Source organism: Ips typographus, linkage group LG9, assembly GCF_016097725.1.
Source record: "Ips typographus isolate SLU linkage group LG9, UJ_Ityp_2.0, whole genome shotgun sequence".
Classification (NCBI taxonomy): Eukaryota; Metazoa; Arthropoda; class Insecta; order Coleoptera; family Curculionidae; genus Ips; species Ips typographus.
The window spans coordinates 1,725,851-2,302,566 of NC_138430.1; the positions used below are offsets into that span (position 1 = coordinate 1,725,851).

Below are 576,716 nucleotides of genomic sequence, written 5' to 3' on the forward strand. Positions count from 1 at the left end.
CTGGTTAGGCAATTTTTGATACAACTCACCGTTTTTGAGATATCGAAGGGAATGTTACATGATGACCTTCATGTCAGTTAGTGGAGCTACAGTCACAATTTTAATCATAACTCTTAAAAAACGAATGAAAATGAAATTCTAAAATTTGGTCACGTGACTCCTCAACCCAATAGGCAACTTTTATCAAGTTAGGCTAGGTTAGGTTAGGTTAGGTTACAAAGCACCGTTTTTGAGATATTAAAGTGAATGTTACATGATGACGTTCAATGTTCATTTTGACAGCAGAATCATGTTCCCAACGTCAAAATTTACCGTACTTTTAGTAGAATAGTAATATAGTACCAAAATGGCGGCGATTATCCAGTAATCCACGCAGACATCTAAGAAAAACTAATTATCAGGGAAAGTTTTGTGTAATTATCCAAAAAATTCTCCATAACTTAGTTATTTGAACTATTTCGTATAGACACTCTATATAACAAAAGACAGCTAATGAATGAGGCTATCACGTGACGTTGACCGTGATAGGCTAAGTTGTACCGTTTGCCTGCTAGAGGGCGTCAAAGTTGATTATTTTTTTTCAGAGATTTTCGTGAATATCTCGAAAACGAGGTACGGGGGGTAACAACATTTTTACCACAAATTCAGTAATTACTGAATACAATTATTATTAAATATTAATTAATATTACTAATAAACCGTGAAAATTCGTAGTTTATTTGCAATAAGTAAGTAACTGATGTGGTTATTAAAAACAAAGCGAGAACAGAAACCAGAAGCTCATAAACATTTCTGGAAGGGTGTGTATGTTTAGTCGTTACTAATGATTTTTATGAACTGTTTTGTCTTAATAACAGTCATTATGGTTTAATAATTCTTGTAAAGTATGTTATTATAAATATCGTGAAGACTATTAACACTAAATAATCCATAAACTGTGTGCTTCTGAAACAAATTATCAATAAGAAATGTGTTAGTTAATTAAAATTTGTTTGTTACTATAATATATGCTACATTCAGATCAAACAAAAAAATGTCATATTTTGTAAATGTTGGGTGTACACCCCTCACATCGGGGTGTATTTGTGGTACAAATTTTACCCCCCCGTACCTCGATTTCGAGATATTCACGAAAATCTCTGAAAAAAAATAATCAACTTTGACGCCCTCTAGCAGGCAAACGGTACAACTTAGCCTATCACGGTCAACGTCACGTGATAGCCTCATTCATTAGCTGTCTTTTGTTATATAGAGTGTCTGTACGGAATAGTTCAAATAAACAAGTTATGGAGAATTTTTTGGATAATTACACAAAACTTTACTTGATAATTAGTTTTTCTGAGATTGTCTGCCTGGATTACTGGATAATCGCCGCCATTTTGGTACCATTACTATTCAATTAAAAGTACGGTAAATTTTGACGTTGGGAACATGATTCTGCTGTCAAAATGAACATTGAACGTCATCATGTAACATTCACTTTAATATCTCAAAAACGGTGCTTTGTAACCTAACCTAACCTAACCTAACCTAACCTAACCTAGCCTGACTTGATAAAAGTTGCCTATCGGGTTGAGTAGTCACGTGACCAAATTTTAAAATTTCAGTTGTTTTTTAAGCGTTATGGGTAAAATTGTGACTGTAGCTCGACTAACTGACATGAAGGTCAACATGTAACATTCCTTTCGATATCTCAAAAACGGTGAGTTGTATCGAAAATTGCCTAACCAGTCAGAAGTTGCCTTAAAGTCAACACAGTCACGTGACCAAATTTCAAAATTCTCTCTTTCCTCTTTTAGGAGTTATCGGTGAAAATGAGAGTAAAGCGCCACCAAGACTGGCATGAAGGTCAACATGTAACATTCCCTTCGATATCTCAAAAACGGTGAGTTGTATCAAAAATTGCCTAACCAGTTAGAAGTTGCCTAAAAGTCAACACAGTCACGTGACCAAATTTCAAAATTCTCTCTTTCCTCTTTTAGGAGTTATGGTCGAAAATGTGACTTTTCTCGTTTTGGAGTTACCAATCGTTCTTTGCTGACGAACAGTTTGAACGGTTTCCATACCAAATCCGTCAGTTTAAGCTGTCAAAACAGTAAATCTCAATCTCTCTCCCTTTCAATTTTGACAGCTGTCACTTGTCAAAAGTTGCAATTGCCCATTTTGTCTGTCAAACTGGAAGAACGTAGCAGCAAAGTATTGAATCAATTGAATGATTAGTGTAACTGCTTAACGCGACTGTTTTGATTTTTGACAGTTTGAAATTGTTAACTGTCCGATCAAAACTGTCACTGTCAAAGCTGTCAAACAAAAAAAAACGTCAAAATCTAACAAAAACAGGGAATTTTAACCCTAAAATGTTCCGTGCGACTGATTAGTTAGTTTGGGCAGTCAAAACTGTCATTTTTAATGTCAAACTGTCAAAATTTTACTTTTTTTGACCACTGTCAACGTCAACTGCCAAAAGACAAAACCACTTTGTGTGTCAAACTAGAAGAATGTTTGCACCAATTGGACGATTAGCGTAGACTCATTAAAGCGGCCATTTTGATTTTTGACAGTTTGGCAATGTCATATTTCTGGTGACTTGTCACTGTCAAAGTTGTCAAGCGTCAAAATTTAACAAAACAGGGGTTTTCAACCCAAAATGCGCCTGTGCGACTGCTTAAAATACCGTGAAGAGGTTAATTCCGTTGTGGTCTAAATATCTCAGAAACGATGCGTTGTATCAAAAATTGCATAACACATTAAAAGTGGTCTTGTAAGCTAAGCAGTCACGTGACCAAATTTCAGAATTCTACCTTTCTTTTTCAATGAGTTATCGGTGTAAATGAGACTAAAGCGTCGCCAAGACTGGCATGAAGGTCATCATGTAACATTCCCTTCGATATCTCAAAAACGGTGAGTTGTATCAAAAATTGCCTAACCAGTTAGAAGTTGCCTAAAAGTCAACACAGTCACGTGACCAAATTTCAAAATTCTCTCTTTCCTCTTTTAGGAGTTATGGTCGAAAATGTGAGTTTTCTCGTTTTGGAGTTACCAATCGTTCTTTGCTGACGAACAGTTTGAACGGTTTCCATACCAAATCCGTCAGTTTAAGCTGTCAAAACAGTAAATCTCAATCTCTCTCCCTTTCAATTTTGACAGCTGTCACCTGTCAAAAGTCGCAATTGCCCATTTTGTCTGTCAAACTGGAAGAACGTAGCAGCAAAGTATTGAATCAATTGAATGATTAGTGTAACTGCTTAATGCGACTGTTTTGATTTTCGACAGTTTGAAATTGTTAACTGTCCGATCAAAACTGTCACTGTCAAAGCTGTCAAACAAAAAAAAACGTCAAAATCTAACAAAATCAGGGAATTTTAACCCCATTTTTTTTTCTCTTAATGAGGATTTCAAAAATGTGCTTAACACAGTCATTTTCTTACTCCAACTGGGTTTTACAAGGTATTATGTTCCTGACTGTTCTTTCAAACTGTGTTTCTGGTAGTTCAAACTTTGACACCGCTTTTCTCCCTGACTGTACCAAATTTTGTTGTATTTTTTTTGGGTTATTGAATAGGAGATTTAATGAGGATTCCAAAAATGTGCTTAAAACACTCATTTTCTTACTCCAACTGTGTTTTACAAGGTATTATGTTCCTGACTGTTCTTTCAAACTGTGTTTCTGGTAGTTCAAACTTTGACACCGCTTTTCTCCCTGACTGTACCAAATTTTGTTGTGTTTTTTTTGGGTTATTGAATAGGAAATTTAATGAGGATTCCAAAAATGTGCTTAAATCACTCATTTTCTTACTCCAACTGTGTTTTACAAGGTATTATGTTCCTGACTGTTCTTTCAAACTGTGTTTCTGATAGTTCAAACTTTGACACCGCTTTTCTCCCTGACTGTACCAAATTTTGTTGTATTTTTTTTGGGTTATTGAATAGGAAATTTAATGAGGATTCCAAAAATGTGCTTAAATCAGTCATTTTCTTACTCCAACTGGGTTTTACAAGCTATTATGTTCCTGACTGTTCTTTCAAACTGTGTTTCTGGTAGTTCAAACTTTGACACCGCTTTTCTCCCTGACTGTACCAAATTTTGTTGTATTTTTTTTGGGTTATTGAATAGGAGATTTAATGAGGATTCCAAAAATGTGCTTAAAACCGTCATTTTCTTACTCCAACTGGGTTTTACAAGGTATTATGTTCCTGACTGTTTTTTCAAACTGTGTTTCTGATAGTTCAAATTTTGACACCGCTTTTCTCCCTGACTGTACAAAATTTTGTTGTGTTTTTGAGTTGTGTTTTACTATTTACATACTCCTACGTCTTAAAGTCATGATCCTGTCCAGGCAATCACTACAGCGATCTAGAACATGCCCTGCTGCTTCCTCTATTGGCATTCAAATTACCTACTTTAATACAAATTTCCGTCTGGAATAATCATATTATAAACGGCACTTTTAATAGGTAATTTTATTGTTTAGAAGGTAGGGTGTAGGTTGGCGTCAAAAACGCAATTCGCAACCGAATTAGTCTCTTGGTTCGTTGTCGGCAGAAGTATAATGGTTATTAGCGCGAGTGCTTGGACTGGTGATTGCCATAATTTAGTTTGAATATGGAACCACCGCCGAATATTACTGTTACACCAGCATTAAGCGAACCTTCGAAAGGTAATCAATGTGATTATATTTTTTTATTACTCTATTTTCGTTTAAACTTCAATTAGATGTGCTTTTTAGTTACAAATCATGGATTAAGTCTGTTTTACCACATTTTTTAATCCAAGTGAATAATTATTTTCAAAATCACATGGATACGAGTCAAAGCACATTTTTGGAATCCTCATTAAATTTCCTATTCACTAACCCAAAAAAAACACAACAAAATTTGGTACAGTCAGGGAGAAAAGCGGTGTCAAAGTTTGAACTGCCAGAAACACAGTTTCAAAGGGGAGTCAGGGACAAAATGGCCTGTAAAACCCACTTGGAGTAAGAAAATGACTGATTTAAGCACATTTTTGAAATCCTCATTAAATTTCCTATCCAATAACCTAAAAAAACACTAAAAAATTTTGTACAGTCAGGGAGAAAAGTGGTGTCAAAGTTTGAACTGTCTGAAACACAGTTTGAAATGACAGTCAGGGACAAAATGGCCTGTAAAACCCATTTAGACTAAGAAAATGACTGATTTAAGCACATTTTTGATATCCTCATTAAATTTCCTATTCAATAATCCAACATATTTTTTAATCCAAGTGAATAATTATTTTCAAAATCACATGGGTACGAGTCAAATCACTCTCCGATTTTTGTTTTTAGTTTTTTTTTTTGAAAAACAATTTTTATTTATACAGGGTGACACAAAAAAAAACACTTAATTAACATTCCTCCATATTCCTCTTTTATGTATTGCACAGCTTGATTCATCATGATTTAAATGGTTTTGTCATATAAAAGGAAGTAAGGAATTTTCGGTGTTTTTTGAGACACCCTGTGGATTGAACAACACTTTATAACATCAAATGACAGTCAGGGGCAAAATCGCCTGTAAAACCCACTTGGACTAACCCAATGACTGTTTTAAGCACATTTTTGAAATCCTCATTAAATTTCCCATCTAATAACCTAAAAAAACACTACAAAATTTGGTACAGTCAGGGAGAAAAGCGGTGTCAAAGTTTGAACTGCCAAAAACACGATTTGAAAGAACAGTCAGGGACAAAATCGCCTGTAAAACCCACTTGGACTAAGAAAATGACTGATTTAAGCAAATTTTTGAAATCCTCATTAAATTTCCTATTTATTTACCTAAAAAAAACACAACAAAATTTGGTACAGTCAGGGAGAAAAGCGGTGTCAAAATTTGAAGTGACAGAAACACAGTTTGAAAGGACAGTCAGGGGCAAAATGGCCTGTAAAACCCACTTGGAGTAAGAAAATGACTGATTTAAGCAAATTTTTGAAATCCTCATTAAATTTCCTATTTATTTACCTAAAAAAAACACAACAAAATTTGGTACAGTTAGGGAGAAAAGCTGTGTCAAAATTTGAAGTGACAGAAACACAGTTTGAAAGGACAGTCAGGGACAAAATGGCCTGTAAAACCCACTTGGAGTAAGAAAATGACTGTTTTAAGCACATTTTTGGAATCCTCATGAAATTTCCAATCCAATAACCTAAAAAAAACACAACAAAATTTGGTACAGTCAGGGAGAAAAGCGGTGTCAAAATTTGAACTGCCAGAAACACCGTTTGAAAGGGCAGTCAGGGACAAAATGGCCTGTAAAACCCACTTGGAGTAAGAAAATGACTGTTTTAAGCACATTTTTGGAATCCTCATTAAATTTCCTATTCAACAACACAAAAAAAACACTAAAAAATTTGGTACAGTCAGGGAGAAAAGCGGTGTCAAAAATTGAACTGGCAGAAACACAGTTTGAAAGGGCAGTCAGGGACAAAATGGCCTGTAAAACCCACTTATAGTAAGAAAATGACTGCTTTAAGCACATTTTTGGAATCCTCATTAAATTTCCTATCCAATAACCTAAAAAAAACACAACAAAACTTGGTACAGTCAGGGAGAAAAGCGGTGTCAAAATTTGAACTGCCAGAAACACCGTTTGAAATGACAGTCAGGGACAAAATGGCCTGTAAAACCCACTTGGACTAAGAAAATGACTGTTTTAAGCACATTTTTGAAATCCCCATTAAATTTCCTATCCAACAACCTAAAAAGACACTAAAAAATTTGGTACAGTCAGGGAGAAAAGTGTCAAAATTTGAGCTGCCAGAAACACACAGTGTGTGTAATTTACCGGTCAAATTTTCCTGGTAAAGTAAAATATTTACTAGTGATATGCGTGCAGTAATAACCCACTTAGCACACTTATACAATATTGTACAATTACAGCTTAAGTTTAAAAGATTTTAAGTTTACTCGGTACATCAATACTCTATGAACGTTCAATAATTTGACCTTCCATAGTAGAGTGTAATCCATCAGATTGCTCACTACAATACCATAGTTTGCTGACTGCATTAAACAAAATTTTGACTAGGTACCTTCAATATTGGCAGTGTAATGATCATTAGGCAACGCGATAATGAAACTAAACGACTTCCTGCGATGTGTCAAGAGCAATAATGAAATTCATCAAGCTTCTTGTTATTCCAATCAGTGGACTGCACTTATTTTGCAATTTTCTGTTTTTGACTGTTGTATAATTTTGCAATCAACTCTCGCCTATGTGATTTGAATTCTAACAAAGTAGGAATCCAATTGTCCTACTAAACAAAAATAATTGCGGTAAACTAGTGAAGACCATTAGTGTTAAACGATTCGAGCAAACAGAACCAGTATCCGAAGATAGCAAATCCCCCATTTGCGCATTAAGAGACCCGGGACGGAAGTCGCCATCTTTGTCGACGTAATTGACAGTTTACGGCGCCATACTGTCCCCCATTTTTGTTTCCCTCTTTGATTGTATTGCTCCTTCCTGCTATATTGTCTTATTCATTGGTTAAGGTGTAGTGTTCATTTGGTGAGGAAATTTCGTATTTCTTCCGAAACTTTCCCAGAAGATTAGCCAGAGCAATTTTTGTTTGTTGGTTACATGACGCATTTAACACACTTGACATTTGGTGTCATGTCAAACTGTCAATGTTGTCATTCAGTTCAATAATGTTGTCACATCGCAGACACAATGTTGCCTTCCCATCACCGTAAGATATTGCAAGACAAAAGTGTATGGAATGATTGTTTCAATGACATTTGATAGAATTGTTCCGCTCTAAATTGTCAGTGTTGACTGAACTGACAGATAAAAATGACAATTGACACTTGACAAACGACGGTGAATTTCCTTCTTGGAAGGTTTCCTATTATAATACATTTTATAGTTTTATGAGTTTTTTGACAGTTGCGACTTCTAACTGGCTATTGTGGATATATTTCCGTCACATCTCTCAAATAAAACTCCATAAACCTATAAAACTAGAAAACCCGCTTAAAAGCACTGATATACTTAATACAGTTGTCAATCATATTAAATGCGTGTTTATATGTCTATGAGTGAAAACTGAACAGTCGTGACGTATATCTGTTTGATTTGAGTATATTTCAATCTGTCATAAACTTGAAACTGTCAAATTCCGCTCCATGAAGCTATAAAGGACCAAAACTTGTCAAAAAGCTATACAAATCAGTGTAAATCATATTATAATGCATTTTATAGTTTTATGAGTTGATTTTTGATAAGTTGTGACGTGTAACTGTCTATTGTTGACTTATTACAATCTGTCATAAACTTGAATCCCGTCAAATTCCGCTCCATCAAGCTATTAAGATCCAAAATTTGTCTAAAAGCTATACAAATCAGTGTAAATCATATTATAATGCATTTTATAGTTTCATGAGTTGTTTTTTGGTAGTTGTGACGTGTAACTATCTATTTTGGATATGTTTCCATCTGTCACAATGGTGGTAACTGTCAAATACAGGTCCATAAAGCTATAAAACTACAAAACCTGCTTGAAAGCACTGTTATAGTTAATACAGTCGTAAATTATACATTAAATGCTTGTTGATAGGTCCATGAGTAGAAATTGGACATTCATGACGTGTATCTGTCTATTTGAGTCATATTTCAATCTGTCATAAACTTAAAAACTGTCAAATACCACTCCATGAAGCTATAAAACTGCAAAACTCCTTGAAAAGCAATACAATCAGTGCAAATCATATTATAATGTATTCTATAGTTTCATGGGTTGTTTTTGGGTAGTTGTGACGTGTAACTGTCTATTTTGGATATATTTCCATCTGTCACAATGGGGGTAACTGTCAAATACAAGTCCATAAAGCTATAAAACTACAAAACCTGCTTGAAAGCACTATTATAGTTAATACAGTCGTAAATCATACATTAAATGCTTGTTGATAGGTCCATGAGTAGAAATTAGACATTCATGTCGTGTATCTGGTTATTTGAGTCATATTTCAATCTGTCATAAACTTAAAAACTGTCAAATACCACTCCATGAAGCTATAAAACTGCAAAACTCCTTTAAAAGCAATACAATCAGTGTGAATCATAGTATTATGGAATTTATAGTTTTATAAGTTGTTTTTTGGCACTTGTGACGTGTAACTGTCTATTTTGGATATATTTCCATCTGTCACAATGGTGATAACTGTCAAATACAAGTCCATAAAGCTATAAAACTACAAAACCTGCTTGAAAGCACTGTTATAGTTGATACAGTCGTAAATTATACATTAAATGCTTGTTGATAGGTCCATGAGTAGAAATTAGACATTCATGACGTGTATCTGTCTATTTGAGTCATATTTCAATATGTCATAAACTTAAAAACTGTCAAATACCACTCCATGAAGCTATAAAACTGCAAAACCTGCTTGAAAGCACTGTTATAGTTGATACAGTCGTAAATCATACATTAAATGCTTGTTGATAGGTCCACGAGTAGAAATTGGACATTCATGACGTGTATCTGTCTATTTGAGTCATATTTCAATATGTCATAAACTTAAAAACTGTCAAATACCACTCCATGAAGCTATAAAACTGCAAAGCTTCTTTAAAAGCTACACAACCAGTGCAAATCATATTATTATGTATTCCATAGTTTCATGAGTTGTTTTTTGGTAGTTGTGACGTGTAACTGTCAATTTTGGATATATTTCCATCTGTCACAATGGTGGTAACTGTCAAATACAAGTCCATAAAGCTATAAAACTACAAAACCTGCTTGAAAGCACTGTTATAGTTAATACAGTCGTAAATCATACACTAAATGCTTGTTGATAGGTCCACGAGTAGAAATTGGACATTCATGACGTGTATCTGGTTATTTGAGTCATATTTCAATCTGTCATAAACTTAAAAACTGTCAAATACTACTCCATGAAGCTATAAAACTGCAAAACTTCTTTAAAAGCTACACAACCAGTGCAAATCATATTATTATGTATTTTATAGTTTCATGAGTTGTTTTTTAATAGTTGTGACTGTCTATTTTGGATATGTTTCCATGTTTCAAAAATGATGGTAGAGCTGTCAAATACAAGTCCATACGTCACTCCATTTTACATTGATTTTCGCTGTGTATCGGTGGTGGAGTAATGGCTCATTACTCCCCGGGTAGGTAATGCTGGGTGTCATTATCCATTCAAAACTAGTGAGTAATATTAAAACGGTTAAAAACACTGATCGAGTTTTATTGTTTTAGAAATTCCTAAACGGCGAGTAAGCATTATTGAGGGAAATGAGATCTTTAGACCAGACTCACCTAAGGAAAAGGGCATTTTGCACTCGCATAGTCCACTAGTAGAATCAGCTTCTTATGGACACCAAGCCGGTAAATTTAGTGGTGACGGGCTTTTTATTATGCTTTTGGAATGGATTATTCAATTTTACCAATTTTAACCAAAAAATTTGATGGAAAAGTGAAATGGAAACATTTTTTTTGTGGTGATGGGTATTATAAAGCATTTTTTATAAGTAGGACTGGTTGCCTGAGCTGTCAGTTGCTTGTTTTGACAGCTGTCACATTTGGTACAATCGTAGGATGTACTGTCATTTTTCCTGGAAAAAATACGTCAATCAAACCAAAGGTTTCTGAGTTAGTGTGGTTGCGAAATGGTCAACTTACTAAAAAACTGTCGTTTGAAATATAGATTGTTTTTCCCTGATTTTCATGACTTTTGAGTATTTGACAGCTGTCAAATTTGACAGAGTACATTTTTACAGCTTTGTTACTGTTAATTTGACACTAGTCACGTGACAACTGTCGAATAGGTCGCAAGTGTCAAAGCTTGCCCGAAAAAGCTCAAAGGGGCAAACTATAGTCACTTTAAATGCAGTGCAGCTGACAAAAATGTGTTTTCCAGTCCTGTTATGATTATTTTGACAGTTGTCACGTGACACCCTAGTAAATGGCGTGTTATTATTTAGTGAAATCTGTCAAATACGTCAAAATAGTCAAAAAATGCTTTGGCAGACTCATAGAGACCAATTATGGGCGAGTTCATGCTGTTTTACACCCAAAATACCAGTTTTGCAGCTTTGTTACTGTTATTTTGACACTAGTCGCGTGACGATCTGCTTAAATGATGTTCTAGGGTCACGTGACAACTGTCGAATAGGTCGCAAGTGTCAAAGTTTGTCCGAAGAAGCTCAAAGGGGCAAACTATAGTCACTTTCAATGCAGTGCAGCTGACAAAAATGTGTTTTCCAGTCCTGTTATGATTATTTTGACAGTTGTCACGTGACACCCTAGTAAATGGCGTCCTATTATTTAGTGAAATCTGTCACATACGTCACAATAGTCAAAAAATGCTTTGGCACACTCATAGAGACAAATTATAGGCGAGTTCATGGTGTTTTACACCCAAAATACCAGTTTTACAGCTTTGTTACTGTTATTTTGACACTAGTCGCGTGACGATGTGCTTAAATGATGTCCTAGGGTCACGTGACAACTGTCAAATAGGTCGCAAGTGTCAAAGCTTGCACGCAAAAGCTCCAAGGGCAAACTATAGTCACTTTCAATGCAGTGCAGCTGACAAAAATGTGTTTTCCAGTCCTGTTATGATTACTGTGACAGTTGTCACGTGACACCCTAATAAATTTTCAATGTCATACAACTACTCTGTCAAATCTGTCAAATTTGACACAGTAGTTGTATGACTAAACTTTCGAGCGATTGGGTAGCTTTCCACAAAGAGATAGCTGGAAGAACTTCCTGCAGCAACGCGCCTCTGCAAACTCTCGACCAAGGACCCCAAAGCTGGAATCGGAGCACTTGCTCCTCCTGGAGGAGGTTTTACAACTACTTGCGTTGGAGCTCCTGCTTCAAACACATCTTCCCGACTCTGATCTGGTCTATCAAGACCCCCTTTCAAGTCACCTGGGAGAGATGGCATCTACGCGGCCCTGCTACAACATGGTCTTAACACCTTGGCTCCGTTTATTGTCAGGACGTGCCTGGCGACCAGCTACGTTCCTTCATTGTGGAGGAAAGTTAAGGTGGTTTTCATTCCAAAGACCAGTCGAACTACACAGATCCAAAATCGATCAGTCTCACGAGTTTCTCTCTAAAGGCTCTAGAACGGCTGATCGATCGTTACCAGGGAGCATTTGACAACACCTCCTTTAACATCATCTGCGGAGCCTTGGCAGGACGAGGCGTAAGGCCTGCTGGGGTGGATTCAATGTATGCTGACACAAAGAAGCATCCAAGCTGAAATGCACGGTGACTGTCCACAAGGGGGAGTTCTCTCACCTCTGCTATGGAGCCTTGTGGTGGACAGGCCTACGCGGATGATTTAGTCATCCTCTGCTGTGGTACGAGGGCCGGTCTGCGTGGTCCTATGACTAGGGATTTATGCGTGACGGTCATAAGCGAAAGCAAGAAACACGACCGGAGATTAAACTCTCTGATAACTACTTCCAGAGAGTACCTAGATACGAAGCTGTCATGGAGAGAAGACATACTCTGCAGAGCCAGAAAAGCAGGGTGTGCACTGTGGAGGTGCAGGAGGGCCGTCGTTAGTACCTGGGGTCTAAACCCGAAGGTCCTCAAGTAGCTCTACTGTGCTGTAGTTAGATTTGACATATGGAGCCATTGTTTGGTGGCCCAGTGACAGAAACAGCTGTCAAATTTGACATAGTAACGACCGTCATTTTCAACACCTGAACAAATCAAACTAAGGGTTTCGGAGTAATGTGGTATCAAAACGGTCAGCTTACTAAACGACACTTGTTTGACAGTTGTCACGTGACCCAAGAACATCATTTAAACAGATCGTCACGTGACTAGTGTCAAATTAACAGTAACAAAGCTGTCAAACTGGAATTTTGGGTGTAAAACAGCATGCATTCGCCTATAATTTGTCTCTATGAGTCTGCCAAGGCATTTTTTGACTATTCTGACGTATTTGACAGATATCATAAAATAAACGCCATTTTCTAGGGTGTCACGTGACAACTGTCACAATAATCATTACAGGACTGGAAAACACATTTTTGTCAGCTCCACTGCATTTAAAGTGACTATAGTTTGCCCTTGGAACTTTTTCGGACAAGCTTTGACACTTGCGACCTATTTGACAGTTGTCACGTGACCCTAGAACATCATTTAACCAGATTGTCACATGACTAGTGTCAAATTAAGAGTAACAAAGCTGTAAAACTGGTATTTTGGGTGTAGAACAGCATGAACTCGCCTCTAATTTGTCTCTATGAGTCTGCCAAGGCATTTTTTGACTATTTTGACGTATTTGACAGATGTCATAAAATAATAGGACGCCATTTATTAGGGTGTCATGTGACAACTGTCACAATAATCATTACAGGACTGGAAAACACATTTTGTCAGCTGCACTGCATTTAAAGTGACTATAGTTTGCCCTTGGAGCTTTTTCGGACAAGCTTTGACACTTGCGACCTATTTGACAGTTGTCATGTGACCCTAGAACATCATTTAACCAGATTGTCACGTGACTAGTGTCAAATTAACAGTAACAAAGCTGTAAAACTGGTATTTTGGGTGTAAAACAGCATGAACTCGCCTATAATTTGGCTCTATGAGTCTGCCAAAGCATTTTTTAACTATTTTGACGTATTTGACAGATGTCATAAAATAATAGGACGCCATTTATTAAGGTGACACGTGACAACTGTCAAAATAATCATTACAGGACTGGAAAACACATTTTGTCAGCTGCACTGCATTTAAAGTGACTATAGTTTGCCCCTTTGAGCTTTTGCGTGCAAGCTTTGACACTTGCGACCTATTTGACAGTTGTCACGTGACCTTAAAACATCATTTAACCAGATTGTTACGTGACTAGTGTCAAATTAACAGTAACAATCTGTAAAACTGCTATTTTGGGTGTAAAACAGCATGAACTCGCCCATAATTTGTCTCTGTGAGTCTGCCAAAGGATTTCTTGACTATTTTGGCGTATTTGACAGATGTCATAAAATAATAGAACGCCATTTATTGGGGTGACACGTGACAACTGTCAAAATAATCATTACAGGACTGGAAAACACATTTTGTCAGCTGCACTGCATTTAAATTGACTATAGTTTGCCCTTGGAGCTTTTTCGGACAAGCTTTGTCACGTGACCCTAGAATATCATTTAACCAGATCGTCACGTGACTAGTGTAAAATTAACATTTTTTGACGGTTTTGACATATTTGATAACAGATGTCATAAAATAATAGGACGATATTTACTAGGGTGTCACGTGGCAACTGTCACATTGATTATTACAGAACTGGAAAGTAAATTTTTAGCCTTGGCACTGTATTATAAAGAGACTTATTTGAGCTTATCCAGACAAATTTTGACAGTTGTGACGTGTTTGACATCATTTAAGCAGATTGTTACGTGACTAGCATCCATTTAACAGTTTTTTAATTTTCTCTTTTATGAAATTCTGAAAGCTGTCAAATTTGGCATATTTGTAGTATATACTGTCATTTTTGACATCTGAAACTATCTCTGGGATAAGACAACAACCATAAATTACAGTAGGTACTACCTGTACATGTCATTTTTGACAGATAATATGTCTAACAAAGGTTTCTAACACTACTACAATAACAATCCGTCTCTGTAGCAATATTGAAAATTAGACAATTCTATTTTTGACAGTACTTCTAATAATGTCTAACTGATCTGGAATGTCAATTAAATGGCAATTGCACGGGTGGGACAAAGACAGAAAACAACAAGTTAAATTTTTGAGGTTACGTTTATGTTGGATTTGACAGATTCCCAGACCAAAATTACTATTTTTACTCAAGTAAACAGATGTAATGTGTTCCAATCACAAAATTAATAAGTAATCTAGTCGACGAATTTAAAAAGGCGTTTGGCAACGTCGCTGTCACATTTTCGCCCACTTTGACTTTCTTTAGGTTTTCTGTCCTTGTCTCGCGCATGTAATTATATTACATTTACAGTGTATTTGTTACAGGAAAGAAAGAAAATGGAGATATTTTGTCTGGATTATACAGAACTTGCAGCTACTCCAGCAGTGAAAATCCATGCCCACCATATGGCAACAGTGCTAATCGGTATGATTATGAACATTTTGGGAATTTTTTTGTTTTTTTCGGAAATTATTGGTTAAATGAATACAAAATAAGGTCTGTAATTTGGTCAAAACTGGAACCCTGTAACTGTCAAAATAACGAAATTATTAGCTGTCAAAGTGGACTAGTCCAAATTGACTATTTTTAGTGCAGTGTTGTTTTTAGCGTCAAATTGTGACGTTTCAAGTGACAGTTTGACATGAGTGATACAAGGTAGTCAAAAGAGGATTAATCAGGCTGTAATTTGGTCAAAACTGGAACATTGTAACTGTCAAAATAACGAAGTTATCAGCTGTCAAAGTGTACTAGTCCAAATTACATGTTTTCTGTGCAATGTTGGTTTTACTGTCAAATTGAGACGTTTCAAGTGACAATTTGAGTTGAGTGATACAGGGTGGTCAAAAGAGGATTAACCAGGCTGTAATTTGGTCAAAACTCAAACCCTCTGGCTGTCAAAATAACGAAATCATCAGCTGTCAAAGTGGACTAGTTGAAATTACATGTTTTCTGTGCAATGTTGGTTTTACTGTCAAAGTGTGACGTTTCAGGTGACAGTTTGACTAAATAATACAGGGTTGTCAAAAGAGGATTTACCAGGCTGTAATTTGGTCAAAACTGGAACCCTGTAACTGTCAAAATTGCGAAATCATCAGCTATCAAACTGGACTAGTCCAAATTGGCGATTTTTAGTGCAGTGTTGTCTTTAGCGTCAAACTGTGACGTTTCAGGTGACAGTTTGACTTGAGTGAAACAGGGTGAACAAAAGAGAATTAACCAGGCTGTAATTTGGTCAAAATTGGAACCCTGTAACTGTCAAAATAACGAAATAATCAGCTGTCAAAGTGGACTAGTCCAAATTACATGTTTTCTGTGCAATGTTGGATTTACTGTCAAATTGAGACGTTTCAAGTGACAATTTGAGTTGAGTGATACAGGGTGGTCAAAAGAAGATTAACCAGGCTGTAATTTGGTCAAAACTCAAACCCTCTAACTGTCAAAATAACGAAATCATCAGCTGTCAAATTGGACTAGTCCAAATTACATGTTTTCTGTGCAATGTTGGATTTACTGTCAAATTGAGACGTTTCAAGTGACAATTTGAGTTGAGCGATACAGGGTGGTCAAAAGAGGATTAACCAGGCTGTAATTTGGTCAAAACTAGAACCCTGTAACTGTCAAAATAACGAAATCACCAGCTGTCAAAGTGGATTAGTCCAAATTACATGTTTTCTGTGCAATGTTGGTTTTACTGTCATATTGAGACGTTTCAAGTGACAGTTTGACTTGAGTGATACAGGGTGGTCAAAAGGGGATTAACCAGGCTGTAATTTGGTCAAAACTGGAACCCTGTAACTGTCAAAATAACGAAATTTCCAGCTGTCAAACTGGACTAGTCCAAATTGGCTATTTTTAGTGCAGTGTTGTTTTTAGCGTCACACTGTGACATTTCAGGTGACATTTTGACTTGAGTGATACAGGGTGATCAAAAGAGGATTAACCAGGCTGTAATTTGGTCAAAACTGGAACCCTGTAACTGTCAAAATAACGAAATAATCAGCTGTCAAAGTGGACTAGTCTAAATTACATGTTTTCTGTGCAATGTTGGTTTTACTGTCAAATTGAAACGTTTCAGGTGACAGTTTGACTTGAGTGATACAGGGTGGTCAAAAGAGGATTAACCAGGCTGTAATTTGGTCAAAACTCAAACCCTCTAACTGTCAAAATAACGAAATCATCAGCTGTCAAAGTGAACTAGTTGAAATTACATGTTTTCTGTGCAATGTTGGTTTTACTGTCAAATTGTGACATTTCAGGTGACAGTTTGACTTGAGTGATACAGGGTGGTCAAAAGATGATTAACCAGGCTGTAATTTGGTCAAAACTCAAACCCTCTAACTATCAAAATAACGAAATCATCAGCTGTCAAAGTGGACTAGTTGAAATTACATGTTTTCTGTGCAATGTTGGTTTTACTTTCAAATTGTGACATTTCAGGTGACAGTTTGACTTGAGTGATACAAGGGGGTCAAAAGATTATTAACCAGGCTGTAATTTGGTCAAAACTAGAACCCTGTAACTGTCAAAATAACGAAATTATCAGCTGTCAAAGTGGACTAGTCCAAATTACATGTTTTCTGCGCAATGTTGGACTTACTGTTAAATTAAGACGTTTCAAGTGACAGTTTGACTTGAGTGATACAAGCTAGTCAAAAGAGGATTAGCCAGGCTGTAATTTGGTCAAAACTGGAACCCTGTAACTGTCAAAATAACGAAATTTCCAGCTGTCAAACTGGACTAGTCCAAATTGGCTATTTTTAGTGCAGTGTTGTATTTAGCGTCAAATTGTGACGTTTCAAGTGATAGTTTGACTTGAGTGATACAGGGTGGTCAAAAGAGGATTAACCAGGCTGTAACTTGGTCAAAACTGGAACCGTGTAACTGTCAAAATAACGAAATCACCAGCTGTAAAACTGGACTAGTCCAAATTGACTATTTTTAGTGCAGTGTTGTCTCTAACGGCAAATTGTGACGTTTCAGATGACAGTTTCAAAAAAAAAATTTTCAAAACTCCCATCGGTAGCTTTTTTTATATCCACGATGGGACAGCCTGTATCAAACTCTATTACTCGTAATTACTAACATTTTTAATTTTTCTTAGATCTTGGTGGTACAAATTTTGTGTCAGTTGTCGAGACGAAGACGAAGATGTCACACCATGGGAACCTAAGTCATGGCCAAAATTATGTCCTTACCCATTTTTTCCTACTTACAGACAATTTTCGAGATTTGTTTGTTTAATTTTAATTGGACTTCTGTCATGGTCTGCGACATATTCCATTGTAGGTAAGTACCATGGTACATTCGATTAGTAGAGATAATTCGTAAGAAAAATATACATTCCCCAAAAAAACATTAATTCAATGCCATTCTGCTTGGCCCACTCTATCAATTAAATTAAAAACGTCAAGTATATAAGGAGTGGCCAGCAGGATTTCCTGACTTGAACCCTCTCGAAATTCAAAGTAAATTAGAAATAATTTTTGACGTTCCGATATAAATCACTAAAAATCAGCTTAAGGAGGTCCCTGAGAGCAAAAACACCCTAATACAATCTTGTAGAGGATGAAATTTCCTACAACTTTCATTATTTATACTTTTTTGTAGCTCCTCAAATACCGGATCTACCTTTAGTCGAAATAGAGATTTTTTAAAAACCGCAGTTTGGAGCACTCTACCGCTTCTTGCCTTGTTAACTGAAGAAAATTAAATAATTATTGAAAATTTTGATTTTGTCAGGTTAACTTTTTGACAAATTGTATCCCATAGGGGAGACTGCAGCGCCGCCGCACGGCAAACTTTTCCAACTAATTCTATTAAGCATATGTGCTTATCTGGGAGGATGGCTAACCAATCTAACCACTCTTCCAGCTTTAATAGGAATGTTATTTACTGGAGTTTTTATGCAAAACGTCGGTATTGTAAACTTGGACGACTCTTTTGCAGAAGTTGCCAACAAAATCAGGTAAGTTTTTAAAATATCTGGGGAACAAGATTTCGATCAAATAATGGAATACTTTGAGAGAGACTTGTCTCTCGAAATGATTCACGATCCTTATCTAGCTCATCGGTCATGGAGTTATCCATCTCACTCATTTTTGACAGATGCGCTTTATTTGACAGCTGTCAAATCGATGCCTTGAATATGACAATACTTTACAACAGTCAAATCTTCAAAAACAGTGGTCACAAAATGTTCATACAAATTACACTTTATAGCTCCATGAGCGGGGTATTAACAAATGTAGCATACGTGACAGCTGTCAAACTACATTTTGAATAGACAACCTCGTCACAGCTGTCAAAAATTCTATTATATACGTCTAAAGTGGCTAAAGTTCAATTTTGATCAAGTAATAGTAAAAAACATCCAAGCAGCATTTTATAGCTCTATGAGACGGGTTTTGACAGATGCGCTTTACGTGACAGCTGTCAAATTGCTGCCTTGAATTGAACAATACTTCATAATTGTCAAATCCTCAACCACAAACCTCTAAAGAGTATTTCTGTGGCGCATAACAGTGTTAACAAAACAACAAACTACACTTTGTAGCTCCATGAGGGGTTAACAGATGCAGTCTATGTGACAGCTGTCAAACTACATTTTGAATAGACAACCGTGTCACAACTGTCAAAAATTCCAGTATAGACGTATAAACTAGCTTAAGTTGAATTTTGGATCTTTTGGTAGTAAAGTATCACTTCAAGCAACACTTTATAGCTTTATGAGACGGGTTTTGACTGATCCGCTTTATGTGACAGCTGTCAAACCGCTGTCTTAAATAGAACAATACTAAAAAACTGTCAAATCGTCAACCGTAAACCTCTAAAGTGCATATCTAGGGCGGAAAACAGTGGTAACAAGATATTCAAACAAATTACACTTTATAGCTCTATTCGCGGGGTTTTAACAGATGCAGTATACGTGACAGCTGTCAAACTGCATTTAGAATAGACAACTGTCATACAGCTGTCAAAATATCCATTATAGACGTATAAACTAGTTTAAGTTGAATTTTGAACCAGTGGTAGTAAAATATCACTTCAAGCAGCACTTTATAGCTCTATGAGCGTAGTTTTAACAGATGCAGTATACGTGACAGCTGTCAAACTGCATGTAGAATAGACAACTGTCTTTCAGCTGTCAAAATATCCATTGTAGACGTATAAACTAGCTTAAGTTGAATTTTGATCAAGTGGTAGTAAAATATCACTTCAAGCAGCACTTTATAGCTCTATGAGCGTAGTTTTAACAGATGCAGTATACGTGACAGCTGTCAAACTGCATTTAGAATAGACAACTGTCATACAGCTGTCAAAATATCCATTGTAGACGTAGAAACTAGCTTAAGTTGAATTTTGAACCAATGGTAGTAAAATATCACTTCAAGCAGCACTTTATAGCTCTATGAGCGTAGTTTTAACAGATGCAGTATACGTGACAGCTGTCAAACTGCATTTAGAATGGACAACTGTCATACAGCTGTCAAAATATCCATTATAGACGTATAAACTAGTTTGAGTTGAATTTTGAACCAGTCGTAGTAAAATATCACTTCAAGCAGCACTTTATAGCTCTATGAGACGGGTTTTGACAGATAAGCTTTATGTGACAGCTACAAACTGTCAAATCTTCAACTATAAAATTCTTAAATGTATTTCGTCGGTGTTTACCATTTTCTGTCGTTCTGCTTGATTTTGAGGTTAGAGTTTACTTTCTTTTGACGTTTACTTCTTTATCGCAACGCGACAGTAAATCGGATGAATTTCTTATAAAAATGAAACATTATTATTGCACACAATGACAAAATTATGCAACTAATCCAATCAATGAATTTAGATAGACATCTGACAACATTGCCGCAAAGTTTTTGCCTACCGGACTTTTTATCGGGTTTTCTGTCTTTGTTTCGCGCATGCAATTAACAATGTTTCTCTGTCACTTACACCGTTGCCAAATCGGGAATTTCCGAAAATAGACATATAAAACTTAGATTTGTGTTACGGTTGTGAACGACAAGAAGATCCAAGCAATCAGAGAATGGCCAGTACCGAAGGATAAACACGAACTGAGAAGCTTTCTAGGACATGCCACCTACTACAGACGGTTTGTGATTTGCCAACATCATCAACTTACCGAAGACAAAACACCCTACTCCTGGAAGAAGAATGTGATCAGACGTTCAGAAAGTACAAAGCATCACAATTTGCTTCAGTCCCATCCTCAGTTATCCACAACCAAAAGGAAAGTTCATTTTAGACACAGATGCTGGTATTGGAGCTGTATTGTCTCAAATCCAAAACGGAGAAGAACATGTCATAGAGTACTTCAGTAGGACACTTATCAAAGCAGAAAGGACCTACAGTGTAACGAGAAAAGAGCTACTAAAATCAGTGGACAGTTTTGATAAGGACTGACCATGCAGTCCTCAAGAGGCTCCTCGGAATGAAACAACCAGAAGGGCATGTAGCAAGATGGCTTGGAAAACTCCAGCAGCATAACTTTAACATCAAGCATCGACCCGGAAAGCTGCATAATAGACCTTTGGCCGAAGAATGCAAACATTGCCAGAAAGCGGAACAACGTGAAGGAGTTGTGTCCGTCAGAATCAGGTTCAGCTGAAGACCGATGATGAATGGAGTCCTGGTGAAATTAGGAAGGATCATCTAGAAGACAGCGATATAGGGTCATTGTTGTTGAGAACGGAACAAAGCGAGCCAAGACCAACATGGCAAGAAATTTGTAGCAAAGGCCTGACGTTCAAAGCACTTTGGGCTCAGTGGGGCTTGTGGTTGAAGGCGGTTTGCTAAAAAGAACCTGGGAAAGTGACGGTAGAAAAGAGATAAGGAAGCAGCTGGTAGTTCCTAGAGGAAGGGTCGACAACGTACTGGAGGAAATGCACAATGGAAACCTGGTGCTCATTTGGGAGTAAATAGACTTTGGACAAAATTGAATCATTCGAACGTTTGGCCATAGACGTCGCTGGGCCTTTTCCTAAGACCAACAGAAGCAACAAGTACATTCTTGTTGCTATGGATTACTTCAGCAAATGGCCTGAGGTGTTTGCGATTCCAAATCAAGAAGCCAGCACATTCGCTGATATTCTCGTCGAAAATGTCTTCAGTAGATTTGGTGTGCCGTTGGAGTTACACTCTGACCAGGGACGAAACTTTGAGTCCAAGCTCTTTCAGAGGCTCTGTGACCTGCTAGGCATTAGAAAACCCGAACAACGCCGCTTCATCCTCAGTCGGATGGAATGGTCGAGAGATTTAATAAGACCACAGAGCAACATCTCTCAAAGGTGATTGATCAGCATCAGAACGATTGAAACCAGCGTATTCCGCTCTTCTTGATGGCGTATAGAGCAGCAGTCCACAACTCAACGGGACTGTCACCATCCAAAGTTCTGTTTGGTCAAGAACCTCTACTTCCATGTGATGTTGTGTTCAGATCTCCAACAGGCCAAAGACGAGTTGCAAGAAAGATATTGAACATCCATGATCTGGTCAGGGAAGTTTGAATCTAGCTAGCGACAAGATGAAGCTTGTTATGATCTTAGAAAGAAAAAGTTTGGTGGTTTTACCCTCAGAGGAAGAAAGGCAAATCACCGAAACTAACACCAGTTTGGGAGGGACCTACAATGTGGTAAGAAGGTTAAACGACGATCCATCTGGGTGCATATTCTTGAAACGAGGGAAGGGAGTTATCAAGAGAAAGGTCTGTAGAATGTGACAGGAACTCGCCATTGTCAGCTTCTTCTGTCACATTCTATTAACATTTCTCTTGATAATTCCGTTCCCTGCTTTCAAGAATAGGCCCCCTGGTCAGATTCAAACCAGGTACTAGATGAAGTGGATCGGGACGGAGCGGTGGACCAGTTTAAAGAGTAGAACAATTGTGGAATTGTAGTAGTGTTTTTGGTAGCTGAATTAATTATTCTACTGAGTGTTTTGAGGTATTTTAAAGTGTAAATAAATTATTCCTTGTGGAGTTATATTGATTTTGTGTAAACCCACTGGAAAACTGTAACAATACGATCGTTTTTGCGACGAAATTGAGTCGATTTGATATTTTTAGGCACGGTGCTTTAGTTATTATTCTAATAAGAGCTGGATTAGATCTGGATCCCAAAGCACTGTGGAGACTAAAGTTTATTGTAGTTAAACTGAGTTTAATTCCTTGGATTGTGGAAGCTGCCATTTGTGCTATATCAGCCAGGTTTTTGCTGGGAATGTCGTGGGATTTTTCCATTTTACTTAGTAGCATAATTGCTGCGGTTGCACCGGCTGTTGTCGTTCCATGTCTTTTTAGGTAAGTAAAATGAAAAACTTACCAATCCTCATTAAATTTCCTATCCAATAACCTCAAAAAACACTACAAAATTTGGTACAGTCAAGGAGAAAAACGGTATCAAAGTTTCAGTAATTGTAAAAAAGTGACTTTAACATGATTTTTAAGCCTTAATTTTATAGGTCCCAAAGGTCACGTGACTCTTTTCAGATTAAAAATGAAATTTATAATGTCACGTGACAGTTTGTAAATGTCAAAATGGTATTTAAAGGGTCACGTGACCGCTTTTCAGTTTGAACTGAGATTTTTAAAGTAACGTGACTCCTTTTAGTGTGCAAATGGTCACACGTGACGATTTTCAGTAATCAAATTTAATTTTTAGTTCACGTGACTCTTTTTTTTGACTTCAAAACGAATCCGAAAGGTCACGTGACTCTTTTAAAATTAAAAATGGAATTCATAATGTCACGTGACAGTTTTAAATGTCAAAATGGTATTTAAAGGGTCACGTGACCGCTTTTCAGTTTGAACTGAGATTTTTAAAGTAACGTGACTCCTTTTAGTGTGCAAATGGTCACACGTGACGAATTTCAGTAATCAAATTTAATTTTTAGTTCACGTGACTCTTTTTTTTGACTTCAAAACGAATCCGAAAGGTCACGTGACTCTTTTAAGATTAAAAATGGAATTTATAATGTCACGTGACAGTTTTAAATGTCAAAATGGTATTTAAAGGGTCACGTGACCGCTTTTCAGTTTGAACTGAGATTTTTAAAGTAACGTGACTCCTTTTAGTGTGCAAATGGTCACACGTGACGAATTTCAGTAATCAAATTTAATTTTTAGTTCACGTGACTCTTTTTTTTGACTTCAAAACGAATCTCAAAGGTCACGTGACTCTTTTAAAATTAAAAATGGAATTTATAATGTCACGTGACAGTTTGTAAATGTCAAAATGTTATTTAAAGTATCACGTGATCGTTTTTCAGTTTTAACTGTTATTTTTACAGACACACGTTACTTTCTTTATAGTGCCAATGGTCACGTGACCACTTTCAACAATTTTCACGTCAAATCCGAAATCCTAAAGGTCACGTCACTGTAAATGGCAAAATACGGTTTAAAAGGTCACGTGACCGTTTTTCAGTTAAAACTGAGATTTTTAAAATAACGTGACTCCTTTTCATGTGCAGATGGTCCCGTGACCATTTTCAATCATTTTTCACGTCAAAAACGGAATCCTAAAGGTCACGTGACTGTTTTAGGTGTCAAAAATATTATTTAAAGAGTCACGTGACTCTTTTTGCAGTTGATAAAGTCGCATGACGATTTTCAATAATCAAATATATTTTTAAAGGTCACGTGACTCGTTTTTTAATGCCAAAACGAAATTCTGTAGAGCACGTGACTGTAATGGTCAAAATATTATTCGAACGGTCACGTGACTATTTTCAATAATGAAATTTATAATTTTAAAGATCACGTGACCGGTTTTTTTTTTTTAGTTTTAAACTCTAAATCACGTGACGCACATTTTAAGGTACAAATGGTCACGTGACGTGTTTTAAATTAACAATATAATTCATAATGTATTAAGTATAATTTAACCTTTGATTGATATTAAAAATAAACTGAAAGTTAGTTAACCGAAGATTAACTTAACCTTGTAAAATTGAGACCCTTGTAAACTTGCTCAAGAAAACCGAAACAATTTTTTAGACAACCGGTACATATTTTCACGATTGTTCTGGAAAGTTCCACTTTATTCCGAAATATTCTGGATAATGTCTGTCTTAATTCTGGTTAACCCGGGGTTAAACTAGACCTGTAAAATTAAGGCTTAAAAATCATGTTAGTCACTTTTTTACAATTACTGAAACTTTGATACCGTTTTTCTCCTTGACTGTACCAAATTTTGTAATGTTTTTTCAGGTTATCGAATAGAAAATTTAATGAGGATTCCAAAAATGTGCTTAAAACAATCATTTTCTTACTCCAAGTGGGTTTTACAGGCAAATTTGTCCCTGAATGTTTTTTCAAACTGTGTTTCTGACAGTTCAAATTTTGATACCGCTTTTCTCCCTGACTGTACCAAATTTTGTAATGTTTTTTCAGGTTATCAGATAGGAAATTTAATGAGAATTTCAAAAATGTGCTTAAAACAATCATTTTCTTACTCCAAGTGGGTTTTAAAGGCGAATTTGTCCCTGACTGTTCTTTTAAACTGTGTTTCTGACAGTTCAAACTTTGATACCGTTTTTTTCCCTGGCTGCACCAAATTTTGTAGTAATTTTTAGGTTGTCGGATAGGAAATTTAATGAGAATTCCAAAAATGTGGTTAAAACAATCATTTTCTTACTCCAAGTGGGTTTTACAAGTAAATTTGTCTCTGACTGTTTTTTAAACTGTGTTTCTGACAGTTCAAACTTTGACACCGCTTTTCTCCCTGACTGTACCAAATTTTGAAATGTTTTTTCAGGTTATCAGATAGGAAATTTAATGAGAATTTCAAAAATGTGCTTAAAACAATCATTTTCTTACTCCAAGTGGGTTTTACAGGCAATTTTGTCCCTGACAGTTCTTTTAAACTGTGTTTCTGACAGTTCAAACTTTGATACCGTTTTTTCCCTGGCTGCACCAAATTTTGTAGTAATTTTTAGGTTGTCGGATAGGAAATTTAATGAGAATTCCAAAAATGTGGTTAAAACAATCATTTTCTTACTCCAAGTGGGTTTTACAAGCAAATTTGTCTCTGACTGTTTTTTAAACTGTGTTTCTGACAGTTCAAACTTTGACACCGCTTTTCTCCCTGACTGTACCAAATTTTGAAATGTTTTTTCAGGTTATCAGATAGGAAATTTAATGAGAATTTCAAAAATGTGCTTAAAACAATCATTTTCTTACTCCAAGTGGGTTTTACAGGCAATTTTGTCCCTGACAGTTCTTTTAAACTGTGTTTCTGACAGTTCAAACTTTGATACCGTTTTTTCCCTGGCTGCACCAAATTTTGTAGTAATTTTTAGGTTGTCGGATAGGAAATTTAATGAGAATTCCAAAAATGTGGTTAAAACAATCATTTTCTTACTCCAAGTGGGTTTTACAAGTAAATTTGTCTCTGACTGTTTTTTAAACTGTGTTTCTGACAGTTCAAACTTTGACACCGCTTTTCTCCCTGACTGTACCAAATTTTGAAATGTTTTTTCAGGTTATCAGATAGGAAATTTAATGAGAATTTCAAAAATGTGCTTAAAACAATCATTTTCTTACTCCAAGTGGGTTTTACAGGCAATTTTGTCCCTGACAGTTCGTTTAAACTGTGTTTCTGGCAGTTCAAACTTTGATACCGCTTTTCTCCCTGACTGTACCAAATTTTTTAGTATTTTTGAGGTTCCCGGGCAGGAAATTTAATGAGGATTCCAAAAATGTGCTTAAAACAGTCATTTTTCCACTCAAAGTGGTTTTTACAGGCGATTTTGTCCCTGACTGTTCTTTCAAACTGTGTTTCTGACAGTTCAAATTTTAATACCGCTTTTTCTCCCTGACTGTAAAAAATTTTTTAGTGTTTTTACAGGTTATTGGATTGGAAATTTGATGAGGATTCTAAAAATGTGCTTAAAACAGTCATTTTCTTACTCCAAGTGGGTTTTACAAGCAAATGTGTCCCTGACTGTTCTTTCAAACTGTGTTTCTGGCAGTTCAAATTTTGATTCCGCTTTTCTCCCTTACTGTACCAAATTTTGTAGTGTTTTTTACGTTATCAAATAGGAAATTTAGTGAGGATTCCAAAAATGTGCTTAAAACAGTCATTTTCTTACTCCAAGTGGGTTTTACAGGCAAGTTTGTCCCTGACTGTTCTTTTAAACTGTATTTCTGACAGTTCAAACTTTGACACCGCTTTTCTCCTTGACTGTACCCCATTTTGTATTATTTTTTTAGGTTATCAGATAGGAAATTTAATGAGGATCCCAAAAATGTGCTTAAAACAATCATTTTCTCACTCCAAGTGGTTTTTTCAGGCGATTTTTTTTGACTGTCTTTTAAACCGTGTTCAAATATCAGACCACAATTTCAACTGATTTAAACATTTGTTGCACCACACCAGTTTTTCCTAAATAACTCAAAAACGGTAAAGTTAAGCTAAGGTTAGCTAGACTATGTAAATTTGTCCCTTTATCAGTCTCCTTAAGATCTTATTAAGGTTTATTTTTCTATAGTACGGTTAATCTAAGTTTAATGTTAATTTTATAAAGTTAAGCATATTTTTTAATGACTTGGGATTGGAATTTAATTAACCTAATGCTACCTTAACCTTGTACAATTAGGACCTAAAATCCATTGTAAGGCTACGTTTTTCACTCTCTGATTAAGACCAACGAATTTGATCACTAAGGCAAGGTTTTCCACAGCATAGTTAACCCAGTCCGCACTACTTTTCCACAGCATAGTTAACCCAGTCTGCACTACTTTTCCACAGCATAGTTAACCCAGTCTACACTACTTTTCCACAGCATAGTTAACCCAGTCTACACTACTTTTCCACAGCATAGTTAACCCAGTCCGCACTACTTTTCCACAGCATAGTTAACCCAGTCTGCACTACTTTTCCACAGCATAGTTAACCCAGTCTACACTACTTTTCCACAGCATAGTTAACCCAGTCTACACTACTTTTCCACAGCATAGTTAACCCAGTCTACACTACTTTTCCACAGCATAGTTAACCCAGTCTACACTACTTTTCCACAGCATAGTTAACCCAGTCCGCACTACTTTTCCACAGCATAGTTAACCCAGTCTGCACTACTTTTCCACAGCATAGTTAACCCAGTCTACACTACTTTTCCACAGCATAGTTAACCCAGTCTACACTACTTTTCCACAGCATAGTTAACCCAGTCCGCACTACTTTTCCACAGCATAGTTAACCCAGTCTGCACTACTTTTCCACAGCATAGTTAACCCAGTCTACACTACTTTTCCACAGCATAGTTAACCCAGTCTACACTACTTTTCCACAGCATAGTTAACCCAGTCTACACTACTTTTCCACAGCATAGTTAACCCAGTCTACACTACTTTTCCACAGCATAGTTAACCCAGTCTACACTACTTTTCCACAGCATAGCTAACCCAGTCTGCACTACTTCTCCACAGCATAGTTAACCCAGTCTGCACTACTTTTCCACAGCATAGTTAATCCAGTCTGCACTACTTTTCCACACTTGTTGGGTAAATAACTATATTTCAGGTTACGAACCAAAGGATATGGAGTGGCAAAAGGAATTCCCACGTTGATCATTGCTGTGGCAAGCATTGATGACGCCACATCAATTGCGGCATTTGGAATCATCAAAAGTGTGATATTCATTCACAGTTCCGTCACTTCGCTGGTGTTACAAGGTCCGGTTTCCATATTTGGTGGTTTCGGATTTGGTGTCCTTTTCGGACTGCTGCTACGTTACGTGCCGGAGAGAAACGACAAATTTTTGGTACTCAACTTCAACCACAAAATATAGTCGTTTAATGAAATCGTTTGCAGGTTCCCTTTAGGGTGCTGATGCTTCTGGCCACGGGAATGGCAGCAATCTACTTTAGCGAACATTTAGGTTATGGTGGTGCTGGACCGTTGGGGGCAGTCGTAACAGCTTTCGTCTCCTTAGTTTTCTGGACGAAACAAGGATGGGACATTGAAAATAATCCAGCATCGACCGCTTTCGGGATATTTTGGATGATTGTAGAACCAGTAAATTAACAGTTAAACCAAAGATGTCCAGAAAATTACTATTATATTGTTTCCTTAAAGGTGCTGTTTGGTATTACCGGTGCTCAGATGCGATTCGAAGAGCTTCATGGTGTTGTTGTTCTAATTGGAATTGGAATTCTTATATTGGGAGTGATAGTACGGATACTTACAACTTTAGTGACCGGCATTGGATGCGGACTGAATTTGAAGGAAAAACTGTTTTGTGCTATAGCTTGGATGCCTAAAGCAACGGTGCAGGTAACCTCTAGTATAGACTGTATTGTCACGTTTAAATTGTAAAGCTCTTTTGGATCATTATAATTTAGAAATGAATTACTATTCCCAGTGCGGGTTGCAGAATTCGGGACGACTACATTATGTGGCACGAGACGGAGTCTTGTGACCGTCTGCCTTACGGAAACGGTTTAGGGACGAAATCTGTTATTGTTTGTCGCTCGTTTCCCAATCTTCTGATATCTGCTTTAATTTTATGAATTTTAAATAATACTAATTTACAAATTGTACTTAGGACCTGAGAGATGTTGTTCTAGGTAGGACGTTTTCCATTGTCTTACGATGTCTAGCAGTTGTTCGTTGGTGACATTTTCTAGATAGGAAATCTTAAGTAGTCTTCTCAGGATCCACATTTCTAAGGGGTCTATCCTTTGGACCTTTAGTGATCAGTGTTTTCACTCTTAACGCAAAAGGTGATTCGAACAGTGAAGCAACATCGTCGTTGTCCCATTTGTCGTTCAAATATTTGAACTTAGTCACCCTCTCAATATGACTACTGTCGATGTAAAGTTCTTCGTTTTTGTGGGGTGGTCTGCTCACTATCATATACGATGGCTTGTAGTTCTTCAATGTTATCTGCTCAGATCGTTGTATCCTCAGCGTATCTTAAGTTCTTGATGGGAATACCATTCACCGTTATGGCCTTTAACTCTCTAGTGACATACCGAATGAAGTTTCTGGCTGACCGGCTATTCCTCATAACTCTCTCCCTCTAATCGTTGATTACTTTAACCCCTTAAGCTGGATTCATCTTACCCCCCTTAAGCTGGACAGAGCTCCACAAGATTCCCCTTTCGCGCATGACTCCTCTCACCCTCATCCTGTCGTCCCTATCGCATCCTTTCGGCACGTGCACCAGTCTTCTCTCTATTTCCCCTCTGAGGAGTTGTGCCCCCTTGAAGGTTAACAGCAACGTATCCCTTCCAATCTCCTTACACACCTCGTACACTTTTCTGACCCAGCCACTCGTGATCCATTGCTCTATCCTACAGATTGCGATCCCCGAGGTCCTCCACACCAACCTCAGTCTGCCGCCTTGATCTTCTCGTTCTCCCTTACTCTCACTCTCTCAACCACTCTGTGCAGGCTATCCGGCTGTCTGTTACCACTTCATACACCCCTTGTCCATTCGCTACACTCCCTCTTCTATTCTCCCATCCCATATTTTCTACCTCCGTAAAGTTCTCTGCAACACTGGCGTCGACCCACAACTTGTAAACCTCCTTCTCCCTCTCATGGGGCACCCCACATTGTTCCCTAATGTCAGTGTTCCTAATTCGGTCTATTCTTGTTTTTCCCATTATAGTCCTGAGCGTTTTCATTTCGGCTACTCGAAGCATTCTTGGTTTCTTTTCCGTATGTCATGATTGGCCTGATACAAGTCTTATAGATGCTGATCTTGCTATCCTTTGTTGATCTGGCTTCTTAGGTCCTCTACTATCCAAATATTTGAATTGTGATACTTGCTCGATGATTTTGTCCTGAACTACCAGCTTACATCTTGCGGGATCTTTAGCAAAGGTTATGCTTTTCGTTTTTTTCTCTAGATATGGTCATGTTCATTGCTTGGCTGACCTGGCAGTATTAGTGTAGTTGTCTCTGTAGATCCTCCTCCGTTTCCTGCATAGCTGCATCATCGGCACAGCATACCATGCTGATTCGTTTATTCTGTCCCATATTTAGTGATGATACTTCCTCTAGAATTCTCTCCACTAAGAGACTGAAGAGAGAAATGGGCTAAGGCTGTCACCTTGTCTGATGCCTCCTGGTGTCGGTATCTCTTCCGTATATGTGTCTCCTGTCTTTACTTTAGTCATGTTGTTTGATAATGAATATGGCGTCGCTAGTGGATCTGTTTTGTCTTGAACCTTGTTCTTCTTCTCTCTGTTCTTCAAAGAGTTTCATATGCTTGTGATGAGCAGTAGTTGTCTGGGTGCGTCTTCTGCCCTTCCTTGAACATAGGAATAATTATACTTTTGTTGTTAAGTGTCTTCTTAATAACTTACAGTAAAATATGATGCAAGTCAAAGCGATATATATTTTGTTTCAGGCTGCATTGGCACCGATTGCATTGTCTCACGTAAGTGATCCTAACACAAAGGAGCATACCTATGCAAAACAAATTATTACGGTGTGCATTCTATCCATTATGATCACAACCACCATAGGAGCTGCATTGGTAACCGTATTAGGCAGTAAATTGTTGCGAAAAACCAAATTTGCTGTGGAACCGGAACAGTGGAGAAGATCGCACAGACCATCGGTAAGAGATATCAGTATTATTGAAGAAGACGAGGAACTGGAGGAAGACTCTGAGGCGAATACGGAAAATCAGACTGGCAAAGTTAACACTGACACTGCGTCTAGTGAACCTTCGATGAAGAGCAAAAATGATGAGCAAAAATCTGCACAAAAAAGTGAAAATTCTTTGGAGGAAAAAGCTACTGCTGAAGACTCAGACAATGATCTTAACAAGCTTGATGATTCAGAACAGATCAAACCAGATCAGCAGGACAGATGAAACTGAAGCTATATTAGAATAATGTCCTGCTGAAGTATATTAAAAGACAGATGTACTGTAAATATTATTAATAAGTTTCGTACATAGGTACTTCTAAAGGGTTAGACATGTAGTTTGTTACTCACAAGTGTGAAACTTTGATAAAAACATGGTTAAGTACGTTAAAATTGTTGTTCATTTATTTTTAAGGTTTGAAAGAAAAGAAAAATGATCAAATGGTGTAGACACAACAATTTGACAGTCGACAGTTGACTTGACAGTTGACGAGTCGCACACCACTGATGCCCTTAATTACATCAGCGCAATATAGAGTGTCAAATTGCAACTAGAATATACTTCTCGGTGTCTGTGAATAGTCAAAAATGCTGTCCAAAGATTGCCTGGGTTACTTGGATTGTCGCAACATTTCTAGAGGCATTTTTGACGTCTCAAAAGTGTCAATAGTCAAAAATGCTGTCTAGAGATGTCTTGACGTGTTTGGGTTGTCAAAGTTCTTTTCAATGTCTTTTTTGTCGTGAGAGGTATGGATTGTCAAAAGATCATCATTTCTAGTGACTCGAAGAAGTCAAATCGTCATCAATCAAGTTGAATGTCTTCAAAGTGTCAAAATTGAGTACAAAAAGTCTCCTTCTGTCTTTAACAGTCAATAATGCCTTCTGAAGCCTTTAGGAAGGCTATTTATATTGTCAAAATACCAACTGGAAGAATTTTTGCTGTTTCTTTATCATTAAATTAAAGACAGAACGTTTCCTGATGTCTTTGAATAGTCAAAAAGACTGTATGGTCTTTTAAATAAAATCTGCAAGCATTTTTAATACCTTTAAACTGTCAAATTGATGTCCGAATGCTTCTAGATGTCTTTGAATAGTCAAAAATGCTGCCTGAAAACTTTAGATTGTCAAAACAAAATCTGTAAGCAATTAATGTTTGTAAATTGTCAAATTAAAAATAGACGTTATTTTGTTGTTTTTGAATAGTAAAGGATGCTGTCTGAATGCTTTGGAATGTCAAAACAAAGACAGGAAGCAATTTTAATGTCTTTAGAATGTTGCGTTTGTGTCAGAATGCTAATTGCTTATGCAAAAATGCTGTTGCAGCCTTCTTCAAGAGTTTTGATTGTCAAACAAGCATTTTCCTGTGACGAAATTGTCAAATTAAAGATTGAAAGGGTGTCGATGTCTTTGAGTAGTCAAAAATGCTACCTAAAGCTTTCTGGATGAGTTTGAATTGATAGGTGAGGTCAGAGAATACTTTTTGTTGTCTTTGAGGAGACAAAAATGCTGTCTGAAGCCTTCTTGAAGAGTTTTGCTTGTAAAACAACCATTTTATTGATCCTAAATCGTTAACTTAAAGACAGAAAGCTTGTCGATGTCTTTGAGTAGTAAAAAAATACTACCTGAAGCTTTCTTGACAAGTTTTGATTGTCAAAACCAGAGCTACAAGCATTTTACTGTTCTTAAATTGTCAAATTAAAAGCAGAAAGCTTGTGGATGTATTTGAGTAGTCAAAAATGCTACCTGAAGCTTTCTTAATCAGTTTGGATTGTCAAAACCAGAGCTACAAGATTTTAGTGTTCCTGAATTGTCAAATTAAAGACAGAAAGCTTGTCGATGTATTTGAGTAGTCAAAAATGCTACCTGAAGCTTTCTTGACCAGTTTGGATTGTCAAAACCAGAGCTACAAGCATTTTAGTGTTCCTGAATTGTCAAATTAAAGACAGAAAGCTTGTCGATGTATTTGAGTAGTCAAAAATGCTACCTGAAGCTTTCTTAACAAGTTTGGATTGTCAAAACCAGAGCTACAAGCATTTTAGTGTTCCTGAATTGTCAAATTGAAGACAGAAAGCTTGTGGATGTATTTGAGTAGTCAAAAATGCTACCTGAAGCTTTCTTAACAAGTTTGGATTGTCAAAACCAGAGCTACAAGCATTTTAGTGTTCCTGAATTGTCAAATTAAAGACAGAAAGCTTGTCGATGTCTTTGAGTAGTAAAAAAATACTACCTGAAGCTTTCTTGACAAGTTTTGATTGTCAAAACCAGAGCTACAAGCATTTTACTGTTCTTAAATTGTCAAATTAAAAGCAGAAAGCTTGTGGATGTATTTGAGTAGTCAAAAATGCTACCTGAAGCTTTCTTAATCAGTTTGGATTGTCAAAACCAGAGCTACAAGATTTTAGTGTTCCTGAATTGTCAAATTAAAGACAGAAAGCTTGTTGGTGTATTTGAGTAGTCAAAAATGCTACCTGAAGCTTTCTTAACAAGTTTGGATTGTCAAAACCAGAGCTACAAGCATTTTAGTGTTCCTGAATTGTCAAATTAAAGACAGAAAGCTTGTTGGTGTATTTGAGTAGTCAAAAATGCTACCTGAAGCTTTCTTAACAAGTTTGGATTGTCAAAACCAGAGCTACAAGCATTTTAGTGTTCCTGAATTGTCAAATTAAAGACAGAAAGCTTGTTGGTGTATTTGAGTAGTCAAAAATGCTACCTGAAGCTTTCTTAACAAGTTTGGATTGTCAAAACCAGAGCTACAAGCATTTTAGTGTTCCTGAATTGTCAAATTAAAGACAGAAAGCTTGTCGATGTATTTGAGTAGTCAAAAATGCTACCCTGAAGCTTTCTTGACAAGTTTTGATTGTCAAAACTAGAGCTACAAGCATTTTAGTGTTCCTGAATTGTCAAATTAAAGACAGAAAGCTTGTGGATGTATTTGGGTAGTCAAAAATGCTGCCTGAAGCTTTCTTGATCAGTTTGGATTGTCAAAACAAAAACTACAACTATTTCTGAATTGCCAAACTAAAGACAAAAATGGTGTTGCCCAAGGAACTGTCCAATTATATTACAGTTACCACTGATTTGTCCATTCTACCTGTTCCAATTCAAATACGTATACACCTTTTTGAAATGCCCAACCAATAAGAAGACAGCACACTCAAGCTTACCTAAAATTGCTTGAAGGGTAAAGGCAGGTAGTTTTAAGGGAATTTTCAATACCAATCGCAGATCAACTTCCATAAGGTGTTTAGGGACGAATGAGTGGTTTGGGATACTGAATTCAACGCACTTTCAGGCAAACTTTATGAGAGCAAAGATCATAATAAAACGAACAGGCCGTTTCTTACAAAGACAACAAAGCTCCGACAAAAACCCTCTGGTGGCTGTTTAGTAATTTTATCCGTCGATGGGGTCGGAGATCACCCACGGAGATGGGTGTTTCATAAAATGTACCGTGAAGTACAGTGTCGAAGAGGCCATCTTTTCATTTTTAGGACAAAAGGCTAAGCAGAGAGTCTGGTAGAGAACCACCAGTATTGTGTTTTCTGACAGCAGCTGTGTGCAGAAAATGAAAAATTGTATAAAAGGAAAGCTTTAGGGAATTTTATCCTCTACAATATTTTACTAAGCCACTTTTGCCCTAAAGGGCCTCCTAAGAAAAATATTTCCTAAAAACTGTGTTAGAGCACGAAAAATGCTTTAAAAGATTCTCAACAAGTTTAACTAAGCGTAACTCGGTTATTTAGAAAAACTACAAAAAATTGTATAAAAGGAAAGTTTTAGGGAATTTTATCCTCTACAATATTATATTAAGTTACTTTTGCCCTAAAGGGCCTCCTAAGAAAAATAGTCCCTTAAAACTGTGTTAGAGCACGAAAAATGCTTTAAAAGATTCTCAACAAGTTTAACTAAGCTGAACTCGGTTATTTAGAAAAACTACAAAAAATTGTATAAAAGGAAAGCTTTAGGAAATTTTATCCTCTACAATATTTTATTAAGTTACTTTTGCCCTAAAGGGCCTCCTAAGAAAAATATTCCCTAAAAACTGTGTAAGAGCACGAAAAATGCTTTAAAAGATTCTCAACAAGTTTAACTAAGCTGAACTCGGTTATTTAGAAAAACTACAGAAAATTGTAAAAAAGGAAAGTTTTAGGGAATTTTATCCTCTACAATATTATATTAAGTCACTTTTGCCCTAAAGGGCCTCCTAAGAAAAATATTTCCTAAAAACTGTGTTAGAGCACGAAAAATGCTTTAAAAGATTCTCAACAAGTTTAATTAAGCGTAACTCGGTTATTTAGGAAAACTACAAAAAATTGTATAAAAGGAAAGTTTTAGGGAATTTTATCCTCTACAACATTTTATTAAGTCACTTTTGCCCTAAAGGGCCTGCTAAAAAAAATATTCCCTAAAAACTGTGTTAGAGCACGAAAAATGCTTTAAAAGATTCTCAACAAGTTGAACTAAGCTTAACTCGGTTATTTAGAAAAACTACAAAAAATTGTATAAAAGGAAAGTTTTAGGGAATTTTATCCTCTACAATATTATATTAAGTTACTTTTGCCCTAAAGGGCCTCCTAAAAAAAATATTCCCTAAAAACTGTGTTAGAGCACGAAAAATGCTTTAAAAGATTCTCAACAAGTTGAACTAAGCTGAACTCGGTTATTTAGAAAAACTACAGAAAATTGTATAAAAGGAAAGTTTTAGGGAATTTTATCCTCTACAATATTATATTAAGTTACTTTTGCCCTAAAGGGCCTCCTAAGAAAAATATTCCCTAAAAACTGTGTTAGAGCACGAAAAATGCTTTAAAAGATTCTCAACAAGTTGAACTAAGCTGAACTCGGTTATTTAGAAAAACTACAGAAAATTGTATAAAAGGAAAGTTTTAGGGAATTTTATCCTCTACAATATTATATTAAGTTACTTTTGCCCTAAAGGGCCTCCTAAGAAAAATAGTCCCTTAAAACTGTGTTAGAGCACGAAAAATGCTTTAAAAGATTCTCAACAAGTTGAACTAAGCTTAACTCGGTTATTTAGAAAAACTACAAAAAATTGTATAAAAGGAAAGTTTTAGGGAATTTTATCCTCTACAATATTATATTAAGTTACTTTTGCCCTAAAGGGCCTCCTAAAAAAAATATTCCCTAAAAACTGTGTTAGAGCACGAAAAATGCTTTAAAAGATTCTCAACAAGTTGAACTAAGCTGAACTCGGTTATTTAGAAAAACTACAGAAAATTGTATAAAAGGAAAGTTTTAGGGAATTTTATCTACAATATTATATTAAGTTACTTTTGCCCTAAAGGGCCTCCTAAGAAAAATAGTCCCTTAAAACTGTGTTAGAGCACGAAAAATGCTTTAAAAGATTCTCAACAAGTTTAACTAAGCTGAACTCGGTTATTTAGAAAAACTACAGAAAATTGTATAAAAGGAAAGTTTTAGGGAATTTTATCCTCTACAATACTTTATTAAGTCACTTTTGCCCTAAAGGGCCTCCTAAAAAAAATATTCCCTAAAAACTGTGTTAGAGCACGAAAAATGCTTTAAAAGATTCTCAACAAGTTGAACTAAGCTTAACTCGGTTATTTAGAAAAACTACAGAAAATTGTATAAAAGGAAAGTTTTAGGGAATTTTATCCTCTACAACATTTTATTAAGTCACTTTTGCCCTAAAGGGCCTCCTAAGAAAAATATTCTCTAAAAACTGTGTAAGAGCACGAAAAATGCTTTAAAAGATTCTCAACAAGTTTAACTAAGCTGAACTCGGTTATTTAGAAAAACTACAGAAAATTGTATAAAAGGAAAGTTTTAGGGAATTTTATCCTCTACAATACTTTATTAAGTCACTTTTGCCCTAAAGGGCCTCCTAAGAAAAATATTCCCTAAAAACTGTGTAAGAGCACGAAAAATGCTTTAAAAGATTCTCAACAAGTTTAACTAAGCTGAACTCGGTTATTTAGAAAAACTACAGAAAATTGTATAAAAGGAAAGTTTTAGGGAATTTTATCCTCTACAATATTTTATTAAGTCACTTTTGCCCTAAAGGGCCTCCTAAAAAAAATATTCCCTAAAAACTGTGTTAGAGCACGAAAAATGCTTTAAAAGATTCTCAACAAGTTGAACTAAGCTTAACTCGGTTATTTAGAAAAACTACAAAAAATTGTATAAAAGGAAAGTTTTAGGGAATTTTATCCTCTACAATATTATATTAAGTTACTTTTGCCCTAAAGGGCCTCCTAAAAAAAATATTCCCTAAAAACTGTGTTAGAGCACGAAAAATGCTTTAAAAGATTCTCAACAAGTTGAACTAAGCTGAACTCGGTTATTTAGAAAAACTACAGAAAATTGTATAAAAGGAAAGTTTTAGGGAATTTTATCCTCTACAATATTATATTAAGTTACTTTTGCCCTAAAGGGCCTCCTAAGAAAAATATTCCCTAAAAACTGTGTTAGAGCACGAAAAATGCTTTAAAAGATTCTCAACAAGTTGAACTAAGCTGAACTCGGTTATTTAGAAAAACTACAGAAAATTGTATAAAAGGAAAGTTTTAGGGAATTTTATCCTCTACAATATTATATTAAGTTACTTTTGCCCTAAAGGGCCTCCTAAGAAAAATATTCCCTAAAAACTGTGTTAGAGCACGAAAAATGCTTTAAAAGATTCTCAACAAGTTGAACTAAGCTGAACTCGGTTATTTAGAAAAACTACAAAAAATTGTATAAAAGGAAAGTTTTAGGGAATTTTATCCTCTACAATATTATATTAAGTTACTTTTGCCCTAAAGGGCCTCCTAAGAAAAATATTCCCTAAAAACTGTGTTAGAGCACGAAAAATGCTTTAAAAGATTCTCAACAAGTTGAACTAAGCTGAACTCGGTTATTTAGAAAAACTACAGAAAATTGTATAAAAGGAAAGTTTTAGGGAATTTTATCCTCTACAATATTATATTAAGTTACTTTTGCCCTAAAGGGCCTCCTAAAAAAAATATTCCCTAAAAACTGTGTTAGAGCACGAAAAATGCTTTAAAAGATTCTCAACAAGTTGAACTAAGCTGAACTCGGTTATTTAGAAAAACTACAGAAAATTGTATAAAAGGAAAGTTTTAGGGAATTTTATCCTCTACAATATTATATTAAGTTACTTTTGCCCTAAAGGGCCTCCTAAGAAAAATAGTCCCTTAAAACTGTGTTAGAGCACGAAAAATGCTTTAAAAGATTCTCAACAAGTTTAACTAAGCTGAACTCGGTTATTTAGAAAAACTACAGAAAATTGTATAAAAGGAAAGTTTTAGGGAATTTTATCCTCTACAATATTATATTAAGTTACTTTTGCCCTAAAGGGCCTCCTAAGAAAAATAGTCCCTTAAAACTGTGTTAGAGCACGAAAAATGCTTTAAAAGATTCTCAACAAGTTTAACTAAGCTGAACTCGGTTATTTAGAAAAACTACAGAAAATTGTATAAAAGGAAAGTTTTAGGGAATTTTATCCTCTACAATACTTTATTAAGTCACTTTTGCCCTAAAGGGCCTCCTAAGAAAAATATTCCCTAAAAACTGTGTTAGAGCACGAAAAATGCTTTAAAAGATTCTCAACAAGTTGAACTAAGCTTAACTCGGTTATTTAGAAAAACTACAAAAAATTGTATAAAAGGAAAGTTTTAGGGAATTTGATCCTCTACAATACTTTATTAAGTCACTTTTGCCCTAAAGGGCCTCCTAAAAAAAATATTCCCTAAAAACTGTGTTAGAGCACGAAAAATGCTTTAAAAGATTCTCAACAAGTTTAACTAAGCGTAACTCGGATATTTAGAAAAACTACAGAAAATTGTATAAACGGAAAGTTTTAGGGAATTTTATCCTCTACAATATTATATTAAGTTACTTTTGCCCTAAAGGGCCTCCTAAGAAAAATAGTCCCTTAAAACTGTGTTAGAGCACAAAAAATGCTTTAAAAGATTCTCAACAAGTTTAACTAAGCGTAACTCGGTTATTTAAAAAAACTACAAAAAATTGTATAAAAGGAAAGTTTTAGGGAATTTTATCCTCTACAATATTATATTAAGTTACTTTTGCCCTAAAGGGCCTCCTAAGAAAAATAGTCCCTTAAAACTGTGTTAGAGCACGAAAAATGCTTTAAAAGATTCTCAATAAGTTTAACTAAGCTGAACTCGGTTATTTAGAAAAACTACAGAAAATTGTATAAAAGGAAAGTTTTAGGGAATTTTATCCTCTACAATATTATATTAAGTTACTTTTGCCCTAAAGGGCCTCCTAAGAAAAATAGTCCCTAAAAACTGTGTTAGAGCACGAAAAATGCTTTAAAAGATTCTCAATAAGTTTAACTAAGCTGAACTCGGTTATTTAGAAAAACTACAGAAAATTGTATAAAAGGAAAGTTTTAGGGAATTTTATCCTCTACAATACTTTATTAAGTCACTTTTGCCCTAAAGGGCCTCCTAAGAAAAATATTCCCAAAAAACTGTGTAAGAGCACGAAAAATGCTTTAAAAGATTCTCAACAAGTTTAACTAAGCTGAACTCGGTTATTTAGAAAAACTACAGAAAATTGTATAAAAGGAAAGTTTTAGGGAATTTTATCCTCTACAATATTTTATTAAGTCACTTTTGCCCTAAAGGGCCTCCTAAGAAAAATATTTCCTAAAAACTGTGTTAGAGCACGAAAAATGCTTTAAAAGATTCTCAACAAGTTTAACTAAGCGTAACTCGGTTATTTAGAAAAACTCCAGAAAATTGTATAAAAGTAAAGTTTTAGGGAATTTTATCCTCTACAATATTTTATTAAGTTACTTTTGCCCTAAAGGGCCTCCTAAGAAAAATATTCCCAAAAAACTGTGTTAGAGCACAAAAAATGCTTTAAAAGATTCTCAACAAGTTTAACTAAGCGTAACTCGGTTATTTAGAAAAACTACAGAAAATTGTATAAAAGGAAAGTTTTAGGGAATTTTATCCTCTACAATACTTTATTAAGTAACTTTTGCCCTAAAGGGCCTCCTAAGAAAAATATTCCCTTAAAACTGTGTTAGAGCACAAAAAATGCTTTAAAAGATTCTCAACAAGTTTAACTAAGCGTAACTCGGTTATTTAAAAAAACTACAAAAAATTGTATAAAAGGAAAGTTTTAGGGAATTTTATCCTCTACAATATTTTATTAAGTCACTTTTGCCTTAAAGGGCCTCCTAAGAAAAATATTCCCTAAAAACTGTGTTAGAACACAAAAAATGCTTTAAAAGATTCTCAACAAGTTGAACAAAGCGTAACTCGGTTATTTAGAAAAACTACAGAAAATTGTATAAAAGGAAAGTTTTAGGGAATTTTATCCTCTACAATATTTTATTAAGTCACTTTTGCCCTAAAGGGCCTCCTAAGAAAAATATTTCCTAAAAACTGTGTTAGAGCACGAAAAATGCTTTAAAAGATTCTCAACAAATTTAACTAAGCGTAACTCGGTTATTTAGAAAAACTACAAAAAATTGTATAAAAGGAAAGTTTTAGGGAATTTTATCCTCTACAATATTTTATTAAGTCACTTTTGCCCTAAAGGGCCTCCTAAGAAAAATATTTCCTAAAAACTGTGTTAGAGCACGAAAAATGCTTTAAAAGATTCTCAACAAGTTTAACTAAGCTGAACTCGGTTATTTAGAAAAACTCCAGAAAATTGTATAAAAGTAAAGTTTTAGGGAATTTTATCCTCTACAATATTTTATTAAGTTACTTTTGCCCTAAAGGGCCTCCTAAGAAAAATATTCCCAAAAAACTGTGTTAGAGCACGAAAAATGCTTTAAAAGATTCTCAACAAGTTTAACTAAGCGTAACTCGGTTATTTAGGAAAACTACAAAAAATTGTATAAAAGGAAAGTTTTAGGAAATTTTATCCTCTACAATATTGTATTAAGTTACTTTTGCCCTAAAGGGCAAAAAATATATAAAGGAGATATTTTTTAAAAACTGTGTCAAAGCACAAAATAGTACATCTCATTAGGAGTACAAAAATAAGGGTTTTTCCGTCCGCCTATGACCGATTGTTGGCCTTCCGATTCGAACCTACTTTTGGACGTATTATGAACGATATTTTTTATTATACTTCTGTGACAACAAAGGCAAAATTGGGGCTACAAATCGGTAAAAAGAACCACCCTGTAGCTTTACAAATAACCGAGTTGTTGTTCATCAAAGTGAATCAATTTCTAGAAGTTTACTGTCAATGTTATTTTTAGCGCCATTTTGTTTTTATTACAATTTTCTGGGAAATTTTCTTGGCACTGTACAGAGTGGTCAAAAGAAAACACTTGGGGCTACAATCAGTAAAAAGAACTACCCTGTACTTCAAACCACCGAGTTATCGTTGATCAAATTGGATCAAGTTCTACAACTTTATGGTCAATGTCACTTTTAGCGCCATTTTGTTTCTAGCACAATTTCCTGGGCAATGGTTTTGGCACTATACAGGGTGATCGAAAGAAGACACTTGGGACTACAAATCAGTAAAAAGAACCACCCTGTAGCTTTACAAATAAGCGAGTTATCGTTAATCAAAGTGGATCAACTTCAAGAAATGTACTGTCAGTGTCACTTTAGGCGCCATTTTGTTTCTAGCACAGTTTTCTTGGCAGGTGTTTTGGCACTCTACAGGGTCGTCAAAAGAGGATATTCGGGGCAACAAATCGGTAAAAAGAGCCACCCTGTAGCTTTACAAATAACAGAGTTATCGTTGATCAAAGTGGGTCAACTTCAAGGAATGCACTGTCAGTGTCACTTTAGGCGCCATTTTGTTTCTAGTGCAGTTTTCTTGGCACTGTACAGGGTGGTCAAAAGAGAACTCTTTAGGCAACTAAACAGTAAAAAGAACCACCCTGTAGCTCTTTAAATATCCGAGTTATCCTTGATCAAATTGGGTCAAGATTTAGAAATTTACTGTCAATGTCACTTTTAGCGCCATTTTGTTTCTAGCACAATTTCCAGGGCAATGGTTTTGGCACTATACAGGGTGATCGAAAGAAGACACTTGGGACTACAAATCAGTAAAAAGAATTACCCTGTAGCTTTAAAAATAACCGAGTTATCGTTAATCAAAGTGGATCAACTTCAAGAAATGCACTGTCAGTGTCACTTTAGGCGCCATTTTGTTTCTAGTGCAGTTTTCTTGGCACTGTACAGTGTGGTCAAAAGAGAACTCTTTGGGCTACTAAACAGAGTAAAAAGAACCACCCTGTAGCTCTTCAAACACCCGAGTTATTGTTCATCAAAGTGAATCAATTTCTAGAAGTTTACTGTCAATGTCACTTTTAACGCCATTTTGTTTTTAGAGCAGTTTTCTTGGCACTGTACAGGGTGGTCAAAAGAGAACTCTTTGGGCTACTAAACAGTGAAAAGAACCACCCTGTAGCTCTTCAAATATCCGAGTTATCGTTGATCAAATTGGGTCAAGATTTAGAAATTTACTGTCAATGTCACTTGTAGCGCCATTTTGTTTCTAGCACAATTTCCTGGGCAATGGTTTTGGCACTATACAGAGCGATCAAAAGAAGACACTTGGGACTACAAATCAGTAAAAAGAACCACCCTGTAGCTTTACAAATAAGCGAGTTATCGTTGATCAAATTGGGTCAACTTCAAGAAACGTGCTGTCAAGTGTCACTTTAGGCGCCATTTTGTTTCTAGCACAGTTTTCTTGGCAAGTGTTGTGGCACTCTACAGGGTCGTCAAAAGAGGATATTCGGGGCAACAAATCGGTAAAAAGAGCCACCCTGTAGCTTTACAAATAACAGAGTTATCGTTAATCAAAGTGGATCAACTTCAAGAAATGTACTGTCAGTGTCACTTTTAGCGCCATTTTGTTTTTAGCACAGTTTACTGGGTAATTTTCTTGGCACTATACAGGGTGGTCAAAAGAGAATACTTAACTAAATTCGACGGTGGGTAAGGCGTTAAAAATTAAAGAAAACACTAAAACATTTTTTTGGCAAAAAGCTAAAAAATACACAATTTAAACTTATATTCACTTAAAAAACATAATCGTTATTTTTATAAGATTGTACTAAAACTAATAAGTAATAAGTTAAGTTAATTTAAAACTCAACATGTCCACGCTTAATATCCGCTTCCTCCTTGGAAGCCACCGTAGCCACCTCTGTTGTTGCCGCGGAATCCATAACCACCACCACCACGTCCGTAACCGCGGCCACCATAACCTCCACCTGCGCCATAGCCTCCACCTCCGCCATAGCCTCCACGACCTCCATATCCACCTAAAATAAAAATTAAATACTTCTTCTAAACAGCGGAATATTGATAATAGTATATTATTCAACGAGCACGTAATGATAGTTATTACTCAAGAAGATAATAATATAGGTATACCACCCACCACGTTAATCAAAATTCAAACATTTTTCAAAAAATTTGTTTAGGAGTGAAAATTCTGAAATTAAGGGCAGTTGATCAATGGCCTTAAAGGCTTCTAACCTCATTTTTTCCAGAATTTATCTCCTTAAGGTAACAGAGTTACAGGAAAAAATCAATATGGCGACTTATGCACGTTGATAAGACTTTTAACCAAACTTGAAACATTTTTCAAAAATTTCATACAGAAGTGGCTATTTTAAAATTAAGTGCAATTAGTCAGTGGCCTTAAAGGCTTCTAATCTCATTTTTCCAGAATTTTTCTCCTTAAGGTAACAGAGTTACAGGAAAAATTCAATATGGCGACTTATGCACGTTGATAATACTTGATAAGACTTGGTATACCATACAAAATAAATACACACTTGACCCAGTGCGTAATCTTGTTCTTTCAGCCCTTGTTACGTAAATAACTACTAATGATCCGATCACAAAGCAACTTTCCTATACAGAGCCAGTTGTTAGTAAAACGTTATTGTACGTATCATTGCTTGAGGGAAGATCCACTACACTAAACAAAATAAGAAACCTTTTGTGTCGGGGGTCAATTGAGTCCTCGTGCGTAATCTTGATCTTTCAACCCTTGATACGTAAATAACCATTACTGAGCACGTAAATACAAGTTTTCTATACAGAGCCAGTTGTGAGTAAAACGTTATTTTACGTATCATTGCTTGAGGGAAGGTCTACTGCACTTAACAAAATAAAAAACCTTCTGCTTCGTATGGCGGGTCAGTTTTGGCTTTGTGCGTAATCTTGTTCTTTCAGCCCTTGTTACGTAAATAACTACTAACGAGCCCATCACAAAGCAAACTTTCCTATACAAAGCCAGTTGTGTGTAAAACGTTATTTTACGTATCATTGCCTTAAAGAAGGTCTACTACACTAAACAAAATAAGAAACCTTTTATGTCGGGGGTCAATTGAGTCCCTGTGCGTAATAACTATCAACAGGGCCAGTGAAACAATCTGAAGGAACTAGAGTTTGTGGAACAGAAAAGGACGCCTTTTCTAATAGAAAACACTGTCACAATGAAACAGCCCATATATTTACTTACTCCCAAGAAGAGTTTTTACAAGAACACTACAAAAACCAAGTTTATTCAAGCCAGTGGTTCTCGAAGGAACATGGATATAGAGAAAAGGTGTATTTAGCAGAAGCTGACAAGATGATTTACCTAATAATATAAAAAGGACTCTGGTAGAGGTATTAATGAGCTGCTAATACTAAATAGCTTATGTTTCAGGTAGTTTTATTTGCCTAATCTGGAGTTTGCTTATCTGGCTTTGAAAGGGTCCAAATTTAAAAAGAACCATTATCAATGGCTCTAAAAGACTCTGAACAAAAGGTGTTTGAAGCTATGGTTATAATGGTGTTGTCAAAATCCATATGCAGAGTGTTAAAAAACAAATTTCTAGTAAGTTTCAGGTAATATTAGAAAGATATGTTACTTAATATGTAAATTTGATCAAATGCCATTATTTTGCAGAATTAGCCCTTATAAATTTTGCCATATCTTCTCTGACTATAAAGCTAGAAGCAGATGGTGCTACTGTTAAATACTTTTACATCAGATAGTACGGTAAATTACTATTTTAATTGTATTATTTACACATTATGAAATATACAAATAAAATCTGTTGTGTCAGTTTCTTTTACTGAGGTACTGCTCTTACAATAAATTGAACATGAAATTGAAAAAACATGTTAAATAAATCACACAACAAAACCAAATTGATATGTATTTAATGCTGCTGAGTAACAAGTTACAAAAGGAAATTCTTAAAACACCAACAATTCTGTTATAAGTTGAAAACACTGCTTTAGGATCATCACAAAACTGCAAGGATCTAATAAGTCTCCAGAATACACACATTGCCTTTACTTTCTTGCAAATTTAAAGGAATAATTCTTGAAACGTTGGTATTGGGCTGTTAACGACTCGTTTGAATGCACCTATCTGTGATGTTCTTTCCAGATAATGTGTTAAATTGAATGTGATTGTTGTTCCCAAGCCAAAGTTTGATTGGAACGTTCCGTTTTTGTTTACCACCAAGTGTTGCAAGTTTTCCAGTTTGGTGAGAAAAATCTTAAATTCTACGAAGGTTACGCAATAACAACACTAATTAATAAACTTAAACAACCCTAGACTAAGTTTTTATTTCTTCTGTATGTAGTTGTTGCTGTTTTAGCACTTTTTAAAATTCTTAACCTCAAAATGTGTGTGTGTGTGTTATGGTTACGATGGCCACTCGTCAGTGAGACGTTCAGCCAGTTTAACAACGCGATTACGCGATACACGATTACATAAGTTCCGCGGAAGAAGCACTTGCGTGCGTCTGAGAAACTCTCATCTCTCCCGCTTGCATAAATAAGACTAAATATCGCCTTAAGGGCACGATCCGAGTGAAAGATATAGTCATTCCTCGTGGAAACTATAACCGTCACTGTCACATCCACGTGGTCTTGACCTAGGTTTTCACCCTTTCCGCCTCTTGGAAGTGCACCGCACAAAACAATTCCCCGTAGACCTTTAGGAATCGACGTTTCCACTTAGAGGCCCCACATTTCCACTCGACCGGCTGCGGAATTCGGTCGTCAACTTCAAATTTCTCTGAACATCGTTTCAAGAAACGTAGTTTCTTAGCGACACAAAATGGCCCCCACGAAACAGACGTGCGGTGCGATACGTTTCAAGTTGAAAGTCCAACCTCAAAATGTTGTTTAGAACTGTGTCCTCACTTCGCACACGTTCACACAGATGGCACCACGCATCAAAATGCTAACATCAAATCCGCATCGTCTGTCACGATTTAACTACATATAGCAGTTACAAGTCATCTTCAATCGTGTGTATAAGGCACGGATCTGTCAAGCCTTACTGACGAGTCCAAAGACAGCTCCCGGGACGAAACACCCTTTATCGGTCAATGGGCAACACGCCCCAGGCAAGTCCACATGACATCAACGTCATGCGCCATCCCTGTCATTCTCTCGCTCACTTCAATCCAATGGGAACAATCTCCCATAGAACGTTTAGCCGACTGTCAGTTGGGACTGTGCCCTATGTTGCCACATCTTCCACGAGCAGATGTGAACCTGGTGTATTGTTTGTTGCAGTAATAAACGGACCGATGAATTATACATGATGTCGTTTCTGGAGCATCATGAGCTTCTCAGCCCATCTCAGTTTGGCTTCCGGCCAGCGATGGGCACGAAAGATGCTATTTTTTCTTTTCTTCAGGATCTGTACGGTCGCATGAACTCGGTATTTTGCGACTTGTCGAAGGCGTTCGACTGCGTAGACCACCAGATCTTGCTTTGGAAGCTTGAAATGGCTTCCGGGCCGTTCCTTTGCTGTGGTTTCGCTCTGTCTTGTCCGGTCTTGGTTGAGGTTCTCCTCAGGTATGGATGTATGGAAAAAAGGGTGTTAGAATTAGAAAAGGATAGCGAGAAATAGAGGGAGAAAATGGAAATGATGCGTGAGGTTTATGATAGGGACATTGGCAAACTGGAGAAGGAGCTCGAGAAAAGAGAACGGGAGCTGGAAGAACTTAGGAATAAGGGGAGTGCGGGGTTGGACTTGGACAAGTTGGGTAAATTGTTGGAGGGATTTCAGGGGAAAATGGAGTTAGTGGGGCGGGTAGGGGTGGAAAATTAAGATAGGGCAAGTGTAGTAAGGGTAGGGAAGGGGTTTAAGCAAATTAAGGGGGGGACTAAGGGGCAAGAGAAAGAGGAGTTAAGGACAATAACAGTTAGGGATACGTCTGGAGACGAGGGATCAAGCGTGGGAGGGTACAGGGCCGAAGATAACGAAGGGTGGAGCAAAATGGAGAGAAAGAAAACTTTCGCAGAGGCTTTGGGCAGAGAAAAAAGAGGAAATGCGGAAACAAAAGTAGGTTGGAAAATGCCGCCAAAAGGGGGAGAAGAAAAATGGTCCTTAGCAGTAGAAAGGATAGGGAAAAAAGGGCAGGAACTGGTGAGGGAGGTCAAAGGCTTGATTAAGAAAGCAGGGGTATCGGTTGTCAGGGTGGTTAAGGAGGTGAAGGACGGCAAGGTCGTAGTAACTTTTGTGAGTGATAAGGACATGGAGAAGGCAAAACAGGTACTATAAGAAAATAGGGAAGTTAGGGTTGGGGAAAACGGGGCAATAAACCCCAAAATTGAAAATTATTGGGGTGGAAAAGGGTTTTAAGGACGAAGAGATTTTGGAGGCTATGTTCGGGGAAAACAAGGATTTGTGGGGTGAAACAGAGTACGAGGAGTGTATGAGAGGGGCAAGGGTACTCTTCAGGAGACTTTGCAGGGGAGAGGGAGTGGAAAACGTGGTGGTGGAGCTAAGAGGGGAAACCTTCAGGCTCCTCATCTCGAAAAGAAGGGTTACGGTTGGTATGATTGGGTATTTTGTGGAAGAATTTGCTGACCTGGCAGTGTGCTATAGGTGCAGCAAGTTCGGCCACACGGGTGTAAGGTGTGTGGAGAGAGAATGCTGTAATAAATGTGGGGGTGCGCATGAGGTTAGGGATTGTAAGGAAGGGGGGGATTGGGATTGTCCGAACTGTAGGAAAATGGGAGTTTTTAGAAAGGACAGATGTCACAAGGCGTCGGATAGAAGCTGTCCTGTGTACAGGAATAAGCTAGATTTGAAGGTACGAAATACGAACTACGATTAGGGAGGGGAGAGAAAGGGTTTCAGAGAGACTGGAGGCGAGTGAATGGGCGATGTTGAGTGGGTGAGGAGAACCGGGTATCGTGGATCTGGGGCGAGACGACGAGGGTGGTCGGACATGTGTAAATAATTGTTAAGGTAGTTAAAGTATTAAGGTAAAAGGACTAAGAATTGGTTTATACGTGTATTAAAAGGATTAAGTATTTGTTTGAACTGTTAAAAATATGTATAAAATTTGTATAGGTTAATATTATATTGGTTATATGTACAATATGGAAAACTGTAAAAAAAGAAGAGATAGAAAATTATGTTGTAAAAATGGGAAAAAAGGAAAAAAATATGTATAAAATTTGTATAGGTTAAGATTATATTGGTGATATGTACAATATGGGAAACTGGAAAAAAGAGATAGAGAATTATGTTGTTAAAATGGGAAAAAAAGGAAAAAAAGGGGTAAAAATAACACAGAAAAAAAGATAAAAAATGGAAAAAAAGGGGAAAAAAACAAAAAAAAGAGGCAAAATAAACAAAAAGGAATTTAAAAAAAAGGGAAATAAAAGATAAAAAAGAAAGGGAAAAAAGAGAATAGGAAAAAGAAAAACAGGGTTTAGCTTTCCCCGGGAATTTTTAGGAGATGTGGAGGTTGGTGGGTTCCCTCGGGAGTGGTTTTGTGAAGACAGTGGGTAATGGATACGGCTTAAGCCCTAAAAAGGGTCAGGTGGCTTAACCTCATTCGGTATGTCTTGTCCGGCCGGAGCCAGGTCTTCATCGGGAGCCATGGTTCTGGAGAGTTGATGTTGACTTCGGGTGTCCCTCAGGGCTCTGTTCTTGGACCTTTGCTGTTCTTGATATACTGTCAATGATATTGTTTCGCTCCCTATTAACGGACAATTCACTGTTTTCGCTGATGACGCGACCATTCTTTGGAGCGGCAAGAGCGCCGATTCATTGACTGCCACTACTGATGGGGACCTCTCCCTAATCAAACATTGGTGCAATTCCAACTTACTGTCATTAAATATCAGTAAGACCTACATTTTGGATGCTCATTGCAGGAGATTTTTGTTGAGGGTGCGCCCCTGAAGTGAGCAAGTTTCTTGGTCTGATTATTGACGACTCGCTTCGATTCGCTGAGCATGTGGACGGTTTGTGCTCTAGACTGGTTGCCATGCATTGAGGGTGATCTCTGGCAATCTGGATTATCATGTAGCTAGGGGTGCATACTATGCACTGATTGACTGCCATCTCCGCTACGGCATAGCTTTCTGGGGAGTTTGTTCTCGAAGCCGCTTCAATTCCGTGTTTCTCCTGCAGAAGCAAGCATTGAGGTGCTTATGTCGTGTTGGATACAGGGCCTCTTCTTAGACCCTTCTTCATTGAACATGGTATCCTCCCTGTAGTTATTTTAACAAACTGTAAATTGGGGCATTTTCAGTAATTTTCCGGGGATTTCCGTTTGGGGCATTTACAATATCTTTCCGTGGTTTTCCGTTTGAGGGTATTTCTGGTAAGACGGCGCCGGCTACAGTTACTTTATTTTGAAAACAGTTAGGTAATCCTTCTGGTCCTGTTCGTGTTTGTTTGACACCGGGGAAACGGTGCAGCAAGCGGGAACGGTGAATCCTGTAGCTCGTTTGCTTGGCTCCGGGGAAACGGAGTAGTAAACGGGTTTGGAATAACGGAGGGATTAGCAGCTGTGTGACTGGCAACGTCACGAGACTTGAAACCTCTGTTGCATAATTCTGGGGAAACAGTGTGCAACGGAGGCTCTATTTGTCGAACCCCGGGGAATCGGGGCGGCACCTAGAGGTTAGGTCGTGTGACGGGAACACCGCTGGTCATGTAATTGGGCCTCTTTGGGATTTTGGAACAAATTCCGGCGCCGAGTAGTCAGTTTTACATAACCGTACCGTACCGCCGTACTTACACCGTGTCACAGACAGTCATAATCTACAGTAATCAGGCTAAACAGTAGTGAAGGGTCCGTAGCTAGTTTTCATTACCGTTACACGCTTTCCCCGCATCACCGAACAAGGTAACTTTCGTTTCATTAGGTATCCGTTACCGTAAGTATTTACTGTAAGTACAGAGAGCCGCAATACAGTGCATTTAGAGGAAACAGTTGTTTTAATTTTGTTTACTTCCCGAACCCTTTGGAACTTTTCTTCAGCTGTCTAAAGGCTAACCAGGTACCGTAAAGTGGACCTTCAGCCACTATAAATAACGAAGGTGGCGCCCGAGGCAACGTAACCGAGGAAATCCGCTAGAAAAGCGCTACAACATTCCTCACACGGAGAAGATTAGGTCGTCGCTTATTTACGGTGGCAAGAGACTTTTCAATCACCTTCCTCTCCACGTGAGAGGCCAGCCATCTGCGCATGGATTTAGGCGTGAGGCTGAGAGGTTTTTGCTTGACTGTACTATTCTCTGGACCAATTCTACTCTAAGTTCTTAAGGCGCCTTGTTCTGCCATAAATTGACCAAGCAGCACTGTTTGTGTTTTTGATCCTCTTTCTCCTCTCTTATACAGGGTAACTGCCTTTTTGTTTTGTTTTTATTTTAATAATTTGTAAGGTGTAATTATGTGTAATTCCTATTGTATGTGTAGTGTAATAATTATATAGGTTCTTTTTTTGCTGTTTTCGTATGTGTTTTCAGGGCTCTGTCAATGACTTTAAGTTGATTGATTGATTGATACAGATTTCGAGAAAAAAAAAGCACTTATTGCATGCAAAACATGTGAGATTCTTAGAATGTTGTAGTTTTCTCATTTTCATTTATAAATGCTTAATGAATGATACATATTTTGAGGTTTAAAGGAGGAATTTGTCAATATGGCAACGTCCAAACAGATGATTAAAAAGATGGATAGCCTAGCTTGTAATAAACGACGTGCGTAAATTTCAATATGGCGGAGCACTTGATGACGTAACCGCGACGGAAAAAAAATGAACCATAATAGGCGGCTTGTGCAAACGGACATTATTGGTCTATTTCATATCTCACAGTTAGGATTAGACTGTGCCTACTTATCCGTTATTTGTTAAAGTATTAACCAATACGTAGGGAGTACAAAAACAATATAACTTACCACCTCTAGGACTAGCGCCCCTTCCTCCTCGGAACATTTTCGGTGGAGGACCCGAATAGCTCCCTAAGGAATGTCCTCTAGGTGGCCGTTTGCCCATTCCCATGTTCATTGACGTAGACGAGGCACTTCGTTCAAGCTCAAAACTGCCAGAATGTAACTTGCACAATTCTCGAATGCATGCGACGACCTGATGAAATTACCGAAAAAACATGTTTGTTAACGTATTTTTTTTGTTCTTCTCGTCTGTTTGTGCGAAAATGGTATTTATAAAAAGAAATAGTACTGCCCTGACCTTTTACTATTTTTTCTTTTAAAATTAAAGCATGTGCAACGTGTTTACTCTAAAACAAGTTATAGAGAAGAGAAGTGCTAGAAACTTGGAAACGCACCTAGCATTTGTTGACCTACAAAAAGCCTACGATACAGTCCCAGTATCAAAACTATGGAGGGTCTTAGAGCAATCCAACATTAATCACACCTACGAAACAGCCCTTAAAGAACTATATACGGAATCAAAATCAAGAATTAGGGTAGGCAAATGTGTCACTGAAGAGCTTATGGTGAATAAAGGATTGCGTCAAGGATGCTGTGTCTCTCCCACTCTTTTTAAAATATACATAGCGATGGCACTAAAAAACTGGAAAAGAAAGGTCCAAGGAATGGGAATAGAAATTGATGATAGTTGCTTGTTTACCCTACAGTTCGCAGACGACCAAGTCATAGTAGCCAATGATAAAGAGGATGTGCAGTACATGATGCGAAAGCTAATAGAGGAATACAGAGAATGGGGCTTAACAGTCAACATAGCCAAGACAAAGTATCTATGTGTGGGAACTCAGGACGGAAATTTGGAACTGGACAATGGCCAAGAAATCCTTCAGTGTCAGGAATATGAATATCTGGGCATTACATTCGACAACACAGGAACAGATGTAAAAGAAATCGGAAAGCGAATAGTCAAAGCCAAAAAAGTAATCGGAGCTCTGAATGGAATCCTATGGAGCAAAGAAATAACCAAGAAGCGGAAATTTAATATCTATGAGACAATGGTTAAAAGCACCTTCCTATATGGATCAGAAACCTGGAGAATTTCAGATAGACACAAGAAAAGAGTTGAGGCAGTTGAAATGGATGCAATTAGGAGATCGATGCGCATTTCACGAAGAGAAAGAATAAGACATCATAAAACAACGGATGGGAATAGAAGACGCAATAACACAGGATATCGAAAACAAGCAACTTACGTGGTACGGACACGTGGAAAGAATGTCAAATACCCGATGGCCTAAAAGAGTACTTCATTGGCAACCAACAGGCAGAAGAAAACGAGGAAGGCCAAAACAGGAGTGGCAGAAAACCATGCATAAATGCATGAGTGAGAGAAATCTAACACCTGAAGATTGTGAAGACCGAAGAGGCTGGAAATTAGGTGTCGGACAACGTCGAAAGACGTTCTAAACCGGCCTATATATATATAAAATTAAAGCATTAATAGTCCTTAGACCAGTCAGTTTTAAAGAACAAATTTACCAGGACCGCACTTGATGAAATCCATATTAATGCTAAACTCTGCCTTCAGAGAACTTAGAGACCAGTTTTTTAGCGAGAAATTCAAAAACGAGATTAAAAACAAAGTGTTCCATTTGAAAATCAAAAGTTGGTGTTAGTTCCGACTGATCTGACAACACCGTTAAGTCCAACATATTGTTACGGTTTGGGCCTACTATGCTCGATACTTCCGAACGAGCACTCGATTCGGGATGGATCCGATGCGCCGCAATATCAGGCCGGGCGCGTTTTAAAGTAGGCCACAGTTAGAACGCGACACACCTGGAAGCTTCTTCGATGTTCGAATTGTAGTAGGGTTTTTAGTAGCTGAATTAATTATTGTACGGAGTGTTTTGAAGAACAAGAAAGGATTCGACAACAAGACAAGGAAGAACAAGAAAGAATGCGACAACAAGATATAGAAATGCGTCAAGAAGATAGAGAGCGGCAAGAAAAGCGTAACGTAGAAATATTGAACATTTTAGCGGGGACCAAGACAGAAATCCAAGAGTATGTAACCCATCGTCTCAATAAAATTCAGAATGATGTCGAGATAAAGTTAGGCGACTTGGAGCGGAAAATTGACAGCAGAGGAGCCAGCTCTACAGTGATCACCAAGCCTCCCACATACGACGGTCAAACTTCATGGGCAACGTACCAACTCCAATTTGAGGCCGCTGCAAATGCAAATCGATGGAGTAACGAGGAAATGGCTGTAGCACTACGAGGACCTGCACTGGAGCTGTTACAGACTCTGCCTATCGCCCAACAAAGCAACTATGAAGCATTAGTAGCTGCATTAGAACGTCGTTATGGGGATCAGCATAGGAAAGGAGTGTATCAAACACAATTAAAGGCAAGACAGCAGAAAACTGGTGAAAATTTACAAGAGTTTGAAGCCGAAATTCGTCGCCTTGTGCATCTGGCTTACCCAGCCGTCCCGGATGAAATCCAAGAAGAATTTGTAGCACAGTATTTTGTAGAAGGGATCCGGAGGTAAAGAAAATGCTGAAGATGTTCAAAGGAAGCAACAGATGCTGCAATGACTTAAAGCCAGAGACTATTCAAGAGGAGAGAGTACCGCCAGCCGATCATGTTGATACATTAATAAATGAAATTAAATCAATGGTTGGCCAATTAGTGCAACAAATGGCAGCATCAGGAAATGGACACTATAGAAGGAATTGCAGAGAGCGGTCTTGTTCTCCAAACCCGCAGTGCCGACGAAATTATCACATCAGAACAAATCACCGTAATTCCTCTGCTAAAAGAAACATTACGTGTTATAATTGTGGACGTAAAGGACATTACCGCTGGAATTACAGACAGCAGTCTCGTTTACCGACCCCACAGAACTGGCGTAACCAGGAGCAGGAAATGAAGAATCCGGAGGGACATTTACCGCGATATGCAGAGGATCGTTAAGCTTTTGATAGTGACTTAAGGTACCGGAAAGGACAAATTCATGATGGTTGGAGGATTGGTCAAATCGCGAAGGTGACAGATAAAGAGGCTACAAAAAGAATGAAGAGCAGCGTTTCTAAGGAAGACATAATAAAAGGACAGCGCTCAGACTCTGATTTGAAAGTAATCAGAAGATGGTTGGAAAAGGATTTGAAACCGGATTGGCAACAGATTTCCAGATATGGAGCAACAGTAAGGGGTTACTGGTTGTAGTGGAATTCGCTTCGACTGCTACATGACTTAATTACTCGTAAATGGGAAAGTCCAGACGGAAAACGCTTTGTTTACCAAACAACAGTGCCCAATTGCTGCAAAGAGAATGTGCTGCGAGAAGTACATGATGGTGGACTACATGGAGTAAACCAGACTTTGGCTAGAATAAGAGATCGATTTTACTGGATTAACTTCAGAAAGGACGTTAAGAAATGGTGCAAACGATGTGACCAGTGTTCGTTACAGAAGGGCACAATTCAGGAACTTGAGAGAGAGAGAAAATGAAACCAAACAACGACCGTATGAAGATGAGACTGGACCACAGACCAGCTGGAGGCAATTATAAGGAAGGTGATGCTGTGTAGATGTTTCAACCCAGGAGGAGCAAAGGATTAAGTCAAAGATGGCAACGACACTGGGAGGGACCTTACAATGTGGTAAGAAGGTTAAACGACGTCGTGTACAGAGTCCAACGCAGCCCCAAAGACAAGCGGAAAATTGTCCATCTGGACAGACTCAAGAAATACCAGGGACTAGATGAAGCGGATCGGGACGATCAGCTTTAAGTGGGGGACAGTGTTACAGTCAGTGAAAAAAGCAGTGTAAAAATTTAAACTGCCAGAAACACAGTTTGAAAGGACAGTCAGGGGCAAAATCGCCTGTAAAACCCACTTGGAGTGAGAAAATGATCGTTTTAAGCACATTTTCGGAATCCTAATTAAATTTCCTATCTAATGACGTAAAAAACACTACAAAATCAGTTAAAGTCAAGGAGAAAAGTTTGAACTGCCAGAAACACAGTTTGAAAGGACAGTCAGGGTCCAAATCGCTTGTCAAACCTACTTGGAGTTAGAAAATGACTGATTTAAGCATATTTTTTCAATCCTCATTAAATTTCCTATCTACTAACCTAGAAAAACACTAAAAATTGAGTATAGTCAATAGTAAGTAGTATAGTTAGAAAAACAGTGTAAAAATTTGAACTGCTAGAAACATAGTTTGAAAGGACAGTTAAGGACAAAATCGCCTGTAAAACCCACTTGGAATAAGAAAATGACAGTTTTAAGCACATTTTTGGAATCCTCATTAAATTTCCTATCCAATAACCTAAAAAAAAATCACAAAATTCGGTACAGTCAGGAAGAAAAGTGCTGCCAAAATTTGAACTGACAGTTTGAAAAGACAGTCAGCGACAAAATCGTCTGTTAAAATAAAGTCAGGTTTAAAGCCTCTCAAGTCACTTTTCACCATTTCAAAGTCAATTTTCAAGACTAAAGTCTTTCAATTTATCTCAAAACTATGAAACCTGCTCACAAATACAATTTTCAAGACCATTTTTAAGTTGGGGTGGCTTAGTTTCGGGTCTTGGATTCAATTATCTCGTAAACTGGTTTCCAACTGAAAATCGGAAATTGTCGGCTATTATTGGTCGAATGCTCACGTGACATTGACATTTTAAAGGTAACGGCCAATAGCCGGACATATTCCTCTGATGATTAGTTGGAGATTCGTTCTGCGAACAGATCTAAGAGAAGGAAAATGGCAAATTTTGAAAAAATATCAACTAAACTCTACAATACAGTGTGGTACAAATTGGTGATGCATGTATGGGGATATCCCCGTTATCGTAACAGATACAGTATCGGTTAAATGGGAAAAGTTGAAGGGAATTCAATGCCATATTCATATCCGGTTTTGAAATTAGTTTATCATTTGCAGTTTTCCGGGAAATTGGCAACACTGCATTATTAACTTTGCCTTAAGTCCTTAAGGAAGATTGAAATGTTTTTGGAAATGTTACCTTATTAGGGCACTTTTTGACGTAGAATCAATCAATCAATCAATCAGCCCTCGACGTCCACTGCTGAACATAGGCCTCCCTCATGGACCTCCACCCCTGTCTGTCCTGGCTCGCTTGGATCCAGTTGTTTGCCATTCTCTTTAGGTCGTCGGTCCAACGTGTAGGCGGTCTTCCTCTGTTGCGCTTATCGGTACGTGGTCTCCATTCTAGCAACCTTTTTGTCCATCTGTCATTTCCCTGTCTGCCCACGTGTCCAGCCCAGCTCCACTTCAGTGAGGTTATACGCTGAATAATGTCCGACACTCCGGATCTTCTGCGCAGTTCTTGGTTTGTGATATGGTCCTTCAGGCTCAGCCCAAGCATTGCTCTTTCCATTTTGCGTTGTGTGACTCTGAGTTTCCTCGCCGATACTGTTGTTAAAGTCAGGGTCTCTGCGCCATAAGTGAACACCGGCAGAACACACTGGTCGAATACTTTTCTTTTCTGGCAAGTAGGAATGTCACCCGTAAGGATATCTTTCAGCCTCCCATAGGCCGCCCATCCAAGGCCAATCCGTCTATGCAGTTCACATGTCTGGTTGTCCCTTGATATTCGGATTTCGTGACCTAAATATATGTATTTGTCAACTTGCTCGATTTCATTATTTCCGATGTTTATTGTCTCGCTCATGACAAGGTTTGTCATGATCTTGGTCTTAGTGAAGTTCATTTTTAGACCAACTTCAGAACATGCTTCCTCTAACTCTCTTAGCATCTGTTTCGCCTCTCTTAGACAGTCTGTTGTTAGGACTATGTCATCTGCAAAGCGGAGATGGTTAAGTTTTTCACCATCGATGTTTATTCCTTTATTATCCCAGTTAAGTTTTTTAAAAGCATGTTCTAAGACAGTTATGAATAGTTTAGGAGACATGGTATCCCCCTGTCTCACCCCTCTGCCGATTTTTATGCGGTTGGTGGCTTCGTGTAGTTTAATAGTCATGGTAGCATTTTTGTATATATTGTGAATAAGTGTTGCATATCTATAGTCTATACAACTTGTTAGGGCGTCCATTATAGCTTTCAGTTCAATGGTGTCAAAAGCTTTATGGAAGTCTATAAACAGGAGGATTAGTGGTCTGTTGTATTCCACTGTTTTTTCTATGAGGGTTTTGATGCTTTGCAAGTGGTCGTTTGTTCCGAACCCAGATCGGAATCCCGCTTGCTCCTTGGGTTGGTAGAGTTCAAGTTTATTTTCTAATCTTGACGTAGAATACGATGGTGTAATTAGAATGACTACTTTGCATGACTACTTTGGAAAATCTTTGGGCCTACTATGCTCGATACTTCTGAACGAGCACTCGATTCGGGATGGAATCGATGTGCCGCAATATCTGGCCGGGCGCGTGTTAAAGTAGGCCATCGTTAGATATCGATACAGCGAGAAGCATCTTCGATGTTCGACGCAAATCGCGAAGCGTTTCAGAGTGGTTCTAGACATGACATTTGACAAATGACAGTTAACGTCACATTTCCACCATTAACCTAAACTCAAAAATCTGGTTTATTATGTCAAACGGTGCTTGTGGTTGTACGGAAAAATGTTACATTTAATAAAAGTTGTGCCTCTTTGAGTTAGTTTAGCCCATACATGGGTTGGACACGCAGAAACTTTCCGGAAAGGAATAAGCTGGTAAAGTTTCCGGTTAGCGTCATTTGTCAAGTGTCATTTTTACCTGTCAGTTTTCAAAACTAGTGTACTTGTACTCTAATACATCAGTTACACTTCAATTTCTTCCTTAAGGACTTACCTGGTTGTTTTCATAATGTGACGGTTTCTTTGATTTGTTTGCTACTGAAGTTTGAGGTTATACCACTTCATTTTAAAAATTGTCATTAATTAATAAAAAAAAAATTAAAAAATAAAAATCAATTTGACTGATATCATAATAAAATTAAAGGTAAATGATTGATTCGTTACCTTTTTATCAACTTCTCCTAAATCCATAACTTGTTCGGGCTCCTGAGATATGCGCACCACGAGACTTTCCAGGGCGGGACGTAACGCTACAATCTCTGAAGCGACTTGAGGATCCATTTTCAAGTTGATCCAGTTATCCAAACGAACTACACCGTCAATCCAATCGACCTAAATTAGTTCAATTCAACGCAATTCGGCGCTAATTTAATTCCTAAATTGGTACGCACCTTGCGCGATCCGAACAGTAAAAGATGAATGGGAGTGACCATCGACATTTGTTTGCACGAGACCGCTCTCGTTCGGATCTTTTCGCCGAAAACGAAAAATGGATACGGAAAGTTTTGCTCGAAATTGCTGCAGTTCACTGAGGTTTTGTGAATCAAAGCCGATTTACTTTCGGTCGTCAACACCTGCAACGTTAAGATTTGTCCATTTTCTACTTGCAATTCATTTTATAGTTTTATGATTAGAATTTTGACAGTTGTGACATATTGCTGCTTGTTTTCGACTTAATTAGGTTCAGTATGACAGCGACAACTGTCAAAATACTCCCCCACAAAGCTGCAAAAGTACAAAACATGCATGAAAAATTGAAAGATCAGTTTGGGTTAGGTTGAATGCATTTTATAGTTTCATGAGTGCAATTTTGACAGTTGTGACGTATGTCTACCGTTTTTTGACTTAATTTGGTCCAGTATAAATATGAAAACTGTCAAAACCCTTTCCATAAAGCTATAAAACTGGTAAACTAGAACATATCATGCATAAAACTAGCAAAGTCAGTTTGAGTTAGGTTGAATGCATTTTATAGTTTCATGAGTGGAATTTTGACAGTTGTGACGTATGGCTGTCGGTTTCTGCCTTAATTTGGTCCAGTATGACAGTGACAACTGTCAAAATACTCCCCCACAAAGCTGCAAAAGTACAAGAAATGCATACAAATTTGTAAAATCAGGTTGAGTTAGGTTAAATGGATTTTATAGTTTTATGAGTGCAATTTTGACAGTTGCAACATATTGCTGCTGGTTTTCAACTTAATTAGGTCCAGTATGACAGTGACAACTGTCAAAATTCCCTCCTCAAAGATGAAAAAGTGAAAAACAAACATAAAAAATTGTAAAATCAGGTTAAGTTAGATTAAATGGATTTTATAGTTTTATGAATGAAATGTTGACAGTTTTGACATATTGCTGCTTGATTTCGACTTAATTAGGTCCAGTATGACAGTGACAACTGTCAAAATACTCCCCACAAAGCTGCAAAAGGACAAGAAATGCATGAAAAATTGAAACATCAGTTTGGGTTAGGTTGAATGCATTTTATAGTTTCATGAGTGGAATTTTGACAGTTGTGACGTATGTTTACCGTTTTTTGACTTAATTTGGTCCAGTATAAATATGAAAACTGTCAAAACCCTTTCCATAAAGCTATAAAACTGGTAAACTAGAACATATCATGCATAAAACTAGCAAAGTCAGTTTGAGTTAGGTTGAATGCATTTTATAGTTTCATGAGTGGAATTTTGACAGTTGTGACGTATGGCTGTCGGTTTCTGACTTAATTTGGTCCAGTATAAATATGAAAACTGTCAAAACCCTTTCCATAAAGCTATAAAACTGGTAAACTAGAACATATCATGCATAAAACTAGCAAAGTCAGTTTGAGTTAGGTTGAATGCATTTTATAGTTTCATGAGTGGAATTTTGACAGTTGTGACGTATGGCTGTCGGTTTCTGCCTTAATTTGGTCCAGTATGACAGTGACAACTGTCAAAATACTCCCCCACAAAGCTGCAAAAGTACAAGAAATGCATACAAATTTGTAAAATCAGGTTGAGTTAGGTTAAATGGATTTTATAGTTTTATGAGTGCAATTTTGACAGTTGCAACATATTGCTGCTGGTTTTCAACTTAATTAGGTCCAGTATGACAGTGACAACTGTCAAAATTCCCTCCTCAAAGATGAAAAAGTGAAAAACAAACATAAAAAATTGTAAAATCAGGTTAAGTTAGATTAAATGGATTTTATAGTTTTATGAATGAAATGTTGACAGTTTTGACATATTGCTGCTTGATTTCGACTTAATTAGGTCCAGTATGACAGTGACAACTGTCAAAATACTCCCCACAAAGCTGCAAAAGGACAAGAAATGCATGAAAAATTGAAACATCAGTTTGGGTTAGGTTGAATGCATTTTATAGTTTCATGAGTGGAATTTTGACAGTTGTGACGTATGTTTACCGTTTTTTGACTTAATTTGGTCCAGTATAAATATGAAAACTGTCAAAACCCTTTCCATAAAGCTATAAAACTGGTAAACTAGAACATATCATGCATAAAACTAGCAAAGTCAGTTTGAGTTAGGTTGAATGCATTTTATAATTTCATGAGTGCATTTTTGACAGTTTTGACGTATGTCCACCGTTTTTTGACTTAATTTGGTCCAGTATAAATATAAAAACTGTCAAAACCCTTTCCATAAAGCTATAAAACTGGTAAACTAGAACATATCATGCATAAAACTAGCAAAGTCAGTTTGAGTTAGGTTGAATGGATTTTATAGTTTTATGAATACAATTTTGACAGTTGTGACGTATTGCTGCTTGTTTTCGACTTAATTTGGTCCAGTATTGACAGTGACAAATGTCAAAATATTTCCCCACAAAGCTGCAAAGGGACAATAAATGCATGAAAAATTGAAAGATCAGTTTGAGTTAGGTTGAATGCATTTTATGGTTTCATGAGTGCAATTTTGACAGTTGTGACGTATGTCTACCGTTTTTTTACTTAATTTGGTCCAGTATAAATATAAAAACTGTCAAAACCCTTTCCATAAAGCTATAAAACTGGTAAACTAGAACATATCATGCATAAAACTAGCAAAGTCAGTTTGAGTTAGGTTGAATGCATTTTATGGTTTCATGAGTGCAATTTTGACAGTTGTGACGTATGTCTACCGTTTTTTGACTTAATTTGGTCCACTATAAATATAAAAACTGTCAAAACCCTTTCCATAAAGCTATAAAACTGGTAAACTAGAACATATCATGCATAAAACTAGCAGTCAGTTTGAGTTAGGTTGAATGGACTTTATAGTTTCATGAATGCAATTTTGACAGTTGTGACATATTGCTGCTTGTTTTCGACTTAATTAGGTCCAGTATGATAGTGACAACTGTCAAAATACTCCCCACAAAGCTGCAAAAGGACAAGACATGCATGGAAAATTGAAATATCAGCATGAGTTAGACTAAATGCATTTTATAGGTTCATGATTAGAATTTTGACAGTTGTGACGTATGTCTACCGTTTTTTGACTTAATTTGGTCCAGTATAAATATGAAAACTGTCAAAACCCTTTCTATAAAGCTATAAAACTGGTAAACTACAACATATCATGCATAAAAATAGCAAAGTCAGTTTGAGTTAGGTTAAATGGATTTTATAGTTTTATGAATACAATTTTGACAGTTGTGACATATTGCTGCTTGATTTCGACTTAATTAGGTCCAGAATGACAGTGACAACTGTCAAAATACTCCCTCACAAAGCTGCAAAAGTACAAGACATGCATGAAAAATTGAAAGATCAGTTTGGGTAAGGTTGAATGCATTTTATAGTTTCATGATTGGAATTTTGACAGTTATGACGTATTGCTGCTTGTTTTCGACTTAATTAGGTCCAGTATGACAGTGACAACTGTCAAAATACTCCCCACAAAGCTGCAAAAGAACAAGAAATGCATGAAAAATTGAAACATCAGTTTGGGTTAGGTAGAATGCATTTTATAGTTTCATGATTGGAATTTTGACAGTTATGACGTATTGCTGCTTATTTTCGACTTAATTAGGTCCAGTATGACAGTGACAACTGTCAAAATACTCCCCACAAAGCTGCAAAAGGACAAGAAATGCATGAAAAATTGAAAGATCAGGTTGAGTTAGGTTAATCGGATTTTATAGTTTTATGAATGCAATTTTGACAGTTGTGACATATTGCTGCTTGTTTTCGACTTAATTAGGTACAGTATGACAGTGACAACTGTCAAAATACTCCCTACAAAGCTGCAAAAGTACAAAACATGCATGAAAAATTGAAAAATCAGTTTGGGTTAGGTTGAATGCATATTATAGTTTCATGATTGGAATTTTGACAGTTGTGACGTTTGGCAGTGTGTTCCTGTCTGAGTGGCAACTGTCATAAAGCTATAAAAGTTGAATTTCTTATTATCGTACCTTTCTCTTTTCCTTATGATAGCACACATTCGGATACAATCCGTAACACATCAGTGCCAATACAACGTCCAGTTTCGGATCGGGACCGACGGTTTCCATAACTAACGGTGACATTGTCTCTTCCGGAAAGCCGCAATTATTGAGAATCTGCTGAAGCTGATGCTTCGCCTCCCACGTTACTCTCATTGTAGGCATGCTGATGCCCTTATAGTCGCAGAAACGAATTTCTGACTCTTCACCGCCTTGTCGCGCTTGATCCCATAACTAACCAAATACAAATCAGTCAAAAAAACTCTCTCGTCTGCTTCGTTGTGGAAAGCATCTTTTCTGCAATCGCGTGCGGAAAAGTGTCGCTTTCCCCACTTGTTAGGAAAATAACACTTTCACACACTAATTCAAACACTTTTACCTCAAAAGCAGTCAACATGGCCACATGGTCTGAATGTCTGTCGCCAGCTAAAGCTCTCTGATGTCCCGCTAACCTCCTCTGTCCCATATCCAACGTGAAAATCTCCGGAAAAGTGGATGAATTAGCGGCCATAGTCGCTAAAGGACCGCCGCACATAAAAATACATCCCAACACCATCATTTTTCCAAGTCTGGGCTCTATCGGTAGCTTTGCAATGATCCGGCCCAGCGGAGTCAATTCGTCGTTTTTGTCCAAACATTTCATTTCTCTAAGAAGCACCTCGGCTTCTATAACAGCGTCCAACGGTGGAGGTTCGATCGCTTTCGAAAGGAAATGTCCGATCGCTCCGAGTCGAAGAAGTTTGATACTCAAAGCTAGTTCGTGCAGTGGGGTTCTGAACATTTCCGGAGTCATGTGTTCGTCCAGTTTTTCGAAACGAGCCCGCGAACATAAATGAAAGCAGATGCCTTAAAGAAAGAAACTTTGAACATTTTGAGAAGAAAATAAAATAGGTAATACTAACTTTCCCGTTCGTGCGGGACAGTTTTAGAGTCTGCGCGAACGGGAAAAACCATTTCAGACGTGTAATGAGCAACACTTTTCATTATCAAACCAATTTCTTTAAAAATTACAAACAAATGTTAGTTTTTCAAACTCCTTTACCGCTTGAAACATACATTGAAAGCAACGTTGCCACAGCCAAAACTCTCTTAGATTCGGTCATCTTGGCAACGTCAAAAAGCTCACTGCACCACTTTGACGAACTGAACTAGCTGTGACATGTAATGACTTGAGGCTTATCTAGTCACCTGACAGCTGTCAAAACTCATCAAACGGTACCGTGAAGCTGTCAAAAATGTCGAACAGTCACTTTGATGAATCACGCCGCAAATTGTTATTCGTAACCCTGTGGAGTTAAATTCTAAACACTTGTGACGTTAAATGACAGTTTAAGACGTTAAATTTGACAGTTATGACACCTCACCGCGTGGCTTATAGTCACGTGACACTTGTTATAACTACCAAAACTCATTCTGCAGCGAGATAATATCATCAAATGCAAAACAGTCGTAGCTTGTATTTACACCAGAATAAAGCCCCAAATTTGTCATAATATGGGAGGCTAAGTGACACTTTGACATTTCTTACGTCACTTGACAGTTGTCAAAACTCATTCAGCGCTAAAATACAACAGGATTAGTTGTATTTCTTTATTTTTCTCGTTTTATTTAGTTAAATTAAACAGTTGTGACACTAACAGACGCTTTGATATGTTTTTTACGTCACCTGACATCTGTCAAAAGTCACGCAAGCAAAGTATTAAAGTGTTCTTTAACATTCCAACTGTCAAATTTGGCTCTATGGAGCTGTAAACAAAACGTACAGTGCAATTCCTCAAAGAACCACATCTATTTGGCACTTTATACTTCTAGGTCACTGATAAGTGAGTTTTGACAGTTACAACAACTGTCACGTGACGCAAGCAACAACTTAAAGTGTTCCTTAATTGTCAAACTTGGCTCCATGAAGCAGTAAGCACAACTTACAGTGTAAGATAAGATGTGCTTACTGCTTCATAAAGCCAAGTAGTGTAACACATCTATTTGGCATTTAATACTTTCAGACCACTGGTGAGTGAGTTTTGACAGTTATGACAGCTGTCACGTGACTGAAACAAAGCATTAAGTGTTCTTTAACGTCACAACTGTCAAATTTGGCTTCAAGGATCTTTAAACGCAAATTCCAGTGTAATTGCCCATATTACCAACTATTTCTAATATTATAGTTTCGGATCACTTGTGAACGGATTTCGACAGTTATGACAGCTGTCACGTGACGTAAGAAAAATATGGAAGTGCGTTTTAATATCAGAACTATCAAATTTGGCACCATGAGGCTGTAAACACAACTTACAACGCAATTCGTCAAAGAAACACATCTACTTGGAATTTTATACTTAGAGATCACTGGTGAGTGAGTTTTGACACTTATGACAGCTGTCACGTGACGCAAGTAAAGCATTTAAGGGTACCTCAACGTACCAACTGTCACACTTGGCTCCATGAAGCGGTAAGCTGAACTTACAGTGTAATTCCTCAAAGAAACACATCTATTTGGAATTTTATACTTACAGATCACTGGTGAGTGCGTTTTGACAGTTATGACATCTGTCACGTGACTGAAACAAAGCATTAAGTGTTCTTTAACGTCACAACTGTCAAATTTGGCTTCAAGGATCTTTAAACGCAAATTCCAGTGTAATTGCCCATATTACCAACTATTTCTAATATTATAGTTTCGGATCACTTGTGAACGGATTTAGACAGTTATGACAGCTGTCACGTGACGTAAGAAAAATATAAAAGTGCTTCTTAATATCAGAATTATCAAATTTGGCACCATGAGGCTGTAAACACAACTTACAATGCAATTCGTCAAAGAAACTCATCTACTTGAAATTTTATAGTTTCAGATCACTGGTGAGTGAGTTTTGACAGTTATGACAGTTGTCACATGACGTAAGTAAAGCATTTAAGTGTTTATCAACGTACCAACTGTCATACTTGGCTCCATGCAGCGGTAAGCACAATTGACGGAGTGTAATTCCTCAAAGAAACACATCTATTTGGCATTTTATACTTTCAGATCACTGGTGAGTGCGTTTTGACAGTTATGACAGCTGTCACGTGACTGAAACAAAGCATTAAGTGTTCTTTAACGTCACAACTGTCAAATTTGACTTCATGGACCTTTAAACGCAAATTCCAGTGTAATTCCCCAAATTACCAACTATTTCTAATATTATAGTTTCAGATCACTGGTGAACGGATTTTGACAGTTATGATAGCTGTTTCGTGACGTAAGAAAAGTATAAAAGTGTTCTTTAACGTCCCAACTATCAAATCTGCCTTCATGGAGCTGTAAACACAACTTATAGTGCAATTCCTCAAAGAAACACATCTACTTGACATTTTTCAATTTCCAAACAGTCCATTGCCTAAATTGTTGCTTTTGATATGCCTTTTCTTCATCATTTTCTTGAATTCTCCTAAAATTCTTTAAAATCCTCTTAGAGTTTTCTCCAAGAGGATTTTCTTTTCAGAATACTATTGGTTATTCAAGTTAATAATGTTCCTAACCTAACATTTTAATGTTTTAATTGCAATACAATTTCTTCATTAGCGCAACTTCAATCACTTTCAATCTAATATAGATATGACATTTCTTGTTTTTCTTTGTTCTACATCTACACTATGGCAACAATGCAATTTTTCGCTTATGACGCTATTTTAATTTATCTTGATTTTCCATTTTGTAGGGATAATTTGAAATATTCCACACCTGCACAACAACACCAATGGAATTTTTTAAGATTCATAACAATTATTTTACTTAGGTTTGCAAAATGTGTTTTTTTCACCTTCAAGTAACGGCGGAAAACACCATCAAAATCAAAATTAACGTAAACAGAGAAATGACGGCCAAGATGCCCGAAACTTTTTCCAAAATCAACAGAGGGCATGTGTGTATCTCTTCTGTCTTTCTCTCCAATAAAGAAAAATTATTAAAATCTTACCAGGTCTGACACGTCCTGCACGTCCCTTCCTCTGTTCCAAATTAGTCTTGGAAGCCCACACAGTGGCGTAACTCGTCATATTGTTGTGCGAAGTAAACATTTTGATTTTGGCTTTGCAACAATCGATTACGAACACCACGTCGTCGATAGTGATCGAAGTTTCGGCAATATTCGTGGCCAAAATCACTTTAGTGACGTTATCCGGAACGGGTAAGAAAACCTTACGTTGATCCTCTCGGGGAATTTGCGAATGCAACGGTAAAATGCAGTATTGACTACCCCCAAACACGGGGTGGTTTTGCAAATGTTTCATCAAGGCAAAAATCAAGTTCCAACCGGGTAAGAAGACTAGAACAGCGCCTGAAAGTGAAATAAACGTGAAAATAGTAACAAAAACTACAGAATTTAAAAAATTTATAGACAGTAACAGGAAGTTGGTCTAATGAGTTACCAAGAGAAAATGCTGGAACCAATTATGAAATTCCAGAAACAGTCACCAGGTGGAGCCAACCACTTATACACAGTAAATGAAAATCTGTGGAAGAAAATGCGATAAAGGTGTGTAATGAAATTTAGCATTTTTTGTTTGTAAATCTTCTTTGAAATATCAACCAAATGACAGAAGAAATAATGTTCTAAAATGATTTCAACTGTCAAATGAACACTGAGTTGAAATTAATGAAATTTTGCATTTTTTGTTTGTAAATCTTCTTTGAAATATCAACCAAGTCCAGTAAATGACAGAAGAAATAATGTTCTAAAATGATTTCAACTGTCAAATGAACACTGAGTTGAAATTAATGAAATTTAGCATTTTTTGTTTGTAAATCTTCTTTGAAATATCAACCAGATGACAGAAGAAATAATGTTCTAAAATGATTTCAACTGTCAAATGAACTGAGTTGAAATTAATGAAATTTAGCATTTTTTGTTTGTAAATCTTCTTTGAAATATCAACCAAATTACAGAAGAAATAATGTTCTAAAATGATTTCAACTGTCAAATGAAAACTGAGTTGAAATTAATGAAATTTAGCATTTTTTGTTTGTAAATCTTCTTTGAAATATCAACCAAATGACAGAAGAAATAATGTTCTAAAATGATTTCAACTGTCAAATGAACTGAGTTGAAATTAATGAAATTTAGAAGAAATTGCAGTTTTAGAAGACCAATTCAAAGGTTTTTCTGTTTTTTAAAAAAATATTTTTGATTTTATTTAGCGGATTTATTATTGCTCCTAGAAAAATAATGTTCAGATAGAAAGTTGTAGATATTTGTGAGCTGAACAAGATAAGCTAATCAGATTATTTCTGATACTTGTCATTTTTGACATAAAATTGCTTTTTGTTCTAATGTATAGCATAGTCGAAAATAACATCTCTAAAAAGGTCTTTCGGATATCGCCATATTGGATTTAAGCCTGTCAAGGTGACCATTTTTACTTATTTTGACATGAAGAACACGAATCCGGTGTCCGTTTTACTCTAACTGCCGCCATTTTGTCACAGACCCTGAAATTAGGGCATATTTGGCAAGTTTCAATACATGGCACTCATAAAAAATGACATTTTGACAAATGACACTTTACGTCACATTTGTACCATTAACCTAAATTAAGTAAGACAGTTGAAAAGGATTTTCAAAATTTAAAAATTTTTCAAAAAAATTTATGGTACTGGCCCCCTTTAAAAAAGTCCAAAATCTAGTTTTTTATTTTTGAAGGTCAACCGGTGCGTTAAACAAAAAAATGTTATATTTAATAAAAGTTGCGTCTCTTTGAGGGGTATTCATGGTAAAAATTTCACACAGCTAACTCAAATCGCTTTCAAAATAATTAGGAAAATGTCCGAAAAATGGTAATCAAGTTTGACGCGCTCTAGCGGCCAAACGGAGCCACTTAGCCGCGCCCGATTAACGTCACGTGATAGCCCTATCCATTGACTATCTACGATCATCTGATGTTTCAAACAAGCGAGTTATTAGATTTTATGGTAAAGCGCACCAAAATTGCCTCAAAATCATTGTTTTCTGCAGGTTTAAATTAGGATACCTTGTATAGCACCATATTGGTACTATCTCAATGAAATTCCTGTTATGGACTAATTTTGGGCCTCAGAAACTCAAATCCGCTGTCAAAATGACGCTAACTGATACCATTTTTGAGATGACCTGGATTTTACTCATTTTTAGGTACTTTTAGGGCGTGGCTCTCTTATAAGGGCTGTAATCGCTCTTTTGGCATCCTACGCAACTTTTTGACCATCTACCCCATGGGATTTGCCCAGTCAATGTCGATTTTAATTTTTTTTTTTTTATTTACAAAAAAGTACGAAATAAAACGACCAACTTTGACGCGCTCTAGCGGCCAAACGGAGCAACTTAGCCGCGCCCGATTAACGTCACGTGATAGCCCTATCCATTGACTAACTACGATCATCTGATGTTTCTATACTGAATGTTTCGAATAAGCGAGTTATTAGCGATTTTATGGTAAAGTGCACCAAAATTGCGTCAAAATCAATGTTTTCTGCAGGTTTAAATTAGGGTACCTTGTATAGCACCATATTGGTACTATCTCAATGAAATTCCTGTTACGGACTAATTTTGGGCCTCAGAAACTCAAATCCGGTGTCAAAATTAGGCTAACTGGTACCATTTTTGAGATGACCTGGATTGTGGGCATTTTAGGTATTTTTTAGGGCGTGGCTCTCTTATAAGGGCCGTAATCGCTCTTTTGGCATCCTACGCAACTTTTTGACCATCAACCCAATGGCATTTGCCCGGTCAATGTCGATTTTAATATTTTTTTTCAAAAATTTACAAAAAAGTACAAAATGAAACGACCAACTTTGACGCGCTCTAGCGGCCAAACGGAGCAACTTAGCCGCGCCCGATTAACGTCACGTGATAGCTCCATCCATTGACTATCTACGATCATCTGATGTTTCTATACTGAATGTTTCGAATAAGCGAGTTATTAGCGATTTTATGGTAAAGTGCACCAAAATTGTGTCAAAATAAATGTTTTCTGCAGGTTTAAATTAGGGTACCTTGTATAGCACCATACTGGTACTATCTCAATGAAATTCCTGTTATGGACTAAATTTGGACCTCAGAAACTCAAATCCGGTGTCAAAATTACGCTAACTGGTACCATCTTTGAGATGACCTGGATTTTTAGCATTTTAGGTACTTTTAGGGCGTGGCTCTCTTATAAGGCCAGTAATCGCTCTTTTGGTATTTGCCCAGTCAAAGTAAATTTTAAAATTTTTATTTTTTTTCAAAAATTCACTTTGGTACCCCATTGAAAAATTGAAAAAAAAAAAACATTTTTAAACTTTTTTACAGCCAAACAGTGCATTTTATATAAAAAACTTTATATATGATAAAAGTTGCGTCCTGTTTGAGACACGTTTATGGTAAAAATTTCAAGTTTGTAAATTGGACGGTTTTCGAGATATTTACAAAAAAGGAATGAAATGAAACGACCAACTTTGACGCGCTCTAGCGGCCAAACGGAGCAACTTAGCCGCGCCCGATTAACGTCACGTGCTCGCCCCATTCATTGGCTACCTACGATCATCTGATGTTTCTATACTGAATGTTTCGAATAAGCGAGTTATTAGCGATTTTATGGTAAAGTGCACCAAAATTGCGTCAAAATCAATGTTTTCTGCAGGTTTAAATTAGAATACCTTGTACAGCACCATATTGGTACTATCTCAATGAAATTCCTGTTATGGACTAATTTTGAACCTCACAAACTCAAATCCGGTGTCAAACTGACGGTAACTGGTACCATTTTTGAGATGACCTCGATTTTTGGTATTTTAGGTATTTTTTAGGGCGTGGCTCTCTTATAAGGGCCATAATCTCTCCTTTGGCACTTTTTGACCATCAACCCAATGGTATTTGCACAGTCAATGTAAATTTTAATTTTTTTTTTAATTTACAATTAAAATATTTACAAAAAAGTACGAAATGAAACGACCAACTTTGACGCGCTCTAGCGGCCAAACGGAGCAACTTAGCCACGCCCGATTAACGTCACGTGATAGCCCCATTCATTGACTATCTACGATCATCTGATGTTTCTATACTGAATGTTTCAAATAAGCGAGTTATTAGCGATTTTGTGGTAAAGCGCACCAAAATTGTGTCAAAATCAATGTTTTCTGCAGGTTTAAATTAGGGTACCTTGTATAGCACCATATTAGTACTATCTCAATGAAATTTCTGTTACGGACTAATTTTGAACCTCAGAAACTCAAATCCGGTGTCAAAATTAGGCTAACTGGTACCATTTTTGAGATGACCTGGATTTTTGGTATTTTAGGTATTTTTTAGGGCGTGGCTCTCTTATAAGGGCCGTAATCGCTCTTTTCGCATCCTACGCAACTTTTCGACCATCAACCCAATGGTATTTGCCCAGTCAATGTCAATTTTAATTTTAATTTTTTTTTTAAATTTATAATTAAAATATTTACAAAAAAGTACGAAATGAAACGACCAACTTTGACGCGCTCTAGCGGCCAAACGGAGCAACTTAGCCGCGCCCGATTAACGTCACGTGATAGCTCCATCCATTGACTATCTACGATCATCTGATGTTTCTATACTGAATGTTTCAAATAAGCGAGTTATTAGCGATTTTATGGTAAAGTGCACCAAAATTGTGTCAAAATAAATGTTTTCTGCAAGTTTAAATTAGGGTACCTTGTATAGCACCATATTGGTACTATCTCAATGAAATTCCTGTTACGGACTAATTTTGGGCCTCAGAAACTCAAATCCGGTGTCAAAATTAGGCTAACTGGTACCATTTTTGAGATGACCTGGATTTTTGGCATTTTAGGTACTTTTTAGGGCGTGGCTCTCTTTATAAGGGCCGTAATCGCTCTTTTGGCATCCTACGCAACTTTTCGACCATCAACCCAATGGTATTTGCCCAGTCAAAGTAAATTTTAAAATTTTTATTTTTTTTCAAAAATTCACTTTGGTACCCCATTGAAAAATTGAAAAAAAAAAACATTTTTAAACTTTTTTACAGCCAAACAGTGCATTTTATATAAAAAACTTTATATATGATAAAAGTTGCGTCCTGTTTGAGACACGTTTATGGTAAAAATTTCAAGTTTGTAAATTGGACGGTTTTCGAGATATTTACAAAAAAGGAATGAAATGAAACGACCAACATTGACGCGCTCTAGCGGCCAAACGGAGCAACTTTGCCGCGCCCGATTAAAGTCACGTGCTAGCCCCATTCAATGGCTATCGACGATCATCTGATGTTTCTATACTGAATGTTTCAAATAAGCGAGTTATTAGCGATTTTATGGAAAAATGCACCAAAATTGTGTCAAAATTGCTGTGTTTTGCAGCTTTAGATTAGGCTACCCTGTAGAGGATCATATTGGTACTATTTCCACTAAATTCCTGTTATAGGTTAATTTGGATTTGGACCGTAACAAAACGTGTCAAAAACAAATAAGTTTTTTCAAAATATCTCATAAACCGAAAGAAAATTTGATGTTATCTAAATGTCATTTTATTAAGGTTATGATTACGCAACTTTCCTTCCATTTAACCAAATCTCTAACCGTTTTTAAGATCCCCATAGTAACCCTACTTATCCTGGACACACAGTGAATATAAAAAGTATTACCTGAAATGTCCTGTTTCTTAATATACTCCAACAGCGATTCCATGAGTTCAAAACTGATTTCCTTTTCATTCAATCGTGCCATGGAATTTCTAGTTTTTACTGAATAACTAGGACCAACTGCGGCGTTCAAATTCTCTTCCGAATCGTCCGCGACCGTGTCCTCGTCGCCTTCGTCGTCCTTCTTGTTGTTTTTAGTTTTCTTTTTCTGGTCCAGCGATGGAACGAACCCGGTCAATTCGACGCAATCTTCCAGGAAATATTGCTTCACCGGAAACGCCCTTCCCTGAATTTCCAACACCGGACAGTTGTTGAAATATTTCGAAAATAGCGTGGTATCGATCGTGGCACTCATCAGTATCACCCTGAGATCGGGATAGGTGTGAACCATGTCGCGCAACAGGACCATGATAAAGTCGCTGTTTACGTCACGCTCGTGGATTTCATCTACTATCACGTGACTCACGCCTCTCAGACCGTTTTCGAGTTTTTTCAGTAGAACGCCCACGGTGCAGAAAAGAACTGATCCGTAGGGTCGAGGTAGGACTGATTCAAATCTCACCGAATATCTGAACAAAAAAAATTCAAGTTACTTTTATACAAGAGCCCAAAAAGTCACGTTTATTCGTATGACATGCTATGAGGAACATTTTTAGTAAATACAGGGTGGTTGACTTGCATTATGTCATTTTTCTGAAAAACGTTTCCTAAGAAAGATACAATCCTCCAAATTTCAATTTAAAAAATCGTTTTATAGTTTAAAACTGAACATCCAAGACTTGTGAAAATCCAAATCTCTTATGATTCGCTTTCTCAGACTGTCATGGTTGAGTGTCTGAAACTGGCATTCAAGAACTAAAAAAAGTCCGGAAATCAAGACAAAGATTGTATTGTGCATGAAACTCATTTTTTACTACTAAAAATAATATAAAAGTTGACTTTTAATGCTAGAACTGACTTTACTAGGACTAAAGAGAGTCCAAAAGTATATTTTCAAGACTTTAATTGGTGTATAACTCAATTTTCTGGACTGGACAACAAGTCTAGAAGTAAATTAAATTTTCGGACTATTTTATTTCTAAAAATTAGTTCTCAAGACGTATTATTCTAGCATTTGGTACCAACATTTTTTACTTTTATTACTGAAGAAACTTGACTTTTGGAAATAGTCTTAAACTCGATTTTTCTTAAGTCTGAATTTCTTAGAGATGCTACAATTTATTGCTCCTATGAGCGTAGAAGTCAATTTAATAGTGAAGAAGCTTGAAATAACATTTTCAAGATTATGGTCAGTGGACAAACTAGCTTTTAGGCCTGATAAGTCAAAAACTTTGTAAAGATAGTCTTGAAACTCGATTTGAGGCACTGAAAACAGCCTTAAAACACTAAAAACGATTCTAGTTTATTAAGAAATACCCGAATTTTTAGCACTGAGGTGTCTAGAAGTCGATTTAATAGTGACAAAGCTTGGAATGCCATTTTAAGTCTATGAAGAATGTAAAAATTGTTTTTTAAGTTTGCTATGTCAATAACTTGGTGAAGATATCCTTGAAACTCGATTTTCCAAGCTGAAAGCAGTTTTGAAGCACTGAAAATAGTCCAGAATTCGAAGAAAATGAAAAGCAAAGTAAAAAGCACGAAAAGTTCGTTTTCAAGACAATTTTCATGAATCTAATGTCAATGTCCTGCATCTAAGACTATTTTCAAGACTAAAATATTGAAATTTGTCTTCAAATTATGAAAACTTACTTCAAATGCAAATTTTAAGCTTCTGATGTCACTTTTCATTAGTTCAGTCACATTTTGGGGTTCAAGTCAATTTTTAAGGTTTAAATGTATGAATTTGTTGTAACAAATTCTTGAAAAAGTAGTTTTTATGTCTACAAGTCAATTTTTAGTATTAAAGTCTCTCGATTTGCATGAAAACTGGTTACAAACACAACTTTTATGCTTCTGAAATGTTTAGCTAGAATAGCTTTTCTAATTCAATTTTCAAAACTAAAATTTTTTAGTTTGTGTAAATTTTTTTTAGTTATTTTTTATAATTTTTAAACTTCTTAAGTGAATTTTCCGTTTCCAAGACAATTTTTAAGTTGGGTTGGGTTAGTTTTGGGTCTGTGACCGTAATAACGTGTAATAAAGTGTTTGTTCCAAATTTGATCAATATTGCTCCAACGGTCTGACAGTTATGACAAAAAAAAAAACGATTTTTTAAACAGAAATTTGAAGGACTGTATTTTCCTTAAGAAGCACTTTTCAGGAAAATGACATAATGAATGTCAACTTATTTTTTAATTGGCTATGGATTGGTGAATTACTGACATTTAAAACTGGACCACCCTGTATAGTCTGTTCAGTGACTTTTATGAAAAATGGTTCTTTCCATGAGAAGGTAGTCACTTGTAGAAGACTGGAAATTTTTACCACTGTATACGTGGTAAAAATTTCACACCCTTAACTCAAACGGTTTTCGAGATTTTCAGGAAAATGTCCGAAAAAAAAAAAATTAAATTTGACGCCCTCTAGCGGACAAACGGTACAACTTAGCTTGGTCCGGTTAACGCCACGTGATAGCCCCGTTTTAATAGCTTTCTTTTGTTATTTGGTGTGTCTTTACAGAATGTGTCAAATAAGCGAGTTATGGACGATTTTTTGGGAAAGTGCAGGAAACTTTGACTAAATTTGGAATTTTTTGGGCCTACTATACTAACAGCGGCCATATTGGATTTTGCGCAATTAAAGTGACTTTTTTACTAATTTTAAGCTGGAGAACACGAATCTGACCTCCATTTTGCTCTAACTGGTCCGGTTTTGGAGATGACCATGAAGTAATGACAATTTTGACAGTTTTCAGGGCGTGGCACCCTTTAAAAATGCCATTCTGACAAATGACACTCCACGTCACATTTCTACCATTAACCTAAAGCTATCTGGTCAGTCAAAGACAATTTTGAAAACTCAAAAATTTTCCGAAAAATTCCATGGGGTACCCCCTGTAAAAAATGTCAGAAATTCAGTTTTTTATTTTTCAAGGTCAAACAATGCGCTGTACAGAAAAATGTCATTTTTAGTAAAAGTTGCCACCCATCGGGGTGTATACGTGGTAAAAATTTCTCCCCCCTACCTCAAACGGTTTTCGAGATTTTCAGGAAAATGTCCGAAAAAAAAATAATTAAATTTGACGCCCTCTAGCGGACAAACGGTACAACTTAGCTTGGTCCGGTGAACGTCACGTGATAGCCCCTTTTAATAGCTTTCTTTTGTTATTTGGTGTGTCTTTACAGAATGTCTCAAATAAGCGAGTTATGGACGATTTTTTGGGAAAGTGCAGGAAACTTTGACTCAAATTTGGAATTTTTTGGGCCTACTATACTAACAGCGGCCATATTGGATTTTGCGCAACTAAAGTGACTTTTTTACTAATTTTAAGCTGGAGAACACGAATCTGACCTCCATTTTGCTCTAACTGGTCCGGTTTTGGAGATGACCATGAAGTAATGACAATTTTGACAGTTTTCAGGGCGTGGCACCCTTTAAAAATGCCATTCTGACAAATGACACTCCACGTCACATTTCTACCATTACCCCCGTAAAAAATGTCAGAAATTCAGTTTTTTATTTTTCAAGGTCAAACAATGCGCTGTACAGAAAAATGTAATTTTTAGTAAAAGTTGCCACCCATCGGGGTGTATACGTGGTAAAAATTTCACACCCTTAACTCAAACGGTTTTCGAGATTTTGACAGAAAGCACTCTGGAACTTTCAAAATGGTCCTAGAAGCCTTTGACACTTTAAAACGGTTATGGGAAGGTTTCAGACTCTTGAAGAGGATTCGGGCACTTTTAAGAAGGTTGTCAGTAGCATTTAGAGGTCTATGGAACTTTCAAACTGGTCTTAGAGACCTCTGGCAGTTGAAAACAGTTCTAGAAAAGTTTAAGACATTTGAAGAGGCCTCTGACAAATTTGAAACAGTTATGGGAAAGTTTAAGACACTTGTAGACGCTTTTGGCACTTTTCAAAAAGTTCTCAGTAGCATGTAGAAGTCTATGGAACTTTCAAAATGGTCCTAAAGGTCTCTGACATTTTTAAAAACTTCTCAGTTGCATTTAGAGTCTAAGGAACTTTTCAAAATAGTCTTAGAGACGTCTGGCAGTTGAAAACAATTCTAGGAAGGTTTAAAACACTTGAAAAGGTCTCTGGCAATTTAAAACAGTTATGGGAAGGTTTAAGACACTTGTAGACGCTTCTGGCACTTTTTAAAAAGTTCTCAGAAGCATTTAGAGGTCTATGGAACTTTTCAAAATGATCTTAGAGACCTCTGGCAGTTGAAAACAATTCTAGGAAGGTTTAAGACACTTGAAAAGGTCTTTGACAATTTAAAACAGTTAGGTTTTGTATGAATAGGTGTGTAAGGTAGTGTGTAGAATACACTGTATGTATAGCCCTATTCTACAGTTTAAACATTTGACATAAGTACTACTGTTATCTGAAGAAAAACATTTATATCAAGAATAGCTTTAAACCAAGAATATCACATAATTAAAAACAGGTGATAAGTAGTTTCGTATTTTACACCAATCAAAATTCCAGATTTAGAATATTGCTGTAAGTACAACACCAGCTTAATATACCAGGTGTCCAAGAGCACCCTGGACATAGGAGATTAACATGGGATTATTTCCCTCATTGTACTAGCAGCCAATAAAATTCAATGAACCTTTCTAGTTCGACCAATGAGAGCCGTTATATACTGAATAAATCCCTAGTTGCTAAAATTTTACACTGAATAAACACCTCCTACCTTTTTCTAATAAGTTTTTTTGAAGAACATTTGATATTAAACGAAACGGGATTTAGACACATAAAATTTAAGCTATTTTCTTCAATATTAACAATTAATAAATCACTATAACGTAGTTTCCATTAAAAAATTACATAAATTAAAATATTATGACGTCTGATTGTCAATCTGAAATGTAAACAAAAATATACATGGTTGAAGGAAAATCTGTTGTCTGCTGGGGTGAGTTCAATATTATCATTAATTTCATCACGTTTAGTTTAGTATTTGTTTTCTTGTTAATAAACTAAAATGTGAGTTTTCAGGAAATAATCTTGACATATACCCCTCGGCGTTCACGTTTTATCACGTAAAATGTGCATTGGTAGGTTTTTGCAAAATTTTTCTTTTAGGCAAATGGTTTCGACTAAATAATTCTTTGCAAAAAATCCTTCGACCTGCGGTCTCAGGATTTTATCGTCGAATTATTTAGTCTCAATAATTTTCCAAGCAAAATTTTGCAAAAAATCACCTATGCACAGTTTACCCGATAAAACTTGAACGTCTCGGGATATAACCTATGAAAATGGTTTTGATTTTTCCAAGGTGCTCTTGGACACCTGGTATAATTTATTGTAGATTGTAGCCCCTGCCTTAACTTGTCAAAATCCCATTTAATCACGGACATACGTTTTTTGCTGGTGTGCAAAAGTCGCTGAATGATTGTAATTAGCAACTTACCCAACAGATTGACCCATTTCCTCTGCTCGTTCATTCGCTACGCGTTCCGACACTGAAACGGCCGATATTCTACGCGGCTGAGTAACAACAATACTGCACCAAGCTCCCTGTCCAGACATAATATAATCTTCTAGGATAAACTGGCAAATTTGCGTTGTTTTACCTGCAAAAAGAAGTTGCTCTAAACAATATTCAATCAGCAGTGTATTTGTTCAATTTTTTCTTTGTTTATAATCTTCAATATAAAGCAAGAAAAACCATCTTTCCATGGTATTGTTTGAAACCTACCGCAACCAGTGTTACCCCTGACAATAATGACGGGATTGTCGTTAATCGCTTCCATAAGTTGTGCTTTAAAACTGAAAGCTGGCAGTTTAGCTCGTTCAGTCTGATTTTGCTGCCACTTAGTGTCGCTTGTATGTTTAAGTTTTGCCTCTTCCAACATGTGCTCGCTGATTTTTTCCATTGTGGCAGTTGCCAAAAAACCTAAATATTCAAAGTACCTTAAACCTTATTCTTCGACAATGCGAAACAATGTATATCTACCTTCGTCTATATTACAACCGGTCCAAGGATTCCAATTCTGTTGAGGTGGTGACCATGAAACTACTCCAGCCTAAAAGAATTTATTTAATTGAATTTTCAACCCCCTGCAGTGTACTGCTCGAGAAAGTTCTCTCGAAAATAGGCTTTATTGCTAGAGTAGGTACACCAAACGTATATTGTATATAACTCTTTAGCTGCACCACACCAGGGGCCTAATTCTTGAGAGCAGGGAACGGAAATCTCAGGAGAAGTGTTGATAGAATGTGACAGAAAAAGCTGACAATAACGGGCTTCTGTCACATTCTATAGGTAGTCTTTCTCTTGATAACTCTCTTCCCTCGTTTCAAGAATACGCACCCTGGAATTCTGTAGCACTCATTAAAATTCCGAATTCCAGCGAATACAGAATAGAGCATTGCGAACAATTATTGGATGTACCAGATCTACTCCTGTCAGTGTTACAAGATCGCTCGTAAAACACACTTGCAGTGAGAAAATAACTATTTTAAGCACATTTTTGGGATTATCATTAAATTTCCTATCTAATAACCTTAAAAAACACTACAAAATTTGGTACAGTCAGAGAGAAAAGTGGTGTCAAAATTTGAACTGCCAGAAAGACAGTTTTAAAGGACAGTCAGATACAAAATCGCCTTTAAAACTTATTTGGAGTAAGAAAATGACTGTTTTAAACACATTTTTGAAATCCTCATTAAATTTCCTATCTAATAACCTAAAAACATATTACAAAATTTGGTACAGTCAGAGAGAAAAGTGGTGTCAAAGTTTGAACTGCCAGAAACCAAAGAACAGTCAGAGACAAAATCGCTTGTCAGACCTACTTGGAGTGAGAAAATGACTGTTTTGAGCACATTTTTAGAATCCCCATTAAATTTTCTATCCAATAACCTGGAAAAACACTAACAAATTTAGTATAGACAGCGAGAAAAGCGGTGTCAAAATTTGAACTGCCAGAAACACAGTTTGAAAGAACAGTCAGAGACAAAATCGCCTGTAAAACCCACTTGAAGTGAGAAAATGACTGTTTTAAGCACATTTTTAGAATCCTTATTAAATTTCCTATCCGATAACCTAAAAAAACACTACAAAATTTGATACAGTCAGAGAGAAAAGTGGTGTCAAAGTTTGAACTGCCAGAAACACAGTTTCAACGAACAGTCAGAGACAAAATCGCTTGTCAAACCTACTTGGAGTGAGAAAATAACTGTTTTGAGCACATTTTTAGAATCCCCATTTAAATTTTCCATCCAATAACCTAAAAAAACACTAAAAAATTTAGTACAGTCAGTGATAAAAGCGGTGTCAAAATTTGAACTGTCAGAAACACAGTTTGAAAGGATAGTCAGAGACAAAATCGCTTGTCAAACCTACTTGGAGTGAGAAAATGACTGTTTTAAGCACATTTTTAGAATCCTCATTAAATGTCCTATCCAATAACCTAAAAAAACACTAAAAAATTTGTGTATAGTCAGAGAAAAAAGTGGTGTCAAAATTTGAACTGCCAGAAACACAGTTTGAAAGGACAGTCAAGACAAAATTGCTTGTCAAACCTACTTGGAGTGAGAAAATGACTGTTTTAAGGGCATCGGTAAAGCAAAACCTCTTATGGGAGATTCAATGCATTTTATGAGAATCTTTTAACCCAAATTTAAAAAAAACTAGGCTAGGTATTGCTGTTTTTTAAACGGCATGTGAAAGAAGACACTTGCTAGAATGTGCGAAAGTCAATATAATTTTAATAGTACGTCAATCAAAATATTTAGAAGCATTTTAACAAAATGCTAAAATTACCATAATTTTCAAGTCACTATTTTTCCTACCTGCAAAACTTTTTTGGTGACAAAAATAACTTTCGCACATTCCCCAAACCTTTCGCTATTTAATAAAAAAAAATCACGCAAATAAGTTAAAAATTAAAGTCGTAATTTGGGTTAAAAGATAGGACTAAAAAATTGCTCGAATTAAGGAGCGGAAATCTTACATCTTTGTTCCATATCACTCTAGGAGCCTTGTCGCTTAAACAGTAATAATCTGCGTTAACACTGCCGTAGTTTTATCGACAGAAACAAAGAACGAACAGTGTTTTTTATATATTTTTCTACACGTAGGCCAAGCATCGCGATTGAAAAACGCAAAGTCTTTACCGATTCCCTTAAGCACATTTTTAGAATCCTCATTAAATTTTGTATCCAATAACCTAAAAAAACACTACAAAATTTGGTACACTCAGAGAGAAAAGCGGTGTCGAAGTATGAACTGCCAGAAACATAGTTTCAAAGAACAGACAGAGACAAAATCGACTGTAAAACCCACTTGGAGTGAGAAAATGACTGTTTTAAGCACATTTTTAGAATCCTCATTTAATATCCTATCCAATAACCTAAAAAAACACAAAAAAATTTGTGTATACTCAGAGAGAAAAGCGGTGTCAAAGTTTGAACTGCCAGAAACCTAGTTTCAAAGAACAGTCAGAGACAAAATCACCTGTAAAACGCACTTGAAGTGAGAAAATGACTGTTTTAAGCACATTTTTAGAATCCTCATTTAATTTCCTATCCAATAACCTAAAAAAACACTACAGAATTTGGTACACTCAGAGAGAAAAGCGGTGTCAAAGTTTGAACTGCCAGAAACCTAGTTTCAAAGAACAGTCAGAGACAAAATCACCTGTAAAACGCACTTGAAGTGAGAAAATGACTGTTTTAAGCACATTTTTAGAATCCTCATTTAATTTCCTATCCAATAACCTAAAAAAACACTACAGAATTTGGTACACTCAGAGAGAAAAGCGGTGTCAAAGTTTGAACTGCCAGAAACATAGTTTCAAAGAACAGTCAGAGACAAAATCACCTGTAAAACGCACTTGAAGTGAGAAAATGACTATTTTAAGGCCATTTTTAGAATCCTCATTTAATTTCCTATCCAATAACCTAAAAAAACACTAAAAAATTTGTGTATACTCAGAGAGAAAAGCGGTGTCAAAGTTTGAACTGCCAGAAACATAGTTTCAAAGAACAGTCAGAGACAAAATCGCCTGTAAAACCCAGTTGGAGTGAGATAATCACTGTTTTAAGCACATTTTTAGAATCCTCATTTAATTTCCTATCCAATAACCTAAAAAAACACTACAGAATTTGGTACACTCAGAGAAAAAAGCGGTGTCAAAATTTGAACTGCCAGAAACACAGTTTCAAAGAACAGTCAGAGACAAAATCGTCTGTAAAACCCACTTGAAGTGAGAAAATGCCTTTTTTAAGCACATTTATAGAATCCCCATTAAATTTTCTATCCAATAACCTGAAAAAACACTAAAAAATTTAGTACAGTCAGAGAGAAGAGTGGTGTCAAAGTTTGAACTGCCAGAAGCACAGTTTGAAAGGACAGTCAAGACAAAATTGCTTGTTAAACCTACTTGGAGTGAGAAAATGACTGTTTTGAACACATTTTTAGAATCCCCATTTAATTTTCTATCCAATAACCTGAAAAAACACTACAAAATTTAGTACAGTCAGAGAGAAAAGTGGTGTCAAAGTTTGAACTGCCAGAAGCACAGTTTGAAAGGACAGTCAAGACAAAATTGCTTGTTAAACCTACTTGGAGTGAGAAAATGACTGTTTTTGGAATCCTTATTAAATTTCCTATCCGATAGGCTAAAAATAGACTACAAAATTTGGTAGTCAGTAGAAAAAACGGTGTCGAACGTTCAAATTTTCAGTATCGTAATTAAATAATTCAAATTTAAATCTTCTACATGGTGTCACTTGATTTATACGTTATCAGTGCATGTAAAGTTAAATCTATACTAACCATTTATCATACAATACTATCGTAAGGCTAGAGACTTCTCCAGACTTCAGAGACTTTAGTATTCATTTTTGTTGTTCCCTCCTCTAGGTCCTCGCGGTTTTTTAGTTTTAAATTTAATTTTAATTTATACATAGTTTTAGACCAGGAGCGAAACTAATTAAAGCATAAGTGCATAAGTGTAAGTGGTGGGGCGATTTAAAAAAACTAGTTAGATGACACTTGCTAAAATATTAAAAATCAATCAGATTGAAAAAAAAACTCAAGAGAAAAAATGGTAAAAGGAAAAGACAAAACTTGGAAGAAACTCTGAAGAGGCTGGGAAACGTGTTGGACTGACGGTGTCTGTCTCCAAGTTTGTACTTCCTCAGTAATTCAGACATTTGGACCGAAACCTTCAAAGAGACTGGAAGGACGTTGTTGGGTTAGCATATTTTTGGAAACAGCTTACGTTTGAGCTATTTTCCAAAAGGAAGAAGTTCGGGGAATTTGTCCTGATTTTCACTGATGTTTGGGCACTGAATTGACAGCAGAGGACAGGCAAAGAAAAGATCTACTAGAGCTGATCTGCACTGGTGATCGTAACTGTGGACTGTGGGTAACCATAAAGACTTTCAAGTTTCCCTTCTGGCAAGTTGTAGAAAGTAGATACAATAATGTAGTTACAGTAGCAAAGTTATTTGTAGTGCAATTTGTGGTTATTTCTACTAGTATAGATAACCATACAATTAGTTAACACTTACCTGGATAGGAACGGAAGGATGAAAATCGTCAAGCACATGAGAAGAGAGCAATGACACAGGTTGGTCGCTATTTTCTTGTTTTATAACGCTTGCCTGTATATCCAAATCTTTCAATACATCTCGAACTTGTTGCTGTAAGGCAGGTGAGAGCCTCACTTCAAATGGAGCCATTTCAGCTGCATTTTTCGTCTTTTTGAGGGTACCTGCAAAAGTGTATATAGAATACTCTCTTACACTTCTTTTTGTTAGTTCTGAAAATGCGCGCTTTTTACCACAATCAAAACATGAACTTTCAAGCATGATGATGCACGAATAAGATTAAGACAGCATAGCTAAATAGTTGATATAAATAATATTGCTTAATGTAGATTCAAAATAAAATGAAAATTATGGTTTACTGGACTCTAAAATAACTTGAAAATTACATTGAAATCAACGTTGCTAAAGTGAAAACTCTTGATTCAGTCATTTTGTCAACGTCGAAAAGCGTTTATTGTGGTTGGAAAAACTTGTGGGCGACTTTGACGAACTGCACTGGCTATGACGTTAATGATAAAGAGAGAGAGAGAGACACTTGACAGCTGTCAAAACTCAATAAACAGTGCCGCAAAACTGCCAAAAAGGTCAAATAGTCGCGTTTGTTTAATGAATCGCGCCGCAAATTGTAATTCGTACATTCGTCAGTTGTGACCTTAAGTGACAGTTTAAGACGTTAAATTTGGCAGTTACGACACTAAATGACATTTCTCAGCGTAGTTTGTAGTTAGATGACACTTGTTATAACTAACCTTTGACATTTCTGAGACACTTTGACATGTTTCTTCTGTCACCTGACAGCTGTGAACTGTCAGAACTCATTCAACGCTTACATGCAACTGGTTTTCGTAATTTGGTTTTTTTTTTGAAACATCGCATTGCAAGTTGTATTTATAGTTGTATGGAGCGAAATTTGACAGTTGTGACGTTAAGTGACCGAAGTATCAACATGTTCCTTAACGTCAGAACTGTCAAATTTGGCTCCATGGAGCTGTAAACACACCATACAGTACAATTCCTCAAAGAAAACCATCTATTTTGTATTTTATATTTTCAGGCCACTGGTGAATGAGTTTTGACAGTTATGACAGCTATCACATGACGCAAGCAAAGGATTAAGTTTTCCTTAACGTTTCAACTGACAAATTTGACTCCATGGAGCAGTAAACACAATTTACAGTGCAATTCCTCAAAGAAAACCATCTATTTAGCATTTTATACTTTTAGGTCACTGGTGAGCGAGTTTTGACAATTATGACAGCTGTCACGTGATGTTAGAAAAGTATAAAATTGTTCTTTAACGTCCCAACTGTCAAATTTGGCTGCATGGAGCTGTAAACACAACTTACAGCGCAATGCCTCAAAGAAACCACATCTATTTGACAATTTAATCTTTCAGGTCACTGGTGAATGAGTTTTGACAGCTGTCACGTGATGTTAAAAAAGTATAAAAGTGTTTATTAACGTTCCAATTATCAAATTTGGCTTCATCGAGCTGTAAACACAACTTACAGTGCAATTCCTCAAAGAAAACCATCTATATGGCATTTTATACTTTCAGGTCACTGGTGGGTGAGTTTTGACAGTTATGACAGCTGCCACGTGATGTTAGAATAGTATAAAAGTGTTTATTAACGCCCAACTGTCAAATTTGGCTTCATGGAGCTGTAAACACAACATACAGAGCAACTTCTCAAAGAAAACCATCTATTTGGCATTTTATACTTTCAGGTCACTGGTGAATGAGTTTTGACAGTTATGACAACTGCCACGTGATGTTAGAAAAGTAGAAAAGTGTTTATTAACGTCCCAACTGTCAAATTTGGCTCCATGGAGCTGTAAGCACAACTTACAGTGCAATTCCTCAAAGAAAACCATCTATTTGGCATTTTATACTTTCAGGTCACTGGTGAGTGAGTTTTGACAGTTATGACAGCTGCCACGTGATGTTAGAAAAGTACAAAAGTGTTTATTATCGTCCCAATTGTCAAATTTGGTTTCATGGAGCTGTAAGCACAACTTACAGTGCAATTCCTCAAAGAACACCATCTATTTGGCATTTTATACTTTCAGGTCACTGGTGAGTGAGTTTTGACAGTTATGACAGCTGTCACGTGATGTTAGAAAAGTATAAAAGTGTTCTTTAACGTCCTAACTAACAAATTTAACTTCATGGAGCTGTAAACACAACATACAGTGCAATTCCTCAAAGAAAACCATCTATTTGGCATTTTATACTTTCAGGTCACTGGTGAGTGAGTTTTGACAGTTATGACAGCTGTCACGTGATGTTATAAAAGTATACAATTGTTCTTTAACGTCCCAACTATCAAATTTGGCTCCATGGAGCAGTAAACACAATTTACAGTGCAATTCCTCAAAGAAAACCATCTATTTGACATTTTATACTTTCAGGTCACTGGTGAGTGAGTTTTGACAGTTATGACAGCTGTCACGTGATGTTAGAATAGTATAAAAGTGTTTATTAACGTCCCAACTGTCAAATTTGGCTTCGTGGAGCTGTAAACACAACATACAGTGCAATTCCTCAAAGAAAACCATCTATTTGGTATTTTATACTTTCAGGTCACTGGTGAGTGAGTTTTGACAGTTATGACAGCTGTCACGTGATGTTAGAAAAGTATAAAAGTGTTCTTTAATGTCCCAACTATTAAATTTCCATGGAGCAGTAAACACAATTTACAGTACAATTCCTCAAAGAAAACACATCTATTTGGCATTTTATATTTTCAGGTCACTGCTGAGTGAGTTTTGACAGTTATGACAGCTCTCACGTTAACCTAAAAAACTAAAGGTGTAGCAAACATAATTTGATTGTCCGAACCGATTTTCTGGGCAAAAAGCTGATTAATATGAAAACACTTCCAAAATATGAGAAAATTAAAATAAACTACTAACATCTCTGCGGTTCTATCTTTAAGATATTGAAAATGCAACAAAATCTGCTGAGTTTGCTGTCAATTTGACGGTCAACTGATTGTCATTAATTCACCATTCACAACTGGTAGAACTCAAGCTCCTTATTTTATGTTTATATGCAAAAAGTTAAGCAAAAATAGGATGACGTAACAATGTAACAAACCGGAAAACGTTGAATGTGACGTAAGGAAGCAAACAAATAACGTACCTGAAAATGCCTCGATAACTCCCAGATGGAATAACTGTCTGACCATGGAAAGTGCGCAACTTTTGCTTGCTGTTTGCTTATTAGAACCACCATCACGACCATGAACAGTCCGGCCTAGTTGCTTCACATAAAAGCTTATCTCTGCTACAAAAGACCTAAAAACAGGTTAAATATTATGTAATTGAAGTTAATAATAAAAAAAAAATTTGATTTTTATTTCAATTCAGTTAAAGAGGAAAAGTTTGTCAGGAAAAACTATAACAGTTTGGCAACGTGGGACTGTTTGTCAATTCCGCTATGTCATCCAAAATCTTCCTATTTTCACCCTAAAATGCCTTTGCTATTGTTGTTTTCTGTGTCCCAATTGCATATTGTTTCATGAAATTTTAATTTCCTGGAACAGTAACATTTTGGCAACGTCGCACTATATTTAACTACATTGGATTGATGGATTTACTGACCCTGGTAGACCTTTTTGTCGAACTTCAAAGATATCATTGGAATTTTTTATAGCTTTTGCTTTGATTGCCACTAACTCGATTATTTGACGAGTTACGTCAAAAAGTCACTGAAAACAAAAGATAGTCCAGACGTTGGGCTTTCCAAAACTGTGGCTACGTGACATCGTATCTTATACCGTTTTCCCGGTAGAGGGCTTCGAGGCGGGTAGATCGGTTTTGTTGCAATACCTTTCGAACTTAAATAAGCAAGACATTGAGAGACAAAACTGTAAATAGGGTGGTCGGAAGCTTTAAAATGATATATTGAACCACTCTGTAACTGTCAAAATAACCGAGTTACCGGGTGTTTCAAAGTGAAACTGTCAAATTCCTGTCTAAACTGTCCTTAACAGTAAATAACTCAGACTGTCAAAAATGTTTTTGCCTGTGCTTTAATAGCTCGTTGGTGGCAATTTGACAGTTGTGGTAATTGTGACAGTCAACACGTGACAGCTGTCATAACTGCCGAAACCCACTCACCAGTGACCTGAAAGTATCGAATGCCAAATAGATATGTTTATTTGAGGGATTGTACTAAGTTGTGATTACAGCTCCATAAATCATCCAAATTTGATTTCAATTTTTGTTCGGACGTTAAGTCACTTAATTTGATAGTTGACAGCTGTCAGGTGACGTAAGAAACAAATGTCAAATTTGGAGCTCTATTGAGGTGTAAATACATTGCTTTTGATAGTTTGGTCCCACTGCTGAATGAGTTTTAATAGTTTACAACAAGTTAGTGTCACTTAACTGTAACTGTAAGCCGCACTGTAAAGTGTCATAACTGTCAAATTTAACGTCACAATTGTCCGAAATTTACACACATGACATTTTACAGTTGCGCAGCACCGTTTTGACAGCTGTCAGGTGACTATAAGCCTCTCTGTTCTCTAGGAAGACATTTACCAATGTATGTAATAAGGAAACTTAATTAAAAATCTGTAAAACTCTACAGGGTGACCTATTTTAAACTGGCACAGTTGCCATATATTTATGTTAGGGAGATTGCAACGCTGTAGATCTAAAAATATTTCACACTGCTAACTCGAGATATTTAGAAAAATCTCCGAAAAAAGGTAATCAAGCATGACGCCCTCTAGCGGCCAGACGGGGCAAGTTAGCGGTGCCCGCTCAACGTCACGTGATAGCTCCAATCATTAGCCACTTACGATCATTTAATGTGTCTATACGGAACGGTTCAAATAACGAAGTTATTCGCGATTTTTCGGGAAAATGCACCGAAATTTTGTCCAAACTGCGTAACGTTTGAACCTCAATACAGGGTGTGCACGAAATTCTTAGTGGGTCATTGTTTTTGCTCACCCTGTACACAATTTTTTAGATAGAACTTTTTGCTCTACACCACTGAAAAGAGAAATTCAATACGTTTCTTTTGAGTGGTTAAAACTTCCTGAACTCCCAAAAATAACCAAGGTACAGGCATGCAGTCAAAAGCCTTCCAAAAGCTTTTAGAACGCTCTAAAGGCTTCAAAATAATCTTTAACTAGTCTAAAAAGATTTCAAAATTCTACAGAAAAACTCCAAAATGCTTCTAAAGCAGTCGAATGCCTTCCAAAAGCTTTTAGAGCAGTCTAAAACCCTCCAAATGCTCTTCATCTAGTCTAGAAGCTCTCAAATCATTTCAAGACAGTCTAAAAGCTTCCGTATGCTTTTAGAGCAGTTTAAAAGGTTCCAAAAGTTTCTAGAACTAACTCTAGTTATTTTTTAGATAGAATTTTTTGCTCTACACCACTGAAAAGAGAAATTCGATACGTTTCGTTTGAGTGGTTAAACCTCCCTGAACTCCCAAAAATAACCAAGGTACAGGCATGCAGTCAAAAGCCTTCCAAAAGCTTTTAGAACGCTCTAAAGGCTTCAAAATAATCTTTAACTAGTCTAAAAAGATTTCAAAATTCTACAGAAAAACTCCAAAATGCTTCTAAAGCAGTCGAAATCCTTCCAAAAGCTTTTAGAGCAGTCTAAAACCCTCCAAATGCTCTTCATCTAGTCTAGAAGCTCTCAAATCATTTCTAGACAGTTTAAAAGTTTCCGTATGTTTTTAGAGCAGTTTAAAAGGTTCCAAAAGTTTCTAGAACCTTCTACAAGGTTTCAAATGCCTTAAAAGCAGTCCAGAACCTTCAATGCCCCTAAAGAAATCTAAAAAGATGTCAAAACACTACAGAAATAACTCCAAAATGCTTCTAAAGCAGTCGAAAGCCTTCCAAAAGCTTTTAGAGCAGTCTAAAAGCCTCCAAATGCTCTTCATCTAGTCTAGAAGCTCTCAAATCATTTCTAGACAGTTTAAAAGTTTCCGTATGTTTTTAGAGCAGTTTAAAAGGTTCCAAAAGTTTCGAGAACCTTCTACAAGGTTTCAAATGCCTTAAAAGCAGTCCAGAACATTCAATGTTCCTAAAGAAATCTAAAAAGATTTCAAAACACTACAGAAATAACTCCAAAATGGTTCTAAAGCAGTCGAAAGCCTTCCAAAAGCTTTTAGAGCAGTCTAAAAGTTTCCGTATGCTTTTAGAGCAGTTTAAAAGGTTCCAAAAGTGTCGAGAACATTCTACAAGGTTTCAAATGCCTTAAAAGCAGTCCAGAACCTTCAATTCTTTTAAAGAAATCTAAAAATATTTCAAAACACTACAAAAATAACTCCAAAATGCTTCTAAAGCAGTCGAAAGCCTTCCAAAAGCTTTTAGAGCAGTCTAAAAAAATGCTCCTCAAGTAGTTAAAACAAATTTTGAAAACAGAAATTTCCAAAACAGTCTTAAAATCTTCCGTATGCTTCTAATGGGGTCATCAACTATAGTACAATTTTCCGTTCAAAACAATAATATTGTAAAGTTTCCAGCACAAAGAGCATTTTAAGCGCGTTTTTTTCACGATTTTAGTGCTTTTTTATCCGGACTCTATTCACAACTCTTGAGTTAGTGCGGGGAATTATTAAATCACAGAAAATTAGTTCTAAATTAGAACTAAATTAGTTCCCCTAAGTGAAAAAAACAAAAATAATACTTAAACTACTTACCCTGATTAGAAAAAGCAATTAACTGGCGGCTGGAAGTCCTGTGCAATATAAGCTAAAAAAAAAACCAAGAACTGTTTAATACTGTTCATTCCTAAATGGGGTGTATACAAAACAGACTAAATATTACTGAAATTGTATATTCCTCATTGCATTTCATCGTTTCGTTTCCTCACTCTATTAGATATTAAAATGTTTTAACAGTTTTAACTCATAACTGATTCAGTGCTACAACAATTTCCATGGAAACTTGTGAAAGTCGCTTCCACAGAAATTATTATCAAAAATAAGTTTATATTATTAGAAAATACCGGTTCTAAAAGTTACGGAACAATTATTAAAAATTTACGAAAAATTGCAAATTTCTATTGATTCACCAAAATTTCAGTTTCTATGGGAAAAAATGAATGGTGATTTTACGGTGTAGTAAAGCTTGCTCAAAACTGACGGATCCAAAAACAGTTGGTGAGAAAAAATAATACTTAAACATGTTTTCTGTAAACATAAACAACGCAATATTATGCAATAAAACGCCTAAAAATATCTCAGAAATATATCTAAATATTAATGGGCATTGTTAAATCCTCATTATATTTATTCAAAAAAATTATAGTGATTTTTAATCTGTTATACATATTGTACTGTATGTTTCAATTAAATGTCATTTATTTTTAAAACATTTTTTTTTTTTTTAAATTTAATCTGTTGTATAAGTTGAAATGACATAAACAGACAGACCTGTCAGTTAAGAGGAACGTCTACTACAACTACCAACCTTTAATTATGTCATAAATGAGATGAAACTATATAATCAATGTAGAATGCATATTTCATGAGAAAACTCACATTTAAAACCCTTCTTCTGCTGTAGAACGATTTTAAATGTATCTGATAGCGATTCTGATAGTTTAACAGCTCTTGGTTAATTTGGCACACACACACACAGGAAATCCAGCCAGCCTCTGTGAAATAAGTGAAATGCTGCTGTTTAAACTTATTTACAGTCAAAGACAAATACTGTAATTAAGTTTGAACAAATAATTTGCTGTAACAATTGTACAGGAGGATTAAAAAAGAGCAGTATTTTGGAAATCACAATTATTAATCGTTTTGAGTGTTCTGATACATTTGGGAATCAAATTTTCAACTTCAACTCACTTCAATTGTGACCACAAGAGGAATTGTGACCAAAAACTAAAAAGTTTTAAATCATACCAATATGTAAACAGTAGCATACTACAGAGTGTTGCACCACTTTAGTGGTATGCTAATCAAACTACAACAAAAATAAGCCAAAAATATGAATGGTTGAATTTGAGAAGTAGTGTAAACCTAAGGAAAAACACCTTTTACCACTTAACATGCATACAACCAAAAAATGTCAAGTGAATTTAAAATAATAAAGGAAAATTCAAGAGAATAATTAAGAAAAAGCTAATAAATACACATCAGAAGCAACAATTCAGGCAATGGACTATTTGGAAATAATAAAATATCCATTTGATTTGTTTCTGGGATGAAGCACAGTGTAAGTAGCCTTTACAGCTCCATGGGACCCAATTTGACAGTTGAGACGTTTAGGAACACTTTAATACTTTGCTTGCGTCACATGACAGCCGTCGCAACTGCCAAAACTCACTCACCAGTAACTTGAAAGTAGAAAATACCAAATAATCGTGTTTCTTTAAGGAATTACACTGTAAGTGGTGTTTACAGCTCTACAGAGCCAAATTTAGCAGTTCTGACGTTAAATATCACTTTTATACTTTTCCTACGTCACGTGACAGCTGTCATAACCACCAGGAATTTAGCACTGGTTTCGTAAATATGAAGTGACAGTGTCATATTATTTATAATGTTAGGTTAGGAACGGGTCGCCCGATTTTAGTTCAAATGGCGCTGCGATCTTAACTTGAAACGCCAATAGAATAGAAATAGTTGCTAATTTGAGGACTGACACTGGAAATTGTTAAATTTGACAGTTGGGACGTTAAAGGCACGCTTTGCTTGCGTCACGTGACAGCTGTCATAACTGTCTGAACCCTTTCACCAGTGACTTGAAAGTATTGTCGTTTCAAGATAAGAGATACCTCTGGTGATCAGTTTTGAAAACAGTTTCAGGCATTCCAGCTGTCATTTCTCCGTTTGTTTACGTTGATTTTGGTTAGGCACTTAGCGCTGGTTTCATAAATATGAAGTGACAGTGTCCTCCATGCAGCCAACATGTCAGTTGTGATAACTGTCAAAACTCACACTGTACGGAATTGTACTGTAAGTTTGTCAATTCTGACGTTAATTAATGTCACAACTATCCAATTCAAAGATTTTTGACAGGTGACGTAAAAAACATATCAAAGTGTCTGTTAATGTCACAACTGTTATACTTACTTAACTCTGTGGAGCTATAAATACAACTTGCAATGCGATTTATAAAACAAATACAACTAATCTGCTTATTCCAGTTGTATGTTTTGGCGCTGAATGAGTTTTGACAGTAGATAGCTGTCACGTGATGTAGGACACATAAGGAGAGTAACAGTTTAGTTCCTTAACTGGTAAATTTGGCTCCATCGAGCTTTGCAGCCAACTTAATTTAATATTTCTAATGATTTTGCAACATTTTTAGACTCTTGGCAACATTTCTAGGCCTTTAGCAACGTTTCTAAATTTTCGGCAACATTTTAAAGCATTTTCGCTCTTTGTAGTTCTTTTGTAACCTTTCTTGACTTTCGGTAAAACATTTTTATGCTATTTGCCACATTTTTGAACTTTTTTCAACATTTATCAGGCTTTTTCTACGTTTTTAGACCATTTGGAACATTTTTTGACTTGCAGCAACATTTTTAGACAATCTGTAGCGTTTTTAGTTTTTTTTGTAACATTTTATAATTATTTTAACGTTTTTAGAGCTTTTAGACCATTTTTTTGACATTCAGCAACTTCTGCAACATTTTCACTCCTTTTTCAACTCGTTTTGCTCAGAAAATTTTAAAAAAATCCGTGTCTCGTCAAGAGCGGAGAAGACGCTTTCCACATGTGTTAGGTTAGGTCTTTTTTCATTCTGGATTTCTAGAAACCCATGGAAACACTGTAATATTCGCAAACCATCATAGTAATAGGCTCTTGGACTATTACAGTTCGGTTTCCCTCTGACTGACTACCATCTCCGAAACTTTTTTCATTACTTTTTCCCCCAGAACAATAAAACGGCTTAGGAAAGGTGAGAAATTAAAAGCGGTCTCCTCCTGATAGAGTAGGGATGGTTTTTTGTGGAACAAGTTCTTGTAGAAAATGAACTCAGGTGGATGTGAGAAAGTTTTTTAGTATTCGAAGAAAATTACTTCCCGTTAGTTGACTTTAATAAGAAAAAAAGTGCATCAAAGAGTAGGAGACACTTCCTAGATGCCTGTAGTGATTAAATTGCAGCCTGAACCAGTAAAATACCAGTAAATTACAAATAATGTGTTTCTGGAAGTTCAAATTTTGACACCGCTTTTCTCCCTGACTGTATCAATTTTGTAATGTTTTTTCAGATGATTGGATACGAAATTTAATGAGGATTCTAAAAATGTGCTTAAAACAGTCATTTTCTCACTCTGGGGGGTTTTACAGCCAATTTTGTCCCTGACTGTCCTTTCAAACCGTCATTCTGACAGTTTATACGTTGACACCAGTTTTCTCCAAGACTTTACCTAATTTTGTTGTATTTTTCATGTCATTAGATAGTAAATTTAATACTAATTCCAAAAATGTGCTTAAAATGGTCTTTTTCTCTCTCTAAGTGGGTTTTACAGGCGATTTGGTACTTAACTGTCATTTCAAACAGTCTTTCTGACAATTTATACTTTGACACCACTTTTATCCAAGACTTTACCTGATTTTATAGTGTTTTTTATGTCATTAGATAGGAAATTTAATGAGAATTCCAAAAATGTCCTTAAAATAGTCGTTTTCTCACTCTAAGTGGGTTTTACTGGCGATTTGGTCTCTAACTGTCCTTTCAAACAGTCTTTCTGACAGTTTATACGTTGACACCAGTTTTCTCCAAGACTTTACCTAATTTTGTTGTATTTTTCATGTCATTAGATAGTAAATTTAATACTAATTCCAAAAATGTGCTTAAAATGGTCTTTTTCTCTCTCTAAGTGGGTTTTACAGGCGATTTGGTACTTAACTGTCATTTCAAACAGTCTTTCTGACAATTTATACTTTGACACCACTTTTATCCAAGACTTTACCTGATTTTATAGTGTTTTTTATGTCATTAGATAGGAAATTTAATGAGAATTCCAAAAATGTCCTTAAAATAGTCGTTTTCTCACTCTAAGTGGGTTTTACTGGCGATTTGGTCTCTAACTGTCCTTTCAAACAGTCTTTCTGACAGTTTATACTTTGACACCAGTTTTCTTCAAGACTTTACCTGATTTTGTAGTGTTTTTTATGTCATTAAATAGAAAATTTAATGAGAATTCCAAAAATGTGCTTAAAACAGTCATTTTCTCACTCTAAGTGGGTTTTACAGGCAATTTTGTCCCTGACTGTCCTTTCAAACTGTCTTTCTGACACTTTATAATTTGACACCACATTTCTAAAAGACTTTACCTGATTTTAAAGTATTTTTTTATGTCATTAGATAGAAAATTTTATGAAAATTCAAAAAATGTGCTTAAAACAGTCTTTTCCTCACTCTAAGTGGGGTTTACAGGCGATTTGGATGCTAACTGTCCTTTCAAACAGTCTTTCTGACAGTTTATACATTGACACCACTTTTCTCCAAGACTTTACCTAATTTTGTTGTGTTTTTTATGTCATTAGATGGGAAATTTAATAAGAATTTCAAAAATGTGCTTAAAACGGTCGTTTTCTCACTCTAAGTGGGTTTTACAGGCAATTTTGTCCCTGACTGTCCTTTCAAACTGTCTTTCTGACAGTTTATACTTTGACACCAGTTTTCTTCAAGACTTTACCTGATTTTGTAGTGTTTTTTATGTCACTAAATAGGAAATTTAATGAGAATTCCAAAAATGTGCTTAAAACAGTCATTTTCTCACTCTAAGTGGGTTTTACAGGCAATTTTGTCCCTGACTGTCCTTTCAAACTGTCTTTCTGACACTTTATAATTTGACACCACATTTCTAAAAGACTTTACCTGATTTTATAGTATTTTTTTATGTCATTAGATAGAAAATTTTATGAAAATTCAAAAAATGTGCTTAAAACAGTCTTTTCCTCACTCTAAGTGGGTTTTACAGGCGATTTGGACGCTAACTGTCCTTTCAAACAGTCTTTCTGACAATTTATACATTGACACCACTTTTCTCCAAGACTTTACCTAATTTTGTTGTGTTTTTTATGTCATTAGATGGGAAATTTAATAAGAATTCCAAAAATGTGCTTAAAACAGTCGTTTTCTCACTCTAAGTGGGTTTTACAGGCAATTTTGTCCCTGACTGTCCTTTCAAACTGTCTCTCTGACAGTTTATACTTTGACACCACTTTTCTCCAAGACTTTACCTGATTTTGTATTGTTTTTTATGTCATTAGATAGGAAATTTAATGAGAATTCCAAAAATGTGCTTAAAACAGTCATTTTCTCACTCTAAGTGGGTTTTACAGGCAATTTTGTCCCTGACTGTCCTTTCAAACTGTCTTTCTGACACTAATTTGTAATGTAATATCAAAGTGTCACTTAACCTCATAAATGTCAATTTTGTAGCTCTGTTGACGTGTAAATACAAGGTACAACTGTTTTGCATTTGACAGTTTCATGACACTGCTGAATGAGTTTTAATAGTTATAACAAGTGTCACCGGACTATACTGCTGTCATAACTGTCAAATGTAACGTATTAAACTGGCATTTAGCGTCACAACTGTCAAATTTAACTCCACAGAGTTACGAAAAAACAATTTGCGGTGTGATTCATCAGAGAGACCTTTTACAGTTTTGCCGCACTGTTTAATGCATTTTGACCGTTGTCAGATGACTATAAGTTTGTCATTAAACGTCATGGCTAGTTCAGTTCAGGTTTTCCAACTACACACGAATTAAAAGCTTCTTGAGCTTTTCGACGTTGCCAAAATGACTGAATCAGGAGTTATGATTTTGGCAACATCGATTTTAGTATAACTTTCATACTTTCCCACATGAAAAAGTAAGAAAGCTCCACAACTTTGCTAGCATGGAAGAAGTGTCAGGTCAGACCACTTTAAAGTGCAAATTTTCCAGGTTACAACCTTGAATTTTAGGCTGCACAGTGCATCCAAAATTCCATTGCCTAAATGGTTGCAAAGTCATACTTGTTATGTTATTTTTGAAATCTACATGAAATATTAAGCAATATTTATGATTGGTTGACTTTAAAAAGTGTAAACCTCCCTAAAGAAAAACACCTTTTACCACTTACATGCGTACAACAACAAAAAATCTTAAAAACATGCAAATGAGTGAAATACCTTGCATGGTCCGGTCCAACTTGAGTATACTTATAATCGGCGGTGATTTTGTTAACTTGCATAAATTGATGCAATTTCGACTTGGCATTTTCCACCGTCCAATTTCCATGGATAGCAGCATTCACGTCCAAATCTTCTGCCTCTTCCATGCGCTTCTGTTCTTGCGCACGGTCCATATAATGCCACTGGTCTTGTTCAGCGCCTCTAGGACGATACGCTTCCCCAAACTTTTCCGGTCCCATTCCATGCTCAAAAACCTGATGTTGAGGTTTTGCCTGTTCGTTTTCTGGTGGAGGACCTTCACCTGCACAACGTAAAATAAAATTTCATTGAAATATCCTGAAAAACCGGATTATGTACAAAGTGTAGTAGGAATTAGTGGACGTTACTTGGAAATGAGGTCGTCTACCAAACAATTTTTTTGTAGTAAAAAAGAAATACAGTCCTGGAATTGAGGTTCAATTTGCTGTCCCTACTGCAAATATCAGGGCCGTAACTACTTAAATTTCGAAATTATCACCTAAATTGGGATTTTGACCAACTCAAAGGCACTCGTCTCTTGTTTGTAACTTTCTTAAGGATTTTTGCACTCTAGACTAAATTAGTAATTTTTTGTAGCAAAAAAGAAATACGGTCCTGGAATTGAGGTACAATTTGCTGTACCCACTGCAAATATCAGAGCCGTAACTACTTAAATTTCGAAATTATCATCGAAATTAGAATCAATGGGCTAGTAGTCTCTTTTGGGAACTTTCTTGAGGATTTTTGCACTCTAGACTAAATTAGTAATTTTTTGTAGCAAAAAAGAAATACGGTCCTGGAATTGAGGTTCAATTTGCTGTACCCACTGCAAATATCAGGGCCGTAACTATTCAAATTTCGTAATCATCATCGAAATTAGAATTAATGGGCTAGTAGTCTCTTTTGAAAACTTTCTTGAGGGTTTTTGCACTCTGACTAAGTTAGTAATTTTTTGTAGCAAAAAAGAAATACGGTCCTGGAATTGAGGTTCAATTTGCTGTCCCTACTGGAAATATCAGGGCCGTAACTACTCAAATTTCGTAATCATCATCGAAATTAGAATCAATGGGCTAGTAGTCTCTTTTGGGAACTTTCTTGAGGATTTTTGCACTCTGACTAAATTAGTAATTTTTTGTAGCAAAAAAGTAATACGGTCCTGGAATTGAGGTTCAATTTCCTGACCCTACTGCAAATATCAGGGCCGTTACTACTCAAATTTCGTAATTATCATCGAAATTACAATTAATGGGCTAGTAGTCTCTTTTTGGAAATTTCTTGAGGATTTTTGCACTCAGACTAAATTTTTTGTAGCAAAAAAGAAATACGGTTCTGGAATTGAGGTTCAATTTGCTGTCCTACTGCAAATATCGGGGCCGTAACTACTCAAATTTCGTAATTATCATCGAAATTAGAATTAATGGACTAGTAGTCTCTTTTGGGAACTTTCTTTAGGATTTTTGCACTCTGACTAAATTAGTAATTTTTTGTAGCAAAAAAGTAATACGGTCCTGGAATTGAGGTTCAATTTCCTGACCCTACTGCAAATATCAGGGCCGTTACTACTCAAATTTCGTAATTATCATCGAAATTACAATTAATGGGCTAGTAGTCTCTTTTTGGAAATTTCTTGAGGATTTTTGCACTCAGACTAAATTTTTTGTAGCAAAAAAGAAATACGGTTCTGGAATTGAGGTTCAATTTGCTGTCCTACTGCAAATATCGGGGCCGTAACTACTCAAATTTCGTAATTATCATCGAAATTAGAATTAATGGACTAGTAGTCTCTTTTGGGAACTTTCTTTAGGATTTTTGCACTCAGACTAAATTAGTAGTTTTTTGTAGCAAAAAAGAAATACGGTCCTGGAATTGAGGTTCAATTTGCTGTCCCTACTGGAAATATCAGCGCCGTAACTACTCAAATTTCGTAATCATCATCGAAATTAGAATCAATGGGCTAGTAGTCTCTTTTGGGAACTTTCTTGAGGATTTTTGCACTCTGACTAAATTAGTAATTTTTTGTAGCAAAAAAGAAATACGGTCCTGGAATTGAGGTTCAATTTGCTGTCCCTACTCCAAATATCAGGGCCGTAACTACTCAAATTTCGTAATCATCATCGAAATTAGAATTAATGGGCTAGTAGTCTCTTTTGGGAACTTTCTTGAGGGTTTTTGCACTCTGACTAAATTAGTAATTTTTTGTAGCAAAAAAGAAATACGGTCCTGGAATTGAGGTTCAATTTGCTGTCCCTACTGCAAATATCAGGGCCGTAACTACTCAAATTTCGTAATCATCATCGAAATTAGAATTAATGGGCTAGTAGTCTTATTTTTGAATCTTGAGGATTTTTGCTCTCTGACTAAATCAGTGATTTTTTGTAATAAAAAAGAAATACGGTCCTGGAATTGAGGTTCAATTTGCTGTTCCTACTGCAAATATCAGGGTCGTAACTACTCAAATTTCGTAATCATCATCGAAATTAGAATTAATGGTCTAGTAGTCTCTTTTGGGAACTTTCTTTAGGATTTTTGCACTCAGACTAAATTAGTAATTTTTTGTAGCAAAAAAGTAATACGGTCCTGGAATTAGGGTTCAATTTCCTGACCCTACTGCAAATATCAGGGCCGTTACTACTCAAATTTCGTAATTATCATCGAAATTACAATTAATGGGCTAGTAGTCTCTTTTTGGAAATTTCTTGAGGATTTTTGCACTCAGACTAAATTTTTTGTAGCAAAAAAGAAATACGGTTCTGGAATTGAGGTTCAATTTGCTGTCCTACTGCAACTATCGGGGCCGTAACTACTCAAATTTCGTAATCATCATCGAAATTAGAATTAATGGGCTAGTAGTCTCTTTTGGGAACTTTCTTGAGGATTTTTGCACTCTGACTAAATTAGTAATTTTTTGTAGCAAAAAAGAAATACGGTCCTGGAATTGAGGTTCAATTTGCTGTCCCTACTGCAAATATCAGGGCCGTTACTACTCAAATTTCGTAATTATCATCGAAATTACAATTAATGGGCTAGTAGTCTCTTTTTGTAAATTTCTTGAGGATTTTTGCACTCAGACTAAATTAGTAATTTTTTGTGGTAAAAAAGAAATACAGTTCTGGAATTGAGGTTCAATTTGCTGTCCCTACTGCAAATATCAGGGCCGTAACTACTCAAATTTCGTAATCATCATCGAAATTAGAATCAATGGGCTAGTAGTCTCTTTTGAAAACTTTCTTGAGGGTTTTTGCACTCTGACTAAGTTAGTAATTTTTTGTAGCAAAAAAGAAATACGGTCCTGAAATTGAGGTTCAATTTGCTGTCCCTACTGGAAATATCAGGGCCGTAACTACTCAAATTTGTAATTATCATCGAAATTAGAATTAATGGGCTAGTAGTCTCTTTTGGGAACTTTCTTGAGGATTTTTGCACTCAGACTAAATTAGTAATTTTTTGTAGCAAAAAAGAAATACGGTCCTGAAATTGAGGTTCAATTTGCTGTCCCTACTGGAAATATCAGGGCCGTAACTACTCAAATTTGTAATTATCATCGAAATTAGAATTAATGGGCTAGTAGTCTCTTTTGGGAACTTTCTTTAGGATTTTTGCACTCAGACTAAATTAGTAATTTTTTGTAGCAAAAAAGAAATACGGTCCTGGAATTGAGGTTCAATTTGCTGTCCCTACTGCAAATATCAGGGCCGTTACTAGTCAAATTTCATAATTATTACCTACATTGGAATTAATGGGCTAGTAGTCCATAGGATTTTTGCTCTCTGACTAAATCAGGGATTTTTTTGTAGAAAACATGCAATTTGCTGTCATTTACTGCAAATTTCAGGGCCGTAACTGCTTCGGCTAATTTCAAAATTATTAAATAAACTGAGATTAATGGAAATTAAAATCACTTTTTGCAACTGGTCTGGTGGGTATTTACCCTCTGACTAAATCGGGGATTTTTTAGGAAAACCTGCATTACGGACCTGACTTTTAGGTTTAATTCGCTGCCTCTCCTGCAAATTTCAGGGCTGTAACTACTTAAATTTTGAAAATATCACCTGGATTGAACAAAAACTGCAAAAAACGAGAGAGTCAACTTTGACGCCCTCTAGCGGCTAAACGGGGCAACTTAGTTGTGCCCACTCAACGTCACGTGATAGACCCTTTTATTAGCTTGCTTTTGTTATACGGTGGTTTTATACAGGGGCTTATGAAAAATTATAAGTTTGGTTTGTTGCACAAATTTGGGACACCCTGTATACTGATGGAATATCTAGGAATAGAGTAGACGCAATTATCTACAAGATTCATATTTGATATTTTTTTGATAAAATAAAAATTAAACAAGTTACGAGGATGATAAAAATTCAATAAATCACCCTGTAAACTACTCCATTGTATTGTCAATAACTCGCTTATTTTGACAATTACAGGGTGGTTCAATATACCAATTTGTAGTCCTTGAAATTCTCTTTTGACCACCCTGTATAGTGTTTTTACCTAAAACGTCTAATAACTGGTTTATTTACTGTTAAAACTGAGTTGTTTGCTGTAAAGTTTGAATTTGACAGTTTTCACTTTGACAGCCCATAACTCTGTTATTTTGACAGTTACAGGGTGGTTCAATATACCAATTTGTAGCCCTTGAAATTGTCTTTTGACCATCACGCTACTGAAAGATTGAAGCATTTATACCAGGGATGTGTTGTCCAGAAGGAAGGACATATTATAGAACATCTGTTCAATTAAATCAGATTACTATATCCTTGCATAAATTTAAATAGTTTTTAGAAATTTTTTGAAAAAGTCAATACTTCAAGAGTAACCAATGACCCTGTAAATATTTAGTTTTTTTTTAAATAACAAAATAACTCTCCACTTGGGGTAATTTAGAAAATAATTAGTGGGTGCTGCTAGGCATTATTGAAAATTAGCAGGAATTAATGGAAATCATTGGAAAAAAATGACCAATATACAATTTAAAAATTTTTAAAAAATAAGGTTATTTCCTAATAAAAATCTTACTTGGACCGCTTAATACGGGAGCTGCGTCAATGTCGAATGGTACATCACTTCGAGCAACCATACCCTGTCTTATTAAGTAATTGACAAAGTCCCTGGCCGCATTGCTCTGTGCATCTTTTTTATTTGTAGAATTACCAGCTCCCACATAGTTGTGACCGGCGATTCTCACTTCGCAAAGAAATCTTTGACGATGTTTTGGACCTAAAAAAATGATTTTTTTACTGTTAAAAATTCAGAAAAATTTGCAAAAACCTCACAAAAAAATACATTCAAAGTAGAAGAAAAAACTATATAATGTAAATCAGCAAAATTACGGTGCACTGAAAAAAACCATGTTCAGGGTGTCTTAACCTAATAAATTGTTTCAAAAGTGAACACACAAGTCAAAATTTTGAAATTACAATTTTCTATATGTTCTAAGGAAACAATGTTTCTCTTCAAATTGTAAAGTTTGCTGCATCTTAATAAAATAACTATTCACACAGGAAATAAGAAAGAAATACCTAATAAACCATTTGTAAGCTATATTAACTAATAAATTGAATATATCCCACTGAATCTCTGTACTCAAATAAACAAATAGTTTGCTTCACTAAAAGTTAGGCAAAAACCATGTAAAATGTTTGATAGCTCATGTAAGACTGGTGTCATAGATTTCTATCAAAAGTATGTAGAAAAATATTAATTTTATTACAAATAAATTTGGAAATAAAAAAGTCTCATAAAAAATATACAGCAAAATCTCACTTTGAACTTGTGCAAAAAATATAATTTTAACTTTCTGTCCATAAAAACCCCCAATCCCAAATGCAATTTTTTGTTAAGATGATACAGAGTGAGGAATCTAACCTATCCACCAATTAGAAAATGTTTTTTTTAAGACCTAACCTAACCTTAACCTTCACGTTATCACAGTGTTGCCAGGCATGGCCACAAAAAATGTGATGTGTCTAGTGTAGATATATTTTCATCTGCCACAATGGTGGTAACTGTCAAATACTACCCCATAAAGCTATCAAACTATAAAACATAGCTTAAAGGCAAGGCAATACAGTCACAGTCAGTACAAATTATATTTAATGCTTGCTAAGAGCACAGTTATAGGTCTGTGAGTAGAAATTGGTCAGTCCTGAGTTGTATCAGTTTATTTTAATCATATTTCAATTTGTCATTAACTTTAAAACTGTTAAATAGCAGAAGAAATAAAATTGCAAAATATGTTTAAAATCAATACAATCAGTATAAATCATATTATAATGCATTGTATAGTTTTATGAGTTGTTTTTTTGCTGTGTCTATTGTGGATATATTTATAACTGTTAAATACAACTTCATGAAGCTATCAAGCTATAAAATGTTGGTGAATGTATACAAGGTGTCCAAGAAGTCTGGAGTATTGCAAATATCTCTAATTATTTTATTAAAAGTTTTCATATTGTTATAGCGAATAACAGCACATGAAGTGAGGGTGAAATGAGGTGTCTGAATAAACACAACATAAACAGCTGTCAAAATAAACAGTGTACCCTGAATGTGCAGAAATACATTTTTTCATCTGATTATGCATAAATAATAGAATATAGCTGAACTACCCAGTTTAGAGAATACTGAGGTAAATACATTCTAACCACTGTAAGCAATTTTGATGTTAGTTTTTGCCATTTGGTTTGCAAAACCTCAAATAAGGCAAAAGTATACATTCTATGTTATGGAGAGGCATGTGCCCACTGAAGTCTTTTAACCTTCTATGGAGATACTAACTTAAGTGATGTGCCTACTAAATTAAACAAAACCCAGTAATGATTTGCAGCATGTTAAAGTCAAACTAAAAACATGGTACAACTTGTCCAACAGTATCTAAGCCCTAGAGCTTAGTATAGCTTAAGTATATTATAATTTAGAGTGCTTACCTGTAGGTCTAACTTCGAATGAGGGGTCCAATTTGTTTTTCTGACAGTACTGATGCAAAAACGATTTGGCATCAGCCATGGTGGACTTGGAATTGTTTGGAGCTCCCAACACACAAGCTATGCTTCCTTAAAACTGAAGAAATCAGTGGTTTTTCTTTTTCAACACACAAAAGAGGTTTACCAAACAATGGCTCTAAAACTTACTAGTGTTTTGTTTATTTTTTTTCGTCTCAAAGCGCCAAATAAACTAATTGGCAACTGCACTTTCCAAATACCCAATAACAGTAAGTGGGAATGATGAATCTTGGATTGGAATTGGATAAAACACAACAACCAAGCACCAAGCATAAACAGGAACAAACTTAACCTCAATTAAATTTCCAAAACCATCACAATCTATTCAGACGCTGACGCTTGAATCACGTGCCCACCGTGAGATCAATTAACACCGAGTCACGTGGCTACTAATGCAGTCGCTAACGAAACGAGCATGTGATCAACTGTCAAAAGTGAAAAAAATGTCAATTGACAATCCCGGCGGCTCCATGTCTGGCACTTCTAAATTGATAATAAACAAAAATCAATAAAAACAAATTTATTTAAACTTTTTTTCAGGAAAAATAAACCAGCAAAACACAATGGACTTCAATTTCAAGAACATCGTAAAAGATGCAGGAACAGCGTTAAGTAGAGTGGTTCAGGTAAATATAACCTCTACCAAAATTAATGTTTAATGATTGAAAAACTGCTGATGATGCAAATATTTTAGTTTACTGAAGAAAAACTAGGAAAATCCGAAAAAACAGAATTGGACGCGCATTTCGAAAATCTCTGGGAACGCGCTGAAAGCACCAAAAAGTTTACCGAAAAGCTCGTTAAAGATTCGGAATCAGTTTTGGTACCCAATCCTGGAAATCGAATTGAAGACTTTGTTTACGAAAAAATTGAAAAACAAAAACCTTCCAGGCTCAGCAATTTAGAATATTTAGGTACATGACACTACATTCACTCCTATCAACATTATAACCAACATTCCTGGTGTAAAGGTCTGGATATGGTGGAGGCAGGCACATGCTTAGGTCCTGGTACTCCCTATGGTACTGCTTTAATTAAAGTGGGTCAATGGGAACAGAAACTGGGTCAAACTGAACGGGATTTTGTCGGATCAGCGGGAATGTGCTTTACACAACCACTTAAAAAATTCCTGGACACCGAAATGAAGACTATTTTGAAAGAGCAAAACATTTTGGAAATGAAAAGGTATGGTGAATTGTTTTTTAAGTGTTTATTGTGTTACTAACAATGTAATTGGCTATGATTCTGTGAATATCAGAGTTTTTATGTAATGGATTAAAAAAGTATTATTATTGTGGCAACTTTTTCATATACAGGGTGTTTTTTTAATAAGTTCATTCCTCAGGTATTTTAAAGGTAAAAACTTTAACTACTATAGTTGGATTTTTACCTTTTGAGAATGACGTCATCTTTTTACATCTTTGTTTATCATATATCAAACATATGAAATAAACAATTTTAGCAAAAAAGGCACGTTGTTAATTTTGTCGTCCTGTCAAATTAAAAACATTGACATTTACTGTCACTTTGATTTAAACGAATATCAAAGGTATAAAAATGCAGGGCTACAATGAGAAGCCCCAAATGCTAATTCAAAATGTGCTGCTTTTTTTCGAGTACGAAAAGAAACAGTTTCCAGATGTCAACTGAAACTCTCATGATTCACTCATTTTTCAAAGCATTTGTAGGTTAAAATTTGTGATCTAATTCCAGACATGCCTGTTTTTTCACCTGCTTGACGTCATTCTCAAAGGGTAAAATTTTGACTATACCAAACTAAAATTAGGTGTACACACTCAAGGTAATTTGAGGTATTATGAGGCACTTTTCCATTATTACAAAGCATTGTGAGGAATTACAAGGCATTTTGAGATATTTATAAGGCATTTGAGAGTATTTGGAGGCATTGTCTGTATATTTCAAAATGTGGTGTATTAATTTAACAAAATTGAACAGAACAGAGTAGGCACATTTTAAAGTCACATGACTGTTTTTGACAGGTGTCAGTTGGCTTGGACAGTGTTGCAACATCTAAAAATGGCATAATCAAAGTAACATGATGTGTCTCTTGCAATTTCAGCTTTTACAAGTGTCTAAAATAGTCTAAATTTATTTTACCAATTTTTTTAATTTTAAACCACATTTTAAAGGTCACGTGACTAATTTTGACAAATGTCAACTGGCCTTTACAATGTTGCAAACTCAAAAATTGATTTATCAAGTCATGTGACGTAGTTCTTACAATTTTACTACTGTCTAAAGTTAAATTACCAATTTTTCTACTGTTTCTTTTAAATGATAAGTGTCTTTACTTGAGACATACTAACTTGGTTACTATGACAGTTAGAAGATGCGTGCAAACGTCAAAAAATAATTTTTGTCTGTCAGAATTTGGAAAAAACGGTCACCTGACCTTAGAAAATCAATTCAACTGTCACTGGACCTTTAAAAAAATAAATTTTAAGCTTTTGGGTCTTAAAATTTGGAAAAACAGTCACCTGACCTTAGAAAATCAATTCAACTGTCACTGGACCTTTAAAAAAATCAATTTTAAGCTTTTGGGTCTTAAAATTTGGAAAAACAGTCACCTGACCTTAGAAAATCAATTCAACTGTCACTGGACCTTTAAAAAAATCAATTTTAAGTATTTGGGTCTTAAAATTTGGAAAAACAGTCACCTGACCTTAGAAAATCAATTAAACTGTCACTGGACCTTTAAAAAAATCAATTTTAAGCTTTTGGGTCTTAAAATTTGGAAAAACAGTCACCTGACCTTAGAAAATCAATTCAACTGTCACTGGACCTTTAAAAAAATCAATTTTAAGCTTTTGGGTCTTAAAATTTGGAAAAACAGTCACCTGACCTTAGAAAATCAATTAAACTGTCACTGGACCTTTAAAAAAATAAATTTTAAGCTTTTGGGTCTTAAAATTTGGAAAAACAGTCACCTGACCTTAGAAAATCAATTCAACTGTCACTGGACCTTTAAAAAAATCAATTTTAAGCTTTTGGGTCTTAAAATTTGGAAAAACAGTCACCTGACCTTAGAAAATCAATTCAACTGTCACTGGACCTTTAAAAAAATCAATTTTAAGTATTTGGGTCTTAAAATTTGGAAAAACAGTCACCTGACCTTAGAAAATCAATTAAACTGTCACTGGACCTTTAAAAAAATCAATTTTAAGCTTTTGGGTCTTAAAATTTGGAAAAACAGTCACCTGACCTTAGAAAATCAATTAAACTGTCACTGGACCTTTAAAAAAAATCAATTTTAAGCTTTTGGGTCTTAAAATTTGGAAAAACAGTCACCTGACCTTAGAAAATCAATTAAACTGTCACTGGACCTTTAAAAAAATCAATTTTAAGCTTTTGGGTCTTAAAATTTGGAAAAACAGTCACCTGACCTTAGAAAATCAATTCAACTGTCACTGGACCTTTAAAAAAATCAATTTTAAGCTTTTGGGTCTTTAAAATTTGGAAAAACAGTCACCTGACCTTAGAAAATCATTTAAACTGTCACTGGACCTTTAAAAAAGTCAATTTTAAGCTTTTGGGTCTTAAAATTTGGAAAAACAGTCACCTGACCTTAGAAAATCATTTAAACTGTCACTGGACCTTTAAAAAAATCAATTTTAAGCTTTTGGGTCTTAAAATTTGGAAAAACAGTCACCTGACCTTAGAAAATTAATTCAACTGTCACTGGACCTTTAAAAAAATCAATTTTAAGCTTTTGGGTCTTAAAATTTGGAAAAACAGTCACCTGACCTTAGAAAATCAATTCAACTGTCACGGGACCTTTAAAAAAATCAATTTTAAGCTTTGGGGTCTTAAAATTTGGAAAAACATTCACCTGACCTTAGAAAATCAACTGTCACTGGACCTTTAAAAAAAATCAATTTTAAGCTTTTGGGTCTTAAAATTTGGAAAAACAGTCACCTGACCTTAGAAAATCAATTAAACTGTCACTGGACCTTTAAAAAAATCAATTTTAAGCTTTTGGGTCTTAAAATTTGGAAAAACAGTCACCTGACCTTAGAAAATCAATTCAACTGTCACTGGACCTTTAAAAAAATCAATTTTAAGCTTTTGGGTCTTTAAAATTTGGAAAAACAGTCACCTGACCTTAGAAAATCAATACAACTATCACTTGACCTTTAAAAAAATCAATTTTAAGCTTTTGGGCCTTTCAAATTTGGAAAAACAGTCACCTGACCTTAGAAAATCAATTAAACTGTCACGGGACCTTTAAAAAAATAAATTTTAAGCTTTTGGGTCTTAAAATTTGGAAAAACAGTCACCTGCTCTTAGAAAATCAATTCAACTGTCACTGGACTTTTAAAAAAAATCAATTTTAAGCTTTTGGGTCTTAAAATTTGGAAAAACAGTCACCTGACCATAGAAAATCAATTCAACTGTCACTGGACCTTTAAAAAAATCAATTTTAAGCTTTTGGGTCTTAAAATTTGGAAAAACAGTCACCTGACCTTAGAAAATCAATTCAACTGTCACTGGACCTTAAAAAAAATCAATTTTAAGCTTTTGGGTCTTTAAAATTTGGAAAAACAGTCACCTGACCTTAGAAAATCATTTAAACTGTCACTGGACCTTTAAAAAAGTCAATTTTAAGCTTTTGGGTCTTAAAATTTGGAAAAACAGTCACCTGACCTTAGAAAATCATTTAAACTGTCACTGGACCTTTAAAAAAATCAATTTTAAGCTTTTGGATCTTAAAATTTGGAAAAACAGTCACCTGACCTTAGAAAATTAATTCAACTGTCACTGGACCTTTAAAAAAATCAATTTTAAGCTTTTGGGTCTTTAAAATTTGGAAAAACAGTCACCTGACCTTAGAAAATCAATACAACTATCACTTGACCTTTAAAAAAATCAATTTTAAGCTTTTGGGCCTTTCAAATTTGGAAAAAACAGTCACCTGACCTTAGAAAATCAATTAAACTGTCACGGGACCTTTAAAAAAATAAATTTTAAGCTTTTGGGTCTTAAAATTTGGAAAAACAGTCACCTGCTCTTAGAAAATCAATTCAACTGTCACTGGACTTTTAAAAAAAATCAATTTTAAGCTTTTGGGTCTTAAAATTTGGAAAAACAGTCACCTGACCATAGAAAATCAATTCAACTGTCACTGGACCTTTAAAAAAATCAATTTTAAGCTTTTGGGTCTTAAAATTTGGAAAAACAGTCACCTGACCTTAGAAAATCAATTCAACTGTCACTGGACCTTTAAAAAAATCAATTTTAAGCTTTTGGGTCTTTAAAATTTGGAAAAACAGTCACCTGACCTTAGAAAATCATTTAAACTGTCACTGGACCTTTAAAAAAGTCAATTTTAAGCTTTTGGGTCTTAAAATTTGGAAAAACAGTCAGCTGACCTTAGAAAATCATTTAAACTGTCACTGGACCTTTAAAAAAATCAATTTTAAGCTTTTGGATCTTAAAATTTGGAAAAACAGTCACCTGACCTTAGAAAATTAATTCAACTGTCACTGGACCTTTAAAAAAATCAATTTTAAGCTTTTGGGTCTTTAAAATTTGGAAAAACAGTCACCTGACCTTAGAAAATCAATACAACTATCACTTGACCTTTAAAAAAATCAATTTTAAGCTTTTGGGCCTTTCAAATTTGGAAAAACAGTCACCTGACCTTAGAAAATCAATTAAACTGTCACGGGACCTTTAAAAAAATAAATTTTAAGCTTTTGGGTCTTAAAATTTGGAAAAACAGTCACCTGCTCTTAGAAAATCAATTCAACTGTCACTGGACTTTAAAAAAAAATCAATTTTAAGCTTTTGGGTCTTAAAATTTGGAAAAACAGTCACCTGACCATAGAAAATCAATTCAACTGTCACTGGACCTTTAAAAAAATCAATTTTAAGCTTTTGGGTCTTTAAAATTTCGAAAAACACGTCACGTAACCTAAAAAAGTCATTTTTATTGAATCATTAGTCCTTATGACGTTTTGACAATAGTCAAAAGTCAAGTACAAATTGTAAAAGCAGGCATGCTACTTAATCCAACCTAAAAACTGTCACGTGACCGTAAAAAAATTAATTTCAAGGGTGTTTTTCATCAAGATTTATGATTATCTCAATACCAGGGGACTGATAACTAAATTTAAGAAAACCTTAACATTTGAAGGTATCCTGAGGCAGTTTAAATAATTTGGATGTATTTCGAGGCAGTTTGAGGCATTATAACAAATGATAGAAGCATTGTGAGGTATTTTAAAGGCATTTCAAGGTATTTTGTAGGCAAAAAGGCACTTTGTTGTACAAAAAACTATCGGCGGTCTACCCCTTACTTATCAAGCTACAGGGAGGGAAAAATTAATTTTAATTAGCGCCCTCTACATGTAAGAACAAAACAAGATCTAACTTAAGTTTCTCATCTTACAAAACCCTCAAATACCAAGTTTCATCCAAATATCGATATTATTTCAAAAATTACTTAGAAAAAACAAATACTATTTTTCAATACCCTGTAGCTGGATAATTAAGGCCTTGGGGACCCAAACCTATATGGACTTTTTACCTTTAAAATACCAGAGGAATTGCCTTGTAAACACCCTGTATTTTTTAAAATATACGAAAAACTTGTATACCTCTTCTTGGTGGAGGCTTGGTGGAGCAGCTCTGAAGATGTCAATTGACCTCTATACATGGTTTTTGTTTTTATTGAACATTATTGTCATATTAATATAATACAGAGTGTCCCATTTAAAATAAAAGCTAATTGGTGGAACTGGAAATGAGAGAAAAATGAAAATATTTTTAAAATATGTGGCACATAGAGTAATTATCTTGATTCCAAAATTTTGATAAATATCTGCTTTTAAGAACGATTAGGCCAACCTTGTATAAAAGATTGTTTTACTGGCTTAAAATGCACATAGTAACATGTAAACAAATGACAGCATTTTGAAACCAGTTAAGTTTAAAAAATAAAACATAATTTATATGGATTCTTTTCATAAAAAATGGGTTTTTGCAATTTTAATTTAAAAATTTAGCATTGTTAGTAATAAAGAAAGAAATGACCCTGTATAATCTTTAATATGTCTAAGTACTGACTGAATTCTAGATTGGACTTGGACGCTTGTAAGAATCGCGTTAGAAAAGCACGAAGTATGTTGGGACAAACTAATGTGAGTAATATTTCCAATTACCCTTTAATAACAGCACATTTTATACTAAATACAAGTTTTTACTTAATTTTCACAATAACAACTGTTCTCTTGATGCTACAAACAAGAACACAACATCCACACAATTTTTAGACACATTTGGTTATAGGAAAACCATGTAACTGACAGAGAAAGATTGATAATTGAATGCGAGAAACAAAGACAGAAAATCTAAAAAAATGTCCAATTAGGCGGCAATTTTGCTGCGATGTTGTCAATGGACTAGATTTCTTGCAAAATTAATTTTGTGACTAAATCATTTCGATTTATCTGTGACTGGACATTTTTTCGGTTTTCTGTCTTTGTCTCACGCTTTCAATTATTTATGTTTCCTTGTCGATTGCACGGTTTTCCTATGGCCAAATAGATGAGATGTGTGTACTTATGCACTTGTATTCATTTGCTGCTAAGGGAAAGGATGATGTACCCCCAGAAATACTGTTGGAGCAGGTATATGGTTTTTAGAGGAATAAGAGTGTACTTGCATGGTTTTTGTTTTATTGACTGTCATTAACAAAGTAGTATAGATATTTAAAAATGGAATTAATAAATTAATTCTCCTAAGAAATTTTTAGGAGAATTCAAGAGAATATTGAAGAGAACTCTATTAAATGCACATCAAAAGCAACAATTTAGGTAATGGACTATTTGGAAATTATAAAATGTCAAATAGATGGGTGAGTCAAATTTTACAGTTCTGACGTTAGGGACAACTTGTATACTTTTCCTACGTCACGTCATAACTGTCAAAACTCACTCACCAGTGATAGACAAATTTGACAGTTCTGACGTTAAGGAATATTTTTATTATGTCTGGCGATAGTTGTCATAATTGTCAAAACCATTTCACCAGAGACTTGAATGTATAAAATTAGAAATAGTTGCTAATTTGAAAAGTTATACTGCGATTGGTATTTAAAGCTCCATGGAGCCAAATTTGACAGTTTGTACGTCAAGGAATACTTTTATTACGTCACGTGACAGCTGTCATAACTGTCGAAACCCGTTCACCGGTGTCTTGACACTATAAAATTAGAAATAGTTGCTAATTTGAGGAATTACACTAGAAGTTGAGTTTAAACCTCCGTGGGACCCAATTTGACAGTTGAGACGTTTCGGCACACTTTAATACTTTGCTTGCGTCACATGACAGCTGTCGCAACTGCCAAAACTCACTTACCAGTAACTTGAAAGTAGAAAATACCAAATAATCGTGTTTCTTAGAGGAATTACACTGTAAGTGGTGTTTACAGCTCTATGGAGCCAAATTTGACAGTTCTGACGTTGAAGAACCTTTCAATATTTTGCTTGAGTCACGTGACAGCTGTCTCAACTGCCAAAACTCACTCGCCAGTAACTTGAAAGTAGAAAATACCAAATAATCGTGTTTCTTTAAGGAATTACACTGTAAGTGGGGTTTACAGCTCTATGGAGCCAAATTTAGCAGTTCTGACGTTAAGTATTTACACTTTGATACATTTCTTACGTCACGTGACAGCTGTCATAACCGTCGAAACCCGTTCACCGGTGACTTGAAACTATAAAATTAGAAATAGTTGCTAATTTGAGGAATTGCACTAGAAGTTGAGTTTAAAGCTCCCTGAAGCCTAATTGGACAGTTGAGACGTTTAGGAACACTTTAATACTTTGCTTGCGTCACGTGACAGCTGTCATAACTGTCAAAACTCGTTCACGAGTGACTTAAAACTAGGAAATTAGAAATATTTAGTTACTAATTTGAGGAATTACACTGAAAGTGGTATTTAAAGCTTCATGCAGCCAAATTTGACAGTTGGGACGTTACAAATTTAGAAACAGGTGATAATTGGAGGAATTACACAATTTAAAGCTCCATACAGAGCCAAATTTGACAGCCGTGACGTGAAGCAATACTTTGTTTGCGTCACGTGACAGCTGTCATAACTGTCAAAACTCGTTCACGAGTGACTTAAAACTGGGAAATTAGAAATATTTAGTTACTAATTTGAGGAATTACACTGAAAGTGGTATTTAAAGCTTCATGCAGCCAAATTGGACAGTTGGGACGTTACAAATTTTGAAACAGGTGATAATTGGAGGAATTACACAATTTAAAGCTCCATACAGAGCCAAATTTGACAGCCGTCACGTTAAGGAATACTTTGTTTGCGTCACGTGACAGCTATCATAACCGTCACTTGAAAATATAAAATGCCAAATAGATGGGTTTAGTTTAAATAGACGTGCAGTTGTGTGGGAGCCAAATTTGTCACTTCTGACCGTAAGGAACACTTTAATACGTCACAACTGTCAAATTTCTCTCCATAGAACTACAAATAGTGCAAATCATCTAAGTGGTGGATCTCTTTCCATCTCATTCTTTCACATCAAAAACTGTATAGTTATCTCTCATTTCAAAAACATCTTCGTTATTATTATCAGATTAGTAGAATGGAAGTGTTTTTATCTTTTTCTAGTGCCAATGCTCAGAAAGAGACAGCCATCATATTTTTCTTCTTATCTTGGCTTTACGTGACAACCATACAATTTCAACATAATAATAAACAGTTTAATATGTCTTCTTAAATAGAAATTCCAATTGTTCATAGTGTTAATTACTAATTATGTGACGTTGACATGAATGACAACTGTGAAATATAATGACAGAATTAACAGAGTTTCTCATTATGTATAGGTACACTATGAATTCAAGTTGTAATGCGATTTATCAAAGAAATACAACTAAAATCTGCGTATTCTGGTTGTATGTAAGCGCTGAGTGAGTTGACAGTTGTCAGGTGTCGTAAGAATTGTCACTTACCCTCAGAGCTGTCAAATTTGGAACTTTATTGAGGTGTGACAAGGTACAACTGATAACTCACGCTGTGAAGTGTCATAACTGTCAAATCTAACTTCTTAAACTGTTATTTGTTTCAGTTTTGTCATGGCTAGTTCAGATCGTCAGAGGTTCACGTTTTTCCAACTTTTTGTTTCCGACGTTGCCAAAATGACTGAATCAAAAGTTTTCGCTTTGGCAACGTTGATTTGTATGTAATTTTCGAGGTGTTCCACTTGGAAGTGCTTTTACAGTCTGAAAAACTGACATTTCTATAGTTTGCCAAGTTTCCGTTGTTCCTAAGTTCCATTCCGTTGCCTGAATTGTTGCTTAATTTTACTTAATCGTTTCTTGTCAACCCAAAATACCTCGATCTGTACAATTTCAAAATGGGACTGTGGCTGTTACAGGCCGAACGTGACCTAAGAATTGCCCAATCAGAGTTTGACAGACAAACGGAGATTACCAAACTGCTGCTAGAGGGACTATCTTCGTCACATGCGGCACATTTGAGGTGTTTGTACGAATTTGTCGAGACTCAAGCCAGATTTTATTCGCAGTGTACAACGATCATGACCGACTTGCAACGGGAATTGTCGAGGTAAGTGAATTTGCGTAATTTAAATGTTGTTTTTTAAAATGCTTTCTTTGTGGTCTGTAAACATTAATTCACTTTGTTCTGTCACACACCTAAACGTTTTCAGCTCGCGCCAGCCCAGCCCTATGTTGCGGCTGAATAGTGAGGATTTGGAACCCGTTTCTACTAACAAAATTAGCGATTCATTCACTTCTGTACCCATCAAGTCTTCCTCAGACACTCAGCAATAAATACAGCTTGTGTTGCGCGCTTTCAATTTGCTAGTAGGGCTGTGGTTGTATTCGTTTGCTCAATAGCGTTAGTGGTTTTAAGAGCTAAAAAAGTGATCAGTTTGCTAATCCAGGATTAATTTGAAATTGAATGGTTTTACAGATTCTTGTTTGGCAATAGTCTCATCCCACATTTTGATTTATTTCAAAAAATATGAATGACGTATTTTTTTATTTTTAAAAGTCTAACATACTACATAATAACGGTTTTCAACCAATTGGCTGCCAAGCGTTACTTCTGTCATTCGCTTTTGTGTTGCCAGTTTTTAAAGTTTTTACTAGTGATGGGAGTTTCTGGCAGTTCATATTTTGACACCGCTTTTCTCCCTGACTGTATCAAATTTTGTAGTGTTTTTCAGGTTATTGAGTTGGAAATTTAATGGGGATTCCAAAAATGTGCTTAAAACAGTCATTTTCTCACTCCAAGTGGGTTGTACAGGCGATTTTGTCCCTGACTGTCCTTTCAAACTGTCTTTCTGGCAAATCAAACATTGGCAGCAATTCTCTCACTGACTATACCAACTTTTGTAGTACTTTTTCAGGTTATTGAGTTGGAAATTTAATGGGGATTCCAAAAATGTTCTTAAAACAGTCATGTTCTCACTCCAAGTGGGGTACAGGCGATTTTGTCCCTGACTGTCCTTTCAAACTGTCTTTCTGGCAGTTCAAACATTGACAGCACTTTTCTTACTGACTATACTAAATTTTGTAGAGTTTTTTCTGGTTATTGGATAGGAAATTTAATAGGAATTCCAAAAATGTGCTTAAAACAGTCATTTTCTCACTTTAACTGGGTTTTACAGGCGATTTTGTCCCTGAGTGTCCTTTCAAACTGTGGTTCTGGCAGTTCAAACATTGACACCGATTTTCTTCCTGACTGTACCAAATTTTGTAGTGTTTTTCAGGTTATTGAATTGGAAATTTAATGTGGATTCCAAAAATGTTCTTGAAACAGTCATTTTCTCACTCCAAGTGGGTTGTACAGGCGATTTTGTCCCTGACTGTCCTTTCAAACTGTCTTTCTGGTAGTTCAAACTTTGACACCGATTTTCTTCCTGACTGTACCAAATTTTGTAGTGTTTTTCAGGTTATTGAATTGGAAATTTAAAGGGGATTCCAAAAATGTTCTTAAAACAGTCATTTTCTCACTCCCAGTGGGTTTTACAGACAATTTTTGCTCCGACTGTCCTTTCAAACTGTGTTTCTGGCAGTTCAAATTTTGACACCGATTTTCTTCCTGACTGTACCAAATTTTGTAGTGTTTTTCAGGTTATTGAATTGGAAATTTAATGGGGATTCCAAAAATGTTCTTGAAACAGTCATTTTCTCACTCCAAGTGGGTTGTACAGGCGATTTTGTCCCTGACTGTCCTTTCAAACAGTCTTTCTGGCAGTTCAAACTTTGACACCGATTTTCTCACTGACTGTATCAAATTTTGTAGTGTTTTTCAGGTTATTGAGTTGGAAATTTAATGGGGATTCCAAAAATGTTCTTGAAACAGTCATTTTCTCACTCCAAGTGGGTTGTACAGGCGATTTTGTCCCTGACTGTCCTTTCAAACTGTCTTTCTGGCAGTTCAAACTTTGACACCGATTTTCTCACTGACTGTATCAAATTTTGTAGTGTTTTTCAGGTTATTGAGTTGGAAATTTAATGGGGATTCCAAAAATGTTCTTGAAACAGTCATTTTCTCACTCCCAGTGGGTTTTACAGACAATTTTTGCTCCGACTGTCCTTTCAAACTGTGTTTCTGGCAGTTCAAACTTTGACACCGATTTTCTCACTGACTGTATCAAATTTTGTAGTGTTTTTCAGGTTATTGAGTTGGAAATTTAATGGGGATTCCAAAAATGTTCTTAAAACAGTCATGTTCTCACTCCAAGTGGGGTACAGGCGATTTTGTCCCTGACTGTCCTTTCAAACTGTCTTTCTGGCAGTTCAAACTTTGACACCGATTTTCTCACTGACTGTATCAAATTTTGTAGTGTTTTTCAGGTTATTGAGTTGGAAATTTAATGGGGATTCCAAAAATGTTCTTAAAACAGTCATTTTCTCACTTCAAGTGGGTTGTACAGGCGATTTTGTCCCTAACTGTCCTTTCAAACTGTCTTTCTGGCAGTTCAAACTTTGACACCGATTTTCTCACTGACTGTATCAAATTTTGTAGTGTTTTTCAGGTTATTGAGTTGGAAATTTAATGAGGAATCCAAAAATGTTCTTAAAATAGTCATTTTCTCACTCCAAGTGGGTTGTACAGGCGATTTTGTCCCTGACTGTCCTTTTAAACTGTGTTTCTGGCAGTTCAAACTTTGACACCGATTTTCTCACTGACTGTATCAAATTTTGTAGTGTTTTTCAGGTTATTGAGTTGGAAATTTAATGAGGAATCCAAAAATGTTCTTAAAACAGTCATTTTCTCACCTTAAGTGGGTTTTACAGGCGATTTTGTTCCTGACTGTCCTTTCAAACTGTGTTTCTGGCAGATCAAACATTGACACCGATTTTCTTCCTGACTGTACCAAATTTTGTAGTGTTTTTCAGGTTATTGGAAAGGGAATTTAATGAGGATTTCAAAAATGTTCTTGAAACAGTCATTTTCTCACTCCAAGTGGGTTGTACAGGCGATTTTGTCCCTGACTGTCCTTTCAAACTGTCTTTCTGGTAGTTCAAACTTTGACACCGATTTTCTTCCTGACTGTACCAAATTTTGTAGTGTTTTTCAGGTTATTGAATTGGAAATTTAATGGGGATTCCAAAAATGTTCTTAAAACAGTAATTTTCTCACTCCAAGTGGGTTGTACAGGCGATTTTGTCCCTGACTGTCCTTTCAAACTGTCTTTCTGGTAGTTCAAACTTTGACACCGATTTTCTTCCTGACTGTACCAAATTTTGTAGTGTTTTTCAGGTTATTGGATAGGAAATTTAAGGAGGATTCCAAAAATGTGCAGCTGTCATTACTGTCAAAATTTACTCATCAGTGACCTGAAAGTATAAAATGCCAAATAGATGCATTTTTTTGAGGGATCGCACTGTACATTTTGTTTAAAGCCTCATGGAGACCAATTTGACAGTTTGGACGTTAAAGAATACTTTAATACTTTGCTTACGTCACGTGACAGCTGTCATAACTGTCAAAAATCACTCATCAGTGACCTGAAACTATAAAATGCCAAATACATGTGTTTCTCTGCGGAAAGACACTGTAAGTTGTTTTTACAGCTCTATGGAGTAAAATTTGACAGTGGTAATATTAAAAAAACCCTTTAATACTTTGCTTGCGTCACGTGACAGCTGTCATAACTGTCAAAACTCACTCGTCAATGACCTGAAACTATAAAATGCCAAATACATGCGTTTCTTTGAGGGATCGCGCAGTAAATTGTGTTTAAAGCTCCATGGAGACAAATTTGACCGTCGACACGTTAAAGAACACTTTAATACTTTGCTTGCGTCACGTGACAGCTGTCATAACTGTCATCAGTGACCTGAAAGTATAAAATGTCAAATAGATCGTGTTTCTTTGAGAAATGGCATTCTAAGATATGTTTACAGCTCCATGGAGACAAAACAACAAAATTTGACAGTTGTGAAGTTAAGGAACACCTTGATAACGTGACGTAACGTCCCAACTGTCAAATTTTGCTCCTTAGAACTATAACTACTATGTGCAACGTGATTTATCCAAGCAGTAGACCTATTTTGGATTGGTAATTTCGCGTCACAGCTGCGTTATTTTTGGCAGCTGTCAGGCGACGTAAAAAAACATATCAAAGTATCGGTTAATGTCGCAACTGCTAAATTCAACTCTATGAAGCTGTAAATTCTGTATCAAATTCGATTTGTCAAAGAAATACAACCAATTTACGTATTCCAGTTGTATGTGAGCGCTGAATGAGTTTTGACAGTTGACAGGTCAGGTGACGTAACACTTGACCTGACAAAACTGTTTTGCATTTGAGAGTTTCATTTCTCTGCTGATGGAATTTGAATAGTTATGGCAAGTGTCGTTTCACTATAAGCCACGCTGTAAAGTGTCATAACTGTCAAATTTAAAACCTTAGACTGTCGTTTAACGATGCAACTGGCAAACTTACTGTTTTCCGGAAATTTATTATTTTGTATGCCCAATCAAGTTCTGAAATATGTCCAACACCCCGTATATGCGAGCATTGCAAAATAGTGTTCCCAGCACAGCACACTACTTTTTCTCTCTTACGTATATTTGTAAGCATTCAATAGAGAGATATGGGTTTGCAAATGATGCCTTGTCCCTAATAGTGGTTTATAAAACAAAAATTTAAATTTAGCATTAAATTTTGTATTAACTTTAAGAATAAGACTAGTGGTTTTAAATCAAGACGTTCATAAATGAAATTTACCTTTAACCTTAAATTTAGCTGTATCTAGTGACCTTGGATTTACATAAAATTCTAAATTCTCTTAAAGTTAACGCTAAAGTTAAATCATCTTGCTACTGCGCAAGCGCCTCCAATGACACAATCAGCTGATTTGTGTTTTGAATTTGAATATTTGGTTATGGTTTTTCCTGGCAGCTAAAGGTTACGGTTTAAACGGTTAAACTGAAGCCTAGTAATATTTGGTTTTTCCAATTTCAGAGTGTTTGTGTATTCCAAAATCACAACACTGGGTATGTGGGAATCCCGAATGTCACTTAATATTTTTGAGAGTTTTTGATGTCAAATGAGCGCAAATGACAACTTTGGCCTTTAGCAGTCATTGATTTAAGACTTGAAATATTTCTTTTATGAACACCATATTTTTTTAGAGTTATGCCTGCTTTATACCTCTCAATTAACAATTAAACTAAACTTTCATTTAAACTAAAATTAATTTATCAAAGCTGAAAGTGAACTTACAAGCGAACCCATTTATACTTTCAATTTACACTAAACTAAAATTAATTTTAAATTAAAGTTAAACTAACTTTATTAAAGTTCGGCTCAATTCGTTTAAATTCGTTGACTTTCGGAACTATCACTGTCATACTTGTCATCACTCATGATGTAAATTGCTGTCTTCTATTGCGATACGTAGTCTATTAGACTTGAATCGTCTATTTCCATAATTGGATTTTTTACCGAAAAAGTGGTTTAAGAACAAATTTTTTTTATCCACAAAACACGCGTAATGACGATGACAATAGACACGTCAACGTCAAACATCAACGTCGAACGTCCAGTAAGTCAAAACAGTCATTTATTTTTCTAATTATTAATTTGTAGTATAAACGTAAACAAGATTTCTTAGTTTAAATATTAATTTTAGTGGAAATTTAAATTTAATTTAATTCTTAAATGGGAGGTATAAAGCAGGCATTACAGCTAAATTTAAATTTACTACTAAATTTAAATCTAAATTTAAATTTTGTTTTATAAACCAGGCTTAATAGGGATTGTGCCTGCCGTAAATTAAGACTTGGTCATGCTTGGCTTTAAAGAGTCCTTATTGTACTTCGGTTAGTTCCGTATCATATTCGGCGATTTTCGTTTCAATTTTCAGGTTAGAATTTAAAATAACAACTCAGCCTTATAGTTGACATCTCCATAGTACTACAAAGTTAAAAAACCTTATTTTACCTTTACAGCCTGGAGTTATTAAAAAGCTTAAAAGTTTTCTACCATATCTCTCTAATGATTTGTTAGAAACCTTAAAAATTCCTATTTAAAATAGCATAAAATCTTAACAAACCTCATAACATATTCTAAATACACCTACAAGCTCTCTTACACCGATTAAAATATCTAGTAAACACAGTTTAGCAGCTCTTTAACCGTTTTGTTGCAAGTGCTTGCATGTTTTTTGTTAATTAACTGATTGAACATTTTAAATAGCAAGTGAATTATTTTCATTATGAATTACCGTAGTTTAGCGTTTAGCACTGCTCCCAACACGTCCACTTTTACAATTTGTGACGAATCGTCGGAAAACATCGAACAAAAACGAGCTAAAGTTTTATGCGACTACGAAGCGAAGGATTCCTCAGAACTAACACTGAAAACTAGTGAGGTGAGTACGATATTTAAATACGTACAGGGTGATTGTTTATAGTTTACTCAAGCACAGTTTAAATTAGGGGATAGTTGCTGTATTTTTCCTGACTCGCCAGACTCTGAATCAACATTGACTTACGTTTGGGCCACCCTGTATTAAGTTAGAGTGGGACTTTTGCCATTCAAAGGCAGGAATTAATTTCGTTAGGGATTTTTACGCAGGTTTTGCCTTAGTTTAGAAGATATTCTACAAATTTATTATAGGGGGACCAGAAACAGCATTTTTCTGAAAAAGTGCCGCAAAACTTTGACTCTTGATATAGCTCAGTTGGTTTTTGAGGTACAGCAACGGTAAACCACTCAGAAAATATCGTTTTTTCTCCTCTTTTAAGTTGTGGGCTCCAAAATCATCTTAGTGACCTTTGTCGAAAAAGTGTAGGTAAAGTTTGGTCACTCTGTATGCAGTTTCAGTAAGAAATTGTCGGTTCAAAGTCCAAATTCAGTTTTCTTTACCTTTTTTACGCAATTTGCATCCTTTGCATTTTTTCCGTATCTTTACTAGGTTAGCAAATATTTTAGAAAATTCATTTTGGAGACCAGAAAACCATTTCTTTGAAAATGTGGTACCTACTAACAGTTTTGACAGTTGTGGTCTTTCCCTTTGAATAACTCGCTTATTTCCTACACTTGTCTAGGACTTTTTTACGTCAATAGATAGCCATTGAAACGGGCTTTCCATCGACGTATAAAAGTTGGTTGGTTGGTTTTAGAGTTTGGCCGCTAGAGGGCGTCAAAGTGAAGCGAGTTATCTAGTTCAACCATTTTGACACTCTTTGCTTAACTTTGAATAACTCGCTTATTACCTACACTTGCCTAGGACTTTTTTACGTCAATGAATAGCCAATGAAACAGGCTTTCCATTGATGTATAAAAGTTGGTTGGTTGGTTTTATAGTTTGGCCGCTAGAGGGCGTTAAAGTGAAGCGAGTTATCCAGTTCAACCATTTTGACTTTTTACTTTTACTTTAAATAATTTGCTTATTTTCTAAGACTTTTATACGTCAATGGATAGCCAATGAAACGGGCTTTCTATCAACGTATAAAAGTTGGTTGGTTGGTTTTAGAGTTTGGCTGCTAGAGGGCGTCAAAGTGAAGCAAGTTTTCTAGTTCAACCATTTTGACACTCTTTGCTTAACTTTGAATAACTCGCTTATTACCTACACTTGCCTAGGACTTTTTTACGTCAATGAATAGCCAATGAAACAGGCTTTCCATTGATGTATAAAAGTTGGTTGGTTGGTTTTATAGTTTGGCCGCTAGAGGGCGTTAAAGTGAAGCGAGTTATCCAGTTCAACCATTTTGACTTTTTACTTTTACTTTAAATAATTTGCTTATTTTCTAAGACTTTTATACGTCAATGGATAGCCAATGAAACGGGCTTTCTATCAACGTATAAAAGTTGGTTGGTTGGTTTTAGAGTTTGGCTGCTAGAGGGCGTCAAAGTGAAGCGAGTTATCTAGTTCAACCATTTTGACACTCTTTGCTTAACTTTGAATAACTCGCTTATTACCTACACTTGCCTAGGACTTTTTTACGTCAATGGATAGCCAAGGAAACGGGCTTTCTATCAACGTATAAAAGTTGGTTGGTTGGTTTTAGAGTTTGGTTGCTAGAGGGCGTCAAAGTGAAGCGAGTCATCAAGCCTAGCCATCAAGACACTCTTTGATATAACTTTGACTAACTCGCTTATTACCTACACTTGTCTAGGACTTTTTTACGTCAATGGATAGCCAATAAAACAGGCTTTCCATTGATGTATAAAAGTTGGTTGGTTGGTTTTATAGTTTGGCCGCTAGAGGGCGTCAAAGTGAAGCGAGTTTTCTAGTTCAACCATTTTGACACTCTTTGCTTAACTTTGAATAACTCGCTTATTACCTACACTTGCCTAGGACTTTTTTACGTCAATGGATAGCCAATGAAACGGGCTTTCCATTGACGTATAAAAGTTGATTGGTTTGTTTTAGAGTGACGCCTCTAGAGGGCGTTAAAGTGGAGCAAGTTTTCTAGTTGAACCATTTTGACACTCTTTGCTTAACTTTGAATAACTCGCTTATTACCTACACATGTCTAAGAGTTTTTTACGTCAATGGATAGCCAATGAAACGGGCTTTCTATCAACGTATAAAAGTTGGTTGGTTGGTTTTAGAGTTTGGCTACTAGAGGGCGTCAAAGTGAAGCTAGTTTTCTAGTTCAACCATCATGACACTCTTTGATATAACTTTGAATAACTCGCTTATTACCTACACTTGTCTAGGACTTTTTTACGTCAATGGATAGCCAATGAAACAGGCTTTCCATCGACGTATAAAAGTTGGTTGGTTTGTTTTATAGTTTGGCCGCTAGAGGGCGACAAAGTAAAGCGAGTTTTTCCAGCCTGCACATTTGACACTCTTTGTAACGGAGTTGAGTAAAATATAAACAATCACCCTGCACATTGCCATCAAATTACTTAAAAATAACATAAAAAAAAGTTAGAAAATTGCATTGAAATTTGTTTTGTAGATTATCAAAGTGACGGATATATCAGATGAGGATTATATGTTAGGAGAGACTGAAAATGGAAGCGGAAAAGTACCAAAAGCGTTTTTGGAATTGTTAGATTGAATATGATATTGTCCGCTTTATTAAGCTGCCATAAACGATATTGCAACAGTCTACAGTTAGTAGATTTATCAATTTTTATCGTATATTGTATCAAGTTTGCAAGATTACTTCTCGAGCAGTGATGAAAGGACAATAATTTTCAAATTTCTGTGCTGTGCATTTGAGAACAACCCTATCATACAGAAAAAATCAAAGTTAACTAGGATTACGTCACAGTTGCTATACGAATTGGCAATAGCGCTCATTGTTACCAACGCGTGACATTTTGTGTTGACACAATCTTTGGAAATTCGTGACGTCATCTTAAATTAGTTTGATTTCCTCTGTACTGTAGTATAACGTTTCATGTTGTGCTATTCTTGAATTGACTTAACAAAACCTGAATGAAAGGTGAGTTTTTTCGAGACAGTGTCTGAAAAAAGTCGTGACAGTACGGTTAATCAGTATTTAGATATAAAAACTGAATTTTCAAACATTTTTTTATTATTAATCGTTAATATAAACATTCAAATTCATCTTTCTGTGGAGTAAACCTAGACAACCTAAGAGTGAAGTTCTGACAGAACTGACGTAGCATTGCTACATTTACACCCGTACAAAGTGCGTAAAAACTTAACCCAACGAACCCTGTATACTTTGAGTAACTATTGATTGGTAGGTTTTGCTGGTTCGTACCAGTTTATTAACGAAAATCATCAATAAAGGGTATAACATTTAACAAAACTGTTCCATTCTGTGATTTTTAAAGCTTTATGACCAAACTGGGCAAATTTTGTCAATTTTGATACTTATGGCAGTTGTCACGTGATAATGGAACACTATTTCATTGGAAAGTCACGTGACAACTGTCAAAATTATGACCGAGAAGCTTAACGCCACAACTAGTTTCAAATACTTCAAGAAAACTATTCCTTTCGTGACTTTTAAAGCTTCATGGCCAAACTGGACAAACTGTGTCAGTTTTGATACTTATGACAGTTGTGACGTGATACTGGAACACTATTTCATTGGAAAATCACGTGACAACTGTCAAAATTATGACCGAGAAGATAAAAACCACGACTTGTTTCAAATACTTCAAGAAAACTATTCCATTCGTGACTTTTAAAGCTTCATGGCCAAACTGGACAAACTGTGTCAGTTTTGATACTTATGACAGTTGTGACGTGATACTGCAACACTATTTCATTGAAAAGTCACGTGACAACTGTCAAAATTATGACCAAGAAGATAAAAACCACGACTTGTTTCAAATACTTCAAGAAAACTGTTCCATTCGTGACTTTTAAAGCTTCATGACCAAACTGGGCAAATTTTGTAAATTTTGATACTTATGACAGTTGTCACTTGATACTGGAACACTATTTCATTGGAAAATCACGTGACAACTGTCAAAATTATGACCGAGAAGATAAAAACCACGACTTGTTTCAAATACTTCAAGAAAACTATTCCATTCGTGACTTTTAAAGCTTCAACCAAACTGGGCAAAGTTTGTCAGTTTTGATAATTATGACAGTTGTCACGTGATACTGGAACACTATTTCATTGGAAAGTCACGTGACAACTGTCAAAATTATGACCGAGAAGCTTAACACCACAACTAGTCTCAAATACCTCAAGAAAACTGTGCCATACTGTGATGTTTAGAGCTTCATGCCCGAATTGGGCAAGGTTTGTCGGTTTTGAATGTTTATGACAGTTGTCACGTGATATTTAAACAGTATTTTATTAGACAGTCACGTGACAACTGTCAAAATTCTGACCGTAAAGAGATAGGCCATGACTTGTTTCAAATACTTCAAGAAAACTATTCCATTCGTGACTTTTAAAGCTTCATGACCAAACTGGGCAAATTTTGTAAATTTTGATACTTATGACAGTTGTCACGTGATACTGGAACACTATTTCATTGGAAAGTCACGTGACAACTGTCAAAATTATGATCAAGAAGATAAAAACCGGGACTTGTTTCAAATACTTCAAGAAAACTATTCCATTCGTGACTTTAAAGCTTCATGACCAAACTGGGCAAATTTTGTAAATTTTGATACTTATGACAGTTGTCACGTGATGCTGGAACACTATTTCATTGGAAAGTCACGTGACAACTGTCAAAATTATGATCAAGAAGATAAAAACCGGGACTTGTTTCAAGTACTTCAAGAAAACTATTCCATTCTTGACTTTTAAAGCTTCAACCAAACTGGGCAAAGTTTGTCAGTTTTGATAATTATGACAGTTGTCACGTGATACTGGAACACTATTTCATTGGAAAGTCACGTGACAACTGTCAAAATTATGACCGAGAAGCTTAACACCACAACTAGTCTCAAATACCTCAAGAAAACTGTGCCATACTGTGATGTTTAGAGCTTCATGCCCGAATTGGGCAAGGTTTGTCGGTTTTGAATGTTTATGACAGTTGTCACGTGATATTGAAACACCATTTTATTATACAGTCACGTGACAACTGTCAAAATTCTGACCGTAAAGAGATAGGCCACGACTGGTTTCAAATACTTCAAGAAAACTATTCGTGACTTTTAAAGTTTCAACCAAAGTGACCAAACTGGGCAAAGTTTGTCAGTTTTGATACTTATGACAGTTGTCACGTGATACTGGAACACTATTTCATTGAAAAGTCACGTGACAACTGTCAAAATTATGACCGAGAAGATAAAAACCACGACTTGTTTCAAATACTTCAAGAAAACTATTCCATTCGTGACTTTTAAAGCTTCATGACCAAACTGGACAAACTGTGTCAGTTTTGATACTTATCTGACAGTCCTGTCACACATCTGAGGTCCTTTCCGGATAATTCCATCAGGGACTTCGACTTGTTTCTTGGAAAGAAGCCCATGAGACATCGCGACTGTCGCCTGCCTCCGGCTTCCTCCCAAGCAATATCGGATCTTTGCCAGAAGATTCGGTCCGCAATAGCGGATCCGACCGAGCCGGCTAGTCCTACAATAGGTTCAGGCCCTACGGGTCTCTCTTTGGAGCCACAAAGGGCCAACCTGTCCGCCTCCTCGTTTCCCCTAACACCGGAGTGCCCTGGAACCCAAGTTAGACGTACCCTAGCCATCCGCGCGAGCGACAAGAGTGTCTTCTTACACTCCAGCACCAGCGCAGACGTCGTTGAATCAGCTTTTAAGGCAGCCATTGCTGCCCGTACAGATAAATGGATAGGGAAGATCTAGCTTGGAAGATTGTACAGTGGCAGTCTAGAGGGAAGCTAAGCCTCGTCCCCGAAGTCGCACCATACACAACCTGTCCCTGCCTCCGTTACGGTTTTGGATCCATCTGTAAACCAGACGTCTCCATGCGACGGGAGGAGATAATTCCCAGTCTCTCGGGTACTACAAACTTTAGAGATCCACTGGACAGGAGGCACCCGATCCTGCTTCATCAACAGTTCCTCAACGCCTCCTCCCAACCCCCGAGATGACCCAACGATTCAGCTGAGTCTCTGTAATCAGCATATTAGTCTCAACCTGCCAGTCTGTGGGCTGCTCTGGCGGACAGTAAGCGCCCAATGGTGTTTAATGATAAAAGTCGCAACAATTTTCGGGATAGCAGGATCTGGTCGCAGAGAGTTACTCATGAAGCTTACCTTAGATGATATTGACGAAAAAGATGATTTCTTGATAGCGTCGCGTTAAAGGGTAGCTCAGAGGGAAGAAAACTCAGGATTCCAACTCGCTTTATTGTCTAAAACTCACAGAGGGCGCGGATGGCGAACGCTTTAGCGTGGATGAATGAACCCTAGACTCTTGTCCGAGGACAAGGAAAGACATTGTGGTACTACGAGCTGATACTCGGGTATGGCACTTGGTCACCTAATGCTTCACGCTTACGTTACACAAGAGGCGTACCCAGAGATCAGTCAGTGATCTTTCTCTGGGAAAGACCCCAGAGTTCCCTTTATATTCGTCAGCGACCTCATTATGCTAACCTTGCTGGTTACTGGGTGTGTGACAATAGTAACGATTCCAAACATAAAGACCCATGTTGTAATTGGTAGTGTGTAATTGTGATGATTCTGATACAAGATACACTGACCTCTACAAATTGTTACGTCCGGACAATACTATACACATCTCCGCTTCTTCGTAGCATACAGGGAAATAGCTTTGGCAAAATGCCATGAAGAATATATATTTGGGCCTTCAAGATCCTGAAATGTACACCGGCCATTGTTTTCGTGGATCTTCAGCTACAATGGTGGGTGGAAGTAGATCTCAGTTGCGGAGTCGTACATTGAAGATTCCATCGCTAATAAAAAGAAGATCCAAAAACCTACAAGCAGTAAATCCCTATCAATACAGCCAGTCCAACAGTCTTAATCGAACTTCGGTAGCTTTACAAGATTCTACAATCCATTGTACAGACATGGGCCAAACTGTAGTATTAGCAAGTCAAACTGCATTTCAGTCTGTCCGAGAGCAACAGTCTGTTTCCCGCCCTTTAACTGCAGTTTCGTGCGCGAAAGTATCACTTTCCCCACTTGTTAGGTAAATAACTATATTATCAACGCTGAAAGTTACCAGAACTGTCAAATCAGTCAAGTAGTTATCAAAATTCAGTGTTTTAAACTTGAAAATTGTGAAAATTGTAACTCAATACTGCTAGAGCACAAAAAGTTTTGGTTTTTGCACTACTTACCGAAAAAACTCACCCAAATTCGTACAATACCCCTATTTTAGAGGTTTCTAAACTTGCATTGATCAAAAGCATGTAAAATTGTCAATTTTTGAGCAATTATTCTAATACTCGTAGTATATTAACTGTTAATAAATATTATCAAGACTTTAATAATTATTAATCTTATGAATGCAGTTTTCGTTGGCGTTTCCTCTATAGGGTGTAGTAACCTTTCAGGGACACCCTGAATATTCCAAAACTACACATTTCTGCCTACTGTAGTTACACGTTATTTTGAATCTTAAAATATAATAGTTTTTATATTATATTATATGTATAACAGACTCCATTACACAAATGTCTTTTACCAAATATAGTTTAAGTATTGCAATTTGAATCTAACTATTTGTTAAAAATGGATTTACTAAGCTATATGGTTAGTACAATTTTAAAGACGAGTTAATACACCGAAAGTACTTTTAAAGTTAAATAAATTGTAAAGAAATAATAAAGTGAATGTAGTGTTATTAAACGTTTCAGACTTGATGGACCCTTCAGATATTTTAAATTCCTTTTCTGCCATACTGAATTGTGGTAGGGAAATGTGAATTCGAAGGAAATTCATAAAAGTGTAGTTAGGCCCTAATGTTTATTGTTTGTTCTTTTTGGATTTACCGTATCTATGGAATTTTCCTGTATAATGACAAGAAATTTTCAACTCTAACCGTTTCCGAGATATTCAACTATTTTTATTTTTTTCAAAATTTTTAAAATTCAGTAAAAAGCTGAAAATGTTCATCTTGAACTGTTCTTTCACTCTGTGCTAACCGCAAGAAGATTGAACATCTACAGAGTGTCCAAAAAAACAGTCAAGTTTGAAAGTAATGCTCTGGCAGTTGTGACCACGTTTACCCGGTTCTAAATGGGTGTAAACCTAGCCGACTCGGTGCAGAAAGTCATTCTAAACATTTTTGGCCTCCTGAAAAATTTCCGTAACTCTAACCGTTTCCGAGATACTTGACATTTTTACTTTTTTTTTGGAAATTGCATCAAAATTTTTAAAATTCTGTATCTCCCCCATTTTTGGGATTTCAGCGACTGTAAAAATCTTAAAATGTTCATCTTGAACTGCTTTTTCACTTCGTGCTAACCGCAAGACGATTGAACATATACAGAGTGTCCAAAAAAACAGTCAAATTTGAAGGTATTGCTCTGTCAGTTGTGACTGCGTTCACCCAGTTCTAAATGGATGTAAACCTACTCGACTGGATGCAGAAAGTCATTCTAGACATTTTTGGCCTCTTGCAAAATTTCCGTAACTCTAACCGTTTCCAAGATACTTGACATTTTTACTTTTTTCTTTGGAAATTGCATAAAAATTTTGAAAATTCCGCATTTCCGCCATTTTTTTGATTTCAGCGACTGTAAAAAGCTTAAAATGTTCATCTTGAACTGCTCTTTCACTTTGTGCTAACCGCAAGACGATTGAACATATACAGAGCGTCCAAAAAAACAGTCAAATTTGAAAATAACGCTCTGGCAGATGTGACCGCGTTTACCCGGTTCTAAATGGGTGTAAACCTACTCGACTGGGTGCAGAAAGTCATTCTAAACATTTTTGGCCTCTTGCAAAATTTCCGTAACTCTAACCGTTAACGAGATATTTGACATTTTTACTTTTTTCTTTGGAAATTGCATAAAAATTTTGAAAATTCCGTATCTCCACCATTTTTGGGATTTCAGCGACTGTAAAAAGCTTAAAATGTTTATCTTGAACTGCTTTTTCACTTCGTGCTAACCGCAAGACGATTGAACATATACAGAGTGTCCAAAAAAACAGTCAAATTTGAAAGTAACGCTCTGCCAGTTGTAACCACGTTTATCCCGTTCTAAATGGGTGTAAACCTACTCGACTGGATGCAGAAAGTCATTCTAGACATTTTTGGCCTCTTGCAAAATTTCCGTAACTCTAACCGTTAACGAGATATTTGACATTTTTACTTTTCTTTTTAGAAATTGCATAAAAATTTTGAAAATTCCGTATCTCCACCATTTTTGGGATTTCAGCGACTGTAAAAAGCTTAAAATGTTCATCTTGAACTGCTCTTTCACTTCGTGCTAACCGCAAAAAGATTGAACATATACAGAGTGTCCAAAAAAACAGTCAAATTTGAAAGTAACGCTCTGCCAGTTGTGACGACGTTTACCCGGTTCTAAATGGGTGTAAACCTAGTCGACTCGGTGCAGAAAGTCATTCTAAACATTTTTGGCCTCTTGAAAAATTTCCGTAACTCTAACCGTTTCCGACATACTTGACATTTTTACTTTTTTTTTTTGGAAATTGCATCAAAATTTTGAAAATTCCGTATCTCCGTCATTTTTGGGATTTCAGCGACTGTAAAAAGCTTAAAATGTTCATCTTGAACTGCTCTTTCACTTTGGGCTAACCGCAAGACGATTGGGCATATACAGAGTGTCCAAAAAAATAGTCAAATTTGAAGGTATTGCTCTGTCAGTTGTGACTGCGTTCACCCAGTTCTAGATGGATGTAAACCTACTCGACTGGGTGCAGAAAGTCATTCTAGACATTTTTGGCCTCTTGCAAAATTTCCGTAACTCTAACCGTTTCCGAGATATTTGACATTTTTACTTTTTTTTTGGAAATTGCATCAAAATTTTGAAAATTCCGTATCTCCCTCATTTTTGGGATTTCAGCGACTGTAAAAAGCTTAAAATGTTCATCTTGAACTGCTCTTTCACTTCGTGCTAACCGCAAGACGATTGAACATATACAGAATGTCCAAAAAAACAGTCAAATTTGAAAGTAACGCTTTGCCAGATGTGACTGCGTTCACCCAGTTCTAAATAGATGTAAACCTACTCGACTGGGTGCAGAAAGTCTGAGAAAGTTTTTTTGGAAATTGCTACAAAATTTTGAAAATTTTGTATCTCCTCCATTTTTCTTCAAAATTCCACGGATAGGCCCACAGCACAGTGGGTAGTTTGTGATTGGTCAAGCAAGTTAAAAGCTACTTTTTTGAGACCAATCACAAACTAACAAACAGTACTGCCATGTACGCACATGTAAACGTACCATAACAAACGTCAAAATGGCGGATCACTGACAATGTACGTGAATGCTGGCAGATTACAAAATCCCACAGTTTGCGCCCATTTTCAAACATGGTATGGGAGAAGAAAATAGGCCAAAAGGCAAGAAAAAAGCAGTAAAACTTTCAAGTTCATCTGAAGCTTGTAGTACCAACGTAAATACTGTCCAGAAGTCTTTTTCAGGATCTGTGAATAATCTTTGTAAGTTTTTAATTTCGCTCATTTTTGTCCTTTGTCTTGAAAATAAAGGAATGCACACATTGACGCGAATTGATTCGCCGCGATAAAAGAAAAGAAAATAAAGAAAATTTATTTATTTAATTTATAGAAAAGGTACATTTTTGTAGGGATGTCAAGTGTTTACCATTATAGTTTGGTTGACGGTTTATTTCGGACAATTTGGACTCTTTGACGAAGAGTATTAGTTGTAAGTAGTTTGTAATTTTTTGTATTAAAGATATTTGTAGTTTCAATGATATATTTAGAAGCAGGATTTTTAGGTAGAAAGTAAGTTAGATAGGTTTAGTTATTTACCTTAAAAATAACTTGGCATCCCTATAATAGAATTCTTATTCAAGCTTATTTATTTAAATTTTCTTTATTTACCTGAATATTAGAATGAATAGTCAGGGTGAATCTGATGCCAGTTATGACGATATTATCATGCAACTAGGAGGTGAGGGAGATTTGAGTAAATCTCATCTTCAGGATGATAATAATCATGACACCTTTTAAAACACGTTGACTGCCATGAGTACACCCATATGGTTTCACAAAAAAAAGGTAAAAACAGCCGTGGGGCGCATATGTGGAGTCTAAATAAAAGACAGAAATAGACAGAAAGTTGTGAGACGCCAAATGCAACACAATCCTCTGTTATTTAGATGGAAAGACGAAATAATACAATTTGGCACAGATTGACCACGAACGAGCCAAATTCAGCGTCCAATGTGGTCCCAACAGACGTAGAATGGTTCAAAAGTAACAAATATGCAGACTAGAACAACAGCGGAAACGATCTATGCCGGTTTTGAGACGAAATAATACAATTTGGCACAAATTGACCACGAACGAGTGAAATCCAGCGACCAATGTAGTCCCAACAGACGTAGAATGGCTCAAAAGTAACAAATATGCAGACTAGAACATCAGCGGAATTGATCTATGCCGGTTTTAATAATAATAATAATAATAAAGCCGTTTATTCCGACAGATGTATACATCCACTTATAGGAAAAAAACTTACTAAACTGAACCAAATAGCAAAAAAAAAAAAATAGTGAAGAAGAAGAAGACAAGAACGGAAAAACGAATAGAATAAGGCAACAGAATGTCACCTACAATAAGAAGTTTACAAAAATGTGCATTTCACTAAAATTAATGTCACAAAGACTACTCATACTGTTAAAATTCTTACACATTACATAGATGGGGTTTTGATATAGGACGTTAGATGAGGGAGTATCAACATGAAATGCTACTTGATGTCTGGAGTTTAAACGTGGCACGTGAAAATTTACAGATGAAAGCAATAAGGGACAGTCGATCAGGTCGTGCATGAGTTTGTACAGAAATTTCACAGAATGAACAGTTCTTCGTTTGCAAAGGGAATGGATCGAAAATCTTGTTAGGACTTCGTTATAATCAATTCCGCGGTCGGGATAGACTTCGTCTTCTTTGAAAATTAAATATTTCAGAAATCTCTTTTGCACAGATTCAATTGAATATTCGTGACACTTATAGATAGGATGCCAGATGATACTGTTATATTCTAGTTTGGATCTTACAAGAGCAAAGTAGAGTAACTTAATTGTGGAACTGCAGGAAAATTTTCTACAATTTCTGATAATAAAACCAAGGGTCTTCATGGAGCGGCCAACCATCTGATTGATGTGTGGTACAAATGTAAATTTTGTGTCAAATATGACTCCTAGGTCGGAAACTTCCCCCAATCGAGTGAGTTCCATACTGTCAATGGAGTACTGAAAGATAATAGGATTCTTAATGCGATAATAGCTTGAGACGCTGCACTTTCCCACGTTGAGATGCAGTCTGTTACATAGCGACCATTCATGGACAGTTGAAATGTTTTCCTGCAGAGAAGAACAATCTTCAATGGTGTTTATAATATTATAAATTTTAAGATCGTCTGCGTAAGCAAGCTTGTTGCTGTCAAGCTTAGTCAGGAGATTGTTGATAAACAAGTTGAATAAAAGGGGTCCTAAGTTAGATCCCTGTGGCACGCCAGAGTTAGCAATAATAAATAGCATTCGAAGTAAATCCTTCAATTTGAACGAATTGTCGCCTAGATGATAGGTATGATTTTACAAGGTCAATTAAAGAATCAGAAAACCCGAACAGTTTATCTAATTTGTCGAGCAGAACGAAATGGTCCACTCGTTCAAATGCTTTCTGGAAGTCGGTGTACATAACATCAACCTGTTTCCTATCATTTAGCGCTTGACAGACATGCTGTGAAAAGCAGGCTAAATTGGTGGCGCATGATCTATGGGAAAAGAAGCCATGTTGATAGGTAGACATACTGTTTTTAACTTGGCAGAAAATGTATTTATAAAGTATTATCTCAAATAATTTCGAAAAATTGCTTAGAATGGAAATGGGTCGATAATTTTCCACTAGGTCGGAAGAACCCTTTTTGAGTACAGGGCAGACTTTGGCTTCTTTCCATTTGTTAGGAAAAGTGACCACGAAATAATACAATTTGGCACAGATTGACCACGAAGGAGCCAAATTCAGCATCCAATGTGGTCCCAACAAACGTAGAATGGCTCAAAAGTAACAAATATGCAGACTAGAACATCAGCGGAAACGATCTATGCCGGTTTTGAGACGAAATAATACAATTTGGCACAGATGGACCACGAACAAGCCAAATTCAGTGTCCAATGTGGTCCCAACAGACCTAGAATGGCTCAAAAGTAACAAGTAGTAGACGGTGGCACATTGAGACACATAGATGGGTACACATGACTTCTTCTTCTTCCAATGCGTATCTACTAATGGATGTTTGCGATAACATTTTCCATTTCTTCCTTATTTCTTGCGGTGTGTATCAGCGACTGTACATCGTTCAGCCGTTTTTTCCTTCCGATCCCTCTCCGGCCTTCGATTTTGCCTTCAATCAATAGATGTAGGAATTGATATTTCGTGTTTCAAATTATATGCCCCAGGTATGCCGTTTTTCTTTTCTTAATCGATTCAAACATTTTCATTTCATTTTTGACTTAATCCTTTGCTCCTCCTGGGTTGAAACATCCACACAGCATCACCTTCCTTATAATTGCCACCAGCTGGTCTGTGTGGACGTGTCATCTTCATACGGCCGTTGTTTGGTTTCATCTTCTCTCTCTCTAAAGTTCCTGAATTGTGCTGGATCCCTTCTGTAACGAACACTGGTCACACCGTTTACACCATTCCTCAACGTCCTTTCTGAAGTTAATCCAGTAAAATCGATCTCTTCTAGCCAAAGTCTGGTTTACTCCATGTAGTCTACCATCATGTAGTTTTCGCTGCACATTCTCTTTGCAGCAATTGGGCACTATTGTTTGGTAAACAAAGCGTTTTCCGTCTGGACTGTCCCATTTGCGAGTAATTAAGTCATTTCGCAGTCGAAGCGAATTCCACTACAACCAGTAACCCCTTACTGTTGGTCCATATCTGGAAATCTGTTGCTAATCCGGTTTCAAATCCTTCTCCAACCATCTTCTGATTACTTTCAAATCAGAGTCTGAGCGCTGTCCTTTTATTAGGTCTTCCTTAGAAACGCTGCTCTTCATTCTTCCAACCAATCCTCCAACCATCATGAATTTGTCCTTTCCGGTACCTTAAGTCACTATCAAAAGCTTGACGATCCTCTACATATCGTGGTAAATGTCCTTCAGGGTTCTTCATTTCCTGCTCCTGGTTACGCCAGTTCTGCGGTGTGGGTAAACGAGACTGCTGTCTGCAATTCCAGCGGTAATGTCCTTTACGTCCACAATTATAACACGTAATGTTTCTTTTAGCAGAGGAATTCCGGTGATTTGTTCTTCTTCTTTCAATTCTGCGATACAGCCACATCTCGAAAGCGTCCAATTTGTTGATTGCAGCCGCCTTCAATGTCCAACCTTCCATATCGTAGAGAAACACCGACCAAACGTAGCATTTAGTGAATCTGAGCCTTAGGTTAAGGTCAAAATCGGAACAGGTAAGCACTCTTCGAAGACTTAGACTTACTGATGTCTAGTCTTCGAAAAGCCTATAAATGATAAAATATCAAAAAATTTCATCTATAATAGTACATTGTAACTATGTTCCGTACCTGCATTTGCTTCGGTCTCCCCCAATACCAGACTTAAGTAAACAAGATCGGCGAATTGGGGTCATGATGTAGGTATAAATACAGCTTCAAAACGACGTACTAATCACTGATCTCTGGAATAGTCTGGGTTCACCATCTGTGTAGCTTTTAGTGGAGCCCACCCGGGAATCAGCCTATTAAAGGAAATAGCACGGGCGAGCAGCATTAGTTGCCGTACTGGCTTATCTCCCTTTAGCAGTACCATAGCGTCTTATTCGGCTTGACTGCCCTGGGACACTAGTCTAGGGTTCCATTCATCCCCGGTAAGCGTGTGTCCTCCGCGAACCTCAGTAACCATTCCCGCTGACACACCGTACATCATGATCCTCGCCTTCTTGGCAATCTGGGGGTACGACCATTATAGTTTTATCTTGAATAAAAGCGGATTACCTGTATACCTGTGGTTTCCTTCTTCTGAGCTACCCCTCAACGAAAAAAGAACGGAGCAAGAACCTGTTGAGCTATGCGAATCAATTGATGACGATATTCATCATCGCTAGGATGGTATTCATCTGACCCTGAATCGGTTCTCTGGAAGATCTCTGGAAAATTTGTTGCTGAAAGACTTATGCGATCGACCAACGGCAACGAAAAACGTGTTGGAACGTGTAGTCTGTGATATCTCCAAGGGTGACTCCAGTTATGTGTACCACACGGCTATTAGGGTAACACAGAGTATCACCGTTAAAAACATGTTTAGATCCAAACTGCCCACAAAACTATTGAAAAGGACCTATGGGAGATTGTTCCCATTGAAGTGAGCGAGAGAATGATAGGGATGGCGCATTGATGTCATGTGGACTTGCCTGGGGCGTGTTGCCCATTGACCGACAAAGTGTGTTTCGTCCCAGGAGATGCCTCTTGGACTCGTCAGTAAGGCTTGACAGCTCCGTGCCTTATACACACGATTGAAGATGACTTGTAACTGCTGTATGTAGTTAAATCGTGACAGACGATGTGGGTTTGATGTTAGTAGGGTTTTTGACGCGTGGTGCCATCTGTGTTAACGTGTGCGAAGTGAGTCACCACAGACCTATTTTAAAAACTTATTACCAAAAACCATATGGCCCCAATGACTACTTTTTTTTGGTTGCATGGTGGTAGTCAACGTGTTAAGGGCCGGTACTTTTACCTCCGGATAAATTTATTCTTAAGATCATTTCTATAGAAATTGGAGTCGACCAATAGTTGCGTCTGATTTCACGGTTTCTATAGAAATTTGAATTGACCAATAGTTGCGTCTGATTTCACGGTTTCTATAGAAATTTGAATTGAAAGTGTCCTAAATGGAAATGGTATTTTAGGTTCAGACGAAGACCATCACAGTACTGAGCAGGAAGAAGTTGTACTAACGTTAGATTTAGAAAAAGAGCCCAAATCGTCAAACGAGCAACTAAAACTGGTTTTACCGAAGTTAAAGCGGAAAAGTAGCGGTTGGGTTAGTGGATTGGCTCCAAGTAAGGCATCGACCAATTTAGTTAAAGAATTGTTACACAGAAAAGCTCAATTTACTGATCTAACGTCTGGACCAAATCGTCGACGAAATGCTGTAAGGACACACTTATAAGTGGTTTGTGATTGGTCCAATTTGGACCAATCACAAACTACACAAAGTGCTCAGACACAAATACTGCAATTTTACTCAATAGCTAACTCTGTTTGATCTGACAGCTTATAGTTTAAATTGGCAGGAATTGACACATGTCAATCAATTGTCAAACTTTTGACACATAAGTTTTGATTATTGTACTTAAGTGAAACACCTTGTATTAATTTAACAATTTCAACTTTTATCAAAGTCACGTGACTGATTTTAACAGATGTCAACTAGTCTTTACAGCGTTGCAAGCTCAGATATGTAATATCAACGTCACGTGACGTGAATTTAACAATTTCAACTTTTACAACGCAGTTTAAATTTATTTACCAAATTTTCACTGTTCAAACTATTTTTTATGGTCACGTGACTGTTTTGACTGCATTTTATAGTGTTGCAAGCTAAAAAATTGGATTATCAAAGTCACGTGACTAATTGTGACAGATGTCAACTAGTCTTTACAGTGTTGCAAGCTCAGAATTGTAATATCAACGTCACGTGACGTGAATTTAACAATTTCAACTTTTACAACGCAGTTTAAATTTATTTATTAAATTTTCACTGTTCAAACTATTTTTTATGGTCACGTGACTGTTTTGACTGCATTTTATAGTGTTGCAAGCTATCAAATTGGGTTATCAAAGTCACGTGACTGATTTTGACAGACGTCAACTAGTCTCTACAGCGTTGCCAGCTCAGAATTGTAATATCAACGTCACGTAACGTGAATTTAACAATTTCAACTTTTACAACGCAGTTTAAATTTATTTACCAAATTTTCACTGTTCAAACTATTTTTTATGGTCACGTGACTGTTTTGACTGCATTTTATAGTGTTGCAAGCTAAAAAATTGGATTATCAAAGTCACGTGACTAATTGTGACAGATGTCAACTAGTCTTTACAGTGTTGCAAGCTCAGAATTGTAATATCAACGTCACGTGACGTGAATTTAACAATTTCAACTTTTACAACTGTCAACTGTGCAAATTTTCAACGTTTCAAGTACATGTCAAAAACCACGTGACTGATTTTGACGGGTGTCAAATGGCCTTTACATTGTTGCAAGGTCAATAGTTGGATTATCAAAGTCACCTGACCTGACAACTTTTAAATTGAATTTACCCAATTTTTCACGTTTGCACAGTTGACAGTTGTAAAAGCTAAAATTGTTAAATTCACGTCACGTGACGTTGATAATACAATTCTGAGCTTGCAACGCTGTAAAGACTAGTTGACATCTGTCAAAATCAGTCACGTGACTTTGATTATCCATTTTTTAAGCTTGCAACACTGTAAATGTCAGTCAAAACAGTCACGTGACCATAAAAAATAGTTTGAACAGTGAAAATTTGGTAAATAAATTTAAACTGCGTTGTAAAAGTTGAAATTGTTAAATTCCCGTCACGTGACGTTGATATTACAATTCTGAGCTGGCAACGCTGTAGAGACTAGTAGACGTCTGTCAAAATCAGTCACGTGACTTTGATAATCCAATTTTTTAGCTTGCAACACTATAAATGTCAGTCAAAACAGTCACGTGACCATAAAAAGTAGTTTGAATAGTGAAAATTTGGTAAATAAATTTAAACTGCGTTGTAAAAGTTGAAATTGTTACAACACTGTAAATGTCAGTCAAAACAGTCACGTGACCATAAAAAATAGTTTGAACAGTGAAAATTTGGTAAATAAGTTTAAACTGCGTTGTAAAAGTTGAAATTGTTAAATTCACGTCACGTGACGTTGATATTACAATTCTGAGCTTGCAACGCTGTAGAGACTAGTTGACATCTGTCAAAATCAGTCACGTGACTTTGATAATCCAATTTTTTAGCTTGCAACACTGTAAATCCCAATTGACACTAAATGCAATTAGCCAAATAGTTCAGTTGTTTTAGCATTCAAGGCAACAATACTATTTAGGTTTGTACAATTTATATTTTTTTTTAAAAGTGACTAAATAAACCTCAATAATAAGTTAAGTAAATAAATACATCAGGAAAAAGAAGCAAAGAACCAATAAAATATAAGGTATTGGCGTTTCAAGATAAGAGATACTCCCTCTGGTGATCAGTTTTGAAAACAGTTTCGGGCATTCCAGCTGTCATTTCTCCGTTTGTTTACGTTGATTTTGGTTAGGAATTTAGCACTAGATTCATAAATATGAAGTGACAATAGCATATTATTTAAAATGTTAGGTTAGAAACGGGTTGCCCGATTTTAGTTCAACTGGCGCTGCAATCTTAACTTGAAACGTCAATAGTCTCTTTAAAATAAACAAAACATTTGACAAGTGATTGGCATATGTCAATTTTGACATTAAATGATACAAATATCAATTATTGCAACTATAATACACAGTAATGTGCGTGAAATCACTGTATACATATTTTAGGTAGTATTTCCCTCAGATATGACAAAAAAAACTGAATCATCCGAAGAAAGCTTACCTCCGAGCATACCGAATCTTAAAATTTTGAAAAAAAGACGAAAAAGTACTGATAACACATCAGAAGCGGACGTAAGCGGTAATGATACAGAATAATAAAACAGCCAATTAGTAAAAACTGTTATTTTATTATTAACATTTAAAAAAGTACACTAACTAGAGTACCTTAAGTTTAAAAAATTATTGCAGCTGCCACAGTTAAATATTAAACAAAAGAGTACTTATTAGAATGTGTAGTTCGACAATGGGATCGTCTACCATAATGGAATTTAAGGTTCAAAATATAAATTTAATACACTTTAAGCCTTAAAATGAGCCTGGCACGACACCCCCGTGACGTAGTTAGAGACTCTTCAATTCCGTAACGTAGGAGGAAGGCTAGATTCGGAAATTATTAATTCTTCGAAACTGGTGCATTGTTGCCAAAGTTATTAACACTTTAGTAACAATGTCTTGTATCAATCAACTAATTTTTGTGTAATTTGAGTATGACTTAATTTTAGACTATTTTCTGCTCCATAAAGCTGTAAAACCACAAAACAGGTTTAAAATCAGTATAAACAGTACCAAACGAATTTAGAGCTGAATTCACAGTTTGAAATCCGCAAGGAGTAAGCTGAGTAAGCCGAATTAAAAATAAACAATATGCTTGCAGCACTTTCGTTGATAGTTTGACAAATAAACGCAAGCATTAAGCAGCAAGCAGTAAGAAATGCTGCTGCTTGCTGCTTCGTGCATCGTCGGCTGCCTGTTTCACCCATTCATAGAATAGTTATCCATTTTCCATAAAATTCAACAAAACATTCAATGAATAAGACTTCTTACTACTTCTTCTTTATGAGTGGTATTTTGACAATTATGACATTTGGCCGTCAGATACAGTTTTGTTATAAACCTGGAAATTGTCAAATTCGATCCCATGGAGGTACAAAACAACGAAACATTCATGAAAAGAAACAATCAATTTGACTTTGGTTGAAAGCATTTTATAGCAGTGCAGACAGCTGATTTGGTTTTGAATTAACGGTCAACTTTGACGCCCTCTTGCGGCCAAACGGTGAATTCGATCACCTGATTTAATAGTATTTTTAGAAACCTCGAAATGTCCTCTACAATTTTATTTCTAATCACTTTTACTGTCACTTGTCAAATAACCGAGTTATTGACGTTTAAATTGAGTGTTGCGCAGCTGATTGGTTTTGAATTAACGGTCAACTTGGACGTCCTCTAGCGGCTAAATGGTGAACAACCGTCAAAATCCTCTCCATAAAGCTGTAAAACCACAATACACTCTCAAAATCCAGGAAAATCAGTATAAACAATACCAAAGGTATTTCATAGCTTTATGAGTGGATATTTGACAATTATGACATTTGGCCGTCAGTTTAAGTTTTGTCCTAAACCTGGAAACTGTCAAATTCAATCCCATGGAGGTACAAAACAACGAAACATTCATGAAAAGAAACAATCAATTTGACTTTGGTTGAATGCATTTTATACTGCGCAGCTGATTGGTTTTGAATTAACGGTCAACTTTTACGCCCTCTACCGGCTAAACGGTGAACTCGATCACCTGATTTAATAGTATTTTTAGAAACCTCGAAATGTCCTCTACAATTTTATTTCTAATCACTTTTACTGTCACTTGTCAAATAACCGAGTTATTGACGTTTAACCAGAGTGCTGCCCAGCTGATTGGTTTTGACAATTTTTTAGTTAAATGTCAACTTTGACGCCATCTAGCGGCTAAACGGCGAACTCGATCACCTAATTTAATGGTACTTTTGGAAACCTCGAAATGTCCTCTACAATTTGATTTCTAATCACTTTTACTGTCACTTGTCAAATAACCGAGTTATTGACGTTTAACCAGAGTGTAGACAAGGTAGATGATCCCATCGAGAAACACACATAAATTCAGCCAACTTAATGTGAAAGTTTCATTTCCAGTATCAAAACGAAACTACCGGGCTAATGTTGCTATTTTTGCTGTCAAAACTTGAGTTAGTAATTGATTACCTGTGGTAGCTAGTTTAGAGCTACAAGACTAATCTTGGTTGTGCGTTTAGCTCCAATTACCTTATTAGCTCTTCTTTTCTCTATTTAAATTCAACAAATTGGGACCTATTGTAACACTGAAATTAATCGGGAAATTAACCCTTGTTTTGAAATTAATAACTGTCCTGTAATTAAGGTAATTACAGGAATTAATTATTATTAAATTATGTAATTTATTGTGTCCCGATTAATTTAATGTATGAACTATCAAAAACATCCGTTTGGCACTTAAGGTTGCCACTAAAACACTCAAAATATTTTGCAATTTGTACCTTAAATCGATTATTCTAAACGTAAAAAGGATCAGACTTCTATTATTTATCTAATCATATAGTTTCACCCAAGCTCATTATACAGAAAACATTTTTTTTGGTCTTAAAACGTTTTTACCGAAAAGTTTTACTAGAAAATTTACCCTGGCGTATTTTTACCTCTACGAGTATAAAAAAATCACATTTTTACACTCACATTTACGAATAGCAATGAAGGAACTATACCGGTGTCTCTAATACATAAAAATGGTACCAAAACAAGTCGATTTAGCCACATTTACCTTAGGAAATAAGTTGATAATTAAGGTGACAAACAAAAATTGCACAGCTGATTGGTTTTGAATTAACGGTCAACTTTGACGCCGTCTAGCGGCCAAACGGCGAACTCAATCACCTGATTTAATGGTATTTTTGGAAACTTTGGAATGTCCTCTACAATTTAATTTCTAATCACTTTTAGTGTCACTTGTCAAATAATCGAGTTATTGACGTTTAACCAGAGTGCTGCGCGGATGATTGGTTTTGAATTAACGGTCAACTTTAACGCCGTCTAGCTGCCAAACGGTGAACTCAATCACCTGATTTAATGGTATTTTTGGAAACTTTGGAATATCCTCTACAATTTGATTTCTAATCACTTTTAGTGTCACTTGTCAAATAACCGAGTTATTGACGTTTAAATTGAGTGTTGCGCAGCTCATTGGTTTTGAATTAACGGTCAACTTTGCCGCCCTGTAGCGGCTAAACGGTGAACTCAATCACCTGATTTAATGGTATTTTTGGAAACTTTTAATCATTTTTAGTGTCACTTGTCAAATAACCGAGTTATTGACGTTTAACCAGAGTGCTGCGCAGCTGATTGATTTTGAATTAACGGCCAACTTTAACACCGTCTAGCGGCGAACCGGCAAACTGGATCACCTGATTTAATGGAATTTTTGGAAACCTCGGAATGTCCTCTACTTTTTGGTTTCTAATCACTTTTACTGTCACTTGTCAAATAACCGAGTTATTGACGTTTAACCAGAGTGCTGCGCAGCTGATTGATTTTGAATTAACGGCCAACTTTAACACCGTCTAGCGGCGAACCGGCAAACTGGATCACCTGATTTAATGGAATTTTTGGAAACCTCGGAATGTCCTCTACTTTTTGGTTTCTAATCACTTTTACTGTCACTTGTCAAATAACCGAGTTATTGACGTTTAACCAGAGTGCTGCGCAGCTGATTGATTTTGAATTAACGGCCAACTTTAACACCGTCTAGCGGCGAACCGGCAAACTGGATCACCTGATTTAATGGAATTTTTGGAAACCTCGGAATGTCCTCTACTTTTTGGTTTCTAATCACTTTTACTGTCACTTGTCAAATAACCGAGTTATTGACGTTTAACCAGAGTGCTGCGCAGCTGATTGATTTTGAATTAACGGCCAACTTTAACACCGTCTAGCGGCGAACCGGCAAACTGGATCACCTGATTTAATGGAATTTTTGGAAACCTCGGAATGTCCTCTACTTTTTGGTTTCTAATCACTTTTACTGTCACTTGTCAAATAACCGAGTTATTGACGTTTAACCAGAGTGCTGCGCAGCTGATTGGTTTTGAATTAACGGTCAACTTTGCCGCCCTCTAGCGGCTAAACGGTGACCTCGATCACCTGATTTAATGGTATTTTTGAAAACCCCAGAATGTCCTCTACAATTTAATTTCTACTCACTTTTACTGTCACTTGTTAAATAACCCAGTTATTCACGTTTAACCAGAGTGCTGCGCAACTGATTGGTTTTGAATTAACGGTCAACTTTAACGCCGTCTAGCGGCCAAACGGTGAACTCAATCACCTGATTTAATGGTATTTTTGGAAACTTTGGAATATCCTCTACAATTTGATTTCTAATCACTTTTAGTGTCACTTGTCCAATAACCGAGTTATTGACGTTTAAATTGAGTGTTGCGCAGCTCATTGGTTTTGAATTAACGGTCAACTTTGCCGCCCTGTAGCGGCTAAACGGTGAACTGGATCACCTGATTTAATGGTATGTTTGGAAACCTCGAAATGTCCTCTACAATTTTATTTCTAATCACTTTTACTGTCACTTGTCAAATGACCGAGTTATTGACGTTTAACCAGAGTGGTGCGCAGCTGATTGGTTTTGAATTAACGATCAAAAGTATTATAGATAAATCATATATCGTTGAAATCGTCTCGACGTGCTCTATTCCACAGTTGAATAACATACAGGGTGTTCCATTTAAAAAAAACATAAGTTTGGTCTGTCACACTTTTTTGGGACATCCTGTATAATTCAAGTGGCGTTCAAATCTTTAGAACAAATTCTACAAGAATTTCATGTAAATCCAATCCTCCTTTAAAATAATATTAATTAAAATTAAATATTAAATTTTAATTATTATCGCCCTTATTGACTAAGGTAAATGTGGCTAAATGGACGTATTTTGGTACCATCTGTGCCAGATCTTCCAAGATTCATGAGGGAGATTTTTACGTAATATTCTAGACACTTTGAGCTAAATTTGTGTAAAAAAATGAAGCTTCTAACATAAAAACCGAATTTGTGGTAAATTTTCAAAGTTTCAGTTCAAACTATTTTGTTTTGGTGCAGTCACTTTTCAGATCCGGACCTTTTAGAGACACCTCGTATAGAGAGAAGTTAGTAGCCGTAGCATGAAGTAAACAGGACAAATATAATATTAATATAATCAAGTTTCAATCATTTTTACTTAATTTAAAAGAGGAAAACTTACAATTTTCGCCGCCATGGAAGTAAAACTCTCAAATACCTAACCACCTGCCAAGGCAGGGCAAAATTGAAACCAGAGTCCAGTAAACGTCATTGCGACTTTAGGCTGACCAGTTTCCTACTTCGAGCTCGCGCTTCTTGTCTGGTATTGGTGTATTCGAACCATAACACGTTCGGTATTAACGTGGTGTCCCTTAACATTAAAAGTTCGGAGATTTTCCTGGAGAAAATTACGGTTATTAGGAAACTGAATCGATCATTGACATTATACTGACTTACAGAGCTGTCGGTTGTAAAAACTACTATAATTGAAAAACAAAACCTCACCATTTTCAACCAATCAGATCTGTGTTTAGCGAATGATGCGCCATCAATGGGGCTGTTCCTAGATTTGGGAACGCCATCTGTACTTTCTAACTCGTAGAGTCAAGTACAGATGTCACCAGATGTTGCACAACAACTACTATAATTGAATTATTCATTGAATTCAATTACTGAACAAAAGTACTCTTTGTCCCCAGGGTAAGTGGCTGTGACGACATTGACTGTGACGTCATATTGAAATTCACGTATGTCTTAGATTAGTTTTCAAGATATTTAGACAAAAAAAGCAAATTTTCAAAATTTTTCACCAAAAAATTCTACTTTTATTTTTTTTATGGTCACACGGTGCATAGTCCAGAAAAAGTAATAAAAACTTGTGGTAAAAACTTCAGACTTCTAACTAGAGGCGTTCCTGAGATATTCAAGAAAAACTATAGAGTCAACTTTGACGACGCCTAGCGGCCAAACGGTACAACTTAGCCCTGCCCGCTCGACGTCACGTGATAGCCCCATATTGGTGCGTCTATACAGAATGTTTCAAATAAGCGAGTTATGGAGAATTTTTTGAAAAACCGCACAAAAATTTACCTTAAAATGAGTTTTTTCTGAGACTGTCTCCGCAGATTACTGGATAACCGGCGTCATTTTGGTATTATTCAATTAAAAGTTAGTACGATAAATTTTGACCTTTAAAACATGATTATGTTGAATGAATGAATGAATGAATGACTATCGTTAGATGGGCTCCCTTCGGAGAAGACACTTAGGCCGCTAGCCGGGCCCATTGTCATCACAAGCTAGTACCCCTCCAGTGCGGTAGCCCTGACAAAAGCCGCAGAGCCTCCTTGGCCGGGTACCTTGAATATCTAAGGGGTTGATCACACTCGTACCCCCCAGCTCTTTTCTGATCGTCGCAAGTGCCGGGCACTGTGTGGGAATGTGTATCGGAGTTTCCTCGTCTTCCAGACACAAGCGCCCGGATTCTGTGACAGACCCAGAATGTGCATGTGTCTTCTCATCTGACAGTAACCCGTGAGAAATCCTGTCACACATCTGAGGTCATCAGGGACTTTGACTTGTTTCTTGGAAAGAAGTCCATGAGACATCGCGACTGCCTCCGGCCTCCTCTCAAGCAATATCGGATCTTTGCCAGAAGATACGGTCCACAATGGCGGATCCGACCGCGCCGGCTAGTCCTACAATAGGTTCGGGTCCTACGGGTCTCTCTTTGGAGCCACGAAGGGCCAACCTGTCCGCCTCCTCGTTTCCCCTAACACCGGAGTGCCCTGGAACCCAAGTTAGACGTACCTCGCCCATCCGCGTGAGCGACAAGAGTGTTTTCTTACACTCCAGCACCAGCACGTTTGCTGTCCGTACAGATAAATACCAGGTGTCCAAGAGCACCCTGGACATAGGAGATTAACATGGGAAAATGGTTTTGATTTTTTTGCGCCTGTACGGTTCATTTAATGGAAAAACGCTTTAGATAAAAGTTGTAGAGCACATTTTCGGCTATCTACTTGTAATTTTTTCAATACCGTAGATTTGACCATTAATAAGAAAAACGGATCTAAAATTCGGAAATTTTAAATCTCCCGCCCAGCGGTCGTTAAGGAAAGTTTATATCCGGTCGTGCTACCAACCTTTCAAAATCCTAACAAATCGTTGTCAGTCATTCTGTAATCAAAACATTCAAAACAGGTTTATTTAGTAATAATTTTGAGTTACTACCCACATACTGCGAAGAAAATACAAATAAATCATGATAAAAACACTTTATCAGGAGCCACAGTCCAAAAATCTGGTAAGTTGCGTTCATAACCTCATTCAATGTCTCTATTAAACTTATTTACTTTGTAGGAAAATTCTTTAAGAAAACACTGGTTTTGCTTGCAAATATTTAATGAGGACGACCGAATCACCTATCTCAAGCCTCTTCATAACACTACCAAACGATTTAAAGTGATAAAAACAATGGACTAGGAAGGCCTGCAGATGTTTGAAGATAAGTTGCTTTACTATACAGGGACCACAAAAGAGGGTAAATACTTCCCTCAAAAGTGGTGCAATTTAGTGACCTATGTGACTGATAGTTTTATTGTATCCTTCTGTTTTGTAGTGTTATCAACACACCATAGTGTTTAAGTGGTTTTACATTGTATGATGTTAATAAAAAGGCATTTTTTATAACTGATTGTCAATGTTTTTTCCCATCTCTACAGGGTAAGGTAAGTACTGATATTTAATTAGCTCCATTAGTTAACTTGAACACCTACAAGGATACTTGTAAAATGTCTACTAACCAAAAAGAGTTTATTTGCAAGTAATGTGTGATTCGAGTTCACATTTGATTAGTAAAGGTATGTCCTGTGAAATCGTGTATTGAATGAGAAGCAAATTGTTTCTCTTTAGAGACTTTCAATCACTACATTTCACCTACCTTTGCTAATTTGGAACTCCACTATTATCCAAACAAACCTTAGGTTAGTAAGACGAAGTTATTTTTAGCATAGCTTGTATGGTGACAGGTTCACCCACTCACACTCAATCTGTGGAACAATCACTGTTTATGTGGTAAGACCAGTTTTCTTTGCCACCTATTGTACCTAAGCTTTTCACTTGAAGAAAATGTATACTGTACCTTGAACTGTGAATAAATAATTAATACAAACGTTCAGTGTACAAAGTTTTATTTGGAACAATTGAGTGTGTGGAAAAAAGAACACAATTATAATGTTAATAAATCTAGAATAGAACAGCTCATGTAGATAGCTCAATTGAAAACTTGGTTTTTCGACAATACCTACCCATATACAAAAAGTTTTGTCACCTGACTGATAATTTGACTGTGTAAGTCCATATTCTCTTCTTAGAAGGGGTTTCTCAGAGGTTTTATAGCCAGTTTAAGATTATTCACATTTCACAGGCACATCAAATTTTGAGATTTAAGTCAAATATCAACACTGAATCATTTTAAGTTTTAGTTGCAACACTGGTGTAGACCCTCGCTGATGATAGTCCATGAAGTTAAGCACATTGAAACTAAATCACACCACTTTTGAAGGAAGTATTTGGCCCCTTTGTTGTTGTCCCTGTACAGTAGGAAACTTATCTTCAAAGATCTCCATTGTCCACTGTTTTCATCACTTTAAATCGTTTGGTAGTGTTATGAAGAGGCTTGAGATAGGTGATTCGGTCATCCTCATTAAATATTTGCAAGCAAAACCAGTGTTTTCTTTAAGAATTTTGCTACAAAGTAAATAAGTTTAGTAGAGACATTGAATGAGGTTATGAATGCAACTTACCAGATTTTTGGGCTGTGGCTACTGATAAAGTGTTTTTATCACGATTTATTTGTATTTTCTTCGCAGTATGTGGGTCGTAACTCAAAATTATTACTAAATAAACTTGTTTTGAATGTTTTGATTACAGAATGACTGACAACGATTTGTTATGATTTTGAAAGGTTGGTAGCACGACCGGATATAAACTTTCCTTAACGACCGCTTGGCGGGAGATTTAAAATTTGCGAATTTTAGATCCGTTTTTCGCCTTAATGGTCAAATCTACGGCATTGAAAAAATTACAAGTTAATAGCCGAAAATGTGCACTACAACTTTTATCTAAAGCGTTTTTCCATTAAATGAACCGTACAGGCGCAAAAAAATCAAAACCGTTTTCCAATGTTAATCTCCTATGTCCAGGGTGCTCTTGGACACCTGGTATATCCTTCCGGCGTAGCGGTGAGTTTAAAATGAACTGGGATGGGATGATCGCGAAGATCTCGGCTTGGAAGATGGTACAGTGGCAGCCTAGAGGGAAGCTAAGCCTCGTCTACGAAGTCGCACCATACACACCTGCCCCTGCCTCCGTCACGGTTTTGGATCCATCCGTCTCCATGCGACGGGAGAATAGAGTTTTGAAACAATTCCCAGTCCTGCCTCTCGGGTACTACAAACTTTAGAGGTCCGCTTGACAGAAGCGTCGGAGGCACCCGATCCTGCTTCATCAACGCCTCCTCCCAACCACCGAGATAACCCCATCATTCAGCTGAGTCTGTAATTAGCATATTGAGACCTGCCAGTCTGTAGGCTGCCCTGGCGGCTTTTTGTATAAACAGGTACAGCGGCTCGAGCCCACATAGCCGCTCCAGTGCCCTTGTTGAGGCAGTTTTCATTGCACCTGTAATACAGACGCAGACAAGTCTTTGAACCTTCTCCAACAAGGCTCGTGACTTGGCCGTATCCATAGCTCCGGATTAAACAATCGCTCCGTATGTTATCATCGGGCGAACAACAGCGCAGTAGATCCATCGAAGGATGCTGGGGCTGGAGTCCCCACGTTGTATCAAAGGCCCTCTTGCACGACCAGAGAGCATTGCGGGCCTTCCCGGTATTAACTACAAGGTGCTCGTTCCAGGTCAGCCTGGAATCTGGAATGACCCCTAGGTATTTGTACCCCAGAATGTAGCCGAACAGATTTAAGTCCGGCAACGGCCCGAGTGTTCGTCGCCTCGTAAAGATGACGACTTCCACTTTGGCCGGGTCACAGAGAGACCCTCCTCACACCAAACCTGTGTGGATCGAAGGGCAGCCTGGATATTCCCCGCCAGGCCCCCGGCTGCACGGCCACATCGTCCGCGTAGGCCTGGGCGTAGACATCTGCGGAGTTGAGTCTCCACAGCAGAGTATCAACAACCAGGCGCCAAAGAGTGGGCGAAATAACGCCCAATTGGAGGCATCCCCTGGCGACCCACGCCTCTGACGTGACTGCGTTGAGCTCCGCAAAAACCAAACCGTTGGACAACATGGTTTTTACACACCCGATGGGCCCCACGCCGCTTAAGGGCTTATCGATGCAAAGGAGCTGTTGTCAAACGCTGTCCGTCCGGGCGCACTGCCCTTCTCCAGCCTCTGTACGAGGTGATGAAGGGCGGCCTCCGTAGACCTATCCGCCCTGTAAGCGTATTGCTGCTCGTGTAGAGGAGCCACAGAAAGCTCGAGAGGCTGACGGGACAAAACGATTTCGGATTAGAATAATCTGCCTGTCCCGACTTGGGAATGAACACGACTCTCACCCTTCTCCAGGCCCCCGGGATGTACCCCAGAGTGAGCGATCGCCTAAATATCCTGATTATGTTCGTACGCCAATGACGTCAAATTTCTATCTCGCTCAGTTCACATGGAATAGAAAAGGAACGACAATTATTGCGTCACTGCCACTAGCGCTGGGACGGACTTTAGTTGCAATTGGTACTTGATTTTACAGTTTTTCAGTATAATTCAACTCTCAGAGTAATTCAACCGATAATCAAATAAGAAAACTACATTCAAACTAATTGAACTACTTGTTCCTTAGGTTGTACGTTTGTTTTAACTCAAAAGAATACGATATATTTTTGTTCTAATTTAAGATCTTTTTGCCTTTTATAACACCCTCATACAATCTTGTAGAGGATGAAATATCCTATAACCTTCCTCATTTACGCTTTTTCGTAACTTCTCAAATAACGGAACTGGTGCACCCTGTTACGTTTTGCCTTTTGTAACTCGTTAAGGGCAAAAACACCTGAAACTTACTGGTGTCCAAATGAATTCTAGAAACATTTGGAAACTTTGTGACAGAACACTTGTAAATCCAAAATCATTTTAACTCTCCTTCAAATATCCTGGAATATTAAGGACTTGTATAGGAGTTCTGTAAATCGATTTTTTTCGATGTATTTGGCAAATTATTGTGAATTGTCAATAATTAATTATGTACTTTATTTAACTTATTTTGACGTTTGACACTTCTCCGTGTCATTTTTGACTCGTGCGACATTTTTGAGTGTAATTGTGTCTTTACAACATTAAATTTAGGCTTTTGACTGTTTTAACTATAATTTTAACATTTTTTACGTTTTTGGCACCTTTGATGGTCATTTTTAATGTCTGATGCTTTCAAAGTATTGACACCTTTCACTATGATTTGACATTTATAACTGTCCCTACTGATTTATTGACATTAAATTTAGTTTTTCTAGATTTAGCAGTGTTATTTTTAATTTTTGTCATTTTTGCTATTTTTTTTAACGTCAAATTTGAGACTTCAACTAAATATATATGCAAATGAATATTAGTAATTCAATTATATTTTGAGTAATTACGACAGCTCTGCAAGTGACTTACCATGTTACCACTTGTGGAAATAACGGAGTGAACACCAACGACGTCAACGCAAACCAAAAAGTTGCAAACAGGAATCCGACAACAACGCCCCAAAATACTTGCGAACACGTGTGGTATTGCAAATAAATCCTACTTATACACACTAAAATTGATAATAGCATCGACGACGATATTATCAGAAATTTTGAGATGTTTTCGATTATTGTGTTATTGTTCATATGGTGTAACCTGAAAAAGTGAAAATAATTCAGTAATTGGTTGGTTGCATTTCATAAACTGCGCGTCAAAATGAATGGGACTGCAGAAATTGGCGGGTTTCTTCTAATTAATTGACTCTTGAGTGTTCTTTTAGGTTATTGGATAGGAAATTTAATGAGGATTTCAAAAATTTGCTTAAAACAGTCATTTTCTCACTTTATACGGGTTTTACAGGCGATTTTGTGCCTGACTGTCCTTTCAAACTGTGTTTCTGGCAGGTTAAAATTTTGACAGCGCTTTTTTCACCGACTATACCAAATTTTGTAGTGTTTTTCCGGTATTGGATAGGAAATTTAATGGGGATTCCAAAAATGTGCTTAAAACAGTCATTTTCTCACTTTAAGTGGGTTTTACAGGCGATTTTGTCGTTGACTGTCCTTTCAAACTGTGTACTGACAGTTCAAATTTTGACAGCGCTTTTTTTACTGACTATACCAAATTTTGGAGTGTTCTTTCAGGTTATTGGTTAGGAAATTTAACGGGGATTCCAAAAACGTGCTTAAAACAGTCACTTTCTCACTTTAAGTTGGTTTTACAGGCGATTTTGTCCCTGACTGTCCTTTCAAACTGTGTTCTGACAGTTCAAATTTTGACAGCGCTTTTTTCACTGACTATACCAAATTTTGTAGTGTTTTTTTTCCGGTTATTGGATAGGAAATTTCCAAAAATGTGCTTAAAACAGTCATTTTCTCACTTTAAGTGGGATTTACAGGCGATTTTGTCCCTGACTGTCCTTTCAAACTGTGTTTCAGGCAGTTCAAACTTTGACATCGCTTTTCTCACAGACTATACCAAATTTTGTAGTGTTTTTTCCGGTATTGGATAGGAAATTTAATGGGGATTCCAAAAATGTGCTTAAAACAGTCATTTTCTCACTTTAAGTGGGTTTTACAGGCGATTTTGTCTCTGACTGTCCTTTCAAACTGTGTTCTGACAGTTCAAATTTTGACAGCGCTTATTTCACTGACTATACCAAATTTTGGAGTGTTCTTTCAGGTTATTGGATAGGAAATTTAATGAGGATTCCAAAAATGTGCTTAAAACAGTCATTTTCTCACTTTAAGTGGGTTTTACAGGCGATTTTGTCTTTCGACTGTCCTTTCAAACTGTGTTTCTGGCAGGTTAAAACTTTGACACCACTTTTCTCACAGATTATACCAAATTTTGGAATGTTTTTTCAGGCTATTGAATAGACAACTTGATAAGGATTCCAAAAATGTGCTTAAAACAGTAATTTTCTCACTTTAAATGGGTTTTACAGACGATTTTGTCCCTGACTTTAACTGTGTTTCTGGCAGTTCAAACTTTGACACCGCTTTTCTCACAGACTATACCAAATTTTGGAGTGTTTTTTCAGGTTATTGGTTAGGAAATTTAATGGGGATTCCAAAAATGTGATTAAAACAGTCATTTTCTCACTTTAAGTGGGTTTTACAGTCGATTTGGTTCCTAAATGTTCTTTCAAAACTGTGTTTTTTCAGTTCAAACTTTGACACCGATTTTCTCACTGACTGTACCAAATTTTGTAGTACTTTTTCAGGTTATTGGATAGGAAATTTAATAAGGATTCCAAAAATGTGCTTAAAACAGTCACTTTCTCACTTAAAGTGGGTTTTACACGCGATTTGGTCCCTGACTGTCCTTTCAAATTGTGTTCTGACAGTTCAAACCTTGACACCGCTTTTCTCACAGACTATACGAAATTTTGGAGTGTTTTTTTCAGGTCATAGGATAAGAAATTTAATGGGGATTCCAAAAATGTGCTTAAAACAACAATTTTCTCACTCCAAGTGGGTTTGACAAGCAATTTTGTCCCTGACTATTAAACTGTCAAACTGTGCTCAAAAGTCGCGAAAATCAGAATTTAGAAAAGTTTTCTTTCAGTATTCGATACCAAACGCGATTATGAGATTTATGACAGTTATTTTGACAGTGGTCTAGACTGCCTAGCTACATAAATCTCCAAAAACCACGTGACGCTAACGTCAAAATTTGTCTAGAATTTGCAAGAATTACAGTTGAACAGTTTTTTTTCGAATCAAGATGTGTTTTTGATATTTATTACAGTTATTTGGACTATTGTCAGTAAATTACTGGTAATTAAATTCCAAATTGTTTAAATAATAATATCGTCATTTTTCTCATCTCAAAAACGTATACATTTGTCATAATTTAAACATGAAATTATAAGGAAAAGTGATGAAAGGCTGAAAATCCAATTTTCTAGAAAAGGCTACTTTTTTTGACAATATTGACCAAAAATTACTCGAAATTAATGTCAGCCCTGACAGGAAAATGATACCTTTCAAGCAAATTTCAATTACGATACCCTTAAATGTACCGGTCAAATTGGTTAATTTTCCTGTCGTACTAAATGTTATTTTAAATAACCGATCACGGTAAATCAATCACTAGAAAGTAAATCAATTCATTTGAAGAAACAGAGCCACCGATGTCCCATTCTTTCTGACAGAAAGCAGTTTACTATTTGTGGTATTTTTACCTGACAAACACAAAGTAGATAATGTAAGTGGCAAAGAATGAAGAAAACTGCGCATGTGAAGAAGGCATGCCATACTCCACGTGAACGTCCTGTCTTTGCAAGGGACGCGCTTCGCATATTAAATGTTTCAATATGTAGTTTAGTATCTCGGAACAAAGAGTTCCCAGAAAGAAGGTTATCTACAACAAACACATTTGGTTTAATAATATTTTTTTTTAGTTGTTGTGCTCTAATCAGTTTCTGTCTAAATGTTGTTGTTTTCGAGATATTGACTAGTAAAAACTTTTAAATTTTTTGGTATGGTATTTTCAAAAAAACACTAGAAATTTGCTCCAATTTAAGGTGAGAATCGAATTTGAATTACTAAGTCAGTAGTGAAACTTTTACAACTTACCGTGTGAAGATCTCTTCGGAATAATATCAACGCAATGAATCCAGCCACAATACCAAAGGGAGCGAGGCTAATAAAAGCTAAGAATTTTCCAATGATGTCCCCTAGAAGAAAAATTATTGCATGTTATAAATGTAAATTTTTTCTTTCTAATATGAGTGTCCATATAGGTAGGCTAATGCCTGTTTTGTCCTGTTACTCCACAGATCATACTAGATGTGAGATTAACGATGCAAACGTGGGCAGTGATCATAAGTTGCTACTTTGTTTAATTAGACTACTAAATATACCCCCCACACCAAAACCTAAACAATATTACATAGAGAAATTCAACAAACCAAATTCTCTGGGAGACGAAAGCGTGAAACAATTGTACGAAAGTAGGCAGAAGATAACACAAAACCCAATCAACAGAGAAGACACTGTAGACGAACAATATGGAGAACCCTAAAACATAATATCCTTAATGCAGCCAACGAAGCTCTAGGGAAAAGACACCGGAAATAAAGGAACTATCAGAACACAAGAAGAAACCAAGACAACTGGAATCTATATAAAACAGAATAAATGCTAGAATCAGAGAGATGAAAGAAGATTACTGGGACAGATTCACCAAAGAGATGGATGGAAGCCAGAGAAAGATATGGGGAATGCTAAGAAGGAACAAATTAGAAATCAAGGATACTATGCAGACCAATAAAATTTAGAAAGTTATATTTCGAAAATCTATGTAAAGAAAATGAAGGAATTGAACAACTACTAACAGAAGATGATAGAACACATCTTAAAAGTCGAAAAGGAGCCGACGAGATAACAAATGAAATGTTAAAATACGGGGGAGACAACCTACAAAAAGACATATTAACTCTCATCAGAAATATCATAATAGAACAAAAAGTACCAAATGGAGATGGACAATTATCCTGGAATAATGCTTCTCAACAGCATCCCCAAAGCCTTCACTAGGACTTTGTTAGAGGAAATAAACAAAACTCTACAAATTCGCGAAGAAGTTTTCCGAAAAAACAGGTCTACCATTGCTATCTTTGTTGTGAAGCAAATAAGAGAAACATCTGTAGACTTCAATAAACCAGCTTATTGTCGGAGATCTACCTAAAAGAACAGGAGACAAAATGGGGAACACTTACTTTAATATTGTCTGCTACGCAGATGCGGTGCTCATTGCGGATTCTGAAGACCACCAAATGTAGTCCAGAAAAGGCTCAGTGAGATTCAGAAAAGGTCAAGAGTAATTCAGATAATTCAGAATAAGGAACTGCAGTTCAGAAACCATCAAGTGCAATTTGGACAAAATCAATTTAAATTCAGAAACCATCAAATGAAGAGAAGGACATTCAAAGGCAATTCCATAAAATTATAAAAGCTGAAACTCTAAAGCACTTTAATAAATTAATATACTTTATAACACAATGAATGTTATGAAAAATAACACAATTTAGGTTAAAAATTAGTCTGAATTACACTTGATACATTTTCTGAATTGCAATTAACTGAATTACAGTTAGAAATGAAGAACTCGGTTATTTTGACAGTTACAAGGTGGTTTAATGTATCAATTTAAAGAATGATTTTTTAAATTAGTGCCCTAATACAAACTTACCCTAATTTTGAACACAGAATCAGGCAAAGTTCTAAGAATAAGGAGTGTTCCATTTGAAAAACTATACCTACTTTCTGTCCTTTTTTAGAACTGATTTTTTGTCCACCCTGTATCATATATTTTGACGTTTTTCTGCACCCACTCTTACAACAAACCTCATTTAACATGACAAAACACAAAAACCATCTAAAAAACATTTTCTGATATGTGTAAATTAAAATTGTTTTGGAGACTGAAAATATCAAATTACATAAAATGACTTGACATTAATACAAGAAAATATGTCTACAATTTGACTAGAATCTGCAAATGCAAAAATATACAGAGTGTTCCGTTTAAAATTCATAGCAGTTGATACTTGAGTTGATATCTTCTTTTTGTTAAATCATTGCACTCATATTTCTTATTTTTACTTTTTTTACCACTAAACTCTGAATAACCTGTTGTAGCATGAGTTAGTTTGTTTTTCAAGTCACACACTCAATTTTTAGCAAAAATATAACTAGAAACAAACCAAATAGACAAAAATGAACAGTATACTTCAAAACAAATAACTTTTGTTTATTTCAGGTTATATTTTTGGAAATCCTTTTTGATGGTGGGTTTTATGTAAATTTGCTCTGCTTTCTGAAATGTCTACCAAAGATAACTTAAAACTAAAAAAAACCCTTACCTTTGGGGTACTCCACTAATGTTAAGGAAAGGGGTACCCATTTTATTGCAGCACCATTCTCTGAGTAGTGTTGAGTATTAAGTAATGTACTTGTTTCTTCCATTTTGCATCTTTTTCCAAATATTTTATGTAGTAATAGGCAGTTGTAGCGACTACAATTCATAAATACTAAGATTTTCTTAAGTTTTCACTGTTTTCAGCCAGATTTCAGTACAAATATCATGAATATAAATATAAAATACTCCAGTACTTTACAAAAGAGTCAAAAACAGCTGTTCTTCTAAATGTCAAATGTCAATAATATTTACCTTAGCTGATTGGTGCTTAACATTAGCGCTTGCAGCAAAAATATAATAATTTTAATTTTTCCGATATTTGTAGTGATATTTCAGGGTGTTTATTCAAAATGTTTTTTTTTTAACTAATTGCCGATTTTGTGTATAATAATGCTAGGAATTTAATTAACTTAAGTCAAAAACTAATCTAGCTAAATGTAGTGCTTGATGAAAGCGCTTTAAGCAACCATATTGAAAAGTTTAGTTTTTCCTGGTTTTTATGAGATATTTGTGGTGTTTTTTGAAAATTTCCTGTGTTTTATTGCACTTTAGAGTTGCGTGCTTAAATTAATTTGCATTTTTTTTCACTTTGTTGATATACGCTTAACAACTTAAAGCATGCTGCTTAAGTGCTAAACGCGGTTTTTATTGTAGGTTAGAAAACCATGGTATAAACAATTATTTAATTATAAAAAATGTGATTAATTGTTTAAAGATTCAGGGTAGGACTGGTCTGCTTGGGGCCTTGGAAGAAAAAAAACAGCTTTTTATAATTTTTCCTGGTTTGTTTTACATCAGTTACCATATTAGAGAATTAAGGAAGAACTTTGGACCCCATTACAAGATTGGGGACAGATTTTGCCTCCAAGACAAAGTGAGTAGTATAACATAACATTTTTGCACAGTTTTGGCACTTTGTACTCTAACCTTTGTCCTGTCTAATGACCATTAATGACGTGTCATCCTTGACATTTTGGCTGAAAAACCTCCTCATTGAAAACTCTTGCTTTTATCTGAAATGACCTAAAAATTGTTAAAATTATTAAAGCTGAATTAAAAAGCAGTGAAACCAAACAGTTCAGACAAACTTCACTGGTGAGAATGTCAGTTATTCGGTTATTGAATAGGACAAGTTTCAGTTGGGTAAAGTAAGTGACCAAATCAATAAACTCGCTTAATACACCTCTGTTGTTGACCTTTGGCTATTATCAGTTTTGATTGCACTTTAGTAGAAAGGCTAGAGAAGTGACAGTTGTCAATGGGATCTGTACCATGAGCTTGCTACACGATGGGCTTCCTCTCACAGGATATCAATTTGGACAAGAAATTAGAAGGCATGAAGCGACAACAGGTCCCAGTGAAATTAAAGTTACTTTATCTGAGTGTAAGTATTTAGTAAACTCAAATTGCTGAGTAAAATTTTGTACACTAATTCTTTGTAATGCCCCGTAATTTCTAGTAGATATCAACTGCTGTTTATTTAAAATGAGACACCCTGTATATTTTTGCATTTTTGGATTCTACCTCAAATTTTAGACATATTTCCTGTGTTTCTGGTATCCAAAAAGTGTTTCTGGTACACCCTGTCACTAAACCGTAAATACCACGCGTATTTGTAACACTATGTGTATACTTTTATATGTCAATGGACAGCCAATGAAATGAGCTTTCTATTGAGGTATAAAAGTTGATTGGTTAGTGATACCGTTTGGCCGCTAGAGGGCGTCAAAGTTGAACATTTTTTTTTGGTGTATTCTTTTGTTTAATCCTAAAAAACTCGCTGAATGGCATTGTTTTTGGTGGAGTTTTATACGTCAATGGATAGCCAATGAAATGAGCTTCCTAAAAATACCCAATTTGGGTTAATAGGTTGGATGGTTTGGGCCCTAGAGGGCGTCAAAGATGAATAATTTTTTGGTGCATCCTTTTGTTCAATCTTTAATAATTCGTTTATTAGCGTATTTTTGGCAAAGTTTTATACTTCATTAGATAGCCAATGAAATGAGCTTTCTATTGACATATAAAAGTTGATTCGTTAGTGATACCGTTTGGCCGCTAGAAGGCGTCAACGTTGACAAACTTTTTTGGTGTATTCTTTTGTTTAATACTCAAAAACTCGCTTAATGGCATTATTTTTGGTATAGTTTTATACGCCAATGGATAGCCAAAGAAATGAGCTTTCTAAAAATATCAAGACTTGGGTTAATAGGTTGAACGGTTTGGCCGCTAGAGGACCTCAAAGTCGACTATTTATTTATGACTTTTTTTGGTGCATCCTTTTGTTCAATCTTCAATAATTCGTTTATTACCAGTATTTTTGGTAGAGTTTTATACGTCAAAAGATAACCAATGAAATGAGCTTTCTAAAAATACCCCAACTTGGGTTAATATAGGTTGGACGGTTTGGCCGTTAGAGGGCGTCAAAGATGATTACTTTTTTTAAGACTTTTTGTGCATCTTTTTGTTCAATCTTCAATAAGTAGCTTATTTGCTACACTTTGTATAAACTTTTATATGTCAATCGATAGCCAATGAAATGAGCTTTCTATTGACGTATAAAAGTTGAGTGGTTAGTGATACCGTTTGGCCGCTAGAGGGCCTCAAAGTCGACTATTTATTTATGACTTTTTTTGGTGCATCCTTTTGTTCAATCTTCAATAATTAGCTTATTTGCAACACTTTGTATAAACTTTTATATGTTAATGGATAGCCAATGAAATGAGCTTTCTATTGACGTATAAAAGTTATTGGTTAGTGATACCGTTTGGCCGCTAGAGGGCCTGAAAGTCGACTATTTATTTATGACTTTTTTTGGTGCATCCTTTTGTTAAATTTCCAATAATTAGCTTATTTGCAACACTTTGTATAAACTTTTTTATGTCAATGGATAGCCAATGAAATGAGCTTTCTATTGCCATATAAAAGTTGATTGGTTAGTGATACCGTTTGGCCGCTAGAGGACCTCAAAGTCGACTATTTATTTATGACTTTTTTGGTACATCCTTTTGTTCAATCTTCAATAATTCTTTTATTGGCAGTATTTTTGGTAGAGTTTTATACGTCAGATAGCCAATGAAATGAGCTTTTTACAAATACCCCAACTTGGGTTAATATAGGTTGGACGGTTTGGCCGCTAGAGGGCGTCAAAGAAACGAAGACATCTCGCACATCCTTTTTGTTCAATCTTCAATAATTAGCTTATTTGCTACACTTTCTATATACTTTTATATGTCAATGGATAGCCAATGAAATGGGCTTTCTATTGACGTATAAAAGTTGATTGGTTAGTGATACCGTTTGGCCGCTAGAGGACCTCAAAGTCGACTATTTATTTATGACTTTTTTTGGTGCATCCTTTTGTTAAATTTCCAATAATTAGCTGATTTGCAACACTTTGTATAAACTTTTATATGTCAATGGGTAGCCAATGAAATGAGCTTTCTATTGCCATATAAAAGTTGATTGGTTATTGATACCGTTTGGCCGCTAGAGGACCTCAAAGTCGACTATTTATTTATGACTTTTTTTGGTGCATCCTTTTGTTCAATCTTCAATAATTCTTTTATTAGCAGTATTTTTGGTAGAGTTTTATACGTCAATAGATAGCCAATGAAATGAGATTTCTAAAAATACCCCAACTTGGGTTAATATGGTTTGGCCGCTAGAGGGCGTCAAAGAAGCGAAGACATCTCGCGCATTATTTTATTCAATCTTCAATAATTGGCTTATTTGCTACACTTTGTATATTCTTTTATATGTCAATAGATAGCCAATGAAATGAGCTATCTATTGACGTATAAAAGTTGATTGGTTAGTGTTACCGTTTGGCCGCTAGAGAGCATCAAAATCGGTTAAAGTAAAATTTCGTTGTTTTCCAATGGATTTCACTGAAATTACCAAACTTCATTTACGTTTAAATTTGAATGTTAGATATGATTTTTATAATATAATTTAGACGTTCTCAATTTTATATTAATACTTTCTAAAATACTAATTTAATGCCCACTAATTCCTACAGTTTGTACACTTGAAACCACATTGCTCCACAAACATTGCTTGTTGCAGTGAAACTGGCTTTGGCAAAAGAAATGGGAGTTGATCATCCTTTCAAGCCCTTTTCGGTGGATCGAGAGCATCTCACTAAATATCTACCGAAATCACAGGAGGATCTGCCAAAAAGGTCGATGAAAGACAGTTATATAGCAGCTATAATACCATTGTCTCGCGATGTGGGCTTACAAGAAAAATACACTACATTCCTGGGGTCAGTTAGGCTTGGTAGACTTGTAGAAGATATGGATATTTTCACTGGTAAGTTGGAATCAATAATTTAACAGTAATACGAATTTTATTTAATAACAAGACAACATTGTAACATTGTAAATTCAGTGGAAAGTCTATTATGTGTCAGTAATCAGTTCCAAAAATACTAGTAAATGCCCTCATTTCAACTTATTGGATTTGATCCTTTTTTCCTTCCCTTTGGTGATAAAATATGTGTTTATGGTAGCATGTCTGCTGAAGCCAACAAGCAGAAACATATATTGCTGTATTTAGCTTACACAGATAACAAAAGCTATTTTCTCCAAGAAGAATTTACAGAAAACTTCTTAAAAAATGAGGAAGAGCTTGAAAATTATATTCAAATCATTGGTTCAGTCATTTCGACAATGTTCGTGTAGTTGCAAAAACGTGAGCCACTTTTACGAACTGTATTATGACGTTTAATGTTTAATGACAGGCTTATCTGACAGCTGTCAAAGCTCATTAAACGGTGCCGTGAAACTGTAAAATGTCAAGCAGTCGCGTCTCTTTGGTTAATAACGCCGCAAATTGATATTCGTAACTCTGTGTGAGTTAAATTGGGCAGTTGTGACGTAAAATGACAGTTTAAGACGTTACATTTATTAGTTGACACTTAATGACACTTCGCAGCAATCATAGCTTGTAACTATCAAAACACAGTTACACGTTACAGTTGTACCTTGTATTTAAATCTCAATAGAGCCTTAAATTTGATATTTGTGAGACTAAGTGACACTTCGATAGTTGTCAAAAATCGAAAATAGTTCTACCGTTTGGATAATTCGCATTGCACATTGTATTTATAGTTCTATGAAGCGAATTTGGTTTGACGGTTGTGACGTTAAGTGATGTAAGTAGCATCAAGTATTCTTTAACGTCCAAACTGTCAAATTTGGCTCCATGGAACAGTAAATACAACTTACAGTGCAATTCCTCAGAAAAACACATCTATTTGACGTTTTATACTTTCAGATCATTGGTGAGTGAATTTTGACAGTTATGACAGCTGTCAAGTGACGTAATCAAAGTATTAAATTGTTTCTTAGCGTCCCAACTGTCAAATTTAGCACCATGGAGCTGTAAACACAACATACACTGCAATTCTTCAAAGTAACATATCTATTTGGTATTTTATACTTTCAAGTCACTGGTGAGTGAGCTTTGACAGTTATGACAGCTGTCAGGTGACGTAAGCAAAGTATTAAAATGTTCCTTAACGCCACAACTATCATATTTGGCTCCATGGAGCTGTAAATACAACTGACAGTGCAATTCCTCAAAGTAACACATCTTTTTGGCATTTTACACTTTCAGGTTACTGTGAGTTTTGACAGTTCTGACAGCTGTCAAGTGACTTTAAAGAAAGAATTAAAATGTTTCTTGACGTCCCAACTGTCAAATTTAGCTCCATGGAGCTGTAAATACAACTTACAGTGCAATTCCTCAAAGAAACACGTCTATTTGGCATTTTATACTTGTAGGTCACTGTTAAGTGACTTTTGACAGTTATGACACCTGTGAACTGACCTAAGCAGAGTATAAAAATGTTTCTTGACGTCCCAACTGTCAAATTTAGCTCCATGGAGCAGTAAATACAACTTACAATGCAATTCCTCAAAGGAACATGTTTATTTGGAATTTTATACTTCAGGTCATTGTTAAGTGAGTTTTGACAGTTATGACAGCTGTCAAGTGACGTAAGCAAAGTATTAAATTGTTTCTTAGCGTCCCAACTGTCAAATTTAGCTCCATAGAGCTGTAAATACAACTTGCAATGCAATTTTTCAAAGGAATACATCTATTAGGTATTTTATACTTTCAAATCACTGTTGAGTAAGTTTTGACAGTTATGACAGCTGTCAAGTGACGTAAGCAAAGTATTAAATTGTTTCTTAGCGTCCCAACTGTCAAATTTAGCACCATGGAGCTGTAAATACAACTTACAGTGCAATTCCTCAAAGGAACACATCTATTTGGCATTTTATACTTTTAGGTCACTGTTAAGTGACTTTTGACAGTTCTGACAGCTGTCAAGTGACGTAAGCAGAGTAGTAAAATGTTTCTTGACGTCCCAAATGTCAAATTTAACTCCATGGAGCTGTAAATACAACTTACAGTGCAATTCTTCAAAGGAACACATCTATTTGGAATTTTATACTTCAGGTCATTGTTAAGTGAGTTTTGACAGTTGTGACACCTGTCAACTGACCTAAGCAGAGTATTAAAATGTTTCTTGACGTCCCAACTGTCAAATTTAGCTCCATGGAGCAGTAAATACAACTTACAATGCAATTCCCCAAAGGAACACGTTTATTTGGCATTTTATACTTCAGGTCATTGTTAAGTGAGTTTTGACAGTTATGACAGCTGTCAAGTGACGTAAGCAAAGAATTAAAATGTCTTTTAATGTCCCAACTGTCAAATTGAGCTCCATGGAGCAGTAAATACAACTTACAATGCAATTTTTCAAAGGAATACATCTATTTGGCATTTTATACTTTCAAGTCACTGTTCAGTAAGTTTTGACAGTTATGACAGCTGTCAAGTGACGTAAGCAAAGTATTAAATTGTTTCTTAGCGTCCCAACTGTCAAATTTTGCTCCATGGAGCTATAAATACAACGTACACTGCAATTCTTCAACGGAACACACTATTTGGCATTTTATACTTTCAAGTCACAGTTGAGTGAGTTTGACAGTTATGACAGCTGTCAAGTGACGTCAGCAAAGAATTAAAATGTTTCTTAACGTCCAAACTGTCAAATTTTGCTCCATGGAGCTGTAAATACAACTTACAGTGCAATTCCTCAAAGGAACACGTTTATTTGGCATTTTATAATTTCAAGTCACTGTTGAGTAAGTTTTGACAGTTATGACAGCTGTCAAGTGACGTAAGCAAAGTATTAAATTGTTTCTTAGCGTCCCAACTGTCAAATTTAGCTCCATGGAGCTGTAAATACAACGTACACTGCAATTCTTCAAAGGAACACACTATTTGGCATTTTATACTTTCAAGTCACTGTTGAGTGAGTTTGACAGTTATGACAGCTGTCAAGTGACGTCAGCAAAGTACTAAAATGTTTCTTAGCGTCCCAACTGTCAAATTTAGCTTTATGGAGCTGTAAATACAACTTACAATGCAATTTTTCAAAGGAATACATCTATTAGGTATTTTTTACTTTCAAATCACTGTTGAGTAAGTTTTGACAGTTATGACAGCTGTCAAGTGACGTAAGCAAAGTATTAAATTGTTTCTTAGCATCCCAACTGTCAAATTTTGCTCCATGGAGCTGTAAATACAACTTACAGTGCAATTCCTCAAAGGAACACGTTTATTTGCCATTTTATAATTTCAAGTCACTGTTCAGTAAGTTTTGACATTTATGACAGCTGTCAAGTGACGTAAGCAAAGTATTTAATTGTTTCTTAGCGTCCCAACTGTCAAATTTAGCTTTATGGAGCTGTAAATACAACTTACAATGCAATTTTTCAAAGGAATACATCTATTAGGTATTTTATACTTTCAAATCACTGTTGAGTAAGTTTTGACAGTTATGACAGCTGTCAAGTGACGTAAGCAAAGTATTAAATTGTTTCTTAGCATCCCAACTGTCAAATTTTGCTCCATGGAGCTGTAAATACAACTTACAGTGCAATTCCTCAAAGGAACACGTTTATTTGCCATTTTATAATTTCAAGTCACTGTTCAGTAAGTTTTGACATTTATGACAGCTGTCAAGTGACGTAAGCAAAGTATTTAATTGTTTCTTAGCGTCCCAACTGTCAAATTTAGCTCTATGGAGCTGTAAATACAACTTACAATGCAATTTTTCAAAGGAATACATCTATTAGGTATTTTATACTTTCAAATCACTGTTGAGTAAGTTTTGACAGTTATGACAGCTGTCAAGTGACGTAAGCAAAGTATTAAATTGTTTCTTAGCGTCCCAACTGTCAAATTTTGCTCCATGGAGCTGTAAATACAACGTACACAGCAATTCTTCAAAGGAACACACTATTTGGCATTTTATACTTTTAAGTCACTGTTGAGTGAGTTTTGACAGTTATGACAGCTGTCAAGTGACGTAAGCAAAGTACTAAAATGTTTCTTAACGTCCAAACTGTTAAACTTTGCTCCATGGAGCTGTAAATACAACTTACAGTGCAATTCCTCAAAGGAACACGTTTATTTGGCATTTTATAATTTCAAGTCACTGTTCAGTAGGTTTTGATAGTTATGACAGCTGTCAAGTGACGTAAGCAAAGTATTAAATTGTTTCTTAGCGTCCCAACTGTCAAATTTAGCTCTATGGAGCTGTAAATACAACTTACAATGCAATTTTTCAAAGGAATACATCTATTAGGTATTTTATACTTTCAAATCACTGTTGAGTAAGTTTTGACAGTTATGACAGCTGTCAAGTGACGTCAGCAAAGTACTAAAATGTTTCTTAGCGTCCCAACTGTCAAATTTTGCTCCATGGAGCTGTAAATACAACGTACACAGCAATTCTTCAAAGGAACACACTATTTGGCATTTTATACTTTTAAGTCACTGTTGAGTGAGTTTTGACAGTTATGACAGCTGTCAAGTGACGTCAGCAAAGTACTAAAATGTTTCTTAACGTCCAAACTGTCAAATTTTGCTCCATGGAGCTGTAAATACAACTTACAGTGCAATTCCTCAAAGGAACACACTATTTGGCATTTTATACTTTCAAGTCACTGTTGAGTGAGTTTTGACAGTTATGACAGCTGTCAAGTGACGTCAGCAAAGTACTAAAATGTTTCTTAGCGTCCCAACTGTCAAATTTAGCTCCATGGAGCTTCAAACACAACTTACATTGTAGGTTTTAATGTCTTTTGTTATAGTGATTGTGGCTCGCAAGCATATACTCAACCCAGCTGTACCAAAAGGAGTTAACTTCCCTCAGACGTTGGTGACCGTACTGGTGGACAGAATTGAGTTCACTGAATATATGCCAAAGGTAATTTCGTTTTATCTCCGGAAGTACTAAGAGTTTTTAAATTTTTAAAGCGGCATTGTATTCGACTCCAAACTCCTCAATTTTGTCCCAATTTAAACTTTCTTGTCAATCTTTTCAAATAACTGAGATTCGTATGCAATTTTTATAATCTATTTTCCAAGAAAATTTGGCTCCTTGATGATGAATTTTACCAAAAATCTAATATTAATCTCTTTTCAATATACCTTTTGTATTAACCGAGTTATTTTGAAAATGCGTTGTTGGTGCATGCTAAATCCTTCTTAATAAACTAAAATATGAAAGTTATCCGGGCTTATAAGCCGTGGTCTAATAGAATTTCTTCCTGACGTTTCGTCCACATCTGCGGCGGACATTATCAAAGGAGATGACGTAACGGTCGAAGTGCAATCGTGTCTTCTGGAAAGTGTCCCAGTCTGCAACTTCTCTTGTGCTCTGCAACTTCTCGTGTTGACACTCCGTTTAGTCGTTCCAATGTATAGACGGATCCACAGCTGCACGGGATCCTGTAAACTCCAGAAGCCGCTAAAGGATCCCGTTTGTCCTTGGCCGATCTGAGACTCTGTTGTGTCGTGCGGGTTGGTTTAAAGACCGTCTTGACTTTGTGCTTCTCTAAAATCCTTCCAATCCTATCCGTGATCTTTCAGTCCAACCAACTTTCTCTTCAACATCCCCCGTTTGTTGTCTACGTAGTTCGATCTTTCTTGGGCGAGTGGTTCTGTTGAATTGTTGTCTGCTGTATCCGTTCCATACGAAAAACCTTTCCAGATGTTTAAGCTCCTTTTCTAACTCTGATGATTCGCAAATCCTTCTTGTCCGCTCCGATAGGGTTTTGATCTCTATTGAGATAACGATTCGTGTGTGTTGGATTTCGATACACCCTGTGAACCAGTGTTCCATTAGGTTTCCTTGTCACCATTACATTCAAGAAAGCTAGATGTCCTTCTTTTTCGGTTTCCAAACCAACTCCAAACGACCTAAGGGTCCTATACGAAGAGTAGCAAGTAGTAGACCTTGACGGGTTCCAAGATAATTTCCGCAACGGCCTAAGAGACGAATCCAGGGCAAAATACTACTGGCTCACGCATTTCCCTAACCAGGCCTTCCGAAACTTGCTGTGCATTACGATAGATAACGCCTCTGTGGAAACCACCCCGCCACCAGCATTCAGACAACGCCAATTCGAAAACACCCGCCCTATGGAAAGAAAACCCCCAGAAGGGCGTATGCTGCAACTCTCCTCAAGAACTAGAGACAATAGACCCGCCTGCTACAACTGCGGGAAAATAGGACACTTTGCTGCAGTCTGCTGAACGTTTCCTTCCAAAAGTGAGATTGCTTTTCAATCCGTGAGGTTTCTGCTCTTACGTATTGGCTACGACCGTATTCCACGACGAAACGTCAGGAAGAAATTCCATTGAACCACGGCTTATCTTCTTCATGTCTTCATCTTTCTGTCTGAAGCAACGTGACAATGGCTACTTGCAGCTCGTAAGGTGGCGATCCTCAGGCGGAAATTCGTTTGCAATGGTTGACCCGTGATGTTCCTTACTTGGTCCAGCCAACGTGACGGAGATCGGCATCTGGGTCTTCTACTTTGCCCTGTACTTCTCTATGTTATCCTCATTTCTGCATGTGATGTGCGGCAGACGGTAGATAGTCGATCCGTGACGTCCAGTTCATTAAGAATTGACACGTTTGTTCTTCTAGCCGTCCATGGAATGCGTAACATTCTTCTCCAGCACCACATTTCAAATGCAGAAGCCTCTGCAAGTGTCTTAAACCTTCCCTGAATTGTTTTAAATTTACTGTGGCACGAGACGGAGTATTCTCACTGTCTACTACCGTTTTCTTTACTAACTATCGTTCCACAGACCTCTAAATGTTACTGAGATCCTTCTTAAAGGCGCCAGAGGCCTCTACAAGACTTTTTCACCTTCCTGGAGTTCGTTTAAATTCTCAGATGCCTCTAGGAGCATTTTGAAAGTTAAAGAGACCTCTAAATGCTACTGAGAACCTTCTTAAAAGTACCAGAAGCCTCTCCAAGTGTCTTAGACCTTCCTAGAGTTGTTTTAAATTTACTTACATAAGTTAAACGATGAAGGCAGCTTTCTAGAGGGTTTGGCACTCACAATTTTATATAATTTAGAAATGATTTGCTATTTCATTAATCTACGAACCCGGTGCGGGTTGCAGAATTCGGGACGACTACATTTCGTGGCACGAGACGGAGTTTTCTGACGGTCTTCTACCGTTTGCCTTATTAATTACCATTTTGAATGTTCGATAGACCTCTAAATGTTGCTGAGAACCTTCTTAAAAGCGGCAGAGGCCTCTATAAGACTATTTGACCTTCCTAGAGTTATTTTAAATTCTCAGATGCTTCTAGGACCATTTTGAAGGCTAAAGAGACTTCTAAATGCTACTGAGAACCTTCTTAAAAGTGCCAGAAGCCTCTACAAGTATCTTAAACCTTCCTAGAGTTGTTTTAAATTTACTTACATAAGTTAAACGATGAAGGCAGCTTTCTAGAGGGTTTGGCACTCACAATTTTATATAATTTAGAAATGATTTGCTATTTCATTAATCTATGAGCCCGGTGCGGGTTGTAGAATTCGGGACGACTACATTTCGTGGCACGAGACGGAGTTTTCTGACGGTCTTCTACCGTTTGCCTTACTAATTACCATTTTGAATGTTCGATAGACCTCTAAATGCTGCTGAGAACCTTCTTAAAAGCGCCAGAGGCCTCTACAAGACTTTTTGACCTTCCTAGAGTTCTTTTAAATTCTCAGATGCCTCTAGGACCATTTTGAAAGTTAAAGAGACCTCTAAATGCTACTGAGAACCTTCCTAAAAGTGCCAGAAGCCTCTACAAGTGTCTTAAGCCTTTCCTGAATTGTTTTAAATTTACTGTGGCACGAGACGGAGTATTCTCACTGTCTACTACCGTTTGCCTTACTAGTTATCATTTTGAAAGTTCTATAGACCTCTAAATGCTACTGAGAACCTTCTTAAAGGCGCCAGAGGCCTCTACAAGACTTTTTCACCTTCCTGGAGTTCGTTTAAATTCTCAGAAGCCTCTAGGACCATTTTGAAAGTTAAAGAGACTTCTAAATGCTACTGAGAACCTTTATAAAAGCATCAGAGGCTTCTAGAAGACGTTTTGGCTTTCCTAGAGTTCTTTTAAATTCTCAGATGCCTCTAGGAGCATTTTGAAAGTTAAAGACACCTCTAAATGCTACTGAGAACCTTCTTAAAAGTGCCAGAAGCCTCTACAAGTATCTTAAACCTTCCTAGAGTTGTTTTAAATTTACTTACATAAGTTAAACGATGAAGGCAGCTTTCTAGAGGGTTTGGCACTCACAATTTTATATAATTTAGAAATGATTTGCTATTTCATTAATCTATGAGCCCGGTGCGGGTTGTAGAATTCGGGACGACTACATTTCGTGGCACGAGACGGAGTTTTCTGACGGTCTTCTACCGTTTGCCTTACTAATTACCATTTTGAATGTTCGATAGACCTCTAAATGCTGCTGAGAACCTTCTTAAAAGCGCCAGAGGCCTCTACAAGACTTTTTGACCTTCCTAGAGTTCTTTTAAATTCTCAGATGCCTCTAGGACCATTTTGAAAGTTAAAGAGACCTCTAAATGCTACTGAGAACCTTCCTAAAAGTGCCAGAAGCCTCTACAAGTGTCTTAAGCCTTTCCTGAATTGTTTTAAATTTACTGTGGCACGAGACGGAGTATTCTCACTGTCTACTACCGTTTGCCTTACTAGTTATCATTTTGAAAGTTCTATAGACCTCTAAATGCTACTGAGAACCTTCTTAAAGGCGCCAGAGGCCTCTACAAGACTTTTTCACCTTCCTGGAGTTCGTTTAAATTCTCAGAAGCCTCTAGGACCATTTTGAAAGTTAAAGAGACTTCTAAATGCTACTGAGAACCTTTATAAAAGCATCAGAGGCTTCTAGAAGACGTTTTGACTTTCCTAGAGTTCTTTTAAATTCTCAGATGCCTCTAGGAGCATTTTGAAAGTTAAAGACACCTCTAAATGCTACTGAGAACCTTCTTAAAAGTGCCAGAAGCCTCTACAAGTATCTTAAACCTTCCTAGAGTTGTTTTAAATTTACTTACATAAGTTAAACGATGAAGGCAGCTTTCTAGAGGGTTTGGCACTCACAATTTTATATAATTTAGAAATGATTTGCTATTTCATTAATCTACGAACCCGGTGCGGGTTGCAGAATTCGGGACGACTACATTTCGTGGCACGAGACGGAGTTTTCTGACGGTCTTCTACCGTTTGCCTTATTAATTACCATTTTGAATGTTCGATAGACCTCTAAATGTTGCTGAGAACCTTCTTAAATGCGCCAGAAGCCTCTACAAGTGTCTTAAACCTTCCCTGAATTGTTTTAAATTTACTGTGGCACGAGACGGAGTATTCTCACTGTCTACTACCGTTTGCCTTACTAGTTATCATTTTGAAAGTTCTATAGACCTCTAAATGCTACTGAGAACCTTCTTAAAAGCGCCAGAGGCCTCTACAAGACTTTTTGACCTTCCTAGAGTTCTTTTAAATTCTCAGATGCCTCTAGGACCATTTTGAAAGTTAAAGAGACCTCTAAATGCTACTGAGAACCTTCTTAAAAGTGCCAGAAGCATCTACAAGTATCTTAAACCTTCCTAGAGTTGTTTTAAATTTACTTACGTAAGTTAAACGATGAAGGCAGCTTTCTAGAGGGTTTGGCACTCACAATTATTATAATTTAGAAATGATTTGCTATTTCATTAATCTACGAACCCGGTGCGGTTGCAGAATTCGGGACGACTACATTTCGTGGCACGAGACGGAGTCTTCTGACTGTCTTCTACCGGTTGCCTTACTAATTACCATTTTGAAAGTTCCACAGACCTCTAAATGTTACTGAGAACTTTCTTAAAGGCGCCAGAGGCCTCTACAAGGCTTTTTCACCTTCCTAGAGTTCGTTTAAATTCTCAGATGCCTCTAGGACCGTTTTGAAAGTTAAAGACACCTCTAAATGCTACTGAGAACCTTTGTAAAAGTGCCAGAAGCCTCTACAAGTGTCTTAAACCTTCCTAGAGTTGTTTTAAATTTACTTACATAAGTTAAAGGATGAAGGCAGCTTTCTAGAGGGTTTGACACTCACAATTATTATAATTTAGAAATGATTTGCTATTTCATTAATCTACGAACCCGGTGCGGGTTGCAGAATTCGGGACGACTACATTTCGTGGCACGAGACGGAGTCTTCTGACTGTCTTCTACCGGTTGCCTTACTAATTACCATTTTGAAAGTTCCACAGACCTCTAAATGTTACTGAGAACTTTCTTAAAGGCGCCAGAGGCCTCTACAAGGCTTTTTCACCTTCCTAGAGTTCGTTTAAATTCTCAGATGCCTCTAGGACCGTTTTGAAAGTTAAAGACACCTCTAAATGCTACTGAGAACCTTTGTAAAAGTGCCAGAAGCCTCTACAAGTGTCTTAAACCTTCCTAGAGTTGTTTTAAATTTACTTACATAAGTTAAAGGATGAAGGCAGCTTTCTAGAGGGTTTGACACTCACAATTATTATAATTTAGAAATGATTTGCTATTTCATTAATCTACGAACCCGAGGCGGGTTGCAGAATTCGGGACGACTACATTTCGTGGCACGAGACGGAGTTTTCTGACTGTCTTCTACAGTTTGCCTTACTAATTACCATTTTGAATGTTCGATCGACCTCTAAATGTTACTGAGAACCGTTTTAAAAGCGGCAGAGGCCTCTATAAGACTATTTGACCTTCCTAGAGTTCTTTTAAATTCTCAGATGCCTCTAGGACCTTTTTGAAGGTTAAAGAGACTTCTAAACGCTACTGAGAACCTTCTTAAAAGTGCCAGAAGCCTCTACAAGTGTCTTAAACCTTCCCTGAATTGTTTTAAATTTACTGTGGCACGAGACGGAGTCTTCTGACTGTCTACTACCGTTTGCCTTACTAATTATCATTTTGAATGTTCGATAGACCTCTAAATGTTACTGAGAACCGTTTTAAAAGCGGCAGAGGCCTCTATAAGACTATTTGACCTTCCTAGAGGACTTACATAAGTCAAACGATGAAGGCAGCTTTCTCTATGCGGTGTCTATCAGCCGCCTTAATGGTCCATGACACCAAAGATCCCACCAGAGCCATTTTTGTCTTTTTGGTTCTGTCTGTCCCATCTTTCCCAAGTTCATACCTGATGCCCGCGATAGTGCTATCTTCTTCTTCTTCTCAGCCCGTATTTATCCACTCCTGGATGTGGGCCTCTTCCAAATCCCTCCACGTCTTTCTGTTTCTAGCAGTCCGGGTCCAATTCCTTCCTGCAACATTCTGAATATCACGTCTCTGGGGATTACCAATGCTCCGTTTGGTCTCTCTTGGGCGCCAAACTATAGTATCCTATGATAGTGCTATAGGTCGTCTTATCTCCATCAGATCCCACCAGAGCCATTTTTGTCTTTTTGGTTCTGTCTGTCTGTATCTTTCCCAAGCTCACCATACCTGATGCCCGCGATAGTGCTATCTTCTTCTTCTCAGCCCGTATTTATCCACTCCTGGATGTGGGCCTCTTCCAAATCCCTCCACGCCTTTCTGTTTCTAGCAGTCCGGGTCCAATTCCTTCCTGCAACATTCTGAATATCACGTCTCTGGGGATTACCAATGCTCCGTTTGGTCTCTCTTGGGCGCCAAACTATAGTATCCTATGATAGTGCTATAGGTCTTCTTATCTCCATCAGATCCCACCAGAGCCATTTTTGTCTTTTTGGTTCTGTCTGTCTGTATCTTTCCCAAGCTCACCATACCTGATGCCCGCGATAGTGCTATCTTCTTCTTCTCAGCCCGTATTTATCCACTCCTGGATGTGGGCCTCTTCCAAATCCCTCCACGCCTTTCTGTTTCTAGCAGTCCGGATCCAATTCCTTCCTGCATCGTCTCTGGGGCTTACCAATGATCCGTTTGGTCTTTCTTGAGCGCCAAACTATAGTATCCTATGATGGTGCTATAGGTCTTCTTATCTCCGCCTCGCAGCCTCCTGTGTAGAGGAAGTCATTTAACCGTTTCGATATTTGGAGGCAGATTGTTTATCTGTACAGCGTTACTTCTATCAACTATACACTCACACACACAATTAATGCCACGCTGTTATCTTTCAGCCAAATAGAGACATAAAAATCTCAGGTCACGTGAGTTGGGTGGGCAAATCCACTTTAGAAGTGGTAGTATGGTTGGAACAGTTCGAAGAGGGCCAATGGCAGCGCATTACTAGAGCGCTATTCATGCTAGCGGCGAGAGATCCAACTAACTCCTACTCTTCGGTGGTGAACGCGATAGAACCGGCAGACGAACGGGAAAAAACTATTTTATCGGGCGGGGAAGACCGGAAGAAGCGCCGTTTGGAAATCGGGAACACGCACGTGTCCAAACACGTGCCCACCCCCGAAGAACAAAAGCTGTTGCACGCAATGTACATGAAAACCACCGATCCCGCGGATATTAGCATGTCGTCACGCATCCTACCGGCGCATTGCGCTTGGATGCGCAGCACCAAAGTGTCGAACGTCATTCTGGCGCAGCCGGAAGATCGTAACTTGCACAACACCGTGTTCGGTGGATTTATAATGCGCCAAGCGACCGAATTAAGTTGGATCGCGAGTTACATGTTTTGCAAATACCGACCTAGAACGAGGAGCATGAGCGATATTCAGTTTAAACATCCGATTGCCGTCAATTCCCTGATCCAGATGCACGCCACCGTGGTGTTCACCCACAAAAACTTTATTCAAACGACCGTATTCGCCGAAGTGTACAATCCGTTGTCCGGTTTGACCGCCACTACGAACGCTTTTCATTTTACCCTGGAAGCGCCGGATGTTGTCCAGGAAGTGATACCGCAAACGTATTACGAGGCGATGTTGTACGTCGATGGGCGTAGACATTTCCATAAAGATTTGAAGGAAACTCAAGGTGCTTTTCACAGCAAACTGTGATTGGGTAAATTCCGTTTTCTTTGGTTCACCTTACTTAAATTCGTTATTTATTTTTTAGGTCTTTAAATGGATTATTATTCCGGAAGAGGCTGTTTTAGTCTTGTTAAGATAATTTATATTTTTCCGTTGTTAATGCTATTTTCTAGTCAAATGTTGTATTTTTTCTTGAATATTTTAGGGTATTTTGACATTTTTGTTACTGTAACTTATTTGCACTCTAATAAATCAAATTGTTATTTCGAACAATTTAGTTCTTTAATTTCTCAAACAACCATGTGAAACTGGACTGGAAAGTGACATATATAAAGTGTAGGTTCAACCAATCGTAGCTCCGTTATTTAGGAGTTACAGCAAAAGTGTAAGTTAGAGAGTTGTAGGGAATTTCACGCTCTGCAAGATTACTTCAAAGCATGTTTGCTGTAAAGAGCAATTTAAGGGAGTTACAGGCCGAAAACTGTCTGCGATGCACTCCAGTGCTTCAGTAACTCCAAAGTGTACGTTCAACAAATCGTAGCTCCGTTATTTGAGGAGTTACAGCAAAAGTGTTAATTAGAGAGTTGTAGGGAATTTCACGCTCTACAAGATTGCTTCAAAGCATGTTTGCTGTAAAGAGCAATTTAAGGGAATTAGCGAAGGAACCAAGTATTAGAATTTGTCAAGAAAAGTTGTGTTTTTTTTTGTGCTTTCTGTGCGACAATTTTCTGCAAAAATTGTCAAGAATTGAATTTTCTATCAGGAGCACAGAAAGTGCATAAGGTAATTTAAGTTTTCTTGACAATTGGCGAAGGAACCAAGTATTAGGATCAGCTAAAAATGTATATTTTCTGTCATTTTTGCTCTCCTGAGTCAAAATTCGATTTTTTGCCAAAATTGTCAAGAATTGAATTTTCTATCAGGAGCACAGAAAGTGCAAAAGGTAATTTTAGTTTTCTTGACAATTGGCGAAGGAACCAAGTATTAGGATCTGCTAAAAATGTATTTCCTGTCATTTTTGCTCTTTTTAGTCAAAATTCTATTTTCTGCAAAAATTGTCAAGAATTGAATTTTCTATCAGGAGCACAGAAAGTGCAGAAGGTAATTTAAGTTTTCTTGACAATTGGCGAAGGAACCAAGTATTAGGATCAGCTAAAAATGTATATTTTCTGTCATTTTTGCTCTCCTGAGTCAAAATTCGATTTTTTGCCAAAATTGTCAAGAATTGAATTTTCTATCAGGAGCACAGAAAGTGCATAAGGTAATTTAAGTTTTCTTGACAATTGGCGAAGGAACCAAGTATTAGGATCTGCTAAAAATGTATTTCCTGTCATTTTTGCTCTTTTTAGTCAAAATTCTATTTTCTGCAAAAATTGTCAAGAATTGAATTTTCTATCAGGAGCACAGAAAGTGCATAAGGTAATTTAAGTTTTCTTGACAATTGGCGAAGGAACCAAGTATTAGGATCTGCTAAAAATGTATTTCCTGTCATTTTTGCTCTTTTTAGTCAAAATTCAATTTTCTGCAAAAATTGTCAAGAATTGAATTTTCTATCAGGAGCACAGAAAGTGCAGAAGGTAATTTAAGTTTTCTTGACAATTGGCGAAGGAACCAAGTATTAGGATCAGCTAAAAATGTATATTTTCTGTCATTTTTGCTCTCCTGAGTCAAAATTCGATTTTTTGCCAAAATTGTCAAGAATTGAATTTTCTATCAGGAGCACAGAAAGTGCATAAGGTAATTTAAGTTTTCTTGACAATTGGCGAAGGAACCAAGTATTAGGATCTGCTAAAACTGTATTTCCTGTCATTTTTGCTCTTTTTAGTCAAAATTCAATTTTCTGCAAAAATTGTCAAGAATTGAATTTTCTATCAGGAGCACAGAAAGTGCATAAGGTAATTTAAGTTTTCTTGACAATTGGCGAAGGAACCAAGTATTAGGATCTGCTAAAAATGTATTTCCTGTCATTTTTGCTCTTTTTAGTCAAAATTCAATTTTCTGCAAAAATTGTCAAGAATTGAATTTTCTATCAGGAGCACAGAAAGTGCAGAAGGTAATTTAAGTTTTCTTGACAATTGGCGAAGGAACCAAGTATTAGGATCAGCTAAAAATGTATATTTTCTGTCATTTTTGCTCTCCTGAGTCAAAATTCGATTTTTTGCCAAAATTGTCAAGAATTGAATTTTCTATCAGGAGCACAGAAAGTGCATAAGGTAATTTAAGTTTTCTTGACAATTGGCGAAGGAACCAAGTATTAGGATCTGCTAAAACTGTATTTCCTGTCATTTTTGCTCTTTTTAGTCAAAATTCAATTTTCTGCAAAAATTGTCAAGAATTGAATTTTCTATCAGGAGCACAGAAAGTGCATAAGGTAATTTAAGTTTTCTTGACAATTGGCGAAGGAACCAAGTATTAGGATCTGCTAAAAATGTATTTCCTGTCATTTTTGCTCTTTTTAGTCAAAATTCAATTTTCTGCAAAAATTGTCAAGAATTGAATTTTCTATCAGGAGCACAGAAAGTGCAGAAGGTAATTTAAGTTTTCTTGACAATTGGCGAAGGAACCAAGTATTAGGATCAGCTAAAAATGTATATTTTCTGTCATTTTTGCTCTCCTGAGTCAAAATTCGATTTTTTGCCAAAATTGTCAAGAATTGAATTTTCTATCAGGAGCACAGAAAGTGCAGAAGGTAATTTAAGTTTTCTTGACAATTGGCGAAGGAACCAAGTATTAGGATCAGCTAAAAATGTATATTTTCTGTCATTTTTGCTCTCCTGAGTCAAAATTCGATTTTTTGCCAAAATTGTCAAGAATTGAATTTTCTATCAGGAGCACAGAAAGTGCATAAGGTAATTATTTAAGTTTTCTTGACAATTGGCGAAGGAACCAAGTATTAGGATCAGCTAAAAATGTATATTTCCTGTCATTTTTGCTCTTCTGAGTCAAAATTCGATTTTTTTTGCCAAAATTGTCAAGAATTGAATTTTCTATCAAGTGCTTCAGTAACCTCAAAGTGTAGCCTTCAGGAGGATTGTAAACAAGGTGGAACAATTTTAAAGTAAACACACAGTCAATAAACAAAAATATATTATCAATAATGAAAACTGTAGCAAATGCAAGAATTTTAATTATAATGCCCACAAAGAATTAAAAATAATAAATAAAAAAACTAAACACCTCTTATAAAAAATAGTTAATAGAGGTTTTAACGTGTAAAAAGTTCAATAATAACAAAATACAAATTATAAAATTTACCGCAAACAATTAAAAATTCTGTGAAATGGAAGATCTAATAATAATAATTGATTCGTACTGATATGTCGCAGCTAACGTATACTTTATTATAAACTTTTTAAATCTAACAGGTTTTTAAAAACTTTTTTATACTTTTTATGGTTTTTGAAACATTACACAGATCCATACAGCAGATTCAACACGTTCAATTACTTAAATAGATACTTACAGGGTTGGTTCATATATTTATACAGAATGTGACAGGTGACAGCTTTATACCGCCTTCAGTGATACGCCCCCTGGCCAATAAGATGTAAGGGCACGCCCCCTGACCAACTGGAAGGATTGGCAACGCCCATTGACCAATTAAACCAACTGGAGTGGTGAACAATTAAATATAACACTCAAATATTTTTCTGACCAGTCAGAAGACTTTTAGATTGAGAACGCCTACTGACCAATTAGAATTCAGTTCATTTAATTGGAAAAATTCTTTTAACCAATAGGACGCCCACTGGACCCGCCCTTTGCCAATTGGAACGCCCATTGATCTTTTAAAACTTTTTATAACCGAAATCCCTCCCACTGAAACTCAAAACCAAGATTAGACACGCCCTCCATACAACTGGAATGTTTTAATTGCCTTTCCGCGCACATTAAGCAATAAAAAACTCTTGTTAACTCCGCCCACTAAATCTCTGACCAATCAGAGCACGCTAATGTCCACGACAACCTTCTCTGACCAATTAGAATTATTCTAGTTTTAGTAGAAACTCCTGAAAACACTTTGATCAATCAGAAGACTTTTAGGTTGTAACGCCTACTGACCAATTAGAATTGACTTTAACTCCCTTTGAACCATAATTAAGATCAGGTCTACTGGACACTCCCTCTGGCCAATTGGAGGGTTTTAGATGCTTTGGCTCCGCCCACTGACCAATTAAAACTTAAAACCCTCCCACTAAAGCTCAAGATTTTCTTGATAAAATCGTCACAAGCTGTCTGAATGTACGAACCAACGCTGTACAGAGTGTCCAAATAAGAGTGGCTCTCGGATCAGATGCACTATAAATAATTTTTTTAAGGTGTTTCCTTTCATCCACAGGTGGCGCTTTTTACAATTACTTTCTTGCCTCCCTAATTCAAAAAAATGAAATGCAACCGTCGATTATAATGTCAAAATGGAGAGAGTTACATATAATTTAACAGTTTTTGCGCTGTTTCAGAGTTGTCACTGGGACACACCATTTCATATGTCACTACTGTCAAACTCATTGACATAAAGCTTTAAAACATATTCTGTCCTTGACAAGTGACTCTATTTTGACTCGTTACGGGCTCTCCAAAGCATACTTTTTGACGTTTTTGACAGTTATTACAGAAGTGTCACCAAAAGTAACAATATCACAAAAACTGTCAAACTTATGGCGCTAGAAGTATAAAATACAGTGTGTCCTGTATGAAACTATAGACACATTAGAGGACCGTAGATAACCATGATGAATGGAGCTATCGATTGGTGGTGAGTGCCCATCGGTATGTTGTACCATTCGGTCACTAGAGGGCGTCAAAGTTGACTTTAATTTTTCCCACATTTTCGTAAATATCTCGGAAACGGTTCTATTGATGAGGCTGAAAATTTTACTGGAAATGTATGTAGACAAGACGCAACTTTTTGCTTGTGTACACTTTTTTCGAAAAATGTCCGGTTTTTTTATAAAAAAATAAAAACTGAAATTTTCAAAGGAATCAATTTTTTGGAGAAAATTTTTAATTTTTTTATTTTGACTTTGATTGTGCAAATATCTTTGGATCGGTGGTACAAATTTAACGTATAATGTCAAAGTGACAGTTTGGCTTTAAAAAAGAAGCTAAAACCTGAAAAGTGTTTAAAAATTATTTTTTTTAGGTTAGTTCGGAAATGGTACCACCTAATGTCAATTTGACACTGGAATTGACATTTTCATGTTCAATTTAGTCTATATAGTGTGGATTTCATAGAGATAGTACCAATATTGTGACACCCATATGGTATTTTATTGAAAAGTCCAAAGAATTCTTATTTGGACAAAATTTTGGTGCATCTCTCCATTTAATCGTGAATAACTCAATTATTTGAAACATTTACTAAAGACACATAAGAGAATCTTAGATAACCAATGAATGGAGCTATCGATTGGTGGTGGGTGCGCATCGCTATGTTGCACCATTCGGTCGCTAGAGGGCGTCAAAGTTGACTTAAATTTTTCAGACATTTTCGTAAATATCTCGGAAACGGTTTAATTGATGTGGCTGAAAATTTTACTGGAAATGTACGTAGACAAGACGCAACTTTTTTCTTATGTACACTTTTTTCAAAAAATGTCCGGTTTTTTTATAAAAAAATAAAAACTGAAATTTTCAAAATTTTGGAAGGAATCAATTTTTTGGAGAAAATTTAAAAAAAATTTATTTTGACTTTGATTGTGCAAATATCTTTGGATAGGCAGCACTAATTTAGCGTATAGTGTCAAAGTGACAGTTTGGCTTTAATAAAGAAGCTAAAACCTGAAATTTGTTTAAAAATTATTTTTTTTTAGGTTAGTTCGGAAATGGTACCACCTAATGTCAATTTGACACTGGAATTGACATTTTCAGGTTCAATTTAGTCTATATAGTGTGGATTTCATAGAAATAGTACCAATATTGCGGCACCCATATGAAAAGTCCAAAAATATCTCATTTGGACGAAATTTCGGTGCATCTCTCCATTTAATCGTGAATAACTTAATTATTTGAAACATTTTGTAAAGACACATTAGAGAACCGTAGATAACCAATGAATGGAGCTAATGATTGGTGGTGGGTGCGCATCGCTATGTTGTACCATTCGGCCGCTAGAGGGCGTCAAAGTTGACTTAAATTTTTCAGACATTTTCGTAAATATCTCGGAAACGGTGCAATTGATGGGGTTGAAAATTTTACTGGAAATGTACGTAGACAAGACGCAACTTTTTCCTTATGTACACTTTTTTCGAAAAATGTCCGGTTTTCTTATAAAAAAATAAAAACTAAAATTTTCAAAAAGAAAAATATTTTGTGACGATTCTTTAGAGATCTTCTTTATAACAATTTTTGTCCGATTCCAAGAAGAGCATCTCTTATTTGAACACCCTGTACATACTGCTGATAATGGTTAAATGGTCGAGGTATCCGTGAACATAGTTACTAGTGACAATTAGAGTGTTTTCATACAAAAATCAGTCAAAACCCAAATTAGTTTGCTTCAGGATCTTCTTCATCGTCCAATTCGCCCTTCGGACGAGTCCATTTGATCATCGTTTCGGGCGATCGGAACAAGAATATTAGTTTGGCGAATAAGTCTTCTTCTAAAGCAAATTCGCGTGCTTCGCGCACCAAATAGACGTCCAGCGTGAGTTGAAGAATACGATCAACGTTGGGCAAGTCTTCAAACATTATTTTGGCGACTTGTTCGGCGAATACTCCTCTCAAAAATCGCGAGGCTATCAGTACTAGGGTGGTGTAAAGGCCAATAATTCTGTAAAAAAAAGTGGAAATGTGTAAGCATACTAGATGGGCAATTATAGACATTTCAAGGGCTACAAACTGGTATATTGAACCACCGTGTAACTGTCAAAATAACCGAGAGATACTCCCTCTGGCGATCAGTTATGAAAACAGTTTCGGGCATTCCAGCTGTCATTTCTCCGTTTGTTTACGTTGATTTTGGCACATTTTGGTTAGGAAACAGGGCCGTACTGGACAATTTTTAGAACAAATCCTGATTTCAGGTAAAATGAGATAACCAAACAGAAAGTGACTGAAAACACACTCATCTGACATGAAACACAATTTTGAACATAATTTGAGTATTTGAGCAGGTACGAACCTGAAATTGTCACTGGAGTCAATAAAATTAAACCCGAAAACAAGGGCCGTACTGGAAAATGTTTAGAAAAAATCCTGGTTTCGGGTAAACTGAGATAACCACACAGAAACTGACTGAAAACACACTCATCTGACATGAAACACAATTTGGGTATTTGGGCAGATACGAACCTGAAATTTTCACTGAAGTCAACAAAATTAAACTTAAAAACCAGGGCCGTACTGGACAATTTTTAGAAAAAATCCTGGTTTTGGGTAAACTGAGATAACCAAACAGAAAGTGATTGAAAACACACTCATCTGACATGAAACACAATTTTGAACATAATTTGGGTATTTGGGCAGGTACGAAACTGAAATTTTCACTGGAGCCAGTAAATTAAACCTGAAAACTAGGGCCGTACTGGACAATTTTTAGAAAAAATCCTGGTTTCGGTTAAACTGAGATAACCCAACAGAAAGTGATTGAAAACACACTCATCTGAGATGAAACACAATTTTGCACATAATTTGGGTATTTGGGCACGTACGAACCTGAAATTTTCACTGGAGCCAGTAAATTAAACCTGAAAACCAGGGCGGTACTGGAAAATGTTTAGAAAAAATCCTGGTTTCGGGTAAACTGAGATAACCACACAGAAACTGACTGAAAACACACTCATCTGACATGAAACACAATTTGGGTATTTGGGCAGATACGAACCTGAAATTTTCACTGAAGTCAACAAAATTAAACTTAAAAACCAGGGCCGTACTGGACAATTTTTAGAAAAAATCCTGGTTTTGGGTAAACTGAGATAACCAAACAGAAAGTGATTGAAAACACACTCATCTGACATGAAACACAATTTTAAACATAATTTGAGTATTTGGGCAGGTACGAAACTGAAATTTTCACTGGAGCCAGTAAATTAAACCTGAAAACCAGGGCCGTACTGGACAATTTTTAGAACAAATCCTGATTTCGGGTAAACTGAGTTAACCAAACAGAAAGTGACTGAAAACACACTCATCTGACATGAAACACAATTTTCAACATAATTTGAGTATTTGGGCAGGTACGAACCTGAAATTTTCACTGAACTCAATAAAATTAAACCTGAAAACCAGGGCCGTACTGGACAATTTTTAGAAAAAATCCTGGTTTCGGTTAAACTAAGATAACCAAACAGAAAGTGACTGAAAACACACTCATCTGACATGAAACACAATTTTGAACTTAATTTGGGTATTTGGGCAGGTACCAACCTGAAATTTTCACTGAACTCAATAAAATTAAACCTGAAAACCAGGGCCGTACTGGAAAATGTTTAGAAAAAATCCTGGTTTCGGTTAAACTGAGATAACCAAACAGAAAGTGACTGAAAACACACTCGTCTGGTTCAATATACCAATTTGTAGCCCTTGAAATTCTCTTTTTACCACCGTGTATAGTGTTTTTTCCTAAAATGTCCAATAACCAAGTTATTTACTGTTAAAACTGAGTTGTTTGCTGTAAAGGTTGAATTTTGACAGTTTTCACTTTGATAGCCCATAACCCTGTTATTTTGACAGTTACAGGGTGGTTCAATATACCAATTTGTAACCCTTGAAATTCTCTTTTGATCACCCTGTATAGTGTTTTTCCCTAAAATGTGCAATAACTAAGTTATTTACTCTTAAAACTGAGTTTGCTGTAAAGTTTGAATTTGACACTTTTCACTTTGACAGCCCATAACTTTGTTATTGTAACAGTTACAGGGTGGTTCAATATACCAATTTGTAGCCCTTGAAATTCTCTTTTGACCACCCTGTATAGAGTTTTTCCTTAAAACCATACCATTTAAAAAAAAATTATTTGGGTAGCACTTGATACAGGGTAGAACATTTTTTCAGATTCAGCAAGATTATACTTTTTTAACACACCTGGGTGCGTATTCTTGAAACGAGGGAAGGGAGTTATCAAAGGAAAGACCTGTAGAATGTGACAGGAACCCGCCATTGTCAGCTTCTTCTGTCACATTCTACCAACACTTCTCTTGACAATTCCCTGCCTTCAAGAATAGTATGTAATACTGTGACTTACCCTCCTCCAGTGATAATTTTCAAAGTGCTAGGAAATATTTTATCATTAAGAGTGTAAATAACCAAAGCGTCCGAATCCTCGTAAGGCAAATCCTTCAAAGTGCGATTGAACAGTTCTCCAGTCCGATCTTCCTCAACGTTCCACCATTCAGTGTACTGAGATATGTTCGAGGTGAACAATTTCAAAGACACATTTCTATAGGTTTCGTTGGTAAAAACTACTCCTAAAAATTAATAAATTAATAATTTATTATAATTTAAATCGAGTAAACTGTACCTTCCACTTCGTTATCCAGAATTTCTGTGTAAGGCTGGCTTACGCCTGTGTTGGTGATTTTTAAGAATTTCGGTAATATGTTAGCAAGTTTGATCGGTTCGTCCGCTGTACCGTTCGCTAACATTTTTAACAAATTGACCCGATCTGGATTTGGTTTCTCTGGAGTTCCAGGCGGTAGAGTGATTTCCACATTGTTGGATATAATTCCTGGATCCGTAGTGCTGCTGGTTTTGTGCGACACTTTGTAGTCTAGGCGGACTTTAATTGGTTTTGCTAAGGAAATCATACATTATTTTTACTGATATTCGCACTGAGTGTAAGATAAAATTGTAGCATACATTTTTTTTGTACACCAAAATGCCTTTTTGCATACAAAATAAGTCACAACGCTTCTATTATTGCTGAAAATGCCTCAAATTGTCTTGAAATGCCTTTAAATTATTTAAACTGCCTCAGGACACCTTCAAATGTTTACCACATTTGTGGCATTCCTAAATTTAGTTATAAGTCCCCTCGTATTGATAAACCTTGATGAAATACACCAAATTGTTGCTCTTGAAATTCTCTTTCGATCACCCTGTATAGTGATTTTTCCTAAAATGTCCAATAACTAAGTTATTTACTGTTAAAACTGAGTTGTTTGCTGTAAAGGTTGAATTTGACAGTTTTCAATTTGACAGCTTATAACCTTGTTATTTTGACAGTTATAGGGTGGTTCAATATACCAATTTGTAGCCCTTGAAATTCTCTTTCGATCACCCTATATAGTGTTTTTTCCTAAAATGTCCAATAACTAAGTTATTTACTGTTAAAACTGAGTTGTTTGCTGTAAAGGTTGAATTTGACAGCCCATAATCTTGTTATTTTGACAGTTACAGGGTGGTTCAATATACCAATTTGTAGCCCTTGAAATTCTCTTTCGATCACCCTATATAGTGTTTTTTCCTAAAATGTCCAATAACTAAGTTATTTACTGTTAAAACTGAGTTGTTTGCTGTAAAGGTTGAATTTGACAGTTTTCACTTTGACAACCCATAACTCTGTCATTTTGACAGTTACAGGGTGGTTCAATATACCAATTTGTTTCCCCTGAAATTCTCTTTTTACCACCCTGTATAGTGTTTTTCCTAAAATGTCAAATAACTGAGTTATTTACTGTTAAAACTGAGTTGTTTGTTGAAAAATTGGTAATTTAAATTTAGACAGTGGTAAAATTGCAAGAACTACGTCACGTGGCTTTGGTAATTCAATTTTTGAACTTGCAACACTGTAAAGACCAGCTGACATTGTCAAAAACAGTCACGTGACCTTCAAAATGCAGTTAAAACTTTGGAAAATTGATAAATTACATTTAGACAGTTGTAAAGACTTAAATTGCAAAATACACGTCACGTGACTTTGATAATTCAATTTTTAAGCATGCAACACTGTAAATGCCAGTTGACATTTTCAAAAACAGTCACGTGACCTTCAAAACGCAGTTGAAACTTTGGAAAACTAATAAATTAAATTTGGACAGTTGTAAAGACTTAAATTGCAAAATACACGTCACGTGACTTTGATAATTGAATTTTTCAGCTTGCAACACTGTAAATGCCAGTTGACATTTTCAAAAACAGTCACGTGACTGTCAAAACGCAGTTTAAACTTTGGAAAATGGTAAATTAAATTTAGACAGTTGTAAAAACTGAAATTGCAAAATACACGTCACGTGACTTTGATAATTCAATTTTTGAGCTTGCAACACTGTAAAGACTAGCTGACTTTGTCAAAAACAGTCACGTGACCTTCAAAATGCAGTTAAAACTTTGGAAAATTGATAAATTACATTTAGACAGTTGTAAAGACTTAAATTGCAAAATACACGTCACGTGACTTTGATAATTGAATTTTTCAGCTTACAACACTGTAAAGGCCAGTTGACAGTGTCAAAAACAGTCACGTGACCTTTGAATCGCAGTTAAAACTCTGGAAAATTGATAAATTAAATTTGGACAGTTGTAAAAATTTAAATTGTAAAATACACGTCAAGTGACTTTGATAATTAAATTTTTAAGCATGCAACACTGTAAATGCCAGTTGACATTTTCAAAAACAGTCACGTGACTGTCAAAACGCAGTTTAAACTTTGGAAAATGGTAAATTAAATTTAGACAGTTGTAAAAACTGAAATTGCAAAATACACGTCACGTGACTTTGATAATTCAATTTTTGAGCTTGCAACACTGTAAAGACTAGCTGACTTTGTCAAAAACAGTCACGTGACCTTCAAAATGCAGTTAAAACTTTGGAAAATTGATAAATTACATTTAGACAGTTGTAAAGACTTAAATTGCAAAATACACGTCACGTGACTTTGATAATTGAATTTTTCAGCTTACAACACTGTAAAGGCCAGTTGACAGTGTCAAAAACAGTCACGTGACCTTTGAATCGCAGTTAAAACTCTGGAAAATTGATAAATTAAATTTGGACAGTTGTAAAAATTTAAATTGTAAAATACACGTCAAGTGACTTTGATAATTAAATTTTTAAGCATGCAACACTGTAAATGCCAGTTGACATTTTCAAAAACAGTCACGTGACTGTCAAAACGCAGTTTAAACTTTGGAAAATGGTAAATTAAATTTAGACAGTTGTAAAGACTTAAACTGCAAAATACACGTCACGTGACTTTGATAATTCAATTTTTGAGCATGCAACACTGTAAATTCCAGTTGACATCTGTCAAAAACAGTCACGTGACCTTCAAAACGCAGTTGAAACTTTGGAAAACTAATAAATTAAATTTAAACAGTTCTAAAGACTTAAATTGCAAAATACACGTCACGTGACTTTGATAATTCAATTTTTAAGCATGCAACACTGTAAAAGCCAGTTGACACCTGTCAAAAACAGTCACGTGACTTTTAAAATGTAATTTAAACGTTGATCATTTGGTAAATTAAATTTAGACAGTCGTTAAAGCTGAACTTGTAAAATACACGTTATGTGACGTTGATAATGCAATTTTGAGCTTGCAACATTGTAAAAGCCAGTTGACAAATGTCAAAAACAGCCACGTGACCTTAAAAATTTAGTTTAAACGTTGATAAACTGGTAAATTATTATAATAATTTGTAATGAATATTGTTTCAACTCAATATCATGTAACAAAGATTTTACCATAATAATTACATGTGCCTATGTTGTTCTTTTCAATTTTCAGTCAATTGTTATGTTATATTTTGATACACTATATTGTCTACTGCAATGTATTCCTTAAAATATCGCAAAATTCCCTTTATTTCGCTCAAAATTCCAATGAAAATATCACAAAACATTTTGAAATATACAGAGAATACCTCAAAATGCCTCTTAATACCTCGTACTGTCTTGTAATACCTCAAAATGCTTCGAAATACTGGCAAAGTGCCTCATAATACCTCGAATGTAAGCGATCCACCCCTCGGTTGCACGTCATTGACGTTTAACGCGCCGAGTTGCCAAATGTTTATATTTATCATCCAAACTAAAATTTTTCATAAAATTTGTATTTTTATGTACAGGGTAGTCCAGTTTTAAGTGTCAATTCGATAGTCCATCAGAAACTGACATGCATTTTATGTCATTTTCCTGAAGAACAGTCGAAATCGTTTTTTTGCCATAACTGTCAGACCGTTAGAGCAAGTACTTTTTAGTACTTTACTATATTTTAATGATTGTCTACCTGGGTTATCGTATCTTTTACTTCAAAATGGTTCAAAAGGATTCAAATCTGGTCATCTGTGAGGTTTACGAGATAATTTTTGACATTGAAGCGTTGACAGTAAACCAAAAAAACAGGATTTTTGGGCTAATTTTACTAGCATTCAATTGTTTAGACTATAGGTAGTGCAAAACTGAACATTCTTCTGAGCGTCCAAATTTGTGCTGAATTGTCTTAAAACTTGCGATTGGCTACTAGGAATAGTGTTATAATTCGTTTTTTCAGTCTGAAATCCATTGTTGAGTGTCTGAAACTGGATTTCAAGCACTAAAAACAGTCAGCAAATCAAGACAAAGATTGTTGCACATAAAACTCATTTTTTACTACTAAAAATAGTCTCAAAGTTGACTTAAAGGCTAGAAATGACTTTACTAAGACTAAAGAGAGTTCAACAAAAGTCTATTTCAGGACTTCAATTGGGGTACAACTCAATTTTCTGGACTAAAACAAGTCTAGAATTCAATTAAGCACTGGTAACAGTCCAAATTCAATTTTCGGACTAATTCAATCCTAAAAATTAGTGTTTAAGACTAATATCGTACCATTTAGTGTCAAAATGTTTTACTTTCATTACTGAATAAGAGCCTGAAACTTGACTTTTACTGTTATGAATAGTCTTAAACTTTTTAAAGATTTTTCAGTCTTAAAACACTAAAAACAGTCCGAATCTCTTAAAAATGCTCCAATTTTGTGCACCGTTCAATGTAGAAGACAATTTCAAAGTGAGAAAGCTTGAAATGGCATTTTCAAGGATATGGACAGTGTACAAACTGGCTTTCAGGACTATTAAGTCAAAAACTTTGTAAAGATGGTCTGGAAACTCGATTTTTCAGGCTGAAACAGACTTAAAGCACTAAAAACAGTCTAAATTTTCAAGAAATGCTCGAATTTTTAACACTGAAGTGTCTAGAAGTCAGTTTAATAGTGAGAAAGCTTGAAATGGCATTTTCAAGGATATGGACAGTGTACAAACTGGCTTTCAAGAATGATAAGTCAAAAACTTTGTAAAGATGGTCTTGAAACTCGATTTTTCAGGCTTAAAGCACTAAAAACAGTCTAAATTTTCAAGAAATGCTCGAATTTTTAACACTGAAGTGTTTAGAAGTCAGTTTAATAGTGAGAAAGCTTGAAATGGCATTTTCAAGGATGTGGACAGTGTTCAAACTGGCTTTCAGGATTGATAAGTCAAAAACTTTGTAAAGATGGTCTGGAAACTCGATTTTTCAGGCTGAAAACAGGCTTAAAGCACTAAAAACAGTCTAAATTTTCAAGAAATGCTCGAATTTTTAACACTGAGGGGTCTAGAAGTCAGTTTAATAGTGAGAAAGCTTGAAATGGCATTTTCAAGGATGTGGACAGTGTACAAACTGGCTTTCAGGACTATTAAGTCAAAAACTTTGTAAAGATGGTCTGGAAACTCGATTTTTCAGGCTTAAAGCACTAAAAACAGTCTAAATTTTCAAGAAATGCTCGAATTTTTAACACTGAAGTGTTTAGAAGTCAGTTTAATAGTGAGAAAGCTTGAAATGGCATTTTCAAGGATATGGACAGTGTACAAACTGGCTTTCAAGAATGATAAGTCAAAAACTTTGTAAAGATGGTCTTGAAACTCGATTTTTCAGGCTTAAAGCACTAAAAACAATCTAAATTTTCAAGAAATGCTCGAATTTTTAACACTGAGGGGTCTAGAAGTCAGTTTAATAGTGAGAAAGCTTGAAATGGCATTTTCAAGGATATGGACAGTGTACAAACTGGCTTTCAGGACTGTTAAGTCAAAAACTTTGTAAAGATGGTCTTGAAACTCGATTTTTCAGGCTTAAAGCACTAAAAACAGTCTAAATTTTCAAGAAATGCTCGAATTTTTAACACTGAAGTGTTTAGAAGTCAGTTTAATAGTGAGAAAGCTTGAAATGGCATTTTCAAGGATGTGGACAGTGTACAAACTGGCTTTCAGGATTGATAAGTCAAAAACTTTGTAAAGATGGTCTGGAAACTCGATTTTTCAGGCTGAAAACAGGCTTAAAGCACTAAAAACAGTCTAAATTTTCAAGAAATGCTCGAATTTTTAACACTGAGGGGTCTAGAAGTCAGTTTAATAGTGAGAAAGCTTGAAATGGCATTTTCAAGGATGTGGACAGTGTACAAACTGGCTTTCAGGACTATTAAGTCAAAAACTTTGTAAAGATGGTCTGGAAACTCGATTTTTCAGGCTTAAAGCACTAAAAACAGTCTAAATTTTCAAGAAATGCTCGAATTTTTAACACTGAAGTGTTTAGAAGTCAGTTTAATAGTGAGAAAGCTTGAAATGGCATTTTCAAGGATATGGACAGTGTACAAACTGGCTTTCAAGAATGATAAGTCAAAAACTTTGTAAAGATGGTCTTGAAACTCGATTTTTCAGGCTTAAAGCACTAAAAACAATCTAAATTTTCAAGAAATGCTCGAATTTTTAACACTGAGGGGTCTAGAAGTCAGTTTAATAGTGAGAAAGCTTGAAATGGCATTTTCAAGGATATGGACAGTGTACAAACTGGCTTTCAGGACTGTTAAGTCAAAAACTTTGTAAAGATGGTCTTGAAACTCGATTTTTCAGGCTTAAAGCACTAAAAACAATCTAAATTTTCAAGAAATGCTCGAATTTTTAACACTGAGGGGTCTAGAAGTCAGTTTAATAGTGAGAAAGCTTGAAATGGCATTTTCAAGGATATGGACAGTGTACAAACTGGCTTTCAGGACTGTTAAGTCAAAAACTTTGTAAAGATGGTCTTGAAACTCGATTTTTCAGGCTTAAAGCACTAAAAACAGTCTAAATTTTCAAGAAATGCTCGAATTTTTAACACTGAAGTGTTTAGAAGTCAGTTTAATAGTGAGAAAGCTTGAAATGGCATTTTCAAGGATGTGGACAGTGTACAAACTGGCTTTCAGGACTATTAAGTCAAAAACTTTGTAAAGATGGTCTGGAAACTCGATTTTTCAGGCTGAAAACAGGCTTAAAGCACTAAAAACAGTCAAAATTTTCAAGAAATGCTCGAATTTTTAACACTGAAGTGTCTAGAAGTCAGTTTAATAGTGAGAAAGCTTGAAATGGCATTTTCAAGGATATGGACAGTGTACAAACTGGCTTTCAGGACTGTTAAGTCAAAAACTTTGTAAAGATGGTCTTGAAACTCGATTTTTCAGGCTTAAAGCACTAAAAACAATCTAAATTTTCAAGAAATGCTCGAATTTTTAACACTGAAGTGTCTAGAAGTCAGTTTAATAGTGAGAAAGCTTGAAATGGCATTTTCAAGGATATGGACAGTGTACAAACTGGCTTTCAGGACTGTTAAGTCAAAAACTTTGTAAAGATGGTCTTGAAACTCGATTTTTCAGGCTTAAAGCACTAAAAACAGTCTAAATTTTCAAGAAATGCTCGAATTTTTAACACTGAAGTGTTTAGAAGTCAGTTTAATAGTGAGAAAGCTTGAAATGGCATTTTCAAGGATGTGGACAGTGTACAAACTGGCTTTCAGGATTGATAAGTCAAAAACTTTGTAAAGATGGTCTGGAAACTCGATTTTTCAGGCTGAAAACAGGCTTAAAGCACTAAAAACAGTCTAAATTTTCAAGAAATGCTCGAATTTTTAACACTGAAGTGTTTAGAAGTCAGTTTAATAGTGAGAAAGCTTGAAATGGCATTTTCAAGGATGTGGACAGTGTACAAACTGGCTTTCAGGATTGATAAGTCAAAAACTTTGTAAAGATGGTCTGGAAACTCGATTTTTCAGGCTGAAAACAGGCTTAAAGCACTAAAAACAGTCTAAATTTTCAAGAAATGCTCGAATTTTTAACACTGAAGTGTCTAGAAGTCAGTTTAATAGTGAGAAAGCTTGAAATGGCATTTTCAAGGATGTGGACAGTGTACAAACTGGCTTTCAAGAATGATAAGTCAAAAACTTTGTAAAGATGGTCTTGAAACTCGATTTTTCAGGCTTAAAGCACTAAAAACAATCTAAATTATCAAGAAATGCTCGAATTTTTAACACTGAGGGGTCTAGAAGTCAGTTTAATAGTGAGAAAGCTTGAAATGGCATTTTCAAGGATGTGGACAGTGTACAAACTGGCTTTCAGGACTATTAAGTCAAAAACTTTGTAAAGATGGTCTGGAAACTCGATTTTTCAGGCTGAAAACAGGCTTAAAGCACTAAAAACAGTCAAAATTTTCAAGAAATGCTCGAATTTTTAACACTGAAGTGTCTAGAAGTCAGTTTAATAGTGAGAAAGCTTGAAATGGCATTTTCAAGGATATGGACAGTGTACAAACTGGCTTTCAAGAATGATAAGTCAAAAACTTTGTAAAGATGGTCTTGAAACTCGATTTTTCAGGCTTAAAGCACTAAAAACAATCTAAATTTTCAAGAAATGCTCGAATTTTTAACACTGAAGTGTTTAGAAGTCAGTTTAATAGTGAGAAAGCTTGAAATGGCATTTTCAAGGATATGGACAGTGAACGAACTGGCTTTCAGGACTGTTAAGTCAAAAACTTTGTAAAGATGGTCTTGAAACTCGATTTTTCAGGCTGAAAACAGGCTTAAAGCACTAAAAACAGTCTAAATTTTTAAGAAATGCTCGAATTTTTAACACTGAGGTGTCTAGAAGTCAGTTTAATAGGGACAAAGCTTGAAATGGCATTTTCAAGGATATGGACAGTGTACAAACTGGCTTTCAGGACTGTTAAGTCAAAAACTTTGTAAAGATGGTGTTCAAACTCGATTTTTCAGGCTTAAAGCACTAAAAACAGTCTAAATTTTTAAGAAATGCTCGAATTTTTAACACTGAAGTGTCTAGAAGTCAGTTTAATAGGGACAAAGCTTGAAATGGCATTTTTAAGCTTATAGAAAATTAAAAAAATGATTTTCCAAGCTGAAAGCAGTCTTAAAGCATTAAAATAGGCAAAACAAAGTAAAAAAACTTGAAAAGTTACTAAGACTAAAATATTAAAATTTGTCTCAAGTTATAAAATCTGACTTCAAATGCAAATTATAAGCCTATTCTGATGTCACTTTTCATTGATTCAGAGTCCAAGTCAATTCTCAAGGTTTAAATGTGTCAATTTGTAGTAAAAAATTCTAGAGAAAGTAGTTTTTCATGTCTACAAGTCAAATTTCAAAACTAAAGTCTTTGAATTTGTCTGGAATCTATGAAAATTGGCTGCAAAGACATTTTTTAAGCTTCTTAAGGAAGCATTTTTCAGGAAAATGAAATAATAATAACTAACATGCCAAATTTCATATGAGTTCCATTTCACATACTTAGGGTCTGCTAGCTCCAAAAGGGGGCGCTTTTCAACCATAAATGACACTTTGACGTTGATTTTTTATGTACTTTCTACCCTTCAAGTATCCTACAATCAATTTGGACCACCCAGTATATTCGGTCATTTCAATGAAAATTGTTACTCGCAATGTTGTACCTAACGCGTCTTTCTCGCCCTTTAACTGCAGTCTCGTGCGGAAAAGTACCACTTTCCGCACTCGTTTTATCAAACTAGATGACACTTACTCGAATTAACTTCTTCGATCATCTTCTGTCTGTCAGGCGGAGATATGCTCCACACTTTGGCCGAGTCCTGACTGAAAGTAGCCGCTGCTATATCGCCAGGATCGTAGTTGTTTGAAAATATTTGTTCGGCCCTTTTATTGTCTTTGAATTGGAAAAGTAAAACTTGATAGTCGTTTTCGGTGAATCTGCAAAAATTTCGTTTAGTCAACTAATCATAAATCTTTTCTTTGTTGCTAGTTTGATGGAAAAATGGAATTTCGTACTATTTGCAACTCACAAGTTGATGAAGATGATTATTGTGGAAAAGATGCTCTTTACTACCTCAACTAATAGTCAGAATTGAGCAGAATTCTAGGACTATTCTAGGTAGCTAGTTAGGTCCCTTAACCGTATCACACTTTTAGTATGTTGCGGTAGTTTCGGTTTGGTTATTTTGTTTTGCGGTTTTAATTCATCTAAGTAAAGTAAAGTATACTAGTTTGTAATAAATTATTTTAAACTAAAATATTCCCCAAAAATTACATTAAATTACCATAAATTTAAACATTATAGGATGGATGGACCCAGACGTCTCCTCTCCGTGACGAAGGCAATGATCTGTCCTCACTCCAAGGAAGACAAGAAGTTCCCTGCAGGAGAGTGTGGAGGCCCCAAGAAACTCTACTCTCCTAATAGGTGATATGATGTTTCCTCCGCCGTTCCACAATGTGAACAAACAGGGCTATCACCAATTCCTAGTAGATGCAAATGTCTGTTTAGGCCACAGTGGCCTATCAGAACCGCAACCAGTGTTTTTAAAGCCCAGCGACTCCTTGACATCAACCATTTGGACTTTGGCGTCGCTTGGGGTTCCAATCAATTCTTTGGCTTGTCTGCACCCTTCCGCCTTTCTCCACGTCTTTGTGGTACCTTCAAGCGCCTAGTCGCTTAGTGCGCTTGCTACCTGTCTGTTGCTTAATCCTATGTGAGGTTTGGCAAATAATCCTTTGTGCCGGAATCCACACTAGGTTTCACTTTGTTCAGGGCATCCCAGCATTCCTGAATCAGTCTGTTGCCCCCATCCTTGGTGCACAAAGTGCCTTTAGGACAGCCTGACTGTTGGAGTAGATCTCGATCACTCCTTCTCGTCCTTCTGTAACCTCCTTGCTTGTGGCGACCTCGAGGATTGCAAACAATTCCGCCTGAAAGATGCTGGTCCCCTTGTTGGTGTCTTGTCGGGACACTCCCGCCCCGGACCATCCTTCTTGAGAAGCCACTGACCTACTATCCCAACTGTCCCTGGTTGTTTCTACCTTAAACTCCTTTCGAAGTCTTACGTCAGGTGAGACCACCTTTGCCTCCAGGATTGGAATATCCCGAATGCATGGTGGCCGCTATACTTGTATGTCCTTGACGCAGGTGGTTGTCACACCTTGTAGAGCCGCATTCTATCCTCTGCAGCGCCCTGCCGGCGTATCCACAGAGGTAACTCAGGAAGGCCCAGAAGAACGTTTAATGCGAGACTCCGTGTCGTCCTTATTGCGCCGGTTATTGCCAGACAGGCTAGTCTTTGCAAACCTCATAACGTGTGGTTTTAGGCCCCAGTTTTTGTCACCATAGTGACAGTGGCCTTTTGTATGACTTTATCCACGTGAGGTTTCCACGTGAGTTTACTGTCTAAGGCTACGCCCAAGTATTTAACCTCTCCCACAAGTGTAAGAGGTTTGCCGTACAAGACTGGCGGGCTATAATCCTTAACTTGCCTTCTCTTTGTAAAGAGCATGATCTCCGTTTTGCTAGGATTAACTGATAATCCGGTATCGGTGCACCATCTTTCTATTATCTTACAAGCCATCTGCATTCTCTCGCAGACAACGCCCAGGAATTTTCCTTTTGACGAGAACTAGGCCGTCGTCCGCGTAGAAGCCCTCTCCTAGCCGCCCCAGGAGCTCGTCTATAACCACACACCACAGGCGGGGGAAAAGGCAACTGCCCTGTGGACAGCCCCCCCATACCTCGTTCTCCCCCCAGGCAGGCATTGGCGGTGCGGCTTGCTATCGCACTCCGGAACCAGTTTATAACTGACAGGTGATTTGAGAGCGTTGCAGATTTTGCTTGTTCTTATCAAATGCCCCCTCCACATCAAAGAAGAGGATCAATGTGACCTCCTAGTAATCCTTGTTAAGCTTTTTGCACCGGATCATGGAGAGTCGTATTTGTCAACCTTTCTTTCCTGTATGCGTGCTGGTTACTATGGACTATAGGACTTCCTCTGTTAGGTACCTGTCTATCATCCTTTCGAGCGTTTTCATGAAGAAGGACGTTATACAATGGAAGAAAGAATCAGTACTCACTGCGCTGCCTCTGCTGCAGGCAGCCAGTGATGCAATCGAACGCAGATTTGTGTTTAACAAACCCTTCAAAATACAAATAAAACAGAACTCAGAGTCAGATGCTGCAAATGCGTATTTACAGAGACGACTCAAAAACTAAAGAAGGCTCAGGATGTGAAGTTTACTTTAGGTCACTAAGCCTAAGGATTAAGTGGGGTATGGGAAAAAATACCAGCGTGGTTCAAACGGAACTGGCTGGTATCTCAATTGCCATGAAAGAACTTAACCAGAAAAGGTATTTCTGGCACGGACGGTAGACTAATAACTAGAGTGCCACCAAGATTTAGCTAACGCCTCGGTAGATAACCATATTATCCTGAGATGGGTTTTAAAGGGCACGATAGGAGCAAAGGTACTCGCATTGTTGACTCTTTAGCCAGGGAAGCGGCTGGACTTAACATTTCAGGACCCAGTGACACCTACCGCCTGATGACCTCGACAATTGCAGAACTTGCCAGGATTACCCTGGGTGACCCTGAGAAGCTGGCGCCGAAGAAATATTTGACAATTTTGGCGTTTAACAGTAGGATTTCTGACTGGCAACTGTCAACTAAGGAAACACCTCCATACTATGGGGCTAGTGGACACACCTCTATGCAGGATGTGTGAACAGGAAGATGAAACTGTCGGGCATGTCTTATGCGAGTTATCGTCAATAAGAGAGTGTGCGTTCGGTGAGTCTTGGCCTACACCTGCCGACATAAAAGAGATGTCCCCCAGTGACCTGTCCACCTTCCTAGGAAAAACAGGATGGACGGTGACCTAGGTGGACAACTCGAGAGGATGTACAATGGGTCACATGTGGCCTAAGTGCTGTGGGTCTACACTCACCCTCCCCACTCTACAGATGCAGAAGGAATAAAGGATAGATATGATCTTCTGAATGGAAAATTGTTTATTGGCCTCACGAGTTTACGCTACAAAATTTCCCAACAGAGGACATTCAAACAAATTTAGACAAAGTAGTAGAGTGTTCAATATGGGAAACCTTGTTTTTTGGGTAATTTACTACTATTCCGACATTTCAGACTAAGCTTTCGAATTTATATGCATTGAAACGCAGTTTTACGTTATGTGCGGTGCAACTCCTTTGACCCATAGAACCATACAGGATGTTTTGAGACAGTTAAAGTGGAAGCTTGTGCAAACAATTTCAAGTGTCACTCACTGTCGCTGGACACCCTGTAAGGTCTAAACTAATATGGGGCTTGTCCCAAAAAGCATTCAGATTATGTAACAGATAATGTTGAACTTACTATGGCATTTGAATGATAGATACAAACCGTCATTACATTACTTGAAAATAAAGATTATTATTAAATCTGCGAATATGGCTTAATTCAAAGTTTATCAGTGTTATATCCATTTTTAGTAAATCAAATTGTTGGTTTATAATTCCACATTTTTCCTACAAACCTTTTTTGTGTGGCGAGACAGTAAACCCAACTAGCAACAAAGAAATGAGTAACTCGTCTCAACAAACATATACAGGATGAGTCAGGGTTAAACGACCAAACCTATTGGCGTTTCAATATAAGAGATACTCCCTCTGGTGATCAGTTTTGAAAACAGTTTCGGGCATTCCAGCTGTCATTTCTTCGTTTGTTTACATTGAATTTGGTTAAGAATCCGGCAGTGGTTTCATAAATATGAAGTGACAGTGTCATTTTATTTATAATGTTAGGTTAGGAACGTGTTGCCCGATTTTAGTTCAATTGACGCTGCGATCTTAACTTGAAACGCCAATACCATGCCTGGAGAATTGAATTTTAAGCAGAAAGTTGTGTGCGAAAATGCGTTATTACCGAGATTCTTCTTCTTTAAGTGCCATCTCCTCTCAGAAGGTTGGCAATCATCATGGCTATCCTCACTTTCGATGCTGCAGCTCTAAACAACTCAGTGGAACTACAGTTATACCATCCTCTCAGGTTATTCAACCAAGAGATACGTCTTCTTCCTCTGCTTCTTTTCCCCTGTATCTTTCCCTGCATAATGTTCTGCAACAATACATATTTATCTCCCCTCATCACATGGCCCAGATATTGCAGCTTCCTTATTTTAATTGTGTTTAATATTTCCTTTTCTTTTCTCATTCTTCCCAGTACCTCCTCGTTTGTTACCATGTCCACCCAACTTATTCTCAAGATCCTTCTATATGACCACATCTCGAATGCTTCCAGTCGGTCGCTTATCTCTTTCTTTAACGTCCAGGATTCCATCCCGTACAGCAACACCGAGAAAACATAGCATCTCAATATTCTGACTCTAAGGTGTAGATTAAGATCTCTACTGAATTTCTTCGGTGTACTCTCTTCATTAACCGTTGTTCCTAAGTATTTGTATTTGCTAACTTTCTCTATTGGTTCTCCGTTGATCCATAGGTTTTCCTGTTGTTGAGCTGACTTTGTAATGATCATGAATTTGGTCTTTTTGATATTTAAGGTAAGTCCTCCTTCCTCACTGCTCTTCATTACTTGATCAACCAAGCTCTGTAACCCTCCTATTGTTTCGGTAATAAGTATGTACCGAGATACAGGGTGATAAAGTTTTGTTTTTTGTTACATAACTTTATTCATTCTTGACATAGCAAGATTAGTTGTTCTACATACCCTACCCTTTAGGATCTCCACAATTACAGTGTAAAAATGTAATTGCAACTTTTTCATATCTTATGCAGCTCTTATGGGAAATTTCATGCACTCCTAGACACTTTTGCAAATAAAGAACACGGTTGAATAAAGTTATGTAATAATTTTGCGACTTGTCGAAGGCGTTCGACTGCGTAGATCACCAGATCTTGCTTTGGAAGCTTGAAGCTTATGGCTTCCGCGCTCTTTCTTGTCCGGCCGTAGCCAGGAGGTCTTCATCGGGGACCATGGTTCTGGAGAGTTAATGTTGACTTCGGGTGTCCCTGAGGGCTCTGTTCTTGGACCTTTGCTGTTCTTGATATACTGTCAATGATATTGTTTCGCTCCCTATTAACGGACAATTCACTGTTTTCGCTGATGACGCGACCATTCTTTGGAGCGGCAAGAGCGCCGATTCATTGACTGCATTGATGGGGACCTCTCCATAATCAAACATTGGTGCAATTCCAACTTACTGTCATTAAATATCAGTAAGACCTACATTTTGGATGCTCATTGCAGGAGAATTTTGTTGAGGGATGGCTCACTCGGGATGAACAAGTTTCTTGGTCTTATTATTGACGACTCGCTTCGATTCGCTGAGCATGTGGACGGTCTGTGCTCTAGACTGGCGTCGGGTTGCAATGCATTGAGGGAACTCTCTGGCAATCTGGATTACCATGTAGCTAGAAGTGCATACTATGCACTGATTGACTGCCATCTCCGCTACGGCATAGCTTTCTGGGGAGTTTGTTCTCGAAGCCGCTTCAATTCCGTGTTTCTCCTGCAGAAGCGAGCATTGAGGTGCTTGTGTCGTGTTGGATACAGACCCCTCTTCATTGAACATGGTATCCTCACCTTGTGCTGCATTTTCATCTTAGTCTTCCGAGGGCTCCGGCTCGGTGACTCGCAGTAGATTCGTTTTGAGGCTTCCCATTCCTCACACGGAGAAGATTAAGTCGTCGCTTATTTACGGTGGCAAGAGACTTTTCAATCACCTTCCTCTCCACGTGAGAGGCCAGCCATCTGCTCGTGGATTTAGGCGTGAGGCTGAGAGGTTTTTGCTTGACAGGGCGTACTATTCTCTGAACGATATCTACTCCAGTTCTTAAGGCACCTTGTTCTGCCATAAATTGACCAAGCAGCACTGTTTGTGTTTTTTATCCTCTTTCTCCTCTCTTATACAGGGTAACTGCCTTTTTGTTTTGTTTTTATTTTAATATTGTAAGGTGTAATTGTGTGTGATTCCTATTGTATGTGTAGTGTAATAATTATGTATGTTCTTTTTTTGTATGTGTTTTCAGGGCTTTGTCAATGACTTTAAGTTTCCGACCATAAAGCTACTTTTTTTATTGATTTGATTTGATTGATTGATAATGAAACCTTTAAAAAATCTGAAACTTGATCACCCTGTATCTCGGTATCAACGCATTTTCAGACACATCTTTATTACAACTTTCTGCTTAAAATCCAATACTCTAAGCATGGTATAGGTTTGGCCGTTTATTCACCCTGTAGAATGTATCTCTAATAATAATAAATCCTTAAAATTGAACTTACTGGAACATCGCATTGCTCTGTGCTGACATTTGGTAAACTGGATCGTAAGGTCCAATCCTCAATTCCAAAGTGATGTCATAAGGAGGATTGCTTTCGCCCACCGCCTTACCCAATGAGAAGAACACAAGGGGGAACCAAATGATTCCGATTATGCCCACTAGAAGCCCACCTCCCATTAGGTATTTGACTAGGTAACCTTTTTTCGTCCCTCTGGGTTGCGGATACTCTTCCTCCATATTTCGTTGGCACTAAATTTGGTTTGCTAGAGTTTCCAGTGCAAAAATCATTAAAATGCCCGTTTGCACAAGCCGGTTTTAGGGATCTCTACGTCTTAGGTTAAGAACAACGTTAGGTAGAACCCTGTTTCTGTTGCGCCATCTGAATTCTGATCCCTAACTAACTCTGTTACAGTTTTAGGTGGTCGTTTCTGAGCCCCTAACAGTTCCCTAGAATTAACTGGCAGCAGAGTGACAAAAATGGTTGTTTATTTCTCAAATTAGCAGTAAAATAATTAGGATTTTACTATTTTTCAGGTATAATAGATGCGTTTCGCGAAAATCTTTGGTTTTCCAAAGAAAGTGCGTGAAACGTCTAACTATTTCGACGAACTGGACAATTTCGCGATTTTCCGTCGTTTTCACGCTCCATGAATCCAGCAGAGCTTTTTTGACGTCACAATGATGTAATTTGACAATCAGTCAAATTATGGTTTTGCCAAATTACGTCATTGTGACGTAATTCATGGAGCGTATTTTATACTTAATACATTACGAATTCCATTTTTAATCTTAGAACGGTCACGTGACCATTTGTACCTTAAAATGCGTCACGTGATTGAAAGTTTAAAAACTAAAAAAAAACGGCCACGTGATCTTTAAAATTAAATTGAATTATTGAAAACAGTCACGTGACCGTTCAAATAATATTTTGTCATTTTCAGTCACGTGGTCTACAGGACACCGTTTTGGCATTACAACAGAGTCACGTGACCTTTAAAAATAAATTTGATTATTCAAAATGGTCATGAGACTTTACGAACTGTAAAAAGAGTCACGTGTGACTCTTCAAATAATATTTTTGACATCTAAAACAGTCACGTGATCTGCTTTAGGATTTCGGTTTGACATGAAAACGTTTTGAATTGAAAATGGCCAATCTGCGCTATAAAGAGAGTAACGTGTGTCTTTAAAAATATAAATTGAAACTAAAAAACGATCACGTGATCCTTTAAATAGCATTTTGACATTTAAAACTGTCATGTGACATTATGAATTCCATTTTTAATATTAAAAAAAGTCACGTGACCTTCACGGTTCGTTTTGACGTTAAAAGAGTCACGTGAACTAAAAACTAAATTTGATTATTGAAAATCGTCGCGTGACCATTTGAACAGAGGAGCCAAGTAATTTAAAAAAAAATCCCAGTATAAACTGAAAAACGGTCACATGCCCTTTAAATAGTCAAGACAGTCACGTGACCTTAAGGAACGTTAAAAAAGAGTCACGTGACCTTTAAAAATAAATTTGATTATTAAAAATTGTCATGCGCCTTTACGAACCGTAGAAAGAGTCACGTGACCTTTAAAAATATATTTTAGACATCTAAAACAGTCACGTGACCTTTAGGATCCCTGTAAGACGTCAAAACGTTTTGACTGAAACTTGATTATTGAAAATCGTCACGTGACCATTTGCACATTAAAAGGAGTCCTGTAATTAAAAAAAAAACAGTTTAAACTGAAAAACAATCACGTGATGCTTTAAAAACCATTTTGACAGTTAAAACTGTCACGCGACATTATAAATTCCATTTTTAATCTTAAAAAAGTCACGTGACCTTCAGGATTCGTTTTGACGTTAGAAGAGTCGCGTGACCTAAATGTTGAAATTGATTATTGAAAATCGTCACGTGACCATTTGCACAAAGGAGTCATAAACTGAAATACGGTCACGTGATCCTTTAAACAGAATTGTGCTATTTACAATCACGTGACCATTTGCACATTAAAAGGAGTCACGTTATTTTAAAAATCTCAGTACAAACTGGAAAACAGTCACGTGGCCCTCTGTAAACAGTATTTTGCCATTTAAACGGTCACGTGACCTTACGGATTCCGTTTTGACATTAAATAAAAAGTCACGTAAACTAAAAAAATGAAAATCGTCACGTGACCATTTGAAAAAAAAAATCAGTTCAAACTGAAAAACGGTCACGTGATCTTCTAAACAGAATTTAGCCATTTACAGTCACGTGACCATTTGCACATTAAAAGGAGTCGCTATTTTAAAAATCTCAATTCAAACTGAAAAACGGTCACGTGACCCTTTAAACAGTATTTTATCATTTACAGGCACACGTGACCTTCAGGATACCGTTTTGTCATTACAAAAGAGTCACGTGACCTTTAAAAATAAATTTGATTATCAAAAATTGTCATGCGACTTTATAAACTGTAAAAAGCGTCACGTGAGACTCTTCAAATAATATCTTTGACATATAAAATAGTCACGTAATCTTTTGAAGGTTTTGAATTGAAAATTAATAATTAAAGTATCACGTGATCCTTTAAAGAACATTTTAACAGTTAAAACTGTCACGTGACATTAAAAAATTCCGTTAGAAGTCACGTGAGCTAAAAATTAAACTTGATTAATGAAAATCGTCACGTGACCATTTGCACATTAAAAGGAGTCCTGTAATTAAAAAAAAAATCAGTTCAAACTGAAAAACGGTCACGTGATCCTTTAAACGGAATTTTGCCGTTTACAGTCACGTGACCATTGGCACATTAAAGGAAATCACGTTAATTTAAAAATCTCAGTTCAAATTGGAAAACCGTCACGTGACCCTTCAAACAGAATTTTGCCATTTACAGTCACGTGACCATTTGCACATTAAAAGGAGTCACGTTATTTTAAGAATCTCAGTTCAAACTGGAAGACAGTCACGTGACCCTCTGTAAACAGTATTTTGCCATTTAAACAGTCACGGGACCTTTCGGATTCCGTTTTGACATTAAATAAAAAGTCACGTAAACTAAAAACTGAAAATCGTCACGTGACTATTTGCACATTAAACGGAGTCCTGTAATTAAAAAAAAAATCAGTTCAAACTGAAAAACGGTCACGTGATCCTTTTAACGGAATTTTGCCATTTACAGTCACGTGACCATTTGCACCATAAAAGGAGACACGTTATTTTAAAAATCTCAGTTCAAACTGGAAAATGATCACGTGACCCTCTGTAAACAGTATTTTATCATTTACAGTCACACGTGACCTTCAGGATACCGTTTTGTAATTACAAAAGAGTCACGTGACCTTTAAAAATAAATTAAATTATCAAAAATTGTCGTGCGTCTTTATAAACTGTAAAAAGCGTCACGTGACCTGCTTTAGGATTCCGGTTTGACGTGAAAAGGTTTTGAATTGACAATTAATAATTAAAGGATCACGTGATCCTTTAAAGAACATTTAAACGGTTAAAACTGTCACGTGACACTAAAAATTCCGTTAGAACGCTGACGTTTAGAAGTCACGTGAGCTAAAAATTAAACTTGATTATTGAAAATCGTCACGTGACCATTTGCATCATAAAAGGAGGCACGCTATTTTAAAAATCTCAGTTCAAACTGGAAAACGGTCACGTGACCCTCTGTAATCAGTATTTTGCCATTTATACAGTCATGTGACCTTTCGGATTCCGTTTTAATAGAGTTTTAGCTTAAATTTGGCGATTTTCTAAAGACTTTCAGTTGATTTCCCATAAAACGCCTGCCAAATTTATAAGAAAGCGTGCTTTAATGGCCTTCAAAAAGTTTCAAACAGCTGTTTTTGACATTTCATTTTAAATTGAGATTTGAGGTTAGATTTTAATCGCAGATGACAGACGAAATATTACTACAATAGGGAGGTCTCGTAACACTAATAGCAATTTGACTGCTAAATGAAAAATAAGTAATTTCATTCAAATCGTACCGTAAAATACCAGCTCGCTGACCGAATATAGATTATCCAAATAAATGGAAATAAATTAGGAATAATCCTAAAAAAAATGAATTTTTTCGACGGTATTGGATACTTGATGGCGTTTGGCAACAGCGCGCTGAAAATATGATGGTCTACTTGATATTTTTTTCGTTTTCTGTCTTTGTCCCGCGCATGCAATTATCTACGTTTCTCTGTTCGTTACACGGTTTTCCTATGGTCGGTTTGGATTGTGTTGCTTTGTTTGTGTTTATTATTTTTTTATAGTAAAACCAACTCGTTAGTCCCATAAATCAACTTCTAACGTGCCTTCGGTCAATGTCATTGATATTTCGACAAATCTAGTAATGTCACCAGACAATTTAAATATTCCTAGATCTATACCTAAAGATGCAATGTTGCCAGCGAGCTTAAGTTCCCTTACTAGGTAGGGTTGAAATAAATACCACCATTAACATGGGAAAATGGTTTTTTGATAGTATTTAGAGGCTTCTGTCCATTTTAAACAATTTTTCTAAGGTTTAGGACTCTCGTAGAGTCCTTTGACAACTTTTAGGAGGATCTCAATATAGTTTAAAGGCGTCTGCCCATTTTAAACCATTTTCTAAGGTTTAGAACTCTTGTAGAATCCTCTGACATTTTTTATTTTTTATAATCTGAAGATATTATTACATATAATAAACAATTTGTAATTTACTAACAATTGTCAAAATAACTATCAAAAATCTCAGAAACACGTCTTGTTTCGAAAACTGTGTTAAACTGTAACTCTTCAAATTCTAGTAAATTTTGACAGTTTTCACACATTAGTCACATAATGAGATATCATATAATTTTTGGAGGAGCACATTTTGACAGTCAGGGACAAAATCCTCTGTAAAACCCACTTGGAGTTAGAAAATGACTGCTTCAAGCACAATTTTGGAATTCTCATTAAATTTCCTATCCAATAACCTAAAAGACACTACAAAATTTGGTACAGTCAGGAAGAAAAGCGGTCTCAAAGTTTGAACTGACATAAACACAGTTTGAAAGGACAGCCAGGGATAGAATCGCCTGTAAAACCCACTTGGAGTTAGAAAATTACTGCTTTAAGCACAATTTTGAAATTCTCATTAAATTTCCTATCCAATAAACTAAAAAAGCACTAAAAAATTTGGTAGTCAGTGAGAAACACGGTGATAGAAAGTTTGAACTGCCACAAACACAGTTTGAAAGGACAGTCAGGGACAGAATCGCCTGTAAAACCCACTTGGAGTTAGAAAATTACTGCTTTAAGCACAATTTTGGAATCCTCATTAAATTTTCTATCCAATAACCTGAAAAAACATAACCAAATTTAGTACAGTCAGCGAGAAAAGCGGTGTCACAGTTTGAACTGACATAAACACAGTTTGAAAGGACAGTCAGAGACAGAATCGCCTGTAAAACCCACTTGGAGTTAGAAAATGACTGCTTTAAGCACATTTTTGGTATCCTCATTAAATTTATTATCCAATAACCTAAAAGACACTACAAAATGGCTACTGATAAAGTGTTTTTATCACGATTTATTTGTATTTTCTTCGCATTATGTGGGTAGTAACTCAAAATTATTACTAAATAAACTTGTTTTGAATGTTATGATTACAGAATGACTGACAGCGATTTGTTATGATTTTGAAAGGTTGGTAGCACGGCCGGATATAAACTTTCCTTAACGACCGCTTGGGGCGAGATTTAAAATTTCCGAATTTTAGATTCGTTTTTCGTCTTAATGGTCAAATCTACGGTATTGAAAAAATTACGAGTTGATAGCCGAAAATGTGCTCTACAACTTTTATCTAAAGCCTTTTTCCATTAAATAAAACGTACAGGCGCAAAAAAATTAAAACCGTTTTCCCATGTTAATCTCCTATGTCCAGGGTACTCTTGGACACCTAGTATAAGGTGCAAACAAATGTTATGTTAGGGCAATATGTAAAAATTAGGGAAACCCTAGTAAAGTAGAGTATTACCAAATGATATTTATGTGCAAACGGGCATAAACAACTTACCTTTAAAGTAAATATGTGGGAGAAAATATCTTCCATTTTAAGCCAATCGAAAACGCCCATTGAAGTTTCGGTCCACATCCAATCCATTACTGATCTTAATTCGAACAAGAACGGAACGTACATAAAACCTTTAAACAGAAACATGTTGACCATACTGTAGCCTTTACACAAACAGTTTCCCAATATTCTGGACGGGTATCCGCAACGGATTTGGAATGCAGACAGTAAGAAATAAATACATTTGACCATGTAGTACACTTGAGGTGGAATAACGGTTTTGAACTCCCTGAAATTAAAACAGTAGTCACCAAACAGGCGGAGGGTTACTTTATGGTAGTGATGGGCGTAAATTCACCGTGACCGGTAAGGTAAAGTAGAATTGGAACAGTAAAATTCAGTGTGACAGGAAAATTTACCAATTTTACCAGTCAATTTATGGGTAATGATTCTTTGTCAGAATCTCTCTCTTTTGACACTACGGACAGATGTCACGTGGTTTTTGGAAGATAATTTAGCTAGGCAGTCACCTGTCCACTGTCAAAATAACTGTCATAAATCTCAGAAACACGTTTTGCAATGAATACTGCAAGAAAACTTTTCTAAACCTTGATTTTTAAAACTTTTGAGCACCAGTTTGATAGCTTGCTTGTCAAAACCCACCTCGAGTGACAAAATGACACATTTTTGGAATTTTCATTACATTTTTCAAACAAAAACCTGAAAAGCACTACAAAGTTTAGTACAGTCAGGGAGAAAAGTGGTGTCAAAGTTTGAACTGTCAAAAACACAGTTTGAAAGGACAGTCAGCACCAAAACCCCTTGTAAAACCCACTTGAATGATAAAATGACTGTTTTAAGCACATTTTTGGAATCCTCATTAAATTTTCTATCCAATAACTTCAAAAAACACTACAAAATTTGGTACAGTCAGGGAGAAAAGCGGTGTCAAAGTTTGAAAGGACAGCCAGGGACAAAATTCCCTGTAAAACCCACTTGAAATGAGAAAATGACTGTTTTAAGCACATTTTTGGAATCCTCATTAAATTTTGTATCCAATAACCTCAAAAAACACTACAAAATTTGGTAGAGCCATGGAGAAAAGCGGTGTCAAAGTTTGAACTGCCAGAAACACAGTTTGAAAGGACAGCCAGGGACAAAATCCCCTGTAAAACCCACTTGGAATGAGAAAATGACTATTTTAAGCACATTTTTGGAATCCTCATTAAATTTCCTATATAATAACCTGAAAAAACACTACAAAATTTGGTGCAGTCAGGGAGAAAAGTGGTGTCAAAGTTTGAACTGTCAAAAACACAGTTTGAAAGGACAGTCAGCACCAAAACCCCTTGTAAAACCCACTTGGAATGAGAAATTGACTGTTTTAAGCACATTTTTGGAATTGTTATTAAATTTCCTGCCCAATAACCTGAAAAACATTACAAAATTTGGTACAGTCAGGGAAAAAAGTGGTGTCAAAGTCTGAACCGCCAGAAACACAGTGTGAAAGAACAGCAAGGGATAAAATCCCCTGGAAAATCCACTTGGAGTGAAAAAATTACTGTTTTTAACACATTTTTGGAATCGTCATTAAATTTCCTATCCAATAACCTGAAAAAACATTACAAAATTTGGTAGAGTCATGAAGAAAAGCGGTGTCAAAATTTGAACTGCCAGAAACACAGTTTGAAAAGACAGTCAGGGACAAAATCCCCTGGAAAGTCCACTTGGAGTGAGAGAATTACTGTATTAAGCACATTTTTGGAATCCTCATTAAATTTTCTATCTAGTAACCTCAAAAAACACTACAAAATTTGGTACAGTCAGGAACAAAATCGCTGTCAAAGTTTGAACTGCCAGAAACACAGTTTGAAAGGTCAATCAGAGACAAAATCCCCTGTAAAACCCACTTGGAGTGAGAAAATGACTGTTTTAAACCCATTTTTGGAATCCTCATTAAATTTCCTATCCAATAACCTGAAAAATACTACAAAATTTGGTACAGTCAGGGAAAAAAGTGGTGTCAAAGTTTGAACCGCCAGAAACACAGTGTGAAATGACAGCAAGGGATAAAATCTCCTGGAAAATCCACTTGGAGTGAAAAAATTACTGTTTTTAACACATTTTTGGAATCGTCATTAAATTTCCTATCCAATAACCTGAAAAAACATTACAAAATTTGGTACAGTCATGAAGAAAAGCGATGTCAAAATTTGAACTGCCAGAAACACAGTTTGAAAAGACAGTCAGGGAAAAAATCTCCTGAAAAATCCACTTGGAGTGAGAAAATCACTGTTTTTAACACATTTTTGGAATCCTCACTAAATTTCCTATCTAATAACCTGAAAAAACATTACAAACTTTGGTACAGTCATGAAGAAAAGCGGTGTCAAAGTTTGAACTGCCAGAAACACAGTTTGAAAGGTCAATCAGAGACAAAATCCCCTGTAAAACCCACTTGGAGTGAGAAAATGACTGTTTTAAACCCATTTTTGGAATCCTCATTAAATTTCCTATCCAATAACCTGAAAAATACTACAAAATTTGGTACAGTCAGGGAAAAAAGTGGTGTCAAAGTTTGAACCGCCAGAAACACAGTGTGAAATGACAGCAAGGGATAAAATCTCCTGGAAAATCCACTTGGAGTGAAAAAATTACTGTTTTTAACACATTTTTGGAATCGTCATTAAATTTCCTATCCAATAACCTGAAAAAACATTACAAAATTTGGTACAGTCATGAAGAAAAGCGATGTCAAAATTTGAACTGCCAGAAACACAGTTTGAAAAGACAGTCAGGGAAAAAATCTCCTGAAAAATCCACTTGGAGTGAGAAAATCACTGTTTTTAACACATTTTTGGAATCCTCACTAAATTTCCTATCTAATAACCTGAAAAAACATTACAAACTTTGGTACAGTCATGAAGAAAAGCGGTGTCAAAGTTTGAACTGCCAGAAACACAGTTTGAAAGGTCAATCAGAGACAAAATCCCCTGTAAAACCCACTTGGAGTGAGAAAATGACTGTTTTAAACCCATTTTTGGAATCCTCATTAAATTTCCTATCCAATAACCTGAAAAATACTACAAAATTTGGTACAGTCAGGGAAAAAAGTGGTGTCAAAGTTTGAACCGCCAGAAACACAGTGTGAAATGACAGCAAGGGATAAAATCTCCTGGAAAATCCACTTGGAGTGAAAAAATTACTGTTTTTAACACATTTTTGGAATCGTCATTAAATTTCCTATCCAATAACCTGAAAAAACATTACAAAATTTGGTACAGTCATGAAGAAAAGCGATGTCAAAATTTGAACTGCCAGAAACACAGTTTGAAAAGACAGTCAGGGAAAAAATCTCCTGAAAAATCCACTTGGAGTGAGAAAATCACTGTTTTTAACACATTTTTGGAATCCTCACTAAATTTCCTATCTAATAACCTGAAAAAACATTACAAACTTTGGTACAGTCATGAAGAAAAGCGGTGTCAAAGTTTGAACTGCCAGAAACACAGTTTGAAAGGACAGCCAGGGACAAAATCCCCTGTAAAACCCACTTGGAATGAGAAAATGACTATTTTAAGCACATTTTTGGAATCCTCATTAAATTTCCTATATAATAACCTGAAAAAACACTACAAAATTTGGTGCAGTCAGGGAGAAAAGTGGTGTCAAAGTTTGAACTGTCAAAAACACAGTTTGAAAGGACAGTCAGCACCAAAACCCCTTGTAAAACCCACTTGGAATGAGAAATTGACTGTTTTAAGCACATTTTTGGAATTGTTATTAAATTTCCTGCCCAATAACCTGAAAAACATTACAAAATTTGGTACAGTCAGGGAAAAAAGTGGTGTCAAAGTCTGAACCGCCAGAAACACAGTGTGAAAGAACAGCAAGGGATAAAATCCCCTGGAAAATCCACTTGGAGTGAAAAAATTACTGTTTTTAACACATTTTTGGAATCGTCATTAAATTTCCTATCCAATAACCTGAAAAAACATTACAAAATTTGGTACAGTCAGGGAGAAAACCGGTGTTAAAACTTTAACTGTCAGAAACACAGTATTTGTAATTTACCATTAATTTACTGGTAATTTACCGGTGAAATTTTCCTGGTAAACTAAAATATTTACATTACCGGCAATTGACCCACCACACTACTTTACATACTTTTCGGTTATCACCGGGAACAGTATAAACAACCAAATGTGCAGTATCACAATTTGGATAAATTGGAAAATCAGCTTTCCTAGGATGTTTCGTCGCAAGTAAATGGCTCGGTCTATTATGATCAGAGTGAATTGCAAAATTAACATAAACAGAAACATGGGCGGTACTCGATTCTCTTCCAAGTAAGCTTTGAATCCTCCGTCGCTGGTTTGTGACTGAAAATAATAACAAAGTTTTGGTTTTTCCACCCCATCATCCCCCCATCATGCGCGACCAGTAAATTCTACAATAGACTCGACTACCATAGTGGAATTTATGGTTCAAAATATAAACTTACGGTACAGTTTTGTGTGCTATTAAGTCTTGCTTTTCAATACGGTCACAAATAGAAATTCATGTTATTTAAAAAGTATAAAAACATTAAATTAAAGCAGATAACAAAACAGTAAAATTCACCAGACAACAGAATGCCAGTATTTGCGACTGCTATGCAGGAATATGGAAAATTTGGTATAAATAAGGCTCGACATTCGTTAGTAAGGCAGGCGGCCGGAGACGGTCAGAAGACTCCGTCTCGTGCCACAAAATGTAGTAGTCCCGATGTAATACAGATCTATTTAATTATTGTAGTATTGTGTGCATGTAAAAGGTATTGTTTAAAGTGTTACTTTTGGGAATGATTTTTGATGGTTTTATGGTATTAAAGTAATAAACGCACGCCTCGTGCAACTTACTGAATTCAAACGGTGACAATATTAAATCAACAGTACTATTTTACTAGATTGACCAGCAAAATTATTGAATTTTCCAGATATGAGCTAAAAACTTACCCCAAACGACGAGTAACCCACTAGCAGAACGAAAAAATTAATAAAATCGCACAGGAACATAAAAGTGTAAGCATCAGCGGCAACACGGGCCGTAGGATCTAACAGTTGTTGGAAGAAAATCCGAACGGATTCGGCATACTTGGCGGCTCTAAAGCAAACGTACCAAATCAAACTTTCCCGTCAAATTTTGGTTAAGAAACTTACCCCAACTTCAGTGAATCTGGTATATGATCGCAATGGTTAGCTTCGATAGTTTGTACGGATAATACTTGGTCCTCGTCGGAATCGTCTCCGTGAGGAGTAGCAACACCGTCGCCCTGGCCTTCTTCAGAGGTTACACTTTTCCTCTTACCGGAATGTTTTGAATCGTGATCCCCACTTAAAAGTAACCAGCTTAGTAATACGTTTAAGACAACAATCACACGGAAGTAACACAATAATTACTGTAAAATTTGTAAAAAAAATCAAAGTAGACATTCCTTGTTAGGAGTACTAAGACCCGGTTGTACAATGACAGTTCAAAGACCGGTTCAGTCATTGTCAGATTTGTCATTCCTTCGGAATCCGTGGCTGTTAATTAAGCCTTTTAAGAGGGACGTAATTTTGTGACCATAAAATGGAAATAAGAAGCAATGACAGGACAGCAATAGTAGATTATGATTAGGTGTCTCTGGGTCTGTCTTATAGAGTAGCTAATAACTATTTGGCCATTAAATTGTGTCCCAAAGATTAATTGTCGAATAAGTTGTATCTTTTTATGCATCTTACCCTCTTTTACTGTATTATTGCTTCTATTTTAAGATTTGACCCTAACTTGTTCTACTAAGCACAATTTTATTAGTTACCTAGGTTATACATTAAGCAAATAAATGAACATACCTTGAGTTGTGCAAAGATCTACTATTGGTGGGAGCTGAAATAGTGCTTCCGTTAGCGCCAACAGGAACCAGTTGACCGTCCACCAATCGATATTCACCTTCCGTTATCGACATGGCCGCTATTTGACCTGTAGGTTCACTGGTTGACTTCCAAATACCCATCGATTTTAACATCATTCTGAAATTATTCATTCGTAATATTTATAGCGCTGGACAATTCACGGAGATATTTATTTTTTGGAGAAAATGTCAAGAATTTTAGGTAAATTTAAGAGAATGCTGAAGAAAAGCACGTCAAAAACAACAATTCAGGCGATGGACTATGTGGGAATCCACACTATGTTTATAGATCCACAGAGCCAAATTTGACAGTTCTGAAGTTAAGTAACACTTTTCTTACGTCACGTGACAGCCGTCATAACTGTCAAAAACTCACTCAGCAGTAACTTAAAAGTATAAAATGCTTTTCTTTGAGGAATTACACCCTAAGTTGTATTCACAGCTCCATGAAGCCAAATTTGATACTTGGGGAGTTAAGGAACTCTTTTATACTTTTATTGCGTCACGTGACAGCTGTCATAACTGTCAAAAACTCACTCACTAGTGACTTAAAAGTATAACATACCAAATAGATATGTTTCTTTAAGGAATTGCACTGTAAGTTGTGTTTACAGCTCTATGGAGCCAAATTTGACAGTTGGGACGTTAAGGAACAGTTTTATACTTTTATTACGTCACGTGAGCTGTCATAACTGTCAAAATTCACTCACCAGTGACTTAAAAGTATAAAATGCCATGTAGATGTGTTTCTATGAGGAATTGCACTGTAATTTGTGTTTACAGCTCCATGAAGCCAAATTTGACAGTTGGAACGTTAAGAAACACTTTTATATTTTTCTTATGTCACGTGACAGCTGTCATAACTGTCAAAATTCACTCACCAGTGACTTAAAAATATAAAATTTCAAATAGATATGTTTCTTTAAAGAATTGCACTGTAATTTGTGTTTACAGCTCCATGAAGCCAAATTTGACAGGTGGAACGTTAAGGAACTCTTTTATACTTTTCTTACGTCACGTGACAGCTGTCAGAACTGTCAAAACTCACTCACCAATGACTTAAAAGTATAATATGCCAAATAAACGTGTTTCTGTGAGAAATTGCACTGTAATTTGTGTTTACAGCTCCATGAAGCCAAATTTGACAGTTGGGACGTTAAGGAACACATTTATACTTTTCTTACGTCACGTGACAGATGTCATAACTGTCAAAATTCACTCTCCAGTGACTTAAAAGTATAAAATGCCAAATAAATTTGTTTCTTTGAGGAATTGCACTGTAAGTTGTGTTTACAGCTCCATGAAGGCAAATTTGATAGTTGGGACATAAAGAAATTCTTTTATACTTTTCTTACGTCACGTGACAGCTGTCATAACTGTCAAAACTCACTCACCAATGACATAAAAATATAAAATTCCAAATAGATATGTTTCTTTAAGGAATTGCACTGTAAGTTGTGTTTATAGCTCCATGCAGCCAAATTTGACAGTTGGGACGTTAAGAAACACTTTTATACTTTTCTTACGTCACGTGACAGATGTCATAACTGTCAAAATTCACTCATCAATGACTTAAACGTATAAAATGCCAAATAGATGTTTTTCTTTGAGGAATTTCATTGTAAGTTGTGTTTACAGTTCCATGGAGCCAAATTTGACAGTAGGGACGTTAAAGAACACATTTATACTTTTCTTACGTCACGTGACAGCTGTCATAACTGTCAAAACTCACTCACCAGTCACTTAAAAATATAAAATTCCAAATAGATATGTTTTTTTGAGGAATTGCACTGTAAGTTGTGTTTACAGCTCCATGAAGCCAAATTTGACAGTTGAGACGTTAAGAAACACTTTTATATTTTTCTTACGTCACATGACAGCTGTCATAACTGTCAAAACTCACTCACCGGTGACTTGAAAGTATAAAATGCCAAATGGATGCTTTTCTTTGAGGAGTTGCACTGTAAGTTGTGTTTACAGTTCTTTGGAGCCAAATTTGACAGTAAGGACATTAAGGAACACATTTATACTTTTCTTACGTCACGTGACAGCTGTCATAACTGTCAAAATTCACTCACCAGTTACTTAAAAGTGTAAAATGCCAAATAGATGTGTTTCTGTGAGATTTATAGCTCCATGGAGGCAAACTGGTCAGTTGGGACGTTAATGAACATTTTTATACTTACGTCACTTAACGTCACAACTGTCAATTTCGCTCCATAGAACTATAAATACAATGTGCAGCGTGACTTATCCAAGCTATAGAATTATTTTGAATTGGCAATTTTGCGATACAGCTGCGTCATTTTTGACAGCTGTCAGGTGACGTAAAAAACATATAAAAGTGCTGTTAATGCGATAACTGTTTAAATTCAACTCTATGAAGCCATAAATACTATTTGCAATGCAATATTTATCAAAGAAATACAACTAAAATGCGTATTTCAGTTGTACGTTAGAGGTGAATGAGTTTTGACAACTGACAGCTGTCGGGTGACGTAAAAAACATATCAAACTGTCACCTAGCAGCACAAATGTCAAACTTGGGACTCTAATGAGGTGTAAATACAAGGTCCAACTGCATAACAGTTTGATAGTTTCATGTCACTGCTGAATGAGTTTTAATAGTTATAACAAACCTGTCACCTGACTAAAAGTCACGCCGTGAACTGTCATTTAACGCCACACCTGTCAAATTTAACACTCCATACGAATAACTATTTGCGGCGCGATTCATCAAAGACAACGCGACTATTTGACATTTTACAGAATCAATACACTTTTCATGCACCCCCTGTATAGTAGCGGCACTGAGGGACTGTGAAACTTTCAGGGATGAGTTTAGCAGTTCTTTACGGACATTTTTGCACTCTTTGAAATTTTTGGTAACTTTCACAGTTTCTGAGCTATTGAGCAAAACTGGTTTAAGACAACAAATTTTCAAATCAGGTGAAATTGTAGTAGTTGAAATTTGAGCACCCTGTAACTCAGTTATTTTTAGGAGTTCACGGAGGTTGAACCACTCAAATTAACCGTCTTGAGGTCCTCTTTCCAGCGGTGTAAAGCAAAAAATTCCATCTTAAATATTAACCGACTTACCTATGGAAGAATACAGCCAACAACAAAACCAAGTCCCAATTGGCGTAGTTTTTCTGTCTCTGTATTCCAATAATGTTAGGAGGAAAGAACGGATTGTTCCCGTACAAATTTTCGTTCCAAGGAATGATATCCATTTGGAACATGCATTTAATTAAAACCACGAGCTGCAAAACAAAACGCATTACACACGAATCTCGCTATAACTGTGCAAAGCGTACCTCTGTATACGCAATGATGGTAACCCAAAACGTTTTTGACGGTCTTGGTATGGTCAAAGACCCCCAGAAGAACACCATCAAGGGCAATGGTAAGGAGAGAAAAGTTGCGGTTTTGGCTTGGTTCAGAAATATGGCAAAGTAGCACAGCCATTCGGATCGGCTCATCACAACGTACCAAATGGCCAGAAGCAGTCTGACAACAGGAGGCTGATCGTCTGAGGACATTTCCTCGCCGAAATCATCTTTCTGCGAACTTGAAGTTCTCCTACAAAACGTTAGTTCTGTTGATTTAGTGTACAGTGTCAGTTTATGCAGAGACAACATCAAGAAGTGCCACAAGAAATGTGATATCAATAAAATAATAACGATCAAAGCGTAGTAAGAGTAAGAGCGGAAGCTTCACCAGAGGTGTTGGTATAACAATTTAATTGAAAAAAAACCATTAGTGATGGGCGTAAATTTACTGTTTACCGGTAAGGTAATAGTATATTACATACTCAGGTGGAAAGTGTTTGAATTTCAGAAATTAAACTTTCCACCGTGGTTTGTGTACTATTTTATTTTCAACAATTAATCAAAATCTCATCAAACTTTTAATAAATCATTCAGAATGAAACATTGATTGCTAATAGTCTCTAACAATAAGGTAGTATAGGTGTAGGAGTAGTTATGACGTCAACCACACAAAACGACTGGTGATTAATTTACAATCTTGACAACGTCATTATTCTGCTATTCTGTCATTCATATTTTGAGCTAAAACGTTTCTTAAAGTGCTTTTTCTGAGGAGATTTCTCAGAAGACTCATCATTATCTGAGCTGCGAGCTGTTGCAGAGGTTGCGCCACAGTCTCTTCACTCATATGACAAAACGCATATTGACATTCACCCGGGTGGAAAGTGACATTTACTCGGGTGGAAAGTAAAAGCAGGTAATTTTCATCTTTCCACCCGGTTTACACATAAGAAATAACGTTATTACATACCTGGTTGAAGATAAAGTAAAATTCAGTGTGACAGAAGAATTTACCAATTTTAGCAGTACATTTGAGGGTATTTATTGATAAAAAAATAAAAGAAATAAATTCTGTCATGGCTGTCATTAATTGATTTGTTACTTATTGTTTTAGAGATTTTAGTTTTTCAATAATACAATAAATGAAGTAAAACTTATCTATCAAAGTGATTCTTGTAACGATCTTATAACTTTTTTTAAATTAAAATTTAAAGCTTAAAATGCATTTTAAGCTTTTTGTCACTTTTCCTTATTATCTCATGTTTAAATTATGACAAATAAGATGTTTTTGAGATGAGAAAACAAGATGAATCTGAAGATATTATATTATTTAAACAATTTTATTTGTAATTTACTGACAATTGTCAAAATAAGTCTCAGTAACACGTTTGGTGTTAAACTGTAATTCTTGCAAATTCTGGGCAAATTTTGACAGTTTTGATATTGGGGACAATTATCACATGGTTTTTGGTGGATAATTTAGCTAGGCAGTCACGTGACCACTGTTATAAATCTCAGAAGCACGTTTTGTATCGAATGCTGCCAGAGAACTTTTCTAAACTCTGATTGATGCAACTTTTGAGCACAGTTTGACGATCGAATTTCTGGTCAAACCCACTTGGAGTGAGAAAATGACTATTTTAAGCACATTTTTGGAATGCTCATTAAATTTTCTATTCAATAACCTGAAAAAACACTCCAAAATTTGGTATAGTCGAGGAGAAAAGCGGTGTCAAAGTGTGAATTGCCAGAAAGACAGTTTGAAGGGACAGTCAAGGACAAAAAAGCCTGTGAAACCCACTTAGAGTGAGAAAATGACTGTTTTAAGCACATTTTTGGAATCCTCATTAAATTTCCTATCTGATAACATAAAAAAACACTACAAAATTTAGTACAGTCGAAGAGAAAAGCGGTGTCATAGTTTGAACTGCCAGAAAGACAGTTTGAAAGAACAGTCAGGGAAAAAATCGCCTGTAAAACCCACTTGGAGTGAAAAAATAACTGTTTTAAGAACATTTTTAGAATCCTCATTAAATTTTCTATCCAATAACATAAAAAAAGTACTACAAAATTTGGTACAGTCAGGGAGAAAAGCGGTGTCAAAGCTTGAACTGCTAGAAACACAATTTCAAAAGACAGTCAGGACAAAATCGCCTGTAAAACCCAGTTGAAGTGAGAAAATCACTGTTTTAAGAACATTTTTGGAATCCTGATTAAATTTCCTATCCAATAACCTAAAAAAACACTACAAAATTTGGTACAGTCAGGTAAAAAAGCGGTGTCAAAGTTGGAACTGTCAGAAACACAGTTTAAAAGAACAGTCAGGGACAAAAAGGTCTGTAAAACCCACTTGGAGTGAGAAAATGACTGTTTTAAGAACATTTTTGGAATCCTCATTAAATTTCCTATCCAATAACCTGAAAAAAGTACTACAAAATTTGGTACAGTCAGGGAGAAAAGCGGTGTTAAAGCTTGAACTGCTAGAAACACAATTTCAAAAGACAGTCAGGACAAAATCGCCTGTAAAACCCAGTTGAAGTGAGAAAATCACTGTTTTAAGAACATTTTTGGAATCCTGATTAAATTTCCTATCCAATAACCTAAAAAAACACTACAAAATTTGGTACAGTCAGGTAGAAAAGCGGTGTCAAAGTTGGAACTGTCAGAAACACAGTTTAAAAGAACAGTCAGGGACAAAAAGGTCTGTAAAACCCACTTGGAGTGAGAAAATTACTGTTTTAAGAACATTTTTGGAATCCTCATTAAATTTCCTATCCAATAACCTGAAAAAAGTACTACAAAATTTGGTACAGTCAGGGAGAAAAGCGGTGTCAAAGCTTGAACTGCTAGAAACACAATTTCAAAACACAGTCAGGACAAAATCGCCTGTAAAACCCAGTTGAAGTGAGAAAATCACTGTTTTAAGAACATTTTTGGAATCCTGATTAAATTTCCTATCCAATAACCTAAAAAAACACTACAAAATTTGGTACAGTCAGGTAGAAAAGCGGTGTCAAAGTTGGAACTGTCAGAAACACAGTTTAAAAGAACAGTCAGGGACAAAAAGGTCTGTAAAACCCACTTGGAGTGAGAAAATGACTGTTTTAAGAACATTTTTGGAATCCTCATTAAATTTCCTATCCAATAACCTGAAAAAAGTACTACAAAATTTGGTACAGTCAGGTAGAAAAGCGGTGTCAAAGTTGGAACTGTCAGAAACACAGTTTAAAAGAACAGTCAGGGACAAAAAGGTTTGTAAAACCCACTTGGAGTGAGAAAATGACTGTTTTAAGAACATTTTTGGAATCCTCATTAAATTTCCTATCCAATAACCTGAAAAAAGTACTACAAAATTTGGTACAGTCAGGTAGAAAAGCGGTGTCAAAGTTGGAACTGTCAGAAACACAGTTTAAAAGAACAGTCAGGGACAAAAAGGTTTGTAAAACCCACTTGGAGTGAGAAAATGACTGTTTTAAGAACATTTTTGGAATCCTCATTAAATTTCCTATCCAATAACCTGAAAAAAGTACTACAAAATTTGGTACAGTCAGGGAGCAAAGCGGTGTCAAAATATGAACTACCAGAAAGACAGTATTTGTAATTTACCATAATTTACTAGTAATTTACCGGTCAAATTTTGCCGGTAAAAATATGTACTTTCCCAGTAATACACCCATCACTAAAAAAGTTTGTAAGCAATTGAACATTATTCTACAGTCCTGGAAAAAACATCAAAACACCAAAAGAGCTGCCAATGCATTCGATGCTAGACGTAAAGCACACCGAAAAGTAGGGCTTGGTGCCGGTTACCTGGAGCAGCACGACGAATCCAGTCCTCTTTCCAAACTTGGTGCCAGTATTCGTATTTCAGGGACGGTGAGAACACTCGCCTTGCGCCTACACAGCCAACATACACAAGGCATACAGCCACCTACTTCACGAACTACTTGCATTCGAGTCGTCAATCCATTAACGTGTAAAGTATGGATTTACGACAGTTTCACAGTGAAGTAATAATGGAAGAAACCAATTTTTGAACCACGTTCTGTTCTCTTGATAATTAAGACTTTTTGAAATATTTTTTTGATGCCAGATACAGAGTAGAGATCAGAGTTTCCCTAACTTTGATTTATGATAGTATCTCCATTAATGACTATTAGTATTTATTTTGTTAAGACAATCACTCTCAAGACTGGGTTGTTCCAAAGATTTCCTTTCCTAAACCGTTGGACAACCTAATTCTAGTGATTCATCTAATTCAAAGCTAAATTGAAGAATTTACATAATGCCAAACAATTCTTTCTTCTCTGGATTGGTTAGGTTAGGCTCAGGTTTACCCATTAAGTTCAAAGAGTCCTCCTTCTACCTGCCAATCGGCTGCACCCAATTCTCTGGCTCTGTCTTCTGGGTTTCATCAAAGGATTTTTTATCCTGACCGCAGTAAAGACCTGGGGTTGTAACCCAAGCATTCGAAGATGAGCTACAGACAAGCTACTGCTAGGCATACACTTAGCAAATGCCTAGGCATAACAGGAGCCATGAGAATATGTCCCACAGCGGCAATGGAGGTCATGGTTGACCTCACGGTGCAGGGAGCCGCTGAGGCAGCTTTGCTTAGAATAGCTAGGAACGGAGTTGGAGGAGGATTGCTGGTAAGGAGAGCTTGGATATCAAAAAACATTCTACATCTGATGTATGAAACTATCAGGAAATTTAACTTTGTTCAGGACATACAAGGGAACATGAGTGTTTGGGCCAAGAACCAAATACTCGGAGCCAATGGGTAAATACAGATGAAGAAAGATGCGCTCAGTTCAGCATTGACAACGGCTATCGCAAGCAGGATATTGCAATTCTGACCAATAACAGCGCTGAGGGAGATAATAAAGTGACCTTGTCTGGGTTCTCCAACATTCTGGCTAAAAAAGGGACTGAGACTCTTTTTACGAGACCAGAACTCTTTCACGGCTTGGGGGATGTCACCTGTAAACACGAGTTCAAATTGTAGGAGGAACACGAAAGAGCCAAGCTCTGGGAACAACTCACTGGACTAAGGCATCCTAAGAAACTTCTTGGAGGTTCAAACCGGGAAAGGAGTAATGAGTTTCCAACAACCACGGAGACTGCAGATTCTGTGGGGATGAGGAAGAAACTCCTGAACTTCTGATGTGTGAATGTGATTCAGTCACAAAAGGACCAACTTGTTTGGTAGCAGGATCATCAACGATGGGGAGCTGAAAGAGGAACTGTGATGAGACTAGCCTCAGCCCTCAGATCCTATAGTAACGGGGGGTACAATAGGCTTAGGCAATAGGCTCTTTCCTATCCAGTTCAACTCAAATTGATCGTCCAAAACTCCTCATTTGTCGACAGCTCTGGAATAGGAGCAAACCAAAAAGAGCAGGGAAGAAAAGTCTAAATCGCCACGCGATAACTCATCGACAGTACTTATTGTTAGCACGTTTTTCCTCAAAATCTTCTTCTCCTTACGTTAGGACTGAGTCCTGTGTATCCATCAATGATCAGCCAGGAGCAGTTGGGATGCTAAAGACCAGCTTGCATACCATCTTATAGGTGGTTGTCCAGGAGGTCGAGACGTATTTGGTTTTTCTCTTTACCAGCTGATCATCTGGCATTCTGTCCACGTCTCCATTCTCTTCTTCGGCTTTTTCCTCATCTCACTACATCTTGGATCTCACATATTTTCCTTATTTCTTCCGTCCTGTTATTGATCTTAGTGTTCGCATTTCTGTTGTTCTTAAAAGTCGTTTGTTCGTTTGCTTGTGTGTATATTCTGACCTTATTCCTAGAGTTCTTATGATTATTCCGCCAGATTAAATCTCTCAGGTATTCTGATATTAATGGTGCCTTTGTTGTTTGGGCTTTCACTTCATCTTTTAGGTTCCTATTGCTTGTCATGTTTGCTTCTAGATATTTGGAAGACATCACTTGTTCTACACTCTGATCTTCTTCTTTCTTCTCGGTTCTCTAGATGCTGTGAGGGATTTTGGTTTTCTTTTTGCATTTTGAACGTTTCTGCTATTTGTGGGAATTTAAACAGAAGTCTCTGCGTCTTCCGAGATGATCACTGCATCATCAGCATAATATTTTAATTTCTTCAAATTAATTACCAATTAACGGACAGTACAAATTTTGACACGTAATTAGGAAATTATTTGATCTAAAAATATTCTGTTCCGACACTGTGAATAGTGAAAAATATTTAGTTAACGTGGCTCAAAAATTGATTTTTTCTTAAAATGGTGAACTAATATGAGACGCAAAGACTAAAACAATATGCGCGAAAAAAATGTCCAGAAAGTTGTACAGGGTGATTTGCTCAGACATTTGCTCTTATCCTTATCTCATCAACTGTTGATTTTATCAAAAAATGTCAAATATGAAAGTCCACGACCTGAAGGTTCTGCAGGATTTACTTTTTAATATTTTCCATATTTAATGTTATATACCTAACCTCAACACTTTACAAGCTTTCGAAATTTGGAACTATAAGCTGGCCAGCAAATAGTCCCCACCTAATATTGGACACGTTTCTGAGACATTGAGCAAAAACTACAAAAAACTCAAACAAAGTCAACTTTGACGCACTCTAGCGGCTAAACGGAGCAACTTAGCCGTGCCCGCTCAACGTCACGTGATAGCCCCATTCATTAGCTTCCGTTTGTTATACTGTGGTTTTATACAGGGTGTTTCAAATAAAGGTGTTATGGACGATTTTCTGAAAAAGTGCACGGAAATTTAGTCTGAATTAGGGATTTTTTGGACCTACTATACTAACGGCGACCATTTTGGATTTTGCTCAATCAAAGTGACTTTTTCAACTAATTTCAACCTGGGGAACACAAATCTAACGTCCATTTTGCTCTAACTGGCACCGTTTCGGAGAAGACCTGGAAATGATGTCAATTTTGACACTTTTTAAGGCGTGGCACCCTTGCGAAATGACATTTAGACAAATGACACTTTACGTCATTTTTGTACTATTAACCTGAAGGTATTTCGGCAGTTGGGGTTAATTTTGAAAATAAAAAATTTTCTGAAAAAAATCAAAATGTATCACCCTTGCAATATCTTGACAAATCTAGTTTTTAATTTTTCAAGGTGAAACGGTGCCTGATACCAAAAAAGTGTATTGAAGGTAAAAGTTGCATCCCATCAAAGTGCATTTGTGGTAAAAATTTCAGACCTCTAACCTGAAACGTTCTTGAGATATTGAGCAAAAACTGCAAAAAACTAAAGTCAACTTTGACGCTCTCTAACGGCTAAACGGGGCAACTCACCCATGGCCACTCGACGTCATGTGATAGCCCCATTCATTAGCTTTCTTTCGTTACACGGTGGTTTTATACAGGGTGTTTCAAATAAACGAGTTATGGACGATTTTCTGGAAAAGTGCACCAAAATTTTGCTCAAATTGGAAATTTCTGCTTTCGAGGGGGATGGTCAAAGTAAGGCTGCTAGAGCAAAAACAATTGAATATTGATACAAACATTTTACATCGAGTAGGCCTAGAATTTGACGTAGATTCCAAAAATCAAATAAAAAATTTGTCATCCCATTTGAAAAATTATAAGTTTGGTTTGTTGCTCGAATTTGGGACACCCTGTATATTGATGGATTATCTAAGAATAAAGTAGACGCAAATATCTACAAGATCCATTTTTGGTAATTTTTTGATAAATTAAAAATTAAACAATTTACGAGGATGTTAAAAATTCAATGAATCACCCTGTAAACTACTCCATTGTATTGTCAATAACTCGGTTATTTTGACAATTACGGGGTGGTTCAATATACCAATTTGTAGCCCTTCAACATCTCTTTTGACCACCCTGTATAGTGTTTTTTCCTAAAATGTCGAATAACTGAGTTATTTACTGTTAAAGCTGAGTTGTTTGCTGTAAAGTTTGAATTTGACAGTTTTCACTTTGACAGCCCATAACTCGGTTATTTTGACAGTTACAGGGTAGTTCAATATGCCAATTTGTAGCATTTGAAATTGTCTTTTGACCACCCTGTATAGCATATACAGGGTGTCCGGAAAATACGTGTACAACGTTTGACGACAGACTCCTGAAGTCAAAATATGTCGATCTAAGCCGACTTAGTTATATCCAAAATTGTCTCGTTTAGCCGGTAGAGGGCGTCAAAAATTTGTAAAAATATTGGGTACAATTTCATTTCTTAAAGAGTATTGATAAGTGTATTCAGCAAGATGGCGGTCATTTTACACATTTGCTTAAGTAATGTTTTTGGTTTACTTAGTTTCTTACAATAAATAATTTCAACTTTATTATACCTACTTTGATGTATGGAGGTAATTGTAAATTTTTTTTTTCCGGCGAAACAGCTCATCCACCGGGAAATATTAAAGAGGTAAAATAGCTTCAAAATACTTCCGGTCACTCGACAAAAATATCTGGGTTGTCATAACGCCGTTCATATAAAAAATGAGGAGAAATGTTGACGTATTATATCACTTTTATAACACTTCCACTTATTTACAGCCGGTGACTATACTACTAGAAAACGTCATTTTATAGTATTAGTCTACATACTAAAATTCATTAAAATCCATTAGCAGGTTTTCACGTAATTTAGTAAAAAACCAATATTTTTACAAATTTTTGACGCCCTCTACCGGCTAAACGAGACAATTTTGGATATAACTAAGTCGGCTTAGATCGACATATTTTGACGTCAGGAGTCTGTCGTCAAACGTTGTACACGTATTTTCCGGACACCCTGTATAGTAGCAATGTCACGCTACCGAAAAGTTAGGTATGGTATAACACTAAACATGGAAAATATTGCAAATAATAGTGGGAATCAGAATATCAAATAATAGGATGGAATATTCATTTAAAAAACTTAACTTTGTGTCTTATAGCTTTTTTGATCCACCCGGTATATTGCAAACTAAATCCTGCAAAACCTTCAGGTCCTGTACTTTAACAGTCAATAGTTCAAGAGATAAGGATAAGAGCAAATGTAACCAATCACCCTGTACTTCCACCATAACAATCTTGATAAACGATAATATTAGCGGAATTAATCTTTACGACTCATTAATTATTATTTTAGTGAAAAAATGTCTAAAAATCTAAAATGTACTGACACAAACTGAATTGCAAACGTTTTGAACAAAAATCGGTTCGGCTTGCAAATCTCAGTAATATCGAAACTCTATTATTTCTTTTCTTGTAATAATAGACAAATTTTTAAAACAATCAGGTACATGTTGTTGCTTATAGTGCTGAGTGATGTTTTTGGTATTCCAAAATCGGTTTAGATCTGTCAGCTTTAGTTGACCAATTCATCATAATGGTGTCTGTTCCTTCAATTAGTCTAGAAGCTTTCAAAAGATTTCAAAACAGTCTAGAAGCTTCCGTATGATTCTGGAGCAGTTGGAAAACTAAGATTTCCAGTTGTCTCTAAATCAGTCCAGAACCTTCAATATGCTCTTTAAACTGTTCTAAAACCTCCCAAGTGCTCTTGAAGTAGTCTAAAAAGATTTCATAAGCTTTAAAATACACTAGAAACTCCAAAAGCTTCCAAAACAGTGTCTAGAAGCTCCCAAATGCTCCTGAAGCAGCATAGAAGCTTTCAAGACTCTATGAAACAGTCTAAAGAGCCTCCAAATGCTCTAACTAGTCTAAAAGCTTTCAAAATAGTCTAGAAGCTTCCCTATGATTGTAGGGCACTTGAAAAGTAATACAATAATTTCTATAGAAGCGTCTAAAATTTCCAAATGCTTCTAAAGCAGTCCAGAACTGTCAATATGCTCTTTAAACTGTCCAAAAACCTTCGAAATGCTCTTGAAGTAGTCCGAAAAGATTTCAGAAGCTTTAAAACACTATAGAAACTTGAAAAGCGTCCAAAATAGTGTCTAGAAGCTTCCAAAAATGGCCCTGAAGCAGCATGGAGGTTTCCAAAAGCTTCTAGAACAGGCTAAAAGCTTCCAAATGGTCTTCAAATAGTTTAAAAGCTTTCAAAACAGTCCAAAAGCTTTCGTATGATTCTAGAGCAGTTTAAAGGGCTTGGAACAATTTTTAAAATTTCCAAATTCTTCTACAGCAGTCCAGAACTGTCAATATGCTCCTTAAACTGTCCAAAAACCTTCGAAATGCTCCTGGAGTAGTCTAAAAAGATTTCAGAAGCTTTAAAACACTATAGAAACTCGAAAAGCGTTCAAAATAGTGTCTGGAAGCTTCCAAAAATGGTCCTGAAGCAGCATGGAGGTTTCCAAAAGCTTCTAGAACAGGCTAAAAGCTTCCAAATGGTCTTCAAATAGTTTAAAAGCTTTCAAAACAGTCTAAAAGCTTCCGTATGATTCTAGAGCAGTTTAAGAGCTTAGAACAATTTGTAAAATTTCCAAATGCTTCTAAATCAGTCCAGAACTGTCAATATGTTCTTCAAACTGTCCAAAAACCTTCGAAATGCTCCTGGAGTAGTCCAAAAAGATTTCAGAAGCTTTAAAGCACTATAGAAACTTGAAAAGCATTCAAAATAGTGTCTAGAAGCTTCCAAAAATGGTCCTGAAGCAGCATGGAGGTTTCCAAAAGCTTCTAGAACAGGCTAGGAGCTTCCAAATGGTCTTCAAATAGTTTAAAAGCTTTCAAAACAGTCTAAAAGCTTCCGTATGATTCTAGAGCAGTTTAAGAGCTTAGAACAATTTTTAAAATTTCCAAATGCTTCTACAGCAGTCCAGAACTGTCAATATGTTCTTCAAACTGTCCAAAAACCTTCGAAATGCTCCTGGAGTAGTGCAAAAAGATTTCAGAAGCTTTAAAACACTATAGAAACTTGAAAAGCATTCAAAATAGTGTCTAGAAGCTTCCAAAAATGGTCCTGAAGCAGCATGGAGGTTTCCAAAAGCTTCTAGAACAGGCTAGGAGCTTCCAAATGGTCTTCAAATAGTTTAAAAGCTTTCAAAACAGTCTAAAAGCTTCCGTATGATTCTAGAGCAGTTTAAGAGCTTAGACCAATTTTTAAAATTTCCAAATGCTTCTACAGCAGTCCAGAACTGTCAATATGTTCTTCAAACTGTCCAAAAACCTTCGAAATGCTCCTGGAGTAGTCCAAAAAGATTTCAGAAGCTTCCAAAACACTATAGAAACTTCAAAAGCTTCCCACAGTATCTAGAAGCTTCAAAATGCTCCTGAAACAGCATAGAATCCTTTAAAATCTTTTGAAACTGTCTAAAAAGCTTCCTAGAAGAGTTTTGCTTTCTTTTTTCTCTAAGCGCTTCTTGTTCTAGTTTTGAACCTAACCCTACAAATACAACAGTCAACCTAACCGAAATCGGAACGTCAAACATGTCAAACGTCACAATAAAAGGTGGAGATTATTCCGTCCAATAGCAACGCTCAAAGCTAGCTACGTCATACTGGCCACGAAATAATCAATTTAAATCTAATCAGGACAGTTTCGTATAAACGTCAGCAAGTTTGATTTTTGGTCGAAATTTGAAAAGTACTTAATTTGTCCATATTAAAGGAAAAGAAATAAAAACAACTAACATCCTAAAATGTTAAAATATCCTTAATAAGCAATGTAAAGCAGTTTGATTGCATTGTAACGAGAATTGTGAAGGTGTTCAATACCTCTCCTCTTCATAACAGTAACAAGGAAGTGATGCCAGGACTTTTGTGCCAGTTTCCGCGCTATTTGAGCATTTATCATCGCAAACTCCGCTGCTCAGCACCGAAGTGGTCCTATAAGACACGCACATACCGCCAAACAACGGAAATTACAATCATTAGGATGGTATTGATTTTTTTCTAGCAATGTGATGATTTGAGGGTGAAAAAAATCTTGTTGTGAGGTACGATGTTAAAAAAGGTGGTTAAAAATTGAAAGGTTATATTAAAACAGACCTTTCGGCGAGCACGCCCTGTCTATACGAATCTGAAGAGCTGAACACCCCCATTACTGAAGATGCAGGTGAATCCTCGCTAGCCAATCAAAAAAACCTACTGTCTACACTAAGTTACTATTATACTGCTGTGCTATCAGACTCAGACACTCTCAAAACTACATTTTCAATTCTCATTATAAATAGTGATGGAAGTAAATTTACCGGTAAGGTAACGTAACATTCAGTGTGACAGGAAAATTTACCAGTAAATCTAAGTCTAATTAAAATTTGCTTGAAAGATAATAATTTTCCTGTCATGGCTGTCATTAATTTCTCATTAAAATACTTATTTCCCATATATTATCAAAATAAAATCCTGAAAACTGAAGACTGAATAAAGGGCTGTTTCCAATTGTTATTTATTGTTTTTTTCAGATTTTGGTTGAACATTATTTAATAAAATATCTATTTTTATAAAAAAGTATTTGAAGAAGAAATTGCATTTTCAGCTTTTTGTCACTTTTTTTTATTATCTTATTACGTTTTTGAGATGAGAAAAATGACGCAAATCGTGAACACGTATTGTTTCAAAACCTGTGTTAAACTGTAATTCTTGCAAATTCTAGACAAGTTTTGACATTAAGGACAGATATCACGTAGTTTTTGGAAACTAATTTAGCTAGGCAGTCACGTGACCACTGTCAAAATAACTGTGTTAAACTCAGAAACACGTTTTGTATCGAATACTGCAAGAAAACTTTTCTAAACTCTGATTTATGCAACTTTTGAGCACAGTTTGACAGTCAGTTGCTTGTCAAACCCACTTGGAGTGAGAAAATTACTGTTTTAAGTACATTTTTGGAATCCTTATTAAATTTCCTATCCAATAACCTGCAAAAACATTATAAAATTTGGTACAGTCAGGAAAAAAGGTGGTGTCAAAGTTTGAACTGCCAGAAACACAGTTTGAAAGAACAGTCAGGGACAAAAATTGTCTGTAAAACCCACTTGGAGTGAGAAAATGACAGTTTTAAGCACATTTTCGAAATCCTCATTAAATTCCCTTTCCAATAACATGAAAAAACACTACAAATTTGGTACAGTCAGGAAGAAAAGCGGTGTCCAAGTCAAAACTGACAGAAACACAGTTTGAAAGAACAGTCAGGGACAAAAAAGCTTGTAAAACCCACTTGGAGTGAGAAAATGACAGTTTCAAGCACATTTTCGAAATCCTCATTAAATTCCCTTTCCACTAACATGAAAAAACATTACAAATTTGGTACAGTCAGGAAGAAAAGTGGTGTCAAAATTTGAACTGCCAGAAACACAATTTGAAAGGACAGTCAGGGACAAAATTGTCTGTAAAGCCCACTTGGAGTGAGAAAATGACAGTTTTAAGCACATTTTTGGAATCCTCATTAAATTTCCTGTCCAATAACATGGAAAAACACTACAAAATCTAGTATAGTCAATGAGAAAAGCGGTGTCAAAGTTTGAACTGTCAGAAACACAGTTTGAAAGAACAGTCAAGGACAAAACAGCTTGTAAAACCCACTTGGAGTGAGAAAATGACAGTTTTAAGCACATTTTTGGAATCCTCATTAAATTTCCTTTCCAATAACATGAAAAAACACTACAAATTTGGTACAGTCAGGAAGAAAAGCGGTGTCCAAATCTAAACTGACAGAAACACAGTTTGAAAGAACAGTCAGGGGCAAAACAGCTTGTAAAACCCACTTGGAGTGAGAAAATGACAGTTTTAAGCACATTTTTGGAATCCTCATTAAATTTCCTATCCAATAACCTGCAAAAACACTACAAAATTGGTACAGTCAGGAAGAAAAGTGGTGTCAAAATTTGAACTGCCAGAAACACAATTTGAAAGGACAGTCAGGGACAAAATTGTCTGTAAAGCCCACTTGGAGTGAGAAAATGACAGTTTTAAGCACATTTTTGGAATCCTCATTCAATTTCCTTTCCAATAACATGAAAAAACACTACAAATTTGGTACAGTCAGGAAGAAAAGTGGTGTCAAAATTTGAACTGCCAGAAACACAATTTGAAAGGACAGTCAGGGACAAAATTGTCTGTAGAGCCCACTTGGAGTGAGAAAATGACAGTTTCAAGCACATTTTTGGAATCCTCATTAAATTTCCTATCCAATAACCTGCAAAAACACTACAAAATTGGTACAGTCAGGAAGAAAAGTGGTGTCAAAATTTGAACTGCCAGAAACACAATTTGAAAGGACAGTCAGGGACAAAATTGTCTGTAAAGCCCACTTGGAGTGAGAAAATGACAGTTTTAAGCACATTTTTGGAATCCTCATTAAATTTCTTTTCTAATAACATGAAAAAACACTACAAATTTGGAACAGTCAGGAAGAAAAGCGGTGTCCAAGTCTAAACTGACAGAAACATAGTTTGAAAGAACAGTCAGGGGCAAAACAGCTTGTAAAACCCACTTGTAGTGAGAAAATGACAGTTTTAAGCACATTTTTAGAATCCTCATTAAATTTCCTTTCCAATAACAAGAAAAAACACTACAAATTTGGAACAGTCAGGAAGAAAAGCGGTTTCCAAGTCTAAACTGACAGAAACACAGTTTGAAAGAACAGTCAGGGACAAAACAGCTTGTAAAACCCACTTGGAGTGAGAAAATGACTGTTTCAAGCACATTTTTGGAATCCTCATTAAATTTCTTATCCAATAACGTGAAAAAAACACTACATTTTGGTACAGCCACCGAGAAAAGCGATGTCAAAGTATGAACTGCCAGAATCCTCAAAGTATTTCTAATTTATCATTAATTTACTGGTAATTTACTGGTCAAATTCTCCTGGTAAACTAAAATATTTACTTTACCGGTAATTTACCCATCACTAGTTATAAATGGTTGTTAAAAAAAGCAAACTTACGTCGATTGTCGCATCAAATCATGGAAGGACCCGGCAGGATGCCAAAGTTGGTTCGAGCCCATCCTGATACCCACATCGTATTGGGTGTTTTCCTAAAATGCCTGCCAGTCAATAAAACGTTCAAATTCAGCATAACTACGTACTTTCAGCATTTTTCTCTCCTTTCCTAACGTTTTAAGCACATAACGGTAGTCCCTCGAGTATCGGTTCAGGAAATGAGTTAGACTGATCATACCGCTCTCAATAAATGCCCAGATAAACACGAGCCAGTGAACGGATTTTTGGAATAAACTGTATTCTCCTAAAAATAAACATATTTTGGGCAATACAATAAAGGATAGTTGTATAGGAAGGAGTTTGATAAAAATAAAAATGGGAAACTTACTAGGTGGCGCTATTTCACTAAGTTCCTCATCCTTGCTGGTGCTGGGTTGCGGATCTTCTTTAATGGTAACACTCTTAGATGTTGGTTCTTCCACCTAAATTACCAAATTAGCTTGAATATGCTTTGGTATTGATTTGAGGACACTTTACTTCAAAAGGCATTAAACTAAATAAAGCTGAGCTATTTACAATTAACTGCAGAAAGAGGGAGAGCAACTTACTTCTACTGCAGCTAAAAGAGAGTGACAAAACATTTTGACAGCAAATGCTACATGCAAGGGTTCAGCAATATACCATCAGTGTCACTAAACATTTTATCTACAAATAGTTCTTCCGGTCAAATAACGTCTTTCTTGACAGGTCTGGAATTATACAGGGTGGCATAGACTTGATAATCACATGTTTTTTACTATACCAAAGTATTTACGAAATAAAAAATCATTTTGTTACTTGAAGTTTGACTTGAAAAGTTGATAATTCTATCAAATTCACATTAAAAACCTGCAAATTGATTGAAAATTTGACCAAATCCACAATTTTCACATTTTTTTATTTCAAGCTGGATAATTGAGTAGAACAACAACTTGCAAACTTGATCAATAAGGCATTTTTAAGTGTTGACGTTTGAAACTTGATTTACCTGAAAATTGACTTGTTAATTTGACCATATAGCCCATTTTCACATTTTCTTTTATCAAGATGCAGAAATTGACTTGAAAACTTGACCAACAAGCCTTTTTCTAAGTTTTTACATTTTAAACTTAAAAATTGACTTGAAAAGTTGATTATTTGATGAAATTTACTTTTAAGACCAAATAATAGACATTTTCTTGTTTCAAGCTGGAGAATTGACTTAAAAACTTGATCAACAAGGCATTTTTAATGATGTGACATTTAAAACTTGAAAGGTTAATAATTGACTTAAAAATTTGGCTATAAAGTCAATTTTCATATTTTCTTGTTTCAAGCTGGAGAATTGACTTGAAAACTGGAATTTATCAAATTTACAACTTACTTTTACTCAAAACAGAAAAATGTGAGAGCTTGAAAACGTGAACAACAATAAAGCATTTAATTTTTTATAACTTGATATTTGAAACTTGAAAAGTTGATAATTTTTACATTTTCAAGTCAAACTTCATCAAAAAGGCATTATTCATGGTTTGTCATTTGGAAAGTTCCTCATTTTATGAAATTAACATTACAAACTGACTTGATAGTTTGATCCAACATACGATCATCATATTTTCTTGTTTCAAGTTGGAAAATTGATTTGAAAACTTGAGCAGTAAGGCATTTTTCCTGTTTTGATATTTGAAACTTAATAATTCACTTGAGAAGCTGATAATTTGACCAAATTTATATCACAAATCTGATAATTTGCTCAAACATACAATTTTCACATTTTCTTGTTTCAAACTGAAAAATTGACTTGAGAAGTTGATAATTTTATCACATTTACATTACAAACTTGAAGATTGACAGACTGGAAACTGTTCTGTTTTCTAGTCAAATGTTTTGAGATTTGCTACTTGAAAAGTTGATAATTTGACCAAATTTACTGGAATTCACTTTGAAACTTGATCAATAAAACGCTTTTCACGTAAAACTTGTTGATAATTTGAAATTTCTGTAACAAATCTAAAAATTGACAAACTTGACTAATAAAGCCTTTTTTAAACTTTGACATTTGAAAATTTGATGAAATTTACTTTTCAGACTTGATAATTTGACCATATATGTAGAAAATTTGTATATTTACTTGTTTCAAGCTGGAGAACTGAAGAACACCTTTAAAACTTGAAAAGTTGGTAAAATTTACATTAAAAATCTGAAAATTGACTTGAAAACTTGATAAACAAGGCATTTTTCGAGTTTCGACATTTGAAACTTGAAATTTGGCTTGAAAAGTTGATAATCTAACCAAATTTACTATACGAATCTGAAACTTGACTTAATCATTTGACCACAAAGGCAATTTGCATATTTTCTTGTTTCAGGCTGGTGAACTCACTTGGAAACTTGTTCAATAAAGCGTTTTTCACATTTTGTCATTGAAACTTGAAAAGTTGATACAATATTCATATTTTATTGTTTCAAGCTAGAGAATTGACTTAAAAATTCCATCAATAGCGCATTTTTCATGTTCTGACATTGAAAACTTGATAATTTGACCAAATATAGACAATTTTCTTGTTTCAAGCTCGAATAGTGAATTGAGACACTAAACGTTTTAGAAAATCCACCACCGAAGATCAAAACAACTAGAATCACTTCACCGGTTAACCCAAAGCTCTTGTGCTTTAGCAAGCGTTAGTTTTGGGTGCGCAATAAGCGAAAAAATAAATAAAAGCGCATCAACGACGTCATATTTTTTGGTAACTCACTGTCGGTGCGGGCAGAGGGGCAGACATGGTGGATCTGGCCGATTTTTTTCTAGCCAAAGGCACGCTCGAACGTCTTTTCATGCTTTTTCTTCGTTCACGCAACACTGTTGCCACGTCGGTTTTAAACGTTGCATTCAGAAACTATAAACCCACCAAAATCGTCAGTGACATAGTGAAATTCCACTTTGAGTGGTGTATTTTGTTTCACGAAATTCACCCAAATAAGGTAAGTGACATTGGTGTCCAAAAATTACAATTCCAAAACCCAAGTCTCTAACATGGTGTGAAATTGAAATAGTGATTTACCTAACAAGTGCGGAAAGTGGTACTTTTCCGCACGATAGTTAACGGGGAAGCATGGTACCGAAAATGTGTATAGAAGGTAAAAGTTGCACCCCAAACGTAACAATTTCAGACCTCTAACTTAAAACGTTCCTGAGATATTGAGCAAAAAACGTGAGTCAAATTTGACGCCCTCTAGCGGCTAAACAGGGCAACTTAGCCGTACCCGCCTGACGTCACCTGATAGCCCCATTTATTATCTTTCTTTTGTTATACGGTGATTTTATACAGGGTGTTTCAAATAAGCGAGTTATGGACGATTTTCTTGGAAAAGTGCATGGAAATTTAGTCAAAATTAAGGATTTTTTTGGGTCTACTATACTATGACGTTAGTGACAGTTGTCACGTGATTGAAGGACCTTATTTAGCTAGACGTCACGTGACAATTGGCAAAATAATTGTCAGAAATCACAGAAACACGTTTTATGTCAAATACTGTAAGGAAACGTTCCTAAACCCTGATTTTTGCAACTTTAGAGCATGGTTTGACAGTTTTGACGTTAGTGACAGTTGTCACGTGATTTTAGAACACTATTTAGCTAGACGTCACGTGACAATTGGCAAAATAACTGTCATAAATCTATGAAACGCGTTTTATATCAAAAACTGCAAGAAAACGTTTTTAAATCCAGATTTTTGCAACTTTTGAGCATGGTTTGACAGTTTTGACGTTAGTGACAGTTGTCACGTGATTGTAAGACACTATTTAGCTAGACGTCACGTGATAATTGTCAAAATAACTGTCAGAAATCTCAGTAGCACGTTTTATATCAAAAACTGCAAGAAAACGTTCCTAAACTCTGATTTTTGCAACTTTAAAGCATGGTTTGACAGTTTTGACATTAGTGACAGTTGTCACGTGATTGTAGAACACTACTTAGCTAGAGGGTCACGTGACAATTGGCAAAATAACTGTCATAAATCCCAGAAATACGTTTTATATCAAATACTGCAAGGAAACGTTCCTAAACTCTGATTTTTGCAACTTTAAAGCATGGTTTGGCAGTTTTGACATTAGTGACAGTTGTCACGTGATTGTAGAACACTACTTAGCTAGAGGGTCACGTGACAATTGGCAAAATAACTGTCATAAATTTCAGAAACACGTTTTATATCAAATACTGCAAGGAAACGTTCCTAAACTCTGATTTTTGCAACTTTAAAGCATGGTTTGACAGTTTTGACATTAGTGACAGTTGTCACGTGATTGTAGAACACTACTTAGCTAGACGGTCACGTGACAATTGGCAAAATAACTGTCATAAATCTCAGAAACGCGTTTTATATCAAATACTGCAAGAAAACGTTTTTAAATCCTGATTTTTGCAACTTTTGAGCATGGTTTGACAGTTTTGACGTTAATAACAGTTGTCACGTGATGGTAGAATACTATTTAGCTAGACGTCACGTGATAATTATCAAAATAACTGTCATAAATCTCAGAAACACGTTCTATATCAAATACTACAAGGAAACGTTTTTAAATCCTGATTTATGCAACTTTTGAGCATGGTTTGACAGTTTTGACGTTAATGACAGTTGTCACGTGATTGTAGAATACTATTTAGTTAGTTGGTCACGTGACAATTGGCAAAATAACTGTCATAAATCTCAGAAACACGTTTTATATCAAAAACTGCAAGAAAACGTTTTTAAATCCTGATTTTTGCAACTTTTGAGCATGGTTTGACAGTTTTGACGTTAGTGGCAGTTGTGACGTGATTGTAGGACACTATTTAGCTAGACGGTCACGTGACATTTGGCAAAATAACGCTCATAAATCTCAGAAACGCGTTTTATATCAAAGACTGCAAGAAAACGTTTTTAAATCCTGATTTTTGCAACTTTAGAGCATAGCTTGACAGTTTTGACGTTAGTGACAGTTGTCACGTGATTTAAGAAGACTGTTTAGACTGTTTTAAGCGCATTTTTAGATTCCTAATTAAATTTCCTATTCAACAAACTGAAAAAGTATATGAAAAGTTTCACAACCGACATAATGGCAATAACGTAATTAAAAACGGTAGATTATATACAAAAAAAACAGGGGAACGGTAGAAGAACTACAAAAACAGTAGATAAACCGTTTTAACGGTATGGGATGAGATTCTCTACTGGTCTGGACCATGAGAGATTGAATCTCTCATATTTCAGGCAGCCCACAATACACCCCAATCTCATGGCGAGATTCTCACGGTCGCCTTAAAAATACAGCCTCAGAAAAAGTTAAGTTTCTAAAAATTTAATAAAAAAAAAATAAAATAAAAATTAAAATAAAACTAAAAAAAAGAAAAAAAAAATAAAAAAAATAAAAATTAAAAAAAATTTAGTATCTTATTATTACTTTTTATATTTTTATTTTATTTAGTTTCTTAAATTTTTTTAATTTTTTTTCTGCCAGCAGTAATTTTTGTCGTTAATTGAATCAGCAATAACATTCAACTTCACCTAAGTTTGAATAAAATATGCTTAAAAAAAACTCATTTAAAATTAAATAACTAATTAAATAAGTACGAAAAAATATACTTACTTCGCCCATTGTAGGCATATCAGTCTGTTCGTCATCATCGCAAGTTTCTTCAGGAAGCAAATCCAGTTCATCATCATCAACATCATCGAACATGTAATAGTCGCCAGAACGGATAGCTGTGGATGAACATGGATTTAAGTAACTTTTCACAGTAATCTAGGGCGTACTACGCAAGAAAATTTCTGTTTAAACTTAAAAACAGTCATAATAAATGAATGTAAATTTTCTAGTTTCTACAAACGTAAATTCCACCATGTTTTAGCTTCCTACGTGCAAACAGATGTCATGGTGGCTTGATTGATTGTTGGTAATTATCATTTATTCAGCGTTTTGGTTGAAAACAGGAAAATTTTCCAAATAATTTGTTTAAACAGGAATTTTCTTCATGCATTTTTTACGTTTCAGGCGTGCAAATTAGAACTGGGTGTTAGACTACAAGTAAATTCTAGCAATAAGGAAGATTTTTATTGCATATTGCATTGCAAAATTCATGGCATTACTAGGTAAGTAGGTTGTAAGTGTACAGATACTTTTTTTTTAGATATTAGAAGAAGACATTACTATCTCTAGGACCATGCAGAGCATTGCTTTGAAAAAGCTATTTAAAACCAACTTAAATTTATCAAAAAAGTTAAAGAAGTAATTCAGAAAAACAAACAAAAATTAAGAAGAGTACGGAAATAATACGGATTTTCTGAACTTTTTTGTGAAAACGTTTTTTCAGCATTTTGTCCCTTTTCTTTACTATTTCATGTGTTGAAAATGGTAAGAAAACTGTGTTAGTGTGTAATGCAAATTTTGATATTTTTGACATTAGGGACGTGGTTTTTGGAGAATAATTTAGCTAGACAGTCACGTGACCGCTTTCAAAAATGTCAGAAACACTTCTCTAAATCCTGATTTTGAGCACAGTTTGACAATTTGATAGTCAGGGACAAAGCTGCTTGTCAAACCCACTTGGAGTGAGAAAATGACTGCAAACACGTTTTTGGAATTCTTATGCAATTTCCTATCCAACAATTTATAAAAACACTGCAAAATTTGGTACAGTCAGTGAAAAATGCAGTGTCAAAGTTTGAACTGTCAAAAACACAGTTTAAAAGGACAGTCAGGGACAAAATTGCCTATAAAAGCCACTTGAAGTGAGAAATAGACTGCTTTAAGCACATTTTTGGAATCCTTATTCAATTTCCTATCCAATAACCTAAAAAACGCTACAAAATTTGGTACAGTCAGTAAGAAAAGCGGTGTCAAAGTTTGAACTGCCAGAAACACAGTTTAAAAAGACAGTTAGGGACAAAATTGCTTGTAAAACCCAGTTGTAGTGAGAAAGTGACAGTTTTAATCACATTTTTGAATTCTCATGCAGTTTCCTATCCAATAACCTAAAAAACCCTACAGAATTTGGTACAGTCGGTGAGAAAAGCGGTGTTAAAGTTTGAACTGCCAGAAACACAGTTTAAAAGGACAGTCAGGGACAAAATTCCTTGTAAAAGCCACTTGGAGTGAGAAAATTACTGCTTTAAGCACATTTTTGGAATCCTTATTCAATTTCCTATCCAATAACCTAAAAAACGCTACAAAATTTGGTACAGTCAGTAAGAAAAGCGGTGTCAAAGTTTGAACTGCCAGAAACACAGTTTAAGAAGACAGTTAGGGACAAAATTGCTTGTAAAACCCAGTTGTAGTGAGAAAGTGACAGTTTTAATCACATTTTTGAATTCTCATGCAGTTTCCTATCCAATAACCTAAAAAAACCCTACAGAATTTGGTACAGTCGCTGAGAAAAGCGGTGTTAAAGTTTGAACTGCCAGAAACACAGTTTAAAAGGACAGTCAGGGACAAAATACTCATGCAATTTCCTATCCAATAACCTGAAAAAACACTATAAAATTTGGTACAGTCAGGTAGAAAAGCGGTGTCAAAGTAGGAACTGTCAGAAACACAGTTTAAAAGAACAGTCAGGGACAAAAAGGTCTGTCATACCCACTTGGAGTGAGAAAATGACTGTTTTAAGCACATTTTTGGAATCCTCATTAAATTTTCTATCCAATAACCTAAAAAACGCTACAAAATTTGGTACAGTCAGTAAGAAAAGCGGGGTCAAAGTTTGAACTGCCAGAAACACAGTTTGAAAGGACAGTCAGGGACATAATCGCCTATAAAAACCACTTGGAGTGAGAAAATGACTGCTTTAAGCACATTTTTGGAATCCTCACTCAATTTCCTATCCAATAACCTAAAACAACACTACAAAATTGGATACAGTCGGTGAGAAAAGCGGTGTCAAAACTTGAACTGCTAGAAACACAATTTAAAAGGACAGTCAGTGACAAAATTGCCTGTAAAAGCCACTTAGAGTGAGAAAATTACTGTTTTAAGCACATTTTTGGAATCCTCATGCAATTTCTTATCCGATAACCTAAAAAAACACTACAAAATTTGGTACAGTCGGTGAGAGAAGCGGTGTCAAAGTTTGAACTGCCAGAAACACAGTTTAAAAGGACAGTCAGGGAGAAAATTTCCTGTAAAACCCACTTGGAGTGAGAAAATGACTGCTTTAAGCACATTTTTGGAATCCTCATTCAATGTACTATCCAATAACCTAAAAAACACTACAAAATTTGGTACACTCAGTAACTACTCTAAATACTCTTCAAGGAATCCCAAAAATTGCCAGAAACAAGTATGCAAGTGTTTTAAACATTCCAAAAATTTTTAAAATTGGCAGAGACCTCTATAATTATGTTGGGGATGCCAGAGACCTGTAACTGTAAATACTACTGAAAGACTCTCAAAACTTGCCAGAAGCTTCCATAACCTTCCATATTTTTTTTTTTAAATTGACCAAAAGCCTTTAAATACTATTCAAAGCCTCCCAAAAATTACCAGAAACCTTTTGAGAATACTGGAGGTCTCTAAATACTACTGAAAGCCTCTCAAAAAACCTTTTTTAAAACTACTAAACCATTTAAAAACTTTGTATAAATATTTTAAACAAACAAACAATCAGATTTTAAAATGCCATTCGAATCACTTTATCTTAACACAATTTGTCAAGTTTGCACACTTTTTTTGTGGTCGTAATGTAGTAAAACAAAATAAAAGCATACAATTACAAAAAAAAACCTTCCTTAGAAAGATTGAGGCGACAAGCATTCAAGAAGAGAATGTAGTGTTAGTGATTATGTGTCATATGAACATACGGTGCAATTTACTAGTCAGTGGTAACTAAACGTGTTCTATAGTCTATCCGGCGAACCTACGGAGTAATAAAAGCGAAAATTAGACCCGCCCCGTCCATTAGTATTGGTCTATATCCGGTCCGTTTTACAATATAATATCTTCTTCTCTCTCTAATATAAGGGCTCATGTCTCGATTCACTTTTACGTACCTGTTTTACAGTGTAATGCGGGTCGACCAAAGTTGCCGTCCATCGAATTTTATTACTCCGTAGGTTCGCCGGATAGACTATAGTATATCAAGCAACAAGAAGCTAAACATAAAATACTAAAACCAATAATTCTTCAGATAATTAAAAACTACTACTTTTTATGCGGTTTTCTGACTACCTTTATCCCTTGAACCTCTATCAAGACTTCTAAATCGAATTAAAGAAATGAGTAAAAATATTCAGTGATACACAGAAATCACTAATCCTACGTTAAATCCAATACTTAAAAATAGCAAAAATGTCATTTACCCTCTTTAAAGGTTTTGGGTGGCTTTCTTCTATAGTTAGGCCTACGTTCTAAAACTGAATCTATAATAAAGAAACAGATAATATAGTAAGTAAATCATATGGGTAAATTTGCGAATTAACAATAAAATATGTATATTACACTGTACAGTGGTTGAAGTTGGACAAAAACTTTAATGTACAGGGTGATTGTTTATATTTTACTCAATAGCTTTGTTAAATCCTGACGGCATAGTTTAAATTGGCGAATTTGAAGTAATTTTCCTGAATCTGATGTGAAAAGCATTTACGTTGGTGTCTTCAAAATTACTGATTTTTTTTTTCAAAAATTGACAGTGATAAAAAAATTAGTTGTTTTGGCTTTTTCCGTCATTTTGACAACTTTTGAGTTACATTTTTAATGAAACGTCAAAAATAACACTGTTGACAGTTACAAAGTTAAAATGGCCAGTTTAAGTCAAAACAACAATTTTAATTTCTTTAAATTTGATAAGTTCTTAACTATATTTTTTTACTGTAATTTGGACAGCAACTTTTGACAGTTTTAACGTCAGAACGTGACTTTTGACAGATGGATTGACAGATTTTAACATTTTTTTATTGGCGGATTTTAGCAGCATTGTCAAAAAAAAAATTGGCTAAAATGACTGCAAAATAGTCCTGTAAGGCAGTTTTAGTAAAATGTTACTGTTTTTCAACGTTTGGGACTTGAAAATTGATTATAATGACTATAAACAGTAAGTCAAGTCAATTTTCATGTATTTGACTATTTTTGTAACGTTTTGACCTTAAAAATTGACTAAATTAACTGCAAATACTCCGTTGAATCAATTATCATAAAATTTTACTGTTTTAAAATCTGTTGACTTTGAAAATGTACTAAAATTCTTCCAAATAGTCCGATACGTCAAATGTTATGATACATGTCACTTTTTTAACGTTCTGACCTTGAAAATAGACTGATTAAGCCAGTTTTCATAAATTTTGACTGACTGTCAATATTTTTGCCATACAAATTGACTAGAACGACTAAGCATTGGTAATGGTAGGTGTGGATGGTGACAGATGTACTGCGACCTGATTAGATCTATTGTACCCCATCTTCTTCTGCTATCTCAAGGTTTCCTTGTTCATAGCAGCCCCTTAAGATGTAGTTCCTTTAGGAATTTCAGGATCTTCAGTGGGTCTGTTCGAGATATTTCTTCCACAGCCAGCTGGGGTAATCCCAGTGTGTTTAATCTTCTGTACAGCATAACACTCTAGCAAGATGAGGTGGGGTGTTTCTGGTTCTTCTCCGCAAAACCTGCAGGTACTGTCCTCTTCTAGGCCTAGCGTCCTTAGGTGTTCTCTGAGTCGACAATGACCCGTTAGAAACCCCGTTAATGCCTTGAGACTAATTTTGCTGAGGTTAATCAGTTTCTTCGATCTTGCTCGGTTAAAATTGGCCTGCCTCAGTCCTGGAAGTCTTTGTCAGTGAGTTGCTTTCAGTTCTTCTTCAGCTTTAAAGTACTTCCTGGACATATGCTTTTCCAATGCCGCAGAATGGTTCTGACTCGTCCTTTTCGTGCTGGTTCGTTACCCGCTACTCCAACGTGCCCCGGAACCCAGAGGAGAGTTACCTTGTTGTTCCTTCCTAGAACTTTCCTAGGCACAGAACCATCATTCTAAGTCGTTGAGGCGGATATTTCTCAAGAGTGCTGAAGTCTTGTTCTCCTGGTGAAAGGTACCACTGTGGTTTTTGATGAGTTGATTCTCAATCCCACTGATAAACACCGTCTTCTGGTGCTCTCTAGCTCCCTTTCTACGAGATCACAGAGGGTTCCTTCGAATTTGCCTTTGGCCATAATGACTATGTCCTCAGCATAGTCAAGACAAGTTACTCCGTTCCCGGTAAGAATTCCGAAAAGTTCGTCTACTACCAGACTCCACATTAAGAGTGATAAGACCCCTCCTTGTGGACATCCTCGTGACTTAGCATTGCTCGCTAAATCAATTTTCATGACATTTGTTCTAAACTGCACATAATCGTTAAGCATCTAGTGGGCGACATTGACGTTTAACGTCCAAACCAAATGTCGATTACTTTCAAAGATATCCTGGAAGGTCTGGAAAACTGTCAAAAATACCCTAATTTCAAAGCCAGCGACAAAATGGCGGCGGTTACAGCAAAACGGACACCAGATTCGTGTTCTCCATGCCAAAATTAGTTAAAACAGTCATCTTGACATGTCTAAATCCAATATGTCGGCGGTCAGTATAGTAGCCAAGAATAATCTTCATTTAGGCAAAATTTTGGAGCATTTTTCACAACAATTGCTATCTGATTTGCTTTTTTCAAGCACCGCATATGGACTCATCATATGATCGTAGGTAGCTAACGAATGGAGGTATCACGTGACGTTGAGCGGGCACTGCCAAGTTGCACCGTTCGGCCGCTAGAGAGCGTCAAACTTGATGAACTTTTTTCGGACATTTTTGTAAATATCTCGAAAAATAAAAAACTAGATTTTGACATATTTAAAGAGGTAACCCCATGAATTTGTAGGAAAAATATTTGGATTTTAAAATTCGTCTTCAACTTGTCTTTTTAGTTTAGTTTAATGGTACAAATGTGACGGAAAGACCTATTTCTAAACATGTCATTTTTTATGGGTGCCATGTCTTGAAAACTGTCAAAAATACCATAATTTCAAAGTTAGTGGCAAAATGGCGGCAGTTACAGCAAAACGGACACCAGATTCGTGTTTTCCATACCAAAATTAGCTGAAATAACCATCTTGACCAATGGTGAGGGTGAAATTTGAATTACACCCTGTATAGGAAAAATAGCGAAACTTTGCTACTTTAAACTATGCTGTCAAATAAAAATTAAGGGAGCTATTGAGTGAAATATACTGGGTGTCCCTGAAAGCTTAAATATGACGATATAGCCCAACTTACCTCCAAACGTCAATGATTTCGGAGATACGGGGTGTCAAAAGTTCAATTTTGTATTATTTTGTTTTCAAATAATTGGTGTATTGTCAGTGTTTAAATGTGTACATCAAGGTGTCGCCCTCTACATTTTACAAAGGAAAATGAGAGCGGATTTGAATTTTTCACACACACAAAACCCCTCTTAGACAAATTTTATGATATCAATTATTAAAAAAAACTTTTGACACTCTGTATCTCCAAAATTATCGATTATTGGACTGAGGTAAGTTGGGTTATATCGTCATATATTTATGCTCAGGGTACCTTGCAGGGACACCCTGTATATCACCACAGGGTGAGCAAATTTCGATGGTTTTATAGGAGATTATTTCCCTCATTGTACTAGCAGCCAATAAAATTCAGGAAACCTTTCTACTTCGACCAATGAGAGCCGTTGTACATATACTAATTAAATCCCTAGCTACTAACCTAACCTAATCTGAGCAAAATTTGCTCACCCTGTACACAAAAAAATAGCATACAAGAGGGATAAATTTAAAATAATTTGCAGTCTATTACGATAAGCATTGCATGGGAAAACTATGAGACAAACCCCCATTTGCACTGTCGTATAGTAAAGCTTAAGGGGATCGGTAAAGACTTAAGAAGACACGCCCTGCGAGAGGCTTAACGTGAAAGCTGGAGGAAGTGTTTCAGTGGCATCACTGAAATGCCTGTAGAAACGCGCCTCTGCAAGCTTTTGACAAAAGAGCCTAAAGCCAGGATTGGAGCACTTGTCCGCCTTGAAGGAGGCTTCACAACATCAGCAGAAGAAACGATGGAGCTTCTGCTTCACATGCACTTTCCTGAGTCTCATAAAAACTCACAACCCACGATTATTTTGAGCATTCGAGAGAGTGATTTGGTCCGTTATAACTTTCCCCCTTACAAATCGCCGGGTAAAGATGGCATATGTCCGGCATTACTTCAGCAAGGTGTGAGCACGCTGGCACCGCTTCTTGTCCGGATCTTTCGTGCATTCCTGGCAAGAAGCTTCGTACCTTCATTGTGGAGGGAGGTCATTGTGCTGTTTATTCCTAAGGTAAGTCGCTCAGACTACACAAACCCAAAAGCTTTCAGACCGATAAGTCTAACAAGCTTTCTACTGAAAGCTTTAGAGTCGACCGCTACCTGATGAACATCAATATGCTTATCAGAGCTGCAAGTCAACGAAAACCGCTCTGCATCAGCTAACACGCAGAATAGAAGGAGCTCTCATCAGAAGGAGCATTCGACAATCCTCCCTTCAATGTCATTTATGAGCTCTCGCAGCATTCAAGCAGAAATGCACGGAGATCGGTCCATGGTGGTTGCCGCAAGGGGCTGTCCTCAGGAAGGAGTACTCTATGCAGACGACATAGTTATTGTCTGTAACGAAACTGAATGGTCGGTAACTGGTGCGACCTAGTCGGGCTAAGAGCAACAACCCGGCAAAAGCACAGCTTATGCTCTTCAGCACAAAGCGGGACCAAAGAATACGACCAGAGATAATTTTCGCTGGTGTAACAATAAACTACAGTTAGTCGATTAAGTACCTGCACGCTAAATTGTCATGGCGGGAGCCTGTAAAATCAGGAAAGCTTCTTTTGCACTGTGGACTTGCAGGAGGGCTTGCTGTGGCACCTGGGGATTACAACCGAAGATTGTCCACTGGCTCTTGTGTGGTGGGCAAGTGACGTGCGCACACAATTAGATAGATTACAAAGGCTCGCAATCACTGAAGTGTTGCTCAACTTCGTGCCTGTGGACCTTCACAGAAAAATGGAAGCCATAAAGGGCCGCACATAGGCTGCGCACTATGGATCAATTACAAGTTTGCACGTATGGACACTCTTGTATATGGGACTGGGCCACTACTTCTTATGAGTAGTGACCATATGCCTAGAAGGCTACAGCCCTCAAACTTCCTCAAGGATGTAATTACCGAGCGGGAGGAGTGGGAGCTTGGAGCTGTCCCGGGGGTCGCTCGCGATGGTTCCAACTGGTTTACGGATACATCCAGCAGGGAGGGATTGACGGGGGCAGGTGTCTACGTTGAGACAGACCAAACAGCAAAGCACTTTGCATTGAGTACACACGCAGGTACTTGCGATCCTGTATTGTGCGCTAGAACTACTATCGGACCCGCTACAGGAAGACACAATCAACATTTGTTCTGACAGCCGAGCTGCCATCATGGCAATCAGTGCTGAGATAGTGCACTTGTTGGTTCTGAAGTGCAAAACAACCCTACGTCTCGTGTGGGTTCTGGGACATGCTGCTATTCCGGCAAATGTAGAGGCGGATCGACTGGCAAAACTGGGATCTCGGACAGTGCCTGTTGATCCAGAGCCGACTGTGGGGATCGCCATTAGCAGGGTGATCCAGTCGCTAAAATCTTTAGTCCAGCAGCTGTTTTAAGAACGCTGGGACTCATAGGTATGAGACAGGCCAAAGAACTCATCAATGGCCCCTCAGCAGCCAAAAATATGAAATACCTGCTGGAACTAAGCATAGAGAACTTAAGCACGGTGACCTACTGACTGGCCACTGCCAGCTGAGACGGCATCAGTACTTGATGGGTATAACCGAGAATCCTACTTGTCGAGGATGCTTGGAAGAGGAAGAATCGGCAGGACACATCTTAATGTGGTGTTCAGCCTTCACTCGTTCGCGGACAACACTCCTGGGAAAGTCAATAATGACGCCCAGGACAATCAAGGAGCAAGACCTAGATTGTGAATGATGTCATTTGTCTACTTCTTCTCTAAGACGTTTTGCTTTACCGATACCCTTAAGTTGTGTGTGGGTGTGGGTCAGACTGTACGGCAGTACAGGTGAAAAAAGTCACACTCTAAACCACTCTTAACTTAAGCTTTGCTTAAAGGACGACAGTGCATATGGCGGAAAGACACTTTTACATAAAGTAGTTGAAACCCAGTCAGTAATGCTTTCCGTAACGACCAATCATTACATTAAAATTACTGTAAAAGCCAATATACGCAATTTTCAGCTACGAATAATAAAAATTACACTCGTGATGGCTGAAATGTGATCGGGTGGAGTACGAAATCACGCTCTGTCTCGGCGTGACCAAACTTCCTTGCATCCAAGGCGGGCCCAAACTGCACTGTCTTTGAACCGTCGGTGGTTCGCTGACTGCTTCGGCGTAAGGTGGCGCCTCGTCGTAAGGTGGCGGAGAAAATACCGGAAAACTGTCATCGGGCGAAGGAGGACGAGGATTTAACTCAGAATTCGGTGGAGAAGAAAAGGAGATTCTTTGAGGTTCCAGATAACCCTCAAGGGACACGGTCATAACGGCTGAATACGGGGAGGGAGGAGCTTGTGGTTGGATAGTGGAGGAACGCGGGGTGAGGGGTGCGATTTCCTCGTCTTCTTCTTCGATAGGGGTATGATACCCGGTACGATTTGAACCTTGCGACGTTGCCGACATACAAGACGATTCTGATGATGCTCGAGCGAGGGGAGGTTTAGCTAAATGTTAAAATGGACATGTTACGCTAGAAAGTTAATAAAGTTTATTAGACGAGCGATTTTGTAAAGCAGAATTATTCAATTTATGTAGATGGCATTGAGAGACAAAAATCTATGAAAATCTCACATCGTTTCTCAAATATTTTGTGTATACTTTGCGCTTGCTGCTATAATCACGGTGTTATATTAGATTAAGAGATAATGTAAGTCAGTATTTTATATTTCTTATTACCATTCATTGCCTTTAGTATGCAGAAATAAGGAATGTTATACAAGGTGTCTCTGTATTGGTTCAAAAAGAGAGTTTTATCCAAAAAATACAGTGTCCGAGTTTTTTTTTTCTTCTACTTACAAAAATAAGCCTAGGTTGCTATACAGGGTGGTCCAGTACATCACGTTTGTTAAAAGTGTCCAGAGGCGTAGATGCTGGAAGACGGTTTTCAGTTTTCCGCCTTACTTTCTACGTCACTGGATATTTTTCAAAAATGACAGTTTCTTTTAAGTTCCTTGTTCAGGTTGAAAAAGAAAATATCTAATAAAACTCTGATTTGAAACTTTGTTTCCTTTGTTAACCTAACCTAACTTAAAAATTGTCTTAAAAACAGTGAAAACTGACTTGAGAAGCTTAAAAAATGTGTTTGTAGCCAGACTTTAGTCTCGAAAATTGACTTAGAAACGAGAAAATTAACTTAAGAAGCTTACAAAATGTCTGTGTTGTTAGTTTTCAAAGTTTCCGGACAATGTGAACGACTTTAGTCTCGAAAATTGACTTGAAAACCAGTAAATTAACTTAAAAAGCTTACAAAATGTCTGTGTTGTTAGTTTTCAAAGTTTCCGGACAAATTCAAAGACTTTAGTCTCGAAAATTGACTTAGAAACCAGTAAATTAACTTAAAAAGCTTACAAAATGTCTGTGTTGTTAGTTTTCAATGTTTCCGGACAAATTGAACGACTTTAGTCTCGAAAATTGACTTAGAAACAAGTAAATTAACTTAAGAAGCTTACACAATTTCTGTGTAGCCAGTTTTCAAAGTTTCCGGACAAATTGAACGACTTTAGTCTCGAAAATTGACTTGAAAACCAGTAAATTAACTTAAAAAGCTTACAAAATGTCTATGTTGTTAGGTTTCAAAGTTTCCGGACCAATTGAAAGACTTTAGTCTCTAAAATTGACTTAGAAACCAGTAAATTAATTTAAAAAGTTTACAAAATTTCTTTGTAGCCAGTTTTCAAAGTTTCCGGACAAATTGAACGACTTTAGTCTCTAAAATTGACTTAGAAACCAGTAAATTAACTTAAGAAGCTTACAAAATGTCTTTGCAGCCAGTTTTCAAAGTTTCCGGACAAACTCAACGACTTTAGTCTCAAAAATTGACTTGAAAACCAGTAAATTAACTTAAAAAGCTTACAAAATGTCTTTGCAGCCAGTTTTCAAAGTTTCCGGACAAATTGAACGACTTTAGTCTCAAAAATTGACTTGAAAACCAGTAAATTAACTTAAAAAGCTTACAAAATTTCTTTGTAGCTAGTTTTCAAAGTTTCCGGACAAATTGAACGACTTTAGTCTCAAAAATTGACTTGAAAACCAGTAAATTAACTTAAAAAGCTTACAAAATTTCTTTGTAGCTAGTTTTCAAAGTTTCCGGACAAATTGAACGACTTTAGTCTCTAAAATTGACTTAGAAACCAGTAAATTAACTTAAGAAGCTTACAAAATGTCTGTGTAGCCAGTTTTCAAAGTTTCCAGACAAACTGAAAGACTTTAGTCTCTAAAATTTACTTGAAAACCAGTAAATTAACTTAAAAAGCTTATAAAATGTCTATGTTGTTAGTTTTCAAAGTTTCCGGACCAATTGAAAGACTTTAGTCTCTAAAATTTACTTAGAAACCAGTAAATTAACTTAAAAAGTTCACAAAATTTCTTTGTAGCCAGTTTTCAAAGTTTCCGGACAAATTGAGCGACTTTAGTCTCTAAAATTAACTTAGAAACCAGTAAATTAACTTAAGAAGCTTACAAAATGTCTGTGTAGCCAGTTTTCAAAGTTTCCGGACAAACTGAAAGACTTTAGTCACTAAAATTGACTTGAAAACCAGTAAATTAACTTAAAAAGCTTACAAAATGTCTTTGCAGCCAGTTTTCTAAGTTTCCGTACAAATTGAACGACTTTAGTCTCGAAAATTGACTTGAAAACCAGTAAATTAACTTAAAAAGCTTACAAAATGTCTGTGTTGTTAGTTTTCAAAGTTTCCGGACAAATTGAACGACTTTAGTCTCGAAAATTGACTTAGAAACAAGTAAATTAACTTAAGAAGCTTACAAAATGTCTGTGTAGCCAGTTTTCAAAGTTTCCGGACAAATTGAAAGACTTTAGTCTCGAAAATTGACTTGAAAACCAGTAAATTAACTTAAAAAGCTTACAAAATGTCTTTGCAGCCAGTTTTCTAAGTTTCCGTACAAATTGAACGACTTTAGTCTCGAAAATTGACTTGAAAACCAGTAAATTAACTTAAAAAGCTTACAAAATGTCTGTGTTGTTAGTTTTCAAAGTTTCCGGACAAATTCAAAGACTTTAGTCTCGAAAGTTGACTTAGAAACCAGTAAATTAACTTAAAAAGCTTACAAAATGTCTGTGTTGTTAGTTTTCAAAGTTTCCGGACAAATTCAAAGACTTTAGTCTCGAAAATTGACTTAGAAACCAGTAAATTAACTTAAAAAGCTTACAAAATGTCTGTGTTGTTAGTTTTCAAAGTTTCCGGACAAATTGAACGACTTTAGTCTCGAAAATTGACTTGAAAACCAGTAAATTAACTTAAAAAGCTTACAAAATGTCTGTGTTGTTAGTTTTCAAAGTTTCCGGACAAATTCAAAGACTTTAGTCTCGAAAATTGACTTGAAAACCAGTAAATTAACTTAAAAAGCTTACAAAATGTCTGTGTTGTTAGTTTTCAAAGTTTCCGGACAAATTGAACGACTTTAGTCTCTAAAATTGACTTGAAAACCAGTAAATTAACTTAAAAAGCTTACAAAATGTCTTTGCAGCCAGTTATCTAAGTTTCCGTACAAATTGAACGACTTTAGTCTCGAAAATTGACTTGAAAACCAGTAAATTAACTTAAAAAGCTTACAAAATGTCTGTGTTGTTAGTTTTCAAAGTTTCCGGACAAATTCAAAGACTTTAGTCTCGAAAATTGACTTAGAAACCAGTAAATTAACTTAAAAAGCTTACAAAATGTCTGTGTTGTTAGTTTTCAAAGTTTCCGGACAAATTGAACGACTTTAGTCTCTAAAATTGACTTGAAAACCAGTAAATTAACTTAAAAAGCTTACAAAATGTCTTTGCAGCCAGTTTTCTAAGTTTCCGTACAAATTGAACGACTTTAGTCTCGAAAATTGACTTGAAAACCAGTAAATTAACTTAAAAAGCTTACAAAATGTCTGTGTTGTTAGTTTTCAAAGTTTCCGGACAAATTCAAAGACTTTAGTCTCGAAAATTGACTTGAAAACCAGTAAATTAACTTAAAAAGCTTACAAAATGTCTGTGTTGTTAGTTTTCAAAGTTTCCGGACAAATTGAACGACTTTAGTCTCTAAAATTGACTTGAAAACCAGTAAATTAACTTAAAAAGCTTACAAAATGTCTTTGCAGCCAGTTTTCTAAGTTTCCGTACAAATTGAACGACTTTAGTTTCGAAAATTGACTTGAAAACCAGTAAATTAACTTAAAAAGCTTACAAAATGTCTGTGTTGTTAGTTTTCTAAGTTTTCGGACAAATTGAAAGACAAAGTTCAATATTTTAGTCTTGAAAATAGACTTTTACAAGGATATTGACATTAAGTTTATGAAAATTGACTTGAAGACTAACTTTTCAACTATTTTTAGTATTTTAACACTGTTTTCAGCTTGGAAAATCGAGTTTCAAGACTATCTTCACCAAGTTTTTGACATCGAGTCTACGACTATTTATAATAGTAAAAGTCTCAGACTTTTTAGTAATGCAATTATGAAATCTTGCAGTGCTACGATATTAGTCTTGAAAACTAATTTTTACAAATAAATAAGTCCAAAAATTGAATTTGGACTCTTTTCAGTATTTAATTAAATTCTAAACTCGTTTCAGCCTAGAAAATTGGATTGTCCACCAATTTCTGGACTAAAGAATGTTCTAAAATTATCCCAACTATCAAATGCACTGAGTTTAAAATGAAGAAATTTGCACCCTGTATATCGGTGAAGAAGTCGCTGTAAGTCAAAATGAAATCCTGGCTAAAGCATTTCAGACATTCAGTCCGTTAAAATTTGCTAAAAATTACACTGTAATCGATCTCTTCCGTGAGCAATTTACCCTAAAAAACTTGAAGAAATTCTGAAACATTTTTCCTTACAACAATGCCATTTACATAAAATATAATTCGTTTACAAGCCTTTTACTTTACTTAAAACGTCAATACGAATTGCGAGACAACATCAGCTAATTGAAGCGTTAAGAGAGTGAATCATAATATTTCACGTGATACGACACATTCACCTCCACCTTTAGGTAAACTGCTTTGAAAGAATACCTGCCTTAGGTTAAGTAAAACAAATTAATAAATGTTAAAACAATTAGGAACACCCCGTGGATTAAGTTCCTAATTTTCCACAACAACAGTACCGAAGAGAATATTCAAATATCTTTCGAAAAAATTACTGTTAATTAAAGCAATATCACCTTGAATCTTTTGCTGATTCGCCTTGATGCGATCCATTTTGATTTTGATCTTTTCGAGAATCCGTCGCTCATTTTCCACCTGCTCGTCCATACGTTTCGCTCTCATTTCCTCGATTAATTCGGCTCCTGTACAAAAGAAAAATGAAATAACTTTGTACAGCTTATCTTAAATTCGATGGTTTTACGGGATATCTCCAAAACTAGCAAAGTGGTTTTAGTGATTTTTGTGAAACGAATGATAGAGCATTTCTGAGTGTAGGTGTGAAGATTTTTGTATTATTTCGGTGATCTAGAGGCTGCATTTGTTTTAAAGATTTCTTTTCGCAGCTCAGAAACACCAAAATATCACCAGTGTCTTTCAAACTGTCTTCTGAGTCTGGACCGTATTACGAGAGGTTCTCAGACGGTTCTTGCAGGTCAGAAACACTAAAATGACTGATTAGTAGACTCTGATCCTTTAAAATGTCACCAAAATTTTGAAAACTGTTTTCAGTTCCTTGGATTCTCAAGATAAAGAGAAAAATTGGTTACGTCTGACGCCCTCTAGCGGCCAAACGGTTGAACCTACCAACCCGCGTGGTCATATCTTTAGGAAGCCCATTTAATTGCCAATCTAGTGACGTACAAAAGTTTATGTAGTGTGGACCAAATAAGCGAGTTATTTGCGATTGAACGAAACACTGCACTGAAAAAAGTGGAAAATAAGTTTATCAATCTTGACGCCCTCTAGCGGTTCAACCAATAAATCAACAAGTGTCAGCGTTCTGTCAATGTTTAAAGGTCTTTAATAGTATTTCCAGGCTTCTGTGGCAATTTTACTTGACTTTTTTTGAATTATCTAGAGACATCTGGCCATTTTAGAAAATTCTTGGAAGGTTTAGGACATAATGTAAAGGATTCTGATAATTTTAAAAGAGTTTCTATGATATTTAGAGATTTATGTCAATTTTACAACATTTTTGGAACGTTTAGGACATAATGTAAAGGCCTCTGGCAATTTTAGATAATTTTTGGAAGGTTTAAGCCACTTGTAGAAGCTTCTGAGAATTTTAAGAGAGTTTCTGTGCTATTTGGAGGCTTCTGGTAAATTTAGAACATTTTTGAAAGGTTAAGGACATTTGTAGAGGGCTCTGACAGTTTTAGATAATTCTTGGAAAGTTTAGGACACTTGTAGAAGCTTCTGAGAATTTTAAGAGAGGTTCTGTGCTATTTAGTGGCTTCTGGTAAATTTAGAACATTTTTGAAAGGTTAAGGACATTTGTAAAGGGCTCTGACAATTTCAGATAATTCTTGGAAAGTTTAGGACACTTGTAGAAACTTCTGACCATTTTAAGAAGGTTTCTGTGCTATTTAGAGGCTTCTGGCAAATTTAGAACATTTTTGAAAGGTTAAGGACATTTCTTGAGGGCTCTGAAATGTTTGAGAAAGTTTCTGTGCTATTTAGAGGCTTCTGACAAGTTTAGAACATTTTTAAAAGGTTAAAGACATTTGTAGAGGGTTCTGACAATTTTAAGAAGGTTTCTGGGCTATTTAGAGGCCTCTGGTAATTTAAAAAAATATATTTGAAAGGTTAAGAACATTTGTAGAGGATTCTGAAATGTTTGAGAAAGTTTCTGTGCTATTTAGAGGCTTCTAACAAATGTAGAACATTTTTAAAAAGTTAAAGACATTTGTAGATTGTTCTGACAATTTTAAGAAGGTTTCTGGGCTATTTAGAGGCCTCTGGTAATTTAAAAAAATATATTTGAAAGGTTAAGAACATTTGTAGAGGATTCTGAAATGTTTGAGAAAGTTTCTGTGCTATTTAGAGGCTTCTAACAAATGTAGAACATTTTTAAAAAGTTAAAGACATTTGTAGATTGTTCTGACAATTTTAAGAAGGTTTCTGGGCTATTTAGAGGCCTCTGGTAATTTAAAAAAATATATTTGAAAGGTTAAGAACATTTGTAGAGGATTCTGAAATGTTTGAGAAAGTTTCTGTGCTATTTAGAGGCTTCTAACAAATTTAGAACATTTTTAAAAGGTTAAAGACATTTGTAGATGGTTCTGACAATTTTAAGAAGGTTTCTGGGCTATTTAGAGGCCTCTGGTAATTTAAAAAAAATATTTGAAAGGTTAAGAACATTTGTAGAGGATTCTGAAATGTTTGAGAAAGTTTCTGTGCTATTTAGAGGCTTCTAACAAATGTAGAACATTTTTAAAAAGTTAAAGACATTTGTAGATTGTTCTGACAATTTTAAGAAGGTTTCTGGGCTATTTAGAGGCCTCTGGTAATTTAAAAAAATATATTTGAAAGGTTAAGAACATTTGTAGAGGATTCTGAAATGTTTGAGAAAGTTTCTGTGCTATTTAGAGGCTTCTAACAAATTTAGAACATTTTTAAAAGGTTAAAGACATTTGTAGATGGTTCTGACAATTTTAAGAAGGTTTCTGGGCTATTTAGAGGCCTCTGGTAATTTAAAAAAAATATTTGAAAGGTTAAGAACATTTGTAGAGGATTCTGAAATGTTTGAGAAAGTTTCTGTGCTATTTAGAGGCTTCTAACAAATTTAGAACATTTTTAAAAGGTTAAAGACATTTGTAGATGGTTCTGACAATTTTAAGAAGGTTTCTGGGCTATTTAGAGGCCTCTGGTAATTTTAAAAAAAATATTTGAAAGGTTAAGAACATTTGTAGAGGATTCTGAAATGTTTGAGAAAGTTTCTGTGCTATTTAGAGGCGTCTGGCAAATTTAGAACATTTTTGAAAGGTTAAGGACATTTGTAAAGGACTCTGACAGTTTTAGATCATTCTTGGAAAGTTTAGGACACTTGTAGAAGCTTCTGAGAGTTTTAAGAGAGTTTCTGTGCTATTTAGAGGCTTCTGGTAATCTTAGATGTTCAAAAAAGTGTATAAGAGGAAAGTTGTAGGGAATTTCACCCTTTACCAGATTGCATTAGAGCAATTTTGTCCTAAATGACCCCAGGGAAATATTTCCGAAAACATCAAACCAAGTTTAACCAGGCGTTACACGGTTATTTGAAAAATATCAGAAAAGTGTACGAGGAGAAAGTTGAAGGAAATTTCATCCTTAACAAAATTGGATTAGGGCACTTTAGCCCTCAAGGGCCTCCTAAGGGAGATATTCCTTGAAAACTTTGTCAAAGCACAAATTTGTTTTAAAAGTCCCTATTTAGCTAACAAGTTCGGAAAGCGTGTGTTTACCGCACGCGACTCCGCTTTGCGTCGTATGGGCAAGCAGTTAAAGGGCGGAAAAGACGCTTTCCCGCATGAAATTAATCTTAAATTTGTTTTATTTTTTACTAATTTTTGCCACTTTTCCTCCTCTACAAGATGACCATATCAAATTTCAATTCCGACGTTTCGTTTTTTAGTTACCATCATCAACTTTGATTTTTCTTATAGGCGCCAAATTATTTTTTCTGATTACTGTGATGTGTCGTTTAATACGGTGCAAATTGGCAGTTTATTGAAAATAACGAAAATTATGTTTTAATATTAAAGGGTCCCTTGAAAATGACAGCTCAACAATTGTCGGTGAAGTCACTTCTTCACGTGACCACCCATGTCACACTGTTAAATGACGTCACGGAATTTTTACTTACAGTTGAACTAAAACATCACAAATTGTATCTTCACAAAGAATGCTTTGACATCTGAGAGTTTGTTACACGATCATTCCTTTGCAAATGGCAGTAGAATCACGTGGGTAGTGTCATTTCACCGATCGACGATTGTTTGAGATGTCATTTTCAAGGCGCTCTGCAAAAACATAATTTTCGTGATTTTTACGAAATTCCAAGCCTGAACCCTAACATATGATACATCATCGTAATCAGAAAAATAGGCTTTATTCAAATATGAAAAAATCCATTACGGCGCCCATAAGAAAAATCAGATTTTCCGAAACGTCGTTGATATTGTCAAGTTGTAGAGAATGAAAAGTGACAATGGTGTAAAGTGTCTTTGTTTTCAGTTATCTTATCAAATAAATTAGTAAAAAAATAAAAACTGATTTCTAACATTTCGGTTTTTTTTAACCGAGATCCCCACGGTGAGGCTCGTAAAACGGACGAATTTGAAAAGGTGATTTTCAGTTTAGTTGCAAATTTTCAAATCACCCTGTAGCTCAGAAACAACTGCTCCATCGTTCCTTTTACAAAAACCGAGCACAAGTTCGCTGATACCCCTTACAACCAGTTAACTAAATTAAAATAAAACTAACCTCGTGAAGCAAGAATTGTGGTGGCTTTAGTATCATTGATCAAGTGGAAGAAATTATAACTCTTGAACAATCTTCTCTGCATTATCAACAATCCGAAACAAACTCCATCCCAAAACAGTCCCAAGTATTCCCTTGGCACCTTGCACTGGCTGGTCGTAGGTAACATGGCAATTTCTTCGATATTGCCGAATTTCCTTACGCAACCAATGCCAAACAGCATTAACCAATGACATTCTCCCTCGTAGCTGTACACAAATACGCAACCGACGAGCTGCAGACACGCTTTAATCAAAATGACAGTCACGTTGTAGCCTATCAACCAATTCCATCTAGAAAACAACCATTATATGACTTGTTTGGGCTGCTATATAAATTTACTGTACTTTTTGATAATTTCTCTGATCGGTCTTAGATATAAATCGGAGCCTTCCCATAGAAATATAAAAGCTCCTATAAGGTAACCGACTGAAAATAGATTAGTCCGGTTGGTTCCCGCCAAAAAGACCACAGCCAATGTTATGTAGAATAAACTGCACAGTATACATCTCTTGGCTATATCTAGGTACGATCTGAAAATAACACAAAATAAGTTATAAACATTTTTTCTTCAAATCACGTTGTTTTATAGTTGAAAACGAAAAATACTTAATTGTTTTTGTAAAAATTCAAACTATTTTGGTATGGTTGATGTCGTCGTCAATTACGTTCTGAATCACTCAGAAGTAATCAATAGGTTCTATACATACGTTGGTAATAATAAATTTAGGTTGTTTTTGTGTAAAACATTTAACTTTTTCTGTAAAACAAGGTCAATTTACTTGGTCTGATTTAAGTACAATATTGTAATTCAAATTTGACTGGTTTTAGCAATTTCTCTATTTTATCCACCAGAGTTTGAGTACAGATCAAATTTTGCTCAAATTTCCGGTCAAACTCAGCTCCAGCTCAAATGTCCGAATAGAAGTGCAATGGGATCTTTTTACAATAACACCACGTGCCATTTCGGCTAAATTGGACTTTGTTTAAAACCATCTATGTCGATGCAACCTATGAACTACATCAAAATAATCATTAAACAACTCTTTTCTAATTTGAAAACAATATCGTACAATTATACAGTGTATGTCCATAAAGTATGGAATAAATTCGATTAAACTTCAGAAAATTATGTTCTAACTAAAAAATTTAGATACCCAGGGTGTCCCAAAATTGAGTTGAGACGAAATTCCAGTTGACATTTACAAATGAGAACCTTTATTTTTTTTGCATTTATGGATTCTACGTAAATTTCTGGGTATTTTTCGTATAACATATATATGTTAAAGCGCTGGTAAAGCGCATTAGTATACAGGGTGTCCCAAATTTGAGCAAGAAACCAAACTTATAATTTCTTAAATGGGATGACCTATTTTTTATTTGATTTTTCCTTACACTTCTCCACTTAGCAGTCTTGATTTGCCGCCTCTCAAATCAAACAGAAATTCTTGATTTGAGCAAAATTTTCGTGCACTTATCCAGAAAATCGTTAATAACTCGCTTATTTGAATCATCCTGTATATAGGAGCCATATAACCAAAGAAAGCTAATGAATAGTGCTCTCACGTGACGTTGAGGAAACACGGCTAAGTTTCCCGGTTCGGCCGCTACAGGGCGTCAAAATTAACCTCGCTTTTATGTAGTTTTTGCTAAATATCTCAGGAACTCTTAAAGTTCGAGGTCTGAAATGTTTACCACAAACGTTGAGGGAATACAACTTTCACCTTCAATGCCCTTTTTTGGTACTAGGCACCATTTGTCCATGAAAAATTAAAACCGAAAGTTGTCAAAAAATTTGAAAGGTGGTTTTACTTTTGAATTTATTAAGAGACATTTTTTTTAACGTTTAAAATAAATATCCAATGTTTAAATTCCTTCAGGTTAATGATACAAAAATGACGTAAAGTGTCATTTGAAAAATGTAATTTTTTAAGGGTGCCACGCAATGAAAACCGTTAAAATTGACATAATTTCTAGGTCATGCCCAAAAACCTTGACAGTTGGGGCAAATTAGATGTCAGGGTGATACTCAGGGTCTCAGATTAGCGGCTGAATACAGGGTGACCCAAAAAAGTGAAAAACAATTTTTAGTTTCCGGTAAATATCTCAAAAACTGTGTAAAAAAAATGGTCAAAATTGTCAAAAAGCTTGAATTTCACGCCCTCTAGCGGTCAAAATATCACGCCAATGACTTTTTTGAATATACCGTTAAACAGCCTTTGGTCTGGAATATATTTTACTTTCAGTGACCTTTTGTCGTAACTGTACAAATAACTGAATTATTTTAGGTTAAAGCAAAAGTGGTTAAATCACTTTGAAGGTTTGTAAAGCTTGACTTTGACGCCCTCTAGCGGCCAAACGATGCAACCGATTGGCCGTGCATGTTTTTGGAAGAGCTATCTTTTCACTTCAATCACTTTTGGTCGCCAACTGTCAAATATGTAAGTTATGGAAAAATTTTGGAATAAATTCACGAGAATTTCGCTCAAATTAGGAATTTAATTTAATAATAAAGTAAAAAATAATTTTTATTATTTAATTTTTTATTATTATTGAGCATTGTTTTCAATAAAACATTTTATATTTTCAACTTCAACCGTTATTTTCTCAAAAACAGCCAAATATCTACATGAAAAATACCCAGAACTTTACGTAGAAACCAAAATTGCAAAAAAAATCTCATCTGAAAATACTCGAAGGTCATATCTCATTTTTGGGACACCCTGTATATCAAACATTTTCATCAAAAAATGCGCGTTTAAAAATAATAACATACTCGTCCGAGTATTTTTCTGAAAATTCCTGAATTTTAATTGAATTTATTCCATACTTTTTGAACACACTGTATATAAATTCTATCAAGCAATTTTTCCTAATGTAACATGGCAAGATTAGGGGTTAATTGAACAGCAAATTTAACCAATTATGAGACTGGCCTGATCGTGACAACTATTATTCATATTCTAGGACGTGAATTGAAAACGAAACTTCTCTGAAATTCTGAAATTCATTTTAATCGTAAAAATGATAAAAATGAGTTTAGCAGTTCTTTACGAACATTTTTGCTCTCTTTCAAATTTGTTGTAACTTTCACCGTTTCTGAGTTATTTAGCCAAAACTGGTTTGATGCAACAACTTTTCAAATCAGTTGAAATTGTGGTCTGAAATTTGAGGACCCTGTAACTCGATTAATTTTGGGAGTTCAGGGAGGTTAAACCACTCAAATTAACCATTTTCGAGATGCTCTTTCCAGTGGTGTTAAGCAAAAAATTCTATCTTCAAAATTACGTACAGGGTGGCCAAAAAATCTGAATCACAGGAGCAAGAGGAGACCACAGCATTGGAGAAATGGTGCAACAAATGGAAGATCGACCTAAACTCGGAGAAAACGCAGGCCATAGGCTTCAAAAGAAGACCAAAGATGAGGATAGAAGGCAACGTCAGGTTAAAAGACATGGACATCGAGTGACGTACCTGGGGGTCAAGATGGACAAGAAACTCACATGGGGAAGCCACATAGAATACGCCCAGACAGAAAGCCAAAGCGACCAGAGCAAAGCTGTACCCGATGACAAGCAGGACATCGAAGCTGGCACTTCGGAACAAAGTGACGCTCATCAAGTCGGTTCTTCAACCGCACCTGACCTATGCCTCCCAAGAAACTCCAAGCTGTGGAAAACATTGCGCTCAGGACAGCGGTGGACGTCCCATGGTACGTCAGAAACGTGGACATCCAGCGAGATTTGAAGTTCACTACCGCAACGGAAAGGATCAAGCAGAGCGCAGTGAAGATATTCCAAAATGCGGAAAGCAGCGAAAATCAGTTACTGCGAGAAGCAGTGAACTACGACCCGGAGCTAGAAACACCCCACAAACTCCCCCGATACCAGTTATTGGATAACGGGTAATTATTAATCAGTTTTTGCTTTCTGTTTCAGATAGACGACAATTCAGGATGAACCAGCCAGACCTCGCCCCAGGTGGCGAGAATTTTATTCTCAAAATCTGGGTAGAACCTTTCCGCAGTTATCCCGGTGCTAACTGGGCTCGGGCTGCACTCCTGGCAATTTCCCCCGCTTTGCCTACGCAAAAGGGGGAAAACCATCCCCCACTCACCAGACCCTAACTCCCCAAAACTTTAGGATGCAAAAACAGACGCACGAAAGCCATCTGTTTGGACATCCTATAGTTTGCCAGGACCACCAGACGAATGGAGGACAAGAAGAGTCCCTCTGTCATCGTGGACATCCTTTTCCCAGGACAGAGAACGCCGATGCAACTCTGCTAACTTCCCGAAAGGGAAAATTCCTGGACTTGTAGCAACTTCCTCTTCCAGACCTATCCTTATGGTCTACAGCGATGGGAGGGTAAAAACCAGTAGTCTTGCTTGACCCATCTATCTGAAGCCTTCCCAGCCAAAGAATATTGGCCCGTTCTGACAGTTTCCATATAAAAACAAGCAAATTAGGCCACCCTGTGGACACAATAATATTACTTATTCTTGTGGTGTTTAAGACTGAGTTGTGGTTATGTTAATGAACATGGCTTTAGGAAACAAAGCCAGCAGCTGCTGCTTTAATATCGTTTTTTGAACCTGAACGAGATCACCGAGATCTTTTTATCCTTTTGGCTGCTGTGAGAAAAGTGAAGCAAAAGATATTGCATCAGAGTTTTTTTTATCCACAGTGTAGCCAAAGCACTTGGACTGTTTCCACAGTGAGCCTTATATCCAGAGAAGGAAGGTATGTTTATACAGGGTGTCCCATAAGTAATGGTAAATAATTTAATGGCGGCTTTCTGGGATCAAAATAATTCGACTTAGCGCAACTTACCTCAGACCAATTGTCAACGGAGACAGATATACAGGGGGAAATTATTTCTCACTTGCAATGAGAAATGAGCTAAATTCCATCCTCCAAGAAGATGACAAATTGCAATCATGTATGGCACCGAATAATTTAATTGCGCATATCTTTATAAGCTGGCTTAAAACTGAGTAGATAATCAAATTTAGCACCCTCAGAAACAGTGGAATACCTAATTTAAGTCGTAATACAATATGTAATTGAAATAACTTTTGATGAGAACCTTTGATTTTGCTTTTAGAGGCACCAACATATAGTTTTAGCAAATTTTGAAAAGGATTAAGGAATAAACCTCCTATATATTAAAACGGGGGGGTCACTATACATATAGAATTTCCCTTGTTCTGTAATTAGTAAATAAAGTTTGTTGAGCTAATTCAAAATCTCACTTATCAAAAAGAACCCAGTAAAGTGTAACAGTACATTGAATTTGTAACAACCGTATAAGCAATAAGTTTGAAGTAATGTACAAAAAATCTTAAAAGCACACTCACCTGCAGTAAGTAATAAAATCAGGAACGGGATTTTCAAAGTTTTTATCCTCTGCCAAATGGATAATACTCTCATTACTGCCGCCGGCGTAATTTTGACCGGCGTATCTTTTCTCTATCCTGAACACCACCCATTGCCGCGACAGAAAGAATAAAAGTATAAAATCCCAAATCAATCGCTTAGGGTTGGGTGGATATTTGTCGTTCATCATAAACGCCCATTCTTGTAGTCTGACGTACGTTGGGTTGTGGTTCCAAGGATAATCTTTCAGAAACCATAAAGTAAATACATTTAGAATTCTTCTAGTTTAGACTTACCTATGCAAAGCGTTGGTGGTAGACCTACGGCCATAAAGTATTGAATTGGCAAGAAAATGGCAGTGAATAATAAGTAAAATATCCACACGTTTGACAGAATCCTCCTTTTTAAGGGGAATAAGGCAACCAACCAAAGGGCGTAAAATATAGCGTACAAGTCCATTCGGATCGCTATAACTGCAACAGTTGCCATAAAACTAATCTAAAAACAACCACATTCGTATTGAAACAACTGTAAGTACATACAGGGTGGTATATTAGGCTGTCGTCGTTTGTTTCAGATATACCGAGGATTTTGCAAAGTTGGCCATATTCGATTCTTTGCTCAGGTATCATTTACAAATTAACCAAAAACTGTAAACTCTTATAGATTTTTTACATTGATTCCTTTGGTGCAATAGCTTTTTGCTTACAGTTTTTAATTTCGTTGTTGACGAATATATAGGGTGTTTCAGTTTGGGGATTTTCCAATTTTTGGTCTTCAAAAGAATTTACAAAGTTATCATCTGTACCTCGGAAACCAATGACGATAGATTTTTTCTAATTACGTCATCGTGTTCTACGTAAAAAGTGTCCTAATAATGTCTTCAAAACTTTCTTTATAAGCAATGGTTTCAAATTCTCTAAAACTTTCCCCATTTAATCGACTCTGTAGCTCTTACGGTTACCGGAACCAATTTGGGACACACTGTATATCATTGGAATCAGCGTAAAAAGAGCCATATCCGATGAACCAATAATATATAGGGTGTTCCATAAGAGAACAAGTGAGTTACGTCAACAAAGTTGAAAATCGTAGACAAAAAGGGACTACCCTAATGGAATTTACGTAAAAATCCTTGTGATGTACTTGTTGCAAATTTTGGACAAATTTTGACAGTTACGACATTAGGGACGTAGTTTTTGCAGGATAATTTAGCCAGGCAGTCACGTGACCACTGTCAAAAATGAAATACAAAAGTTATCCGGGCTTATAAGCCGTGGTCCAATGGAATTTCTTCCTTGTGGTTCTAAATATTCGACCTGTTGGATGACGTGGCAACTTCTTGTAGGTTATGGGATCCATCTTCCGTAGTCAGTTGTTGATATGATCACTGTTGCGTTTCCTTTATCAGCAGGTAAAACGAGGATCTCTCTGTCTTGATTGAGTGTTTTAAGAGCTGTTCTTTCTCCAAAAGTTAGATTGCTTTTCGGGGGCTTGACGTTTCTGCTCTTATGTGCTCTGCGGTATGTATTGGCAACGACCGTATTCCACTCTCCACATTTGCAATGATTTCCTCTACCGGGAGCTTTGCAGGTACTATCGCAAATATTTGCTCAAAACACACTGTTCGTCAGCAGACAGTTCCTTTTGAGTAAGATTGACAATAGTTTTACGTTGTCTGTCTTCAGGTGGTGCTTTTAATAAATCCGGTTGCCGGTTATGTTGTGTCAGAGCTTCTTTTTTAGTTATACTCCTGCGTTCGTGTGTTAAACGGTCTACTTTTTCCCAGTCGCTCCAATGTGATTCGTTCGCCAGATGTAAGTTGATATCCAGAAGTTTATGGTCATTACGTGCCAAGTCCCGGCGAGTGTCTTGTATTCTTTCATGTAAAAGAGCTTGTTCGGTCCGATCGTAGATTCTCTTAGCGTGGTTGGATTGGAAAGTTCTTTTAATCCTAAGAAACTTTGGGGTGGTCTTGGTGTCACGGTATCTAAGTAGAAAAGCCAGTGAGTTCAAATATTGAGCCTACTTTTTACGTAGGCACTCCAGCTGTCAAATCAGTCTAGATATATCCTCCCCGTAGAGGCGTTTTATCAGACTATGAAGGCTTTCACGGCCGGTCAAAACTGAAATACAAAAGTTATCCAGGCTTATAGCCTTCATAGACTGTCAAAAATGTCAGAAATACGTTTTGAAGGATCGAATACTGCAAGAAAACTTTTCTAAGCCCTGATTTTGAGCACAAGAGACACAGCTGCTTGTCAAACCCGCTTGGAGTGAGAAAATTACTGCTTTAAACACGTTTTTGGAAACCTCATTAAATTTCCTATCCAATAACGTGAAAAACACTACGAAATCTGGTACAGTCAGTGAGAAAAGCAGTGTCCTAGTTTGGACTGATAGAAACACAGTTTGCAAGAACAGTCAGGGAGAAAATCGCCTGTAAAACTCACTTGGAGTGAGAAAATGACTGCTTTTGGCACATTTTTGGAATTCTCTTTAAGTTTACTATCCAATAACCTGAAAAAACACTACAGAATTTGGTACAGTCAGTGAATAAAGCTGTGTCAAAGTTTGAACTGACAGAAACACAGTTTGAAAGGACAGACAGGGACAAAATCGCCTGTAAAACCCACTTGGAGTGAAAAAATCACAGCTTTAGGCACATTTAGGAATCCTCATTAAATTTCCTGTCCAATAACCTGAACAATCACTACAAAATTTGATACAGTCAGTGAGAAAAGCCATGCCAAAGTTTAAACTGCCAGAAACTCAGAAACACAGTTTGAAAGGACAGACTGCTTGTCAAACCCGCTTGGAGTGAGAAAATGACTGCTTTAAACACGTTTTTGAAAACCTCATTAAATTTCCTATCCAATAACGTGAAAAACACTACAAAATTTGGTACAGTCAGTGAGAAAAGCAGTGTCCTAGTTTGGACTGATAGAAACACAGTTTGCAAGAACAGTCAGGGAGAAAATCGCCTGTAAAACTCACTTGGAGTGAGAAAATGACTGTTTTTGGCACATTTTTGGAATTCTCATTAAATTTCCTATCCAATAACCTAAAAAATCACTACAGAATTTGGTACAGTCAGTGAGAAAAGCTGTTTAAAAGTTTGAACTGCCATAACCACAGTTTGAAAGGACAGGCAGGGACAAAATCGCCCGTAAAACCCACTTGGAGTGGAAAAATTACTGCTTTAGGCACATTTCTGGAATTCTCATTAAGTTTCCTATCTAACAACCTGAAAACCACTAAAGAATTTGGTACAGTCAGTGAGAAAAGCGGTGTCAAAGTTTGAACTGCCAGAAACACAGTTTGAAAAGACAGGCAGGGACAAAATCGCTTGTAAAAGCCAATTGGAGTGAAAAAATGACTGATTTTGGCACATTTTTTGAATTCTCATTAAATTTCCTATCCAACAACCTGAAAAATCACTACAGAATTTGGTACAGTCAGTGAGAAAAGCGGTGTCAAAATTTGAATTACCAGAAACACAGTTTGAAAGGGCAGGCAGGGTCAAAATCGCCTGTAAAACCCACTTGGAGTTGAAAAATTACTGCTTTTGGCACATTTCTGGAATTCTCATTAAGTTTCCTATCTAATAACCTGAAAAACACTACAAAATTTGGTACAGTCAGTGAGAAAAGCTGTGTCAAAGTTTGAACTGCCAGAAACACAGTTTGATAGGACAGGCAGGGACAAAATCGCTTGTAAAACCCACTTGGAGTGAAAAAATCACTGATTTTGGCATATTTCTGGAATTCTCATTAAGTTTCCTATCTAATAACCTGAAAACCACTAAAGAATTTGGTACAGTCAGTGAGAAAAGCGGTGTCAAAGTTTGAACTGCCAAAAACACAGTTTGAAAAGACAGGCAGGGACAAAATCGCCTGTCAAACCCACTCGGAGTGAGAAAATGACTGCTTTAGGTACATTTTTGGAATCCTCATTAAATTTCCTATCCAATAAGCTAAAAAAGCACTACAGAATTTGGTACAGTCATTGAATAAAGCTGTGTCAAAATTTGAACTGCCGGAAACACAGTTTGAAAGGACAGGGAGGGACAAAATTGCCGGAAAACCTACTTGTAGTGAAAAAATGACTGCTTTTGGCACATTTTTGGAATCCTCATTAAATTTCTTGTACAATAACCTGAAAAATCACTACAGAATTTGATACAGTCAGTGAGAAAAGCGGTATCAAAGTTTGAACTGCCAGAAACACAGTTTGAAAGAACAGTCAGGGACAGAATCGCCTATAAAACCCACCTGGAGTTAGAAAATGACTGATTTAAGGACATTTTTGAAATCCTCATTAAATTTCCTATTCAATAACCTAAAAAATCACTCCAGAATTTGGTACAGTCAATGAAAAAAGCCGTGTCAAAGTTTGAACTGCCAGAAACACAGTTTGAAAGGACAGGCAGGGACAAAATCGCCTGTAAAACCCACTTGGAATGAGAAAATGATTGCTTTAGGCACATTTTTGGAATCCTCATTAAATTTCTTGTACAATAACCCGAAACCACTACAGAATTTGGTACAGTCAGTGAGAAAAGCAGTGTCAAAGTTTGTACTGCCAGAAACACAGTTTGATAGGACAGGCAGGGACAAAATCGCTTGTAAAACCCACTTGGAGTGAAAAAATGACTGCTTTTGGCACATTTCTGGAATTCTCATTAAATTTCCTATCTAATAACCTGAAAACTACCACAGAATTTGGTACAGTCAGTGAATAAAGCTGTGTCAAAGTTTGAACTGCCAAAAACACAGTTTGAAAGGACAGGCAGGGACAAAATCGCTTGTAAAACCCACTTGGAGTGAAAAAATGACTGCTTTTGGCACATTTCTGGAATTCTCATTAAATTTCCTATCTAATAACCTGAAAACTACCACAGAATTTGGTACAGTCAGTGAGAAAAGCGGTGTCAAAATTTGAATTACCAGAAACACAGTTTGAAAGGACAGGCAGGGACAAAATCGCCTGTAAAACCCACTTGGAATGAGAAAATGACTGCTTTAGGCACATTTTTGGAATCCTCATTAAATTTCCTATCTAATAACCTGAAAACTACCACAGAATTTGGTACAGTCAGTGTGTAAAGCTGTGTCAAAGTTTGAACTGCCAGAAACACAGTTTGAAAGGACAGGCAGGGACAAAATCGCTTGTAAAAACCACTTGGAGTGAAAAAATCACTGCTTTAGGCACATTTTTGGAATCCTCATTAAATTTCCTGTCCAATAACCCGAACAATCACTACAAAATTTGATACAGTCAGTGACAAAAGCGGTGTCAAAGTTTAAACTGCCAGAAACTCAGAAACACAGTTTGAAGGGACAGTCAGGGTCAAAATCGCCTATAAAAGCCACGTGGATTGAAAAAATGACTTCTTTTGGAACATTTTGGAATTCTTATTAAATTTCCTATACAATAACCTGAAAAATCACTACAGAAATTAGTACAGTCAGTGAAAAAAGTGGTTGCAAAGTTTGAACTGCAGACAGTGACAAGCCGTTTACAGTTTTTTGTGAACTTTCCTCTGTATATCCGAAATCAATGAAGACAGACCAAATCTGATTGGACCACCATTTATCTTACTTTTTCTCTATCTCAAACTGTTTGCCCTGTACCCGGTAAAACCAACGAAAAGTTGTAATTTTCTCCACGTCGGCTTAATAGACACTAGCCAATTTAAGAAAAAACTTACCTCAACGCCAAATTTGTAATAAGCGAAATTGGCTAAATACTTTAGCATGTGTTTCAAACTCTTGTCGGCGTGCGCCCTCGTAATTTTGGGAAACATGAAAAATGCTCGAGTTGTCGGTTTTCCTCTCGCTATTCGGTAATTGTACTGTCGCACAATAATAACCGAATAAAGAGTGACAATCAGTATGTAAATGATATTCCATTTGACCAGGCTGGGTACCGAACGATCTACTTGTTCTGTTTTGTCAAACCCTAACCAGTGCATATTGTTGGCTATTTCCGTATTGTTGCTACCAACCTAAAAAATGTCAGTTATACTAACATTTATGATTGGAAAGAAGAGCAAAAAACCAAAAAACTCACCGCTTTACACGTTACATTCCATATATCCGGATTAATATACTTGATTTGATACAACATCCTGGCTAGTAAAAACAAAGACACCAAGATGGAACTTGAGTAGATTGTAAATATTTGTACAGGTCGGCCTAAGGTGAATGACGCTGGAATCATCAACACCAAAATGAAATACAGAGCGCATTTATCGTAGACGCAAAGTAACATAGCGAAAAATAAAACCACTCTAGCCATATGAATTTCCAGGAATAAAAAGAGCAAATTCAGGAATTTGTGTAGTCTAGTTGCCCATTTTTCTACTACTTCCTTAAATGTTATATCTGAAAAAAAAAAACACGTAAAATAGAGAGATTTCAATAATAACTTGTAGATGGAGAACTCACTGTCAAATTCGCTTAATTCAAATCTATAACCAGAAGATGAAGGATCGTCTTTGTCGCTTTTATCCACAACAGCGCCACCTTGCATTGAACTTTCGTTCAAATCCTCATCATCCTCTTCCCCTTCATTTAAAATGCTTGTGTTTTTTGGATCCGACAAAATCATAAAATCGTTGTGGAAATAGTGTAGCTGCACCACGGTAATGATAACAAAGAACGTTGGAGTTACTAGACGAACAAACAGTTGTTTGGTTTCAAATTTCTCCAAACCTATATCTAGTTGCCTAAAAATTCAACGTATTACTACAAACTAATAAACTGCTCGTCAAAAAGAATGGAACGAAGTCGATTTCAACAATTTTCTGGCTATTAAAAGGTATTTTCTTACTCCTTCTGATGACTTTTGTATTTCAAAATCACCTTAATCGAGTCTTGTGGTGAATACGTTTGGTGATTAAAGACCGTTTACAAAATGCATTGCTAAACTTCCAAAATGGAGTTACTTTTACTTATCTCGTTTTTAATTTAACAATTTCTTTAGATCTTTTGTGGAAAAAGGGTGGGATTAACAAGGTTACACTTAAAACTACCCAATTATAGCAGAAAACTTCACACATTGCGATTTGCCTGCCTCCTCTATGGCTTTTTCTCTTTCAAATGCTCGTTCTTTGGCTCTTCTTTGACTTCTTTATCAGAGTGTGTATGTTATGTTTTTTCATTCGTTTGTTTTTCTGAACTGTTGAAATATGCCCTAGGTTTCAAAGTAACATAATCATTGGCTCTGATTTATGTTTATAAAGCGTGTTCAGTAATTTTTATAGAAAATAATGGTACTTGTTAAAGAAGAAAAATTATCCAAGATAAGCAAAATTACACTTTTATTTTACCATTTTGACCGGTAGAAAACTGATTGAAACTTGGAAGGCCATTAAAACACACTTTCTTATGAATTTGGCGGGCCTTTTATGAAATAACAACTGAAAGTCTTTAGAAAATCCCTAAATTTAAGCTAAAACTCTATCTGTTCATAAGAAAGTGCGTTTTAATGGCCGTGTTTGCCCTTCCAAAAGTTTCAATCAGCTGTATTTGACATTTTATTGGAGTGTCCAATATTAAGACTGGTTATTCAGCTTTTTCACAATTATTTTGACGTTAACACTGTCAACCTATACCCAGAATTGGTCAAAATTGCAGTTTAAAATAGTTTGCTTGTAATATTCGAAACAAGACTAGTTTTTTAGCCGTTTCACAACTGTTTTGACAGCTGTCACATAACGGTATAAGTAAGTTCGGGTCGAGCATCACGTGACAACTGTCATTAACGTCAACACTGTCAATCGATACCCAGAATTGGTCAAAATTTCAGTTTAAAACAGTTTCCTTGCAATATACAAAACAAGACTGGTTTTCCAGCAGTTTCACAATTGTTTTGACAGTTGTCACATGACTGTCTAAGTAAGTGCAGGTCAAGTGTCATGTGACCACTGTCATCAACATCAACACTGTCAATCTATACGCAGAATTGGTCAAAATTGCAGTTTAAAACAGTTTCCTTGCGATATTCTAAACAAGACTGGTTTTCCAGCAGTTTCACAATTGTTTTGACAGTTGTCACATGACCGCATAAGTAAGTGCGGGTCGAGCATCACGTGACAACTGTCATTAACGTCAACACTGTCAATCTATACCCAGAATTAGTCAAAATTGCAGTTTAAAACAGTTTCCTTGCAATATTCTAATCAAGACTGATTTTTCAGCAGTTTTACAATTGTTTTGACAGTTGTCACATGACCGTATAAGTAAGTGCGGGTCGAGCATCACGTGACAACTGTCATTGACATCAACACTGTCAATCTATACCCAGAATTGGTTAAAATTTCAGTTTAAAACAGTTTGCTTGCAATATTCGAAACAAGACTGGTTTTCCAGCAGTTTCACAATTGTTTTGACAGTTGTCACATGACCGCATAAGTAAGTGCGGGTCGAGCATCACGTGACAACTGTCATTAACGTCAACACTGTCAATCTATACCCAGAATTAGTCAAAATTGCAGTTTAAAACAGTTTCCTTGCAATATTCTAATCAAGACTGATTTTTCAGCAGTTTTACAATTGTTTTGACAGTTGTCACATGACCGTATAAGTAAGTGCGGGTCGAGCATCACGTGACAACTGTCATTGACATCAACACTGTCAATCTATACCCAGAATTGGTTAAAATTTCAGTTTAAAACAGTTTGCTTGCAATATTCGAAACAAGACTGATTTTTCAGCAGTTTTACAATTGTTTTGACAGTTGTCACATGACCGTGTAAGTAAGTGCGGGTCGAGCATCACGTGACAACTGTCATTAACGTCAACACTGTCAATCTATACCCAGAATTAGTCAAAATTGCAGTTTAAAACAGTTTCCTTGCAATATTCTAATCAAGACTGATTTTTCAGCAGTTTTACAATTATTTTGACAGTTGTCACATGACCGTGTAAGTAAGTGCGGGTCGAGCATCACGTGACAACTGTCATTAACGTCAACACTGTCAATCTATACCCAGAATTAGTCAAAATTGCAGTTTAAAACCGTTTCCTTGCAATATTCTAATCAAGACTGATTTTTCAGCAGTTTTACAATTGTCACATGACCGTATAAGTAAGTGCGGGTCGAGCATCACGTGACAACTGTCATTAACGCCAAGACTGTCAATCTATACCCAGAATTGGACTAAATTGCAATTTAAAACAGTTTCCTTGCGATATTCTAAACAAGACTGGTTTTTCAGCAAATTTTACAATTGTTTTGACAGTTGTCACATTACCGTATAAGTAGTGGTCATTAACGTGAAAATTGTCAAAGTAATATGTCATATTTTATTTTGTACTTATATGATTTTTTAACCCACCTTCTAAAACGCGGTTTCTAATTGTTCAACTAAAATGGGTAAATTGAAATGTACGTTTGCTTATTCCACTTTGCTTCCAAAAAAAGAATCTTAGAGAATGGTTAAATTTAAAACAAAAAGAGTAAAAATAAACGTTTGCGTTAGTGAAGGTGTCCCAAGTGTTCCAAACGTCCAGTTTAGTGAAAATCCGCTATTTGGACACCGTTTGATGTTGAAAAATTAAAAACTAAAATTTCTAAGATTGCACCTTCTAACTATTTCAAAAATTAACAAGAAAATTAAAAGTAACCCCATTTTTTAAATTTTGCAATAAATATGGTAAACCTTAATCACCAAACTGGCGATGACGTCTAGAGATATCGTTCAGAAGACTCGATTAAAGTTATTTTGAAACACAAACATTTTTGGTGGGAGAATGGCGTTAGACTGAATTTTTCATTTTTTGACTACACCTCAGTCACACCCTGTATACTCGGATCCGTCGGATCTTTTAAAAGTCAAAAAAATTATTAAAACCGAGTCAATCAATTTGAAGAAAAAAAAGGAAAAATGTCGCTGTCCCATTCTTTTTGACGTGCAGTTTACTTAAAAAGCAGATAGTTTCGTACTGTTCCGTAGCTACATGCAGGTACTCCGTCCAATATTGCGGAAAATTATCAAACTGATACGTGTAAGTTAGAATCAAAACTAACATCGAAAATATGATCACCACCAACCAGAATCCAAACATCATTTTTCTCCACAAAGTGAACGACAACTAGAAAAACGTTATTGACTCGAATCGAAAAAAATCAACGAAACTTACCTGGAACGATAAAATAAATATCAAAAACAAGGCCATGTAGACTATTCTAAAACCGGTCATACGTTGTCCTGTAATGGCCACTGCAAATAATGTGGCCGCTACCACCCAAATCCAGAACTTTGTTAAGAATTTCTTTAGGTGAGCGCCCACTATATCCATGATTTTTGTCTCTTTTTTCTTTGGTTCGCCACTAATTCCTAGAATATTAATTGCGATATGAAATACAATTTCAATAACTAAAACACCTTTTATCTTAATGTGGTGCTAAGAGATTAACAACAAACTTAGTTGAGAGTGACAAAATATACAAAAAAACTGAATTCAAAATCAGCTAATTAATTGTTAATATGATCAAATAAAAAAGAAAATAGTAGCAGACTGTTCAGGATAATATTAAATTAAATTTGACGTAGTACAGGGTAGTCTAGTTTAAAATGTCAATAAGCTACCATAACTTGACATATCATTTTCCTAAAAAACGCTTCCCCAAAGGAAAATACAGGCAAAATCATGTGGCACAAAATAAGTGAATTTTCTCTTGTACCTACGTCACACCATATATCTGTGACGTACAAAGGGACATGCCTATCTCCCTATCTCTCTTCTGTTTCTAGTGAGTTGAGTCAGACGTTAATATCAATTTTAACCAAACGTCAACCGTGGAGGGGAACTCAATTGTAGGTTATGTTTTATGTTAATTTTATACAGGGTGGTCCAGTTTTAAATGTCAATAATTGACCAATCCATAGCCAATTAAAAAATAAGTTGACATTCATTATGTCATTTTCCTGAAAAGTGGTTCTTAAGGAAAACACAGTCCTTCAAATTTCTGTTTAAAAAATCATTTTTTTTGTCTTAACTGTCGGACCGTTGGAGCTATATTGATCAAATTTGGAACAAGCACTTTATTACACGTTATTACGGTCAAATATCCAAAACTAACCCAACCCAACTTAAAAACTGTCTTGGAAACGGAAAATTCACTTAAGAAGTTTAAAAAATATTATTGTAGCCAGTTTTCATAGTTTCCAGACAAACTAAAAGACTTTAGTTTTGAAAATTGAATTAGAAAAGATAAACATTTCAGAAGCTTAAAAATTGTGTTTGTAACCAGTTTTCATGCAAATCGAGAGACTTTAATACTGAAAATTGACTTGTAGACAAAAAAACTACTATTTCAAGAATTTGTTACTACAAATTCATACATTTAAACCTTAAAAATTGACTTGAACCCCAAAATGTAACTGAACTAATGAAAAGTGACATTAGAAGCTTAAAATTTGCATTTGAAGTAAGGTTTCATAATTTGAAGACAAATTTCAATATTTTAGTCTTGAAAATAGTCTTAGATGCAGGACATTGACATTAGATTCATGAAAATTGTCTTGAAAACTAACTTTTCGTGCTTTTTACTTTGACTATTTTTAGTGCTTCAAAACTGCTTTCAGCTTGGAAAATCGAGTTTTAAGACTATCTTCACCAAGTTACTGTCCTAGCAAACTTAAAAAACAATTTTTACATTCTTCATAGACATAAAATGGCATTCGAAGCTTTGTCACTATTAAATCGACTTCTAGACACCTCAGTGCTAAAAATTCGGGTATTTCTTAATAAACTAGACTGTTTTTAGTGTTTTAAGGCTGTTTTCAGTGCCTCAAATCGAGTTTCAAGACTATCTTTACAAAGTTTTTGACTTATCAGGCCTAAAAGCCAGTGTGTCCACTGACCATAGTCTTGAAAATGTTATATCAAGCTTCTTCACTATTAAATTGACTTCTACACTACATAGGTGCAATAAATTGTAGCATCTCTAAGAAATTCTGACTGTTTTTAGTGCTTTTTAAGACTGAAAAATCGAGTTTAAGACTATTTCCAAATATCAAGTTTCTTCAGTAATAAAAGTAAAAAATGTTGGTACCAAATGCTACAATAATACGTCTTGAGAACTAATTTTTAGAAATAAAATAGTCCGAAAATTTAATTTACTTCTAGACTTGTTGTCCAGTCCAGAAAATTGAGTTGTACACCAATTAAAGTCTTGAAAATATACTTTTGGACTTTCTTTAGTCCTAGTAAAGTCAGTTCTAGCATTAAAAGTCAACTTTTATATTATTTTTAGTAGTAAAAAATGAGTTTCATGCACAATACAATCTTTGTCTTGATTTCCGGACTTTTTTTAGTTCTTGAATGCCAGTTTCAGACACTCAACCAGGATGGCAGTCTGAGAAAGCGAATCATAAGACCATTCCTAGTAGTAAAAAAGTTTTTAGACTATTCGGTACAAATTTGGACTTTCACAAGTCTTGGATGTTCAGTTTTAAACTATAAAACGATTTTTTAAATTGAAATTTGGAGGACTGTATCTTCCTTAGGAAACGTTTTTCAGAAAAATGACATAATGCAAGTCAACTTATTTTTTGATTAGCTATCAAATGGTGAATTATTGACACTTAAAACTGGACCACCCTGTATAGTGATTCGTGTTTGGTAAGTTATCTGAATTTTACTTAATTGAATTTACTTAAACACCAAAATGTCTTATAGATAATACTAAAATTATTAAATATTTTTAATAACGTCACTGGACAATTTTGTCAAACGTCATTAACTACAGGGTGGCCAACGAAGAATGCTAGGTGCTGTATCAAGGAAATCAAAAATGATACATGTTTAAAACAAAATTCCAGTGTTGCCACATCTACATCAGTGGCAACAATGGATTTTCGCTCGACAAACCTGTTAACTAATGCTGTTTGTTGATTTTGTCGCTTAATACAGACAGTTTCTCTCTAAATGTTATCGTTATCGAGATATTGGCTAACTAAGGCTACAGAAGGCAATTGATTGAAGATCATCTTACGATGGGCTTTTAAAAATTTAAAAAAAAAACAAATTTTGACGGTTGTCATGATTACAAATAGACTAAGTCAGAAACAGACAACCAACCGTTACAAATGCCATAAATGCACTGATAGTCAGTGAAGTCAAACTCATTTTCAGTTTTGTACTCATGGGATTGAATTTAGCATGTTTAGGACAGAACAAAAGACTGAGAGCTGTAACTGACAGCCAAATGTCGTCTGTCAAAAAATGACGTAATAACGTAAGTAAAGGAAAATCAAGGTTTAGCACTATGTGTCATCCGACGGCTGAACCAGTGAGTAATAAGCATATTGTGACCGTTTTTTGTTTGGATATATTGTTGGGATTGTGCATGTTTGCTCTAAATATGAAAGTGAATGAATTCCAAAATTCCTACCTCAAAAAGTTTTTTTTTTTTAAATTTAAAAACCCGTTTGATAAGTGTTGGTTATGTTCTTTGGATTGAAAAATTATTTAGAGACAATTCTAATCCTCTAAAATCATAGGAAATCTGGATTAGGGGAGCGAAATAAACAAAGTAGCCACCTATAAGAGCAGACATTAGAAAGAGGGACATTTTATATACAGAGTTTGTCTCAAAAACACAAGAAATGAAAAAAATAGTGGGAATGTAAGAGTAAACACTTTCTTGGAAAAATTACTTAAGATACAATGAAATAATTTTAACAGATTTTCATTGTCACTCTCTAGAATGAAATTTTACCACCAATAACAAGAAACAATTTTTACCTGAAGTTGCTGCTCCTACAGTGAGTTGTAAGGGTGCCACCATATCAGCCAAAGCGCTAGACTGTCGTTCGATCAGCCTCTCTTGCATATATTGCCTCAATGTGACCCAAAACATGCACGTGTAGAGGCATTTTACAAATAACGGATTGCACGGCAATACGGTCACTTTAAGGAAACCAATTTGGGCCAAATTGATGTCGCTTACGACGGATGGAAGTTCGCTTTCGGTTAGGTTCATTGAATAAATATAGGCGGATATTAGTAGGAACCACGCGTAGAATACCAGGAATGGACTGGAACGGAGCATACTCTTCCTTTGGTTCGGCACAAGCCAAATCACATTAGCCCATATGAGCAGGACGAATGTGATCCAGCTAATGTAAGTTATGCTCCATGCCTAATTTTGAATGCATTTTTAGTGATGTTCCGTCGACTCGGTTACTTTACTTACCATCATTATTATGTTGGTTCCCAAGTAAGACACTCGAATAATGAGTTGTAGCAAATTCTCCAGGAAGTAGACCAGATTTTCGATTAAAGTTGGTTGGTATTCCTCTTCTGGATTACCTTAACAAAATACCAGTTGATCAACTTGTTAAAGTGGCCACATTTTAAATTCTCTAAGCTTTTAAGCTGAAACTTTACATTTGCTCTTATCCTCAACTCTTGAAGTATTGACCTTTTTAAAAGTATTCTATATTTTTTTAATTTATTGGACATTTTGTAGCATATTACTTTCAAATCTGGTAGCCAGAGGTTTTTCGAGATGCCAAACCCAAATTTGGACACTTACAATTTGAACAAATTTTAGGTGACAGTGTTTCGGTACAGTATCAAACACTAAAAACCGAAATAACGGTTTACATTAGCTGTTCTTAGGAGGATTACCTTTTTTGCTTTAAAATGTTTAATAAATAAGAAAATTACACCGAGAAAAAATGTACGGTCACTTAAAACCGTCAGAAGTGCATTGTAAAGCGCCATCTAACGGCCGCAATAAAATTGTGTCCAAATTAGTATCTCAAAAAAACACTGAGTAACAGATTTGAAAGTAATACGTTACAAAATGCACAATAAATTTAAAAAATATAGATTTTTATTTTTTAACTGTACCACCCTGTATTTCGGAGACGGAGCAATTTCAGACAAAGGTAAGTTGCTTTAAGTCGGCTTATTTTGATGTTAGGAATATGTTATAGGAATTTGTACAGACCTTTTTTATATATATTATATATTTTATATGCTATACAAGGTGGTCTAAAGACAATTTCAAGGGCTACAAATTGGTATATTGAACCACCCCGTAACTGGCAAAATAACAGAGTTATAACATGTCAAAGTGAAAGCTGTCAAATTCAAACTTTACAGCAAACAACTCAGTTTTAACAGTAAATAACTCAGTTATTCGACATTTTAGGTAAAAACTCTATACAGGGTGGTCAAAAAAGAATTTCAAGAGCTACAAATTGGTATATTGAACCACCCCATAACTGTCAAAATAACAGAGTTATGGGCTGCTAAAGTGAAAGCTGTCAAATTCAAACTTTACAGCAAACAACTCAGTTTTAACAGTAAATAACTCAGTTATTCGACATTTTAGCTTAAAACGCTATACAGGGTGGTCAAAAGAGAATTTCAAGAGCTACAAATTGGTATATTGAACCACCCCGTAACTGTCAAAATAACAGAGTTATGGACTGCCAAAGTGAAAGCTATCAAATTCAAACTTTACAGCAAACAACTCAGTTTTAACAGTAAATAACTCAGTTATTCGACGTTTTAGGTTAAAACGCTATACAGGGTGGTTAAAAGAGAATTTCAAGGACTACAAATTGGTATAGTGAACCACCCTGTAATTGTCAAAATAACCGAGTTATTGACAATACAATGGAGTAGTTTACAGGGTGATTCATTGAATTTTTAACATCCTCGTAAGTTGCTTAATTTGTAATTTATCAAAAAATTACCAAATATGAATCTTGTAGATATTTGCGTCTACTCTATTCCTAGATAATCCATCAGTATACAGGGTGTTCCAAATTTCAGCAATACACCAAACTAATAATTTTTCAAATGGGATGACCAATTTTTTATTCGATTTTTCGAATCTACGTCAAATTCTAGGCCTACTTTATATAAAATGTTTGATATTGTTTTCGCTCTAGCAGTCTTACTTTGACCACCCCTCTCGAAAGCAGAAATTTTCAATTTGAGCGAAATTTTGATGCACTTTTCCAGAAAATCGTCCATAACTCGCTTATTTGAAACACCCCGTATAAAACCACCGTATAACAAAAGAAAGCAGATGAATGGGGCTATCACGTGACGTTGAGTAAGCTCGGCTGAGATGCCCCGTTTAGCCGCTAGAGGGTGTCAAAGCTGACTTTGGTTTTTTACAGTTTTTGCTTAATATCTCAGGAACGTTCCGGGTTAGCGGTAAGTTGTTTTTTCCACAAATGCACGTCGATGGGATGCAACTTTTACCTTCTATACATTTTTTTGATAACATGCACCGTTTGACCTTGAAAAATTAAAGTCTAGAATTGTCAAGAAATTTCAAGGGGCTACCTTCAGATTTTTTTCAGAAAATTTGTAAGTTTCAAAATTAACCTCAACTGCCTAATTACCTTCAGGTTAATAGTACAAAAATAACGGTAAAGTGTCATTGGTCAAAATGTCATTTTGCAAAGGTGCCACGCCCTAAAGTGTCAAAATTGACATCATTTCAAGGGCATCTCCGAAACGGTACCAGTTAGGTTAGGTTATAACTCGCTTATTTGAAACACCCTGTATAAAACCACCGTATAACAAAAGAAGGCTAATAAATGGGGCTATCACGTGGGGTTAAGTGGGCACGGCTGAGTTGCCCCGTTTAGCCGCTAGAGGGTGTCAAAGCTGACTTTGGTTTTTTGCTGTTTTTGCTTAATATCTCAGGAACGTTTCGGGTTAGAGGTAAGTTGTTTTTTCCACAAATGCACGTCGATGGGATGCAACTTTTACCTTCTATACATTTTTTTGATAACATGCACCGTTTGACCTTGAAAAATTAAAGTCTAGAATTGTCAAGAAATTTCAAGGGGCTACCTTCAGATTTTTTTCAGAAAATTTGTAAGTTTCAAAATTAACCTCAACTGCCTAATTACCTTCAGGTTAATAGTACAAAAATGACGGTAAAGTGTCATTGGTCAAAATGTCATTTTCCAAAGGTACCACGCTCTAAAGTGTCAAAATTGACTCATCATTTCAAGGGCATCTCCGAAACGGTACCAGTTAGGGCAAAATGGAGATCAGATTTGTGTTTCCCAGGTTGAAATTAGTTAAAAAAGTCACTTTGATTGAGCAAAATTCAAAATGGTCGCCGTTAGTATAGTAGGCTCAAAAACTAAATTTTGGTGCATTTTTCCAGAAAATCGTCCATAACTCGCTTATTTGAAACACCCCGTATAAAACCACTGTATAACAAAAGAAAGCTAATAAATGGGGCTATCACGTGACGTCGAGTGGGCTCGGCTAAGTTGCCCCGTTTAGCCGCTAGAGAGCGTCAAAGTTGACTCTCGTTTTTTGTAGTTTTTGCTCAATATCTCAGGAACTTTTAAAGTTAGAGGTCTGAAATTTTTACCACAACTTTTACCTTCTATACATTTTTTCATCTTTTATACGTTAATGTTAAAAAAGTGTAGATTTTGACAAGGTTCCCCTAATTTTTTTGAAAAAATTGTAATTATTTTGAAAAGTTAGGTATACAACATTAAACATGGAAAATATTGTAAATAATAGTCGGAATCAGAAAAGTAAAGAAGGAATCAGTGAGAAGTAGATCCTGCAAAACCTTCAGGTCATGAACTATTCCCTTCATATCTGACATTTTTCCTATTTTACTCTGGATTCATTCTCTTTTACTAGCTTCTTGGTTAGGAAAAATCAAAAAAGTAATTAATAAAGGAGACAGTCCAATAATAGCAACGGAGGCGAAAAAAGAAAATAACAAAAAATGTAATGTTGCAAGCTTTTAAAAATTATTAAATAATACAACAATATGGTAAAAAAGACACAGTTGGTTTTAATGAATTTACTGTAAAATACTACTTTTGCTTAACTCACATGCCTCTGGACATAAATATTTGAACAGATTAATGAATGTTTAATTTTAATTAAGTTGCTGATTTGTCTGATTATATTATGTTTTTTTGTAATTAGAATATGAAGCAAAATAAGTCATTTACACACTTTTTAAAACTGTAATTTTACTTTCCTTTACTCAGAAGATTGTAGAAGTAAATTAATTTAAAAATATTTATTTTTCTTGAGATTTTACTCATTTTTAATTAATTCAAAACAGTTTGTACAGGATGGCTTATCAAAAAGTAAAAAAGCGGCAGGTTTCTACCAATTTCCAAAAATCTGAAATATAGCGTGGTTTTTTTTGTGATGTTTAGTGGAAGAATTTTGAAAACTAGCAGAGCTGCAAAGTCGGTTAAATGGGGAAAGAATTGCAGTTTTAGAAGACCGTTTTTTGTTTTTTGAAAAAGTTTATGAGTCACTGGATTTTTAGCAAAAACCAAATTTTGTCGAATCCTTTTATTACATACATTTAATTTTATTTTAATGGAGAAAATAGTTGAGAATAACATCTCTAAAAATGTTTTTTTATGAGATAAGGATAAGAGCCAATGTAACCAATCACTCTGTACAGCTTACCCATTTCATCTAAAGGTATGTCTTCAGGGTGTTCTCCATCCACTGTAACACTACCAGTTGAGTCCTGCATAATGCCACTTCGTTTACCCGATCCATATCTTCGGCTTGGGCTTACTCCTTTGATCAACTAACGAAACATACACCATCTTACAGTTTCAGTTATAAAAACTGCTTTATACACAAAACATGTTTCAAATTTAATTAATGTTTTGTGAATAAATGCTCCGGAAATTTGTAACCTTCCAAAATACTGCCACTACTAAGATTTAAATGTTAATTTTGATTGGTGCAAAAAGCTATAGCCATAAGTGATTGAAAAATAGATTACCACCACCACCACCCATGATCAGAAAAACAAATATTTAAAACGCAAAACACAAAAATGGCAAAAATACATACTGGAGTGTCCTCGTTAGGCTCCTTTCCCTCTGATTCTCTCCTAAACGAGCCCTAGAAAAGATCAGCTGCAGCAAGACTTTAAATGCAATAAAAAAGGAAAGCAAATAAAAAGTGTTTGAAACAAAATCAGTAGGTACAGATCAACTGCTTACATTCCTCCTTGTCTTCACAAAAAAAAAAACTACATGCAAATTTACTATCTCTTCAAAAGCGTGCTCAAAAACGAAAAAGTTCAAGCAGATGCATCAATCTGCTTACTCGCACTTTTCGTCCAGCGTTTTGCCACCTACGCTTAGTCATCGTTGCAGATCTCATCAGTTGCTTCTTATTAACTTTATCAGACAACTGGCGACTTAATTTCCCTTTAAAACTGCCGTCTAAGCGAGCAAACGGTCCCTGTTTCTTTTGGGACTACAATAAGTTGTTAATTGGGGGTTAGTAAACGAAACAACACGTCAGTTGGGTTAGGTCAAGCCGTTAGATAGCTCGAGGTGTGTTATTATTATTTTTTTTGACAATATGCAGGGTGTCCCATAACTATTCGACAATCTCCTAAGGGAGATATCGAGCCCCAAAGAACTGCCTTCCAATTAACGTTTTTGACCGTTACTTTTGAACTACTTTGTATATTGTAGTTTTTGGGTTTAATGTTTTATCGAAAGAGACCTTCTATTTGACGTCAAAACCAGGTATCTTGTCTTAGCAGCAAGACAAGAACTAAACCTATTTGCTTAAACTTTGACAGCTGTCATTAGGATCAGCTGCAAACGTCATCAATGGATACTCTTGACATTTTTATCGAAAAATTGTTTTCGGTTTTCGAGATAAATCGATTTTTCATTGAACTGCTTAAACCACAATGTCAAAGTCTAAACAAATTGTGTCTTAGGTACCAGTTAGTTCTGGTCTTTCTGCTAAGACGAGATACCTGGTTTTGATGTCAAATAGAAAGTCTCTTTCGATAAAACATTAAACCCAAAAATCATTACAATATACATGGTGGTGTGAGATATACATGCTCCCAAGAGATTGTCATATAGTTATGGGACACCCTGTATTATAACAATGGAACTTATGCAACAAGTGCAAAAAATACATCTGTCATTTTTGTCATTTTCCTGAAGAACGCTTCCTAAGACATCCAAATTTCACAAAAATCGTTTTTTCACTAGAACTGTCAGACCGCTGGAGCAATTTTTGAACAAGCCGATATAGGGAGATGTCAAAAATGTCTACTTAGGTATTTTTTACTTTAAAATGGTTCAAAAGGATTCAAATCTGGTCATCTGTGAGGTTTAGGAGATAATTTTTGACATTGAAGTGTTAAAAGTTGAAACAGAAAAAAAAAACAGGATTTTTGGACTAATTTTTACTGACGTTCAACTATAGATAGTGTAAAACTGATCATTCAAGACTTGTGAGAGTCCAAATTTGTACTGAATAGTCTAAAAACTTGTTATTTACTACTAGGAAAAGTTTTAAAGGTCGTTTTTGAGACTGCAATCCATTGTCGAGGGTCTGAAACTGAATTTCAAGCCCTAAAAACCGTCCAGAAGTCAAAACTAGTCTAGAAGTTGACTTTTAAGGCTAAAGCGAGTCTAAAAGTCTATTTTCTGGATTAAAACAAGTCTAGAATTCAATTAAACACTGGTAATAGTCTAAACTAAAATATCGGACTGATTCAATTCTAAAAATTAGTGTTCAAGACTAATATCGTAGCATTTGGTGGCAACATTTTTTACTTTCATCACTGAAGAGTCTGAAACTTAACTTTTACTGAAATAGTTTTAAACTCGATTTTTCAGTCTTAAAGCACTAAAAACAGTACGAATTTCTTAAAAATGCTCCCATTTTCTGCACCGATGAATGTAGAAGTCAGTTTAATAGTGAGAAAGCATGAAATGGCATTTTCAAGGATATGGACAGTGTACAAACTGGCTTTCAGGACTGGTAAGTCAAAAACTTTGTAAAGATGGTCTTGAAACCCGATTTTTCAAGCTAAAACAGGCTTAAAGCACTAAAAACAGTCTAAATTTTCAAGAAATGCTTGAATTTTTAACACTGAAGTGTCTAGAAGTCAGTTTAATAGTGAGAAAGCTTGAAATGGCATTTTCAAGGATATGGACAGTGTACAAACTGGCTTTCAGGACTGATAAGTCAAAAACTTTGTAAAGATGGTCTTGAAACCCGATTTTTCAAGCTGAAACAGGCTTAAAGCACTAAAAACAGTCTAATTTTTCAAGAAATGTTCGAATTTTTAACACTGAAGTGTCTAGAAGTCAGTTTAATAGTGAGAAAGCTTGAAATGGCATTTTCAAGGATATGGACAGTGTACAAACTAGCTTTCAGGACTGATAAGTCAAAAACTTTGTAAAGATGGTCTTGAAACTCGATTTTTCAAGCTGAAACAGGCTTAAAGCACTAAAAACAGTCTTAATTTTCAAGAAATGCTCGAATTTTTAACACTGAAATGTCTAGAAGTCAGTTTAATAGTGAGAAAGCTTGAAATGGCATTTTCAAGGATATGGACAGTGCACAAACTGGCTTTCAGGACTGATAAGTCAAAAACTTTGTAAAGATGGTCTTGAAACCCGATTTTTCAAGCTGAAACAGGCTTAAAGCACTAAAAACAGTCTAAATTTTCAAGAAATGCTCGAATTTTTAACACTGAAGTGTCTAGAAGTCAGTTTAATAGTGAGAAAGCTTGAAATGGCATTTTCAAGGATATGGACAGTGTACAAACTAGCTTTCAGGACTGATAAGTCAAAAACTTTGTAAAGATGGTCTTGAAACTCGATTTTTCAAGCTGAAACAGGCTTAAAGCACTAAAAACAGTCTTAATTTTCAAGAAATGCTCGAATTTTTAACACTGAAATGTCTAGAAGTCAGTTTAATAGTGAGAAAGCTTGAAATGGCATTTTCAAGGATATGGACAGTGTACAAACTAGCTTTCAGGACTGATAAGTCAAAAACTTTGTAAAGATGGTCTTGAAACTCGATTTTTCAAGCTGAAACAGGCTTAAAGCACTAAAAACAGTCTTAATTTTCAAGAAATGCTCGAATTTTTAACACTGAAATGTCTAGAAGTCAGTTTAATAGTGAGAAAGCTTGAAATGGCATTTTCAAGGATATGGACAGTGCACAAACTGGCTTTCAGGACTGATAAGTCAAAAACTTTGTAAAGATGGTCTTGAAACTCGATTTTTCAGGCTAAAACAGGCTTAAAGCACTAAAAACAGTCTAAATTTTCAAGAAATGCTTGAATTTTTAACACTGAAGTGTCTAGAAGTCAGTTTAATAGTGAGAAAGCTTGAAATGGCATTTTCAAGGATATGGACAGTGTACAAACTGGCTTTCAGGACTGATAAGTCAAAAACTTTGTAAAGATGGTCTTGAAACCCGATTTTTCAAGCTGAAACAGGCTTAAAGCACTAAAAACAGTCTAAATTTTCAAGAAATGCTCGAATTTTTAACATTGAGGTGTCTAGAAGTCAGTTTAATAGTGAGAAAGCTTGAAATGGCATTTTCAAGGATATGGACAGTGTACAAACTAGCTTTCAGGACTGATAAGTCAAAAACTTTGTAAAGATGGTCTTGAAACCCGATTTTTCAAGCTGAAACAGGCTTAAAGCACTAAAAACAGTCTAAATTTTCAAGAAATGCTTGAATTTTTAACACTGAAATGTCTAGAAGTCAGTTTAATAGTGAGAAAGCTTGAAATGGCATTTTCAAGGATATGGACAGTGCACAAACTGGCTTTCAGGACTGATAAGTCAAAAACTTTGTAAAGATGGTCTTGAAACTCGATTTTTCAAGCTGAAACAGGCTTAAAGCACTAAAAACAGTCTTAATTTTCAAGAAATGCTCGAATTTTTAACATTGAGGTGTCTAGAAGTCAGTTTAATAGTGAGAAAGCTTGAAATGGCATTTTCAAGGATATGGACAGTGTACAAACTAGCTTTCAGGACTGATAAGTCAAAAACTTTGTAAAGATGGTCTTGAAACCCGATTTTTCAAGCTGAAACAGGCTTAAAGCACTAAAAACAGTCTAAATTTTCAAGAAATGCTTGAATTTTTAACACTGAAATGTCTAGAAGTCAGTTTAATAGTGAGAAAGCTTGAAATGGCATTTTCAAGGATATGGACAGTGCACAAACTGGCTTTCAGGACTGATAAGTCAAAAACTTTGTAAAGATGGTCTTGAAACCCGATTTTTCAAGCTGAAACAGGCTTAAAGCACTAAAAACAGTCTAATTTTTCAAGAAATGTTCGAATTTTTAACACTGAAGTGTCTAGAAGTCAGTTTAATAGTGAGAAAGCTTGAAATGGCATTTTCAAGGATATGGACAGTGTACAAACTAGCTTTCAGGACTGATAAGTCAAAAACTTTGTAAAGATGGTCTTGAAACTCGATTTTTCAAGCTGAAACAGGCTTAAAGCACTAAAAACAGTCTAAATTTTCAAGAAATGCTCGAATTTTTAACACTGAAGTGTCTAGAAGTCAGTTTAATAGTGAGAAAGCTTGAAATGGCATTTTCAAGGATATGGACAGTGTACAAACTAGCTTTCAGGACTGATAAGTCAAAAACTTTGTAAAGATGGTCTTGAAACTCGATTTTTCAAGCTGAAACAGGCTTAAAGCACTAAAAACAGTCTTAATTTTCAAGAAATGCTCGAATTTTTAACACTGAAATGTCTAGAAGTCAGTTTAATAGTGAGAAAGCTTGAAATGGCATTTTCAAGGATATGGACAGTGTACAAACTAGCTTTCAGGACTGATAAGTCAAAAACTTTGTAAAGATGGTCTTGAAACTCGATTTTTCAAGCTGAAACAGGCTTAAAGCACTAAAAACAGTCTTAATTTTCAAGAAATGCTCGAATTTTTAACACTGAAATGTCTAGAAGTCAGTTTAATAGTGAGAAAGCTTGAAATGGCATTTTCAAGGATATGGACAGTGCACAAACTGGCTTTCAGGACTGATAAGTCAAAAACTTTGTAAAGATGGTCTTGAAACTCGATTTTTCAGGCTAAAACAGGCTTAAAGCACTAAAAACAGTCTAAATTTTCAAGAAATGCTTGAATTTTTAACACTGAAGTGTCTAGAAGTCAGTTTAATAGTGAGAAAGCTTGAAATGGCATTTTCAAGGATATGGACAGTGTACAAACTGGCTTTCAGGACTGATAAGTCAAAAACTTTGTAAAGATGGTCTTGAAACCCGATTTTTCAAGCTGAAACAGGCTTAAAGCACTAAAAACAGTCTAAATTTTCAAGAAATGCTCGAATTTTTAACATTGAGGTGTCTAGAAGTCAGTTTAATAGTGAGAAAGCTTGAAATGGCATTTTCAAGGATATGGACAGTGTACAAACTAGCTTTCAGGACTGATAAGTCAAAAACTTTGTAAAGATGGTCTTGAAACCCGATTTTTCAAGCTGAAACAGGCTTAAAGCACTAAAAACAGTCTAAATTTTCAAGAAATGCTTGAATTTTTAACACTGAAGTGTCTAGAAGTCAGTTTAATAGTGAGAAAGCTTGAAATGGCATTTTCAAGGATATGGACAGTGTACAAACTAGCTTTCAGGACTGATAAGTCAAAAACTTTATAAAGATGGTCTTGAAACCCGATTTTTCAGGCTGAAAACAGCCTTAAAGCACTAAAAACAGTCTAAATTTTCAAGAAATGCTTGAATTTTTAACACTGAAGTGTCTAGAAGTCAGTTTAATAGTGAGAAAGCTTGAAATGGCATTTTCAAGGATATGGACAGTGTACAAACTGGCTTTCAGGACTGATAAGTCAAAATCTTTGTAAAGATGGTCTTGAAACTCGATTTTTCAAGCTGAAACAGGCTTAAAACACTAAAAACAGTCTAAATTTTCAAGAAATGCTCGAATTTTTAACATTGAGGTGTCTAGAAGTCAGTTTAATAGTGAGAAAGCTTGAAATGGCATTTTCAAGGATATGGACAGTGTACAAACTAGCTTTCAGGACTGATAAGTCAAAAACTTTATAAAGATGGTCTTGAAACCCGATTTTTCAGGCTGAAAACAGCCTTAAAGCACTAAAAACAGTCTAAATTTTCAAGAAATGCTTGAATTTTTAACACTGAAGTGTCTAGAAGTCAGTTTAATAGTGAGAAAGCTTGAAATGGCATTTTTAAGGATATGGACAGTGTACAAACTGGCTTTCAGGACTGATAAGTCAAAAACTTTATAAAGATGGTCTTGAAACCCGATTTTTCAGGCTGAAAACAGCCTTAAAGCACTAAAAACAGTCTAAATTTTCAAGAAATGCTCGAATTTTTAACACTGAAGTGAGTAGAAGTCAATTAAATAGTGATAAAGCTTGGAAAACGTATAAAATGTCTAAGGAAAATGTAAAAATTGTTTTTTAAGTCTGCTATGTAAAAAACTTGGTTAAAATAGTCTTGAAACTAGATTTTCCAAGCTGAAAGCAGTTTTAAAGCCCTAAAAATAGTCCAAAGTTCTAAGAAAATAAAAAGCAAAGTAAACAGTTTGAAAAGTTAGTCTTCAAGGCAATTTTCATGAATCTAATATCAATATCCTGTATTTAAGACTATTTTCAAGACTAAAATATTGAAATGTGTTTTCAAATTATGAAAACTTACTTCAAATGCAAATTTTAAGCTTTTGATGTCACTTCTCATTGGTTCAGAGTCGCTTTTTGGTGTCCAAGTCAATTTTGAAGGTTTAAATGTGTGAATTGGATGTCAAAAATTCTAGAAAATTAGTTTTTCATGTCTACAAGTCATTTTCAATACTTAACTTTTTCAACTTATCTGAAAACTATGACGACTGACTAAAAACACAGTTTTTAAGCCTCTCAAGTCAATTTTCAAGACTAAAGTCTTTCAATTTGTCTGACAACTATGAAAACTGGTTACAAAGTCAATTTTCACGGTTTCAAAGCAAATTTACTGGTTTCTAAGTCAATTTTCAAAAATCTTATTTCCCCCTTTTTTCTTTCGTTTAAATAGTTATTAATTGCCTATTATGGCCATAGTTTTAGTGTTTTTTCTCCAGATAAATCTTTGTTAACCCCTAATTATGTCCTAATGGGTTTTTTTAATAAAAATGGGTATCGCTATCTCCCCCCTCTAGAAAAATAGCCCCCACCCTCTTAAGGGTGTTTAAGCTCCTGATGATGGGTACTTATGTACCCAAAACTGTCATATTTGAAAAATATTTAGTGACATGACATGAAATCCATCTTTCTGTATCTTGGACACTGATCAGTTTCAACAAACATCATTAACATCACAAATTGCTCCAACGGTCTGACAGTTATGACAGGGAAACCGATTTTTTAAACTGAACTGACTCCTTAGAAAGCATTTTTGAGGAAAATGACATATTTTTTGATGCACTATTAAACGGTGAATTATTGACATTTAAAACTGGACCACTCTGTATAGCACAGTGCAAAAAAGAGGAACTTTTTGCAATAAAAATCATTGAAAAAAATGTATTTTTTTGCACAATTTTATAAAAAAAAAATAATAACACGAAGTAAACGTGAAATCCAGGTTTTTAACTGGTTTGTCTGGTGTGTTTAGTGTATGGTTGTGTATTAATTGCTAACGTGTGTAATACAAGAGGTTCTGGAAACTGTATTGGAAATTTTATTGATAAACTAAGGCAATTTTAGGGTTTTGATGTCAGCTTAAGTTATTTTAATGTCCAACCTGCAGCAAAAGGCAGATGAGCATGAAAACAAATAAGTGGACAGGTAATGGCTGACAAAGAAGAAAAAGGAATGTTCAATGAGACTTCTTGCTCTCACATCTCTGGTAAACTTTAATTTGAGTGTGATGTAAACACCATACAGGGTGTCCCTAAAATGTGCGGAAAAAATGCTACCACAATGTTTTTGACCTTTAAAAATTAACTTCTTGACTGGCTAACAGTTTCCAGAACCCCTCCATCTCATCAATCTTAACTTATAACAGTAGTACAGCTAGTGTTCATAATTATTGTAAACCTTGAGTCATAATATTATGCATATCAACCCAATCTTTATGATTTGTTTGCTCATATAATTTTATCAAGAAAATTTGCATTTATTTTAATCTCTTTCTGTATTAAGCTAACTAAGTAGACAAATATTGAAATGTCTGGTAAATGAAAGTGATTTTACTACTTGTAAAAGGTAAGATTGAATTATAACTAGAATACAGTAGTCATAAACTGGACAATAACTGAAACAGACTTACCTCTGGATTAAGTAGTGCTTTTGACTCTAAAACTAGAAGATAAAACAGCCAGTAAAGTGCAAAAGGATTCACATAAGAAGCCCATTCGGCTTTCTCAAAGTTGAACGTTCTAGGATCAGTCTCGTTAGAAAAATCGCATACAGATACTCTTAATGGTGTAAGACCAAAATATCTACAATAAAATTGAATAGAATGTTATCGAGTTTTTTTTTTAAACTATTTACCTTGCCCACGTGCTGTTTTTCTCTAATAATTCTTGAGGCCATTGGAATTGATAAGCGTACAAAGCGGACATGTGACAGAACACAAAAGGTGCAACGCAACACATCAAAATCGCAAATCCCCTCCTTAGGGGCTTGTAGCAAGCCCACCATGTGGACACGGAGAGAAACACCAGAAAGTACAAACCACCCACGATTGAGGGCCGCAAAACAGCGGCCAGACAAAGAGTAATGAGTATCCCGTAACGACCTAAAATGCATTTATACAGTGTGATTCAAATTTACCAAAGGAATCTCAGAAACTAGAAGAGAGCCACGAGAAAGTTTAAATTGGGGCAAAGAGTTATCCCAACACCAAAGAATAGCTATTTAACAAGAAGGGACATCCGGTATAATTCCTTTGATGTTTTTGGCTGATCTCGGTTTGTCTTTGGTAGGAAACATGTTGCCGGTTGTCTCTTCTCTTCATTTTGAAATATAAACTAATTTCATATACTGAAATATGAAAGTTATCCGGGCTGTCGTGGTCCAATGGAATTTCTTCCTGCGGTTTCGTCCACATCTACGGCGGACATAACGATGACGTAAGGATCGAAGTGCTCTTCCGTATGGTGGCTGCACAAGGTTCGTTTCCACTGCGGATCTAACAAGGTGATCTCTTCCTTTCTGTTGATGATGTTCTCGTGCTTAAAGATCTCAATGGCTTCTCTAGTTAATCTAGGATAGTAACGTTGTGATCGATCCAAAACCTCCACCTCTTCAAAACGAATATTGTGTCTTCTGGAAAGTGTCCCAGTCTGCAACTTCTTCTGCGCTCTGCTATTCTCGTGTTGACACTACGTTTAGTCAGAATCAACAGCTGCACGGGATCCTGTAAACTCCAGAAGCCGCTAAAGAATCCCGTTTGTCCTTGGCCGATCTGAGACTCTGTTGTATCGTGCGGGTTGGTTTAAAGACCGTCTTGACCTTGTGCTTCTCTAAAATCCTTCCAATCCTATCTGTCACCTTGTTAAGCAAGTCCAACCAACTTTCTCTTCAACATCCCCCGTTTGTTGTCAACGTAGTTCGATCTTTCTTGGGGAGTGGCTTTGTTGAATTGTTGTCTACTGTATCCGTTCCATCTGAAAACCCTTTCCAGATGTTTAAGGTCCTTTTCTAACTCTGATGGTTCGCAAATCCTTCTTGTCCGCTCCGATAGGGTTTTGATCTCTATTGAGATAACGATCCGTGTGTGTTGGATTTCGATACACCCTGTGAACCAGTGTTCCATTAGGTTTCCTTGTCACCATTACATCCAAGAAAGGTAGATGTCCTTCTTTTTCTCTCCATAGTAAATTGGATTTATGGAGTTTAGATGTACCAAGAGTTGCCGCAGTTCGTCTTCACCGTGGCTCCATACTACAAACGTATCGAAACCAGCACTTTGGTCTCTTTGGAGCGGTGGCCAGAGCATTTACTTCGAATGTTTCCATAAAATGGTTTGCTATTACCGGACTGAGAGGCGGATGATACGTCATCGAGTATACGATCTGAGATATGGCAACCTTCTTCAATGACCAACCAATGAAACTCATGATATTCAACGATCAAAGCCGATATCAGTCGATTGTCTCTCAACTTGTCCGTTTGAACATGTACTCTAAAAGGTTGGTAAATAGTTTCGGGGGGGATGACATCCCCTTGCCGCACACCTTTCTCTATTTGGAAGCTACGTGACGGAATACGGTCTTGCAAATCTCTTCATATGGTCTCTTATGGTCTGTGGGCTGGAGATATGAGCTCTTTATGTACATTCTAGTGCACACTCTCTCAATCTTGCCATTGCTGACTCTTGTTCACAGGCGGGTGTGCAAAATTGCGTTGGGATCGTACAGTCTGTTGATCGTACAATGTGTGAAACACGGTGGGTAGAAGAAAATGTATCCGGCGGTTGTGAATCCTCTTGAAGAACTCCAATATAGCCACAATAAAGCAACATCGCATATACTTTGCCCCAATTTAAACTCTCTCATATCTCTTATAGTTCACGAAATCCCAATATAAAGGCATAAACAATACCAAAATACTGAAAACACTTACCGACTCCCACGATAAACACTAAATATTTCTTTCTATTTTTGACTTCAGCATCTAATTTTTCGTTTTCAGTCCGATTGTCCGATTCAGTAATATCGATCGTGGCGGCTGTTAGTTTCTTAAAGAGAACGAAAAAAATAACCGACGTAGCTAACATTATAGGTTCTGGTGAGATCCAGGTGAAGGCATCGTTTAAAGATATGTGGTTCAGTCTTACGAAACCTACGTGACGTAGGATTTTTTCGAAAAATTCACAGTCCTAAAAATCAAGAAGCATGTATCACAATATTTAAAAAGGCAGCAAAATAGTTACGTTTAAAAAATGGGCGTAAGGCGGCATGGCGAGTAAAACAATCTGGAAGGCCAACTGTCCCAGAGTTGTTAAAGTCGATACTGCTATCAGAATTTTGAGAAAAATTCCGGAATGGCCTTTCATAGTTTGTTCTGTTGGTATCGGTACGAATGGACTGTAGCATAACAGTAGAAAATATATGGCCGACAGCACTGAAGGTCTGAAGATGATGCCTGAAAGAAAACAGATATTTCTGAACAACTTACACAAACTTATTAGAATAATGAAAGTCTAATCAATATATTGTGGGGAAGGTTCACCACGTTTAAATAGAATAGCTTTGAAAATGTCTTGGTGAAACATCAACAAAACATGTGTGCCGTGTGACGTCACGTGGCACGTTTCAGTTGGGCCGCGTTTAGCGCTTGTACTGTTGTCTGTTATAGTGTGATTTTCTCTTTGCGTGTTTCTCAATTATTATTGAAAGGAATATGGTTTGTCAATACTAAATAGTGTCAGAGAGTAAAAGTTTCCTTAAGTCCATAGCAGGAAACATTAATTTAAAGTGCCATTAAGCGAAGAAAAGTTTTTCAGATAGAATATGTGGTAGCTAAAATTTTTAAGGTAGGGAGGACCTTTTTAGGTTATCCGTAGATGTAAGAAGGTTTTTGATAGTATTTAGAGGCTTCTGCCCATTTTAAACAATTTTTCTAAGGTTTTCAATTTTTAGAAATTTTCGATCGCGAATCTGAAGATATTAATATTTATAAACAATTTGTAGTTTACTAGTAATTTACTAACCATTGTCAAAAATCTCAGAAACACGTCTTGTTTCGAAAACTGTGTTAAACTGTAATTCATGCAAATTCTAGGAAATTTTGACAGTTTTGACATTAGTCACATAAAGGCAGTCATGTGACCACTGCCAAAATAACATCATAAATATTAGAAACACGTTTTGTATCGAATACTGCAAGGAAACTTTTTCCAAACTCTGATTTTTACAACTTTTGAGCACATTTTGACAGTCAGGGACAAAATGGCCTGTAAAACACGCTTGGAGTTAGAAAATGACTGCTTTAAGCACATTTTTAGAATCCTCATTAAATTTCCTATCCAATAACCTGAAAAAACACTACAAAATTTGGTACAGTCAGGAAGAAAAGCGGTGCCAACGTTTGAACTGACATAAATACAGTTTGAATGGACAGTCACGGACAGAATCGCCTGTAAAACCCACTTGGAGTAAGAAAATGACTGATTTAAGCACAATTTTGGAATCCTCATTAAATTTCCTATCCAATAACCTGAAAAAACAATACATTTGGTACAGTCAGCGAGAAAAGTGGTGTCAAAGTTTGAACTTCCAGAAACACAGTTTGAAAGGACAGTCAGGGACAGAATCGCCTGTAAAACCCACTTGGAGTTAAAAAATGATTGCTTTAAGCACATTTTTAGAATCCTCATTAAATTTTCTATCCAATAACCTGAAAAAACATTACAAAATGTGATACGGTCAGGGAGAAAAGCGGTGTCAAAATTTGAACTTCCAGAAACACAGTTTGAAAGGACAGTCAGGGACAAAATCGCCTGTAAACCCCACTTATAGTGAGAAAATGACTGATTTAAGCACAATTTTGGAATCCTCATTAAATTTCCTATCCAATAACCTGAAAAAACAATACATTTGGTACAGTCAGCGAGAAAAGTGGTGTCAAAGTTTGAACTTCTAGAAACACAGTTTGAAAGGACAGTCAGGGACAGAATCGCCTGTAAAACCCACTTGGAGTTAAAAAATGATTGCTTTAAGCACATTTTTAGAATCCTCATTAAATTTTCTATCCAATAACCTGAAAAAACATTACAAAATGTGATACGGTCAGGGAGAAAAGCGGTGTCAAAATTTGAACTTCCAGAAACACAGTTTGAAAGGACAGTCAGGGACAAAATCGCCTGTAAACCCCACTTATAGTGAGAAAATGACTGATTTAAGCACAATTTTGGAATCCTCATTAAATTTCCTATCCAATAACCTGAAAAAACAATACATTTGGTACAGTCAGCGAGAAAAGTGGTGTCAAAGTTTGAACTTCTAGAAACACAGTTTGAAAGGACAGTCAGGGACAGAATCGCCTGTAAAACCCACTTGGAGTTAAAAAATGATTGCTTTAAGCACATTTTTAGAATCCTCATTAAATTTTCTATCCAATAACCTGAAAAAACATTACAAAATTTGATACGGTCAGGGAGAAAAGCGGTGTCAAAATTTGAACTTCCAGAAACACAGTTTGAAAGGACAGTCAGGGACAAAATCGCCTGTAAACCCCACTTATAGTGAGAAAATGACTGTTTTAAGCACATTTTTGGAATCCTCATTAAATTTCCTATTCAATAACCTGAAAAAACACTACAAAATTTGGTACAGTCAGGAAGAAAAGCGGTGTCAAAGTTTGAACTGACATAAACACAGTTTGAAAGGACAGTCAGGGACAGAATTGCCTGTAAAACCCACTTGGAGTTAAAAAATGATTGCTTTAAGCACATTTTTAGAATCCTCATTAAATTTTCTATCCAATAACCTGAAAAAACATTACAAAATTTGATACGGTCAGGGAGAAAAGCGGTGTCAAAATTTGAACTTCCAGAAACACAGTTTGAAAGGACAGTCAGGGACAAAATCGCCTGTAAACCCCACTTATAGTGAGAAAATGACTGTTTTAAGCACATTTTTGGAATCCTCATTAAATTTCCTATTCAATAACGTCAAAAAACACTACAAAATTTGGTACAGTCAGGAAGAAAAGCGGTGTCAACGTTTGAACTGACATAAACACAGTTTGAAAGGACAGTCAGGGTCAGAATCACCTGTAAAACCTACTTGGAGTTAGAAAATGACTGATTTAAGCACATTTTTGGAATCCTCATTAAATTTCCTATCCAACAACTTGAAAAAACACTACAAAATCTACAGTCAGGAATAAAAGCGGTGTCAAAGTTTGAACTGAAATAAACACAGTTTGAAAGGACAGTCAGGGACATAATTGATTGTAAAACCCACTTGGAGTTATAAAATGACTGATTTAAGCACATTTTTGGAATACTCATTAAATTTCCTATCCAATAACCTAAAGAAACACTACAAAATTTGGTACAGTCAGGAAGAAAAGCGGTGTCAAAGTTTGAACTGTCAGAAACACAGTTTGAAAGGACAGTCAGGGACAAAATCACCCGTAAAACCCACTTTGAGTTAAAAAATGATTGCTTTAAGCACATTTTTAGAATCCTCATTAAATTTTCTATCCAATAACCTAAAAAAACACTACAAAATTTGGTACAGTCAGGAAGAAAAGCGGTGTCAAAGTTTGAACTGTCAGAAACACAGTTTGAAAGGACAGTCAAGGACAGAATCGCCTGTAAAACCCACTTGGAGTTAGAAAATGACTGATTTAAGCACATTTTTGGAATCCTCATTAAATTTCCTATCCAATAACCTAAAAAAACTCTACAAAATTTGGTACAGTCAGGAAGAAAAGCGGTGTCAAAATTTGAACTGACAGAAACACAGTTTGAAAGGACAGTCAGGGACAAAATCGCGAGTAAAACCCACTTGGAGTAAGAAAATTATTGTTTTAAGCACCTTTTTGGAATCCTCATTAAATTTCCTATCCAATAACCTGAAAAACACCACAAATTTTAATACAGTCAGGAAGAAAAGCGGTGTCAAAGTTTGAACTGACATAAACACAGTTTGAAAGGACCGTCAGGGACAGAATCGCCTGTAAAACCCACTTGGAGTTAAAAAATTACTGTTTTAAGCACAATTTTGGAATCTTCATTAAATTTCCTATCCAATAACCTGAAAAAACACTACAAAATTTGGTGCAGTCAGGAAGAAAAGCGGTGTCAAAGTTTGAACTGACAGAAACACAGTTTGAAAGGACAGTCAGGGACAGAATCGCCTGTAAAACCCACTTGGAGTTAGAAAATGACTGATTTAAGCACATTTTTGGAATCCTCATTAAATTTCCTATCCAATAACCTAAAAAACTAATAGAAAATTTAGTACAGTCACGGAGAAAAGCGGTGTCAAAGTTTGAACTGACAGAAACACAGTTTGAAAGGACAGTCAGTGACAGAATCGCCTGTAAAACCCACTTGGAGTTAAAAAATGACTGTTTTAAGCACATTTTTGGAATCCTCATTAAATTTCCTATCCAGTAAAATAAGGACATCACGTCAATGTAGGGTAGCAAACAATATCTATCGAGAGACATTTTAAGGGTGCGGACACGCGTTTATGTTTATAGAGCAAATGGCTTGCGGAAACGGCGACACCGTGGCGCAATAAGTTTGATTAGATCCAGATTCAGGGCGGCAACAAACCGCTATAAAAAATTGATATTGCCAAGCCTTCTGTCTTCTAGAAGAACCATATCAAACAATGTAACTGCATAAATACTAATGTCATCTCTGATATCAAAAATTTACTGGATGAACAAAACTGAAATTGGGGTTTTAGGCAGGTCTAGGTCATTTGCCGCCACTCCCATCAAAACCTGCGAAGGTCCCTACGGTGGAACGAAATCACTAATAAAGTAGATCTTAATAGACCGGGAAACTCCTAATGAAATTAAATAATGTCGTCTTGAACAGTACTAAACATTTGCACTAAAGCAAAATGTACGGTACAAAAACCAGGTCAAAGACAATAACCAAAATCTGACTTTTTCTGGATTAACGAACAGTACGTCCCTGTGTGTATTCACCCTCGCCTGACGACTCTCCCTTTTTACGAAACACCCCCGTCGTCGTCCGTCAGGGAATTCGTGGTAAAATGCCACTCCATGATTAAAAAGTCGGTCACACCATATCTCCTGAACTAAAGGTTATGGAAGGGTTTGCTTTTTAACATTCCGCACATGGGAATTGTTGATAAAAGTGCAAATTATCTGTACTCTATTGAAACCCAAACATTTCCACTCAAGCGCCACCAGTTTAACTGGAATGATAACACAATGTCTAATATTAGTGATGACCCAACTGTAGACTGCTTGATTTCTTGACAACCGAATTTGTGAATAATAGGTACCTACACACTAGTGATGGGTGTGAATTGGAAAAGTAAAATTCAGTCTAACAATGTACCAATTTTACCAGTAAATTTATGGATCTAATTAAAATTTTCCTGTCATGGCTCTCACATGACCACTGTCAAAATAACTATCATAAATCTCAGAAACACGTTTTGCATCAAATGCTGCAAAACATTTCTAAACACCGATTATTGCAACTTACACCAAATAACTCACAATACCTCTATTATTGCTCAAAGTGCCTCATAGTCATAATGCCTTAAAACTGCCTCAAATTGCCTTGAAATACCTCGAAATGCCTTTAAATTATTTAAACTGCCTGACAATTTCTTCAAATATTTTATTTACACAGTTGTGGTAAAAATTCGACATCCTATTTAAAAAAAGGTAAATTTGATTAACCCTGTAATTTTGAGACACCATGTAAAATTAAAATTTATCTAGAAATAGAGTAGACATTGTATCTACCACTTTCGTATTTGAAGTTTTTTTTAACAGTAAGGAATGACTGCGACATCTATAAATAATTTACCGTAACAAAAATAATCCACATAATGTGACCACATTTATGACATAAATGTCTTCCCTCAAATATCTGACAATTTTTCTTGAAACAGGCTTTATTTTGCTCAAAATTCCAATGGAATTTCTAATAAAATAATGGAATGGATAATAAAATAAACACCTTAAAAATACATCAAAATACCTCAAAATGCTTGGTAATACTAGTAAAGTGTCTCATAATACCTCGAAAATTTAACCCAACGTTTGAACATAGTTTGACAGTCAGGGACAAAATTGCTTGTCAAACCCACTTGGAGAGAGAAAATGACTGTTTTAAGCACATTTTTGAAATTCTCAATAAATTTACTATCCAATAACCTAAAAAACACTACAAATTTTGGTACAGTCACGGAGAAAAGCGGTGTCAAAGTTTGACCTGACAGAAACAGAGTTTGTTAAAACAGTCAGAGACAAAATCGCGTGTAAAACCCACTTGGAGTAAAAAAATGACTGATTTAAGCACATTTTTGGAATCCTCATTAAATTTCCTATCCAATAACCTGAAAAACACTACAAATTTTAATACAGTCAGGAAGAAAAGCGGCGTTAAAGTTTGAACTGCCAGAAACACAGTTTGAAAGGACAGTCAGAGACAAAATCGACTATAAAACCCACTTGGAGTAAGGAAATTACTATTTTAAGTACACTTTTGGAATCCTCATTAAATTTCCTATCCAATAACCTAAAAAAACACTACAAAATTTAGTACAGTCACGGAGAAAAGCGGTGTGAAAGTTTGACATGACAGAAACACAGTTTGAAAGGACAGTCACAGACAAAATCGACTGTGAAACCCACTTGGAGTAAGAAAATGACTGTTTTAAACACATTTTTGAAATCCTCATTAAATTTCCTATCCAATAACCTGAAAAACAATACAAAATTTAACACAATCACGAAGAAAAACGGTTTGAAAGTTTTACCTGACAGAAATACAGTTTTAAAGGACAGTCAGGGACAAAATCGACTGTGAAACCCACTTGGAGTGAGAAAATGACTGTTTTAAGCACATTTTTGGAATCCTCATTAAATTTCCTATCCAATAACCTAAAAAACACTACAAATTTTGATACAGTCAGGGAGAAAAGCGGTGTCAAGGTTTGAACTGCCAAAAACACAGTTTGAAGGGACAGTCAGAAACAAAATAGCGTGTAAAACCCACTTGGAGTAAGAAAATAACTGTTTTAAGCACATTTTTGGAATCCTCATTAAATTTCCTATCCAATAACCTAAAAAACACTACACATTTTGGTACAGTCACGGAGAACAGCGGTGTCAAAATTTGACCTGACAGAAACACAGTTTGAAAGGACAGTCACAGACAAAATCGACTGTGAAACCCACTTGGAGTAAGAAAATTATTGTTTTAAGCACATTTTTGAAATCCTCATTAAATTTCCTATCCAATAACCTGAAAAACACTGCAAAATTTGATACAGTCAGGGAGAAAAGCGGTGTCAAAGTTTGACCTGATAGAAACACAATTTGAAAGGACAGTCACAGATAAAATCGATTGTGAAACCCACTTGGAGTAAGAAAATGACTGTTTTAAGCACATTTTTGGAATCCTTATTAAATTTCCTATCCTATCCAATAACCTGAAAAACACTACAAATTTTAATACAGTCAGGAAGAAAAGCGGTGTCAAAGTTTGAACTGCCAGAAACACAGTTTGAAAGGACAGTTAGAGACAAAATCGCGTGTAAAACCCACTTGGAGGAAGAAAATTACTGTTTTAAGCACATTTTTGGAATCCTCATTAAATTTCCTATCCAATAACTTGAAAAACACTACAAATTTTAATACAGTCAGGAAGAAAAGCGGTGTCAAAGTTTGAACTGCCAGAAACACAGTTGAAAGGACAGTCAGAGACAAAATCGCGCGTAAAACCCACTTGGAGTGAGAAAATGACTGTTTTAGGCACATTTTTGGAATCCTCATTAAATTTCCTATCCAATAACCTGAAATACACTACAAAATTTGGTACAGTCACGGAGAAAAGAGGTGTCAAAGTTTGAACGTTCAGAAACACAGTTTGAAAGGACAAAATCGACTGTAAAACCCACTTGGAGTAAGAAAATTACTGTTTTAAGCACATTTTTGGAATCCTCATTAAATTTCCTATCCAATAACTTGAAAAACACTACAAATTTTAATACAGTCAGGAAGAAAAGCGGTGTCAAAGTTTGAACTGCCAGAAACACAGTTGAAAGGACAGTCAGAGACAAAATCGCGCGTAAAACCCACTTGGAGTGAGAAAATGACTGTTTTAGGCACATTTTTGGAATCCTCATTAAATTTCCTATCCAATAACCTGAAATACACTACAAAATTTGGTACAGTCACGGAGAAAAGAGGTGTCAAAGTTTGAACGTTCAGAAACACAGTTTGAAAGGACAAAATCGACTGTAAAACCCACTTGGAGTAAGAAAATTACTGTTTTAAGCACATTTTTGAAATCCTCATTAAATTTCCTATCCAATAACCTGAAAAACACTACAAAATTTGGTACAGTCAGAGAGAAAAGCGGTATCAAAATTTGAACTGTCAATTTACTGGTGGTAGTTTACCAGTCAAATTTTCCTAGTAAAGTAAAATATTTACTTTACCGGTAATTTACCCATCACTAGTACCTAGTACAAACTGCTTTGTGAATTATTAATATACTGGGAAGCTTGACCTCCATAATGATATAATTACTACACTCCATCTTTTTAAAACTTCTTATAACATATTAATGTCGTTTTCAGTCATCATTCCCATTCTAATAATACAGTTTATTAAAATTTGTAGTCAATGAATGAAACAAACTTGTAATACTATTTATGGCCACTGGTTTCGAATTATACAAATCCCACTGACTGAACTTTATGTATATTAGTAGTGATGACCTCATAGCAGTTATCAGCAGCTGGGAATAGGAAATACATTATAAAAATACCATAGTGAAGGATATTTCTATACATTGATTTAGCCCCTATAGATACAGCTTTTACTGGGTTAAATCCAATTACAAACACTTTTTAAAACAATATTCTTTTCAAACTTTCAATTTTCTAAGTCATGTTCTTGTTTAAAATTTTAGTAAAAATGTATGCATTTACATTCTTAGATGTGTCTACACTCTAGATATGAAATAACCATATAAAAATCAAAAATTATACTTACATGATCCAATCATTAAAGGCAAAAGACATCTGAATAAAGCTGCACACAACCAATAGTTAGCCATGATGATAAGTCCTCTTTCTGAAAGCATAAATCGTTCAAGTTTAATAAAAGGATGTATACAATATTTTTTTTTAAGTTGTCCACCCAGGATAACTAAAAAAAAATACAAAATTTTACTAAATTCTAATAGTTTATCCACAACTTAATGTGATTTAAAAATCAAATCCAGCATGATGGAATGATGGAATCAGAGATGTTCTTGAATAGTAAAAGTGAAATGAACTGAATGGGAGTAGGTGGGTAAAATGTTTTTAGAGAATTAATTTTTCTACATTATTAAGTTATAATAATTCTGTAATTGTAATGAAAGATGTCACTAAACATAAACATGCAAAGCAAATACCTTCATCTTGTATGAAAAAATACAAGAAGACACCTGAATTAACTATAAACATATGTTAATTAAAGTTTGGTTTAATAAATCAAGATATGAAAGGTATTGATGAAAAACCAAGTATAATTGGAGGGGTTATCACACATAATAACCTTAAAGTTAACATGATCTTGGCATCACACACACATCACTGCAAATTAAACCCAATAAAGTAAAAAGTGCTTGGAAATGTAAACTTCTGCAGTAAAGTTAAACCCTTGAGGCATTATGATGTAGAAATTAGTGGGCATTACTTGACAATTGGCAGCATTACTAATACTTAGTAGTGTGGCATTACTGAGCATTAAATTATGTAGTATTTTGAAAACTATTAAATAGAATTCAAGGGGTAAACCACTGGGGCATTATAGTGTACAAACTGTAGGAATTAGTGGGCATTACTTGGGAAGTGTTACTGTGTTTTGGGCATTACTGGGCATTAAATTTGTATTATGGAAACTATTAATAAAATTGAAAAAGTCTAAATTATATGTATTATAAAAAATATCATAAAATAATTTTTTCATAACATCATTCAAATATAAACATAAATAAAATCAATAAAGTTTGGTAATTGCAATGAAATCCGTTGAAAAACAAGGAAGAATTATGAATTTTGTAATTTTACTTTCAAAAATTTTGACTTTCTCTAGCGGCGAAACCATACCACTAATCAACCAATTTTTATACGTCAATAAAAAGCTCATTTCATTGGCTATCTATTGACATATAAAAACTTATACAAAGTGTTGCAAATAAGCTACTTATTGACGATTGAACGAAAAAATGCACCAAAAACTTTGACGCCCTCTAGCGGCCAAACCGTCGAACCTATTAACCCAAAATGGGCATTTTTAGGAAGCTTATTTCATTGGCTGTCCATTGACGTATAAAACTCTACCAAAAATAGTGCAATTAAGCGAGTTTTTGAGGATTAAACAAGAGGATGCACCAAAAAATTCATGAAAAAATGAGTAAAATTTGATGCCCTCTAGTGGCCAAAGCGTCGAACCTATTAACCCAAATTGGGTATTTTTAGGAAGCTCATTTCGCTGGCTTTCCATTGACGTATAAAACTCTACTAAATATGTTACAAATAAATGAATTATTCAAGAGTGAACAAAAGGATGCACCAAAAAAGTCATAAAAAAATGAGTCAACTTTGACGCCCCCTAGCGGCCAAACCGTCCAACCTATTAACCCAAATTGGGTATTTTTAGAAGCTCATTTCATTGGCTGTCCATTGACGTATAAAACTCTACTAAAAATAGTGTAATAAGCGAGTTTTTGAGGATTAAACAAAACAATGCACCAAAAAAGTGATAAAAAAATTGGTTAAATTTGACGCCCCCTAGCGGCCAAACCGTTTAACATATCAACCAAAATAGGGATATTTTTAGAAAGCTCATTTCATTGGCTGTCCATTGACGTATAAAATTATACTAAAAATGTTACAAATAATTGAGTTATTCAAGAGTGAACAAAACGAGGCACCAAAAAATTCATAAAAAAATAAGTCAACTTTGACGCCCTCTAGCAGCCAAACCGTCCAACTTATTAACCCAAATTGGGTGTTTTTAAAAAGCTCATTTCATTGGCTGTCCATTGGCGTATAAAACTCTACCAAAAATAGTGCAATTAAGCGAGTTTTTGAGGATTAAACAAAAGGATGCACCAAAAAATTCATAAAAAAATAAGTCAACTTTGACGCCCTCTAGTGGCCAAACCGTCCAACTTATTAACCCAAATTGGGTATTTTTAGAAAGCTCATTTCATTGGCTGTCCATTGACGTATAAAACTCAACTAAATATGTTACAAATAATTGAATAATTATTCAAGAGAACAAAAGGATGCACCAAAAAAGTCATGAAAAAATTAGTCAACTTTGACGCCCTCTAGCGGCCAAACCGTCCAACCTATTAACCCAAATTGGGTATTTTTAGGAAGCTCATTTCATTGGCTGTCCATTGACGTATAAAACTCAACTAAATATGTTACAAATAATTGAATTATTCAAGAGTGAACAAAAGGAGGCACCAAAAAATTCATAAAAAAATAAGTCAACTTTGACGCCCTCTAGCAGCCAAACCGTCCAACTTATTAACCCAAATTGGGTGTTTTTAAAAAGCTCATTTCATTGGCTGTCCATTGGCGTATAAAACTCTACCAAAAATAGTGCAATTAAGCGAGTTTTTGAGGATTAAACAAAAGGATGCACCAAAAAATTCATAAAAAAATAAGTCAACTTTGACGCCCTCTAGTGGCCAAACCGTCCAAACCTATTAACCCAAATTGGGTATTTTTAGAAAGCTCATTTAAATAGCTGTCCATTGACGTATAAAACTCTACTAAAAATAGTGCAAATAAGCGAGTTTTTGAGAATTAAACAAGAAGATGCACCAAAAAATTCATGAAAAAATGAGTCAACTTTGACGCCCCCTAGCGGCCAAACCGTCCAACTTATTAACCCAAATTGGGTATTTTTAGGAAGCTCATTTTATTGGCTGTCCATTGACGTATAAAACTCTACCAAAAATAGTGTAAATAAGCGAGTTTTTGAGGATTAAACAAGACAATGCACCAAAAAAGTGATACAAAAATTGGTTAAATTTGACGCCCCCTAGCGGCCAAACCGTTTAACATATCAACCAAAATAAGGATATTTTGAGAAAGCTCATTTCATTGGCTATCCATTGACGTATGAAACTCTACCAAAAATAGTGCAAATAAGCGAGTTTTTCAGGAGTAAACAAGAGGATGCACCAAAAAATTCATAAAAAAATAAGTCAACTTTGACGCCCTCTAGTGGCCAAACCGTCCAACCTATTATCCCAAATTGGGTATTTTTAGGAAGCTCATTTCATTGGCTGTCCATTGACGTATAAAACTCTACTAAAAATAGTGCAAATAAGCGAGTTTTTGAGAATTAAACAAGAGGATGCACCAAAAAAGTGATAAAAAAATTGGTCAAATTTGACGCCCCCTAGCGGCCAAACCGTTTACCATATCAATCAAAATAGGGATATTTTTAGAAAGCTCATTTCGTCGGCTGTTCATTGACGTATAAAAGTATATACAAAGTGCTACAAATACACGTATTATTTACGGTTTAGTGACAGGGTGCACCACAAACCTTTTTTTTACTGGTTAAAGGCTAATTTGGCCTTAGAAATTTAGGAAAACCGGGTCACGTGACTTTCTAGGTCTACCACGACGTAATGCTTGGAAATTTTTTGAAAAACTGTTTTTGAAAATGACAATTTTCGTTAGGGTCAAATTTGCCTGAAACACCGCCACTATCCTAGTGGGTTTAGCGTAATGTTGGCCAGTTTGTACAAGCGAAAATCGACCTTAATGATTGTATTTCTACAGTTTTGCTCCTACCCTAGATTGTGCTATTTTGTGCCAAATATCAGGGCCATACAGGCCCGATTTTAAAAAAATCTTTTAAAGAAATTTGAGCGGTAACAGTCAAGGAAAACATTTAGTTAGTTTTGGAGCCCTCTGGCGGCCAATTGTTTGAAAAACTAGATTCTGTCCTTTTTTAGAACTGATATTTTGACCACACTGTATATTTTATTATTTTGACGTTTCTTCTGCACACACTCCCAGAAGAAACCTGGTCTAACATGTCAAAACACAAAAACGAAGAAAAAAACCTTTCCTGATGACTAAATTAAAAATGTTTTGAAGACCAAAAATATCAAATTTCACATAAAATGGTAAATATCTCTTTATATGACATTGAGAATTTGAGGTAGAATACAAAAATGAAAAAATATACAGGATGTCCCATTTAAAATAAGCTGCAGTTGATATCTACTTCAGGTTAAATCCTTGCAGGCATATTTTCTTATTTTTACTTAAAAAGGTTTGTTATGACTCTCCAGTTGTGGTAATTCAGGAAGTTAGTGGGTATTGTTAGGCTAGGTTAGTTATCCTGAATTATTAGGAATTACTGGGCATTACAAGAAATTAGTGGGAATTACTGGCATATTAGGAATTAGTGTAGAAAATTGTACTCAGCGGTGTGGGTTTACCCCTCGATAATATAAATTTTGTATTATAAACCAGGCATTAACTTATTTTCTAAAACTGTCCACATAAAAAGGTTCTGTTGTGGGATAATTTAATGACAAATAGATAATAACTTATTTGATGTAGAATAGATAGAATAAAATAAATATCTAGTAATTCCTGTATCAATTTAACCAACTTTAATCTTAGCAGAGGATTAATCACTGTGATAAATACTGTAAAACTATACAGGAAATTGTTAAACACTCTTTGACTGGCAACACCTTTAAAAATAGAAACTACTCACCAAGTTGACTAAAGTTATATCCTTCGGATTACATGTTCAACAGTATCAAAGATAGTAGTAAACTAATTAATTTTAAGAAATGTGTGAAGGTTGATACACTCACATCATTTCACTTGAATAAAACTGAGTTAACACAAACTAACGCAGGATTGCAACTATTAGGTAGTCTTTGCAGTTCTTAATTCTAGGTTTAAAAAAGTTGTATGGTTTTTGGTTTTATCAATAAAAATTTAATAAAAACGTAACCTGATCTTCGCACACACGGAACGCTCAAACTGTTTAGGGCGATCTGTCAACAAAACCTGGAAAATGTGCCACAAACAAAACGGTTATGGAAGGGATGCCAGCTGATTGATGTATTGTTGGTTGCGGTTTGGCTTTGCCAGCCTATAATAGATAAATAAACAGGCAACCCAAAATACGCCAAAAATATTTTTTTACTTACTATGTATTAATAAAAACAATACTTACAATGCATAATGTAAAAGGAACTAATAAATAACTTATAATTTAACAGTATAATATTCAATCATTAACAATATGGTAAAGAGTATTAAAAGTTATTATTTAGTTAAGAATTATAATTTGTTGGCTAGTTATTAACAAGCCTAAACAAAATCCAACAAAAAAATAATGCATTGACTATCCAATTACTTTTTATTTTTGCCTTTACTTTGAAATCCTTGCTTTGACTTTCGTTCAAGTTGCATCTGTCGCAGCTTCATGTTCAGTTTGGTTTGAGCCTGATCGTGCTTGTCTTGGGACAACTTTGGTTCAGGGTGCAGGTACTCCCTTCGTTCTTCCCTTCTGATTGCCTCGCCGCAACCGTGCACTTCGGGCAAACCGTGCGTGGAACAGAATCGGCCCTTGCAGAACTTACAATCGATGGCGAACAAACTGGTTTTCGTCTTGCACTTGGTGTAGGTGCAAGCGCTATCTAGGGCTTTCACGTTCTCGATCACTTCGTTGTCGTTTTTCGACGTGGTTGCTTGTTGCAAGTCTTTTTGCTTGTTTTTCACGTGGTTTTCCGTTTTTGTTTCAGTTATTGTGGACATTTTTGCTTATTAATTTTATTTATGTGATTAAAAAAAGTAAACATTTGTTGAGGTTAGGTTTGGTTTGTATGACAGTTGTTATTTAACTGGTAGCGCCATGATAGAAACGTATCATGTGATATAGTGTTTGTAAAACTGTTTAACGTCACGTGACACAAAAATGAAAGTCTAGCCTAATAATGAACCGAGTAAAACACAAAATTCAAACCATTCGTCTTCCTTCAGTTCCTTTCATCCTTGAAAAATCCTTAAAAACTAAAACTTACCGGTAGTCAGAGATTGTAATAAACAAATAGGCTGGCAGAATCTTCAATTTTCCGCCCAATTTCCAGTTTAACGCAGCAAACACCATTTTCGACTTTTTGCCGGCTCCAAAAAGGGGAATATACTCAATTATTTTCAGAGGTTTCAAATGTTTCAGAATAATTTTTATTCTAACGGGAATTTCAATAAAAAATTACGAAAAAACTGCGCCCTGCTGTCATAACACACGCCATTTTGGACTGCTATTCGAATGACATGCTTGGTCAAAACTCGTGTATTACCACACTGTTTCAATGACATTCATTAGAGCAGGATACAGATACATTAGTTCTGCACTTAGCGCAGCGTTGCCAAAGCTACTCCGATCGGGGTAGATCTACCTCACTTCGAATAACTTTACCCCGCTCGTTCCTCCCATCAAAATCTACCCCGTTATTAAATGGAACAATCAAGAAACAAAAAAAATAAATAATATTGCCTTTTTGCATTCTTTAAACATTCGGCGATAAATATAATATGATGAACCACACTCCGACTTCGACCAATAACCAATGTTGCCAAGTCTACCGTTAAAACTGTATTTCTACCGTTCTCCTGTTTTTTGTATATAATTTACCGTATGTTTGTTGTGAAACTTTTTCAGTTTATTGAATAGGAAATTTTATAAGGATTCTAAAAATGAGCATTCTCATTTTCTTACTCCAAATTATTCTCTAAAACCACGTGATGTCTGTCACTATTGTCAAAATTGTCAAAATGTTTACTAGAATTTGCAAGAATTACATTTTAACACAGTTTTCGAAACAAGACGATTTTCTAAGATTTAACAGTTATTTTGACAATTGTCACTTCATAGTCTAGCTAAATAGTCTTCTGAAATCACGTGACAACTGTCACTAACGTCAAAACTATCAAACTATGCTCTAAAGTTGCAAAAATCAAGGTTTAGAAACGTTTTCTTGTAGTATTTCATATAAGACGTGTTTTTGAGATTTATGACCGTTGTTTTGACAATTGTCACGTGACCGTCTAGCTAAATAGTATTCTATGATCACGTGACAACTGTCACTAACGTCAAAACTGTCAAACAAGGCTCTAAAGTTGCAAAAATCAGGGTTTAGAAACGTTTTCTTGTAGTATTTGATATAAAACGTGTTTTTGAGATTTATGACCGTTATTTTGACAATTGTCACGTGACCGTCTAGCTAAATAGTGTTCTACGATCACGTGACAACTGTCACTAACGTCAAAACTGTCAAACTATGCTCTAAAGTTGCAAAAATCAAGGTTTAGAAACGTTTTCTTGTAGTATTTCATATAAAACGTGTTTTTGAGATATATGACCATTATTTTGACAATTGTCACGTGACCGTTTAGCTAAATAGTGTTATACGATCACGTGACAACTGCCACTAACGTCAAAACTGTCAAACTATGCTCTAAAGTTGCAAAAATCAGGGTTAAGAAACGTTTTCTTGTAGCATTTGATATAAGACGTGTTTTTGAAAAACCGCCATACAACAAAAACAGGATCAAAACTATACACAATTCAATACTGACATCAAACTGGTGACACTGACATTTCCAATAATGGCTTGCATTGTGGCCGTTGCTCTGGACAGCAAGCAAAAAAATTTTTATCGCTCGCTACCATTGGCAACGCGCGATATAGTAAACTCCTCAGTAAAGGGTAACTTTTCGTTGAGATTTGGAAGCAAAAAATGCATCATTATTGAATGTTTGTAGAAAAAATATTTTAATTGGGTCTCGAATACTCGAAATAAAGCCGACTACCACCAATAAACATTATTTATTATATAAATATAAAATTTTCCAATCGCAAAAATCGTCTTATTTTAATTAATAAAATTATGATTATTTTAATTATACGAGCACATATTAATCAGATATGTGATTTATTGCACAACACAAATTTAATCAGATATTTATTAGTCTACAAGCAAATGCGGCAGTGTGTTTTTTTATTAACGAAACACGAACGATATAAAAGCAATGTCCTGTTTTAATTCTTTGGCTCTTACACGTTAATCATAGTATTAGTATTCAATTAAAATGCAACACAGAAATGCTTAACCGTAACTCAGTATTAACTAAACATTAAAAACTTAAAATTAAATTAGTCAGCTGGATAGAGAGAGATTCAAGGGTTTGTAACTCTAATTCTACAAGGCAAAAGTGAAAGTCACAGGGCTTTTTCAGTCATAAAAACTTTAAGTAACTAGAAACAACCGCCCTGTGACGTTTTTTGTAATTAATGTGTCTATGGGTCAACGAAAGCAACCATAATATACCGGATACCCTTAGTGACCAGTAAACCTTCGTGGTAATGAGTCAACCTGCCTGGATGCATGAGCATCCATCCCATTTTAGTGTCAGTTACGCTACAATTGTACCGAATAAAGCGGCAACCGCCCCCTTCGTAGTCTATACCAACTCGGTTTAAAGCAATATTTATGGTGTACGTAGAACTATCGTGATGAGGCATTAAAGATGGCTGCTCATCTGGTTTATAGCTGAAATTGCGACAAGTTGCATTGTTAATCCCAATTCAATTGTGTAGTAACTTATAACTTAATTATCAAGTTTTTTGGAGGAAGATAAGTATGTTCTAAATAATGGAATTTAAGGTTCAAAATATAAAGCCTTACAATATGCTATTAACCTTACTATTGTGACCATTGCCAACTTTTCAATATTTTTTATCATATTTTTACTTAACAAAGGTATTAACAAGAAGTGTCTATACCCTGATTATTATAATTTTAGTTGCACGTCATCAAGGTGAAAATGGGGGGCTTTGTCAAAAACGAACCAAAATGTAGGAATATGATTTTACTTTCAAATGTGACATCTAATTACAGAACCCTCTTATGCACCATAAAACCCACTTCTCTCGCGAGGAAAATATCGCTGCTCAAGGGTTATACAGAGTGTCCAGTAATCACATGATCAAAAGGGTACTGCGACATTCTTTAGCTCGAAAGGTGACGATTTGACGTAATTGTCATTAGAAACAAGTGTATGGTTCCAATGTTATTGATGGTCAAAGTTCTTGAAAAAACTATTTACGGAAATATTTGGAGAACGTTTCGATGGACCACACTTGGACTTGATGAAACTTGGATAGAAATTACAACAAATGTTAGATATGCCCACGATTTATGTTAGGTTTTCTATGATTGTTACAATAACAACCAAAATCGCATAACAACTATTGATTTTTCAGAGGATTTTCCTGTAAAATTTGGATAGTTATTTATTTTAAATGAAATCGACGATGAATCTAGTATTTCATTAGAAGTACTCATTTGATTTTATTTTCCATCATACATTTTCCAGACAACTTGCTAGTAAGCCGGAGGTTTTTATGATACTGGAAAATCCATTCCCATTGACTGCAGAAATATTCCAAGGTGTATACCGATTATCGCGGGAATGTGCTTTAAATGTGGTTGATCTCCACATTTAAGAATACAAAGAGAAGAAAATGCAATTTGCAAAGTTCACAAGTCCTACCAACTTTATACTTATTGGCTCAAGGAAGTTATTAGAAGTGTGTGGATGTATGACACAGATTCTCTAAGTATTTAAAACCAGTCACATCTGTAATCGTTAATCATTTATATCATACAATTTCCGACAACAGAAGCACAAAATACAAGGATTTATGGAAAACGGTGAATTTTTTGGGATAATAAGTGCACTACACACATTTAGCTATACAAGCTCCCCCCTTCTGAAGAAGAGACCACCCACTAAAGTTTTAATTTAACACAAGGAGACAATCCTATCACCTTTAATAGACTGAACTTCTCGGAATTCTTACCGGGAACGGAGTAACTTGTCTTGGCTATGCTGACGACATAGTCACTATGGCCAAAGGCAAATTCGAAGAAACCCTCTGTGATCTCGTAGAAAGAGAGCTAGAGACCACCAGAAGATGGTGTTTATCAGGAGAGATTGAGAATCAACTCATCAAAAACCCCAGTGGTACCTTTCACCAGGAGAACAAGACTTCAGCACTCAACGACGAAAACTTAGAATGGCGGCAAGAGGTTAAGTATCTAGGACTTACCCTAGACTCAAAACTTATCTGGAACCGCCACGTAGATTGCCAGCAAGGCAAGGTCATCAATGATGGTGTGCGGGAAAGACTTGGGGTTGTAAACCATCAATAGTGCGATGGATGTATACCATGATAGTGAGACCAGTAGTGTGGCACAGAAAAACCGAACTTGCCACAACAAGGAAAACATTAGAAAAGGTGCAGAGACTTGCATGTCTTTGCATAACGGGATCAATGAGATCGACTCCCACGGCAGCACTAGAGGTAATTCTCGACCTCACCCACATCATGGTGAGAAGAACTGCTTGGGAAGCACATCTCAGGTTGGATAAGGCCGGATTTGGAAAGAGAGCACACAGTGCAAGGGACTCACTGTCTACTGACATCAGGAAGTTTAGTTTGGAAAAACAATTTCGAACGGAACTGAGCACCAAGAGAGATTGGAGCAGAGAATCCATTCAAACATTGGGAAAAAATACGATAATATGGTATACAGACTAAAACTCCCGAGGAGACTGGAGCAGGAATCTACGGGCCTCGCACCAAATACTGGGAACCAATGGGCCAGTTCCCTAGCATTTTTCAAGCGGAAATTCACGTCATAGAAAGGTGTATTCAGTTTAACCTTGACAGGAAATACCGGAACAAGGAAATTGCGATCCTTTCCGATACCCAAGCAGCCATCAAAGCGTTGAGCTCATCTAACATCAACTCGATGATCGTTCTGTGCCTAGGAAAGCTCAATGATCTAGGAAGGAACAACAAGGTGACCCTCCTCTGGGTTCCGGGGCACGTTGGAGTGGAGGGTAACGAACAAGCACGAAAAGGAGCATCAGCGCCACTGATCGGGCCAGAACCATTCTGCGGCCTTGGAAAAGCATATGTTCAGGAAGTACTTTATAAAACTGAAGAAGAACTGAGAGCAATGCACTGGCAAACCCTTCCAGGACTGAGGCAGGCCAATTTTAACCGAGCAAGATCGAAGTCATTGATTAACCTCAGCAAAATTAGTCTCAAGGCATTAACGGGGTTTCTAACGGGTCATTGTCGACTCAGAGAACACCTAAGGAAGCTAAGCCTAGAAGAGGACCGTACCTGCAGGTTTTGCGGAGAAGAACCAGAAACACCCCACCACATCTTGCGGGAGTGTTATGCTGTACAGAAGATTAAACACACTGGGATTACCCCAGCTGGCTGTGGAAGAAATACCTCATCGAAACAGACCCACTCAAGATCCTGAAATTCCTAAAGGAACTAAATCTTGTCCTCTATGAACAAGGAAACCTTCAGATAGCAGAAGAAGTCTCCATCCACACCTACCATTACCAAAGTTTTAATTTTAAATTAAAATTTGGACTGTAATGTCTTTAAATGTATTGTTAAATAAAGACATTGTTACGTCAGCAAGGTGTCACAATAGCAAGGCCGTAAGTCTGGCTTTTCCATATTAGTTGCCAGTATATTGATTGAAAAGTTTTAAATAGAATGTTAAAATGAGCCTGGCACGATTATCCGTGACGTAATTAGAGACAGTTCCGCTTAACGTAGGTGCGAGGCGAATTATTGAATGATATTAACACTAATAATGTCTCAATCAACTATCTTTTGTTAGTTTGGGACTTGGGTATGTTCTGTTGGAGTATGAACAAACAACACTAAAAAGTGAGAAGCTGAACACTTACCGAACGACGAAATTCATTAAACTTCTCGGAGCGTGACTGCCGTACCCTAAGAAAACGTGTTCGACCAAAGGTCGAACGTATTTTTGGAGGAAGTACATCCAATGAGCCTCCCAGCCAACTTGGTTCATATGAATATCCCTAGTCGGAACAGCTTCGTAGCCACCCTCCAATCGGTCATCTTCGTTTTTACCGGAAGACCATTGCCCGTAACTCTCCATCATGTTTACCAACGCTTGGCTGAACTTTTCGGTCACCATTGGGAACCAGTAAACGTCAGGACAAGGCTGTAAATTGTACCAAAAAAAGGATTTTTAAGTAGGTACTTCTTAAAATACAATTAGCAAAAATATCACCCAAATCAGTCAACGTTTTGCCATGTATGCAATATGTCTAAGTATCTCGAAAACGGTAAGAGATACAGAGTTGTTTTAATGGAGGCAAAGTTTGCCCAATTTGGAGCACAATCTTATGCCGTTTTAACATTATAAAAAAATATGAAAAAACGTTTTTATTTAATTGTACTTGACTGGTTTCTAACTCAGAAACAGTAAATGTCAAGTTTTATTAGTTGAATGTTCACGTGACTATGACGTTTTCCTGACTTATGACTAATGGATGTATCTATTTCTCTGATTACTGTTGGAGTTGGAGATTCTCTCTCAGAAATTTATTTTTGGATAAAATGCTAAGAAAATTTAAAAAAATGTTTGAAGAATTTAAAAGAATGATGAAGAAACGGCTAATACATGCACATCAAAAGCAACAATTCAGACAATGGACTGTTTGGAAATTATAAAACGCCAAGTAGTTTGATTTTTGACAGTTCTGACATTAAGGATAGGGATGGGATCGTGAAATGCTTTGTCAACAGCTTGACTGAGTGTGTCAGTAGCTTTGTTTGGGTTATTACTAGTATATGGGTTCGGACCATTTGCACGACAATTTATATATTGTCCTGTAAATTAAGACACAGCATTACTTATCCCATCCATGCAGATGGCTAAAATCAGTTCGAAAACATTTCCTGAATGGTTCAGAATCATGATCCCGAACAAAGCTAGTGACTACTATTTTAACATCAATTGTTTTGTCCTGGACACATATGAACTTTGACAGTTAAACATTCAATTTTTTTTAGGGTCACGTGACTGTTTTAACATCAATTGTTTTGTCCTGGACACATATGAACTTTGACAGTTGAAGATTCAATTTTTTTTAGGGTCACGTGACTGTTTTAATGACTTGTAAACTCAATTTCATTAACAATTTGAACTTTGACAGATTTAATTTAATGTCGCAGAAAATTTTCAATTTCAAAACTGGGGTCACGTGACTGTTTTGACTATTTTTATACCAAATTTTTTTAATTTGATCTTTGATTGATAAAATTTGACGTCTGAGTTAATTTTCAAGGTGCATTATACGTTACTGTGTTTTAAGGATGTTTAAAAAAAAGTTTGAACTTTGACAGTATTGAGTCCTGTCAAGTGTCAAATGTCAATAAGAGGGTTATTAATATGGACGCGTTTAATTCCAAAGCCAGTATGTGTTTACAGATTGGTGTCATCTGGAAATTATTCTGACATGATAAATGCTATACAATTCTGGCCTTACAATACAAATTAGCGTCACGTGATAGCTCCATTCATTCTCCATCAATGCTCCCTTAATATGTCCATAATGAATGTATCAAATAAGCGAAGATATAATATAGTTAAGGGAGAACACAATTTTGCTGAAACTGACACAATATTGCAGTTTGCAATACGGTCTAAATTTGCTTAATATTAAACCTGAATTAGAAAGTTTTACAGTTTTATAGCTTTACGGATAGGGTTTTGACAGCTGTCATATTCATAATACAGACCAAAGTAAGTCAGACACAGGCGGCTAAACGTCACAACTGTTAAAATGTCACTCATAGAGCTATAAAATGTATTTAACCCAAATCGAACTGAACTTAATGCTTTTCAAGTATGTTCCGTTATTTTACACCTTTTTTGACAGTTTTCAGCAATGAAAATGAAAACAAAGTATTAAAGTGTTCCTTAAAGAGTATCATGGGACATCTGTCACGTACCACAGACCTGTCAAATATGACCTAGACAGACAGTAGTATAAAGTTCAAAGTCAGAAACTCTTGATTTCACTAACGAAAACGAGATAAATTTTATAGCTCTACGGCAGGTATGTTAACAGTTGTGACGTAAATATGCACGTTAGTTAGAGTCCTATAGTCTAGTTAAAAACTAGGAGGAGTGAATGTGAATTAGGTTGGCAATAGTGATCGAATATGATTGGTCAGTTAACGGTATGATTTACACAGCAGAAATCATAGCCGTTTTCTTTCGGATCCAAGCGCGTTATGATTCAGTCACGTGACCACCGAGGGATTTTAAAATTATGGTGTCATGTGATTTTTAGATCATACCGCGTTTGGGATCCGAAATCATTAGTTTCCTGTTTCATCACAGTCGTTTTTAAACCCGTCTGGCAGTGTATTGATATAGCAAAACTATAACATCATTCACATTTCATCAACAATCTTATGCCAATTTCACACAAACTCATAAATCAAATCTAGGGATTTTGTTTGTGTATGTCAGGCTTCTTCATTCGCTCTTTCTAGTTTTTAAATGAATACGCTATGATAACTGTCATTTATATGGTAAAAATGTCAAATTTGACTGATTCAGAACGTAGAGTTGTAAAATTCAGACCTTTCAACAGATTTTGTAGCTTCATGTTCGGCATTCGGACAGTTCTGCCGCAAATGTCAAAGTTACACAGTCCTAGTATGATGGGACACCTATCATGCATCACAGAACTGTCAAATATTGTCAGCTGTTGTGAAACCAGTTCTTCCTTTGGAAAGTTGGAGAGTTAAATTAATATCACTTGATTGAAAGACATATAGTTTAGACAGCTTTTATTGACCTTATGTCTACTAAGTATCCTAATATAATACCGACATTCGGTCAATAAAAGCCTAAACAAACACATTATTGGTTAAGAGTAAACTATTAATGCCCTTAAAAGTAAAAAATACATGGCAAATGCTGACTGGTCTTGAAGTTTGGATTAAAAACTTCGGACAAGGTGAGGTATCAAGATAATCTAACCAAATTTGGTGTAAATATAAATTAAGGGCAATTCTCAAATACATACCTGAAGATTCTTCTTCTCTGGATTAAGAGTCTCAGCGTAATCGGGATGAATATAAGCCTCCTCCCAGTCCTCCTCGTTGTCAAAGATCTGGTACATGTCAGGTTCAGCACGAGAAATGTCGTAAGTGTCGGGGTTAATTAAGTGGCCAAATTCCACTCTATTGGAAACGTAAATGAATACGTCAAGTTCGCGCAAGTTTCGGCAAAATGCCATATCCGCGTCGACGTTAGGACGATTGAACGACAGCTGGAGTCTGTCGTATTTGTTAAGAACGGTGGCATTCACCAAGTAAGCGCTGTTAATGAAGGGAACGTTCCATAAACCTCTGCAACAGAAAATATGTATTTGTTTCAAAGCTTGTTCTTGATGTTTTCTTGTATTAATCAATAATTTTCCGCCAGAACATGACCATGGCTGGATTATCAGGGAAAGAAGTAAAATGTTTTTAAGGCAATAGGGGTTTTGCACCAATATTATTTTTGGTTGAAAACTTTTGTGAAAATTAGCGTAGATTGTTTAGAAAAGTGCCTATAGCAAATTCACAAAACTATCTATTTATTTAGTATTAAAAAAAGGACTGAAAATGGCTAGTACGTCACGAGGCACGTCCGATTTTAATACTATTAATTCACTATAAAAGAAATCGTTTATAATAACCACAGGCTTCTAAATACTATCGAAAACCTTCTTAAACCTGTCAGACACCTCTTCAATCGTCCTGAAACCTGAGACAAATCGTTTTATAATGGCCAGAACCCTCTAAATACTCTTACGGTTTGGGCCTACTATGCTCGATACTTCTGAACGAGCACTCGATTCGGGATGAAACCGATGCGCCGCAATATCTGGCCGGGCGCGTGTTAAAGTAGGCCACAGTTAGGAAGCGCCACACCTGGAAGAATCTTTGATATTCGAGGCAAATCGCAAAGCGTTTTGCGGTCATTCTAGAACGTGGTTTGCGAATATAAAAGAAGCGGTGTCGACGGCGGGAGTAGTGAATTTGGATGGATGCGATGAACGTTACTTTTACTTTGAACACCGGTGCGGCAGTATCTTTGATCCGGTCAAACCTTGTGGATAAAAGTCAAATTAAGCCTTCACGAAGAAGTATTCTCCGGCGCACTGTGACTGGAGAATCGGCTAAAGTTTTAGGAGAAATAACAGTCAAGATTTGCCTTGGAAGGATTACGTTTTACCACACCGTGCTAGTAGCAGATATTGAAGATGAATTTATTCTGGGAATGGACCTGATTCGTCAACATGGATTTTCTTTTGATCCCGAGCAAAATATCCTATGGTTTGGAGGTGAAGAGTTCATCCTGTCAACCAATCACCGCTATGAGTCACCCATTAATGTTTTGGCATCTCAGACAGTAAAAATAAGCGGCAATTCCGAATCATTGGACATTTGGAGCAGAATTCTGGGAGCTGTATTGGACTTGTACGAAACCCGGACCGACCAGGAACATGCCTCATTGGGAAATCACTTGTAAATGAAGGAAGTGAAGTCCCAATAAGAGTTGCAAACATTTTTCCAGACGACGTCAAAATCAACAAAGGCGAAATTATTGCGGTATTCGAGCCTGTAGTCAAAGTAACCAATTGCGATGGGTGACCAGAACAGGAGGAGCAGTTGGAAGAAAACAAACTCTTAAATGAACTTGAAAAGACCTGGAAACAAATGTCAACACCACAACTGAAGAAGGCTCGGAACTCGAAGACCCGAACAACGCCGCTTCATCCTCAGTCGGATGGAATGGTCGAGAGATTTAATAAGACCATAGAGCAACATCTCTCAAAGGTTGTTGATCAGCATCAGAAAGATTGGCACCAGCATATTCCGCTCTTCTTGATGGCTTATAGAGCAGCAGTCCACAACTCAACGGGACAGTCACCATCTAAAGTTCTGTTTGGTCGAGAACTTCGACTTCCATGTGATGTGGTGTTCGGATCTCCAACAGGCCAAAGCACGAACATTGAGAACTACGTTGACGAGTTGCAAGACAGATTACTGAACATCCATGATCTGGTCAGGGAAAGTTTGAATCTAGCTGGCGACAAGATGAAAGCTCGTTATGATCTGAGGGCCAATTCGGGAGGGTACCAGAAGGATGATAAAGTTTGGTTGTTTAACCCTCAGAGGAAGAAAGGCAAATCACCGAAATTAACACCTGTTTGGGATGACAATGTGGTAAAAAGGTTAAACGACGTCGAATTGTCCATCTGGACAGACTCAAGAAATACCAGGGATTATATGAAACGGATCGGGACGATCAGCTTTAAGAGGGGGGCAGTGTTAGGGTTTGGGCCTACTATGCTCGATACTTCTGAACGAGCACTCGATTCGGGATGAAACCGATGCGCCGCAATATCTGGCCGGGCGCGTGTTAAAGTAGGCCACAGTTAGGAAGCGCCACACCTGGAAGAATCTTTGATATTCGAGGCAAATCGCGAAGCGTTTTGCGGTCATTCTAGAACGTGGTTTGCGAATATAAAAGAAGCGGTGTCGACGGCGGGAGTAGTGAATTTGAGAACGCGGTAAAGTTTAAATAGTGGAATTGTAGTAGTGTTCTTAGTAGCTGAATTAATTATTGTAGGGAGTGTTTTGAAGTGTAAATAAATTTATTAATTGTTGAGTTAAACTGACTTTGTGTAAACCCACGGGAAAATTGTAACACTATCAAAAACCTCCTTACATCTACGAAGATCCTAAAAAGGTGGGTTCTTCCTACGTTAAACGGTCCTCACTATCTGAAAAACTTTTCTCTGTTTAATGGCAGTTTTCTGATATAGACTTGTGCACTTTAACACCGATTAGTATTGACATACCATTTTCCCTCATAATAATAATAATTGAGAAACAAGCAAAGGAAAAATTAATCATCACACTAAAACAGGCACTTAAATTGAAATTCGTCGTTTGCTATAAATGCCGTTTTTCATAATAAGTCAATCAATTTAACGTACAACGGCCCTATTGCAGTTACTGAAATATGGCGAGAAATAGATACACAGATTTATTCCAAACAAATTGGTTCAATAAAAATAAACTTGTTAAGTGGGATTTCTACGTACTGGTTAATAACAGTTTAATACACCTGTAACAATAGAATAACATTGCCCTCTACACCATCCGAGAGACCTTAATACAAATAGGTCTAGCAAAACAAGGCCACAATAAACTTTTCGACTTCAATAATATTAATAAAACTGATTGCGTACGAATGTTGACGTTTTATATCACGATCATTCCACGTTAAGGGTCTGGTCGGACACCGCAGAATGCTAGCCAAAGTTTCCGCACTTATCTTCATTTGTTGTGTGTTTATGCTATTTCCTGAGGGCTTGACAAAGCCGGCACGAATTGGAGGGGGCGGCAAGGCTGGAGGTAATTATTGTAGATTGTAGAATATTGAGTGATTATGCAACTTACGAAATTGTAGATAAGTTTGGGAAAGGTAAACTGTACAGTGCAAGAATCCCAGTAAAAATTCAACACAAAAGTGCTCAATCAGCTACTTATTACGAACATAAAGATGTAAGTTATCATAATCATCAATTATTAAAATTAGTTATAAATGTTTTAATGTGTATAGGGCGCTAAAATCGTCAAGTCCAGCCATTTCGACTTAGAATACATGTTGGGGAGAAAAATTACATTTTTCTGCATGGCAACAGGTAGTACTTTTGTTACTTAATGTTACCATTACTACTCATTGTATTTATTAGGAATGCCAAGACCAGAAATAACGTGGTTTAAAGATGGAATTGAATTATACAATCACAAGTATTTCCAGGTATGTCATAAATCACATAACAAAAACAAAATTCTGAATGTGATTTTTCAGGTGCACGAATGGACTGAAGGTAACGACACCATAAAAAGTAAAATGGAAATAGATCCGGCCACGCAGAAGGACGCGGGATTTTACGAGTGTCAGGCCAACAATAAATACGCCTTGGACTTTCGCGCTTTTAGAACTGACTATGCAATGCTTACATATTAAAAGAAGCATGGGACTGTTTGTCATCATTGTCAATTTTCAGTATTTTCAGTAAACATAACTGTCTGTATTAAGCAATAATGTAGTTCACTATACTTAATAATAAATTGGAACAAACTATGTCATTTTTTCTTATCTAAACTAAATTATGATTTCCATTCCATTTCAAGAAGAAGTTCAAGAAACTTATGGAAATTCCTAAAACTAGATAGCATGATTGAAATGTCCAGTCTTTGCAAATTGTTTTTAATAACTTTAGTGGCACAATTGTGCAAAGTATATGGAATCATCTGGAGTGACGTGCAAAGTGAACAGGAAAATTGAAAATTGAAAATTATCCCCACAAAGTCAAGGGTAACGAACGGAAAAGCCAAAGAGTGCTCGCAGCAGCAAAAGTAACAATTTAATGGTCAATCCAACACCATTTTAACTACATTAAATTATTGCTTCGTTCTTGAGTGATTTTCGAAAAACTGATTTTCAAAAAAACTGCTCTATTATGTCTAAATTTGGCTTGAACAAATTTTAAAGACTGTCTTCCTGTGTATTTCGTTTTCTCGAGTCTCCTGCTGGATCTAAGTTAACTGAAAACAGTTGTGACGTTAATGACAGTTTAAGACGTTAAATTTGACAGTTGTGACACTTCAGTGGCTTATAGTCAGGTGATACTTGAACTATTAAAACTCACTCAGCAGTGAGATTAAAGATAATTAATTAAAACAAACTATTAAATGCAAAACAGTTGTACCTTTTGTATTTACATTTCAATGAAGCCGTAAATTTGACATTTGTGAGGCTAAGTAACTGTCAACTGTCAAAACTAATTCAGCGCTAACCTACAACATACAACAAGAATATATATATTTTTGGTATTTCTTCGATAAATCGCATTGCAAGTTGTATTTATAGCTCCATAGAGTTAAATTTAACAGTTGTGACATTAACACGCACATTAATATGTTTTTTACGTCACCTAACAGCTGTCACAAATCACGCAGCTGTGACGCAAAGTTACCAATCCAAAGTAGTTCTACCGCTTGGATAATTCACAGTGCACATTGTTTTAGTGAAATTTGACAGTTGTGACGTTAAGTGACGTAAGTACAGGAGTGTTCCTTAACGTTAGAACTGATAAATTTGGCACCATGAAGATGTAAACACAACTTACAGTGCAATTCCTAAAAGAATTTTATACTTTCAAGTCACTGGTGAGTCAGTTTTGACTGTTATGACAACTGTCACGTGACGTAGTATAAAAGTGTTACTTAACGTCAAAACTGTCAAATTTGGCTCCGTAGAGCTGTAAAGAGTACTTACAGTGTAATTTCTCAAAGACAGATATCTATTTGGCATTTTATACTTTCGGGTCACTGGTGAGTGAGTTTTGACAGTTATGACAGCTGTCACGTGTCGTAAGAAAAGTATGAAAGAGTATTTTAATGTCAAATTTGCCTCTATGAAGCTTTAAAAACAACTTACAGTGAAATTCCACTAATAGGCAACTATTTGTAATTTTATAGTTTCAGGTCACTGATGGTGAAAGGGTTTTGACAGTTATGACGTCACGAGACGTAAGAAAAGTATAAAAGTGTTCCTTCACGCCAGGATGGTTAAATTTGGCTCCATGGAGCTGTAAAGACTACTTAGAGTCTAATTCCTAAAAAAATACATCTATTTGGGATTTTATACTTTCAGGTCAAAGGTGAGTGAGTTTTGACAGCTGTCACGTGACGCAAGAAAAGTATGAAAGAGTATTTTAATGTCCCAACTGTCAAATTTGGCTCTATGAAGCTTTAAAAACAACTTACAGTAAAATTCCTCTAATAGGCAACTATTTGTAATTTTATAGTTTCAGGCCACTGGTGAATCGGTTTTGACAGTTATGACAGCCGTCACAAGACGTAAGAAAAGTATAAAAGTGTTCCTCACGCCAGGATGGTTAAATTTGGCTCCATGAAGCTGTAAAGACTACTTAGAGTCTGATTCCTAAAAAAATACATCTATTTGACATTTTATACTTTCAGGTCAGTGGTGTGACTTTTGACAGCTGTCACGTGACGTAAGAAAAGTGTGAAAGTATATCTTAACGTCCCCCAACTGTCAAATTTGGCTCTATGAAGCTTTAAAAACAACTTACAGTAAAATTTCTCTAATAGGCAACTATTTGCAAATTTATAGTTTCAGGTCACTGGTGAATGGGTTTTGACAGTTATGACAGCTGTCACGAGACCGAGGAAAAGTATAAAAGTGTTTCTTAACGTCGCAACTGTCAAATTGGGCTCCATGAAGCTGTAAACACAACTTATAGTGTAATTCCTCTAATGAGCAACTATTTGTAGTTTTATAGTTTTAGGTCAGTGGTGAATGGGTTTTGACAATTATGACAGCTGTTACGAGACAGAGGAAAAGTATAAAAGTGTTTCTTAACGTCAAAACTGTCAAACTTGACAATGGAGCTGTAAAACTTGGTATTTTATAATTTCCAATTAGCTTTTGATCAGTCTTTTCTTCATGATTTTCTTTTTCCCAATTTCAGAAATTCTCTTTGGCATTTTCTCCAAAAGTATATTTCTACAAATTTTCTAGTTATGACCTACATTCAATAGAAATTTGAGCTAAATAAATAAACTGGGTAATTTAGGCGGTGATCATTTTCAAGCAACGCAATTGAGCAACATTGGAATATAACCAAATGTACTCCAAACATTATCCAATCAAATTTAACCTTCCTCTACTTAATCTACTGCAAATCATTTAGAAGACCCATGATACAAGAAGAGTGATATAAATTGAATCAAATTATTTTCAATCGGCAAATAAACAAAGGGGAACCAAAATGACCGGTTGATAACTGGATATTACACCACGTTGCACTTAGATCAAACTGTTTTTTTCTTTAGAAAGGTCGTCATGAAAGTTGCCGTGTCTATAGTTTTACTTTTCGTGATTGGATTTATTGGTGAAACAGAATTGCGACGGGGAAGAACCAGAAGCAGAACCAAATCCAAGGTACTTTATTTAGCAGTTTTATTTAGTGGTGGCGGCTAACTGGTTCTAACTTGCTAATTTCAGTTTCAAATTGGTCTACCCATTACTGGCAAATACAGAGACCCCGAATCCGATAAATATTATAATAATAAAAATGTAAGTAAATTGTCGCCCCCGATTATTTAAAGTAAAGAGACGTTTTAGGGCGCAAACATCACTCTTGCCTCTCACTTCGATTATGAATACGTGCTAGGGCACAAAATTGCTTTTATATGCGTTGCAAGAGGAAATCCACGGCCACACATTACATGGTTTAAAGATGGCAGTGAGATATTCACCCATCAGTATTTACATGTAAGTTTCAAATATTTCTAATGATGGGTGTAAATTTACCGTAGCCGGTTATTTACCGGTAAGGTAAAGTAAAATTCAGTGTGTGACAGAAAAATTTACCAATTTTACCAGTAACTTCCAATTTGACCAGTAAATTTACGGGTATCTAATTGAAATTTGCTTGATCATTTTTCTGTCATGGCTGTCATTCATTTTCATAAATTCAGGATAACATCCTGAAAAATAAGGACTGAATAAAAGGCTATTTTGATTTGTTATTTACTGTTTTAGTGATTTTGTAAGTAAAGTGAAACTAAAATCAGTAACAATTTTATAACTTTTTTATGAAAAAGTAGCATTTTCTAAAAAAAATGCATTTTCAGCTTTTTGTCACTTTTCTTTTTTATATCATAAATTATGAAAAATAATATGTTTTTGAGATGAGAAAACGCAAATCTGAGGATATTATTATTTAAACAATTTGTAATTTACGAGTAATTTACTGATAATTGCCAAAATAACTGTAATAAATCTCAGAAACACGTCTTACCTCGAAAACTGTGTTAAACTGTAATTCTTGCAAATTCTAGACAAATTCACGTCATCACGTGGTTTTTGGAGGATAATTTAGCTAGGCAGTCACGTGACCACTGTCAAAATGAATGTAATAAATCTCAGAAACACGTTTTGTATCGAATACCGCAATAAAACTCTTCTAAACCTTGATTTTTGCAACTTTTGAGCGCAGCTTGACAGTTTGATAGTCAGGGACAACATTGTTGAGAAAATGACAGTTTTAAGCACATTTTTTGAAATCCTCATTAAATTTCCTATCCAATAACCTGAAAAAAGCGATACAAAACTTGGAACAGTCAAGAAGAGGTACAGAAAAGCGGTGTCAAAGTTTGAACTGTCAGAAACACAATTTGAAAGGAAAGTCAGGGACAAAATTGATTGTAAAACCCACTTGGAGTAGGAAAATGACTGTTTTAAGCACATTTTTGAAATTCTCATTAAATTTCCTATCCAATAACCTGAAAAACACTACAAACTTTGATACAGTCACGGAGAAAAACGGTGTCGCAGTTTGAACGGCCAGAAACAGAGTTTGAAAGGACAGTCAGAGACAAAATCGACCGTAAAACCCACTTGGAGTAAGAAAATGACTGTTTTAAGCACATTTTTGGAATCCTCATTAAATTTCCTATCCGATAACCTAAAAAACCCTGCAAGATTTGGTACAGTCAGGTAGAAAAACGGTGTCAAAATTTGAACTGCCAGAAATACAGTTTGAAAGTACAGTCAGAGACAAAATTAACTGTAAAACCTACTGGGATTGAGAAAATGGCAGTTTTAAGCACATTTTTGGAATTCTCATTAAATTTCCTATCCAATAACCTGAAAAAACAGTAGAAAATTTGGTACAGTCACGGAGAAAAGCGGTGTCTAAGTTTGAACTGCCAGAAACACAGTTTGAAAGGAAAGCCAGAGACAAAATTAATTGTAAAAACCACTTGGAGTAGGAAAATGACTGTTTTAAGCACATTTTTTAAATTCTCATTAAATTTCCTATCCAATAACCTGAAAAACACTACAAATTTTGATACAGTCACGGAGAAAAACGGTGTCGCAGTTTGAACGGCCAGAAACAGAGTTTGAAAGGACAGTCAGGAACAAATTTGACTGTAAAACCCACTTGGAGTAGGAAAATAACTGTTTTAAGCACATTTTTGGAATTTTCATTAAATTTTCTATCCAATAACCTAAAAAACACTACAAATTTTAATACAGTCAGGGAGAAAAACGGTGTCGCAGTTTGAACGGCCAGAAACAGAGTTTAAAAGGACAGTCAGGGACAAAATTGACTGTAAAACCCACTTGGATTGAGAAAATGGATGTTTTAAGCACATTTTTGAAATTCTCATTAAATTTCCTATTCAATAACCTGAAAAACACTACAAATTTTGATACAGTCACGGAAAAAAGCGGTGTCAAAGTTTGAACGGCCAGAAACAGAGTTTGAAAGGACAGTCAGAGACAAAATTGCCTGTAAAACCCACTTGGATTAAGAAAATGGCTGTTTTAAGCACATTTTTGGAATTCTCATTAAATTTCCTATCCAATAACCTGAAAAACACTACAAATTTTGATACAGTCACGGAGAAAAGCGGTGGTAAAGTTTGACCTGACAGAAACAGAGTTTGAAAGGACAGTCAGAGGCAAAATCGACCGTAAAACCCACTTGGAGTAAGAAAATGACTGTTTTACTCATATTTTTGAAATCCTCATTAAATTTCCTATCCAATAACCTGAAAAACACTACAAATTTTGATACAGTCAGGGAGAAAAACGGTGTCGCAGTTTGAACTGCCAGAAACACAGTTTGAAAGGACAGTCAGAGACAAAATTGATTGTAAAACCCACTGGGATTGAGGAAATGGCTGTTTTAAGCATATTTTTGGAATTCTCATTAAATTTCCTATCCAATAACCTGAAAAAACACTAGAAAAGCGGTGTCAAAGTTTGACCTGACAGAAACATAGCTTGAAAAGACAGTCAGAGACAAAATCGACCGTAAAACCCACTTGGAGGAAGAAAATGATGGTTTTAAGCACATTTTTGGAATTCTCATTAAATTTCCTATCCAATAACCTAAAAAACACTACAAATTTTAATACATTAACGGAGAAAAGCGGTGTATAAGTTTGAACTGCCAGAAACACAGTTTGAAAGGACAGACAGGGACAAAATTGCTTGTAAAACCCACTTGGAGTAAGAAAATGACTGTTTTAAGCACAGTTTTGAAATCCTCATTAAATTTCCTATCCAAACCTGAAAAACACTACAAAATTTGGTACAGTCAGTGCGAAAAACGGTGTCAAAATATGAACTGACAGAAACACAGTATTTGTAATTTACCCTCAATTTACCGGTCAAATTTTCCTGGTAACGTAAAATATTTACTTAACCGTTAATTTACCCATCACTACAGAAAACACACAAACATTTTTTTAAACTTTTCAGATTCACGAATGGCAAATTGACAGTGATAAAATCAAAAGTAAACTGGAAATAGATCCGGCTACGCAAATGGATGCGGGACTATATGAATGCACGGCCGACAACATGTATTCGATCGACCGAAGGTCCTTCAAAACTGACTTCAGCATATCTTTCGACTAAATGTAGAGCTTACTTAAGTTGTGACGCAAGATTAAAATCGCGCAAAAAATGTAGAAAGTTAAATAAAAAAACAATGATACCTTTTCAAATTATGTACGATGTCCATGTAGTCGTTTGATCTGGCGTAGAACCCATCTTTTGTCAGGGAACCCCAGAAATTACTCCATGCTTTGCCTGGTCGTACCAGCATTGGGGCAACCACAGTCCGGTTCTGTTCAATCAATAACTTCAAAGTAGACGGATTGTCCAAGTAGGCTACCGAGTCAACGGCGAAATAGTACTGGCTCTCCTTGATCACACATTGATCTCTAAAGAAACCGCAAGTTTGCTTCACAGTTCTCTTCAATGTGAGTTTTAAAGAAGAAAAACACTTACAGTGACAAATCTCTGGCCGCCCATTCGGTAGTGCCGTCTTCAGGTTTGATTTGTTTCACTGACAAATATTCGGATTGATGCGATTCAATAAATTCACTTACGTGATTGACGTGATATTTCATCTAAAAGTTTGTACAAAATAATGCATTGACTGATTTTCTTTAAATTACAAGAAAGATGGGGTTTTTATAGTCTAAAACTCGTGTCTTTTGACATAAATCCCTTACAAAAATCATATAAAACCTATAACTATCAGCAAAATTGAGATTTAGAGGAAGCCCAACTGTGAGTCAGTTACATTCCCTATTAGACAAAACCTAAGTAATTGATTGCATCTTGCTTTAATAACGTCAACATTCGATTCATCATCATCATCATCATTGCAAAAATGTAAATTATGTCACTGTAAATCAGTCAGTGTTTTGTACCTCTATGGGATCAAATTTGACAGTTTCCAGGTTTAGGAGAGAATTGTAACTAACGGCCAAATGTCGTTACTGTCAAAATTCCACTCAAAAACTATAAAACCCGTTTGGTACTCCTTATACTGATTTTACTGGATTTTAAGACTGTTTTATGGTTTTACAGCTTTATGGAGAATTTTGACAGTTGCCATATTTAAAAATAGACCAAAATTAAGTCAGAAACTGATAACCAAATGTTACAAAAACCAAAAATGCACTGATGAAAGTATAAAATGCATTCAACCAAAGTCAAACTGGCTTTGTTACTTTTCAAGTATGTTTTGCTGTTTTGTACGTCCATGGGATTGAATTTGTCAGTTTTCAAGTTTAGAACAGAGCAAAAATCAGAGCTGTAATCTGTATCTGACGGCCAAATGTCATAAATGTGAAAATTGTTCTCAAAAAGCTATAAAACACGTTTGGTACTCCTTATACTGATTTTACTGGATTTTTAGAGTGTTTTGTGGTTTTATAGCTTTATGGAGAATTTTGACAGTTGCCATATTTAAAAATAGACCAAAATTAAGACAGAAACAAATAACCACATGTTACAAAAGCCAAAAATGCACTGATAAAGGTATAAAATGCATTCAACCAAAGTCAAACTGATTTTGTTACTTTTCAAGTATGTTTCGTTGTTTTGTATCTCCATGGGATTAAATTTGACATTTTTCAGGTTTAGAACAGAGCAAAAATTAGAGCTGTAACCTGTATCTGACGGCCAAATGTCATAAATGTGAAAATTCCACTCAAAAAGCTATAAAACACGTTTGGTACTGCTTATACTGATTTTACTGGATTTTAGAAGTGTTTTGTGGTTTTACAGCTTTATGGAGAATTTTGACAGTTGCCATATTTAAAATTTAAAAATAAACCAAAATTAAGACAGAAACAAATAACCAAATGTTACAAAAGCCAAAAATGCATTGATGAAGGTATAAAATGCATTCAACCAAAGTCAAACTGGCTTCGTTACTTTTCAAGTATGTTTCGCTGTTTTGTATCTCCATGGGATTGAATTTGACAGTTTTCAGGTTAAGAACAGAGCAAAAATCAGAGCTGTAATCTGTATCTGACAGCCAAAAGTCATAAATGTGAAAATTGCTCTCAAAAAGCTATAAAACACGTTTAGTACTGCTTATACTGATTTTAAGAGTGTTTTGTGGTTTTACAGCTTTATGGAGAATTTTGACAGTTGCCATATTTAAAAATAAACCAAAATTAAGACAGAAACAAATAACCAAATGTTACAAATGCCAAAAATACACAGAGGTATAAAATGCATTCAACTAAAGTCAAAGTGATTTCGTTACTTTTCAAGTATGTTTCGTTGTTTTGTACCTCCATGGGATTGAATTTGACAGTTTTCAGGTTTAGAACAGAGCAAAAATCAGAGCTGTAATCTGTATCTGACGGCCAAATGTCATAAATGTGAAAATTCCACTCAAAAAGCTATAAAACACGTTTTGTACTGCTTGCTTATACTGATTTTACTGGATTTCAAGAGTGTTTGGTGGTTTTACAGCTTTATGGAGAATTTTGACAGTTGCCATATTTAAAATTTAAAAATAAACCAAAATTAAGACAGAAACAAATAACCAAATGTTACAAAAGCCAAAAATGCATTGATGAAGGTATAAAATGCATTCAACCAAAGTCAAACTGACTTCGTTACTTTTCAAGTATGTTTTGCTGTTTTGTACCTCCATGGGATTGAATTTGACAGTTTTCAAGCTGTAACCTGTATCTGACGGCCAAATGTCATAAATGTGAAAATTCCACTCAAAAAGCTATAAAACACGTTTGGTACTGCTTATACTAATTTTACTGTATAAGCATGACATCTTAATTTTATTACTTTATTACATACAAACTGTGTTATTTTCCCTGGTCGCCTTGTAAATGCAAGTGAAAGTAAAAAGTTGTTAAATTCGATAGTTTAATAAACCAATCGCTTTCTAGTGTAAGAGAGGAAGTTTTTACGATTAACTTTAGGTTACGTCCGATTAAGCGTGACGAGCCATGTAACTGCAAAAAATCGTCTTAACGGATCTAGTTTTAAAAAAAGTTATAACTAACTAGACAGAGGACAAGCCAATAATTAAAAAAAGAAGTGAGCAATGAGAGCTGAGGACTTATTAACCTCATTTTGTTGTGACCTGCATATTTTTAACGAAACATTACCCAAACTGCCCCAAGTTGGTGTCTAATTATGGGAATCTCAAAAACAATAAGAGATAAGGCGAGATAATAAAATTGGGGTCAACATTATCAATTAGAGCGCACTATAATTATTATACCATTTGAAAGTTTGATTACTGGAGAAAATCAAAAATAAACAAACCAAATTCTGATACTATAATAGGCTCGAAAATTATTTGACCTCCAAACCATTCCTCTTATTACAGTAGATGATGGAAGAACTGTTTCAAAAATTGATTATTTAGGAATGAACAAAAAACCGAATGTATGAAATACAGGAATTTTTTTGGAAACATATTGAAGACAAATTCCCCTGAGAAAACCTGCGGAACCATAATCAACCACCTCATTTTTTTTTTAAATGATAATGGTTCCGCAAAGACGAAACGTCGGAATAAAAAACTGATAATGCCACTGTCACTTAACGTTTAAAAGTTGCTATGGAGAAGGTTTAGTTTAGGTCTAGGTCCAATATTAACGTCACAAAAAAATTAATTGTAAAATCAAAAAATTCACTTTTACACAAAAATTCAAAATATCTTAAAAACATTTTGACAGTTGGTAAGGTTTGGCTGTTTGCTGTTCACTATCCTGAACAAGTCAACTGTCAAAATCCGTCTCATGAAGCGATAAAATAACAAAATGTACTTAAAAGTTTGGAAATGTGTACAAATCCACTAAATAGCAGTTTATAAATTTATAGATGACATTTTGACAGTTGGGAAGGTTTGGCTGTTTGCTGTTCACTGTCCTGGACAAGTCAACTGTCAAAATCCGTCTCATAAAGCGATAAAATAACAAAATGTACTTAAAAGTTTGGAAATCAGTAAAAATCAACTAAAGAGCAGTTTCAGAATTCATAAATGGCATTTTGACAGTTGGGAAGGTTTGGCTGTTTGCTGTTCACTATCGTGAACAAGTCAACTGTCAAAATCCGTCTCATGAAGCGATAAAATAACAAAATGTACTTAAAAGTTTGGAAATGTGTACAAATCAACTAAATAGCAGTTTATAAATTTATAGATGACATTTTGACAGTTGGGAAGGTTTGGCAGTTTGCTGTTCACTATCGTGAACAAGTCAACTGTCAAAATCCGTCTCATGAAGCTATAAAATAACAAAATGTACTTAAAAGTTTGGAAATGAGTAAAAATCAATTGAATAGCAGTTTATAAATTCATAGATGACATTTTGACAGTTGGGAAGGTTTGGCTGTTTGCTGTTCACTGTCCTGGACAAGTCAACTGTCAAAATCCGTCTCATGAAGCGATAAAATAACAAAATGTACTTAAAAGTTTGGAAATGTGTACAAATCAACTGAATAGCAGTTTCTAAATTCATAGATGGCATTTTGACAGTTGGGAAGGTTTGGCTGTTTGCTGTTCACTGTCTTGGACAAGTCAACTGTCAAAATCCGTCTCATGAAGCGATAAAATAACAAAATGTACTTAAAAGTTTGGAAATGTGTACAAATCAACTAAATAGCAGTTTATAAATTTATAGATGACATTTTGACAGTTGGGAAGGTTTGGCTGTTTGCTGTTCACTGTCCTGAACAAGTAAACTGTCAAAATCCGTCTCATGAAGCGATAAAATAACAAAATGTACTTAAAAGTTTGGAAATGTGTACAAATCAACTGAATAGCAGTTTCTAAATTCATAGATGGCATTTTGACAGTTGGGAAGGTTTGGCTGTTTGCTGTTCACTGTCTTGGACAAGTCAACTGTCAAAATCCGTCTCATGAAGCGATAAAATAACAAAATGTACTTAAAAGTTTGGAAATGTGTACAAATCAACTAAATAGCAGTTTATAAATTTATAGATGACATTTTGACAGTTGGGAAGGTTTGGCTGTTTGCTGTTCACTGTCCTGAACAAGTAAACTGTCAAAATCCGTCTCATGAAGCGATAAAATAACAAAATGTACTTAAAAGTTTGGAAATGTGTAAAAATCAACTAAACAGCAGTTTCTAAATTCATAGATGACATTTGGACAGTTGGGAAGGTTTGGCTGTTTGCTGTTAACTGTCGTGAACAAGTCAACTGTCAAAATCCGTCTCATGAAGCGATAAAATAACAAAATGTACTTAAAAGTTTGGAAATGTGTACAAATCAACTAAATAGCAGTTTCTAAATTCATAGATGACATTTTGACAGTTGGGAAGGTTAGGCTGTTTGCTGTTCACTATCGTGAACAAGTCAACTGTCAAAATCCGTCTTATGAAGCTATAAAATAACAAAACCTACTTCAAAGTTTGGAAAATAGTAAAAAACCAAGTAAATATCAGTTTATAGATTTATAAGTGACATTTTGACAGTTTGAAAGGTTTGTCTGTTTGCTGTTCACTGTCGTGAACAAGTCAACTGTCAAAATCCGTCTCATGAAGCTAAAAAACAACAAAACATATTCGAAAAGATGTAAATAGGTAAAAATCAACTGAATTGTACTTTACAGCTTTATGAGTGGCATTTTGACAGTTCCGACGTTGGGCGATTTGCTGTTCACTGTCGTAAACGGTGTCAAGTATCAAAATCCGTCCCATAAAGCTATAAAATCACAAAACATATTTCAAAAAATGTAAAAGTGTTAAAAAACACAGAATAGAAGAACACAAACTGATTTTTGAAAGAAAAGAAATTACACCTGGTAAATTTAGGTCAAAATAAGTCTATTAAGAAAATGTAAAAAATACATGCAAATACCCTGAAGTATTAGTCCCTCTATTCACTAGACTAGACCAAATAACTTCAAAGTCATCAAAGAATGCAGATTATTATCAAGTCAAAAATAAAAAAAAAGTTGGAGAAAAAATCAAAATTAACTTACGGCATTGTGGATGAACAAATGAATCTTCTCCTTAGGATAGTCAAGTTTATATATCTTCTTAAAGAATCCTTCAACAAAAGGTGTATTCAGTTCGATAAACAGCGCTAAATACACTGTGGGCCATTGATCTTTCTTGACAGTGTCCAGATTGATTTGTCCTTTTTTGCAAGCGATGCAACCGTCCACGCTGTTCCAAACACCGTTAGGCAAATAGTTACTGAGATAATTCAAATTCAGCTTGGACGGCCCATTTCCGTGCACAATCAAAGGTTCCGTACCGGTTTCGGTGTTTTTGAGATAATACGTTTCCGGACCTTCTTTGTTTTCAACCGTTTTGATTTCGATGTCCTCTACGAAATTAAATTGAACCCAAAACTGACTTGCAAACGTCGTTCACACCTACCTGCCTGTCCGTTCATATTCTGGAAAATTTCGCTTAAATGGTCGAGTTGGATTTTGTTATTTTCTCTAAACTCCTTGTCTAAATAGGCTTGTGTAAAGTATAGCTGATCATCAGCCGAGTCTTCAATGTTGACTTTATTTAAAAGATTTGTAATCTCCGGGATATACCCCATGTAAATTCCAGAGTTTAGGAACCTGCATGTAATTCATAAATTACGCACTGCTTGTTAAACACTAGTGATGGGCGTCAATTTACCGTGACCGGTTATTTACACATCAGGTAAAATTGGAAAAGTAAAATTCATTGTGGTAAACTGTAACCCCTATTGCACCGTCGTGTCGTATTGTAAACCGAGCTTAAGTTAAGTGTGAGTCAGACTGTAACAGCACAGGTGAAACCACACTTAAGTGTGGCTTAAAATAGGACGGCGCAAATGGCGGTAATTTTTGCATATTCTAGGTAAATTTTGACAGTTTTGACATTAGTGACAGATATTACGTAGTTTTTGGAGAATAATTTAGTCAGACAGTCATGTGACCACTGTCCAAATAACTATCATAAATCTCAGAAACACGTTTAGTATCGAATTGTTTTTTTGAGCACAGTTTGACAGTCAGGGACCAAATTGCTTGTCAAACCCATTTGAAGTGAGAAAATTACTGTTTTAAACACATTTTTGAAATACTCATTAAATATCCTATCTAATAGCCTAAAAAACACTACAAAATTTGGTACAGTCAAGGAGAAAAGCGGTGTCAAAGTTTGAACTGTCAGAAACACAATTTGAAAGGGCAGTCAGGGAGAAAATCGCCTGTAAAACCCACTTGGAGTGAGAAAATTACTGTTCTCATCACATTTTTGAAAACCTCATTAAATTCTCTATCCAATAACATAAAAAACACTACAAAATTTGGTACAGTCAAGGAGAAAAGCGGTGTCAAAGTTTGAACTGTCAGAAACACAATTTGAAAGGATAGTCAGGGACAAAATCGACAGTAAAACCCACTTAAATTAAGAAAATGACTGCTTTAAGCACATTTTTGAAATACTCATTAAATATCCTATCTAATAGCCTAAAAAACACTACAAAATTTGGCACAGTCAAGAAGAAAAGCGGTGTCAAAGTTTGAACTGTCAGAAACACAGTTTGAAAAGACAGTTAGGGACAAAATCGTCCGTAAAATCCACTTGGAATGAGAAAATGACTGTTTTAAGCACATTTTTGAACTCTTCATTAAATTTTCTATCCAATAACCTAAAAAACACTACAAAATAGAAACACAATTTGAAAGGACAGTCAGGGAGAAAATCGTCTGTAAAATCCACTTGGAGTAAGAAAATGACTGCTTTAAGCACATTTTTGAAATCCTCATTAAATTCTCTATCCAATAACCTAAAAAACACTACAAAATTTGGTACAGTCAAGGAGAAAAGCGGTGTCAAAGTTTGAACTGTCAGAAACACAATTTGAAAGGACAGTCAGGGAGAAAATCGTCTGTAAAATCCACTTGGAGTAAGAAAATGACTTTTTCAGCACATTTTTGAAATCTTCATTAAATTCTCTATCTAATAACATAAAAAACACTACAAAATTTGGTACAGTCAAGGAGAAAAGCGGTGTCAAAGTTTGAACTGTCAGAAACGCAGTTTGAAAGGACAGTCAGGGACAAAACGGATTGTGACACCAACTTGGAGTGAGAAAACGACTGTTTCCAGTACATTTTTGAAATCCTCTCTATCCAATAACCTAGAAAAACACTACAAAATAGAAACACAGTTTGAAAAGACAGTCAGGGACAAAATCGACAGTAAAACCCACTTGAATTAAGAAAATGACTGCTTTAAGCACATTTTTGAAAACCTCATTAAATTCTCTATCCAATAACCTAAAAAACACTACAAAATTTGGTACAGCCAGGGAGAAAAGCGTTGACAAAGTTTGAACTGCCAGAAACACAGTTTGAAAAGACAGTCAGAGACAAAATCGTCTGGAAAACCCACTTGGAGTAAGAAAATGACTGTTTTCAGCACATTTTTGAAATCTTCATTAAATTCTCTATCTAATAACATAAAAAACACTACAAAATTTGGTACAGTCAAGGAGAAAAGCGGTGTCAAAGTTTGAACTGTCAGAAACACAATTTGAGAGGACAGTCAGGGAGAAAATCGTCTGTAAAATCCACTTGAATTAAGAAAATGACTGCTTTAAGCACATTTTTGAAATCCTCATTAAATTCTCTATCCAATAACCTAAAAAACACTATAAAATTTGGTACAGTCAAGGAGAACAGCAGTGTCAAAATTTGAACTGTCAGAAACACAATTTGAAAGGACAGTCAGGGAGAAAATCGTCTGTAAAATCCACTTGGAGTAAGAAAATGACTTTTTCAGCACATTTTTGAAATCTTCATTAAATTCTCTATCTAATAACATAAAAAACACTACAAAATTTGGTACAGTCAAGGAGAAAAGCGGTGTCAAAGTTTGAACTGTCAGAAACGCAGTTTGAAAGGACAGTCAGGGACAAAACGGATTGTGACACCAACTTGGAGTGAGAAAACGACTGTTTCCAGTACATTTTTGAAATCCTCTCTATCCAATAACCTAGAAAAACACTACAAAATAGAAACACAGTTTGAAAAGACAGTCAGGGACAAAATCGACAGTAAAACCCACTTGAATTAAGAAAATGACTGCTTTAAGCACATTTTTGAAAACCTCATTAAATTCTCTATCCAATAACCTAAAAAACACTACAAAATTTGGTACAGCCAGGGAGAAAAGCGTTGACAAAGTTTGAACTGCCAGAAACACAGTTTGAAAAGACAGTCAGAGACAAAATCGTCTGGAAAACCCACTTGGAGTAAGAAAATGACTGTTTTCAGCACATTTTTGAAATCCTCATTAAATTCTCTATCCAATAACCTAAAAAACATTACAAAATTTGGTACAGTCAAGGAGAAAAGCGGTGTCAAAGTTTGAACTGTCAGAAACGCAGTTTGAAAGGACAGTCAGGGACAAAACGGATTGTGACACCAACTTGGAGTGAGAAAACGACTGTTTCCAGTACATTTTTGAAATCCTCTCTATCCAATAACCTAGAAAAACACTACAAAATAGAAACACAGTTTGAAAAGACAGTCAGGGACAAAATCGACAGTAAAACCCACTTGAATTAAGAAAATGACTGCTTTAAGCACATTTTTGAAAACCTCATTAAATTCTCTATCCAATAACCTAAAAAACACTACAAAATTTGGTACAGCCAGGGAGAAAAGCGTTGACAAAGTTTGAACTGCCAGAAACACAGTTTGAAAAGACAGTCAGAGACAAAATCGTCTGGAAAACCCACTTGGAGTAAGAAAATGACTGTTTTCAGCACATTTTTGAAATCCTCATTAAATTCTCTATCCAATAACCTAAAAAACATTACAAAATTTGGTACAGTCAAGGAGAACAGCGGTGTCAAAATTTGAACTGTCAGAAACACAATTTGAAAGGACAGTCAGGGAGAAAATCGTCTGTAAAATCCACTTTGGGTAAGAAAATTACTGTTTTCAGCACATTTTTGAAATCTTCATTAAATTCTCTATCTAATAACATAAAAAACACTACAAAATTTGGTACAGTCAAGGAGAAAAGCGGTGTCAAAGTTTGAACTGTCAGAAACACAGTTTGAAAGGACAGTCAGGGACAAAACGGATTGTGACACCAACTTGGAGTGAGAAAACGACTGTTTCCAGTACATTTTTGAAATCCTCTCTATCCAATAACCTAGAAAAACACTACAAAATAGAAACACAGTTTGAAAAGACAGTCAGGGACAAAATCGACAGTAAAACCCACTTGAATTAAGAAAATGACTGCTTTAAGCACATTTTTGAAAACCTCATTAAATTCTCTATCCAATAACCTAAAAAACACTACAAAATTTGGTACAGTCAAAAAGAAAAGCGGTGTCAAAGTTTGAACTGTCAGAAACACAATTTGAAAGGACAGTCAAGGAGAAAATCGTCTGTAAAATCCACTTGGAGTGAGAAAACTACGGTTTTCGGTACATTTTTTAAATCCTCATTAAATTATCCATCCAATAACCTAAAAAGCACTACAAAATTTGGTACAGTCAGGAGAAAAGCGGTGACAAAGTTTGAACTGTCAGAAACACAGTTTGAAAGGACAGTCACTACAGTCAGGGACAAAATCGACTGTAAAATCCACTTGGAGTGAGAAAACGACTGTTTTCAGTACAGTTTTGAAATCCTCATTAAATTATCTATCCAATAACCTAAAAAACACTACTAAATTTGGTACAGTCAAGGAGAAAAGCGCTGTCAAAGTTTGAACTGCCAGAAACACAGTTTGAAAGAACAGTCAGCGACAAAATCGTCTTTAAAATCCACTTGGAGTGAGAAAATGACTGTTTTCAGCACATTTTTGAAATCCTCATTAAATTCTCTACCTACTAACTGAAAAAACACTACAAAATTTGGTACAGTCAAGGAGAAAAGCGGTGTCAAAGTTTGAACTGTCAGAAACGCAGTTTGAAAGGACAGTCAGGGACAAAACGGATTGTGACACCAACTTGGAGTGAGAAAACGACTGTTTCCAGTACATTTTTGAAATCCTCTCTATCCAATAACCTAGAAAAACACTACAAAATAGAAACACAGTTTGAAAAGACAGTCAGGGACAAAATCGACAGTAAAACCCACTTGAATTAAGAAAATGACTGCTTTAAGCACATTTTTGAAAACCTCATTAAATTCTCTATCCAATAACCTAAAAAACACTACAAAATTTGGTACAGTCAAAAAGAAAAGCGGTGTCAAAGTTTGAACTGTCAGAAACACAATTTGAAAGGACAGTCAAGGAGAAAATCGTCTGTAAAATCCACTTGGAGTAAGAAAATGACTGTTTTCAGCACATTTTTGAAATCTTCATTAAATTCTCTATCTAATAACATAAAAAACACTACAAAATTTGGTACAGTCAAGGAGAAGCGGTGTCAAAGTTTGAACTGTCAGAAACACAGTTTGAAAGGACAGTCAGGAGAAAATGGCCTGTAAAACCCACTTGGACTAAGAAAATTACTGCTTTAAGCACATTTTTGAAATCCTCATTAAATTCTCTATCCAATAACCTAAAAAACACTACAAAATTTGGTAGTCAAGGAGAAAAGCGGTGTCAAAGTTTGAACTGTCAGAAACACAATTTGAAAGGACAGTCAGGGAGAAAATCGCCTGTGAAACCCACTTGGAGTGAGAAAATGACTGTTCTCAGCACATTTTTGAAAACCTCATTAAATTCTCTATCCAATAACCTAAAAAACACTACAAAATTTGGTACAGTCAAGGAGAAAAGTGGTGTCAAAGTTTGAACTGTCAGAACACACAGTTTGAAAGGAGAGTCAGGAGAAAATGGCCTGTAAAACCCACTTGGACTAAGAAAATTACTGCTTTAAGCACATTTTTGAAATTCTCATTAAATGTCCTATCCAATAGCCTAAAAAACACTACAAAACTTGGTACAGTCAGTAAGAAAAGCGGTGTCAAAATTTGGAGTGACAGAAACACAGTATTTGTAATTTACGGGTCAAATTTTCTTGGTAAAGTAAAACCCATCACTATTAAAAACCAACTGAAATTACCTTAAACCTTTAGACACTTCTGGGTATTGGGCGGCTAGTTCAACATTTGGCCAGCAATAAGGTTCGGCTCCAAAAAGAACCCTAGCTCCGGTGCTCTTAAATCTGCGGACGATTTCCCCCAATTGACCCAGGAAAATTACATCATAGGCGTCGGTGAATAACACGATTTTTTCCTCGTCAGTTTTGTACTGTCTCAGAGCAGTTTTTAACAGATTCACTTTCCAACCTCCACCCGGACGCTTCATATCGCCTCCTCTCCATTTTTCACCTTTACCTAACACTATAGGTTCGATTCCGAATCGTTTGGCGGAATCGATATACCGCTGATATCCGTCTGTTTCGTTTGTGGCAACTGTGAAGACTAGAACATCTGAAAAGAAAAACGTGGCTATACTTTTATAATACAAAAATATTTGGCTAATACAATTAGCAAACTAGAGAAGTATATTTAGGTTGGGTGTTTTTGCAACTTACTTCAGAATGATGGGTAAAAAGTGAGTGTGTGGAAAGAGTTTGAGCTGATAAATTTAAAATTTAAGAGGATTATTAAATTAAATAAATATTTATTGTGCAAAAGTGGCAAATGAATGCCTTTTGTGATTTCATATTTTTTAAATATTATTATTTACATGTATAAAGCAGTGATCTAACAAGCATTTTGCGCTTTTTGATTTTTTCTTCCATAGATCTATTCGACTTAAATCCTCATTTATTATTTCCAAGGTATCATAATCTACAATTTTGTACTTGCTTCATTTTCTTGGGGAAGTACCTCAAAACTGTGACTATTTGTATCTCGGCTGTTTTTTGAGGTACAGTAACGTTAAACCACTCAAAAAATTCTTTTTTTTTCTCTTCTTTACAGTGGTGTGCTCCAAAATAACCTTACTGGCTTTTGGTGTACAGGGTGAGTCAAAGAAACTGAAAGTTAGTTTGGTCACTCTGTATAGAGTTTCAGACGGAATTGGTCAGTTTAAAATCCAGATTCAGTTTCCTTGGCCTTTTTTACGCAATTTTCATCTTTTGCACTTTTCCCGTATCTCTACTAGGTTAGGAGATATTTCCAAAATCCATTTTCTTGAAAAAGTACCTACCTGTGACTAATAAAATTAGCTTTCTAATGGTATGTACACTAGTATATTCAAACTTAAATTACTCACTTATTTGGTACACTCTGTATAGAGTTTTAGATGTCAGTGGATAGCTAAGAAAATCTACTTTCTAATGATATGGCAATATTGCTTTGTAGTTTGCATACCTTGGCCGCTAGAGGGCTGCAAGTTAGAAGCGCCACTAGACACCAAAAATGCATTTTATAACTCCGTGAATCTGATTTTGACATTTTTAACGTCAATTTAGAAACAAATTAAATACAAAAAAATTATTGTCAACTGTGGGAAGGAATTGCAACCTAACATTTGTGGCTTTTATTGAGTACATAGTTGCACACACTAGAATTGCTTCTTACATAATAGTTGATATAAAAAAATGCTTAAAATTTCATGTAGATTCCAAAAATAAAATGAAAAGTATGACTTTGCATTTTGCAACAATTCAAGCAATAGAATTTTGGACGGAACAACATTGCCTAAGCCAAAAGTTTTGATTCACTCATTTTGGCAACATTGAAGTGGTTGGAAAAACGTGGACCATATTAACGAATTGAACTAGCTATAACTTTTAATGACAGGCTTCTAGTCACCTGACAGCTGTCAAAACTCATTCAACAGTGCTGTGAAACTGTAAAATATAAAATAGTCATGTCTCTTTGATGAATCACGCCACAAATTGTTATCTGTAACTCCCTGGAGTTAAATTTGGCAGTTGTAATGTTACATGACAGTTCAAGACGTTAAATTTGACAGTCATGAAACTTTACAAGGTGGCTTATAGGCAATTTTTAAAAGTAAAATTACAAAGTAACTTGTACACCATAATGCCCCAGTGGTTAACTAAAAACTGCAAAAATACAAATAATGTAAAAGTAACTACAGTCTACTATAATTTTAATTCAAAACCCAAATGTTAAATATCAGTTAAATCAATTAGGCCATTAACCATGTAGAACACTCATTAAAATTGAACACATGCATACAGCAGGCAGGCCTAGATTTCCTGAAACAAATGTCACAGTTCTAAATTTAAACTTTTAATACCCATTCTGGAAATAACCTCTAAGAAAATGAAGTACTGTATGTAACTCTAATACCTAAAGTTAGAGACAAAATGATATAAAATGCAATAATATTGCAATGGAATAAAAAAATGCTGAGCTTTCTGGAATAAATGCAATTATGCTGAAGGTGAGAAATCCAACCTAAACTTCATGAATGAATGGTACCCCCAAAATACGGATATTCATTTCTGTTTTCCTACATTTTGCAGTAAATTAAAATTGTGCAACTTACCCTTCTCTATGGCACTTGTGGTCATTAAATTAAATAATACAATGGCTAAAGCAGAAAACACTGGAAATTCCATTTTGTGAATGTGTAGGCTTTCGAAATTGTTGAAAATCTGAATTATTTGTTCAGTCCAGGCTGCCTACACACTAAAATAAATTAAATAATCTCGCTTTACAAGCCGATACCATCTCGGCTTCCTTCACAAACTATTTCTGATAATTACGACCGACAATTAGGGAGATTACAACACAACAGATTTGTTTATGTTTTCTGCAGATGTTTAGTTTTTTGATTCTGTCATCCTGCATCCGGTGTTAAATCGTTTCAAAAATTAAGCCAGTTGCGTGACAGTTTGGCACGTGATCGCTGGTTCAAGGCTTTAAAGAATGTCACGTGAGGAGTAAACGCAGCAGGCTGAACGTTCAATTAAGTTGCGATATGGTACATATCAAAATAATGTGTATCAAGTTGCTTTCAACATATTGTGAATTTTTTGTGTTTTTGTATTAATGATTGGATTATTCCTTTAATAGTTTTCTAACCCCTCTATTCGTAAAGTATTAATTAAAAATTTAAAAAAAAATTAATAAATTTTAAATTTTACTTGATATATGGATAGTTTAATTTAAAAAATAAATAAATAATAATTTTTAGATCCGCATTAGCACATTTCTTATAAAAAAATAAGGACCGGATTTAAAAAAATAGGGTTGATGATAAAAAAACTGATAATACCACTTTAAAAGTTACTATGAAAAAGCAACTTTTATGCTAGACACACTGTATTAGTTAAGAATATATTTTGGAAATTCTTAAATCATCATTATTATTAAAAAAAAAACTTACCAGGATACACTTTCAATTCTTCCGAGTACAAATCCAAGGATAGCGCTTCTTGGCATCCAGTGTCGCCTCGATCTGATTTTTCGCATGTTTCCTCGATTGATGCCTTATTTTGGAATACTACATCGATATAAATAAAAAGACAAATTTGTTGCGTAAAATAATGTTAAAATATGATCCTTAATCACTTACTTAACAAAAATATTACACATAAAAATAGAGACCATCGTCTAGTCGAATTTAGAGACATCTCGACCCACCGTGATTTGATGTCAAACTGAGATTGAACCACTTTTGCTTACATTAACTAGTGACCGCTGAAAGGTAAAAGTGAGAAAAATCAATCTTTCGTATAATTTAGTAAAAGCGACAACGAAATGCAGACCACCGTAAAATTTCAATCCATGCCTGATGGGCCTGATACGGTTACAAGAAATTGAAATAGCGAAAAAACCGTAAATTGCTTTGTTATATATTGTTTGAATCTATATAGATTTTCAAGAGTGCAGTACTTTCTATGTCACAAAAAAAAAGCTGAAACAAAATAATTTTTAAAATTAGAAAAGATTAATTAACTTATAGAAACTGTCTGAAGAAGCAAGCTGTTTTTATTAACAATGTTAAACATTAAACTTAGCTGTTGCTCGTGGTATCATTAACCCGGTCTATGGGAAACCATCACATGAAGAATCAATCATCAAGAATCACCATCATCTATGAAGAAGCTTCTCTTGCAGCTCAGGACAGAGCAGGATGGAGAAATACGATCCGAGCAATAGAAACATGATGCCACCATGCTCTCCCGAGAGCAAAAAGGACAAGAGAAATGGGAACTTGCTTTTAGGGCAGTCAAGCAAGACTACTGCTGTTTACCCTCCCATCGATGTAAACCAAATGGATAGGTCTGGAAGAGAAAGTCCAGAAATTTTTCCATCGGTGTCCTCTGTCCTGGGGGAAGGATGCCCCCGCTGACTATCGTCTCATTAGCCTAATATGAGCCATTTCCTTAAACTCTTTAAGGGAAAGAAGTAAGTGGTGCTAGTCAATTTGAATTTAAGAACGGTTTTGGAACAAAAGAACGTATTTTTGTGCTTCATCGACTACGAGAAAGCGTTTAACAATGTAAAGCACGATCTCTTCATATCATATCTTGGACACCTCTGGGACTGGATAGAAAAGATATCAGACTTCTAGGAAATTTATATTGGAAAGAGCGGAAATCCGAATTCAAAACGCAGGAACAACAACGGACTAACTGTTGAAACTTTCATCGAGTCAATCTCCGACAGTCCCATGGACATTAAAGTAAACGGAATTCCCATCAACAATATTCGATATGCTGATGATACCGTGATATTAGCGGATAGTGCAAATGATCTACAAACTCTACTAGATAGGATCAATGAAGAAAGTCAAACCTGGGTCTGAAAATGAACAACCGTAAAACCAAATGTATGGCCATTAGTACAAACGATACTCAAATATCCAAATATCTCCATCAAATGGAGAGAGCATTAAACCGTTGAACCAATCACTCAATTTAAATACTTGGGATGCATGATCAACCAAAAATGGGACCCAGATCAGGAAATAAAATACAAAACCGAACAAGCTCGAACAACGTTCCTAAAACTCAGATGTTTCGTCTGGTCTGTTCTCTTGTAGGGCGTCGATATATGGGCGTTGAAGGCAGCAACTATCAATGCTGAGAGTGTCGTGGATTGATCATGTACTGAGAAGAGCTGGTTTGGTGGACCGTAAACTTTTCGAAAACTACAAAATGCTGCATATAATAGAATAATTATATGACGAGGGAAACGACGGATGTCCACGCAGGAATCTGTATAACACAAGAAAGATATTCAGGAGCAAATGAATTAGTGTATACAAGCCTAATGGTCAAACTTCGTTAAATCATTAGTCAAGTTTGAAGCCTTGCAGAAGGTAAACCATATGACGAACCAATCAAAGTTTTTATACCGTTGAAAAGCCCATTTTATTGGCTATACACAGATATAAAACAAGCTGTACAACATTTATCAAATAAAAGAGTTATTCAATTTATTAAGCATTTATAACTTCTTGTCAATTGGGAGTTTATTACTACTAATCTTAGATACAATTAGGTAGGCAACCAAGCAAGCAGAGAACCATATCAAAAAGTCTAGAGTGCGAAAAGAAGAATCGACAATTGACAGTTGACACTTTTTTTAAGGACTTTAACCTAACATTTCAAAATTTGTAGGAGAGGGAAAAAATTTAAATTTAAAGTAAACAAAAAAAAACATAAAAGACAACTAAACTACAAATAATTCAAGAAATAATTAAAGTGTTCAGTGAATCTATACTTAAAACAAAGTTTTTTCCCCTTGGAAAGATAGAAATGGTAAACGGAGATGTCTGAAATGTAGAGGCTATGGACAAAATTAAGCAACTTGTAGAACCAAACATTTATGATTTACTCTTGAAAGGTAGGTTGTTTTTACAAATAGTTTGTTACCTGTTATAGGAGTTCTTTTAATACCTAAAGCCCAGTTGTACACAACAGTGGTTCAACTTTTACTGGCAAAGTTAAACTACCAGTCGCAGTTCAACTGAAATTGCACAACCAGGTCTTTAGTGACTTTTTCCAAGATTATTATTGCGGAATTACCCAATAAACACTTTTCTGTTATTCATTACATCACATTAAACATTCTTCCATTATTATTTTTGTCAAAGAAAATTTACAAAATAGTTAGGTACTCCCTAAAAAATATGAGTTACATTGTGGGTTCGTTTGTACAACTATTTATTGAGTTGTTATTTAGAGTACAAGGGAAAAAAGATCAGAATCCACTTTTGACAAAAGTTGTGAAAAAGCATCCTTCCTATCTTCACAAAAATGTTTTTTGTGACTCTTCTGTGATCTGTTGTTCCCCTTTATTTGTATAGGTTTGAAGAAGCCTTTCTGTGGGAAAGCAATGCTGTCATTGCCTTCTTTGGGTGAATTTCAGATTGTGGTCTAGTTTAACTCAAACTTTTGGTCTTATTTTTGCTTCGTTTAGTAACTGAAGCAGTTTTAACAAAATACCAGGTGTCCAAGAGCACCCTGGACATAGGAGATTAACATGGGAAAACGGTTTTGATTTTTTTGCGCCTGTACGGTTGATTTGATTGAAAAATCGTATTAATGAAAGTTGTAGTACCTATCACGGACTAGTTTTGTGTATTTTTTTCAGATCTGTAACTTGAACCCTTTCGTCGTAAAACACGAACAAAAATGCGAAAATTTTAACTTTTTACCTGCACTGTATAAGCGGTTGTCGAGCAACCGTACCAGCAACAATGATCTGTTTACCCGTTGCCCGACAACCGCCTATACAGTGCAGGCCAAAAGTTTAAATTTTCTCATTTTTGTTCGTGTTTTACGACGAAAGGGCTCAAGTTAGAGATCTTAAAAAAATACAGAAAACTAGTCTGTGATAGGTACTACAACTTTCATTAATACGATTTTTCAATCAAATCAACCGTACAGGCGCAAAAAAAACAAAACCGTTTTCCCATGTTAATCTCCTATGTCCAGGGTGCTCTTGGACACCTGGTATATAAGATACAAAATTGCTACTTTTTTAGCTGGCATTGTTTAGTGTTTTCAAAAAATAATTAATGATTTTTGTTGTACTACAACTGTAGCAAGTGTTTGTTGGTGTATTACAGCAACAAATTCTTTTTCACTGTTGTCCATCCCTTTATTTGGGTCATCCTTAGGACAAAGTGTGAATCTCCTGCTTGTCACTTTTTAAAACTGAATTAAAATGGACCATAACATTATTTTACAAATTTTGGTTTATAAGAAAGCATTCAGCAGAAGAACCAACTTTAAATTTTCTCATAATTATTTTCTAAAATTTCCAAAATCCCAATGTGGTGAGGGTTGAATTTGAGTTACCTACCCTGTATACTTACCTTTGACTTATTAAAAATAAGAAATCTTTTCAAAATTACCCTTAGCTTAGGACACAATTTTTTGGAGTAACTTATTCAGTTTTTATTTTAGAAGCTTAATTTTTTTGCCCAAAGTGTCTAGAATATTGTGTAAAATTTTCATAAATCTGCCCCATTAATCTTGGAAGTGACTACACCAAAACAAAGTTTATAGTTTGAACTGAAAATTCACCGTAAATTCAGTTTTTATGTTATAAGCTTCTTTTTGTTACACAATATAGTCTAAAGCTGGCCTAAAGTGTCTAAAATATTGTGTAACATTTTCATAAATCCCTCACTAATCTTGAAAGTTCTTCTAGAAGGATTAACGTCTTTAGAAGATATTGTGCAAACAAAATTTTCCGATTTGGAGGAAATCCTCGGGTACGAAGCAACAAAGAACCTAATCTACACTGCAAGTGAACAATTGTTGAACAAAAAAATTGTGAAAGCTCTAGAATTTGATTTGTGGAATCATGTAAGCACAGGCTGCAAAAGTATAGACGAGATTCTTTTTGGAGGCATTCCAACCGTTGGTATATCGGAAATTTATGGATGCAGTGGAGTTGGAAAAACCCAGTTTTGTTTGCAGTTAGCATTGAATGTTCAATTGCCATCAGAAACAAAAACTTTGGGAAAAGGTTTGTTTCTAATTATTTTATTTAAAAACGTGCGGGAAAACAGTACAAGTTAGACTTTTAAAATATCTTTACCGGTGGTTTTAATAAGTGTAACTAAGTAGGTAGGTAGTTATTGAATTGTTATCAGTCAATTGACCAGAACAAACTTCTTAACACACAAAAATGTTTTAATTACATTTGTAGAAGTGGTTTTCCTATGCACTGAAGATCCATTTCCATCGAAAAGACTGGACCAATTAGCAACTGCATTCAGACTTAAACACAATACAGATTTCAAATTTGAAGATCACATTTACATTAAACACCTGACAGATACGGTACAGTTGCACAAATGTTTAGTAACTGAGCTGCCATATTTCTTGTCAACGAAAAGTGCGGGACTTATTATAGTCGACTCGATAGCCGGAATCTACCGAAGTGACAATAAGAACGTGGACTATGTTCAGCGTAGCCGGGAGTTTTTAAATATTTGCAAGGCTTTGAACCGGTTGCAGGATTGTTACAACTGCGCTATTTTAATTGTAAATCAGGTGGGTAGGGCTTATACAGGTCCTCTAGGAACAACATTGATTGATTAAGGAAAGAAGGTAAAAACCATAATTCTGTAAATCGATGGGGACGGTTTAGCTAAAATATTCTTCACTTCCGGTTATAACGGTAGTAGATATCAACTGCGCTTATTTTGAAAGAAACGCTCTGTATATTGTTTTCAGGTTATTGGATAGGAAATTTAATGAGGATTCTAAAAATGTGCTTAATACAGTCATTTTCTCACTCGAAGTGGGTTTTACTGGCCATTTTGTCTCTGACTATTCTTTCAAACTGTGTTTTGGCTGTTCAAATTTTGACACCACTATTCTCCCTGACTGTACCAAGTTTTGTAGTGTTTTTTTAAACTATCGAATAGGAAATTTAATGAGGATTTCAAAAATGTGCTTAAAACAGTAATTGTCTCACTCTAAGTGGGTTTTACACATGATTTTTTACCTGACTGTTTCTACATGGTTTCTACAAACTGTGTTTTTGGCAGTTCAAACTTTGACACCACTTTTCTCCCTGACTATACCAAATTTTGTAGTGGTTTTTTAGGTTATTGAATAGGAAATTTAATGAAGATTCCACAAATGTGCTTAAAACAGCCATTTTCTCACTCCAAGTAGATTTTACACACGATTTTGTACCTGACTGTCTCTACAAACTGTGTTTTTGGCAGTTCAAAACTTTGACACCACTTTTCTCCCTGACTGTACCAAATTTTGTAGTGGTTTTTTAGGTTATTGAATAGGAAATTTAATGAGAATTCCAAAAATGTGCTTAAATTAGTAAATATCTCACTCCAAGTGGGTTTTACACACGATTTTTTACCTGATTGTTTCTACAAACTGTGTTTTTGGCAGTTCAAATTTGACACCACTTTTCTCCCTGACTATACCAAATTTTGTAGTGGTTTTTTAGGTTATTGAATAGGAAATTTAATGAAGATTTCAAAAATGTGCTTAAAACAGCCATTTTCTCACTCCAAGTAGATTTTACACACGATTTTGTACCTGACTGTCTCTACAAACTGTGTTTTTGGCAGTTCAAAACTTTGACACCACTTTTCTCCCTGACTGTACCAAATTTTGTAGTGGTTTTTTAGGTTATTGAATAGGAAATTTAATGAGAATTCCAAAAATGTGCTTAAATTAGTAAATATCTTACTTCAAGTGGGTTTTACACACGATTTTTTACCTGACTGTTTCTACAAACTGTGTTTTTGGCAGTTCAAATTTGACACCACTTTTCTTCCTGACTATACCAAATTTTGTAGTGTTTTTTATGGCTCTCGAATAGGGAATTTAATGAGGATTCTAAAAATGTGCTTAAAACAGTCATTTTCTCATTCCAAGTGGGTTTTACAGGCGATTTTTTTTTGGACTCTACGACAAATTCTAGTCATGTTTCATGTATAACTTTATAAACCTATCTCTATCCGTTTCTGAGATATTTAGCAATTTATGTAAAATTTGACATTTGCAATAAAGATAGTTCTAAGAGTAGGCAGGTACAAGAAAAACGTCAAAATTAATTATACAGGATTTTCAAAAATTTAATCCATGTCAATAAGGTATACAGTGTGTCCCAAATTGCTTCTACATGTATTGGGATCTCGAAAACGGTAAGAGCTCCAGAGTCGGTTTAATGGGGAAAGTTTTAGAGAATTTTATGTGAAACTTATTTCCGGTTTCCAAATTAAATTATCTTTCTCCGTTTTTCGGAAAATTGGGAAAACGGATGATAACTTTGTAAGCCATCTTAAAGGCGGCCATAAGAATTTACAAAGTTATCATCCACATCTCGGAAACCAATTACGATAGATTTTTTCTAATTACGTCATCGTGTTCTACGTAAAAAAGTGCCTTAATAATGTCTAGTTTCAAAACTCTCTTTAGCTTTGTTAAAGAGTGTTTAAAATGCAGCCTCTGACTTTTTCCCAATTTTCCGGAAAACGGAGAAAGATAATTTAATTTGGAAACCGGAAATAAGTTTCACATAAAATTCTCTAAAACTTTCTCCATTTAACCGACTCTGTAGCTCTTACGGTTATACAATACATGTAGAACCAATTTGGAATACACTGTATTATACAGGGTATCCGAATTTAAAGGGTTTTGACAGGAAAACTCCATTTCCCGGCTAGATAGGAAAAAAATGGTATATTTGTATAGAGCTCGATTTTATTATTATCTAGCCGGGAAATGGGGTTTTCCTGTTAAAGCCTAAATCTGGACCACCTGTACATACATGAAATATGTCTAGAATTTGTCGTGGAATCCAAAAAATAAACAATATACAGGGTGTTTAATTTAAAATAAGAAAGTTTTCAAATTTTCAGATTTCTCTTGTACTGTTTCTATAATCAATCAATGCAGTTCCCGGAGGACCACCCTGTATAGTATTTAACTAATAAGACTACATATTTACATAATCAGACTACAACCGCGTATTCTATGCTTAAAACTACGTAGTGTGCTCTAGAAACCAAAAATGCTTCGTTATAGAAATACAGGGTGTAATGTTTTTAACATCCTCGTTACTTGTCTAATTTTTATTTTATCAAAAAATTTATTCTTTTAGATAAACCATCAGTATACAAGGTGTCCCAAATTTGAGCAACAAACCAAAATTTTTCAAAATAGGATGATCAAATTTTTATTCGATTTTTGTAATCTACGTCAAATTTTAGACCTACTTGATGTAAAATGTTTGTATCGATATTCAATTGTTTTTGCTCTAGCAGTCTCACTTTGACCAGCCCCCTCGAAAACAGAAATTCCCAATTTTGGTGCACACTTTTACAGAAAATCGTCCGTAATCGCTTATTTGAAACACCCTGTATAAAACCTAACAAAAGACAGCTAATGAATGGGGCTATCACGTGACATTGAGCAGACACGGCTAAGTTGTCCTGTTTAGCCGCTAGAGGACGTCAAAGTTGACTCCAGTTTTTTGCAGTTTTTGCTCAATATCTCAGGAACGTTTCATGTTAGAAGTCTGAATTTTTTCCCTTCTAATTTGGTTTACAAAATTATTATTCTCGATATTGAGAGCTTCTACTTCTCGCAATATTATCTCCCAAATTCTTTCTGCATATAACTTTTTTGTATTTTATTATAACTTGAAATTTTAAGGTTTCAGACAATATATCATCAGGAACATCCGAACCTACCCTTGGCCTTTCTTGGGCTAATAATATTAACCACAGATACAGTATAACCAGATCGGTAGGTACTCCAATTCGAAAGTTTGAGGTAATTTTCTCGCCTGAAGTACCTGCAAAGTCCTGCGACTTTCTAATTACCCGCGAAGGGTTAGTTGGAACTGATATTTCATAACAAAACAAATATTTAAAGCTTTTTACATTAGAATTTACTATTATTACTGGTATTCTACAAATACAACATTTCTAAATTTACCAGATTGCTCTTTGAATTCCCGCCATCTTATTATAATCAGAAAGGTGTCTAAACACTATGCGACTAATTCGCCAAGGGTACACTCCACCCCTTGGTTTGGACGTAACAACGCATCGATTTGTCAAATGGCTTAGGGTCGAGTTTTTGGGAAGGGCGGCAATTTCGGCGTCCGCCAATTCTCTCAATTCAGGCGGCAGAATGTTATTTCTTCGTAAGGAATTGATGCGCAACCGTGTTCGGGCATATTCAACCACTGTTTGTCTCCTTTTTACGTCTCTGATCATCCAACGGTTCACGTATTTGTTTCTCACTTGTTGAACCTGAAAAAGAAATCTAGTGACAACATTTTTTTATCAGTTTGATTGTCGTTCATTCTCTTAAGTTCATAAATATGTATGAAAAGGGTTGTTAGTATAAAATTAAATATGTTGTTTTGTAGTAGCCTTGTTTATCAGCATCAAGCCATTCCACAGACAGTTAGGCATTAGAAGAATAATAACAAACACATTCATAGACATAAAAAGTTGCTGTAAGGGTGCCATAAGTACCTAATCGTAAGCATGACTCTGTGTTGCAAACGAAAAGTATTTCTTTTTAATTATTTATGAAATCAGAATTTAAAACCCTTTGAAAGACCAAACAAAACGACACTTCTATTTATTTACACCTCTATGGAATTAAATTTGACAGGTTTCAGGTTGAAAACAGACAAAAAAGCATCTGAAACTGACAATCAAATGACAAAACTATCAAAACTATAGTCATGAAACTATAAAAGAGATATGATACTGTTTATACTGACTTGACTAGATTTTAAAAGCATTTTACAAGTTTATAGCTCTATGGAGAGGGTTTTGACTAAGCTGTCACATTCATAATAGACTCAAGTAAGTCAGAAGCAAGCAGCCAAACGTCACAACTGTCAAAATTTTCCTCAGAGAGCTATAAAATGCCATTTAACCCAATTCAAAGTAATCTTATAACAATTTTCAAGTATGTTTCGTTATTTTACACCTCTATGGAATTAAATTTGACAGGTTTCAGGTTCAAAACAGACAAAAAAGCATCTGAAACTGACAATCAAACGCCACAACTATCAAAACTATAGTCATGAAACTATAAAAGAGATATGATACTGTTTATACTGACTTGACTAGATTTTAAAAGCATTTTACAAGTTTATAGCTCTATGGAGAGGGTTTTGACTAAGCTGTCACATTCATAATAGACCCAAGTAAGTCAGAAGCAAGCAGCCAAATGTCACAACTGTAAAAATTTCACTCATAGAGCTATACAATGGATTTAACCGATTTTAAACTGATCTTAATGCTTTTTCAGTATGTTTTGTTAGTTTACACCTTTATGGAAGTGAATCTGACTGGTTTCTGGTTCAGGCCAGAGGAAAAAGCATCTGAAACTGACAGTCAAACATCACAACTGTCAAAATTTTCCTCAGAGAGCTATAAAATGCCATTTAACCCAATTCAAACTAATCTTATAATGATTTTCAGCTTACTGTTCTCAACTAGGATTTGCTAGCTCTGCTAGGGGGCGCTTTTCGAACATAGTTTATATGACACTTTTGAGTTTATTTTTTATGTACTTTCCACCCTTTAAGTATCCTATAATCAATTTGGACCACCCTGTATAGAAAATTCGGAATTTGATTTACTTAAAACATTCAATAGTTCAAAAAATGAAAAATAGCAGGTTCCCTACAATTCTGAACTGAAAAGTATGGCACAAGGACATTATTCTAAAGAATTCTCGATTTGATGCACTGTTTCTATATAAAGTTACTACAATATATTTGAAATCTTAAGTGTATTATATAAAATATTTGCAGTTTACTTACATTGGTTGGGATATTCTTACAGAGAAGTTGTCCAGCACCTTTTATATAATTCATTTTTGTTGTACGCCTATAAATATACAACAGTAGAAAACTACAAATAAAACTATTGAAATATCTGAATGAAACGCACCTAAAAAGTAAAAATAATGAAATTGAAAATTCAGATTATGTTATGACAAATATAACATAACCTATTTATTTTGTCTGCAATTCTTCTTCTTTTCCTGTTCTCTTTTACTTTTGTGGCCTTAAGCCAAATAACAAGCAGAATTGGATTTGTCATCAAAGTTAATTACCAGTTGCACATTTTAAAAAGGTTTTTTTCCTTATAACACACTAAAACTTCTGGCGTTCACCATTTTGGAAGTTTGGTGTGAAACTAGGTAGTTAATCCAATTTAGTACTGTTTTAAGGCCTTTCAACAAAATAAGCTACAAACAACATAGAAAGCTCAAATCAGTAAAAACGTCATTTATTTCTAAAATTCGTCATATAAAAATTAGTCAAAGAATCCTAGACCCATGTCATCGTCAGACTCCTCTTCTGGTTCGGGCTCCTTTTTCTTCTCCTCAACAGGGGCCGCGGCAGCTGGAGCAGCTCCAGCCGCTGCTGGAGCGCCTCCAGCTGGTGCAGCACCAGCACCGGCACCAATGTTGGTGATCAGTTCTTTTATGTTCACCCCTTCTAAAGCTTTGGCGAACAAACCTGGCCAGTAAGGTTCAACTTCGACATTGGCAGCTTTCAGGATTGTTTGGATCTTTTCACCCTGCAACAAAAAAATATAAAAACTTTACCAAGTGGGTTTTAGCAATATAATTTCTAACCCTACTTTTTTAAATTTTTAAGTTTTTAATTAAACACATTGTAGACAAATTGATTTCAGAGTATTAATTGGGACTAGGGCTAGGGCATTGCAAAGAGCAAGGGATTGAACTTAAATTAGAAGAAAAAACATTAAAAAGTACTAATAGACATGATCAGCGGCAAAAAATATGGAAGCAAGGAAAGATTTACGTAAACTATAAAGGCAAATAACGAACATTTAAAATAAGATTGCTTCATTTTAATTAAATAAATACAGATTTTTCGGCTAAATGCCGATTTTGTTTATAACCTATATTAAGATCATGTTTTGTTACTTACGGTAACTGCAATGTCGTCGTCAGCCAGGATTAGGGCGGAGTATACACAAGCCAATTCAGCGTTTGATGCCATTTTTTTCTATGTAAAATTTCTGTTTTTTTTTGTGCAAGTCGCCAAATTATAGGCCTTAGCTCTCAAGAGAACAAGCACGAGCACTCGTTTTCAAACTTGAAAAGAAATGAAAAGAAAGAACAAGTCAAAGAGTCATGTCAAATGTCACATGAATGACACATGACAGACAATTTTCTTGCCAAACGCAATTACTAAATAGGCGATTTCGAAAACAGTCAGTGACGTAAGATAGCTGAGATGCTTGCGCAACTTGTAACCAATCAGTGTTGTAATTCGTCCATTAATGTCACTGTCAGCTGATTCAGGTAGAGTGTTCTCGAAAAACGCCTACTAAATTATTTTCTGCTTTTGTCATTCTACCTACTGTTTACCTTTGGATACTTTCAAAGTAAAATAATATATTACATGTTAAAGTAGTTTTTATCTTATATCAATTTTGATGGTAAACATACATCGATACTCATCATAAGTAATAACAGAAAAGTGAGTGCAAGTCGTCGTATTAGTCAAGAAAGTTTTAAGTCTGGAAAAACTTTACTCATAATAAGAGAACAAGGAACCACAATGGGTATGGTATATTTAGTACTTTAATTTTGGTGAATGATTTGTATCTATTCATTATCTTTCAATGTTCTTTGATAAACTACAATTTAGTTTGAATTAGCAAGAATAATGTAATACATTTTTGTATGGAACGCCGTTTTACTCTTTAATGAGTCGAAGCGTAAAGTATCGTTCGAATGATCAATAGTTTTAAACCACACTATTTTCTACGTTACATGATTATTTCAATACATAATTTGGCGTTAGATTGCGTGAAAGACATTAAAGAGTACAACGGCTTATGGAAATTTTCTACTAGATGAACCATTCTTTTAAACAATCGTTTTAATCAACCAAGTCCGAAATAACTATTGTAATAATTCTAGTCATTTAAAACATTGCTTTTAAGTTACACACATTACGCCGTTTTACTCTTAAAGTGAATGCAAAAATTAAAGTATTGTTCAGACAATAGAAAATTTGGCGATACAATTTAAAACGTTGGTTTGAAAATAAATGCCAATTCCTGCGTTAGTTTAAAAATCATGTACATATTTAATACCACCAAATAAAAACAATGCTTAATTTTAGCGTTTGTTGAATTAAAACGTTACTTTCACTTTCCCCTCAGACAAACGAGTGTAAAAAATCATGGTAATTTAACGATCCTTTAATTATTACGTTACTTGAAATATTTCATCCACAGCTTAAAATGAAAAAATTGTAAAAATTTAGTCAATTTTTGCATTCGATGATTTTAAACATTCGTTTAAAAAATACAAACGATGTTCAAAATAAACAATTGCAATAAATCCAGGAATTAAAACGTTGGTTGAATTAATACAATACATTTAACTACGAGTACCACATTTTTACGTTCGTTCGCGCAATCTATTGTAAAAAATACGTGCTGCTGCATGTTGCATGTGGCCGAGTTTGGAAGTAGAAATAGTAGAAAACTACTATATGCGTCTAACGAGAAAGTGAGGTCGTGTTAATAGAGATGTGTCTGGTCTCGATATCGACCGGATGATCGATTGTTTGCATGCGTACTGCCGCACTGAGTGCACTACGCTTGTTTATAGATAGGTATCACAAACGTTTAAAAATCAGGGTATAATTTTTCAAAATGTGCTCGAATACGCTGTTTATTATTATTTTTTGTTGCGCATTTTGATGTAGAATCGGTATATACAAGGGGATCAACGTAATAGTAATAAGTCTTTGAATTTCTCGCAAAACATAATTTAGCAACGGTTTTTGAGATATTGATGTTTCAATGTTAATATTTTTTCTATAGCACATTATACAGGGTAATTCAAATTCGACCCTCACCATTGGGATCTCGGAAACTATAGGAGATACGAGAAAGTTTAAATTGGGGCAAAGTTGCGCAATGTAAAGCTCAACCAAATGCAGTTTTAAAAATTTCGATTTTCCGAGTACTTCCGAAGATATCCGAAAAAAACTGAAAATTTGATTTTTTGTTTTTATTTATTTCTAATCTTATTTGAAGAGATATTCCAAAACTAAAAGCACCTTTTCATTGCCACTTTTTCTCAGCTATTCGATGATGGATTCAAATTTGCCACACGACGTTTCGTTTTTTGGCAGCCATCATCAACTTTCTTTTTTCTTATGGGCGCCATATTGGATTTTTAGCCCACCAAATAGTACGTTTTATTCTGATTTTAGTGATGTATAATAACTTATGATTTGCTTCATAAATAACAAAATAATTCAATAAAAACTATTTTTACTTTAGTTATTGGCTTTGAGTTAATGGGCCGTTTCATAAAATGTCATTATTTGACAGTACTTGTCAAACACGATAATTCGGACGATCATTAGAGCTTTTAGAGATTTTACCTTAGTTAACTTTGAGTTAATGAGACGTTTTATGAAGATTACTTGGTAGTACTTGTCACACGCAATTGGCCTGAACATACTTAGTCACAAAGGTGTACACGTGACTTAAACCGGTTTATTCACTCGAAGAGCTTAGGCCACTCGCTACGCTTGTGGACCTAGTTGTTCTTTTCGTGAATAAAGAATGGTATAAGTCACTTGCTGCAAAGTAACTATTAAATCACTCTGAATGACATTCGCCTATTTACAGATGTAAACAAACAAACATCAATGTTACATCTACGGAGCGCTGTGCAAATTTAATAGAACTTTAATTTTAGTTTTTTTTTTAATATAAGAAGTCGAAATTTAATAAAATACTGTATAAGACACGTGACTTAAACCGGTTTATTCACTCGAATAAATATGAATGAATAAAAAATGGTTTGTCACTTCCAAAATAAATAACTATAAACTTGCACTTAACATTATAAAAAATTGAAATTTGGCAAAAAATGAAGTTCCTAAAATGATGGAAACATAAATAAGCCTTTTAAGTTAGAGATAATGCTAACAAATCTCTTTTTCTGATTAACCTAAATAGTTCAGCAATGCTTGTATAATAATAACATTTTCTGCGGGGGTTTCTTTTCTAGATACATTTTTAACTATGATTGACGCTCTAATGATCGTCCGAATTATCGTGTTTGACAAGTACTGTCAAACAATGACATTTTTTAAAACGGCCCATTAACTCAAAGCCAATAACTAAAGTAAAAATAGTTTTTATTAAATTATTTTGTTATTTATGAAGCAAATCATAAGTTATTATACATCACTAAAATCAGAATAAAACGTACTATTTGGTGGGCTAAAAATCCAATATGGCGCCCATAAGAAAAAAGAAAGTTGATGATGACTGACAGAAAACGAAACGTCGTGTGGCAAATTTGAATCCATCATCGAATAGCTAGGAAAAAGTGGCAATGAAAAGATGCTTTTAGTTTTGGGATATCTCTTCAAATAAGGTTAGAAATAAATAAAAACAAAAAATCAAATTTTCAGTTTTTTTCGGATATCTTCGGAAGTACTCGGAAAATCAAAATTTTTAAAACAGCATTTGGTTGAGCTTTATATTGCGCAACTTTGCCCCAATTTAAACTTTCTCGTATCTCTTATGGTTTCTGAGATCCCAATGGTGAGGGTCGAATTTGAATTACCCTGTATACCTATGGAAACCATATTTGTTTTTATAACGTGTAATCGGCTTTAGAAGGAACACAACTATTAACTACATTACAGACAAAAAAACTGAAAATGCCTATTAAGAAGAGAAAGAGAAGAAATGCAATAAATAGCAAATTGGAAGTTACTGGATATAACCAACTTCAAGCAGTCAAAATCATAACATAACCATACAAAAATCAAAAATCACAAAATATGGTTCATCATCTAATGTGTCTACTGATATATTAGTATACAGGGTGTCCCACGACGAAAGACCTCGATTGATATTGGAAAAAGTATAAATAGGAGAGTTTTGAAAATTTGGTAGGATACTGATGTGGGCATGCCCAATCCAACTAAAATATTTTCAAGATGTTTGCACTTCCGCTTATACCGGAAGTCGATCACAACTTTCTTATTTTAAATAAAACACCCTATATATTATTACATATTTGGATTCCTCACAAAATTCTGACCAACTTTTGTATAGAATGCCCTATGCCTATCTCTAGCCGTTTTCGAAATATTTGATGTTTTTCCAAAAAAGTGACAGTTGCAACGCTCAACATATTTTTGTACTATGTTAAAACCGTATTTCATTTTGAAATGAAACTTTGGGTTATTGTAAATAAAGGATCGTTTTATTAAACTGAGGGTGCGTAACGACTCATTTGTATACAGGGTCGTCAAAAAAAAATCATAAACTTGCCACTAAAAAAAATGAAAAATCTCAAGTTTTTTAAATGGAAACCCCCATTTTTTATGACGGAATCATTTTGAGCATTAAAAATTACTATAAGTTTCAATTTACTTGCCTATACCTAAATCCAACCCATTTCGTTTTATTTGAGAATAAACATTTTTTTATTAGGCTGCATGCTCGGCTGCATGGTTGGAATTAGCTGGTACTCTAGTTGGCCATGCTTTTGACACACGGTGATATTGGAGACCTGCAGGGCATGTTAATAACACTAGTTTTGAGTGTTTTGACAACTGCAAATATGCCGTCGCGGTTACGTTATTCAAACCAAGATTACTTAAATCTGTTTATTATTTACGGAGAATGTGATAAAGTTGTGAGTAGAACATGTGAGGTATTTGCCGCTCGTTATCCAGAAAAACCAAAGCCATCACGAAAAGCTGTCAAGCAAATAATTGAGAATTTTAAGAATACGGGATCTGTGAAGATAAAAGCTATTAAAACAAAACCAATCCTTAATAATACAAATGTAGAAATTGCAATTTCTCTAACCAACTTTTGTGTACATTGCCCTATTCCTATCTCTAGCCGTTTTCGAAATATTTGATGTTTTTCCAAAAAAGTGACAGTTGCAACGCTCAACATAACATGCTTTGCAGTTCTCCAATATCACCGTGTGTCAAAAGCATGGCTAACTAGAGTACCAGCTAATCCCAACCATGCAGCCTAATAAAAAAATTTTTATTCTCAAATAAAACGAAATGGGTTGGATTTAGGTATAGGCAAGTAAATTGAAACTTATAGTAATTTTTAATGCTCAAAATGATTCCGTCATAAAAAATGTGGGTTTCTATTTAAAAAACTTGAGATTTTTCATTTTTTTTAGTGGCAACTTTATGATTTTTTTTTGACGACCCTGTATACAAATGAGTCATTACGCACCCTCAGTTTAATAAAACGATCATTTATTTACAATAACCCAAAGTTTCATTGCAAAATGAAATACGGTTTTAACATAGTACAAAAATATGTTGAGCGTTGCAACTGTCACTTTTTTGGAAAAACATCAAATATTTCGAAAACGGCTAGAGATAGGCATAGGGCATTCTATACAAAAGTTGGTCAGAATTTTGTGAGGAATCCAAATATGTAATAATATATAGGGTGTTCTATTTAAAATAAGAAAGTTGTGATCGACTTCCGGTATAAGCGGAAGTGCAACCATCTTGAAAATATTTTAGTTAGATTGGGCATGCTCACATCAGTATCCTACCAAATTTTCAAAACTCTCCTATTTATACTTTTTCCAATATCAATCGAGGTCTTTCGTCGTGGGACACCCTGTATATTAGTACAAGTACTTAGCACTTTTAAAGGATTTAGAAGGTATTTATGCAATTATTGTTGTAGGAAAAGGTCGTCTAGCTGTTGTTATTCCTAGAGAACAATTAGCTTTTTTAGTAAATGAAGGTTTTTCTGCATCAAAAATATCAAAACTATTATGTTGTTCTAAAACAGTTGTTTACCGTAACTGTTACAAGGAAGGCATAAGGTTTAGAGACAAATATTCAAACTTAAGTGAGGAACAACTCAGGGAAGTTGGCGCGAAACGAAAACGAAGAAGTTAGGTTATTAAGATTTCTTCTTAATTTCTTTATTATTTTATTGGTCTTTCGGGTTGTTCAGTATAGGTATGCCCAAAGGAATTTTAAAATCGTTATTGATAATGATATGTATTTCCAAAATCGCGTGTGCGTTTTAATGACTTTGAAAACGTTTTGATCAGCCGAAACTTTTTGTTTTTAAAAACAAAAATCACATTGCACAGTTGACGTAAGTTTTCTCTTATTTAAAGAAAAGGACAGACCAACGATTTTGAGAAATCTTAAAAAAAGTATTTCAGGTTACTTGTTTGCGGTGTGTCGTTATAAAATAGTTATTTATGCAACAAGTGCAAAAAGTACATTTTTTTGAACGCAACGTGAAAATTGTTAGACGAGACCAAAGGTCGAGTTTAACAACACGTAAGTGCAAAAAGGGACTTTTTGCATGTATTGCATACAAAATTTTTTATAAAATCGACTTATTTGATGACAAAAGTACATTAGTTGTTAATTTTAAAATATGAAATGTCTGACTTGACAGGAATTTCTCCTACCTGCAGGTACCTATTAGACGTGCAATTTTGTAGTTCAAAAAAGACTTTGTTGCACTAGTACAAAAAAGAGGAACTTTTTGCACGAAAACTATGCAAAATGAAAAGAAATCCACATAAACTTTTCTTAGGAAAACGTATGGGCTATCACATGTAGCCCATCAGAATGCGTTGAAGTTAGAGTTTTTATAGTTATTTAACCAACGAGTGTATTAATGAATGCGATTAATAATCGAAAGGTTTTAACGCGTAAACGATAGTAAACGCGTTAATAATTGAGATTTTTAATCGCTTATTAATATAAGAGTTGGTTACAACAATTTTCCGCCGACTGTAGTATAGGTACCTATAATAAATAGTTTGAAGTAGAAGTCCATTGTCTCGCAGTGGAGGTGTAAGAATACAGGGTGCGGAATAACACACAGTCTTCTCCACTATAAATTTAATAACAAATTTGTTATGTAGCATTTAATAGTTACTAAGTGTAGTTAAGTGTTTTTTCTCCATGATAAGGTAATGAAACTTTTTTATACTTTAATTTTATATTTCAAATTCTTTTTCAACCATTTTACAGTTTAGTTGCCTTCCATTAATGTTAAGTTAACTCTTTGCTACTAATGGGTCTCGCTGTCTATCCCTGTATAGAAAGACAGCGTCTAATGTGTTAAGCAGCTTTTAAGATATATCCTTCGCCATTGTCCACATTTTTGAGTTCACCTTTGTTAGCGTAAAGCGTAGAGCGTTTTAATTCTTTTAGCTCCTGATGATGGGCATGTCTATGCCCGAAACTAGTCGAGCGCGCCCCCATTAACTGGTGGGTTAATAAATTTATAGTGGAGAAGACTGTGTGTTATTCCGCACCCTGTACCTATAATAAATGTTTGTAATCCTAAAAAGTTATTTAATATTTACCTACTAATTGTCAGTTGTATACACGCCACTGACAATGACAACAAAACATGTATGATAACTGACATTCACAGTTAGCTTTGTCGGAAATGGCGGATGGAGAACTAACCTAACGGTAATTAAAGTACGCCTCTTTCTGTCTGTTTAATACAGTTAAAAAAACATAGAACTTCTACGAGCGTATCATTAAAGAAAATACATTAAAGTAAAACAATTGAAAAATCATGCATTAATGGGACTCATTAATGAACAATTTTGCTTCCGTTATTGTCCATTAAAAAAACTGTTAATATACGGTCAACGGAAAAATAATTAAGTAGGGAGTTAGGTACATAGGTACTACTTGTTAGAATTTTGTTTTATATCGTTCCCTCAATTAAAGTTATAAAATCGTATATTATAACGATATAAATATAAATATAATATAAATTAAATCAGTACTTTTCAAAACATTTGCAATATTCCAGACTGGTTAGAAACCTCGTATAATATCGTAGTGTACGCAGTACGCATTAAAAGAATCGATCATCCGGTCGATATCGGGACCACATAACATCTCTATTAAAGCAACCTCAACTCTTGAACGCCTATCGTACAGATTCCTACTATTTCTACTTCCAAACTCCGCCACATGCAACATGCAGCAGCACGTATTTTTTACAATAGATTGCGCGAACGAACGTAAAAATGTGGTACTCGTAGTTAAATGTATTGTATTAATTCAACCAACGTTTTAATTCCTGGATTTATTGCAATTGTTTATTTTGAACATCGTTTGTATTTTTTAAACGAATGTTTAAAATCATCGAACGCAAAAATTGACTGAATTTTTACAATTGTTTCATTTTAAGCTGTGGTTGAAATATTTAAAGTAACGTAATAATTAAAGGATCGCCAAATTACCATGATTTTTTACACTCGTTTGTCTGAGGGGAAAGTGAAAGTAACGTTTTAATTCAACAAACGCTAAAATTAAGCATTGTTTTTATTTGGTGGTATTAAATATGTACATGATTTTTAAACTAACGCAGGAATTGACATTTATTTTCAAACCAACGTTTTAAAATGTATCGCCGAAATTTCTATGGTTTGAACAATACATTATTTATGCGTTACATTAAAGAGCAAAACGGCGTTCCATATTTTTGTGTGCTGTGATAAACTTGGTCCTAAGGTACCAATGTCTGTTTGCCCCACACTTTTTAAGTGGGGGTTTAAAGGACCACATAGATACAACAAAGCTCAATTTCTAGCTCATTTGTTTTGCAAAGTGAATGTAATGAAAATATCCTTTGTCAGTTGGTTAAATTATAATTATAGTTTTTGTCAAATCACATTATGAACTAGGCTTAAGTGGGTGGTCCTCTGGAAACTGTCTTAATTGATTATGGAAAAATGGTAATAACCAATATTTCTGAAACAAAGATGGGAGCAGTTTATCTAAAATATTTTAAGTTTTTGTGTTTTGAACAAGGTGTTGTTTGTGGGTGCAGAAAAATGTCAGATCATATGATACAGGGTGGTCAAAAAATCAGTTCTAAGAAAGGACAGAAAATCTAGTTTTTCAATTAGAACACTCCTTATTATTATAATTCTGTCTGATTCTCTATTCAAAAAATTAAGATAAGTTTGTATTAGGTCACCTGTTTAAAAGATTTCTAAAATGAGTTTAAAACAGTAATTTTTTCACTCCAAGTGGGTTTTACAGACCATTTTGACTGTGACTATCCTTTCAAACTGTGTTTTTGGCAGTTAAAACTTTGACACCACTTCTCTCCCTGTCTTTACTGAATTTTGTAGTGTTCTTTCAGTATGATAAGATATGAAATTTAATGAGAATTCCAAAAATATGCTTAAATAAAACAATAATTTTCTCACTACAAGTGAGCTTTATAGGTGATTTTGCGGCTGACTGTCCTTTCACACAGTGTTTCTGGCAGTTTAAACTTTGACACCACTTTTCTCCCTGACTGTACCAAATTTTGTAGTGTTCTTTCAGGTTATTAAATATGACATTTAATGAGAATTCCAAAAATATGCTTAAAACAATCATTTTCTCACTCCAAGGGAGTTTTACATGCAATTTTGTCTCTGACTATCCTTTCAAACTGTGTTTCTGGTAGTTCAAACTTTGACATCGCTTTTCTCCTTGACTGTACCAAATTTTGTAGTGTTTTTAAGGTTAATGGATAGAAAATTTAATGAGAATTCCAAAAATATGCTTAAAACAATCATTTTCTCACTCCAAGTGGGCTTTACATGACATTTTGTCCCTGACTATCCTTTCAAACTGTGTTTCTGGTAGTTCAAACTTTGACACCGCTTTTCTCGCTGACTGTAACAAATTTTGTAGTGTTTTTTCAGGTTATTGGATAGGAAATTTAATGAGAATTCCAAAAATATGCTTAAAACAATCATTTTCTCACTCCAAGTGGGCTTTACATGACATTTTGTCCCTGACTATCCTTTCAAACTGTGTTTCTGGTAGTTCAAACTTTGACACTGCTTTTCTCGCTGACTGTAACAAATTTTGTAGTGTTTTTTCAGGTTATTGGATAGGAAATTTAATGAGAATTCCAAAAATATGCTTAAAACAATCATTTTCTCACTCCAAGTGGGCTTTACATGACATTTTGTCCCTGACTATTCTTTCAAACTGTGTTTCTGGCAGTTCAAACTTTGACACCACTTTTCTCACTGACTGTACCAAATTTTGTAGTGTTCTTTCAGGTTATTAATTATGACATTTAATGAGAATTCCAAAAATATGCTTAAAACAATCATTTTCTCACTCCAAGGGAGTTTTACATGCAATTTTGTCTCTGACTATCCTTTCAAACTGTGTTTCTGGTAGTTCAAATTTTGACATCGCTTTTCTCCTTGACTGTACCAAATTTTGTAGTGTTTTTAAGGTAAATGAATAGAAAATTTAATGAGAATTCCAAATATATACTTAAAACAATAATTTTCTCACTCCAAGTGAGTTTTACATGCAATTTTGTCTCTGACTATCCTTTCAAACTGTGTTTCTGGTAGTTCAAACTTTGACATCGCTTTTCTCCTTGACTGTACCAAATTTTGTAGTGTTTTTAAGGTTAATGGATAGAAAATTTAATGAAAATTCCAAAAATATGCTTAAAACAATCATTTTCTCACTCCAAGTGGGCTTTACATGACATTTTGTCCCTGGCTATCCTTTCAAACTGTGTTTCTGGTAGTTCAAACTTTGACACCGCTTTTCTCGCTGACTGTAACAAATTTTGTAGTGTTTTTTCAGGTTATTGGATAGGAAATTTAATGAGAATTCCAAAAATATGCTTAAAACAATAATTTTCTCACTCCAAGTGGGCTTTACATGACATTTTGTCCCTGACTATTCTTTCAAACTGTGTTTCTGGCAGTTCAAACTTTGACACCACTTTTCTCACTGACTGTAACAAATTTTGTAGTGTTTTTTCAGGTTATTGGATAGGAAATTTAATGAGAATTCCAAAAATATGCTTAAAACAATCATTTTCTCACTCCAAGTGGGCTTTACATGACATTTTGTCCCTGACTATTCTTTCAAACTGTGTTTCTGGCAGTTCAAACTTTGACACCACTTTTCTCACTGACTGTACCAAATTTTGTAGTGTTCTTTCAGGTTATTAATTATGACATTTAATGAGAATTCCAAAAATATGCTTAAAACAATCATTTTCTCACTCCAAGGGAGTTTTACATGCAATTTTGTCTCTGACTATCCTTTCAAACTGTGTTTCTGGTAGTTCAAATTTTGACATCGCTTTTCTCCTTGACTGTACCAAATTTTGTAGTGTTTTTAAGGTAAATGAATAGAAAATTTAATGAGAATTCCAAATATATACTTAAAACAATAATTTTCTCACTCCAAGTGAGTTTTACATGCAATTTTGTCTCTGACTATCCTTTCAAACTGTGTTTCTGGTAGTTCAAACTTTGACATCGCTTTTCTCCTTGACTGTACCAAATTTTGTAGTGTTTTTAAGGTTAATGGATAGAAAATTTAATGAAAATTCCAAAAATATGCTTAAAACAATCATTTTCTCACTCCAAGTGGGCTTTACATGACATTTTGTCCCTGGCTATCCTTTCAAACTGTGTTTCTGGTAGTTCAAACTTTGACACCGCTTTTCTCGCTGACTGTAACAAATTTTGTAGTGTTTTTTCAGGTTATTGGATAGGAAATTTAATGAGAATTCCAAAAATATGCTTAAAACAATAATTTTCTCACTCCAAGTGGGCTTTACATGACATTTTGTCCCTGACTATTCTTTCAAACTGTGTTTCTGGCAGTTCAAACTTTGACACCACTTTTCTCACTGACTACCAAATTTTGTAGTGTTTTTTCAGGTTATTGGATAGGAAATTTAATGAGGATTCCAAAAATGTGCTTGAAACAGTCATTTTCTTAGTCCAAGTGGGTTTTTCAGGCGATTTTGTCTCTGACTATCCAACTGTCAAACTGTGCTCAAAAGTTGCAAAAATCAGAGTTTAGAAAAGTTAAAAAAATATCTTTGCGTCATTTTTCTCATCTCAAAAACCTATTACTTGCCATAATTTAAACATGATTTATTAAAGAAAAGTGACAAAAAGTTGAAAATTAAATTTTTTGATAAAAGACTACTTTTACATACAAAATTTATAAGATTGTTACTCATTTGGTACAAGAATATTCCTTTTTCAGAAAAATGTTATTTTATTATTGAGAAACTAAAATTTCTAAAACAATAAATTAATAACAAATCAAAAATTTCAATTAGACCCATAAATTTACTGGTAAAATTGGTAAATGTTCCCGTCACACTGAATTTTACTTTTCCAATTTTACTTTATCACAGTAAATTTAAGCCCATCAATATTTTTTTGTAGCTTTCAAAATGAACTACAGTTTTGAGGGAAATTCAAAATCACGCCCAGAACAAAATTTGTCAGGTGCAAGCAAAAAGATGACACGAGACATTTTGCTTCAAAAAACTCAAGAAGAGAGGCACAAACGCCAGGTGAGTTTGTTTTCTTTATGTTCGTTTCTGTGCATGTATTCGTGAATGAAATACCAGATATTCATTTTATTCATCACACTCTTGGTTTTAGGAGCAAAGGTTAAAACTGCAAAGCGCCGAACTCCTTCAATCACACATTCGAAGCTATCTTGTCAGAAAACATGTCAAGGAATTTCACAGGCAAGAATATGCCGCACTGGAAAATGTTCTGGACATTCCAGCTAAATTGAGAAGACTCCTGTTCTTTTACAATGCCAAAAGAGATTTTGATAAATTGGTAAGTACATTTTTTTACTTGTACAACTAGAAAACCAGCTTCAAAATGTGTGTAATGTAATTCTTGTACCATATATTTTAATTGAGTATAAAAGTAGGGTTTAATGGGCTCATTCCACATTTTTTTTTAATTCATATTTTAGTAAAACGCAAAAACAAAATATGGAAGAAAAATTTGAGAACTAACCTAAGACATAAGTAAATGTCAATGTGATGTCTTAGTTAATGTCGTCACTGCCACTTCTTCTGGGACAGAGTATACGTCATACACGCGGCAAAATTAACACGTTCAAAGTCCTGTAAACTAGCAAAAGAATCTTTTTTGAAAATCAACTACAAATTCCCACATTTCAGACTATGCTTCCCGATTATGTTATGTGGGATGAGCCCGGAAATATCAGTTGATTAAGTGTTGTTAATCCATATATTTTTTACAAAATACGCAAGTTAACATAACAAGTAATAAAAACTTGAATTGTATGGCTTAATTCGTAAATCCAGTCAATTTTTTAACTCACTGATAATTATTAACTATTTTTTTCTTATATTTGACTTAATCATCTGTTGTTATTTTTAGTGTAAATTGGGACAACTGTTGTTACAATGCAAAAATGAAGTCCTGCAAGCAATAAATGTAAACTCGCAACTATGTTGGTCAGTAAAGAGATTCTTGGTGTTGTGTATGAAGCATTGCGTCACCAATGATAACCACAACATGCTTGTCATTATCGATTCATTCAGTGACAATGGAGGCATTGTGTTCTATTTGATCAGGAAAGGTATGACAAACTTAGTATTTTGTGTTATTTTTTAATTGTGAGTGTAGCAGGTTATTTCAGTATTTTGTGGTTTTTTTTTTAATTTTGTTATGAAGATTCTATTCCATTTTTATTCTTATCCATCAAACATCAACTCAAAACTGAAATGAACTGAAGAACTGTGTAACTATAAATTTCTGGTAATGTTGAAAAATGTCCCAACGGTCAAATTTGTCTCTGTGGAGCTGTAAAGACTACTTACAGTGCAATTCTTCAAAAAACCACATCTACTTGGCATTTTAAAAGTTCCAAATAGTCCATTCTCTGTTGTTGCTTTTAATATGCCTTTATTAGCCTTTTCTTCATCATTCTTTTGGCATTTTCTCCAAAAAATAAATCAAACTTACTAAACTAAACAAAGCACAATACTGTATTATGGTAAAAGTTTGTTCTACTATTTATTCTCCTATTTTTGTTTTTGAGTGATAGTGCTTGTAAAGCTTGCATTTTTAAAGTTGATTGATTTAATTGCAAAATTCCAGATTATCAAAAGTTTTAAGTATTGTTAGTGTTGTGAATAGAGTCCGGATTAAAAAGCACTAGAACCGTGGAAAAACCTTAATTATTTTCCTGAAAAAAGCATAAAAATCTGTAAAAAAGCACAACATTTTTTACTTTTTTTGAGTTTAAGTTCTAGACATTTTGGAACTACTTGAGGAGTATTTGGAAGGTTTTTGAACAGAAGAGTATATTGAAGGTTCTGGAATTCTTTAAAGGCATTTGGAAACTCCTACACTCCTCCTCTTTCCATTATCCTCCAAAGGATGTAGTGACACCATTTATATTTGATTCAGTAGTTGATTCCATGCTTGCCTATCCTATGCAAGTCTCATGTTTATTAAGGGTTTTGTTTGGTCTACCCATCTAGTTGGAGATCTGCCTCTTGAGTGTTTGTCTTCTACTTTCCCTTCTATGATTAGTCATTCCATTGTTCCTGATCTTCTAGCTATATGCCCAAAGTACTGCAGATACATGCGGTTTATTCTGAACTGGTGGACCAGAACACATTCATTTCTAGCATCCAACTAGACGGAGTTTCGTTCTTTTGGTGATATTTCTGTCTTTCCATATTTTATTTAGCTTGGTAGTCGCTGATCTTGCCATAGTCAGGCGACGCCGTATTTCGCTTTCACATTTGTCACCAGTGTTGGTAATCAAGTAACCAAGATAATGGAAATTGTTTACCACTTTATGCAATTTCTGATATCTGTGGAGAATTGTTGTCTTGTCTATCAACTATCATTATTTTCGTTTTAGATTTATTTATTTTTAAGCCATATTTTTGACTGCTTTAAGAGCTTCTGGACTCTTCTAAAAGCTTTTTGGAGTTTCTGTAGTATTTTGAAATATTTTAGACTACTTTAGGAGCATTTGGAAGGTTTCTAGTGAGTTTAAAAAGCATTTAAGGTTTTGGGCTGCTTTTAAAGCATTTGAAAACTTATGGAGGGTTCTAGAAACTTGTGGAAGCTTTTAGACTGTCTTGAAATTTTTTGAGAGCTTCTAGACTAGTTAAAGATCATTTGGAAGCTTTTAGAGTGTTCTAGAAGCTTTTGGAAGCTTCTAGACTGTTTTAGACTGCTTTGGAAGCATTTTGGAGTTCCCATAGTGTTTTAAAATCTTTTTGACTACTTTAGGAGCATTTGGAAAGTGTTTGAACAGTTTAAAGAGCATATTAAAGGTTTTGGAATGCTCTAGAGGCATTTGGAAACTCTTAGACGGTTCTAGAATTTTTTGGAAGCTTCTAGACTGTTTTGATATCTTTTGGGAGCTTCTAGACTAGTTGAAGAGTATTTGGAATCTTTTAGATTGTTCTAAAAGTTCTCCGACTGTTTTAGATGCATTTTGGAGTTTCTGTAGTGTTTTGAAATCTTTAGGAGCATTGAAGGTTCTGGACTGCTTTTAAGGCATTTGTAGACGTTTCTAAAAACTTTTGGAATCTTTTAAACTGCTCTAAAAGCATACGGAAAGTTTTAGACTGTCTTAAAAGGTTTCGAGAGCTTCTAGACTGTTCTAAAAGCTTTTGGATGGGTTTTGACTGCTTTAGAAGCATTTTGGAGTTTCTGTAGTATTTTTAAGTCTTCTAGACTACTTTAGGAGAATTTGGAAGGTTTCTGGAGAGTTTAAAAAGTATTGGAAGTTTTAGATTGCCTTTGTAGTGTTTTTTCATCTTATTGGATAGGAAATTTAATGAGGATTCCAAAAATGTGCTTAAAACAGTCATTTTCTAACTCGAAGTGGGTTTTACAGGCGATTCTGTCGCTGACTGTCTTTTCAAACTGTGTTTCTGTCAGTTCAAATTTTGACACCGCTTTTCTCCTTGACTGTACCAAGTTTTGTAGTGTTTTTAAGGTTATTGAATGGGAAATTTATCGAGGATTCCAAAAATGTGCTTAAAACAGTCATTTTCTCACTCTAAATGGGTTTTACAGGCGATTTTGTCACTAACCGTCTTTTCAAACGGTTTTTTCTGGCAGTTCATACTTTGACACCGCTTTTCTCCCTGACTGTAACAATATTTGTAGTGTTTTTTCATCTTATTGGATAGGAAATTTAATGAGGACTCCAAAAATGTGCTTAAAACAGTCATTTTCTAACTCGAAGTGGGTTTTACAGGCGATTCTGTCGCTGACTGTCTTTTCAAACTGTGTTTCTGTCAGTTCAAACTTTGACACCGCTTTTGTTCCTGACTGTACCAAATTTTGTAGTATTTTTAAGGTTATTGAATAGGAAATTTAATGAGGATTCCAAAAATGTGCTTAAAACAGTCATTTTCTCCCTCCAAGTGGGTTTTACAGGCGATTTTGTCACTGCCTGTCCCTTCAAACTGTGTTTTTAGCAGTTCAAACTTTGACACCGCTTTTCTCCCTGACTGTATCAAAATTTGTAGTGTTTTTTCAGGTTATTGGATAAGAAATTTAATGAGAATTCCAAAAATGTGCTTAAAGCAGTTATTTTATAACTCCAAGTGGGTTTTACAGGCGATTCTGTCCCTGACTGTCTTTTCAAACTGTGTTTCTGTCAGTTCAAACTTTGACACCGCTTTTGTTCCTGGCTGTACCAAATTTTGTAGTATTTTTCAGGTTATTGGATAGGAAATTTAATGAGGATTCCAAAAATGTGCTTAAAACATTAATTTTCTCACTTCAAGTGGGTTTTATAGGCGATCTTGTCAAACGATGCTATTAAAACAGATTTTGCCAAATATCTCAAAAACGGTAGAAGTTACAAAAAATGCACAAGAGACCAAAAATCTTCCTAATTAACTGTTGCATCGACCCATGTAAGTTTCAGCATTAATTTTTTTTGGCACTGTACAGGGTGTACACGGAAAGCCACCTTGTAGGCAGTTTTTAGGATAGAATTTTTTAATCATTTTAAATCAATTATCTAAGAAATAATGCCCTAGGGCGTTATTTTTCATAATGCCCCCCAGGTGAGCCTCTCCGCCATCTGACCAATTTTTCAAATAAATATTTACAGAATGAAAGTTGGACATTAAACATTGAAGACACCTCAGGCATTATAGGATTGTCCTTATAATGCCCTTGGTATCTTAATCACTATGACGTGTTTTTGCGTAAAACGTTCACATTTGATGTCAAAGGTTGGTCAAAAATTACTAGAAATCCGGACTTTATAGTTATGAAGAACTGTTATTAGACATTCAAAATACAACTGAACATTTATTCTGGCCCCCCCTCACGACCATGCTACTGAAATTTAATACTGAAATTTACTACTTTTTTTTTATTTATAGGTTATTTCAGTTATCTTCGCACTTTGCTAGACACAGTTTCTGAAAAAAACCTACCTAAAGTGATGGTGTTAATCCACAGGCCGTTTAAGTTCCTAAACGAATTTGGACCGTCTCAAGATTTAGTTTTAGCAGAGTTTTGCGAAAACTTTCTAAAACCACCTCTAACACCAAACGTAAAAGCTTATTTTATACCATTTTTCAAAGAACGGGCCGACCCCGCGTACTACGATAAACTAATCAGATACGTGAATAGTACATACTATTTGGCGCACAGTACCACCCTGTTTTATTGCATACTGGCACTAGAACCTGTAGAATACGGTGAGTGTTTCGATTGCTTTAAATTGTGTTATTGTCTCTATGGAGTTTTTAGAGCCAAACTGTGATAGTATCCGTGTATTTTCCTTGTTGAGCAAGGAGTTACACACACTGAAACCTTCATTAGATCTCACTGAGGATAGTGACTGTGAGGATAACGATGATAACGAAATTTCAGACGAACAAATTTTATTGTCAGATTATTTAAATATACTGAATAATTCCAGTAGAGTGAGAAAATTGTTGAATTTCATGGAGAGCAATTCTGAGGATGAGTTAGTGTTGACTGCGTTTGTGAATTTTGCTCAAAACTTACTTCTGGTTTATAGGGATTCTATACGGAAATACTTGTGAGATTTAGCTGGTTTTTGGTGTATTTTTTTAGCTAAAACGTTATATTTTAGGTTGTTGTATAAATTGGGTTTGAACAGTACGTTTTTGAAAAGGTTATGGTCGATTTTGTCCCGAAAACATTACTCTCATCTGCAGATAAACGGGGCATCTTTAACATCATGGAAAGATTGTCATAAAAATCTTTCAGTGTTTTGTGATATGTTTACTTTTTACACCGAAACATTAACTGACAAAGGTAATAACTGAATTTTTATGTCTTTGGTGTTGATTTGAGTTAAACTTTGTTTTATAGAAAATTCCGATACTAGTGAAACTTTCTCCCAAAACGATTTACACACAATGTCAACTTTGTTAAAAAGTGTGGCTACTGATTTGATTGAAATTGCTTTTCCAATGTGCAGAGCCAGTTCTGTGAGTTTTGTAACCTGTTTGTTTACTATTTCATTGATTTAAAATTAACATATAGGTGTCAACATCTCCAGAAATCAGCCATTTATATCGGTCCTGTTTGAATTGTGTTAAGTTACTGTACACATTGGATATGAGAAAGCAGTTTTGTCCTTCCGGTTTTTGGACGGCGAGAAAAATTCATATTTCGCCCGATTTGGCGAGAAAAAACTATTTGTCCAAAAATATTGTACCGTTTGGAGGATTGGTGTATAATATAGAAGGTGAGTAAAATAAGTTATTTATTAACGCATCGTCAAGGAGAATGGGACAGCAAAAATTTTGCTCTTTTTTCAACGACGATTAAAAGTTCTTTTCTTTCTCTTTCTGATGACTTGACGTGACAACTGTCATTAACTTCAACACTGTCAATCTATACCCAGAATTGGGCAAAATTGCAGTTTAAAACAGTTTCCTTGCGATATTCTAAACAAGACTGGTTTTTCAGCAGTTTCACAACTGTTTTGACAGCTGTCACATAACGGTATAAGTAAGTGCGGGTCGAGCATTACGTGACAACTGTCATTAACGTTTACACTGTCAATCTATACCCAGAATTGGTCAAAATTGCAGTTTAAAACAATTTCCTTGCAATATTCGAAACAAGACTCGTTTTTCAGCAGTTTCACAATTGTTTTGACAGTTGTCACATGACTGTCTAAGTAAGTGCAGGTCGAGTGTCACGTGACCACTGTCATTAACGGCAAAACTGTCAATCTTTACCCAGAAAAGGTGAAAATTACAGTTTAGAACAGTTTTCTTGCAATATTCTAAACAAGACTAGTTTTTCAGTTCTATTACTATTGTAGTGACAGTTGTCACATGACTGAAGTGAGCGCGGGTCGAATGTCACGTGACAACTGATATTAACGTCAAAACTGTCAATCTTTACACAGACTTAATCAAAATTGCAGTTTAAAACAATTTCCTTGCAATATTCGAAACAAGACTGGTTTTTCAGCAGTTTCACAATTGTTTTGACAGTTGTCACATGACTGTTTAAGTAAGTGCAGGTCGATTGTCACGTGACCACTGTCATTAACGTTAAAACTGTCAATCTTTACCCAGAAAAGGTGAAAATTACAGTTTAGAACAGTTTTCTTGCAATATTCTAAACAAGACTAGTTTTTCAGTTCTATTACTATTGTAGTGACAGTTGTCACATGACTGAAGTGAGCGCGGGTCGAATGTCACGTGACAACTGATATTAACGTCAAAACTGTCAATCTTTACACAGACTTAATCAAAATTGCAGTTTAAAACAATTTCCTTGCAATATTCGAAACAAGACTGGTTTTTCAGCAGTTTCACAATTGTTTTGACAGTTGTCACATGACTGTTTAAGTAAGTGCAGGTCGATTGTCACGTGACCACTGTCATTAACGTTAAAATTGTCAATCTTTACCCAGAAAAGGTGAAAATTACAGTTTAGAACAGTTTTCATGCAATATTCTAAACAAGACTGGTTTTTCAGCTATATCACAAATGTTTTGACAGTTGTCACATGATCGTATAAGTAAGTGCAGGTCGAGTGTCACGTGACCACTGTCATTAACATCAACACTGTCAATCTTTACACAGACTTAATCAAAATTGCAGTTTAAAACAGTTTTCTTGCAATATTCTAAACAAGACTAGTTTTTCAGTTCTTTTACTATTGTAGTGACAGTTGTCACATGACTGAAGTGAGTGCGGGTCGAATGTCACGTGACAACTGATATTAACGTCAAAACTGTCAATCTTTACACAGACTTAATCAAAATTGCAGTTTGAAACAGTTCCCTTGATGTATTCTAAACAAAACCGGTTGTTCAGCTCTTTTACAATTATTTTGACAGTTTTAACATGACCGTATAAGTAACTGCTGGTCGAGGGTCACGTGACATCTGTCATAGACGTCAAAACTGTCAAACTATATCCAGAACTGGTCGAAATTGCAGTTTAAAATAGTTTCATTCTAATTAAGACTAGTTTTTCAGCTCCTTCACTATTGTTATGACAGTTGTTACATGGCCATATAGGTAAGTGCTGGTCGAGGGTCACGTGACAATTGTCATAAACGTCAAAACTGTCAATCTACATCCAGAACTGGTCAAAATTGCAGTTTTAACAAAGAAAAGTTAAAACAAAGAGTTTCTTTGCAATATTCTACAGAAGACTGGTTTTTAGCTCTTTCACAATTATTTTGACAGTTGTCACATAACCGAAGTAAATGCGGGTCGAGTGTCACGTGACCACTGTCATTAACGTCAAAACTGTCAATATACAGGATCCCCCGACTTACCTCAGTTCAAAAATCGATAATTTTGGAGATACTGGGTTTTCGAAAGTTCAATTTGGTTTTAGTTTTTCCGACATATTTTTTTTTAATTTTAAGAGGGGTTTTGTGGCGTGAAAAATTTAAATCTGCTCTCATTTCCCTTGTAAAAAGTAAAGGGCGCTACGTACGACACTTTGTACACATTTAAAATCAAATAATTTGCTTCAGTAATTTTTCAATAAACATTTTTATTCTCCCACGTCTTTTATGCCCCATTTCATTCCTTCAGCCTGAAAAAAGAGCAAACATTTTGCTGTCCCATTTTTTTTTATCAATCAATGTAGTTGTAATACGTTGAACTCCTGTCAATCTTATTATCTGAATCTTATATGACTTTTTATTCTGAAAAAAGTGACATTAACATTTTCATTATCTTTTAAATATAGTAACAACTCTAAAAAACATATTTTTTAGATGATGAACATTTACCACCCCTCTCAACAATAGAGCAAAGATCGCTAGCCATTCTTCAGGAGCTTCCGTTCTTAATTCCATTTAACGCCAGGGTTCACCTTCTTAGAGATTTGTGCCGGTACAGTTTAGGAGAAAACGACTATCAGCGAATGCATCTCGAACTAATTCACGATAACACAGTCGTTATCAGGCGAAACTATCTCTATGAGGATGCGTTTGAAAAGATTTCTTCGAAAAGCGGTAAGTTTGTTATGCCGTTTATCAAGGCTTACAACTTACTAGCCAACAAACATTTTTCTTAAAAAAAAAACAGCTAGGACAATTTATAAATCCATCTGTAGACCTCTGCTAGATTATGGAAATATATTGAGGATAAACGCTACTGAGAAAACCAAACAATACATACAGACCACTGAACAAATTGCACTAAGACTAATTACAAAAATTAGACATCCCAATAATCCTTTATATAATCCATCCAACAAACTCCTTTATGAACGCACACAAATGACAAAAATTTCAAAAGACTGCTACAAATTCAAACTAAATAGAAAAACAACCCTAACAACTGGGTGTGTATTCTTGAAAGGATGGAAGGGAATTATCAAGAGAAAGGTCTGTAGAATGTGACAGGAACCCTCAATTGTCTGCTGCTTCTGTCACATTCTATCAACATTTCTCTTGAGCATTCCGTTCCCTGTTTTCAAGAATTAGGGCCCTGGACTATACTTGACCCTCTTTGTCTAAGAAGACAAACGAGACATTCCCGATTTTCTTTTCCCTTCTGCACCCTATTGGAATAACTTAGATTTAAACTGTAAATTAAATTTTGATTTTTTTTTGTAAATATTACTGTTAATTTTTGTTCTCTACGTAAAATAACACGGACAGAAAGACCAATTGATCGATAGACTATTCTTTGAGAATAAAGATTGTTTATAGTGATTTATTTTTTGAGATTTTATATACAGGGTGGTCCAGTTTTAAGTGTCATTAATTCACCATTTGACAGCTAATCAAAAAATAAGTTGACTTGCATTATGTCATTTTTCTGAAAAACGTTTCCTAAGGAAGATACATTCCTCCAAATTTCAATTTAAAAAATCGTTTTATAGTTTAAAACTGAACATTCAAGACTTGTGAAAGTCCAAATTTATACTGAATAGTCTAAAAACTTGCTTTTTACTATTAGGAATGGTCTTGATTCGCTTTCTCAGACTGCCATCCTGGTTGAGTGTCTGAAACTGGCATTCAAGAACTAAAAAAAGTCCGGAAATCAAGACAAAGATTGTATTGTGCATGAAACTCATTTTTTACTACTAAAAATAATATAAAAGTTGACTTTTAATGCTAGAACTGACTTTACTAGGACTAAAGAGAGTCCAAAAGTATATTTTCAAGACTTTAATTGGTGTACAACTCAATTTTCTGGACTGGACAACAAGTCTAGAAGTAAATTAAATTTTCGGACTATTTTATTTCTAAAAATTAGTTCTCAAGACAGTATTATTGTAGCATTTGGTACCTAACATTTTTTACTTTTATTACTGAAGAAACTTGACTTTTGGAAATAGTCTTAAACTCGATTTTTGAGTCTTAAAAAGCACTAAAAACAGTCTGAATTTCTTAGAGATGCTACAATTTATTGCACCTATGAGTGTAGAAGTCAATTTAATAGTGAAGAAGCTTGAAATAACATTTTTAAGACTATGGTCAGTGGACACACTGGCTTTTAGGCCTGATAAGTCAAAAACTTTGTAAAGATAGTCTTGAAACTCGATTTGAGGCACTGAAAACAGCCTTAAAACACTAAAAACGATTCTAGTTTATTAAGAAATACCCGAATTTTTAGCACTGAGGTGTCTAGAAGTCGATTTAATAGTGACAAAGCTTGGAATGCCATTTTAAGTCTATAAGAATGTAAAAAATGTTTTTTAAGTTTGCTATGTCAATAACTTGGTGAAGATAGTCTTGAAACTCGATTTTCCAAGCTGAAAGCAGTTTTGAAGCACTAAACATAGTCCAAAAGTCGCAGAAAATAAAAAGCAAAGTAAAAAGCACGAAAAGTTCGTTTTCAAGACAATTTTCATGAATCTAATGTCAATGTCCTGCATCTAAGACTATTTTCAAGACTAAAATATTGAAATTTGTCTTCAAATTATGAAAACTTACTTCAAATGCAAATTTTAAGCTTCTGATGTCACTTTTTATTAGTTCAGTCACATTTTGGGGTTCAAGTCAATTTTTAAGGTTTAAATGTATGCATTTGTAGTAACAAGTTCTTGAAAAAGTAGTTTTTATGTCTACAAGTCAATTTTTAGTATTAAAGTCTCTCGATTTGCATGAAAACTGGTTACAAACACAATTTTTAAGCTTCTGAAATTTTTATCTTTTCTAATTCAATTTTCAAAACTAAAGTCTTTTAGTTTGTCTGGAAACTATGAAAACTGGCTACAATAATATTTTTTAAACTTCTTAAGTGAATTTTCCGTTTCCAAGACAATTTTTAAGTTGGGTTGGGTTAGTTTTGGGTCTGTGACCGTAATAACGTGTAATAAAGTGTTTGTTCCAAATTTGATCAATATTGCTCCAACTTTCTGACAGTTATGACAAAAAAAAAACGATTTTTTAAACAGAAATTTGAAGGACTGTATTTTCCTTAGGAAGCACTTTTCAGGAAAATGACATAATAAATGTCAACTTATTTTTTAATTGGCTATGGATTGGTGAATTATTGACATTTAAAACTGGACCACCCTGTATAAGAAATATTTGATCATATCTCTTTACCAAAAATAGTCTTTAACGTTCAGTTATAATGAAGTAAATTTTGACCTGTCTAAATGCCCCATAAGTCTGTTTTACCAAAAGTTGTATTTAAGGTAAAAATGAGTTAATGTTCAACTAGGTACATAACTTGCAAGTTTCATTTGTCTCGAAGGGCATTTTAAAAGGTATTTGTTACTGAGTTTTAACTTCCTTCGAAACCTTCAACAAACTTTTGACTTTCGAGTAATTTTTGTAAAGTATCCGCCATATAACTATGCCTGCACGTCATAGACAATCATGACGTCATAGATGAACAATGTAGCCAAACCTCTCAACATTTGTGAGGAACATTCTGTTAAAATAGGTTATTATTTGTCAACTGACAGTATTTGAGCCGGCTTAACAAATTTTAGTTAACGACTACCTTACATTTTTCTTATAACTTATAACGCCAATATACTTGTTTCATTTATTTTTATAGATTATATCCCAAATTGCAGTAAGTTATCGACTTACAAGTGTGTTTGCGCGGCTCTCCTCTGTAGAATTGTGCTGAGAGTACGTAAACCGATCTTGGACAACCAAAAACTTAAACCATTTATGATTTTGTCATGCTACTTTAGACCAATGTATTTAAATTCAAACTTAAAATGAGATTTTCTAAGATGACTGTATGACACAAACTGTCAGTTTTGAATTTTCAACAATATGACCCTTGATATGAAAACAAACCCAGTTCGTTTACACCCATCAAGCTAATATGAAATTAATACTATTCAATAATATGGTACTGTTCTCGCGGTCTGAGTTTACTCGTGCGTCATCCCCCTGTGATTTAGATGTAGACATGCATTATTGACTCCATCCTTGTCTATTGTTCACTTTCAGAAAGGGTAAATATCTAAGTGAATGTCTTCCAAAGAAAAACATTTACTGATTAGCGCTTCTATTTCAGTCATTGTCAGTTTGACAACCATCGAAATTTATTTGATTGGTTTCCTATTAATTCTTTTCCGTTTCTTTGTGTTGTTATTCATTTATAAAGTTTTCTATTTACCACACCACCACAGTTCTTTTAAGAGCTATTGTTTCTACGCTTTTAACATTCTGTAAGTACTTTCATAATATTATTATTAATATTTATATTTTTTTTATGTCGGCTGTCACGATCTAACCAAAATTGGCACAGTTACTAACCTGTTTTGAAAAAAAAGTGGGAGTGTCTATTATGGTTTTTATTTAGCCATTTGGTTTTTCCTAAATTCGGAATTACTTACTATTACAGTATTTTTTTAGAAAATGCCTGGAAAAATTCTCTACAGACAAGCCCAGCAGTTAATTCTTAACCTTTGTGAATATTTTGAATTGGAAAAAACTGATGGAGGACCTTTAGAAGCTTTATCATCTGTTCAGGAAGAAAATAAGACATTTTAAGACCTTACATATTCTTACTGATGTATTTTTTTTGATACTAGAAGGTTGTAGCTGCTTTGAAAATTTCCCGCAAAACTGTTTATTCGATTCGAAAAAAACAAGCAAGTAATCTTATGATTTTCTCACCTAGAAAACGTAAATCGAGATGTTATCGACGGGCCAAGACCACAGATTTATCTGAAAGCATTAAAATGGATGTTCGAAATACATTATATGATATGTACAACGATAGTATGTTAATAATAGTAAAATATATCTACTTTTGTAAGAAACATCTATTAACATTTCATTGTATCCAGAGACTGAGATTTTTGGGTTGCACTATAGATTTTTCATAAAAATTTCTTCAAACATATTAATAATAAAGTCACAGAAAAAATAAAATAAGCGTCTAAAATGTTTTCCAGCGGGTTTAAAATAAAATAAGTGGATTGCAACCTGAAAATGAGATATGAGATACTACACCATCACTCAGAATGTCTTATTAAATTTTTAATTTGTTGTATTTATTTTAGAGAAACATGTAACCATCCAGAACCTAAATCAAGAGCATAAAGTTACAGAAATACTACATATTGGTGATACATCTCTGCGAATTTTGGTAAATAAATTAGGTTTCAAATTTAGACGGAATTCTGTGATCCAAACGGAGACTTCTCATATATAAAAAATGTTATTTCGGTCAGGATATTTTTGATTTGCTTTGGTATAAGGTTGTTTTAGTGCAAATTTGCAGCCAAAGATCTCTACTTTCTGACTGACAATACACGCAAAATTTTAAACGTGACGAAGCTTTAGACACGCCCTTTTCTATAATATGAACACAACAGGAGGTAGGACCACACACTTTTTTACACACATTAGGTCCCTCTGGGACCTAATTCTTGAAAACAGGGAACGGAATTCTTAAGTGAAGTGTTGATAGAATGTGACAGAAGGAGCTGACAATGACGGGTTTCAGTCACATTCTACAGGCCTTTCTCTTGATAATTCCTTTCCCTCGTTTCAAGAATACGCACCCTGGTTTTTGACGAAAACTTGATTTGATTCATATGATTATAAATGACGTAGCCTTCGTGACGCACGGGTAAACTCACTCCGCGAGAACAGTACTTATACAATAAAGTAAGTTGTAATTCATTTGAATATTAGATTGGATAGACTGTCAGTTGTTTCGGACATTTTTTATGCCTAAAATTATTTCAATTTGTTGTAATGAAACGTGGTAGAAACGTAGTCAATCTGGGTCTCAAAATTACGTCATCGATAACGTGCACGCATAGTTGTTTGGGGGGGGGGGGATTCTTTAATCAAGTTTAGGTAAACATTGACCAATATATAAGTAAATTTGTCTTTCTGTTTGGTTATTATAGCCAAAAATGTTTGTTGGGGTAGATATTTTACAAGTGTATGTAGTTTCTGGGATATTATTATTTTTTTTTAAATCTCCTCCTGCAGCGCAAAATTAACAATTCTTATACATTGAAAAATGCTTCTTTATCAAAACAACTTAACTACAGTTTGACTTATTTTTAGAATCTGATTTAAAACATCGCGTGAGAATTCAATTTATCAATAACGTCGGCTTAGAAGAGGCCGGTATAGACGGAGGAGGAATATTTAAGGAATTTATCAATGAAGTGCTAAAAACCGCGTTTGATCCAAACAGGGGATTCTTTTTAATGACCGGAGACAACACTTTGTATCCGAACCCTAATGTACATCTTATTGTTGAAAACTTTACGGAACATTACAAGTTTATAGGCCGATTGGTGGGAAAGGTTTGTTACCACTGTCTGATTCTCGAACGTTGACCGTCACGTGACCAAAGTAACTTGCGAGCTCAGAAATGCTCTTCTCAAAATTGTGACAAAGATTACCGCAAGTGCCGCAAGCTAAAAAGAGACCGCTGAAATACAGGGTGTTGCTGTTGTAATTTGTACACAGTCTGCTTACAAAAAACATATGGTTTGCTCTTTCTTATTACTAGCGAAAAAAAGACACTAACTGTCCTAACCTAACCTAACCTAAAGCAGGTTTTACACCAAAAGTTTTACTTCAAAGAAATTGGACACATTTATTTGATCAAATTTTATGCTTCAAGAAATTCAGGAATTTATTTGATGTGATTTCGTTTTACACCTATCAAACTTTTATGTCAAAGCTGTCAATGAAAACAGTTTGGCCAACCAAGAAGATTATTCCTACTTTGTTTTCTTATTTTTCTGGTTTTTTGAATATTTTGAAATCTCATAATCGCCTTGAATACTGTATTTATGTATTGAATTCTGCAGCTTCAACTGAATACTAATAGTCAGTCTCTGATTTTAACCTCACTTTACTTTTCGTTTTTATCTGTTGGCAGTTGGCATTACGCAAAATGGCAAGTTTGATCAAATAAGTTGGATGAAAATAGAACCTGTCCTATTTGGTGAAAAATTTGAAGTAAAATTATTTGAAGGTAAATTTGACATAAAATTTTGTTTTACACTGGTAAAATTTGTTCTTGAAGCAGCTTCATGAATAAATTCATGAATTTCTTTGACATCAAAGCGCGGTGTAAAACCTGCTTAAGAAGATTTTAGTATTAGGCACTCCAATGAAATGTCAGAAACAGCTGATTTAAACTTTTGGAAGGGCAAACACGGCCATTAAAACACACTTTCTTATGAATTTGGCAGGCATTTTATGAAATATCAACTGAAAGTCTTTAGAAAATTGCAAAATTTAAGCTAAAACTCTATGTATTCACCAGAAAATGTGTTTTAATGGCCGTGTTTGCCCTTCCAAAAGTTTAAATCAGCTGTTTCTGACATTTCATTGGAGTGCCTAATTTTCTTAATATGTACCAGTAATAAAAATGTAACTAATCTAAGACAGAAATGAATTTCAATATGACGTCATAGTTAATGCTGTTGGAAATTCTAATTTTTGCGATAACAAATATTATGTACAGGGTGGTCCAGTTTTAAATGTCAATAATTCACCATTCGATAGCCCATCAAAAAATAAGTTGACATGCATTATGTCATTTTTGTAAAAAATGCTTCCTAAGAAAGATACAGTCCAAAATTTCAGTTCAAAAAAATCGGTTCTTTGTCATAACTGTCAGACCGTTGAAGCAATTTTGTCCAAATTTGGAACAAGTCTTAAATATAATTAATACTCATTACGTGATGTTATTGAAAAAAAAAATTGATCGGTTTTCACTTTCAATGGTCTGAGATTATAACAAAAAACAACGATTTTTCCGTATTTTAGAGGGCTGTATGTCTCTTAGTATGAGGTCTTTTATAAAATGACGAAAAAACATGTCAACTTATTTTTTGAAGGAGAATCCACTTCTGGCAGATTTATTTTTATAAAATGATATTTTGCTGCCCGGATCTCCTCTTTTCTTGGGTTTTAAAACGTAATAACTCAGTTATCTCGTAAAAAGAATTTTGAATCAAAATTTGACAGCAGATACATCTTTCTTTAAATTGAAGACGGACATTAAGTCAGTCCAGTCAGCGTAGAAAATAGAGTGGGAAAATGAACACCATCTCCCGGTATCTACGCCACCGAACAAGTTTGACAAAACGTCATTCACATCACATAATGAGCATTCATTTCATAAGTACTTGATGAAAATTTAATCAAAATTGCTCCAACGGTCTGACAGTTATAGCAAAAAAACGACTGTATCTTCCTTAGGAAGCGTTTTTCAGCAAAATGTCATAATGTATGTCAACTTATTTTTTGATAAACTATCGGATAGTGGATTATTGACATTTAAAACTGGACCACCCTGTATATCCATGGAAAATTGTAGTTTTTGTTCCAATAGTTGACCATGATGTGTCCATCTTTAGTTTACTAGTAAATGACCATTGAAGAAGTGAAGAGTAACACAGTTCTTTAATTTTTTATGTGAATATCAATAGACTATAGAATATTTCAATTTCTGGTCTTCAATCAATATTTTTAAACTAAAATACGCGTTGTTTTTTGAAAATATTTTTGACCCTTACAAAAGGATTCTCAACAACGTAGTACTGACGAAAGAATAGGCGCTAAGTTATAAAAAAAAAATTTTTTGTGGAACTTTACTTAAATTTGGACCCCTATCAAATAATTTTAGTTCTAGCGATAGTTGACTCGTAGGAAATGCCTTTGTCACGTGATCGTCAACTTTTAAGAATCACACTATATTTAATAATACTAATTGTGAGTGTCGTTACATTGTTTTGTAATTACAGGCAATATTTGAGGGCATACTAGTCGATTTACCTTTAGCAGAATTCTTCCTAGCAAAATTGTTAGTGGATCGCGCTAGCGCGTGCTATTTAAAATCACTGGATCCGGTTTTGTATAGGAATTTGCTCTATCTGCGAGACTATACCGGTGATGTGAGTGATTTGGGACTTGATTTTACTACAGTAAATAATGATTTAGGCGAAACTAGAGTGAGTAATGATAACTTTGTATAACAATTAGTTATTCACACCAAACTTTGTAGGTAATGGAACTGAAATCTAACGGCAGAAATATTTCCGTTACAAACGAGAACAGATTGGAATACATTCAGAGGCTGGCCGATTTGAAACTGAATGTACAGTTGAAAAAGCAATGTGCCGCTTTTAGGGACGGATTGAATAGCGTCGTTCCCATATTGTGGTTGAAATTGTTCAATCATAAAGAGCTTCAGGTTATTATCGGCGGTGACACTCAGGAAATCGATCTTGGCGATTTGAGAGCCCATACTGTTTATTCAGGTAAGTGCAAAGTATTGTATTAGCAAAGTTGCACTATTTTTTCCTGTTTTGCCAGAGTCTGTTGTCAAAATTAACATACCAAACGCTTGGAATGCTATTTTGGATAGATCACTCTGTATTTTATTTCACTCAATTCTTTTGCTGATTTCATATATTTTTTAGTGGGTTACTCCTATAAGTCCTATAAACATTTGTCTTCATTACCAATATACAGGGTAATAAAGTTTTTTTTCTACGAATGTTTGCAAATAAGCTACTTTGCATACGTAAAAGTGTGTGCAATACGTAAAAGTGTGTGCATACGTAAAAGTGTGTGCAAAGTGGCACTTTCCCGCACACTATGCGGGAAAAATTTTTTCCCTCACACTTTTTAAAATGCTGATTATACCTTGCAACAGTGGTTTTATATACAGGGTGTCCCGTGAGGTAAGGGACAAAATTTCACTACGTGTTCTTTAGGTGAATTCTAGTCAAAAATGTTCTATGAACATGGGTCCGCAAATGCTTCCTTACCGAGATATGATTTTTTAAATTTAATAGTAATTTTGTACCGAAAACTACAATGGCTCTCATCCACATTATTAAAAGGGCTTGAATATGCTTACAATGGTTAAATGGACACTTTGAACAATTATTATAAACAGTTATTTTCCAAGAGGTATTAATTTTTTTTGTAAAAAAATATTTTTGTGAGGTTATTGTACTTTTCAACACAATAAAACTATTAAACTTAAAAAAAACATATCTTGGTAAGGAAGCATTTGCGGACCCATGTTCATAGAACATTTTCGACTTGAATTTACCTAAAGAACACGTAGTGAAATTTTGTCCCTTACCTCGCGGGACACCCTGTAGACTATTATACATAAAATCTGCTTAGAATTTTGCGTAGAATTCAAAAATGTAATAATATTCAGGGGTTTCATATAAAAACACGACTTTTTTCACATTATTCTTCCGTACAGTTTAGGTAAATAAACCACCTTGTCTCTGTCTTTGAAAATGAGGCTTGTTTCCTTAGAAACCAAAGCTCATTGTCAAACAACGCATTTATATGCAATTTAAAGTCTACAACAGTGTTTATTCTTACTTATTTAAGTTAAAAAAACTATTTTAATAATGGATATCACTGAAGATGAACTTCCGGAAGATGTTCTAAAAGCCGCCAACATGGCTAGTTTGCAATTGCTGCCTCTCAAATCGCGACAAAAATACGAGAAACAGTACGAGTTGTTTACCCAATGGTGCGAACAAAAGGGAATAAAAACCTTAAAGGAAGAGGTACTTTTAGCGTATTTTGTTACTTTAAGCAAAGAATTCAAACCTAACACAATGTGGTCAAAGTATTCAATGCTCAAAAATGTAATAAAAATAAAAAGAGACATCGATATCGGTGAATTTTATAAGCTCACTGCATTTCTGAAAAAGCAGAATGTTGGTTTTAAACCTAAAAAGGCGAAAATTTTTACAAAAGAAGAAATATTCAGTTTTATGAACTCCGCACCAGATGAAATTTACCTGTTAATTAAAGTTGCCACTATATTCGGACTTGCTGGTGCATGTCGAAGGGAAGAGCTAGCCAATTTAACCACTACAGATATTGAAGACAAAGGAAACCTCATAATTGTTAAAATTAGGGATTCCAAAAATCATACAGCAAGAAACTTTATAATATCAGAAGAAGTTCATAACGGAACCTACCTGCAACTGTACAGAAGATACACCGGCCTACGTCCAAAAAAGTCAAACAATCGTTTTTTCCTAGTTTACAGAAAGGGTAAATGTTTTTCGCAAAATGTTGGAGTAAACAGTTTTGGAAAAATGCCTTCTGAAATAGCTATTTTTTTGAAGTTGCCAAATCCAGAACTCTATACAGGGCACAGTTATCGTCGATCATCGGCAACGTTCCTGGCCGATTCTGAAGAAGGAATCACTGACATAAAACGCTTGGGGGGTTGGAAATCGACTACGGTAGCTGAAGAATACATTGATGAATCCACAAGTTATAAAAAAGGATTAGGTAACAAAATTCTGACCTTCAATCCTAAAGAAAGTGAAGCAGTTCCAAGTACCAGTATTTTACCTTCAGTTGCTCAATCTGCGATCAATTTAAAAAACGCGACCAACTGTACATTTAACATTAATGTTGTTAATAACAATAAATAGTTATAAGTTGTTGTTTTTAATATCAATAAAAATTAAAAACAAAATGTATAGATATTTCATTCGTAGAAAAAATATTGTTCCTAACACGTGTGCAAAGTAGTTTTCCCGCACTTGAAGCTTATCCGTATTCTAACTGCTTTCGCGTGTGGGAAAACATAACTTTGCACACTGAATAGGAAAACTACTATTTTCCGAACTCTCAAATATTCTCATACCAAATTTAGAATTATTATATAGGTATTTATATCTCTGCATATCTTCTGCATTCTGAAATCAGCTTGAGGTATAAACAATTGTACTATTTCTAACAGGCGATTTCACTCCGGATCATCCGACCATTTTGTCGTTTTGGAAAATACTCTACAACTTTACCGACATTCAAAAAAGGCAACTATTAAAATTCGTGACTAGCTGTTCCCGACCTCCGTTGTTAGGTTTTAAGGTAATTGTTCTGCACGAGTTAGTTCTATTGGATGACTGCTAATTTACTACCAATTTACAGGAGCTGAATCCCCGATTTTGCATACAATCATCGGGAGTAGAAGATCGCATGCCCACTGCAAGTACCTGTGTAAATTTATTGAAAATGCCTATCGTCAAAGACGAGGAAGTTCTTCGCTCCAAACTGACACAGGCTATTGAACAACAAGCTGGTTTCGAGCTGTCGTAATTATTTTACTACTTCTTATTATTGTTTGTTTTACTTATTTTGGGAAATTACTTTATACATAAATGTTTTCTTTCAATACTTTCACCGGATAAATTGATATTCTTAGGATAATTTCTATAGAAATTATCTTTGGAATGAAATTATTTTGACTGAAAGTAGTGAATACAGTAGTACAGTATACTATACAGTATGTCCAAGTTTCGATTTTCTATACAGGGATCTTGCTTCCCGTAAGAGCTACTGCAAAGGTTAAATGGGGAAAGTTTTAGAGAATTTAATGGGCAATCCAACCCACCGTTTTAGAAATATTTAATTTTTGCTTCATTTTTGAATTATTGTCGAAAAACCAAAAACAACCATTTATAAAAGTGCTGTATTTTCGCTAATTTTAAAAATTGGCTTAAACATTGTTAGAGCAACATGTAATACATCATTTTAATGCTAAAAACGTGCTCTTTTTAACTAGATAAAAAAACAAAATGGCGTCCATAAAAAAAAGAAAACTGAAAACGAAATACACAGAAAGATAGTCCTTAAAAAGTTGCTCTAACAATGTTCAAGCCAAATTTTAAAATGTTTAAAATTAGCGAAAATACAGCACTTTTTTGAAAATGGTCGTTTTTTGGTTTTTCGAAAATAATTCAAAAACCAAGCACAAATTAAATATTTTTAAAACGCTGTTGGATTGCCTATTAAATTCTCTAAAAAAAACGAGATCCCTGTATAGAGATTCGAATCTTGGACATACTGTATAACTTAACAATTATTATTTAACAGTCAGAAATCAATATATCTATTTTAATTTATTTTAAAGAATCTAAGTAATTATTAAAATAAAATCTTTGCATAGCGGATATTATTGCCAGACCGTTAACAGAAATCCACTTTTTTCCTTCATATATTCTTACTCCTTACAGTTTATCCGCAGTTTTTTAATAGTAAAAGCAATTTTTGAGTTTGGCAGAACCACATACTCTTTTATATGGTTGCTATGTAGTGAAAATTAGCTAGATTTATTAAATGGGTTTTACATCTAATACCTCTGTTTCCCCAACACTTTCAAGTCGTTTTTGAGTACAACTTAATGTGATAGATTAGGTACAAAATAACAGTCTAAACTATACTCTATATCTAAGTTGTCCTTAAATGCAACTTAGCCAATGTTGGGGAAACGGACATAAAACCTCTAAAAATGTAATTGTTACATACAAAAAATCAGAATACTGTCAAGGATGACCTAACAATGGAAAAAATATGCATTATTGAATAAAATTAACTTGGACACCAAAAAGTGACTCTGAAAGCTTAAAATTTGCTTTTGTAGTAAGTTTTCATAATTTGAAGACAAATTTTAATATTTTATTCTTGAAAATAGTCATAAATACCGGATTTTGACATTAGATTCCTGAAAATTGACTTTTCAATTTTTTTTACTTTTCTTTTCATTTTCTTAAAACTCTGGACTATTTTTAGTGCTTTAAAATTGCTTTCAGCTTGGAAAATCGAGTTTTAAGGCAATCTTCACCAAGTTTTTGACATAGAAGACTTAAAAAACAATTTTACATTTTCCATAGGCTTTAAAATGCCATTTCAAGCTTAGTCACTATTAAATTAACTTTTAGACACCTCAGTGTAAAAAATTTGAGCATTTCTTAAAAATCTAAACTGTTTTTAGTGCTTTAAGCCTGAAAAATCGAGTTCCAAGACCATCTTTACAAAGTTTTTGACTTATCAGGTCTGAAAGCCAGTTTGTACACTGTCCATAGTCTTGAAAATATCATTTCAAGCTTCTTTATCAGTGCAAAAAATTAGAGTATTTTTAAGAAATTTGGGTTATTCTTAGTGATATAAGACTCTTCAGTATAGTGAAAGTAAGAAACTTTGGTATTAAATGCTACAAGATAAGAGATAAGTGCGGAAAGTGGTACATCGAGGCAATAAACTAATTGTAAGCAACAAAGAACTAAACATTTGATAAAAAAATTGTAATAATTGTTCAAAATGGTGTCCTTCGACTTCAATGCATTTTCTGCAACGTTTGGCAACCTTTTTTTTTATAAAACTTCAACACCCTGTATTTCCTGAAAGACGCATTTCCGGGATATAGTTTAAAGAGCAAACTGGGATCATTTTTGGACTTAGAATTCGTGGTTAAACCTGAATCACCCTGTAGAATATTGTCATTATTGGCATCTATTCCTTGTATGGCATATTCAATGCCAGAAGCCTTTATATGAATTTTAAAAATTATTAGAAGCCGCTAAAACTTATCAAACCATCCAGGAATCTTTTGCCTATAGGATGACTTTGAAAATGCCAGATTAAGCTTGTAAAAACTAATATAACTGCAACAGAGCTCGGTATTTATCGTTTTTTTTTTTTGGTACTAAAGTCCATAACAATAACATCCTAAAGCTCTTTTCATCATTTAGTTGGGAAATATCAACAATAAAGGTTGTTGAAAGGGTTGCCAGATCAGAAGGTTGTCGAAATAAAGAAATCCCTAAAAAATGTTGTCATAGATTATAATTTGTTATTCTTGGATTTCATTAATTTTTCTATTTCTCTGTTTCTTTGAAACTCTAACTTTTCATTAAATATGACAGGTGTCTTTACTATTTGACGCATCTTGGTTACTATGTCCGCTAAAAGGTTCGTACAAACGTCAAAATATAGCCCGTATTTTTGACCTTTTTTTAATTAAATACCATTTTTTTTCAAAAATCCCAAATAACCGAGTTATTGGCCGGGAAATAGAGCAGCGCAAGTGAATGAGCTTTTTAACCGTGTCACAACTTGACAGTTCCTAACTTGGTTCCTGTGACAGTTAAGGTGAGTTCCCATAACCGCGTCTTGCGTCTGACGTCACTTATTTCCGATTGGTAGAAGCAAAACTTGAAAATGACAGCCCCCAAGAAGCTGAAAATGTTCAACTTCTTGCGTCGGTTTCTAATGTTTTGACGTTTTGGACGACGCGTATACGGCAAAAGTTATATCTGAATGGCAAAACTGAAAATGGCAATGGTGATTGCCATGGAACTGGAAGAATGGAAGATTCATCCTTGTTTCCAATGCGACAATTAGCTGAATAGCAGAATAACGATTTAGAACTGTAACAGTTAAGTTAAAGAAATAAACAAAACATTAACAAATTGTGACAAATGAGAAAAAAGTTTTGGGAGATCTGTCAGCTGAAAATGTACTGTTGACCAATAGAAAATTAGTGACGTCAGACCCAGGACGCAAACGCAAAATGAGGTTATGGGAACTCACCTCCTAGGAGTTTTACTTAGTCAAGTGTCGTTTTTATGACTATAATAACTGAGAAATCCGGCCTAGAACACTGTTGTGCACGCCAAACTTTAGTATAGGCCTTTCCACAAATTTTAAGGTATTTATAGTGCATTCTTCATAAACTTAAACTGTCCCAAAAAGGGGTGATTTCCAGTAGTAAGGTCTAAAATCTTCAATCATTCTGATGTCTGAATATATGTCAGTAAGCAGGCTCCATGGTAAATATACTTTATATTTCCCCCAAAAAAAAAAATGCTCTATTTTTTGGGAAAAATTCCCTGATTTGGCAATCCTGGTTGTGCACAGAATTTCTAGGGATAAATTCCTAAATCTAAAGATACTTTTGAATTGAAAATTGTGACGTCATCATGAAATAGTTTGATTTCCTCTATACTTAATCCTTCTTGACAAATGGAATGGGCTGAAAACCTAAAATGACTGGATTTTTTGATACTTCTTACTAGTAAAGAAAGAAAACTCATCATTTATTAGTACTTACAGCAGCAATAACAACTTTTTTGTCTATTTAATTAACTATGTACAATTCTCACTTAAAACAACTTCTACATAAATATTTGACATACTTTTCATTCTTTTACTTTTTGGCTTCATCCTGTTCCTTCTTGTAATCTTCATTAATCTGTTTGTGCCAGTCGAGATTCATTTTTAAAACTGACTTGCCAGATTCTTGATCTTGCTTGCCCAGGTACACCATTAGAGCACACCCCAAAGCTGTAGCTGCCATCATATAGTTGGCGATTTTAATTCTCATTCGATTTCTGGTTTTCTCCATAACCGCTTGAGACACAAAGGCTGGGACGTCGTTCAGTGTCTTGTACTTGCCAGTCCATACTAAAAATCTCTTCTCCAAGTTATCCACTTTATGCGAAGCGTTTAGTTTTCCAATTTGACTACCACTGTCATCACTATACCATCTGTTGATTAGAGCTTTTGCCTTTATTCTGTCTGGGGCCATCTTTTGTAATATGGAAATAACCATTTTTGTCTGAAAACATTAGTAGGGTTTATGAGTAAAGTCCAACATTACATCATAAGGATTTTATAGTAAATTTTTTCACTACTTACGAATATTTTTGTTATTACTGGTATTGTCCCCAACTCCCAAAAAAGATGTTATTTAATATTTAAAAAGGTTTTTTGTTTTTTAATTTAATTTTTTTAACACATGTCTCTCACAGTGACATCAGTCACACAAAACTTTCATGTGGTAATGGTGGTAACCGGTCACATGTCGGTTTTACAAGTAAGTCTATTTGTCCTCACGTGATTAACCGTTTCAACTACGTGACAGATTGCTAAACGAATGCGTCACTTTGCATGCTTTGTATTCTGTCAAAATATTATGTGACTGACTGACTTTAGACAGCTGACATTTTTATTTCAATTGTTTGGAGTTTGTTCTTATTATATCAACATTTGAATATTTTATTTATTTTCAATAATTTATACTTGTGCTAGCCCGCTTAAACGTAAAATTAACAGTTTTCAAATGATTTGATGATTTAACTTCTGTTTACATTTTGTCAAATTACTCAGCCACTGTGTTCTAGTGTTGGTGTTAAGGTGGCTATAGCCTATTCTCAAAAAACAATGCTTAAAATGGGTGAAGGTGACTTATATGGCACCAACTTTTCAATAGAATCAATGAAAGTGATAGCCGAAAGTGTAGGCATAGGAAACTTGCAAGACGAGGCAGCCAAAGAACTGGCCGATGATATATCATTTCGATTGAAACACATCATACAAGATGCTGCTAAATTTATGAACCACTCCAAACGGGTAAGGTTAGTTCAGTCTGATGTGGACTCGGCTTTGAAAGTTAGAAATATTGAGGTAAGTACCACAAAAAGCTCCTTTTGGGTTTAACTAATGGTGTTATAATGTGCTTTTAGCCCCAATATGGGTTTCATTCTACAGAACCACTTCCATTTCGTTTTGCATCTGGAGGTGGTAGAGAGTTGCATTTTATTGAGGAAAAGGAAGTGGACTTGAATGATTTGTTGTCTAACTTGAATCCAAAAGCTCCACTAGAAGCCACACTACGCTCACATTGGCTGTGTATTGATGGAATTCAACCCACCATACCTGAAAATCCTCCACCAGTAGCAAAGAGTATTCAGAAGGTATTTATTTCAGTTTTTTTTTTAATTTTAATTTTTTTGATGGAGACTGTAAGTTTTGCCACATTGAATTAGCAAATATTAACATTTGTAGACTCCTGTTATCACAGTCCATCATAGTATCTCTGTTTTTACATTTTAGTCTTCATCTTTAATAAAACTTGGTATAGTCTGTCTAGAAATTATCTGGAAAGTACATAATTAACTTGTATTTTTTATAGTTTGAAAATTACTAAATGTCCAGTTTACCAGAAGCCAATTACGAATCATATTGTTCTGTAAAGATGGTTTAGGCATCTAAAAAAGGCTGAATTAATTAGGTATTGCTTATTTGAAGGCTCTACACCTTACCTATATTTTAATCTTTATTTTATTGGTCTTTTTGCATTGTCCTGCTGAAGAACAGAATTTCTCTTGTCTTGGCATAAAAAAACACGTTAAAAAGCCATTCTAAGAATGGTACATATTGATGATGTCATTACAACTATACAGAGTGTAGGTAATTGCACACACTGATATATTCCATCAAACCATTATTTTTTCATTAAGAACATTTTTGGTGGTCTTATGTTTAGCCAAAAAATGTCTAACTTGGCTTTAAAATTTCTTGTGATCTTATAAAATAAGGAAAATTTCACGAATACTGTGGATCAAACATGAAAGTTAGCAGACAGTTATTTAGGACATAACTAATTAGAGAAAGGTGTGAAGATGATTGGGTTTAGTTTTGTATACTAATTTGAAGGGTTGTTTGTGGTTATTTTTTAAACAGATTTCCAACTAGCAGCCACAATAAACAGTGCACAGAGCTTATTAAATTCCATATGTGCATTTTTAACAAAATCCTCAAAAACTAAGGGTCTTATAGGTAGCAATGTTGCCATTTATCCAATTATTATTTTGCCTTATTTTTTTCTATTTGTATGTTGAGTGCAAGGAATTAGCCTGTTTCAAATTATTTTACTTCTTGATTGATTAATAGGAAAAACAGTAATGAATGAAACCACCAGGATGTATCTTTTGCCACTATTTTCTGTCAGGTATTAAGTAGTTAGTTGAAAATAGTTGAAATAAAGGCAAGCTTTGTAATAAAGAAGTCCCAAGCCAAGTACTTCTTAAAAATGTCATAGTACTTGACTTAATGAATTCCTAACCATGGATGTAGTAAGTAAATATCAGCAAAGTTTTAAACAGCGGACTGTAAAATTCCAGCTAATTTATATAGACAGACAAAATAACTTTTTTAGTGTAGATTATAGAAGAACTTTTTCTATCCAAATTTTAGTTGGAATCTGTGGATCCGGTAAATAAAAAACCTATGAAAGAAACCGCCGGCAAACCAAGTACTGGAAAACAAAAGTTAAAGAACGTCGAAACGGTTCAGATCAAACAGCTTGCAACGCACGAACTGTCAGTGGAGCAACAATTGTACTACAAGGAAATCACGGAAGCTTGTGTCGGTTCGGACGAAGCTAGAAGAGCCGTAAGTGTCTATTATTTGATGTTTATAGTGATAGGTAAATTACTGGTAAAGGAAATATTTTACTGTACCAGGAAAATTTGACCAGTAAATTACTGGTAAATTACAAATACTGTGTGGCTGGCAGTTCAAATTTTGACGCCGCTTTTCTTTTTGACTTTACCAAACTTTGTAGTGTTTTTTCAGGTTATTGAATAGTAAATTTAAGGAGGATTCCAAAAATGTGCTTAAAATTGTCATTTTTTTCCTCTAAGTGGATTTTACAGGTGATTTTGTCCTTGACTGTCCTTTCAAACTGTGTTTCTCTCAGTTCAAACTTTGACACCGCTTTTCTTTCTGACTGTACCAAATTTGGTAGTATTTTTTCAGGTTATTTGATAGGAAATTTAATGAGGATTCCAAAAATGTGCTTAAAACAGTCATTTTCTCACTCCAAGTGTGTTTTACAAGGCCTTTGACTGTCCTTTTAAAGTCTGTTCCTGTCAGTTCAAACTTTGACACCAATTTTCTGTCTGACTGTACCAAATTTTTGTAGTGTTTTTCAGGTTATTAAATAGGAAAGTTAATAAGGATTCCAAAAATGTGTTTAAAACATTAATTTTCTTACTCCAAGTGGGTTTTCCAGGCGATTTTGTCTCTGACTGTCTTTTCAAACTGTGTTTCTGGCAGTTCAAACTTTGTCAACGCTTTTTTCGTTGAATGTACCATAATTTAAAGGGTTTTTCAGGTTATTGGATAGGAAATTCAATGAGGATTTCAAAAATGTGCTGAAAACTGTCATTTTCTCACTCCATGTTTGTTTGACAAGCGATTTTGTCCCTGACTGTCCTTTCAAACTGCGTTTCTGTCAGTTCAAACTTCGACACCGCTTTTTTCCTTGAATGTACCAAATTTTGTAGTATTTTTCTGGTTGTGGGAGAGGAAATTTAATGAAGATTTCAAAAATGTGCTTAAAATAGTCATTTTCTTACTCCAAGTGGGTTTTACAACCGATTTTGTCTCTGACTGTCCTTTCAAACTGTGTCTCTGCCAGTTCAAACTTGGACACCGCTTTTTTCCTTAACTGTACTAAAATTTATAAGGTTTTTCAGGTTATTGGATAGGAAATTCAATGAGGATTTCAAAAATGTGCTTAAAACAGTCATTTTCTTACTCCAAGAGGGTTTTCCAGACGATTTTGTCTCTGACTGTCTTTTCAAACTGTGTTTCTGGCAGTTCAAACTTTGTCAACGCTTTTCTCCCTGGCTGTACCAAATTTTATAGTGTTTTTCAGGTTATTGGATAGGAAATTTAATGAGGATTTCAAAAATGTGCTTAAAATAGTCATTTTCTTACTCCAAGTGGGTTTTACAAGCAATTTTGTCCCTGACTGTCTTTTCAAACTGTGTTTCTGGCAGTTCAAACTTCGACACCGCTTTTTTCCTTGAATGTACCAAATTTTGTAGTATTTTTCTGGTTGTGAGAGAGGAAATTTAATGAAATTTCAAAAATGTGCTTAAAATAGTCATTTTCTTACTCCAAGTGGGTTTTACAAGCGATTTTGTCTCTGACTGTCCTTTCAAACTGTGTCTCTGCCAGTTCAAACTTGGACACCGCTTTTTTCCTTAACTGTACCAAAATTTATAGGGTTTTTCAGGTTATTGGATAGGAAATTCAATGAGGATTTCAAAAATGTGCTTAAAACAGTCATTTTCTTACTCCAAGTGGGTTTTCCAGACGATTTTTTCTCTGACTGTCTTTTCAAACTGTGTTTCTGGCAGTTCAAACTTTGTCAACCCTTTTCTCCCTGGCTGTACCAAATTTTATAGTGTTTTTCAGGTTATTGGATAGGAAATTTAATGAGGATTTCAAAAATGTGCTTAAAATACTCATTTTCTTACTCCAAGTGGGTTTTACAAGCAATTTTGTCCCTGACTGTCTTTTCAAACTGTGTTTCTGGCAGTTCAAACTTCGACACCGCTTTTTTCCTTGAATGTACCAAAATTTATAGGGTTCTTCAGGTTATTGCATAGGAAATTCAAAGAGGATTTCAAAAATGTGCTGAAAACTGTCATTTTCTCACTCCATGTTTGTTTGACAAGCGATTTTGTCCCTGACTGTCCTTTCAAACTGTGTTTCTGTCAGTTCAAACTTCGACACCGCTTTTTTCCTTGAATGTACCAAATTTTGTAGTATTTTTCTGGTTGTGAGAGAGGAAATTTAATGAAGATTTCAAAAATGTGCTTAAAATAGTCATTTTCTTACTCCAAGTGGGTTTTATAAGCGATTTTGTCTCTGACTGTCCTTTCAAACTGTGTCTCTGCCAGTTCAAACTTGGACACCGCTTTTTTCCTTAACTGTACCAAAATTTATAGGGTTTTTCAGGTTATTGGATAGGAAATTCAATGAGGATTTCAAAAATGTGCTTAAAACAGTCATTTTCTCACTCCAAGTGTGTTTTACAAGCTATTTTGACCCTGACTGGTCAAACTGTGCTCAAAAGTTGCAAAAATCAGGGTTTGGAAAAGTTTTCATGCAGTATTCGATATAAAAAGTGTTTCTGAGATTTATTACAATTACTTTGACAGTGGTCACGTGACTGCCCAGCTAAATTTGAAACCACGTGATTTCTGTGACTAATGTCAAAACTGTCAAAATTTGCAACATTTACAATTTACCACAATTTTCGAAACAAGACGTGTTTCTGAGCGTTATGACAGTTATTTTGACATTTGGCGGCAAATTACATAACATCTTTAGATTTGCTTTTTCTCATCTCAGAAACATGCAAATGCTAGTTTTTCATAAAAAAAGTTATAAGATTGTTACTCATTCAGTACAAGCATCACTTTGCCAGAAAAGTTTTATTTCATTTATTTTATTATTGATTAACCAAAATCTCTAAAACAATAAATAACAAATCGAAACAGCCTTTTATTCAGGATTTTTTTTTGACAATTTTACTTTAATGAAATTAGCGACAGTCATGGTAAAAAAAGGATATCTTTCAGGCAAATTTCAATTAGCAATCTGCAAATTTACTGGTCAAATTGGTAAATTTTTCTGTCACACTTTTACAATTTTACTTAAAAATTTACGTCCATCACTAGATTTTTTCGATTTTAAATCCATTAATGCGCTTATAGGAAGCGTTACAAAGTTTGTCGTCTGATCCCGGACTTCACGAAATGTTGCCCAGAATGTGTACCTTTATTATTGAAGGAGTTAGAGTGAATGTAGTGCAGAACAATTTAGCGCTTTTGATTTATCTCATGCGGATGGTCAAGGCTTTGTTGGATAACCAGTCGTTATACTTAGAAAAATATGTAAGTCTAAGGAGATTTTCCAGTTATTTGGGACTTACAGGAATTATCGTTTTAGTTGCATGAATTAATACCGTCTGTCACCACGTGTATCGTATCGAAGCAACTTTGCATGCGACCAGACTTGGACAATCATTGGGCCTTAAGAGATTTCGCCTCTCGTTTAATGTCTCAAATCTGTAAAAATTTCAATACCAGCACGAATAACATACAAACGAGAATTACAAGGATGTTCACTAACGCTTTGCAACAATGCGACAAGATTCCTTTATCGTCACTGTATGGAGCTTTACAAGGATTGTCAGAACTGGGACCAGAAGTCACGCGGATATTTATTTTGCCCAAAATCCGTGGTATTGGTAAGTTTTGATTTTGTAATAAGTTATTTTTAATCAGAGCTGTGGATAGATCGAAGCCGATGGGGGCAGTTAATCTAAAATATTTTCAAAATTGTGACACTTCCGGAAGTAGATACCAGCTTATTTTGAATGGAACACTCTGTATATTGGATTCTACCATTGCATAGAGGGTCATATACAGGGTGTTTCTTTTTGTGTTTAAAACCTTTTTCTGTATTTTTTCGTGTTTAGCAAGGTTGGTTCTAACAGTGGGTGCGAAAAAACTTTAAAAAAAATGATTCAGGATGGTCAAAAATGGATTCAAATAATGAATTTAAAAAAGTGCAAAATGTCAAGTTTTTTAAATGGAACACCCCTATTTTTATAATTTTGTTCCCTGTATAAAATTAGGATAAGTTCGTGTTATGTTATTTATGTGAAAAATTTATACTTTTTTACATAAACACGAATAAATGAATTGCTACAGATACGACAGTTTTGGTTGAATAGCAGCAAAGTAGGCGGTGCACGCGTTTAACGAGGCCGCAAATTAGACGTCACGATGACGTTATTGAACAGAACAGTGCATTGGCCAACTGTCAAATTACGTCATTGTGACGTCAAATTTGCCCGGCACGCTTGATGGAACGTCAAAATGATATAATTCACAGCCTACTTTACCATTAATACTCACGAAACGCCATCTTAGACCTTTGTGGGATAAACAATCATTTGTGATATTTCAGAAAGTGTCAATTTTCTAATTAAGTAACTTAATACAAACTAGCCCTAATTTTACACGGGGAACAAGATAAAATCATAAAAATAAGGCGTGTTTCAGAAAAAAAAATCATTTTTTGAGGTAAATTTTTGACCACCCTGTGTCATTTTTCTAGACGTTTTTCTGCACCACTCTTAGAATCAACCGTGTTTAAAGCGGTTTTCAAAATTTCAAAACGTTTTTTCTATTTTTGCAATTTGACTGTCTTTAAACGAGTGTCACTTAAAATGTTTTATGCCTTAACCTAATCTGTCAGTGGTTACGCCATAATTGTGTAATAATTAACTTTTAATAACTTTACTAGTTTTCATAAGTTTCAAGTTGTCTATTGTCTAAGTTTTAGTCAAAAACTCGCATTTTTACTTGAAAAAAGATATTTCAGGAGGAACCAGTAGAGTTATCGACGCCATTTTTTGTGTAAATTGTAGGGAATTTAATGCTCAATAAGATATCTAACAATTTCGTTCCGAACTTTACTCCATTATTAGTTTTCATAAGCTTCAAGTGGTCTATTGTCTAGGTTTTAGTCAAAAACTCGCATTTTTACTTGAATTAGGATATTTCAGGAACCAGTAGAGTTATCGACGCCATTTTTCCATTACGGAAAAACCGTTAAAATTTGGTTGTATATCGAAGCCGATGGGGGCAGTTAATCTAAAATATTTTCAAAATTGTGACACTTCCGGAAGTAGATATCAGCTTATTTTAAATGGAACACTCTGTTTATTGGATTCTACCATCGCATAGATAGAGGGTCATATACAGGGTGTTTCTTTTTGAGTTTAAAACTTTTTTTCGTGTTTAGCAAGGTTGGTTCTAACAGGGGGTGCAAAAAAACTTTAAAAAAAAATGATTCAAAAAATTAATTTAAAAAAGTGCAAAATGTCAAGTTTTTTAAATGGAACACCCCTATTTTTATAATTTTAGCTTGTTGCCTGTATAAAATTAGGATAAGTTCGTGTTATGTTATTTATGTAAAAAATTTATACTTTTTGACATAAACACCAATAAATGAATTCCTACAGATATGACAGTTTTGGTTGAATAGCAGCAAAGTAGGCGGTGCACGCGTTTAACGAGGCCGCAAGTCAGACGTCACGATGACGTAATTGAACAGAACAATGCATTGGCCAACTGTCAAATTACGTCATCGTGACGTCAAATTTGCCCGGCACGCTTGATGGAACGTTAAAATGATATAATTCACAGCCCACTTTACCATTAATACTCACGAAAAGCCATCTTAGACCTTTATGGGATAAACAATTATTTGTGATATTTCAGAAAGTGTCAATTTTCTAATTAAGTAACTTAATACAAACTAGCCCTAATTTTACACGGGGAACAAGATAAAATCATAAAAATAAGGCGTATTTCAGAAAAGAATCATTTTTTGAGGTAAATTTTTGACCACCCTGTATCATTTTTCTAGACGTTTTTCTGCACCCACTCTTAGAATCAACTATGTTTACCACTACAAAATACAAAAACCAAGAAGAAAACATTTTCGGGAATGCAAAAATTACCATTGTTTTTTATATTCCAAATGTCAAATTTCACATACAAATATCTCAAAAAGGGATTCTGACAGGTATATGATATTAAACATGAAATATGTCTAGAATTTGTAGTTGAATCCAAAAACCAAACAGTATACAGGCCGTTTCATTTACAATAAGCAAGTTGGTATTTGTTTCCGGTATTAGCATATTTTAGATGAACTTATATAAAATTAAAAATTAGGTAAAAATGTTCCGCATTTAGTCGAACGAACTTCAGAAAGGTTCGAAAGCGACTAAATCCGGAACAAAATTTCTACCTAAATTTCAATTTACGTCCAAATACCAAACATTATTTGAATTATTAACTGAACCTTTAGGAGCCAGAATAGAGTCCCATCTTGAAGGAAATTTGATCTCAAACTCGGACAGAACAGCCGCCGGACATATTAAACAGCTGTTGATTAAGATAATGGCTCCGGTGATCAAAAGTATAAGAAACCCACCGGACAATATGGAAGAGTATCGGCAGGATTACGGTTATATGGGAATTTCGTTCCATTCGGCGGTGGTCAAAGCTAGAAATCAACCAACCCCGACTACGACGGCCGCTGCTACCAGTGTATCAGCAAGTACAATTACTACAGTCGGTCAGGCGGTAGCTCGACAATCGTTAACCTCAAATACTCCAATTGTTCAGCAGGTGAGTGTTAATTTTAACATTTACAGTTGAAATAAATAACTATTTATGTAACAAGTTACGAAAAGTTCGATTTTGTGTAACGAATGAATGTTCGTAGGGCGAGCGCAGCGAGGTCCTACAATTTGAATGAGTTACACAATAAGACATTTTCGAAACGTGTTGCATACATAATTTTTTCTAATTTTGACCAAAAAGCTGTGAAAACCATCTTTTAAAGTGATTTAACACAAATATTCACTTTCATAGCACCTTGTATAAACTGTGACAACGACAAGTTATGATGGATGTCGCCCATATGTTTCTACGGAAATGCATAAAAACAGGGAGTGATGAAATGAACTTTTCATAACTAGTTACATAAAGTGATACTTTATGTAACTAGTTACATAAAGTAAAACGTTTTGTCACTCTAATCAGTTTTGAAAAGTGTCACTTTATATGCCAAAATTAGAAAAACATTATTACGGCACTGTTTTACGTAGAATCGCGCATTTGGAAAAATCATTTTATGAACGTTACACGAAATGGGAAACTTTCCCTTTTATCCAATAATATGATTAAGCAAGGTCTCAAAAAAAGTCAATCCCAAGTATTTTTACTCTAAAACTAATAAGAACTTATTAAATTAATAAACATTTAAAAGTCCGCGCGCTTCTATACAGAGTGTCCAGTAAGGACATGATCAAAAGGGTACTGTGACATTCTTTAGATCGACAGGTGACGATCTGACGTAATTGTCGTTAGAAAACCAACGCAGTGTAGGTAGTTAAAGTGGCACCCAAAATGGAAGCCTGAAAGATGTATGTCGGCCGCTTCAGTTGTAGATAAACTCTAAGAGATGGCGCTAATACAGCTTGTCATTTGGAGATAACCGAGAAGAGGGGAATAACGTAGTAATGTGGGTTTGGTCTCAGGAGCTGCCTTTGGATTCGTCAGCGTCAGATACTTGGCAGCCCCTTGCCTTATACACACGTCAGTATGTGACGTGGAACTTATACAGGGTGTCCCACGACGAAAGACATCGATTGATATTGGAAAAAGTATAAATAGGAGAGTTTTGAAAATTTGGCAGAATACTGATGTGGGCATGCCCAATCTAACTAAAATATTTTCAAGATGGTTGCACTTCCGTTTATACCAGAAGTTGATCACAACTTTCTTATTTTAAATAGAACACCCTATATATTATTACATATTTGGATTCCTCACAAAATTCTGACCAACTTTTGTGTACAATACCCTATGCCTATCTCTAACCGTTTTTGAAATATTTGATGTTTTTCCAAAAAAGTGACAGTTGCAACGCTCAACATATTTTTCTACTCTGTCAAAAGCGTATTTTATTTTGCAATGAAACTTTGGGTTATTGTAAATAAAGGATCGTTTTATTAAACTGAGGGTGCGTAATGACTCATTTGTATACAGGGTCGTCAAAAAAAATCATAAATCTGCCACTAAAAAAAATGAAAAATTTCAAGTTTTTTAAATAGAAACCCACATTTTTTATGACGGAATCATTTTGAGCATTAAAAATTACTATAAGTTTCAATTTACTTGCCTATACCTAAATCTATACCATTTCGTTTTATTTGAGAATAAACATTTTTTATTCATAAAACTCCAGATTTCTTGAAAATTTCTCTCTCTAATTACGTGTGGATTTATGTCATACCAGTAGTGTAAATTATGTCTATTGGACATTCCATTTTTAGTGAATTTCGCCTCGTCGCTCTAAATAATATTATTCAAAAACAATTCATCTCCATAGTGACTAGTCAGCAAAAACTCACTAAAAACCACTCTCTTCGGAAATTCAACCTCTTTTAAGTGTTGCACTAATTTAAATGAAAAAGGGTGAAATTTATGTTTCTTCAGGATCCTTTGAATTGAGCTTTTGGATATGCCTGATTCTACGGAAACTTGTCTTATTGACGAAGTTGGATTTGGAACAAAATAGCCCAAAATTGCAATTTCTACATTTGTATTATTAAGGATTGGTTTTGTTTTAATAGCTTTTCTCTTCACAGATTCCGTATTCTTAAAATGTTCAATTATTTGCTTGACAGCTTTTGGTGATGGCTTTGGTTTTTCTGGATAACGAGCGGCAAATACCTCACATGTTCTACTCACAACTTTATCACATTCTCCGTAAATAATAAACAGATTTAAGTAATCTTGGTTTGAATAACGTAACTGCGACGGCATATTTGCAGTTGTCAAAACACTCAAGTCACTAGTGTTATTAACATGCTCTGCAATTCTCCAATATCACCGTGTGTCAAAAGCATGGCCAACTAGAGTACCAGCTAATCCCAACCATGCAGCCTAATAAAAAAATGTTTTTCTAATTTTGGCATATAAAGTGACACTTTTCAAAACTGATTAGAGTGACAAAACGTTTTACTTTTCGTAACTAGTTACGAAAAGTATCACTTTATGTAATTTATATTATGAAAAGTTCATTTTATCGCTCCCTGTTTTTATGCATTTCCGTAGAAACATATGGGCGACATCCATCATAACATGTCGTTGTCACAGTTTATACAAGGTGCTATGAAAGTGAATATTTGTGTTAAATCACTTTAAAAGATGGTTTTTACCGCTTTTTGGTCAAAATTAGAAAAAATTATGTATCCAACACGTTTCGAAAATGTCTTATTGTGTAACTCATTCAAATTGTAGGACCTCGCTGCGGTCGCCCTACAAACATTCATTCGTTACACAAAATCTATCGTAACTGGTTACATAAATAGCTATTATTCTCAAATAAAACGAAATGGGTTGGATTTAGGTATAGGCAAGTAAATTGAAACGTAGAGTAATTTTTAATGTTCAAAATGATTTTGCCATATAAAATGTGGGTTTCTATCTAAAAAAACTTGAAATTTTTCATTTTTTTTAGTGGCAGGTTTATGATTTTTTTTTGACAACCCTGTATACAAATGAGTCATTACGCACCCAAAGTTTAATAAAACGATCCTTTATTTACAATAACCCAAAGTTGCATTGCAAAATGAAATACGGTTTTGACAGAGTACAAAAATATGTTGTGGCAATATTTAATGTTTTTCCAAAAAAGTGACAGTTGCAACGCTCAACATCTTTTTGTACTCTGTTAAAACCGTATTTCATTTTGCAATGAAACTTTGGGTTATTGTAAATAAAGGATCGTTTTATTAAACTGAGGGTGCGTAATGACTCATTTGTATACAGGGTCGTCAAAAAAAATCATAAATCTGCCACTAAAAAAAATGAAAAATTTCAAGTTTTTTAAATAGAAACCCACATTTTTTATGACGGAATCATTTTGAGCATTAAAAATTACTATAAGTTTCAATTTACTTGCCTATACCTAAATCCAACCTATTTCGTTTTATTTCGGAATAAACATTTTTTATTATTAAATTCTTGAAAATTTCTCTCTCGAATTACGTGTGAATTATGTCTATTGAACATTCCATTTTTAGTGAATTTGGCTTCGTCGCTCTAAATAATATTATTCAAAAACAATTCTTCTCTATAGTGACTAGTCAGCAAAAACTCACTAAAAACCACCCTCTTCGGAAATTCAACCTCTTTTAAGTGTTGCACTAATTTAAATGAAAAAGGGTGAAATTTATGTTTCTTCAGGATCCTTTGAATTGAGCTTTTGGATATACCTCATTCTACGGAAACTTGTCTTATTGACGAAGTTGGATTTGCAACAAAATAGCCCAAAATTGCAATTTCTACATTTGTATTGTTAGGGATTGGTTTTGTCCCGTATTCTTAAAATTTTCAATTATTTGCTTGACAGCTTTTGGTGATGGCTTTGGTTTTTCTGGATAATACGTTTTTTTGGCCTGCACTGTATAGGCGGTTGTCGGGCAACGGGTAAACAGGTCATTGTTGCGGGTACGGTTGCTCGGCAACCGCTTATACAGTGCAGGTAAAAAGTTTAAATTTTCGCATTTCTGTTCGTGTTTTACGACGAAAGGGCTCAAGTTAGAGATCCGAAAAAAATACAGAAAACTAGTCCGTGATAGGTACTACAACTTTAATTAATACGATTTTTCAATCAAATCAGCCGTACAGGCGCAAAAAAATCAAAACCGTTTTCCCATGTTAATCTCCTATGTCCAGGGTGCTCTTGGACACCTGGTATGTAATAATATACAGGGTGGTCCAGTTTTAAGTGTCAATAATTCACCATTCGATAGCCAATCAAAAAATAATTTGACTGAGCATTATGTCATTTTTCTGGAAAACGTTTCCTAAGGAAGACACAGCCCTTCAAAGTTCAATTTAAAACATCGACTTGTGAGAGTCCAAATTTGTTTCGAATAGTCTAAAAACTTGCTATTTACTATGGAATAGTCTTTTAATTTGTTTTCTCAGACTGCCATCCTGGTCTAGTGTCTGAAACTGGAAAAAATAATCTAAAAGTTGACTTTTAGGACTAGAACTGACTTTACTAGGACTAAAAAGAGTCCCAAAATCCTATTTCATTTCTAAAAATTAGTTCTCAAGACTAATATCGTAGCATTTGGTACCAAAATGTTTTATTTTTATTACTGAAGAAACTTGACTTTTAGTAATTGTCTTAAACTCGATTTTTCAGTCTTAAAAAGCACTACAGTCTGAATTTCTTAGAGATGCTACAATTTATTGCACTTTTTCAAGACTATGGACAGTGTACAAACTGGCTTTTGGGCCTGATAAGTCAAAAACTTAGTAAAAATAGTCTTGAAACTCGATTTGACGCACTGAAAACAGCCTTAAAGCACTAAAAACAGTCTAGATTTTTAAGAAATACTCGAATTTTTAGCACTGGGGTGTCTAGAAGTCGATTTAATAGTGACAAAGATGGGAATGCCATTTTAAGTCTATGAAAAATATAAAAATTGTTTTTTAAGTTTGCTATGTCAATAACTTGGTGAAGATAGTCTGGAAACTCGATTTTCCAAGCTGAAAGCAGTTTTGAAGCACTAAACATAGTCCAGAAGTCGAAGAAAATGAAAAGCAAAGTAAAAAGCACGAAAAGTTAGTTTTCAAGACAATTTTCATGAATCTAATGTCAATGTCCTGTATCTAAGACTATTTTCAAGACTAAAATATTGAAATTCGTCTTCAAATTATTAAAAGTTATTTCAAATGCAAATTTTAAGCTTCTGATGTCACATTTCATTAGTTCAGAGTCACTTTTTGGTGTTCAAGTAAATTTTTAAGGCTTAAATGTACGGATTTTCGCTTGAAAACTGGTTACAAACGCAATTTTTAAGCTTCTGAAATTAATTTTTATCTTTTTTAAGTCGATTTTTAAAACTAAAATCTCTCAGTTGGTCTGGAAACTACGAAAACTGGTTGCAATGAAATTTTGAAGCTTCTTAAGTAAATTTTCCTTTTCCAAGACAATTTTTAAGTTGGGTTAGGTTAGATTTGGGTCTTTGAATATAATAACTGAATTATCTCGTAAACGATGTTTCAAATCAGAATTTTATAAGAGATAATTTCTTTTTCATGGTGAACAATGAAATTAAAAAAAACTGTAATTTTTTAAAAATCTTCTAAAACCATCTTCCTGTATCTACGCTACTTAGGAAGCACTTTTCAGGAAAATGACATAATGCATGTCAACTTATTTTTTAATTGGCTATGGATTGGTGAATTATTGACATTTAAAACTGGGCCACCCTGTATAGGGTGTTCTATTTAAAATAAGAAAGTTGTGATCGACTTCCGTTATAAACGGAAGTGCAACCACCTTGGAAATATTTTAGTTAGATTGGGCATGCCCACATCAGTATCCTGCCTAATTTTCAAAACTCTCCTATTTATACTTTTTCCAATATCAATCGATGTCTTTCGTCGTGGGACACCCTGTATAGAGACAGTAGTTGCAAGGCATGTCGCCCACAGTCATTGCAGACATAGTTGCCAACTTTTGCAGTATTTCCCATAATCTGCTTTGATTTTTCAAATAAATTTTAATTAAATTACTCGTATTTTGAAAACAAAATAAAATAAGAATTTCTAGGTCACATGACAGTTTTAAATGTCATTAATCTGACATGATATTTTTATATCGCGTAACCCGTCTTACAATGCAAATGGCCACGTGACAATTGACAATTATTTTAACGTCAAAACGAAATCCTAAAGATCACGTGACTTCTTATAATGTGCAAATAATCACGTGACGATTTTTAATAATGAAATATTGTTTTAAGGGTCAAGTGACCGTTTTTCAGTTTGACTTGAGATTTTTTAAAATAACGTGACTCCTTTAATGTTCAAATCGTCACGTGACGTGATTTTCAATAATCGAATTTATTTTTTTAGTCCACGTGACTCTTCCGTATCTTCAAAACGGATCCTGATGGTCACGTGACTCTTTTAAGATTATAATTATTTTTCTAAATTGTTTCTAAAAGTACGTTATTATTTTTTTATTGAATAAATTGCAGGGTAATCAACAAACTCGGACAGTGGTGGTGAATCAGCAACCTGCGAGGGTGGTCCCGCAAAGTCAACAACAGAAATTGGTGTTCATGCCGCAGCGATCTCAATCAAATGTGTCACAAATTAGCCAGGCTAATTCATCCACCACTACGGTAAGTTAATAAAAGCAAAATGGCGGAAATTGCAAATGGCGTTTACGACCGCCATTTTGATTTTTTTTAAAAAATCGAGTTTGTTGTCGATTCTTATTAAATCGAGGACGAGGAATACGATGGTGACGTTGATTATTTCCTAACTTCTCACTCACTCGGTTTATGTTAAGTTTCTCAAACTGGTTGACAGCTACTGTCAAACTGAATTTAAAATTGGATTTCCCGACCCCAAATTAGTCAAAAACGAGCACAAACAGCACCTACCTATCTAAAAGCAAAATGGCGAAAAATGCAAATGGCGGTTTAAGACCGCCATTTTGATTTTTTTCAAAAAATTTAGTTTGTACTCGTTTTCTACTAAATCTAAGACGGGGAATACGATGGTGACGTTAATTTTTCTCTTACTCCTCACCCACTCGGTTTATGTTAAGTTTCTCGAACTGGGTGACAGCTACTGTCAAACTGACTTGAAAACTGGATTCCCCGACCCCAAATTAGTCGAAAACGAGTACAAACAGCACCTATCTATCTAAAAGCAAAATGGCGAAAAATGCAAATGGCGTTTACGACCGCCATTTTGATTTTTTCAAAAAAATTCAGTTTGTACTCGTTTTCTACTAAATCTAGGACGGGGAATACGATGGTGACGTTAATTTTTCTCTTACTCCTCACCCACTCGATTTATGGTAAGTTTCTCGAACTAGGTGACAGCTACTGTCAAACTGACTTGAAAATTGGATTCCCCGACTCCAAATTAGTCGAAAACGAGTACAAACAGCACCCACCTATCTAAAAGCAAAATGGCGGAAATTGCAAATGGCGTTTACGACCGCCATTTTGATTTTTTTTTTTAAATTGAGTTTGTACTTGTTTCCTACTAAATCTAGGACGGGGAATACGATGGAGACGTTAATTCTTCTATAACTCCTCACTCACTCGGTTTATGTTAAGTTTCTCAAACTGGGTGACAGCTACTGTCAAACTGCCTTCAAAATTGGATTCCCCGACTCCAAATTAGTCGAAAACGAGTACAAACAGCACCCACCTATCTAAAAGCAAAATGGCGAAAATTGCAAATGACGTTTACGACCGCCATTTTGATTTTTTCAAAAAAATCCAGTTTGTACTCGTTTCCTACTAATTCGAGGACGGGGAATACGATGGTGACGTTAATTTTTCTCTAACTCCTCACCCACTCGGTTTATGTTAAGTTTCTCGAACTGGGTGACAGCTACTGTCAAACTGCCTTCAAAATTGAATTCCCCGACTCCAAATTAGTCGAAAACGAGTACAAACAGCACCCACCTATCTAAAAGTAAAATGGCGGAAATTGCAAATGACGTTTACGACCGCCATTTTGATTTTTTCAAAAAAATCCAGTTTGTACTCGTTTCCTACTAATTCGAGGACGGGGAATACGATGGTGACGTTAATTTTCCTCTAACTCCTCACCCACTCGATTTATGGTAAGTTTCTCGAACTGGGTGACAGCTACTGTCAAACTGACATTGAATTCAGATTTCCCGACCCCAAATTAGTCGAAAACGAGTACAAACAGCACCCACCTATCTAAAAGTAAAATGGCGGAAATTGCAAATGACGTTTACGACCGCCATTTTGATTTTTTCAAAAAAATCCAGTTTGTACTCGTTTCCTACTAATTCGAGGACGGGGAATACGATGGTGACGTTAATTTTCCTCTAACTCCTCACCCACTCGATTTATGGTAAGTTTCTCGAACTGGGTGACAGCTACTGTCAAACTGACATTGAATTCAGATTTCCCGACCCCAAATTAGTCGAAAACGAGTACAAACAGCACCCACCTATCTAAAAGCAAAATGGCGGAAAATGCTAAATAGTTTTGTTCAAAGTTTGGCTAAGTCACGTGTACACTGTCCAATTTAAAGAGACGTGACTCTTTTACAAAGGGATTTACATCTTACAGATTAAAACCTGTCACGTGGCTATTTTTAATCGTCCAATCGTTTTAGAATCCTAAAACCGTCACGTGATCTGTGGTTAAGTGACCGTTTCAAATGGCAAAATATTATTTGAATGGTCACGTGACTATTTTTAACAATCAAATTTATTCAGTTATTCGTCATTTTTCCAGGTTGTTAAGCTGGTTTCAAGCGGGCAAACTTTAAACCAACCAAAATTCATTCAAAGCCAGTCACAGAAATTAGTGATGATGTCGAATCAAAACTCACTGACGAACCAATCAGCTGGAGTGCAAAGCCAAGCAGGGAACATTAAACAGAACTTTATGACGCAACAGCAAGTGCAACAATTGCAACAGTTTCAGATTCCGAAGATTGAAGATTTGACGGATTTGTGATGATAATTCGCTCTGCGTGCAATGAGTGAATGTTTTTTAAAATTCGTATTTAAGGTGCGGGAACATTTTTTAAAGCCTCTTGATATTTGGTTTTCGAAAATATTGTACACATTGATTTCTTTTAAGAAAACCTACAAATTTTAAAAGGTTTGCATGTTTGATTAGTCTGTAGGTGGTATCTGTTTTGCTGTTGAAACTTGAAATACGGTAAACACGTACTACAACAGGACAATTTAAACGATATTAATTATAACTTTTATATTAAGTATTATGGATGTTTATTAAAATTTTGCATCTGGTTAGTTGGTGTTTTATTTGCGTGTCTTGAAATTCGCCCAATGTCAAGATAAGTGAAAATTGTACCAGGAGAGCAGAAAGTGTAAGAGGTAAAATTAGGCTTTCTTGACAATTGGCGAAGGGACATCCATGTATTAAAAATAGCTAAACATTTACCTTCATACGTTCCTGCTCTCCTGATACAAATTCAAGAATTTTTCTGCAAAACTGACAAAAATTGAATTTTCTATTAGGAGCACAGAAGGTGCAGAAGGTATTTTAAGTTTTCTTGACAATTGACGAAGGAACCAAGTATTAGTAGAAGCTTAACATTTACCTTAATTTAATTTTCTATTAGGAGCACAGAAGGTGCATTAGGTATTTTAAGTTTTCTTGACAATTGGCGAAGGAACAATGTATTAGAAAAAGCTGAAAATTTACCTCGTTGCGTTCTTGCTCTCCTGATACAAAATTAAATTTTCTGTAAAACTGTCAAAAATTGAATTTTCTATTAGGAGCACAGAAGGTGCAGAAGGTATTTTAAGTTTTCTTGACAAATTTTTGCAGAAATTAGATTTTCTGCAAAAATTAAATTTTCTATTCGGAGCACAGAAGGTGCAGGAGGTATTTTAAGTTTTCTTGACAATTGACGAAGGAACCATGTATTAGAAAAAGCTAAAAATTTACCTCGTTACGTTCCTGCTCTCCTGCTCCAAAATTAGATTTTCTGCAAAAATTGAATTTTCTATTAGGAGCATAGAAAGTGCAGGAGGTATTTTAAATTTTCTTGACAAATCGCGAAGGAACCAAGTATTGGTAGAAGCTAAACATTTACCTTAATTTAATTTTCTATTAGGAGCACAGAAGGTGCAGGAGGTATTTTAAGTTTTCTTGACAATTGGCGAAGGAACCATGTATTAGAAAAAGCTAAAAAATTACCTCGTTGCGTTCCTGCTCTCCTGATACAAAATTAGATTTTCTGCAAAAATTGAATTTTCATTAGGAGCACAGAAGGTGCAGGAGGTATTTTAAGTTTTCTTGACAATTGGCGAAGGAATCATGTATTAGAAAAAGCTAAAAAATTACCTCGTTGCGTTCCTGCTCTCCTGATCCAAAATTAGATTTTCTGCAAAAATTGAATTTTCTATTAGGAGCATAGAAAGTGCAAGAGGTGTTTTAAGTTTTCTTGGCAATTGGCGAAGGAACCAAGTATTAGTAGAAGCTAAACATTTACCTTAATTAAATTTTCTATTAGGAGCACAGAAGGTGCAGGAGGTATTTTAAGTTTTCTTGACAATTGGCGAAGGAACCATGTATTAGAAAAAGCTAAAAATTTACTTCGTTGCGTTCCTGTTTTCCTGATACAAAATTAGATTTTCTGCAAAAATTGAATTTTCATTAGGAGTACAGAAGGTGCAGGAGGTATTTTAAGTTTTCTTGACAATTGGCGAAGGAACCATGTATTAGAAAAAGCTAAAAAATTACCTCGTTGCGTTCCTGCTCTCCTGATACAAAATTAGATTTTCTGCAAAAATTGAATTTTCATTAGGAGTACAGAAGGTGCAGGAGGTATTTTAAGTTTTCTTGACAATTGGCGAAGGAATCATGTATTAGAAAAAGCTAAAAATTTACCTCGTTGCGTTCCTGCTCTCCTGATACAAAATTAGATTTTCTGCAAAAATTGAATTTTCTATTAGGAGCACAGAAGGTGCAGGAGGTGTTTTAAGTTTTCTTGACAATTGGCGAAGGAACAATGTATTAGAAAAAGCTAAAAATATGTCTCGTTACGTTCCTGCTGTCCTGATACAAAACTAGACTTTCTTCAAAACTGACAAAAAATGAATTTTTTATCAGGAGCACAGAAAGTGCAAGGGGTATTTTAAATTTTCTTGACAATTAGCGAAGGAGTTGCTAAAATATATCTGATTTTTACTTTAAAATAAAACAATTTTAGGGTGTAAAACATCATTTAATAAATTATTAATAACAGTCGTTAAATCACAAACCTTCTATACCGTTCTGATCAAAGTGACACCTTTCTATAATTAAAAATAATCTATATAGTATATATACACATCTAAAAAATACATTGCAAGAAAAAAATAGCTTAAGTTACACTAGATATACAATATATACAACAAACCTGACTTGGACTTGGCAATGATTAAACAAAAAATAAGTCTGATCTATCAAAATCTCGAAAAAACATGCATTCTAACGTGAATTGTTAAGTTTAAACATGCACGAATTCGTACACGGATTTAATATAGCACTCTCCCAGTGCGCAAGTTCAGTTAATGTGTAAATTAATTAATAGTTAATACACCGTAGAAACGTTGCCAATAACTTAAACTAAATTTGTGACAAATGTCTGTTAGTGAGTTTTAACGTTACTAAACCCGTATACAAATTTGCAATCAACTGGTTTTTTATTAAACGTGTTTTTACTAAGTTAAAAACAGACACAAGAATATTGTCATGTAAATATTACGTGTAGAAAACACTATGAACTTTGAAATCAGTTAACCCTTCTAATAGTCTATGTTGAATCTCTGAAAGAACAAAATCACATTACGGATCAGACAATTAATAATATAAAACCGGGATTTCTTACTTTAATTTGTCCAGTACGCCTTTTAACTTATGACCAGGTATGGATGGCACTAATTTTTGAACCAACTCTGAAACGAACATGTCGCTGATGCCTGGACACGTTCGCTCCGCTAATTCGAACGCGTTCTTCAGTTCTTCGATTGCGTCGCTCGATTTGTGAGAACTTTCTGCGCTTCTTCCTGAAAAATAAACACACAATGACAATAAGTGAATAATCCAAAGAGTAATTATCTAGAGCGGTGTTTCTTGATCGTTTTGATAAGTGGAAGCTTTTTTATTATCTAATTTACTGATCAAAACTCGTAAATTTAAAAAATAGTTTATTATTCAACGAGCTTTTTATGATAGCCATTAATCCCTAAGGGGGATGTTTACGTCACGAGCCGCAGGCGAGGGACCCAAATCTCCCGGCCATAAAAAACGAGGATAATACTATACTTTGTCCACGACCACTGTCCATTACCACTAATGCCAAGTGCAGGCAAATTAGAAGTTGATACTTTTTTATGTAGATACTGTTTCTTTCTCATGCTAGTTGATTTAACATAATAATAGTAGTTTTCCTATTCAGTGTGCAAAGTTATGTTTTCCCACACGCGAAAGCAGTTAGACGGATAAGCTTCAAGTGCGGGAATAGTATATTTCATTACCAGTACAGAAATGAGGATTTTTCCGTGCGCGCGTGACAAATTCTCGTGTGAGGCGCAGCCGAACACGGGAAGTCATGCAAGAACGGAAAATCCATTTCTGGACGAGTAATGAACGATATTTTTTATTATACTTAGGTACCTGAAATCAACATAAACAAAAAATATCGCCAAAAATTATTAAGAAAATCGGGAATATTTATTTTTATTTTTATAACAGTAAAAATGTAAGTACATACAACTCAAATTAACAAAAAAAATACAAGTAGGTAATTCTAAGAAAATTAATTTTGGACAGAACCGTTATTATTAATAGTAATATTTATTGTACAATTCGTATTATTGTTGAAGCTCAATCCCTTTTGCATTTCTTTTTGTTGAACTAAAGACTTTGCTAAAGATGTTGAAGCGGAGTGTTCGTGTGTGCTTTGGTTCTCTTGATTGACTGTTACAGATGTTGTAGTTTCCAAGTTACAAGGGCTAAACAACTTCCGTGATACTTCAATTTTTCTTTGTATGGACTCTTCTACATATCCTTCTACTACATTGGAAGAAAGCCATCCTCCGTGTCTTTTCAAAGTGAGCAAATCACCGCCCTTTTCCACCAACATGGTTGCCGAAGAACGCCTTAGCCCATGTCCGGTATATTCTTCGGGATTTTTTAGTTTTAGGTATTTTGCAACAAGTTTTGGAATACCACTGATAGTATGGGACCCAACATGTTGAGCGTAACATCTTTGGTTTCGGTATGCAACAAATAATCTTCTACTCTCCATATGTTTAGGGCGGAGATCTGCGTATTTACGGTAAATTGTACAGGGATCGAATTTGCAATTTTCATTGGTAATGGTAAAACTTCTTGACCTGTGAGTTTTTCCATCTCGTAAGAACACGACAAGGAAACGCCCGTTATCTTCCACATCATCTAAACTCAAACGTATTAAATCATCTCTGCGGCATGCACCGAAGATGCCAAACACTAAAATTACTTTTGCTAGTAGATATTCTCCATCTGAAGCTTCACATAAAAATTTGGTTACTTGTTCTTCTGTAAGAATCTTGGATTTCTTTGGTATATCCTACAGCTTGTCGTTTCAAAAAAGCAATCGTTTTTGGATATTGATGGTGAGTATTTTCTTTTATTGCCAAACAACTCTTTAACATAGAGAATCGACTCCATAAAGTGGAGGATTTCATAGTGTTGGCTTTTTCAGAAAAATATACTAAAAGAATATCGTCACTCACAATTTTGATTCGTTTCTGAGTCCGCCATTCGGTAAAACTGTTATATTCTTGTTCATATCTCAACCTGGATTTCACTCGTAATAAATCTGCACTCACTTCTGCCGCTCGTTGTAAGATATTTTCGGGAATATCCCGATTTTCTTCACAATCTGGATTCATTTTTGCAAAATGTAATAAATACATAAATACTTAATTTTCACTGACAGAAAATAAAATTTGTCATTAATAAATAAATCGTTGCTATAGACACATTACTCGTTTCTTTTTTTTCTTCGGGTTGCCATAGGATATCTAGTATCATGGATATCTATGTTTATTATTAAGCGCACGGAAAGAGGGATCGGGAAAAAATTTCCGTGCGCTGTTCCGAAAATGTCATATTTACTGTATTTTATAAACAGTTGAAAATGTAGTATTTTCTGTTAAGTATAATAAAAAACTACTTTGCACACGTGTTAGGAACAATATTTTTTCTACGAATGAAATATCTATACATTTTGTTTTTAATTTTTATTGATATTAAAAACAACAACTTATAACTATTTATTGTTATTAACAACATTAATGTTAAATGTACAGTTGGTCGCGTTTTTTAAATTGATCGCAGATTGAGCAACTGAAGGTAAAATACTGGGACTTGGAACTGCTTCACTTTCTTTAGGATTGAAGGTCAGAATTTTGTTACTTAATCCTTTTTCATAACTTGTGGATTCATCAATGTATTCTTCAGCTACCGTAGTCGATTTCCAACCCCCCAAGCGTTTTAAGTCAGTGATTCCTTCTCCAGAATCGGCCAGGAACGTTGCCGATGATCGACGATAACTGTGCCCTGTGTAGAGTTCTGGATTTGGCAATTTCAAAAAAATAGCTATTTCAGAAGGCATTTTTCCAAAACTGTTTACTCCAACATTTTGCGAAAAACATTTACCCTTTCTGTAAACTAGGAAAAAACGATTGTTTGACTTTTTTGGACGTAGGCCGGTGTATCTTCTGTACAGTTGCAGGTAGGTTCCGTTATGAACTTCTTCTGATATTATAAAGTTTCTTGCTGTATGATTTTTGGAATCCCTAATTTTAACAATTATGAGGTTTCCTTTGTCTTCAATATCTGTAGTGGTTAAATTGGCTAGCTCTTCCCTTCGACATGCACCAGCAAGTCCGAATATAGTGGCAACTTTAATTAACAGGTAAATTTCATCTGGTGCGGAGTTCATAAAACTGAATATTTCTTCTTTTGTAAAAATTTTCGCCTTTTTAGGTTTAAAACCAACATTTTGCTTTTTCAGAAATGCAGTGAGCTTATAAAATTCACCGATATCGATGTCTCTTTTTATTTTTATTACATTTTTGAGCGTTGAATACTTTGACCACATTGTGTTTAATAGTCTATATAAAACCACTGTTGCAAGGTATAATCAGCATTTTAAAAAGTGTGCGAGAAAGTGCCACTTTGCACACACTTTTACGTATGCAAAGTAGCTTATTTGCAAACATTCGTAGAAAAAAGGATTGTCGGGATACATTTTAATTAATAAACAGAAAGTTACTTACAAAAAAAAAAATCAAAATTTAATTTACAGCTTAAATCTAAGTTCCAATAGGGCAGAAGGAAAAAGAAAATCGGGAATGTCTCGTTTGTCTTCTTAGACAAAGAGGGGCAAGTATAGTCCAGGGCCCTAATTCTTGAAAACAGCAGACAATTGAGGGTTCCTGTCACATTCTACAGACCTTTCTCTTGATAATTCCCTTCCCTCCTTTCAAGAATACACACCCAGTTGTTAGGGTTGTTTTTCTATTTAGTTTGAATTTGTAGCAGTCTTTTGAAATTTTTGTCATTTGTGTGCGTTCATAAAGGAGTTCGTTGGATGAATTATGTAAAGGGTTATTGGGAAGTCTAACTTTTGTAATTAGTCTTAGTGCAATTTGTTCAGTGGTCTGTATGTGTTGTTTGCTTTTCTCAGTAGCGTTTATCCTCAATACATTTCCATAATCTAGCAGAGGTCTACAGATGGATTTATAAATTGTCCTAGCTGTTTTTTTTTAAGAAAAATGTTTGTTGGCTAGTAAGTTGTAAACCTTGATAAACGGCACAACAAACTTACCGCTTTTCGAAGAAATCGATTCAAACGCATCCTCATAAAGATAGTTTATAGTGATTTATTTTATGAGATTTTATATACAAGGTGGTCCAGTTTTAAGTGTCAATAATTCACCATTTGATAGCTAATCAAAAAATAAGTTGACTTGCATTGTGTCATTTTCCTGAAGAACGCTTCCTAAGGAAGACACAGACCTCTAAAGTTCAGTTTAAAAAATCGTATTTTTGCTACAAATGTCAGACCGTTGAAGCAATTTTGATCAAATTTGGAACAAGTAATTATGAAATAAGTGTTCGTTATGTGATGTGAATAACATTCGTCAAAATTGTTTAGACGCGTAGATATAGGGGGGGATAGTCTTTATTTTCCACGCTCACTGAATATTTTTCAAAATTGACAAATATGTCTACTTGGGTTATTGTATTTTTTCCTTTAAAATGGTTCAAAAGGATTCAAATCTGGTCATCTGGGAGGTTTACTAGTTAATTTTTGACACTGAAAATAGTCTAAAAACAGGATTTTTAGTCCAAAAATATACTGGCGTTCAATTTTTTAGACTTTAGGTAGTTTTTTAGACTGATCATTCAATTCAAACTTTTTTTTATTAAAGAAGTAGTAGTTTTTATTATTCAATTAAACACTGGTATCAGTCCGAATTTTCGAACTAATTTCATTCTAATAATAATTAATGTTCAAGACTAATATCGTAGCATTTAATGCCAAAATTGTTTAATTTCAGCAATGAAGAGTTTGAAACTTAACTTTAACTATAAAAAATAGTTTAAAATTCGATTTTTCAGTTTTAAAGCACAATGAACCTAGCAGTCAATTTAATACATTTTTAAGCCCATGGAAGATGTAAAAATGTTTTTTTAAGTCTGCTATGTCAAAAACTTGATGAAGATAACCCTAAAACTCGTTTTTCCAAGCTGAAAGCAGTCTTAAATCCCTAAAAATAGTCCAGAGTTCTAACAAAATGAAAAACAAAGTAAAAAAACTTGAAAAGTTAGTCTTCAAGTCAATTTTCATGAATCTAATGTCAATATCCTGTATTTAAGACTATTTTCAAGACTAAAATATTGAAATGTATTTTCAAATTATGAAAACTTACTTCAAATGCAAATTTTAAGCTTTTGATGTCACTTTTCATTGGTTCAGAGTCACTTTTTGGTGTCCATTTTCAAGGTTGAAATGTGTGAATTTGTAGTCAAAAATTCTACATAAAGTAGTTTTTCATGGCTACAATTCAATTTTCAATACTAAAGTTTTTCAACTTATCTGAAAACTATAACGACTTACTACAAAGACAGTTTTTAAGCTTCTCAGGTCAATTTTCACAGTTTCCAAGTCAATTGTCAAGCCTAAAGTCTTTCAATTTGTCCGAAAACTGTGAAAACTGGTTACAAAGACAATTTTTAAGCCTCTCAAGTCAATTTTCACCGTTTCAAAGTAAATTTACTAGTTGATAAGTCAATTTTAATTTTAAGAGATACTTATTTTGTCAAATTGAACAAATAAAGTAAAAAAAAAAACTGAAATTTTTGAAAAATATCCAGTAACGTTATTCTCTACGTTACTATTTTATTAGGCAGAAAAATTTAAACCATCTTTCTGTATTTACACCACTGGACAGTTTCGACAACCGTCATTAACATCACATAATGACAATTAATTTCATATGTATTTGGTGTAAATTTGATTAAAATTGCTCTAGCGGTTTGACAGTTATGACAAGAAACCGATTTTTTAGACAGAACTTTTTTGGACTGTATTTTCCTTGAGAAGCATTTTTCAGGAAAATGACATAATGTATGTTAACTTATTTTTTGATGGACTAATGAATGGTGAATTATTGACATTTAAAACTGGACCACCCTGTATATCATGCAAACTTCGAATCTGTATTGCGATACGGAATAATTTTTATGGGGAAGTGATTTTAGAATACAGAAGGTTTTTGTAATACAAAAAAGGGTTATTCGAATAATACGGAAAATGAGTCCAATAACTAGCTGTAGAGGTGTTTTTAAAGAACTAAATGTGTTAACAATAATTGGTGTGTACATTTTTGAATGTTTAATGTTTGTATATAAGCATAAAGATAAGGTCAACATGACCCAAGTACGTCAATATAATACCAGATCTAGTAGTGTGTAAAAACTGTAAACGGTCCATATTATTCTTGTATGTAAGTTATATAATAGTTTGCCATTGTCACTTAAGAATCAAACCAACGTAATATTTTTTAAGAAAGAGCTAAAATCATTGTTAATTAAAATGGAGCCATATTGTACACAGGAATATTATAACAAACTACAAGGTAGAAATTGGATCTAAGTAAGTAATGAGTGACCCTTTCTTTTGGTTTATGTTGGCATTGCGGATATTACAGTAAGATAGGTAAAAGCAGCATCCCACTATTGATTTATTAACGATATTTCATTTTATGTACTATAAATATGTAATTTGAAATAAAGAAACATTATGTAGGACTCCATGGAGTTGTAAACACCACTTAAAGTGCAAATTGTCAAAGAAACCCATCTATTTGACATTTTATACTTTCAGGTTACTGGTGAGTGAGTTTTGACAGTTAAGACAGCTGTCACGTGAAGTAAGCAAAGTATTGAAGTGTTTTTTAACTTTCCAACTGTCAAGTTTGACTCCATAGAGCTGTAAACACCACTTAAAGTGCAATTTGTCAAAGAAACCCATCTATTTAACATTTTATACTTTCAGGTTACTGGTGAGTAAATTTTGACAGTTATGACAGCTGTCACGTGACGTAAACAAAGCATGAAAGTGTTCCTTAACGTTCCAACTGTCAAGTTTGACTCCATAGAGCTGTAAACACCACTTAAAGTGCAATTTGTCAAAGAATCCCATCTATTTGACATTTTATACTTTCAGGTTACTGGTGAGTGAATTTTGACAGTTATGACAGCTGTCACGTGACGTAAACAAAGCATGAAAGTGTTCCTTAACGTTCCAACTGTCAAGTTTGACTCCATAGAGCTGTAAACACCACTTAAAGTGCAATTTGTCAAAGAATCCCATCTATTTGACATTTTATACTTTCAGGTTACTGGTGAGTGAGTTTTGACAGTTAAGACAGCTGTCACGTGAAGTAAACAAAGCATGAAAGTGTTCCTTAACGTTCCAACTGTCAAGTTTGACTCCATAGAGCTGTAAACACCACTTAAAGTGCAATTTGTCAAAGAAACCCATCTATTTAACATTTTATACTTTCAGGTTACTGGTGAGTAAATTTTGACAGTTATGACAGCTGTCACGTGACGTAAACAAAGCATGAAAGTGTTCCTTAACGTTCCAACTGTCAAGTTTGACTCCATAGAGCTGTAAACACCACTTAAAGTGCAATTTGTCAAAGAATCCCATCTATTTGACATTTTATACTTTCAGGTTACTGGTGAGTGAATTTTGACAGTTATGACAGCTGTCACGTGACGTAAACAAAGCATGAAAGTGTTCCTTAACGTTCCAACTGTCAAGTTTGACTCCATAGAGCTGTAAACACCACTTAAAGTGCAATTTGTCAAAGAAACCCATCTATTTAACATTTTATACTTTCAGGTTACTGGTGAGTAAATTTTGACAGTTATGACAGCTGTCACGTGACGTAAACAAAGCATGAAAGTGTTCCTTAACGTTCCAACTGTCAAGTTTGACTCCATAGAGCTGTAAACACCACTTAAAGTGCAATTTGTCAAAGAATCCCATCTATTTGACATTTTATACTTTCAGGTTACTGGTGAGTGAATTTTGACAGTTATGACAGCTGTCACGTGACGTAAACAAAGCATGAAAGTGTTCCTTAACGTTCCAACTGTCAAGTTTGACTCCATAGAGCTGTAAACACCACTTAAAGTGCAATTTGTCAAAGAATCCCATCTATTTGACATTTTATACTTTCAGGTTACTGGTGAGTGAATTTTGACAGTTATGACAGCTGTCACGTGACGTAAACAAAGCATGAAAGTGTTCCTTAACGTTCCAACTGTCAAGTTTGACTCCATAGAGCTGTAAACACCACTTAAAGTGCAATTTGTCAAAGAATCCCATCTATTTGACATTTTATACTTTCAGGTTACTGATGAGTGAGTTTTAACAGTTATGACAGCTGTCACGTGAAGCAAGCAAAGGCCGCATTCATTTTCAGGCTCCATGGAGCGAGCAGCGCTTCTTTGACGTCATAATGACGTAGTTTGACAATTGGTTAAATTATGGTTTTGCCAAATTAGGTCATCGTGACGTCAAAAACGCTCTACTCGCTCCGTGGAGCTTGAAAATCAATGCAGTCAAAGTATTGAAGTGTCTCTTAACGTTCCAACTGTCAAGTTTACTGTCAATTTATAAGTTAGTTATTTTTTCGAACTGTGTTGAATTTGTGTGTAAGTTCAGACTTACATTTCAACTGAAACATGTAAAAGTGAAATTTTTGTGGTAAGAGTACTGAAAGTCCATTTTATACAGTTTATTTAAACTTGTAGTTAACTGAGAACAAGAACTAATTTAACGTTAAAACGACTCATGATCTTAACAAGATTTACCATAATATTAAGTCAGTGTTGAGAAGCAAAATTGAGCCTTATTAACTTCAGGTGAAGTGTTTTGCGGTAAGAATCATCAACTATCAAACATCTAAGTGTCAGTTTACATAGTCAAACTTCTAGTTAATTCTTAGTTAAGTATCATTTCTGAAATATATTTAAAAAGCACGTTGATAAGGTTGATCAACAAATTAGATTTACCATTAAAACGAACTGTGGTGATAAGCCGAATTAAGCCTTACTAACATTGCAAGTTATTAATAAAGTGAATTTGAACTTACCGTTATAGTGATGCCGCCTCTGCAAGTCCTTTATCAGAGGATTAATAAAACCAGTTAAGGTGGAGGGTCGTCCATCGCTTTTGCCTTGCGCTGAACCGCTCGAAGCTGATTTTCTGTTTAACTTTTTGCTCTCTAAAATACAATAAAATACAACGGTTTTTTTAAGGTTAAACTGTTTTGGAAAAACTACACAAATTATATGAAAATTATTTAATTAATGTAACAAACGAGTCACCTGGGATGAGTCAATTGGTTTGGTGGAGGTGGTATCATTTATTTTGGCATGGTCATTTGAAAAATTTAGTACAAAAATAAAGTGCACAAAATGATGATTTTTCTCTTGGAGACATTTAAACGGTCTGAATCAAAGGAAATTGCGGTGACGCCATCATTTTATTGATAAATACAGCACAAGACTGAAAAAACACACTTAAGTCTCCAGGTAGATGTTAAACCAAAGAAAATAGGAGTGACGTCATTATTTACTCACAAAATACGGGTCAGTAATTAAAAAATCAACATTTAAAAATCAAATTTAATTCATCAGGCCTACAGATAGAGTCTAAACCAAATTAAATGCTGGCGACGTCATAACTAGCCTTTGTGAGAATAAAAATGTATATTATCTGACAGTGACAGATGTCACATCATCAAATTCATATTTTTACTGCCACTGTTGTCAAATGTTTTGTTAATAAAAGACTTTTAGGGGTAAACCAGTAGCAACAAGTGCAATTTCAGGTGTTTCTTAGACTTGACAGTTATCACACTTGGCTACATGGCCCACTGAGAATAAAAATGTATATTATCTGACAGTGACAGATGTCACATCGCAAAATTTACATTTTTACTGTCACTGGTGTCACGTTGCCAAATGTGACGTTAATAAATAATTTTTAGTAGTGAACCAGTAGCAACAAATGCATTTCAAAAGTTTTTTAGACTTGAAAGTTATAACACTTGGCAACATGGCCCACTGAGAATAAAAATGTATATTTCCTGACAGTGACAGATGTCACATCGCAAAATTTACATTTTTACTGTTACTGGTGTCACGTTGCCAAATGTGACGTTAATAAATCATTTTTAGAGACAAACCAGTAGCAGCAAATGCATTTTAGATGTTTTTTAGACTTGAAAGTTAATAACACTTGGCAACATGGCCCACTGAGAATAAAAATGTATATTTCCTGACAGTGACAGATGTCACATCGCAAAATTTACATTTTTACTGTTACTGGTGTCACGTTGCCAAATGTGACGTTAATAAATAATTTTTAGAGACAAACCAGTAGCAATAAATGCAATTTCAGATGTTTTTTAGTCTTGAAAGTCATAATATTTGGCAACATGGCCCACTAAGCATAAAAATGTATATTTCCTGATGGTAACAGATGTCACATCGCAAAATTTACATTTTTACTGTCACTGGTGTCACGTTGCCAAATGTGACGTTAATAAATAATTTTTAGAGACAAACCAGTAGCAACAAATGCATTTCAGATGTTTTTTAGACTTGAAAGTTATCACACTTGCCAACATGGCTTACTGAGAATAAAAATGTATATTTCCTGACAGTGACAGATGTCACATCGCAAAATGTACATTTTTACTGTCACTGGTGTCACGTTGCCAAATGTGACGTTAATAAATCATTTTTAGAGACAAACCAGTAGCAACAAATGCATTTTAGATGTTTTTTAGACTTAACAGTTAATAACACTTGGCAACATGACCCACTGAGAATAAAAATGTATATTTTCTGACAGTGACAGATGTCACATCGCAAAATGTACATTTTTACTGTCACTGGTGTCACGTTGCCAAATGTGACGTTAATAAATCATTTTTAGAGACAAACCAGTAGCAACAAATGCATTTTAGATGTTTTTTAGACTTGAAAGTTATAACACTTGGCAACATGGCCCACTAAGAATAAAAATGTATATTTCCTGACAGTGACAGATGTCACATCGTAAAATTTACATTTTTACTGTCACTGGTGTCACGTTGCCAAATGTGAGGTTAATAAATAATTTTTAGAGACAAACCAGTAGCAACAAATGCATTTCAGATGTTTTTTAGACTTGAAAGTTATCACACTTGCCAACATGGCTTACTGAGAATAAAAATGTATATTTCCTGACAGTGACAGATGTCACATCGCAAAATGTACATTTTTACTGTCACTGGTGTCACGTTGCCAAATGTGACGTTAATAAATCATTTTTAGAGACAAACCAGTAGCAACAAATGCATTTTAGATGTTTTTTAGACTTAACAGTTAATAACACTTGGCAACATGACCCACTGAGAATAAAAATGTATATTTTCTGACAGTGACAGATGTCACATCGCAAAATTTACATTTTTACTGTCACTGGTGTTACGTTACCAAATGTGAGGTTAATAAATAATTTTTAGTAGTGAACCAGTAGCAACAAATGCATTTCAGATATTTTTTAGACTTGAAAGTTATAATACTTGAGAACATGGCCCACTGAGAATAAAAATGTATATTTTCTGACAATGACAGCATGTTGCCAAATCTTTGGTTAATAAATAATTTTTAGGGGCAAACCAGTAGCAAAATTTATTTCAGATTTTCAGTTTTTTGATGTTCAACTAAGAAAAATTAGTGTTTTGTTGAATTATTTGGACATTTGGACCAAATATCATAAATTTTTACTAACCTTTCGTGTCCACTGACGCAATATTGTCTCTATGTTCTAACGGGCTGGGCTCCTTTGTCGAAACCTGCGGCACAGATAAACGTTTCTCCCTGTCTTTGTCTCGGTCTCTGTAATTGGGCTGATGCTCTCTTTCTTTGTGATTGTCGGCTGCCCCCGGTGATGGTTGTATCACTGGCTAAAGTTATTAGAACTCCTTTAGCCTTTTTGGGCATTTGATTATCATAATATTATAAAATACAATTACAGAAAATTCTCAAAAAAAATATAACAAAACTGTGAACTGTCGCGCAGACAGCGTCTGCCCCGAAACAGTACGAACATTAACGAATTTTATGGTTCGAACGTCAATGACGTCAAAGTTCCAAAATAGTGGAAAGGAAACGACAAATTATTACGTCACTGTCACTATAATTGGAATTTTTGCTTTTCTGAAATGACGTCATCTTTTACATCTTTGTTTTTCTCGTATCATTCAAATGAATAACTAGAGACAAAAGATCTTTGAGTGTGTATGAACGATAAGTGAACGTACTTCTCGATCAATAATAATCCAGATTAGTCATTTCGAAACAAAACAAGATTAAAACTTTTGACATTTGACTGAATTAAATCATCTTACCTGTATAGTTTCCGGCTTGCAATGATTTAAATTGGAATCAATTCCGATAGGTGGCGATCGCGCTACTGCAGGTCCCGATCCGTTTTGATAGTTTGTATTCTTTTGATTCGAGGTCGTTATTTCTTCCGAATGTATTTTCATATTGTTGCCCTTCACCGTCATGACCCAGTCGGTTGACTCTAGATCACTGTCTTGTTTAGGATCCTCTCTACAAATTTGAAATAATTAAGTAAAATACACACTAAAGATCCTTAAAAAACAACTTTTGCAAATGGACATAAAAGGAAAGGAATAAACCTGTAAAATCAGTCTCAAAAAGCGCCAGTAACCTCAAAAGCAGTTGCCTTTTTTATTTTAGTAAAGTAAAAGAAAAATTCTTGATTCTTTTGCATTGTTTTTAGAATTTAAATTTGATTATTGTTACTAAAAAAAGATGGCGCCAGGAACTCTCTCTACAGTGTACACTTAGCATAAATTAATTCTATTATAGATTAGTCATACTTTTGTATACTATCCCATACATAATTTTGTAAGTTGAACAATACCCTTACTCATCCGATTTGCATTCAATTACTCCTGATTAAATATTAATTGATCGTTTTGTCGTCTCGAGACAAAGAAAACAATAATAATTAAATAGTTCACTTCCGAATCTACTATTGTTCGGATTAACTACTTCCCGATAATGTAGGCTGGGCTGTAATCGAATTAGGTATCTAATAATAGAAGTATGAACACTAAAATGTGGTGATGGGCGTAAATTTACCGTGACCGGTTATTTACCGGTAAAGTAAAATTCAGTGTCAGAAAAATTTACCAATTTTAGCAGTAAATTGCAATTTCACCAGTCTAATTGAAATTTGCTTGAAAGATATCATTTTTCTGTTATGGCTGAAAAATAAAGTTCTAAATCAAAAGGTGGTTTTGATGATTTTGCTTTATAAATAATTCAGAATTTTTTGTGACAAAGTGATTCTTGTGTACCAAATGAGATTGATGAACAAGTAACATTTCTAAAAAAATTGTCAGTTTTTTGATGTTTAAATTATAACAAATAATATGTTTTTGAGATGGGAAAAATGACACGAATCTGAAAATATTATTATTAAAACAATTTTTAAATTACCAATAATTTACTGACAATTGTCAAACTGTTACAACTCTCAGAAACATGTTTTGTATCGAATACTGCAAGAAAACTTTTCTCCACCCTGATTTTTTCCACTGTTAAGCACATTTTTGGAATCCTCATTAAATTTCCTATTCATTAACTTGAAAAAACATTTTAGTAGTCAGTGAGAAAAGCGGTGTCAAAGTTAAAAGTGACAGAAAACTGACAAAATTGTCTGTAAAACCCACTTAAAATAAGAAAATGACTGTTTTAAGCACATTTTTGGAATCCTCATTAAATTTCTTATCCAATAACTTGAAAAAACATAACAAAATTGGTACAGTCGGAGAGAAAAGTGGTGTCACAATTTGGACTGCCTGAAACACAGTTTGAAAGGACAGTCAGGGACAAAATCGCCTGTAAAACCGACTTAAAATGAGAAAATGACAGTTTTAAGCAGATTTTTGGAATCCTCATTAAATTTCTTATCCAATAACTGGAAAAAACATAACAAAATTGGTACAATCAGGGAGAAAAGGGGTGTCAAAATTTGAACTGCCTGAAACACAGTTTGAAAGGACAGTCAGGGACAAAATCGCCTGTAAAACCGACTTAAAATGAGAAAATGACAGTTTTAAGCACATTTTTGGAATCCTCATTAAATTTCTTATCCAATAACTTGAAAAAACATAACAAAATTGGTACAGTCAGGGAAAAGAGTGGTGTCAAAATTTGACTGCCTGAAACACAGTTTAAAAGGACAGTCAGAAACAAAATCGTCAGTAAAACCCACTTGAAGTAAGAAGATGACTGTTTTAAGCACATTTTTAGAATCCTCAGTAAATTTCTTATCCAATAACTTGAAAAAACATAACAAAATTGGTACAGTCAGGGAGAAAAGTGGTGTCAAAATTTGGACTGCCTGTAACACAGTTTGAAAGGACAGTCAGGGACAAAACGACCTGTAAAACCCACTTGAAGTAAAAAAATGACAGTTTTAGCACATTTTTGGAATCCTCATTAAATTTCTTATCCAATAACTTGAAAAAACATAACAAAATTGGTACAGTCAGGGAGAAAAGTGGTGCCACAATTTGGACTGTCAGAAACACAGTTTAAAAGGACAGTCAGAAAGAAAATCGTCAGTAAAACCCACTTGGATTGAGAAAATGACTGTTTTAAGCACATTTTTGGAATCCTCATTGAATTTCTTATCCAATAACCTGAAAAAACAGTCAGGGAGAAAAGTGGTGTCACAATTTGGACAGTCAGAAAAAAAATCGTCTGTAAAACCCACTCAAAGTAAAAAAATGACTGTTTTAAGCACATTTTTGGAATCATTAAGTTTCTTATCCAAATAACCTGAAAAGACATAATAAAATTCGGTACAATCAGGGAGAAAAGTGGCAAAATTTCATTTGCCAGAAACACAATATTTGTAATTTACTAGGTCAGATTTTCCTGATAAAGCAAAACATTTACTTTACCGGTAGTTAAATCCCTACTAAAATGTTAATTCTGAAAAGTTAGACAATATTACTAGTTTCAACATAATTTAATGAACGTTATTCAATATGTAACTAATTAATAAATAATATATGTCAGCCTATTAAAAATTAAAAGTGAACGTTAAAAATACTTACGAGTCAGAAGGTTCCGATTCAGTTTCGCTACCCTCATTCCTGGTGCATTTCCATTTCTTGTATCGATCAATTAAATCTATTAAGTATGAATTTTTCTTTGCCTTCCTAATGAACGGGTATTTGAGCAATTCTTTGGCCGTAGGTCTCTACGGGGAAATAACATTTATTTTAATTCGCCGATTCGGTGTGTACAATTTACTACGCACATTTTCAGGATCCTTGTTCAAACACGCCTCGACAAAGTCTTTGAACTGTTTACTGTAGCTACCCGTCAGCTGTGGCGGATTGTTTTTCGGTATCAAGAACAACACCCTCATCGGATGTAATTCCGAGTTGGGCGGTTCGCCTTTTGCTAATTCAATGGCCGTAATACCTAACGACCATATGTCCGCCTTGGAATCGTACGCTGATTGTTTGATTACCTCTGGGGCCATCCAGAATGGTGTACCTGAAAAAATTCAATATTAAAATAAACAACATTCACTATATTAGTCTAGGAAACAAATGTTCATGCTTGAAACACAATTTTTTACTTCGTAACTTTGTTTGGACTAGTTAGGAGATGAACATATCAAAAGTGTCCCTCCATAGCAATCAGTATCATCAATCCTCCGTAATCAGGCTAAAATTATGTTGCAATATTAGCGTCATACTTTCAGTTCCAGATTACTGATTTTGCGGATAATTAATACAATGATATCACTAGATTCCGGATTAAAATACACTAAAATCGTTAAAAAAAGCAAAATTATCTTCCTCACAAAAAGCATAAAACTCTTTCAGAGATGCAGTTGGTTTTACTTTCTTTGAGATCGAATTCTAGAAGTTGTTAAACTGCTTTAGAAGTATAGGTACGGAAGATTTTAGACTGTTTTGAAAACTATCAAGATCTTGTTTTGAAAACTATCACTCTGGTTCTTTTAGACTAATTTGAGAGCTTCTATACTAGTTTGAAGAGCATTTGGAATTGTTTAGACCGTTTTGGAAAGCTTTCGATTGCTTGGGAAGCGTTTTAGAGTTCCCATAGTGTTTTAAAACCTTTTTACAATACTTGAGGAGTATTTGGAAGTTTTTAGAGAGTTTAAAGAGCATGCTGAAGGTTTTGGAATGCTTTAGAGGCATTTGGAAACTCTTAGACGGTTCTAGAATTTTTTGGAAGATCCTATACTGTTTTGAAAAGCTGCTTTAGAAGAATTTTGGAGTTTATGTAGTGTTTTGAAATCTGTTTAGACTACTTTAGAAGCCCTGAAGATTTTGGACTGCTTTTAAGACATTTGAAACCTTGTAGATGGTTCTAGAAACTTTAAACTGCTCTAAAAGCATACAGAAACTTTTAGACTGTCTTGAAATGTTTTGAGAGCTTGTAGACTGCTCTAAAAGCTTTATGGAAGGGTTTCGATTGCTTTAGAGGCATTTTGAAGTTTCTGTAGTATTTTGAAGTCTTTTTAGACTATTTTAGGAGCATTTGGAAGGTTTTTGAAGAGTTTAAGTAGCATTAAAGATTTTGGACTGCTTTTAAAGCATTTAAAACATATGGACGGTTCTACAAACTTATGGAAGCTTTTAAACTGCTTAAGAAGCATACGGAAGCTTTTAGACTAGCTGAAGGTCATTTAGAAGCTTTTGGAAACTTTTAGACTGTCTTGGAAGGCTTACGATTGCTTCGGAAGCATTTTGGAGTTCTCGTAGTGTTTTAAAACATTTTTAAACTACTTGAGGAGCATTTGGAAGGTTTTTAGACAGTTTAAAGCATACTGAAGGTTTTGGAATGCTTTAGAGGCATTTGGAAATTCTTAGACGATTCTAGAATTCTTTGAAAGCTTTAAATTGTTTTTTGGAAGCTTCTATACTGTTTTGAAAAGCTGCTTTAGAAGAATTTTGGAGTTTCTGTAGTGTTTTGAAATCTGTTTAGACTACTTTAGAAGCACTGAAGATTTTGGACAACTTTTAAGACATTTGAAACCTTGTAGATGGTCCTAGAAACTTTAAAGTGCTCTAAAAGCATACAGAAACTTTTAGACTGTCTTGAAATGCTTTGAGAGCTTCTAGACTGCTCTAAAAGCTTTTTGGAAGGGTTTAGATTGCTTTAGAAGCATTTTGGAGTTTCTGTAGTATTTTGAAGTCTCTTTAGACTATTTTAGGAGCATTTGGAAGGTTTTCGGAGAGTTTTAGTGGCATTGAAGGTTTTGGACTGCTTTTAAAGCATTTAAAAATATATGGACTGTTCTAAAAACTTATGGAAGCTTTTAAATTGCTTTTGAAGCATCGGAAGCTTCTAGACTGCCTTGAAATTTGTTGAGAGCTTTTAGACTAGTTGAAGATCATTTGGAAGCCTTTATAGGATTCCAAAAGCTTCTAGACTGTTTTGGACGGCTTTGGACAACTTGAAAATCATTTGGAACGTGTTTGGCCAGTTTAAAGAGCATTGAAGTTTCTGGACTGCTTTTAAGGCATTTAAAACCTTGTAGACGGTTCTGGAAACTTTTGGAATCTCTTAAACTGGTGTAGAAGCATACGGAAACTTCAGGAATACTCAGACTGTGTTGAAATCCTTTGAGAGCTTCTATAAATAAGTTGAAAATCATTTGGAAGCCTTTAGAGTATTCTAAAAGCTTTTGAAAGCTTCTAGGCTATTTTGTAAGTTTTTGCAAGGCAACTTAGAACTTCTATAGTGTTTTGGAATGGTTTTTATTATATGTGTTTTTTTTGTCACTTTAAATTTGTAAATTGATACTTTTTGTATTGGTTTGTGAATTGATGCTTTGTAAATACAAACACAAAACATTAATCTACTAAATTGGTGTAAACAGTGCAAAATAAGTAAGTACCCAGTAACATGGCGAATGATAAACTGTGGATCACTTAAAGTGACAAGAATGATTAGATATTTTTAAACAAAAGAACTCCCATATCACTCTTACAATAAACTCGTACGTAAATCTAGTATTATCATAGTTGTTGCGCAACATCTGGTGACATCTGTACTCAACTCTATGAGTTAGAAAGTACAGATGGCGTTCCCATATCTAGGAACAGCACCATTAATGATGCCGCTGTACTTTCTAACTCATAGAGTTGAGTACAGATGTCACCAGATGTTGCACAACAACTATCATTTCTGGCATCCAGTTGACTATACTGGAACGAAGGTTTTGTTCTTTGGTTATCAAGCCCTGTAGCCTCTCTGATGAGCCGTAATACGGCGAAACCGTTCAGAGTATTGGGATTGATATACAAAAAACAAAACCTCACCATTTTCAACCAAAATAGTATTATCATATCAGGATTAGTTTCGAGATATTGAAACCGGTGAAAGTTTGTGGACTTACCCACAAAAGTGTTTCTTTTGCTGGTTGTATTAGTTAACTGTCCAGCTACACCAAAATCGGCCAGTTTAACATCCCCCATCTCGCTCAGTAATACATTGGCCGCCTTAATATCCCTGTGAAGTTTCCGTTCACTGTGCAAATAGTCCAGTCCCTTGAGAACTTCTCGAAGTATAATGGCAATGTGCATTTCCTCGAAATTTCCCGCTTTCATCAGGTCTAACGCGGAGCCCCCGCCCAGATACTCCATAATGATCCATAATTTTGTACCCTAAAAATGCAGAAATTTTTTCATTAAACACGCAATAATTCTACTTGATTAATTAGTCGACAAGTTACACTAGTTTAGATGGAGAAAGTGATTCGGTCACAAATCAATACCTTAAATTGTATCTAGCGTCAACTACCGTGCACATTTCAGGGAAATTATATTGTATTTAACGGACTTTCACTTTTATCGTGCCTTTCGCGGTATAATATTAATATAAAATTATCAAAACCTAGCTACGAGGGTTGGTTTCTTGGAAATGATGCTTGAATTTGTAAAATTTGACAAATTGACTCATTTTGTGATACTTGATTCGAAAGGTTAGTAGATCTAACCTGGGATCTAATCAAATTTAAGAAAAAATAAAAATCTTTCTATATTTGTGATTAGAGAAACCCACCAAATGATTATTGGAGGAAAATCAAAGATGACTTACATGAAATCACAAGAAACAAACTAACAAAAGTGAAAAAAGCTCACTCCAAATATGAAAAAGTTAATAAAAGTGTGAATATAGAACCAAAACTACTTTCTGACTCAGGCTCTTTAGAGGACATAGCAGCTTCACAGATTGCACATGATTTTGGTTTAAAATGTTGGGTAAGTCGTGGGATGAGAAGGTTTACTATTCCAAATTTCTTCAGGTGATACCTCAATGCGAAATAGTTTGTGAATGAAGACAGTAGAGCATTTTTGACGTAACAATGACGCAATTTGACAAAATTTGATCATTCTGCCGTCAAGTACACTCTGCTCGCTCGCGCTGCTAAAAACGAATGCGACCAATGTGGATGTTATACTACAGCTGACAAGTGACAGGGATCCACAAACGTCAAGCTAAATACATACAGGGTGGAGCTGTTTCTTATCTATAGCCTATTTATAAATTTAATATAAAAATGTGTTCGACATCACCCTGTAAAATCTGTACAACAATTTAAATTTAGAGGCATATACAAGAACTTGCTCCACCCTGTATAGTACAGGCAAAACATATAATTTGCGTTTTTGACAAAATCATTTGGCAACAATTCGGTCAACGCACGTTGCCACATTACCACTATTTGGTAAAGTTGGGAAAAAACATTTGAAACTATCCGGAAAGTTTGTCTTGTATTTGACACTGACAATATCATTGACATTTCAGGTGTCGTGTCAAACTGTCAATGTTGTCATTCAATTCAATATTCAAGTTGTTGTTGTCTTCGTTCTTTGTTGACTCAGTTCCACTTATAGTTGTTATTTTCGATATTTGAGACTTTTGTGCTATCATATGGAAATCAACAAAAACAATATCATAATCATAATCAAACAATTAATTTTGAGGTTACGTGTTGATTAATTTCATTCTTCTTCTCCTCTTCTCGATTTCGTCCAGAAACTTTCCTAAAGACGTTTCTTCCCTACCCGGAAACTTTCCAATTTTGATATCAATTGCAATTTTGGAAAGTAACGTAGACACTTCAGGCGCATGTTGCCACAAAACAGTTTTTAAATTTTTCAAAACTCAAAAACACAACCAAAATGACAACTGTACAGTACCAAATTCGTCTTAGATGACTGTAGAAGTTCCAAAGAATACACTTTCATAAGAAAAATGTTTGATAACTCAAAAACAGGATGAAAATGACAATTACAAAATTGCAAATCAATCTATGACTATAAAAATTTCAGAGATTTAATTTACTAATTAAATACACTTTTTTGAAATTTTAAAAGTTTTTAAAATTGGCAAAACAGAGTGAAGTAGAATTCAAAATTGCAAATTGATCTTAAATAACATTAGAAATTCGTTTTTCATGGAAAAAACACACTTTTTGGATTTTTAAAAAACATTTAAACTAGAAAAACAGAATTAAAGTGACAAATTAAAAAGCACACATTTTTTGAATTTCTGAAAACTTTAAGAATAGAAAAACAAGGAAAAAATAACTAAATAATTGATTTTCAAGAATGTGATTTCTATAAAAACACACTTTTTGAAACTTTTGAAACTAGAAAAACAACGTTAAAAGCTTAAGAATGTATCAGAGGTTTCTGGAAATACAAAATGGCTTCTAGCGAATTTTGGTAACTAAAAATGGATGTTTAGAGGTCTCTGACACTTTTAGTAGTCTCTTGGGTAGATTAAGAAAGTTTCAGAGGCTCCTGGCAGTACCAAGTAGCTTCTAGAGGCTTTTGACAACTAAAAATGGTTGTTTAGAGGCCTCTGACACTTTTAGAAGTCTCTTGGGAAGCTTAAGAAAGTTTCAGAGGCTTCTGGCAGTACCAAATAGGTTCTAGAGGCTTTTGGCAACTAAAAATGGTTGTTTAGAAGCCTCTGACACTTTTAGAAGTTTCTTGGACAGCTTAAGAATGTATCAGAGGCTTCTGGCAATACAAAATGGCTTCTAGCGGATTTTGGCAACTAAAAATGATTGTTTAGAGGCCTCTGACACTTTTAGAAGTCTCTTGGGAAGCTTAAGAAGGTTTCAGAGGTTTCTGGCAGTACCAAATAGCTTCTAGAGGCTTTTGGCCACTAAAAGTGGTTGTTTAGAGGCCTCTGACACTTTCAGAAGTCTCTTGGGAAGCTTAAGAATGTATCAGAGGCTTCTGGCAATACAAAATGAAATACAGAATAGAAAAACAGGGCTAAAATAACAATTTAAAATCTGCAAGCTAATTTTAAATAACTGTAAAAATGTAAAAACTTCAAAAATGAAAAAACAGAATGAATTTGACAAATGAAAAATTCCAAATTGGTCTCTTCTATAAAAATACAATTTTTTTAAATTTTGAAAATTATGAAAAAAATGTTAAATTAACTCTAGAAATTGCAGAAAATTGATTTCTATAAAAAAATAAAGTTAAGTTAATATAAATTAAAAATTAAGTTAGATAGATTAAGTTAGTTAAGTTAAGTTTTAATATAAGTTAAAAATTACAAATTGATATTAAATACCTAGAAGTTGCAGAGAATCGATTTTCATGCAAAAAACATACTTTTGGGTTTTTAAAAATGGAAAACAGAATAAAACTGAAAATCGTCGCACGCATATTTCCTTATTTTTACTTTTTTTAATTTAAAAAAGATTTTTTGGTTTTTCCCTGAGCTGAAAATAGTTTGACGCAAAAATTGTTATTTCTTTTAAGTTAATAAGGATTTTACAAAAGATTATGTTAATTTCATTAGTTCTATGTTCTAAATTTTTTTTCCTCAGTTCTTGGACACCCTGTATAATATTTTTAGCCGAAAAAGCAAACTAAAATGAAATAATTCTCAAACAACTTTACTTGTGAGTGTTTGGATTTGCGTACAACCTTTAGGTTTCGTTTAACATAACCTTTAATCGCTATTTACCTACCAAATTCAGTTTTGGGCAATATTTGCTAATAATTGAGCGTTTAAACTACCATATCCCTTTATTACTTATTGTATGTGTCACTAAGCTTGTGTGGTTTTAATTATTTAGTTTCGCAACTCGTTGGAATTAAAATGATTTCAAAACAAGCTTTTATCTGAAAAGATTAAAAAATGGAGCTATTATCTTGGATAAAATTTCAAAATACGGTTTGACGTGAACTAGCACACATAGACGTTTTATATGGTACAAGTTGTCAAGGATATATTACAGTTTGAAATTTTGAAAGAATATCAAAATTATTTCCAGAAAATTGTGAATCGTTTTATACAAATTACACTTAATATCGCAATTAGTACTTAACATTATTTTTTCGGTAATCTCTGATTTCCTCATAACATTCTCAATGATTATTGTAGAAAAATATTTGCAATTAGGAAAATTTCCAGAATTCTGATTAATAACATGTGATATGTGAATCCTCTTTGAAAAAATTCATTTATTTAGAACAAAGAATATTTTTATTTCTTATGGTAAAACCCATTAAGATAATAGAATTATTTCAAGCAAATTTGAACCATTACAACATGAAGATGTGAGCATTATATCTGCTGTTTTTGCTGTAATTAAAGCTTTTTTGGGACAAAATGAAATATTTAAACCTTCTGAAGATGACTTTGAATTTGTTTAGTAATAAAACGTCATTTTAGTCCGTTTTTGCTGCGAACTATTCTCTGCTATTATGGCAAATTTAAACCAAAATGGGATTTAGAAATTCTACATTTTGAAAAAATCCATAGTGTGTTTTTTGTTCATGAAAATCGATTTTCTGCAAATTTTTGAGTCTGCATTTTTAATCTGTCATTTTCACTGTATTTTTATTTTCAAAAATTTAAAAGTGTATTTTTTATGGAAATTGATTCTCTGTAATTTTTTCAGTTTGATTAAACCGTTTTTTGCATTTTAAAAGTTTTTCAAGAAGGACGGAATTGGAACCTGAAGAAAATAAAATATTTAAACCTTCTGAAGAAGACTTTTCAAAAAATTTGCAGTTTTCTAACAAATATTCTTTTTGGTCCATTTTTGCTTCAAACTATATTCTCATTAAGGAAAAATCCATTAAAAGGCCTTATTTGAAGCAAAATTTTTTGTAGCACCTGGATAATTACCTTGAGATAAGATCCAAAGTATTTTGTGACATAGAGACTGTCGCACTGCGAGAGAACCATAATCTCCTGCTGGATATCTTCGATTTCATCTTCGGCCTCTTCCAAGTCTATGATTTTGATGGCGACCACTTGAGTGGTTCGATTGTCAATTCCTTTGAACACTTCACCGAACGAACCTTTTCCGATGCGTTCCTGTTTCGTAAATATTAGTTCTGGGTCGACCTTCTGAAAAGAAAAAACCGTTTTAAATGCCATCCATGATTAGTCAAATAACAGTATTTGATTTTTATTACAGTTGTTTAATTAGAGAGGGTAATGAATAGTACGGTAATAGTGGTCGTTTATTGCTTAACACTTTAAGGAAAAAGTTTTTATTTCATGGTAAGTTTTAAGTTACTCGAGATAACGTGTTGGCTCAGTTAAATGGGTGTGTGCTATTTCAAGTCAAAGTTTAAAGAAAACTAGGGTTCTTGACAAAGACTTGCAAAAGTTTCCACATTTCGACACAAAACGAAAATGAGACAGCAAGCAGGAATGTTGGATTTGTCACGACACTTGAATGTATTGTCGTTGTTTTTGTCATACACTCGGTGTAGGAAGCAAATTGCCAAAGCTACCCCGATAGGGGTAGATCTACCTCATTTGCAATAACTTCACCCCGCTCGCTCCACAATCTACCCCATTATTAAATGGAACAATGAAGAAACAAAAAAAAAACAAATAATATTGCCTAAATATGATATGATACTATGATGCCAGTAACCAATGTTGCCAGGTCTACTATTAAAACGGTATATCTACCGTTTTTGTAGTTTTTCTACCGTTCTCCTGTTTTTTGTCCTCCTGTTTTTAATTACATTATTGCCATTATGTTGGTTGTTGGAATAGGAAAATTAATGAAAATTCTAAAAATACTCTTAAAACAGTCATTTTCTTATTCCAAATTATTCTCTAAAACCACGTGATGTCTGTCACTATTGTCAGAATTGTCAAAATTTTACTAGAATTTGCAAGAATTACCTTTTAACACAGTTTTCGAAACAAGACGATTTTCTGAGGGTTATCACAGTTATTTTGACAATTGTCACTTTATAGTCTAGCTAAATAGTCTTCTAAAATCACGTGACAACTGTCAATAACGTCAAAACTGTGAAATCATGCTCAAAAGTTGCAAAAATCAGCGTTTAGGAATGTTTTCTTGCAATGTTTGATATAAAACGTGTTTTTGAGATTTATGACAGTTATTTTGACAATTGTCACGTGACCGTCTAGCTAAATAGTATTCCACAATCACGTGACCACTGTCACTAACGTCAAAACTATCAAACCATGCTCAAAGTTGCAAAAATCAGCGTTTAGGAATGTTTTCTTGCAGTATTTGATATAAAACGTGTTTTTGAGATTTATGACAGTTATTTTGACAATTGTCACGTGACCGTCTAGCTAAATAGTATTCCACAATCACGTGACCACTGTCACTAACGTCAAAACTATCAAACCATGCTCAAAGTTGCAAAAATCAGCGTTTAGGAATGTTTTCTTGCAGTATTTGATATAAAACGTGTTTTTGAGATTTATGACAGTTATTTTGACAATTGTCACGTGACCGTCTAGCTAAATAGTATTCCACAATCACGTGACCACTGTCACTAACGTCAAAAATGTCAAACTATGCTCTAAAGTTGCAAAAATCAGGGTTTAGGAACCTTTTCTTGTAGTATTTGATAAAAAACGTGTTTTTGAGATTTATGACAGTTATTTTGACAATTGTCACGTGACCGTCTAGCTAAATAGTGTTCCACAATCACGTGAGAACTGTTACAAACTTCAAAACTGTCAAACCATGCTCTAAAGTTGCAAAAATCAAGCTTTAGAAACGTTGTCTTGCAGTATTTGATAATAAAATGTGTTTTTGAGATTGTTGACAGTTATTTTAACAATAGTCACGTGACCGTCTAGCTAAATAGTGTTCCACAATCACGTGACAACTGTCAATAACGGCAAAACTGTCAAACCATGCTCTAAAGTTGCAAAAATCAAGCTTTAGAAACGTTGTCATGCAGTATTTGATAATAAAACGTGTTTTTGAGATTTATGACAGTTATTTTGACAATTGTCACGTGACCGTCTAGCTAAATAGTGTTCCACAATCATGTGACAACTGTTACAAACGTCAAAACTGTCAAATTATGCTCAAAAGTTGCAAAAATCAAACTTTAGAAACGTTGTCATGCAGTATTTGATAATAAAACGTGTTTTTGAGATTTATGACAGTTATTTTGACAATTGTCACGTGACCGTCTAGCTAAATAGTATTCCATAATCACGTGACAACTGTTACAAACGTCAAAAATGTCAAACTATGCTCTAAAGCTGCAAAAATCAGCGTTTAGGAATGTTTTCTTTTAGTATTCGATATAAAGAGTGTTTTTGAGATTTATGATTTTGACAATGGTCACGTGACTGTTTAGCTAAATTATCTTTTAAAACCACGTGATCTAACAATTATTATTAGAAATATTAAAAATATGTATTTTTGAAGTACGGTTTTTATATTATGTATTTATAGCAAGAATCTATGATGAAAAGAAAATACGTTTGGCAACATTGTCTCAGTTCAAACTAAAAACTTTGTTTTGGTGCAGTCACTTAGTCGGAGCAGTGTGTAATTTCCAAGATTAACGAGGGAAATTTATGAAAATTTCACACAATATTCTGGACACTTTGGGCTATATTTTGTGTAAAAAATGAAGCTTCTAACATAAAATTTGAATTTGTGGTAAACTTTCAAAGTTTTAGTTCAAACTATAAACTAGAGTCATCATCACTCTGTAGATTACTCGATGATAAGGAGTTGTAAAACAAAACCACAGTCATAAAATGTGTATGAACAAAGATTAAATAGAGTTTAAGAGTCAAATAAAAGCTAATCTTAATTAGTGAATACTTGTACTATTACGAGTATACAGGGTAATTCAAATTCGACCCTCACCATTGGGATCTCAGAAACCATAAGAGATACGAGAAAGTTTAAATTGGGGCAAAGTTGCGCAATTTAAAGCTCAACCAAATGCTGTTTTAAACATTTTGACTTTCCGAGTACTTCCGAAGATATCCGAAAAAAACTGAAAATTTGATTTTTTGTTTTTATTTATTTCTAACCTTATTTGAAGAGATATCCCAAAACTAAAAGCATCTTTTCATTGCCACTTTTTCCTAGCTATTCGATGATGGATTCAAATTTGCCACACGACGTTTCGTTTTCTGTCAGTCATCATCAACTTTCTTTTTTCTTATGGGCGCCATATTGGATTTTTAGCCCACCAAATAGTACGTTTTATTCTGATTTTAGTGATGTATAATAACTTATGATTTGCTTCATAAATAACAAAATAATTCAATAAAAACTATTTTTACTTTAGTTATTGGCTTTGAGTTAATGGGCCGTTTTATAAAATGTCATTATTTGACAGTACTTGTCAAACACGATAATTCGGACGAACATTAGAGCAAGTCAATCATAGTTAAAAATGTATCTAGAAAAGAAACTCCCGCAGAAAATGTTATTATTATACAAGCATTGCTGAACTATTTAGGTTAATCAGAAAAAGAGATTTGTTAGCATTATCTCTAACTGAAAATGTTTGAAATTGTATTTATGTTTCCAAGAGAAAAATCATTATTTTAGGAACTTCATTTTTTGCCAAATTTCAATTTTTTATAATGTTAAGTGCAAGTTTATAGTTATTTATACCTTAAGTGACAAACCATTTTTTATTCATTCATATTTATTCGAGTGAATAAACCGGTTTAAGTCACGTGTCTTATACAGTATTTTATTAAATTTCGACTTTTTATATTAAAAAAAAAAACTAAAATTACAGTTCTATTAAATTTGCACCGCGCCCCGCAGATGTAACATTGATGTTTGTTTGTTTACATCTGTAAATAGGCGAATGTCTTTCAGAGTGATTTAATAGTTATTTATACAGCAAGTGACTTAAACCATTTTTTATTCACGAAAAGAACAACTAGGTCCACAAGCGTAGCAAGTGGCATAAGCTCTTTGAGTGAATAAACCGGTTTAAGTCACGTGTACACCTTTGTGACTAAGTATGTTTAGGCCAATTGCGTGTGACAAGTACTACCAAGTAATCTTCATAAAACGTCTCATTAACTCAAAGCTAACTAAGGTAAAATCTCTAAAAGTTCTAATGATCGTCCGAATTATCGTGTTTGACAAGTACTGTCAAATAATGACATTTTATAAAACGGCCCATTAACTGAAAGCCAATAACTAAAGTAAAAATAGTTTTTATTGAATCATTTTGTTATTTATGAAGCAAATCATAAGTTATTATACATCACTAAAATCAGAATAAAACGTACTATTTGGTGGGCTAAAAATCCAATATGGCGCCCATAAGAAAAAAGAAAGTTGATGATGGCTGCCAAAAAACGAAACGTCGTGTGGCAAATTTGAATCCATCATCGAATAGCTGAGAAAAAGTGGCAATGAAAAGGTGCTTTTAGTAGTGGAATATCTCTTCAAATAAGATTAGAAATAAATAAAAACAAAAAATCAAATTTTCAGTTTTTTTCGGATATCTTCGGAAGTACTCGGAAAATCGAAATTTTTACAACTGCATTTGGTTGAGCTTTACATTGCGCAACTTTGCCCCAATTTAACCTTTCTCGTATCTCTTATAGTTTCCGAGATCCCAATGGTGAGGGTCGAATTTGAATTACCCTGTATAGCCTAACCAGTCAAATAGTTATTTATTTCCTATAAGGCTTTCGGACGGTGTACTTACATTTACGGGTAGGCCGTTAGGGAGCGCTGAAAACGACCGTTATTTTGAAATTTGTCCTGCATTTCTGTCTAACTGCCAATAACGCCATTATTTAAAAAGTTACAGGAAAAGTTCATAAGAGTAAATAGATAGGGCGAACTGAAAGCTTTCTGACAGTGTATTTACGTTTACGGATAGGCCGTTAGGGAGCGCTAAAAACGGTCGTTATTTTGAAATTTGTCCAACAACTGCACACTTTTCTTTAATTCCTAATAACCTCATTATTTGAAGAGTTACAGGAAAAACATGTAAGAGTGTATAGATAGTGAACTGTAAGCTTTCTGAAAATGGATCTACTTTCACGGTTAAGCCGTCAGAGGGCGCTGAAAACGGCAGTTATTTTGAAATTTCTCCTACAATTGAACATTTATTATTATTATATACTTTTCTTTAAGAGACAGTTCAGATCATTGTCGAAATTTTCTACTTTGTCTCGTTTTAAAACGTGCATGGCATTTGGTCTTCAATTCAACTTGAATCGAGTGTTATTGGAGTAGTACTCTCTGCTCTGAAGTGTTGGAGAAGGCTTTGATTTGATCAGACGTCATCTTTCACCAAAGAGTATTGTGATCTGCAGGCCAAATTTTAAGCCTAAATCCCTTTTCACTCCCTTTTTTATGCAAAAAAGGAATTATTAGAGTTGGGGGAATGTGAAAAGTGTGGAAAATGGAAGTGGTTTTCAGACAGTTTTAATTTTACTGTGACATTTTGTACCTGGAGATACATAAGAGAGCCCATCCAAATTTTCTTGCATTATCTCTGAAAATGGCTCACAGCATTGCAAGGTAGATTAAGGTGGTTATCGTTAAACTGTATCAATATGTTAACACAAAGTTCTCGTAAATCAATAACACAATACACCAAATAGTCTGTCACAATAAATTATTAGTAACATATTTCTGACTTTCACAACTGACGCACTATAGGGATGAGTCATTTTCTGAAGAAATTACTTAAAACCAAAATAGACAGTCATTGAAGTCATCATGTGACTAACTTTTTAAGTAACAACAATTTAAGTAACATTACCTTTCGATAGGTCAAATCGATGACAACCATGTTCAGTAACTTATCTACACATCACCACTACGGATCACCAATGACTAACTCCTGAAACTAGAGGAGTGTACTGTGAATAATTTAGCAACAAGATTACGCTTTGAATATATCTTATCACTGACAAGAATTAACTTATTGGCATCATTAATAAAAAAGGAACATTTATAAGATAAAATCTATTTTGAGATTTGAAAACTTGAGGAACAAACTGCATCGAAAATCCTTATATCAATGAATGTATTAAAATAAAATGGTGAAAAAAATCAAAAACCATTCTCATTAATCAATGTCCACAAAACGATTAATCTGTTCGAACATATCTAGGGCAATGGGAAGGTTTCCCAATTATTTCCTTCCAATCCAACAACATACACAAAACTGTGATTGATTGATGAAAAATAAAAACGTGTAAGGTTTCGGTTTATTTAAATCCATCGTTCTACTTTTAAACTTGGCTCGTAGCCCTTTTATTGATTTTAAACAAAACATTTTTATAATGTTCATTGGAAAGCAGATTTTCTCGGTGACAATTTAAAGTTTTAAACCAAAAACAACAATTTGGTTTACCAAAAAATAATCAAGAAGGTATATTACATAATAAGAAACTCTTACCACCTAAATTTCCTTAGGGCTGTTAAATTAACTTTTTTTAGATCAAAATAAGTTTATTTTTTAAACATTTAGCTTCCTGGACATAAAATATACTGTAACGTTACATTATTTACAAAAGTTACCATTATTAATTAAAATAAACTGGTTAATAATGAAGCAGTGGTAATAGAATTATTGTTTCCTGGTATTACACAAGGTGAAATGGAATAGTTTATAACAACAACCGTGTGAGACATTTACTTTGAATAAACAATATGCTAATATAACCATAGTGTTATAAAATCTTAATTTAATTAATGAAAGAAAATTTGCTTTTAGCACAAAAAATTTCTGCAACTTCATTTTTTTAATTTTTGACAGAGACTTTTGACAGTTGTGACAGCAGTCACGTGATTATCTACAATGTCTTAAACTGTTCTGACGTCACCTCGGTCAAATTTGGCACTGTCGACCTGTAAATCCAGCTTGTAAAGTGATTTTGCAAAGATCTGAAGGCAATTTGAAATTGTATAGCTTTATTGCACTGCTGAGGGGCTTTTGACAGTTGTGACAGCAGTCACGTGATTATCAACAATGTTTTAAACTGTTTTGACGTCACTTTTGTAAAATTTGGCACCATAAAGCTGTAAATACGACTTATCGAGTAGTTTTGCGAAAATGAGAATTCAGTTAGCATTTTATAGCTTCATGACATTACTGAGGGACTTTTGACAATTGTGACAGCAGTCACGTGACTATGAACAATGTTTTAAACTGTTCTGACGTCACCTTGGTCAAATTTGGCACTGTTGAGCTGTAAATCCAGCTTGTAAAGTGATTTTGCAAAGATCTGAAGGTAACTTGAAATTTTATAGCTTTATTGCATTGCTGAGGGACTTTTGACAGTTGTGACAGCAGTCACGTGATTATGAATAATCTCTTAAACTGTTTTGACGTCACTTTTGTAAAATTTGGCACCATGAAGCTGTAAATACGACTGATCGAATAGTTTTGCGAAAATGAGAATTCAGTTAGCATTTTATAGCTTCATGACATTGCTGAGGGACTTTTGACAGTTGTGACAGCAGTCACGTGATTATCAACAATGTTTTAAACTGTTTTGACGTCACCTCGGTCAAATATGGCACTGTCGAGCTGTAAATCCAGCTTGTAAAGTGATTTTGCAAAGATCTGAAGGCAACTTGAAATTTTATAGCTTTATTGCATTGCTGAGGGACTGTTGACAGTTGTGACAGCAGTCACGTGATGGTGAACAATGTTTTAAACTGTTTTGACGTCACTTTTGTAAAATTTGGCACCATAAAGCTGTAAATACGACTTATCGAATAGTTTTGCGAAAATGACAATTCAGTTAGCATTTTATAGCTTCATGACATTACTGAGAGACTTTTGACAATTGTGACAGCAGTCACGTGATTGTCAACAATGTCTTAAACTGTTCTGACGTCACATTTGGTACTGTCGAGTTGTAAATCAAGCTCGTAAAGTGATTTTGCCAAGATCTGAAGGTAACTTGAAATTTTATAGCTTTAGTGCACTATTGAGGGACTTTTGACAGTTGTGACAGCAGTCACGTGATTATCAACAATGTTTTAAACTGTTTTGACGTCACTTTTGTAAAATTTGGCACCATAAAGCTGTAAATATGACTTATCGAATAGTTTTGCGAATATGAGAATTCAGTTAGCATTTTATAGCTTTATGACATTACTGAGGGACTTTTGACAATTCTGACAGTAGTGACATGATTATAGACAATGTCTTAAACTGTTCTGACGTCACATCGGTCAAATTTGGCACGTCTGTTAATTTACCAAATTTTTCAATTTTAAACCACATTTTCAAAGGTCACGTGATTAATTTTTACAGCTGTCAACTGGCCTTTACAGTGTTGCACGAACATGCAAAATTGCATTTTCAATGTCACGTAACGTGTATTTTACAATTTAATCAATCAAGTCACGTGACGTAGTTCTTACAATTTTACCACTGTCTCTAAAGTAAAATTACTAACTTTTCAACAGTTTCTTTTAAATGATAAGTGTCTATTTGACACGTGCTACATTTACGTTGTCACCTAACCTAAACTAAAAATCTTTAAAAAAAAAAATAATTTTAAAGTTGGGGTTTTTGACAAAATTTGGAAAAACAGTCACATAACCTGAGTAAGTCATTGAGCGAGCATGGAGCGTTTTTGACGTCACAATGACGTAATTTGACCGCTGGCCAAATTATGGTTTTGCTAAATTACGTCATCGTGACGTCAAAAATTAATCCTTATAACATTTTGATAATAGTCAAAAGTCATGCCACTTAATCCAACTTAAAAACTGTCACGTGACCATAAAAAATTAATTTCCCATCAAAGTTTACCATTATCTCAATACCAGAGGACTTAATTTAAGAATGCCACAAATGCGTAAACATTTGAAGGTATCCTGAGGCTGTTTAAATAATTTAAAGGCATTTCGATGTATTTCAAGACAATTTGAGGCATTTTGGTGTACAAAAAATTATCGGCGGACTACCCTTCGAACTTACAGAAGTAAATCCTCTACCAACTCCACCATTTTGAGGAGGAGTACGTCCGTTCCTTTCCGGTGGAAAAATGTTAACATTGGCTGGAGCAGCCCAGGAAGCTGGCCGTTGATTCCACTTCTTATTACCACCCAGGAAACCACCGCCACGATTAACCGGTACCAGAGTCGAAGGGTGTCTGGTAATGGCAGCACCTTTTTGATGATTATTCGAACCCCACATTTTGTCACCAAAACAATCACTGCAAGTTTACACGCCATCAATGTCCGAGCAAACTGTTGCGTTCTTCATTGCACCACTTTCACTTTTGGTTGTTTTAATGTTGCATGTTCTTTGCACAATATTAAAGACACACCATATCAGAAAGCAACACTTATTAGCTTCAATTGACTAGTTACGATTCTCGCAAAAAAACAACTAAAAAAAACAAACCGACAATGTTATATAACACTTAACATTTTACAATGGTGCTAATAGCCGGCGTCTATCTAACAGTACCACGGTAGTACTACAGACGATTACTAACGTGAAATTTGCTATCAAGAACAATAGCCGCAGGTACTCGGTTTGTTTATTTATCCCCCTACTTACAATAGATAACGCTTAATTACGCTGGTCCCCAACCTATGTGTACCAAGTGCTGTGTGATTTATTACAGTGGGTTCTCTACACACATTGGTACTGCTACGCCAATGCTATAATATGGATAACGTTTGCTCACAGCGTAGCGAAAAGGTTTCAATAAGAAAACGGTACTGATTTATAGGTTAATAATTTAATTTGAAAAGTCAGCGACATTTCTACAAAATTTGCACAACTTAAAAGTAAACTAAAACACCGGTTTAAAAATTTCGGATCTTGTAAATCCTGTATCTCAGTTATTTTATAACGTACAGGATGGTTCAACCACTCAAATTAACCGTCTTGGACTGTTCTTTTCAGTGGTGTTGAGTAAAAAAATCTATCTAGAAAATTGCATACCGGTGCATACCGGGTGACCAAAATTAGTGATCCACTAAAAATTTTGTGTCCACCCTGTATACCAGCAATTGAATTGAGGTTCGTGCTTTGCGTAGTCAGGTTCAGTGGTTCCTCAGGAACATTTTTTGTCTCTTGCAATTTTTTTGTAACTTTAACTGTTTTCGAGATTTTTGCCAAAAATTGGTTTAACGCACTTTGACCCAAAAGATAGTCCGAAACTTGCACACCCTGTATCTCGGTTATTTTCTAACGTACAGGGTGGTTCAACCACTTTTATGAAGCTTCCACAAGTTTAGTCACCAAATTTTTTTTTTTTAAGTTTTCTTTAAAAAACTCAAAAATTTACAATGATTTGGTGGAGGAACCACAATTTACCTTACTGCGATGTTGTCAAATATAGGCTTAAATACTGTTACACAATGAGTTGTACAATTAACACTGCCACCTATACTAATCGGATATTTAGGCTTCCAAACAAAATATTTTTATGAATAAAGACAATAAAAATGAGTTGAAGTATTAAATATTAATAACGAAAAACAAAGCGTTTGACAACGTCGCATAATTCACCGAGGATACCTGATACTTGACAGTATGTACGTCAACTTCAGATGTCATTCAATGTTCCTTCAATTATGAGGTTAAAGCATAGTTGCCGCCTTTTGTCACCACGTGAAGTATGTCACTATTGTCAGAATTGTTAAAATTTTACTAGAATTTGCAAGAATTACAATTTAACACAGTTTTCGAAAAGAAGACGATTTTCTGAGATTTAACAGTTATTGTGACAATTGTCACTTTATAGTCTAGCTAAATAGTCTTCTGAAATCACGTGACAACTGTTAACAACGTCCAAACTGTCAAACAATGCTCAAAAGTTGCAAAAATCAGGGTTTACAAACTTTTCTTGCAATATTTCATATAAAACGTATTTCTGAGATTTATGACAGTTATTTTGCCAATTGTCACGTGACCGTCTAGCTAAATAGTGCTCTACAATCACGTGACAATTGTTATTAACGTCAAAACTGTCAAACCATTCTCAAAAGTTGCAAAAATCAGGGTTTACAAACTTTTTCTTGCAGTATTTCATATAAAACGTATTTCTGAGATTTATGACAGTTATTTTGCCAATTGTCACGTGGAGTCTAGCTAAATAGTGTTCTACAGTCACGTGACAACTGTCACTAACGTCAAAACTGTCAAACCATGCTCAAAAGTTGCAAAAATCAGGGTTTAGAAACGATTTCTTGCAGTATTTGATATGAAACGTATTTCTGAGATTTATGACAGTTATTTTGCCAATTGTCACGTGACTGTCTAATTAAATAGTGTTGTGCAATCACGTGACAACTGTCACTAACTTCAAAACTGTCAAACCATGTTCAAAAGTAGCAAAAATCAGGGTTTACAAACGTTTTCTTGCAGTATTCAATATAAAACGTGTTTCTGAGAATTATGACAGTTATTTTAACAATTGTCACGTGACTGTCTAGCCAAATAGTGTTCTACAGTCACATGACAACTGTCACTAACGTCAAAACTGTGAAACCATGCTCAAAAGTTGCAAAAATCAGGATTTTAGAAAGGTTTTCTTGCAGTATTCGATATAAAACGTGTTTCTGAGAATTATGACAGTTATTTTGACAATTATCACGTGACCGTCTAGCTAAATAGTGTTCTACAGTCACGTGACAACTGTCACTAACGTCAAAACTCTCAAACCATGCTCTAAAGTAGCAAAAATCAGGATTTAGAAATGTTTTCTTGCAGTATTCGATATAAAACGTGTTTCTGAGAATTATGACAGTTATTTTAACAATTGTCACGTGACTGTCTAGCCAAATAGTGTTCTACAGTCACGTGACAACTGTCACTAACGTCAAAAGTCTCAAACCATGCTCAAAAGTTGCAAAAATCAGGGTTTAGAAACGTTTTCTTGCAGTATTTCATATAAAACGTAATTCTGAGATTTATGACAGTTATTTTGCCAATTATCACGTGACTGTCTAGCCAAATAGTGTTCTACAATCACGTGACAACGGTCACTAACGTCAAAACTGTCAAACCATGCTCTAAAGTTGCAAAAATCAGGATTTAGAAACGTTTTCTTGCAGAATTCGATATAAAACGTGTTTCTGAGAGTTATGACAGTTATTTTGACAATTATCACGTGACCGTCTAGCCAAATAGTATTCTACACTCACGTGACAACTGTCACTAACGTCAAAATAAGCTCAAAAATTGCAAAAATCATGATTTAGAAACGTTTTCTTGCATATTCAATAAAAACTAACTTTTACCTTGGTTATGAAATACTGGCAAAAATGCCCTAATTTTTAAGTCAGTGACACATCATATGATCGTAGGTATCTAATAAATGGAGCTATCACGTGACTTTAAACGGGCACTGTTAAGATACCCCGTTTGGCCGCTAAAGAGCGCCAAACTTCACATTAACTTTTTTCGGACATTTTTCTAAATATCTCGAAAGAGTTAGCAGAGTGAAATTTTTACCATTCATGGTAGAAATGTGACGTAAAGTGTCATCAATAATTTTTTTTAAGAGTTCCATGTTTTGAAAATTGCCAAAATTCAAACTCCTCACAAAAGTTTCGGACAACATTTTTGACTACTTAAAGATATAGAAAAGCATTATAGCACCAATTTAACACTTTAGAGACATCAAAATTCTTTCTGCCGTTATTTTGACAATACAAAGTCTTCAGAAAGCATTTTTTACTATTCACATCCAACAGCATTCTGATATCAATTTGAAAGATATTAAAAATGCTTCCAGATTATGTTTTGACTATCAAAAAACATCAGACAGCCTTCCTGTCTTTCATTTGAGGATATAGAAACAGTAAAAATGCTTCCAGCCGGTGTATTGACAATAAAAAGCCTTCAGAAGGCATTATTGACTACATGAAGCCACAGAGATATTATATTTTTAATTTGACACTTTAGAAATATCAAAAATGCTTCCTGCCTTTGTTTTTGCTAATCCAAAGTTTGTATACAACATGTTTGACTATCAAAGACATCAGAGAAACTTTTTGTCTTCAATTTGACACTTTAACGTAGTTCGAGCTTCTGTTTTGACAATGCAAACTTTTCTTCTGGCTTCAATTTGACGTTTTAGAGTCACTAGAAATGCTTTTCTCTGATCTTCAGTAAAAAACGACAAAAAAAACATTGCGAAAAACTTTGACAACCCAAAAAGACATTTTTTGACTATCGAAGAGCTTTCTGTATTTAATTTGACAATTTAGGAACAGTAAAGTGATTGTAGCTTTTGTTTTGACAATCCAAACTTGTCAAGAAAGTTTAGGTAGCTTTTTCGATGACAGTAAACGCCTACAAAATTATTTGTTTATATCAATTTCATGTGAAAACGATTTATAAAATTTGTACAGCAACCTTGCATTAGTCGTGTTTTTCACACTAATTCGCATGACTAAAATTCTAAGAATTGTTTTATCTCTAACAACTTTTTATAATCAGATACGTCAATTCTAAACATCGTATTCGTTTAATACACATTACAGGAAAAACTTAATATATCAGAAAAAGTCAGTAAATTGTCTGTATTTCCTTTGAGATAGAATATTTTCAATGAAACATTTGTTTCTTTCTGTTGCTTTCTTACGTCATCCCATTTTGCTTTGACTTTCACCATAGCTTATACAATATTGATAGACTATAAGCTCATCCAAAAATCAAGGTTACTCTAATGATACCCGATAAAATTCTGATTAGATAGATACACATCATAGTTAAAATTAGCCAAATGGTTTTCCCTTCTGGGTTAGTCAAGTTTCGACAATAAGATAAGCTAAGATGAAAATATCACCGCTCGTATTATAAAATGGATAATTAAATTTATGACTGTTTGTAAGGAGGTTTTGCCTTTAATATCAGATTAGTCAGATAAATTATAAAACAAATCTTATAATAGTACTTACATGCCTGAATTTTAATGAATTAACTATGAGATTATTCATATTTTTGTAATAAAGCATTTAGAAGTAATATTTTGTTGTTTTTTAAGTTTTTTTTAATTGCTGTATAAATTCTTTTCAAAACAAAGCGATTGTCAAATCTACTTTCAATTTTAGGCGATTTGTAATTTGAATGTGCCAAGTTTTTAAAGCTTTCTAAAAACCTTATAGAACTGCCAGAAGCCTGTAGCAGACATTTTAAATGTGTCGGAAGGTTCTAATACTAATTTGAATGTGCCTTTTAAACTGCCAGAAACCTCCAGCAGACTTTCAAAATGTGCCATTCTAATGCACGTCTTAAAGTGCCATAAGGTTCTAATCATAATTTGAATGTGCCAGAGGTTTCTGAATCCTTCTAATGAACATCTCAAAGTGCTAGAAGCAATATTGATTTGAATGTGCCAGAGGCTTTTAAAACTTCCTGAAATTTTTTAAAACTGTCAAAAGCCTCTAGCAGATATTTTAAAGGTGCCAGAAGCCTCTAATAGTGATTTGAATGTGCCAGAAGCTTCTGAAACATCCTAATGGACATCTCAAAGGGCCAGAAGGTTCTAATAGTAATTTGAATGTGACAGAGGCTCCTAAAACATTCTAATGGACATGTCAAAGTGCCAGAAGGTTCTAATAGTGATTTGCATGTGCCAGAGGCCTCTGATATCTTCCAAGAGTCTTTTAAAACTACCAGAAGCGTCTAGCAGATATTTTAAATGTGCCAGAAGCCTCTAATAGTGATTTGAATGTGCCAGAAGCTTCTGAAACATCCTAATGGACATCTCAAAGGGCCAGAAGGTTCTAATAGTAATTTGAATGTGACAGAGGCTCCTAAAACATTCTAATAGACATCTCAAAGTGCTAGAAGCCTCGAATAGTGATTTAAATGTGCCAGAGACTCCTGAAACATTCTAATAGACATGCCAAAGTGCCAGAAGGTTCTAATAGTGATTTGCATGTGCCAGAGGCCTCTGATATCTTCCAAGAGTCTTTTAAAACTACCAGAAGCGTCTAGCAGATATTTTAAATGTGCCAGAAGCCTCTAATAGTGATTTGAATGTGCCAGAAGCTTCTGAAACATCCTAATGGACATCTCAAAGGGCCAGAAGGTTCTAATAGTAATTTGAATGTGACAGAGGCTCCTAAAACATTCTAATAGACATCTCAAAGTGCTAGAAGCCTCGAATAGTGATTTAAATGTGCCAGAGACTCCTGAAACATTCTAATAGACATGCCAAAGTGCCAGAAGGTTCTAATAGTGATTTGCATGTGCCAGAGGCCTCTGAAATCTTCCAAGAGTCTTTTAAAACTACCAGAAGCGTCTAGCAGATATTTTAAATGTGCCAGAAACTTCTGAAACATTCTAATGGACATGTCAAAGAGCCAGAAAGTTCTAATAGTGATTTGCATATGCCGGAGGCCTTTGAAATCTTCCAAGAGTCTTTTAAAACTACCAGAAGCCTCTAGCAGACATTTTAAATGTGCCAGATACTTATGACCCATTCTAATGGACATTTCAAGGTTCTAGAAGCCTCTAATAGTTATTGGAATGTGCCAGAGGCCTCTGAAATCTCCCAAGAGTCTTTTAAAACTACCAGAAGCCTCTAGCAGACATTTTAAATGTGCCAGAAGCCTCTAATAGTGATTTGAATGTGCCAGAAGCTTCTGAAACATCCTAATGGACATCTCAAAGTCCCAGAAGGTTCTAATAGTAATTTGAATGTGACAGAGGCTCCTAAAACATTCTAATAGACATCTCAAAGTGCTAGAAGCCTCGAATAGTGATTTAAATGTGCCAGAGGCTCCTGAAACATTCTAATGGACATGTCAAAGTGCCAGAAGGTTCTAATAGTGATTTGCATGTGCCAGAGGCCTCTGAAATCTTCCAAGAGTCTTTTAAAACTACCAGAAGCGTCTAGCAGATATTTTAAATGTGTCAGAATCTTCTGGCACATTCTAATGGATATCTCAAGGTTCTAGAAGCCTCTAATAGTGATTTGAATGTGCCAGAAGTCTCTGAAACATTCTAATAAACATCTCAAAGTGCCAGAAAGTTCTAATAGTGATTTGCATGTGCCAGAAGCCTCTGAAATCTCCCAAGAGTCTTTTAAAACTACCAGAAGCCTCTAGCAGACATTTTAAATGTGCCAGAAGCCTCTAATAGTGATTTGAATGTGCCAGAAGCTTCTGAAACATCCTAATGGACATCTCAAAGTGCCAGAAGGTTCTAATAGTAATTTGAATGTCACAGAGGCTCCTGAAACATTCTAATAGACATCTCAAAGTGCGAGAAGGTTCTAATAGTAATTTTAATGTGACATAGGCTCCTAAAACATTCTAATAGACATCTCAAAGTGCTAGAAGCATCTAATAGTGATTTGCATGTACCAGAGGCCTCTGAAATCTTCCAAGAGTCTTTTAAAACTACCAGAAGCGTCTAGCAGATATTTTAAATGTGCCAGAAACTTCTGACACATTCTAATGGACATCTCAAGGTTCTAGGCCTCTAATAGTGATTTGAATGTGCCAGAAATTTCTGAAACATTCTAATGGACATCTCAAAGGGCCAGAAGATTCTAATAGTAATTTGAATGTGACAGAGGCTCCTGAAACATTCTAATAGACATCTCAAAGTGCTAGAAGCATGTAATAGTGATTTAAATGTGCCAGAGGCTCCTGAAACATTCTAATGGACATGTCAAAGTGACAGAAAGTTCTAATAGTGATTTGCATGTGCCAGAGGCATCTGAAATCTTCCAAGAGTCTTTTAAAACTACCAGAAGCCTGTAGCAGACATTTTAAATGTGCCAGAAACTTCTGAAACATTCTAATGGACATCTCACAGGGCCAGAAGGATCTAATAGTAATTTGAATGTGACAGAGGCTCCTGAAACATTCTAATAGACATATCAAAGTGCTAGAAGCCTGTAATAGTGATTTTAATGTGCCAGAAGCCTCTGAAACATCCTAATGGACATCTCAAAGGGCCAGAAGGTTCTAATAGTAATTTGAATGTGACAGAGGCTCCTAAAACATTCTAATAGACATCTCAAAGTGCTAGAAGCCTCTAATAGTGATTTAAATGTGCCAGAGGCTCCTGAAACATTCTAATAGACATGTCAAAGTGACAGAAAGTTCTAATAGTGATTTGCATGTGCGAGAGGCATCTGAAATCTTCCAAGAGTCTTTTAAAACTACCAGAAGCCTCTAGCAGACATTTTAAATGTGCCAGAAACTTCTGACACATTCTAATGGATATCTCAAGGTTCTAGAAGCCTCTAATAGTGATTTAAAAGTGCCAGAAACTTCTGAAACTATCTAATGGACATCTCACAGGGCCAGAAGGTTCTAATAGTAATTTGAATGTGACAGAGGCTCCTGAAACATTCTAATAGACATATCAAAGTGCTAGAAGCCTGTAATAGTGATTTGAATGTGCCAGAAGCTTCTGAAACATTCTAACGGACATGTCAAAGTGACAGAAAGTTCTAATAGTGATTTGCATGTGCCAGAAGCCACTGAAATCTTCCAAGAGTCTTTTAAAACTACCAGAAGCCTCTAGCAGATATTTTAAATGTGTCAGAAACTTCTGGCACATTCTAATGGATATCTCAAGGTTCTAGAAGCCTCTAATAGTGATTTGAATGTGCCAGAAGTCTCTGAAACATTCTAATAAACATCTCAAAGTGCCAGAAAGTTCTAATAGTGATTTGCATGTGCCAGAAGCCTCTGAAATCTCCCAAGAGTCTTTTAAAACTACCAGAAGCCTCTAGCAGACATTTTAAATGTGCCAGAAGCCTCTAATAGTGATTTGAATGTGCCAGAAGCTTCTAATAGTAATTTGAATGTGACAGAGGCTCCTGAAAAATTCTAATAGACATCTCAAAGTGCTAGAAGCCTCTAATAGTGATTTGAATGTGCCAGAGCCTCCTGAAACATTCTAATGGACATGCCAAAGTGCCAGAAGGTTCTAATAGTGATTTGCATGTGCCAGAGGCCTTTAGAACTTCCTAAAAACTGAAAAAACATGAAACATTCTAATAGACATCTCAAAGTGCTAGAAGGTTCTAATAGTGATTTGCATGTGCCAGAAGCATCTAAAATATTGTTTGTAACAGACATATCAAATGGACCACTGGCTTGAATTGCTGTATTATTCAATCAATAACAAGATCTTATTTCTCTATATTGTCTTATACAGCTGGTGGAAAGTTATTATATAGTTTATTATATTTTTGATAAATGTTTTCAAATTTTATTTTTTTCCTGGTTGTTACTACGATTTTGCAGCTTTTTTTTCAATTTCTTTTCTAGTTTCCCATAACTTGATCAATTGTTATTACATCGTTTGTCCTTAACTACTTTTGATATAATTCAGCTGAATAAAAATCAAATTACTGTTATTTAAATTTAAAAATTAGGCTGCTAACGCCAGTTTAGAAGAACAAAGACTGTGTAGCGTCAATCTAAAACACTAAATTAGTCGCTTATTGTTTTTTGTGTCATTTTTAATGCATAAAAACTTTAAATTAAAATTAATTACTTATTAAAACGAGGATAAGTTTCTTTTTGCCGTTTCTAAAATATTTAAATAAGCCATCCTATTAAAGGTTTCTCATTTAATCGACTGTTGATATCTCCCATTTTAGTAGAATGTTTTATTTTATTTTCTTATTTTTGTAAGACAATCCACATTCAATGATTTATTAAAGCTTCAAAGCATAAAATTAACATTATCATTAACATAACTTTTGAACTAGAAAATATTTAAACAAACAAACACTTTTTAAATACAACTTTTTTCAATGGTACTGTCAATAAGTACTTGACAGTATCCGTAATTACCACCTTGCGCATGATGTCACGGTTTTCTTGGCCAATTTCATTGTTATTATTAAAAATACCGTCGAAGATTCATGAAAAGGTTGCGGTAACACTCCTCTGAACGTTTTGTTTGTGCCATTGTTCTAGCTGTATTTATGTAAATCTCTTTCTTGGGACATGGGAGAGTTGAGTAACACGATTAAGTTAAATAATATTGGAATATTGCATGTTATTTGGAGAAAGTTTGTACTTGGTTCAGCAGAGTGAAGAACTCTTTCATGAGTGAATTAGTTTCAGAATATTTTTGTTTGTAAAAGTCAAACAAGGTTCAGACGTTGCTTTGGCATTTCGTAACATAATGACTTTAACACGTTTAGACGCACCTTTACCAAGGCATTTTTAGATTGTACCAGGAAAACCTGCCCTAGTAAATATAAATTTAATGATGTTTGTTCTATCTCGTTGTAGCTAATTATTATATCGACCCTGAGCGTAATTATCAAAATAAAAAGTTTTTACTAGTTCTGAATTAGGGTGGTGTATAATTTACTAATTACTGCACCACCTTAGTCAAGACTGATTAGACCGAAGATTAATGAGAAAGTGTAAGGAGGCACAAAAAGATGAATAATTATGTTGGATTCTTGTAATCTCTTCACAGCATGAGGTTTTTTTTAAGATGCCTTGCATATGAAATTAAATATCTCGGCAACCAGGCATTGAGTAATTTTACCCAACGTTTTAAGTGAAAGATTATACATTTTAAATACATAAAGGTTCGTTAAAATTTTTGGTCAAAAATGGCGAGGATAATGAAGAAGCACAGTAAGTTTCTCTGTTAATTCTGCAAAAAAGTGTTTTTTTGTTGTAAATACAAATTTTCTTCTTCGTTAAGACTTTTCATAAAAAAAACTGTCAGCCTTTGACAATCATCTCAACTGTATCAACTTCCCAAATTTTCAGTCAATTTTCAATAACAATAATTGCTCTAAATGTTTTAAATGAATTTTGGAAATATGTGACCACTTTAACGCCCTCTAGCTCGAAAACCAAACACAAGTTTTGTGACGTAAGAATAGTATAAAAGTGTCCCTTTACGTCAGAACTGTCAAATTTAGCTTCATAAAATTGTAAAGTGTGATTTATCAAAAAAACACATTTTTTGGTATTTTACACTTTCAGGTCACTGGTGAGTGAGTTTTGACAGTTATGACAGCTGTCACGTGACGCTAGCAAAGTATCAAAGTGTTTATTAACGTCCCAACTGTCCTATTTGGTTCCATGTAGCTTTAAGGACAACTTGCAGTAAAATTCTTCAAGTTGGCAACTATTTTTAATTTTAGTTTCAAGTCACTGAAGAACGGGTTTCGACAGTTATGACAGCTGTCACGTGACGTAAGAAAAGCATTCTTTGACGCCACAACTGTCAAATTTAACTCCATAGAGCTGTAAAGACTATTTACAGTGTGGTTCTTCAAATAAACTCATCTTTTTGGCATTTTATACTTTCAGGCCACTGGTGCGAGTTTTGATAGTTATGACAGCTGTCACGTGACACAAGAAAAGTATTAGAGTGTTTCTTAACGTCCCAACTGTCAAATTTAGATCCATGGAGCTGTAAACACAACTTCCAGTGTAATTCTTCAAATTATCAAGTATTTCTAACTTTATAGTTTCAGGCCACTGGTAAACGGGTTTCGGCAGTTATGACAGCTGTCACGTGACGTACGAAAAGTACAAAAGCATTTTTTGACGCAACGACTGTCAAATTTGGCTCCATAGAGCTGTAAAGACTATTTGCAGTGTGATTCTTCAAAGAAACTCATATCTATTTGGCATTTTATACTTTCAGGTCACTGGTGAGAGTTTTGACAGTTATGACAGCTGTCACGTGACGCTAGCAAAGTATGTTAAAGGGTTTCTGAACGTCAGAACTGTCAAATTTAGCTTCATAGATCTGTAAAGATTACTTACAGTGCAATTTCCCAAAAAAAAACATCTTTTTGGAATTTTATGCTATGGAGTCACTGGTGTGTGAGTTTTGATAGTTATAATAGCTGTCACGTGACGCAAGAAAAGTATTAGAGTGTTTCTTAATGTCCCAACTGTCATATTTGGGTCCATGGAGCTCTAAACACAACTTCCAGTGTAATTCTTCAAATCAGCAAGTATTTCTAACTTTATAGTTTCAGGCCACTAGTAAACGGATTTTGACAGTTATGACAGCTGTCACGTGACGTAAGAAAAGTATAAAAGCATTCTTTAACGCCATAACTGTCAAATTTGGTTCCATAGAGCTGTAAAGACTATTTACAGTGTGGTTCTTCAAAGAAACCCATCTATTTGACATTTTATACTTTCAGGTCACTGGTGAGAGTTTTCACAGTTGACAGCTGTCACGTGACGCTAGCAAAGTTGATTAAAGTGTTTCTGAACGTCAGAACTGTCAAATGTGGCTTCATAGAGCTGTAAAGATTACTTACAGTGCAATTTCTCAAAGAAACACATCTTTTTGGCATTTTATGCTATCAAGTCACTGGTGTGTGAGTTTTGATAGTTATGACAGCTGTCACGTGACGCAAGAAAAGTATTAAAGATTTTCTTAACGTCCCAACTGTCAAATTTGGGTCCATGGACCTGTAAATACAACTTCCAGTGTAATTCTTCAAATTAGCATGTATTTCTAACTTTATAGTTTCAGCCCACTAGTAAACGGGTTTAGGCAGTTATGACAGCTGTCACGTGACGTAAGAGAAGTATAAAAGCCTTCTTTAACGCCACAACTGTCAAATTTGGCTCCATAGAACTGTAAAGACTATTTGCAGTGTGATTCTTCAAAGAAACTCATATCTATTTGGCATTTTATACTTTCAGGTCACTGGTGAAAGTTTTGACAGTTGACAGCTGTCCCGTGACGCTAGCAAAGTTGATTAAAGTGTTTCTGAACGTCAGAACTGTCAAATTTGTCACAAGGGAGCTGTAAACACAACTTCCAGTGAAATTCGTCAAATTAGCAACTATTTCTAATTTTATACTTTCAGGTCACTGGTCAACGGGTTTGGACAGTTATGACAGCTGTCACGTGCTGTAAGAAAAGTATAAAAGTGTTGCTTAACGTCAGAACTGTCAAACTTCGCTTCATAGAGCTGTAAAGACCACTTACAGTGTGGTTCTTCCAAAAAAGACATCTACTTTATAAATTTTATAATTTCCAAATACGAGTAAATAGTTCAAATTTCATTTCATGAAGTGTTTGTTGCTTTTGTTGTGCTATATTTTGGTGTGCATATTGTATTGTGCATGAAACTCATTTTTTACTACTAAAAATAATATAAAAGTTGACTTTTAATCCTAGATCGGACCTTTCTGGTATTAAAGAGGGTCCAAAAGTATATTTTCAAGACTTTAATTGGTGTACAACTCAATCTTCTTCAACTTTCAACAAGTCAAGAAGTAAATTAAATTTTCGGACTATTTTATTTCTAAAAATTAGTTCTCAAGACTATTATTGTAGCATTTGGTACCAAAATTTTTTACTTTTATTACTGAAGACACTTGACTTTTGGAAATAGTCTTAAACTCTATTTTTCAGTCTTAAAAAGCACTAAAAGCAGTCTGAATTTTTTAGAGATGCTACAATTTATTGCACCTATGAGTGTAGAAGTCAATTTAATAGTGAAGAAGCTTGAAATAACATTTTCAAGATTATGGTCAGTGGACAAACGGGCTTTTAGGCCTGATAAGTAAAGATAGTCTTGAAACTCGATTTGAGGCACTGAAAACAGCCTTAAAACACTAAAAACAGTCTAGTTTATTAAGAAATACCCGAATTTTTAGCACTGAGGTGTCTAGAAGTCGATTTAATAGTGACAAAGCTTCGAATGCCATTTTAAGTCTATGAAGAATGTAAAAATTGTTTTTTAAGTTTGCTATGTCAATAACTTGGTGAAGATAGTCTTGAAACTCGATTTTCCAAGCTGAAAGCAGTTTTGAAGCACTAAAAATAGTCCAGAATTCGAAAAAAATGAAAAGCAAAGGAAAAAGCACGAAAAGTTAGTTTTCAAGACAATTTTCATGAATCTAATGTGTAAATAATAAATCTAATGACTATTTTCAAGACTAAAATATTGAAATTTGTCTTAAAATTATGAAACCTTACTTCAAATGCAAATTTTAAGCTTCTGATGTCACTTTTTATTAGTTCAGTCACATTTTGGGGTTCAAGTCAATTTTTAAGGTTTAAATGTATGAATTTGTAGTAACAAATTCTTGAAAAAGTAGTTTTTATGTCTACAAGTCAAGTTTAGTATTAAAGTCTCTCGATTTGCATGAAAACTGGTTACAAACACAATTTTTAAGCTTCTGAAATTTTTATCTTTTCTAATTCAATTTTCAAAACTAAAGTCTTTTAGTTTGTCTGGAAACTATGAAAACTGGCTACAATAATATTTTTTAAACTTCTTAAGTGAATTATCCGTTTCCAAGACAATTTTTAAGTTTTGGTTAGTTTTGGGTCTTTGATCGTAATAACGTGTAATAAAGTGCTTGTTCCAAATTTGATCAAGATTGCTCCAACGGTCTGACAGTTATGACAAAAAAAAAAACGATTTTTTAAACAGAAATTTGCAGGACTGTATTTTCCTTAGGAAGCACTTTTCAGGAAAATGACATAATGAATGTCAACTTATTTTTTAATTGGCTATGGATTGGTGAATTATTGACATTTAAAACTGGACCACCCTGTAGTTTAAGTCCTATTTTGGTTTGGTAGATGGTTGGTTACCAAGGAAAATGGTAAAGAAAATGTGGGAAAAACTGATACATATTGCATTAGTAAAACGTCCTCTACGTTCTGTTCCACTTCTCGTTTTACTGTCATGTTTTCATAAATCACACTATTACAATTTAGATTATTACAGAATGTGTAATTTTAATCGGGATTTTCCGAATGTTATTTGAAATTAAAATCTAAAAGTTTATCAGTAAGGGTAGGATTTCTTTTACGTTAATAACTAAAGTGTCACTTATAAAGTTTTGTTCAAAACACTGCTTCAAGCATTTACTTTCAAGTTTCGTACATTTTACCAGTTAAAGTAAGTTTCAAAATGTTCCATTGTATTAGAAACCACTTCTAGTGATAAATGATTAATGAAAACAGCAAAATCTGCGCCACTGCTTGCATTATTCGTGGATTGACGCACCGTTATTGTACACTTTATCAATGACGATTAAACGGTGGAATGCAAAGATAACGGACGATATCGCCATTAATTAGTAATTATATTCTGTCAAAGACACAGTTAGCAGCGAGGTGAACGTGGAAAAAGTAACAACTAGATCTCTGGGCGCTGAAAGTTGCGCTGGTCAATGGAATTAGTACCGTTTGCTGCCGCTCTTTGGCGTTACTTTGAAATTTTTACGTCGTCTTCTAACATCTGGTTAACGTCTACTATTTAAGGTTACGTTTCATTGTTATTGGAAAACTTAGAATTGTTAAGGAATATAGATCAAAACTATGAAATTATAGTGGTAACAAGTTGACGACCCTCAGAATGCAATTATTACTTTGTTGAGACTTTTAAGACAATTTTTATAATTTGTACTTTGTACAGGGTGCTGCATTTTCGATGGTTTTACGGGGTACAGAGAAAACGGTAATAGAGAGAAAAAAAGTAGCATACGTGTTCTGATCTCTTTTTCTGAGCTGAGATGACTGGAGAAAAGTGGGCGGCGCAAACTTCTTTTGTTTCAAAAATACGGGGGGTTTTCAAAAATTGGTAATTTTTGAACCTCTTCAGTATTTCAGTTGCTCTTAAAGTTATCAAAAAAGGAAGAACGATTCCCGGTAGAAGTTTTCATGTAGAATCCAATGGCGTAGTCAGTTTGTTTCTATTCCGTTTAGTTTCTGATATATGACAGTAAGTTATATTTTTTTAAATGGAACACCCTATATATTTTTATGTCATTTAATTCTGTTGATTTTTACCTTTTCAACGGTGTATTACAACATTTAAGTTTGTAGAGGTTAATCCTGTTATTTTAAAAAAAGACCTTTGCTAAGCTAAAAAAAGGCTAATATCTAAAATACCAAACAAAATCGGAAATCATATAAACTAACACATCAAAAAATTAAATATTTTAAATAAATCTTATTAAAAATCTAAATTACAAACAGTTCTACCGTCACTTTAATAAAAAAAGTGGCCATTTCTATTTTCTACTATTTTTAAGGTGGAAGTTGAAAAAACTGTTTATAAACGACATGTAACATGTTAATAAGAACATAGCCAAATTTTGTTTCGACTGTGGGTATTTTTATACATATTATTTAGTACTTTTTTGTTAAGGAAACGCTTTTTTTCTAATTACTAAGATTAACGTTTACAAACTTATATGTTTTAATACACCGTTGAAAAAGTAAAAATCAACAGAATTAAATTAACTAAAAATATATAGGGTGTTCCATTTAAAAAAATATAACTTAGTGTCATATGTCAGAAACTAAACGTAATAGAAAAAAACTGACTACGCCATTGGATTCTACGTCAAAACTTCTATCGGAAACCGTTTTTCCTTTTTTGATAACTTTAATAGCAAATGAAATACAGAGGGTAGGTTCCAAAACGACCAATTTTCAAAAGCCCCCCGTATCTTTGAAACAAAAGAAGTTTGCGGCGCCCACTTTTGCCAGTCATCTCAGCTCAGAAAAAGAGATCAGAACACGTATGCTACTTTTTTTCTATGTATTACCGTTTTCTCTGTTCCCCGTAAAACCATCGAAAATGCAGCACCCTGTACATACAGGGTGATTGGTTACTTGGTTGATTTTTTCAAAAAATGTTAAATACGAAAGTTTTATTCCACGACCTGAATGTTTTGCAGGATTTACTTTTTAATATACCGGGTGGATCAAAAAAGCTATATGACACAAAGTTATGTTTTTTTAAAATAAATACCCCATCATATTATTTAACATAATGGATTTCATTAAATTTGAAATTTGCACTAAATTTCTATTTAAAACATGTACCTATCTCTGTATGCTGTACTGTTACTAATTTTGAATTAATAGCTGGAAAAAAGTAAGTTTTCTAACCTAAAATTCAAAAGATTAATCAAACGTTGCACGTCATTTGAATTAAAAAAAAAGCACTTTCAAAATCGGCCTTAGAAAACAGGGTCGCATTTAAAAAAAATAAAGTTGATGATGGCTGGCAAAAACCGAAACGTCGGATTTCAAATGAGACGATTTCAGGTTTTAGAGAGAAAAAAGTTCCAATGTGTCGTCAATGAATTATCTCATCAAATAAGCTTACAATAAAATAGAAACTTTTTTCCGAAATGTCGTATTTTTTTGGATATTTCCGGAAGTAATCAAATTTTTTAAAATATTAAAATGGCATAAGATTGAACTACAAATTGGGCAACTTTGCCTTCCTTTAATCAACTCTGTATCTCTTCGAGATCCCCATACTTAACCCCGAATTTGTGTCACCCTGTATATACTATGCAAGGTGGTGAAAAGACAATTTCAAGGGCCACAAAATGGTATATTGAACCACGCTGTAACTGTCAAAATAACCGAGTTATGGACTGTCAAAGTGAAAACTGACAAATTCAAACTTTACAGCAAACCACTCAGTTTAAACAGTAAATAACTCAGTTATTCGACATTTTAAGTGAAAACGTTATATAGGGTGGTCAAAAGAGAATTTCAAGGGCTACAAAATGGTATATTGAACCACCCTGTAACTGTCAAAATAACCGAATTATGAACTGTCAAAGTAAAAACTGTCAAATTCAAACTTTACAGCAAACCACTCAGTTTAAACAGTAAATAACTCAGTTATTCGACATTTTAAGTGAAAACGTTATATAGGGTGGTCAAAAGAGAATTTCAAGGGCTACAAAATGGTATATTGAACCACCCTGTAACTGTCAAAATAACCGAATTATGAACTGTCAAAGTAAAAACTGTCAAATTCAAACTTTACAGCAAACCACTCAGTTTAAACAGTAAGTAACTCAGTTATTCGACATTTTAAGTGAAAACGTTATATAGGGTGGTCAAAAGAGAATTTCAAGGGCTACAAAATGGTATATTGAACCACCCTGTAACTGTCAAAATAACCGAATTATGAACTGTCAAAGTAAAAACTGTCAAATTCAAACTTTACAGCAAACCACTCAGTTTAAACAGTAAATAACTCAGTTATTCGACATTTTAGGTGAAAACGTTATACAGGGTGGTCAAAAGAGAATTTCAAGGGCTACAAATTGGTATATTGATCCACCCTGTAACTGTCAAAATAACCGAGTTATGGACTATCAAAGTGAAAACTGTCAAATTCAAACTTTACAGGAAACCACTCAGTTTAAACAGTAAATAACTCAGTTATTCGACATTTTAGATAAAAACGTTATACAGGGTGGTCAAAAGAGAATTTCAAGCGCTACAAAATAGTATATTGAACCACCCTGTAACTGTCAAAATAATCGAGTTATGGACTGTCAAAGAGAGAAAACTGTCAAATTCAAATTTACAGCAAACAACTCAGTTTTAACAGTAAATAACTTGGTTATTCGACATTTTAGGTGAAAACGTTATACAGGATGGTCAAAAGAGAATTTCAAGGGCTACAAATTGGTATATTGAACCACCTTGTAACTATCAAAGTATAAGAAAAGAAAGATAATAGTTGCCTCGTTTAGCCGCTAAAGGGCGTCAAAGTTGATCCTCGTTTTTTTTTGCAGTTTTTGCTCAATATCTCGGGAACGTTTCAGGTTAGAGGTCTGAAATTTATTCCACAAATGCACGTCGGTGGGATGCAACTTTTACCTTTTATACACTTTTTTGGTATCATGCACCGTTTCACCTTGAAAAATTAAAAACTAGAATTGTCAAGACATTTCATGGTGATACCTTCTGATTTTTTTCAGAAAATTTTTTATTTTTAAAATTAGCCTTAACTGTCTAAATACCTTCAGGTTAATAGTACAAAAATAACGTAAAGTGTCATTTGTCAAAATGTCATTTCGCAAGGGTGCCACGCCTTAAAAAGTGTCAAAATTGACATAATTTCTAGGTCATCTCCGAAACGGTGCCAGTTAGAGCAAAATCGAAGTTAGATTTGTGTTCCCCAGGTTGAAATTAGTTAAAAAAGTCACTTTGATTGAGCAAAATCCAAAACAGTCGCCGTTAGTATGGTAGGCCCAAAAAATTCCTAATTCAGACCAAATTTCCGTGCACTTTTCCAGAAAATCGTCCATAACTCGTTTCTTTGAAACACCCTGTATAAAACCAACTTATAACGAAAGAAAGCTAATGAATGGGGCTATCACGTGACGTTGGGCGGACACTGCTAAGTTGCCCGGTTTAGCCGCTAGAGGGCGTCAAAGTTTTTCCTCAATATCTCAGGAACGTTTTAAGTTAGCTACAGCTACACAAAATCATAATTTATGTTATTTGAGTATCTAAATCTAAAAATAGGACAGAAAAACACAATAAACAAGAACAAATCAATTGAACCATTATGATTCAGAATGAGTTTGACACAATATTGTGATGGTAATTTTGCTGAGTAATTATTTAGTGATTTTAACTCTTTTCTAACTAAAAAAAACTAAATCCCTAATTAACTAAAATGTATAATTAGTATAACAAAAATAAAAATGATTAACTTCACGACTTGTAAATTACAAACCGTGCTTCATTTCCCCACATATCTTTCTCTACAGACTTAACTTGACCTAACAGTACCAACACATCGTCGACCTATAATTATTAAGGTGGAGCAGTAATTATTATTATAAAACACATTCATTCGTGGAAGCAATGTAAAATCTAACGTTTGCGAACGATTGTTGATTTTGATCAAGGTCCATAAAATGTAAACATTTAGCGGGGAGGAGGACAAACATTGTAAAATACGATTCAACAATGGGAAGTTTTAAAAACATCTCGCTAATGCACGTGTGAACTTGATAATTATTTACATTTTAAATAAAACACAATTTTGTACACAAGTATACTTTGCCTTGCAATGTCACACCTACATCTTCACAAGTGTTTGCTGTGAACTACTGGAAGTTATGTACCCAATCATCTCACATATTTTTTTTATTTCCATATTTGATTAGGACGCAAAAAAATATGAAATACGTATTTTATTATTTTTCAAAGTCTAACATAACAAGAATTAAATAAAAAGATTCAAATGTCATAGTAAGATTTGAAACGCCCTCTAGATATGACGTAGACGGTTTTCAACCAATTAGGTGGGAGGAGCCACTTCTATCATCAGCTTTTGCTAGTTTTCCAGTTTTACCAATTCAAATTAATTTTGACAAAATAGAAACGATAAAAGACGGTCTTTATTTCTATAAATATTTCAGTGTTTACAGTTTTTAAGTTTCGAATAATAACACTAGACTAAATGCATTATGTCAAATTGACATCAAATTACTTTTTGTCCAGTGAAATAAAAAAGTTGTCGTGTGTTATTTGGCAACGTATTGCACTCTGCGGACTTCAGTCGTGACTTAACTTTGAGGTTATAAATCAGCTGACCGGAAGATGCTGTCAACCATCGCCAATAAAACAGCTGAAAGTCGTCTACGTCATATAGGCGGCAAGACTGTCGATTTGAATTTATTTACGGATTTTCAGTCTTGTAAATTACCAAAAAGCCTTCTATTGACATATAAAAACTTATACAAAGTATAGCAAATAAGCTACTTATTGACGATTGAACGAAAAAATGCATATAAAAAGAAATGAGTCAGCTTTGACGCCCTCTAGCGGCCAAACCGTCCAACCTATTAACCCAAACTGGGTATGTTTAGGAAGCTCGTCTCATTGGCTATCCATTGACGTATAAAACTCTACTAAAAATAGTGCGAATAAGCGCGTTTTTGAGGATTAAACAAAAGGATGCACCAAAAACGTCATACAAGAAGGAGTCAACTTTGACGCCCTCTAGTGGCCAAACCGTTCAACCTATTAACCCAAACTGGGTATTTTTAGGAAGCTCATTTCATTGGCTGTCCATTGACGTATAAAACCATACTAAAAATGTTACAAATAATTGAGTTATTAAAGAGTGAACAAAAGGATGCACCAAAAAAGTCGTACAAAAAGGAGTCAACTTTGACGCCCTCTAGCGGCCAAACCGTCCAACTTATTAACTCAAATTGGGATATTTTTAAAAAGCTCATTTCGTTGGCTATCCATTGACGTAGAAAACTCTACCAAAAATAGTGCAAATAAGCGAGTTTTTGAGGATTAAACAGAAGGATGCACCAAAAAGTTATACAAAAAGGAGTCAACTGACGCCCTCTAGCGGCCAAACCGTCCAACCTATTAACCCAAACTGGGTATTTTTAGGAAGCTCATTTCATTGGCTATCCATTGACGTATAAAACTCTACTAAAAATAGTGCAAATAAGCGAGTTTTTGAGGATTAAATAAGAGGATGCACCAAAAAAGTCATGAAAAAATGCGACAAATTTGACGCCCTCTAGTGGCCAAACCGTCCAACCTATTAACCCAAACTGGGTATTTTTAGGAAGCTTATTTCATTGGCTATCCATTGACGCATAAAACTTTACTAAAAATAGTGCAAATAAGCGAGTTTTTGAGGATTAAACAAGAGGATGCACCAAAAAAATGATAAAAAAATTGGTCAAATTTGTCGCCCCCTAGCGGGCAAACCGTTTAACATATCAACCAAAATAGGGATACTTTTAGAAAGCTCATTTCATTGGCTGTTATTGACGTATAAAACTCTACCAAAAATAGTGCAAATAAGCGAGTTTTTGAGGATTAAACAAAAGGATGCACCAAAAAAGTCATACAAAAGGGAGTCAACTTTGATGCCCTCTAGTGGCCAAACCGTTCAACCTATTAACCCAAACTGGGTATGTTTAGGAAGCTCATTTTATTGGCTATCCATTGACGTATAAAACCATACTAAAAATGTTACAAATAATTGAGTTATTCAAGAGTGAACAAAAGGATGTACCAAAAAAGTCATGAAAAAATGAGTCAACTTTGACGCCCTCTAGTGGCCAAACCGTTCAACCTATTAACCCAAACTGGATATTTTTAGGAAGCTTATTTCATTGGCTGTTCATTGACGTATAAAACCATACTAAAAATGTTACAAATAATCGAGTTATTCAAGAGTGAACAAAGGGATGCACCAAAAAAATGAGTCAACTTTGACGCCCTCTAGCGGCCAAACCGTCCAACTTATTAACTCAAATTGGGATATTTTTAAAAAGCTCATTTCGTTGGCTATCCATTGACGTAGAAAACTCTACCAAAAATAGTGCAAATAAGCGAGTTTTTGAGGATTAAACAAAAGGATGCACCAAAAACGTCATACAAAAAGGAGTCAACTTTGACGCCCTCTAGTGGCCAAACCGTCCAACCTATTAACCCAAATTGGGTACTTTTAGGAAGCTTATTTCATTGGCTGTCCATTGACGTATAAAACTCTACTAAAAATAGTGCAAATAAGAGAGTTTTTGAGAATTAAACAAAAAGATCCCCAAAAAAGTTGGTAAACGTTGACGCCCTCTAGCGGGCAAACGGTACCACTAACCAATCGATTTTTATACGTCAATGGGAAGTTTATTTCATTGGCTGCCCATCGACATATAAAAGTATATAGAAAGTGCTACAAATACACGTATTATTTACGGTTTAGTGACAGGGTGCACCACAAAAATTTTTTGACTGATTAAAGGCTAATTTGACCTTAGAAAAATTAGAAAAACACGGTCACGTGACTTACTAGGTCTACCACGACGTAATGCTTGGAAATTTGTTGAAAAACTGCTTTTGCAAATGACAATTTTCGTAAGGGTCAAATTTGTCTGAAACACCGCCACTATCCTAGTGGGTTTTGCGTTATGTTGGCCAGTTAATTCGCCGTATTACGGCTCATCAGAGAGGCTATAGGGCTTGATAACCAAAGAACAAAACCTTCGTTCCAGTATAGTCAACTGGATGCCAGAAATGATAGTTGTGTGCAACATCAATTGTCAGAGGATTGGGATTGATAAACAAAAAACAAAACCTCACCATTTTCAACCAATCAGATCGGTGTTTACCGAATGATGCGGCATTAATGGTGCTGTTCCTAGATTTTGGAACGCCATCTGTACTTTCTAACTCATAGAGTTGAGTACAGATGTCACCAGATGTTGCACACAACTATCATTTCTGGCATCCAGTTGACTATACTGGAACGAAGGTTTTGTTCTTTGGTTATCAAGCCCTATAGCCTCTCTGATGAGCCGTAATACGGCGAAACCGGTCAGAGGATTGGGATTGATAAACAAAAAACAAAACCTCACCATTTTCAACGTTGTATCATGTTTTGACGTTTATCCCCACCCACTCTCATAACAGACCCAGTTAAACACGAAAACCACTGAAAATATCAAATTTCACAATAGAAAATGGTAAATATCTCAGAACCGGTTACAGCTAGGTTAGGTTAGGTGCGAATTCAAAAAATGCAAAAATATACAGGATGTCCCATTTAAAATCGTTGCAAGCATATTTCCTTAGACTCTCCAGTTGTGGTAATTCAGAAGTTAGTTATTGAGAGACATTACAAGGAATTAGTGGGCATTTATTAGAAATTAGTGTTTATTTACCCCTCTAAGCAATTTCTTCACCATTAAAACGATCTGTAAACTCCTTCATTAACATTAAATTGTACACCCTAAATGAAACAAAACTCATATTTTAATTGAGAAATACTTTCCCGCAATTTCACGCATTCAATACAGTTATCTCTTGAAATTGCTTCTGCTTTTTTTCAATCCGGATCGGGTTATTTCACGACAAAAAGACGAAATTGAAATCACGCAGTTAGGAGATAACAAGGTTTAATGCCAAATTATCTGCAATTTTCATGCACTTATGCAATTACCATCAGAACGAACAAACCGACAACCTTGACTGTTTCTTTTTTCGTTTCGTTACTGATTTGAGTTATAAATTAAAAGTAAACTTAATTTAGCGTACTTTACCCTATATTTGGGCAAGAATTACGTCGGTAATAGCTTCAATTTTAGTTTGTTAAAGCGTTACCAGCATTTTGACTACCGTTTCTGAAATTGATTATACAATCTTCGGTTCAATTTTGTAATAATAACCTGGCTGACAAAAAAACTTGTTTTGGTTAGTTTTCATTTGGTTTAGGTAGTGATGACAAAAAAAAAACTATTTATTAAAATAAAAATAAAACAATTTAAGAGTTTATTACAATTTTCAAATTCGGTTACACAACCTTCCTTTAATAGTTATGCGATTACAATATTATCTAACACCAATCCTGTAGAATGCTTGGTTGTTGCTAACAGATGGTAACCAACCGATTGGAAAACAGTAATATGTAGATGTAAACGGAGAAACACATTTTACGGAAAAAATTCAATACAAGCTTAAGAAATGATAATTTTCAGTCAGTCTTTTGGTCTGGCACTCTACAATGCACAGAAAAAAGTGCTTTAGTGTAATTTATATTCCTACCGTGTAAACAAAACAACGGTATGCAATAAAATTTATAACTTTGAACAGGTTGGCCAACTATTTATAGAAAACACGTTTTCTGTAATAAAGTGTAGGACGTCAGGTTGATATTTGAGATATTAAAGATAATTAAAATAAGTGCATATTAATCGGTAGTTTTATTGTTTTTAGACTTTCTTTGAAATCAAGTATTGGGTGGTAAGAAAGTTTTTGCAAAACTTTGCCGCTCACCTGATACTTTGAAATTGTAAAGGAAATTTCACGTAGTTTCAAGAAATGACAGACAAAATGGCGTCTCAGGCTACCATTTTGAATTTTCTGCCAAAATATTGACTTGCACCTTATTTTAAAGGAAAGATTCTTTTTAAAGGAAAGCAATTTCCTTTGATGTGCATCGGAACCGCCCTGGAGCAAAATAAAAAATTGCCAAAATTGCACTTTTTGTAAAAATAGCATATTTTTTGACACACGTTGCTTTGACCCTAAATTACACCCTTATTTGACAAGTTACGTCAAAATGTCATAGAAAACAAAAGATAGAGCAGATTTCAAGCTTTCCAGAAATATCACCACTTGAGTTGATTGATAACACCGTTTGGCCGCTAGAGGACGTCAAAGTTCCTTAACCATAAAATCACATATTTTGTGACACTCGTTGCTTTGACCCTAAATTACTCCCTTATTTGACAAGTTACGTCAAAATGTCATAGAAAACAAAAGATAGAGCAGATTTCAAGCTTTCCAGAAATATCACCACTTGAGTTGATTGTTAACACCGTTTGGCCGCTAGAGGGCGTCAAATTTCCTTTACTATAATATCACATATTATATTGTAAATATTTTTTAGTCAGATTTCATGTAAATCTTCATCCAGCCGAGTTCCTGGCAAAGAAATGGTTAAAATGTTAAATTTTAGGTCTAACTCTGTTAGTTTTTGAGATATCAAAAAACTGACTGTACCAGCGTCTTTTCCGGGAAATTTTAACTTAAAATGACACCGAGACGTCAACTATAACTTGACAAATAAAAAAGTTGTATTTTTTGACAGTCCCAGGCTGCCATTTTGAATTTTCTGTCAAAATATTGACTTGCACCTCATTTTAAAGGAAATTTCACGTAGTTTCAAGAAATGACAGAGAAAATGGAGTCCCAGGCCGCCATTTTGAATTTTCTGCCAAAATATTGATTTGCACCTCATTTTAAAGGAAATTTCACGTAGTTTCTAGAAGTGACAGATATAATGGCGTTCCAGGCCGCCATTTTGAATTTTCTGTCAAAATATTGACATGCACCTCATTTTAAAGGAAATTTCACGTAGTTTCAAGAAATGACAGAGAAAATGGCGTCCCAGGCCGCCATTTTGAATTTTCTGTCAAAATATTGACTTGCACCTCATTTTAAAGGAAGTTTCACGTAGTTTCAAGAAATGACAGACATAATGGCGTTCCAGCCCGCCATTTTGAATTTTCTGTCAAAATATTGACTTGCACCTCATTTTAAAGGAAATTTCACGTAGTTTCTAGAAATGACAGACATAATGGCGTTCCAGGCCGCCATTTTGAATGCAATTTACAAAAAAATTGATTATCTCGAAAACGGTTAAAGTTACGAAAATTTTGCAAGAGACCAAAAATGTTCAGAACAAATTTTTGCATCCAGCTGACAGGGTTTACGCCCACTTACTGCCAGGTAAAAGCGGTCAAAACTGGCTGAGCCTTAATTTCACATTTACCCTATTACTATTTGATTTTTCAATACCCCGTATATTTCCAATCGTGCTGCGGATAGCACGAGGGAAAAAAGCAGTTTCAGACGAACATTTTGAGCTTTTTAGAGTCGCTGAAACTCGAAAAATCACGAAGATACTGAATTTTCGAAATTTTTATGCAATTTCCAAAAAAGTCAAATATCTCGGAAACGGTTAAAGTTACAAAAATTTTGCAAAAAATCATAAATGTTCAGAGTGACTTTCTACACCCAGTTGACTAGGTTTACGCCTACTAAATACAGGGTGAACGCGGTCAAAACTAGCAGAACCAGAGCGTTAGTGTCACATTTAACCTGTTTTTTTTTTAAACACCCTGTATATTTTTAATCGTGTTGCGGGTAGCACGAGATGAAAGAATAATTTAAGACAAACATTTTGAGCCTTTTAGAGTCGCTCAAACTCGAAAAATGACAAAAATAAGGAATTTTCGAAATTTTGAAGCAGTTCACAAAAAAGTCGAATATCTCGGAAACGGTTAGAGTTACGAAAATTTTGCAAGAAAACAAAAATGTTTAGGATGACTTTCTGTACCCAGCGGACTAAGTTTACATCCACTTAAGACAGGATAAACGCGGTCACAACAACTTCAGTCAAATGCTCCAAAAACTGCAGTGCTCCAGTTGACCTACAACTACAAAAAACTCCAAAATTAGAGATATTTTTTTGTTTATTGAAAATAGTCAATTTTTTCCAATAAATACACTCTCTTTGTGAATGATGAAAGTATAAAAGAATTAACCTAAGAAGAGGACTGACATCAACGAGCTGGAAGAAACATAACCTCCTTTAATGATGATATTAATTGAGATCAATACCAAACTGACCTAAATGAATTTTTTTTTATACCTCTATTTTGATATAAACATTTAAATCCAGTAACGTCGATAAATACACTCTAGTATAACTATTTTAATGCATTTATTATAATGTTCCTTTGACGGCCTAATTAACTTACAAACAGCCCTGAAATTCTCTTATTGTGTGTGTGTGTAAAGCTATGATTTATGATTTGCAATTTCATTCTGGTTAAAAACAACAAAAGTAAATTAAACCACTCTGTAACTCCATTGAAAACGAACATGCAACGCAACAGGAAATTCAAAAGTAACCCAATACCCGTTAATAAGATATGAAGCAATTTAGACAATTGATTGTCTCAATCCATATTGAGGTACATGAATAACCTTTTATTTATGGAGCAGTCGTAACTCTCTATTAATGTGCAGCTATATTTGGCAGCGATTAGTCATCTATTAAAACAAGTAAAAAAACACTAAATTACTGTAATTCAGCGTTGTATATTATTGCTTTCTAGAATGTTTATCTTCACTTTATTCTTCGTTTAAAGCTATAATAGTATATTACGTAACTAGTGCTGTAGAAAGCTTTTTACGCACGATAATGTAAATTAATTGTAACTCCATGAGTGCGTAAAATTTCTTAGAGCACAGGCCTAGCCATTTTAAACAATATCTAGTATTTTCAAAGACTTTGAAGCCTATTTCAAAGTTATCAGCTATTTACATTACCCTGAATATGTTTTCAAACATTTTTAAATGGTTTAAAATGCTCAATGAGCAAGACCATTACAGAATTATCAACATTTTCAATTCTAAGTATCGTTTCAAGGTTTAACCAAAAGATTTACATATTCAGAAAGTTTTCAGCAGATCAGAATTCTTTAAAACTCTTTTCAAGCAGTTTAAGCAATTTCTAGTATTCTCAGAGCTTTTTCAAGACTTTAAAGGCAAAGTTTCTTCTGGTTTGTCAAAATAGTCGAACCATGCTCAAATGTTGCAAAAATCAGAATTTAAAAACGTTTCCCTGCAGTATTTGATATAAAACGTGTTTCTGAAAATTATGACAGTTATTTTGACAATTATCATGTGACGTCTAGCTAAATAGTACTATACAATCACGTGACAACTGTCACTAACGTCAAAACTATCAAACCATGCTCAAAAGTTGCAAAAATCAGAATTTAGAAACGTTTTTCTGCAGTATTTGATATAAAACGTGTTTCTGCGAATTGTGACAGTTATTTTGATAATTATCACGTGACGTCTATCTAAAAAGTGATCTAAAATCACGTGACAATTGTCACTAACGTCAAAACTGTCAAACCATGCTCAAAAGTTGCAAAAATCAGAATTTAAAAACGTTTCCCTGCAGTATTTGATATAAAACGTGTTTCTGAGAATTATGACAGTTATTTTGATAATTAACACGTGACGTTTGTCTAAATAGTGATCTACAATCACGTGACAACTGTCATTAACGTCAAAACTATCAAATCATGCTCAAAAGTTGCAAAAATCAGGGTTTAGAAACGTTTTCTTGCAGTATTTGATATAAAACGTGTTTCTGCGAATTGTGACAGTTATTTTGATAATTATCACGTGACGTCTATCTAAATAGTGATCTACAATCACGTGACAACTGTCACCAACGTCAAAACTGTCAAACCATGCTCAAAAGTTGCAAAAATCAGAATTTAAAAACGTTTTCCTGCAGTATTTGATATAAAACGTGTTTCTGAAAATTATGACAGTTATTTTGACAATTGTCATGTGACGTCTAGCTAAATAGTAATATACAATCACGTGACAACTGTCACTAACGTCAAAACTATCAAACCATGCTCAAAAGTTGCAAAAATCAGGGTTTAGAAACGTTTTCTTGCAATATTTGATATAAAACGTGTTTCTGAGAATTATGACAGTTATTTTGACAATTACCACGTGACTTCTAGCTAAATAGTGATCTACAATCACGTGACAACTGTCACTAACGTCAAAACTATCAAACCATGCTCAAAAGTTGCAAAAATCAGAATTTAGAAACGTTTTCCTGCAGTATTTGATATAAAACGTGTTTTCGAGAATTATAACAGTTATTTCGATAATTATCACGTGACGTCTATCTAAATAGTGATTTACAATCACGTGACAACTGTCACTAACATCAAAACTGTCAAACCATGCTCAAAAGTTGCAAAAATCAGAATTTAGAAACGTTTTCCTGCAGTATTTGATAGAAAACGTGCTTTCGAGAATTATAACAGTTATTTTGATAATTATCACGTGACGTCTATCTAACTGGTGATTTACAATCACGTGACAACTGTCACTAACGTCAAAACTGTCAAACCATGCTCAAAAGTTGCAAAAATCAGGATTTAAAAACGTTTTCTTGTAGTATTTGATATAAAACGTGTTTCTGAGAATTATGACAGTTATTTTGATAATTATCATGTGACGTCTAGCTAAATAGTAATATACAATCACGTGACAACTGTCACCAACGTCAAAACTGTCAAACCATGCTCAAAAGTTGAAAAACTCAGGATTCAGAAACGTTTTCTTGCAATATTTGATATAAAATGTGTTTCTGAGAATTATGACAGCTATTTTGACAACTATCAGGTGACGTCTAGCTAAATAGTGATCTACAATCACGTGACAACTGTCACTAACGTCAAAACTGTCAAACCATGCTCAAAAGTTGCAAAAAATCAGGATTTAAAAACGTTTTCTTGCAGTATTTGATATAAAACGTGTTTCTGAAAATTATGACAGCTATTTTGACAATTATCATGTGACGTCTAACTAAATAGTAATATACAATCACGTGACAACTGTCACTAACGTCAAAACTGTCAAACCATGCTCAAAAGTTGCAAAAAATCAGGATTTAAAAACGTTTTCTTGCAGTATTTGATATAAAACGTGTTATTAAACGTCAGATTTATGTTATTCTGCCAATTGTCACGTGACCGTCTAACTAAATAGTGTTTTACAATCACGTGACAACTGTCGCTAGATAATCCACATATTAGCATTCGTCAAGTTAGACAATATCTCAATGAAGTAGCACTTTCCAACAGATGGATTGAAAGGCGTGGATCAATTGAATGGCCACCAAATCTCTTGATCTGAATCTTTGGAATTTTTTTTGTGGAGCCATCTCAAAAATTTTGTTTATTAAACTAAACCTGAATCAATTGACGACTTAAAAATTAGAATTAGAAGACATTGTGCTAACATTAGTCAAGAAACCATAATTAGGGTCCAGGGTTTGGGAAGAAGGGTTTCAGTTTGAACATTTAATTAACTAAATAATTATTGTTTTTTGTTATTATAAAACACTATCTTCAATAAAACTGGTTATATTCAATTGTTTATTTTCTCGAAAACAGCTGAATATCGACATAGGATATGCTACATGAAAAATACCCAGAACTTTACGTAGAATCGACGATTGCAATAAAAAATCATCTCATTTCAAAATGTCAACTCGAAGGTCATGTCTCAATTTTGAGACACCCTGTATATTTAATTTTTTTCGTTTAAAAATAATAATTTTTCTGAAAGATAATTCTCTGAATTGCAATCGAATTTATTCCATACTTTTTTGACACGCTGTATAGAAAATATCAGATCATTTGGAGACGCTCCACTTTTAGGCAAAAATCACGCAATAGGAACCTTCTGCAAACATTTTGAAGAAAGTTTCTGAATTTATAGCACTTTCAAGGTACACACAGGTAATATGAACGTATTGCAGTAACTTAGCGTAACGTATCGTAAGTTAGTGAGCGCAGTAAATACCATCAAAGTCACCAACCTACTTTTCACTATCACCTTCAAATGAGACAAACTATGCATAACATTACTCTCCGCATGAACACTCCTACAACGAATTCCTTTCTACTTTGGTAACATTCAACACATATTTACAACAAATGACACTGCAATAATCCAACGTAAGCTCCAAGGGCAATTTGCAGTACCCAATCCACTATATAAAACCGAACCCTACAACCGGAAATAGGGAAAACGAAGCGAGTACTGAAAAACAAAACAACCGCACGAGTTAACAGAATATAACTAACATTGGAGACTTTCGAATAAAACTATTGTGTGGTGCGCGAACGTGGTACTACGGTGGTACTCGTCTAGAGGTGTGTACCCAAGCGATGCGATGTCAGACTGGAATAGTAATTTTGTAATTATTCTTGAAAAGAAAACATATTCCATTGTTTCGATTTTGATCAACGGTAATATTTACTGTGCCGAAAATTTCAATATTGTGACAGGGGTGTACTGAGGAAAAATTAAAATATAACCGTAGAAAGAGAGTGAACATTAGTTATTTGCGCAACTAGGGTGGAAAGTGCAATTTTTGCTCCCGCGAACCATTCAAAGTTCAAGGGTGGAAAAAGCAGTTTACTCCAGAGTTGCGCATCTAATTTTTTCTACGACCAATGTTATGTTTGGCTGAAAAAGAAGGTGTTGATACTATGGTTCGTTTTTTTTCCCGTGGCGTTTACGTCATCAAGTGCACCGCCATATTGAAATTTACGCACGTCGTTTATTACAATCTATCCATCCAAAAGCGGTGTCAAAGTTTGAACTGCTAGAAACACAGTTTGGAAGGACAGTCAGGGACAAAACGGCCTGTAAAACCTACTTGGAAGGAGAAAATGGCTGTTTTAAGAACATTTTGGAAATCCTCATTAAATTTCCTATCCAATAACCGGAAAACCACTACAAAATTTAGTACAGTCAGGAAGAAAAGCGGTGTCAAAGTTTCAACTTCCAGAAATACAGTTTGGAAGGACAGTCAGGGACAAAACGGCCTGTAAAACCTACTTGGAGTGAGAAAATTACAGATTTAAGCATATTTTTGAAATTACCATTAAATTTCCTATCCAATAACCTAAAAACCACTACAAAATTTGGTACAGTCAGGAAGAAAAGCGGTGTCAAAGTTTCAATTGCCAGAAACACAGTTTGCAAGGACAGTCAGGGACAAAACGACCTGTAAAACCTACTTGGAGGGAGAAAATTACAGATTTAAGAATATTTTTGAAATTCCCATAAAATTTCCTATCCAATAACCTGAAAACCAGTACAAAATTTGGTACAGTCAGGGAGAAAAGCGGTGTCAAAGTTTCAACTGCCAGAAATACAGTTTGGAAGGACAGTCAGGGACAAAACGGCCTGTAAAACCCACTTGGAGGGAGAAAATTACTGTTTTAAGCACATTTTGGAAATCCTCATTAAATTTCCTATCCAATAACCAGAAAACCACTACAAAATTTGGTACAGTCAGGAAGAAAAGCGGTGTCAAAGTTTCAATTGCCAGAAACACAGTTTGGAAGGACAGTCAGGGACAAAACCGCCTGTAAAACCTACTTGGAGTGAGAAAATTACAGATTTAAGCATATTTTTGAAATTACGATTAAATTTCCTATCCAATAACCTGAAAACCACTACAAAATTTAGTACAGTCAGGAAAAAAAGCAGTGTCAAAGTTTCAACTGCCAAACATACAATTTGGAAGGACAGTCAGGGACAAAACGGCCTGTAAAACCCACTTAGAAGGAGAAAATGACTGTTTGAAGCACATTTTGGAAATCCTCATTAAATTTCCTATCCAATAACCTGAAAACCACTACAAAATTTAGTACAGTCAGGAAGAAAAGCGGTGTCAAAGTTTCAACTGCCAAAAACACAATTTGGAAGGACAGTCAGGGACAAAACGGCCTGTAAAACCTACTTGGGGAGAAAATGATTGTTTTAAGCACATTTTGGAAATCCTCATTAAATTTCCTATACAATAACCTGAAAACCACTACAAAATTTGGTACAGTCAGGAGGAAAAGCGGTGTCAAAGTTTCAACTGCCAGAAATACAGTTTGGAAGGACAGTCAGGGACAAAACGGCCTGTAAAACCCACTTGTAGGGAGAAAATTACTGTTTTAAGCACATTTTGGAAATCCTCATTAAATTTCCTATCCAATAACCAGAAAACCACTACAAAATTTGGTACAGTCAGGAAGAAAAGCGGTGTCAAAGTTTCAATTGCCAGAAACACAGTTTGGAAGGACAGTCAGGGACAAAACCGCCTGTAAAACCTACTTGGAGTGAGAAAATTACAGATTTAAGCATATTTTTGAAATTACGATTAAATTTCCTATCCAATAACCTGAAAACCACTACAAAATTTAGTACAGTCAGGAAAAAAAGCAGTGTCAAAGTTTCAACTGCCAAACATACAATTTGGAAGGACAGTCAGGGACAAAACGGCCTGTAAAACCCACTTAGAAGGAGAAAATGACTGTTTGAAGCACATTTTGGAAATCCTCATTAAATTTCCTATCCAATAACCTGAAAACCACTACAAAATTTAGTACAGTCAGGAAGAAAAGCGGTGTCAAAGTTTCAACTTCCAGAAATACAGTTTGGAAGGACAGTCAGGGACAAAACGGCCTGTAAAACCTACTTGGAGTGAGAAAATTACAGATTTAAGCATATTTTTGAAATTACCATTAAATTTCCTATCCAATAACCTAAAAACCACTACAAAATTTGGTACAGTCAGGAAGAAAAGCGGTGTCAAAGTTTCAATTGCCAGAAACACAGTTTGCAAGGACAGTCAGGGACAAAACGACCTGTAAAACCTACTTGGAGGGAGAAAATTACAGATTTAAGAATATTTTTGAAATTCCCATAAAATTTCCTATCCAATAACCTGAAAACCAGTACAAAATTTGGTACAGTCAGGGAGAAAAGCGGTGTCAAAGTTTCAACTGCCAGAAATACAGTTTGGAAGGACAGTCAGGGACAAAACGGCCTGTAAAACCCACTTGGAGGGAGAAAATTACTGTTTTAAGCACATTTTGGAAATCCTCATTAAATTTCCTATCCAATAACCAGAAAACCACTACAAAATTTGGTACAGTCAGGAAGAAAAGCGGTGTCAAAGTTTCAATTGCCAGAAACACAGTTTGGAAGGACAGTCAGGGACAAAACCGCCTGTAAAACCTACTTGGAGTGAGAAAATTACAGATTTAAGCATATTTTTGAAATTACGATTAAATTTCCTATCCAATAACCTGAAAACCACTACAAAATTTAGTACAGTCAGGAAAAAAAGCAGTGTCAAAGTTTCAACTGCCAAACATACAATTTGGAAGGACAGTCAGGGACAAAACGGCCTGTAAAACCCACTTAGAAGGAGAAAATGACTGTTTGAAGCACATTTTGGAAATCCTCATTAAATTTCCTATCCAATAACCTGAAAACCACTACAAAATTTAGTACAGTCAGGAAGAAAAGCGGTGTCAAAGTTTCAACTGCCAAAAACACAATTTGGAAGGACAGTCAGGGACAAAACGGCCTGTAAAACCTACTTGGGGAGAAAATGATTGTTTTAAGCACATTTTGGAAATCCTCATTAAATTTCCTATACAATAACCTGAAAACCACTACAAAATTTGGTACAGTCAGGAGGAAAAGCGGTGTCAAAGTTTCAACTGCCAGAAATACAGTTTGGAAGGACAGTCAGGGACAAAACGGCCTGTAAAACCCACTTGTAGGGAGAAAATTACTGTTTTAAGCACATTTTGGAAATCCTCATTAAATTTCCTATCCAATAACCAGAAAACCACTACAAAATTTGGTACAGTCAGGAAGAAAAGCGGTGTCAAAGTTTCAATTGCCAGAAACACAGTTTGGAAGGACAGTCAGGGACAAAACCGCCTGTAAAACCTACTTGGAGTGAGAAAATTACAGATTTAAGCATATTTTTGAAATTACCATTAAATTTCCTATCCAATAACCTGAAAACCACTACAAAATTTAGTACAGTCAGGAAAAAAAGCAGTGTCAAAGTTTCAACTGCCAAACATACAATTTGGAAGGACAGTCAGGGACAAAACGGCCTGTAAAACCCACTTAGAAGGAGAAAATGACTGTTTGAAGCACATTTTGGAAATCCTCATTAAATTTCCTATCCAATAACCTGAAAACCACTACAAAATTTAGTACAGTCAGGAAGAAAAGCGGTGTCAAAATTTCAACTTTCAGAAATACAGTTTGGAAGGACAGTCAGGGACAAAACGGCCTGTAAAACCTACTTGGAGTGAGAAAATTACAGATTTAAGCATATTTTTGAAATTACCATTAAATTTCCTATCCAATAACCTGAAAACCACTACAAAATTTGGTACAGTCAGGAAGAAAAGCGGTGTCAAAGTTTCAACTGCCAGAAATACAATTTGGACGGACAGTCAGGGACAAAACGGCCTGTAAAACCCACTTGGAAGAAGAAAATGACTGTTTTAAGCACATTTTGGAAATCCTCATTAAATTTCCTATCCAATAACCTGAAAACCACTACAAAATTTAGTAGTCAGGAAGAAAAGCGGTGTCAAAGTTTCAACTTCCAGAAATACAGTTCGGAAGGACAGTCAGGGACAAAACGGCCTGTAAAACCCACTTAGAGGGAGAAAATGACTGTTTGAAGCACATTTTGAAAATCTTAATTAAATTTCCTATCCAATAACCTGAAAACCAGTACAAATTTTTGTACAGTCAGGGAGAAAAGCTGTGCTTAACTTAAACTGTAATTCCACAAGGAGGAGAATAATAAAAACATTTATTTGGTATTTTATAGTTTCAGGTCATCGGTGAGTGAGTTTTGACAGTTATGACAGCTGTGACGTGACGTGAAAGAAGTATAAGTGTTCCTTAAGGTCAAATTTGGCTCCATTAAGCTTATTGGGCATTTTATACTGTCAGACCACTAGTGAGTCGGTTTTGACAGTTATGACAGCTTTCACGTGACGCAAGCAAAGTACTACAGACAGTGTGGTTCCTCCAAGAAACACATCTACTTGTCATTTTATAATTTCCAAACAGTTTAGTAGCCTGAATTGTTGCTTTTGATGTGCTTTTTCTTCATCATACTCTGAAATTCTCTAGTCATTTTCTCAAAAGTCTCATTCGTTTTCAAGCTCCATGGAGCGAGCAGGGCGTTTTTGACGTCAAGATGACGTAATTTAGCAAAAGCATAAAACGAATGCGGCCAAAAAATTAATTTCTGAACATTTTCCATCTCTAGTAATCCCACTAATACTGACTTACTGACATTACAATGGTTGGAACGCAATTATTTTTGATAACATCAAATTGCTAACGGCGACGCGGAAACGGAAGAAGTTGATTTAAACTGTTAAAAAAAAATTCATTACGGATCTGATACATCATCAACATACTATACATGGTACAAACATGCTTGTACATTTTAAGGTCATTTTAAACTGGAGATTGACATGCACACGAATTTCGTACCAATTTTGAATTAAACATTAGTTTACAGATGCAACCAGTATGGGAATGTGCCAAACCGTTGATTTTAGGCCCTGAAACATGTTAGTACAAAAGCTTTCAGGTATAAAGGATAAGACTTCTAAGAAACGAATGTTAAGGCAGCTTTCATATACAAAAAAGAGCTCTTTTGATAGGAAGTAAACTTCTCTGAACATTGTCTTTTTTATAGATTTACTGGACTTTTGTGAATGAAACCTTTACATAATTGTAGAATTTCTTTGCAAACGTATACAATCTAGGGAATAACCTAAGAAGAATAAAGGTAAAGGTGTTGCTCAGATCAGTCGTACTTCCTGTATATTATTATTAAACAAGGTGAAAATAAATAACTCCAAAAATTGGAATGGTTATTTGACTGGCATTATCAGGGTTTTTACTTATAAAAATAGGGTTGTACACTAATAGTGGAATATATTCCCATAATCTTAGAAATCACTCAGTTTTTGTTTGAATTTGTCAGTTAATTTGGTAAATGATTTTTTCTCTGTCTAAGTTGGGTTTTTACCCTTTTTATATGTTATTGCAGGACTGATGATGCAATAGAGAGAAACAGGTGTAGTCAGTTCCATAAAATTGTTATTTACTTGAGTGAATAATTTGAGTTGCGTGTAAAATATTGTTGGCGTCGCTTAAATTGGAATAAATCTGATAAAGCTCATATAATAGTTAAATACGTGTACATTACATCATTAACATGGGTGAGGCTTTAACCTTTTTAACCTGACACACTTATAACTGTTCTAGGAGTTAAAATTGCTATTTTCCTTAAAATTAACACAACAACTAAGAGTTACTTAACCAAACTTTAGTAAATTACTGATTAGAGAAAACATTTTGTGATATCCTAAATTTTGTTTAATACAGCTAGTTGTTAACTGATAAGTAATCGATTTATTTTTTAATCTAATCTAACCATCTGTCTTCACTCTGTTATTACTTATTTGAAAGTATTTCGTTCATTCTGGAAAATATCTTCTTAATCCGCCGGAGGTTGGCGATCCAATTGGCAATCATTATTCTGGAGCACTTCGTAGCACCTCTGAAGATGTCAATTGAGGTACATCCAAACCATCTTCTTAAGTCTTTCAGCCAGGAGTTTTGTCTTCTTCCTACTGATCTTTTTCCTTATATTTTTCCTTCAATTATCAGTCTCAAGAGTTCAATTCAAATTTCTGGAAAATATATCTCCACGTAAAAACGTAAAAACCAAAAAAAGTACATTCCAAAATTTCAATCAATGTCAAAGAAATCAAATAAAGCCTCCTGGAGTCATCTCTTCAATGTTACATGACTTTATATCTATTTCTTCCTTATCTTCTGACTCATTGCTTCATCACTTTCCAGAGTAAGAACTTGTTTTTGTTTTCTTAACTTCAGTTTTGTTTAGGGAATCGTCTTCTGTATTTTCTTGTTATGTTGTTTTTTTTCTTCAGCTTCTTTTAACCGTTTTAAGACACATGGTGTTTGCCATAAGTCCTATGCTTTAGGCGAACCTTTGATGCAGCTGTTCAGGTGTTTTAAAAAACAATGTTTCCAACTCTCCATAGCAGGTAGAGGTTGATGGCACTGCTTTGCTATCTCTACTCTGTCAGTGTCTTTTCGAGTGCCAATTGTAGATTCTGGTAATAGTGGCAATAACACATGTTTATTTGAAACTGATGGGACACTTTCATTTACATCTTCAACATACGGTACTTCAGGATCTAACATTTCACTAGATTTAGTGGTAGATGCATCTTGTCTTTGTGACACATCCGGATTTTCTGGCACAACCTCAGACATTTCCTCAGTTTCAGTGTTCAAAGTCAAATCTATTGTTAAGTTGATGATTTTAACTCATATTCAGCTAGATCTTCCACACTAAAGTCATGTCTTGGGAATTTTGTAGAGTCAACAGGAAAGATTCCTGTATAGTCTTGAATCCTGATATTATATTTTCAGGTTTCATTGCATTTGGCCATGTTACACCAAGCAATTCCGAAAATTCCCCTTTTGTTAGTTGACCAGTTCCCTATCCCATTTTTTTCTTTCCATGGGTGTAAAGTTGCTTTTCCCAATAAGTCTTTACAAGACTAAATACACATTTGTCCAAAGGCTGTCACTTATCAGTCAAATGACATCATATGGCTAGCATGGTCATTGAATATACCTAAGTATTGCAGTCTAACATCTTTTCTATTTGAACTATTTGAACATAAGGAATAAAACCTCCATTCAAGGAGGAAGCAGGATAGGCTTTTTCAGATATCCATCTTGGTTGAACAGCGGCACCTTTAAAAACAATGAGGGGGGGCAAAATGGAACCATCCGCTGGGATGCTAGTTAATGCGGTGGTGTTTTCTCTGCCACTTCCCCCGGAGATTCGATCTAAAGCTGATCTATTTTTCCCAATAGCTCGAATCCGACTGGAATCACTTGAAAAGTGTTGTAAAAGCTGTAAATAATCCTTACAAAGCTTCTGAAGATGCTCTGGTGTTTTGACAGAAAATCTTGGATGGCGCTTTAAAAAAAACCATAATTCCAATCATCCCTGGGCTTATTGTCTTTGAGAGTCCGCAAATTTGTGTCCTTCAGATACGCTTTTACAAGTAATTGTAGATCTTCTTTGTCACAGGGATACCCAACTCTAGCCCTCTCAATAAGACATTTTTCAAACACATCCTCAATTTCAGGTGAAATTGCCTTTTTCCTTCCTCTTTCGCGACAATCAATAGGTGTTTTTCTTTTCCAAGTTAGTCTTCGACAGATTACAGATGCAGGAACATCTTCTACAGCCCTGATGACATCTTCCTGTTGGTGTGACGGTCCAGCTGTTTTTTTTTAATATAATTTCTTGGCATCTACAAACATTTAAAAAATAAAATATAAGTAATAGGAACAATGATATGTTATTAAATTAATGTTTACCTTTTTCCTAGTAGATTACAAAAATAATTAGTTATATAAAGATAACACACATTTGGTACAGAAAACTTTAGAACAATTACTTACCGTGATTGTGATGTTATATCTTCACAACTTTGTCACTTTCCATTTAAAATTTCATTTATTTGGCGACTATTTTAAACAGGAAAATAACATCGTTTACTGACTGACTGGACCTATAAAATTTGTTTTTTTTTTTTTAAATCAAGCTAAGTAGAGCGTTGAGATGAACTTGTTGATTAAATACTTTTAGTTTGGAAATCTTCCTACATAATTCAGAACAATACAAAATCTTTGGTCAGTCAAGGACGCAATTGACCAAACAGCTTTCCTATCGATATTAATGGCGCTGTTTTGTGTTTTTTTTGTATTATTTGTCGTCCTGTAGCAAGAAGTCGACTTTCGCTTTGCAACTGGTTTTTCTATGTTTCGGAGAGACCCATAAAATACGTGACTAATTCTACCGTATCGATTTTTAAATGGTAAATAGAGTAATTGAAAATATTTCGTAACGCAAATAAATCGATTTTCGATGGTCTTGTTGAAGAGGGATTTACACAATTTTTGATGGTCAAAGTTGTTTATAGTGGGCCAACAAGTTTTCGTAGGTAAAATCTACAAAAACCTTATGCAATCGCTGCTGGAAACTAAATGAAATTGACACTTTACTGTTTTATCGACAAACAAAATAATTTTATTAACAATGCAGGAACTTTGTTTGCAACGCTTGCAAAAACTGCAAATATTGAAAGCGTTGTAAAAGTATGAAATTAAGTACTTTTGCAAATAGCAGGAAAAACTAAGTGGACATAAACAACGCAAAGTCTATAATAACAGTTACTTCTCAAATAAAACAGAAGCAAGAAAGGATTTGTTAAATTGTTACCGATGTGTTTTTCCGATTTTTAATTAAAGTAATAATAACTACTGAGAAAATAAGTATTAAAAATGCTATGACATAGCAAAACACCGCCAAAACAGTGCACCGCCCCCCTGGAATTTTTGACAAGCACCTTCTAGGCTTTCTAGTATCTCTAGAAACTGTAAAATGTCAAATAATCGCATGCCTTTGACCACTAGAAAGCCTAGAAGGTCCTGCACACATACGTTGGATTGAGTCTGTGTCCGTGTAAGCCCAATTCAATGATTTGTTCATTAGTTTTTTGCACTGCCTACTATACTAGAAAGCCTAGAGGGTGCTTGTCAAAAATTCCAATATGGCGGGAATAGTGGTGACAGTTTGTATTGTGGAAATTGAGTTTTTTGAGGATTAGATGAATTTTTACGGTTTAAAATCAAGACTTGAGGTTATTTGCCTAAGTTATTTTGGTTTGCTGCCGTTCATAAGTTTTTCAAGCCACATTGTAACAGCAATTCAGGAAAAAGCGCAACCCTGTCAATTTTTTACCGGATCTAACTCAACAGTGGTTGAACACTTTGAAGTGAAATCATTTTACTCCAACACTATACTCAATGGTAAGTGCAAGTGTTTCTAGTACACTAAACTTCTTAGGTACTTGTTACATGCACAGGTATGTGGGTTTCATTTTAAAGCATCCTTCATTGTGAGAGTAACAAACATAATTTTGAATTAATGTTCTTGGTAATAACATAAGAACCATTTACCAATTTTGCTTACCCAGTATCAAGGATTTACAGATTTTCTTGTATTGAACAGTGTTTAAACTAGTTTGCTGTGTGTTGTACTTTCCAGAACAAATGTTCTCACCAATTTGTTTAGCCTGGACTTGATTGTGTATAAAAAGCTCTATCTATACATATCATGAACCTTTCTTTGATTTTTCACTCACAACTTGCAATCAACTACACAAAATAATTAAAAAAAAAACATATTACTACTGCATATGTTTGTGTATAAAACAACATTACACCAAATTACCAAGGCGATCTACCCACTGAAATAAGCATTTTCCTCATCATTCACTTGAATTCTCCTAAAATTCCTTTTAACTAAAACTCAGAAAACCACTCCAAACAAAATATGCTTTTTTGATAAGTCAAGTTTACACTGATTACTGAGAATTCTGTCAGTTGCCATGACAACTAAACAAAAACTCTACCTCTGATTGGATGAAAATCTAAACCCGAAATGTACAGTTAAGTAATCTTGAAAATCAATATACCCAGGCCAGTAAAGACAGCTATACAAGTACTTAGGTAATGTCTGGGGTAATATAAATAAACACTCAAATAAACAATAATGACATTACAGCTCAAGTATGATAATAATGTGTGCTATTACCCTTACTTTTTCCTTAGCAAGCATACAATCGACCAAGATATAAAATAATCTGAATTTAAGGTTGTTGATTCACTACCTATGATTTGAATTTTTCTATTTTTTAAGGGTACAATAGTAGCAGCACTGGGTACAATAACTAATATATGAACAAATAGTTAAGTGGTTGAGCACACACTTCACTATAAGGTATAATATCTAAATTTAGTATTTAGTCAATGCTACTTAAAAGCTTTGCATTATGCAGGAATTAATGGATTTAGATGATAGGCTCTTACCTCATTAAAGGCCATATCGGCGATGGTTAGTTCGATGGCCTGTATGTAAAGTTCACCTGTATAAGGAGATCACAACAAACTTCTTGTCTACAGTTTCCAAGAATCTCTCTGATGTCCCTATGCAATGTACCGATTCATCGACAAGACGGTCACTTTATTTACCATCAAATGCGTGGTCGACACTAGTTACGAAATTGTTTAATTAAACTCGAATCATTGCGACTTTCTGCAGGAAAAAAACACAAAAATTAAATTACACTCCAGATTGATCCTAGTTTTGGGTCATAACAATGCAAGCGTACCGTCAGAGAGCTCCATTCGTAGCCGATCAGCACCGATGAAAACAATGCAAAAACAACACGATACACAATTATTAAACACATAAATAATGGAAAAAAAACTTAAAAAGTTACAATATTTTCACTGGACATGGAACCTCATTCAAGTGGCAACCGCCATATTGCTTTCACGTCAAATGACGACAGAACACAAAACGGAGAACACCGAACGAACACGAATGGATACACCGTGTCCCAAAATTTAAGAACTACCGTCAGGGGGCGCAGTATTTTGTAGCTGTAAAATGTAAACAAACATTCCATTAAAAAAAAGAAAACTAAACAGTAAACAGAACATACAACTGAAACAAGACTATTTGGTGAAATTTTCATTCAGTTCCAGTAAAGTGGTTTAACTTGTTGTGTTAAATTAACTTTGAATAATAACAAAAACTAGTAAACAACGATGGCCTACACATGACGTCACGGTAAAGTATACGGGTATTATTTTTGCTTGCTGCTAATAATTAATTTTTAATTCGTTTATTTTGTTAATTTGTTTCAAGTTTAAGAAACAGAATTGAAATTATTTATTACGTTTCTTTATTATTATTTTTGATGTTTACCTCTAGCTGTAGATTTTGAATTTTTTTGTAACTTGTTTAATTTTCGTTTTAGAAAAAAAATACCAAAAATGAATCTTGTAGATATTTGCGCTTATTTTATTAATCGATCAGTATACAGGGTGTCCCAAATTTGAGCAACAAACCTTTGGAATCTACGTCGAATTCTAGGCCTACGTGATATAAAATGTTTGTATCGATATTCAATTGATGTCAGGCTTTTCCACAAAATCGTCCATAACTCGCTTATTTAAAACACCCTGTATAAAACCACCGTTAAGCTAAACAAAGCTAATGAATGGGGCTATCACGTGACGTTCAGCGGGCACGGCTAAGTTGTCCCGTTTAGCCGCTAGAGGGTGTTAAAGCTGACTCTCGTTTTTTGCAGTTTTTGCTCAATATCTCAGGTACGTTTCAGGTTAGAGGTCCGAAATTGTTACCACAAATGCACCTCGATGGGATGCAACTTTTACCTTCTATACACCTTTTTGGTACCATGCACCGTTTGACCTTGAAAAATTAAAAACTAGAATTGTCAAGAATTTTCACCTTCTGATTTTTTTCAGAAAATTTTTTATTTTCAACATTAACCTCAACTGCTTAAATACCTTAAATACCGAATTATTTTTGAATTTTCAGATTTTCCAATTTTTCCGGAAAATTACCGAAAATTTTCCGGAAATTTTACATCCCTTGGTTTTCTAGCTGCCTGAAAGGCTAGTGACATCTATGAACTAGTCACGTGAACTAGTTAAAACGTATGAATGATTGTGAATGACAAAAGATCGCGATTTTCTATACTGCAATATAACTAATGTTGCGTTAACGTCGTGTAGATGGCACCACCTTAAGTTGTCACAAAAACACCAAGAAGGCTTTGTGTCTCTAAATAGTCAAAAAAACACAAAATAAAAGTTATGCAAGCAGTTTTAATGTCTCTAGAGTGTCAAATGGCAGCCAGAATACTTCTCGCTGTCTACGAATAGTCAAAAATGCTGTCTAAAAATTTCCTGAGGTGTTTGAGTTGTCAAAACAAGTTCTGGAAGCATTTTTGACGTCTCTAAAGTATCAAAGTAAAGACAGAAGGCTTTTTGATGTCTTTCAATAGTCAAAAATGGTTTGGGTTGTAAAATGTTTTTTTTGTCCTAAAAAGTGTTGCCTGAAGCCTCTCTAAAAAGTGTTTATTAAACAAAAAATAAGACAAAATTTTTAGTGACTCAAAACAGAAGTTTCCAAAGTGTCAAATTGATGACAAACAGTTTATTTTTGTCTTTGATAGTCAAAAATGCTGTATAAAGACTGTGGATTGTCAAAGCATTAAATTTTTGATATCTCTAAAGTGTCAAATAAGAGTCTCTCTCTGTGGCTTTAGGTAGCCGATATTGTTTTTTGATAGTCAAAACAATATCTGGAAGCATTTTTAATATTATCGAAGTGTCTAATTGATGTCAGAATGTTTCTAGATGTCTTTGAATAGTCAAAAATGCTGTAAAAAGCCTTAGCATTGTGAAAACAAAACCTTGAATCATGATGAATGTATCCACAAATAAGTATCAGATTGAAGACAAATAGCTTTCTCGATGTCTTTGATAGTCAAAAACACTGTTTGAATTCTTTATATTGTCAAAATAACGACAAGAATCATTTTGACGTCTCTAAAGTGTCAAATTGAATTTAGAATGCTTTTCGATGGCGTCAAAGTCAAGCTTCACAAACTTTCAAAGTGATTGCTTTAACCTAAAATAATTCAGTTATTTGAACAGTTACGACAAAAGGTCACTGAAGGTAAAATGTAGTGCAGACCAAAGGCTTTTCAACGGTGTTTTCAAAAAAGGTCATTGGTGTGATAGTTTGTCCGCTAGAGGGCGTCAAAGTCAAGCTTCACAAATTTTCAAAGTGATTGCTTTAACCTAAAATAATTCATTTAATTGAACAGTTACGACAAAAGGTCACTAAAGGTAAAATATAGTGTAGACCAAAGGCTTTTCAACGGTGTATTTAAAAAAGGTCATTGGTGTGATAGTTTGGCCGCTAGAGGGCGTCAAAAATCAAGCTCTACAGACTTTGTGGTGATTTAACCACTTTGGATTTTACCTAAGACAATTCAGTTATTTCAACAATTTCGACAAAAGGTCACTGAAGGTAAAATGTAGTGCAGGCTAAAGGCTTTTCAACGGTGTATTAAAAAAATTGTCATTGGTGTGATAGTTTGTCCGCTAGAGGGCCTCAAAGTCAAGCTTCACAAATTTTCAAAGTGATTTAACCACTTTTGTTTTAACCTAAAACAACTCCGTCATTTGAACAGTTACGACAAAAGGTCACTGAAGGTAAAATGTAGTGCAGACCAAAGGCTTTTCAACGGTGTTTTCAAAAAAGGTCATTGGTGTGGTTGTTTGTCCGCTAGAGGGCGTCAAATTCAAGCTTCACAAATTTTCAAAATGTTTTAACAACTTTTGTTTTAACCTAAAATAACTCATTTATTTGAACAGTTACGACAAAAGGTCACTGAAAGTAAAATGTAGTGCAGACCAAAGGCTTTTCAACGGTGTATTCAAAAAAGTTCATTGATGTAATAGTTTGGCCGCTAGAGAGCGTCAAAGTCAAGCTTCACAAACTTTCAAAGTGATTTAACCACTTTTGTTTTAACCTAAAATAACTTATTTATTTGAACAGTTACGACAAAAGGTCACTGAAAGTAAAATGTAGTGCAGACCAAAGGCTTTTCAACGGTGTATTCAAAAAAGTTCATTGGTGTAATAGTTTGGCCGCTAGAGAGCGTCAAAGTCAAGCTTCACAAATTTTCAAAATGATTTAACAACTTTTGTTTTAACCTAAAATAACTCAGTTATTTGAACAGCTACGACAAAAGGTCACTGAAGGTAAAATATAGTGCAGACCAAAGGCTTTTCAACGGTGTATTCAAAAAAGTTCATTGGTGTAATAGTTTGGCCGCTAGAGAGCGTCAAAGTCAAGCTTCACAAACTTTCAAAGTGATTTAACCACTTTTGTTTTAACCTAAAATAATTCAGTTATTTGAACAGTTACGACAAAAGGTCACTGAATGTAAAATGTAGTGCAGACTAAAGGCTTTTTAACGGTGTATTCAAAAAATGTCATTGGTGTGGTTGTTTGTCCGCTAGAGGGCGTCAAAATCAAGCTTTACAGACTTAGTGGTGATTTAACCACTTTGGCTTTTACCTAAGACAATTCAGTTATTTCAACAATTTCGACAAAAGCTCACTGAAGATAAAATATAGTGCAGATCAAAGGCTTTTTAACGGTGTATTCAAAAAATGTCATTGGTGTGATAGTTTGTCCGCTAGAGGTCGTCAAAGTTAAGCTTCACAAATTTTTAAAGTGATTTAACCACTTTTGCCTTAACCTCAAATAACTCAGTCATTTGAACAGTTACGACAAAAGGTCACTGAAGGTAAAATATAGTGCAGACCAAAGGCTTTTCAACGGTGTACTGAAAAAAGGTCATTGACAGGAGAAATGACGATAGACCAAATTTTTCATTTTTTGACTACTGTCTCAGTCACATCCTGTAGCAACTTTCAAAAAGATCATTTAGCTCATCAGAAAGAGAAAGAAAATACGTTTTAATCCTGAAAAAAAAAGATTAAAATCAAGTGAATCAATTTGAAAAAAAAAAGACCAAAATTGTTGCTGTCCCATCCTTTTTGACGAGCAGTTTAGAAGGCGCCAGATTTCACCAAGCATACGCTTATCTGTCTCTCTGGCCTATCATACTAAAAACTGATCGGCCAGAAAACAGAAACAGGATTTTCATTCAAAGTGAACGAACGCGTTCCCTTCACACCCGTATAGTTCAGATCTGTTGGAAGAACGTTCGACGCGAATCGCAAAACTCGCAGTTTGTTCGAGTTCCTGACGGTTAACGGTTTACTTGTAGCTTTTTACTATTCTACTCTAGTAATATTGTGTTAATTATCGCGAAACGCTGATAAAATGGTGGCCGGCAAGTCTGAAGATAACGGAGGGTTCAGTGAATTCCAGTTTGAACGATTAAGACCGCAATCGAATTGGGAATCTTTTAAGAAAGCTATTTACGATCCGGAGACTAAAGCTGTATTTAGCAGAACTGGCAAAAGCTGGGGTATGTATAAATAATAAATATTCCGTACTGATCAGCTGAATATTATTAGATAAAGTACGCTAATACGAGTACGTATATTTATCTGGTTGTTCAAATAAAATGCTGATAAAGTTGACATAAAAGCCAATGGAATATTTGCCAAACAACTGCATACGTTCCCAAAAATAAATCAAGTCACATATACAGGGAAGTCTAGTTTTGAGTGACAATAATTCACCATTTGATCAAAAAATAAGTTAAACTGAAGAACGCTTCTTAAGGAAAAAATATCCACATTTTTTTGGTATAACATTCGTCTATTTGCTACGCTCCCTAGATATTATTCAAAAATAACAAAAATGTTCCTGGATTATTGTAAATTTTACTTTAAAAAGATTCAAATCTGGTCATCTGGGAGGATTACGAACGAGACACTGAAAATAGTCAAAAAAGCAGGATTTTTGGAAAACTTCTTACTGGCGTTCAATTTTTTTGACTAAACGTTGAAGACTAGTGATTTACTACTAGCAATAGTCTTAAAATTTGTTTTTTTGGACTGCAATCCATTGTCGAGTGTCTGAAACTGGATTTCAAGCACTAAAAACAGTTTGGAAACCAAGAAAACGATTGCTGCGCATAAAACTAATTTTTTACTACTAAAAATAGTCTAAAAGTGTACTTTTAAGGCTTGAAATTACTTTACTAAGACTAAAGAGAGCCTAAAAGTCTATTTTCAGGACTTTAGTTGGTGTACAACTCACCTTTCTGGACTAAAGCAAGTCTAAAAAAAGTAACTTATCCACACTAGTGTGGTAAAATTATTTTTCCTCACTCATTATGTTTTTCAAAAAAAAAAAAAACATTTAAAACAAAAAATTATAACAGTTTATTTGATTTCTCAATTAAAAATACACTTTTAATCATCTTTGCAAACAGATTGATACTCCTACAAAAAATGTTGTACCTAACACATGCGGAAAGCGTCTTTTCCGCCCTTTAACTGCTTGCAACTGCAGTCTCGTGCGCGAAAGTACCACTTTCCGCACTTGTCAGGTAAATATCAATTTCAAGACTAATATCCTAGCATTTAGTGCCAAAATTTTTTACTTTCACTACTGAAGAGTTTTAAACTCGAGTTTTCACTCTTAAAGCACTAAGAACAATCCAAATTTCTTAGAGAAGCTCTAATTTTTTTGCACTGATGAGTGTAGAAGTCAAATTAATAGTGAAGAAGCTTGAAATGGCATTTTCAATGATATGGACAGTGTACAAACTGGCTTTCAGGCCTGATAAGTCAAAAACTTTGTAAAGATGGTCTTTGGAACTCGATTTTTCAGGCTTAAAGCACTAAAAACAGTTTAGATTTTTAAGAAATGCTCAAATTTTTAACACTGAGGTGTTTAGAGGTTAATTTAATAGTGACAAAGCTTGAAATGGTATTTTTAAGTCCCTGGAGAATGTAAAATTGTTTTTTAAGTCTTCTATGTCAAAAACTTGGTGAAGATTGCCTTGAAACTCGATTTTCCAAGCTGAAAGCAGTTTTAAAGCACTAAAAATAGTCCAGAGTGATAAGAAAATGAAAAGGAAAGTAAAAAAAACTTAAAAAGTTAGTACTGAAGTGAATTTTCAGGAATCTAATATCAATATCCGGTATTTAAGACTATTTTCAAGACTAAAATACTGAAATTTGTCTTCAAATTATGAAAACGTACTTCAAATGCAAATTTTAAGCTTTCAGAGTCACTTTTTGGTGCCTAAGTCAATTTTCAAGGTTTAAATTTGTGAATTTGAAATAAAAAATTCTAGGCAAAGTAGTTTTTCATGCCTACAAGTCAATTTTCAATACTAAAGTTTTTCAAGTTATCTGAAAATAACTATGACGACTGACTACAAACTTCACTGAACTTCATTCTCCCGTAACTTGGCCAAATGGCCAAATACAGGAAAATATCAAAGGACAAAAATTTTAGAAAATTCAATTTTCTACGAAAACCTTAAAGCACTATTTTGCTGTCAAGGGCGTCAGAAGGGAGTTATTTTCCAAAAACTAAGACAAGATCTGTGTGAGTCCCTAAAAAACAATTTCAAACTTCTGTATTTTTTTCCCTTGCGAAAATTCAGAAAAAAAGTAAAATAGTAGCTACTTTGATTTTCTACCAAAACCTTAGAGAGACATTTTGTCCTTAAGAGCCTCAGAATGAAGATATTTGCTTTAGAACATTTAATGGGGTAAAGTGTTCTGAATGTCTACTTACGGAAATTCAATCCACAGTAACTCAGCCACATGATAAAATCCAAGGAAATCTCAAGGGACAAAAATTGTAGAAAATTAAATTTTCTACAAAAACCTAAGAGCGATATTTTGTCCTTAAGAGCCTCAGAATGAAGATATTTGCTTTAGAACATTTAATGGGGGTAAAGTGTTCTGAGTGTCTACTTACGGAAATTCAATCCACAGTAACTCAGCCATATGATAAAATTCAAGGAAATCTCAAGGGACAAAAATTGTAGAAAATTCAATTTTCTATAAAAACCTAAGAGCGATATTTTGTCCTTAAGAGCCTCAGAATGAAGATATTTGCTTTAGAACATTTAATGGGGGTAAAGTGTTCTGAGTGTCTACTTACGGAAATTCAATCCACAGTAACTCAGCCATATGATAAAATTCAAGGAAATCTCAAGGGACAAAAATTGTAGAAAATTCAATTTTCTACAAAAACCTAAGAGCGATATTTTGTCCTTAAGAGCCTCAGAATGAAGATATTTGCTTTAGAACATTTAATGGGCGCAAAGTGTTCTGAGTGTCTACTTACGGAACTTCAATCCACAGTAACTTAGCAACATGATAAAATTCAAGGAAATCTCAAGGGACAAAAATTGTAGAAAATTCAATTTTCTACAAAAACCTAAGAGCGATATTTTGTCCTTAAGAGCCTCAGAATGAAGATATTTGCTTTAGAACATTTAATGGGCGCAAAGTGTTCTGAGTGTCTACTTACGGAACTTCAATCCACAGTAACTTAGCAACATGATAAAATTCAAGGAAATCTCAAGGGACAAAAATTGTAGAAAATTCAATTTTCTACAAAAACCTAAAAGCGATATTTTGTCCTTAAGAGCCTCAGAATGAAGATATTTGCTTTAGAACATTTAATGGGGGTAAAGTGTTCTGAATGTCTACTTACGGAAATTCAATCCACAGTAACTCAGCCACATGATAAAATTCAAGGAAATCTCAAGGGACAAAAATTGTAGAAAATTCAATTTTCTACAAAAACCTAAGAGCGATATTTTGTCCTTAAGAGCCTCAGAATGAAGATATTTGCTTTAGAACATTTAATGGGGGTAAAGTGTTCTGAGTGTCTACTTACGGAAATTCAATCCACAGTAACTCAGCCACATGATAAAATCCAAGGAAATCTCAAGGGACAAAAATTGTAGAAAATTCAATTTTCTACGAAAACCTTAAAGCACTATTTTGCCGTCAAGGGCGTCAGAAGGGAGTTATTTTTCAAAAACTAAGACAAGATCTGTGAATCAATGAAAAACAATTTTTAACTTCTCTATTTTTTTTCATTACCAAAATTCAGAAAAAGTCTAAAGGTAAAATAGTAGTTAGTTTGTTTTTCTACCAAAACTTTAGAGAGACATTTTGTCCTTAAGAGCCTCAGAATGGAGATATTTGCTTTAGAACATTTAATGGGGGTAAAGTGTTCTGAATGTCTACTTACGGAAATTTAATCCCCAATAAATCACCCATATGACAAAATTCAAGGAAATCTCAAGGGACAAAAATTGTAGAAAATTCAATTTTCTACAAAAACCTAAGAGCGATATTTTGTCCTTAAGAGCCTCAGAATGGAGATATTTGCTTTAGAACATTTAATGGGGGTAAGGTGTTCTGAATGTCTACTTACAGAACTTCAATCCCCAGTAACTCAGCAACATGATAAAATTCAAGGAAATCTAAAGGGACAAAAATTGTAGAAAATTCAATTTTCTACAAAAACCTAAGAGCGATATTTTGTCCTTAAGAGCCTCAGAATGAAGATATTTGCTTTAGAACATTTAATGGGGGTAAAGTGTTCTGAATGTCTACTTACAGAACTTCAATCCCCAGTAACTCAGCAACATGACAAAATTCAAGGAAATCTAAAGGGACAAAAATTGTAGATAATTCAATTTTCTACAAAAACCTAAGAGCGATATTTTGTCCTTAAGAGCCTCAGAATGAAGATATTTGCTTTAGAACATTTAATGGGGGTAAAGTGTTCTGAGTGTCTACTTACGGAAATTCAATCCACAGTAACTCAGCCATATGATAAAATTCAAGGAAATCTCAAGGGACAAAAATTGTAGAAAATTCAATTTTCTACAAAAACCTAAAAGCGATATTTTGTCTTTAAGAGCCTTAGAATGAAGATATTTGCTTTAGAACATTTAATGGGGGTAAAGTGTTCTGAATGTCTACTTACGGAACTTCAATCCCCAGTAACTCACATGACAAAATTCAAGAAAATCTCAAGGAACAAAAATTGTAGAAAATTCAATTTTCTACAAAAACCTAAGAACGCTGATATTTTGTCCTTAAGAGCCTCAGAATGAAGATATTTGCTTTAGAACATTTAATGGGGGTAAAGTGTTCTGAATGTCTACTTACGGAAATTCAATCCACAGTAACTCAGCCACATGATAAAATTCAAGGAAATCTCAAGGGAGAAAAATTGAGGAAAATTAAATTTTCTACAAAAACCTAAGAGCAATATTTTGTTCTTAAGAACCTCAGAATGGAGATATTTTCCAAAAACTAAAACAACATCTGTTGAGTCTGTTGAATTGGTTTTAATACTTCTTTTATTGTCAACATAACGATCAGATAACATAGCTTATTAGCAACGTATAACATTAACGTAATGTAAATAAAATGCTTAATAAAGTTGATAAGAGATAATCACGATATTTGCTGTATCTGTGTACAGCATGTGCATGATTAAGCCAAACTAGTCTTTTACTTTTAAAACTAATTTTAACAGTTTAAATTTTCAAAATTTCCAGTAAATTTAAAACTCTAAAGACAAGTCTGTCGAACGAAAAACTGACATTGTGACAATTGCAACAACTGGCAACACTGTAAAGCTAAGTTGAAACTTGTCAACAACAGTCATGTGACTACGAAAATGTCATTTTTGACCCAGAAAAGTCTGTCAATTATAGTTAAACAGTTGGAAATGCTGAAATTGTAAAAGCACGTCACGTGTGATTGTAGGAATTTAAATTTGGAGCTGGCAACACTGTAAAGTTACTGCTAGTTAGTAGTTTTTCGTCCTTTTTTGTTTTTGCCTTTTTAAGTGCACCATTTAAAAATCACCTTTATTTTACAGGGTGTCCCAATAGGGAGTCATATATTTTTAGATCTTAAAGCATTCTTTCTTTTTTCCTTTTTTTTTAAGTTACTTCCTGCAGTTCTTTTTTTCCCATAAAAATTCGTGGAAATATTTGTAAAACACCGTGTATTTACACTGTATGTACTTTTTTGTGGTGGAAAACCAATTTTCCAGGACATCCATCAACCAATCAACTTCTGACATTATAATGTTGATTGCTTAGCTTGACGCCGTTTATTCAATTAATGCAGTGGTTATAGAGTCATAAAAATGATAATTGATTGACTTTTGGCTCAAATATGAATCAAGTCAGCAAATGACATTACTCCAATTGAGCAACACTGCAATTTACGTCCTGGAAATTTTAATCAAATTAACGCACGCCTGTCTGTCTAGACTCGGCTATAATTATTCCTTCCTTGTCGTTATCATTGGCAGATCTGGTACATATTCAATTCATACTTATTTCTACAAAATAAATGGGTTTTTTGTAATTCACGTGAAGCAGAAAAGAACAAGGATGATAACTCCATGGCACGATTACCTTTCTGCATGAAAAGAGGTTCAAAAACCACCTGGTGATGCTAGACTACCCACTAAACCACTTTTTTCCCATCTATTTCATCCACGCTAAACATTTCTTCTTTGTTTGAAATTCATGTTTAATTTACTGTCTTCTTTATCTTTAGTTTAGCAGACATTTTCGGGTTTTCTTCTTTTTTTCCAGAACAATTATTTTTTGTCAGCATGTTTTTAAACCAGAAAATTTAGTTTTTCAAATTCTGCCTCTTGAAAGCCTTCTTTAATTCATTTTCCTAATAATAGATGAATAGTTGAAATTGCAATCTTCATCAGTTCTTATGTTTTCTTACACTGCTTTTCTTTTTTGTTAGTTTCTATTTTTAAAAAAAGTTTGCTGAATAGTATTTCCCATGGATCTTTGCCTTTCTGGTGCAAGATTTTGCAACAATTTAGGTAATAGAATTTTGGACGAGTGATCTTGACGATTTAAACTTACGTCAAACTTAAAAAATGTCAGACTCCAAAACACCTTTTCCATGTGGAAAAGCTTGAAAATTACATCAACAAATCAACTTTGTCAGGAAACTTTTGATTCAGTCATTTTGGCAACATGGAAAAGCTTAAAAAGCTTTCTATTTGTGTGGTTGGAAAAATGTTAACGAACAATGTTGCCAGGTCTACCGTTAAAACGGTATATCTACCGTTTTTGAGGTTTTTCGGTTTATTTGTATATATTTTTGTATATAATCTACCGTTCTTAATAACATTGTCATTCAGCCCACATCTGTGAAACATTTTATATACTTCAAATTGCCAAATCAATATGTTTTATTAGGTAGTGTTTTTTCAGGTTATTAGATAGGAAGTTTAATAGGGATTCCAAAAATGTGCTTAAAACAGTCATTTTTCTACCCCAAGTGGGTTTTACAGACGATTTTGTCCCTGACTGTCCTTTCAAATTGTTTTTCTGGCAGTTCAAACTTTGACACCGTTTTTCTATCTGACGGTACCAAATTTTGTGGTGTTTTTTTCAGGTTATTGGATAGGAAATTTAATGAGAATTCCAAAAATGTGCTTAAAACAGTAATTTTCTTATTTCAAGTCGGTTTTACAGGCGATTTTGTCCCTGACTGTTCTTTCAAACTGTGTTTCTGGCAGTTTAAATTTTGACACCGCGTTTCTCCCTGACTGTGTCAAACTTTTAGTGTTTTTTCGGGTTATTGAATAGAAAATTTAATGAGGATTCCAAAAATGTGCTTGAAACAGTCATTTTTTCACTCCAAGTGGGTTTTACATGACATTTTGTCCTTTACTATCCTTTCAAACTGTGTTTCTGGCAGTTCCAACTTTGACACCGCTTTTCCCCTTGGCTGTACCGAATTTTCTAGTGTTTTTTAGGTTATTGGATAGGAAATTTAATGAGGATTCCAAAAATGTGCTTAAAATAGTCATTTTCTTACCCCAAGTGGCTTTTACAGGCGATTTTATCCTTGACTGTCCGTTCAAACTGTGTTTCTGACAGTTTAAACTTCGACACCGCTTTTCTTCCTAACTGTACCAAATTTTGTAGTGTTTTTTCAGGTTATTGGATAGGAAATTTAATGAGGATTCCAAAAATATACTTAAAACAGTCGTTTTCTCACTGAAAGTGGGTTTTACAGGCGATTTTGTCCCTGACTGTCTTTTCAAACTGTGTTTCTGGCTGTTCAAACTTTAACACTGCTTTTCGCCCTGACGGTACCAAATTTTGTAATGTTTTTTTAGGTTATTGGATAGAAAATTTAATAAGGATTCCAAAAATGTGCTTAAAACAGTTATTTTCTCACTCCAAGTGGGTTTTACAGGCGTTTTTGTTTCTCACTGTCCTTTCAAACTGTGTTTCTGACAATTCCAACTTTGACACCGCTTTTCTCCTTGGCTGTACCGAATTTTGTAGTGTTTTTTAGGTTATTGGATAGGAAATTTAATGAGGATTCCAAAAATCTGCTTAAAACTGTCTTTTTCTTATTTCAAGTGGGTTTTACAGGCGATTTTATCCTTGGCTGTCTTTTCAAACAGTGTTTTTGACAGTTAAAACTTTGACATCGCTTTTCTACCGGACTGTACCAAAATTTGTAGTGTTTTTGCATGATTGGATAGCAAATTTAATGAGGATTCCAAAAATGTGCTTAAAATAATTATTTTCTTACCCCAAGTGGCTTTTATAGGCGATTTTGTCGCTGACTGTCCTTTCAAACTGTGTTTCTCGCAGTTAAAACTTTGACACCGCTTTTCTACCGGACTATATCAAATTTTGTAGTGTTTTTACATGTTATTGGATAGGAAATTTAATGAGGATTCCAAAAATGTGCTTAAAATACTCATTTTCTTATTTCAAGTGGGTTTTACAGGCGATTTTATCCTTGGCTGTCTTTTCAAACAGTGTTTTTGGCAGTTGAAACTTTGACACCGCTTTTCTACCGGACTGTACCAAATTTTGTAGTGTTTTTACATGTTATTGGATAGGAAATTTAATGAAGATTACAAAATTGTGCTTAAAACAGTCGTTTTCTCACTCCAAGTGGGTATTACAGGCGTTTTTGTTTCTGACTGTGTTTCTGCCAGTTCTAACTTTGACACCGCTTTTCTACTGGACTGTACCAAATTTTTTAGTGTTTTTTTGAGTTATTGAATAAGAAATTTAATGAGAATTCCAAAAATGTGCTCAAAATAATTATTTTTTTACACCAAGTGGCTTTTATATGCGATTTTGTCCCTCACTGTCCTTTCAAACTGTGTTTCTCGCAGTTAAAACTTTGACACGTCTCTTTTCTCCCTGACTGTACCAAATTTTGTGTTTTTTTAGGTTATTGGATAGGAAATTTAATGAAGATTCCAAAATTGTGCTTAAAACAGTTATTTTCGCACTCCAAGTGGGTTTCACAGTCGTTTTTGTTTCTGACTGTCCTTTCAAACTGTGTTTCTGGCAGTTCAAATTTGACACCGCTTTTCTACCGGACTGTACGAAATTTTGTAGGGTTTTTTCGAGTTATTGAATAGGAAATTTAATAAGGATTCCAAAAATGTGTGTAAAACAGTCATTTTCTTATCTCAAGTGGGTTTTACAGGCGATTTTGTCTCTGACTGTCCTTTCAGACTGTGTTTCGGGCAGTTCAAATTTTGACACCGCTTTTCTATCTTACTGTACCAAAATTTGGGGTGTTTTTACAGGTTATTGGATCGGAAATTTAATGAAGATTTCAAAAATGTGCTTAACTAAGTGGGTAACGTCATTGCCTAGTTCCTAGTTAAATTATCCTCAAAAACCAAATTTGTCTAGAATATGCAATAATTTAAGTTTTCGAAACGCGACGTGTTTCTGAGATTTATTACAGTTATTTCAACAATTATCACGTGGCCGTTTAGCTAAATATTGTATTGAAATCACGTAACAACTGTCACTAACGTCAAAAATGTCAAACGGTGCTCAAAAGTTGCAAAAGTCTGTGTTCAGAAAAGCTGTCATGCAGTATTTAATATAAAACGTGTGTTACTGATAATTATGACAGTTGTCACGTGAGCGTAGCTAAATTATCTTCTAAAACCACGTGATGTCTGTCACGAATATTAATTATGAATTATATAGCAAATTGGCATTATATCTCGATGCAGAAATGATTAAAATTTTAAGAAAAAAAGAACATCCTGTATAGGAATGTAAAAATAAATTTTGTTTTCTTTATGTAAATTGTTTATTATTTGATATACTGTTATCTACCGTTTTTTGACCGATTATTCTACCGCCATTAATAAGAATTCTGACTTGGCAACACTGTTAACGAATTGAGTTTAATGACAGGCTTGTTGTCACGTGACGTAAGAAAACTTTGCAAGTGTTCTGTAACGTAAAAATAACTCAGTTATTCTGTGTTAAGTCAGTTGACACTTATTTACGTGACGTCATTGCCATTTTCAAACCGATTAGAATGTGACACTGTCAAATGGCGTCACAGAGTTCGTTCTAACTTCCTTATGTTATTTTATGGCACTCTTCTGAGTCTTTTCTGATTTACTTGATGAGATAACTCAAGATAAATGACATTCTACCGTGCCACTCTTCCTCCTCTACAACGTAGCATTATCATAAATCAAATGAAAAGTTTCAGATTTTGGCCACCATCATCAACAGCTTTTAGGTTTTTCTTCTGGGGTCGCCATATTAAATTTATACTTTTTAAAAATTTTAATTTTTTTGTATTGAGTATGGTGATCATTCTTTTGCAAATGGCAAACAGTCAATTTTTGAGATGTTATTTTAAGGGAACTCTTTGTAAAAACATAGTTTTCGTTATTATTACGAAATTGTATTTTGTTGTGTGGTACATCATGGTAATTAGAAAAAAAATTCCAATTCAATCATGAAAAAATCTAACATTGCTAACATAAAAAAAATAAGAGTTGATGATGGTAATTTATATAAAAATACGTCATTTGACAAATTTTTTTCATGCTTTTTTGTGATTTCTTTGTTAAAAATGTATAATTTTAAAAGTATACGTTTTTTTATTTTTTTAGATTGAACTGAACTAGTTTTTTAAAAAACGTGCATTTCAAGTTATTATAATAAATCTATTAATTACATTTCAATTTAATTTAAAGCAAAGAAAAAGTACAAAATTTTTGCATTTCTGAAAGAATTTACAGATTTTTATGCTTTTTAATTTGAACTGTGCTTATAATATAATATATTTCTTTCTTTTTTAGGTCAGCTTCTTATATTCTACGCCATCTTTTACGCAGTATTGGCAGCACTTTTTGCTATATGCATGCACGGACTGTTTGCCACCCTGGATGATAATAAGCCAACATGGACCCTAGAAAACAGTATAATTGGTACGAATCCCGGCTTGGGATTTAGGCCCATCTCGGAAAATACCCAAGAAGGCAGCCTTATATGGTACAACGCGACCAACCATACCGAAATAGCCAGATGGGTTCGTTTGGTTAATGAATTTCTGGCACGTAAGTAATTTTGCCGTGACTTATACCAAAAATCAAACAACATTGGGATGACGTCACAAATTGTCAACACCAATATTAATAATACCACATACAGAGTTGGTTGTTAAATGTCATTTTGCTATGCATCTGTCAAAGTTAGTGTTTTTAGAGGCCTTTGTAGTTCAAAATAATTCTATAGAAGGGTCTGGCAATTTCATTAAATTCTTAAATAATTTAATCCAATTTTTGGAAAATCTTTGGGATTTTTCAAAATGATTCTAGAAACCTCTGGTTATTTTCGAAATTTGTTGGAAGGTTTCGGGGTCTTGTAGAACTTTCTAGTAATTTTTAGGAGGTTTTCAGTACTTTTTAAAGGCCTCTGACCATTTCTGAGAGGTTTCTAGTAATATTTAGACATCTCTGGCAATTTTTCGAATGTTTCCAGTAGTATTTAGAAGCCTCTAACAATACTAAAATGATTCTAAAGCCTTCTTGTAAATTATTAAAAGTTCTTGGTAAGTGTAAAACGGTTGCAGGGACCTCTGGCGGTTTTCACTGGTATTTAGTAGTTTCTGGCACTTCCAAAATTATTTTAGACACCTCTGCTCAATTTTAAACCTGTTTGGAAAGTTTCTAAGACTTGTAGAGGCCTCTGGCAATTTTTTAAAAGTTTCCAGAAGTATTTAGAAGCCTCTAATAATTCTAATTTGACAAAAAGCTCTAATTTTAATTTTTGCGATTTAACGCACTTTGACCTAAAAACTAGTCTGAAACTTGCACACCCTGTATCTCGGTTATTTTTTGAACTACAGAGTGGTTCAACCACTCAGAATAACCGTCTTGAGCTGCTCTTTCCAAGGTTGTTGAGTAAAAAAATCTATCTTAAAAATTCCTTACAGGGTGACCAAAAATAGTCACCCACTAACAATTTTGTGTCCACCCTGTATACCGGTAACTGAATTGAGGTTGGTGCGTTACGTAGTTTGGTTGAGTGGTTAGTTAGGAACATTTTTGCTCTCATTCAGTATTTGTGTAACTTTAATCGTTTTCGAGATTTTTTCGAAAAACTGATTTAACGCACTTTGACCCAAAAACTAGTCTGAAACTTGCACACCCTGTATCTCGGTTATTTTTTGGACTACAGAGTGGTTCAACCACTCAAAATAACCGTCTTGAGCTCTATTTCCAATGGTGTTGAGTAAAAAAATCTATCTTAAAAATTCCTTACAGGGTGACCAAAAATAGTCACCCACTAACAATTTTGTGTCCACCCTGTATACCGGTAACTAAATTGAGGTTCGTGCGTTACGTAGTTTGGTTCAGTTATTCGTTGAGAACATTTTTGCTTTCATTCAGTTTTTTTGTAACTTTAACCGTTTTCGAGATTTTTTCCAAAAACTGATTTAACGCACTTTGACCTAAAAACTAGTCTGAAACTTGCACACCCTGTATCTCGGTTATTTTTTGGACTACAGCGTGGTTCAACCACTCAAAATAACCGTCTTGAGCTCTATTTCCAATGGTGTTGAGTAAAAATATCCATCTTAAAAATTCCTTACAGGGTGACCAAAAATAGTCACCCACTAACAATTTTGTGTCCACCCTGTATACCGGTAACTAAATTGAGGTTGGTGCGTTACGTAGTTTGGTTCAGTGACTCGTTGGGAACATTTTTGCTTTTTTTCAGTTTTTTTGTAGCTTTAACCGTTTTCGAGATTTTTTCCAAAAACTGATTTAACGCACTTTGACTCAAAAACTAGTCTGAAACTTGCACACCCTGTATCTCGGTTATTTTTTGAACTACAGAGTGGTTCAACCACTCAGAATAACCGTCTTGAGCTGCTCTTTCCAAGGTTGTTGAGTAAAAAAATCTATCTTAAAAATTCCTTACAGGGTGACCAAAAATAGTCACCCACTAACAATTTTGTGTCCACCCTGTATACCGGTAACTGAATTGAGGTTGGTGCGTTACGTAGTTTGGTTGAGTGGTTAGTTAGGAACATTTTTGCTCTCATTCAGTATTTGTGTAACTTTAATCGTTTTCGAGATTTTTTCGAAAAACTGATTTAACGCACTTTGACCCAAAAACTAGTCTGAAACTTGCACACCCTGTATCTCGGTTATTTTTTGGACTACAGAGTGGTTCAACCACTCAAAATAACCGTCTTGAGCTCTATTTCCAATGGTGTTGAGTAAAAAAATCTATCTTAAAAATTCCTTACAGGGTGACCAAAAATAGTCACCCACTAACAATTTTGTGTCCACCCTGTATACCGGTAACTAAATTGAGGTTCGTGCGTTACGTAGTTTGGTTCAGTTATTCGTTGAGAACATTTTTGCTTTCATTCAGTTTTTTTGTAACTTTAACCGTTTTCGAGATTTTTTCCAAAAACTGATTTAACGCACTTTGACCTAAAAACTAGTCTGAAACTTGCACACCCTGTATCTCGGTTATTTTTTGGACTACAGCGTGGTTCAACCACTCAAAATAACCGTCTTGAGCTCTATTTCCAATGGTGTTGAGTAAAAATATCAAAAATTCCTTACAGGGTGACCAAAAATAGTCACCCACTAACAATTTTGTGTCCACCCTGTATACCGGTAACTAAATTGAGGTTGGTGCGTTACGTAGTTTGGTTCAGTGACTCGTTGGGAACATTTTTGCTTTTTTTCAGTTTTTTTGGTAAGTTTAACCGTTTTCGAGATTTTTTCCAAAAACTGATTTAACGCACTTTGACCCAAAAACTAGTCTGAAACTTGCACACCCTGTATCTCGGTTATTTTTTGGACTACAGAGTGGTTCAACCACTCAAAATAACCGTCTTGAGCTGCTCTTTCCAATGGTGTTGAGTAAAAAAATCTATCTTAAAAATTCCTTACAGGGTGACCAAAAATAGTCACCCACTAACAATTTTGTGTCCACCCTGTATACCGGTAACTAAATTGAGGTTGGTGCGTTACGTAGTTTGGTTCAGTGACTCGTTGGGAACATTTTTGCTTTTTTTCAGTTTTTTTGTAGCTTTAACCGTTTTCGAGATTTTTGCCAAAAACTGATTTAACGCACTTTGACTCAAAAACTAGTCTGAAACTTGCACACCCTGTATCTCGGTTATTTTTTGAACTACAGAGTGGTTCAACCACTCAGAATAACCGTCTTGAGCTGCTCTTTCCAAGGTTGTTGAGTAAAAAAATCTATCTTAAAAATTCCTTACAGGGTGACCAAAAATAGTCACCCACTAACAATTTTGTGTCCACCCTGTATACCGGTAACTGAATTGAGGTTGGTGCGTTACGTAGTTTGGTTGAGTGGTTAGTTAGGAACATTTTTGCTCTCATTCAGTATTTGTGTAACTTTAATCGTTTTCGAGATTTTTTCGAAAAACTGATTTAACGCACTTTGACCCAAAAACTAGTCTGAAACTTGCACACCCTGTATCTCGGTTATTTTTTGGACTACAGAGTGGTTCAACCACTCAAAATAACCGTCTTGAGCTTCTCTTTCCAATGGTGTTGAGTAAAAAAATCTATCTTAAAAATTCCTTACAGGGTGACCAAAAATAGTCACCCACTAACAATTTTGTGTCCACCCTGTATACCGGTAACTAAATTGAGGTTGGTGCGTTACGTAGTTTGGTTCAGTGACTCGTTGGGAACATTTTTGCTTTTTTTCAGTTTTTTTGGTAAGTTTAACCGTTTTCGAGATTTTTTCCAAAAACTGATTTAACGCACTTTGACTCAAAAACTAGTCTGAAACTTGCACACCCTGTATCTCGGTTATTTTTTGAACTACAGAGTGGTTCAACCACTCAAAATAACCGTCTTGAGCTTCTCTTTCCAATGGTGTTGAGTAAAAAAATCTATCTTAAAAATTCCTTACAGGGTGACCAAAAATAGTCACCCACTAACAATTTTGGGTCCACCCTGTATACCGGTAACTAAATTGAGGTTGGTGCGTTACGTAGTTTGGTTCAGTGACTCGTTGGGAACATTTTTGCTTTTTTTCAGTTTTTTTGTAGCTTTAACCGTTTTCGAGATTTTTGCCAAAAACTGATTTAACGCACTTTGACTCAAAAACTAGTCTGAATCTTGCACACCCTGTATCTCGGTTATTTTTTGGACTACAGAGTGGTTCAACCACTCAAAACAACCGTCTTGAGCTGCTCTTTCCAAGGTTGTTGAGTAAAAAAATCTATCTTAAAAATTCCTTACAGGGTGACCAAAAATAGTCACCCACTAACAATTTTGTGTCCACCCTGTATACCGGTAACTAAATTGAGGTTGGTGCGTTACGTAGTTTGGTTCAGTGACTCGTTGGGAACATTTTTGCTTTTTTTCAGTTTTTTTGTAGCTTTAACCGTTTTCGAGATTTTTGCCAAAAACTGATTTAACGCACTTTGACTCAAAAACTAGTCTGAAACTTGCACACCCTGTATCTCGGTTATTTTTTGGATTACAGAATGGTTCAACCACTCAAAATAACCGTCTTGAGCTTCTCTTTCCAATGGTGTTGAGTAAAAAAATCTATCTTAAAAATTCCTTACAGGGTGACCAAAAATAGTCACCCACTAACAATTTTGTGTCCACCCTGTATACCGGTAACTAAATTGAGGTTGGTGCGTTACGTAGTTTGGTTCAGTGACTCGTTGGGAACATTTTTGCTTTTTTTCAGTTTTTTTGTAGCTTTAACCGTTTTCGAGATTTTTGCCAAAAACTGATTTAACGCACTTTGACTCAAAAACTAGTCTGAAACTTGCACACCCTGTATCTCGGTTATTTTTTGGATTACAGAGTGGTTCAACCACTCAGAATAACCGTCTTGAGCTGCTCTTTTCAAGATTGTTGAGTAAAAAAATCTATCTTAAAAATTCCTTACAGGGTGACCAAAAATAGTCACCCACTAACAATTTTGTGTCCACCCTGTATACCGGTAACTAAATTAAGGTTGGTGCGTTTCGTAGTTTGGTTCAGTGACTCGTTGGGAACATTTTTGCTTTTTTTCAGTTTTTTTGGTAAGTTTAACCGTTTTCGAGATTTTTTCCAAAAACTGATTTAACGCACTTTGACCCAAAAACTAGTCTGAATCTTGCACACCCTGTATCTCGGTTGTTTTTTGGACTACAGAGTGGTTCAACCACTCAGAATAACCGTCTTGAGCTGCTCTTTCCAATAGTGTTGAGTGAAAAATTATATCTTGAAAATTCCATACAGGGTGATCAAAAATAATCACCCACAACAATTTTGTGTCCACCCTGTATACCGATAACTGAATTGAGGTTCGTGCGTTACGTAGTTTGGTTGAGTGACTCGTTGGGAACATTTTTGCTCTCATTCAGTATTTTTGTAACTTTAATTGTTTTCGAGATTTTTGCCAAAAACTGATTTAACGCATTTTGACCTAAAAACTAGTCTGAAACTTGCACACCCTGTATCTCGGTTCATTTTCGGACTACAGAGTGGTTCAACCACTCAGAATAACCGTCTTGAGCTGCTCTTTCCAATAGTGTTGAGTGAAAAATTATTATCTTGAAAATTCCATACAGGGTGATCAAAAATATTCACCCACAACAATTTTGTGTCCACCTTGTATACCGGTAACTGAATTGAAGTTCGTGCGTTACGTAGTTTGGTTGAGTGGTTACTTAGGAACATTTTTGCTCTCATTCAGTATTTTTGTAACTTTAATCGTTTTCGAGATTTTTTCCAAAAACTGATTTAACGCACTTTGATCCAAAAACTAGTCTGAAACTTGCACACCCTGTATCTCGGTTATTTTTTGGACTACAGAGTGGTTCAAACACTCAGAATAACCGTCTTAAGCTACTCTTTCCAATGATGTTGAGTAAAAAAATCTATCTTAAAAATTCCTTACAGGGTGACCAAAAATAGTCACCCACTAACAATTTTGTGTCCACCCTGTATACCGGTAACTAAATTGAGGTTGGTGCGTTACGTAGTTTGGTTCAGTGACTCGTTGGGAACATTTTTGCTTTTTTTCAGTTTTTTTGGTAAGTTTAACCGTTTTCGAGATTTTTTCCAAAAACTGATTTAACGCACTTTGACCCAAAAACTAGTCTGAATCTTGCACACCCTGTATCTCGGTTGTTTTTTGGACTACAGAGTGGTTCAACCACTCAGAATAACCGTCTTGAGCTGCTCTTTCCAATAGTGTTGAGTAAAAAAATCTATCTTAAAAATTCCTTACAGGGTGACCAAAAATAGTCACCCACTAACAATTTTGTGTCCACCCTGTATACCGGTAACTAAATTGAGGTTGGTGCGTTACGTAGTTTGGTTGAGTGGTTAGTTAGGAACTTTTTTGCTCTTATTCAGTATTTTTGTAACTTTAATCGTTTTCGAGATTTTTGCCAAAAACTGATTTAACGCACTTTGACTCAAAAACTAGTCTGAAACTTGCACACCCTGTATCTCGGTTATTTTTTGGACTACAGAGTGGTTCAAACACTCAGAATAACCGTCTTAAGCTACTCTTTCCAATGGTGTTGAGTAAAAAATTCTATCTTGCATACAGGGTGACCAAAGAACTTGTAGAGGCCTCTGGCAATTTTTGGAAAGTTTTCAGTAGTATTTAGTAGCCTCTAATAATTCTAAAATCTTTTTGTAAATTATTAAAAGTTCTTGGTAAGTGTGGTTTTTGGGAGGTTTTCAGTGGTATTTAGTGGTTTCTATCATTCCCAAAATGATTCTAGACACATCTGTTCAATTTTCCACTTTTTTTAAAACTTGGAATTTTTAGAATCTTTGTAGACCCGTTCAGCAATTTTTAGGGGATTTTCTGTGGTATTTTAGAGGCTCCTAGCATTCCCAAAATAATTCCAAAGACCTCTGGCAACTTTCAAACTTTTTAGAAGGATCAGAGCTAATTTGGAATTTCAGCATAAACCCAAAATATGTGGAAAAAAAAAACAGAATAAAATATATGATTTCCTTTCGTTAATCTTAGTTGTTCAGACATTAACTTTAGCTTTCAGTGCCAAGATAAAGCAATATTACATTTTGGATAAAACCTCCAAATAATGACGAAATAGGTTCTTATTTTAGCCACAGTTACGTATAAGCTTCGTCATATAGAAACCAAGTTACAAATTTAGCCAGGTTTCTGAAATTTTAACCAAATTGCTTCTCGAACTGCTTTTTGGTATACCAACTTTAATTATTAGAAAATATCAACGTTGCTATTATTAGAGTAAGGCCAAAATCATAACATTAAAAATCTATTAGTAGAGAATCGTGTAACTTATCTTGCAATACAATTAGTACAAATAATTATACCTTTTTGTAAGTAATTTATAATGTAAGTTTTAGACTATTTAATGTTGATTTTTCCTTTAAAAACATTATTGAATTTTTATGTTGGGGTTATGTTTTTCCTCATAATAATAATATAAATAGAAAATAAAATACTATAGCTATACTAAACGCAGTACAACAATGCCAATGACGTAACGTGTATTGTATCATTATGCAGGAAGTTCTGTCCCGATTTATATTATTATTGTAATTTATTTATCAGGCTAAATTATGTTAGGGACATTGAGGTTTAAAATACACACCTAGTTAATTATTGTTACGTGCTAACGTAACCGATCAAAGTATAGCAAAAATCAAAGTGGATTGAGGTGACGTAATAATATAACAGAAAAGTTGTTAAAGGTATAAGGTTATGAAGTGTAGAAAACACATGTATTCTATAACTTTTCGATAATAGCTAGAAAAGGCTATTTGAAATATAATCATTTTAAGAAAATTTTAGAAAAATCAATGATTGGAACTCCATGATTTCCATCAATGTAAAATAAGTGACTCTGATTTTGTTACTTTTCATGATTCGTTGTTTTGTACCTCTATGGAATTGAATTTGACAGTTTTCAGGTTCAAGACAGAACTGTAACTAACGTCTAAATGTCATAACTCTCAAAATTCCACTCATAAAGCTATAAAATACGTTTGGTAGTGTTTATACTTGTTTTTAACTGGATTTTAAAAGTGTGTTGTGGTTTTACAGCTTTATGGAGAGGATTTTGACGGTTGTCATATTTAAAAATAGACTAAAATTAGGTAAGAAACACACAACCAAATGCCAAAAATGCACTGACAAAAGTATAAAATGCATTTAACCAAAGTTACACTGATTTCGTGACTTTTTAAGTATGTTTCCGTTGTATTTTACCTCTGTGAGATTGATTTTGACAATAATTTCAACGTGTCAAATGTCATGTGTCAAAATATGACGTAATAATGTAATAGAAACGAAAATCAAGATCGTCGACACAGGAAGGTAAATATTTGAAATTTGACAAATGAAGATTCAAACAGTCACAAACGTTACATTTAAAACGTTTATGTTTGTATTAACTGTTACGTCACTGCATTTTACTTTGATTTTTGCTATGTTTTGGTGGTGGACTAAACCAGTGGCTCATTACTGATGGGTAGGTAATGGGTGTTATTATCTATTCAAAACTAGTGAGTTATAAGCATATTATTAGACAGTCATAGAAAAAAGTTTTTAATGTCAGAAAAATCTCTACACCGACGATTTTAAACATATAAAATAAAAAATAGTTAAATATGAATCGAAAATTATAGTCAGTTAATAATTCTGTGATTACCACCCTTGTAAGTAAGTAATTGGAATGTTTTTGGAAAGATCAACACTTAAAAGCCCCAGATTGAACTATTTTTAAAAATAAAATCAATTTCAGCTTACAATACCAGTCAAACAGGAGAAAACTACGTAAATTGCGACTTTAACAAACCACCTCCAGAAGGAAAAGTGTGCGTCACAGATATATCGCAATTAGGCAACTGCAATCTGGGCAATTCTTACGGATATAACGGCATGTCACCGTGCATATTTTTAAAATTGAATCGAGTAAGCCAAATGTCAACCATTACGATCATATTATATTTTGCAATAGTTTGCATTCCTGTTATTAGATCTTTGGATGGGAACCTGACTGCTACACCGCTCCTCATCCAGATATGCCAGAAAATTTGGCGAAACACATTGAACAGGTAATTTTCAATTTAAGTTTGATTCGGTATACTTTGTTGATAAAAGTTAGAAAGTACTTAAGTAGGTACGTATTTTTATTGCAAGTTTTTAACACTGAAGAGAGACAGGGAATGAAAACTTATTCGTAAGAAACTATAGTGGTGGAACCGAAAAACCTTTACAAATCAATGTGCTAAACAAAGATGGTAAAAAACTTTGTAATGTGTCATTTTCAAGATATTAATTATAGACTTTTTCTGCGGAAGTGATAATGTTCAGCTGTCACATTCGTTTTTTTTGACATACTGGCATACGTCACTTGTCGAAAATTGTCGCCTTTTTTGTCTAGCATATTGATTTGTAATAGTTCTCGTTCTACCACTGGTTTCTCATGTAATTTTTTTAAAATTTACACATACTTGTATATAGTCTCTCTCTAAAGAAATACTTTCATACTGTTCTTACGTCACGTGACAGATATCATTACTGTCGAAACCTGTTCACCAGCGACCTGAAACTATTAAATTAGAAATAATTGCTAATTTGAAGAATTGCACTGTATTTACAGCTACATGAAGCCAAATTTGACAGTTGATATGTTAAGGAACACTTTAATACTTTGCTTGTGTTACGTCAGTTACGTGACAGCTGTCAAGAATGTCAAAACTCACTCACCACTGACCTGAAAGTATAAAATGACAAATAGATGTGTTCCTTTGAGAAATTACGCTGGAAGTTGTGTTTACAGCTCCATGGAGCCACATTTGACAGTTCTGACATTAAGAAACACTTTATTATGTTACTTGTGTCACGTGACAGCTGTCATAACTGTCAAAACCCACTCACCAATGACCTGAAAGTATAAAATGACAAATAGATGTTCCTTTGAGAAATTGCGCTGTAAGTCGTGTTTACAGCTTCATGGAGCCACATTTGACAGTTGGTACGTTAAGGGTCACTTTAATACTTTGCTTGCATCACGTGACAGTTGTCATAAGTGTCAAAACTCACTCACCAGTGACCTAAAGGTATAAAATGTCAAATAGATGTGTTTCTATGAGCAATTACACTCTAAGTTGTATTTATAGCTCCATGAAGCTAAATTTGACAGTTGGAACGTTAAAGAACAATTTAGTATTGTGCTTGGGTCACGTGACAATTGTCGTAACTGTAAAAACTCGCTTACTAGTGATCTCAAAGTATAAAATGACAAATAGATGTGTTTATTTGAGGAATTACACTGCAAGTTGTGTTTAGAGCTTCATGAAGCCAAATTTGACAGTTCTGACGTTAAGAAGCACTTTTATATGTTTCTTACGTCACGTGACAGATGTCATAACTGTTGAAACCGATCCACCAGCTACCTGAATCTATTAAATTAGAAATAGTTGCTAATTTGAGGAATTGCGCTTTAAATTGTGTTTAGAGCCTCATGAAACCAAATTTGACAGTTGGGACGTTAAGGGTCACTTTAATACGTTTCTTGCATCACGTGACATCTGTCATAACCGTCAAAACTCACTCACCACGGACCTGAAAGTATAAAATGCCAAATAGATGGGTTTCTTTGAGAAATTGCGCTGTAAGTTGTATTTACAGCTCCATGGAGCCAAATTTGACAGTTCTGACGTCAAGGAACAATTTAGTATTTTGCTTGGGTCACGTGACAATTGTCGTAACTGTGAAAACTCACTTACTAGTGATCTTAAAGTATAAAATGACAAATAGATGTGTTTATTTGAGGAATTACACTGCAAGTTGTGTTTAGAGTTTCATGAAGTTAAATTTGACAGTTCTGAGGTTAAGAATCTCTTTCATACTTTTCTTACGTCACGTGACAGATGTCATCACTGTCGAAACCTGTTCACCAGCGACCTGAAACTATAAAATTAGAAATAATTGCTAATTATGAGGAATTGCACTGTAAGTTGTGTTTACAGCTCCATGAAGCCAAATTTGACAGTTGGGACGTTAAGGGTCACTTTAATATTTTGCTTGCATCACGTGACAGCTGTCATAACCGTCAAAACTCACTCACCACTGTGTGAGTCACCACACTTTGTGAAATAGCGCTGTAAGTGTTTACAGCTCCATGGAGCCACATTTGACAGTTCTGACGTTAAGGAACACTTTGTTATGTTACTTGTGTCACGTGAAAGCTGTCATAACTGTCAAAATCCACTCTGTTTGACAGTTCTGAAAAATGTCAACACTGTAGAACTTTTCAATGTTGCCAAAATGAATGAATCAAGAGTTTTGGCTTTGGCAACGTTGATTTGAACGTAACGTTTCAGCTTTGTCACGTGGAAAAAACCGTTTTAGAGTCTGAAAAATTGAGTTTTTTTAAGGGCCAGTACTTTTACTTCAGAATAATTTATTCCCAAGATAATTTCTATAGAAACTGTGAAATCAGACGCTGATGCGTCTACTATAGAAATTATCCTAAGAATAAATTTATCCGGAGGTAAAAGTATCGGCACTTAGAAGACAATGTCTCACATTTCATGTTTTGATTGTGGTAAAAAGCAAGTATTTATTCACAACTGGCAATAAAATCTTAAACATTTTGAGAACTTTTGTAAAAGAAAATTGGCGATCATTTACCGTTTTTCGTAAATTCTTCCTCCTTTCTAATAAAGTTAGTAAAAAAAATTTACATGCTTCCTAAGAAGGCAGGAAAGAAGTTTTTTAAACATAATGTAAATACTTCGTTATTTTTTCTTTCAAAAAAACTGAAAAAGCATTTTTTAAGCATTTAAATGTGATTTTTTTCCAACAGACCAACCACACCAATCAAATATGGGTGTCCTGCAGAGGAGTGGAATCTGTAGATAGAGAGAACGTCATCAACTTTAATTACTATCCCCAAGGATTTGCCAGCTATTACTATCCTTATTTGAATTACAAAAACTACTTGAGTCCGATTGTGGCAGTTGAGATTCTCAATCTGAAACGTAAGTATTTTTAAATTGTAGTAATACCAGAAAAATCACTTCAATCTTTAATTTGGCCAGTTTTACAAATTTCCAGAGTGCCCAGTCCGCGAGGAAATGACGTGTATCAATGTATTTTTAACTTGTCCTAAATAATTCCGAAGTCCAGAAGTATTACCATTCCAACATCTATTAATAGTTCCCTAGGTTTATCCCAGTAAACTTGCCTCATTTATGTAGCAATACTGAAAAAATGTTTATAGCACTTTTTTGTATTCAACATGATATAATATAAATAAAATACTGTCAAAAAAGCTTTTGACAGTGTCTGGCACAAAGGACTACTTTACAAACTACTAATATACTTACTTTACACAATCAGAAATTTACTAGAAAATAGACAACTGCACGTTCGGATAGACAACACACTTTCCTTTCAGTCCTGAACAAGGACTACCCCAAGGATCACCCTTCTCACCTTTACTTTACAACCTATACTGCGATACAATCACAACAAGCAGGACAAAAATCAATTTGACAAGACCGCATACATATTACAATACGCAGACGACACTGCACTTATAGTGCACGACAAAATTTCGTCAAAAGCAGTGTCAAAACTACAATCACTTATTGACGATACCACAGACTTAAAAAATGCAAGAACTGAAACTATTAAACGGACAAAACACTTTAGATCACTGACATACAAAAACAATGGTATTAGCACGAAAACCGCCACACAAATATACAAATCCATCTGTAGACCAGCTCTAGACTACTTACTAGAGCGAACGCTACTGACAAAACTAAAAGATATACTCAGACTACGGAACAGATTGCTCTAAGACTAATAACCAAAATAAGACACCCAGAAAACCCACTACACAACCCATCCAACCAACTTCTCTACGAACGTACAAACATGACCAAAATAGCAGACAGACTTATACAACTACAAAACAAATGGAAAAATAATCCAAACAACTGGACAATAATAAACCAACTGTGCATAACAAGACAAACCAGACAATCCCGTTACCTCTTTCCCACTGCCACCCTACTAGAGCACTTTAACTAAGACTTTTTTTTTTTTTGTCAATAATTAAAAATAAGTTGTATACTAAAACTATAAAAAAATCCCACTGTAAACATAGGCAGAAAGACCAAGTGGTCTGTGGGAAAGTAAAGATTATTTATAAATATACAGGGTTTTTCAATGAAAAGTAGCCACCCTGAATATCTTCCAAAATAATTTCTCTGTTAAAAAATGCTAAGACAAGTCAACAAAGATTGCAAGGGGGACATTTTTTTACGTAGGATTTGAATTTCTGCCATCAGCCCCTTTACCCCCACTAAGTTTTCAAATGGCACCATACCCTGTGTGGCACATCGTTGGAAAGGGTATTTCATAAGGAATTAATTGCACTATTTTATTTGTACATTTGCTTTGAATTGAGACCAACAAAAATAAAAACATTTTTTTGTTATTTTGGTCAAACTGCGGATAACACTACCGAATACCTGTTTTCCATTCCATGTTTCTGCCTCAGTCGGTCAACTTGTAAGTTCGTTTTGAAGGAACATTGTCAATATGGTTTACACGACTGCCGAAAGAATAGAAATTGTACGTTTTCCATCCATCCAGATAAATTAATTGGTCATCAGTATGTCTTAAAGTTGATGCAAAAATTCATGGAAACTGGTTCAGTGACAAACAAAAACCATCAACCTGAAAGACAAATTATTAATGAACCAATTGATGTTGCTGTTTTGGGACACGTTGCAATGGATAATAATCAATCTTTAAATCAAATTTCCCATGCATCGGGTGTTTCGACAAGCAGTGTATGAAGAATTAAAAAAAAACACAATTTTCATCCATACAAGGTAAAATTGGTTCAGGAACGAAGATGACTAGGATAGAAGACTACAATTTTGTGAAATTATGTCTACTAATCTGACAAACAACGTGAACTTGTTGTACAATATTTGCTTCAGTGATGAGTGTATGTTTTTTTTGAATGGAGAAGTGAACAGGCATAACTGTAGGTATTGGTCAGACACGAATCCACATTGGTTTAGGGAAACCCATACCCAATATCCAGAAAAACTTAATGTTTGGGCAGGTATTTTAGGACACCACATCGTTGGTCCGTTTTTTATTGACGGTAATTTGAATGGCGCTACTTATCTTGAGCTTCTTGACCACTGTTGATCCGACCATAACAGAGCTACTAGAAAATGATGAAAATTTATTTGAAAATCAACTAATTTTCCAACAAGACGGGGCACCTCCACACTATTCACTTCCCGTTCGAGAATATCTGAACAATCGATTTCCTGGAAGATGGATTGGTAGACGTGATCTCATGGAATGGCCTGCGAGATCACCCGACCTCACTCCGTTGGACTTTTTTCTATGGGGGCATTTAAAATCTAAAGTCTATGCAACACAGCCGACCAATATTGCAGACCTTAGGCAGAGAATAATACATGAATGCCGACAACTGACACTGCAAGTCCTCACAAATGTTCGCAAACTCTTCCAAAGTCGCTTGTATTATTGTATGGAAGTTAACGGAGGTTATTTTGAGCCATTAATTAAATGATAACCAGATCAAATCAAATGTACAAATAAAATAGTGCAATTAATTCCTTATGAAATACCCTTTCCAACGATGTGCCACACAGGGTATGGTGCCATTTGAAAACTTAGTGGGGGTAAAGGGGCTGATGGCAGAAATTCAAATCCTACGTAAAAAGATGTCCCCCTTGCAATCTTTGTTGACGTGTCTTAGCATTTTTTCACAGAGAAATTACTTTGGAAGATATTCAGGGTGGGTACTTTTCATTTAAAAACCCTGTATATAAAATACAGGGTGATTCACTATATGTGCACTTTCCTTGCTTTTCACCGTGTAGTAGAAATTATTGGTAGCATTTACTGATATAATACGGCGGTACACTTTTTTAAATAATCCAGAGGATTTCGGTCTGGTAATCCTGGACGCCAAGAAACCGGTTTACTTCAAACAAAAATTTAACATTATTTACTGTTTTTCTTGTACTTTTTGTATTGATTATCAGCATATTATTGAACAATTTTTCAACAAACTTTCTGAAAGTAAATAGATTTTGTGTTTTTTGGTGCAAGTTTTGGCTTCCACAAATTATATGTAAATAGTGGTGTTTTTACTGGATTTTATTCAATTTTTGTTGCTTTTTCTAAAAATTACTTGAATGCTTTGCATAGTTTTCAATAGTAATTAAAACCATTTTGTCGACACATTCATTTTTATTACTTGAAACTTGTACGGGTCACGCACTCTGCCGGATTACTAATCAGGATGTCCTGTTTACGAAACCATTACCTACGACGAATTAAAACGATAATTTAACTAAATAATTTTTAAAAGTCACAAGTGTGTGAAATCACTACTATTTGAAAAAATATACAGGGTGTTTCACGATAAATGCGTCATATTTTAGGGTTTGATTAAGCGTCAAAAAATAACTCTCTAGTTTGCTATATAAACCATATGGTTCAAGATGTTTTTTGATGTGAAAATACAGGGTGTTAAAGTTTGGATAAAAATATCAAAATTTATATATTTCTTCAAAACTCTTTCAGATATTTTCATAAAACTTTGTAGGTCAACTGTCCACAATAATGCAGTTCGAGAATGTTTTTGCAAAAAAAATATGTACGCCACTGTTTTTCCATAAAACGCAAATCAAAAAATTTTGAATTTCCCATTGAATTTAGAACAAAAAAGCTATCTAGTAACTTTTTGGTACACCTTCCTGTTTTCAAATAAAAAATGAAAAACCCTGAAAATGTACCCATAAAATCAATACTAAATCGTCCACTGTTTATTATTCAATATCTAAATTTGTATTCAATTAGTTTTTTTCCAAAATTCATTCGATTGGAACAAGCAGTATCTTGCTATTTTTCCAATAAAAAAAGTGGATAAATCAAAATTTGAATATTGATAAAATTTTTATACTTTTTTTATGTCACGTGACTGCTGTCATAACTGTCGAAATCCGTTCACCAGTTACCTAAAACTAAAAAATTAGAAATTGTTGCTAATTCGAGGAATTACACTGGAAGTTGTGTTTAAAGCTCTATTGTGCCAAATTTGACAGATAAAACGGTAAGGAACACTTTAATAATTTGCTTGCGTCACGTGACAGCTGTCATAACTGTCAAAACTCACTCACCAGTGACCTGGAAGTATAAAATAACAAATAGATGAGTTTCTTGATGAAACCACACTGTAAGTAGTCTTTTTTACAGCTCCATGGAGGCAAATTTGACAATTCTGACGTTAAGTAATACTTTTATACTCTTCTTACGTCAAATGACAGCTGTCATGCCTGTCAAAACCCGTTGACCTTCAATTTGTAAACTATAAGTTAGAAAAAGTTGCTAATTTGAGTAATTACATTAGAAGTTGTGCTTAGAGATCCATGGAACCAAATTTGACAGTTGAAACGTTAAGAAACACTTTAATAATTTGCTTCCGTCACGTGACATAACTGTCAAAACTCACTCACCAGTGACCTAAAAATATAAAATCACAAATACATGTGTTTTTTTGAGGAATTGCACTGTAAGTTGTGTTTACAGTTGCATGGAACCAAATTTGACAGTTCTGACATTAAGAAACAGTTTTATACTTTTTTTATGTCACGTGACAGTTGTCGTAACTGTCTAAATCCGTTTACCAGTTACCTAAAACTATAAAATTAGAAATTGTTGCTAATTCGACGAATTACACTGGAAGTTGTGTTTAAAGCTCTATGGAGCCAAATTTGACAGTTAAAACGTTAAAGAACACTTTAATAATTTGCTTGCGTCACGTGACAGCTGTCATAACTGTCAAAACTCACTTACCAGTGACGTGAAAGTATGAAATGTCAAATAGATGAGTTTCTTGATGAAATCACACTGTAAGTAGTTTTTACAGCTCCATGGAGGCAAATTTGACAGTTCTGACGTTAAGGAACAGTTTTATACCTTTTTTATGTCACGTGACAGCTGTCATAACTGTCTAAATCCGTTCACCAGTTACCTAAAACTATAAAATAAAAAATTGTTGCTAATTCGAGGAATTACACTGGAAGTTGTGTTTAAAGCTCTATGGAGCCAAATTTGACAGTTAAAACGTTAAAGAACACTTTAATAATTTGATTGCGTCACGTGACAGCTGTCATAACTATCAAAACTCACTCACCAGTGATCTGGAAGTATAAAATGACAAATAGATGAGTTTCTTGATGAAACCACACTGTAAGTAGTTTTTACAACTCCATGGAGGCAAATTTGACAGTTCTGACGTTAAGGAACAGTTTTATACCTTTTTTATACAGTTTGACAGCTGTCAAACCCACTTACCAACGACCTGAAACCTTAGAAGTACACTGGAAGTTGTGTTTAAAGCTCCCTGGAGACATTGAGAGTTGGGACGGAAATATGCTGCTTGTGTCACGTGACAGTTGTCATAACTGTCAAAACCCACTCACCAGAGACCTGAAAAAATTGCAAATTTGTGGAAAGATTTAGGATACTTTTAGAAATGTTTGGCAAGTTTTCAAAAGTTTTTGGAATGCTTTTGGCACTTTATAATATAAACATTTCTGGAAGGTTTAGGTAGATTTGGCAATTTGAAAAATATCCTGAAAGGCTTTCGGCAATTTACAGGAAATCCTGAAAGGTTTACAGCACTTGTAGAGCCATTTAGTATTTTTTACAAATTTTTGGAAAGTTTGGAACGCTTGTAGTCGCTTTTGACAAATTTTCAAAAATTCTTGGAAGGATTAGAACACTTGTAGAAGATTTGAGAAAATGTAAAAAAATTTCTGAAAGGTTTTGGGCAATTTTAAAAAATTCCAAAAAAGTTTCGAACACTTCTAGAGACTTTAAACTTTTAAAAAAATTATGGAAGCTATTCGGAAAATTTCAAAAATTTCAGGAAGGTTTTCAGGCCAATTTTCAATAATTTTTGGAAAATTTGAATTGGCAAAAGCCTTCCAGAAATTTTTGAAAAATTCCAAAAGCATTTAGGAGTAACGTAGAAAAATCTACAGACCTAAAAATATACAGGGTGTCCCATTTCAAAAAAAGCACTTTTGGAGATATGTTCTATATGTTTGTTGAGACGAGTTACTCATTTTTTTCTTTGTTTATTGGGTCTTCTGTCTCACACAAAAAAGGTTTGTTGGGAAAACAGAATTTCGCACTATTTTCAACTAAGTTGAAAATAACATTAACCTAGTCGTCCCAACACAAGACCACTGACTTAGGCTCGGTCTTGTTACCTAAAAACGCTGACGTTTCGGTGGAAAATCTACCACCGTCTTCAGAGAATCTAAAAAAGAAAGAACACAACGGCAGAACACAGAAAACAACAACTTAATAAATATTAAACCTGATAATGTTTAATTTGGAACTCTGAGAAGGGTTTTGTCAATAAAAATTGACATAAATTTTGACTTTTGTCATTCCAATAGGAAAGGTTATCTATTGTTGTAGTGAAAGGTGAGTTTTTTTTTTAGTGCGAAATAAATTCTATTTTCCCAACAAACCTTTTTTGTGTGAGACAGAAGACCCAATAAACAAAGAAAAAAAGCACTTTTGGTGCAGTTAATTGTACTTGGTTGGTTCATCATTCAATCAAGATATGGGCTCTATTTGTAAGCAAATTTTATACAGAGTGTCCCAAATTTGAGACATGACTTCTATTTGTTTATGGCTCTTCTTGAACTCATTTACACTGAATGTGAAACTTTTATTCGTTGTCGTTGAAAAGATATTTAACAAATTTTTTTGGAAAAAACTGCTGTACTATTTTTTAAAACCTCTGATCAACAAGTATGTTAATGTGGTAAAATATATGATATTCTGTAGATAATCCATCAATCAAAAACACACTGTCATTATAACATAGTCCATCGGTGGAATTCAATTAAAATGTTACGAAGAAAGCAAACATCTCGTTAGCCCTTGGTAAGTTTCCATCAATATAAGGGCGGAGGTCGCTGACGCTTTATAAACTGGTTTTTACCGCTTTGGCCTATCCCTTTATTGTTCCTGTTGGAGAATTATTGAGTTCTCTACGCCCGTGTCTCTATTTTAGAGCGAGGTCACTCGCATTCATCTTGTACAGGGTGTCCTCAATAGGAAATAGGCACAAAGTAGTAATGTTGTATCGTGAAAACTGTAGCAATTAAAATTTCTTTGGGACACACTGTAGGTTTGTTTAGACTAGTTTAATTTTACCATAAAACTATCAAGGTACATTTACCAATCACGCTTTTTAGTGGTCAATCTCGTTCTAAACATGACTGGACTGAACTTTTTAACTATTTACACTTTTTTTACCTTGATGAACGATCCATTGGTCAAGGTAAACTGGTTTAGAATTCGGTTAGTTTAAAGTTACCTTGGCCTTAAACCGACTGACATTTTTGGATTAGTAAATTAAATTTTCTCTGTATTTTAATGGGAAAAGTTAATTTGATGCATCGCTTCTATGTACAGGGTGGTCCAGTTTTAAATGTCAATAATTCACCCATCCATAGCCAATTTAAAAATAAGTTGACATTCATTATGTCATTTTCCTGAAAAGTGCTTCCTAAGGACAATCTTTCAAATTTCTGTTTAAAAAATCGGTTTTTTGTCATAACTGTTAGACCGTTGGAGCAATGTTGATCAAATTTGGAACAAGCACTTTATTACACGATATTACTGTCAAAGACCCAAAACTAACCCAACCCAACTTAAAAATTGTCTTGGAAACGGAAAATTCACTTAAGAAGTTTAAAAAATATTTTTGTAGCCAGTTTTCATAGTTTCCAGACAAACTAAAAGACTTTAGTTTTGAAAATTGAATTAGAAAAGATAAAAATTTCAGAAGCTTAAAAGTTGTGTTTGTAACCAGTTTTCATGCAAATCGAGAGACTTTAATACTAAAAATTGACTTGTAGACATAAACACTACTTTTTCAAGAATTTGTTACTACAAATTCATACATTTAAACCTTAAAAGTTGACTTGAACCGCAAAATGTGACTGAACTAATAAAAAGTGACATCAGAAGCTTAAAATTTGCATTTGAAGTAAGTTTTCATAATTTGAAGACAAATTTCAATATTTTAGTCTTGAAAATAGTCTACGATGCAGGACATTGACATTAGATTCATGAAAATTGTCTTGAAAACGAACTTTTCGTGCTTTTTACTTTGCTTTTCATTTTCTTCGAATTCTGGACTATTTTTAGTGCTTCAAAACTGCTTTCAGCTTGGAAAATCGAGTTTCAAGACTATCTTTACCAAGTTATTGACATAGCAAACTTAAAAAACAATTTTTACATTCTTCATAGACTTAAAATAGCATTCCAAGCTTTGTCACTATTAAATCGACTTTTAGACACCTCAGTGCTAAAAATTCGGGTATTTCTTAATAAACTAGTAACTTTTTAGTGTTTTAAGGCGGTTTTCAGTGCCTCAAATCGAGTTTCAAGACTATCTTTACAAAGTTTTTGACTTATCAGGCCTAAAAGCCAGTTTGTCCACTGACCATAGTCTTGAAAATGTTATTTCAAGCTTCTTCACTATTAAATTGACTTCTACACTCATAGGTGCAATAAATTGTAGCATCTCTAAGAAAGTCCATGACTGTTTTTAGAGCTTTTTAAGAATGAAAAATCGAGTTTAAGACTATTTCCAAAAGTCAAGTTTCTTCAGTAATAAAAGTAAAAAATGTTGGTACCAAATGCTACAATAACAGTCTTGAGAACTAATTTTTAGAAATAAAATGTCCGAAAATTTAATTTACTTCTAGACTTGGTGTCCAGTCCAGAAAATTCAGTTGTACGCCAATTAAAGTCTTGAAAATATACTTTTGGACTCTCTTTAGTCCTAGTAAAGTCAGTTCTAGCATTAAAAGTCAACTTGTATATTATTTTTAGTAGTAAAAAATAAGTTTCATGCACAATACAATGTTTGTCTTGATTTCCGGACTTTTTTAGTTCTTGAATGCCAGTTTCAGACACTCAACCAGGATGGCAGTCTGAGAAAGCGTTTGGACTTTCACAAGTCTTGGATGTTCAGTTTTAAACTATAAAACGATTTTTTAAATTGAAATTTGGAGGACTGTATCTTCCTTAGGAAACGTTTTTCAGAAAAATGACATAATGCAAGTCAACTTATTTTTTGATTAGCTATCAAATGGTGAATTATTGACACCCTGTATACAAATTTTAAACGAATTTTACCATTAAAAGATGGTAAAAAATAAACATTTTTCTTTCTCCCCAATGACTTAAAAAAACTATAATATCAAACTTTTTCCAATCGAAATTTGGAATTTTCTGATCAGAATCAGCTCAGGACGACCCTTACTAACCTAACCTATTTTCTGATGCCATGTTGACTCTTATCTAAATTTAATTTTTGAATTTTGAATTAGTTATTATAAATTAAATAATAATTTTTTCAGCAAACGTTATTGTGAGCATCGAATGCAGAGCCTGGGCAAAGAACATCATGTACAAGGGAGGAGCTTTAGACAGGGCCGGATCAGTTCAGTTTGAAATTCAAGTGGACACTGCTCCTACAAAAAGCACTTAAATTATCTTCAAACTGACAAAAGGCAGTTAGTACTTATTAATGTGTCTGTACTTTGTTTTTATTTTGTTATTCTAATTTTAGGTGTTTTTTTTTTACTTGTATAATGTAAAATATCACAAAAGTAAACCGACATTTCGTTGTTTCCATTTTCATAATAAGATGTGTATAAGTGGTACACTATTTTTGGTCACCCTGTACGCAATTTTTAAGATAGAATTTTTTGCTTAACACCACTGAATAGAGGAGTTCAAGACGGTTCTTTTGAGTGGTTCACCTTTTATGAACTCCAAAAAATAACCGAGTTACAGGTTATTCAAATTTCAAACCATATTTTCAACTGATTTAAAAATTTGTTGCACCAATTTAGTTTTTGCCAAATAACTTGAAAACGGTGAGAGTAACGAAAAAATTGCAAGAGACCAAAAATGTTTGTAATAAACTTCTTAACCCCGCACCGTAAACCTCCAGAACCGTTTTTGTTTCCAGTATACAGGGTGTTCAGAAAAATCATGGTGATTCACTGTTTTTGGCCACCCTGTACGCAATTTTTAAGATAACATTTTTTGGTTAACACCACTGAAAAGAGGAGTTCAAGACGATTCTTTTGAGTGGTTCACCTTTTCTGAACTCCCAAAAATAACCGAGTTACAGGGTACCCAAATTTCAAACCACATTTTCAACTGATTTAAAAATTTGTTGCACCAATTTAGTTTTTGCCAAATAACTTGGAAACGGTGAGAGCAACGAAAAAATTGCAAGAGACCAAAAATGTTTGTAATAGACTCCTTAATTCCCCACCGTAAACCTGCAAAACCGTTTTTGTTTCCAGTATACAGGGTGTGACACAATAACTTATATTAGCAAACTGTTGAATCAATAAAATAATGGATGAAGGTTTACTTTTAAAATATCCTCTATAATGATTTTTGTTTAGAAAACTTATGTTATAGACCTATTTATTTCACTATTTCAGATTCATTATAATAACGTATTGGATTCGTATTGGTTGTTCATTTTAACACATGCTATACAGGGTGGTCCTTTGGGAACTGCATCAATCGATTATGAAAAATGTGGCAGTATAATACGTAATATTTTCAACTTGATGATTGATATACCGAAAGTTGTTTCGAACCAGCTTGTTTTAAATGAAACACCCTGTATATTGTTCTTATTTTGCATTGCTGATAAACACGCATTGCTGTCAGCTATTTTGGTGTTTTCTATCTTTACGGCTGGGCCTAGCCGACCAAAAGTCAATTTTGACAGTTGTGACAGCAGTCACGTGACTAAAGACAATGTCGTAAACCGTCACCAAAATTGCATCTGTCAAAATTAAGTCTGTGGATCTGAAAATATTACTTAAACTCTAATGTATCAAAATCAAACACTATATTATGATAATTTATAGCTTCGCGGCACTTGTAAGCTAATTCTGACAGTAATGACAGCTGTCTGTGTCAAACTTAGATCCATAGAACTGTAATGACAGACAGCTGTCACAACTGACTAAACCCAAAAACCAAAAGAAAGACGTTTTCTGATATGAGAAAATTGCACTTGTTTTAGATATTGCAAATGTCAAATTTCACACAAAATATTGGATATCTCAGAAACTGAGACAGATAGGTATAAAGACATTATACATGAAATAAGTCAAGAATTTGTCGTGTAATCCAAAAAAGATACAATATACAGGGTGTTTCATTTAAAATACCTGATACTTTTCCATAATCAATCATCGCAGGACCACCCTGTAGATATAGTTAGTTGCTGCACATTGATAATGAGACCACTATAGCTTTAAGTATTTTTTTGTGTATATCTTACTAAGCCGTACTTACTGCGTAGCTTGTAGGTTAGAAATTATGTATACCGACTCTCAAACTAAATTGCCATGACGTCACAGTAGACAAAATTGTGCATTGCTTCCACTACAGGAAAAATTTGACTTCCCAACTGTCATTTTTTTTATTGTTTGAGTAATATAACACTCATTATTTTCAACGTATATGTTATCCTTTACCCAAAGCTTACATAGACATCAAACGTTATAGTAAGTTTGACAGAGAAAGAACGATGATGTCTAGTAGCAAATAAATTTACAGGGTGTTTCATAGTTAATATGAAATGATTTAACAGCTTATTTTACATGTAAAAATATAACAAAAAATGTATATCAACTCTAGTACATGTTTAAATTTTTAGCATTATTTTTTTGAGAAAACGAATCAATTTCTGTGTATCCCTAAAATTACTATAAATAAAAACATTTATATTTTCCTAGGTTGACATTAACTTGAATTCGTCATTGCAAAGTTGTTTGATTTTCAGTATAGCTGATATCCATATATACAGTTTCAGAGAGATTAGTTAAAAAGACGCACAGATACACTGTACTGTGCTCAGTTGCCTTGCATATGTGTGCCTTAACCTAATATTTTATTATACATACATTAAAATCATAAAGGATCATATTATAAGTAACATTGAAATCAGAAAAAAGTTTGTATACTTTTAAAAAATATTTTTTTAGGAACAAATTAATGTATTTTTATTATCAACACACTGTATAACGTGATGACGTAACAACGACTGTTTGGTTGCTGATTTGTCAGATTTGACGCACACCTGTCGATTACATTGTTACGTCATTCTACTTTTATTTGATTTTCCTTATACATAATGCTTTTTTGTTTATTTTTTATAGATTGTAACCAATATATTTGTGGAAATTGATTATAACGTAAAAATCAGTTAAGTGTCTGGTTTTGGTTAATTGCAATTTTTATCTTTCATTTTAATGCACAATGTAGTGCAGGCAAACTTTTACAACCCATTTTCGATGTGAAATATGTTAAACAATAAACAACTTTAATGTAATTGTAGTTTTTTTTATATATTATCCGAATATGGTAACTGTCTTTAATCACATGACAGCTGTCACTACTGTCAAAATTCACTTGCCACTGCTATAAAACTATAAAATACCAAAATAGTCGTTGGTTTGATAAATTGCAATACAAGTTGTATTTTACAGCTCTATGGAGGCAAATTCGATGAATGTCAGATTTAATGACAGTTTAGTCTTACATCACAATTGTCAGAACTGTCAAAATTAACCTAGAAGTTCTATAAAGCTATCATACAAAGTTGTATTTACAGATTTATGAATACAACTTTTATGGATGATGACAGTTTGATGACAGTTTCGAACGTTGGTTATGTCACATGACAGCTGTCAGAACTGTCAAAATGTACTAGGCACTGTAAGTTGGTATAGTGAAAGAGCTTTTTTGTTGCAGTTTTTCCAATAGCACTAGAAATCTGGGTTTGCTATGTCAGACATACTATAGAATTACTATTATGAGATTGTTACCATTATAGAAGCTGTCTACACATTTTTCACTTAATTTTTAGACAGTTTAGAAGCAGTCTAGACATTTTCATTTCATTTAGACAGTTTAGAAGCTATCTAGAAATATGTTTACTTAATTTGACACTTCAAAAACTTTCTAGAAATTTTTCACTTAATTTGACACTTCCAAAGCTGTCTAGACATTCGTCATTTCATTTAGACAGATTAGAGAAGCTATCTAGACATTTTTTACTTAATTTGACACTTCAAAAACTGTCTAGACATTTTTCACTCAATTTAGGTACTTCACAAGCTGTCTGGATATTTTCCATTAAATTTAGACACTATTAGGAAGCAGTCTAGACATTTTTCACTTAATAGACAGTTTAGAAACTGTCTAGACATTCGTCATTCTATTTAGACAGATTAGAAAAGCTATCTAGACATTTTTTACTTAATTTGACACTTTAAAAACTGTCTAGACATCTTTCACTTAATTTAGGTACTTCACAAGCTGTCTGGATATTTTCCATTAAATTTAGACACTATTAGGAAGCAGTCTAGACATTTTTCACTTAATAGACAGTTTAGAAACTGTCTAGACATTCGTCATTCTATTTAGACAGATTAGAGTAGCTATCTAGACATTTTTTACTTAATTTGACACTTTAAAAACTGTCTAGACATCTTTCACTTAATTTAGGTACTTCACAAGCTGTCTGGATATTTTCCATTAAATTTAGACACTATTAGGAAGCAGTCTAGACATTTTTCACTTAATAGACAGTTTAGAAACTGTCTAGACATTCGTCATTCTATTTAGACAGATTAGAGTAACTATCTAGACATTTTTTACTTAATTTGACACTTCAAAAACTGTCTAGACATCTTTCACTCAATTTAGGTACTTCACAAGCTGTCTGGATATTTTCCATTAAATTTAGACACTATTAGGAAGTAGTCTAGACATTTTTCACTTAATAGACAGTTTATAAACTGTCTAGACATTCGTCATTCTATTTAGACAGATTAGAAAAGCTATCTAGACATTTTTTACTTAATTTGACACTTTAAAAACTGTCTAGACATCTTTCACTTAATTTAGGTACTTCACAAGCTGTCTGGATATTTTCCATTAAATTTAGACACTATTAGGAAGCAGTCTAGATATTTTTCACTTAATAGACAGTTTATAAACTGTCTAGACATTCGTCATTCTATTTAGACAGATTAGAAAAGCTATCTAGACATTTTTTACTTAATTTGACACTTTAAAAACTGTCTAGACATCTTTCACTTAATTTAGGTACTTCACAAGCTGTCTGGATATTTTCCATTAAATTTAGACACTATTAGGAAGCAGTCTAGATATTTTTCACTTAATAGACAGGTTAGAAACTGTCTAGACATTCGTCATTCCATTTAGACAGATTAGAGAAGCTATCTAGACATTTTTTACTTAATTTGACACTTCAAAAACTGTCTAGACATCTTTCACTTAATTTAGGTACTTCACAAGCTGTCTGGATATTTTCCATTAAATTTAGACACTATAAGGAAGCAATCTAGACATTTTTCACTTAATTTGACACTTCAAAAACTGTCTAGACATTTTTCACTTAATTTTTAGACAGTTCAAAAGCAGTCTAGACATTTTCATTTCATTTAGACAGTTTAGAACCTAATTTAGATTAATTTAAAACCCCAGATTGTACGATTAAAGAAGAAATAAAGATTACAAGAATTATTCGATTGAAACGTGCTACAAAACTTTTTGAACACTCTGTATATTGTGTGTTAGTGTAATTTTTTTTCCATCGAAACAAATATTTATTTTCCAGTTATCTGATTTTTACTCAGCTCACAATGATATGTATTACTTTGATTTTAGTAAGTATAGTAGATATGCCCGACAAAATAAGTTAAAATGTATGCAGTTCCACTTATAATCAGTTTTTTAAATTTATGAAAAATGGTATGTATCGTTTTTATTTGTTAATCAACGTTTGCTATAATCAACGACAAAGTAAATACAATATTAATAACAGTGTAAAAGTAAAATCTATCGTGGATCCTAAAGCAGGTTTTACAAAACAAGGTTAACTCATCAAAATTACACACTATTACGATAATTTATAGCTTCATGGAACTGCTAAGCTAATTTTGACAGTAGTGACAGCTGTCAAGACAATGTCCTAAATTGTCACCAAACGTTGCAACTATCAAACTTAGATCCATGGAAACGTAAATATCACTTAAATTGTAACTCATCAAAATTACATACTATTAAGATAATTTATAGCTTCATAGCACTTCTAAGCTAATTTTGACAGTAGTGACAGCTGTCAAGTGACTGAAAACAGTGTCCTAAATTGTCACCAAACGTTGCAACTGTCAAACTTAGATCCATAGAGCTGTAAACACAACTTGTACTGTATTTTACCAAAAGTATACACTATTTTCCGTCCAAGTGAATTTTGACAGTTGTGACAATTGTCACGTAACTGAAAAAAACTGTCATCAAATGTCACATCATTTCTGACACCATGAAGCTGTAAATACCACTTTTTATAAACAAACTTTTGGTGTAAAACCTGTTTATAATAATTAAGCGTTTTCGTATTTTTCGAACACACTGTATATTAATTTTTTTATTAAAACCATCATATATTAAGTGGAAAGAAAAATACTATCGATCAGAATGTGCTAACTTTGTATTGTTTAGAATTCCCAATGTCTCAGCCTAATTGACATTCTAAGACGTTTGCACATATCCAACTGGAAAAAATATCCGACCGAACATTGGAAAACGTCAACGCCGATATTGAATCGAAAAATCCAAATTGACAGCATAACAGACGCAGATTTTGACCCAGTTTATGACAGATTTTGTCGAGACTTGGAATGCTATGGTGATGACACTTCTGCAACGATCAGGACAAGTAGAAACATGTTGAAAAATAATCAAGTTATGCGTAGTAACAGTAGTAGTATTTAAACCAAACAGTTACTATGTTGTTAAAGGAAGTTATAATACCATAATGGGGTCGTCTACCAACATTTTTTTGTGATAATTATAGTAGTACAGGGAAAAATATGAGACACATGTTTTTTCTTGTTTGCTCTAGATATATTTAACTGCAAGAAAAACGATAGTAAAAACCACACTTATTTGGTACACCGTATATACGAAAATGTCCCATGTGACGTCTCTCTTCTGCTTATAGCGAACTGAGCGAAACAAAACATATGAACGTATGTATTTCTCTTCCATTTTCGATTCTAGCCTTTTACGTACGTTACGGAATTGAAGAGTCTCTAATTACGTCACGGGGGACTCATTTTGGCGATTTAATATTGAAAAGTAAGACTTAATAGCACATTGTAAGGCATAAACTGTATAAGTTGGTAGACGACCCCATTGGTGGTTAGGTTAGGGTGGATTTAATTGCTAATTTTAATCTTTTAAAATGGTATGAAGTAAAGTGTTATCTGTCAACTATTAAAAACTAAAACAAATCCTATTTTAATCCCGATCAAATGAGCAAAATGAACATACCAATCTTGTTAGAAACTTTTTTTTACTGCGTTTAGAATGTGACTAGTTATTAGCAAAACTGCATAGCAAATATACAGTGTACAATGTTAGATATAATATAAATAATATAAAAATATAAAAGAAAAATATTAGATACAATGTTCAAGCAAAAATAATTATACATATATTATTATTAATTGTATTATATTCTTTTGTATAATTATTAATAAATTCTTAGATTACTAAGAATAATTTACTAATATGTTCTAAGGTAGTAGTAAAACATCACAAAGATAAAATATCCTTAAACTGGAATTATTAAACAAAAATACAGTGTGTTCCACTATGGAAATCTCGAAAACGGTAAGAAGTACAGATTTGGTTAAATGAGAGAAAAGTTTCCTATTCATGACCACCATTATTATGAATTATGGACTTTTAAGACAGTTTTCAAAGTTTCCAAGTAAATCAGTGCGTTTCTAACTCAATTTCAAGCATTTCACGGTTTGGAAACATGTACAAAGCATTGAAATTGGCTTGATCGTGAAATTTGTGGACTTTCAAGACAAATTTCAAAGTAAATCAGTGAGTATCTATATCAATTTTGAGTCTTTCAGGGTTTGGAAACATGTACAAAGCATTGAAATTGGCTTAATAGTCAAATTTGTGCACTTTGAAGGCAAATTTCAAGGTTCCAAGTAAATTAATGAGTTTTTATGTCAATATCAAGTGTTCCAAGGTGTGTACAAAGCATTGAAATTGGCTTTACATTCAAATGTAGGGATTTTAATTGGCTTTATATTTAAAGACAGTTTTCAACGTTTTAAAATAAAATAAGCACATTTTTGAAATCCTCTTTAAATTTTCTATACAATAACCTGAAAAAACACTACAAAATTTGGTACAGTCAGGGAGAAAAGCGGTGTCAAAATTTGAACAGCCAAGAACACAGTCTGAAAGGACAGTCGGGTACAAAATCACCTGTAAAACCCACTTGATATAAGAAAATTACAGTTTTAAACACATTTTCAGTATCCTCTTTAAATGTTCTATCCATTAACTTAAAAAAACAATAAAAAATTTGGAACCGTCAGGGAGAAAAGCGATGTCAAAATTTGAACAGCCAGAAACACAGTTTGAAAGGACAGTCAGAGACAAAATCGTCTGTAGAATCGACTTAAAATGAGGAAATGACAGTTTTATGCACATTTTTTGTATCCTCTTTAAATTTTCCATCTAATAACCTGAAAAACACTACAAAATTTAGTACAGTCAGGGAGAAAATAGTTGTCAAAAATTGAACTGCCAGAAACACAGTCTGACAGTCGGGTACAAAATCACGTAAAAACCTACTTGGAGTAAGAAAATGACAGTTTTAAGCACATTTTTAGAATCCCCTTTAAATTTTATATCCATTAACTTGAAAAAACACTAGAAAATTTGGTACAGTCAGGGAGAAAAGCGGTGTCAAAATTTGAACAGCCAAAAACACAGTCCGAAAGGACAGTCGGGTACAAAATCACCTGTGAAACCCACTTGATATAAGAAAATGACAGTTTTAAACACAATTTCGGTATCCTCTTTAAATTTTCTATCCATTAACTTAAAAAAACACTAAAAAATTTGAAACCGTCAGGGAGAAAAGCGATGTCAAAATTTGAACAGCCAGAAACACAGTTTGAAAGGGCAGTCAGTGACAAAATTGTCTGTAGAGTCGACTTGGAGTGAGGAAATGAGAGTTTTAAACACATTTTTGAAATCCTCTTTAAATTTTATATCCATTAACATTTAAAACACTAAAAAATTTGGTACAATCAGGGAGAAAAGCGGAGTCAAAATTTGAACTACCAGAAACGTAGTTTGAAAAGACAGTCAGGGACAAAATAGTCTTTAGAGTCGACTTGGAGTGAGAAAATGACAGTTTTAAGCACATTTTTGGAATCCTCTTTAAATTTTCCATCTAATAACTTGAAAAACACTACAACATTTGGTACAGTCAGGGAGAAAAGCGGTGTCAAGATTTGAATTACCAGAAACACAGTTTAAAGGACAGTCAGATCAAAAATCGACTGTAGAATCGACTTGGAGTGAAGAAATGACAGTTTTAAGCACATTTTTGGAATCCCCTTTAAATTTTCTATCAAATAACCTAAAAAAACACTACAAAATTTGGTACAGTCAGGGAGAAAAGCGGTGTCAAAATTTGAACAGCCAAAAACACAGTCTGAAAGGACAGTCGGGTACAAAATCACCTGTAAAACCCACTTGATATAAGAAAATGACAGTTTTAAACACATTTTCGGTATCCTCTTTAAATTTTCTATCCTATAACGTGAAAAACACTAAAAAATTTGGAATCGTCAGGGAGAAAAGCGATGTCAAAATTTGAATAGCCAGAAACACAGTTTGAAAGGACAGTCAGAATCAAAATCGTCTGTAGAATCGACTTAGAGTGAGGAAATCACAGTTTTAAGCACATTTTTAGTATCCTCTTTAAATTTTCCATCCAATAACATGAAAAACACTACAAAATTTCATACAGTCAGGGAGAAAAGCGGTGTCAAGATTTGAACTACCAGAAACACAGTTTGAAAGGACAGTCAGGGACAAAATGGTCTGTAGAGTCGACTTGGAGTGAGAAAATGACAGTTTTAAGCACATTTTTGGAATCCTCTTTAAATTTTCCATGAAAAAACACTAAAAAATTTGGTACAGTCAGGGAGAAAAGCGGTGTCAAAATTTGAATTACCAGAAACACAGTTTAAAAGGACACTCAGATAGAAAATCGACTGTAGAATCGACTTGGAGTGAGTAAATGACAGTTTTAAACACATTTTGGAAATCCTCTTTACATTTTCTATCCATTAACTTGAAAAAACACTAGAAAAATTGGTACAGTCAGGGAGAAAAGCGGTGTCAAGATTTGAATTACCAGAAACACAGTTTAAAGGACAGTCAGAGGCAAAATCGTCTTTAAAATCGACTTGTAGTGAGGAAATGACAGTTTTAAGCACATTTTTGAAATCCTCTTTAAATTTCCCACCCAATGACGTGAAAAATACTACAAAATTTGATACAGTCAGGGAGAAAAGCGGTGTCAAAATTTGAACTGCCAGAAACACAGTCTGACAGTCGGGTACAAAATCACTTATAAAAACCCACTTGGAGTAAGAAAATGACAGTTTTAAGCACATTTTTGGAATCCCCTTTAAATTTTCTATCCATTAACTTAAAAAAACACTAAAAAATTTGGAACCGTCAGGGAGAAAAGCGATGTTAAAATTTGAACAGCCAGAAACACAGTTTGAAAGGACAGTCAGAGACAAAATCGTCTATAGAATTGACCTAGAGTGAGGAAATGACAGTTTTAAGCACATTTTTGGTATCCTCTTTAAATTTTCCATCCAATAACGTGAAAAACACTACAAAATTTGATACAATCAGGGAGAAAAGCGGTGTCAAGATTTGAATTACCAGAAGCACAGTTTAAAGGACAGTCAGAGGCAAAATCGTCTTTAAAATTGACTTGTAGTGAGGAAATGACAGTTTTAAGCACATTTTTGGTATCTTCTTTAAATTTTCCATCCAATAACGTGAAAAACACTACAAAATTTGGTACAGTCAAGGAGAAAAGCGGTGTCAAAATTTGAACTACCAGAAACTTAGTTTGAAAAGACAGTCAGGGACAAAATCATGTGTAGAGTCGACTTGGAGTGAGAAAATGACAGTTTTAAGCACATTTTTGGAATCCCCTTTAAATTTTCCATCCAATAACCTGAAAAAACAGCACAAAATTTGATACAGCCAGGGAGAAAAGCGGTGTCAAAATTCAGTCGGGTACAAAATCACTTGTAAAAACCCACTTGGAGTAAGCAAATGACTGTTTTAGGCACATTTTTGGAATTCTCATTAATTTTCCTATCCAATCACCTAAAAAAAACCGATCAAATTTCCTGGGGAAGTAACATATTTACCGGTAATTTACCCATCACTATTATTTTTTGACCCAAACTACTTAGGTCGTTATAAAGTTTAATAAAATAAAACTAAGACACCCAGTATAAACGACATTTTCTTTTGTTTGTACATCCTTAATTTGGCTCAAAATAACCGTAATCATTTTTGTAAAAAAAAACAAAAAACAAATAAGCGCCTTGTTTGTGGCGCGGAAAAAATTCTCTGGTGTATTGTTGGTTGCCTATGCGCGACAGTGAAACTGGGTGCCTTTAAATGGAAGAAAGAAATATTGATCATTTGAAACAGTCGAGATACATGCGGGGATCGGACGGTAGGTTGTTTTCTGTTTTTCCTAACCTAAAAGTTTTTTTTCTTTTACAAGTTGTTCCGTAAACTTTTCGTGCGTTTTTAGTTTGTTTATGTGGGCTTTTTGTGCGCTTACCCAATCTCACCCGTTCGTCCTTTAATCCCCAACTATGCAGTCATTGCCTCGGCCAATCCATTTGCCATTAGGTCCCAATAACGCAGCTGATTTATTTTCTACCCAAGTAAGTAGTTTAATTTTCTACCGTTGATTTGCCATTTTAATTCAATTTTTTCTAATTTGGTTACGTAGTAGTTGGTTTTGTTACCATTTATTAGAGTGTAAGCCGCTCCTATTTGGGCATCTGTTTTATGTTCACGTCATGCCATTGCATGGTAAAGGTAACAAAATTTACTTCCATCCATAGATCAGCGCTAAAAATAACCAATACCGGATTAGGGGACCGATTATCTTAATTATATACGGTAGGTTCCTACTTAAAGTTCACTATCACTAGGGACAGTAGTATGTGTGTGATATACACAGGGTGTCCAAATTGATTGTGATACCCAGTGTTGCCAAGTCACAATATTTAATGGCGGTAGAATAATTAGTCATAAAACGGTGAATTCATTCATTTCACATTATTATACAGAGTTAATTGTAAAAACTTTTAATTAATTTACATGAAAAAATAATGCCCCAGTTTGCTATAAAAATCATACTTCAAAAATACAGATTTTTAATTTTTTGATTAAGAATTGTTTTCTAAATTTTGACATTACTGACAGATATCACGTGACCTTAGAGGTTAATTTAGCTAGACAGTCACGTGAGAACTGTCATAAATCTCAGAAACCCGTTTTATATTGAAAACTTTTCTAAACTCTAATCCTTGCAACTTCTGAACACAGTTTGACAGTTTTGACGTTAGTGGCAGTTGTCACGTGATTGTAGAACACTATTTGGCTTGACGGTCACGTGACAATTGTCAAAATAACTGTCATAAATCAAAAACCCGTCTTTTTTCGAAAACTGTGCTAAACTGTAGTTTTTGTAAATTCTAGTCAAATTTTTATAGTTTTTACATTAGTGACAAATATCACGTGGTTTTAGAAGATAATTTAGCTAGGCAGCAACGTGATAACTTTCTAAATAACTGTCATAAATCTCAGAAATACGTTTCATATTAAATACTGCAAGAAAACTTTTCTAAACTCTGATTTTGCAACTTTTGGGCATAGTTTGACAATTTTGACATTAGTGGCAGTTGTCACGTGATTTTAGAACACTATTTAGCTTGACGGTCACGTGACAATTATTGTCAAAATAACTCTCATAAATCCCAGAAAATCGACTTGTTTCGAAAACTGTATTAAACTGTAGTTTTTGCAAATTCTAGTGAAATTTTGACAGTTTTGATTTGACATTAGTGAGAATTATCATGTGGTTTTAAAAGATAATTTAGCTAGGTAGTCACGTGACAACTGTCAGAATAACTATCATAAATCTCAGAAAAACATTTTATTAAATACTGCAAGAAAACTTTTATAAACCTTGATTTTTGAAACTTTTGAGCACAGTTTGACAGTTTTGACATTAGTGACAGTTGTCACGTGATTATAAAACACTATTTAACTAGACGGTCACGTGACAATTATCAAAATAACTGTTTTAAATCTCAGACACATGTCATGTTTCGAAAACTGTGTTAAACCATAATTCTTGCAAATTCTAGTCAATCTTTAACATTAGTGACAGGTGTCACGTGGTTTTAGAGGATAATTTAACTAGATAGTCACGTGATAACTCTCAAAGTAACTATCATAAATCTCAGAAATACATTTTATTAAGTACTGCAAGAAACCTTTTCTAAACCCTGATTTTTGAAACTTTTCAGCATAGTTTAACAGTTTTGACGTTAGTGGCAGTTGTCACGTGGTTGTAGAACACTATTTTACTAGACGGTCACGTGGCAATTGTCAAAATAACTGTCATAAATCTCAGAAAGACGTTTTATTAAATACTGCAATAAAAAAAATCAAAACCTTGATTTTTGCAGCTTTTGAGCACAGTTTGACAGTTTTGACGTTAGTGGCAGTTGTCACGTGATTTTAGAACACTATTTAGCTATTCGGTCACGTGACAATTGTCAAAATAAGTGTCATAATTCTCAGAAACACGTTTTAATTCAAATACTGCAAGAAAACTTTTCTAAACCTTGATTTTTGCAAGTTTTGCGCACAGTTTGACAGTTTTGACGTTAGTGGCAGTTGTCACGTGATTTTAGAACACTATTTAACTAGAGGGTCACGTGACAATTGTCAAAATAACTGTCATAAATCTCAGAAAGACATTTTATTAAATACTGCAATAAAAAAAATCAAAACCTTGATTTTTGCAGCTTTTGAGCACAGTTTGACAGTTTTGACGTTAGTGGCAGTTGCCACGTGGCTGTAGACCACTATTTAACTAGACGGTCACGTGACAATTGTCTAAATAACTGTCATAAATCTCAGAAACACATTTTATAAAATACATCCATCAAAATTTTAACGAGTGATTGACATCATCAGGACTGGAAAATACATTTTTGGCTGCTGCCTTGCATAGAAAGTGATTAGTTTGTCCCTTTGAACTTTCGCAGGCCAACTTTGATAGTTGTGACGTATTTGACAATTGTCACGTGACGCTCGAACATTATTTACGCAGACTGTCACTGTCAGTCTAGTGTCAAATTAACCCAAACAAAGCTGTAAAACATTAATTTTGGCTGTGAAACAGCATGAACCTGCCTATACTGCGTATCTATGAGTCATCCAAAGCGTTTTTGACTGTTTTGTCGTATTTGACAGATGTCATAGGACACGATAGTCAAACAAACAAGTGACAAATGTCAAAACAATCATTACAATTTTGAAAAACATATTTTTGGCTGCTGCACTGCATAGAAAGTAACTAGATTGCCCCTTTCAGGTTGTGCAGGCATACTTTAACAGTTGTAACGTATTTGACAGTTGTCACGTGACTAGTGTCAAATAAACAGCAACAAAGCTGTGCAACTTGTATTTTGGTTTGTCTCTACGAGCCCGCCAAGACATTATTTGACAGATTTGACGTCATAGAACAATAAGACGCTATTTGCTAGAGTGTTACGTTGCAACTGTCAAAATAATTATTACAAAACTGGACAAAAGGGTACATTAACTACAACTCCAAATTAAAATAAATCCTAAAATATTAACTCTAACTATGCTATTCGAATTAAATGATGACTAGTACATATTTTCTAAACAATCAACTATCGCAAAAATCGATTTTCAAATAATTATTAGTGGTTGTTACTAGTCGCTTATCTTGCTGCTATTCTTAGCAAGTCTGAATTCGAGTAATCTTAGTAATATAATAATTAATCATCAAGTAATGTGGAAATTTGTTTTATCTACACCATTTTAAGGTCGATGAAATCTAAATTGAGTCAATGTGTTGATACTATTTGTGCCTCGATTTATTATAGTATACGGTTGGTGTTTTCAGTGAACTTATTGTTGCAATTCAGGCAAACAATATGGTTTTGGAAACCGGTTCTGGAATTAACAATGATTATAAATTTGGCATAGTTATGGAGAGAGTGAGTATAAACGTTATTTTGTAACGTTTTGGTTAAGTTAGGTAGGAATTCCGTTGGACTACAATGAAAAATTATGAATTTTGTAATTTTACTTTTAAAAATTTCACGTCCTCTAGCGACAAACCGTACCTCTAACCCATCAACTTCTATACGTCAATAGAAAGCTTATTTCATTGGCTATCCATTGGCATATAAAAGTTTATACAAAGTGTGGCAAATAAGCTAGTTATTGACGAAAGAATGCACCAACAAAGTTAGTCAATTTTGACACCCTCTAGCGGCCAAACCGTCTAACCTATCCATTCAAGTGGGATAGCCAATTTCATTGGCTATCCATTGACGTATAAAACACTACTAAAAATGGTGCAGATAAACGAGTTATTGAAGATTGAACAAAAGGATGCACGAAAAAAGTCATCAAAAAATAGTCAACTTTCACGCTCTCTAGCGGCCAAATCGTCTAACCTATCAATCCATGTTGGAAACTTTTTAGAAAGGTCATTCCATTGGCTCTCCATTGACGTATAAAAGTCTAGCAAAAATAGTGCAATTAAGCGGGTTTTTGAATATTAAACAAAAGGATACACCAAAAAAATTGACGCCCTCTAGTGGCTAAACGGTACCACTAACCAACTGACTTTTCTACGTCAATATGAAGCTCGTTTCATTGGCTGTCCATCGACATATAAAAGTATATACAAAGTGTTACAAATACGTGTTATTGGTAGGATGCCCCAGAAACACTTTTTGACTGGTTAGGGCTAATTTGACCCTAGAAAATTAGGAAAACACGGTTACATGAACTACTAGGTCTACTACGATGTAATGCATAGACATTTCTTGAAAAACCGATTTTGCAAATGACAATTTTCGTAAGGGTTAAATTTGCCTGAAACACCACCACTATTCCAATGGGTTTTGCGTTATGTTGGCAAACTTAGTGCAAGCAAAAATCGACTTTAATGATTTTATTTCTACAGTTTTGCTACGGCTCTAAATTAAGTCTAAATTAGTAATAAAATTTTAATTTTAAATCTTCTAGAAATTTTTGAAAATTTCCAAAAGCATCTACAAGTGTTCTAAACTTTCCAGAAATTTTCTAAAATTTCTAAAAGCTTTTAAAAGTGTGCTTAATCTTCAAAGAATTTTTGAAATTTACCAAACTCATTCTAGCAATTTCTTAAATATTCTAAACGCTTCTACAAGCGTACAAGGGTTCTAAATGTTCCAAAAATTTGTAAAATTTTCTAAAAGGCTCTGCAAGTGTTCTGAATCTTTCAGAAATTCTTGAAAATTACCGAAAGCTTTCGACAAGTGTCCTAAATGGTCCAGGAATTTTTTAAATTGGCAAAAACCTTTACAATTCTCTTGAACCTTTTTGAAAAGAGCCAAAAACCTACTATTTTACCAAAATATATCAATAACTGTAAGGACTTTGATGTTTTTAAAAATTCAGCAATAGCGCTTGTTTTTTTTTCCACTTTTTGTTTTTTAAAAAATTTTGTTTTATTATTTTTTTTTGTATTTTTTTTATTTATTATTATTTTTTTTTTATTTATAATTTTTATTATTAAGTTCTTTATTCCTTTATCATCTTACTTTGCCACTGCTATTTGTAATACCAATAATTCTATAATGTACGAGTACAAATTTTTTTTTTTTGTGTTTTCTAAATAAAGATGATTATTATAAAATATTTGTATTTATTTTAGGGTGTGCTTTTAAATGAAGATGACGTAGGCCAACCCTGTACCGAATGTGATCAATGTGAAGGTTTTAAACCACACGTTTGGAGGTAAGTTTATCAAAATTGTGTCTTAATTGGTTTAGTAACAAATAAAATGTCATTTTGGTCCATTTTTGCTTCAAACTATTCTTAGTTCTTATGGCAAAATCCATAAAAATAGTGGCTTGTTTGAAGCAAATTTGAACCATAATGGTATTTGTTGTTCATTTAGCGTCACGTGACGTTAAAAATGTCATTTTCTGACCTTAAAAAAGAGTCACGTAAAAATATTATTCTAACCTGAAAAACGGTCACGTGACTTTCAAGCGTCCATTTTGGTATTCAAAGCAGTCACGTGATCTTATAATTATTATTTTAAACTTTAAAACAGTCACGTGATTTTAAGATTGTCATTTTAACCGTAAAAACCGCCACGTGATCCTCACAATTCCATCGCGACTTAAAAAGTGGTCATGTGATGTTTGAAATCTGTTTTTGACGTTTTAACGAGCGTTTTAATCTTAAAAATGGTCACGTGATCTTTAAAATAGCGGTTTAAACTTAAACGTGACACTTAGACTTTAATGTCACGTGACGTTAAAAATGTTATTTTTTTACCTTAAAAAAGATTCACGTAAAAATATTATTCTAACCTGAAAAACGGTCACGTGACTTTCAAGCGTCCATTTTGGTATTCAAAGCAGTCACGTGATTTTACGATTGCCATGTTAACCTCAAAAACCGTCACGTGATCCTCACAATTTCATCGTGACTTAAAAAGTGGTCATGTGATGTTTGAAATCTGTATTTGATATTTTAATGAGCGTTTTAATCTTAAAAATGGTCACCTGACATTCAGAATTCAATTTTTGTATTAAAAACAATCACGTGATTTTAAAAATGCCATTTTGACTGAAAAATTCACATGACCTTTAGGATTTCAGTTTTGTATTAAAAACACTCACGTGACCTTCGGAATAGCAGTTTAAACATTAAAAAAAAAGTCACGTGACTTTCAGAATTCCACCTTTTCATGGTTCAAGGCCTGAATAATAGTCATGTGATCTTAGGTATGTCATTATCTCCTTAAAAACACTCACGTGACCTTTGGCATTCCATTGTGACGTTAGAAATGGTCACGTGACCATAAGTATGACATTTACCGCCATTTGCACAGTCGTACTTTAAGAATAGCTTAGAGTGTGACTTTTTTCACCTGTCACAGTCTGACCCACACTTAAATTAAGCTCGGCTTACCAAACGACAGTGCAAACGGGGGTTAAACCTTAAAAATAATCACGTGACTTTTAAAAGTAAATTTGATGATTGAAAACAGTCACGTGACCTTTTATCTCAAAAATGTTCGAAATTCAGTTTTTTATATCAGTATATATTTATTTATTATCAGTTATTTATCAAAAAAGTAATCAAGTTTGACGCCCTCTAGCGGTCAAACGAGGCAACTTAGCATTGCCCGCTCAAGGTCACGTGATAGCCCCTTTAATTAGCTACCTACGATCATCTGATGCGTCTATACAGAATGTTTCAAATAAACAAGTTATTCGCGACTTTTTGGAAAAGTGCACCAAAATTTTATCTTAACGAAGGTTTTTCATGGACTACCATACTGCCATATTGGATTTGAACATGTCACGGTGGCCATTTTTGCTGATTTGGGCATGCAGAACACGAATCTGGTGTCCGTTTTGCTGTAACTGCCGCCATTTTGTCATTGATCTTGAAATTAGGGCATTTTTGACAGTATTCAATTAAGGTAAAATTATTTTTTATTGAATTATTTATAAAGCGAATCATAAGTTGTCATACATCACTGAAATCAGAATAAAATGGCGTCCATAAGAAAATATAAGAAAAACGAGATCAAATGCCGTTTTAAAAATTTGAATTTTCCGAGTACTTCCAAAGATATCCGAAAAAAACTGAAACCTAACCTAACCTAACCTTATTTGAAAAGATTGACCGAAACTAAAAGCATCTTCTTATCAGCTATAGGATGACGGTTTCAAATTTGCCATTCGACGTTTCGTCATGACACAGCAGTTATCATCAACTTTATTTTTTAGGTTAGGTTTCAGTTTTTTTCGGATATCTTCGGAAGTATTCGGAAAATTCAAATTTTTAAAACGGCATTTGATCTCGTTTTTCTTATAGTTTCCGAGGTCTTTATGGTGAGGGTTGAATTTGAATTACCCTGCATAGCAAACCTGAATTATATTTGACGCACTATCAAACCCAGAAATATGACGCATTTGTCATAAAACACCCTGTATATTTTGGACATTTTTCAAATTAAGTGAAAAGAAGAAACTGTGTTGTCCGACTTTTGTAGTTCCTTGTAATGCACCAACAAACTGCCTAAATAGAAATTGGATATCATTTTTCATTTTGATATGCTTTCCAAACGAAACGGATTTGAAACATGTGTCCGTTTCATGGTTAATAAAGTAGAAATGTTTCATGGAAGCAAATAAAGTAATTTGCCCTTGCGAAGCACTTAACAGTAATGAGTTGTCAAACAAAATATATATATTTAGACCAGTGTGGACGTTAGACCATTGAAAAAGGTAAATTTCATGCACCCTTTCAGGCATAATTTCCTGAAAACAGAGCAACGTTTCGTGCAACCGCACCTTTTTCAGAGATTCGTCGTGTGACATTAGCGAACTGATTACAAAGACATTTTGATAAACCGATTCCATTAGGATTGGCTTATTTGGTTAAAAATAGACCTCAAGTCAGACAGTGCATTCGTATTTGATCCAATTACATAATTGAATCAGAAACCTACGCCGCTAAAACATGCTTTTCTTACATTTTTGTGTATAAATTCATTTTGCTTGTCAGGGTAAACATGACCTACTATACAAAAAGCGAAAATTGAAAAGTAATTCTGAGATATTTGAGGTCTAAACTATTCTTCGTGTATTTTAGTGTTATTTAACTATGCTTGTCAGGGTCTTCCTATTGATCAATCCAATGAAATTCTATGTGCTTTACAAGAACTGCCAAGTATCTGAGAGGTTTTTTTTTTTAATCGAGAATTTGTGCTAGCATTTTTTTGCACCCTTCAGGGACACCCTGTATACATTTTTGTACGTCAATAGATAGTCAATGAAATGGGCTTTCTAAAGATATGACAACACCGGTTGGTTGGTTAAACCGTTTGATCGCTAGAGGGCGTCAAAGCAATTTTTCTATCAATCTTGAGAATCCAAGCAACTAAAAACAATTTTCAAACTTATGGTGGAAATTTAAAGGATCAGAATCCATTAATGTCATTTTGGTCTTTCTGATCTTCAACAACTGATAGTTGTAGGTCAAGAAAACCAATACTAATTAATTTTCATCAACAAAATAGCCACCACCATTTACGTAATATAGTAGAAGTGAAATAATTCTATTTGTTTTCAGTCAGGTATCACTTTTAAAACCTTGCAAGCCAGTTACAGTTACGTCACGTTTATTTTTGCAGATTATGTCACACGTTATAACAGTATTCGATATGTTATCAACCAGTACCCTACTTAACCACCAGAGATTACACAAAAGTATCAATAAAATATACATAAATATGCAATAATTTACCTATAATAGCTATAGATAAAAATTTAATAAATCACCAAATCTACCTTATCTTCAACAGCATACTTTCAATCTACGAACGAGACTACATAAAGTTGTCGCAACTATATCGAAAATCAAATAAAATTAAGAGTATGCACATAATATATTGTAAAAAAAATTAGTTGTTTTATTTCAAAGTTGAGAATAAGCACCGCCCTCTATACTAGAAAGCCTAAAATGTCACTTTTAATGGCGGCGTTAGCGGTTTTCGTTTTATACACAAACGTATGCAGATGTAGGTAAGAAATGTTTTTTTTATTATTTCGTGTGGTTGATTGCAAGTTGTGAGTGAAAAATCAAAGAAAGGTTAATTCCTAATTCAGATCTGTATAGATAGAGCTTTTTATACACAATCAAGTCCAGCCTAAACAAATTGGTTACAACATTTGTCCTGGAAAGTACAACACACAGCAAAATAGTTTAAACACTAGTTCAATACAAGAAAATCTGTAAATCCTTAAAACTAGATAAGCAAAACTGGTAAATGGTTCTTATGTCATTACCAAGAACATTCATTCAAAATTATTTTTGTTACTCTCACAATGAAGGATGCTTTAAAATGTAACTCACATACCTGTGCATGTAACCTAATAAGTTTACTGTACTAGAAAGCACTTGAACCTACCATTGAGTATAGTGTTGGAGTAAAATCATCCCACTTCAAAGTGTTCAGCCACTGTTGAGTTAGATCCGGTAAAAAACTGACACGGTTGGGCTTTTTCCTGAACTGCTGTTACAATGTGGCTTGAAAAACTTATGAACGGCAGCAAACAAAAATAACTCACGCAAATAACCCCAAGTTTTGATTTTAAATCGTAAAAACTCATCTAATCCTCAAATAACTCAATTTCCACAATACAAACAAACGCAAACTGTCACCACTATTTCCGCCATATTGGAATTTTTGACAAGCACCTTCTAGGCTTTCTAGTATAGTAGGCGGTGGAATAAGGCGTTTAGTAGTAATCTAGTCTAATATGCTTGACGAATCTTGAAATGTCAGCAAAATGTTAATTGCACGATAAACTCTGTGAAATGAACTGTAATATTAAGGCAAAGAGAATAAAGCAAGCAAAATACAGGATGATTGATGGTAGTAACTCTGGAAACTTGAAACATTAAAAGTATATTTTATTAATAAAGCAAATTAACATTTTTACATTCGACACTCTGTATATCCGAAACTATAAACATACTATGCGAGAGATTTTGGTTAATTTCTCTCATTATTCATATGCAGTATTACCGATTTTCGGAATTTCCAATTGTTTTAAATCACAAGGACAGTCAAAATGTGTTGCGGGTTGCGGGCTATTGCGCTCTCTTTCTCACACGCGCTTTTTCAACGAACGTATGCACCGCCCTCTGTACAAGAAAGCCAAGAAGGTGCATGCCAAAAATTCCAATAGGGCCGAAATAGTGTTTGACAGTTTGCATTTGTTTGTATTGTGGAAATTGAGTTTTTCGATGATTAAATTAATTTTTAAGGTTTAAAGTCAAGACTTGGGATTACTTGCCAAAGTAATTTTTGTTTGCTATTATATATTGTTGTTTATATGTTTATTGTTCTAGTGAAAGTGTAGTTTGTGTTAATTTTATTGTGTTATCACTATTGTTATTGTTCCTTCATTGTTCTATAATTTGTTGTTGGTTTTTTAACTTAAATTCTATTGCCTCTACAATATGCCCTCCACTGGTTGTTTGCCAAATTTCTAAAAGCAATTTGGTGAAAGGCCCAAAAGTGTCAGTCTTTTACTTTCCAAAAGACCCTGCTCGAACCCAACAGTAGTTGAAAGCTTTGAACTGGAATGATTTTACTCCAACACAATACTCAGTGGTAAGTATAATATGCTTTCTCATTCAGTAAACTTATTGCCTCTTACATACATAGGTATGTGAGTTACATTTTAAGGCCGCCTGCATTTTGAGAGCAACAAAGGTTTACTCTGAAAAAACAGGACAGCTTTTAGAAGTTCCATTGGCACATTTACATTTTAAAAGAAAGGTCTTGGTAATGATATAAAACCCATTTATCAGTTTTGCTTACCTAGCTTCAAGGATTTCCAAATTTTCTTTGATTGAGCAATTTTCACATTAGTTTGTTGTACTTTCCAGGACAAAGGGTTCTAACCAAACTTGCTTTGGCTGGACTTTATTGGGTATAAAAAGCCATATCTATACATATCTAGGTCAGGAATGAAGCGTTCTTTGATTTTTCACTCACAACTTCTAATCAACTACACGAAAAAATAAAAAAAACATATTTTCTACTGCATCTGCATAGGTTTGTGTACAAAACGAAAACCGCTAACGCCGCCATTAAAAGTGACATTCTAGGCTTTCTTGTACAGGGTGCTGCATTTTCGATGGTTTTACGGGGTACAGAGAAAACGGTAATAGATAGAAAAAAAGTAGCATACGTGTTCCGATCTCATTTTCTGAGCTGAGATGACTGGCGAAGAGTGGGCTGCGAAAACTTCTTTTGTTTCAAAGATACGGGGGGTTTTTGAAAATTGGTCATTTTGGAACATCCTCTGTATTTCATTTGCTATTAAAGTTATCAAAAAAGGAAAAACGGTTTCCGGTAGAAATTTTGACGTAGAATCCAATGGCGTAGTCAGTTTTTTTCTATTACGTTTAGTTTCTGACATATGACACTAAGTTATATTTTTTTAAATGGAACACCCTATATATTTTTAGGTCATTTAATTCTGTTGATTTTTACTATTTCAACTGTGTATTAAAACATATAAGTTTGTAAACGTTAATCTTGGTAATTATAAAAAAAGCGTTTCCTTAATAAAAAAGTGATAAATAATATGTATAAAAATACCCACAGTCGAAACCAAATTTGGCTATATTCATATTAACATGTTACATGTCGTTTATAAACAGTTTTTTTAACTTCTACCTTAAAAATAGTAGAAAATAGAAATGGCCACTTTTCTTATTAAAGTGACGGTAGAACTGTTTGTAACTTAGATTTTTAATAAGATTTATTAAAAATATTTAATTTTCTGATGTGTTAGCTTACATGATTTCCGATTTTGTTTGGTATTTTAGATATTGGCCTTTTTTTTAGCTTAGCAAAGGTCCTTTTTTTAAAATAACAGGATTAACCTCTACAAACTTATATGTTGTAATACACCGTTGAAAAGGTAAAAATAAACAGAATTAAATGAACTAAAAATATATAGGGTGTTCCATTTAAAAAAATATAACTTAGTGTCATATGTCAGAAACTAAACGTAATAGAAAAAAACTGACTACGCCATTGGATTCTACGTCAAAACTTTTACCGGAAACCGTTTTTCCTTTTTTGATAACTTTAATAGCAAATGAAATACAGAGGATGTTCCAAAATGACCAATTTTCAAAAACCCCCCGTATCTTTGAAACAAAAGAAGTTTGCGCAGCCCACTCTTCGCCAGTCATCTCAGCTCAGAAAATTAGATCGGAACAGGTATGCTACTTTTTTTCTATCTATTACCGTTTTCTCTGTACCCCGTAAAACCATCGAAAATGCAGCACCCTGTACAGAGGGCGGTGACGTATGTCCATTTTTTTCCCCTGGCGGTCATCATTTGCCTTTCTTTTCTATTACATGCGTTCCGAGCGCGATAGAATTTTGACGTCTTCTAGTCACGTCGGCAATGAATCAGGACGACAAGGCTTGGAAAATCGCCCGCCATTGTTATCAAAACGTAAACAAAAAGAAGTTTTTTATTTTTTATGTAAATTTTACAATATTTTAACGAGTATTTCGATTTAACTGCCATACTACATGGGAGACTAGATAATGTGTGTGTGTTTCGGTAGTTAGTTTTGAAAATGCCACCTTCTTAATACACTTTACAACTAACAAGGGGCCCAGTGAAACATTCTGAAGGAACTAGAGTTTGTGGAACAGAAAAGGTTGCTTTTTCTAATAGAAAACACTGTCACCATGAAACAGCCCATATATTTTCTTACTCCCAAGAAGAGTTTTTACAAGAACACTACAAAAACCAAGTATATTCAAGCCAGTGGTTCTCGAAGAAACATGGATATAGAGTAAAGGTGTATTTAGCAGAAGCTGACAAGGTGATTTACTTAATATTATAAAAAGGACTCTGGTAGAGGTATTAATGAGCTGCTAATACTAAATAGCTTATGTTTCAGGTAGTTTTATTTGCCTAATCTGGAGTTTGCTTATCATGCTTTGAAAGGGTCCAAATTTAAAAAGTCCCATTATCAATGGCTCTAAAAGACTCTGAACAAAAGGGGTTTGAAGCTATGGTTATAATGGTGTTGTCAAAATCCATATGCAGAGTGTTGAAAAAACAAATTTCTAGTAAGTTTCAGGTAATATGAGAAAGATATAAGTTACTAGAAGTACACTTGAGTTTCTTTTTTATCAGAAGTCTAGTTTTCTTCATAAACAATCATAAAATTAGATAATTTCTTTAACTGAGGTACCTACCTGCTCTTACAATAAATTGAACTAAAATTGGAAAACCATGTTAAAGAAATCACACAACAAAACCAAAATGATATGTATTAAGGAAAAGGAAATAAATAAGCAATCTAAATCACAAAAGCAAGTTCTTAAAACACCAACAATTCTGTTATAAGTTAAAACACTGCTTTAGGATCATCACAAAACTGCAAGGATTTAACAGTCACACAACAGGAAACTGGAAAAAGAAAACGAGGTGCTGAAATGGCAATTAAAACTGCTATCCAAACGGCTCGAAGCCATGGAGAATAAGGCAGCCGATTCAGTACAAGATGAGGACAAACCAACAAACAAAAAGAGGAAGAAGAAGAATGAAAAGAAGACGGCAATTCCTGAAGTTGAGATGGAAGTCAGCGAGGTAACTCCATTGTTTGGCTACACTCTACAGTGTCTTCTCTGTTGAATGAACTCTATGTAATGTGATGTGGAAGTCTAAAATCGAATTTAGTCTAATTATGCAAAGCAACAACTTGTGATCACTGCACATTTAGTATCATGGGGTAAATGCTCTATTAGTTATAATATAGGCCGCATTCGTTTTCAGGCTCCATGGAGCGAGCAGAGCTTTTTAGACGTCACAATGACGTAGTTTGACAATTGGTCAAATTATGGTTTTGCCAAATTACGTCATCGTGACGTCAAAAACGCTCTGCTCGCTCCATGGAGCTTGAAAACGAATACGGTCATAGTCTATCACCGATCTCATATCATGGTCAAAAAAGGTGTTGTTGTTAATTCTCATTTTGTTTGCTTCGCAGAACATTTTTAACTGTGTCTCCACTGTCATTAACAGTTTCTGCATTGAATCTCTATTTTGTTCCGCTCAATGGTTCATTTCCAATTCTAGCGTCTTCCATTATTATTATCCTGTGCTTTGATACTATCGATTACTGTTTGCAATCCTTTCTTTGATTGATTTAAATATTGAGTGCTCTCGTTGTTGGTTTTTAGTGTAACCTGCAGTATTCTACCGGTCGGTTTCAATGTTTGGTTTGTATTTTTTGTTTATGAGTAAACCGACTCCAGAGAGTCCTCTTTTATCCCGTGGGCTTTTCTTGTTTCACTGACAGAGCATATTTCGATGTCCTTATCTTTTAATTCATCAATTATTTCTTGATCCTTTGTTGTCCAGGACATTCCAGGTGGCAATTCTAACACATCATTCAATAAGTCCCGGGACTAACCCACAGGTGGCACTACAAATCGCATTTTTATATTTTTCCCTTGAAGTACCATCTTTCAAACGACAGCTGTCAAATCCTGAGCTCATTCCCTCCAATATTTTGTTTGTGAGAATTTTTTAAAGTGAACAACTTTTGAGTTTTTTTAAAACATGGAAAAAAGTGATTTTCGTGTGCTGATTAAACACTGTTTCTTGATGGGAAAAAACACCCTCCAAACAGAACAATGGCTTGAAAAATGTTACGGGGACTCTTCTCCATCGAAAACAACGATTTGTAGGTGGTTTGCCGATTTTAAACGCGGTCGTACAGACACAAATGACGCTGAACGGTCTGGACGCCCAAATTCGGCTGTTGTTTCAGAAAACATCAAAAAAATCCACAAAATGATATTGTCTGATCGTAAACTGAAAGTGAGTGAGATAGCTGAGGCCTCAAAGATATCAGAAGGTAGTGTGTTAACAATTTTGCACGAACATTTGGGTATGCGAAAGCTGCTTTCGAAATGGGTGCCGGGAGTGCTCGCTATTGACCAAAAACAACAACGAATTGATGATTCAGAGCGCTGTTTGGAGCTGTTTAACCCTAATAAAAAGGATTTTTTGCGTCAATATGTGACCATGGACGAAACCTGGATCCACCACTACACACCTGAATCAAAACGGCAGTCATCTGAGTGGACTGGACCCGGCGAAAGCCGTCCAAAGCGACCAAAAACGCAACAATCGGCTGGCAAGGTTATGGCCTCTGTATTCTGGGATACACACGGTATATTGTTCATTGACTATTTGGAAAAGGGAAAAACAATCAACAGCGACTATTATTGTGCATTATTGGACCGATTGAAGGATGAAATCGCACTAAAACGGCCCCATATGAAGAAGAAAAGGATTCTATTTCATCAAGACAATGCACCGTGTCACAAGTCCATAAAAACGAAGGTTAAATTCAACGAATTGGGTTTCGAATTGCTTCCCCACCCACCGTATAGTCCAGACCTGGCCCCCAGCGACTACTGGCTGTTTTCAGACCTCAAAAAAATGCTCCAGGGAAAGAAATATCAATCAAATGAGGAAGTCATCGCTGAAACTGAAGCGTATTTTGAGGCCAAGGAAAATCGTTCTATAAATATGGTATAGAAAAGTTGGAAAATCGTTGGAATGATTGTATCACTCTAGAAGGGAACTATATTGATGAATAAAGACGAATTTCATGAAAAATAATTGTTTTTCTTAGTTGGTCCTGGGACTTATTGAATGAAGTGTTAAGTTTGTTTTCTAACTACACGAATTAACAACTTTTTGAATCTTTCGATGTTGCCAAAATGACTAAATCAATAGGATACCAATAATTATTATAAAAAATAAGTAATTAACAAACCTCAAACTTGAACATTTAGTAGGATATTCAAAACTTACTTTCACACACAGATCAACCGCAAATGCGGGTTCTGGAAAAAGCCATAAACCTAAAATAATTGTGCTTTTATTAAATCAATCACGGTCGATATTCGTCATAAACTGTTTTACGACGTTTGGGAGAGAAAACAGTTTTAAGGATTGTATCACAACAACCTATTAACGCTACGTAATTATAGAAGCTTGCGTTATTTTTCGTTTATGTCTATTGGGCGATTAGACAGAGTGTTTCGTAAATACAATAACCATGTATTTTTACACACACTTGATCATAATATACTAACATTTAAAATCATAAATTTACAATTTAAATAAAACAAAAATTATAAGTACAAGATGATTATTTGGTGCTTTCGCACTTCATGTACAGGGTGATTGTTTATACATAATTTTCACGTCACGTGACTACCCTGTTAAATTATCCGCTAAAACCACGTGATAAAAAACTGTCAAAGTTTGACTCGAATTTGCAAGAACAACAGTTTAACACAATTTTTTAAACAAGACGATTTTCTGAGAATTATGTTATTTTGAGAATTGTCTCTTTGCCGTCTTCTTACTTAGTGTTCTAAAGTAACATGACAACTGTCACTAACGTCAAAACTATCAAACTGTGTTCAAAAGTGGCAAAAATCAAGGTTTAGAAAAGTTTCTTGCAGTTATTTTGACAATTGTCACGTGACTACCTAGTTAAATTATTCTCTAAAACCACGTGACATTTGTCAGTAATGGTAAAAATTGACTAGAATTTGCAAAAATTATAGTTTAACATAGTTTTCGAACCATGACGTGTGTCGGAGATTTATAACAGTTATTTGGCACAATTGTCACGTGATCGTCTAGTTAAATAGTGTTTTACGATCACGTGACAACTATCATTAACGTCAAAACTGTCAAACTATGCTCAAAAATTGCAAAAATCAGGGTTTAGGAAAGTTCTCTTGCAGTATTTAATAAAATGTGTTTCTGAGATTTATGATAGTTATTTTGAGAGTTGTCATGTGACTGTCTTTCTAAATAGTGTTTTACGATCACGTGACAACTGTCAGTAACGTCAAAATTGTCAAACTATGCTCAAAAGTGGCAAAAATCAGGGTTTAGGAAAGTTCTCTTGCAGTATTTAATAAAATCTGTTTCTGAGATTTATGATAGTTATTTTGACAATTTTGACAGTTGTCACGTGACTACCTAGTTAAATTATACTCTAATACCACGTGACACCTGTCACTAATGTTAAAGATTGACTAGAATTTGCAAAAATTATAGTTTAACCCAGTTTTCAAAACATATGACGTTTGTCGGAGATTTATAACAGTTATTTTAACAATTGTCACGTGACCGTCTAATTAAATAGTGTTCTACAATCACGTGACAACTGCCACTAACGTCAAAACCGTCAAACTATGCTCAAAAGTTTTTAGAAAAGTTTTCTTGCAGTATACAGGGTAATTCAAATTCGACCCTCACCATTGGGATCTCAGAACCCATAAGAGATACGAGAAAGTTTATATTGGGGCAAAGTTGCGTAATTTAAAGCTCAACCAAATGCTGTTTTAAAAATTTTGATTTTCCGAGTACTTCCGAAGATATCCGAAAAAAACTGAAAATTTGATTTTTTGTTTTTATTTATTTCTAACCTTATTTGAAGAGATATCCCAAAACTAAAAGCATCTTTTCATTGCCACTTTTTCCTAGCTATTTGATGATGGATTCAAATTTGCCACACGACGTTTCGTTTTCTGTCAGTCATCATCAACTTTCTTTTTTCTTATGGGCGCCATATTGGATTTTAAGCCCACCAAATAGTACGTTTTATTCTAATTTTAGTGATGTATAATATCTTATGATTTGCTTCATAAATAACAAAATAATTCAATAAAAACTATTTTTACTTTAGTTATTGGCTTTGAGTTAATGGGCCGTTTTAAAAAATGTCATTATTTGACAGTACTTGTCAAACACGATAATTCGGACGATCATTTGAGCGTCAATCATAGTTAAAAATGTATCTAGAAAAGAAACCCCCGCAGAAAATGTTATTATTATATAAGCATTGCTGAACTATTTAGGTTAATCAGAAAAAGAGATTTGTTAGCATTATCTCTAACTTAAAAGGCTTATTTATGTTTCCAAGAGAAAGATCATCATTTTAGAAACTTCATTTTTTATAATGTTAAGTGCAAGTTTATAGTTATTTATACAGTAAGTGACAAACCATTTTTTATTCATTCATATTTATTCGAGTGAGTAAACCGGTTTAAGTCACGTGTCTTATACAGTATTTTATTAAATTTCGACTTCTTATATTAAAAAAAAAACTAACATTACAGTTCTATTAAATTTGCACCGCGCCCCGTAGATGTAACATTGATGTTTGTTTGTTTACATCTGTAAATAGGCGAATGTCATTCAGAGTGATTTAATAGTTATTTATACAGCAAGTGACTTAAACCATTTTTTATTCACGAAAAGAACAACTAGGTCCACAAGCGTAGCGAGCGGCCTAAGCTTTTCGAGTGAATAAACCGGTTTAAGTCACGTGTACACCTTTGTGACTAAGTATGTTCAGGCCAATTGCGTGTGACAAGTACTACCAAGTAATCTTCATAAAACGTCTCATTAACTCAAAGCTAACTAAGGTAAAATCTCTAAAAGCTCTAATGATCGTCCGAATTATCGTGTTTGACAAGTACTGTCAAATAATGACATTTTATAAAACGGCCCATTAACTCAAAGCCAATAACTAAAGTAAAAATAGTTTTTATTGAATTATTTTGTTATTTATGAAGCAAATCATAAGTTATTATACATCACTAAAATCAGAATAAAACGTACTATTTGATGGGCTAAAAATCCAATATGGCGCCCATAAGAAAAAAGAAAGTTGATGATGGCTGCCAAAAAACGAAACGTCGTGTAGCAAATTTGAATCCATCATCGAATAGCTGAGAAAAAGTGGCAATAAAAAGGTGCTTTTAGTTTTGGAATATCTCTTCAAATAAGATTAGAAATAAATAAAAACAAAAAATCAAATTTTCAGTTTTTTTCGGATATCTTCGGAAGTACTCGGAAAATCGAAATTTTTAAAACTGCATTTGGTTGAGCTTTACATTGCGCAACTTTGCCCCAATTTAAACTTTCTCGTATCTCTTATAGTTTCCGAGATCCCAATGGTGAGGGTCGAATTTGAATTACCCTGTATAATAAAATGTATTTCTGAGATTTATGATAGTTATTTTGACAGTTGTCACGTTACTACCTAGTTAAATTATTCTCTAAAACCACGTGATATCTGTCACTAACGTAAAAACTGTAAAATTTTTACTAGAGTTTGCAAAAATTACTGTTTTATGTTAGCGCTGAATCAATTTTGACAGTTGACAGCTGTCTGGTGACGTAAGAAACATGTCACTAAGGGCCGATTACGCCGACATATTTAAGGGCACCTTAGACTAGGTTTTAATTTGACTATGACGTTTTGCACAAGATCTATCACAGTCAAATCACAACTTAGTCTAGGTGAACCTTAGGGTGCCCTTAATTACGTCGGTGCAATCCGCCTTACAAATATCAAATTTGGAGCTCTATTGAGGTGTTAATACAAGGTGAAACTGCTTTGCATGTGATAATTTCATCTCACTGCTGAATGAGTTCATTTTATAGTTTTAGCGCACTGTTAAATGAGTTTTGACAGCTGTCAGGTCTTCAGCTTTTCGACGTTGCCAAAAAGATTGCATGGTTTTGGCAATGTTGTTATAGGAAAAATGAATTACACGAAAGTGATTATTGAGTTTATTGATGATTATTGAGTAATTCCGCTAATAAAAAGGAGAAGCAAAAAGGAACACATGTACACAAGTTTCTGCTTGTTTGGTTCATCAAGCATGTAACTGCGTATGTATTAAAAGAGATTCAAAAACCAAGTGACATGTGAAACCAATTCAAAAACTCACTGACATGCCTGATGAAGCCAACAAGCTTCAATTCATGCAAATAACTGTTAACAAAAAGATTTAAAATTTGTGACGTGCGTATGGTTTGACTTTTGGTATACCAGTGGAATTAGATTTATTTGGAGTTTTGCAATACGTTTGCCTAATGGAAAAATATGTCACTTAAACATCAAATATGTAAAACCGAAAACATCACAAGCCAAATTAATCGTGACAGTAAAGATAAATAGAACAACTTCCAAATGTTTTGTATTAATGCATCATAATGACTAGACACGCGATTTTTGTGTTCCATTGAATTTTGGTAAACTGACAATTTTAAATCAATATTTTACTGATATTTTAAAGGTGCGGACGATAGCTTGTAATAACAAATTTTAAGCGTACAATTATAACGCAGACATGTTCCAATTATAATTATCTACCTGAAATGTTTATAAAATTAGCTTCTGACTAATTACCTTTCATAATTTTCGAAATTTACGGTCTTGATACCTTCAAACACTTTTGGGCTCATAAACACATACTTTATCATCGAAATTAATTATTTCTGCCGGAAAATAATGCGCAGAGTGGAAACAAATTTAGAAATTCCTTAAAACAAGACTGTAGCTATTTAAAAGATTTCTAATGGCAGACTTAAAAATTCGGATCAAAGAAATGCAAAAAGAATTTTCCAAGGACTAGTATCAGTGCAAAAACCTCTCAACAGATAAATCTAATTTACCACGACAATTTCCGGGATATTTATAGCTAAAAGTTTTTTTCATGCTTTACGATTCGTATGGTCGTTGTCGAAACCTAAATTCCTATTTTTGTTTGTTAAGTGGAATGACACTCGGTATATCCCTATTTAAACTATGCGTTTGAACTCATTACTTTTTACCTCAAGTGTGATGGTAAATGGTTGAAAATCAAATAGTATACAAACCACGGTAGAAAGTTTAATTTCTGTCTCGAGATAAAGTTAAACTACCTAATATCTCGACAGAAATCAAACACTTTCCACCTGAGTATGTAATATACTATTTCAGCATTCATGGATTTTGTAAAGTTAGTTAAATTTAGGATACAATATCATTTTTATTGAAAATAATTCACATAGAAACATTTGTACAGATTCACGAAAATCATATGCGGTATCATCTCAGAACAAATACCCATAATGGAAGAACAACAGGTATTCAGGAAAAACAGGTCTACCACAGACGCCATATTCATCATTCGACAAATAGTCGAGAAATCAATCGAATACGAGAAACTGGCGTATATGTACTTCATAGATCTGAGCAAAGCGTTTGAACGAGTGAGACTAAATGACATCACAACCATATTGAGACGGGGCAGCATTCCGGAAGAACTATTGAAAACTTGAACACCAATACAACGACCAGAATACTTGTGAACAACAGCCTGACCCAAGAAGTGCCCATATCAACAGGAATAAGACTCTCTAAGCTCGGTACGTTTGTTTATAAACGAGAACTGGGACGCAACTCAAGAAATCAAATCACGAATCGCCAAAGCCACAGCCGCCTACAACAAAATGAGCAAACTCTTCAGAAGCCATGATCTTACACTGGAAACGAAAATGAGACTTCTCAGATGTTACATCTTTTCTATCCTCTTATACGGGACGGAATCTTGGACACTCAATGAAAGCACATCCAAGAAAATAGAAGCCTTCGAAATGCGATTCTATCGAAGAATGATGAGGATATCATGGACCGAACATATCACTAATGAAGAGGTACTAAGAAGGATGAATAAACAAAAAGAAATTATGAACACCATCAAGATCCGAAAACTGCAATATCTGGGCCACATCATGAGAAGCGACTCCAGGTACTCCTTACTCCAGACAATCATCCAGGGAAAAATAGATGGAAGAAGAGGTCCAGGAAGGAGAAGAATATCTTGACTGCATAACCTCAGGAAGTGGACCGGAAAAACATCAACCGAACTCTTCCGCATTGCCGTAAACAAGGTTAGGCTCGCCATGCTGATTGCCAACATCCGTAACGGATAGGAACCACAAGAAGAAGAAGAAGCTCGGTGCTCTTTAACCTAATCATGAACGAACTAACGATACTGTGCTGCGGATGAAGCAGTAATTATATCAGAAAACGAAGATGAGCTGCAGAGACTACTTCATCAATTCCACCTGACAGCGAAACGCTACAATATATCGATTGCGATAAACAAGACAAAATCACTAGTTGTAGCAAAAGAACCTAGAAGATGCAAACTAGCTGTTAACGACGAAGTAGTAGAACAGGTGATGTCCTTCACATACTTAGGGGTAGAAATAACCGTCCATCAAGACAGGAGATCTGAGGTAAAGAATCAAATAGATTTCTAGAATAGCCGGATGTTTGAAAGACATTATATGGAAAAACCAGTTCCTAAAAATAGAAGAAAAATATAAATCATGCGTAAGGCCAATAATGCCGCAGAAACCACGACAGCCAACCAGCAGAACCAAGAACATAACCCGAACGGCAGAGATGAGAACGCAGGACACACGACATACAGGACATTGTAGGAGTGACACAAGCAACACATCAATAGAAGACAATAGAATTGCTAAAATTGCGATAGAGGGAAAACCACACTCTAGAAGACCACCAAAGAGGTGGAGGAATAGCTGGATGTCGACGTCGCAAGGAGCTACAGCTGGAAAAACAGGCTGAAAGCCTATTTCAAGAAGAAGAAGATTTTTTGGTACATGTTACCATACCCTGGGCCCATGTTACATGTACCCTAAATTTAGTCTGTGAATATGCGACTTCTTAGAAAGCTTCTGGTCAAAAACAACCACTCCACTTACTTGGAAAAAGGAATTTTCTCTTCATTTACAAGTAGTGGTTTTAGCCTTTTTGAACGAAGGGAGTTATCAAGAGAAAAACCTCTAGAATGTGACAGAAACCCGTTATTGTTAGCTTCTTTTGTCACATTCTATCAATATCAACACTTCTCCTGATATTTGGTTTATTGATTTCAGACTAAGCTTTCCGATCTCCATGTTATCTGCAATTAGAACTGTGTCGTCCGCTTAAAGAATATTGTTGACCCATACACCATTCACCTTAACGCCCACGTTGCATTCTTCTAGGCCTTCCTGAAAGATGGTTTCAGAATATAAATTGGGGAGAGAACACACCCTTGTCTGACCCCTCTACAAATTGGTCTTGCTTCTGTGAGATCGTTACCAACTCTGACTTCAGCCATTTGGTTCTAGTATAAACTTTGAATGCAGCGGATGTCTTTTTGGTCTTTGTCCAATCTAATTAAGATTTGGATCAGTTTATGATGTCCTTTCTCTGATCGTTGCAGTTCTGAATCTGTACTTGAGTCGCAACTAATGCTTCTCTCGTGCCTAAACCTCGTCTAAATCCAAATTGTGTGGATCCGCACTTTATTGATAATCTGTAGTGGATATTCTTAAGGAATATCTTCAGTGTGTGTGACTCATGAGACTTAAGGGGAACAAAATTCGATGTTAACCATTTGGCGAGATATTCGCCTGTGTTATAGATTCGATTAAATATCGTCTGAAGAACTGTGATGCTTTTGTCGTCCAACAGTTTGAGCAACTCTACAGGTATGCTGTCTGGGCCTTTCTATCTTTCTATCTTGTGATGGGCGGTCCAGAGAGGTTTTTTTCGTCTACATTTTCAACAGCAGGTCTTTTATCAGCAAAAAGGTTGCTAATATAGTTTTCCCTTATGATCTTACGCTGTAGATCATCCTGCGCTAACTGCGCCCTGATCGTTTTCTACATTAGAGAATGGACTCTTTTTGAAGTCATCGTGTATTCTTTGTAGTTGTTCTAGTTCTTCACACTGTTGTTTCAGCCACTCATTCTTAGCGGTTCTTATCTTTGTTCTAATGATGTTCTGGATTTCTTTGTAGTTATCACCATTCCCTTTGTTCTTGTACCCTTTTCGTTCCTCAAACAGCGCCAGTATCTCATCTATCATTCCGTGTATGTCCCATTTCTGCCTCCTCAACATTGGTCATGGCAGCCTCCATTTCTTCCCATACGTCACCCATGTTAGCTTCCTCTACCGTCTGTGGATCTATGGTTGTCAGTATTTTCTCATTACGATTTTTGGTAACTTTGTTTTTTGTTTCTTCATCTTTAAGTCTTTCGCTGTAGTACATGGGTTTTGATTGTCACAATTTTGATTTTGATTACATAACGTTTGTTGATGAGTATGTAATCGATCTGATTGCGGATTATGTTGTCTGTTGTGTTGGGACTATTTGAAAATTTCACAATTTTGCATCTTTTTCACTTTGTATAGTACAGTGGTGGTGCTATTAAGTCATAGTTTTTTCACTGGTTTTTGCGTAAATGTCATTAAATCAAATATCAATAGAAAATAACAAAAAGTATTGTCATTTTATTTGCTTAACCTTTAATCACTTGAGATGTTTAAATTAATATTAATTTAACACACATAACAGCAAACTGGTCATTAAATCCCAGTTTTGCTCACAATTTATTTTTGTTTTGATTTTTAAATCCCAAACAAAGCGTCCCAGACAAGTTTTCGCCCACGTTACATGATTATTTATCCAAAAACTTGTGTTGCGGTGACTAGGTTTACTATTCTAGTGTTTTGAAAAAGAATGGAGTAATGTCAGAGTGATTTGATTCAGCAATCTCTTCAAAAAGATGTTTGATTGATGTCAAAGAGGAAATATATTGCCTAGGAAATGATAGTTTGTAATTTCGTTAACTGTCTGAAAAAAAAAGTAATTATAGAACATAAAAAATAGAAAACGTCTCACTCACTCACTCACTTTTAAAAATTATCAAATTTTTAATTAACTGGGTATAAAATCTCAAAATGCAAATTAAGAATTTCATATAATAATAAAAATGTGTAATACTCAAAGTTTTTCATTTTCAAAATACAAACGACATCTAGTGAGAAACCACCAAACCGGTTTCTTAGTAAAGGAACACTCTGTACATAATTTTTTTTTAATGGAGTTTTAAGTTTGTGCGCTTGTCAAAACAAAACTGTGGCCCATAAATATTCCACATTTATTTGTACTAAAACGCATTGCTAATGCATATCGTAATGATTTGTTTAGGTTTTCGGTACGAAATGTGTTCAGTAATAATATATTATACAGGGGGTTTTTGGTAGCGTCCGGTATTTTCCAGGGCGATTCCTCAGACATTTTTGTTGGTTTCTCAGTAGTTCTTAAAATAATATCGATATTCAGACGAAACTTACGGTATTTGGGAGTTTTGTAACATTAGAAAAATTAGATCTTGGTTTTGCTCTTACATATAGAGGGCGTTAATTAAAATTAATTTTTGAACACCCTGTATTATGGATTTGCATGATTGACATTTTAAAAATCTTTAAATTCAAAATAACTTACATTTGGCAACATTATCATGTCATGAAGTGTCATATTTTTCAAATGCATTTAGCTATTAAAATTGATATCGAAAAACTTCAGCTTAGTACAGGAAGTAAAAGTATCACTTAAGTTTTTCCTAAAAATATTATTTTAAGTGGGACATACAAATAATTAGTTTAAAAATAGGACAAACAATAATAAATAATAACTTTATTACTAAATTTTCACGTCAATTTGGGCGACACATGTGGTAGACAGTTTGGCGAAAAGCAAACCTGTTATATTGAATGGTCAATAGAAAACGTCATATTTATTTTCCGCTCTCTTTTCACTTACGCAAGATCACTATATACAGGATGATGTGTTTATTAATGCCCCATGAACCATCGTAAATTTTATTTATACTTCTAAATAATATCCATTAAACGAACAATAATTTGCTTTGATTAAAAATGTTATTACAGTTATTACTTTCGAGTAATTGAACTACTTTTTTTTAACTAAAATGAATACGGTTTGTTTTAGTTCTTATTAAGTTTCTTGTAATTTAAATCATCCCTCAGGAGGGAAATATTTGCTTCAGCAATGTTTAATGAGCGCAGAGTACTTACTGAACTTCAATACCCCATAACGCGGTCACATGGCAAAAAAGTCTAACTTTTTGCACTCATATGCGTGCGAAAAAGTAGAAAAAAGTTTAAATTGGGGGTGAAACTGCGATATTTAAAGCTGAACCAGATGCCGCTTTAAAAATTTCGATTTTACAAGTGTTTCCGAAGATATCCGAAAAAGACTGAAATTTAAGAAAGCTAAATTTTTATTTATTTATAACATTATTTGAAACCTTCAGGCAACCTCACTGTACCAAACTTTGTAGTGTTTGCCAGGTTATTGGATAGGGAATTTAATGAGGATTCCAATAATGTGCTTAAAACAGTCATTTTCTCACTCCAAGTGGATTTTACAGGCGATTATGTCCCTGACTGTCTTTTAAAAGTGTCTTTCTGACAGTTCAAATTTTGACACCACTTTTTTCCCTGACTGTACCAATTTTTGTAGTGTTTTTTCAGGTTGTTGGATAGGAAATTTAATAAGGATTTCAAATATGTGCTTAAAACAATCATTTTCTCACTTCAAGTGGGTTTTACAGGCGATTTTGTCCCTCTCGGTTCTTTTAAATTGTGTTTCTGGCAGGTCAAACTTTGATAGCGCTTTTTTCCCTGACTGTACCAAATTTTGTAGTGTTTTTTCAGGTTATTGAATAGAAAATTTAATCAGGATTCCAAAAATGTGCTTAAAATAGTAATTTTCTCGCTCTAAGTGAGTTTTACAAGCGATTTGGTCTGACTGCTCTTTCAAACTGTCTTTCTGACAGTTCAAACTTTGACACCACTTTTTTCCCTGTCTGTACCAAATTTTGTAGTGTTTTTTCAGGTTGTTGGATAGGAAATTTAATGAGAATTCCAAAAATGTGCTTAAAACAGTCATTTTCTCACTCGAAGTGGGTTTTACTGGCGATTTTGTCCCTGGCGGTTCTTTCAAATTGTGTTTCTGGCAGGTCAAACTTTGATAAAGCTTTTCTTCCTGACTGTACCAAGTTTTGTAGTGTTTTTCCAGGTTATTGGATACGAAATTTAATAAAGACTTTTCAGGTTGTTAGATAGGGAATTTAATGAGGATTCCAAAAATGTGCTTAAAACAGTAATTTTCTCACTCCAATTGGGTTTTACAGGCAATTTTGTCTCTGACTGTTCTTTCAAAGTGTCTTTCTGACAGTTCAAACTTTGTCACCGCTGTTTTTCCTGACTGTACTAAATTTTGTAGTGTTTTTTCAAGTTATTGGATAGAAAATTTAATAAGGATTCCAGAAATGTGCTTAGAACAGTTATTTTCACACTCCAAGTGAGTTTTACAAGCGATTTTGTCTCTGACTGTTCTTCCAAACTTTCTTTCTGACAGTTCAAACTTTGTCACCGCTTTTTTCCCTGACTGTACTAAATTTTGTAGTGCTTTTTCAGGTTGTAGTATAGAAAATTTAATGAGGATTCCAAAAATGTGCTTAAAACAGTCTTTTTCTTACTCCAAGTGAGTTTTACAGGCAATTTTGTCTCTGACTGTTCTTTCAAACTAAGTTTCTGACAGTTCAAACTTTGTCACCGCTTTTTTCTCTGACTGTACTAAGTTTTATAGTGTTTTTTCAGGTTATTGGATAGAAAATTTAATGAGGATTCCAAAAATGTGCTTAAAACAGTTATTTACTCACTCCAAGTGAGTTTTACAAGCGATTTTGTCTCTTACTGTTCTTCCAAACTGTCTTTCTGACAGTTCAAACTTTGTCACCGCTTTTTTCCCTGACTGTACTAAATTTTGTAGTGCTTTTTCAGGTTGTAGTATAGAAAATTTGATGAGGATTCCAAAAATGTGCTTAAAACAGTCATTTTCTCACTCTAAGTGAGTTTTACAAGCGATTTTGTCTCTGACTGTTCTTCCAAACTGTATTTCTGACAGTTCAAACTTTGTCACCGCTTTTTTCCCTGACTGTATCAAATTTTGGAGTGTTTTTTCAGGTTGTTGGATAGAAAATGTAATGAGAATTCCAAAAATGTGCTTAAAACAGTCATTTTCTCAGTCTAAGTGAGTTTTACAAGCGATTTTGTCACTGACTGTTCTTCCAAACTGTATTTCTGACAGTTCAAACTTTGTCACCGCTTTTTTCCCTGACTGTACTAAATTTTGTAGTATTTTTTCAGGTTTTTGGAAAGGAAATTTAATAGTAGTGAGAAATAGTCATTTTCTCACTTCAATTACGTTTGTCAAGCAATTTTTGTCCCTGACTATCAAACTGTGCTTAAAAGTTGCAATAATCAGGGTTTTAGAAAAATTTTCCTGTAGTATTCGATACTAAACGTGTTTCTGAGATTTATGACAGTTATTTTGACAGTGGTCACGTTACTCCCTATCTAAATTATCCTCCAAAAACTACGTGATATTTGTCCCTAATGTTAAAACTGCAAGAGAAGAATTTGTAAGAATTACAGTTTTCTTACAGTTATTTTGACAATTATTGTCAGTAAATTAGTGGTAAATTACAAATTAGTTTAAACAATAATACCTTCAGTTTTGCGTAATTTTCCTAATCTCAAAAATATATTATTTGTCATAATTTATGCATGAAATAATAAAGAAAAGTGACAAAAAGCTGAAATATAAATTTTTTAGAAAAGGCTACTTTTCCAGAAAAAAAGGTTGTAAGAATGTTCTTATTTGCTACAAGAATCACTTTGTTTTGTTTGATAAACCAAAATCTCTAAAACAATAAATAACAAATCAAAACTTTGAATCAATCTTAGTTTTAATGAAATTAATGAAAGCCAAGACACAAAAATGACATCTTTCAAGCAAATTTCAATTAGACCCGTAAATTTTCCTGTCACATTGAATTTTACTTTTCCAATTTTACTTTAACTCACCCGCACTATAAGAATGTGACGTGAAGTGTCATTTGTCAAAATGTAATTTTTGAAAACTGACAAAAATTGCCTAATTTCAAAGTCAGTGACAAAATGGCGTCATGCCAAAATAAGTGAAAATAGTCTCTTGTCTCGTCTAAATCCAATATGGCCGTAATTCGAAGACAATATACAAAGGTTATTATTTGACGGACACCCTGTATATTTAACAACTGATCTTTAACCGCAAAGCACTACGGTGAATGAATCGGTTCTGTGACACATTAAACTTGGCACGTTTTCAAACAATTTAATTTCCTTTTTTGCGTGGAAAACTTGCACCGCTTTCCTTTCGACACTATTTCAGTCGCGATCGGTTTTTTTCTTATTTGGTAGTAATGTTCAGGGCGCGGCTTCCATTATAGTTTTTTTTTTGACAAACTTGGCAGTCCTCGATTATCCGGAAAGTGGCAACGCGTCGATCGGAACGGTTTCACCAATGCTGGCGCCGAATTTTCCTCATTTTTCTCCGCGTACGCTCGCGTTTCGCATTGCTTTCCGCGAACGCGCCAAATTTTCAAATCTCCGACACGCGGTCAAGTTGACGATTTAGTTGATTTAGTTCCTAATTTTGTTTGAACGTGGTGTACTAGATAGGACAAATAGTTTCAGTGAGTTATCAAGTGATGTTCCGCTGATAAGTGCGTTTGCTCAGCATTTCCTACTATTTTGTTTACGGTATTTGTAGTACAACAATGTTTTTGATTTTTTTTAAACTGGATAATACAGGTTAGATTTTTGTTTCAAGTCACGTTTCGAGGCTATTCCACTTTATTTTTGTCACCACAACAATCAGAAAATTATCTGTTTATACAGGGTGTTTTAGAATACATAACCTACAAACATATAGGACCTATAGAAAATGCCAAAAATTAACACAAAAAGTTTTATGGAAAAATTTTGTCAGAACTTTAGTTTTCTAAATATTTAGGATTCTAGATATAGAGAAAATTTATATTACCTAAACTGTGGTCAATACCAAATTGACATATTTCTTCATGTTTAAATTTTAAATTGTTTGTTTATAGAGCATTTTCTACTCATCTTTGCATTTCCTACATGCCTTATAAGTTTGGGACACCCTGTATTGTACTATGACAGAAAGTAATTTAGTTTGTGCAATGCTGTACAGTGAAACACATCAGTCAGTGATTAAAACTGTCATTTTATCACTCAAAGTGGGTTTTACAGGCGGTTATGTCCCTGACTGTCTTTTTAAATTGTGTTTCTAGTAGTTCAAACTTTGATGCCGAAGAAAAAAAGATTGTATCAAATTTTGTAGTGTTTTTTCAGGTTGTTGGATAGGAAATTTAATGAGGATTCCAAAAATGTGCTTAAAACAGTCATTTTCCCACTCCAAGTGGGTTTTACAGGTGATTTTGTCTCTGACTGTTCTTTCAAACTGTGTTTCTGACAGTTCAAATTTTGACACGGATTTTTTCCCTGACTGTACCAATTTTTGTAGTGTTTTGTCAGGTTATTGGATAGGAAATTTAATGAGGATTTCAAAAATGTGATTAAAACAATAATTTTCCCACTCCAAGTGTGTTTTACAGGCGATTTTGTCTCTGACTGTTCTTTCAAACTGTGTTTCTGACAGTTCGAATTTTGACACCGCTTTTTCCTTGACTGTACCAATTTTTGTAGTGTTTTGTCAGGTTATTGGATAGGAAATTTAATGAGGATTCCAAAAATTTGCTTAAAACAGTCATTTTCTCATTCCAAGTGGGTTTTACAAGCGATTTTGTCTCTGACTGTTCTTTCAAACTTTGTTTCTGACAGTTCAAATTTTGACACGGCTTTTTTCCCGGACTGTACCAATTTTTGTACTGTTTTTTCAGGTTGTTGGATAGGAAATTTAATGAGGATTTCAAAAATGTACTTAAAACAGTAATTTTATCACTCCAAGTGGGTTTTACAAGCGATTTTGTCTCTGACTGTTCTTTCAAACTGTGTTTCTGACAGTTCAAATTTTGAAACGGCTTTTTTTCCCTGACTGTACCAATTTTTCTAGTGTTTTTTCACTTTATTGGATAGGAAATTTAATGGAGATTCCAAAAATATGCTTAAAATAGTCATTTTTTCACTGCAAGTGGGTTTTACAAGCGATTTCGTCTCTGACTGTTCTTTCAAACTGTGTTTCTGACAGTTCAAATTTTGACACCGCTTTTTTCCCTGACTGTACCAATTTTTGGAGTTTTTTTTTCAGGTTGTTAGATAGGGAATTTAATGAGGATTCCAAAAATGTGCTTAAAACAGTCATTTTTTCACTGCAAGGGAGTTTTATAAGCGATTTTGCCTCTGTTCTTTTAAACTGTGTTTCTGACAGTTCAAACTTTGACACCGCTTTTTTCCCTGAATGTACTGTACCAATTTTTTTAGTGTTTTTTCAGGTTGTTGGATAGGAAATTTAATGAGGATTCCAAAAATGTGCTTAAAACAGTAAATTTCTCACTCCAAGTGGGTTTTACAAGCGATTTTGTCTCTGACTGTTCTTTCAAACTGTGTTTCTGACAGTTCAAATTTTGACACCGCTTTTTTTCCCTGACTGTACTAAATTTTGTAGTGTTTTTTCACTTTATTGGATAGGAAATTTAATGGAGATTCCAAAAATATGCTTAAAATAGTCATTTTCTCACTCGAAGTAGGTTTTACAAGCATTTTTGTCTCTGACTGTTCTTTTCAAACTGTGTTTCTGACAGTTCAAATTTTGACACGGCTTTTTTCCCTGACTGTACCAATTTTTGTACTGTTTTTTCAGGTTGTTGGATAGGAAATTTAATGAAGATTCCAAAAATGTGCTTAAAACTGTCATTTTCTCACTCCAAGTGGGTTTTATAAGCGATTTTGTCTCTGACTGTTCTTTCAAACTGTGTTTATGGCAGTTCAAACTTTGACACCGCTTTTTTCCCTGACTGTACCAATTTTTGTAGTGTTTTCAGGTTATTGGATAGGGAATTTAATGAGGATTCCAAAAATGTGCTTAAAACAGTCATTTTCTCACTCCAAGTGGGTTTTACAGGCGATTTTGTCTCTGACTGTTCTTTCAAACTGTGTTTCTGGCAGTTCAAACTTTGACACCGCTTTTTTCCCTGACTGTACCAATTTTTGCAGTGTTTTTCAGGTTATTATATAGGGAATTTAATGAGGATTCCAAAAATGTGCTTAAAACAGTCATTTTCTCACTCCAAGTCGGTTTTACAGGCGATTTTGTCCCTGACTATTCTTTCAAATTGTGTTTCTGTGAAAAATTGCATTGTAGACTTATAAAATAGCTTGAGATGAATTTTGATCAAGTGGTAGTAAAATATCATTTTAAGCAGCACTTTATAGCTCTATGAGGCTTTTACCTGATGAGCTATATGTGACAGCTGTCAAATCACTGTCTGAATAAATAATAATAAACATTTAGCCATAAACCTCTCAAGTCCGTTTCTGTGGCGCAAAAAAGTATAGTAACAAGATAATCGTACAAATTACACTTTATAGCTCCATGAAAATAACAGATTGTTGATGATTGCTATGACGCGGTGTGCAAATAGGACAAAACTGAATTACACTGGACAATCTAAACATTGTTTAGCAATAATAATTCCGGTAGTGAATAAGCTAAACTTTTCCCGATGCCAGTTGCACACATTTGTTGGAAGAGCGGAAATTAAACTAAACAAACCAGGAATTGCTAATGAATTTGCTTTTTTTACGATCTTTCCCACTAGGTAGTTATACATACTTTTGATATACACAGTGGTATTTAAAGAGACTGGTCAAAACCTTAAATTAAATCGTCATGAAAAATGATGTTGGTGCTATTATTAGAGTAATATTTGTTTGTTTACTTTACCTTAATTGAAATTACAAACAAAATTATAATACACGAAAGCATTTCGAAATACCATACGGTATACATAATGTGACACCATTGTTGCCGCCATGTTGAAAACAAATGCTACTATCCATTATAAAGATAGTAAAATGACTTGGACTAATTGCATAGTTTACTAATTATTAGTGTGTTTCGTAAATTTTAATTATTTCTTGTTCTGTTACTTACCATAATAAATTATTTTTATTATTATTCTTCTTATTTTTTAAATTTCTGTTATAAATGCTTTCTTTTTGTTTTTATCATCATTAGACAGTAAACGAGTGCAGAAATGAAAATTTCAAAATTATACATAAGAACTCAATGGTAAGGAAAGTGACATTTTACTCTGCGAAAGCGGATGTGACGTAATTTAACTGTCTCATAAAGTGGTCATGTGACCAATTATAGAAACTCAATTACTGAAATTTCCACAAAAATTAAAATTTTAATATTAACTTTTTGATATTTCTCTCTTCAAACTGATCTAATAAAACATGTTTTACTTAACAATAACAAATTATAGACAATCAATCATTAGCAAAAAAAGATAAATCAATTAACTGTAATAGATTTTGGCGAGTATACATTTATCATCAAAAATGATGATTAATTGGTTTAAATTGGGATTTAATAGATTTAGTAATCCAATATTAGCCAGAAACAAATACAATAACTGTGAGTATACTATTGATGAGTGATATCTCTATGTATTTTTGGAAATTGTTTCATTCATCTGGTTTTGCGTGAGATGTGGTAATTCCATAAACTGTTTCTGTTTTATTTGTTTAATTTTACTGCATTACGTTACGTATGATTAACTGATTATTATACCGGTGTTAATCATGTAGACAAGGATAGAGACACAGTTAAAATTAATACTCTCAAGTAAGACAGAAGATGTTACAAATTAAACTGTTAAAGGAAGGAAGGAAAATAGTTATTTACCCAACTAGTGCAAAAACTAATATTTTTTAAAACAATATGTGATTTCTTTATGTTATTTATTTTATAATATTATTTAAAAAAAAACACGTTAGAATGTAGTGACAGCTGTCACATCTGTTAAAACACCGATCAGGGAGCTGTAAAATGTAAATTGTACAAATATTTTGATAGCACTGTGCTTTACAGAAATGGACTTTATAGGTTTATGGTTGCAGATTTGACAGCTGTGAACTATTGTCCTATTCAAGATAGTGGTTTGACAGCTGTCACTTAAAACGTATCAGTCAAAACCCGTCACATAGAGCTTTAAAGTGCTGCTTGAATTGATACTTTACTACCACTTGATCGAAAATTCAACTTAAGCTACTTTATACGTCTATAATGGAATTTTTGATAGCTGTGTTACGATTATCTATTTAAAATAGAGTTTGACAGCTGTCCTATATACTTTATCTGTTAAAACTCCGCTCATGAAACTATAAAGTGAAATTTGTATGATTATCTTGTTAGCAGTTTTTTGTGTCACAGAAACACATTTTAGAGGTTTATGGTTTGCAGATTTGACAGTTGTGAAGTATTGTCCTATTCAAGACAGTGGTTTGACAGCTGTCACATAAAGCGTATCAGTCAAAACTCCTCATAGAGCTATAAAGTGCTGTTTGTAATGATGTTTTACTACTACTTGATCGAAAATTCAACTTAAGCCACTTTATACGTCTATAATGGAATTTTTGACAGCTGTGTTACGATTATCTATTTAAAGTAGAGTTTGACAGCTGTCACATATACTTTATCTGGTAAAACTCCGCTCATGGAGCTATAAAGTGAAATTTGTATGATTATCTTGTTACTTCTTTTTTGCGCCACAGAAATACACTTTAGAGGTTTATGGTTGTAGATTTGACATTGTGAAGTATTGTTCTATTCGAAACAGTAGTTTGACAGCTGTCACTTAAAACGTATCAGTCAAAACCCGCCACATAGAGCTATAAAGTGCTGTTTATAATGATGTTTTACTACCACTTGATCGAAAATTCAACTTAAGCCACTTTATACGTCTATAATGGAATTTTTGACAGCTGTGTTACGATTATCTATTTAAAGTAGAGTTTGACAGCTGTCACATATACTTTATCTGGTAAAACTCCGCTCATGGAGCTATAAAGTGAAATTTGTATGATTATCTTGTTAGCAGTTTTTTGCGCCACAGAAATACATTTTAGAGGTTTATGGTTTGCAGATTTGACAGCTGTGAAGTATTGTCCTATTCAAGACAATGGTTTGACAGATGTCACATAAAGCGTAACAGCCAAAATCCAGCTCGTAGAGCTATAAAGTGTCTGGTATATTTTGTTACCATTTTTTTGCTCCACGGAAAAAATGATTTAAAGTGTAGCTGCACATATAATATAGTTCATTCCATATGCATTCTATAGCTGCTTAAAGAAAAACACTTGAACTTGAAAAACCATCGAGAGATAAAATAATAAACAAAAGACACTTATCGGTCACAAAAAGTAAATGTGTGTGCGTGAATAATAAAGGAAAAGGGACAATGGCGGACACGTGTCAAAGTGAGTGACACTTTAGTAATTATCACATTTTTGAAATAGTTGACGAAGAATTTGCAGTAGAAAAGTGGTGGAAAAGTCAGAATTGATACAGTGTGAAGCCAAAAAATGTCGGTTAAACTTCTTCTTCTTCTTCGGAGGTTGGCGATCCAACTGGCTCTATAATGGTTCGTGAAACCGCATCCCTGAAGATCTCTATAGACGTACATCCTTTAGCCATGAGTTCGAGTCGTTTGCCCACAGATCGTTAGCCCTCGATCTTCCCTTCGGTAAGGTGCAGGAAGAACGCGTACTGCTCCTCCCTCATAACGTGCCCGATGTATTGGAGCTTTCGTTCTTTGATGGTTGTCAGCAGTTCTTTACCTTTACCCATTCTCCTTAGCACTTCCTCGTTGGTTATCCTGTCTACCCAGGATATGCGCAGTAGACAAGTACATCTCAAAAGCGTCAATGCGGTTCTCCATTGCAGGAGAGCAGGTTCTTCATGGAAATTAATCTCCTTCTGGTCTGTTCTATCATTGATTTGATTTCCATTTTAGGGTCACTGTTCTCGTTGACGAGGGCTCCAAGATATTTAACGGACGGTACTTGTTGTTAATCTGAAGAATCGCCCGTCTTGGTGCCTTGGAGGACACGACCACTTTGGTCTTGGCAATGTGTAGACCATACTGTGTGCTATGTTCAACGATGTGGTCCATCATATTCTGGAGATGTGGGAGGCTGTCGGCAACCACGACCGTATCGTCGGCGAATAGACTAGGCTAGTTTGACAGCTTTCACACACCTCCCTGAACACCGCCTCCGAGTATATATTAAATAGCAGAAGGGACAGAACACATCCCTGTCTAACGCCCCTTCTGATTTCTGTTTGTTCGGATGTTATGCTCTCTATCCTAATCTCTGCAGTTTGGTGCCAGTACTGCGTGATGATGTTTAGATCTCCCGTATCGACTCCGGTGTATTTTAGGATCTCAATGAACTCCTTCCATCTTTTAAGCTTTTCCTCAACTATCGTTAAGATTTTGTTGTTAGTGTCCTTCAAAATGGATCTGCTTGCGTTGGGAGTTCCTGAATTCCTTGATCTTTTTGTGGAGATTGAACGAGTCGTGCTTCTTTTCTAGTGTCTCCATTTCACTGGATTTTTCAGCTAGCCATCCTTCCTCTGCTTTTCGGCATTCTGATCTCACCGTTCAGCTCCCTGTACCGGTTATTGTCTGTGGCTTTGTATTTTCTTCTCTCGTTCATAAGTTGTAGAATTTCGTCTGTTATCCACTATTGTTGTGCATATCCAATGTCACCCTCCTGAGTTTCCAAAAGTGCCTTCGTCAAAGCAATCCACCGACGCTCTACGTCATCGTCATTGGAGATGTTAGTGTACAACAAACAAAAACTAGATCTCAACACAGTTTTGCTATTGATTTTTCAAATTTTTTGAAATATTAAGAAAAATGTTGCCTAGTTGTGCACTTTTTCCTTAAATTCACGAAAACGGTTAAAACATTTTTTACTATATTTCCTGTAGCCACTGATATGTGAAAATGCCTTTTATTTAATAACAATGGTAATGCAATGGCCGTACCCTATCAAACTTCCTGCTGAGATAATGCACATTTCGGCAGAACAGAACAAATAGCAAACAAACTGATAAAAACTTCATTAGTTGGATCAATTTCATTTGAAAACATCTCGGACTGAATGTTGGTGGACTAAATTTGATTTATTGTGTGAAACTAGTGCGTGTGTGTAGAACATTTTAGAGTGAAATTTACTAATGTGCGATAAATTATGTTAAACAAAACTAGAGGTAAAAGTATTACGGAGGATTTAAGTGCAGTGTCCCCTTGGACTGGATTAACGCTAGCTTGCATCAAGATTCTTGAACTGTATGGAAAAGTTTTCGAAGAGGATGTGTCCAAACTTAATAAAAAGTAGGTATATTAAGTGATTTAGAGCTATAAAGTGCTGCTTAAAATGATATGTTACTATCACTCGATCAAATTTTAACTTAAGCTACTTTATGCGTTGATATAATTAAATTTTTGACGGTTGTCTATTCAAATGTCAATCAAATTTGAAATTTTAATTATTTACTGATAATGCATTTGTTTCCTCATCAATTATGTCGTATTTAAGCTACTAATGAGGATATTTTATAGGTTATATCTCAGGACATTTGAGTTTTATCGGGTAAATTGATAGGTGGTTTTTTCAAGTTTTTTGCAAATATTTTTGTTAGAAAAATGATTGTTTAGTAGAAACAATTTACCTACAAAGTTTTTTTTAATTTTATATAATTTTTAAAAAAAGTTCAATATTTCGGAAACATTGAATATATCTATTTTTGGCCTTTTCTCTCTCATCCGGAACATTCTAATTTAATAGCATCTTGTGGAAAATTGCATTCCAAATAAAGCTTATTACTTGAGTGACAAACAGGTTTCATACCAGTTACCTACTTACTGGTATAATGAAACGAAGAACCTAAACTATTTAAATTAGCGCTATACGTGGGTTTTACAAGCGATTTTGTCCCTGACTGTACTTTTAAACTGTGTTTCTGGCAGTTTAAACTTTGACACCGCGTTTCTCCTTGACTGTACCAAATTTTGTAGTGTTTTTACAGATTGTTGGATAGGAAATTTAATGAGAATTCCAAAAATGTGCTTAAAACTGTCATTTTCTTATTCCAAGTCGGTTTTACAGGCGATTTTGTCCTTGACTGTGTTCTCAAACTGTGTTTGTGTTAGTTCAAACTTTAACACCGCTTTTCTCCCTGACTGTATCAAACTTTGTAGTGTTTTTTCAGGTTGTTGGATAGGAAATTTAATGAGGATTCCAAAAATGTGCTTAAAACTGTAATTTTCTCATTCCAAGTCGGTTTTAAAGTCAATTTTGTCCTTGACTGTCCTTTCAAACCGGGTTTCTAACAGTTTAAACTTCGACATTGCTTTTCTCCCTGACTGTACCAAATTTTGAAATGTTTTTCCAGATTATTGGATAGGAAATTTAATGAGGATTCTAAAAATGTGCTTAAAACAATCATTTTCTTATTCCAAGTCGGTTTTACAGACGATTTTGTCCCTGACTGTCCTCTCAAACTGTGTTTCTGTCAATTCAAATTTTAACACCGCTTTTCTCTCTGACTGTACCAAATTTTGTAATGTTTTTTCAGATTATTGGATAGGAAATTTAATGAGAATTCCAAAAATGTGCTTAAAACTGTCATTTTCTCATTTCAAGTCGGTTTTACAAGCGATTTTGTCTCTGACTGTCCTTTCAAACTGTGTTTCTGGCTGCTCACATTTTAACACCGCTTTTCTCCCTGACTGTACCAAATTTTGTAGTGTTTTTCCAGATTATTGGATAGGAAATTTAATGAGGATTCTAAAAATGTGCTTAAAACAATCATTTTCTCTCTCCAAGTCGGTTTTACAGGCGATTTTGTCCCTGACTGTCCTTTCAGACTGAGTTTCTGTCAGTTCAAACTTTAACACCGCTTTTCTCCCTGACTGTACCAAATATTGTAGTGTTTTTTCAAGTTATTGGATAGGAAATTTAATGAGAATTCCAAAAATTTGCTTAAAACTGTAATTTTCTCGTTCCAAGTCAGTTTTAAAGTCGATTTTGTCCCTGACTGTCCTTTCAAACTAGGTTTCTGACAGTTTAAACTTCGACATTGCTTTTCTCCCTGCCTGTACCAAATTTTAAAGTGTTTTTCCAGATTATTGGATAGGAAATTTAATGAGGATTCCAAAAATGTGCTTAAAACTGTCATTTTGACATTCCAAGTCGGTTTTACAAGCCATTTTGTCCCTGACTATACTTTCAAACTGTGTTTCTCGCTGATCAAACTTTAACACCGCTTTTCTCCCTGACTGTACCAAACTTTGTAGTGTTTTTTCAAGTTGTTGGATAGGAAATTTAATGAGGATTCTAGAAATGTGCTTAAAACTGTCATTTTCTCATTTCAAGTCGGTTTTACAAGCCATTTTGTCCCTGACTGTCCTTTCAGACTGTGTTTCTGTCAGTTCAAACTTAAACACCGCTTTTCTCCCTGACTGTACCAAACTTTGTAGTGTTTTTTCAAGTTATTGGATAGGAAATTTAATGAGAATTCCAAAAAATTGCTTAAAACTGTCATTTTTCATTCTAAGTCGGTTTTATAGGCGATTTTGTCACTGACTGTCCTTTCAAACTGGGTTTCTGGCAGTTTAAACTTAGACATTGCTTTTTTCCCTGACTGTACCGAATTTTGTAGTATTTTCTCAGGTTATTGGATAGGAAATTTAATGGGAATTCCAAAAATGTGCTTATAACTGTCATTTTTTTCATTCTAAGTCGGTTTTATAGGCGATTTTGTCCCTGACTGTCTGTGATTTTTGCCACTTAATTTGACAGTGGTCACGTGACTGCCTAACTAAATTATCCCACAAAAAGTACTAATGTCAAGATTTGAATAAAATTGCAAGAATTACAGTTTAACACAGCTTTCTAGAGATTTATGACAGTTATTATGACAATAATTGTCAGTAAATTACTGGTAAATTCCAAATTGTTTAAACATTTTCTTAAAAAGCTGAAAATGCAATTTTTGAAAGAAAAAAGGCTACTTTCTTATAAAAAAGTTGGTTAAGATTGTTACTCATTTGGTACAAGAATCACTTTGCCAAAAAGGTTTTAATTTATTTATTTTTTTATTGATAAACCAAAATCTCTAAAATAAATAACAAATCAAAACAGACTTTTATTTAGTTTTTGTTTTTCAGGATTTTATTTTAACAATATTGACCGAAAATTACTTTAATGACAACCATGACAGGAAAGCAATATATTTCCATCAGGAAATTTTAATTAGACCCATAAATCTACCGGTAAATTTACACCCATTACTACTAGTTTTAGTGTATAATCTTATAGGTTCTTTAAACTTAAAAGAAAATTTGATTTTGGTCTGATTTTTTTCACTTTAACACAAATAAATAAACTTGGACTTGTACTGTTGTTACACTTACCGCTTCAATTAGAAAATAGTATATTACATACTCAGGTGGAAAGTGTTTGATTTCTGTCGAGAAATTAGGTAGTTATATAACTTTATCTCGAGACAGAAATTAAACTTTCTACCGTGGTTTGTATACTATTTTATTTTCAACAATTTATCAAAATCTCATCAAACTTTTAATAAATCATACAGAATGAAATATTGATTGCTAATAGTCTCTAACAATAAGGTATTATAGGTGCACGAGTAGTTATGACTTCAACCACAATAAACGACTGGTGATTTGTTTACAATCTTGACAATGTCATTATTGTGCTATTCTGTCTTTAATATTTTGAGATGAAACGTTTCTTAAAGTGCTTTTTCTGAGGAGATTTCTGAAGACGCAGATGTTACTCATCATCCAAGCCCAGGTATGACAAAACGCATATTGACATTCACCCGGGTGGAAAGTGACATTTACCCGAGTGGAAAGTGACTACTTTCCTTCCACCCGGGTGGAAAGTAAAAGCAGGTAATTTTCATCTTTCCACCTGGTTTACACATAAGAAATAACGTTATTACATACCTGGTTGAAAATAAATATGGTTTTTAGACGATTGGAACTATACTCAAACAGTTCAATAACAATGCGTTAATTTCCTAGCAAATCTTACGTCACCTTTTGTGCACCCGTTAAAAATAATTACCGGTTTTGCAATAAACTAACAAAAATAAAATCCTCAGCTGCCAAACTAATTTTATAGGGCGTGGAAAGCATCAAGCCAAAAAATCCGAAAAAATCAGCCGTACGTAGGCAATTGTGACCACTAAATTATCAATTTACGTAAATATTTCAAATAGAAGATTACTATAAACGTTTATGAAGTGCAAACTTTTCTCATGTTGGACGTTTTTGCCAAACGGAGTGTTAATTTCCGTTTTTATTAATGCTGAATATAAACCATAATATTATCAGTTTTTTTTTTTTTTTTGAAAATGACTTAAGTAAACTAAACAGCTACATAAAGATGTTGCAATTTATGTTCATCAATATTTTTAACTTGCTTTGAAACGTTTGTATTAAAAATAGTTTTATACAGGTTGTCCTAAAAATGTTTTGGTAAACTTTAAAGGGAGAGAACTACCCTCTGTACTAGGAGAAATTGGCAGTGACGACATTAATTATTGTGATATTTTGTGGTTTGAGCATTTTTCCGGTGATTTATAAAGCTTTGATTTTGTTGAATCAGACATTTAACGCATTTAACTACGAACGTCTAATTTGAGGCGTTCCCGAGATATTCAAGAAAAACTAGAGTCAACTTTGACGACCTCTAGCGGTCAAACGGTACAACTTAGCCCTGTCCGCTCAACGTCACGTGATAGCCCCATTCGTTGTCTTGCTTTTGTCATGTGGTGTATCTTTACAGAATGTTTCAAATAAGCGAGTTACGGGCGGATTATTTAAAATAAACAAAATTCTTACTCGGCAACAAAAGGTACACATTTTCCTTAATTTATGTCCTGGTTACACTTTTTTAAAAAATGTGCTTAAAACTGTCATTTTCTCACTCCAAGTGGGTTTTACAGGCGATTTTGTCCCTGACTGTCGTTTCAAACTGTGTTTCTGACAGTTTAAACTTCGACACCGCTTTTCTCCCTGACTGTACCAAATTTTGTAGTGTTTTTTCAGGTTATTGGATAGGAAATTTAATGAGAATTCCAAAAATGTGCTTAAAACAGTCATTTTCTCACTCCAAGTGAATTTTACAGGCGATTTTGTCCTTGACTGTCCGTTCAAACTGTGTTTCTGACAGTTTAAACTTCGACACCGCTTTTCTCCCTGACTGTACCAAATTTTGTAGTGTTTTTTCAGGTTATTGGATAGGAAATTTAATGAGGATTCCAAAAATGTGCTTAAAACAGTCATTTTCTCACTCCAAGTAGGTTTTACAGGCGATTTTGCCTCTGGCTGTCCTTTCAAACTGTGTTTCTGACAGTTTAAACTTCGACACCGCTTTTCTCCCTGACTGTACCAAATTTTGTAGTGTTTTTTCAGGTTATTGGATAGGAAATTTAATGAGGATTCCAAAAATGTGCTTAAAACAGTCATTTTCTCACTCCAAGTGGGTTTTACAGGCGATTTTGTCCCTGGCTGTCCTTTCAAATTGTGTTTCTGACAGATTAAACTTCGACACCGCTTTTCTCCCTGACTATACGAAAGTTTGTAGTGTTTTTTCAGGTTATTGGATAGGAAATTTAATGAGAATTCCAAAAATGTGCTTAAAACAGTCATTTTCTCACTCCAAGAGGGTTTTACAGGCGATTTTGTCCCGACTATTCTTTCATACTGTGTTTCTGGCTGTTCAAACTTTAACACTGCTTTTCTTCCTGACTGTACCAATTTTTTTACTGTTTTTTCAGGTTATTGGATAGAAAATTTAATAAGGATTCCAAAAATGTGCTTAAAACAGTCATTTTCTTACTACAAGTGGGTTTTACAGGCGATTTTGTCCCTGACTGTCGTTTCAAACAGCGTTTCTGACAGTTTAAACTTTGACACCGCTTTTCTCCCTGACTGTACCAAATTTTGTAGCGTTTTTTTCAGGTTATTGAATAGGAAATTTAATGAGGATTCCAAAAACGTTCTTAAAATAGTCATTTGTTCACTCTTAAGTCGCTTAATTATCGGTTACTTAATTTATGCCCTGGTTACACTCTTACAAAATGAACAGATTACATCACAAATTTACAAAGTAAATCACTTTTATTGAAGGATATGCTAACGGTAAATTGATATCTAGCTTAGCATAATCGATACTGCAAACTTGATACTTATTGCTTCAGAATAGGAAGTAAGTCGGTAGGTAATATACAGGGTGTTTGAGAATTAAATACCAAAAGTAAAACGGCTAAATCTTACAACTTACACTCGAGACTAGTTATTGTGACAAATTTGTAAAATAAAAAAATATTGAGGTCACGACAGATGTCATATGACTGTCTAACTGAATAGTATACCAGTATCACGTGATTTCTGTCACAGACGCAACGTTTGCTCGACCAAAACATGAAGCTGCAAAAAGTTTAGTATATTTTTTATACTGTTCGAAACCAGACGTGTTTTACAGCTTCTTGATCAATAATTTGACAGTTAATAGGTCACTGGTCAGGTAAATAGTGTCCTAGTATCATGTGACAACTGTCAGAAATGTCAAAACTGACAAATATTTCCCAGTTTGGGCTTGAAGCTCTAAAAATCACAGTTTGAAAGTGTTTTCTTGAAGTATTCGAGACAAGTCGTGGTCTATGCCATTATTTTGACAGTTTTCATGTGACTGTCAAAAATCTGAGGCAAACAATATATCTAAAAACTTTCAGCTTAACAAAAACGTGTTATTTTTCTCAAGTAATTGTTAGTTGACAAGTTTCACTGGATTTGCAATATAGCTTCGCTTTAATAAAACCTAATAAATAAAATCTAAATTATATTTGCTGATAAAACCAAAAATGCTTAATTAACTAAAACCACTTCATCATTTCCATATTGTGTAAGTACTTAATTCAATAAGCCCTATAAAGCTTGTTTAGTTAAGATTATCAATTATTTACTTGAAGTAAACGTGATTTGTCAAAATAATCACAACTGCCTTATTTAATGGTAGCAACATATCTTTTAGTCAATAATACTTTATCGATATTTAATGTTAAACTCTATAGAAATCTGTTGCAATAATAAATTTACCAAAACGACACGTTCTGCCATAATATATTCTCTTTACGACTGGCTTTCAAGTATCTTATTAGACAGTAATTGGATCATTCCAGGGGTTTTGAAATCGACAAGGCAATAACGATGTGTGCTTGTTATACCAGTTTTTTTTTGCCAAATCAAACTGGTAAAATTGTGTATGTAAATCTGGACCTAAACAAGGTGGTTTCCTGAAATTTTACTTCATCGACTGTGAAAAAATTGACTAAAATAGATCAAAATCGTGCATAATGTGAATATTTTCTCTTGTATGACAGTATGTCGTTTCAATTACCCCATATGTGTTCTAATATTGGAATTAATACGTCAATGGGTTTGACAACAGTAGGGTTGATAGTTTGGAAATTTCAAATTGAAACCATCAGAAGTTTCATGAAATTTCTGAATCTTTGCGCGATCCCCTCTAAATTTTGGAAATATCTGAAATTTATGAAATATCTGAAATTTCAACTAAGAAATTTCAAAAATTAAATTAAAACTGTAATTTTCTCATTCCAAGTCGGTTTTACAGGAGATTTTGTCCCTGACTGTCCTTTCAAACTATGTTTCTGGCTGTTCAAATTTTGACACCGCTTTTGTCCCTGACTGTACCAATTTTTGTAGAACTTTTCACGTTATTGGATAGGAAATTTAATGAGGATTCCAAAAATGTGCTTAAAACTGTCATTTTCTCACTCCAAGTGAGTTTTACAGGCGATTTTGTCTCTGACTGTTTTTCAAACTGTGTTTTTAGCAGTTCAAATTTTGACACCGCTTTTCTCCCTGACTGTACCAAATTTTGCAGTGTTTTTTCAGGTTATTGGATAGGAAATTTAATGAGGATTCCAAAAATGTGCTTAAAACAGTCATTTTCTTACTCCAAATGGGTTTACAGGCGATTTTGTTCCTGACTGTCCTTTCAAACTGTGTTTCTGGCTGTTCAAACTTTAACACTGCTTTTCTCCCTGATTGTACCAAATTTGGTAGTGTTTTTTCAGGTTATTGGATAGGAAATTTAATGAGGATTTCAGAAATGTGCTTAAAACTGTCATTTTCTCACTCCAAGTTGGTTTTACAGGCGATTTTGTCCCTGACTATTCTTTCATACTGTGTTTCTGGCAGTTTAAACTTCGACACCGCTTTTCTCCCTGACTGTACCAAATTTTGTAGTGTCTTTTCAGGTTTTTGGATAGGAAATTTAATGAGGATTCCAAAAATCTGCTTAAAACAGTAATTTTCTCACTCCAAGTGGGTTTTACAGGCGATTTTGTCTCTGACTGTTCTTTCAAACTGTGTTTTTAGCAGTTAAAATTTTGACACCGCTTTTCTCCCTGACTGTACCAAATTTTGCAGTGTTTTTTCAGGTTATTGGATAGGAAATTTAATGAGGATTCCAAAAATCTGCTTAAAACAGTAATTTTCTCACTCCAAGTGGGTTTTACAGGCGATTTTGTCTCTGACTGTTCTTTCAAACTGTGTTTTTAGCAGTTAAAATTTTGACACCGCTTTTCTCCCTGACTGTACCAAATTTTGCAGTGTTTTTTCAGGTTATTGGATAGGAAATTTAATGAGGATTCCAAAAATCTGCTTAAAACAGTAATTTTCTCACTCCAAGTGGGTTTTACACGCGATTTTGTCCTTGTCTACTATTTCAAACTGTGTTTCTAGCTGTTCAAACTTCGACACCGCTTTTCTCCCTGACTGTACCGAATTTTGTAGTGTTTTTTCAGGTTATTGGATAGGAAATTTAATGAGGATTCCAAAAATGTGCTTAAAACTGTCATTTTCTCATTCCAAGTGGGTTTTACAGGTGATTTTGTCCCTGACTATTCTTTCATACTGTGTTTCTGGCAGTTTAAACTTTGACACCGCGTTTCTCCCTGACTGTACTAAATTTTGTAGTGTTTTTCAGGTTATTGGATAGGAAATTTAATGAGGATTCCAAAAATGTGCTTAAGACTGTCATTTTCTCACTCCAAGTTGGTTTTACAGGTGATTTTGTCCTTGACTGTCCGTTCAAACTGTGTTTCTGACAGTTTAAACTTCGACACCGCTTTTCTCGCTGACTGTACCAAATTTTGTAGTGTTTTTCAGAGTATTGGATAGGAAATTTAATGCAGATTCCAAAAATGTGCTTAAAACAGTCATTTTCTATCTCCAAGTGGGTTTTACAGGCAATTTTGTCCCTGGCTGTCCTTTGAAATTGTGTTTCTGGCAGTTTAAACTTTGACACCGCGTTTCTCCCTGA

The 576,716-nt window shown here is 34.9% G+C and overlaps 21 protein-coding genes and 6 long non-coding RNA genes across 63 annotated transcripts in view; 14 read left to right on the forward strand and 13 right to left on the reverse strand.

The window, feature by feature from the left end:
* Window positions 1-4,495: 4,495 nt before the first annotated feature.
* LOC145733520 (sodium/hydrogen exchanger 9B2-like) lies at window positions 4,496-31,694 on the forward strand. Of its 2 annotated transcripts, XM_081986381.1 has the most exons (10): window positions 4,496-4,658; window positions 10,239-10,367; window positions 15,003-15,102; window positions 17,780-17,964; window positions 18,448-18,643; window positions 22,757-22,990; window positions 28,218-28,458; window positions 28,509-28,712; window positions 28,773-28,970; window positions 31,057-31,694. In XM_081986381.1, exons 1-10 carry the CDS (start codon window positions 4,604-4,606, stop codon window positions 31,525-31,527), a joined length of 2,013 nt encoding a protein of 670 aa, XP_081842507.1. In that variant the 5' UTR covers window positions 4,496-4,603; the 3' UTR covers window positions 31,528-31,694. The 2 variants fall into 2 exon arrangements, with proteins under 2 accessions (XP_081842507.1, XP_081842508.1); XM_081986382.1 differs by lacking the exon at window positions 10,239-10,367 and having other exon boundaries at window positions 4,497-4,658.
* An 11,604-nt stretch (window positions 31,695-43,298) lies between these two features.
* On the reverse strand, window positions 43,299-103,456 carry mle (dosage compensation regulator mle). Of its 3 annotated transcripts, none has more exons than XM_081986775.1 (17): window positions 103,296-103,456; window positions 103,092-103,217; window positions 101,182-101,382; window positions 96,145-96,448; window positions 86,165-86,319; window positions 82,981-83,183; window positions 78,413-78,482; window positions 78,155-78,352; window positions 77,867-78,029; window positions 72,349-72,914; window positions 66,684-67,043; window positions 63,107-63,573; window positions 62,698-62,961; window positions 58,690-58,872; window positions 58,463-58,630; window positions 51,481-51,667; window positions 43,299-43,566 (listed from the first exon to the last, which is right to left on the reverse strand). In XM_081986775.1, the coding sequence occupies exons 2-17, from the start codon at window positions 103,168-103,170 to the stop codon at window positions 43,409-43,411; spliced, it is 3,726 nt and encodes a 1,241-aa protein (XP_081842901.1). In that variant the 5' UTR covers window positions 103,171-103,217; window positions 103,296-103,456; the 3' UTR covers window positions 43,299-43,408. The 3 variants fall into 3 exon arrangements, with proteins under 3 accessions (XP_081842901.1, XP_081842900.1, XP_081842902.1); XM_081986774.1 differs by having other exon boundaries at window positions 103,092-103,224; window positions 103,296-103,455; XM_081986776.1 differs by lacking the exons at window positions 96,145-96,448; window positions 101,182-101,382; window positions 103,092-103,217; window positions 103,296-103,456 and adding an exon at window positions 89,693-89,744.
* A 156-nt stretch (window positions 103,457-103,612) lies between these two features.
* EndoB (SH3 domain containing GRB2 like, endophilin-B) lies at window positions 103,613-127,887 on the forward strand. 4 transcript variants are annotated; one of them, XM_081986782.1, is made up of 8 exons: window positions 103,619-103,792; window positions 103,861-104,080; window positions 104,138-104,351; window positions 110,266-110,329; window positions 110,780-110,818; window positions 113,594-113,784; window positions 119,936-120,077; window positions 122,623-127,887. In XM_081986782.1, the coding sequence occupies exons 1-8, from the start codon at window positions 103,730-103,732 to the stop codon at window positions 122,722-122,724; spliced, it is 1,035 nt and encodes a 344-aa protein (XP_081842908.1). In that variant the 5' UTR covers window positions 103,619-103,729; the 3' UTR covers window positions 122,725-127,887. The 4 variants fall into 4 exon arrangements, with proteins under 4 accessions (XP_081842910.1, XP_081842911.1, XP_081842908.1 ...); XM_081986784.1 differs by lacking the exons at window positions 119,936-120,077; window positions 122,623-127,887 and adding an exon at window positions 113,888-114,037 and having other exon boundaries at window positions 103,613-103,792; XM_081986783.1 differs by lacking the exon at window positions 110,780-110,818 and having other exon boundaries at window positions 103,622-103,792.
* A 2,594-nt stretch (window positions 127,888-130,481) lies between these two features.
* On the forward strand, window positions 130,482-139,008 carry LOC145733796 (uncharacterized). 3 transcript variants are annotated; one of them, XM_081986788.1, is made up of 3 exons: window positions 130,482-130,686; window positions 136,150-136,302; window positions 138,853-139,008. In XM_081986788.1, the coding sequence occupies exons 1-3, from the start codon at window positions 130,512-130,514 to the stop codon at window positions 138,984-138,986; spliced, it is 462 nt and encodes a 153-aa protein (XP_081842914.1). In that variant the 5' UTR covers window positions 130,482-130,511; the 3' UTR covers window positions 138,987-139,008. The 3 variants fall into 3 exon arrangements, with proteins under 3 accessions (XP_081842914.1, XP_081842913.1, XP_081842915.1); XM_081986787.1 differs by having other exon boundaries at window positions 130,485-130,686; window positions 136,150-136,394; window positions 138,837-139,008; XM_081986789.1 differs by having other exon boundaries at window positions 130,485-130,686; window positions 138,837-139,008.
* On the reverse strand, window positions 138,999-156,190 carry LOC145733795 (dolichyldiphosphatase 1-like). Its single transcript, XM_081986786.1, has 5 exons — window positions 155,923-156,190; window positions 153,632-153,732; window positions 153,238-153,416; window positions 150,477-150,704; window positions 138,999-144,202 (listed from the first exon to the last, which is right to left on the reverse strand). The coding sequence occupies exons 1-5, from the start codon at window positions 156,083-156,085 to the stop codon at window positions 144,073-144,075; spliced, it is 801 nt and encodes a 266-aa protein (XP_081842912.1). The 5' UTR covers window positions 156,086-156,190; the 3' UTR covers window positions 138,999-144,072.
* Window positions 145,347-146,493, forward strand: LOC145733797 (uncharacterized). The gene is made up of 2 exons (XR_014179279.1): window positions 145,347-146,110; window positions 146,167-146,493. It is a non-coding gene; the product is annotated as an uncharacterized LOC145733797 (long non-coding RNA).
* Window positions 146,980-150,464, reverse strand: LOC145733798 (uncharacterized). Its single transcript, XR_014179280.1, has 2 exons — window positions 147,612-150,464; window positions 146,980-147,555 (listed from the first exon to the last, which is right to left on the reverse strand). It is a non-coding gene; the product is annotated as an uncharacterized LOC145733798 (long non-coding RNA).
* A 302-nt stretch (window positions 156,191-156,492) lies between the features above and the next one.
* Window positions 156,493-173,571, forward strand: LOC145733793 (acyl-coenzyme A thioesterase 9, mitochondrial-like). Of its 4 annotated transcripts, none has more exons than XM_081986778.1 (6): window positions 156,493-156,632; window positions 156,694-156,852; window positions 157,208-157,362; window positions 160,044-160,289; window positions 165,155-165,270; window positions 172,492-173,571. In XM_081986778.1, exons 3-6 carry the CDS (start codon window positions 157,251-157,253, stop codon window positions 173,323-173,325), a joined length of 1,308 nt encoding a protein of 435 aa, XP_081842904.1. In that variant the 5' UTR covers window positions 156,493-156,632; window positions 156,694-156,852; window positions 157,208-157,250; the 3' UTR covers window positions 173,326-173,571. The 4 variants fall into 4 exon arrangements, with proteins under 4 accessions (XP_081842904.1, XP_081842906.1, XP_081842903.1 ...); XM_081986780.1 differs by lacking the exon at window positions 156,493-156,632 and having other exon boundaries at window positions 156,653-156,852; window positions 172,492-173,302; window positions 173,384-173,571; XM_081986777.1 differs by lacking the exon at window positions 156,493-156,632 and having other exon boundaries at window positions 156,653-156,852.
* A 2,797-nt stretch (window positions 173,572-176,368) lies between these two features.
* Piezo (piezo type mechanosensitive ion channel component) lies at window positions 176,369-303,619 on the reverse strand. Of its 13 annotated transcripts, none has more exons than XM_081987342.1 (40): window positions 303,424-303,619; window positions 297,342-297,422; window positions 288,538-288,749; window positions 288,228-288,483; window positions 286,152-286,398; window positions 285,928-286,099; window positions 277,955-278,107; window positions 277,298-277,424; window positions 273,051-273,166; window positions 272,600-272,996; window positions 268,988-269,184; window positions 268,791-268,939; window positions 265,289-265,569; window positions 264,912-265,225; window positions 264,550-264,846; window positions 259,133-259,334; window positions 258,818-259,079; window positions 253,806-253,991; window positions 253,423-253,751; window positions 249,198-249,323; window positions 238,042-238,101; window positions 234,338-234,453; window positions 231,466-231,606; window positions 229,080-229,173; window positions 228,838-228,995; window positions 228,695-228,786; window positions 225,523-225,633; window positions 217,706-217,792; window positions 213,881-214,145; window positions 213,663-213,826; window positions 210,505-210,681; window positions 209,830-210,003; window positions 209,626-209,773; window positions 208,796-209,010; window positions 204,632-204,917; window positions 198,610-198,857; window positions 192,051-192,235; window positions 182,762-183,034; window positions 182,486-182,708; window positions 176,369-180,070 (listed from the first exon to the last, which is right to left on the reverse strand). In XM_081987342.1, the coding sequence occupies exons 2-40, from the start codon at window positions 297,403-297,405 to the stop codon at window positions 179,788-179,790; spliced, it is 7,587 nt and encodes a 2,528-aa protein (XP_081843468.1). In that variant the 5' UTR covers window positions 297,406-297,422; window positions 303,424-303,619; the 3' UTR covers window positions 176,369-179,787. The 13 variants fall into 13 exon arrangements, 12 of the variants coding, with proteins under 12 accessions (XP_081843468.1, XP_081843473.1, XP_081843471.1 ...); XM_081987347.1 differs by lacking the exons at window positions 277,955-278,107; window positions 303,424-303,619 and adding exons at window positions 277,697-277,747; window positions 302,103-302,403 and having other exon boundaries at window positions 273,051-273,157; XM_081987345.1 differs by lacking the exons at window positions 277,955-278,107; window positions 303,424-303,619 and adding exons at window positions 277,697-277,747; window positions 302,103-302,403.
* LOC145734168 (uncharacterized) lies at window positions 242,338-245,216 on the reverse strand. The gene has a single exon (XM_081987354.1). The coding sequence runs from the start codon at window positions 244,445-244,447 to the stop codon at window positions 244,007-244,009; it is 441 nt and encodes a 146-aa protein (XP_081843480.1). The 5' UTR covers window positions 244,448-245,216; the 3' UTR covers window positions 242,338-244,006.
* Window positions 285,482-286,123, forward strand: LOC145734170 (uncharacterized). The gene is made up of 2 exons (XR_014179357.1): window positions 285,482-285,863; window positions 285,922-286,123. It is a non-coding gene; the product is annotated as an uncharacterized LOC145734170 (long non-coding RNA).
* LOC145734169 (DNA-binding protein SMUBP-2) lies at window positions 302,533-303,226 on the reverse strand. The gene has a single exon (XM_081987355.1). It carries the CDS (start codon window positions 303,155-303,157, stop codon window positions 302,753-302,755), a length of 405 nt encoding a protein of 134 aa, XP_081843481.1. The 5' UTR covers window positions 303,158-303,226; the 3' UTR covers window positions 302,533-302,752.
* A 1,596-nt stretch (window positions 303,620-305,215) lies between the features above and the next one.
* On the reverse strand, window positions 305,216-338,298 carry Plod (procollagen lysyl hydroxylase). Of its 2 annotated transcripts, XM_081986143.1 has the most exons (10): window positions 338,226-338,298; window positions 338,037-338,153; window positions 334,786-335,155; window positions 329,139-329,332; window positions 328,736-329,085; window positions 323,242-323,363; window positions 322,947-323,174; window positions 312,359-312,683; window positions 309,191-309,474; window positions 305,216-305,955 (listed from the first exon to the last, which is right to left on the reverse strand). In XM_081986143.1, the coding sequence occupies exons 1-10, from the start codon at window positions 338,281-338,283 to the stop codon at window positions 305,703-305,705; spliced, it is 2,301 nt and encodes a 766-aa protein (XP_081842269.1). In that variant the 5' UTR covers window positions 338,284-338,298; the 3' UTR covers window positions 305,216-305,702. The 2 variants fall into 2 exon arrangements, with proteins under 2 accessions (XP_081842269.1, XP_081842270.1); XM_081986144.1 differs by lacking the exons at window positions 338,037-338,153; window positions 338,226-338,298 and adding an exon at window positions 337,194-337,474.
* On the forward strand, window positions 315,565-316,482 carry LOC145733371 (immunoglobulin domain-containing protein oig-4). Its single transcript, XM_081986145.1, has 5 exons — window positions 315,565-315,746; window positions 315,802-315,896; window positions 315,955-316,036; window positions 316,088-316,155; window positions 316,207-316,482. The coding sequence occupies exons 1-5, from the start codon at window positions 315,641-315,643 to the stop codon at window positions 316,363-316,365; spliced, it is 510 nt and encodes a 169-aa protein (XP_081842271.1). The 5' UTR covers window positions 315,565-315,640; the 3' UTR covers window positions 316,366-316,482.
* Window positions 319,199-322,958, forward strand: nkt (noktochor). The gene is made up of 4 exons (XM_081986146.1): window positions 319,199-319,371; window positions 319,435-319,506; window positions 319,555-319,704; window positions 322,708-322,958. The coding sequence occupies exons 1-4, from the start codon at window positions 319,273-319,275 to the stop codon at window positions 322,864-322,866; spliced, it is 480 nt and encodes a 159-aa protein (XP_081842272.1). The 5' UTR covers window positions 319,199-319,272; the 3' UTR covers window positions 322,867-322,958.
* A 1,965-nt stretch (window positions 338,299-340,263) lies between the features above and the next one.
* On the forward strand, window positions 340,264-383,416 carry LOC145734151 (ubiquitin-protein ligase E3C). 4 transcript variants are annotated; one of them, XM_081987315.1, is made up of 16 exons: window positions 340,264-340,504; window positions 342,320-342,640; window positions 361,939-362,069; window positions 362,161-362,346; window positions 362,923-363,124; window positions 366,921-367,241; window positions 367,294-367,588; window positions 367,643-367,827; window positions 367,885-368,003; window positions 368,059-368,263; window positions 370,774-371,013; window positions 376,513-376,757; window positions 379,218-379,424; window positions 379,478-379,733; window positions 382,211-382,341; window positions 382,402-383,416. In XM_081987315.1, exons 1-16 carry the CDS (start codon window positions 340,450-340,452, stop codon window positions 382,567-382,569), a joined length of 3,267 nt encoding a protein of 1,088 aa, XP_081843441.1. In that variant the 5' UTR covers window positions 340,264-340,449; the 3' UTR covers window positions 382,570-383,416. The 4 variants fall into 4 exon arrangements, with proteins under 4 accessions (XP_081843441.1, XP_081843442.1, XP_081843443.1 ...); XM_081987316.1 differs by having other exon boundaries at window positions 342,323-342,640; XM_081987317.1 differs by lacking the exon at window positions 342,320-342,640 and having other exon boundaries at window positions 340,265-340,504.
* Window positions 346,527-348,662, reverse strand: mRpS14 (mitochondrial ribosomal protein S14). 2 transcript variants are annotated; one of them, XM_081987323.1, is made up of 3 exons: window positions 348,582-348,662; window positions 348,452-348,518; window positions 346,527-346,916 (listed from the first exon to the last, which is right to left on the reverse strand). In XM_081987323.1, exons 2-3 carry the CDS (start codon window positions 348,503-348,505, stop codon window positions 346,593-346,595), a joined length of 378 nt encoding a protein of 125 aa, XP_081843449.1. In that variant the 5' UTR covers window positions 348,506-348,518; window positions 348,582-348,662; the 3' UTR covers window positions 346,527-346,592. The 2 variants fall into 2 exon arrangements, with proteins under 2 accessions (XP_081843449.1, XP_081843448.1); XM_081987322.1 differs by having other exon boundaries at window positions 348,452-348,636.
* On the reverse strand, window positions 348,908-349,777 carry RpLP1 (Ribosomal protein LP1). The gene is made up of 2 exons (XM_081987324.1): window positions 349,595-349,777; window positions 348,908-349,217 (listed from the first exon to the last, which is right to left on the reverse strand). Exons 1-2 carry the CDS (start codon window positions 349,664-349,666, stop codon window positions 348,951-348,953), a joined length of 339 nt encoding a protein of 112 aa, XP_081843450.1. The 5' UTR covers window positions 349,667-349,777; the 3' UTR covers window positions 348,908-348,950.
* A 2,911-nt stretch (window positions 383,417-386,327) lies between the features above and the next one.
* Window positions 386,328-387,099, reverse strand: LOC145734153 (UPF0389 protein CG9231). The gene is made up of 2 exons (XM_081987320.1): window positions 386,950-387,099; window positions 386,328-386,869 (listed from the first exon to the last, which is right to left on the reverse strand). Exon 2 carries the CDS (start codon window positions 386,861-386,863, stop codon window positions 386,459-386,461), a length of 405 nt encoding a protein of 134 aa, XP_081843446.1. The 5' UTR covers window positions 386,864-386,869; window positions 386,950-387,099; the 3' UTR covers window positions 386,328-386,458.
* Window positions 387,100-387,246: 147 nt separating this feature from the next.
* Taf6 (TBP-associated factor 6) lies at window positions 387,247-405,342 on the forward strand. Its single transcript, XM_081987319.1, has 8 exons — window positions 387,247-387,717; window positions 387,777-388,007; window positions 389,290-389,487; window positions 392,610-392,789; window positions 392,845-393,145; window positions 395,785-396,107; window positions 402,554-402,700; window positions 404,816-405,342. Exons 1-8 carry the CDS (start codon window positions 387,475-387,477, stop codon window positions 405,038-405,040), a joined length of 1,848 nt encoding a protein of 615 aa, XP_081843445.1. The 5' UTR covers window positions 387,247-387,474; the 3' UTR covers window positions 405,041-405,342.
* Window positions 405,343-407,264: 1,922 nt separating this feature from the next.
* On the reverse strand, window positions 407,265-482,235 carry GckIII (Germinal centre kinase III). 5 transcript variants are annotated; one of them, XM_081986167.1, is made up of 11 exons: window positions 482,070-482,235; window positions 481,768-481,993; window positions 430,943-431,167; window positions 426,168-426,435; window positions 423,045-423,286; window positions 422,839-422,984; window positions 420,085-420,292; window positions 419,466-419,640; window positions 416,773-416,904; window positions 407,931-408,108; window positions 407,265-407,868 (listed from the first exon to the last, which is right to left on the reverse strand). In XM_081986167.1, the coding sequence occupies exons 2-11, from the start codon at window positions 481,780-481,782 to the stop codon at window positions 407,856-407,858; spliced, it is 1,602 nt and encodes a 533-aa protein (XP_081842293.1). In that variant the 5' UTR covers window positions 481,783-481,993; window positions 482,070-482,235; the 3' UTR covers window positions 407,265-407,855. The 5 variants fall into 5 exon arrangements, with proteins under 5 accessions (XP_081842293.1, XP_081842291.1, XP_081842288.1 ...); XM_081986165.1 differs by lacking the exons at window positions 481,768-481,993; window positions 482,070-482,235 and adding exons at window positions 440,008-440,421; window positions 470,754-471,007; XM_081986162.1 differs by lacking the exons at window positions 481,768-481,993; window positions 482,070-482,235 and adding exons at window positions 440,008-440,421; window positions 470,750-471,007.
* Window positions 482,236-484,935: 2,700 nt separating this feature from the next.
* LOC145733391 (uncharacterized) lies at window positions 484,936-486,458 on the reverse strand. The gene is made up of 2 exons (XR_014179198.1): window positions 486,327-486,458; window positions 484,936-486,276 (listed from the first exon to the last, which is right to left on the reverse strand). It is a non-coding gene; the product is annotated as an uncharacterized LOC145733391 (long non-coding RNA).
* Window positions 486,459-486,501: 43 nt separating this feature from the next.
* Window positions 486,502-522,126, forward strand: LOC145733384 (sodium/potassium-transporting ATPase subunit beta-1-like). Its single transcript, XM_081986172.1, has 6 exons — window positions 486,502-486,788; window positions 497,417-497,674; window positions 506,377-506,546; window positions 506,612-506,689; window positions 509,449-509,623; window positions 519,113-522,126. Exons 1-6 carry the CDS (start codon window positions 486,641-486,643, stop codon window positions 519,241-519,243), a joined length of 960 nt encoding a protein of 319 aa, XP_081842298.1. The 5' UTR covers window positions 486,502-486,640; the 3' UTR covers window positions 519,244-522,126.
* Window positions 507,486-576,716, reverse strand: part of beta4GalNAcTB (beta1,4-N-acetylgalactosaminyltransferase B) — a 189,204-nt gene continuing 119,973 nt past the window's right edge. The window contains exon 2 of one of the 2 annotated variants that reach the window (XM_081986174.1): window positions 507,486-507,522. In XM_081986174.1, coding sequence (XP_081842300.1) covers window positions 507,501-507,522 — 22 coding nt within the window. In that variant the 3' untranslated portion in view covers window positions 507,486-507,500. Of the gene's footprint in view, window positions 507,523-513,802; window positions 513,840-576,716 lie in introns of those variants that run through there. The other variant, XM_081986173.1, reaches the window with a different exon arrangement.
* LOC145733800 (uncharacterized) lies at window positions 524,216-525,645 on the forward strand. Its single transcript, XR_014179281.1, has 2 exons — window positions 524,216-524,576; window positions 525,327-525,645. It is a non-coding gene; the product is annotated as an uncharacterized LOC145733800 (long non-coding RNA).
* Window positions 530,419-576,716, forward strand: part of Lmpt (four and a half LIM domains protein limpet) — a 108,973-nt gene continuing 62,675 nt past the window's right edge. The window contains exons 1-2 of one of the 3 annotated variants that reach the window (XM_081986157.1): window positions 530,419-530,644; window positions 535,744-535,826. In XM_081986157.1, coding sequence (XP_081842283.1) covers window positions 530,573-530,644; window positions 535,744-535,826 — 155 coding nt within the window. In that variant the 5' untranslated portion in view covers window positions 530,419-530,572. Of the gene's footprint in view, window positions 530,645-533,908; window positions 534,032-535,743; window positions 535,827-567,320; window positions 567,662-576,716 lie in introns of those variants that run through there. The other 2 variants (XM_081986158.1, XM_081986159.1) reach the window with 2 other exon arrangements.
* LOC145733386 (uncharacterized) lies at window positions 543,021-544,549 on the forward strand. Of its 2 annotated transcripts, XR_014179193.1 has the most exons (3): window positions 543,021-543,485; window positions 543,564-543,735; window positions 544,034-544,549. It is a non-coding gene; the product is annotated as an uncharacterized LOC145733386 (long non-coding RNA). The 2 variants fall into 2 exon arrangements; XR_014179194.1 differs by having other exon boundaries at window positions 543,021-543,735.

Coding starts and splice junctions, on each gene's coding strand:
- LOC145734169 (XM_081987355.1), bottom strand. CDS start 303,157: ATGTCCACAATAACTGAAACAAAAACGGAAAACCACGTGAAAAACAAG.
- RpLP1 (XM_081987324.1), bottom strand. CDS start 349,666: ATGGCATCAAACGCTGAATTGGCTTGTGTATACTCCGCCCTAATCCTG. Junction 349,218..349,594: donor ACGACGACATTGCAGTTACC/GTAAGTAACAAA, acceptor TTTTTGTTGCAG/GGTGAAAAGATCCAAACAAT.
- mle (XM_081986775.1), bottom strand. CDS start 103,170: ATGGCTGATGCCAAATCGTTTTTGCATCAGTACTGTCAGAAAAACAAA. Junction 78,483..82,980: donor ATCCTTCCGTTCCTATCCAG/GTAAGTGTTAAC, acceptor AAATTCTTTTAG/GCTGGAGTAGTTTCATGGTC. Junction 51,668..58,462: donor TAGGAGAAGTTGATAAAAAG/GTAACGAATCAA, acceptor TAATTTCATCAG/GTCGTCGCATGCATTCGAGA.
- LOC145734151 (XM_081987315.1), top strand. CDS start 340,450: ATGGACAAAATTAAGCAACTTGTAGAACCAAACATTTATGATTTACTC. Junction 367,242..367,293: donor ACTAGAACCTGTAGAATACG/GTGAGTGTTTCG, acceptor TGGAGTTTTTAG/AGCCAAACTGTGATAGTATC. Junction 368,004..368,058: donor CAATGTGCAGAGCCAGTTCT/GTGAGTTTTGTA, acceptor ATTAACATATAG/GTGTCAACATCTCCAGAAAT.
- LOC145733795 (XM_081986786.1), bottom strand. CDS start 156,085: ATGAATTGTAGTCGCTACAACTGCCTATTACTACATAAAATATTTGGA. Junction 153,733..155,922: donor ATTAGTGGAGTACCCCAAAG/GTAAGGGTTTTT, acceptor TTTTTCTTCTAG/GGGACATCATTGGAAAATTC. Junction 153,417..153,631: donor TCCGAAGAGATCTTCACACG/GTAAGTTGTAAA, acceptor TGTTTGTTGTAG/ATAACCTTCTTTCTGGGAAC.
- Piezo (XM_081987342.1), bottom strand. CDS start 297,405: ATGGCTAACTATTGGTTGTGTGCAGCTTTATTCAGATGTCTTTTGCCT. Junction 259,335..264,549: donor ATTACAAATTTGGCGTTGAG/GTAAGTTTTTTC, acceptor GGTTGTTTTTAG/ATTAGTTTTATGGCAACTGT. Junction 210,682..213,662: donor TTGGCTGTATTCTTCCATAG/GTAAGTCGGTTA, acceptor GAATAATTTCAG/AATGATGTTAAAATCGATGG.
- LOC145733793 (XM_081986778.1), top strand. CDS start 157,251: ATGAGCTTGCTACACGATGGGCTTCCTCTCACAGGATATCAATTTGGA. Junction 157,363..160,043: donor TAAAGTTACTTTATCTGAGT/GTAAGTATTTAG, acceptor TGCTTGTTGCAG/TGAAACTGGCTTTGGCAAAA. Junction 160,290..165,154: donor AGATATGGATATTTTCACTG/GTAAGTTGGAAT, acceptor CTTTTGTTATAG/TGATTGTGGCTCGCAAGCAT.
- nkt (XM_081986146.1), top strand. CDS start 319,273: ATGAAAGTTGCCGTGTCTATAGTTTTACTTTTCGTGATTGGATTTATT. Junction 319,372..319,434: donor GAAGCAGAACCAAATCCAAG/GTACTTTATTTA, acceptor TGCTAATTTCAG/TTTCAAATTGGTCTACCCAT. Junction 319,705..322,707: donor TCACCCATCAGTATTTACAT/GTAAGTTTCAAA, acceptor TAAACTTTTCAG/ATTCACGAATGGCAAATTGA.
- LOC145733384 (XM_081986172.1), top strand. CDS start 486,641: ATGGTGGCCGGCAAGTCTGAAGATAACGGAGGGTTCAGTGAATTCCAG. Junction 486,789..497,416: donor CAGAACTGGCAAAAGCTGGG/GTATGTATAAAT, acceptor TTTCTTTTTTAG/GTCAGCTTCTTATATTCTAC. Junction 509,624..519,112: donor TGAGATTCTCAATCTGAAAC/GTAAGTATTTTT, acceptor TAATTTTTTCAG/CAAACGTTATTGTGAGCATC.
- GckIII (XM_081986165.1), bottom strand. CDS start 440,226: ATGTGGGGTTCGAATAATCATCAAAAAGGTGCTGCCATTACCAGACAC. Junction 431,168..440,007: donor TTGGTAGAGGATTTACTTCT/GTAAGTTCGAAG, acceptor TTTTCTTTTCAG/AAGGTCGACCCAGAACTAAT. Junction 426,436..430,942: donor ACTTTGGATCTTATCTCAAG/GTAATTATCCAG, acceptor CTGCATTTTTAG/GGTACAAAATTATGGATCAT.
- LOC145734153 (XM_081987320.1), bottom strand. CDS start 386,863: ATGGTTATTTCCATATTACAAAAGATGGCCCCAGACAGAATAAAGGCA.
- Plod (XM_081986143.1), bottom strand. CDS start 338,283: ATGTCTCTAAATTCGACTAGACGATGGTCTCTATTTTTATGTGTAATA. Junction 338,154..338,225: donor ATGTGTAATATTTTTGTTAA/GTAAGTGATTAA, acceptor ATATCGATGTAG/TATTCCAAAATAAGGCATCA. Junction 329,333..334,785: donor GAAGTGTCTAAAGGTTTAAG/GTAATTTCAGTT, acceptor AATTACATGCAG/GTTCCTAAACTCTGGAATTT.
- mRpS14 (XM_081987323.1), bottom strand. CDS start 348,505: ATGAATTATATAAAAGGTGCTGGACAACTTCTCTGTAAGAATATCCCA. Junction 346,917..348,451: donor GTAAGAATATCCCAACCAAT/GTAAGTAAACTG, acceptor TTTCTTTTTCAG/GTTCAACAAGTGAGAAACAA.
- LOC145733520 (XM_081986381.1), top strand. CDS start 4,604: ATGGAACCACCGCCGAATATTACTGTTACACCAGCATTAAGCGAACCT. Junction 22,991..28,217: donor GTCGTTCCATGTCTTTTTAG/GTAAGTAAAATG, acceptor ACTATATTTCAG/GTTACGAACCAAAGGATATG. Junction 28,713..28,772: donor TTTGGATGATTGTAGAACCA/GTAAATTAACAG, acceptor GTTTCCTTAAAG/GTGCTGTTTGGTATTACCGG.
- LOC145733796 (XM_081986787.1), top strand. CDS start 130,512: ATGCTGGCAGATTACAAAATCCCACAGTTTGCGCCCATTTTCAAACAT. Junction 130,687..136,149: donor AGGATCTGTGAATAATCTTT/GTAAGTTTTTAA, acceptor ATGGTATTTTAG/GTTCAGACGAAGACCATCAC. Junction 136,395..138,836: donor CAAATCGTCGACGAAATGCT/GTAAGGACACAC, acceptor TACATATTTTAG/GTAGTATTTCCCTCAGATAT.
- LOC145734168 (XM_081987354.1), bottom strand. CDS start 244,447: ATGTCGGCAACGTCGCAAGGTTCAAATCGTACCGGGTATCATACCCCT.
- LOC145733371 (XM_081986145.1), top strand. CDS start 315,641: ATGCTAGCCAAAGTTTCCGCACTTATCTTCATTTGTTGTGTGTTTATG. Junction 315,897..315,954: donor CTTATTACGAACATAAAGAT/GTAAGTTATCAT, acceptor TAATGTGTATAG/GGCGCTAAAATCGTCAAGTC. Junction 316,156..316,206: donor ACAATCACAAGTATTTCCAG/GTATGTCATAAA, acceptor GTGATTTTTCAG/GTGCACGAATGGACTGAAGG.
- EndoB (XM_081986782.1), top strand. CDS start 103,730: ATGGACTTCAATTTCAAGAACATCGTAAAAGATGCAGGAACAGCGTTA. Junction 110,819..113,593: donor CAGAAATACTGTTGGAGCAG/GTATATGGTTTT, acceptor TGGCTGTTACAG/GCCGAACGTGACCTAAGAAT. Junction 120,078..122,622: donor TAACACTGAAAACTAGTGAG/GTGAGTACGATA, acceptor TTTGTTTTGTAG/ATTATCAAAGTGACGGATAT.
- Taf6 (XM_081987319.1), top strand. CDS start 387,475: ATGCTTAAAATGGGTGAAGGTGACTTATATGGCACCAACTTTTCAATA. Junction 388,008..389,289: donor TAGCAAAGAGTATTCAGAAG/GTATTTATTTCA, acceptor TCCAAATTTTAG/TTGGAATCTGTGGATCCGGT. Junction 389,488..392,609: donor CGGACGAAGCTAGAAGAGCC/GTAAGTGTCTAT, acceptor ATGCGCTTATAG/GAAGCGTTACAAAGTTTGTC.